This window comes from Bubalus bubalis, chromosome 6 (genome assembly GCF_019923935.1).
Source record: "Bubalus bubalis isolate 160015118507 breed Murrah chromosome 6, NDDB_SH_1, whole genome shotgun sequence".
NCBI classification, from domain to species: Eukaryota; Metazoa; Chordata; class Mammalia; order Artiodactyla; family Bovidae; genus Bubalus; species Bubalus bubalis.
The window spans coordinates 66,646,303-67,196,625 of record NC_059162.1 but is presented as its reverse complement, the minus strand read 5'-3'; the positions used below and the strand labels follow the sequence as shown (position 1 = coordinate 67,196,625).

At 39.0% G+C, this 550,323-nt stretch overlaps 4 protein-coding genes, 1 long non-coding RNA gene and 1 other non-coding gene across 21 annotated transcripts in view; 3 read left to right on the top strand and 3 right to left on the bottom strand.

Annotated features, from left to right (window-relative positions):
- The first annotated feature begins 69,312 nt into the window (after positions 1–69,312).
- Positions 69,313–323,704, top strand: AK5 (adenylate kinase 5). 3 transcript variants are annotated; one of them, XM_006068419.4, is made up of 14 exons: positions 69,381–69,868; positions 74,990–75,176; positions 81,142–81,237; positions 85,319–85,488; positions 85,585–85,698; positions 124,661–124,852; positions 201,326–201,416; positions 209,741–209,817; positions 258,252–258,294; positions 260,631–260,675; positions 288,866–289,029; positions 291,638–291,754; positions 304,132–304,323; positions 322,378–323,704. In XM_006068419.4, the coding sequence occupies exons 1-14, from the start codon at positions 69,809–69,811 to the stop codon at positions 322,444–322,446; spliced, it is 1,617 nt and encodes a 538-aa protein (XP_006068481.2). In that variant the 5' UTR covers positions 69,381–69,808; the 3' UTR covers positions 322,447–323,704. The 3 variants fall into 3 exon arrangements, with proteins under 3 accessions (XP_044800768.2, XP_006068481.2, XP_006068480.2); XM_006068418.4 differs by having other exon boundaries at positions 69,382–69,868; positions 81,070–81,237; XM_044944833.2 differs by lacking the exon at positions 304,132–304,323 and having other exon boundaries at positions 69,313–69,868; positions 81,070–81,237.
- Positions 136,236–176,359, bottom strand: LOC123334087. Its single transcript, XR_006551853.2, has 3 exons — positions 176,232–176,359; positions 148,582–148,644; positions 136,236–136,521 (listed from the first exon to the last, which is right to left on the bottom strand). It is a non-coding gene; the product is annotated as an uncharacterized LOC123334087 (long non-coding RNA).
- A 4,496-nt stretch (positions 323,705–328,200) lies between the features above and the next one.
- ZZZ3 (zinc finger ZZ-type containing 3) lies at positions 328,201–448,800 on the bottom strand. 6 transcript variants are annotated; one of them, XM_025288421.2, is made up of 15 exons: positions 448,666–448,800; positions 401,152–401,285; positions 400,995–401,073; positions 399,406–399,559; positions 392,736–394,291; positions 346,351–346,489; positions 343,565–343,712; positions 343,366–343,481; positions 342,726–342,797; positions 340,654–340,755; positions 339,661–339,756; positions 337,600–337,752; positions 332,773–332,907; positions 329,783–329,883; positions 328,201–329,493 (listed from the first exon to the last, which is right to left on the bottom strand). In XM_025288421.2, exons 5-15 carry the CDS (start codon positions 394,238–394,240, stop codon positions 329,349–329,351), a joined length of 2,712 nt encoding a protein of 903 aa, XP_025144206.1. In that variant the 5' UTR covers positions 394,241–394,291; positions 399,406–399,559; positions 400,995–401,073; positions 401,152–401,285; positions 448,666–448,800; the 3' UTR covers positions 328,201–329,348. The 6 variants fall into 6 exon arrangements, with proteins under 6 accessions (XP_025144206.1, XP_025144205.1, XP_044800767.1 ...); XM_025288420.2 differs by lacking the exon at positions 448,666–448,800 and adding an exon at positions 440,290–440,407; XM_044944832.1 differs by lacking the exon at positions 448,666–448,800 and adding an exon at positions 440,290–440,391 and having other exon boundaries at positions 343,366–343,478.
- A 15,340-nt stretch (positions 448,801–464,140) lies between these two features.
- On the bottom strand, positions 464,141–523,520 carry USP33 (ubiquitin specific peptidase 33). Of its 6 annotated transcripts, XM_044944826.1 has the most exons (26): positions 523,321–523,520; positions 520,305–520,355; positions 520,013–520,111; positions 499,758–499,889; positions 499,502–499,555; positions 499,028–499,090; positions 497,708–497,860; positions 494,858–494,960; positions 494,052–494,121; positions 492,947–493,060; positions 491,802–491,880; positions 486,606–487,023; positions 484,076–484,216; positions 482,801–482,916; positions 481,507–481,679; positions 481,311–481,405; positions 480,659–480,692; positions 478,525–478,570; positions 477,643–477,823; positions 477,068–477,194; positions 475,933–476,102; positions 474,669–474,750; positions 473,871–473,979; positions 466,958–467,060; positions 465,760–465,828; positions 464,141–465,323 (listed from the first exon to the last, which is right to left on the bottom strand). In XM_044944826.1, the coding sequence occupies exons 4-26, from the start codon at positions 499,836–499,838 to the stop codon at positions 465,166–465,168; spliced, it is 2,739 nt and encodes a 912-aa protein (XP_044800761.1). In that variant the 5' UTR covers positions 499,839–499,889; positions 520,013–520,111; positions 520,305–520,355; positions 523,321–523,520; the 3' UTR covers positions 464,141–465,165. The 6 variants fall into 6 exon arrangements, with proteins under 6 accessions (XP_044800761.1, XP_006068488.2, XP_025144202.2 ...); XM_006068426.3 differs by lacking the exons at positions 520,013–520,111; positions 520,305–520,355; XM_025288417.2 differs by lacking the exons at positions 520,013–520,111; positions 520,305–520,355; positions 523,321–523,520 and having other exon boundaries at positions 481,311–481,381.
- A 17,771-nt stretch (positions 523,521–541,291) lies between these two features.
- MIGA1 (mitoguardin 1) overlaps positions 541,292–550,323 on the top strand; it is an 85,265-nt gene continuing 76,233 nt past the window's right edge. For 2 of the 4 annotated variants that reach the window (XM_025288415.2, XM_006068428.3), the window contains exons 1-2: positions 541,292–541,443; positions 544,590–544,702. In XM_025288415.2, coding sequence (XP_025144200.2) covers positions 544,604–544,702 — 99 coding nt within the window. In that variant the 5' untranslated portion in view covers positions 541,292–541,443; positions 544,590–544,603. Of the gene's footprint in view, positions 541,444–541,473; positions 541,774–544,589; positions 544,703–550,323 lie in introns of those variants that run through there. The other 2 variants (XM_044944824.1, XM_044944825.1) reach the window with 2 other exon arrangements.
- On the top strand, positions 546,417–546,524 carry LOC112585819. The gene has a single exon (XR_003110402.1). It is a non-coding gene; the product is annotated as a U6 spliceosomal RNA (small nuclear RNA).

Genomic DNA, 550,323 nt, shown 5'->3' with positions numbered 1-550,323 from the left:
AATCTTAGTAATTTTAACATTTAATGTGACATGGATATCTGAACCTTACTGAGGCCTAAGCCAAAGTAACTGCCCGTCTTCTGGGCAATACACAGTCTCTAAATTTTAGTATTAAAATAATATTATAAAGAGTTATCTTTGGACAGTTTTTTTACATTTATGAATTGTTTTCTTTGGATAATATTCCTGGAATGAGTATCTTGAGTCAAAAGACACAAAAGCTTTAGTGGCTTATGAATGATGTTGCTTTCCAAAGTATATAATTTACAATGCCATCAAAATATGCAACTGAACACCAAAGTATAACATTTTTTCCCCTCTCAATTCCTTGGTGTAAAATGTTACCTAAGGTAGTTCTAGTTCTTTAATTACCATCAAGACCTTATGTTGTGGGTTTTTTTAAATAAAATATCTGTATGCCCTCTAATGTAAAATTTATGTTCATAGCTTTGTTTTACATGTGCATTTGAATGATATCTTTATAAAGAAGTGATATTGACCCTTGCCATAGTTTATGCTGTTGCTTTTCCCAGTATCTTGTCTCTCTTTCTATTTTGTTTCTTTTGCTTTTGCACTTTGTATGACCTTTAATGTCAGGCTTAAATCAGATTTCAGGCATTCCCTGATGAAGATAAGAAAGCACATGTCCAGCATGTCTTGTACCTGAATGCTTCAAGTTCATTTAGGTCTCAAATCAAAAGTTTTATTTTCTTTTAATTTTATATATAACTCTTCAACTATCTGGAATATATTTTAGTATATTCTATACCTCATGCGAAGAGTTGACTCATTGGAAAAGACTCTGATGCTGGGAGGGATTGGGGGCAGGAGGAGAAGGGGACGACAGAGGATGAGATGGCTGGATGGCATCCCTGACTCAATGGACGTGAGTCTGAGTGAACTCCGGGAGTTGGTGATGGACAGGGAGGCCTGGCGTGCTGCGATTCATGGGGTCGCAAAGAGTCGGACACGACTGAGCGACTGATCTAATCTGATCTGATCTGATAAGATTTTATAAGATGTCAATTGCTGCATAACAAACCACCCAAAACTTTGCGGTATGTCCATACCTAGATACACAAGGATGTAGAAACGGAGACATGATTCTGTGGGAGCCATTGCACTAATGATCTACCAGTACTTTTATCAAAATTAGTATTTAATTATCCAATATAATTTTCTACATAATGCTAACCTTTCTTATTGACTCCTGATATCTTTTCTATTAAATTCTTATAAGAAATAGAATATTTCTGGACTCTTTTCAATTAAAATAATTGTCTAGTTTGGGGCCAGAGGTATGTTATTTTAATTATTGTTGCTTTATCATGTTTTGATATTTGGCCATTAGGGCTAACCATTTCAGTATACTTCATTTTTCACAAAATTCTTTGATTAATTCTCCTGGTAATTTTCCAACTGAATTTTATAATAATATTTATAAAAATTACTATTTGGGTTTTTTTCAATGGGATTATGAAAATCTCTTAAGTTTGAGAGAAACTGACATCTTTATCATAGTCTCTTATTCAAGAATATCATTAGTTCGGTTCAGTTCAGTCGCTCAGTCGTGTCCGACTCTTTGCAACCCCATGAATCACAGCATGCCAGGCCTCCCTGTCCATCACCATCTCCCAGAGTTCACTCAAATTCACGTCCATCAAGTCGGTGATGCCATCCAGCCATCTCATGCTCTGTCGTCCCCTTCTCCTCCTGCCCCCAATCCCTCCCAGCATCAGGGTCTTTTCCAATGAGTCAACTCTTCGCATGAGGTGGCCAAAGTATTGGAGTTTCAGCTTCAGCATCAGTCCTTCCAATGAACACCCAGGACTGATCTCCTCATAGTTTCATTTATTTGTGGTTCCTTTTTCAACTTTCTCAGTAAAATTTTAAGTCAAAGGTCACTAAATTAAGCTACTTTGTAAGCATTTTTAACATTTGTTGTTATTCTTACTAGATTTCTTTTATATTATGTAAGAAGTTCAGTTCAGTCACTCAGTCGTGTCCAACTCTGCGACCCCATGAACTGCAGCATGCCAGGCCTCCCTGTCCATCACCAACTCCAGGAGTTTACCCAAACTCATGTCCATTGAGTCAGTGATGCCATCTAATCATCTCATCCTCTGTCATCCTTTTCTCCTCCCGCCTTCAATCTTTCCCCAAATCAGGGTCTTTTCAAATGAATCAGCTCTTCGCATCAGGTGGCCAAAATACTGGAGTTTCAGCTTTAACATCAGTCCCTCCAATGAATACCCAAGACTGATTTCCTTTAGGATGGACTGACTAGATCTCCTTGCAGTCCAAGGGACTCTCAAGAGTCTTCTCCAACACCACAGTTCAAAAGCATCGATTCTTCAGCACTCAGCCCTCTTTATAGTCCAACTCTCACATCCCATACATGACCACTGGAAAAATCATAGCCTTGACTAGACAGACCTTTGTTGACAAAGTAATGTCTCTGCTTTTTAATGTAGGAAACACATAGATAAATGATTATAAGTAATATCTATAATACTATGTATTCTGATCAGTTATTGTTGATATGCAGGTCATATTTTGCGTCCAGCTGCTTTTTCATTATTTTAATAAGAATTATTTAATTACTTTAATACTCAAAATTATTTAAAACTTTTTTGACAAGTTGCTTTGGCTTTCCTAGTTTTACAATAATGTTATCTGAAAATTATCTTTTTTCTCTTCCTTTCCAATATTATTGCTTATATTTCATTTTCATGGTTTATGTTATGATTTTAATATAATTAACAATATTGATAACAGAAGACTTGAAGATTTTCTTGCTTCATTTTAATTTTAAAAGAATGGCTTTAGCACTTTTCCATTAAGTCTGCCATTAGCTCTTGGATTTGAATAAATACTCATTGTTATGTGAAAGAAATAGATTTCTATTTCTCTTTTTCACTGAATAACTAATTTTCAAGTATAGAGTGGGCAGTTTCACACTTTAATGTAGAACACATGAGCAGTTTTAAACACCACTCGAAGTGGGAAATAATTTTTCAATCTGTTAATATGTGAAATAGCATAGTTTAAAATTTGACTAGAATTGTTAGCCATACTTGTAGATAGAAAAGCTATGACAAACCTAGAAACCTTATTAAAAAGCAGAGACGTCACTTTGCCGACAAAGGTCCATATAATCAAAGCTATGGTTTTTCCAGTAGTCATGTACATATGTGAGTTGGACCATGCTGCTGCTGCTGCTAAGTCGCTTCAGTTGTGTCCGACTCTGTGCGACCCCATAGACAGCAGCCCACCAGGCTCCCCCGTCCCTGGGATTCTCCAGGCAAGAACACTGGAGTGGGTTGCCATTGCCTTCTCCAATGCATGAAAGTGAAAAGTGAAAGTGAAGTCTCTCAGTCGTGTCCCACTCTTGGCGACCCCATGGACTTCAGCCTACCAGGCTCCTCCGTCCATGGATTTTCCAGGCAAGAGTACTGGAGTGGGGTGCCATTGCCTTCTCCATAAAGAAGGCTAAATGCTGAAAAATTGATGCTTTCAAATTGTGGTGTTGGAGAAGACTCATGGGAGTCCCTTGGACAGCAAGGAGATCAAGCCAGCCAATCCTAAAGGAAATCAATCCTGAAGATTCATTGGAAGGACTGATGCTGAAGCTGAAGCTCCAATACTTTGGCCACTTTATGCAAAGAGCCGACTCATTGGAAAAGGCCCTGATGCTGGGAACAATTGAGAGCAGGAGAATAAGGGGGCAACAGAGGATGAGATGGTAAGATGGCATCATCGACTCAATGGACAGGAGTCTGAGCAAACTACAGGAGATAGTGAAGGACGGGGAAGCTGATACAGAAAACAGATTGGTGGTGCCAGAGGCAGAGAGCAGGGGATGGGTGAAAGAAGTGAAGACAATTAAAATGTATAAACTTCCACTCAAATAAATAACTCCTGGGAATGATTGCTATAATTAACAATACTATATTGTACATTTGAAAGTTGTTAAGAGAACAGATCCTAAAATTTCTCATCACAAGAAAAAAATTGTAAGCATATGGTGATGGATGTTAACCAGACTTAATGTGGCAATCACTTTGCAATATATGCATATATCAAAGCATTATATTGTATACCTAAAACCAGTACAATATATATGTCATTGTCCTCAATTAAAAAGAATTGTTAACCAGAGTCTGCATTTAGACTACAGTTCAGTTCAGCTATTCATTAAGTGAATAATAATTTAGCAACTAAAAGAGAAAACAAGCATTTGAATATCATATCAAAATTATACACACAGGCTGGAAGAAGCAAAAGCTGGAATCAAGATTGCCGGGAGAAATATCAATAACCTCAGATATGAAGATGACACAACCCTTATGATGGAAAGTGAAGAGGAACTAAAAAGCCTCTTGATGAAAGTAAAAGTGGAGAGTGAAAAAGTTGGCCTAAAGCTCAACATTCAGAAAACAAAGATCATGGCATCTGGTCCCATCACTTCATGGGAAATATCTGGGGAAACAGTGTCAGACTTTATTTTTGGGGGCTCCAAAATCACTGCAGATGGTGACTGCAGCCATGAAATTAAAAGACGCTTACTCCTTGGAAGGAAAGTTATGACCAACCTAGATAGCATATTCAAAAGCAGAGACATTACTTTGCCAACAAAGGTCCGTCTCATCAAGGCTATGGTTTTTCCAGTGGTTGTGTATGGATGTGAGAGTTGGACTGTGAAGAAAGCTGAGCGCCGAAGAATTGATGCTTTTGAACTGTGGTGTTGGAGAAGACTCTTGAGAGTCCCTTGGACTGCAAGGAGATCCAACCAGTCCATTCTGAAGGAGATCAGCCCTGGGATTTCTTTGGAAGGTATGATGCTAAAGCTGAAACTCCAGTACTTTGGCCACCTCATGCGAAGAGTTGACTCATTGGAAAAGACTCTGATGCTGGGAGGGATTGGGGGCAGGAGGAGAAAGGGACGACAGAGGATGAGATGGCTGGATGGCATCACTGAATCGATGGACATGAGTTTGAGTGAACTCCGGGAGATGGTGATGGACAGGGAGGCCTGGCGTGCTGCAATTCATGGGGTTGCAAAGAGTCGGACACGACTGAGCGACTGAACTGAACTGAACTGATACCTACTCATGACTTCTCTAATAAAAGTTTTTATGCCTGAGCCTCACAGTAAATAAACCATGAAGTCTATCCATACTGGGTTTTATAATAGCCTTTTTTAAAAATTGAAGTAGAATTTTTTCACAGTATTATATTAGTTTCAGGTGCACAGTATAGTGGTTCAGTATTTTTATAGATTAACTCTATTAAAAGTTATTACAATACAATGATTATAATTCCCTGCACTATACAATATATCCTTGTTGCTTATGTATCTTATACATAGCAGCTTGTATTTCTTAATCCCTTACTCCTAATTTGCCCCTCCCTGCTTACCTTTCCCCTCTGGTAGCCACTAATTTGGTTTCTATATCTGCATGTTTCTCACTTTGCTATATACATTTGTTTGTAATACTTTTTAGATTCCACATGTAATGTCATATATATTTGTCTGTCTGTATCTAACATATTTTAGTAACAATAATATTTTCTAGGTCCATTCACATTTCTCCAAATGTCAGACTTTCATTCTTTTTATGGCTGAATAGTATTCCTTTTTGTGTATGTGTATATGTGTATACATACATGTATCACGTCTTATTCATTCATTTCTGTGTTTATGGGACACTTGGGTTGCTTTCATGTCTTGGCTAATATAAATAGTGCTGCTGTGAACGTTGGAATGCATGTATTTTTTTAATTAATGCTTCATTTATCCATGCTGTTTTTCTTCAATTGAGTGATAACTCAAACTGACTCAATTAACTCTTGTGTTGAACCATAGTTTATTCTTGTTCTCTTAATTATACCGCTATCATATCTTCTTTTTAATTCTCTTTTTCTCTCTTCTCTTTTCTGCACCAGGAACACCATTGTGTTATTCATTCATTCAGTTGATATTTCTAACACCAGTTATGTACCAGGCATTGTGCTAGTCACAGGTAATAGAAGAGAGAGCAAAACCTGAGCAAGTCTCTGTCCTTACAGAACTTACAGTCCAGGGGAGGCAGACATTCATAGTAGAAGCATTTAAGCAAATGTAAAAGTCTAACAAAAGAGTTCCTAGTAGGAGACATAAACTTGTAAGAAAAATCAGGTTAAGTTTCCCTGAGAAAATTAGCTGAACTGAAATTAATGAGTTACTGAGGCAAAGATGAAAGGAAGGGAAAAGTTTTCAAGGCAGAGGAAATAGCTCTTGCACAGAACCTATGGAAGAGGGGAGCTTGTATTATTTTTTTTTAATCAGAGGATAACTGCTTTACGATGTTGTGTTGCTTTCTGCTGTACAACAATGTGAAATAACTATAAGTATACATATATCCCCTCCCTCTTGTACCTCCCTTCAGTTCAGTTCAGTTTCTCAGTCGTGTCCGACTCTTTGCAACCCCATGAATCACAGCACGCCAGGCCTCCCTGTCCATCACCAGCTCCCGGAGTTTACCCAAACTCATGTCCATCGACTCAGTGATGCCATCCAACCATCTCATTCTCTGTCATCCCCTTCTCCTCCTGCCCCCAATCCCTCCCAGCATCGGGGTCTTTTCCAATGAGTCAACTCTTCGCATGAGGTGGCCAAAGTCTTGGAGTTTCAACGTCAGCATCAGTCCTTCCAATGAACACCCAGGACTGATCTCCTTTAGGATGGACTGGTTGGATCTCCTTGCAGTCCAAGGGACTCTCAAGAGTTTTCTCCAACACCACAGTTCAAAAGCGTCAATGCTTCAGCGCTCAGCTTTCTTCACAGTCCAACTCTCACATCCATACATGACCACTGGAAAAACCATAGCCTTGACTAGATGGACCTTTGTTGACTAAGTAATGTCTCTGCTTTTCAATATGCTATCTAGGTTGGTCATAACTTTCCTTCCAAGGAGTTCAGTTCAGTTCAGTTGCTCAGTTGTGTCTGACTCTTCACGACCCCATGAATTGCAGCACGCCAGGCCTCCCTGTCTATCACCATCTCCCGGAGTTCACTCAGACTCACATCCATTGAGTCAGTGATGCCATCCAGCCATCTCATCCTCTATCGTCCCCTTCTCCTCCTGCCCCCAATCCCTCCCAACATTAGGGTCTTTTCCAATGAGTCAACTGTTCGCATGAGGTGGCCAAAGTACTGGAGTTTCAGCTTCAGAATCATTCCCTCCAAAGAAATCCCAGGGCTGATCTCCTTCAGAATGGACTGGTTGGATCTCCTTGCAGTCCAAGGGACTCTCAAGAGTCTTCTCCAACACCACAGCTCAAAAGCATCAATTCTTTGGTGCTCAGCCTTCTTCACAGTCCAACTCTCACATCCATACATGACGACAGGAAAAACCATAGCCTTGACTAGACAGACCTTTGTTGGCAAAGTAATGTCTCTGCTTTTGAATATGCTATCTAGGTTGGTCATAACTTTCCTTCCAAGGAATAAGCACCTTTTAATTTCATGACTGCAGTCACCATCTGCAGTGATTTTGGAGCCCCAAAAAATAAAGTCTGACACTGTTTCCACTGTTTTCCCATCTATTTCCCATGAAGTGATGGGAGCTCTTCAATCACTTATAACATTGTGCATGCAGTTCAAGAACAAAAGAGAGAGTGCTGTAAGATGAAACTGCATTGCTAAGCAGGTGCCAGCTCTCTTCAAATCTTTGGGGGTCAGATTCATGGAAAGCTTCAGAATGGTAAAGATCATGCTGGCTCCAAAAAGGAGTATGGCTGCAGTTAGAGAACTGGGGAAGCCACTGTTACGGTCCAGGCAGTGGTAGCTTAGACCAGAGTGGTAAAAGTAAAGATGATGAAAAGTGGAGATAACCAATAAGAATTTTAAGATTACAAGCAACAGAACATGATGACAGATTTATATTTATGAAGCAGGAGAGGGGACAATATCAAAGATGACTTTTAGATATTTGACTTTCAAATATGCATAATCTAAATGCATAGTCTTTTTTTTAAATAAGACTCATAGGAAGTGGACTAGGTTTAGGACTCATATAGTAATACAAGTGAGCTCTGGTTTAAATGTTTACCCAGAGCAATTTGGAAGACAGACTTGCATTAACTTATTATAATAAATACTTCTGTGCCTACTAAGTAAATTTTGTTACAAAATAAAATGAGTGGAAAGAATAAATTTAATCAGGATCAGAATATGGTCCCTGAGAGATTTTGCAATGTGCTTTATACTATATAGCTTAATTACTACAGGCAAGTCTGTTTGCTGCGATGATCAGCACCACAAGTATTTGCTGGAAACATTCTGTATCCAGCAGTCATAATAGTTCTTTGGACAAAATAATATTTGATAAAAGGATATTAGATACATTATAAAATACAATAGAAAAAATTAGTTAAAGCAAAGTCATTTCTTTCCAGTATATTTATATCATTTCCTAGTACTATTTTTATTTCACCACCTTAAATTCCATTTCAGTTTGGCCTCAAACACTCTTGTTTCGTACTTCCAGTGAGCCATTTAATAATAGTTTGTTATGCTGTAATCAGTTTCCAACTCATGACCTTCTCACAAGCTTCAGAACTAATACAGAATTTCATTGTTTCAGTGCAGCAGTAGAGTGCCTGCCCTTCAAAGTCTCGTTTTTTGAAATCCTGTATTGTCATTAAAAGGCCATTATGATCTAAACAGAAAGTCATGTTGAATACTTTAGTGATGTAAGATTTCATATCTTAATAGTAATAGAATCCTCCCTTGTCATTCAGGAAGCCCCTGGTTCTGTTGGTACAGAGCTAATTGATAAAATTTAGTCCTCCGTGAGTTAAGAATTTTCTGCAAGATCAACTGATTTTATTCATATGATTTTTGTTTATTTCCTTTATTCATTAAGTATTTTGTGAGAGTCTATGGAGTCTCAAGGACATTTTAATAAATATTTTAATTATACCATATTTAGTGAAGTGTGAGATATTCTGAAAGTTTCTCATAGGGAGTTACTGGAGTGGCATGGAGGGCAGGGTGAAGTTGTGTGTTTTATAGAAATTGCTAGAAGGGTACTGCAGTAGGCAAAATAATGACTCCCTAGAGCCTGTAAACGTGTTTACCTCATGGGACAAAAGGGACTTGTAAATGTGATTAAGAATCTTGAGGGACTTCCCTGGTGGTCCAGTGAGCTAAGACTCTGAGCTCCCAATGCAGGGGGTCTGGGTTCCATCCCTGGTAAAGGAACTAGATCCCACATGCAGCAACAAGAATTCACATGCTGCAACTAAAGATCTCACATGCTGCAGTGAAGACTGAGGATCCCACATTCTGCAACTATCACCTGGTATGGACAAATAAATAACTCTTTAAAGAATATTGAATTTGGGAGATTATATTGAATTATTTGGGTTGGCCCTTTATAATTATAGGGGTCCTTATAAAAAGAGGGCAAGAGGATCAGAGAAGAGAGGGAGATGTGAAGACAGAGGCTTTATTCAGGGTGATGAAGGGCCACCAGCCAAAGAATGTGAGCAACTTCACAGGAAGCTGGCAAAGGCAAGGAAATGGATTCTCCCCCTGGTACCTGCGGAAGAAACTCAGCTCTATCAACTCATTTTGAACATCTGACCTCCAGAAATAGAAGATGATAAACTTGGTTGTTTTAAGCCACTGAGTTCATGGTAGTTTGTTATAGCAACATTAGGAAACTGCTACAGGTACTTAAAACTGTGAACAGTGGGTATTCTACTCTGGAGATCTGAGAATGAAGATGGGGATCATAGAGGGCTTTTACTCTCCATGCTTCAGTATTACTTGAAATTTTTTATTATGGATTTACATAGCATCTTTAATTAAAATAAATGATCATTTAAAAAGATGATATTATTAAGTGAAAAAATGTATATGGCATAATCTCTCAACCATATAAAAAATAGATGAAAATAAGAAGAAAGCCTACTAAAATGTTAGCAATTTTTAGTCCTGGGTATGGAGATTGTGGGTGTTCAATATTCATTTATCTGTTCATTCACTCAACAGTTATTCATTGAGCGTCCACTCTGTGCTGGAGAATGTGCTAAGAGCTGAGACTGCAGATAGGAATAAACTTGACGTGACCCCTGCCCTCGTGGAACTTAGACATGGTACGGAAGGCAGATATTCAACAATTACACAAATAACTAATTAATTATATTGTAGTAAGTTCAACAAAGAAGAAGTACGTGACGTCATCATGTCCTAGGGCAGTCTTACCTAGTCAGGGGGTGCTTTGTTGAGGCACGTCAGCTTAGAATTAAAGGATAAATGGAAATTTGCCAGGAAGAGATGGGAAACAAAATTTTCTTAATTTTCTGTAAATAGCACATATCACTTTTACTATCATAAAAAAAAAAATGAGCCCTTTTTTTAAAGGAATAACTAACACTCCCTCTCTTTATATCTGGAAACAGCAGCTGCTCAGTGCTAGAAATGGTTTATTCATACTGCTTGACTTAGCCAAATTTCGTTTAATGATCAAACAGTTTTCTCTCTTTCTCTCAAACATTTCAGTCAATTTAAAATATTTAAGTTAATAAACGGAATCCACTGGACAAAAAAGTAAGATAAAATAATGGTTAAATAGCTTCTTTATCCAGAGCTTGCATTAGGAAACTATTAGATTTATTACCTTTTGGTAGTCAGTCCATCATGAAGAGCTGTGAAACGCACTTACCACTGACCTTGTGGGAAATAAGGAAATAAGATCCATCTTTTTTGCCCATCACAATTCTATTTTTATCAAATCAAAATTAAGAAACATAAGTGAAAGAACAAGAGCAAAAATTATTTTGAAATCAACACAAAGTGTAAAACTAAAGGAATTACTCTCAAAGTAATTTCACAAATAAAACAACTAGATATTAAGAAAATTAAAATTCCAAATTTCTCAACATTAGACTTTTATAACTGTTACAATTTCCAGATGAGTAGTAATTTTCCAAACTATAATTTGAGATTACCTTCAACTGTGGAGAAGAGAGAATAACATCTCTATAATAAGTATGCCTTCATTAATAACTACCATGACACCAAAATTACTAAATAACTAAAATCTTACCAATTTCATTTTAGTGATCCTTTTATTTGTTTGCTTCCTTGCATCTAGTACACTTAAGTGTCTGTAACATTTTGAGCAGTAATGTGCTTTAATAGTTCATGGTGTGCTCAATGCAAGAATACTGAAGTGGTTTGCCATTCCCTCCTCCAGTGGACCACCTTTTGTCAGAACTCTCCAGCATGACCCATCCATCTTGGGTGGCCCTACACAGCAGGGCTCATAGTTTCATTGAGTTAGACAAGGCTGTGGTCCATGTGATCAGTTTGATTAGATTTCTGTGATTGTGGTTTTCATTCTGTCTGCCCTCTGCCTGGATAAGGGTTAAGAGGCTAATGGAAGCTTCCTGATGGGAGAGACTGACTGTTGGGGAAACTAGGTCTTGTTCTGGTGGGCAGGGCCATGCTCAGTAAACCTTTAATCCAATTTTCTGTTGACGGGCGGAAATTGGTCAAGAAGCAATAGTTAGAACTGGACATGGAACAACAAACTGGTCCGAAATTGGGAAAGAAGTACGTGAAGGCTGTATATTGTCACCCTGCTTATTTAACTTCTACACAGAGTACACCATGAAAAATGCCAGGCTGGATGAAGCACAAGCTGGAGTCAAGATTGCAGGGAGAAATATCAATAACCTCAGATACACAGATGACACCACCCTGATGGCAGAAAAATAAGAACTAAAGAGCCTCTTGATGAAAGTGAAAGAGAAGAGTGAAAAAGTTGGCTTAAAATTCTCCATTCAGAAAACTAATATCATGGCATCTGGTCCTCTCACTTCATGGCAAACAGATGGGGAAGCAATGGAAACCATAACAGATTCTATTTTCTTGAGCTCCAAAATCACTGCAGATGGTGACTGCAGCCATGAAATTAAAAGACGCTTGCTCCTTGGAAGAAAAGCTATGACAAATCTAGACAGCATATTAAAAAGCAGAGACATTACTTTGCCAACAAAGGTTAATCTAGTCAAAGCTTTGTTTTTTCTAGTAGTCATGTATGGATGTGAGAGTTGGACCATAAAGACAGCTGAGCACCGAAGAATTGATACTTTTGAACTGTGGTGCTGGAGAAGACTCTTGAGAGTCCCTTGGACTACAAGGAGATCAAACCAGTCAATCCTCAAGGAAATCAGTCCTGAATACTCATCGGAAGGACTGATGCTGAAGATGAAAGTCCAATACTTTGGCCACATGATGTGAAGAACTGACTCATTGGAAAAGACCCTGATGCTGGGAAAGATCGAAGGTGGGAGGAGAAGGGGATGACAGAGGATGAGATGGTTGAATGGCATCACTGACTCAATGGATGTGAGTTTGAGTAAGCTCCAGGAGTTGGTGATGGACAGGGACGCCTGGAATGCCACAGTCCATGGGGTCGCAAAGAGTTGGACATACCTAAACAACTGATCTGACTGACTGACTGTGCTTTAGTAAGAATCAGCATAAATGTGCCTATATTCAATAAAAAAGTAGCATGTTGTAGAATTGGCTTACAATAGTAATGTAATAAGAATTTAGGTTATTTGTAACAGATTTATATCAGCTAAATTGAAAATAGGAGAGGCTGTAAATAAAGATTTCAGTGTTATAATAAAATGGGAGATTTAAAATTCAGATATCCCTGTTTTAGATGAAATTTAACTATTTTGAATCTGTGGCGAATTAAATACTGTCCTCCCAAAATTCTTGAATGCCTGGAACCTGAGAATATAAATTTATTTGAAAAGGGGTTCATTGCAGATGTGATCAAGTAATAGCATACTGGATTAGGGAAGACCTCTGAGTCCAATTACTTATGCCTTTATTCTTATAAAGAGGAAAGCACATAGGAGACACACATAGATAAGAAAGCTATGTACCATGATAGAGGAAGGCAACTAAAAGCCAAGGAAAACCAAGGATCGGGAGGAGCCACCAATAGCTAGGAAGAAGCAAGGAAGGATTTATGCTTTCCCAGGGTCTTCAGAAGGAACATAGCCCTGCCAGTACTTTGGTTTCCAACTTACAGACTCCAGAACCATGAGAGGAATTTTCTATTGTTTTAAACCACCTAGTTTGTAGTCGTTTGTAATGACAGCCCTAGGAAACAAGTGCAGGATCTAGTGTATCTATTTTCATAACCAACAATATATTCTAGTATTATGCTAGCTGCGTTGCTTATTTCATGCTACTTTTTAGAAAAAGTTTTATCAGAGTATAGCTGATTTACACTGTTGTGTTAGTTACAGGTGTACAGCAATGTGAATCAGTTTTACGTATACATATATCCATTACTTTTTTTACATTCTTTTCCCATATAGGCCATTACAGAGCACTGAGTAGTTTCCTGTGCTCCACAGTAAGCCCTTGCATGTGTTTAGTCTCTCAGTCATGTCTGACTCTTTGCGACCCTATGAACTGTAGCCCACCAGGCTCCTCTGTTCATGGGGATTCGCCAGGCAAGAACACTGGAGTGGGTTGCCATGCCCTCCTTCAGGGGATCTTCCCAACCCAGGGATCAAACCCAGGTCTCCCACATTGCAGGCGAATTCTCTACTGTCTGAGCCACCAGGGAAGCACAGTAAGTCCTTAGTAGCCATCTATTTTATATATCATAGTGTGTATATTGTCAATCCCAATCTCCCCAATTTACCCCTCCTCCCCTTATCCCCTGGTAACCATAAATTTGTTTTCTACATCTCTGACTCTACTTCTGTTTTAGTAATAACTTCATTTGTACCCTCATTTTTTTTTAAGACCCCATATATAAGCAATATGCTGTTTGTCTTTCTGAGTCTGACTTACTTCATTCAGTATGATTATCTCTAGGTCCATCCATGTCACTGCAAATAGCGTTATTTTGTCCTTTTTGTAGCCTACTGATATATGTGCCATATCTTCTTTATCCATTCCTCTGTTGATGGAGACTTACATTGCTTCCATGTTCTGGCTATGGTAAATAGTGCTGCAGTGAAGATTGGGGTGCATACATGCTCAGTCATGTCTGACTCTTTGCAAGCCCATAGACTGTTGCCCATCAGGTTCCTTTGTCCATCAGATTATCCAGACAAGAATACTAGAATAGGTTGCCATTTCCTCCTCCAGGGGATTTTCTCGACCCAGGGATCAAACCTACATCTCCTGCATTGGCAGGAATACTGTACCACTGAGCCACCTGGGAAACACCTAGCGTTGAGGTACATATATGTTTTTGTATTACGGTTTTCTTCAGGTATTTACCCAAGGGCAGGATTTCTGGGTAATATGGTAGTTCTATTTTTAGCTTTTTAAGGAATCTCAATACTGTTCTCCATATTGGCCGTACCAATTTACATTCCAGCCAACACTGTACATTTCTCCATACCCTCTCTAGCATTTATTATTTGTTGATTTTCTGATGGTGGCCATTTTGACCGGTGTGAGGTAATACCTCTTTGTAGTTTTGACTTGGATCTCTCCAATAATTAGTGATGTTGAGCATCTTTGTACGTGTTTGTTGGCCATCTGTCAATAGACATATAGAATAATGTCTATTTAGATATTCCACCCATTTTTTTTTTAGATATCTTTGTTTTTTTCTTATATTGAGCTGCATGGGCTATCTTTTGTCACTTTTTAAACCTCTCATTATACAAATAGAGACTAAGAACAGTTTGTTCTATGATAATTATGACAACCAGTATTTATTCACTCAACAAACAACTGAGCACTGCATTAGCATGGATAATTTTGCCTAAAAGCAACAGAAACCCCCACCAAAAGTGATTTAAACCTTAAGGATATTTAATTACCTGGCAAGACAAGCAGTCCATTGAAAGGTGGTTTCAAGGTCGGTTTGCAAACACAATGAGCTCTTCCAAGACAAAGAATCTTCTTGTTCTGCCATCTCAGCATACTGACTTTGGGATTCTGGTTTGGTTCTCACAGTAGGATAACTGCTGAAGCTCCAAATATCATATCCTTGCATATCAAGAAAGACTATTTTAATAGCCTCCTAGCAGACTTCCTGTGACTTGTGATTATCCAAGGTTTGGTCATGTGAAAGGGACATAGGGTTAACAGTAAGCAAGATCAATCACTATTTGTCCCTGGTGGCTGGTAACACTGCTTCCAGTAAAAGCTAGGATTCTATGAGCAACAAGGAGTAGAGCCACTAGGGAAAGACATATGTATTTAATTTTACACAGCAAAACCAGATTTCTCTCCAAAATTGGTGCTCCATCTAGGCTACTACCAGCAGTGCATGAGCATTCCTGTGCCCCACTTGGCATTTCCCCATTTCTCTCTCCTTTCTTCCCCCATTCTAATAGGGGCAAAACATATTGTTTTAATATGTATATGCGTTTGTCTAAGTACTAATGCTTTGGAGCATGTGTTCATATGCTTGTTAACCATTTAGAGTTCCTCTTTTGTAAATCGCATGTTCATATTCTTTGCCCATTTTACAGTTGTGTTTTCTAGCTTTTCCTTGTTTGTTTGCAGGAGCTCCCACAAAGATATTTTATCCTTTACTGGTTTTAGACATTGCAGATATATTCTACCCCTCCTGTCACTGGTCTTTCAACTTGGTCCCTGTTGTCCTTCATTAAGCTGAAATCTTAATTTAATGAGATTAAAGTATATAAGCCTCACACAGTTACTGTCAACTTTAAATATGACAATGTATATAAAACTCTTGGCTATAGTGCCAGGTACAAGTTAAGAACTTCCTGAATAAATCTCAGATATTATTGCTATTATTGTTGTCATTCATTTAACCCTATTTTTTTCCCAGAAGAATCACAGTTGTCTTTTGCTGACATAACACCCTACATGTATTTCTATTGCAGCACTTGTTTTATTGTCTCTAATAATGAACTGATTGCATTCTTCGATGCCAAGGAGCATGACTTCTTCATCTTGTATTCCCATGATCTAGGACATAATAAGTAAAAAGTGCTCAATGAATATATTTTGGATAAACATGTAAATAAATGAGGTTTCAAAGAAACTTAAATAATAAAGAGTATCAACTGGAGAAAAGAGTAACTATAGAAATCATGGGAAAGTTTTATATTAAAAATAGAAAATAGGAGAAAATATTTGAAAAAGGTACTTGTGTTAAAGACTGTTATCCAAAATATAGAAAGAAAATAAGAAAATGAATACCAGATTTTAAGATGGGCAAAAGACCTGAACAGACACCTCACCAGAAAAGATACACAGGTGGAAAATAAGCATAAGAAAAGATGTTCCACATCATAGGGTATCATAAAAATGAAAATTAAAACAACAATGAGATACCAATATTCACCTATTAGAATGGCCAAAATCCCAAAACTGACAATGCCAAATGATAGCAAGGATGTGGAGCAACAGGAACTCTCACATACTGCTGCTGGGAATGCAATAACAATTACTTTGGAAGGCAGTTTGACAGTTTCTTACAAAATTTAATGCACTTTTTCCACACAGCTCAGCAGCTGTGCTCCCTAGTATTTTATTTATCCAAATGAGCTGAAGGCTTATGTCCATAACAAATCCTGTATGTGAATGTTTATGGTAGCTTTATTCATAATTGTTGAAACTTGGAAACAACCAAGATATCCTTCAGTAGGTGAATGGATAAATAAATTGTGGTACATCCACACATTAGAGTATCATTCAGTGCTGAAAATATTCAATAAATGAGCTATCAAGCCATAATAAGACATGAAAGAATATTAAATGTATATTACTAAATGAAAAGCCAATTTTTAAACACTGCATACAATCAATATATACTTCAAACTATACAACATTCTAAAAAGGCAAAACCACAGAGGCTTTTAAAAAATTAGTAATTGCCAGCGACTGGGGGAGGGAGGGATGAATCAGCAGAGTACAGAGAACTTTTAGGGCAGTGAAACTATTCTAGTGGTTTTCCCTACTTTCTTCAATTTCAGTCTGAATTTGGCAATAAGGAGTTCATGATCTGAGCCACAGTCAGCTCCTGGTCTTGTTTTTGCTGACTGTATAGCGTTTCTCCATCTTTGGCTGCAAAGAATATAATCAATCTGATTTTGGTATTGACCATCTGGTGATGTCCATGTGTAGAGTCTTCTCTTGTGTTGTTGGAAGAGGGTGTTTGCTATAACCAGTGCTTTCTCTTGGCAAAACTCTGTTAGCCTTTGACCTGCTTCATTCTGTACTCCAAGTCCAAATTTGCCTGTTACTCCAGGTATTTTTTGACTTCCTAATTTTGCATTCCAGTCCCCTATAATGAAAAGGACATCTTTTTTGGGTGTTAGTTCTAGAAGGTCTTGTAGGTCTTCATAGAACCATTCAGCTTCAGCTTCTTCAGCTTTACTGCTCAGGGCATAGACTTAGATTACTGTGATATTAAATGGTTTGCCTTGGAAATGAAGAGAGATCATTCTGTCATTTTTGAGATTGCATCCAAGTACTGCATTTCAGACTCTTCTGTTGACTATGATGGCTACTTCATTTCTTCCAAGGGATTCTTGCCCACAGTAGTAGATATAATGGTCATCTGTGTTAATTTCACCCATTCCAGTCCATTTTAGTTCGCTGATTCCTAAAATGTTGACATTCACTCTTGCCATCTCCTGTTTGACCACTTCCAATTTGCCTTGATTCATGGACCTAACATTCCAGGTTCCTATGCAATATTGCTCTTTACAGCATCAGACTGCTTCTATCACCAGTCACATTCACAACAGGGTGTTGTTTTTCTTTGGCTCTGCCTCTTCATTCTTTCTGGAGTTATCTCTCCACTAATCTCCAATAGCGTATTGGCCCCTACCAACCTGGGGAGATCATCTTTCAGTGTCCTATGTTTTTGCCTTGTCATACTGTTTTTGCCTTTTCATGCTGTTCTATATGATACTACATTGTAAAAAAAAAAAAAAAAAAAAAGTCATAATTCATTTGTCCAAACCCATAGAATGTACCATATCAATAATGAACCCTAATGTAAATAATGGGCTTTGGGTGTTAATATAGTTACATCAATTATAGCCAACATACCACTGTGATACAGAGAATGTCGATAGTGGAGAAGCGGGTGTACATGGAGCAGGGAAGCGGACAGAAAATATAAGGGAACTTTACTTCCACTCAATTTTGCTATGAACCCAAATCTTTTAGAAGAAATAAATCCTATTCAAAAAAAGATAAAACACATCAGTGAAAACTACATACCAGGTTATTCTTACAAAACAAAAATGACAATTGGTGAAGACCCAAATTCAGTGAATTAATCTAAAAGAAAGTAACATGGGGGCTAAGATTCCAAACTCCCAATGCAGGGGACCCAGAGACTGATCTCTGAGCCAGGAACTAGATTCCACGTGCCTCAACTACGAGTTTGCATACTGCAACTAAAAATCCCACATGTTGCAACTAAAAGACCCTCCATGCCAAAACAAAGGAAGATCCTGTGTGCTATAACTAAGACTCAGCACAGCTAAATAGATAAATAAAATCAATATTAAATTAATTAATTAAAAATTAAAAAGAATCCTCTAATTAAATAAATTTTTAAAAATAAAAGAAAGTGGCATGGTATGTTAAAGAAAGCAAAATAAGTCTGTTAGTACGAAAAAGTGGGGACTTTTAAAATGATAATTCTATGTGTGATATATAATTTTATTTTTATTAAGTATTGTTTTAATTAGTGTAGTAGTGTCAGTCGCTCAGTTGTGTCCAACTCTTTGCGACCTCACAGATTGTAGCCTGCCAGGATCCTCTCTGTCCATGGAATTCTCCAGGCAAGAATACTGGAGTGGATTACCATTCCTTTCTCCAGAGGATCTTCCTGACCCAGGGATTGAACCTGGGTCTCCTGCATTGCAGGCAGATTCTTCACTGTCTGAGCTACAGGGTTGACCTAGGTTGTTTTAACTACTAACAGATATTTTTAACCACATCAGCTAACACATAGCAAGATGGATAGATTTAAACTGCAAATAAGCAAAGCCGTTGTATGGGGCAGTCAGCCAAAGGGAGAAGGAAAAAAGTGAAGGGGCATGAATAATTTATAAATACAGATTACCCAGACCTTCAGATAATTCTGAGAAATTCTTTGAGACTTAACAAAATATTTCACCAACCTAAAGATTACCTTCAGTTATGAGCCTGAATTCACCCAAATGTCACCACATCCCTGCCAAGTTATACTCAGTATTTTATATAGCTTCCTTGAATGTATATGAATGAGCAAATGGTCATCGTTTATACTTAAGGAAATTAGGGGGTTTAATTTGAATCTGATAAATTTGAGATAGATATCAAAAGAAATTCATTATCCTAATGTTTTTTAAGAAGATTGTAAACTACCTCCTCAGGAGATTTTTGAGAATTTTGTCAAGACTGTATCTTTATAATGGTTTTGACAGTAAGGCTTTTACACTTATCAAAAATTATATGATTCTATATGTACACCTTAATCTTCCTATTTGTGCAGTTAATTTTCTTATTGTCAAAAAGTGTATCTAAAATATGGAGGCCTTTTCAAGGTCCCCAACACCAGTAGTGATCAATCTTAACTAGATATACTTTTCTCAATGGCCTATTTGTTGAATTTCTTATGTTGAATCTAATGATCTTAAATAGAACCACCATGAATTATTATTGATGGATGTTCAAGCTAGTTTTAGAAAAGGCAGAGGAACCAGAGATCAAATTGCCAACATCCGCTGGATCATCAAAAAAGCAAGAGAGTTCCAGAAAAACATCTATTTCTGCTTTATTGACTATGCCAAAGCCTTTGACTGTGTGGATAACAATAAACTGTGCAAAATTCTGAAAGAGATGGGAATACCAGACCACCTGAGCTGCCTCTTGAGAAACCTATATGCAAGTCAGGAAGCAACAGTTAGAACTGGACATGGAACAACACAGTGGTTCCAAATAGGAAAAGGAGTACGTCAAGGCTGTATAGTCACCCTGCTTATTTAACTTCTATGCAGAGTACATCATGAGAAATACTGGGCTGGAAAAAGCACAAGCTGGAATCAAGATTGCAGGGAGAAATATCAATAACCTCAGATATGCAGATGATACCACCCTTATGGCAGAAAGTGAAGAGGAACTAAAGATCCTCTTGATGAAAGTGAAAGAGGAGAGTGAAAAAGTTGGCTTAAAGCCCAACATTCAGAAAACTAAGATCATGGCATCTGGTCCCATCACTTCATGGCAAATAGTTGGGGATACAGTGGAAACAGTGTCAGACTTTATTTTTGGTGGCTCCAAAATCACTGCGGATGGTGATTGCAGCCATGAAATTAAAAGACACTTACTCCTTGGAAGGAAAGTTATGACCAACTTAGATAGCATATTGAAAACCAGAGACATTACTTTGCCAACAAAGATCCATCTAGACAAGGCTACGGTTTTTCCAGTGGTCATGTATGAATGTGAGAGTTGGACTGTGAAGAAAGCTGAGCACCGAAGAATTGATGCTTTTGAACTGTGGTGTTGGAGAAGATTCTTGAGAGTCTCTTGGACTGCAAGGAGATCCAACCAGTCCATTCTAAAGGAGATCAGTCCTGGAAGTTCATTGGAAGGACTGATGCCGAAGCTGAAACTCCAATACTTTGGCCACCTCATGCAAAGAGTTGACTCATTGGAGAAGACTCTGATGCTGGGAGGGATTGGGGGCAGGAGGAGAAGGGGACGACAGAGGATGAGATGGCTGGATGGCATCACCAACTCGATGGACTTGAGTTTGAGTGAACTCCAGGAGTTGGTGATGGACAGGGAGGCCTGGTGTGCTGCGATTCATGGGGTCAAAAAGAGTTGGACATGATTGAGCAACTGAATTGAACTGAACTGAAACCTGAACATGGGCTTCCCTGGTGGCTCAGATGTTAAAGGATCTGTCTGCAAAGCAGGAGACCCAGGATTGATCCCTGGATAGGGAAGATCCCCTGGAGAAGGGTATAGCTACCCACTCCAGTATTCCTGCTTGGAGAATTACATGGACAGAGGAGCCTGGCGGGCTACAGTCCATGGGGTTGCAGAGTCAGACATGACTGAGCAACAAACACTTTCACTTTTCACTTCAAAGCTGAACATAGAACCTCTAGAGGCCACCTTTTGGCCTCTTGACTCTCTTATGGCCTAATGGTTAAAAGTACAACCCTTGAAGTCGGTCCTGGTCTCAACTAGTTATTACTAGCTATGTGTCTTTGGGCAAGTTATCTAGTTCTTCTAAGCTTGGGTATTTTCATATATTAAATGGAGCTAATAATAATAATGCCTAGTTTATGAGATGGCTTCCCTCATAGCTCGGTCAGTAAAGAATCCACCTGCAATTCAGGAGACCTGGGTTTGATTTTGGGTCAGGAAGATCCCCTGGAGAAGGAAATGGTAACCCACTCCAGTATTCTTGCCTGGGGAAGCTGATGGACAGAGGAGCCTGGTGATGCAAAGTGTTGGAAACAAGTGAACAACTAAACTGCCACCACCACTTCATGAGAGATTGCATATATGTACATGCTAAAGCCCCTCGTTGAGTGTCTGATATACAACAAGTATTCAGTCAATAGTTACCAACATTTCCTTTCCCCTATCCTTTATAGTCAACCCCAATCCCTGTCTCTAGCAAGTTATTTAGTTTTTTCTTTGCTTGCCCTACTTAGACCAAATTGTGGGTCTAAGGATCAAAAATTATTCTGGTAATTTTGTTTATAACTGCACTTCAGTTAAGTGTACTTCTACTGCCTTCCTGAGTTTTACTTAATTAATAAAATTGATTCTTTTCAATGTTCTTGTTATTTTTCATAACTTCATGGAAACCTTTGCAAAATTCAAATTAGTACTTCTAATATTTCTATCCCTGAGAACAGTAAAATAAATAGAGTTAAGTTATGCTTCACTTTGCCAGACACCTCTCTGTAGTGGCATATTTTGGCAAAAAAAAGTGAAATTTTCACATAAATTAGATATTTCACAGAATTTAAAATTTTATCTGTCTGTTCTGATGAAACAGTTGCAAAAGAATCCACCTGCTGTGCAGGAGATGGGGAGTCAGTCCCTGGGTTGGGAAGATCCCCTAGAGAAGGAAGTGTCAACCCATTCCAGTATTCTAGCCTGGAGAATCCCAAGGACAGAGGAGTCTGGCAGGCTGCAGTCTGTAGGATCACAAAGAGTTGGACATGATTGACTACTGAGCACATGTATGTTCTGATGAAAAAGGCCAATCTTTCCCTGTGCCAATAAGAGATAAATTGTTTTGAATACAGATGTATCCATCATATATAGAGTTATTATGTCAATAACTTTTCTATAACTACATTTTATTGTTTCGAAAAATACAAAATAAAAATTGGTTTAGGTCATCATTACCCGTAGAGATCTCAGAACAAATTTGATCAAAATAAAATGCTTTTTTACTCCTTTCGTTTGTACCACAAAATGAATATGAATGCTTTGTTAGCATTTCATTTCTTTTCACAGTTGGAACTTTTTATCACTTGAAATATAAGTTGATTTTCACATAAGTAAAACAAATTGTAAAGCTCCATGTAGCTCTCTCTTGTTTTCTTCATCCCTTCCTTAAAGGGAGTTTATAATTATTTATTTCCAAAAACAAAAAAAAGTCAGTAAAGCCATTTTAAGCCAAGCTCCAAGATTCAAAATAAACTTTAGACATTATTAGAGAAAGTTGTCTAAAACTGATCTTGGAGATCTTAGTGAAAACACAATTGAAGCAAGAGAAGTCATTTTCTAACTACCTACCATATGCCAAGCATCACAGCAAGCCCCACAGATATTAATAAAATGTTGAATAACATCGTTCTTAGTTACAAAGGGCTCATTTTGCAGAAAGAGAGGCAGAGAACAGCCACTTAAATAATTAATAGTGTAACAGGGTTCTAGAACTATAATGAAAGTATATTAATGCCCTAGTTATAGAAAAATTGTTAATTTCATTTAACTTCTCTAATTCTAGGTTTTCTATTTGTATAACGTAGACTAGCATTAGCCCTATCTCATAGGTCATTAAAAAGATAAAATGGGATACTCTGAATATTGTGGCTTGCATGTGGTAAGTACTCAAAAAGCTTAGCCACTGTCATTATTTGTACTATTGCTGTAATTATTAGGAAGAGTCACAAAGGGTTTTACTGAGCAGGCAGTATTAAAACTGGGTGTTCAGAGAAGGATGGAGAAAGAATAAGACTTCGCCCATTTGCAAAGGGCAAGAAGCGTTGCAGGCAGAGGTAAGGACATGAGCCAAGAGATAAGTTGGGGAAGAGCATGCTGTTAAGTTTTGCGGAAGGACAAGTAACCCAAGTAAATGGAACATGGGAGCATGGGTCTGAGTGATAAGAAATGGGGCTGGACCGTGAAGAACCCTGGGCTCAATGCCAAGTGCTGAACTTCATCCTGGGGATAGTAAACAACCATTAAATATTTTTAAGTAGCAGAGTAATACAATCAAATTTATTTTTTGGAAGATAGCAGTAAAGATATTAGAGATAGTTAGGAATCTATGATAATAGTTTACATGAGGAAAGTAGTAATAGCTAACAGATGATGCTTATAATGTTCATAAGCTAATTATTTGCCTAATTATGTATACTCTTAGAACAAGGCAGATGCTCCTATTGTCTCCATTTTACAGATGTTAAACTTAGGTATACAGTTGTTAAATAATTTGCTTAAAGTTTCCATAGGTAGTGTGTGTTGAAGATAAGATTCAAAACCAAAACATCTTACTCCTGAGCCTACATATTTAACCACTGTCCATTGTTTCTCAATTAATGAGAGAGAAAGCAGTAATGGAAAGGAATATTGTATTCAAGGGGAATTTCAGAATCAATGGAATTTGATGACTGACTTTTCATTCAATAAAAATTGATTGAGTTTCTACCACATGGCAGGCACCAGCAGCTAAAGCAAAAAAAACAGGCTGGCACCTGTTCTCAGGAAGCATATTTGCCACTGCAAGAACAAACAGTTTGTGGTTTATATTAAGAACAAAAAAAGAAAAATAGAATAAAAGATAATAGAAAATAATATAAGGGGATCTACTTTAGTTCAGTCACTTATGACTCTGAGAAGGCGGCCTTTAAACTGAGATATGAAGAATCCCATATGATTGTGTGTGTCTGTGCTTAGTCTCTCAGTCATGTCCAAATCTTTGTGACTCTTTGGACTGTAGTCTGCCAGGATCCTCTGTTCATGGGATTTTTCAAGCAAGAATTCTGGAGTGTGTTGCTATTTCCTCCTGCAGGGGATCTTCCCAACCCAGGGATCAAAACCTTGTCTCCTGGGCCTCCTGCAATGCTGGTGCATTCTTTACCCTCTGAGCCATTGGATAGAGAATAAGGATTCATTAGTTCAGTTCCTGTTACTGTTTTGTTTTTTCAGTGGAAAAGTACAGTAATCTGGTAGGAAAGTTTCAGGAAGTAGTTTAAACTAGAATTTGAAACAGAGTATGCTTTCCGTAGATGAACTGGGGATTGTTGGAGGTGGGGCATGGGACGGATTCCAAATCCTGAAAGGACACAAACAAAATTGCAGACATCCAAAAGCAAAAACATTCTAGAGAGATAGTAATTGGATTGATTTAGTGGGGCTGACTAAGGGTTCTTTTATGACAGTCAGTAATAGTAAAGCTAGAAAGCTGATTCCTGATAGAATGGGGGGGAAGTTTAAATGCAAGATTCAACATGTTAGAATCTCCTCCTGTAGGTGATGAAGAAGTCCTGAAGACTAGGAAGGAAGGAAGGGACAGAATGAGAATACCATTAATCTGAGAATGCTGTTCAGCAGACTGCAGTCAGCAAGTTTATATGAAGCCCTTTCCCAGATAGGCAGAGGCAAGATGAGGACTACGCTCCAGGAAGTGGAGTCCTCCTCAACAATCAAGACAGCATGCAGGGCTGGCACAAGAAATTCAGATACCCTGAAAGACACTAGAAACAGCCAGACTAGAACGTCCAAGATCTACTCATCCATCTAAAATGCAATATGAAATATAAGAGCCAAGATGTAGATTCAAAACAAGGTAAGAGGAACTGAGAGATTCACAGCAGGTAGATATGGCAGGGGACCTGAGGCTAAAGAAATGCCCACATCAGAGAATATAAGCAGTCACAGCCCAGAGGCAAGATGCAAGATGGGGGTGGCGTTGTAAAAGTAAGAAATATTTCAAAATAAGACTACATCAGATTTGTCAATTGCTGCTGCTAAGTCACTTCAGTCGTGTCCGACTTTGTGCGACCCCATAGATGGCAGCCCACCAGGCTCCCCCGTCCCTGGGATTCTCCAGGCAAGAACACTGGAGTGGGTTGCCATTTCCTTCTCCAATGCATGAAAGTGAAAAATGAAAGTGAAGTCACTCAGTCGTGTCCAACCCTCAGCAACTCCATGGACTGCAACCTTCCAGGCTCCTCCATCCATGGGATTTTCCAGGCAAGAGTACTGGAGTGGGGTGCCATTGCCTTCTCCAGATTTGTCAACTATTAGATGCCAAAAGAGGGAGAATTTTGAACATGGTGAATGCAAAAATGGTGATGCCCCTACTAGAAATGGAGAGACAAGCAAAGTCTACTTTCAAAAGGTGACAGGAAGATGAAGAATTTGGTTTTGGACATGTGATTTTGAGGTGATTCTAGGTCCAAGTAAAAATGTCTTCAAGGTCATAGAAACGTGAGAGTGGAGGTCAGGATTGTACGTAGGCACTGTTTGTATAGCTAGAACCAAATGAAGGTGTTGAAATACATGAAATTTCAAAGAGACAGAAGTTAAGAAACGAGAAAAGTCAAGAGCCAAAACCAGAACCTCTCTGTTTGAGACAAAAGCAGAAAGGGAGAAAAACGAAAAAATTGAAGAAGTTAGTTCAGTCACTCAGTCGTATCTGACTTTTTGTGACCCCATGGACTGCAGCACACTGAGCCTCCCTGTCCATCACCAACTCCTGGAGCTTACTCAAACTCATGTCCATTGAGTCGGTGATGCCATCCAACCATCTCATCTTCTATTGTCCCCTTCTCCTCCCGCCATCAGTCTTTCCAAGCATCTGGGTGTTTTCAAATGAGTCAGTTCTTCATATCAGGTGGCCAAAGTATTGGAGCTTCAGCCCAGTATCAGCCCTTCCAATGAATATTCAGGACTGATTTCCTTTAGGATTGACTGGTTTAATCTCCTTGTAGTCCAAGGGTCTCTCAAAAGTCTTCTCCAACACCACAGTTTAAAAGCATCAATTCTTAGGCATTCAGCTTTCTTTGTAGTCCAACTCTTACATCCATACATGACTACTGGAAAAGCCATAGCTTTGACTAGACATTACTTTGTCAGTAATGTCTCTGCTTTTCAATATGCTGTCTAGGTTTGTCATAGCTTTTCTTCCAAGGAGCAAGCGTCTTTTAATTTCATGGCTGCAGTCACCATCTGCAGTGATTTTGGAGCCCAAGAAAATAAAGTCTGTCACTGTTTCCCTTTGTATTTGCTGTGACCTAATGGGACTGGATGCCATGATCTTCATTTTTTGAATGTTGAGTATTAAGCCAGCTTTTTCACTCTTCTCTTTCACTTTCATCAAGAGAGTCTTTAGTTCCTCTTCACTTTCTGCCGTAAAGGTGATGTCATCTGCATATCTGAGGTTATTGATATTTCTCCTGGCAATCTTAATTCTAGCTTGTGCTTCATCCAACCTGACATTTCACATGATATACTCTGCATATAAGTTAAATAAGCAAGGTGACAATATACAATATATTGAAGAAGTACGAGAAAATTAAAATTGGCTAATGTCACAGAACCCAGAGAGGACTATATGAATGGGGATGGGCACTAGGTGACAGTAGATGCTGTAGCTTCAGGTTCTTGCCAGTTTGTCTCTTGCCCTCTCCGTGTCCTCCTCTGCCCACTCTCCAGCACTTCCTCACATAAGTAACCCTCCACATGGTCAGGGCATCCTTTGCCTCCAGAGGATAGCAGGAATGGAGAAAGAAATGTCAACACTTAGATTTTGAATTCCAGAGTAGGCCCTTGAAACTAGTAGATTTTTGTTTTAAAAAGCTGAGCTTCAGAAAAATTGAAGCCAAAGAGTTCTTGGGCTTCCTTAATGGTTCAGTGGTAAAGAATCTGCTTGCAATTCAGGAGAGATGGGTTCGATCGCTGGGTCAAGAAGATCCCCTGGAGAAGGAAATGGCAACCCACTCCAGTAATCTTGCCTGAGAAATACCATGGACAGAGGAGCCTGGCAGGCTACAGTCCATGGGGTCACAAAGAGTCAGACACAACTGAGCAACTAAACAAGAGTTCTTCTGTAAAAGAGCCAAAGTAACACCTCTTGCCACCCTCTGAGAAGAAGAGGTTCAAGAGCGCAAGGAGAAAACTTAGACTCTGGCAGGTCCTTACAGGGGGCATTTTTCCTGCCCATCCAAGAGTGAGGGGAGGATGATAGATAACAGGCTCACCATAGGAGCCTTTAGGGGATCTGTAGATGAGACTTGGGTCTGCTTCATGTCAGAGCTCTGCAAGTGAAGCAGGAAGCATGCCAAAGAAGTGCCTTGGGCCACAACATGCTGAAGCCAGTGAGACAGAGAAGCCCACTGACAGTTATGGGTGGCTCACGGCCCTGGGGAAGGGTGGAGACAGCCTTTTCTTGCTTCAGAGAATAAAATATACAAAGGAAACAGCCAAGGGACCGAAGGGTGTAAGGTTCTTAAAAAAGATTACATCTGCAGACTTCAGGGTGGACTGTGCCAACAGGAACCCAGAGGCAGACCTGTTATATGTCAACATGCGCAATGACCAGCCACCTCAGGGGACTCAGAGCAGAATACTCAGCTTATTCAATGCCATACTGCTGTACATGACCCCTCCAACACCTGCTCCCTCTCTCTCCCCCTTAAATGAGATGCCATCCTAGGCAAAGGAGAAAAGGCGCCCTGAACTGGACTACACTTAAGCCTAAATTACTGAGAAATTACCGTATTTGCCCAAGTTTACCTCAAGTTATAAGGTAAAGCTCTCTATTATCAGATGGAAACAAGAGCTAGAAGTAGAAATTAGATTTTGTTGTGGAAAAATAAAGTGAAGTATTATCGTTTGCACACCTTTGTGTCTGTGGGATTTGCACTTTCTATACGGACAGGCCTAAAAACTACGTTGTTCCTTGAATAGTTACAGTGATCTGTTTTTGATACAGACCAAAAAAAGGCACAAAAATGGTAAAAATTGAGAATAAAATCATACCTAAGCAATATGTAATAGTGCCACAAGTGTTATATATGAGGTTTTGGGTGTTAGAGGGAAAAATGAGTTTTTATTCCATTATAGATAATTAAGTGATACAACCACTCAGTTTTTACTACCACTCTTCTAATGATAGCTATGAAAGTGAAAGTGAAGTCGCTCAGTCGTGTCACTCTTTGTGATCCCATGGACTATAGCCTACCAGGCTCTTCCCTCCATGGGATTCTCCAGCCAAGAATACTGGAGTGGGTTGCCATTTCCTTCTCCAGGGGATCTTCCCGACCCAGGGATCAACCCCAGGTCTCCCGCATTCCAGGCACACGCCTTAACCTCTGAGCCACCAGGGAAGCCCAATGATAGCTATAAAGGACATCAAATATAATCTGTACCATTTAAGTATGTCAAGTACCATTCAACTTCTAAGAATGTGGAAATGGAATCTTCTATAAATGAGTCAATTAAATGCTTTTGCAATTAGTTAGACAAAGAGTCAATTTTTACCCCCAAAATGCTATGTCAGAGTAGAAAGTGTTTTTAAAAATCCATTGCATTATTACAGCTGAGGGTTGTGAGTGAAGTGCAGTGATAATTTATTTTAATACAAAAAAAAAAAAAAAAGCTTTAAAAAGAAAATCTAACTCCATTGAAGGGGGGGAAAAAAAGCAATGTACTATTTTAGTGCCAAATATTGTCAGATTTGATCAATTTAAGATGCATGCAATCTTGGCTTTTTTGGGTACCCCTAACCAGATCTCAGAGTTCAAGGTGGTAAGTATAACAAAAACTAGGTAATAAATACAGTCTGGCTCTGAACTTTTATCCATCAATTCAGCTGGATTAAAAAAAAAAAAAACTATCAGTGTTGAACCACATAATGTTCCAGGAACCTCATGTCTCTTCTTAGTGTTAATTCCTTTACCAAACAGGGGACTTGCTTAGAGGTTCAAGAAGTCTCTGTTCCCAGATATCTGCTTAAAGTCTTAGTCCTGGGGGCACCATCAATCTGAATGGGTCTCTTCTCTGTTACTGATGAGCTCCTTCAGGTAGCCATTACAGAAAACCTATAGTGGGTAGGTGAATTGGTTCTACATCTAGGTTCTTCCTAGAACAGATGAAGTATATTAATCCTAAAATGCAAAAGGCATCAAACCTGGACTGGCGACTCATTTCATATATGATATTATACATGTTTCAATGCCATTCTCCCAAATCATCCCATCCTCTCCCTCTCCCAAAGAGTCCAAAAGACTGTTCTATACATCAGTGTCTCTTTTGCTGTTTCGTATACAGGGTTATTGTTACCATCTTTCTAAATTCCATATATAAACCAATACAATATTGTAAAGTTAAAAAAAAAATTCTGCTCAAAAAATAAATAAAATAAAATAAACAAAACAAAAAATAAAATAAATGCAAAAGGCATTTCCACTTCAAAAATCCAAAAGAGGATATACTCTGTTGCACAGATTCACAATTTACCAAAGCCTGGGTGCCGGGGTCCAGCCTGGTGGATTCGGTGAATTCGAAGAGGAGACGGCTTCAGCGATCAGGATACGATAGAATTAAAGATATAAAGAGTGGTTAAATAAGGATAGCTCAGTGAGGAAATTCAGTGGAGAAAAGAGGCTGAATAATTCAGCCAGAAGGTGAGAGAAAGAACGACATGGGGAGACCAAGTTTCGGTGAACAAGGCCCGCACTTTATTTTCCAAAGTAGTTTTTATACCTTAAGTTATGCATAGAGGATAATGGGGAAGGGGTAGAGTCATGCAGTAAGCCAGGCTTTCTTCCTGCAAACTTATCATATGCAAAAGTTCAGGTGATTTGCATCATCTTCTGGCCCGGAGGCCTGTTAACATTTTAAGAAACTTATTTTTCTCTAAAGGTGATTATTCTAAAGTCAGGCGCCACCCTCCAAAAGCATTAGATAAAGTTGCATTCCTATAGGGCAAAGGTGTGGTGGGCTATAACAAGAAAAAGAATTAACTCAAGAGTCCAAGGTTACAAACATTAAAGCTACTACTTACACCAATTATATTAATCAATACACTGCCAGGGACACAGCAGGTAAGGGATATGGAGACTTAGCAGCAAACATTGGCCCAACAAGTGAAAAACCCTTCACCAATACAATTTCTAATCAATCTTTTAACTGCTCAAAGGAATCTGTATTTAGACAGTTTAGAACATCTTATGCCTCTCACAGCTGGGAGGCTCTGAACAATCACATGTGGCCAGAAGAACCTATTCAGGAGAGAGATGGTGGTGGGGGACAGCCCCCCGTAAAGTCAGAGGTGTAGGTGAGAGCACAAAGCAGTAAAGTAGGCAGACTCTGGTTTTGGGGGTAGACGCTAGAGAATTTCCAGGGGGACTCCTGAGACTCAATCCTGTCTTTGCATATGCGAAGCCTCCTTCTTCATGACTTTTGCCATGGGCGGAGTTCCTCACGCTGGCTCCTGGCACCTGGGCAACTTACGCAGGCCGAGAGGGCTCTTTTCCAGAAGCAGAAATGAGGATGGAGCCCTGTGCTGTCTGGAATGCATAGACTGTCATCAGTAAACTCTCTTATTTTTTCAGTCTCTTCTCTCTTCATTTCCTTCACCTTCTTACTCTATTGTAAACCCTTGGGATCCTCTATGTACAAGCTCTTTTTCTTCCATTTGCCTGGAAATATTGGGCATGTGAGTAAAATAAAATGTGAGACAGGGCTCCTCCTTACTTCCCTTCCAGGTCCTTCTCTTTTTCTCCTCCCTAAAGTTCCCTGACTTTGAATCTCAAATCATGTGTCTATACCACCCATTAGGGCTTCCTCAATGGCTCAGCAGGTAAAGAATCTGCCTGCAATGCAGGAGACACAGGTTCAAACTCTGGGTCAAGGAGAGCCCCTGGGGAAGGAAATAGCAACCCACTCCAGTATTCTTGCCTGGAAAATCCCCTGGACAGAGGAGCCTCGTGGGTTACAGTCCAAAGGATTGCAAAGAGTTGACACAGCTGAGCAACTACACATGCACACAAACCCCTCTTATCTCTTCTTGTTGCAGTCATCCACCAGGTCCACCAGATTTTAACTCCTGGCTCATGTCACTCTCTTCAACACAATTACAGTATTCATTTAGTCATTTCAAAATCCAGATAGATGATCTTTCCAATAGTGTAGCCACTAAAGTCCTTTACCTGCTCTCTTCCATCATCTTGTCTATCACTTTACATCAGCCACTCAGTCCTATGAGGCATCTTCAGTTTAGTTCAGTCACTCAGTTGTGTCCAACTCTTTGTGACCCTATGGACTGCGGCACGCCAGACCTCAGTCCATCACCAACTCCTGGAGTTTACTCAAACACATATCCACTGAGTCAGTGATGCCATCCAACCATCTCATCCTTTGTCATCCCCTTCTTCTCCCACCTTCAATCTTTCCCAGCATCAGGGTCTTTTCCAATGAATCAGTTCTTTGCATCAAGTGGCCAAAGTATTGGAGTTTCAGCTTCGGCATCAGTCCTTCCAATGAATATTCAGGACTGATTTCCTTTAGAATGGACTGGTTGGATCTCCTTTCTGTCCAAGGGACTTTCAAGAGTCTTCTCCAACACCACAGTTCAAAAGCATCAATTCTTCAGTGCTCAGCTTTCTTTATAGTCCAACTCTCACATCCATACATGACACATGACCACTGGAAAAACCATAGCCTTGACTAGACGGACCTTTGTTGGCAAAGTAATGTCTCTGCTTTTTAATGTGCTGTCTAGGTTGGTCATAACTTTTCTTCCAAGGAGCATCTTTTAATTTCATGCCTGCAGTCACCATCTGCAGTGATTTTGGAGCCCAAAAATATGAAGTCTCACTGTTTCCACTGTTTCCCCATCTATTTGCTATGAGAAGATGGGACCAGGTGCCATGATCTTCGTTTTTTGAATGCCGAGTTTTAAGCCAGCTTTTCAATTCTCCTCTTTCACTTTCATCAAGAAGCTCTTTAGTTCCTCTTCACTTTCTGCCATAGAGTGGCATCATCTGCGTATCTGAGGTTATTGATATTTCTCCCAGCAATCTTGATTCCAGCTTGTGCTTCATCCAGATCAGCATTTCATATGATGTATTCTGCATATACAGAGAAGGCAATGGCACCCCACTCCAGTACTCTTGCCTGGAGGAGCCTGGTAGGCTGCAGTCCATGGGGTCGCTAGGAGTCGGACACGACTGAGCGACTTCACTTTCACTTTTCATTTTCATGCATTGGAGAAGGAAATGGCAACCCACTCCAGTGTTCTTGCCTGGAGAATTCCAGGGATGGGGGAGCCTGGTGGGCTGCCATCTATGGGGTTGCACAGAGTCAGACACAACTGAAGCAACTTAGCAGCAGCAGCATTCTGCATATAAGTTAAATAAGCCAGGTGACAATATACAGCCTTGATGTAGTCCTTTCCTAATTTGGAACCAGTCTGTTGTTCCATGTCCGGTTGTCAGTATTGCTTCTTGACCTGCATACAGATTTCTCAGGAGGCAGGTCAGGTGGTCTGGTATTCCCATCTTTTAAAGAATTTTCCACAGTTTGTTGTGATCCACACAGTCAAAGGCTTTGTTTGGCATAGACAATAAAGCAGAAATAGATGTTTTGGCATAGTCAATAAAGCAGAAATAGATATTTTTCTTGAACTCTCTTGTTTTTTCAATGATCCAGTGGATGTTGGCAATTTGATCCCTGGTTCCTCTGCCTTTTCTAAATTCAGCTTGAACATCTGGAAGTTCACAGTTCACACACTGTTGAAGCCTGGCTTGGGGAATTTTGAGCATTACTTTACTAGCGTGTGAGATGAGTGCAATTGTGCAGTAGTTTGAGCATTCTTTGGCATTGCCTTTCTTTGGGATTGGAATGAAAACTGACCTTTTCCAGTCCTGTGGCCACTGCTGAATTTTCCAAACTTGCTGGCATATTGAGTGCAGCACTTTCACAGCATCATCTTTTAGGATTTGGAATAGCTTAACTGAAATTCCATCACCTCCAGTAGCTTTGTTCGTAGTGATGCTTCCTAAGGCCCACTTGACTTCACATTCCAGGATATCTGGCTCTAGGTGAGTGATCACACCATCGCGGTTATCTGGGTCATGAAGATCTTTTTTGTATGGTTCTTCTGTGTATTCTTTCCACTTCTTCTTAATATCTTCTGCTTCTTTTAGGCATCTTAGACCTTGTTATTACCAAAAATTGCAAACCACACATAATCTAAATTTCCAGCCTCTAACTTCCCACCATGACCTATTTTGCTAGTTCACTCTCTTAAAACCTTGTCTCCAAAGATCTCTGATCATATCAAAACCAATAATTTGTTGATCCTACCACCTTTTCACTTTTCCTCACCTCATCTCAGGTGCTCACATCCCTTTTCATCTAATTTAACTTCCACATTCAGTCACTACAATTCATTCTCATGTGTTCATATTCACTTCATCATATTCCAATATACAGCATACATGCCTGCTTAAACTCTAATCGCTATTAATCCAACTCTCCATTGATAACATGCTCAGTCTTCACATCTAATCCATTACCAAACACATCTTCAGAATGAGCACAATTGATTTTTTTCTTTTAAAATTTGTTTACATTGTTGTGTTGGTTTCTAATTATTAAAGGCAAATCAAAACTACAATGAGTTATCACCTCATACCAGTCAGAATGGCATTATCAAAACAACTACAAACAATAGATGATAGAGATGATGTGGAGAAAAGGGAACTCTTCCACACTGTTGGTGGGAATGTAAACTGATACAGCCATTGTGAAGAACTGTATGGAGGTTCTTAAACACAATTTATTTTTACCACCTCTACCATCAATGCCCTGATTCAAGCCACTATCAGCTCTCCTTCCTCCTTCCCTCTCTCTTTTTCTATTGATTATTGTAATAACTCCCTAACTGAGTTTTCTCCCCTCAGTCTCTCAATTATACTCTCCATACAGTAACTGTAGTAAATCTGTTAATATGTAGATCAGATCCCATCACTTCTCTGCTCAAAAAACTCTAATCCCAGGACTTCCCTGGCAGTCCAGTGGTTAAGACTCCATGCTGCCAATGCAGGAGGGGACCTGGGTTCAATCCTTGGTCTGGGAACTAAGATCCTACATGCCAGAAGCCACAGTCAAAAAATTGAAAAAAAATTTTTTAATTAAATTAAATTTAAAAACTCAAATTCCTTCCATCTCACAGAGTAAATCCCAAAGTCCCTACAATGATTTACCAGGGCCTACAACCAAATATTTGTACTTAGTAAATATTTGTTGAAAGTGAATAAATATAAATATTTATTAATAAAAAACTATCCTAGAAATCTAAGGATGCCCTCTCTGTGCTCTCCTCCTGATAGCTAAGGGTTACACCTGGCATACCCTTTAGACCATTAGGGGAAACTTTTTCTTATTTTAACTTGAACTCTCTGAGGTCAAGGACAAAATGCTGATTATTTTTATAAACTTATCACTTAACATGATGTCTGGCACAGAGTAGACTAATATATTTGTGTGTTTACCACAAAATACCATATGTGAGGGAAGAAAGGATCTATGTGGAATTAGTGAACCTTCCCAGGTGGCTTAAGAAATTTATTACCAATGTGAAATAGATTTTCGCTGCAACTTATCCTGAAGGATACTGTCAAAACCTTTCACATGATAAAGACATTCATCAGAAATCAACACTGCATTTTTGAGTGGATTTTCAGTTGGTATCCATGTCTGAAATCCTAGTTTGCTTTCTCTATCCTGAATCTTTTAATCTATAGGGAGTTTCTTTCCCACTTGGCAGCACACAAGCTTCCCGTACTTCAGTGTCAGTAGCTTCATAGGATAACTTCCTGCTTCTTTGGAATGACCTACAGACTCTCTAAAGTGACTTTCAACTCTGCTGTGCATCCTGTATTTTAAGTCAAACCATCCTCAATGAAATCCTCTCAAACATGATGGAATCTCATCCTGGTTTTTTAGTATAATATAGAAACAGAGACAATCAAGGACAAACTTCAGTTTATTTATTTAAAACAAAAAGAAATGCTTCTGCATTTTTTAAAATTCATTTATTTGTTTATTTATTTTATTTTTGACTGTTCTGGGTCTTCATTGCTGCACACAGGATTTCTCTAGTTGTGGCAAGTGCGGGTTACTCTCTAGTTGCAGTGTGTGGGCTTGCCGTTGCAGTGAGTTCTCTTGTTGCAGAGCACAGGCTCTAGGCCCAGCAAGAGCTTCAGTAGTTACAGCTCAAAGGCTCTGGAGCACTGACTCAGAGACCTGAGGCATGTGGGATCTTTCCAGATCAGGAATCAAACCCAAGTCCCTGCACTGGCAGGCAGATCCTTAACCACTGGACTACCAGGGAAGTCCCACGTGTTTCTGTATTTATAAACACTTTCTGGAAGGAAATCTAAGACACTATTAACAGTAGTAACCTTTGGCAATGGATAAAATGTTGGCATAGAGAGTAACAAAGGATTTTCCTTCTTCACTTCTATACCTTAGGAAAGTTTTAAATCCTTGAGTGTCTGAGTTTATGAGCTCAAACACATCCTTCCCAGCCAGACTTAGGGATTGCTTCTGCTTTCCAGCTTGCATATCCTTACAGTCTGAGCTCCTCTCCTCCTTCCAGAGCTCTTGCCTAGAGCGCTCTTCAATTTCAGAAGGTTGCATTTTTTTAAAATATGTTTTGAGAATAGCTTAAATTAAGGGAAAAACAGGATAAATCTTTATAAAAGTTTTGCAAATGTGCTTTGCTTCTCTGTTGGCATGTCCAATAGTCTCATTCAAATCATTTCACAATAATAATAAGAGCTAGCATTTATTGATCCTTGTCTAAGTGCTTTACATGCATTACTCACTGAAGACTCATAAGAACTCCCTAAGGTAGTTGTTCACATAAGGAAAGTAAGACACTGAGAGCTTGAGTAACTTGCCAAAGAGCTTAAGTAACTTGCTGCAGAGAGCAGATTCAGGATTCAAACCTTGGCAGTCAGTATGTAGTTTCCCTCTTAATCAGTAAGCTATGCTGTCTCTTTGCATACAGAAATTTTAAAGAGATTTTTTCCTATAAATTAAAAATGAAAAAATGAGTGTAAGTATTTAATCTAGATCATTATGTTTTTCAAGGTAAAATTTGGGGTAGATAGTTTCTGTTTGATCTGTTATTTTATTATGAATTGCTTTTCTTTTTCCCTGATTTATATTATACTATACATATATATATATATATATATGTATGTATGTATGACTTCCCCGATGGCGCTAGTGGTAAAGAACCTACCTGCCAATGCAGGAGACGTCAGAGATGCAGGTTTGATCCCAGGGTCACAAAGGTCCCCTGGAGGAGGGCAAGGCAACACTCCAGTATTCTTGCCCAGAAGAAACCCATGGACACAGTAACCTGGCCAGTTACCGTCCATAGGTTCACAAAAAGTAGAACACAACTGAAGTGACTTAGTGTATGTATATATATGTGTATATACATTTACTTTGGGGAAGTTTATATGCAAGTTATAGTATCTATGGGTCTGAATAGGATTGGGGACTGCTGGCGTGGGCAATAGTTCCCAGCAGGGGGAGGCGGGTTTGATCCCTGGTCAGGGAAATAACATACCATATGCCATGCAGCATGGCCAAAAAAAAAAAAAAAAAAATAGAATACAATAGTTTTAATTCAGTATCCCTTGAAGTTTCCTCTTTCCTTGGGGATTTGTGGGAACTTGATGCCTTAAATTCAAGGATTGTGTTAATACAGAGCCCTTTCAAATCCTGCCTAAATCTCCACTCAGATACTGCAGTTGGGCACAAAGTTCAAGCAGTTTCCATGAAAGCAAAATAAAAAAACAGTACTTGTACTGAAGATTTGGAATCAGACACGTGGCATCTATTGCCTATTACCAGAAGTCCAAGCACTTCTGCCTGCTGCATCTTATTATCAGAGTCATCAAGGAAAACACAACACAGTCAAGAAATGGATGGAATGATGCTTTACTCACACAGAGAAGAAGAAACAGAGCAAGATCAGCTTCAGGAGTGCACAAGGGTTCCCAATAGCCATTGGGTCACTCCCAGAAGCCAACACAGGGCATCTGTCCTACACACCCCCGTCTGACAAGGCAACAGAAGGACCCCGTCCCTTTCCGACAGGGGACAGATATAGCAGGGTGACTGGTCAGGTATCATATGACATACACACTTAAGTAGATCAAAGGGGTACTACACATTGGGTGTGAAACATGAGAAGGTATTTCCACATGGTGACTAGCCTCAGCACAGTCTGTAAGCACACTTTATCTTTTGATAACAAAGTGTCCCAGGTTTAAGGGATCCATTCTTAGGCATCCAAAAAGGGCTTGAAGACTGTGTGCATGAGACTGCCTTTCCAAATATTTAGAAATATCACAGGGGAATGATCTAGAATGTTACAGCTCAACAAAGGGCGAGGAAGCTGAGTGAGGAGGGATTGGAGCAGGAAGGCAAGGATAAGAGAATATGGTGAGAAAATGGAATATTAAGGTTAGAAATGTAGGATCTTTTCCTAGTGTGACTTAAAATATCTTTAAGTGAAGGATAAATATAACATTTATGGTTAATAATTTAAGCATCTTAAATATTTTTAAGCTTCAGTTCAGTTCAGTTGCTCAGTCACGTCTGACTTTGCAACCCCATGGATTGTAGCATGCCAGGCCTCCTTGCTGCTGCTAAGTCACTTTAGTCGTGTCCAACTCTGTGCGACCTGATAGACGACAGCCCACCAGGCTCCCCGTCCCTGGGATTCTCCAGGCAAGAACACTGGAGTGGGTTGCCATTTCCTTCTCCAATGCATGAAAGTGAAAAGTGAAAGTGAAGTCACTCAGTCGTGTCCGACCCTCAGCGACCCCATGGACTGCAGCCTTCCAGGCTCCTCCATCCATGGGATTTTCCAGGCAAGAGTACTGGAGTGGGGTGCCATTGTCTTCTCCAATATAGCCAGGCCTCCTTATCCATTATCAGCTCCCAGAGTTACTCAAACTCATGTCCATCAAGTTGGTGATGCCTTCAATCTTTCCCAGCATCAGGGTCTTTCCCAATGAATCAGTTCTTCACATCACGTAGCCAAAGTGTTGGAGATTCAGTTTCAGCATCAGTCCTTACAATGAATATTCAGGACTGATTTCCTTTAGGATGGACTAGTTGGATCTCCTTGCAGTTCAAGGGACTCTCAAGAGTCCTCTCCAACACCACAGTTCAAAAGCATCAATTCTTCGGCGCTTGGCTTTCTTTATGGTCCAACTCTCACACCCATACATGATTACTGGAAAAACCGTAGTTTGACCAGACAGACTTTTGTTGGCAAAGTAATGTCTCTGCTTTTTAATATACTGTCTAGGATGGCATCCAGACTGGATGCCATGATCTTAGTTTTCTGAATGTTGAGTTTTTCAGCTAGAAATGCTGAAAATATTCCCTAAATGAAGCAAAATGTGTCATCATTCATTGCATCTGAAAACAATGAATTAGTAGCAAAATGTGGAGGAAAAATATCCATTTTAAGGAAATTTCTAAATCAGACAGCAAAGATGTTAATAGATAATATTATTAGTTAAAACATAATTATTGTTTTTACTATATTAAGCAAGAAACTCAAGTAATTAAATAAATAGCTTGCCAACATTTTTAGTCTTTACTTTTTTCCCAGCTTTATTGAGATATAATTGACATATAATATGCATAAGTTTAAGGGGATGATTTGATGCATATTATTGTTGTTGTTCAGTAACTAAGTTGTATCCAACTCTTTGCAACACGATGGAGACTGCAGCATGCCAGTTTTCCCGGACCTTTGCTATGTCCCAGGGTTTGTTCAAACTCATGTCTATTGAGTTGGTGATGCCATCCAACCATCTCATCTTCTGTCACCCACTTCTCCTCCTGACCTCAACCTTTCCCAGTCCCAGGGTCTTTTCCAGTTTCAAAATGTTACCACATAAGTCTAGTTAACACATCCATCCTCTTACAATATTACCTTTGTGGGTATGTGTTTGTGGCAGCATTTAAGATCTACTCTCTTGACAACTTTCAAATATTTACTGGAGTATTGTTAGCTATATTTACATTTCTGCAAGTTAGATCCCATAACATATTCATCTTATAATAGGAAGTTTGTACCCTTGGACCACTTTCTCCCATGTTCCCTGCCCTTGGACCCTGGCAAATCAATCTACTCTCTTTCTGTAAGTTTAGCTTTTTCAGATTTCACACATAAATGAGATCACATAGCATTTGCCTTTCTCATCTGACTTATTTCACTTAACCTAATGCCTTATGTTTCATCTATGCTGCTGTTTATAGAGATTTCCTTCTGAATAATATTTAATATACACATAGCACATTCATTATCCATTCATCTGTCATTGGCCACTTTGGATGTTTCCATGTATTGGCTGTTGTGAGTAACACTGCAATGAATATGAGAATTGAAATCTCTGCAAAATTCTGATTTCATTTCCTTTGGATATATATCCAGAAGTGGGCTTGCTGGATCGTATTGAAGTTCTAGATTTAATTTGGGGAGGAACCTCCATACTGTCTTCCACAGTGACTGCACCAGCTTGCATCCCCATCAATAGTGCACTAAAATTTCCTTTACTCCAAATCCTCGCCAACACTTTTCTCTTTTGTCTTTTGGTAATAGCCATTCTAACAGGTATAAGGTGATATCTCATTGTGGTTTTCATTTGCATTCCCCTGATTATGAGTGATACTGAGCATTTTTTTCTTGCACCTCTTGGCCATCTGTATGTCTTTTTTGGAAAGGAATAATGTCTATTTAGGTCCTCTACCTATTTTTAAATTCAAATACTATTTTTAATACTGAACTGTAAAAGTTTTTATGTCTTTTGGATATTAATTCCTTATCAGATATATGATTTACAAATATTTCCTCCCATTCTGTAGGATGTCTTTTCAATTTTTTATTGTTTCTTTTGCTGTGCAGGAGCTTTTTAGGTTGACATAGTCCTACTTGTTGATTTTTATTTTTGTTGCTTATGCTTTTGTTGTCACAGCCAAAAAATCATAGCCAAGATCACTTCAAGGAGTTTTCCTGATGTATTCTTCTAGGGATTTTATTATTCTAAATCTTACATTTAAACCTTTAATCCATTTGAAGTAAATTTTTTAGAGTTGCAAGACAAGAATCCACTTTCAGTCTTTTGCCTGTAACTGTCCATTTGTCCCAACACCATTTATTGAAGAGACTGTTTCTTCCTGATGGAGTTTTCTCGACTCCTTTGTCACATTTTAGTTGATTGTGTATGTGTGGGTTTATTTCTGTGCTCTCAATTCTGTTCCATTTGTCTATATATGTTTGTTTGGCTTCCCTGGTGGCTCAGCTGGTAAAATATCTGCCTGCAATGTGGGAGACCTGGGTTTGATCCCTGGGTTGGGAAAGTCCCCTGGAGAAGGGAACGGCTACCCACTCCAATATTCTGGCCTGGAGAATTTCATGGGGTCACAAAGAGTCGGGCACAGCTGAGCTAATTTCACTTTCACCCTACTACTTTGATTAATATAGTTTGTAATGAAATTTGAAGTAAAGAAGTGTTATGCCTCCAGCTTTATTCTTCTTTCTCAAGGTTAGTTTGGTTTGAAGTGTCTTCTGTGGTTTCATATAGATTCTAGACTGTTTTTTCTATTTATGAAAAATATCCATTGGAATCTTGATAGAGATTGCATTGAAACTCTAAATGTCTTTGTATGGACTTTTTAACAGTATTAATTCTCCCAATCCATGAAAAAAGGATATCTTTTCATTTATTTGTGTTTTCTTCAACCTCTTTTATCAGCATCTTACAGTTTTCAATGTACAGATCTTTAACCATCTTGGTTAAATTTATTCCTACATATTTTATTGTTTTTGATGCTTTTATAAATGGGATTGTTTTTCCTAGTTTCTCTAATAGTTCATTTTAGGGTATAGAAACATTAGAAGAAACACATTATTCCTTGGCAGAGAGAATACAACCTACACTTTGTGTCTATTTCTATTACATTTATAATATTTTCAGCAACTGGGGCAACAACTTGACGCCTGTATTATCCATTGGTAATAATGACTTACATTGAATCACACTGTATAGCAATGCTGTCAGCAAGATGTGTGTAATGAGCCTCATTATGCAGGTGAGGAATCCAACCTTTTTCCAATGGTGTCACAATGCTTGCAAATTTCAGAGTTGACATTCAAACCCAACCAAGTCCAGCTGTATTTCTATCAGGTTTACTTAATGATATTTCCCAAGCTGAAAATCAGAGCCCAGGGTCTGATAGACACAACTTCTGGACCTTCAACAGGAGAAGTCTGATCTAGTCCTTTAATACTGCAAATAGTTCAAGTGGTTCAAATACTCCAAACTAACAAACAAAACCCCCAGAACCTTCTATTATAATTCTATATATAAAGGAAGGATAGACAGTTACTTTTCACTTGATCAATATACGATTCTGAGTTATAACTGATGCCAATGTTTGGGGAGCATGACTGCTTTACTGAGACCTTTACATTTAAGAGACCAAAAAGGAAAGGACAAAGTGAAGCCATAATACAAATACCTGGTTAAAATCATCCAACCTTGAGATGAAATTTTCTGAGAAGCAATATAGCAAAGTGGTTCAGATCTCAGATTCTGGAGTTAAAATGATTGGGTTGGAAACTCATTTCCACTGTATTCTAGTGTGTAACCTTTGTGTATTCTACACTGCAGCCTGTGTGACCTTTGGTCAGATACTTAATCAATCTGTGCTTCAATTTCCTTATCTGTAAAATGAGGATAATGATAAGATCTGTTTCATAGACTTTTTGTGAGATTTCAATTAACTAACACATGTAAAGTTCACTATTATTCATTTTGTTAATATAAATATTGAGTGCTTTCTATCTATAGGGTGCTGAGGATGAAGGAACAAAAGACCTTGCATTCCTGGAACTTGTTTTCTAATTGGAAAAAGACTATCAGCAAGGAAATATTATTAATTAAAAGTAACTGGCAAATTATATAGCTTGCTAAGTGGTAACAGGGCTTCCCAGGTGGCTCAGTGGTAAAGAATCTATTTGTCGATGCAGGAGAAGCCAGCTCAATCCCTGGATCAGGAAGATTCCCTGGAGAAGAAAATGGCAACCCATTTATTGCCTGGGAAATCCCATGAACAGAGGAGCTGGTGTGCTACAGCCCATGGGCTCACAAAGAATCAGACACAACTTAGTGACTAAACAACAACAATAAATGGTGATAAGTAGTGCATAAAAATAAGAGAAAGAGAAGAGCAACAGGGAGTCATGGGCTGTGGGCAGCAGTTGGGGAAAGGGGTTTTACAGCTCTCAGTAAGATTTCAGGTCAGAGTGAAGGGTTGGCGGTGGGGTGTGTGTGTGTGTCTGTGTGTGTAAAGGCAGACTGTGTAGAGCACTTTTGGCTGCTGTAAAATTTTGACTTTTTCACTGAGTGTAATGGGAAGCCAATGGAGGGTTTTGAGCAAAGAATGACATGACTGAACTTAATATTTAACAGGATCACTTTGGCTGCTATGTTGAGAATAGAGATGGGCCACAAGGTATGGTAACAGGAAGAACTGTTAGGAGGTTACTACAGTAATGTGTGTGAGAACTAAAGGCACTTGGACCAAGATGGTAGTGATGAAGGCGGAGAGAAGTGATTGGTTTCTAGGTATGTTGTAAACACACAGCACACATGTTATGGGAAATGAAAGAAAGAGAAGAGTCGAGGGTGACCCAAGGCTTCACACATAAGCAACTTGAGGGATTGAATAACCCTTATCTGAGGTACAGAAGACTGTGAAAGGACAGGCAGGAGAGGGGATGATGGAAGCTGGCCTTGCGGTATTAAATCTGAGGTATCATTTAGACTTTGGAGTAAAGTCATCAAGTAAGAAACTGTATATAACAGTATCTATAGTGTGAGGAAAAGTCTAGGCTGGGGATATACATTTGGGGGGACTAAAGAGATGGGACCAGCAGACCACCTTAACTACCTCCTGTGAAACCGGTATGCAGGTCAAGAAGCAACAGTTAGATTCGAATATGGAACAATGGACTGGTTCCAAACTGGGAAAGGAGTATTCAAGGCTGTATATTGTCACCCTGCTTATTTAACTTCTATGCAGAGTACATCATGAGAAACACTGGGCTGGAAGAAGCACAAGCTGGAATCAAGATTGCAGGGAGAAATATCAATAACCTCAGATATGCAGATGACACCACCCTGATGGTAGAAAGTGAAGAGGAACTAAAGGCCCTCTTGATGAAGGTAAAAGGAAAGAGTGAAAAAGCTGGCCAAAAACTCAACATTCAGAAAACTAAGATCATGGCATCTGGTCCCATCACTTCATGGCAAATAGATGGGGAAACAGTGGAAACAGTGCCACACTTTATTTTTTGGGGGGCTCCAAAATCACTGCAGATAGTGACTACAGCCATGAAATTAAAAGATGCTTGCTCCTTGGAAGAAAAGCTATGACCAACTTAGACAGTATTTTAAAAAGCAGAGGAATTACTTTCCCAAAAAAGGTCAGTATAGTCAAAGCTATGGTTTTTCCAATAGTCATGTGCCAAAGTGAGAACTGGAACATTCAGTTCAATTCAGTCGCTCAGTCGTGTCCAACTCTTTGCAACTGCATGAACCGCAGCATGCCAGGCCTCCCTGTCCATCACTAACTCCCAGAGTCCACCCAAACCCATGTCCATTGAGTTGGTGATGCCATCCAACCACCTCATGCTCTTTCATCCCCTTCTCCTCCTGCCCTCAATCTTTCCCAGCATCAGGGTCTTTTCAAAAGAGTCAGCTCTTCGCATCAGGTGGCCAAGTATTGGAGTTTCAGCTTCAACATCAGTCTTTCCAGTGAATATTCAGGGCTGATTTCCTTTAGGATGGACTGGTTGGATCTCCTTGCAGTCCAAGGGACTCTCAAGAGTCCAACACCACAGTTCAAAAGCATCAATTCTTTGGCGCTCAGCTTTCTTTATAGTCCAACTCTCACTCCATACATAACTACTGGAAAAACCATAGCCTTGACTATATGGACCTTTGTTGACAAAGTAGTGTCTCTACTCTTTAATATGCTGTCTAGGTTGGTCATAACTTTCTTTCCAAGGAGTAAGCATCTTTTAATTTCATGGCTGCAATCACCATCTGCAGTGATTTTGGAGCCCCAAAAAATAAAGTCTGTCACTGTTTCCATTTTTTCTCATCTATTTGCCATGAAGTGATGGGACCAGATGCCGTGATCTTCGTTTTTTGAATGTTGAGTTTTAACCCAGCTTTTTAACTCTCCTCTTTCACTTTCATCAAGAGGCTTTTTAGTTCCTCTTCACTTTCTGCCATAAAGGTGGTGTCATCTGCATTATCTGAGATTATTGATATTTCTCCCAGCAATCTTGATTCCAGCTTGTGCTTCATCCAGCCCAGTGTTTCTCATGATGTACTCTGCATAGAAGTTAAATAAGCAGGGTGCCTATATACAGCCTTGACATACTCCTTTTCCTGTTTGGAACCAGTCTGTTGTTCCATGTCCAGTTCTAACTGTTGCTTCCTGATCTGCATACCGGTTTCTCAAGAGGCAGGTCAGGTGGTCTGGTATTCCCATCTCTTTCAGAATTTTCTACAGTTTATTGTGAGCCACACAGTCAAAGGCTTTGGCATAGTCAATAAAGCAGAAATAGATGTTTTTCTGGAACTCTCTTGCTTTTTTAATGATCCAGCGGATGTTGACAATTTGATCTCTGGTTCCTCTGCCTTTTCTAAAACCAGTTGAACATTTGGAAGTTCACGCTTCTCATATTGCTGAAGCCTGGATTGGAGAATTTTGAGCATTACTTTACTAGCATGTGAGATGAGTGCAATTGTGCAGTAGTTTGAGCATTCTTTGGCATTGCCTTTCTTTGGGATTGGAGTGAAAACTGACTTTTTCCAGACCTGTGGCCGCTGCTGAGTTTTCCAAATAGAGAAGGCTAAGTGCCAAAGAATTGATACTTTTGAACTGTGGTGTTGGAGAGAACTCTTGAGAGTCCATTGAACTGCAAGAGATCAAACCAGTCAATTCTAAAGGAAATCAATCCTGAATATTTATTGAAAAGACAGATGCTGAAGCTGAAGCCTCAGTACTTTGGCCACCTGATGCAAACACCTGACTCATTGGAAAAGACCCTGGTGCTGGGAAAGATTGAAGGCAGGAGGAGAAGGGGACAACAGAGGGCAAGATGGTTGGATGGCATCACCAACTCAATGGACATGAGTCTGAGCAAACTCTGGGAGATGGTGAAGGACAGGGAAGCCTGGCATGCTGCAGTCCATGGAGTCACAAAGAGTCAGACATGATTAATCATCTAAACAGCAAGCCTATTAAAGGCATATAAAGCCACAAGATTGGGTGATATTAATATCATAATGGGAGTGGATCCATAAAGAGAAAAAAATGGTCCAAGGGCTGAGGCCTGGTATCTTTTACAATTAAGAGTTGAGCAGATGAAAAGGAACCAAAAAAAGTAACAAAAAGGGAGTAGTCAATGAGGTAAGAAGAAAATTGGGAATTATTATTCTGCCACACCTAAGTTTATCCTAATTTTATTCTGAAACTTCTGTATGAATAATATGTTGATAGTATGAATCAACAACTAATTCTGGACTTCACCTGACTTTTTCCCCATCTGTCAGTACTTGAAAATTCATAAAATCCTCCTTCCCAAGGATAGTACAAAGACAAGGGGAGACAGCCTGTAAGATACACTGAATTTACTAGCCTCTCAGAACACTCAGGAGTGGTATGACCTAAAATGAAGTAGAGGGGAATTGTAATCACAAATAGCAAAAACATTGGAGGAATGTTAAAAGTGTGATTATTGAATTATTGTATGACTTGGGAATAACAATGTAGTGTTCAATTATGTTAATTATTTATTAATTTATTATGATAAATCATAGAGACAAGAGCTAAGAAATTCAGTAAAAAGCACATACATTTGATTTAAACAATAAAAGATTCCTAGATTATGGAAATGGATTGATTCACTACAACTTTTCTATTTTCATCTCCACAGTTTTATACTTTATGTCATTTTGAATTAATGCTTAAAATGCTTTCATGTTCATTTATTTCAATACATATTATTAAATATCTTTTTGGTATAGAGAAGCACAATGGAGTTTAAAAAAAATTATCAAAGACAAAAATCTCAGTACATTTTGATATTTATATATTTACAGAACTAGTAAACTATGCTATTTTAGGAATACTTTGTTGTCTATGACTATTTTCATAAACGATTTTTCTCCCACCTTTACCATCTAGACAGGTGCCTATTTAACTCTTTAAAGAGAATTAATTTTTGATGTTTTAAAACAAAATGGTTCCTACTAGTTTGGCAAAGGAAGAACTAGGTGCCAAAAGTAACCTAACTATCTACTTTTGAGGATTAAATAAAAATTTCTCAACTCTCCATTTTTAAAGTCTGAAAAACCAGTCTCAAGAATTTCATGTATCTCTAAAATGAATTTTAACATATTATTCTCATTTTTTTCCTGAGATTTATTGAAGAAGTATATTTTAACTTCAGTTCAGTTCAGTTGCTCAGTCATGTCCAACTCTTTGCAACTGCATGAACTGTAGCACGCCAGGCTTCCCTGTCCATCACCACTCCCAGAGCTTACTCAAACTCATGTCCATGGAGTTGGTGATGCCATCCAACCATCTCATCCTCTGTCATCCCCTTCTCCTCCTGCCTTCAATCTTTCTCAGCATCAGGGTCTTTTCCTGTGAGTCAGTTCTTCACATCAGGTGGCCAAAGTACTGGAGTTTCAGCTTCAGCATCAGTCCTTCCAATGAATATTCAGGACTGATTTCTTTTAGGACTGGTTTGATCTCCTTGTAGTCCAAGGGACTCTCAATAGTCTTCCTCAAAACCACAGTTCAAAGGATCAATTCTACAGTGCTCAGCTTTCTTTATGGTCCAACTCTCACATCCATACATGACTACTGGAAAAACCGTAGCTTTGACTAGATGGACCTTGGTTGGCAAAATAATGTCTCTGCTTTTTAACATACTGTCTAGGTTGTCATAGCTTTTCTTCCAAGGAGCAAGTGTCTTTTAATTTCATGGCTGCAGTCACTATCTGCAGTGATTGTGGAGTCCAAAAAAATAAAGTCTGTCACTGTTTCCATTGTTTCCTCATCTATTTGCCATGAAAAGATGGGACCAGATGCCATGATCTTCGTTTTCTGAATGTTGAGCTTGAAGCCAACTTTATCACTCTCTTTCACTTTCATCAAGAGGCTATTTAGTTCTTCTTCACTTTCTGCCATAAGGGTGGTGTCATCTGCATATCTGAGGTTATTGATATTTCTCCCAGCAATCTTGATTCCAGCTTGTGCTTCATCCAGCCCGGCATTTCACATAATGTACTCTGCATATAAGTTAAATAAGCAGGGTGACAATATATAGCCTTGACGTTCTCTTTTCCCTATTTGGAACCAGTCTGTTGTTTCATGTCCATTTCTAACTGTTGTTTCTTGACCTGCATACAGATATTTCAAAATACTCTACAAAAGTAGTGTCAACAGTAAATAGAATTTAATCCCTAGTATGCTTTTTGGTTGGAGAAGGCAATGGCAACCCACTCCAGTACTCTTGCCTGGAAAATCCCATGGACAGAGGAGCCTGGTAGGCTGCAGTCTATGGGGTCGCTAGGAGTCGGACACGACTGAGCAACTTCACTTTCACTTTTCACTTTCATGCATTGGAGAAGGAAATGGCAACCCACTCCAGTGTTCTTGCCTGGAGAATCCCAGGGACAGCGGAGCCTGGTGGGCTGCCGTCTTGGGTCGCACAGAGTCGGACACGACTGAAGCGACTTAGCAGCAGCAGCAGCAGTGCTTTTTGGTCTGGGCTGTTTGTAATACACAGTAGGAGAACTGGCTAAGAGATTTATTAAGCTTTATTCATCTAAAGCAAATAGTAAAGAGGGACCAAAGATTCTGGCTTCCTTGTTATAGAAAATGTAAGAATATTACAACATATAGTAATCACAAGAATGGTAATTGTTGATATTTAGCATGATTTGTGTGTTAGGAACTGTACTTGAACTCCACATACATTGTTCCAAAGCCTTATAGGTTTGGTCATAGAAGGTTTTTGTGTATTACATTACTTCTCAATACATTGTTTTTATAAAAGAACCTAATTTTCCAGACTTTTGGTGATCCAATTATTTATTTCACTCAATAGTAGTGTGGAATCCAGAGTCAGGTCAGGAATCCAGATTTGAAAACTTTGGTGTGTAAAGTAAAAGTAAATTATTTATTTAAGTTATAGCTACTCCTGTTTTCCCTTGAGCCCCTCACCCAACAGTGAGTAGGAACAAAATTAACTCTTAGTTCAATATATTTTAAAGCTTACTACTACGTAACCATTTAAATACCCATTTGGATAATATTTTAATCTCTTTTAGATAAATAGATACAGTCTCTCAGAGAGCCTTTCTGCTTATCTCCCCAAAATGGTCTTCATGTGAGAGGGTAGGGTGTGGCCTCGGTGGGGAGGTGCCAAAGAAGAGCAGGTCAGGAATCTGGTCCTCCGCTTCCTCTGAGTCCTGGGTGGTGTCCTTTAGTTTAGCTGCTGCTTACTTTGAGTCACTGGAACCCAGAGTCATAATCTAAAACCTATTGCCTTGGTCAGGGGCCAGTCCTTCTCCCTGACTAAGTTTCATTTCAGGGCAAAGAAGGAGAAAAAAATTCCTTTCTTGACTGTCCAGGGCTACTTGATTGATTTCATCTTTCTTGGAAATAACCATTATTCCCTTTTATGAACACTTCCACCTTGGTATATCAGAGTTATTGTTCCTTTGCTGTGATTATCACCACTGGTTTGACTTCCGATCTACTGTCTCAGTGTGGAGTAAGCGGGGATTGCAGAGTCAGACACAACTGAGCGACTGAACTGAACTAAACTGATGGGGTCACAAAGAGCCAGACACAACTCAGTGACTGAGCACTTTCTTCCTGCATGAGGAGAGGGAGAGACAACCCCTAAAACACTCTAAATTCCCGGTTTCACGCCTCCTGGTCTCTGTCTGCCTGGTAAAGGTCATCAATTCAGTTTTCTTGTTTCATGCAGGAACAAATCAGAAGTTTCTTGCTAAAATCTAGGATTTAAATTTTAAGAGTTTTTAAAATTGAAGTGTAGTTGCTGTACAATATTATATAAATTACAGGTGTACAATATAGTGATTCACAATTTTTAAAGGTTATACTCCATTTATAGTTATTATAAAATAGTAGCTTTATTTCCTGTGTTATACAATATATCCTCGTGGCTTATTTTATACATAACAGTTTGTGTCTCTTACTCCTCTACCCTATATTGCTTCCCTCTTTCCCTCTCCCCACTGGTAACCACTAGTTTGTTCTCTCTGTGTGTGAGTCTGCTTCTTTTTTGTTATATTCACTAGTTTATTGTATTTTTTAGATTACATTTATAAGATATATAATACAGTAGTTATCTCTCTCCATCTGACTTATTTCACTCAGCATAATACCCTCCAAACCCATTCATGATGCTGCAAATGGCAAAATTTCACTCTGTTAATGGACGCTTATGTTGCTTCCGCATCCTGGCAATTGTAAATAACACTGCTATAAATTTTGGGGTGCATGTGTTTTCTTACATTGGTTGGTTTTTTCCAGATGTATACCCAGGAGTGGAATTGCTGGATCATGCTGCTGTGCTTAGTCGCTCATTCGTGTCTCTTTTGAGACCCCATGGACTGTAGCCTGCCAGGCTCCTCTGTCCATGGAGATTCTGCAGGCAAGAATACTGGAGTGAGTTGTCATGCCCTCCTCCCAACCCAGGGATCAAACCCAGGTCTCCTCTCCTGCATTACAGGTGGATTCTCTACCAGCTGAGCCACCAGGGAAGCCCAAGAATACTGGAGTGGGTATCCTATCCCTTCTCCAGGGGATCTTCCCGACCCAGGAATTGAACCAGGGTCTGCTGCATTACAGGTCATATGTGGCAGTTCTGTTTTTAGTTTTTTGAGACCCCTCCATAGTCTTTTCCACAGTGGCTACACCAACAGTGTACATGAGTTTCCCTTTTCTCCACATCTTCAACAACATTTGTTGCTTGTGCTCTTTTTGATGATAAGCAAGCTGACAGGTGTGAGATGATATCTCATTGTGGTTTTGATTTGCAATTTCCCTGATGATTAGCAATGTTGAGCATCTTTTCATCTACTTACTGGCCATCTACATTTCCTCCTTGGAAAAATGTCTATTCAATTCTGCCCATTATTTAATCAGGTTGTTTTTTTTAAATCAGGTTGTATGTTTCTTATCTTGAGTTGTATGACCTTTTTATATGTGGTGGATATTAATCTCTTATTAGTCATATCATTTACAAGTATTTTCTCCCATTCAGTAGGTTGTCTTTTCATTTTATCAATGGTTTCCTTAGCTGTGCAAAAGTTTTTAAGTTTAGTTAGGTCCCATTTGTTAATTTTTTTGCTTTTACTTCCTTAATTTTCAGAGACAAGTCCAAAAATAAAATTGCTATGATTTATATTAAAAATGCAGTATTAAAGAATTTTAGTAATTTATTCTCAGAAAGATGTTATCTCTTTTGTAAGCCCTGCACTGTTTGTAACTTTCTGGAGTTAAAGAAGATTTCAGGAATACTTTACACTGTGCTGTAATGATGCCAAATACTCAGGATTTAAGACATTTCCTTCATTTTACTTTAGTCTTTAATGTAATTGTTGTTTGGTTTGATTTTTGTCCAGAAGATCCTCTACTTTATTTCTCTCTGCATGATGAGGTTCCCATTAACTGAGAATTTGAAAATTTATTAAATGCTGCTGCCGCTGCTGCTAAGTCACTTGAGTTGTGTCTGACTCTGTGCGACCCCATAGACAGCAGCCCACCAGGCTCTGCCTTCCCTGGGATTCTCCAGGCAAGAACACTGGCGTGGGTTGTCATTTCTTTCTCCAATGCATGAAAGTGAAACGCGAAAGTGAAGTCACTCAATCGTGTCCGACTTCCTGACACCATGGACTGTAGCCTACCAGGCTCCTCCGCCCGTGGGATTTTCCAGTCAAGAGTACTGGAGTGGGTTGCCATTGCCTTCTCTGTTTATTAAATGAACTTCTCATAATGGTTACTGGTATTATTTAATGACTAATTTTAGTTGACTGCTCTCTGTATAAAATATATTTTTTTCACTAAGCAAGCACAGAATCATAAAGTTCAGGCCTAAAATGGACTTCAGTTGTTAATTCATACAAACGTTTTGTTTTACAAAGGAGGAAACTGAAACTCAGAGAGGATAAGTAATTTGGCCAGTGTTTTATTGCTAGTTTATTAGCAGTTTGGTCAGGACTCCCTAGTCCTTTGGAGAACTTACTAATACTGAATTTGGAATTATTTGTGTAATTTTTCACATATAATCTGACTTTCCCCACCCTCACTAAAATTAACACACCAAATTAAGCTCTGTCAGGGCAGGAACTGTCTGTTTTGTTCTCTGCTGATCCCCAATGCCTGGCACAAGCTCTTGTATATAATAAGTACATAATAAATATATAAATAAAAATTAGATAAAGGAATGAGTAATGGATGGGTGGATAAATAAATATGTATATAGATTCTACTATGATTTAGATATTAGTGCTTGGTTTGGGAGCTGCAAATGAGAATAAGTCTGATGTCCAGAAAAGAGGCAGACACAGAAACCAAGGCCCAAGGATTGATCCACTCTGGGAAATTGTGTTCTTCTTCTCCTAGAATGGGAAGGCAGCCTTGGGTAATAGGGGCTGAAAGCCTCAGCCCCAGACTCCTTTATGAACTTCTGCACAATCCAAGACACGATCTTCACTCAAGACCTTGCACACCATTGCCCCCTAGATGACTGCATATTGAATTTCTGTTCTGTTTTATTCTAAGAGAGTGGCTCATAGTAAGTTAAAAATACACCAATGTGTACACAATTTCAGTGGAACAAATGACTCACAGTTCAAATCACATGAAGGGAAATGACTATAAGTCAGCTGTGAACATACTGGTTCCAGAATAATTTAAGGCACTAGCCTGCATAGTTCAACGAAAGCACCAGTGGAGTCTTTCCCATACATGGTTCACAATCATGTGAAGAATTGATTTCCCAGGCTCGTTAGGATCCTTCTGATGTTGCCATTTGGTGCTACGATAACACTGTCAGGCTGAGTTGTTTTTTCCATCAAGGAAAGTACCAAAGCTCAGATGAGATTCCTTCTCCCTGTCTTCATATTCAAACTTTCAGTCATGAGAAGTCCAAGGCCATAAAGAAGTGCTCTCCATGCATATTAACCGTATATCACCAATCCCTAACACTGTCATGGGTCAGGTATTTCAAAATTAAACACCTCATGTAGATGTTCAACAGTGGGCAATGGCCATCAGCAAATCGTTATCCATGGGTCAGTTCAATAATATAGGTCTTCTTTATAGAATAAAATACTTCAGAATGTTGGTTAAATAAAAAGATCAGATAACCAAGAAAAATAGTGTATCAAATATTAGAGTGTGTGGGAAATATATAACAGAGATATTTAACACACAATTCTTTAACTATTAACAGAAATAAAAAAAAAAAACTGGTTCTCTGAAAGAACCTGAGAGTTAAGAACAAAGTCTGTAGCAGTCTCAAGGGAAAAAAAGATGGAGTATTTATGCAGTTTGCATCCTGGCTGATAGAGACAGATAAATGACTAAAGTTGTGAGGTTTAATGTATAGAGTTGATAATCAACAACTGAAGTTGTTCTAAAATTTCAGGCACAAAGAGTAAAAGGAAGCAAACAGAAAGAGATCATTTGTTCTATCGCATGGGCATGTGAAAGTTTGTGGACTTACCTGGTGGTACAGCGATTAAGACTTTGTCTTCCAATGCAAGGGATGTAGGTCTGATCCCTGGTTGGGGAGCTAGGATCCCACATGCCTCACAGCCAAAAAAACAAAACATAAAACAGAAGCAAAATTGTAACAAATTCAATAAAGACTTTACAAAAAAGAAAGGGTGTCTGTGGATTAGGATTAATAAATTAGAGTTGTTCACAGAGTTGACTGAAACTATTTGCATATATGCATTCATGTTGTAAGGCTAATTCATACATATTCATATCAACATTAACTGTGAAGATGATGACCAAAACAAGGTACAATTGGCACTATCAATGGACATGTTAAACTGTACAGGGTTGTTTACTGGTTTGGTCCAGCATCTTTTGGCCCCTGCCTGGAGGCTCATGACTGCCATAAAAGTAGTGATCGTTCACCATCAAATCATGTTTACTCAACAGAGAGCCTAAGAATTTAACAGGAATCTGTGAACTTTACTCACATTTTCACAAACAAAGAAAGTGAAATTATTTTGTCATTGAATACTTCATTCAGTATTCTCAAACTTTAGAGCATAGGTACCAAGTGGCTGCTATAGGAAATATTTTTTGCTTACAAAGATTCAAGGTATTTACTGGTTGAATGGCCTAATGGCATATGAAGCAAATGAGATAGCCAGTGAAATCCATCATTTTTTCAGTAATTAGAACAGCTTGAAGCTCTAGGCATTCATGCCTTGGTTCAAAGAAAAATAAGTCAACAAACCCATATTTACCAAGAGCCAAGGTAGCAACATTTTTTTGATGATCCAGCGGATGTTGGTAATTTGGTCTCTGGTTCCTCTGCTTTTTCTAAAACCAGCTTGAACATCAGGAAGTTCACAGTTCACATATTGCTGAAGCCTGGCTTGGAGAATTTTGAGCATTACTTTACTAGCGTGTGAGATGAGTGCAATTGTGCAGTAGTTTGAGCATTCTTTGGCATTGCCTTTCTTGGGATTGGAATGAAAACTGACCTTTTCCAGTCCAGTGGCCACTGCTGAGTTTTCCAAATTTGCTGGCATATTGAGCGCAGCACTTTCACAGCATCATCTTTCAGGATTTGAAATAGCTCAACTGGAATTCCATCACCTCCACTAGCTTTGTTTGTAGTGATGCTTTCTAAGGCCCACTTGACTTCACATTCCAGGATGTCTGGCTCTAGGTCAGTGATCACACCATCATGATTATCTGGGTCGTGAAGATCTTTTTTCTACAGTTCTTCTGTGTATTCCTGCCACCTCTTCTTAATATCTTCTGCTTCTGTTAGGTCCATACCATTTCTGTCCTTTATCGAGCCCATCTTTGCATGGAATATTCCCTTGATATCTCTAATTTTCTTGAAGAGATCTCTAGTCTTCCCCATTCAGAAGACGAAGATCATGGCATCTGGTCCCATCACTTCATGGGAAATAGACGGGGAAACAGTGGAAACAGTGTCAGACTTTATTTTTGGGGGCTCCAAAATCACTGCAGATGGTGACTGCAGTCATGAAATTAAAAGATGCTTACTCCTTGGAAGGAAAGTTATGACCAACCTAGATAGCATATTCAAAAGCAGAGACATTATTTTGCCAACAAAGGTCCGTCTAGTCAAGGCTATGGTTTTTCCAGTGGTCATGTATGGATGTGAAAGTTGGACTGTGAAGAAAGCTGAGCCCTGAAGAATTGAGAGTCCCTTGGACTTCAAGGAGATCCAACCAGTCCATTCTGAAGGAGATCAGCCCTGGGATTCCTTTGGAAGGAATGATGCTAAAGCTGAAACTCCAGTACTTTGACCACCTCATGCGAAGAGTTGACTAATTGGAAAAGACTCTGATGCTGGGAGGGACTGGGGACAGGAGGAGAAGGGGACAACAGAGGATGAGATGGCTGGATGGCATCACTGACTTGATGGACGTGAGTCTGAGCAAACTCCGGGAGTTGGTGATAGACAGGGAGGCCTGGCATGCTGCAATTCATGGGGTCGAAAAGAGTCGGACATGACTGAGCAACTGAACTGAACTGAATTGAACTGAAGGCGGCAACTTCACTTTGAAGTGGTTCATAAGAACTTATATGAGGAAGTTTTTAGGTCTGGTTTATTATCATAATTTCTAATACATAGAAGTGGCTTCCTGAAGATAATGAGAAGAAAGTTAAAGTGGTGAAGTGAGAATAGCAAGGACAAATTGAGAACTGGATATGGGGAGGGAGGAGCATTCACACTCCATCAGTTTATTCCAGGGATAAGATTGTTCCACCACATCTTCACACAAGCTCCAATGACAAACTGTTGTCACAGTTATAATATCTCAATGCATGGATATTAATTATCATTCTCATTCTAGTATTCCATGTATTGATACCACATCTTATAAAAACATCATTTATTAGAACAGAAGTCTACAGGATTATATGGGAAGCAGTTGTTCCATGCTGCAGAAATCAAGGAAAGCTTTATGAAGAGGATTATTTTCCATCAAAAGCCTTGAAGCAGGAGGAATATAGATATGCAGAATTGAGGAGGTATTCCAGGCAGAAAGAAGAGCCTGAGCAAAGGAAAATGGCATCAGGCAAATGTATCCAAGGAATAGGAAGCAAATCAGTTTATCTGAGCTTACAATGTGGGAGAGGGAACAGTGGATAATTAGGATCAGGGTATTAAATGATAGAATACAAAATCCAGGAAGCAATGAACTGAAATTTGGAAGCAAAGAGTTAGGTTGAGTTTCAACTCTGCACTTATGAGCTCCATTAACTCTCAAATAACTCAAGGAGTTAAAAATTAGTATTCTTATTTTTGTAATAGAGAAAACTGAGGCTTAAACTTTTGAATAACTTATAGATATCAGATAGCTGCATAAGAAAGAGACAAGAGTGGAAATTAGGACTCCATGGCCAATGATGTTCTTTCCACGCTCCTCTAGCATCCTCTGCTCCTTTGTCACCTTTAATTTAATAGCCTTTACTTCTGTGGACATGATGAGCATTTTGCCACACGAACTGTGTCTTTGTTTCCTAAAACCCTAGCACAGTGCTTAAAAAAAAAAAAAAAAGAAAATATATATAACCCATAAATGTTAGCTGAATGAAAGAATGAGTATCTAGCAACCTGTTTTAATGGCAGAATTGAGCCCAGGAGAGAGGCCAAGGCTGGAAATAAACAGATGTAGAAGACATCTGCTAAGAGGTCATTGGTGTAGCCAGCAGATAGATGAGTTAATATGTGGTTGTAATAAATTCGAAGACCATTTAATGAACACATTGACTTCAAGTGAGCGTAAGAATATTTTCTCTTTCTACTCATATTGAAAAGTAGCTATCAAGTACAAAGATAGGATGACTGTCCCCATGAAGCTCCCAGGGTCAGGTTAGGAAGCATCTTCTTTTGAAGGCAGGTACTCAGGATAACAGTGATTGACAAAAACTTCCTGTTATCTTTTCACAAATACAGTTTTAACATTGGAACTTTCAGCATTTCGTTAGCATGAAATAATCTTCACAGACAACACCTGCTAATTTCTGAAAATTACAAATGAGACTGTTGTGAAAGACAAGAGAAGAACAATTCAAAATTTCCCTAAAAGGAATGTGCCATGGTCTTGTGCCCTGTTTTCTAGAGATAAGTGATGACCTCTGGGAATCCATTTGGAGCTTATAATGTAAAAAGAGATTAACGGGTGAGAAGCTTTGTTTTACTTAAAAAATGGAAATGTAGTAATGGCCAACAGTTTTTCAGAAAGGCATAAACAAGATCATAACAACCTTTTTTTGTGCTGATGAGTGTGATTCTGCAAAACCAGTGACCGGAGGCAATCGAATGAAAAGACACCTAGCACCAATTATCAGGGATTAGTAGACACTCTGTTAGTTTGATTGACTTAAATTACATCCTGTTTTATAGCCATAGGCATGAGAGATAATAGAGAAGGCAGTTGGAATGCTCAAGCATTGAATTACAGTCAGGAAAAGAGAAAGCTTGTATTTATACTTGATGCAGTTAGTCCCTCCACCACCCCTCATCAAGGCTTATCAATATAGATGGAGTTTTAAAATTATAGTCCTAAAAAATAATGGAGGAAGTGAATTTTCAAATTCAAACTATATCAAACAATGGGATTGCAGAAGAAGTAATATTTAAATTTATTATTAATTACTCAAATCATCATTTTTTTTATTTTTTAAATTTTATTTTATTTTTAAACTTTACAATTTTGTATTAGTTTTGCCAAATATCGAAATGAATCCGCCACAGGTATACCTGTGTTCCCCTCAAATCATCATTTTAGAATATTTTTTATGTACAAGACCCTGTGATAAGCTGCATAATGGCACAACCATGAAGACACATTTGGGGGGCTGCAGCAGATGATAGCAACCAAAGTACATAAATCCTATACACAGCACAGTATAAATACAGGTTTTCCCCACTCTGCGAAATTAGAGTTTTCCAATTAAACCTTTTGTAAGCCAAAGTGGTGTAAAGCAAAGAAGCAGCTACCATAGGACACACCTTGCTAGTGAATGCACACAGTCAAGGCATGGCTATCATCAAAAAGGCAATAACAAGAAATAACAAGTTTCAGTGAGAATGTGGAGAAAACAGAACACTTGTATACTGATGGTGGGGATATAAATTGGTGCAAACCACTATTAAAATTTCTCTATAAAATCTACTATGGAGGTTCCGCAAAAGATTAAAAACAGAATTACCATACAATCCAACAATTCCAAGTATTTATTTGAAGAAAATAAAAACACTAATTCAAAAAGATCCATGCACCTCCTATGTCTTTGCAGCATTATATACAATAGGCAATATTTGGTAGGAGCCTAAGTGTCCATCAATAGATGAATAGACAAAGAAGATGTGTCTATATATGCAATGGAATATTTCTCAGCCATAAAAAGGAAGGAAATCTTACCATTTGCAACAACATGGATGAACCTCAAGAGTAGTATGCTTAGTGAAATAAGTCAAACAGAGAAAGACAAATACTATATGATTTTACTTATATGTAGAATCTAAAAAGCAAAACAAATGAACAAGAAAACAAAACATTAGCAGACTCGCAGATACAGAGGACCAAAGTGGTGATTGCCCACGGGTTGTGGGGGACAGGCAAAACAGGTGAAGGAGATTAAAGGGTACACACTTCCAGTTACAAAACAAATAACTCACAGGGATGTAATGTGCAGCATAATAATAATTTTGTACGGTGACAAAAGATAACTAGACACTGTGATCATTTCTTCATGTAAAAAAAATTTCAAGCCACTATATTGTACACGTGAAGCTAATGTAATCGTGTAGATCAATTATAATTCAAAAATAAAATAAGAATGTTAAAAAATAATAAGTCAAGATAAACACGGGTGCTTACAAATGCAGTTCCAAGCCTTAGCAGTTTGATGCTAAGATGCTGAGTAGTTGATGCTGAGTAGATGACGTAGTTCCCAGGGAAGGAGCTTGGCGGCGCCACTCTCACTGCTCAGGCTGTGGGCAGCCTCTATAACACTAGCTGCAAAACGAATGCTGAACACTACTTTTCATTTTCTCCTTTTTCACAAAAGCAAAAATCCCTGAATTTCTTTTAGTTAGAAGTACTAATATAAGTCTTTCATAAAAGCAAAGGGACATAAAGCAAACTATCAAAATCCAGGGGATACCTGTACAAGCACAATCTAGAGAGCTTGAAGGAAGAGACAACTTAAATCCACCAGGGCTAAATATAGATGGCTTTTATAAAGAAGGTTCATTTAAGTGGATCCATGTAGCTATGAGACTGTTTCACTGAGTGGAAAAACAGGAAACTAATAATAAGTTGAGGGAATGAAATAAGTAAGGGCTCAGAAGTACAAAAGTATAGGATGCATGTGAAGTGAAAGTCACTCAGACGTGTCTGACTCTTTGCGACCCCATGGACTACACAGTTTATGGAATTCTCCAGGCCAGAATACTGGAGTGGGTAGCCTTTCCCTTCTCCAGGGAGGGAATCTTCCCAACCCAGGGATCGAACCCAGGTCTCCGGCATTGCGGGCAGATTCTTTACCAGCTGAGCTACAAGGGGAGCCCAAGAAAACTGGAGTGGGTAGCCTATCCCTTCTCCAGGGGATCTTCCCCACCCAAAAACTGAACCAGGGTTTCCTGCATTGCAGGCAGATGAGCTATCAGGGAAGCATAAGTCCATAGGATGCATAGGTCACATGTAATCAGTCTAGTGGAAGATACACCTAGTAAGGTAAACTGGAATGAAATTATAGAGGGCTTGGAATTCCATGCTAAAAAATCACAAGTCATTCCCTACACAAGCACTTTCCAATAGAATTTCTTGTGATGACAGAAATGTTCTGTATTTGTATCTATATCTATGTTGTGGTGGTGGTTTAGTTGGAAGTTGTGTCCAACTCTTTTTGCGACCCCATGGACTGCAGCCCCTCAGGCTCCTCTGTCCATGGGATTTCCCAGGCAAGAATACTGGAGTGGGTTGCCATTTCCTTCTCCAGGGATCTTCCCCACCCAGAGATCAAATCCACATCCCCTACATGCAGGCAGATTCTTTACAACTAAGCCATCAGAGAAACCCCCTCCTATATCTATATTTATGTCTAATTCCACCCAACATGGTGAGCACTAGCCATACAAGACTATTTCATACTAAATATGGCTAGTTCATCTGAGAGACTGAAATTTTAATTTTATTATTTTAAAATTATTATTGAATAATGTGTTACATTTGAATAGCCTTATGTGGCTATTGTATTGTATTGAACAGTGCAGACAATGGTAGCCACTAAAATGTTTACACAAGAGAGTGGCATGATTAGAGAAATGCTTCAGTATTAGTTTTCCTTTGCACAATCTAAAATGTTGACTTATTTGGGGAAAAGATTTCTTTAATCACTGCCCATATAATCGGTACAAGATCTTCAGTTTTCTGATTTCACCTAATTAGAAAAACAGTGTGAGTGCTAATTAATTTATTATAGAAGAACAGTTAATAGAGAAAGTGTGGCTAAATGAAAAAGGTTTTAAAAAAACAGTAGCAGATGGTAAATTCTGTAAGTGTTTAAAATTTCTAGCACACCAACATGAATGCCTTATGACTCTTGAGAAACAACACATTTCTCCTTGGATGGAAAGATTATATCTTACTCATCCTGAGCTAATTAATGTATGTATTACTAATAGACTGTTCATAAGATACATAGCAAAACACAAAAATAAGCAATGTGCACATTTAGAAGGGCATACTTGTTCTGACACAAATGTGTGATTTAGAAATTTTAGGCCTCTAGGCTCACAAAATTGCCATTTTTCCATAATGATAAAAAAGAATAATAAAAACACAAATATGTTATTTGCATTCTGTGAAAACAAAAAAATACTGATGTCATAAATTTGTTTTTCTCTGGGGCATCTATGAGATTCAAAAAAGCTTTTACTTCAAAGCTTCTGTCAGAATATTTATTTAAATCAAAATGAAATATGCTTCTCTATGTATTTTAGCTATAGAATTTTAATTTAGAGGCAGCTTGGAGTTCAAGTTGTTTCCTTATTTATCGTAGCACAGTTAGGTTAACTGGTGAAAATTTGATGGATTACAGATTTACCAGTGTTCTTGCCTGGAGAATCCCAGGGATGGGGGAGCCTGGTGGGCTGCTGTCTGTGGGGTCACACAGAGTCGGACATGACTGAAGCGACTTAGCAGCAGCAGCAGCAGGTAAATAGTCATGCTGATGAATAGACACTGAAATTCTAAAACATAAAATTCCAAGTATGTTCCTGAAATAAGCGGAAATGTCTTCTGCTTGCACAAAGATGAGATGGTTAGACAGCATCACTGACTCAACGGACATGAATTTGAGCAAACTCTGGGAGATAGTGAGGGACAGGGAAGCCCGGTGTGCTGCAGTCCACAGGGTCACAGCGAGTCGGACATGACTGAGCGACTGAACAACGACAACTTGCGCAAGAAGCTGATTTGATGCCACATGCACCTCAACCCAACATGAGCTCAGACGGCTGCGTGTAAGCCGAAGGTTGTGGATGAAAGAGAAATGTGGTCACTAGATAGCAGAGAGAACTCACCATGTGCCAGGCCCCCTTCAGAGCAAGTCAAAATTCCCTTCCATGTATCTGCTTTTCTAAGTTAGCAAGCTACTGCAGCCAATTAGCTAACAGTCTCCGACTAACCCCAGGCCAAAAAACATGAAGTCATCCTGGATGTTTTCTCTTTGTCTCATACACCACATGCAATCTGTTCAAAGATTCTGCTTGTTCTATCTCCAAAATATACCTAGAATCTAACCAGCTCTCATTGCCTGTACTGACTTCGTTTCTTATCTGAATCACATAGCCTCCCAGCTGTTCTCCCTGCTCCTACCTTTACCTTCTGCCCTATTCCCTAGACTAGCAAACAGATGTGCCTTTTAAAATGAAAGTCAGGCAGAAAATAAACTTACAGTTACCAAAGGGGGAAGGTGCGAGGGAAGGGATAAATTAAGAGGCTGGGATTGACATAAACACACTACAAGCAGGCACTAGCAGTAAAGAACTCGCCTACCAATGCAGGAGATATAAGAGATGCTGGTTCAGTCCCTGGGCTGGGAAGATCTGGAGGAGGGCGAGGCAACCCACTCCAGTATTCTTGTCTGGAGAATCGCATGTACAGAGGAGCCTGGTGGGCTACAGTCCATAGGGTCTCAAAGAGTTGGACACAACTGAAGTGACATAGCACACAATATGTAAAATAATCTACAAGGACCTACTGTACAGCACAGGGAATTCTACTCAATGTTCTACAACCTGGATGGGAAAAGAATCTGAAAAAGAATAGATATGTGTACACCTAAAACTGACACAACATTGTAAATCAGCTCTGTGTGTAAGTGTGTGCATGCTCAGCCGTGTCTAACTCTTGCAACCTCATGGGCTGTAGTCTGCCAGGCTCTTCTATATGACATCAGTTACATGTGGAATCTAAAAAATACACCAACTAGTGACTATACCATAAGAGGCAGACTCACAAATATAGAGAACAAACTGATGGTTACAGAGGACGGGCAATATAAGGGTAGGGGATTGGGAAATATAAATTGTTGGGTATTGCACAACATAAGGAATACAGCCAATATTTTATAATAACTGTAAATGGAAAGTAACCTTTAAAAATTGTATAAATTTTAAATTGTAACTGACCTCTGGCCCTCCTTGCTCTCCTCTGCTTTTTTTTGCCCGTGGTATCTATCATGTTCTAACAATCTATAATATACTTATGATTTTTGACATACGTATTTTAATGTTTCCCCCTTTTAGATACATGTTCCATGCATGTGTTTTATTTGCCTATGTGCCAAGTAGCACAGCAGTGCCTACACATACTAGGAACTCAAGAAATATTTGCCTGTATGAATTATCATAAAACACTACTTTTATTCTAATTTGTGTATCCTAATTATGTATTTATAAGCCATTACATTTCTAGACATTATGAAGACATTGCTTGAACTAGATTTTCATAATATCTAAACTCCCATGTGGTAAATCAAGAATCCCTACAAATGATATTAACCCTTTCAAGTCATGATGGTATAATTTTAAAAGGTTTCAAGCTTCTTTGTTTCAAAAAATATTAGAAAGTTTACTTTTCCTGCTAGGCTATCTTTTTAAATTTCGTTGAGTCCTAAGCATTCTATACACACAGCTATAGATAATTCATTCCTGCACTCGTGTGTATCTATTTTAGGCCAGGCATTGTCCAAAGCACTGGGAAAATAAAGATTTCTAGAACATGGTCTCTGATGTTGAAAAGCTGATGAAAAGCTCAAAATCTTATAGTGAGAGTCTAAGCTGTAAATAAGTTATTACTTACAAATGACACCGTGTTGATAGCCACAGTTTGACTTTAAGTGCATTAATAAAGCACAGGCTAAGGGAGATGGATTGCAAATTCACTTCTGATCTATTTATTAAATGATAAATTCACATGGAACTGTTAGGCGGGCATGGAATTTAAAATGAGATGGTCTTGGGTTTGAACCCCATACTACACCACCTTTCAATTTTCAACATATATCTTTATTGAAGTGTGATATACATACAGAGAAGCACAAGTTCTATTTGCACAGCTGAATGCATTTTCACAAGATGAGCACACCCATGTAATCTGTACCCAAATCAAGGAGCAGAACATGAACCATATCCCCCCAATCCTTGAGTTCTGTCTCTTCATTCCCCTGTGGTTAGCCACTGACCTGATTTCTAACAGCATAGGCTCTTCTGCCTGTTTTTAGAACACTGTATAAATGCAATCATCCAGCTTGTATCTTTTTGTGCCTGGTGTTTAACCAGTATTATGTCTGTGAGGTTCATCCATGTTGTTCCATATAGTTGTAGACTGTTTATCCTTGTTGCTTTTGTGAATCTAACACAATTTATGTGTTCTACTGTTGGTGAATATTGGAGTAGCTTCTAGTTTAGGGGTTACTTAGAATAGTGCTTCTGTGAAAATTCTTTTGGTAAATACAAAAATGTATCAGCTTTAACAGGTATTCCCAGTTTTATGAGGTGGTTCTGCAAGTTTACATTCCCCTAGTAGTGAATGTGAGTTCTGATTACTTTTAAACTTTCCAAGTGCTTTTTTTAAAAAACATATACATAATTTTATAAGTCATGAACCTTTGAGTCCCCACCATAACAGCCTACGTCCACATAGCTACTTCTATCATATTATTAAAACATATTACATTTACCTGTACATGTACTCAAATATTACAAGCCCATCTCTTCCTACCATGCAGTGAACCTCTTGAGTCTTGCTGTTTATAGTCCCAAGTCTAAACACAGGTCTGGAACACACAAAGTTATTTCATAATTGTTTGATCAATGAATGTATTAACTAATGAATAGACAGATAAGTATATAGGATTTTCCTGTTCTTAGTGTACAAAATACATACTTGGAAATTTTCCTAACACTTTCAGATGTTGTAGGGGAAGTTTCAATCTCTTATCTCTGACCTCCAATAATGTGAGAATTCCTAGAGATCGTTGAGATCCAGAATCCAAGTGTCTGGCTCAGCTACTCAACCAGTGTGGAGAAAAAAACCAAGCATAGGGAAATTCCTCTTTGGCTGAAGAATTGTGTTACACACCATTATTTTAGTTTGCATTTACCCCAGATTCCAAATATGTGCATTCCATATTTGCAAAAAAGTAAAAGCCTCAGAAAGATTTTCTTAAAAAACATGTAAATAAGTGGCATCTTTATCAGGCCAATTACACAATGTGTGACATCTCGTATATTTAGATTTTTTTTCTATATTCACAATATAGACAATTTTTTCTATATTCACAATTTAGACAACTTTTTCTATATTTATAAATGGCTCTGAAAATACAAATGGCCCAGTGGGTTGTCAATTAGTGAGGGAAATAAAATAATTAGGAGAGGGATACTAGGGGGGGAAGGTTGTACAAAATGAGAGAAATTCAACATTCATGATTTCAGTAAATAGGAATGTTGAGTTCAACCTCTGAACCATGAAAAATCTTTCAAATAGAAAAGGACCTTGAGCAATTAGAAAAATCTATAGAGTTAAACTTGTCATTATACAAGTTTCCCCTCAAACATAAAATAATATCTGCTGAGAAAAGAATGGAAGGAAGGGAATAAGAACAGAAGAATGGAAGGACTCTCGATGAATACTGAAAGGTACAAAATAAAAAATGGTTGCAGGCCTTTGTACTGGCAACTCACTCCAGCATCCTTGCCTGGAAAATCCCATAAACAGAGGAGCCTGGCGGGCTACAGTGCATAGGGTCACAAAAGAGTCAGACACAACTGCAGCGACCGAGCACCCACACGTGCAGGGCCTTTGTCACCTTGAAAGGCATGATATAATGATGTTCAAAGGGGTGAGGATGCATAGGGATTTGCAGCTGGACTCATGGTAACTACTAGTATAACCTGGGGATTAGGCCCTCTGAATATCCGTTATTTCATTTATATAATGAAAATAATACATATCTCAGAGGTTGATTTAAGAACCGAATATGGCATATGTAACACTTTGTATATACTTCATGGCAAGTAGAAAGGTAAAAAGTAGCAAGAGTGGCAGATTTATTTCCTTGGGCTCCAAAATCATTGTGGACAGTGACTATAGCCATGAAATTAAAAGACACTTGCTCCTTGGAAGGAAAGCTATGACAAACCTAGACAATGTATTAAAAAGTTGAGACATCACTTTACCAACAAAGCTCTATATAGCCAAAGCTCTGGTTTTTCCAGTAGTCATGTATAGATGTGAAAGTTGGACCATAAAGATGGGTGAGTGCTGAAGAACTGATGCTTTCAAATTGTAGTGCTGGAGAAGATTTTTGAGAGTCCCTTGGACAGCAAGGCGATCAAACCAGTCCATCCTAAAGGAAATCAACCCTGAACACTCATTGGAAAGACTGACGCTGAAGCTCCAAAACTTGGCCACCTGATGTGAAGAGCCAGCTCATTATAAAAGACCCTGATGCTGGGAAAGATTGAAGACAAAGGAAGAAAAGAGCGGTTGAGGATGAGTTGGCTAGATAGCATCACTGACTCAATGGACATGTATTTCAGCAAACTCTGAGAGATAGTGGAGGACAGAGGAGCTTGGGCTTGCTGCAGTCTATGGGATTACAGTCAAACACAGCTTAGTGACTGAACACAACAATAAATTATACTTTATAAAGTGCTTATCACAATGTCTGACTCAGAACACTCAACAAATTTTTACTTTGTCTTATGGTCAAATTTGTCATCACATCATTACTGTCAACTAAACCAAGTGCTTATGGAGGATCCTCTCAGGTTCCTCTCCCAGAGTGAGGAACTACAGCATGAGAAATATTTGATGTTTTATCGGTAAAAATTTTCTGCAGTTAAACTGGCCCCATTTAAATTATAGATGGAATAAATATCTGTTATGAATATATGAGAATTTAAGCATGGAGCTCCAGCCATCTCTGTGGGGGTTGGGAAGTGCTGTCCTGGGCATAGGGCCCTTGAGTCGTCTTTGTGTGGATGGAGCCAATGGGCTCTACTCTTAGACAGATGCTTCATGGGGACAGATCAAGGTTCAGCCCTTTGCTGAGATACAGCCTGTGTGTCAGCAGTGAGCCAGAGAAGCAGTCTCACCAAAAGGATCCTCCTCAAGAATGTCTGGACCTTTGGAAAGTTCTAGATATCACCTCAAAGGCTATTGCTATTCCCACTTCCTCTGCTGCTTCCAGCAAACAATTTGAACTCCACCTTCTTGCTTCAAATCAACAATTAAGCATATTTGATTTTCATCATTACATTTATCAACATCTGATATATTCTCACTTATGTCTTTGGTGAGACAGGTATTAGTTGTTTATCTGCCCTTCATGTATCAGTATCTGATGTTGTTTATGCATTCTTATTTGCTTACTGTCCATCTGCACTTCTTACACACACTCCCCAGGAGAATAAGAATTCATCAAAAGTGAAAGTTGCTCAGTCATGTCCAACTCTTTATGACCCCAAGGACTGTACAGTCCATGGAATTCTCCAAGCCAGAATACTAGAGAGGGTAGCCTATCCCTTCTCCAGAGGATATTCCCAACCCAGGAATCGAACTGGGGTCTCCTGCATTGCAGGCAGATTCTTTACCAGCTCAGCTACTGGGGAAGCTCAAATAGCAGGAACTGTGTCTGCCTTATTCCCTGCTATATAACCCAGCACACTCTCCTAGCACAACATGGGAGAGAAGAGATTCTGCCTGGAGACACTGCAGTAAGCATCCTGATTTGTTGAAGCATGCAAGAACATATCCCCAAGTAAACAAATGGCAAAGGGCCAAGAACCCATTATATACCTACAATATATATATACATGTAGATTTATATACTGGAGAAGGCAATGGCACCCCACTCCAGTACTCTTGCCTGGAAAATCCCATGGACAGAGGAGCCTGGTAGGCTGCAGACCATGGGGTCGCGAAGAGTCGGACATGACTGAGCGACTTCACTTTCACTTTTCCCTTTCATGCATTGGAGAAGGAAATGGCAACCCACTCCAGTGTTCTTGCTTGGAGAATCCCAGGGACGGGGGAGCCTGGTGGGCCGCCGTCTATGGGGTCGCACAGAGTCGGACATGACTGAAGCAACTTAGCAGCAGCAGCAGATATATACACACATATCAGGAAGTGATGAGCCAGCTTTTCCATGGCAAGAATGTATTTGTTGTTCCTTGTCCTATTTCCTCTCTTCCAAACCATCAGCCTGGCTTTTAAGCATTATAGTTCCCCCATACAGCCCTTCCCTAACAGGCTACAACTCCCTTTGCAAAAGAAATTATGAATATCTTGCTTTTATCATACATCTGGAACATACTAAAAAGCCCTGATTGTCAGTGCATAAGGCTACCTGGAAATTCCTCATATCTCTCTCCAGTTACTGTGTTTTTCAGGCTATTTAGAATATTCAGTACAACGCAGTCTTTCTTATTCACTCATTTTATACAAGCAAGTTGTCATCCTTGCCTGACTACACTAAAGTGCATTTAGAATCACATATCCATTCAGGATCCATTCCTTCCTAGGAGAGTAGATGTGAGCTGTGTTCTTACCCATAAAGCGTGACTTGAAAGGTCCTGCAGAAAGTGACCTCTTCAGTCTTAGCTGCTTCATCTCAGCTGTGCCTGCTCATAATGTGCGCTAAGCTTTCATTCCGTGGACTCTGGTACTTACCAAGCACTGTTGCACAGGGAACACACAATGCTTCACAACTTCTATAATCTGCTCTTAAACAAGGTAGAGAACGTCAGTAGCTGGACTATAAATGATGTGGCATATTCTGAGAGCAGAAACCAATTTCTATGGAACACCTGCCTCATTTAAGGCTACCATAAGACACATGGTTTCATAAGTCCTCAGAAAACTTCGTAAACTTTATAAAACTCAATTAATTCTTGAGCTCCCTCCGTGGGGTAAAACAAAACTACCACTATAGAGAAGGCATGAGAAGCAGTTTTACTGTAACCAGAAATAGAACCAAGAAAAGATCTGCAAAGATTAACTTGAAATGGACATCCAGACAAGATTTCTGGAAGCAGGTGCGGTGTCCTCTCTCTCCCTGGCCCAACCCCAGATGGCAATTCCTATCAGAGCCTTCTTTCCTCTGACAAGCCTTCCCACGTGTCAGGCCTTGCACAGAGCTAGAGGTCATGTTCCCAGGGTGACAGGGACCATCTTCCAAGCAGGCAACGAAATAACATCGTAATGGGGAAAATGAGTTCCCATTGGAGATGGGAGGAGGATGGTGCACCTTGATAATGGTTTGTAACAGAAGATGCTTGACCAGTAAACGCTGTTTTATCACATCCACCCATACCCACCCCAGGGTGCTCCAATGGCCTGTGGTTCACCAACCCGCACATTCCTCCCATCAAATTAATGGTGGCGCCCATCCACCTACTAAGCATGTTTCCAACTGAAGCAATCTCCGACTCTCCACCACCACCCACTTCTCCACCTTCCTATTTCTCTCTACAGACGTAATTACTAGTTGATTACTTACTAATCCTTCCGTTATGAGAAGGCAATGGCACCCCACTCCAGTACTCTTGCCTGGAGAATCCCAGGGACGGGGGAGCCTGGTGGGCTGCCTTCTATTGGGTCGCACAGAGTCGGACACGACTGAAGTGACTTAGCAGTAGCAGTAAGGATTCGTAACACTAACAGGGAAAAACTGGAGACTAGCTGGTAAAACTTTCCTGAAAGGTAGGACTATCGTAAGGAGGATGGCGTCCACACCATCAGTTCCCTTGAACTCTTCACTCCCAACTAACTCCCTGTGAAGGATCGGTAACTTTAGAAATAAACCATAAATGCTGTGGTAATTAGGTTTCTTCCTGGGAGTTTCTTGGGCATTCAGGAGTAACTCGTGTGTGTGTGTGTGTGTGTGTGTGTGTGTGTGTGTGTAGAAGGGAAAGGGTGGCAGGTTCCTACAGACACGGACTCTGCTCCTTTGGCCACCTGATCCCAGGTGGCCGCGTGCCGGGGGCGGCGCGCAGGGAAGCACGGTGCCGGGGTGGCAGTGTGACACAGAGGGGTGTGACTGCGAGCCCCCCGCGCGCACCCGTACCCACCCTACCCCGCACCCCCCGCCCCGCAGCGTAACTGGCCGCTGCCGCCGCCGCAGACGGGGCTCGGGAGGTGCAGAGCACCGCGTGTGGAGCCGGAGAGGCGGGCGGGCTGCTGCCTGGCGTCCGCTGCACCGTCCTCCCTCCTCCGCTCTCTCCGCCTCTCCCCTGGCGGCCGCGCAGCCCGGAACCTGGGAAGCCGCGGCGCCGAGCCCGCAGCTCGGGCGCGGGGACAATCACAGAGGCGCGGGCGGCGGGAGCGCTGAGACCACAGTCCCCGCGGAGAGGCGGAGGGGAGCCCGGCCTGGGCTGGCAGGGCCGAGCGTGTGAGTGTTTGCGCGTGAAAGCCAGGGCTGCACGGTGCTCGGCACTGACACCGCTGGCCCCGGCCCAGGTCGCCGCAGCCCCGGAGCCTCCCGTCTGCTCCCCAAGGCACGCGCGAAGCAGCCATGAACACCAACGAAGCCAAGGAGTATCTGGCCCGGAGAGAAATCCCTCAGCTTTTCGAGGTAGGTGGCTAGGTTTGGCAGAGACGGACGGGGAGATCGGGGCAGGGCATCCCCGAGGTTCTGGGTGAGGAAGCCGCGCCCCGTCCCACCTTGAAGACGAGGGGCACGCAAGTGAGGGCGCTTGCAGAAGCTTGCTAGCCTGCTTGTCCGGGGGTAGCTGCCTTTCTGGTGGATTGCCGGGTCCTTGGATGGCTCGGCTCTTGTCGGGTGGCTGGGCTCAGAAGCCCCCATCTCGAAAATCAAGTTTCAGTCTTCAAACTGGTTCTGAAAGCAGGCTGCCCCCCGCGCATCCCTCCGATGTGGACTCCCAGGGTGGGCTGCTGGCAGCGGCCGGCCGCGCACTCCGGGGGCGAGGATCAGGCCAGGTGGGTACCCTGGCGCCTAGCAACGAGCAAGGACTCTGAACCGAGGGGTCTAGAGTCTCAGGCCCTCCGCGCGCCGAGGGTCGGGACCCCCGCGTTGACTGGGAAGTGAGGATGAAAGGGGCCAGGACAAGGGATAGCTTGGAGGAGAGGGATGAAGATGCAAAAAAACAAATCCAAACCCATTAAAGGCAGCGCTACCTCCCGGGTGGCAGTCACCCAACGCTGCTCTGCGCTTTCGGTGAATGAACTGCAGAGCACGTTTTCCCGTCGTCTTGGAAGAGATGGTTCTTCTTCCTCACCTCCCCAGCCCATAGCTTTCGCCCGCCTTAACCAGCCCACCTAGAGAAAGCCAGTCCGAGAGGGAGTGGCGAGGCGTGCGTGACTCCTGTTGCTCTGTCTTCTTCCCACCGCAAAACAGCATCATCTGCACCAGGGCCCCCGGGGGATGGGGGACACTTTGAGAATGTGGGAGAGGAGGCTGGAGGATGAACTAGAACCTTGGTTAGTTCTAAATGACAGCCAACCTCCCGAGTTGTTTTGCTTCCTTTCCTTCTCTCTGTATTTGAATTTTAAAACATTCCTTAATCCTGTGTTTTTACTTAGGGTAAGAAAAAAAAAAAATGGAAGCAAGCCAGGTTTCATAGAGCGAGTCCTGAAACCAGGTCCCCCATTTCTGAAAGATGATAGACTATGGACTAATGTAGTAAACTAGAAGTGCATTGCTCTTTCTCCTATTTGAGCGGGGTTGTTCTGCTAAAAGGAATTTTATAACACTACTTGGAAAAATAATTTTGTCTCTGTTTTCCCAAATTGTCTTTAAATGGACCTCCATAATTACAGATCTTCCTTTTTGACTCACTTCTTAAGCCACCGATTTCAGGTCTATCTGAAAACAAGATGTCCAGGTAAATCACCCACTAAGCACAAGCCTAGTATGTGAAACTCAAGTCTAGCAACTGTGTCACTAATATTTGAAAATAATCAGGAGATGTTGCATAAGGATAGGTCTTGAGGGTTTGTAGGATTCTTGTTAAGAATTTTTCTTTGTTTCTATTTTCAAAAAGTAAACATGGAGATGAAGAGCTGTTTTGTCCATAAATACTACTACTGAAATCAGTGTCATTCCTAAAAGAGTAATTAGAATCATCTGCAGGAGGGTCACCTGATTGCAAAGTGCCACTTAAATAGTACTCCTATTTTCTTTATAAATGCGGGTACTGTTTTTCCCCTTGGTAACCGCAGAGAATTTTGATCGTTTGTGCATGAAAATCTATACTGTTTATGCAAATAAGCGATGGCAGGTGCTTTTGTTCAGGTGCTATGCTTTTCCTTGGCTTTTCTGCATATGAATGGGAGGTTACAAAATAGTACACACCCAGAACAGGAAGTCAATTTGCTTAGGTGAAATACAGAATTATAGAGTACTTAAATGCAATCCCAGGCAATGCAAAGATGGAAGGAGACTGCTGGTGACCTCCAAAAGCTCCATCCTTCCTGTAAGAAGAATCTGTGCTGTTCATAGCACAAGAGAAAAGTAAAACTTGGCAGTTCTCCATGTGATGAATGTAGATAGCAAAACCAAATGCTTTAAGTTTCCAAACTGGATTTTATCCTTCAAAAATGCAATACGGGTACCTATATAAAGTTTCTAGGTATGCAAAGTTTCAATTAAATATCTATCAAACCCAAAACATTGGACACAGTTGTAGATACTAGACACTGCTGTAGACCAAGTGAATGATTATTGAATCTGCATATTGTCAAGCAACAATCTGTATCTTACTGACATTTCAGATTTCTCTCTGACATGAGACGTCACATGAGCTAAAAGGATAAGTTCAAATTTGGGATGTGTTTCCATTCCTAGATTAAATGTTTAAGGCAAAAATCACTTTTCCCTAATTTTGTCATGAAATCTTAACTCTAGTTAACTTTATGGTATGTATACTGATCTTGTGTCGTTGTACCTTACAGCAGAGATTTGGCAATCCATTTGAATACTGGGGAAAGTATCAAAATAGATTACTCAAGTTCTCAGAGGGTTAACTCAAATAGACTGAGTAAAACAATATCTGCTGGTTGTTTTGGATCCCTGATGGTGACTATTAGAAGAAAAGATTTAAATTATCTATGAAGGAGTGGACCTCATTCTCGCTTCTGATATCTGTACCCCTTTTGGAGTTAGATTCGGTTAGAGAGGGTGGAAACATATATTTTCCAGCAAACAATTCTTCATTGAGTATGTTCACTCATTTTAGGGCAATAAAAGGGATAAAAACTCAATGTCGGCTTAAAACTCAACATTCAAAAAATTAGGATCATGGCATCTGGTCCCAGCACTTCATGGCTGATAGATGAGGAAACAATGGAAACAGTGATTGACTTTATCTTTTTGGGCTCCAGAATCACTGCAGATAGTGACTGCAGCCATGAAATTAAAAGACACTTGCTCCTTGGAAGAAAAGCTATGACCAACCTAGATAGCATATTAAAAAGCAGAGACATTACTTTGCTGACAAAGGTCCATCTAGTCAAAGCCATGGTTTTTCCAGTAGTCATGTATGGATGTGAGAGTTAGACTGTAAAGAAAGCTGAGCGCCAAAGAATTGATGCTTTTGAACTGTGGTTTTGGAGGCAACTCTTGAGAGTTCCTTGGACTACAAGGAGATCAAACCAGTCAATCCTAAAGGAAATCATTCCTGAATATTCATTGGAAGGACTGATGCTGAAGCTGAAACTCCAACTTGGCCACCTGATGCAAAGAACTGACTCATTGGGAAAGACCCTGATACTGGGAAAGATTGAGGGCAGGAGGAGAAGGGGATAACAGAGGATAAGATGGTTGGATGGCATCACTGACTCAATGGCCATGAGTTTGAGCAAGCTCCAGGAGTTGGTGATGGACAGTGGGACCTGGCGTGTTGCAGTTCATGGGGTTGCAAAGAGTCAGACATGACTGAGCGACTGAACTAAGGGATAAAACAAAATTAAAGATCTAATCTCAGTTGGTAAAGAATCTGCCTGCAATGCAGGAGACCTGGGTTTGATCCCTGGGTTGTGAAGATCCCCTGGAGAAGGGATAGGCTACCCACTCCAGTATTCTGGCCTGGAGAATTCCATGGACTGTATAGTCCATGGGGTCGCAAAGAGTCGGATATGACTGAGTCACTTTCACTTTCACTTTCAATATTGAATGACTCAAATTGCAGTTGGATTACCTATGGGGCACAGATTTTCTAGCACTTTCTTTTTATCCCATATATGTTTTTGCAAGCTGTAGAGAGAGGAATATAGGAAATCAAAACCATTGAGTTGGAATCCTAGGCCTACAAGTTTCTAGCTGAGTAACCTAGGTCAATTCACTAACATCTCTGAACCCTGATTTCCTAGTCTATGAATGGGGATAATAATGCCACATAGGACTGAAAGTGCATTAAGTAAGCTAAAGCACGCAGATATACAGTAAGATGTAGAGTAAGTCCTGTCATGGAGTTAGCTATGTTAATGTAGGAGGAATGTGAGGAGTTAAACGCAATGTATGTGTGTGTGTGTGTGTGGATGTGAATGCCCAGGTTAGTTTTATCCACTCCCTCTGCAGTTGAACCCCTCAGATTGAACATTCTAACCTATATTATTTAGGGTTTCGGAGGACTAATGTACCTGGTAGAAACTGCCTACTATTTTGAGTAATTTGCACAAGAATAATTTGAAAATAAAGTGCTGTATTTAGAAAAGCTGTTAGCCTTTCAAAGAGTGTACGTTTTGTTTATTAATAACAATGATAATAATCCTCAATGCTTTCCATAAAACACTCCAAAAGAAAACATTTTTCACATCAGTTCAGCTCCCAGGAATGAGCATTTCCAAATTTGTAGCACTTATAGAAATTAATACTTGTGACATATCAGACACCAGGCTTTCTTCTGTTATTTCAATTACATATTGAAATATACACATTGTAGTGTATTATATAGTGAAATATACACATTGTAGTGATTTATTATATATCAAATAGATTTTTTGGAGCCAGTCTTTATGTTTTGAGTGAATTTTTTTTCTGATAAGAGAACAGTCCAGGATGTACCTGTCATGTACAAGGAAAAGTGTCAGAGGTTGGATATTGAGAAATAAATAAGACCCACACTGTATTGTTGAAGATTTTATAGGTTAGAAGAGAAGACCAAAACATAAACTGATGGTTTTAGTATGAATGACAGATAAGAGTTTTTTCTGGGTACAATGAACACCAAAGAAGGGGTCTGCAAGCCAACCCGAGGGCTCAGTGGGGACTTACTGATGATTATGATGGTGATTAAAACCATCAACATTTATTATTTACTATGTTCCAGGTGTTTCAATCCATAAATCACCCTCTGCAACTGAGGCTTGGAGACTTTAAGGATGGGTAGGAATGAAATCAATCATGACTGGCGCATTTTTACACACTGTACTTAATCTCATATTGATAGAGTTCTTCCATTTTAAACAATGCAGTTGGCCTTAATTGTTTTTGTTTTTGTTTTTTGGCCTTAGCTGTTTAAAGAACAGAGAATGCTGAGCTGAAAACTAACTGGTCAAGAATTTAAGGGGTTGTTTTAATTACTCAATAAAAGCATAATTTCAACTCGAATTGTTTATTTAAAAAAAATGCAAAGAATCCAAACAACCCAGAATTTAAAGATGGGATATACACTATTTTGACAGAGGTGGTTTAAAAACATATTTTATGTGGACGTATTTTGTTGTTATATTTCAGAGCCTTTTGAATGGACTGATGTGTTCAAAGCCTGAAGACCCAGTAGAGTACTTGGAAAGTTGTTTACAGAAAGTAAAGGAATTAGGAGGATGTGACAAGGTGAAATGGGATACATTTGTAAGCCAGGAGAAGAAGACTTTACCTCCACTCAATGGAGGACAGTCACGGAGATCCTTCCTAAGAAATGGTAATGTATATGTAGAATAATAGTTTATATTTATAGCAATATTCTTTAAAACATAACATATAAACTGTAGGCAGTGATTTAATTTAATAGGTTTTCAAATGCCTGAAAGGATATTTGGTCCTGAAACGTGACTAATTTCTCTCTGCTACTAATTCTAATCTCCTCTATGATAAGACAAACACAATTACATACTGTTGTCCAGTACTTCACTAAAAGCTTAATGAAATTTTTTACTGACTTCATTATTTTGTAAAATGAATTACATTAGCAAACTGAATTTTTCTTAAAAATGCAAAAAGACTTTTCTAAATAAATGAGTAGATGACAGACAAAATTGATAGTTATTAATAACTATAACATTTTTATTAGCTAAGAAGAGATTTAACTTGTTGCTGTGTTTCCAAATTCATTTTAATGTATCTGCATAAATGCATATAAAGTTTATACTAGTTAACTCAAGAAGGATTTATTTAGCAGCTGCTGAATGCAAAGCATGAGATTAGGCATTTGGGTGCTATGAAAGAAATGGGATGCATAAACTTGTTTAACAATTTTAGGAATAATTTGGTTCTAAGAACTGGAGTTCACGAGAAGAGATTCATGGTATTCTAGCTTTCCAAAATTTGTGTTTATCAAAATTAGTTCAACATCAGCCAAGCAGCCTTTTAGGCTCCAGATAAAATTGAGAAATACAATAGTATTTGCAAAGTGGAATCAGTTCCAATCAGAAGAAGCCAATTAATTCTTTTCCAGTGGCCAAAATCATTCTATTTTCAAAATTTAAACCATTCTTAAAAATTGTACCTAGAAAAGTTTTAATTATGCAGACAGAATTTGAAACAGAGACAATTCTATTTACAATAAATACAAGAGGAAATACATTTTAGTTTGTTTTATTTTACCATTGGGGCTTCCCTGGTGGCTTAGTGGTAAAGAACCCACCTGCCACTGCAGGAGACACGGGTTCAATCCCTGAGCTGAAAAGATCCCCTGGAGAAGGAAATGGCAACCCACTCCAGTATTCTTGCCTGGAAAATTCCATGGACAGGAGAGCCTGGTGGGCTACAGTCCATAGGGTTGCAAAAAGTCAGACACAATTTAACGACTAAACAATAGCAACATCTTACCTTGACACCCTTAAATTTTATTTGAACATAGGGAGGAGTTATAGTGTATTAATTTTTAAGAAACACAAGCAAGGAGAAAAAGCAGAAATGCTATTTTCTCAGAAATATCTCCAGAGAGGAGAAGACTTCTCTGTCCATGCAGGAGCTCCTCTAGGTCATTTAGGCTTCCGTATTCAAAAGAGCACCTGTAGGCAGTTATCACGGTGGCAGACCACTTAGGAAATTACTGCTTAAGGGAACACAATGATATTTCTGTGAGCTTGAAGGGTTCATACACCTTCCCTAAAGGGCTAATTTCCTTCCCAGAATGTCGTAATATATTTGTATCTGGCTCAATGTTAAATACATGCCCTCTGCCCTTGTTAAATCAAGTGACAAATATGGGGAACTTCTTTTTAAACCTTTAAGCACTACAAACCTTAAGTATTACTGGATTTAGTCTAAGATATGTTTATGCTTTCAAATATAAGTCTAAGAGGATGTGACATTCACCTATCGAAAAGCTGCTCTCAGACTGGTTGTATAAACTACTATTTTGTAACAAAATGAAATCTGAATGCTTCTATTTTATACTATTAATTGTCTTCATTATATACAGAAGCCAGACAGGCCAAGTATGTAATAGACAATGGGACTATGGTGAAACTGGAGAACAAGACTAGAGGGAACAGTCATTGTCTAAAGGCAGTCAAGCACAAATATTGGGAAAACGTCCAGATGAACAAAGCATATCTATGGGGCTGAACTGGACTCACTGATGACCATTTTGGAACTCTTGATTAGCAGAATGAGCTACAATAGGAATGGAAAATGTAGGTTTAACTTTCATTAAAATGGAAATTGCTTGTTAATTTTAGACTCTCCATACCTATTGACACTTTACCAGAATTCCCACTTAGAAATCTTTTACTTAATCATCAAATAAAAGCTTTCACATACTATGGTAACTAGAATATTGTATCACACTGTCTGATATCTGGAACATAGCCTAAAATGCAGAAAATAGTTTCTAAACTGATGAACCCTGTAATAATAAAATTTTATTTTATGAAATGCTATACAAGTTTGTGCTTTGTAGGTTTTTAACTGTGATTTATAGAATACATTGTTTAAATCAACAGTATTGCTAACTTCCCTGTAACTTAAAGCGTTGTTATTATTTCTAGAAATAAAAAGTGACTTGTGCATTTTTGCTGAAATATTAACAGAGCTATGCTAATATATAATTATCATGAAAAATTATTCTGTGAAATAAAACATTTAAATAATTTTTAAGCAACTTACTTTTCTAAGTAAAAATATAAAACAAGGATAAATTATTAGCTGACGGTTCTTTAAAATGTTGTACTATAAATGTGAGATGAGCATCCATTTTTTTGCAGTGTATGTACAACTGAACAAATGATTACTCATAAATTAAGAGTTTTAATCCCATAGCTCCAAATGTCTACAGAACTTTTCTTTTGGAATATCTCATTGTCATCTTTACTGAACATGTCAAAAACTAAACAAATCATATTTGCTTCAAAACGACCCTCCTTTTTTTATTACCTTGGAGTCAGTCAATGAGTCAGTTGAGCTATAAAATAACCATGTATTGAGTAGTGCTATGTGTCAGACACACTTTTAAGACTGAGGTTGTGTAGCCTCCAAGAAAGAACAAACATGGCACATGCCCCCACGGAACTTACAGTGTAGGATGAAGCCAGGCATTAAATACATAATTAGAAGCACAGTGAATGCTATAGGAAATACCATATGCTGATATTAACAAGGCAGATGGATCCATCCTCGGCTAGATTCAAGGTAGGCTTCCTAGAAGAACTGATATGCTAATATAAGAGACAGAAAGCTGAGTAGGTGTCAGATAGAAAAGGATGGAGGAGATTGAGAGTGTACCAGGGAATAGAGAACAGAAATACCTGACATGGGAGAGGCCAGGATAAAGACAGGAAGGAGAGAAGCCCAGTATTTCTGGAACATTCAAGAGAGGGCAGGAAGATACAGTATGAAATGCAGTGCATTCCCTATCTTTTAGGCTTTTCACCTGGCAGTTGTTTTTGACAGTCACCTTCATGATCTCCCATGTGTGCGTGCACGCTAAGTCACTTCAGTCATGTCCAACCTGTGCAACCCTTTGGACTGTAGCCCATCAGCTCCTCTGTCCGTGGGATTCTCCAGGCAAGAATATTAGAGTGAACTGCCATACCCTCCTTCAGGAGAGTATGGCAGAAGATGTCCTCCAGGAGATCTTCCCGACCCAGGGACTGAACTCATGTCTCCTGCATTGGCAGACAGGTTCTTTACCACTAGCACCATCTGGGAAGCCCATATCCTAATCCAAATCATGTCCTTCATATCCAGCCACTCATTTCCATATCCCCTATTTCCCCTCTTACCTAAGCCCTCACTTCTCTTGTGTGAATCACTTTAACAGCCTTCTAGCTGTACTCTTTCTGCTCCTAGTTTTTCCCTACTCAAATCCATTCTAACCACCACCAGATTTATCTTCCTGGAAAATATATTTCATTATGTCATTCCTCTACACCCAAAAAAGCCTCCACTGGGTTTCTACCAGATTGAAGCTGAAACCTTTACCCTGGTGATTAAAGTCCTCCACATTGTGACCACACACTACCTACCCATCTTCTGGCTTTTCTCCATGTGTGTGCTAAGTCGCTGCTATCATGGAACTTTTTCTAATGGGAGAGGACAAACAACGAATGAATTAGAAGCCTCTCAAATGGTGAAGTGGTATGTGCTGTGCAGAGCATTATTATAAGGGGTGATGTCCTTGAAACTAACCGAGTGGCTGCCCCAGATTAAAATGTCAGTAAAGTCCTCTTATAAGAGGTGACATTTAAACTGAAATGTGAGTGACAAGAAGCAGTTAGCCATGGGCTCAGTAAGGAAAGAGTATTTCAAGCAATGGACTTTGGGCCAAGTGTGAAAGCAAGCAACCAGTAGAGGTCTATTGCAGTAGTCTGGGTAAATGATGGTAGTTTGGGGAAGAGTTGTGGTAATGGAGACACAGAAAAAAAAAAACTGTGCATTTCAGATATGTTTTAGAGGTAAGTCTATGGGAACAGATGTGAAGAGTGAGGGAAGAAAATAGTCAAGGATAATGCTTAAAGTGGTGCCCTGTGTTGGATGAAGCAATTCAGTTTCAAGGCAGAACAGGATAATATTGTTAGTGCCTTTACTAACATAGCCCTTCCCAGAATTTTCTAAAGAATACCCACTGCCATCTGTAGACAGTCTCACTCTTCTTGTAAATAAAGTGAGTCCCATGAGTTAGTAGTCAATGACCTCATTTATTGTATGAACAGAAAATGAAAAGTTCTGCCTTATCAGCATCCCCTGGAGGGATGTGAGCATTATGCCATGCTAAAATTCAGTAATACCCTTAACCAGATTTCTCATGGAAGGCCAGGTGACCTTCCGTCTCCTTTGTGCTGTTGCCTTTGGGGTAGTTACAGCTTCTCTTTGTCTCCTTGAATACCAGACCATGATGAAGAAGGAAGGATCTATGAATCAAATATCAATAGCTGGTTGAGGCCATCTGCCTGATTTGGGCTTGCCACCTCTGTCCTCTGGTCTATTTGAATATGTCATTTGTATTTCCGACTCTTGAGTCTTGTATTTTATTTCTCCCAAATGAGAAATCCTTACTACATTTCATCACCTGTTCTAGTCTTTCGAGGTTCAAGTCCTGCCTCCTTTGCAAGTTCTTTTATACCACTCCAGCCCAGATGGATCTACTCATTCATTGAACTCCTATGGTGTTTACCATAGAGATATTCATTTTAGCACTTAACAAACCTGGTATACATACTGCTACCAAATATAAGCATATAAGCTCTATATTGTAAGCTCTGTGAAGACAGGATTACATCTTATTTTATTCTTCTACTGAACCATCCTCAACACACTAACATGTCTAACAATAAAGAGCAAATATTTGTCGCTATTGTAGATGTAAATTTAAATCTTCATAGTCACATTTTTAAATCAAAGAGATTAAAGATAATAAATATTGGGAAAGTAAAGTTAATTGACAATGAAAGATGTTCCAAATGTAGAAAACGTTTGCTGCTCTCTGCCTTGTAACAATACCTTAAGTTTTTGTGCATTATGCCACCAAGCTATTCCGCGGAATGATATCATAGTACCTGAATCATAGTGACTGCATATCTATATTTATGGATAAATGAAACTTACTATATGTTAGCATTACCTCCATGGGCAGCTGCATATGGTTGTGAAAGTTGTGAAGGTATGCAGTACACTGCTCTAGGGAGCATCATTTTATTTTTTTATTTTTTATTTTTTTTAGGGAGCACCATTTTAGGAGAACAGGATATACATGAACTACCAAGCAAGACTAGGTGAACTTAAGTTTCCTCTAGGGCCAAAGTTGGCAGCCTATGAACCCAGGGCCAAGTCTGGCTTACTGCTTGTTTTTTATAAACAAAATTTAATTGGAACACAAGCACATCCATTTGTTTACTTATTATCTAAGACTGTTTTCCTAACTGTTAATAATTGTAATATGAAACTCTATGTCCCTCAAAGCCCCAAGTGGAGACTATCTGACCCTTTAAGGAAAAGTTTGCTGACCACTTAAGGGGACAGGAATCTACTCTCAGTTGAAAACAATCAGAATCATTTAATTTTAAAATTTCTTCAAGTAATTGGTTAAGTGCATAAAATGTTTTATTGTGCTTTTTTTTTTTCCGTTTCAAAGTTATCTTACTCTTTTGCAGTAATGCCTGAAAATTCAAACTTTCCTTATCGGCGGTATGATCGGCTCCCTCCAATCCATCAATTCTCCATAGAAAGTGACACGGACCTTTCTGAGACTGCAGAGCTGATTGAGGAGTATGAGGTCTTTGATCCTACTAGACCTCGACCAAAAATCATTCTTGTCATAGGTATGAGGCAGAAAGCAAAATTCTCATTCTATTGCTCTTTGTTCATATGTTTATGTTTCAAAAATTATGTCAACAATGCACCATATTTGCAAATACTTAGTTGGATAATCGGAGAAGGCAATGGCACCCCACTCCAGTACTCTTGCCTGGAGAATCCCATGGACGGAGGAGCCTGGTAGGCTGCAGTCCATGGGGCTGCTAAGAGTCGGACACGACTGAGTGACTTCACTTTCACTTTTCACTTTCATGCATTGGAGAAGGAAATGGCAACCCACTCCAGTGTTCTTGCCTGGAGAACCCCAGGGAAACAAAAACAGTAGACATATTTTTAGCATCATTTTCAATAAAATATATTGTTATATTTAATGCCTATTGCACTTTTATAGAATCTCATTACAATGTTGTAGAAATTCTTGGTCATTGAAAATAAGTGACCTCTTCAAGATTTATTGTCTTGTGGTTTTTATCTGCTTAATTTTTAACGTAGGTAACTGTATCCATTAGAAGTGTTCTAAACATGATGTGGTTTTTTTCCCTTTAACTCAACAAACTAAATTTTTACTGACCATTAACTTTTAAGCAAAAAATAAATAATAATAATATGTAGGTAAAGATTCATATAAATGAATCTTCCTTATGACATACTGGCACCTACAATAAAATCTAAGTTTGATATTATTAGACAAGCAAATCTAATAGAACAATGTTTTACACAGCAAGTAACATCTGAGTATTAATGAATATAACAAGGATAATAGTTAATTTTTTAAATCGCCACTGTGAATTTTATGTTGAATATGAAAATATCAGTCTGATGCCATTTCACAAGGAATAGATATTGAAAATATCATAAGTAATTTTACAACATGCATTTTTGACCACCCTTGCAATTCTAGCTTCCTCAAAAGCTGTAGAATTATGAGAGACCTGTGAACATGAAACATTTGTAATCATTGTCTCACTTTCCAATTTGACTCAGCTTTTGCAAAGATGATCAAAAGCAAAAATCTAGTGTGCAATATTCAAAGCTATTCTAGCCAGTAATTGTTAGCCAAAGGCCACATGTATACAGCCCCCGAGCAAAGAAATACTGTTCCCAGAAGATGTAATGATGATGGCAACTGGGAAAAAACATGCCAATAAACGTAAGAAAAATAATTCAAGTTACCAGACTGGCAGGAGGGACATTTGTACATTTATAAGTGTAATGAAAATAAAGTTGTAAATATATTTAGCCCTGGATTGTTATAATAATTGTAGAATGAGAGCACAGAAATCAATTTTCTAAAATGTCAAAATATTCTCATGGTTTATGGCAGCCACTATTATGCCATAAATCTCTATCTATTCTTGAAACTGGAATTTTTGTGTATGTGCTTAAAATTTTGGAGTTCTTACCTAGAAGACAAGGAAATGCTTTATTAAAAAATAAAGCCAGAGGTAAAGAATTGTTGGAAATTATTTCATCATTTTATAATGAGATACTCTCTCAGTTTTGTTTTTCTTATTGTTAGTATAGTATTGGCGATTATTATCAAGATAAACAAATGAAAGCTTGATTGTTCATGAAAAGGGTGTAATACGAGCTGCTGTTGTAAAAATAGCACATGTATATGAATTTTTTGTACACTGTGAGTTTTATATGAAAATGATTAAAATATTTCCATAAACTAAGATCTGTGGAGAAGATACAAATGCTCAAATCCCATCCACTTCACAGTTCTTTTTTACTAAATAAAATCAACTAGTTTCCCAAGGGTGTGATTTTGGTTTTGGACTTACACAATGTGTTGTAACATTTTATGTGTTATGAGAATGAAACAGAACCAGTGAGTGGAAATAACTCTTAGAGGACTGAGATAGGAGAAGAAAAGAATTGAACCTTAGGTTGTCTGAGAAAATTGGGACAATTTTATGACTTTTGAGGAATTATAAAATAATTGTACCTGAACCTTACAAATTTTTATTAGTTCCATCCTGACAAAGAGTGGGGGACAGATACCCACATCTAAATAAGCAAAATTTCCCTTCTGGCAATACAAAAAAAATTTTTTAAGCTAGCCTTCTTGGCACAGATGTTAATGAATCTCTCTTATGTTAGCATAATTGTTAAATCTAAGAATAAGATGGATCCTAATATTTATAAGTAGTGGAATTAAATAAATATAGCAAATTAAACTTACTCTGGTTTCAGGGAGAAGAAAATAAGATTAATTTGTTATGATGCTTCAGTAATCAAATTCATCCAATATATTAATGCTATTCTCTGTCAATTATGCTAATCATATTTTTTGTTGTCTACTGTTGCCTCCATTAGTTGACAAAAAGCTATTTTTTTTTGAAGGTGCTGTAACTTTCTTAGCGTGTTTGAATTTTTAATTCAGTGAAATTTGTGGTGTCTTAATTTGATGACTTATGAGATTAGAAGATTAAGAAAAGTGTGAAAGTGTAGTTTATGAAAGATAACTTTCATTCTTCAGGGATCAAATTAGCTTGACTTTGTTGACAGCGTTGGTCATGTATTCATTTTTCTTCAAGCCAGTCCATGGTTTGCCCATGATTTAATAGGCCAAAAGCAGCTATTAATATTTGAGACCAAAACTTGCTTTTCATTTGGCAGTAATGAATTTAATATAGTATTAACAGTAGTTTAATGGTAAGTCTAATAGGATTGTATTTAGAGCTTCTTAGCAAAAGAATGTCAAAAATGTCAATAAATTTCTAAGTTTAATGAGGCAATGAAAAGACAAAAGCCAGTTTTATGAGGCTCTCAATCCCAAAAAGGATTTCAGTATACTAGCTGATCTTAGACTTCTGGGTATTAAACATTTTTTAAAGAAAATAAGCCCTGGCCAACCAAGTTGACTCACTCAGAACTCTCCTACAAAATCCAAAACAAAGTGAAACAAACACCTTTTTTTAATTTTTTTTTTTGCTTATATTATTTGCAACAAGAATTTTTTTAATGTACTATATAATGATATGTAGAATGATTTCTACCCCCAAAAAAAATTGGTAAATGGAATTAGTAAAGAGACCATCAACTCACTTTTCTATTGAATTTTTATTTTCAATATGGTTTAACAAATTGTAATCATATTTCAGTGAATATTACCAAAAATATTTCATTGCATATTTTAAAAATATTCTGTCTACACTCAATAATTTATGATTAAGTATTTGAAATATTTTATTTGTATAATTGCCAACAAATAACAAATCAGAGTGGGATGATTGTTATGTGCATTATTTTGAAATTTACCCAGACTTTAGATTCCAATTAATCTAGGTTGTCTAAAAATATAAATCAACTAAGATAATATAATATTTGGAAATAAAATTTGAGGCATATATTTTATAATTATTTAGGTGCTTATGTTTTAAAAAAATAAATGGCAGTTCCTGATTATTGGTATTGATCTGTGTTGCAAAATATTATTTCATGCTAATGTGTCACAAAATCAAAATTATCATGAGTTCTATGAAATTGTTCTACCTTAAAGATCTCTTCCATTCACTCTTCATATTTATTGCATCAAATTTCTTTTGAATTTAAAGGTGACAAGGCAAAGAGATGCTTGGACAGTTCAAAGAAAAATTTAAAGAAGCCATGTCAATATTGCTGTGCTTTTAGTTAAAACTAATTTTTACATTTCACAAAACTGCACTTGAACTCTATTGTTGTGTAATACATTTCTGTCATTTTGATCATTGTCTTTTGTATCTCACAGAATTTTTTTTTATTACAGAGGATAAAAGTATTAGAGCTTACACAGAAAACAATAGAAGTGGCTTCAGCTGCATTATTCAACTTTTAAAATTAGTTGTTTACGAAAATTGGTGAAGGAAAAAAGGTCTCTTTTATTTAATAAGTTGATCATGACAATTCTACCCTTTCCTTAACAAAATCCACGCTTTCTCTGCATTCAGAGGTGGCTCTGAGAATGTCACAAACAAGTAGAATAGTTTCCACACTGGTTGCTGGTCTAGATTCTTCATCTCAAGATGAAGACAATAGCTGTATAAAAGGGAATTTCTTATTGTATCGGAAGGTCACAGTTTTGCTTATTTTAAATGACAGGTGGTCCAGGAAGTGGAAAGGGTACTCAGAGTTTGAAAATCGCAGAACGTTATGGATTTCAGTACATTTCAGTAGGAGAATTATTAAGGAAGAAGATCCACAGTACCAGCAGCAATAGGAAATGGAGTCTTATTGCCAAAATAATTACAACTGGAGAATTGGCCCCACAGGTACTCTTATAATTTGCTTCTGTCCTGCAAAGATTCTTCTACTTGTTGTCAGTGTAAGTTTAACTGTGGTTTTTCATCTTTTTTCTTAAAAAAAAGGAAACAACAATTACAGAGATAAAACAAAAATTGATGCAAATGCCTGATGAAGTGGGCATTGTTATCGATGGATTTCCAAGAGACGTCGCTCAGGCTCTATCTTTTGAGGACCAAGTAAGACTGTCTCCTTATATTTTAAATGACTTTTTTTTTTTTTTGCTTAAATCTTTGATATTAAAAATATATACATTTCTTGAAAGACTTGCTGTTATTTGGAATGAATTTGGCCTGGAAATGAACAAGTACATACATTTGGGTTGGCAAAAGGTCATTTCTTTGGCACAAGTGCTTAAAAACTGAAGACAGGCTCTGCCAAAAAGAAAAGATAACTAATAATAGAATTCATGATTTTTTATTTAAACATGAAAATCTCTCTAGCCTTATTTCAAAATACTTTCCATAAGATTGTATTTTTAATCTTTAATTGTTTAAAACAAGCCTTGTTCAGGGATTTCTCTGGTGGTCCAGTGGCTAAGACTCCACATTCCCAATGCAGGCGGACTGATTTCCATCTCTGGTCAGGGAACTGGATCCCATATGCTGTAACTAAGTAGATCCGGCATGCGGCAACCAAGATCAAGGATCCCACGTGCTGCAAATAAGACCTGGTGCGGCCAAATAAGTTAATTAATTTATTTTTTTTAAAGCAAGCCAATTTTAGTATATGTGCTGCCGAAGCGAGCCATGATCAGTACTGCCCAGGGAAGTAAAATATCACCCTACCTATAACAAGGTATGGTTTATAGTTCAGTTTTCCAAAACTTACTTAAATTTGAGCAGACTATGCCTGCTCAATATTCAACAACCTATTTTAAAGGGAAATAAATCAATTAAAATATTTTGTTTCCTTATATATTTAACTATTTAATTTTGAAAAGCTAGTGTGACTAATTTTTCATTCAAAAATTTTAATTACAAAGATAACAAATATTAGGGCTTCCCTCGTGGCTTAGATGGTAAAGCATGCAATGCAGGAGACCTGGGTTTGATCCCTGGGTCAAGAAGACCCCCTGGAGAAGGGAATGACTACCCAGTCCAGTATTTTTGCCTGGAGAATTCCATGGACAGTAGTTCCTGGTGGGCTACAATCCATGGGGGTCTCAAAGAGTCAGACACAACTGACTAACACTCACACACAGCAAATTTTAAGTCTTGGTGTAAAAAGCGAATTTCCATTAATACTCTTCTTCCATTCCACTGTCTGTCCTCTCCTGAGAAATAGAAGTAGCATTAAGCTTATTATGTATCCTTCCAAGCCATTTTCTATACATTGCACTTTTACACACCCAGGCATTGATATGTGTCCATGCTCATATACAAATGCAGTTTTAATTTTCATAGCTATTTCCCAACTGTCCTCCAAAAAGACTTTTCCAAGTTATAGTCCCATTGATGTTGAATAACAGTATATTTCCCCAGACCCTTTCCAACCAGATATAATTTATATTTAAAAATTTTGCCACCCTGATAAGTAAAAACTATTTTTATATTTATATTTCTTTAGTTATTACTGAGGTTAAGTATATTTTCAGATACTTATTGACCATGTGTATTTCTTCCTTATGTGAATACCTGCTTTCCTTTGCCTATTTTTCTACAAAGTTGTTTATCTTTTGCTTATTTAGAGAAGCTTTTAATATATGACAGATATTATATCAAAGAGGACTGAGTGAAATAAGGTGTCAATTTGTGTCTCATATAAAAGAAGTCTGGAGTTAGTTTCAAGGGCAGAAGATTGCTTCGTGAAAGCAATCTTCTGAATATTGAATACATGTGTGTGTGTGTGTGTGTGTGTGTGTGTGTGTGTGCTCAGTCACTCAGTCTGACTCTTTGTGACTCCATGGACTGTAGCCCACCATGCCCCTCTGTCCATGGGATTTCCCAGGCAAGAATACTGGAGTGGGTTGCCATTCCTTTCTCCAGGGCATCTTCCCAACCTGTGTCTCCTGCGTCTCCTGCATTGGCAGGTGGAATCTTTACCACTGAGCTCCCTGGGAAGCCCACCTTTGAATACTCACATTAACTGTTTTGGGGATGTGTATTGTGCTGGAATATTTTTCTCTCCTGATCATATTTCTCCCTCCAGAATCTCTGATGCTTAGTGAGCTTAAGGATTTAGTTCTAATTGCTCTGGCTTTGAAGAGAGAAAAGCTTAAAGAAAAAATCAAACTTTTGCTGTTGCTATTGCTACCAAATGATATTGCTGTTGAAAACAGGGACCTCATCAGCCATTCCATTGATTCATGATTATGGTGGAAGCATGATAGCCAAGTAGGCAGGAGTTCACACCCAAACCTGGTCCACATTACATGTTGAATAAAATGCACTTGGCAAGTACAAGCAGAAAACTACATGATTTGCTTTGTCTATTGCCTTTCAAATATGCTATGTGTCTCTCACTTCTTCCCTGGATCCTATACAGGATCCTAAACAGGCAGATCCTATAGTTTTCCTGCTCACTTTAAAATACTAACAGATAGTTTCATTTTCAGGTATTAAAAAACCCTGTCCACAATTATATCTCAATAAAGCCAGAAAAAAATTTTAATTAAAAAAAAAAGCTCAGCCCAATGTAAATCAAATCTTCAGCTTCTCATTCAGTTTGACATATGTCTACTATCCCCAGCTTGGGCCTAGTTCAGGCACAGAAACCTAAAGTGATGTGGCAGAATCCTGAAATTCTTCCTAGTGTTGCTTGCAGCAGGGCAGGTGGTGGGGAAGGGGCAGAAATGCGTGACTCTCCAGCTGCTATGTCTTCTATAGCCTGGGCATGAGCGATGACCATTCACAACAGTGGGTGAAAAGTCACAGTATCGGTTTGGGGCACGTGTTGCCAAGTTCCATAATATGGTCTGATATCTGTAGAATAAGCAGTGCATTTACTGTTCTCAACCACATTTCTGAAGCTAGAAAAGTCCAATTTAACACTTTCTTAGGTTGGCACTGTACCAGGTGCTTGCCCCTTGCTGGCAGTCCAGTGGTGCCTGAGGTTGCTGCTGCTGTTGCCGACCTGCAGTTCAGAGAGACGGAGGCAAAACTGCAGTGTTTAGGTAGAGCAAATGTTAGAGTCAGCCCTTATCACTCCACACTCTATGTAGGCTTAATCTCCTGGGGTGTTTTTTTTCTGGTACCATTTCTGACACCAAATGTGTGGCGAGTTTCCACACCAATTCTCCAATCCTCTGACACCAACTAGATGTCCAAGAATTGAATTCAACTCTGACATTAAATACCCAGAGTCAATGCAGACCCTACAGGTTAAGGCTCAGTCCCACATGACTGCCCCCCACTTCAGACATCATTCAAAAGTCTGAGGGGCACCTATATTCTGTCCACCCAGCTGTAAATTTGGAGATTTCTACAACATCCTCTTCAAGTTTGGTAATTCACTGGACTGACACAGAAATAAGGAGAATGCTTTACTTACATTGACCAGTTTATTACAAAGAATACAACTCAGGAAGAGCCGATGCATAAGGCGATGCATGGGGTTGGCGGTGGAGACCTAGCTGTGGGTGCACGACCCTTCCAGCACATGCGTGTGTTCCCCAAACATCATTGCTGGAGAGTTTTTATAAGCCAGTCTCAAATCCCTTCCTGTTCCTAGAGACTGGGGAGTGGGGCTGAAAGTTCCACCTTCTCGTCTCATGTTAGGTCTTTCTGCCAACCAGCCAGCATCCTAATGCTATCTAGGGCCCCGCCCTGAGTCACCTCATTAGCCTAGTCTCAAGTGTAGTCAGAAGGTGCTAATTATGAACAACAAAAGACACTGCTGTTACTCAGGAAATTCCAAGTGTTTTAGAAACTCTGGGCTGGGAGTCAGAGACAAACACTAAATATATATTTTCATTTTATCATACTCCTCAAAGTTTATTTTTAACTAGCTTTTTTTTTTTATTTTACTGCACATGTGAGCATGAATAAACACACATGCAAGTAGTTTCCCCCAAGACTTCCTCACAAGTCCAGAGCATAATAAGAGATGGATTTCTGACATCACCTATATATACTAGTGATGGTAAGACCATTGTAACAAAAAGACCTAACACTGAAGTGATCAAAGAACTGTATTTTTTTTTTCTTATAGAGAATAATGTCAATGAAAACAGTCCAGATTGGCAGAAGAGCTTTTCTCCTTGGGATCATTTAGTTTTGCTCCAAGTTGTTATTCTGCCACCTCCTAGGACATGTCATCATTGGTATGGTCAAAGCAGGGTTGCCATCACATATGGGTTCTAGCTGGCATGTAAGGAGAAGGGAACGTGAAGGTCTGAAGAGCCAGATTTGGGAAGCAATATCCATCACTTCTGTTCACATGATGTTGTTGAGAACTTAGGTGTATTGTAATTGCAAGGTCAGTACTTTCTTCAGTCAGTTCAGTCACTCAGTCATGTCCAACTCTTTGTGACTCCATGGACTGCAACACACCAGGCTTCCCTGTCCATCACCAACTCCTGGAGCTTGCTTAAACTCATGTCCATCGAGTCGGTGATGCCATCCAACCATCTCATCTTCTCTCATCCCCTTCTTCTACTGCCTTCAATATTTCCCAGCATCAGACTCTTTTCCAATCAGTCAATTCTTTACATTAGGTGGTCAAAGTACTGGAGCTTCAGCATCAGTCTTTCCAATGAATATTCAGATTGATTTCTTTTATGATTGACTGGTTTGATCTCCTTGTTGTCCAAGGGAATCTCAGACAACTCTCTGTTGCCTTCTCCAATACCACGGTTCAAAAGCATCAATTCTTTGGCACTCAATTTTTTTTATGGTCCAACTCTCACATCCATACATGACTACTGGAAAAACCATAGCTTTGACTAGACAGACCTTTGTTGGCAAAGTATTGTCTCTGCTTTTTAATATGCTTTCTCACAGCTTTTCTTCCAAGGAGTAAGTGTCTTTTAATTTCATGGCTGCAGTCACCATATGCAGTGATTCTGGAACCCAAGAAAATAAAGTCTCTCACTGTTTCCATTGTTTCCCCATCTATTTGCCATGTAAAGATGGGACCAGATGCCATGATCTTCGTTTTTTGAATAGCGAGTTTTAAACCAGCTTTTAAACTCTCCTCTTTCACTTTCATCAAGAGGCTCTTTAGTTCTTCACTTTCTGCCATAGGGTGGTGGTATCTGCATATCTGAGGTTATTGATATTTTTCCCTGCAATCTTGATTCCAGCTTGTGGTTCATCCAGCCCAACATTTCATATGATGTATTCTGCATATAAGTTAAATAAGCCAGGTGACAGTATACAGCCAAACATACTCCTTTCCCAATTTGGAACCAGTCTGATGTTCCACGTCCAGTTCTAAGTGTTGCTTCTTGACCTGCATATAGATTTCTCAGGAGGCAGATAAAGCGATCTGATATTTCAATCTCTTGAAGGATTTTCCACAGTTTGTCATGACCCACACAGTCACAGGCTTTAACGTAGTCAGCGAAGCAGAAGTTGATGTTTTTCTGGAATTCTCTTGCTTTTTCTCTGATCCAACAGATGTTGTCAATTTCATCTCTGGTTCCTCTGCCTTTTTAAATCCAGCTTGAACTTCTGGAAGTTCTCAATTTAAGTACTGTTGAAGCCTAACTTGAAGAATTTTCAGCATTATTTAGCTAGCATGTGAAATGAGTTCTATGGTGCAATAGTTTTAACATTCTTTGGCATTGCCTTTCTTTGGGATTGGAATGAAAACTGATCTTTTCTAGTCCTGTAGCCACTGCTGAGTTTTCCAAATTTGCTGGCATATTGAACTCAGTACTTTCACAGCATCATCTTTTAGGATTTGAAATAGCTCAACTGGCATTCCATCACCTCCACTAGCTTTGTTCGTAGTGATGCTTTCTAAGGCCCACTTGACTTCACATTCCAGGATGTCTGGCTCTAGGTGAGTGATCACACTACTATGGTTACCTGGGTCATGAAGATCTTTTTTGTAGCTCTTCTGTGTATTCTTGCTACCTCTTCTTAATATCTTCTGCTTCTGTTAGGTCCATATCATTTCTGCCCTTTACTGTGCCCGTCTTTGCATGAAATGTCCCCTTGGTATCTTCTATTTCTTTTTCTTTTATTGGTTTCCTCTATTTCTTTACACTGATCACTTGGGAAGGCTTTCTTATCTCTCTTTGCTATTCTTTAGAACTCTGCATTCAGATGGATATCTCTTTCATTTTCTCCTTTACCTTTCACGTCTTTTCTTTTCTTAGCTATTTGTAAGGCCTTTACAACCATTTTGCCTTTTTGCATTCTTCTTGGGGATGATTTTGATCACCGCCTCCTGTACAATGTTATAAACCTCCATCCATAGTTCTTCAGGCACTCTATCTATCAGATCTCATCCCTTGAATCTATTTGTCATTTCCACTGTATAATCATAAGGCATTTGATTTAGGTCATACCTGAATGGTCTTGGAGAAGGAAATGGCAACCCACTGCAGTATTCTTGCCTGGAGAATCCCATGGACAGAGGAGCCTGGTGGGCTACAGTCCACGGGGTCGCAAAGAGTCAGACATGACTGAGCGACTTCACTTTCGCTTTCACTTTGAATGGTCTAGTGGTTTTCCCTACTTTCTTCAATTTAAGTCTGAATTTTGCAATAAGGAGCTCATGATTTGAGCCACAGTCAGCTCCTGGTCTTGTTTTTGCTGACTGGTCATAGCAAACACCCTCTTCCAACAACACAAAGACAGTTCTACACATGGATATAACCAGATGGTCAATACCAAAATCAGATTGATTATATTCTTTGCAGCCGAAGATGGAGAAGCTCTGTACAGTCAGTACTTTCTTAGGCTTATCTATTTCTATTTATATGTTGTGAAACACAACCGAAAACAGTGAACACACACTAACATTCTAGCTCTTTTTAGCATTTTCTTCTCTAGCTGTGGGCTCCATAAGAACGTGGTCTGCCTTCGAAGTTATCGCAGTAGTGACTCCAATTATTTTGCAATGGCATCACAAGGGTCATCAACTTCCAGTCTAAAATATCTGCGCCTTTACTGACCAAGAAAACCAATTATATATGTTTTAGTTTTTGATATAGTAGTGTCCTACTCATGTTACTATTTCCATATTTGCTATAATTAAAAGACACAATGGCATAATAGAACCATATTTCTCTTGTATGTGACAGCCTTTCCATGAAAGAGGGTCATCATTCATTCACAGCTTTATTCTTCACATTCATTCAGAGATGCAGGTTTTTTCCAAGTTATTACTCCTCCAGCCCCTAAAGCAGTGGTTCTAGTTTTTTTGTTTGTTTGTTTTGGTTTGGTTTGGGTTGGTTAAGACCCTTTAACACTTTTAAAAATTATTAATGAATTCAAAAAGCTTTCATTTACATGGACTATATCTGTTGATATTTAGCATATGAGAAATTAAAACTGAAATCTTTAAATATTAAGTTATTTAAAAATAACAATAAATCCTCACAGGTTAACAGAGATAACACATTTTTGTGAAAAATAATCATATTTTCCAAAACTAAAAAAATAATAGTGATATGAGAAGCATTGCTTTCCATTTTTTAAAATCTCTTAAAATTGTAGCTTGATAAAAGAGAGCTGGGTTCTTATGTCTGCTTTTGCAGTCCCACTGCTATGATAACACACTTCCTGTAGCCACTGGGAAACTCCTGTACATTTGTTGGAGAATGAAAGTAAAAAGGCACACAGTTTCTCAGCATTAGTATGAGAATAGTTTTCACCTGTATTCTCCCCTAAAGGGGCCTCAGCAATCCCCATGGGTCTCGAGAACATGCTTTTTTAACTACTGCACTGGGACATGGTTGACAACTGTGTGGTAAAAGCTAGGTCACTAGATCGCTGTCATGGTTACTTCCAGATGTTTGAAAGACAGAATAGAGTGGAGAAGGTCCGTATTCAACTGCTTATGTCCCAGACCCCAAGGCAGCACACCACCACTTCTCACAGCCCATTGATGAGAACTTAGATCACATGGCTACATCCTAACTGTAAGGAAGGTTGGGACATGGAGTCACATGGTCAGTCACGGGCCTGGCTTCAGAGCTGTTATTACGGAAGCCAGGAAAACAGGTTTGAGAGACAACCAGCACTTTCCATCACAAACGACATATATTGCCCCATCTTTCCTTCCTGCTCTTCCTCCTCAGCGCACATTGCCCTCTCCCAGCTCTCAGACCTGCGGTTTGAAGCAGGAAATGGAGACTCTCCTTGTCGCCATAGTGTAGCCCAGGTTCTCCTTGCATTTTATGGTATTTCCTTCTGATTTGAGACAATTCTGCTCACCTTTGGCCTGATTGTTGGAAAGAGATAACAGACTGAAGAAGGGAAACGAATCAAGATAGGCAGGAACGGGAAATCTCAGATCTTTTCATCACCAACCAAACTCACTGCATAGCCAAGATTTCAATAGACAGTTTAGAGTCCACAGTCAGCACCAAAGCAAGGTGGTTTTTAAAGGTTATAGAATTTCATATTCCATGAGCTAGGAGTGGGGAGAAAAAAAGCTTGATTTCTATACTGAGGATTCATTAACACACAGTAAAGCTGAAACCAAGAATTCTGTGGTGCTATTATTGAAAATGAAGGTGGACCATTCACACTAAATCTATTTTTTTTTAATGACAATAATTAACAATATATTCAACTCTCTGGCCCCAGCTAATTCTCCAGTTTCATGTATGTACATGCACTTGCCACACCACTCTGGACTGCTTTCTGTTCTTGCGGTGACCTGCTCCTGCAATTTCCCCAGGGCTATTTCTATCATCCTATAACTTGCTGTTTTTCCTCATGCATTCTGGTTTTGAGATCTGTTTTGGTACATATAGATCAAGCTCATTCTTATAACTGTTTCATGATGTTATATTCTATAAATATTTCATATTTTAGTAGCAGAATTTCGGGTTGCTTTTATAATTACTACTGTTACCAAGAGCACTGATCAACATTCTTACAAACATTTTCCTTTACATATCTCAAAAAGATCTCTCAGGAATAGTTCTAGAAATGGGCTTTCTAGGGCAGAGGGAAGTTTGTGTGTGTGTGGGGGTGTGTGTGTCTTTAAATCTATATTTTAATTTTTGTTAATATATTATTAAAATTTGATTATATAAATTTATGATTACTTCTTTCCTATTTCTTTGATCTCACCAATACTTAGTTTCAAATTTTATTTTAGGTTAGTTGATACATTAGAAATGTTTCTATATTGCTGTTTTAATTTGTATTCTCCCAACCACTAGTGAATTGGAAAATCTGAAAAACTGTATTTATTGGCCATATGCATCTCCTCTTTTTAGAATTGTCTAAACATGACTGACCTTGGTCCTTTGGATTACTTGAGCTTTTAACTAGTGATTTGGACTTTCATGACACTAATTCTTTGTTATATATCTTGATCATATTTTCCTCCACTTTTTCTGAATCATAATTTAAAAATATACAGAATCATGTCCTATCTTTTGTCCTGTGGAAGTTTTACATTTTAATATGGTAAATTTGTTATTATTTTCCTTTTGGCTTTTGCATTTAGATCTTAAGAAAGCATTTCCCTATAGTCTCAAAAATATTCTATATTTTTCTAGCTATTTTTAGTTTTGTTTAGAAGGTCCAAGTATTTATTCTATCTGCATTAATTGTTGTATATAGTGTGAGTAGAGATAAAATTTTATTTTATGTTTTAAATGAAAATGAAAAATGTATCCACTGTTCCAAAAATCATGTGTTGACTAGTGCATCTTTTTCTTACTGAAATGATTTCTTCCTGTATAGACTTGGGTCTGCTACATGGCTTCTCTCCTCATTTGTTTTGTCTGTTAAGGTATTGCTACGTCGATATCATGATTTCAGTTGGAGCTTCCCCTGTGGCTCATATGGTAAAGAATCTGCCTGCAGCACAGGAGACCTCGGTTCAATTATAGGAACTCTAAATTATACCCTCATGCTTGAAGGACAGATCCCTCTTCTGTTCTAAGTTGGCTACACTTATCCATTTATTCTTCTTTATGGATTTTAGAATCAACTGGTCAGCCTCGTTAAAAACTGTAGAGATTTTTATTTGAATTTCAACATAGATTATATTATATAGACACTAATGTTTGGAGACCTATTTTCTCATCTATGAACACTGCCTTATCACTCCATTCATTCAAGTCTTGTTTTACGTTCTTCAAAAAGTAAAGTTTTATAGTTTTCCATAGAAAAGTCTTATACATTTTTTTACTAGCTTTGTTCCTAATTTTGCTACTATTATGAACGTGCTACTTCTTTCCTAACCAATTCTTCTTAGTGTGCAATTGATCTTTATGGAATTAGTGTTTGCTTTTGTATGTATATCTGTCTGTCTGTCTCTCCCCACAGATAGGAGCCTACTCCGTTCTTTGTCTCATGTATGCTGTAAACTTCCTTCCATTCTTCTTCCTTTCTCACCACTGTCATCCCATGACCCCCATCTCTGCCCTGCTAAGTTAGCACATGCCTTTAGTATATCAAGTTCCATTAGATGTTTGTTGGTTGGAAAATAAATATTAGTGTTATGGAAGGTAAGGAACCTGAAGTTCAGACAAGTTAAGTAATTTGCCCAAAGCCACCAGCAAGTGAAGTCAGAGTTAAGATTCCTAGGGAGGGGATACAGATATTCAAAACCATTGGCTTTCTGTCAACTTGAGATCACAAACCGGAAGCCCTCAAGCTGAATCAAGGGCTTCAGACAATTTTTTTTAAGTGGATCAAATTCTAAAATTGGAAGATTGCATATTGAAAAGCATGCTTCTGGCTTGTCTGAAAACTTGGAGGTTTGTAGCTCCCGGTCCATATTCCTATGTCTAGGTAGCTCTGCTGGCACGAGACAATGCGGGCACTTCTCAGTTCACGGCAGTCCCCAACTCCCACTCCAGCAGGTAGCTTCCTCTGCATCACCATCCTGGCCCTTAGAAGGCACTGGTGTCTGTACCTCATAGTGCCATGATCCTCCTCATGGTCCTTCCCTCGTTTCAGTTGTGGCTGATTTTAATTGTTGTTTTGTCTCACACACACACACAAGCAGACCTCACAAAGACATATAATCCCTCCATAGGCAACATATGGCTATCTGACATAGTGGGAGCCGCACCGTCAGTCTATATATTAAATATTTATGAAGCTTAATTTCTCCCACTTGTCAAATTTAAACAATCAATTTAAACTGATTATCTAATCTTTCTTTCCGCACTCCAGTTCATCATCTCGAGCCATCTTCTGGGACGCTTACATCCTGCTTGAGGAATCAGAGACTAGGGGATGAAGTATGTCTGCTTCATCAGAGATCATTAGCAGAATAACTGAAGTAATAGCTTCTTTAATGCAAATTCAAACTCTTGTTTAAAGTAGCAGTACACCATGGTTTGTTTTTAAGTGTGATGTTCATAGTTAAAGTACTGCATGCTAAGTCACTTCAGTCATGTCCAACTGTTTGTGAGACCATGAACTGCAGCCCGCCAGGCTCCTCTGTCCATGGAATTCTCCAAGCAGGTATACTGAAGTGGGTTGTCATGCCCTCCTCCAGGGGATCTTCCTGACCCAGGGATTGAACTTGCATCTCTTATGTCTCATGCATTGGCAGGTGGGTTCTTTACAACTAGCACCATCTGGGAAGCCCAGTTAAAGTGCTGATACTTAGTAAAAACAGACACTGAAGCGTTTTCACTTGGGTTGTAGTAGAGTGAGTGGTCAAGTAATGTGGAGGGGACTTTAAATCACCCTCAAGACACCCTACCTTTCACCATTGCTTGGGAATAATTATTTTAAATAAAGTGATGACACAATGTGACTGTAATTCACTGCAGACGGTGATTGCAGCCATGAAAATAAAAGATGCTTACTCCTTGGAAGGAAAGTTATGACCAACCTAGATAGCATATTAAAAAGCAGAGACAGTACTTTGCCAACAAAAGTCCATCTAGTCAAGACTATGGTTTTTCCAGTGGTCATGTATGGATGTGAAAGTTGGACTGTGAAGAAAGCTGAGCACCGAAGAATTGATGCTTTTGAACTGTGGTGTTGGAGAAGACTCTTGAGAGTCCCTTGGACTGCAAGAAGATCCAACCAGTCCATTCTAAAGGAGATCAGTCCTGGGTGTTCATTGGAAGGACTGATGCTGAAGCTAAAACTCCAATACTTTGGCCTCCTCATGTGAACAGTTGACTCATTGGAAAAGATCCTGATGCTGGGAGGGATTGGGGACAGGAGGAGAAGAGTACAACAGAGGATGAGATGGCTGGATGGCATCACCGACTCAATGGACATGTGTTTGAGTAAACTCCGGGAGTTGGTGATGGATAGGGAGGCCTGGCATGCTGCAGTTCATGGGGTCGCAAAGAGTCGGACACGACTGAGCGACTGAACTGAACTGAACTGAACTGAACGACCCAAGATTATCTTTATAATAATGTCAGTCTTACTCATTTGCATTCCTTCAGGCTTCTTGAGTGAGAGAAAAAGAACTGCAGGAATTGTGCTTCCGGGGGTCAGTCATGGCCCGGGAGGAGACACCACTCTTGTGAATTCCATTTATCATGCACTGTGGGATAAAAGAGGGTGAGACCTGCTGGAGCAAGTACATGCGACAGTTTAAAATTTTATTCTTTTTCTAGTTGTGATTTCCTCTAGGATCTGTAATTTAGCTTCACCTTTGCCATTTAAAAGGAGTCTAAAAATAGACTGAGTTTGAGTGAGTTTGGATATATGAGAAATTCTCAACTAGATAAATATATTTTTTAAAATGCTTAGAGATAAAAGAAAATCAATCCTCAGAAGGCTGTCATCCTACTTGCATAGTGAATTGATCTGACAGACTCATAATTTGATTTGCTGTTCCTAAGGGAGACAAATCTGATTTGCTTCTAAAGGGGAGTGATTTAATTTTAATTACACAATTTTTTTCTTCCTAAGCATTAGCACTCTTATGCAAAATATTAAAGGAAATGTGGATGTTTTCCCCCTGGAACTAATGACTTGAAGCTTGCTTATAATTATTTAATAATTAGGTTTTGAAATTGAGAATATATAACTAGGTGATTATTCATTTATTTTTATTGCAATGCGCTGTGACTACAAAAGACCATGAAAGTTAAAAGGCTGGTGAGATTTTTATAATTTCCTTAAAGCCAAAAGACAATTTCCAAATTTCATACGAAGAGAAAATCTACATCATCGTTGACTTTGCTGTGTAAATTAGGTACTGTTCTGCATAACAAATCACCCAATACTTAGCGGCTTAAACCAACAACATTTATAATTTTGCATGCTTTTTATGGGTCAGGAAATCAAAAACTGCTCAGCTGGTTGCTTTTGACTCAAAATCTCTTGGGTCATTGCATTTAAATGGTGGTTGGAATTCTTTACTAATGTGTCTGATACTTGGTTTGGGAAGAGGACTCAGACAACCGGGGTCTGGAACAGATGGAGTTCCTCAAGCACCTTTTTGTATTCCATCACATGGAGGTCTCAGGGTGACTGGACTTCACAGCAGCTTGGGGTTCCAAAGGCATGTCACCCAGGAGAGCCAGAGGAAACCCTGTCACTTTTTCTAACCTGGCTTCAAAAGTCATGCCTCACATCTATCACTTATTTTTTAGAAATGAATCATTAAGTCTGGCCCATATTCAAGAAGCAGGAAATTAGAACCCACTATTTTTTTTTTTTAAATGGGCTTCCCAGATGGCACAATGGTAAAGAATCCGACTGCCAATGCTGGAGACGTTGGTTCAATCCCTGGGTTGGGAAGATCCCCTAGAGAAGGAAATGGCAACCCACTCCAGTATTCTTCCCTGGTGACTCAGACGGTAAAGTGTCTGCCTACAATGCGGGAGGCTGGGGTTCAATCCCTGGGTCGGGAAGATCCTCTGGAGAAGGAAATGACAACCCACTCCAGTTCTCTTGCCTGGAAAATCCCATGGACAGAGGAGCATGGTGGGGTACAGTCCATGGGGTCACAAAGAGTTGGACAGGACTGAGCAATGTCACTCACTCACTCCAGTATTCTTGCCTGGGAAATCCCATGAACAGAAGAGCCTGGCAGGCTTCAGTCCACAGGGTCACAAAAGAATTGGATACGACTTAGCAACTAAACAACATTTTTTTTAAAAAAGAGAATGTCAAAAAATATGTGTTGGCATGTGTTGAACCACTATACCATGACAGTAAATAAATTCCTGATCATTCTTCACTTTGCTCATTCTGTCCCTTCCCTTCATTTCCTTTCTTTCTGGTCTTCTCATGCTTCGTGCTCACTTCCATCTATTGTCTTCTCTTTCCCACCTTTCTTGTCCTTATTCTCTCTGCATCTAGTCTGTCCTGTGTCCTGTGGCCAGATTGATATTTCTAAATGACCACTGTCATCATTTTCACTCTTCTGGATGAAACTCTTTAATGGCAGTTATTGTCCACAAACTTGTTTCTCCCTGTATGGTTTGTATCAGAATCAGGTATGTGCCTTGTCAAAAAAAAAAGTACATTGTTCAAGTCACTTCACAGAATTGCTGAATTAGAATTTCTCGTGGGTGGAACCCAAGAATCTGCAAATTAACAAGTTAAAAATCTTTAGCAAAGCTGATTGTTAAGCACACTAAAATGCAAATTGATTTAGTGTTTAACAGTGCACAGCAAAGGTTCTCAGCCATAGCATGTTGCCATAGTTATGGAGCAAGCTGGCTGTTGCTAATAATACTGAGGTTCTGAAATTAGAGCATACCCACAGTTATCCCAATAATGTCATCTTCACTAATCCTCACACTTGCTTTCTTGAGGGAAGAGAATTTCCTTACAATGAGAGGAATTTCACATAAGCTGTGTTCTCAATATTAGTGTCCTAAGGTTCTTGTGTCTCTATGAAATCTCTGCCCAAGGCCACGTGATCTGAGCTGAACCTGCATTGTCTTACCATCTCTGGAACACATTTTGCCCTTGTTCCCTCATTATCTGTCTTTCCCTGATAGTCATTTTTTACTGTTTGTCAAATTCCACCCTCCCTTGGACCCCTTCCCTTAGGATCCCAAGTCTTAAAGTTTCTCTCTTCTCTCATCTTATTGAGCAAAATATTCTACTGTCATATTTGTATAGAACTTATAGTACTTTAAATTAATAACTGTTAGTTCATTAGATTTCTGTGTCAGATTCCAACAGGAAAGATATAGAACATTCAAACGGGCTAAACAGAGTAGTTTTTTAATAAAGAAATATTGAAAAGGTGTGCATAGAACACAAAGAAACTACAAAGGATAGTTCAGTATTCCATGGTTGGTCAAAGTGCATCAGTTACCATCTTGAGGCTTACAGTGTGGTATGAGGAATAAGTTCCTTGAACCGCACCCCGACCCCCAAAAAAAACAGATACATGAAGCAGGCTTTGTTACAGAAATCTTGGCCTTTAGTAGAAAGGGATAGCCAGCCTTTGATGACCTCAGAGGACTAGAAATAAGGGTGTAGATATCTAGAATTTCCTCCTCTCCCTTCCTCCGGTCTCCTGCTTTTGTTGACCACAGCTCAAAACCAACCGGAAGCCACACAACAACAGAACCCATTGATTCACTCCAGAAAGTCAACCAGCCAGGGCCAGAGTTGGGGAGAGAATGGCAGAAAGTGGAGCAAGAGAGGGAGAAGGAAAAAATACTGCACAACTTCAAATTTATGGAGAGTCTTACATCTACTTTTTGTCATCCTTACAGCCCTGCAATGAACTATTGCATATAGTCATTGTTTTGTAACTCTATCTTCATTTTTTTATGTCAGCACACAGTGGTTTTAGTTCCCCAGAATGCTTGATAAGGATAAGTGATAAAAGACTTTCCCAGTGTTAACATTTTGTATTTTTTGCACAGTGATTCATTCAAGCATAAACTCCTGTATTTCCTTAATTTCCAGGCCCAATTCCCTTAATCTCTTTAATAGAAAAGACCAGTTCCTTGAGAAAATGCAGATGCAGTTATAATTTGAGTCTCCTCAGTAATTACCAAAAATATAAATTCAAATTAAGCTAGCCATGATATATTTTGGAAGCCCACAATACTACTCTCAGATCCTCCCAGTTTAGCCTCACTTACTCTAAGCACATTACATTCTATGTAGAGTAAATATGTGCACATATGTGCCCCATGTTATAAGAAAATAATGTCAGAGAAGCTGAGATTCTAGGATGAACAAACAGGGTCGTTGTTTACACTACAGAAGGACTCCTACCTTTTACAGGAAGATTCAACTGGGATTTTCATTATTTGGGTAGAAACAAACATAGTTTGGGCTTCCCTGGGGGTTCAGATGATAAAAATCTGCCTGCAATGTGGGAGACCGGGTTTCAATCCCTGGGTCAGGAAGGTCTGCTGGAGAAGGGCATGGCAACCCACTCCAGTATTCTTGCCTAGAGAATTCCATGGACAGAGGAGCCTGGCAGGCTACAGTTCATGGAGTTGCAAAGAACCAGACATGACTGAGTGACTAACACAAATATACTTTTGTTTTAAAAAAGGTGGCTTTTTAAAAATAAGGCACAGATGGGTTGAACATAAAAGACAGAAAAATGTATGCCCTGAAACTACTAAATATAAGAAAACCAGAATGACTTTACTGGTATTAGGTAAAGTAGACTCTAAGACAGAAACTATTAACAGAAATAGAGAGGAACTTCATGGTGACAGAAGGGCAATTCATAAAAAAGACAAGAAAATTATAACATGTATATATCTAATAAAAATTGTTTCAAAATATGTGAATCAAACAATTGACAGAAATAAGGAGAGAAACAGACAAATCCACATTCATAGTAATTTTAACAATCTTTTCTCCTTATTTCACATAAAAACAAGATGAAACATCAGTCAAGTCCTAGAAGATCTGAGGAACAGTAAACATAACTGGTATACAATATCCAGCAACTGCACAGTAGACTGTTTTCAAATGTAGAAAGGACCTTCATGAAGATAAACCAAACACAGGGCCATACACAGCCTTAAATTTTAAAAGCCTGAAATCTTATACGTGCATGCTCGGTCACTTGAGTCATGTCTGACTCTTTGTGACCCTGTAGGCTGCACCCACCAGGCTTCTTTGTCCATGGGATTCTCCAGGCAAGAATACTGGAGTGGGTTGCCATACCCTTCTCCAGTGAAATCGTATAGAGTATGTTCTTTGGCCACAATGGCAAGCAAATCCTTTGACAATATTCCACATTGGTTCATGGAAAAAAAAAAAACACAGCAAATTGGGAATAGAAGGGAGGAACTCTTTTAATATGGTAAGAGGCATCTATGAAAAAACCAATAGCTAATATCATACTTAATGATGAAATATTGAATACTTTCTCCCTAAAATTGGGAACTGCAGAGAAATCTACTCTTACCACTTCTATTAAACTTTGTACTGGAGGCTGTAATAATAACTAATACAAGATAAATAAAGCATAAATATAAGAAAAGAATAAGTAAATTTTTCTTTGTGTATGACATGATTATTTACAGAGAAAATCCTAAGGATTCTGCACAATGACTACTAAAACTAATAAATTTAGCAAGGTCACAGAATACAAGATCAATGTACAGATCATCTGTAGTTCTGTGCATTAGCAGCAAATTTTTATGTATTATAAAAATGGGGTGAGCCACCTTTGGCTTCTTGTTTAACTTCCCATGATGATTCCTTATTAAAAATTGACTTGGAAGAATATCTCTATACAAATACATAGTCATTGATACTAATGTGTAAAAGTGGATAAGAGAGAGAATAATACACATGTGTTTACATCAAAAAAATGGCAGTGACTAATTTTCTAATGTGGTCAGTAACACTGGATTCAGTTTTTTCTTGTGTGTGTGTGTGTATGTGTGTACCAATCATAGCCAAAAAGAAAAATCTCCCCATTCCTGCTTTAGATAATATGCTCCATGGGTACATAGGTTCATAGGAGTACAATTTCAGAGGCTACTTTATCCTGCATATCATAAATGGTGGTCCCCACCTCTAGGGGTTGCTGAGTCATTCCATAGACAAACAAAAGTAGGCAAAATAAGCACTTTCTCAATCAACTGGCAGTGAAGGTACAGCTTTTCCTAAATGGAAATTCCTAGCATTTTTTTTGAAGCCTTTTAAAAAATCTTTGAACCATAGAACTTGGTAGCTACTGATCCCAATTAGTAAATGAGAAAATTGAGGCTCAGGGAGGTTAAGTGACTGACTGTATTTCACAGATCTAGTTAATGTGAAAACCAGAGCAACTCCTAAGCTAGAATAATCAACCCACACTCCTGTGTCCAGTGTTCTTCCCACCCAGCTATTCTGTCTCCCTGAGCAATTAAAAAGGTCAAGCCTAGTCTCAAAGGACTGGGTTTTACTCCCCAAAAGAACCTTTTGGACTTAGATCCAAAAGGCAGTCCCAAAGATGTTTTGGTCAGTGGACAGCATATTAAAATGACTTTTTAATTTCCCAAAGGATCTATTTTGAAGGAGAAAGCACATTTAGTTTCTGCCATGTTTATTTCAAAATCATTGTTCGTCTTCATAGTCGTTTCTTTATAACTGTTTTTAAAGCATATCTAAGAGTCTTATAAATAGCATATTTTCTGGTTCCTCTCTGCCGAGTAAATGTGTTTGTATTTAAGAGAATAATTTTGAATTACATATGAGGAAAGCCTCTTTTTTTTTTCATATCAGAAAAAACTCTGTAAAAGTACTAACCATTAAGCATTAAAGCAAGTTGTTAGAGCCAACCATTGATTCTCCTTGTCTAGAAATTTTTAGAAATTCTTTAATATTATTTTTGTATACACTGAACACTCAATAGTTACTGAATGGGTAAATGAGTAAGTGATAATAAAGTGGATAATAGTTTAAAGTCTCTGGTGGACCTTTTCATATCCATGGCTTTTTGCTTCTATTAAAATTCAATAATAAGCCTTCTGAAAATTCACCCAACTATGAATTCTAATATATACTCTTCTACTATATATTATTCTACTATATATTATTTTTTTGCATTGTGTATGTACACATATGTATAGCTCCCCTGGTGGCTCAGATGGTAAAGAATCCACCTGCAGTGCAGGAGACCTGGGTTCAATCCCTGGGTCAGGAAGATCCTCTGAAGAAGGGAATGGCTATCCACTCCAGTATTCTTGCCTGGAGAATTCCATGAACAGAGGAGCCTGGTGGGTTGCAGTCCATGAGGTTGCAAAGAGTCGGACATGACTGAGTGACTAAAAGAAAAGATGTACCCACGTGTATGTATGGGTATACATACACAGGGATGGATAGATGATAGATAAATACATAGATGGATACAAAGGAAGGAGAGAAATATTTTGAAAGAGTTTCCAGCTCAGCTTTGCTTCTTCCCAAATCGCTCATACATTTCAAAGCACTAAATGAATAATCTAAAAATATCCTGTTAAGAGTTACTATATTTCAGTGCTCTGGCTCCCTGTTAGAGCAGAAAGGCCAGGGTGAAGGCAGCTGCCGCTGTGGCCAAAAAAGACTCAAAAGTCTGGTTTCAACTCAGTGGCACCAGAACAATTTGAAAAGACCCACTGTTACAAAGCTGCTGTCTTGAGAGCCTTGGAAAATTGCTCATTTACTAATGAAAAAGTAAGATAATGATTAGCCTGTTGAAACCATGGAGAAAAACATTAAAAATGGAAATCAACAATTTGGGGGGGAAAAAACCTGCCTTGATTTTAATTTTTAAAAAACCTTCTCTCTGCCACTATTAGCATTGAAAATCCAGTTAATTGTATGCTTGTGTGTGTTACACGTTATGACTGTTGAATGAGATTGAAACTAGTTTTTATGTGTAGCTTATGGAACAACCTCACTAATGTATATAAATCAATAGTGACAAAAATATTTCATCTGGTATACTATATTCAAATGGTAATGACTCCCTGGCCTATAACGCTGAGAAAGATGTCGAAGCTGAAGGCAGAGTTTGTGAACATTAGCAATGATGACCCTCTGCCCATTCCAGATAGAGAGCCTCCTGATGGCCCATATCTGTAGTGTGCAGACTGGAGATTATAACACTTTGAATTCCCATTCCCGATGATCTAGAACACTGAATCTACCAAGCCATGTGTTAGATCTTTATAGGAAAAAACCAAAACCTTTACCCACCTCAGGGAAGTGGAATTGTTTTTAAAGGAGCAAGGTATGGACTGGGGAACCCACAGAGCCTGCTCCTGATTGTCAGAAAGACTCCTGATTTCACATGTAGTGCCGGTCATTTCCCTGGGTAATCTCTCCATGTGACCATGGCTACCAGGCCATCAACTTCTAAAATAAACCTTGAGTTCATCACATTCTGTTACATCAGAGGAATATAGAGCTGGAGGCCAGATTATGAGCAACACTATTAACACAAAATGCAACTATTATACTTCTAGTGCTTGGTAGCGTTAAACAACATCTGACTAAGTGAATGAGTGAGTGATAGAAAAAAAATTTTTTTTTTTTTTTTCAAAAAAAATCAAAAAAGAATTTGATTTTATCAGCAGGGTTTCTCATGGATCCATTTTTGCTTACCAAACATAGATGCGAATATAGTAATTTTCATTGTTTCCTCCCCCCACACAATTTCTCCAAGTAAAGCAGAGCCCAGGAAATTTTCTGGGGAAAGAAGACAGCCCTTTCAGTCCTGTAGTGGTTACAACTCCAGGCCCTGTTCTTTGCCTCTGCTGTACCCTGCCCTGGCTTCCATTTTGGAACTGTATTCCAAATAGCAGAATTTTCATTGTATTGAAATAATACTTTATGTGGTTGCTCCCACATTTCATTGGGAGATCCTTGTGGGCAGGGACCATGTCTTGCCCGCTTCGCATCTCTTTCACCCAGTATGGTAGTTGGCTCATAGTAGATGCTCAGTAAATGTTGAAGTGAACATCCATAAATGTGTTTCCAAGTTGTGCTAGAACTCTGCTTATAAGATTTTTTTAAAAAAGAAATGAATGAAAGAAGAGCAATCTAGTTTAACCACTTGTAGGCACATATTTAAATAGTTAATAAACACAGGTTGAATGACTGGAAAAATGAAGACATCTTCCTTGGTGGTTCTCATACTTAGGATGTTCAAGAAAATCTTAAAAACAAGATCTTCTAAAGATACATTCTCAAATTCTGACTAGAGTCAGAGTCTTACTTAACGCCTCAGATGTTGTCTGAGGATTTGAGCTTAAGTATTTTTCATCATTATCAATATGAATGAGAAGAGTTACTCTAAGATAAGCTAAGCAGAGAGATAATCTAATATCTAAGGAATAAAGAGCAAACCCATCACTGCCCGCCCCCCACCCAATAGTCTTTTCTGAATTTCCTAGGAGGCAGCCTTTGTATTTAAGTCAATGCTGAGCAATCAACATAGATAAGTATGAAAGAATTATAATCAGCATGCATCTTCTTTTGAAGTGTTAGATTCTTTCAAGTCACACAAATCAAGATAACTTACACCTGAGAAGAAGACACCAATTTTTTTCTTTGTACTGACACCAAAGTTTAAGGGGAAAAAAAATTATTTCCACTTAAACTCCAAATGGAAATCTTCAATAAAGGCATTCTGTGGTGAATTTTTAGCCTATTCTCCACTCTGTAAGTCTGGACATGGAGTATTAATGGAAGTATCACATAATTTCTTATCTACTTTATATTCCCATATCAGTTAGCATTTAATATACTCTTGAATTTCATTTTCCCCCAGGAAATGCTTTTAAAAGATTTGAAAATGTGCTTTTTGCCTTAATTTCTAAATCACTTTTCTAATACTTCTTTTGAATGGATGCATCCATGTTTGCTCACTCATGTCCAATTCTTTGCAACCCCATGGACTGTAGCCCACCAGGATCCTCTGTCCATGGGATTGTCCAGGCAAGAATACTGGAGTGGGTTGCCATTTCCTTCTCCACAGAATCTTCCTGACCCAGGAATCAAACCTGCATCTCCTGAAATGGCCTGTGAATTGTTTACCGCTGAGCCACCTGGGAAGCCCAATGGATGCAGCATTTCTCAGAGGATAAAATCCAGTTGTTTAAAATAAGTAGGTCAGGGAGAAACTGCACTGTCGTTACTTTATAAAATAAACATATTTTCTCTCATTTGCTGCAACCAAAAATATATCCTATATTTAGCTCCAGCTATTTTTTTTTAACTGATTGCTTTGCAGTAAATCAAATAGTGATTTGGACCACATGATCTTTTAAGAGTCCTTCCCTACCTTCTTCCCATCCATTAATTTAGAATGTAGTGGACAATACAAATTGGATTTGTGCCCACATACCAATGACAGGATCTCAGAGGTAGTTATTCATGTTGTCAGTATCATGGGTTTAAATGTTAAATGTTTGTAAAGAGGCGAGGCATAGAAAGGCACTGGTTTGTTGTTTTTTTAGTCCTAAGCCATGTCTGAACCCCATGGACTCCCCCACCAGACTCCTCTGTACATGGGATTTTCCAGGCAAGAATACTGGAGTAGGTTGCTCTTTCCTTCTCCAGGGGATCTTTCTGACTCAGGGATCAAACCCACATCTCTTATGTCTCCTGCATTGGCAGGCAGATTCTTTACCACTGAGCCACCAGGGAAGCCCAGGGATTGGTTTAGAAGTTGGCTAAGTGAGCATTAGTCAAATACTGAGATCCTCCACTTCTTCATGGTCATCTCCACGGTGACTTGCTTGGCTAGGCCTGGCAACATCATCCAATATCATCTTACAAGTGTTTGACTGCTTCTTAATAGATACTGTTTCCTGTGGTCTTATCAGTCCTGCGTCACAGGCCCTAGTGATGAAGAATGCATCAACTGACCAGTATGAACCAGGCAGGCGTAGCTCACCCCACAGGTGCAGAAACAGCTGATACACTTCTGCCTTCTCTCCACTCTCTACCATTTGCCTTCACTCCACTCTCCCCTCCAATGTCAGAAAGTTTTTATTCACGGCTGTTTGCCTAATACTGGCACTCTTATTTCCTAAATGATCATTAAAATCAAGCAGATCTATAAAGACAATATTAAGAATAACCATCATGTTTTACATTATATCTTATTTGACTGCTGTTCATAAGGGGCACCTCATGGTAGACAGTCCAGGTCCGTTAGTTCTTGCAGATGATCTGCTTTCCTCCAGTCTCTCGCTATCCAACCTGCCCCCTGCACTACCTACCATTGGCATTCATTCTAAGACACAGAACAAAATGTATTACTCCCATGTTTATAAGATAAAACACCAACTGCTTAGCGTGGGAGGCAATGCCAGCCCATATAGTCTTGGTCTAACTTTCCAGAACTTCAATTTCTGGCTACTGATAGTATCTTAATAAATATTAAATGAATGAATAAACAAATGAATGAAGTAGATGCTTACATAATCAAATTAATCCTAGGAAAAAGACATCTTGGAAAACACAGCATTATAAGTTTACATTCATTTGCATATTGTCAGCCTGTTATATATTAAATAAAATCTTAAATTTTTCCTCTTCATTAAATTCACACATCTTGGCAGCTTAATGTACCCCAATTTCTTTTATAGAAATGAAGATTTGCACTGTAAAAATCAAACCACAGAAGTGTACGTTTCTTAAACTAATGACATCTTTTTGAAACCATTAATGGTATACGCTGTTCAGTAGGTATGATTTGGCATATGCCAAATTATGAAAGAACCGAGTAACCTAGGTAGCTATTTAACTAAAGTAGTGGAAGTAATACGCATTTGGACTATAAGGAACAACCACAGGGCCATGGAAATGGATAGAATACAGATCTTCAGTGAGAAATGCCCAAACTATAAAAATAAGGTTTCACATACGACCTTTCCCCCAAAGTGAAACAAAACAATTAGTTTCTTTTGTTCTTGGACTAATCATATTGATCCATTTTGGATTTTTATTGTTGTTGCTATTTTCTTTTAAAGACCCTGCAACTTCATTGAGTTACTGTTTCTATCACTCATGTCTATAGTACACGGTCTCTTTTAATAGAAGGCAGAAGTTAAAACGTAGTTTCATTGGTCTGTCTCCAGAGTTTCTGATTCAGTACAATGGAGTGAAATTCATAAATCTGCATTTCTAACAAGTTTCCAGGGATGCCCATGAGAGAGCGGCTAATGTAACACGGCTATAGCGTTTTCTTCACATTGTTATCAGAGTTTGCTTCAGTGAAACAGATTTCATTTAATTCCTGTAATTTTGTGTAATTGTAACAGTAATGGAAGTCTGGAACAGCATTTATCTTAGGGAAAAAAAGGTTTAGGGAGAATATGTTAGCCAACATTCAGTATTATAAAAATAGCCATATGAAAGTGGCCCTCTTCTTTATTTCCATATTTTTTGAAACATTGTGCTAGTCACATTGTATTATAATTATTGTTTCATCTCAACTACTAAACTATGAGCTCCTTAAGATCAGAGAAACTATCTTATTCCTCTTCCAAATCAAAGCCTGTACAATACTCTGTGCTGATCATTGGAAATATGAGAGATTAAAATGATATTTGGGGAACAAGAAAGCCTATCCTTAGTTTACTAGTCCTTCACTATGATCCCTAGATCAAACATGTGCAGGACAGCAACTGACAGCCAAAATTAAAAAATAAATAATTTTACTGTCAATTTAATAATTTTACTTTGTCTTTAAACCCAGTGGAGCCCAAGAGCACCATCTGAACCACAGGGAGAATTCCTTTCACCTAGGCTATCAGCAGCTCAGAGCCTAGGACCAAAGCAGGTCAGAACACCTTCTCCAACCCTGACCCCACCCACTGAGTCTCAAATTGCCACACTTTAGTCACAGAAATGTTGATCCAGAGAATGCCGTTGGAGAAGAAGAAAGGAAGTAGAACCAGGAAGCTGTAAATTGTGCCAGTGCTTAGAGCTGCCCAATGCAAGTCTCCTGGAAACTAAAGCCAGCCAATCTCACTAGCTGCACTAGAAAGAAGCAAGTTCAAAAAGAAAGATGAGCATCAGAGAGAAAGAGAAATGAATATTACTTCTCAACCTCTTGGAAATAAAAGAGAGGATTCTATGTGAGAGAAACCATGTTCCTACCTGAATGAAAAGTCTTGCTCTGGTCAACCTTAGCCACACCTTTCTCCTCAAAAGTGAAGAAATGTGGATGAGGAAGAACAGAAGAATTTTGAACTTTCTTTCCTTAGAGATTCACATTATTCTACTCTTGGTCCTTTTCTACAGTATAAACCCAATGGTCTTAATAGCCCAAGTCATGGAGTTCATAACCAAGCTGATGCAGAGCCCATGAATGTTAATTAGGAAAAGAGACTAGACTAAGAAAACAGATGACTGAACTTCATACTTGCCAGGGTCCCAGTTCATTGTTCCTATGTCTGGAATCTTCCACTTGTATACATCAAACTTAATATGGAGAGATTTCCCATCAAGAAATTAGTTGCTTCCCCTATCCTGGAAAAAAAAAATAAAAATTCTTACCTGTTTAAATTGTACCCTCTCTAAGAGGATGATGCCTGAAAGCTTCTCATCTCGTGAGCTGCAAGATTCATGCAGAATTTGGATTTTGCATTCCTCTTAGGTCTATATGCCAGCTATTCTTCATGAATTTTCTGAAAGACTACCCTTTCCTCCCCTTCTTTCTCTAGTTAATCCTTTCTTATCTTCAGATTTCAGCTCACTGTCAGTTCCTTATAGGAACCTTCCATAATCTCCATGGATCTCCCTCTCATGTCTTCTTATAGTAAGAGCTACTTACTACAGTTCCAGATTTATACTTATCTGTGCAATCCTTGATTAAAATTTGTCTCCTCCAACTGGCCATAAGCTCAGCTAGGGAAAGAACATATAATATTTTGTGCTCATTGTTAGGCCCTGCTGTGTAGAATAGAATCTAGCACATAGTAGGCACATAGGTTATGAGTATGCTGTTAGGTGAATTATCCAAATTTGCTCCAGCTGTTACATATTCTTGCAAACATTTGATATCATTGATCTTGTTAATTTTAACTGTTCTGATAGATACGTACTTCGGTTGGCATTCCCTGGATTATTAATGATATTGATACCTTTTCAATTCGTTGGTCATTTGGATATCCTCTTTTGTAAAAATGCCTGATCATGTCTCTTGACCATTTTTCTATTGTTTTTGTTTTCTCTTATTGATTTGTAAGATTTTTTTCATATTTTCAAAACAAGCCCTTTGTTGATTATATGTGTTGCAAATATCTTCTTCCACTATGTAACTGACATTTCCATTCTCTAATTTCATTCTCTTTAATTTTATAAAAATAAAACTTTTAAATTTTAAAGCCATCCAATTTTAGGCCCATTTTAAGAAATCCTTATATTCCCTAAGATCTAGAAGCTATTTTCTTATATGTTACCTTCTAAAATATTTATCATTTTACTTTTCACATTTAGATCTGAAAATCCATTTGGCATTGGTCTTTGCATATTCAGTAATGTTGGGAGTCAAGAGTCATTGTTTTCCATAAGGACATCTAATTGACCAAGTACCATTTATTTAAAAGTCTGTGCTTTCCTCACTGCACATCAGAACCACCTTTGTTATAAATCATATGCCCATATATTTGGGCAACAGATCTGATTCTGAGTTCTCTCTGTTCCAGTGGTTTACTGGTCTTCCTTAAAACCAACACCACACTATCTTAATTACTGTAGATTTGTAATAAGTCACACTATCTGACAACAAGTTCTATCACTTTTTATTCTTTTTTTCAAGATTGTCTTGAAGATTGCCTTGGCTATTCTGGCTCTCTGAATTTCCAAATAAATTTCAGGGTTAATTTTTCAATTCACACAAACATACACATCCTGCTGGAATTTAGAGATTACATTAAACCTATAGATCAATTTGGGAAGAATTGACATATTTTATAATACTCTGCTTAATTTATGAATATGGCATATAGCTCAATATATTTAAATCTTTAATTTCGGGTAAGGTCTCTTTGGTATTCTTCGTTATATTCTTTTCCCCTAGATAATTAAGTGATTTTTAAAAATTATTTAACTAGTACTTTATTATTGGAAGGACTGATGCTGAGGCTGAAACTCTAATACTTTGGCCACCTCATGAGAAGAGATGACTCATTGGAAAAGACCCTGATGCTTGGAGGGATTGAGGGCAGAAGGAGAAGGGGACAACAGAGGACGAGATGGCTGGATGGCATCACTGACTCGATGCACATGAGTTTGGGTGAACTCCGGGAGCTGGTGATGGACAGGGAGGCCTGGCGTACTGCAGTTCATGGGGTCACAAAGAGTCGGACACGACTGAGTGACTGAACTGAACTGAACTGAGTTCTTTATTTTATTTTAAAATTATTTGTTCCTAGTATATAGGAATAAAATTGATTTTTGTATACTCTTCTAGGTAGAAACCATGCTGATTTGCATATTTATTCTTATGACTTTTAAATTCTTTTGGATTTTTTACAAATCCAATCATATTATTCAAATAACTATTATATTTCTTTCTTTCCAATCTTGTTGGGGGTGTTTTTCATGTCTTAATTTACTGTCTAAAATCTCCATTATAATGTTGACTAGAAATAATGATAATGGGCATCTTTGTTTCATCTCAGAGGGAAAGTGTCAGCATTTCCCAGTTAAGTATGATGCCTGCTATAAATATTATGTATTTATTCTTTATCATACTAAGGATGTTTTTGTAAATTCCTAGTTTAATAAAAGTATTTCTCATGAAGGAATATTAAGTTTTACCATGTGCTTTTTCATATTTATTTAAGGTAATCATATGATTCTTTTCTTATTTATTCTGTTGGTTTGGTAGATGACAGTGCTTGATTTTTTAAAAATAACCACATTTTGCATTCAGGGAATAAACTCAGGTAGGTTATGGTGTATATAATCCTTCTTGTAAATAAATAGATTCATTTGCTAATATTTCACTTAGAATTTTTACATGTGATCATGAGTGAGATTGACCAATAAATTCTGTTTCTTTCAATGTCCTTGTAAGGCTTTGGATTCAAAGACTATGCAGAACTAATAAAATGAATTGTGAAGTATTCCCTTCTTTAGTACAAGAGTTTCTGTTAGATTGATATCTGGTACAATTCACGGTGAAGCCATCTGAATTCAGAGTTTTCTTTGGTAGCATTTTGAATTATAGATTTAATATCTTCCATAAGTAAAGAGCCATTCTGATTTTCTGATTCTTGTTTGGTGTGTTTTTCTGTTTTGTTTTGTTTTGTTTTTGGTTTGGGAGAGTTGTGTTTTTCTAGAAATCAGTCCATTTCATAAATATTTTCTAATTTGCTTTCATGAAGTTTTTCTTAATATCCTCTTTTATCATCTTAATCTCTGTAGAATATTTAGGGATGCTTACTTTTTATTCTCAATATTTATTTATGCCTTTTCTTTACCTAGATTAGTTTCATCAAGTCCTAACCACTGAACCACCAGGGAATTACCTCATCATGATTTTGATTTCCAATTCCCAGATGGTTAGTGACTTTGAACACCTTTACTTATACCTGGTGGCAATTTGTATGTCCTCTAAAGAGAAATATCTGCTCAAGTTTTTTCACTTTATTTTGTAGAAAATGGATTGTTAGGCATTTTATTAATTTAAATTTTTTTAATAAATTAACTTTTATTAATTAAAAATTAAATTTTATAATTTAAATTTTTATTGAGGAATAATTGTATTAAATTGCAATTATATTTGTTTCAGGTATGCACTGGATGATTCCACATTTGTATATGTTGCAAAATGATCACCACAATAAGTCTAGTTAATGTCCATCACCATTCATAGTTACAAAAATTTTTTCTCATGATGAGAACTTTCAAGATCCACTTTCCTAGTGGATATTTTCAATTTTTTTCTTTTGCTCATTTTTAAATTGGATTTGATATATTTGTATGGTTTCACCACCTTTCTACTGGTTGTTTCCATGGTATTTGTTTCCATCCCTTTACTTTTAGCATTTCTGTATCTTTGTATTTAAAGTGTACTGCTGTGTTGAGCACCTCTGATGCTCTATCTTATATTCTCTCAGCCCACTTTTCACTTGGCCTTTGCTACTGTGTACCCCTGCGATGCTGCCCAGGCCAGCGATTCACCAACTTCCTGCCCTGAGACATACGCGGTGTAAAGTATGCAGGAGACAACATGGCCAGGGGATACTTTTGACCAATAGGAGACAGGACCTGATAAATAAAGTCTCCTCTCTTGTGTGCCCCTAGAAGGGCCACAAGCAGCACAGAGTCCTAGTCTCCGGTCGCAGTGACTAGCCCAACCCTGCACCTTTGCACTGCCTCGTCTCCTCTGAATTCTCCCCAGCCATCCTGCTGCTTTCCTGTCTATGGCTGCTTTGATGCTGCAAGACCACATGACCGGACTTATCTGGTGGTCCAGTGGCTAACACTCCACGCTGCCAATGGAGGGAGCCTGGGTTAGATCCCTGGTCAGGGAATTAGATCCCACACACCAAGAGTTTACACGCGGCAACTAAAATTCCTGCATGCTGCAACTAAGACCCTGCATAGCCAAATAAGTAAATAAATATTTATTAAAAAAGTCACATGACCTAAAAACCTAAAATATTTACTCTCTGGCACTTTACAAAAAAAGTTCACTGATTCCTGTTCTATCGATTTATGACATTATTAACATATTCATATTTTCATAGAAATCGGTACTTTTACCACTTTCTGAACCAAGACCTTAGAACACTTGAACTTCATTTACCTGCCTCATGACTAATCTCTATTTTTAAGTACCACAAAATACTTTTAGTATACTTTATATGGTCAATGTTCATTTAAATTCACCCCTAGGTTTACCATTTCACTACTCTTCATTTGTTCCCCTGGGCCAGCTTTCTGTCTTGGATCATTTTATTCTACCTGAAGAATTTTCTTTAATATTTCCATTAGAGTAGAATTTCTGATGCAAATTCTCTCAGTTTTTGTTTGTTTGAAAACATCTATATTTACTCTTAGTTTTTGAAAGATATTTTGACTGAATATTGAAACTTAGATGGCAGATTTTTTATTGGCCCTTTAAAGATGTCATGTCATTGCTTTCTGCCTTTTGTTGTTTCTTTGGCAAATTTAGCTCTCTCGCTGTGCCTCTGAAGGTAATCTGTCATTTCTCCTTTCTGGATGCTTTAAAGATTTTTTTTTTTCTGCCTAGCCTTTCAGCAGTTTTACTATGATGTGCTTAAATCTGAGTTTTCTGTTTAGTTTTCTTCTTGGTTTTTATATTCCTTCTTGAGTCTGGGAAAATTCCATTGCTATTTTATTTTCAAACACTGCTTCTTCATTTTCTCTCTTCTTCCAAAACTTTCTAACCTTTGTCTCATATGTCTCTTTTGCTCTTTCCTGTACTTTCCTACCTCTCTCCCCGCCTTACTTCACTCTCAATATTTTCTCATGACTTTTTGGTTCACTAATTCTCTTTTCAGTGCCTAATTGGCTATTAAACGCATTTAGTATAATGAGAATTTGGGATGATTCTAAGTGCAATTCAGTCCTGTGAGGGCTGGTTCATACATACTCTGATGGTGCAGCCTTACAGGATTCCAACCAGAAGCCTAAACTGGGGGCAGCAGTAGTAGTTTCTATGGCTCCTCCATGGAAGAGCCCCATATTCCTGTTTTTGTCCCCCCAGCCCAGAAATTATCTCCATGTTCAGTCTAGTCAAGCCTCTGTGGTAGTGGTGTATAATCAATAAATGCTTAATGATTGAAAGAAATTATTTCCTTTACATTTTACTATTAGACAGAATTAAGAAAGTAATTTTAGCCCCATATTAGAAAAAACTTCCCAGTTATTAGCATCTTCCTGTAATGAAGGGGGTTGACCTCATAAGTAGTGAGGCATCATAAGAAATGCTCACAAAGAACATTCAAGTTTAAATGTTCAAGTTTAAAAATCACTTGTCAAGAAATTGTAGAGATGATTGTAGGTTTGGCATTAATTTGGGCCAGATAACCTCCAAAATTTTCCCATCTCTTAGTTTCTGTGATTCCAGTTTTTGTTCCAGCTGTGATCTTCTCTCTTGTGAGGAATTGTTTTTTGTTTTTTTTTTCATATTTTTCTTCTTGGTTTCTCAGTGTGATCTGAACTGTAGGGTCTCTAGGCCTTCTCACAGGTCTTCATAAAGAATAGAGCTTTTCTGTAAAGCAATTATCCTTCAATAAAAAATTAATAAAAAAATAAACCAGTCAAAGCACTGACAGTTAAAAACAAGGCTTACTAAAGTAAGGTCATTTTGCAATCTGACACAGTGAATAATACATCTTTGCTAATCAAAGGTGGCCGTATGCCGGGGACCAGCCCCAGCTGATCCAGGGTATTCGAAGGAGAGACGGCTAGGCGAGGGTCAGGGAATAACTGCTTAATTACACTTTAATTAAGGATACAAAGAGTAATAGAATAAGGATAGCTCAGTGAGGAAATTCAGTGGAGAAAAGAAGCTGAGTGGCTTGGTTTACGCGGAAAATCAATATAACCCGTGACACCAGGTTAGCTCTGACCACGGAGGCCGCAGGCGCCCTCTCGAATAGCGGAAGGTGCCCCACCTTAGACACCTTCTCGAGTGGGTCTTAGAAGCCCAGGCAAATAAATGGTCGCAGAGGACATCCGCGCTCCAGATGGACACTCAGCTGGAATTTGGGAGAGAGAGTGACATGGGGAGACCAAGTTTCAGTGAACAAGGCCCGCACTTTATTTTCCAAAGTAGTTTTTATACCTTAAGTTATGCATAGAGGATAATGGGGGAAGGGGTGGAGTCATGCAAGGACAGCAGTTCCTGGTTCTAATCTAAGCCAGGCTTTCAAACTTATCATATGCAAAAGTTCAGGTGATTGACATCATCTTCTGGCCCGGAGGCCTGTTAACATTTTAAGAGACTTATTTTTCTCTAAAGGTGATTATTCCAAAGTCAGGCACCAGCCTTCCAAAAAGCATTGGACAAAGCTGCATTTTACATTTCTATACACCCATTATATCAATCAATACACTGCCAAAGACACAGTAGGTAAGGAGTATGGAGACTTAGCAGCAAACATTGGCCCAACAAGTGAAAAACCCTTCACCAATACAATTTCTAATCAATCTTTTAACTACTCAAAGGAATCTGTGTTTAGGCAGTTTAGAACATCTCCTGCCTCTCACAGTTGGGAGGCTCTGAACAATCACATGTGGCCGGAAAAACCTATTCAGGCAGGCTAGAGGATTTCCAAAGGAGTTTGTAGGTTAAACACTGTCACACCCAGGAATTATTAACTGGAGCTGTAAGCTAACTCTTTTTCCAGAGAGAGGTAGTGGGAGACAGCCCCCCGTAAAGTCAGAGGTGTAGGTGAAAGCACAAAGCAGAAAGTAGGCAGACTCTGGTTTTGGGGGTAGATGCTCGAGAATTTCCAGGGGGACTCCTGAGGCTCGATCCCGCCTTTGCGTATGCCGAGCCTCCTTCCTCATGACCTTTGTCATGGGTGGAGTGCCTCACGCTGGCTCCCGGCAGTGATAGAATTCCAGTTGAGTTATTACAGATCCTCACTCAATATGCAATATGCCGGCTCCCAGCATCCGTAGGTTCTTTTTAACAGAGTAATTATTCAGATAAGGAACTTTGAGATAATGAATAGAGGAAGTCAAGCTGGTTTTAGAAAAGGCAGAGGAACCAGAGATCAAATTGCCAACATCCGTTGGATCATGGAAAAAGCAAAAGAGTTCCAGAAAAACATCTATTTCTGCTTCATTGACTATGCCAAAGCCTTGGACTGTGTGGATCACAATAAACTGTGGAAAATTCTGAAAGAGATGGGAATACCAGGCCACCTGATCTGCTTCTTGAGAAATTTGTATGCAGGTCAGGAAGCAACAGTTAGAACTGGACATGGAACAACAGACTGGTTCCAAATAGGAAAAGGAGTACACCAAGGCTGTATATTGTCACCCTGTTTATTTAACTTATATGCAGAGTACATCATGAGAAACGCTGGACTGGAAGAAACACAAGCTGGAATCAAGATTGCCGGGAGAAATATCAATAAACTCAGATATGCAGATGGCACCGCCCTTATGGCAGAAAGTGAAGAGGAACTCAAAAGCCTCTTGATGAAAGTGAAAGTGGAGAGTGAAAAAGTGGGCGTAAAGCTCAACATTCAGAAAACGAAGATCATGGCATCCGGTCCCATCACTTCATGGGAAATAGATGGGGAAACAGTGGAAACAGTGTCAGACTTTATTTTTCTGGGATCCAAAATCACCGCAGATGGTGACTGCAGCCATGAAATTAAAAGACGCTTACTCCTTGGAAGGAAAGTTATGACCAATCTAGATAGCATATTCAAAAGCAGAGACATTACTTTGCCAACAAAGGTCCGTCTAGTCAAGGCTATGGTTTTTCCTGTGGTCATGTATGGATGTGAGAGTTGGACTGTGAAGAAGGCTGAGTGCCAAAGAATTGATGCTTTTGAACTGTGGTGTTGGAGAAGACTCTTGAGAGTCCCTTGGACTGCAAGGAGATCCAACCAGTCCATTCTGAAGGAGATCAGCCCTGGGATTTCTTTGGAAGGAATGATGCTAAAGCTGAAACTCCAGTACTTTGGCCACCTCATGCGAAGAGTTGACTCATTGGAAAAGACTCTGATGCTGGGAGGGATTGGGGGCAGGAGGAGAAGGGGACAACAGAGGATGAGATGGCTGGATGGCATCACTGACTTGATGGACGTGAGTCTGAGTGAACTCCGGGAGTTAGTGATGGACAGGGAGGCCTGGTGTGCTGCGATTCATGGGGTCGCAAAGAGTTGGACACGACTGAGCGACTGATCTGATCTGATCTGACATGTCTACATAATGAAAAAGACAAAAAGCAAAGACTGATTTAGTTAATCCAATGGAAGAAATAGTATCAACAATTGGAAAGTTTTCTTCCATGTAGATAAAAGCAATATCTTGGTCTTTGTTCTCATTTATTTATTCACTCATTCATTCAATCAGTGAATACTTTTTGAGAACATCTGCTAGGAAAAGGTATGGTTATGTTTTTCAACATTTCATGAGTGAATTTCATGAAAACTTTCTAGGGCCTTCACCTCTTCTAGAAAAGAATGATGTCTGCTTCTGTTTTACATTTGGGGGAAAAAAGTAAAATACTAAATTTTTTCTTTTAAAATGGGCACCACTGAAGAAGGAGGGCCCTAATGAGTGGACATATGTAAGAATGACTAAGAATCAGATGAGCATGCTTGTGGCTGAGGGCAATGTTGAGTAGTCAGCTGGTTATCCCAGCTTCCTTGGTGGTCTTGCCTCTTCCATGTTTTCATTTTTGTGTCACTAGTTATATGTTATTTTTTTTTTTTTATGTTGTTGTTTCATACTGAGGAAAGACAGCAAGTTAATCACAGGTATAAAATTAAACAACTTTGAAGATTCATTTCAAATTTATCTGTATCAGACTTGAAGTTGCATTCTTTGATCAAAAATCTTAGATATAAAAAATATAAAATTCACAGGAATAATTTTTTAAATGGGCAAGATCATTATATAGAAAGCTACAAAATTCTACATTAAAAAGTACTGGGGGAAATTAAAGAAACAACACGAAGATATTCTACTCATTTTCTGTAAACTTATGACTATTTTTTAAACTCTATTAATGTAAGTAAAGAGTCTGCCTGCAATGCAGGAGACCTGGGTTCTATTTCTGGGTTGGAAAGATTCCCTGGAGAAGGAAATGGCAAGCCACTCCAGTATTCTTGCCTGGAAAATCCCATGGATGGAGGAACCTGGCGGGCTATAGTTTGGACACAACTAAGCGACTCACACTCCACTCCAATATAAATAAATAAAATGCAGTTTTACTCAAAGTGTAAAAAAGTCTTTATAAATTTCAAAAGCCAATACTAAAAGACAAAATATAGTGATGATTACATATTTAAGTCTCTCCATAACCTCATTATGATCTGAGCAAACTCCTGGAGATAGTGAAGGACACGGAAGCCTGGCCTGCTGCAGTCCATGAGGTCTCAGAGAGTCAGACAAGGCTCAATGAGTGAACAGCAGCAACAGCAATAACTTCTTTGTGTTATGTAGGGAAAAGCACATACTTTTCAGTCTGAAACAAAACATAAAGGTATTAAAATAAAGCATTTAATTTGTTATGAAAGAAGTATTATTTGCACTCAACACTGAGCTAGCAGTTGAAGCTTATTCCATATTTTAATATACACAATGACCAAACCAAGAACAATATAATATCATTTTAAGTTATTTGTCAAAAATTATCTTCTCCCTTATGTAAGTTATTCAAAGTAAATTTAAAGGATATCATATGATATGTTGGGCAAGACTGAATGTTACCAAAGATTTTATTAAATTTGTATTTTGCAGTTTAATATTTGATAAGATAAAAGTTTTAATTTAATATAATCTCTTTACCACATACCATAAAAAAATTACAAAGTGATTTTCTATATTGTTAACACTTCTCAAAAGCAACTTAAATGTGTTTTTGAAAACAAAATTCTGTAAAGCAATTATCCTTCAATAAAATATAAATTAATTTTTTTTAAATGGGACATACTAAACTACTGAGATAAGATAGATTTCCCCTTTATTTACAGTTGAGAAAACTGAAATTTAGAGACATTGAACCATTTATCCAAGGACAAACAACTAATAGCAGATTCTTATGAAAACTACCACACAATTGCACTCATCTCACACTCTAGCAAAGTAATGCTTAAAATTCTCCAGGCCAAGCTTCAACAGTACGTGAAACGTGAGCTTCCAGATGTTCAAGCTGGATTTAGAAAAGGCAGAGGAACCAGAGATCAAATTGCCAATATCCGTTGGATCATCAAAAAAGCAAGAGAGTTCCAGAAAAACATCTACTTCTGCTTTAATGAATACACCAAAGCCTTTGACTATGTGGATCACAATAAACTGTGGAAAATTCTGAAAGAGATGGGAATACCATACCACCTGACTTGCCTCCTGAGAAATCTGTATGCAGGTCAAGAAGCAACAGTTAGAACTGGACGTGGAACAACAGACTGGTTCCAAATAGGAAAAGGAGTATGTCAAGGCTGTATATTGTTCAAAAAACTAAGATCGTGGCATCTGGTCCCACTACTTAATGGCAAATAGATGGAGAAACAATGGAAACAGTGAGAGACTTTATTTAGGGGGCTCCAAAATCACTGCAGGTAATGACTGAAGCCATGAAATTAAGACACTTGCTGCTTGGAAGAGAAGCTATGACCAACCTAGATAGCATATTAAAAATTAGAGACATTACTTTGCCAACAAAGGTCCATCTAGTCAAAGCTATAGTTTTTCCAGTAGTCATGTATGGATGTGAGAGCTGGACTATAAAGAAAGCTGAGCACCAAAGATTTGATGCTTTTAAACTTTGGTGTTGGAGGAGACTCTTGAGAGTCCCTTGGACGGCAAGGAAATCAATCCAGTGCTTCCTAAAGGAAGTCAGTCCTGAATATTCACTGGAGGGACTAATGTTGAAGCTGAAACTCCAATACTTTGGCCACCTGATGCAAAGAACCGACTCATTGGGAAAGACCCTGATGCTGGGAAAGATTAAAGGCAGAAGTAGAAGGGGACAATAGAGAACGAAATGGTTGGATGCCATCACCAACTCAATGGACATGAGTTTGAGTAAGCTCCGGGAGTTGGTGATGGACAGGGAAGTCTGGCATGCTGCAGTCCATGGGGTCGCAAAGACTCAGACACAACTGAGCGACTGAACTGAACTGATGAAATCAGGACAATCTGATTCTAAAATTCATGCTCTTAATCACTTATGCCAGTGTGTGCCTGTGCTTACACAGTGGCAGTGGGAATTGGAGGAAGAGATAACATGAATCATGAAACATGAATCATGTTTCAAGACAAAAATCCACCATCCGTGGTGAGGGCTTCCTGAGACTGAAGTTTTGATAAGGGTTAGAAATTATATTCGGAGAAGGCAATGGCACCCCACTCCGGTACTCTTGCCTGGAAAATCCCCTGGACAGAGGAACCTGGTAGGCTGCAGTCCATGAGATCGCTAAGAGTCGGACACGACTGAGCAACTTCACTTTGACTTTTCACTTTCATGCATTGGAAAAGGAAATGACAACCCACTCCAGTATTCTTGTCTGGAGAATCCCAGGGACGGGGGAGCCTGGTGGGCTGCTCTTCTGTGGGGTCTCACAGAGTCAGACACGACTGAAGCGACTTAGCAGGAGCAGCAGCAGAAATTATATTAAGATTTCTAGCCGAGGATTCAAAAAGATATAAGCGCCTCATTGTTTATAGCAGCATTATTTACAATTATCAAAGTATGGGAGCAACCTAAGTGTCCATCAACAGGTAAATGGATGAAGATGTGAAGATGTGGTGTGTGTGTGTGTGTGTGTGTGTGTGTGCCAAGGCGGGGGGAGGTGTATACATTTCATTGTATATACACGTACACATGGAATGCTGCTTAGCCATGAAAAAGAATGAAATTTTGTCACTTGTAGCAACATGGATGGATTTGGAGCACACTGTGTTAAATAAAATAAGTCAGACAGAGAAAGCCAAGTACTGTATGATATTACTTTAAGGTGGAATCTAAAAAGTAGAACAAACTAGGGCATAAAACAAAAAGAAGCAGACTCACAGATACAGAGAACAAACTAGTGGTGACTAGTGGGTGGGGGCAATATAAGAGAAGTTATTTTAAAAAGGAGCTATCATGGAACTATATGAAATCATGTTTGTGAAATTTTGAAAACTGTATAGCACTATAGAATTTAAAGAATCTTTCATTCAAATTTTTAAAAATTTAAAAGACAAGACTTATAATTGAAAGATTCAGGAAAGTAGTGTTACTACCATAAAAATAAAAGAATAAGCACATATATAAGCAAGAAGGGAATTTCATTTAGGTAAAAAGTTGCCAGAACTGATTTGGCCTTGCTGAGTCATAAGTAGCATTAAAACTTTCAGATAGAGCCATCATATAAACATTTGATAATATAAGACATAAGTGATGTTGAAAGTCAATGCTGAAAATGTAGATTTGGAATCCATCAACAAAGGATAAGGGGTTGAAATGAGAACAGCAGAAAGGAGCTGAGAGAATGAAAACCTGGAGAGGGAAAGCAAAACAAAACATAATCTAAGCCTCAGAAACATCATTATTTGTGAGTATTGTATTTTTAAGGGAAAAAATTTGAGCAGGGGGGAAAAAACAACAAAGTAAAAAGTTAAAGGAAAGAAAAGTTAAAGGAGCACCAGAGCAACATAGAATCCTGAAAACCAAGAGATAGTAAATATGGCTAAAATTTGCTGTACACCTACCATGGATCAAGTTTGTGCTGTTTTTTTCACACAATATCTTATTTAATCTTTATAATAACTAAGGGAGGAAGTTCATATATCTCTTTTGACAGATGAAGACACAGAGGCTTAGCTAAGATAAGCCATATGCCCAGAGCTCAGCTGGTAAATCCTAGGGCAAAAACTAATTCAAGTTCCCCAGACTCCAGGGTTCCTTATGTAACCAGTGGTCTCCAGAGTACACAAGGGAAACCACTGTAATGTAGGAAGAAAATGCTAATATTACCATTATCATATCTTATTCTTTAAAAATTACATTTTTGTGTGTATTTTACAACATGCATACTATATTAGGGCAGCATGAGGCTCCCCTGATAGCTCAACAGTAAAGAATCTGCCCTCAGTGCAAGAGATGCAGGAGACATGGGTTCGATCCCTGGGTAAGGAAGATCCCCTAGAGGAGGAAATGGCAACCCACTCCAGTACTCTAGCTGAGAAAATCCCATAGACAGAGCAGCCTGGCAGGCTAAAGTCTGTCAGGTCGCCAAGAGTCAGACACCACTGAATGCCTGAGCACAAGCACATGAGCACATGTGTATCATATACTCATGCATAATTAATAAATTAATAAGTATATATTTATTGGGATACATGATCAAATAATTTATTAACATGAGGATACAGTAAAAAAAAATTGGAGATCATTTCTTTAAAGCACTGTGCAAAACTGCCTCTGCCCACACTCACACTGGTTGGTATGTTGAATGCCTATCTGCTTGTTTGACCCTCTCCACAGATCTGTACTCCTGACTTGGTGGTCTTCCTGGCTTGCGCCAATCAGAGACTCAAAGAAAGATTACTGAAGCGTGCAGAGCAACAGGGGCGACCTGATGACAATCTGAAAGCTACCCAAAGGAGACTAATGAACTTCAAGCAGAACGCTGCTCCATTGGTTAAATACTTCCAGGAAAAGGGGCTCATCATGACAGTAAGTTAAATATACTTTACTTGTCCATTTCAAGAACAGTCTTTCAGATTTCTAATTATCCTATGTCCTCATTTAGAAATCCTTTTATCTTAAAAAAAATACTCTTCTTAGGTGGAGATTCAGTGGAAAAAAAATTGGTAATCTTGACCTGACTTGCCTTTATTAAGGCATAACAATAAAAATGCTTTCACTTTAATTGATTTTACAAAAAAAAAAAAAAGATCAATTTCAACCTTGGCTAGAATTCTATGGCCCCCAAATTTTAAAGTATTTTAAAATAATCTTTTATCATTTTAAGCAATATTTGCCCAGTTTCTCAACTCTTCAGTCTTTGAAAACCTAATAAAACTGATCAACTTAAAAATAGAATTTATATGTTAAACTTAAACTGTAAGTTAAACTTTATCATTGTGCACCACATAAATAAGATTCTGATGGCCCCCTAAAAAAGCGTTTGACTTGTCATAGAGAAGTGATATTGTCTGAAAATGGAAGGCATTGGTCTTTCTGCTCCATTGATACAATACAAATATTAATTTTTTCATAGTTTGTTTTGTGATTAATGATAATGAATGTGCCAAAGAAGGATGAAGCTGAACCACTAGTTTGTACAGTTATTAGAATACAAGGAAGTGGAGGTAAAGGCTCAGCTAAATGTATGATCCCCGCAACATCAGAGATTCAAGTATGGAATAGAGGAGACAGAGGAGCATTGGCCCGCTGAGGCGCTTTTCAAAAGACACTAAAACCAGTGCAGCTCCAGGGTTCTCCATGGAGGAAGCAGATCTCGGCAGCACCCTCTCCTCAGCTCTTAGTTCTTTCTCATGGGACCAAAGATTCTTGACTGCTGGAGTTACAAGCCCCTGTGAAGAATCTGATGAAAGTGACATACTCTCAATACAATAAAATGCACATAAGGTGTTTTTCATAAACTTTAGGTAAATCTACTGAAGCTCATCCACAGAGTTTCTATGACCTAACAATTACTGTGCAAAAAAAAATCTCTTCATTAGCCTAAAATGCCCCCAGGTTGAAAGAGACAGTCATGACATTTGAATAATAATCCCTTTGCAGTCTTTTTAGCACTATAAAGAAATATTTTTTAGAATTTGCCCTTTGAGTCAAAGTTGTCATGTCAGAGAATTATAAATCTGATCTGAAAATTGTTCACAATGCCAGAGTTCATTTTATGATTTAAAAGAGATTTTGAGTGATATGAAAGAATCAAGAAAATCAGAGTGGATGTTTCTCTGGCTCTTTTGTATTGAGGTTGTTGCTTGCTTCTCCTGCAAATTACCAATGCTGATTTCTGCGCTATGTCATAAAAATAGAAATTTACCCTGTAGACCAAACCCCAACAGCAAGCTGCAGAGCCAGAGTTTTAATTGATATTTGCAAGGCTTAAAGGTATTACCGGAATGTCTCTGATTACTCCCTGCTTGTCACGTTCGTCATCACAATCAGAGGAGATTTCCCAAATGAATGCAGAGTGGGGATTGTTAATTTACTAATATTTTGCATGGAGGTGAAATGCCATTGCCTCTAATTGAGGGAGTCAGTAACAATGTGGATGACAGCCTGTAACCTCCCTGCTAAACCCGGATTAGCTTTAAGATAAACGCCTCTAATTACTGGGAGAAGACTTGCATTGGAAAGTCACCTTTTGAAAATCGGTGAACACAAACACAGGCTAAGCTCTGGGAAACATAACAGAAAATTTTACTTCGACAGAGGAGCGAGTGCTGCATCCTGATGCATGTGTCCCCCTTCAGAACCCAGATACAGTTTGCTTTTGGAATTAAAATGTACGTTTCTGCTTTTAAAGATAAGTTAAATAATTTAAATGGTCATCCTGATTAATCAAATGCATATTAAGACTTTAATAAAAATCTGGGAGGTAATAGATTAAATCCAAATATTTCCTTTTCTCTATAGTTTTTCTTTCCTTTACTTCTACCTTCCCCTCCTAATTGATTCATTTATTTATTCAGTAAATATTTATTGAGAATCAGTAGGTGCCAGACTCTCTGTTAGGTGCGAGTGGTGCAAAGCTAAATAGGCAAAAGTTAAGGAACTTTATTTTATTTTCTGACATATTTCAAACTCCTAGTACTATGCCTCTCTGGTACATAGTATGTTGTCAGCAGATGAACAGAGCTTGCAAGTCTATGGGGAATCAGATATTAAACAATGAGGTTTTAAAATTATTTATCTATTTATTAATTTTTATTATTTTTGGCTGCACTGGGTCTTCATTTCTGAGCAGGCTTTTCTCTAGTTGTGGCAAGCAGGGGTTACTCTCTAGTCGTGGTGCACGCCTTTCTCATTGCGATGGCTTCTTTTGTTGTAGAGCACGGCTCCAGGTGCAAGGTCTCTATAGATGTGGCTTAGTTGTTCCGAGTTATGTGGGATCTTCCCAGACCAGGGACTGAATCTATGTTCAATCTCTGATTTTAACCACTGGACCACCAGGGTTTATTAAGTGTGATGACTGTTGCATGGGAGAATGTACAGAATGCCCTACAGAAATTCCTTGTAGTAAGTAGAGCAAACTCTCCCCATCCATGAGTAGGATTCATCAATGATCTTGTGTGAGCTTTGTAAAAACCACAGAGGCCATGTACCTCTCAGTACAGGTGAGAAACTTTATCTTGGTGCCTCTGTTCCTTAGGGTTTTAGAGTCTGAAACCCTTCACTTGAAATCTCAGCTCCACTGCCATCTAATAAATTCATGGTGCTTCAGGACTCGGTCTCTATGTCTAACTTAGAGATGCTGTTATCTGGCACATAATATTGTAGGGGTGAAACGAGAGAATGCATGTAGCAGTGGTTCGGATGTACCATGTAACCGTATTGCCTGGTCCAGACTCCTGCTGTGTCACGGGCCGCCTGTGTGACCTCATGACCTCATGAAGGTTATTTACCTTCTCTGTGACTCAGTTGCCTGATGCATAGAATGGTTATAATCATCATTATACCCACCTCTGTAATTTTGAGAGGTAAATGGGTATCAAGTACTTAGAACAGTACCAGAAATGTTGCAAGTGAAATAGAAGTGATTGAAATTACTTTGTAATTTTCACATTTCCTCTTTTTTCTTCCTTTCACCTCTAATGCCCAATTTTCAAAACTCCAGTTACTTACTACTAACAAATCTGTGCTCTTGGAGGGTACTCCGTTACCTATTCTCCCATAGATAGATTACTGAATAGTGAAAGTGAATGTCACTCAGTCATGTCCAACTCTTTTCGACCCCATGTAAAATACAGTCCATGGAACTCTCCAGGAATACTGGAATGGGTAGCCTTTCCCTTCTCCAGGGATCTTCCCAACCCTGGGATCAAATCCAGGTCTCCTGCACTGCAGGCAGATTCTTTACCAGCTGAGCCACAAGGGAAGCTCAGATAGATTACTGAAGAAATCCAAAGTGAAAAATTTAGATTTAAAACTTTTCACCGAATTCTTTTTTCTTTAAAACTGTTGTGTGCATGCTAAGTCACTTCAGTCATATCCAACTCTTTGTGACCCTATGGATTGTAGCCCGCCGGGTTCCTTTGTCCATGGGATTTTCCAGGCAAGAATACTGGAGTGGGTTGCCATGCCCTCCTCCAGGGGAGCTTCCCGACCCAAGGATCAAGCCTGTGTCTCCCGTAGCTCCTGCACTGCAGGCAGATTCTTTACCACTGAGCCACCAGGGAAGCCTAAAACTGTCTGTTAACCAGCTACAAAGTTGTCCTAGTGTTTTCTTTGACTTCTTTATCATCTGTGTAATCAAGCTGTATGATGGCTGTGTCTGAATATGGTAGTTAAATTATAACAGGTGTCAACCCATTCTTTTTTCTTTTTCACTAAAACATTAACTGTGTTGGTTGGCAGATTTGACTAAAGGACAAATCCAGCCTGACTGAGGAGAAAACCTAATTGAAATAGCCGGGAAAACAAGCTATTGCCTGAATGATGTATCTTACTGACAGTTCCCATCACATGGACTGCTTCATTTTTATTCTTTTATAATACTTTTCTTATACAGTTATCTGTGCAAGTATGAATTAAACGATAGCAAATCACAGGGCTAATATGTTAGGGACTTCATAGAACCTTTTCAGACAAACGTGTGTGGTTTTTTAACTTACAATAGGTTGTATGTAGTAGCTCACCATGTCTTTTACAGGTTTTTGCTCCTAATTAAAGATTAGGATGCTGCAAGACCCCAAAGTTTGTCAGAAGTTCTTCTTCAAAGCTGTCTCATGACATTTTGGAGCACTTAGATTGTAGCCCACCAGGTTCCTCTGTTCATGGGATTTTCCAGGCAAGAATACTGGAGCAGGTTGCCATTTCCTACTCCAGTGTATATTCCCTTCTCAGGGATCAAATCTGTGTCTTTTATGTCTTCTGCACTGGCAGGTGGGTTCTTTACTACTATGACATCTAGGAAGCCCTAATGCAGCTGTACAAAAGCTTCAATAATATGTCTGTTTAGTGATAATTTTTTATCTTAGTTTTATTTAAAAAGCTTAAAAAACTAGTTCTTGTTTTAGTCATCTTCATAAGTTAGAACCCATTTGAAAGAAATAATTTTAGTTTAAAAAGGTCAACTCTTTGGAAGCTTAATGAACTCTAAAAAATACCTAAGGTTTTGTGGGGTTTTGTTTTTTTTTTTTTTAGAAAAAGGTCTTTTAAAATGCTTGAAAATTAATAGGGTTAGATGTAGTGTTTATGTTATTGGTTTCCAAAATGCATGTATCACTGGATATTCCACTCAGCTGGAACATCATTCAACTTGTCAGGGAAACGGTTGCACACTCGTGTGCATTGACACTTGTGTGCACTGAACAAATGCTATCTAATATGGGTGACCATCAGTAAAAGTCCAAATTTAGTTTTAGTCTGTTAAGTAAACTGATGGCCATTTTTTTCTTCTGGACTTTTTTATAGTAGGAAGCAAGAGAAACCACTAAAAATGAGAAGTAAGCTATAGTCATAGGATATATGAAGAGGCCTACTAACTAACACTCTGATTAACTGGCTGGATCTCTTCAGGCAGGAAAGGCATAGAGTGAAAGATGTTAGAAGAGGTTTATTTCTTGTTCGCCAACATCAATTTTCCTAGGGAAGCAGACAAGGGACTAATTATAAACTATCTTAGGATATAACAAGGTCACATAGGCCAATGATTCCATAATTTCAGTACTTAACAGATCAGAAAAAAATTTAATGGACTAAGATAAAGTTGGTTTTTTTTAAGACTTTAATATTTTAGGACACTTTTAGTTAGTCCCTCAGTCATGACCCCATGGACTGTAGCCAGCCACGCTCTTCTGTCCATGGAATTCTCTAATATTGGAGTGGGTTGCCATTCCCTTCTTCGGGGGATCTTCTTAACCCAGGAATTGAACCTGTATTTCTCACACTGCAGATTCTTTACCATCTGAACCACCAGGGAAGCACAAGAACCCTTTTTGGTCAACAGCAAAATTGAGAAGAGGATACAGGGACTTCGTGTATACCCCCTAAGACAACACTTGCACAGTCTCCCCAGTTATTAATATTCCTCACTAGAGTGTTGCGTTTGTTATAATTAATGAACCTACATTGATGCATCATAATCACTCAAAGCTCATATTTTACCTTAAAGTTCGCACTTGGTGTTATACATTCTATGGTATTGGACAAATGTATAGTGCCAGTGGTAACTCAGTTGGTAAAGAATCTGCCTGCAATGTAGGAGATCCCAGTTCGATTCCTGGGTCAGGAAGATCCGTTGGAGAAGAGATAGGCTACCCGCTACAGTATTCTTGGGCTTCCCTAGTGGCTCAGCTGGTAAAGAATGCACCTGCAATGCGGTAGACCTGGATTCCATCCCTGGGTTGGGAAGATCCCCTGGAGAAGGGAAGTGTTACCCACTCCAGTATTCTGGCCTGGAGAATTTCATGGACTGTATGTATAGTCCATGGGGTTGCAAAGAGTAAAACACGACTGAGTGACTTTCACTTTAATAGTGCCTTGTATCCATCATTACAATATCTTACAGAGTATTTTCACTGCCCTTAGCTATCTCTGTGCTCTGTTTATTCAACCCTCACCCATCTCCATCCTCCTAACCTGGCTCCTGGCAACCACTGATCTTTTTACTATTTCTCAAGTTTTACCTTTTCCAGAAGGTCATGAAGTTGAATATCATGTAGTATGTAGCCTTTTCAGATTGGTTTCTTTCACTTAGTAATATGCATTTTAGTTTCCTCCATGTCATGTCCAGGCTTGATAGCTCATTTCTGTTGAGCACATCCATTGTCTGAATATACCACAGTTTATCTGTTCATTCATCTGCACTTGGTTACTTCCAAATTTCAGCATTTATTAAAAAAAAAAAAAAAGCTGCTATACGTATCCATGGGCCAGTATTTGTGTGGACATAAGTTTTCAGTTCATTTTGATAGCTACCAGGGAGCATGACTGCTGGTAAGAGTATGAGTAGTTTTATAAGAAACCACCGAAGTGTCTCCCAAATTGGCTGCACCATTTTGCATTCTCACCTGAGAACGCTCTCTGAGACGGGAGTTCTTATTGCTCCACATCCTTACCAGCATTCCGTGTTGTCAGTGTTCCAGGTTTTGGCCATTTTACTAGGTCTGTAGTAGTATCTTGTTGTTTCAATTTGTATTTCCCAAATTGACTTTTAAAAAAATTTTTCTAAGTGAGGGCATTAGAAAGGGGGAAAAAATCTATTAATATCATTGTTTGAAAGGGATATTTTTAGCACACAAAAATTTAGTAATGACAAAACTGATGAAGTCACTAAAATGGATCTATTTGGCTATAAGAAAAATTCTCAACATTTGTCTTATTTTTCTCATTTTGTTGTAGATTAGGGAACACTTCATCATAAACTGGCATCAGTGCTGGGGAACCCCTGGCTTCGAGAGCACATCCTTGTCAACATCACACTATTAGTGATTCACCAGACATTGTCCCTGAATCCCCAGATAACCCTTTTGGCACTACATTTGCTTAATTTACACCATATGACTTCCTTCAAATTTTACCACTGAAACTATGTAATTCCAGTCTCACCAGGCACTCCTAGCCAGAGGCAAAATAAACAGGAATAGTACAAGTTAATTTAAACAGAACTGCTGAATAATTCGGAGAAAGCAATGGCACCCCACTCCAGTACTCTTGCCTGGAAAATCCCATGGATGGAGGAGCCTGGTAGGCTGCAGTCCATGGGGTCGCAAAGAGTTGGACACGACTGAGCGACTTCACTTTCACTTTTCACTTTCATGCATTGAAGAAGGAAATGGCAACCCACTCCAGTGTTCTTGCCTGGAGAATCCCAGGGATAGGGGAGCCTGGTGGGCTGCCATCTATGGGGTCGCACAGAGTCGGACATGACTGAAACGACTTAGCAGCAGCAGCAACAGCTGAATATTTATTAATTAACTTCACTTTTCATAGGAATCAATGCTAACATTTAAAATACAAATACACTTATCTCTAGACTTAATGCACAGCCATTGGTTAATTATCACCATCTCCATTAGCATCACTGCACCGGGTAGTAAGAAAGAAATCCCAACAGCAAAAACTCTCAGCAGATTCAGCAACCCACCTATACATAAAAAAGGCTGTGGAAATACCCAGTACCCATTTATTCAAACAAATCCATTCTCCTAAAATTACTAGGAGGAAAATTCTGTGATTGCATCTTAATGCATGAGGTTGATAAATTTGTACCATGTAACATAGTGAAGCTATATTTCCTTTACATACCATCACTGATTGTATGTTGTCTAAACATTCATTATGTAACCAAAGCCCTCACTGATTCCTCTTTGGTGGATTTAGTAAGACAGAAAATAGTCAGGGAGAAGTTTTCAAAGGTTGATAAATAGGAAAGGCTACTGGGGTTTTCTGTAAGGTACTTGGGTAATGTTGGTGTATATGCATACCCAGATATATGGCCCTCTGAATTGTTTTAAATTCAAAATATTTTTAAATCAAGTAGACAGTACCTTGTGGCATGAAACCTGATACTGATATACCTTCAGTGTGAAGTACCCCTAAGAAACATGAGAAATATCCATTTTTGACTTGACTTAAGGGCAGCTTATAAGGAATCACTCTCTCTGGGCAACTGGCACTTATCAAACTGTACTGTGTGTAAAGCTGGCAAGACAGTGCTGTCCTAGAAAAGGTACCATGGCCTACTTTGGGAGGGTACCATCTCTGTGGGTTAGTTAGTGGGACCAGTTTAACTTACCTGTTAATGCAGATCTTTGTAACCCTGGCTTTAAAACATCCAGAACTAAATTCACTAAATGAATCTGATTACTTTCATAACTTTCGTTATTGTGGGCTCTAAAAACTAAAATACAATTATGATACCATTTCATTCTCAGATTTTTTGTATAGAAAGGAAGATTAAAGCACTGAGAAAGAGCTATTTCCCCACAAAGTAGCAAAGTAACATCCACACTTCTGGGGCAAATTATGCTGGTTCCTAAACAGCATCAAAACAAAAGGGAGAACAAGCAGATACCATATTTATATCTAATTCTGTCGTTCTGTCTCAGTAACAAGCAAGCATCCTAACAAAACTTTTCCACACCCAAAGCTCACTCAGTATCAGACCTATTCACACGCCACTGGCAGAGAGCAAACCAATGACTCAGAGAATGCAGTTCCTTTCAAAGTGGGAAATTGATGCTGATTAAATGGTGAACCTATTGTCAGGGCCTGAAGAGAAGAGCTCTCACACCCACAAATGTGATACTCTCATGGTGATGTTTCATACAGATGTCTACAGGAAAACGAGGAGGAACTTAAAGAAGGAACATGGCGCCTGCCCCAAAGGGATACATGATATTTTTCTGCTGATTTTATTATTACAAATACTCATGAAATAGAGTCCAAAAAGCTCTACATATGACTCTTTAATCACCTTAAGTATAAACTAGGGTTTTCACATAATAACCATGAAATAAGTAGTGGGGATAAAATCAAGATAATATTCAAGCAAATACATTTGGAAAATTCACATTAAGAAAATCCCTGTTCCAAGAACTGTTATTGACAAGTCTACCTAAGACTATTTTAGTTTAAGGCCTGGCGGCTGCCTTCTACAATGATTCGTCTTTATAATTTTTTAATTGAAGTAAAGCAGATTGGTAGATAGTTGGTAGTTGAATGTCATGTCATACTAAGAGCTTCCTGGACACTGTTTAGCCCTCCAGTTCCTGACAAGAAAATATATACATACACACACTTTGAGATGGTCACTTCTCCAGGAGACACTCTGTGATCAGAACAATAATTTTGACAATGGTGTCAGGGAACATTCCACACTTCCAGAATTAAGTCTTAATTTATTTCAATATGTTATACTGAGAGTTATAGGGAACATGAATAAGAAAATATTTTCGGTAAAGTTTTGGATTAAATATGTTTTGGACAAAACTGGAATTGATCAATGTTTTTAAATAGAGATAGTGCTATAGTTAAACTGAAAATGAAAGTGAAAATGTTAGTCTCTCAGTCATGTCCAACTCTTTGCAACACCATAGACTGTAGCCTGCCAGGCTCTTCTGTCCATGGAATTCTCCAGGCAAGAATACTGAAGTGGGTATCCATTCCCTTCTCCAGGAGATTTTCCTGACTCAGGGATCGAATGCATATCTCCTGCGTTGCAGGCTGATTCTTTACCATCTGAGCCACCAGGGAAGCCCCCATAGTTATATTAAGTGAACAAAAAAAAATAGAAGAGGCATTTAAGACTTGCCAGTGAGGAAAATACAAAAATATATTATAAGTAGATGGTAACTTAAAAAGTAGCAAACAACTTATAAGTATTTAATATGTGCTTGGTACTATTCAAAGTGCTTCACATATGGTAAATCATTAATCCTCACCAATCTCCATGAGGCTGATATTACTATTATGTTTATTTTATAAATGAGAAAACTGAAGTACACCAAAATGTAGCTAGCCCAGGATCCAATAAGAGCATCAGAGCCTCAACCCAGACCCAGAGCACTGACCCCAGAGGCAGCACTTGTGATTGCAATATTGTCCCTTCATTAAAACATGACACTTATGCACTCTGGATCCTGAAGAGAAAGCCCATTACTGCTTTATCCAGGCATTTATCATTTGATAAGCACTCTGTTCAATAGTAATCTCTTCATTTATGTTTCTCAGAAAAGAATAAATCAGAAAATGTATTCTGTTGGTGCATTACACTTAGAGGTTTTTCAAAAAGTGATCTCACTAGATAACAGATGTAAAATGATTAAGATAATTCATAAAATTGATTAATCTGCACTCACATTACAAGAAGAACATTTTAGGGGCAATGGCCAATTATTGGGCCTTGTATTTTTGTTTATCGACACTATCCATCATCTTCTGACCTTGCTCAGTTCTGCAATCAAATGGAAAGCCATGGCTGAAGTTCTGCTTCAGGCAAAACTCTATCCTTATCTACTCTGAGTTTTACAATTCATCTTCCCTGTTATGACAGTCCTTTTATAGTCATCCATTCAAACAGTTTTATCCAGAGCCAGTTCCATGTCAAGGACAAGGCAATGGCACCCCACTCCAGTACTTTTGCCTGGAAAATCCCATGGATGAAGGAGCCTGGTAGGCTGCAGTCCATGGGGTCGCGAAGAGTCGGACATGACTGAGCTAGTGAGGATTAGGAAGGGGGACAGAGGCACTGAGATCAATATAACAAAGGTCCGAAAGTGCTCAGTTAAGGAGGAAGGGGTGAGCTTTCAAGGCTCTGAGCGAGGGAACAACATAGTTAAAATTATAAGCCAGGAGCTGTGTGTAAATCATTAAATGGAGAAAGCATTTTGAAAGAATTTGACAAGGGCCTGAGCTGAGATGATGACTGGGGGTGCCACAAGGTTTTACTTCTCCACGGGGCAACCATCTGGACCTACAGCTGTCCAGACCTACTGAAAACCTGGGAGTAACCAAAACAGTGCTTGTGGAAGAATAGCACTCAAAAATCACCTGCAAGAGATGTAATATACATTTTACCAATTTAACCATTTTGATTTCCTATTTGGACATCATTCTTGGCAAAATTGAATAGAAAGGGGATGGGAAAAGGAGAGTAATGTAGTAAGGACAATGATTAGCCAAACCATTGTAAGATAATATTAAAATCCAAGCAAAGAGACAGCAGAGTCCATTGAATTACCAAGTATTCTTTCCACAAATAGTTGTTTCAAAATAACTCATTGAGTAAATAAATGAATGAATTTAGTAAAAAAAAAAAAAAATATATATATATATATAGATAGATAGATAGATAGATAGATTTGGAACACTTTATTTTCATGGCAGAGAGCACTATACATTTTACAGATGTGACCCCATGAGTCCATTAAACCACCACACTGTAGTCAGTTACCATCGAAAATAAAAGTTTGTACCTGTTAGGGATGCTTTTATTTCAAATAATAGAATAGTTGAATAGCTATGGCTTAAACAAGCAGATTTATTTGACTTGTGTAAAAATAAGTACAGAGATGGATGATCTAAGCCATGTATAGTGACTTAATGGTGTCATCGGAGGAACCATGCTCCATCTTTTTGTTCCACCCTCTTTGATGTGTTTCTTCATTGTAAGAAAATGGCTGCTGCTGCTCTAGTCATCAAATCTAGAATTCCAAATAGGACAAAGGGGTTAGGGCAAAAGCCCGGGATAATATCTAGTATCCTTCTCTAGGAAAGCAAGAGCTTCCCCAAAAATTCCCCCTCCCTCTCTCATTGACTCCCACTTTAGTCTCATTTGTCCTAACTCTTTTCCTTTGGGTCACATGATTTCACCTGTCTACAAGAGAAATGAATTATTTCACTTCTCAGCCTCTTATGTAGAGAAAAGAAAATGAATTATTTCACTTCTCAGCCTCTTATGTAGAGAAAAGCAAAGGAAAAGAGGACAAATGTTAGATGAACCAACAATAACCACTACAAAGTTGTTGTTGTTGTTTTTAATTCCATTTCTTGGTTTAAAAAGATATTGAGAAATATGTTTGCTAGGAATTCTTTCCAAAATGGGCAAAGTAGAAAGTGTCTGTGCTTAATAATAGCTACTTTTCAGTAAGTACTTCTACTATTCAGGACATTTATCCACTTTATATCTAAGTCTAATAACAGACTTTAAAGTTTAATGAAGGAAACAGGTTCAGAGAGGTTCAGGAACGCACTGGAGCTGAGGTTTTAAATAGACCTTGTCTCACAGAGTCCGTTCAGTTAATAACAAGGGATTGAGCTAAGAAAAGGGTTAGCCTCCCTCTCAAAACAGTCAGAAAAGATATTGATAAAGCCACAGTAATGGGAACCACAAGAGGTTGACTGAGAAATCTCATTCTAGGAGAAATGGAGAAGGACTACCATACTAGATCAAGCAAGTGCTGTGCCAGCCCTTTACCTCTTTTACCTCTCCTAATCTTTACCTGTTTTAATCACTCAACACCATAAGATAGGTATTTAAATTATTTAAAGTGCCTTAGATGTGCCAGGTGTTATCCCTAAATTTTAACCTCATTTCAGGTAAGGACAAGAGCCTGCTGTTCTTTATTAGATAAACTCTAAATTGTACAAGGTGCTCTGCTCTGCATCTGCCCTTGCTCTGAAGGAGCTCAGGTGGAGAAGGCAGGAGAAGGGATAGATGAGTAGCCGCAATGCATCTGACCATTATGATGATGGAAGGTTGCACAGAGGGCTGCAAGGTAGAATAAATTACTTCTCCGTTCTCCATGATTACCCCTGTGGGACTGAATGAACTCACAACACCCTGGGATAATCTATGGAGGTTACTCCACGAATTCAAGGAAATAATCAGACCTTTGGAATTACTAAAAGTCCTTGTCATTACCAAGTTCAATATTGGAAATGGACATAGATGGACAGAAAAGACTGAATGAAGAGCTGAACAGCCAGGGAAGGAGTGGGGAAATAAAAGAAATTTTATATTAACCATTCTAATTTCTCGCTGATTGCCCCCTCCCTAATTTTGGAATTTAATTGCATAAAGTATAAAATAAACTTATAAGTAGACTTGTTCATCAGTTTCTTTTTGGGCAATTCTTTTGAGACTTCTAGTTAATAGGAGGTACTCAAATATTAATGAAGACACTGGTTTTTGGTCTTCTGATATTCTGTGAAAGTTGAAAGTGTTAGTCACTCAGTTGTGTCTGACTCTTTGTGGCCCCGTGGACTGTAGCCTCCCAGGCCCCTATGGTCATGAAATTCTCCAGGCAAGAATACTGGAGTGGGTAGCCATTCCCTTCTCCAGGGGATCTTCCTGACCCAGAGATCGAATACAGGTCTCCTGCACTGCAGGCAGATTCTTTACCATCTGAGCCACCAGGGATGTCCTTCAGATATTCTATATGAAGTCCTTTATATTCTATATGAAGTAGCAAAACAACCCTGAATTTAAAAGGATGTCTGTAGAAAAGAAGCCTGGGTATATGTAAGTTGTAGCCTGATCCTTTATTATTCTCTTCAGTGACCAAATTAGCAGGGACTGTAATGGCACCCCACTCCAGTACTCTTTCCTGGAAAATCCCATGGACGGAGGAGCCTCGTAGGCTGCAGGCCATGGGGTCGCTAAGAGTCGGACATGACTGAGCAACTTCACTTTCACTTTTCACTTTCATACTTTGGAGAAGGAAATGGCAACCCACTCCAGTGTTCTTGCCTGGAGAATCCCAGGGATGGGGGAGCCTCTTGGGCTTCCGTCTATGGGGTCACACAGAGTCGGACACGACTGGAGCGACTTAGCAGCAGCAGCAGCAGTACAGCCAGAGCAGTACCAGATACACAGAGGGTGCTTTACAATATTTATTGAACTAATGCATTAATTTATGAGTTGTGTTGAATGAATTAGTTCTAATAAGTTCAGTGTGAACAAGACCTTGTTTAGACTTCTTCCATTTGGATTGGATTAGTAGTTTTTCAGTAGTGTTTTAAAGTGAGGCTTTCAAAAATTCATGCTTTCCTCTGTGGTCTGGCCTCTAACCATCGCCAATTCACTGGTTATTTGAAAATGTCAGCAACCTTGAGAGATTTCTCAGAAAATACCAAGGAGTATTGCTTCAATTTCTACACTTGCTGTCAAACTCAGGATCAAGGAAGAGAAAAATAAACGCTGGATTTTTTTTTTAAAGAGTCTTGTTTCTTCCCTGAAAATTTAGTTTGAACGTATCAAGACTGTTGTGAAATATAACTTTTTCTTCTATCCTGAAACTTCTGCTTAAAAATCTCAGTGCAGACACCACCTTCAGTTGATACATACTTGATAGTGTTTATTTTTAGTGTTTCTACCACAGCTTTAGAGTTCATATGTTCATGATAAATTCATTCCTACAGAAGTCCCAAAAGATGACATGATCCCTTACAACTGAATTCAGTAGGATTTTCCAACTAAACCCTTTCTGTCTCAGAAGATCTCAGTGCAGTCCTCCTGGCTATGTTAGCAGTGTCAGATAGCTGCAGCTTTCTTCTGATTGCCTTTCCATTTCATCAATTCCATCTGAATTCCTAAAACACTGAAATTTGTTATTAACAATATCAAGTAATTAATTCCCTAAAATTGCATGAATAGACAGTTCTGTCATGGCACTGCTCTACTCCATTTTCTGTGAAGTGATAGCTCTACTTTAAAATTGGAAGAGAAGAGAAAAATATAGGAAACTTCAGTTGGCTCAGATTATTGTCTCTCACTTGTAGTTGCTCACAGACTGCATTCTCTTGAGCTGGGGGCTGTTGCCCAAGCTCTTCCCTCTCCCTGCAGTCCTGCTCAGCTCCGCCTCTCTGCCTTGACCTGGCTGGACTGTCACTCTTGAGATGGCTTCCTCGGGGAAACCACTCTTTCTGGGTCAGATGCCCCCATGACCTCCCCAACACCATGTTTGATCTCTATCATGACTTTTATTACACTATTTTATAATTCTACTTCTTTATCATTCTAGTATTTTTCAACTATAATTCTGTCTTTACAGTTTCACTGTCTCCTTTCTTCTTTATCTTTTTACTCTTGTCTTCAATAGTTTATTTCTAGCGCCTAAGTTGGAGTCCCTAAGTCCATGTATGGGAGGAGAGAAAGCAAAAACAAAGCCAGAAAATATCTTTCAGCTTGAAAACTTTTTTTCACATCTTGCAGTTAATCCTATGTTATATCTTTCAAGAATTCTGCAAGAATTCCCTGGAGGTCCTGTGGTTCGGACTCTGCTCTCACTGCCAGGGGCCTGGGTTCAACCCCTGGTCAGGGAACTAAAATCCCACGAGCCATGTGGCCAACAAAAAAAATGAAAAGATTTCTAGTCTTTATGATGCCTGAAGTATGCTTTGTTTTTCTTTTAAGTGTTAAGTCTCTTGATTCAAAATTTAGCTTTTAAATTGCACATCAGATTTTCATTTTTTGTTATTCCACACTCTAATAAGGTAAATTAGAATTCTTCAACTAATGCAAATTTCAGAAAGAATATGCAATGTATGAAGCGAAAGTTCCATGATGGAAAGTATTTTGAGTGATTTCTTTACCACTAATATCCCAAATTCCTAGAACACTATCTGGCATGCAGTAGATGCTCAATATTTACTGACTGAAGCATAGTTTTATTTACTTATTTATTTTTATTTCTTTGGCTCTTTAAAATCTATTTATTTTAATTAGAGGCTAATTACTTTACAATATTGTATTGGTTTTGCCATACATCAACATGAATCCGCCTGAAGCATAGTTTTAAGCCAATACCCTAATCACATCCTAGACAGGAGACATAAAGAGAAAAAATAAACATGGCTAGCCAAGTGAAAGTAGCAGCATTTATCAAAGGAGGAAAACAAGGACAGTGATTAAAAACTCAGGGGCAACCCAATGATGGTTGTAGAGCTTTAGCCAGCTCTTGGCCTTATTCAAGTTATGGAAACTCTCAGGTCCTCGGTTATGACCCTGGAAAAGTATATCTCATATTATGTACCTTCTAGGTTCATTGTGAAGATTGAATGAGAAAAGGTAATTAAAGCATTCAATACAGTGCCCAGCACAGAGAAAGCACTAATTAGGCATGACTGTTTGTGGTGCTAGTGGTAAAGAACCCACCTGCCAATGCAGGAGACATAAGAGATGTGGCTTCAATCCCTGGGTTGGGAAAATCCACTGGTGGAGAGCATAGCAACCCACTCCAGTATTCTTCCCTGGAGAATCCCATGGACAGAGGAGCCTGTAGGGCTACAGTCCATAGGGTCACAAAGAGTCAGACATTACGGAAGCCACTTAGCATGCACTCATTATTATTATTTGGAAATTATTGCCTCCTAACTGGCCAGACGTATTATTAATGCTATAGCAACCACATGTCCTGTGTTACTTTCTCATCTTGATTCTTTTATTATATCAGATTTATGAAAAAATAGAAATTCCTATAATCCAGTGACATTTTTTAAAGGTAGCTGTTGCAATTCCTATGAACTGAAAAAAATTGAATCCAGCTGAACAGTCTGAAAGAAGCATTGCCAAACCTGTTTCCAGCTTTAAAAGCCCTTCAGAAGCTATTTTATAGACACTTGATGTTGATTTTTTTCTTCTCTCTTTTCTTCTTCCAATTTTGCTTTCACTTTCTTGATTTCTTTCCCCTTTATACCTCCCTGAGGATAGTCTCAGACACCAAGAACAGTAGGTAGGGCTGCTGGTTTCATACATTTGTTCATGACTATATCATTTAAAAACCCTGCTAAGTCTCTAATGTATCCAAAGGAACCCAATACTAAGGAAATACTGAAAGAAATTCAGTGATAAATATGACATTCAGGGCTTCTCTAGTGACTCAGTGGTAAAGAATCCACCTGCCAATGCAGGAGACACAAGTTTGATCCCTGATCCAGGTGGATTCCACATGCCACAGAGCAACTAAGCCCACGAGCCACAACTATTGAGCCTGTGTTCTAGAGCCCGGGAGCCGCAACCACTAAAGCCCAAGTGCCCTAGAGCCCATGCTCTGCAACAAAGAAGTCCTCACAATGAGAAGCCTGAGCACCACAGCTGGAGAGTAATCCCTGCTCACTGAAACCAGAGAAAAACCCATGCAGCAACAAGGACCCAGCATTGCCAAAAATTAATAAATTTAAAAAAAATTTTAATGACATTCAGCAAAACATAGTGTAGTATCATGGGCCAAAGGCTAGCTTTGAAGTCACAAATGCCAGGGTTTGAATCCCAGCAAGTTTCTTAACTTTTCTGAACTGGGGTATCATCATCTGTAAAATGGGATGAAGTTTACTGACTTGCGAGATTAATTAAGATTAGAAATGATGTGAATAAAACACTCTATCACTTGAGTGTTTAAATGAATGACATCCAAACTCTAAAATACTTAGAAACAAGTCTAATCAAAATATATCCAAAATACTCTTAATGAATGTAGTTTACATTTGTTGAGCTCTTCACTGTGCTGAATGACATCATGCAAGTATGTTGTTAGGAAGATGACTATGCCCAGTGATAAATTCATCATGTGCTCATAATGTCTAAGGTATATCCATTTCAAAGTGATGGGCTCCATGGGAAAACTGAAATCCAGTTCTGAAAACTACTCATTAGTTTTCAAAATGACTAAATCAGGAGACAACATCAACAGTTACTTATTTTAATGGAGACATTTTTCAGAAGAAATGTCAACCACAAATCTGTCTTGGCAAATGCACGCTATGTTATTTTCTATCCTTTTCCTTCTCAACATTGGCAAGCAGATCTGCCTGAAGGATGAGCAGCTTTCAAGTTTCTATCAAGTAGGGGGGGATGGAGTCTGCTTACTTCAGTTTTTAATTCTTTTTATGTAAAAATCTTATGTTCCCTTTTAAAACAAGTAATATTTATGGAGAGGGTGTGTGTGGGTGTGTGTGCATGGGCCTATGTGTGAGTGGGTGTTGGGGGTAAGGAATGCAAACAAGTTTAAAAGCATTCATTATTCTGCAACCCAGAAAAAAGAAAAAACCTATTAACATTTTGAATCTTTTCCATGTAGTGTTTTTCTATGATATTTTGATAGTATGGTAGCTGAAATCATATTTTATTCTGCATTAAACATTTTTTAACTTAAAATTATATCATGAGCAAGTTCGCAAGATACTTATTTTCTGTTTTAAAGCCTCAGTAGTAATGAGTGACCTAGTGTATTCACTTCAGAGAATTCACATGAAATTCTGATTAGAGAAGATGTGAGGCTCCTTTGTGGACTTCCCAGGTGGCTCAGTGGTATAGAATCCACCGCCAGTGCAAGAGATGCAGGAGACTCAAGTTCAATCCTTGAGTCAGGAGGATCCCCTGGAGGAGGAAATGGCAACTCACTCCAGTATTCTTGCCTGGAGAATCCATGGACAGAAGAGCGTGGCGGGCTACAGTCCATGGGGTTGCAAAGAGTCGGACATGACTGAGCACACACATGCATGCTGAGGGTCCTTTGTAAGTCGCTTGTAGAGCACATAAATGAGACTGTTATTTACTTGGAGCCATATGATTTGAGGAGTCAAAGGCCCACATTTATTGTGTATCTACAGAGCACTCTGCAAATCATGGTGTGGATCCAGAAAAGACTCAACACAGCTCCTGAGCCCAGAGAGTTACAGTCTGGTCCCAGAAATGAAGCTAAACTATGAAAACATTAGAGGAAAGCAGAGAGTTAAGCTCTTCTTTTGACTATGGGTAGAACTTAGCCTTAATTATTTAGAAAGCGTTCTCTATCCTGGGCTCTTTCCATTTTAAAATGATTCATGCTTCAGAGAATTTTTTTCTTACCTCAGACATAATTATAATTTTACTCCCAATAATGTGATTTGCCAGTCAAATAGTAAATTTCCAGTCTTCCTCCAAAAACAAAAAAGGGTGGGAGTGGAGAAAATTGTCTACTTTTGTAAACTCAGATCATTTATAATGATTGGTTTACATTAAAACTAATATTTTATAATGAAAGCCTCCCTTGACTTAAAAAAAAGGAATTGCAAAATGAGAAAGTTTCTTAAGATTCTGTTAGTTTATGCTATAGAAAAAAAATTTTTAATTTTTTTGCCAGAAGCTTATAAGGAGTATTTTTACATAATTATGTTACTATGGAAAATTCCCATGTTTGCCTATGTCTGAAAGATGGAATTAAGAATAATCTTTATTTTTCTTCTCTTTCTCAACAAATTTTCCTACTACAACATGTATTCAACAAAAAATAAAAATTACTAAGAACTCATATGCTTTAAGATCAAAAAATAACATTGTCAACCAGTTCAAATAAATAAGAAGTGGGAGAATTCAGCTCAGATAAACAACACTCAGCAATATGATATCTACAGGAAACCAGTGAAATATTTTCCATAAGGAAAAAGTACATACAAGCTTACTTGAACTCTACAGAATGTCTCCCCAGATGATTCACTAACTTTTCTTCAAATTATTTATTTGGTTTCATGGTATGTCAAACAACTGTCAAATTCAGCGGCAGTGTTTTTTCTCTCTCTTTCTGTGAACTGTACTGGGAATTCATGCTATCAAAGTTGTCCAAAGTTAAATAACTTCGTCAGAGCCAGGAATTGAATTAACAGACCAAGAGATGGATCTTGGATTAGCTGGGGCTCAGGGATAAATTGGGAATGGGACCAAGTAGAGAGTTTAGAAGATGTAGAAGGTGCAGGAATGGCATAGGAAAAAAAGTTCCAGCAAACAGTCAGCAGGAGAAAGAAATAGGGATTTTTTTAGGGCTCAGCCCAAGGAAGTTACTAGCTGTTGGCCCATTCATTAATTCAATAAGTATGTGTTGTTAGTGGTGGTTAGATTGCATAAGGAACATTAGAGTCTTTTTTGTTAATGAATTTATTCTCATTATTTATTTTTTGGCTGCACTGGGTCTTTTTTGCTGTACACAGGCTTTCTCTAGTTGTGGTGCATGGGCTTCTCATTGCGGTGGCTTCTCTTGTGGCAGAGCACAGGTTCTAGGAACTCGGGCTTCAGTACTTGCAGCATGTGGGCTCCAGAGAGCAGGCTCAATAGTTGTGGTGTGTGGGTTTAGTTGCTACACGACATGCAGAATCTTCCCGGATCAAGGATCAAACCTGTGTCCCCTGCGTGACAAGGAGGATTCTTAACCACTGGACAATCAGGAAAGCCCTAGAGTCTTAATTAAAAGCAACATCTTAAAGCAAGTGGAGGAAGATGAGGCAAGGAGAGGAGAAAATATAGTCAAAGATGTGAGAGAAAAGGAGAACCGGGTACTATACCATACCTAAATTAAAAGTGCTCCGGGGAGAGAAGTGTCAACCGTAGCTTCTGTGGAAAGTCAAGCAAGATATGGGCTAGATAAGGCCCATTCCTGATATAAATTGGAAAGTAGTCAGAGAATTTTATAGTCCACTGCTTGTTTGGAGTAGACACCAGATTGAAGTCGGCAGAGGAGTTGAGTGGGAAGTGAGAAGAGAGCTGGGTGGGCAGGTGTTGGAACTCAAGACATTTGACTGTGAGAGAAAGGAGAAAAATAAAGCAGTGGTTTAGATGGGAAAGTGGAGCTGAGGAAACAGTTGTTCTCTTTTAGTTTTGCATCTCATTGTTTTTGTCTTAGGGTAGACTTAAGTGAGTTTCAAAGCTGGCATAAGGGACACAGTTGAAGAGACTGACACAACTTCATGAATGTAAGCAATATTATCTAAAAGTCTAGACTAGGTCAAAAAGAGCAATTCAACTGATTTCAACAAATATGTAAGTCATTATAGGCTGAGAGTCAAAAATGAACAAGATAAATGTCTTGCCTTTTAGAAGCTACAGTTTGTTAGCAATTCACCGGAAGATAATTTATTCAGGGGAAGAGACAGAAGGCCACATAATTAATATGTCAAAATAAAATCCAGAAGAAAATTACTAGAACAGGACAGACAGTACAAGCCCAGGAGCCATTCAGAAGTCTGCTGAATGTTCCCCACACAGGCTGTCTCAGTTCATGCCCCAGCTTTCACCCCTCTTGCCTAAGTTGCCCTCTCTCTTCTGCCCTTCCCTTCAGATCCTGTTTATTTCACCTTTTTTCCCTGACTATTCCAGCCTCTGTCCATCTCCTCTGTTTCTGAATTGCTTTACCACTTAATGTTGTATCACATTGATGGCTCTTAACCATCTCCTAAGAGGAGGTGCCATATTAGGGGAAAGAACTCCAGCTTCACAGTATCAAAGAGACCTGGGTCAAATTCCACCTCCATCATTTCCTACCTGCAGGACCAGAGCAAGTCCTGTTTCTAGTTTCTCTATCTTTAGAATGGGGGGGTAAACCTACTTCTAAAGGTCACTATCAAGAGTACAGGGGCTTCCCTGGTGGCTCAGTGGTAAAGAATCCACCTGCAATGTAGAAGACACAGGTTCGATTCCTGGGTTGGGAAGATCCCCTGGAGGAGGGCATGGCAAAAGGCTTCCCTGGTGGCTCAGTCGGCAAAGAATCCACCTGCAGTGCTGAAGACCTGGGTTTGATCCCTGGGTTGGGAAGATGCCCTGAAAGAGGGCATGGCAACCCATTCCAGTATCCTTGCCTGGAGAATCCCCATGGACAGAGAAGCATGGTGGGCTGTAGTTCATGGGATGGCAAAGAGTCAGACACGACTGAGCAACTAAACACACATCAAGAGTAGATGAAATAATAGCTGTTAGGCAGAACTGAAACAGTCTGTGCTCTTGACCAGATTGTGTGCCTTAGAATCCCAGTTCTGCCAGGGCATCTTGGGCAGGTTACTTAACCTATCTGGGGTTCAAATTCTTCCTGTATAAAAGGAGTTCCTAGGGCCTTCCTCGTGGCTCAGTGGTAAAGAACCTTACTTCTAATGCTGGAAACATGGGTTCGATCCCTGATCCAGGAAGATTCCACATGCTGAGGAGCAATTAAGCCCATGCACCACAACTATTGAGCCTGCACTCTAGAGCCCAGGAACCACTGCTGAAGCTATTGTACTCTAGAGCCTGTGCTCCATAGCAAGAGAAGCCACCACAGTGAGAAGTTCATGAACAGCAGCTGGAGGGTAGCCCCCATTCACTGCAACTAGAGAAAAGCCCAAGCAGCAACGAAGACCCAGAGGGCCAAAAATAAATAAATGAATAAAGTTTTTTGTTTTTGTTTTTGTTTTTTTAATTTTATTTTATTTTTAAACTTTACATAACTGTATTAGTTTTGCCAAATATCAAAATGAATCTGCCACAGGTATACATGTGTTCCCCATCCTGAACCCTCCTCCCTCCTCCCTCCCCATTCCATCCCTCTGGGTCGTCCCAGTGCACCAGCCCCAAGCATCCAGTATCGTGCATCGAACCTGGACTGGCAACTCGTTTCATACATGAGATTTTACATGTTTCAATGCCATTCTCCCAAATCTTCCCACCCTCTCCCTCTCCCACAGAGTCCATAAGACTGTTCTATACATCAGTGTCTCTTTTGCTGTCTCGTACACAGGGTTATTGTTACCATCTTTCTAAATTCCATGGAGTTTCTAACTGATGCTTACCTCATGGAATTGTTGAAAAAATGAGGCAGTATCAACAAAGCCCTTAAAACTTCTCTGGGCATATAAGTACTATGTAAATATATGCTGTTGTTGTTTTCTTCTCTGCCATGTATTACTGCACACAAAAAATAGTTTACCTAAAATGTTTGCTAGTCATTTTAGCAATGAGGTAAACGTTTGCTACCCCTTAGCAATATTAACAATAGCTCTAGTTTTCAGATACTTTTACTTCAGTGTTTTAATATTTTTAAACTTTTGTGCTGTTTTGATTTTTCTTTTTACTATGTGTTTTTAATAATAGGCTCTATTATATATGCTTCCCCAACTGTTCAGTACTTTAATACTTTAAAGCTGCTAAAAGTTCTAGATCCAATTCCAACATGTATATGTGTGCTTGGAGGCAAGCAGGGGTCCCCACAGCAACAAGCAACGCTCCAATACTAGCTGGGTGTCCTACAAGTCAACTCAATTCTGGTATTGTTTGTTGGGAAATTAGATCAGAGTCCACCACTTAAGGGCTCTATGCCACAAGACTGTCCTCTCCTCCACTTCAGACACCAGGCTGTCACCTGTGCTTCTGACCCACTAACTGTAGATTGGAGATTCCAGTGACCCCAACCTGAGTTCAGTTTAGTTTCCTAGAGCGACTCATAAACCTCAGAGAAACATTTTATTTACTAGATTACTGGTGTATTAAAAAAGGATAGAAGTCAGAAACAACAAAACAGAAGAAATGCTCATGGAGAAAAGGTATGAGGCATGGCTAGGAGCACACTGCTTGCCCCAAATCTCCATGTATTCACCAACCCAGAAGTTCCCAAACCCTCTCTCTTCTTTTGGGTTTTTACAGAGACTTCATTACAGAGGCATGATGGATTAAATTGGCTGTTGGTGGCTGAACTCAGTATCCAGTTCCACTCCTTTCCCTTCCCTAATAGAAATGGGGGTGGGGCTGGAAGCTCCAAGCCTCTAATTCCTTGGCAGTTCCTTTAGAGCAACCTACTTTTGGGTGGGGTGCAAAAGTCATCTCATTAACATAACAAAAGACATCTTAATTGTTGTCACCACTTAGGAAATTCTAAGGGCTTTAGGAACTCTGTTCTGAAAACTGGGACCAAGATCACATAACTATTTCTTATTATAAATCTCAATATCACAGACACCAAGCAAATAAAATGTTGCAACTTGTGAATTACCTGAAATGGCACTCTGGTGCCAGTGGGATCCCTCTTCTTAGCTTGTATTTCTTTATCCTGTATCTAAAAAGCAAAAGATTATAAATAATTAATTAAAATAATAAAGCTATAAATTATGCAAATTACAATTTTTTAAAAGGTACTCTAACAGAAATCTTACTCTAAGCAAGCTATTAGCCAATGCACAGAAGAAATGATCAACAAACACATCGTAAAAGTTTTTACTTCACTAGTCATCAGAAAAATAAAAAATAAGACTATTTTTAATTTGTTTTGTTGAAGTATAGTTGACTTAGAGTGTTGTATTACTTTCTAGTGTACAACAAAATGATTCAGTCATATATAAATATAGATATATATATACATATATTCTTCTTTATATAATTTACTGCAAGATATTGAGTATAGTTCCCTGTGCTGTACAGTAGAACCTTGTTATTTGTCTATTTTATATATAGCAATGTGTATCTGCTAGCACCAAACTCTTAATTTACCCCTCCAACTCCACCTTTCCCCTTTGGTAACCATAAATTTGTTTTCTGTAAGACTCTATTTTTGTATGTGTCAAATTAAAAAAGATTATTTAAAGTATAATATTCAGTGTTGGCTGGTAATTTAAATTGTTGCCACTTTGAAAAATAATTTGGCAAATATATCAAGAGCCTTGGCAATGACATGCCTTTTGACTTAATAATTTCACTCCTAGAAATCTGTTCTGATAAAATAACTATAGATAAAGATAAGTGTTTATGAACAAGAATATTTATCAAAGATATATTCACTTGCTTAGTGATTTCATCCACCCTCATGTCTATAAATTCTGACTTCCAAATTATATTTCCAAGTTCAACTTCTTCCTTGAACTCTGGACTCTCATATCCAACCATCTACTTGATGTCTTTTCCATTTGGGTGTCTAATACGCATCTCAGACTTTAATGTACCGACTGACCTGTCTCCTGATCTCCCACCATAAATAACCGCCAACCCTACTCTATTTCAGTCTTCTTTTCATTTGGATAGCACCTCTGTCCAATAGTAACTTAAGCTAAAAAATCTAATAATCTTTGACTCCTCTCCATCTCACACCCTACATCCAGTCTGTCCCAAATCCTATTGGCTCTTCATTCAAAATATATCAAAACTTACTGTTTCTCAAGACCTCCATCACTACCACCCTAGTCCCGGCTACACAAACTCTCTCCTGGATTATTGTTCAGTTCAGTTCAATTCAGTCGCTCAGTCGTGTCAGACTTTTTGTGACCCCATGAATCGCAGCACGCCAGGCCTCCCTGTCCATCACCAACTCCCGGAGTTCACTCAAACTCATGTCCATCGAGTCAGTGATGCCATCCAGCCATCTCGGATTATTGTAATAACCTCCTAACTGATCTCCTTGCTTCAACTGTGTCCCCTGAAAACTAGTCACATAACAGCCCAAGGAAATATTTTTGAAAGCTAATTAGATTATGTCACTCCCCTGTTTGAATGTTTTAACAGCATAGGGTCTTTAACAGTGGCCCTGTGTCTACTGTGGTGTCCTGTTACTGCTCTGACCTCGTATCTCCTTTCCTCTTTGCTTGTTCACTTCACTCACTGTGCTCCCTCCTGTTCTCAGCATGGTGCAGACCCAGTTCCCCACAGGGCCTTGCTTTTGCCGTCCTCTATTCCTAGGATGCTCTTGTTTGATAGCCACTTGGCTTACTTCTTACTCCCTTCAAGTCTCTGTTTAGATGTTACCTTTTCTTTAAGATTTACTTGACCCATTATTAAAAATTGAAACATACTTTCACCTATGCTCTCTATCCCCTTTTCCTCCTTTATTTATTTCTCCAGGGCATTTATTACCTTCTAATATACTATTTATTTTACTCATTGTCTGCCCCTCTCTATTAGATAGTTAAGTGCTGTGAAGACAGGAATTTTTTGTATATTTTATTCATTCCTATATCATAATGCCTAGAATAATGGTCATGTATGGATGTGAGAGTTGGACTATAAAGAAAGCTGAGTGCCGAAGAATTGATGCTTTTGAACTGTGGTGTTGGAGAAGACTCTTGAGAGTCCCTTGGACTGCAAGGAGATCCAACCAGTCCATCCTAAAGGAGATCAGTCCTGAATATTCATTGAAAGGACTGATGCTGAAGCTGAAAGTCCAATACTTTGGCCACCTGATGCGAAGAACTGACTCATTTGAAAAGACCCTGATGCTAGGAAAGATTGAAGGTGGGAGGAGAAGCGGACAACAGAAGGTGAGATGGTTGGATGGCATCACCGACTCAAGGGTTTTACGTTTGAGTAAACTCCGGGAGTTGATGATGGACAGGGAGGCCTGGTGTGCTGCAGTCCATGGGGTTGCAAACAGTCGGACACAACTGAGTGACTGAACTGAACCGAGAAAAGTGGTACATGGGAGGTGTTCCATAAACATTTGTTGAATGAATTAATAAATTTACAAGAACCAAAAAGGAAATAAAGTCTAACAATAAAAGAACTATTCAGTAGTGGTACATTCAAACAATGAAATGTTTATAAACATTGAGTGATATTGTCAAAGACTTTTAGTGCCATACAAATGTGCCAATTTTATCTTGTAACATTATACTTTTTTAATCTTGGAGGAAATATAGCAAAATCTTAACTTTGCTTGCCTCTAGGTGATGATTTTACAAGATGTTTCTTTCATCCTTTTCGTAGTACATTTTTATTGCATCAATTCAGTTCAGTTACTTAGTTGTGTCCAACTCTTTGCGACCCCATGGACTGTAGCATGCCAAGCTTCCCTGTTCATCACCAACTCCCAGAGCTTGCTCAACTGGAGTGGGTAGCATATCCCTTCTCCAGGGAATCTTTCTGACCCAAAAATCAAATCAGGGTCTCCAGCATCGCAGGCAGATTCTTTATCAGCTGAGCTACCAGGGAAGCCCCCATTATCATCATAGCTACCATTTATCAAGGATGTCAGAGACTTTCTGTACCAGTGCTAAGTCTTTTTAAAATACCTTTGGAAGGAGACATAATAACCAAGTTTGGGAGTCAGGTAGGTTCAGATCCTACGTAGCCTCCTTAAGCCTCCATATGTTCACCTGTGAACAAGGCTCAGTACCTCCAGAGAACTTCTGTACAGTTTAAAGATATGTAAAATATTTGGTCCAGTACCCAGCATGTTGTAAGCCCCCCACAACTTGAAGATACTTTTGCTATTTTTGTTTTATTTAATAGTTGTCATCACAATCTCTCATCTGTTTAACAATCTTTAACTGTAATGTGGATAAGACTATAATATTGTAGATTAAGGAATTTGCCCGAGTCCATATAGCAAGTGAGTGGCAGAGCCAGATATCCTTCTGCGTTGGCCTAGATGCAAGCCAATGCTCTTTCTATCACTCCCTTCTACCTCTACCCCAGGAATAATCGTTGAAAAGTTTTATTTCCACTGTGAGTACCAAAAAGGATGGTATCAAATTATCTGTGGTCAGCTGCTTTCTTTTGGATAAATTGTGAACATAAACCATATGGTTTAGAGTTAAGTTATCAGGAACATGTGGTTTTAACTTGTGGATAATTTTCAGTTTAAAATCTCTCTCTTCAGTAAGGTCAAGCCATAATGACAAGGGATTGTCACTGGGCTAAAATGCTGGTAAATCATTCAGTGATTTAAAATTAACCTTTGGCTTATATATTTTCTAAGTGGAGAATTTAGTGCTTTTTTTAATTTCTTGAATAATTACAATGAGTGCATATTAGCCTGCATCCATTATTGTTAAATGTCATAGATCTGTCTGTGAGTAGAAGCATCAACTTCAGAAAGACTGAGACTCTGCAGTTTCTCTTTTGGCCTTTGGTTCCAAATTTTATTATTTTCAAGAGAACTTGCAAGGGTTTTTGTTCCTTTGGATTGAGTAATGTGATAATAATTTAATAGTTAAATATACATCTCTAAGGATATATATAATCTTAATTTAATAATCCAGCTCCATTTAACTATCAAAGTGGTTATGTATCACTCTTTAATCAATCTACACTATTTGCAGTTTGTACCAGACTACCAAATTCTTGGTTCATTGAAATGGTGCTCATTTTCATCCTTATTTAAAGAAAGTTTTGTTATCTTTCCTACAGATGAGAAAACTGAGCCTCAGAGGGGTTAAATAATTTTTCTTAAATAAATCAGCACATGATACAGATACAGATTTTAAACCAAGGTCTATCTAATTCCAAAGCTATTCTCTCTCCAGTACACAACCTCAAATTTACTCAAAAGAATATTCGGTTAGCAAGAGCTTTTAAAACACAAATAGCGGTCTAAATTTCTAAGGAAGCATTATGTTAGCAAATTGCTTTTTCAATGAAAGCAGACACCACTATTATTTTCTCTAATTTTCTTCTTCAAAAAGGTAATACATAGATGTCTTCCGTAGTGTTGTAGCCTCTCCCAAATTATTCAAGTTAATATAGTCTTCTGTTGTCATCTTAGCCTGTTATCACACATAAAATCTATCTCCTGTGTCAAATATTGTATTAATTTTGGCCTTCTCCATGTATATATTTGATAACAAAGTGGGACCATACCACCTTTTGTATTGAGTATAATATACAGTATATGAAAATGGTAAATGTATTAGAATTACTTGCATTACAAGGAAATAGTGTTTATTAGAAAGCAGAGACATTACTTTGCTGCCAAAGATCTGTCTAGTCAAAGCCATGGTTTTTCCAGTAGTCATGGATGAATGTGAGAGTTGGACTATAAAGAAAGCTGAGTGCCGAAGAATTGATGCTTTTGAACTGTGGTGTTGGAGAAGACTCTTGAGAGTCCCTTAGACTGCAAGGAGATCCAACCAATCAATCTTAAAGGAAATCAATCCTGAATATTCAATAGAAGGCCTGATGCTGAAGCTGAAACTCCAATACTTGGGCCACCTGATGCGAAGAACTGACTCACTGGAAAAGACCCCGATGCTGAGAAAGATTGCAGGTGGGAGAAGGGGACAACAGAGGATGAGATGGTTGGATGGCATCACCAACTCAATGGACATGAGTTTGAGCAAATTCTGGGAGTTGGTGATGAACAGGGAGGCCTGGCGTGCTGCAGTCCATGGGGTCACAAACAGTTGGACACGACTGAGGGACTGAACTGAACACAAGTGATTATTACTTTTAAAAGGTAGTAAACAATTAGTAGTTTCAAGAGACATTTTGACAGAAGCATTCAAGATAAATGCATTATAAATTATTCAAGGAATATAGACAAGTTTTGGAGTTGAGAGTACAGCCATGCTCTTCCAAAAAACAAGTTTAAAGCCAGTGAGTGCCATTTCCAATATGGCACTAACTATTGCTGTGACATAGCAAACACATCAGCTTTGAAAAAAACACATCATTTCCCAATATTACTTCCCTTCCCAAAACAACATCCAGTGCTACTGGGGGAAACTTCTCAGAAGCATGTTTCTGCCTCTGTAGACTGAGGCTGAAGCAACAGGAGTCTGGGACCAGAAACGAGGCAGATAACTTCTGCGGGGCTCTAGCCCTGCCCTGCTGCTTCTCACCAGCTCATACTCGTCCCAGGCAACATGTGCACAGCTTTTGTTTTCATATTTCACCTCCAGGACTGAGAATTCCAGCAGTGGGCTTGGCTGCCTGACACTTTTTTCCCAAAAGTCACTAAAAAGTGGTTAAGCCCCAAATCTCAAAGCCAAAAAGAAGCAACTTCTCCCTTTCAGCCTCTAACAAACCATTTCCCACATTGTATCTCTCAGGAGCGTGCAGGCAGCCTCATACCCTACAGGCTTTCTCAAAAGTAAACCTTTACACCGAGTAAAAGAAATTACAAACAGACTGGGGGTAATTCGGGTTACAATTTACTTTTCTTTTTTTTTTTTTTTATTTTATTTTATTTTTAAACTTTACATAATTGTATTAGTTTTGCCAAATATCAAAATGAATCCGCCACAGGTATACATGTGTTCCCTATCCTGAACCCTCCTCCCTCCTCCCTCCCCATACCATCCCTCTGGGTCGTCCCAGTGCACCAGCCCCAAGCATCCAGTATCGTGCATCGAACCTGGACTGGCAACTCGTTTCATACATGATATATAACATGTTTCAATACCATTCTCCCAAATCTTCCCACCCTCTCCCTCTCCCACAGAGTCCATAAGACTGTTCTATACATCAGTGTCTCTTTTGCTGTCTCGTACACAGGGTTATTGTTACCATCTTTCTAAATTCCATATATGTGCGTTAGTATACTGTATTGGTGTTTTTCTTTCTGGCTTACTTCACTCTGTATAATAGGCTCCAGTTTCAACCACCTCATTAAAACTGATTCAAATGTATTCTTTTTAATGGCTGAGTAATACTCCATTGTGTATATGTACCACAGCATTCTTTTCCATTCATCTGCTGATGGACATCTAGGTTGCTTCCATGTCCTGGCTATTATAAACAGTGCTGCGATGAACATTGGGGTACACGTGTCTCTTTCCCTTCTGGTTTCCTCAGTGTGTATGCTCAGCAGTGGGATTGCTGGATCATAAGGCAGTTCTATTTCCAGTTTTTTAAGGAATCTCCACACTGTTCTCCATAGTGGCTGTACTAGTTTGCATTCCCACCAACAGTGTAAGAGGGTTCCCTTTTCTCCACACCCTCTCCAGCATTTATTGCTTGTAGACTTTTGGATCGCAGCCATTCTGACTGGTGTGAAATGGTACCTCATAGTGGTTTTGATTTGCATTTCTCTGATAATGAGTGATGTTGAGCATCTTTTCATGTGGTTGTTAGCCCTCTGTATGTCTTCTTTGGAGAAATGTCTATTTAGTTCTTTGGCCCATTTTTTGATTGGGTCATTTATTTTTCTGGAGTTGAGCTGTAGGAGTTGCTTGTATATTCTCGAGATTAGTTGTTTGTCAGTTGCTTCATTTGCTATTATCTTCTCCCATTCTGAAGGCTGTCTTTTCACCTTGCTAATAGTTTCCTTTGATGTGCAGAAGCTTTTAAGGTTAATTAGGTCCCATTTGTTTATTTTTGCTTTTATTTCCAATATTCTGGGAGGTGGGTCATAGAGGATCCTGCTGTGATGTATGTCAGAGAGTGTTTTGCCTATGTTCTCCTCTAGGAGTTTTATAGTTTCTGGTCTTATGTTGAGATCTTTAATCCATTTTGAGTTTATTTTTGTGTATGGTGTTAGAAAGTGTTCTAGTTTCATTCTTTTACAAGTGGTTGACCTACAATTTACTTTTCAACTCCATGTGTGATAACTGAATAATCCACTCTGGCTTAGTGAATGGGGTTTAGAAATTTCAAAGATGGAGCAAGGTTGTCAGATGGGATATATCGACCTAAATAGATGGGTAAAATGAGGCAAGCACAAAAATTGTTTAAAAAAGATGAGTCCATTCAGGAATAGCAGAAGAATGCAGGTGAGTCTGTTGAAGGTTTGGGTACTCAGTATTTGTGAGTAGGAAATGTTAAGAGGGGAAAGTTCAATTAGAGACTTAAAATCAAAACCAAACCGAGACCAGCTTTGATAATTTCCCAAGCAGACAAAACCAGTCCAGTCACACAAACAAAGTTCAATGCCACTTATTTTGTGAGACTAACCCAACCTGGGTCATTTCTTATTCATGCATCTGGAAACCATAAGTAAAACTTCCCAAGGGTCAGTATGAGGCAACCTCTGACCAACTCCTTACATTAAAGAAAATTCCAATATTATCAGTTTGCTATAAATCAGGCATTTATGGGAAATAGATCTTTCAGTCCTTAAGTTGTGTCTTCCAAAGAGCACATGCAGGAGATTTTCCATTTTATAACCCATTTAGACTGAAATTCTTTCACAGATCATGGAATGCAATAGAAACATCCTCCTCTTGTTTATCTTCCCATTTAGTGCTTTGGGAAAGCCACAGTGAGTGGAAGGAAAGGAGTATTTTAGCTCCCCTTGTGCAAGAAGTGAGCTGTCAACCTCCAGCCCTGGCCCATCCAGCAAGCTTACCTCACAGTGCAGGGCCAACCAATAGCCTGGGATCCAGGCTCAGGACCTTCTCTCCCAACTGGGCTCTGATCCCCAGTGCCTTCTCAATCATTCTAGTACCTGTGGGGTCCCACTGGCTGTCTGTTATTATCCTGAAGTTAACGACTCTATGCTTTGTTCTACAACTCCTTTCTAAGGTATTGCTTTATCCCACTTCCACTTTTTTATTCTTTTTTCTTGCAATCATTTGTGTATGTAATCATTCATTACCTGCTAACTCCATCCCATGCTGAACAAGAGAGGGTGTGAGCCCATGGAGACTGTGACTATCCACACTCTGTTTCCATTCGCATGTACTCACACAGTTAATCCACTGAACTGAATAATAAGGCTTCTCTCTTGCAGTCAGATGGAGTAGGAAATGGCAACCCACTCCAGTATTCTTGCCTGGAGAATTCTGTGGACAGAGGAGCCTGGTGGGCTGCTGTCCATGGGGTCGCACAGAGTCAGACACGACTGAAGCAACTTAGCAGCGGAAACAGCAGCTTGCAGTCAGATCTCTGCTTCAGCTCTGATTCACGACAATGTGCTTTTATTCCTAACTATAGCTCTCACATGACCAGGAGCCCTTCTTGGCATTACTCACAGCCTCCCAAGAACATATTTGTGTGGATTACTTAAAAGAACAATCTAGAAGCTGGCTAGCTTGTCTGTCTAGATAGGCAAGAGGGAGCAGGGGCTAAACCTTAAAATTTTCCTTGAAGACTAGACATCTCCAGATGCAAAGAATATTTTATAGCCATGGAGGTGCTGTTTGGAAAGGAGGCTTCATAGGAGGCAGCGGAAGCAACAAATTTGGAGGTCTATTCAGTGACACTTTCAAGTCTGTTAGTAAGACCTTTTCTGGCTGGAGTCCCTTGGTCTGGTTTGTTTGATTCTCACTGTTGCCTACCCTCAGGCATTTGAGGATCTACTTGAATGTTGGTTGCAAAGAATATGGGCTCTCAAGTCAGGGAGTTCTGTGCTCTGATGGAGCTCTGTCATTTACCACCCACAGGGCATTGGAGCAGCTTCCCTTCCATTGTGGTCAGCCTTCTCCATAAAATAGAAATAATAACTCCTACTTCACAGTATTATTAGGGGGACTTAACATTTGGGAGCCTTTTAATGTTAGGAGCCTAACATTTAATAAACTTGTGATATATTAAAGTCTCCATTATTTCACAACTCCATACTTAGTGTGCAACTAGAGAATAATAGAGGGAAAAGAAAGACAATTTTTAGTTATTAGATTCTGACGCCTATTAACACTCTTTGGAAAGATCCATCCTGGGAGAAGGAAGAGGGATTGAAGTGACAGAATTCCTTGATTTAACTAGTTCTGCCCAGGCTCCTTGACCTTGTGAGAAATAACCTGGGAGGGGAAACCTGCCCTCTTCCCTAGGAGCATGCGCTCATCCGAACCTTTGGAACTTTCTATCTGCTTGTGATTTTTGTTTGTTGTTCTTATTACTAATCCTTACTAATGCAGGCATTTCAGTTCAGTGACTCAGTCATGTCTGACTCTTTGAGACCCTATGGACTGCAGCACGCCAGGCCTCCCTGTCCATCACCAACTCCTGGAGTTTACTCAAACTCATGTCCATTGAGTTGGTGATGCCATCTAACTATCTCATCCTCTGGTGTCCCCTTCTCCTCCAGCCTTCAATCTTTCCCAGCATCAGGGTCTTTTCAAATGAGTGAGCTCTTTGCATCAGGTGGCCAAAGTATTGGACTTTCAGCTTCAGCATCAGTCCTCCCAATGAATATTCAGGACTGATTTCCTTTAGGATGGACTGGTTGGATCTCCTTGCAGTCCAAGGGACTCTAAAGAGTCTTCCCAACACCACAATTCAAAATCATCAATTTTTCGGTGCTCAGCTTTCTTTTTAGTCCAACTCTCACATCCATACATGACTACTGGAAAAACGATAGCCTTGACTAGCTTATCTCTGATAAATCACAAACTGTAACCCATTCCCTTCATTCATTTTTAGTCACTGTCACTTACCAGACCTTGAATAATACTTCTGGGTTTTTAGTTTCTTGTTTTTTTTCTAATGTTTTCTGTGAAATTTTACAGTGAATTTTAGAAAAGTGTTTTTAAAAATTCTAAGAACAAAAATTACACTATGCAGAGAGAAATGCCTGCCGTTTCCTCTTTCACAGTAATAGGCATGAAAATGTGAAGACTTAACCCAATCATGATCACACTTCTTTTATGAGTACAAACACCAAAAGTTAGACATCCAAAGACCTATACACCTTTTCCCCCATCTTTTCATGGGAAAAAAAAAAAAAAGTAAATTTCATCACTCCAAGAAATTAGAAAAAGGAGAATCCTTAACAAAACCAGGCTTGTGATTAAATTTCTACATTTAATTTTCTGAAACAGATTCTGACTCAATCATTTTTAATACATTTAACTTACAAGGTCAAAATGCCAATGTTTTAGAATTAGTTTCTGAACCTTGTTCTATTTTCTTTTGATCAAGAAAAAGTATTAATATCTACCACTTATTTACAAAACAGAAATAGACCCACAGACTTAGAGAATGAACTTATGGTTACCAGAGGAGGAGGGATAGTTAGAGAGTTTGGGATTGACATGGACACACTGCTATATTGAAAATGGATAAAAAAAAAAAAAAGAAAATGGATAACCATCAAGGACCTACTGTACAGCACAGGGAACTCTGTTCAATGCTGTTTAACAACCTAAATGGGAAAAGAATTTGAAAGAGAATAGATACATCTATATGTATCACTGAATCACTTTGTTGTACACCTGAAACTAAAACAACCTAAATTTGTATCAAATTCTTTTCCCATTTAGGTTGTTTTAGTTTCAGGTGTACAACAAAGTGATTCAGTGATACATATAGATGTATCTATTCTCTTTCAAATTCTTTTCCCGTTTAGGTTGTTAAACAGCATTGAACAGAGTTCCCTGTGCTGTACAGTAGGTCCTTGATGGTTATCCATTTTCTTTTTTTTGCATTGAAACATGTAAAATATCATGTATGAAATGAGTTGCCAGTCCAGGTTCCATGCACGATACTGGATGCTTGGGGCTGGTGCACTGGGATGACCCAGGGGGATGGTGTGGGGAGGGAGGAGGGAGGAGGGTTCAGGTTGGGGAACACATGTATACCTGTGGCGGATTCATTTTGATATTTGGCAAAACTAATACAATTATGTAAAATTTAAAAATAAAATAAAATTAAAAAAAAAATCAACTATACTCCAGTATAAAATAAAAAGTTAAAAAAAAAAAACTACCAGTTCCCTTTGGATATATAAGGACTTTGATTTGTTCACACAAAAGTAGCATTGAGTAAAAGGGACTTTGGGAAGTCTTCTTACCACCTGAATGCCTTAAAAAATCTTAAGCCACAATTCCCAAACATTTTGACATTCTTGTAAGTAAAATATAAATAACTAAACATAGTGTGTGTTCATATAAGATGGAAGCATCTTGTATATAATTAAATGCTTTTGTTCTTAGAATTTTATCTTGAACACTTACCAGTTAAAAATGCTACATAAACACCAGTTTGGGCTGCTTTATATTCTATTTTAGAGATCCATCTAATTTGCTTAGCTTTTTTTTGTTCTTTGATGTTTAACTTTCCAAGTTTTTTACCTTTGTTTATCCATCTCCACAGTATTAATTATTTTTTCAGGATTGTTTACAAGAAGTGAAATTTGGCAGGGGAGGGGAGGTGTTTTCTGCTTTGTTTTGTGTTTTGTGTTAATTCTTCCTGCCTTTTGCAAAATTACATTCTAGAATAAGCTAGTAATAATTTATATTTCCACCGTTGTGTACAGAGAGTTTCCACCTCAGTGCTCTTGCCAGTATTGGACACTATCATTTTTTAAAAAAAAATATAGTTGAGGCATAAGTTTAAAGAGCTTCCCAGGTGGCACAGTGGAAAAGAATCTGCTTGCCAGTGCAGGAGACACAGGAGACATCAGTTCAGCCCCTGGGTCAGGAAGGTCCCCTGGAGTAGGAAATGGCAGTAGAAAAATCTACTGCAGTATTCTTGCCTGGAAAATTCCACGGACAGAAAAGCCTGACGGGCTACAGTTCATGTGGTCCCAAAGAGTCAGACACAACTGAGCATGCATGCAAATGCATACATAGGCTTAAGAATGAAAAAAAAAAATCTTAGATCTCATTTGGTATAACCTTTCATTCAATAGAGAATTTGTCTTCTCAGTTCTTTAACTGTAAATTCCTTGAGGAGAAAGATTCTCTTATCCTTTATTATAATCCCAACACCTACCATATATCACTACCATATAGTGATACAGTAATATTTGTTGAGTTAAAGATTAAATAAAATAAATATATGATTGAATAGACATTCTTAATGAATAGTTACCTAATTGCCAGATCATTATTCAAAATTTGTGTACTCCTTGAAGTAAATTATAAATACTTTTGATAATGCAAGTATATTCTTTATTTTAGAAGTAACTTCTAAATTTCACACTGTCATCAGTATATCAGAAAAGTCTGTCTTAAGATGTTATTCTATCATCAAAAATTGCCCAATAATCTGTGTGTCTGTCTCTCAGTCTGTGAAAATATATATATTGGTTAAGTGTGTCATTTCTGAGATTTCCATTTAGAACAATATCATTTTTCAACCGAACTAATTCTCGCTTGAGTCTGTAAATAGTTATGTGAAATTAGATTGGCATCTCAGTTTATTTACCAAAGTATGTGCTAAAAACATAGAATTTCATTTTAGCCTCTTGTTTGCCAACCATTCTTAGTACTATCTCATAATAATTCAGAATGCGTATGCTCATATCTTTTAAAATCCAAACCACTCTAGAAAACTGTGGGAAACTTGTCCTTGAACAGTTTTCAGTTTTGTTTTCTTAGCCAAGCAAAATGCCCTTAGGTATTTTTATTCTTTCTCTTTTAGCTCACTTGTAAAGCTACCAACTAATTCTCCAAGTAGTTACCATGAAATCTTCCATATAAGAATTTCCTTTAGGGTTAAAGTTCTCTGTTACCTTTCAATTCAGTGTTTTGATGCCAATTGAGGTAATGCTTTTTCTAAGAACCAAATAAAGGAAACCTAAAGGTATCAGGTTTAACAATATTCTTTCAAATAGCCTTTATTTTCTATAAAAAGTTTGTTTTATACATAATAGACCTAAAAGTTGTCATTGAAAAAGCAGTTAATACATTATTTTAATGTTCACTAAGTTTATCTGGGACTTCCCAGGTGGCGCTAGTGGTAAAAAAGCTAAACCCACCTGCCAATGTAGGAGACATAGAGACTCAGGGTTCGATCCCTAGGTTGGCAAGATCCCCTGGAGGAGGGCATGGCAACCCACTCTAATATTCATGCCTGGAGAATAACCCTTAAACAGTGGAGCCTGGCAGGCTACAGTCCATAGTGTCCCACAGAGTCAGACATGACTGACGTGACTTAATACTGCATAGCAAGTCTATCTGATTCCTCAGTTTAAAAGATATTAGTACATGCATTCTTATTAATTCATAAAAAGAATCATTTTTCCTTTGACATGTGTCTTATGTAACATCAATAACAGGGTCACTAATTTACTCTGTGCTTATTATGTACCAAGCAGTGAGCTAAATGACCCATATTTATTATCTCATTTAGTCCTCTCAATAACAGGTACTTTAAGGTATCATTTGGAGAAGGCAATGGCACCCCACTCCAGAACTCTTGCCTGGAAAATCCCATGGACGGAGGAGCCTGGTAGGCTGCAGTCCATGGGGTCGCTAAGAGGCGGACACGACTGAGTGACTTCACTTTCACTTTTCACTTTCATGCATTGGAGAAGGCAATGGCACCCCACTCCAGAACTCTTGCCTGGAAAATCCCATGGATGGAGGAGCCTGGTAGGCTGCAGTCCATGGGGTCACTAAGAGTTGGACACGACTTCACTTTCACTTTCACTTTCACTTAGGGTATCATTAATCTCAGTTTAGAGATGAAGCAGCTGAAGCTAGAGAGAGAGACTTTAAAGTGCATGGTCAAGTCCACACAGCTCTAGAGATTCAAGCTCACAGTGAAAGGTTGTTGCTGAACCACAAAAGACGCCAAGATTCTTGGCCTCCAGAGGAGAAGAATTCAATCCAGGGCCAGAGACAAGGCTTGATCACTGAGCTTTTGTGTAATAAAGTTTTTATTAAAGTATAAAAGAGATAGAGAAATCTTCTGACATACACATCAGAGGTGGGCAGAAAGAGTGCCCCCTTGCTAGTCTTTAGCGGGATGTTATATAGCTACTAGCAGTCTGCTAATTAAAGAAAGGAAATGTCTCAAAACTCAGAGAATGGCACCAGGCCCTTCACCCAACAACATGCATTTTGAGATAACCTTGGCACCAGATGAGTCATCCCCAGCCATAAAACAATTGACATGAATCTTGAAGAAAGGCAGATTTCCATACAAAAATATAGTTTCATTAACATAGATTAGGAGAACAATGTATGAGTTTAACATCCTGATTTGTCAAGTTAGTTCTGAGCCTTTAGGCAGAACCAACTTGAAGACAGAGTCTAGGATAAATGCATAGTACAGTAACATAGTTTAAGACAAACATTTCCATAAGAAAAATGCATTGGTTAGCTCAAGGTTTGAGGAAAATTAAGTTCAGGTGGAAGCAGGTGTCATTATGGCAACACAGAATTTTAGGAGAAACCTCTTTTTAAATTTGTATAAAGAAGGGGAAAAAATATAACACTAGTTTGTTTCCTCCTGCCATTTAAACAAAGAGAGGAAAAAAAAAAATGCCTGACACTTGCAGCCTATTTCCTGCATTTGGAGACCCTTGGCCTTCCTGCCTGTTACCCTCTCAACAGTGCTTTGGTGTAATGCAAGGCAGTTCAGACTATTGGCCTGAAGCAGGAATGCTGGAATATTTTGTCTGGCATGCAAAAAAACTTGATTAGTAGCCCACCGAGATGCTGCACTGAGACAGGCTGAATACTTTGAGTTCTATCAGAAAGAATGTCTTGGTCACCTAGTGACACTCATAAATGCAGAAAAAGGAAAAGACAGCTTGCTTGCTGGAGATCTGTCTAGAAAGAAATAATACTGGACCAAGTGGAAATGAGAACCAACAGTTTTAGGGCTGGATTTCTCTACAGCGTTGACGCTCTGTTGTTGTTCAGTCTCTAAGTCGTGCCCAACTCTTCGTGACGCCATTTACCGCAGCACACCAGGCTCCTCTGACCTTCACTATCTCCCGGAGTTCGCTCAAACTCATATCCACTGATGCTCTGCACCCTATCTAAATTCTCCTCGTGTTTTATTCAGTATGAAAAAAGGTGTTGTTGCTGTTGTTGTTTCACTATCTTTATAAGTCACAAGTATCTTGACGCACTGAATTTTCAGGTGTTCTTCCAGGTTGGTGCTGTACTTCATAGGTCCCTGTCTGGGGAATATTGTGCCATAAGTAACCTATGTAGTCTGGAAAGCTAGATCCTATTGAATCTTAATACTGCATTAGCCACTTTTTCCCTATGCCCACGTAATAGAAAGCACCATTCAGAGAGTCCACAGTAATCAAACACATTCAAAGTGCTGGTTCCATACAAGAGATCATGTCATATAAGAAAAGATCATGCTTTGGAATCTGGAAGCCTGGGATTGATTCTCATCCCTGACACTTGCTATATGTGCATACATGCTAAGTCACTTCAGTCATGTCTGACTCTTTGCAACGCTATGGACTGTAGTCTGCCAGATTCCTCTCTCAGTGGGATTCTCCAGGCAGGAATACTGGAGTGGGTTTCCATGCCCTTCTCCAGAGGATCTTTCCAACCCAGGGATCAAACCCTCATCTCCTGCATTGTCAGGCGGGTTCTTTACCACTAGCGCAAGCTGGGAAGCCTGACACTTGCTGTATGTGTGACTTAATGACTTAGTTTCTGAATCTTTGTTTTCTCATCTTTGGAAATGAACAAATCATGTTAATATTGATTTCACTAGGTTGCTGTTATGCTCAAGTGAAAGAATACGGATGCAATGTATTGTACATGACCAGTAGCTAGATACTTTAGTTATTAGAGATATGTAGAACATCTAGTGTTTAAGTTTTTAATGTTTCTCAGTTTTTTATGAAAACAAATATCAGTAAAAGTCATTCTTCAGTGCTTTAGCACATTTACTACAGCCTCTGACTTCTGGCACTGCCCGAAAACAAAGAAGGCACCACTGGTTTATGTCACTTGAGACTCCAGACAAAACAATAATTAGGGAGCATGACAATAATTTGATTTAGAGTCCACAGCCACATGGTTCAGGCTCCATGCTTCTCTCCTCACACTCAGTACAAATCAAGAGGGAGGGCAAGTGGTTTGAGGCAGGCTCTGAGGATACTCATTTCCAAGTGACTGGGGCAAAGGAGCCTGCCCTGTCTACAGCCAATGTAAAACCAAGCTAAAAAGTGAAAACTTCAGTGCTCTCAGGAAAAAAACTCATCTTACTTTTTTAAAATTATTACTGGCCTGATCAGTGGTGTGTATAGATATTCCTATGAGTCTTCTCTTTGATTTATTTTTTTTCCCTCTTTGATTTTCCAAAAAAAGTCATTGGCTTTTTGGTATTTTGTTTACTTAGAAAGGTTGCACCATGTCAGCCAATGTACAAAGGGATTTGGATAAAGTGAGAAATAAACAGAAGTCCCATATTCATTAAGTGAAACCATTAACTAGCATTACTTGTAGTAAAGCTGAAATAAGCAATCATATCACTCTACCTGAGTTCACTGTGACAATCACTTGCCCCAGAAGTATGAAAAACGTCCTCTCCTCATGTTTTGTAGGCTTTTTCTCCTCTCAGCCTTTGTGTTGTCATTCTTGGTTTCTCTCTTAATGTTCCCCCTTCTCCTCATACTCTGTGGAGGCTCCAAGACCATATATAAGACTCCCTGATACTGGGGTCCTCTCTACTTGGATGTTCCATGGACAATTTAACACAGTCTGTGCAAGACTGAATTTACAATTTCTGCCCTTCCCCAACCCTGCTTCTACCCTACATCCTTATCTCAAAAACTATGAATACCATCTCCTAAGAAGCTTCATCACCCTAAGGTGAAAGTGAAAGTCACTCAGTCATGTCTGACTCTTTGTGACCCTATGGACTGTAGCCTGCCAGGCTCCTCTGTCCATGGAATTCTCCAGGCAAGAATACTGGAGTGGGTAGCCATTCCCTTCTACAGGGGATCTTCCCAACCCAGGTCTTTGGTATTGCAAGCGGATTCTTTACCATCTAAACCACCAGGGAGACCCTCATCACCCTAGGCCACCCTCTATCAGTGGCCAAGGTATCTCTAATTCCTAAGTATCTCTTTGGATTGGCCCCTCCTTTTTATTCCTGCTGCTATAGCTATCCTTTAACCCCTCACCCCTTTTCCTTCTTACTGGCATTTCTGTAATAACCCATTGACTTCCATTTTCCCTACCCAGTCTGGAGGGCCAGACAATAAGCACATGTTTTGTGGGTGGTATGTATAATCAGATCATGTCATTCAACTGCTTAAAATCCATTGTTTTCCTATCACCTCTTGAATAAAGTGAGGACTCCTTAGCATGAACTTAAAGCTACTCTACTTTGTTCCTTTCTGACTCTGCTGAAATACTGCTGCTGCTACTAAATCGTTTCAGTCGTGTCCGCCTCTATGCGACCCCACAGACGGCAGCCCACCAGGCTTCCCATCCCTGGGATTCTCCAGGCAAGAACACTGGAGTGGGTTGCCATTTCCTTCTCCAATGCATGAAGGTGAAAAGTGAAAGTGAAGTCGCTCAGTCGTGTCCAGCTCTTCACGACCCCATGGACTGCAGCCCACCAGGCTCCTCCATCCATGGGATTTTCCAGGCAAGAGTACTGGAGTGTGGTGCCATCGCCTTCTCCTAGTGCTCCCTTAAGTAGGGAATACAGTTTTATACTTCTGTGCTTTTGTAAAAGAAGCTACTGTGCACACCTTTTACCCCTGGATAATTCCTACTCATTCTTCAAGATTTAACCTTTAAGATTAAGCTTTAACCTTCAACCTTCAAAATTTAATCTTCAAGATTTCATAATCTCTACGAAAAATTTTCCTCCTCTGTGTTTATCTAGCAACTTGTAAATACCTCCCCCTTGATAACATTTATGTTTTATTGTGCTTTTTTTCTAAAAATTATGAAACAACTTTATTCAACATAGCCAAGGAAAGAATCAGAAATCTGCAAGGTAGCTCAATAGGAATTACCCAAAGTGAAACACAGAGGATAAAAACAGGGAAAAACAAACAAAAAACCCACAGAACTGAGCATAGCAAATAATCTAACAAAAAACCCACGGAACTGAGCATAGCAAATAATCTAACATACATGTGATTTGAATCCCAGAAGGGGAGGTGAAAGAGAATAGGGCAAAACAATTTAAGCTCAATTTAAATTGAAGAAAAAAATTTCCAAAAATTAATGACAGGCACCAAACCTCAGTTCCAAGAAGCTCAGAGAACACCAAGCAGGGTAAATACGAAAACAAACACAACATCTGAGCATATAATAATCAAACTGCCACGAACAAGAGACGAAGAGAAAATCTTTAAGGAAGTCAGAGAAACAAACACATGTATACAGAGGAGCAAACATAATCACAGCACACTTCTTGTCAGAAAACTTGCAAGCAAGAAGACAATGAAGTTAAATCTTCAGTGTGCTGAAATGAAAATAAAAAGGTCATATATCAACATGAATCTGCCACAGGTATACACGTGTTCCCCATGTTGATGCCATGTTGATGGCAAAACAAATACAATATTGTAAAGTTAAAAAAGAAAATAAAAAGGTCAACAAAGAATTCTGTACTCAGTGAAAATACCTTTCATTACCAGCAAACCTACAATTCAAGAAATGTTAAAGGAAACCATTTTTTTTTTTTAATTACTTGAAAACTGTCCAAAGTAAAATCAGGGAATTCTCTGGTGGTCCAGTTAGAACTCAACACTCTCACTAATGAGGGCCCAGGTTCAATCCCTGGTTAGGGAACTGAGATCCCATAGACCAAGTGGCATGGCCATAAATTAATTAATTAATTAAAATCAATAGGCTGTATTTTGTGTTTATAGCACATATAAAAGTAAAATATACACTGTAAATTGTAAAATGTACAAAGTGTATGAGCATAAAAGAAGAGAGGTAGGTATATACGGTTGTAAGAGCCTTACAGTACATGTGAAACAGTATAATAATATTTGAAGGAGGTGTCTGATTAATTAAAGGTATATATTAAAACAAGGTTGCACTGATGAAGAAACTGGGGAGAAGTCATCAAGAAAGCGAATGTGGACAAATGTGCAAAACGGAGGAAGCTCTCCAGGGTGGATAATGAACCTGTAGATGCTACAAAGGCTAGGGTTGATTCCATTGAAGTGTCAGAAGTACTTCTCTAGACTGGGGGAGGTTTAGCTATCTTAGGACAGGAAACTGCCATAGGTTTGAACAGAAAAGAGTGTACAATAAACAGTGTTTGAGGCAGGTTATTATTCCACCTGCTCATCTAGATGGGGAGGGCATGCTTTCACAGTCTTGGGTGGTCTGGGCAAAAATTCACCACAGCAAGTGCTAGAGAGAAGACATTGCATTCTGTAAAAACCATGCTTCTTAATCTTGCTCCCCAGTCCCAGCCACAGTACAACACACGTCCCACGGTGTTGTGGTGCAAGCGTGTATCCTGTGCCTTTTGACCTTGGAGGGTCTAGGGTGATCCGGCATGTAAAGGACCAGTGATTAAGCAGGAAGGGATCAATGTATGGGAGAGATCCCTAGCTCTGGGTGAGCCCTGGCAGGAAGCTTCAGACTGTCTCGCTTGTGGATAAATGCCCCTCTTGTAGTGAATGCAGTTGGCATCTTCAGCATCTCCTCTGAAGACCTGCCCACTGTGGTTGGCAGAGTGCATTAATCACCATCATTATCACAGATCCCTGAAAGGGAGAAGCTTCCAGTTTCTTGCTTCCTTTCCTCTGCTGACAGCAGGTTGACAGGAGGATTGTTTGTCCTTTGGATTTCTGAACCTAACAGATAAGCATCGGAGATTCCTGAGGCCTGTACTCCACACACTCTTAAAGGGCCCTTAGGCTCCTTTGTTTCTAGTGGTCCAAATCATTTCATGGTGGCAGCAGGAGACCTGCAAATGTAGTAAATGTGAGAATAGAGGGGTGTCCTGTCCATTATGATGTAATTAGTGGTTTCCTTAACTCTGACTAGTGCAGGTGGGCTGATGCAGACATATCTTTAAAGAATAGGCAAAAAAAATAAAATAGTCAAGATGTCCAAGTTGAAATTTGAAAACAAAATAAATGTAGGGCCAAGGGAGAGAATAGACTTTGAGGATAGTGCTGTTTGCTCCCCATACTTTTGTTCTATGGCATTTTTCAGATTATAACTTGCATATAAGAAGAAGCTAAGACTCATGAATAACTGATCTAGGTCAGTGCTTAAAGTATGCATTTCACACAGGCCTTAAAATTCAAAGGAGTCTAAAACATATTTGACTATTCCCTGTGGGAAACTTGGGTTTTCTGTTTCTATAATATGTCAACAGCTTGCAGGGTTCCCAGGAGCTAATAATTATTAATGACAGTGTCCTGAAGGTTCCCTTTGAGCCCATGGAGTAAAGAGGGTTAGAAACTGTTCAGAAGGTCTGCACTGGAGAGCCCAGCTGACACGTGATGGTTGCAAGGCACAGCTCCTATTTGGCGTCTTCCCCAACAGGACTGGGGTGGTAAACTGCTGTGAGAACATTATACAGTGCTGTATGTCAATTATATCTCAGTAAACCTAGAGGAAGGAAACAAAGGAACTGCTAAGGACACCACACCTCAGCCCTGTAGGCTGGAAGGAAAATGCAGTAACAGGTATAACACAAGCCTAGAGCTTTCAGGGCTTCACTTCATCATAATAGCTCTCTTCAAAACAAAACAAAAAATATTTTTTAGTTGTAGTCGACTTACAATGTTTCAGGTGTCATCAATCAGCAAAGTGATTCCATTTTACATATGCATATTCTTTTTCAGATTCTTTTCCATTAAAGGTTATTACAAGATACTGAATTTCCTGTGCTATACAGTAGGTCCTTATTGTTTATCTATTTTATATACAGTAGTGTGTATCTTAAACCCAAATTCCCAGTTTATCCATTCCATACCCTCTTTTCCGTTTGGTAACCATAAGTTTAACAGCTCACTTTTTTTCTTGGCAAATGGGATATACCTTTATTTATCAACAAACATTATATATATATGTACAAACACATGCACTTATATTGTGAGTCAACCCTGATCATGACAGGGCTAGAACAGAAAGTACTTGTGATCCTTAGTGCCTGCAATGCTATCTGATCAAGGAACTTGGAAAAAAAGTTGGCAGGGCCATTGCTCCTCTTGGTCTTGTTTTCTAAAAGCAGAGCGTGGTGGCTTGTGTATAAGGGTTCTGAGATGGCCCAAATGCAGTCCTCACTGGAGGAGTGTATGCTCAGTCACTCAGTCGTGTCAGACTCTGCAATCCTAGGGACTGAGGGATATGGTCAAATAGCAAACAAGACAAAGTTTGGCTTCAACAATGTTTTTTTCTTCCTCCACATCCCTCTCTCATGCTTCTTCTCTTTAATCTCAGAGCCTCAGGATCCTCAGATTGTTTTCCAGATAACCACTTCCTTTTAAAAGCACTTGCCAGACATCTGATATTGTACTAAGCACTTCAGAGCCGGTATCCCAAAATCCCTTGTCATTGTGAGCAGTGTTGTTTCCCCTGGTTTTATAGACTAGAAAGAAATTGAGGCTTAGAGAAGGTACATGACTGACTAAGGTCACAGAACTAATGTCTGAGAGAGCAGGTCTAGCACAAATGACTGACTTCAGAGCCTGCGTCTCCAACCAGTTGCTCTCTGTTCCCTCCTGCCCCTGTACTTGAATGTTCTTTCAGTTCCTCAAATACTTGCTGTATATAACATTTTGTGTTAAGCCCCAATGGAAAATTGTGAGCATACATCCTCATCTAATCAATAAACATTTATTGAGCACCTCTGCTGTACCAGGCACTGTACTTAGCCTGGGGCCACAAACATGGTAAAGACACAGTCCTTCCCTCAAAGAACGCACTGACTGGTGGTGGTAGGTACCTCCACAGTACTGAGCACCAAGTCTTGTCAAGAGAGTGGGGAGCTTTTGCCTCTCTACACGATGGGCACGAGTTTCCAGCAAATTCTGAAGCCAAGACTGCAGAGCTGTGGTAGCCCTGGGGAACGTGGAATACACCTCTAAAGACTCATGATGCCTGAGGAAAAAGTTCAGAAGAAGAGGAAGAGGAAAGAAAAGGAGTCAGGAATAGCTCTTTCTCAGGAACAGCTGACCTTCAAGGATGCGGTCATCAAATTCACTCCTGAGGAACTGGATCCTGCTCAGAGGGTTTTGTACAGGGACATGCTGATGGAGACCCTCAGGAATCTACTCTCTGTGGCTTTCTCACAGGCATTTCATGATGATCTCTGCAAAGAAATTAAGTAAGATGAAGGGGTTGGCTTCATCAGGTGTGGTTAATTCATATCCGTCTTTCCTAGGAAAACGGGGACACTGAATTATCAAATTCAGTGGTGTGTGAATAAACACCAGAAAAGGACAGAGAATAATGGAGAAATGTGACATGATTTATCATGCTTATTATGTTCTGGGGGCCATTCCATTCTCAGGCCACAGCATGTTTTAGGACAGGGTGCTGTACCATCTGACCATCAAGAGAGCAGTTATCTGAGTGGAATTTAATCAAAAGAAGTCAAATAGTATGTATATGTGTATGATTCATATCTAACTGCCGCCATTACCATTTGCTACTGTTCTATTCAGAATGTATCATGGGCCTTCTGTCTTGATTAATAAAATTTAATCACTTTTATCACAAATTAAAAAAAAAAGATAAAGGTGAGCCACAGAGACAGGGCCCCTAAGAAGGGCAGGGAAAGCCTACAGGATTCCACTTGTCAGTTTAATATTATTAATGCTTGAAGGTTCACGAACGGTAGAGCCTCAGAACATTAATAAAGGAAATTGTCTCTTTCCTTTTATCTTTCCAGGAGAAGAAAAGATTTATTACTTGCAGCAAGTAAGAACACTGGGGAGCTTTCCCAATGCAATGTCTCAGATTCTCTCTTAAGTAAGAGATTGTTTAGCCCAGCTTCCAGCCATCCATTTATTTCTTCAACAAATATTTAACCCTAGGCAATTTTGTATAAGATGATGTGCTCACTACCAGCAGCTGCAAAGAACAATTCAGAGTCCCTGTTTTCAAAAACATTGAATACAGGAGGGTGAGACAGAAATGGAAACAGGCAGTTATAAAATACAACCTGAGTCCTCAGCAGGATGGTACCCTTGACTTCAGGGATTTGCTTAACAAGAATTCTGAAATAGGAATCTTGAACCATCCTTCTTCAGCTCATAAACGAAAGCTTATAAACTTTGGGAGTTCCAAGGTAACTCTACCTTATTATCACCAGTATCCTCCTGTTGTTATCACCTAAAGCACTCAGCATTCCCTACTGCATTCAGCTAAATTCTAGAAAACACTATTATCCAAAAGTAACTATTGTCTTATTGAGGAAAATAAATTCCATGTTGAAGTGGACACAAGCCTACTAAGAACACTAGACAGTTGTAAAATAAGCAAAGTGATAGTTTAATGAGAAAAGACTTAAACCCAATTGTCAAGTTTCAGGGACTGCTCCCCAAACCTCCCTCATCATGCACACATGACCCTTCCCCTCACCCCCCAGTGCAGGGAGATGCTGTTTGGGTTGAAGGCCATTGCCAAGCTCCTGATAGCTCAGGTTCCTCCACAAACTTTTGAAACACAGATTTTCAAGCATTTATTTCACTAAAAATTCTTTTTTGTTTGCATTAAGATGATATTAAGGCCTTTCAGTGTTTCTCCCCACCATAAATTAAACAAGCCCAGTTCCTCTTAAATTTTATCATAAGACCAGTTTCCTAACTCTTTAGTCATCCTTTAGCCTGTGCTTAGAAATTATGCACAAAATATAAGACTGAGGAAAACAATGGCAATGACTCTTCAATTTTAATATTGCTGTCCCTTCTAAGAACTTACAACACGTTTTTTACATGTTTGATTCCATTTTATGCCACTAACCATCTGTGGGCTCTTGAGCAAGTCATTCACATTTTGGGGCCTCTGGTTCTTCAACTGTTAACCAAGAGTTAACATTGGATAACACTCAATATTCTGTAAGGGATTTTCCAGCCCTCAAACCCTACATGGTGCAATGTTATTGTTAACAGTAATAATAACACTTTTGCAACCAGCATCACAGGATTCTTGAGGCACCTGTCGTCTGGAGCTTAAATTTGGCTAAGTTTATTGCTAAAAGTAAATCTCTTGTGCAGACAAATCACTGATAAGGCTAAATAAAAGAAATGCAAAGAGAATGAATCTGTTTATCAGTTCAATTTGCCGTAACTAAATTAAGCTTGGGGCTTCCCTGGAGGTTCACCTGGTAAAGAATCTACCTGCAATGCAGGAGACTGTGGTTTGATTTCTGGGTCAGGAAGATCCCCTAGAGAAGGAAATGGCAACCCACTCCAGTATTCTCACCTGGAAAATCCCACAGAGAGGAGCCTGGTGGGCTACAGTCCATGGGGTCTCAAAGAGTCAGACACAACTGAGTGACTAAGCACGAATGAAATTAAGCTTACCCCTAGAATGCAATTTAGTACCATGTGAGAAAAACCATTATCATGATAAATCTCAACAGCATGATTTTTAAAAATCATGATGAATATATGAATAGATTGCTCAAGAAGACATTTAATAAAAATGTACATCTGTCTGGATTTTTTGAAAAGTAAAAATTTAAGTATAAAATTATTCTTCTGGAATAAGATTTACTTAAAATTGAGTCACTGTACTTAATAAAGACATATCTCAGACATATCCAAACAAAATAGGAGTGTACTTTCTTGTACTTGAGCTTTCTACATTAATCAGTTCCTGACTTGTAATAAGTCCAAAAGTAGGGGAACAATAGAGAAATAAAGAGAGGAACAATATCACCAGTGCAAACCATTCATAGCTAGAAAATTCAGTATACTAAACTAAAAGCTATGTATTAGTCTACTTGGATTGTCATAGCAAAATACTACAGACTGTGTGACTTAAACAACAGAAATTTATTTTCTCACAGTTCTGGAGATTAGAAGTTCAAGATCCAGCTGCTATTAGGCTTGGTTTCTATTGAGACCACTATTTCTGGCTTTTAGAGAGCTGACTTTTTGTGTTCTCACGTGTTAGAGACAGAATCTCTGATGTCTCTTCTCATAAGGAACCAGTTCTGTCAGAGTAGAGCCCCACCCTTCTGACCTCATTTAACCTTAGTTACTTCCCTAAAGGCTTCGTCTCCAAATACAATCACATTGGGGGTTAGGGCTTCATCATATATCTTTGGGATGAGGTCACAATTTAATCTGTAACAAGCTATTAGAAAATTTAGTAAAGACACTGGTCATAAACTGAGAAATAGTGAAGAAAAAAGGGATCTCACTTATGGTATCAATGAAAATAATAAATCTGCTACAGAGCGGGCAGCTTAAACAACAGAAACTTGTTTTCTCATAAGTCTGGAGGTTTACAAGTCTGAGATCATGGTATGCACAGGCTTGGTTTCTTCTAGGACCTCTCTCTCCTTGGCTTGCAGACGGGCTGTCTTCTCCCTCGGTTTTCACGTGGTCTTCCCTCTGTCATCTGCATCCTATTCTCTTCTTATGAGGACCAGCCATATTGGATTGGGCCCACCCATATGACCTTATTTTCATGTAATTACCTCTTTAAAGACCCTGTCTCTAAAGGCAGGCACATTCTGAGGTACTGAAGACGAGGACTTCAGTATGTGAAATTGGAGGGACACAATTCAGCCCAGAATGCCTAGTACAGCTCCCAAAGTGAGATATGGACTGAAAATGGATGGAGAGCCTGCCCACTAGGCCGTTAGACCATAGCCCTTTACCCTGCCCCATGTACTACCCCAGTGGCCAAGATTACCTTCTCTGCCTGGATCAGTCACACCTCTCTAAAGAAACCAACAAGCCCCACTGAAGGATATTCTGACATTTGAGAGGTCTCTTGGGAAGATAGGCTCACTCATAAATATGACAACCATACCAGGTGGAAGAGGGAAGGGATAAATTGGGATCAACACATACATACTATTATATATAAAATAGATAACTAATAAGGACCTATTATATAACACAAGGAACTCTACTCAATATTCTCTAATGGCCTATATGGGGAAAGAATCCAAAAAAGAATGGATGTATGTGTATGTGTAACTGATTCACTTTGCTATACACCTGAAATTAACACATTGTAAACCAACTGTACTCAATAAATAATTTTTAAAAGTACATGCCAACCAAAAAGTCTTCTGAGGAAAGTTTCCAGCATGAAAGCAGGTGCAATATAAACAACAAAAAATAATGAATCTGGAAGAAATGGAGACCTCCAGGAAATGAAAGAAAATATTAATAACACCCTAGTTACATCTTCAGAGCATTAGAAGAAAATAGTATCACCACAGGATAGAAATCAGATGCAGGAGAGAGCATTAATTATTTAATGAAAAGTGGTTAATATTATCAAGAGATCACAACAATAAAGAGGTGCAAAGAGGTGTAAGAGCTAAATCCCAAAACGAATAAATCAAGAAATAGCAGTAAAATTATTTTACTCATAATTGTAGTAACTTCCAGAAGAAATATCTAAACCAAAAATGTGTTTTGCCTGCAAGAAAGGGTAGAGTGCTATTTTTTCTCATGAAGTTTTTCAGTAACATAATTCTCTTTTCTTTTTAACTCTGTTGATGTATTGTTTTGATTTAACTACTTTTAAGTTTAAAAAAATGACTTGGAATAGTCATAACATTGCTAAATATAGCTGTGTTTCTGGAAAAATATGTAGATTAATTTTTATAAGTCAATCAATATTATTTATTTTTGAGCCCTCTTAGTAAGGCTTCCCTGGTGGCTCAGATGGTAAAGCATCTGCCTGAAATGCAGGAGACCCCAGTTCAATTCCTGGATTAGGAAGATCCCCTGGAGAAGGGAATGGCTACCCACTCCAGTATTCTTGCCTGGAGAATCCCATGGACAGAGGAGCCTGGCAGTCTACAGTCCGTGGGGTCGCAAAGAGTCAGACATGACTGAAGCAACTCAGCACACGTGCAATCAATTATTTTAGGCTCTGTGAAGGAATATAGGAATTTTAAGATAGTCCATTCCTTCCATGAGTCTGTGGTTTATTCAGGATGACAATATTATGAGGTGGCACATTCCAAATACTAAATAAAAGTAATAGACGGGAATGTCATGGGACTTCAGGAAGGAGATGGCCAAAAGTGGCCTTCAGTTCGTGGAGAAGAGAGGCAGAGTTGAGCAATGGGAAGAAGCAGGCAGTTAGCGGAGGGCCATGGAGACCTTTCCCACAGAAATCATAGGACACTCGGAGCAAAGACAAGCAGCTCAGATGAGATGGTGAAACAGAGAGTGTGCTCGTTTGTTAGGGCTGCTGTAAAAAAACATACCGCAGACTGGCTGGCTTTAACAGCAGATATTTAGTGTCCCACAGTTCTGAAGGCCAGAAGTCTAAGATCAAGGTGTCAGTGGGTTGGGTTTCTTCTGAGGCCTCTCTTTCTTGGCTTGAATGACGGCCACCTTCCTGCTCTTTTTTTCATGGTCTTCCCTCTATCTGTGTTGTCTGTGTCCTAATCTCCTTAGCTTATAAGGACAACAATGGTATTGGATTACAGCCCACTGTAACAACTCCATTTTTATTTACTTAACTCTTTAAAAGACTTATCTCCCCAAATAGTCACAATCTAAAGTACTGGAGGTCAGCTCTTCAACATTTGAACTTGGGAGACACAGTTAGTCCCTACCAGTAGTAAACTAGCTTGACAACAGCATAAAATTTTTATTTTAAAAGACAGAAGGGTGTAGTGGGAATAATTCTAAAAGAGCAATCTGGAGAGGCCATGCCAAGTATGGACTTTATATCATAGGAAATAAAATGTCCTTGAACATTTTTGAGCAAGATGTAGGCAAGATCAACCTGGTAGTGGTATGTGGGATGCTGTGGCCAGGAGATCAGACCAAAGGTCAGCAAGAATTAAGCAGTTATTGTAATATTCCATTTATGGAATAAGAGTGATGTTTAACTGTAACAATAGCAGTAGCAATGGGAAGTAAAGATATTAGAATGCTACAAATGGAAAAACTTAAGAGAGTCACAATATTTACACCTCCAAGAAACTTTAAAAATTATTTTTATAACACAGGGAAACTATATTCAATATGCTCTGAGAAACTATAATGGAAAAGAAAATGAAAGAGAAATTATATATATGTATGTTGTTTGTTATTTTGTTGTTTAGTTGCTTAGTTGTGTCCAACTCTTTTGCGACCCCATAAACTGTAGCCTGCCAGGCTTCTCTGTCCATGGGATTTCCCAGGTAAGGTACTGGAGTGGGTTGCCATTCCCTTCTCCAGGGGAATCTTCCCAACCCAGGGATCAAACCCACATCTCCTGCATTGCAGGTAGGTGCTTTACCGCCTGAGCCACCAGGGAAACCCCATACATGTGTGTGTGTGTATATGTATACACACAACTGAACCACTGTGTTGTACAGCAGAAATGTATACAACATTGTAAATCAATCCTACTTCAATAAAATAAATTATAGAAATAAAATTATTTTATCCTAATTGTCACTGGAAGTTTCTAGAATGCCATTACCACCAGCTGGGCTTTCCAAGTGGCTCAGTGGTTAAGAGTCAGCCTGCCAAGCAAAAGACATGGGCTTGATCCCTGGGTCGGGAAGATCCCCTGGAGTAGGAAATGGCAACCCATTCTAGTATCACTGCCAGGGAAATTACATGAACAGAGGAGCCTGGTGGGCTACAGTTCATGGGGTTGCAAAGAGTCGGACACAACTGAGCGACTAAACAGCAACAGACAGGCAGCCAGAGCCTTTGACTAGTGTGAGCTACCTGCTATGAGCTGTGCCGAGTTAACAGAGGCAAGCAAATAAGCTCAAGGTGTTAGTTGGCTCCTTGAGCATTTTTGTGGATAAAAGTGCATTATTATGTATTCTGAAGTACGAAATACCTAGAAAAGTAACTTATGGATGCTTATCACTGTTTTCTGAAACCTCAGGGAGACTCCCAAGTTGGAAACTACTGACTGAACCCAGAATGTCTCCATTTATAGGTAAAGCAATGTAACCAGACACATCAGAAATCACATTTCAAGTTATTAACATCTGCTCCATTAGCAAAACGGGGCCACAAGGAACCTCTTATATCGTTCAAAATCGGTTGCACTCTGCTGAGAATTAGCAGGACCTGGTGTCCGCCTAGTAGCACTTTTAGGGAACAATCAAGTTGCTCAAAAGGTAAATAATAATCCCCTCATTTATCTTTTGCTTAAGACTAGATTTTCCACCATTAACTGTTTGCCTGAAGCAAGATAAACCATTATTTCCAAGTTAAAATTCGCTGCTAAAACCACCACCTGGACACTTTTCTACCATTGATTTCTCAGCTACTTATTTTCTTATTATCCTACCATTTTGAACAAAAACAAGCATTACCGATTCTTGATCCATTCTGACATAATGGTACAGTAGCAATCACATTGTCATATACATAAATAAATGTATTTTTTTGTCAAATGAGCCTTGACAGTCTCAAGGTCTGAATCCCTTATTCAAAAATCCCTGATATTTTTCTTTTTCTGTAACTCTGCCCACAGAATATCACAAGGGTTGGGCATTCATTCCTTATTCAGACCAGCCTTAAAGATCTCTGTGGTGACATCTATATTTTATGGTATAAGTCAAGCTGCTAGATTAGCAGATGGTTATCACTAAGGGAAGGAAAAGTGAGTGAGAGATGCCTTGTCCCTGTTAAATGCTACATTTAGGGAGAAAATTAATATGTGTACTCTCTTCTGGATGATCACCACCCCAATCCTGTGCTCTCTTGTTCGCAGTGTGTGTGTGTGTGTGTGTATGTGTGTGTGTGTGTATCTCTTTCTCTTTCTCCCTCTCCCTAACAGTCAGCTGTTCTCCTCATTTAGATAGAATCTTTGGAGCCAAACCTTTAGTGTCTCAGAGTAACCCAAAATCCATGTGAAATATTCTGCATCTTACCTTTCTTTTTTCACATTAAGCATTCCTCATGTATGGGAAACTATGATAATTTAGAATGAAATGTGAGAGAAACATTTTTAAATCTTGTCATTTTGTAGAACTCTTATGCAGAACTCTTATGTAGAATATTTTATAGAACTCTTATGCAGAACATTTAATAGAACTCTTAAGAACTGAAAACAAAGTATTGAAAGGGTGAGATTTATTTTAATAAAAAGAAGATTGACCAGAGCCTTGAACTTTCTCCACTTGGCCAAAAGGAGAATTTCCCAGTAGCAAGTGGGGTGATCAGAAGAGTTGCTGTTTCAATGGACAGCCTGAGTCTCGTATCACACATTGTGCGTGCTGCTTAGTCACCCAGTCCTGTCCAACTCTTTGTGATCCCATAGGCTGTAGCCTGCCAGGCTCCTCTGTCCATGGGATTTTGGTTGCCATTTCCTTCTCCAGGGGGTCTTCCCAACCCAGGGATTGAACCCATGTCTCCCACGGCTCCTGCATTGGCAGGCAGGTTCTTTACCACTGAGCCACCTGGGAAGCCCATATCACAGATTAAGGGAGCAAATTCAGAATATTAGAAATTATGGAGGAAAGTAGAGAGGACCCAGAGGACTGGACGGAAGAAGAGCTAGCTCTGGGAATGAGAACTATCCTGTCTGGAAAATGGAAGGCTCCATGACAACCAAACAGCATAATTGAGGATATGAAAGCTATGGCATCAATTATAGTAACTGACTTCTTTGACTAAACGGAAGCCCTACTTGCAGGAGACTCTACTTGCAGGCCTGCCAAGAGGATCGCCCATGAGTAATTTTCTGATATTTCCAGGGGGACACTGTAGAACTATGTAGTGCATTATTGGTCAAAGCCAAGGCTACATCTGCCTCAGAGAAGAAAGTGGTGGAGATGGGGAAAGAATGGTAACATTCAGTTTTGAAACATGTGGGAAAGATATTTACAAATTCTAGTTCCCATTGTTAGAGAAGAAACTGGATGAATCTGTGGCTACCACAAGAAGAATTTCTGGGCCTCATTGATAGGAAAGAAGAAAGGACAGAAAATAGTATTACCTGGGGCACAGCAATTGCCTGGTGCAGCAGAAATGTTGAGTGATTTAAGTATAGTACAGAAAAGTGACAGGAGTATGCAGTGAGAGGGGAGAAGACTACAGAAAAAAGAAAGGAAATGAATATAATTTTATTTTTTTAAGAAATTAGTAAAGTGATTAATGTGGAATTGAGAAGGTAAAATCATTGCAAATGATTGCTATTTTAACAAATCATCATTATTTTGAAACCACAGTTTTTCTAAATTTTTTTTAAAGCGTATGATTTACATGGCAGGTGGACCTCCAGCATGCATCTTTGTGAATTCAGGAGTGAGAACTGGGCCTCAGCTGGACACTTGAGGTCTGATGTAACACTGTGATTCTGTGGCTTGCCAAGGGCTCACCAGCTATGAAGGGTAGTTAGCTGATTGCTAGGACACATGCAGAATATTAAGACATGAATTCTGCTCTTGTCTGAGTATCATACCTGGTTCCAATCAGTTATTAGTTTCATAGAAAAGCTTCTTTGATGTAAAGTGATCTCCAGTGGGGTGAAATGCCTAGACCATGCACTCATCTATAATTATTCATAACTGCATTATCTGTTGTGGTTTATAATAAAATAGAGATGTGAAAGTTTTGACCAGACCATGTTTCTCCACACGGATCTTCTATTTTGCCAGACGGCTGTGTTTGTCTTGGATGGCTCATTACCACTGTCATTAAACAGTTGATAAAACTGTCATACTGGACATTTCAACGAGAGTGTAAAGCCCAGAGTTTATGAAGCTAACAACCAACTTCTAGAGGAAGTTGACAAACCCAAATCATTCATAATGAGTAAAAGAGAAAAAACTCAATGGGAATGACACTGAGCCAGAGAAATGATCAAAATAACCAATCCACCCAAAAAAGAAGAAGTCCTTTATTTCAGTTTTGAAAGAATGTAAGAAATAAAAACAAACTACAAAAGGTTTTTTAAAAATTCTTTAAAAAGATTTTTGTTCTATTTATTACTTTATATCCATTATACAGCATGATTTCTTAGTTGAAAGGTAAGGAAATTCTAAGAAAGCTAAGATAATAAGAGACAGAGTGAAGTCATGATAAGAATATTTTAAAAGAATGTGTTCAACCCCTTTGCCGCTGCTAAGTCGCTTCAGTCGTGTCCGACTCTGTGCGACCCCATAGACGGCAGCCCACCAGGCTCCCCCATCCCTGGGATTCTCCAGGCAATAACACTGGAGTGGGTTGCCATTTCGTTCTCCAATGTATGAAAGTTAAGTCTCTCAGTTATGTCTGACTCGTAGCGACCCCATGGACTACAGCCTACCAGGCTCTTCCGTCCATGGGATTTTCCAGGCAAGAGTACTGGAGTGGTTTGCCATTGTCTTCTCCTGTTCAACCCCCTTAGAAAACCAATAAATTATTCTTATCTGTATATTTTAAAATTCTGATAATTTGTGGTTATCATTATTGGTGTATTCACTTGAAAATTGCCTTATCAAAATTTGTGTCTAAGTTGTACATGGGCAGATTTTGTATTGGGTTGGATCCCACATCGGCAGAGCTTCTGAAGGGTCTATTGAGGGGTTGCTCTCAAAAGACACCTGTCACTGAGTGAGGGAAATAGGAGAGGGCAGGGAAAGAAGGCAGACACAGATTTAAAATTTCAAGAGCAGTCCAGCCTCAGCCTGATCTCACCAGCAGCTCTGTTCAGAGACTTGCACAGAGATGACCCAGAGCATGGGAGCTGCTCCCAGGCAGCACCTGTCAGCCAAGAGCAGTCCCCCAGAAAAGGATCTGGGGGTGAGCTGTTAGCAGTCAACACTCTCAACAACTGGTGAGGGGTGTACCAACCTGGTATATGTATTTGTCTGTCTCGGGACCTTCTTCAAATAAAAGCATCCTCAGGCTGTTGATGTTGCCCAGTGTCTGTCCATAGCAGCTATTCAATTAATAGCTAACGAGTGGGTGAACAAATGCATAGATGCTACAGGAAAGATGTTGAAAACTAGATTATAAAAATAGATGATAATCATAATAACTAGCATTTATAAAACATTTGCCATGTGCAGACACTATGCATGGATTATTTTTGTCAGGTAGAAACTGTTATTACCCATTTTACACCTGCAGAAACTGAGATGGATGTGTTTTTCACAGTCACATAGCTAGTGTGATATCAGAGCCCACACTTTTAACCTCTTCCTTATACAGAATGTTCAGAAATCAGGAAGGTGAAATAGAGTAAAACAAATACTGAATACTACTGACCCTGGGTCATTTATAGCTTTAGAGAATGGCTCTGTTTTACTTGTGAAAGATGGAATTTCCAGCTGCATCTCCCCACTTCTAAAAGGCCAGGCATATCTACTCTAAGATGGAGCTTGAATAAAAATAAGAAATTCTAGAATCCTTGGAACATGCAGAGTGGTTGAAATATCTAGAGGAGTCCCAGTCTTTTTGTCTCTGCTCTGTGATAGATTAACCACTGAATAAGCACATATATAATTATACCTTCTAAATTGGTTATTTAGGTTTAAGCCTGGCTATAGTTAAAAATATACCATGAATATTATTAGAAGACATGAGATTCAAATAGATGTTAATTATTTTTAAATATTCTTCCAAGGAGCAAGTTTAACTCTCATGAGTCTTATGGGAGAAATCCTCTAACATATTTGGGCCTTTCTAATGAATTGCCTTGCTCTTCTTCAGGATAATTACTGGTTTGCTCTGTGTCATTTATGAGATAAGGGACTTAAAGTGTAAGCCCCTCTCCTCTGTAACTCACCTGATATGTGAAAGAAAAACTTAAAATAACACATTTTAAGTGAATGCTAATATTAACTTAAAGTGAGATAGGTATCTGGCTGTCTGCATGCGTGCTGAGTTGCTTCAGCTGTGTCCAACTCTGCAACCCTATGGACTGTAGCGCGCCAGGCTCCTCTGCCTATGGGATTATCCAAGGCAAGAATCCTGGAGTGGGTAGCCATGCCCTCCTCCAGGGGATCCTCCTGACCCCAGAGATCAAACCTATCTCATTATGTTTCCTGCATTGGCAGGCGGGCTCTTTACCGCTAGCGCTACCTGGGAAGCCCCAAGTATCGCTGTGTGTTAGTCACTCTGTCGTGTCCAACTCTTTCTGCCCCCATGAACTGTAGCCCACCAGGCTCCTCTGTCCATGGAATTCACCAGGCAAGAATACTGAAATGGGTTGCCATTCCCTTCTCCAGGGGATCTTTCTGACCCAGGGATTGAACCCGGGTCTCCTGTATTGCAGGCAGATTCTTTACCATCTGAGCCACCAAGGAAGCTCAAGTATCTGGCTACTTATCTTTAAAAATTATGTATCTGAATTTTAAATAGAAAACCTGTATTAATTAATCTGCAGTGTGTGCCCAGGGGATTATGTGCAACCTCCATGGCTGTCATCCAGCTGTGTTCACAGCGATGGCACAAATGTAAAACCTGAATCTGCACAATCATAATCATAGTTCTGACTCTCCTAACAAGACCACTAAGTAGGTCATGATTTTATGCCAAAAGGAAATGGCCTTTTAGTGGCCAAAGAACTGTATTTTATACTCTGTGGAAACCTATTACGGTGACCCAGTACTAACATCATTGCTGTAGTTTCTCATTCCAGATTCGTCACTTTGCCCACAATCTTCCATTTTTGCCTTTCCCACCAGGAAATAGTGGTGGGATTTCTTTTTAAATATTTTAAAATTAATGAAAATGTTTTATGATACTGCAGTATTCCCAGCTTTTGGGGTAAACACAGAAATGTAACTTAGTTCTTAGGGCATGATTTTATGATACCTTAAACTTCTTTTTGAGACAGAACTGTTGAGACCACAATTCATTTATTTATTCACTTATTCACTTGCAGAACTCTTGATCCAAAAGAGTTTGTGGAAAAGTGAAAGTGAGATGCAGATTGGGGTGATTTGTTGTTATTGTGACTTTTATTTCCTTTATCAATGTTATAATTATATTTATAAAATAAATGTAAGCCAGGAAGATTTTTTAAAAGCAGAAGTAATGATTAGACCTAAGGAGTTGTCAGAAAAAGATGTTAATCATTTTGGAATTAAAAGAATTTATCTCATTTTAAATGCTTTTAGAAAATGTGATTCTACATAGACAACCATTTAGTACTTCCCAATATAGCAATAGGTAAAACTTTTTAAGATTTACTACATGCCAAGCTCTACAGTAATAATGTAGAGCTTGCTTACCCCTTTTAGCAATCCACAACTGTATGACATGGGCACTATGGCTATCCCCTTTCTATGGATGAGGAAAGAGGCTTAGAGAATCACAGTCACACAGCCAGTAATGGTAGGACTAAATCTGAATGCAAGTGGTCTAGCTTAAGAGTTTCTTCCTACATCTTATCACTTCCCTTGAGGGTTACCTATGGTCAAAGCAAAACAATGAATTATTATTGTCATTATTGAGAAACCTATTTCTCCAACCAGATAAAGAATCGTGTAGATCTGGCTGTGTGTTTTCTGATTCCTAAATTGTTGTCAGGTAAAGAAGAATATCTCTATTAGATCTGGGGCAGACACAAACCTAGACAAGAATACTTAATGGTCTGAAATGTCTGGAACTCAAATGCCCTCATCTCCTGTGACACTTTCTGTAATCCTCAAATCCCATCCACTCACACATCCTTCTTAATCCCCCTTTCCTCTCTGAGACCAATTAAACCTTCTATCTCCTCTAATCTCCCATGTTCATTTCTCTATAGCTCTGTGACTTCCTTTATTAATGTTAGACTTTGAGTGAGTGTCCCCTGCAGTGGACTATAAACTCTTTAAAGGCAAGAGTATTATTTCACCAAGCACTGAACCTTCAGTGCATGGCATATAGTAGCTGCACAATAAGTGCTTTTTTAATGAATGAATTAATAAATATTTCCACACACTCATAGTATCATTTTCTCACTTACTTTTTAATGGAGAAGACATTTGTAACAAGCAAAAACACAATTCTTTTTATTCTACTATGTGATACTGGAGTAAAGCAAATTTGCATACTATTTCCACAGCAGGTGTTAGTCAATAAGTATTTGTTGAGTAAATTACAACCATCCACGAGAACCTTCCAGTGAGCTTGCAAGAGGTCTTTTGAATGTGATAAATTTCCTAAATATCCTACAAAGTCACTTCATGATTTTGTAAAAGCTAATATCTTGCCTTTGCTTTCATGTAATCAAAGCTGCATTATTCTATAAGAGTGAAGGATGCATCTGAAATTGGCATCAATTTTGGTTTTCTCAGGCTCAGCCCTTTTTCCTGAGGGTATTAACAGATTCTTGTTGGCTTTGGTCTCCATTGGCATGTCCCATGTGTACCTAGTGGAATGTGACCTCTAAACCTCTGGAGAAGTCTGTTGCTTTGCAAATACTATGTACCCTTTATACTTTTGATAAGCTTACCAGTTCCCATCCCCTTTAAGAGGAAGTTCAACATGTCCACTATGGTAAAAAGCAGACTTGGCTGGAGGCAGCATAGAGGCTAATCAGCTTTTCCGGAGCTACACTCATTTTGTCTTTGAGGGAAGTCACACCTTTGTAGAACAGAATCTCTCATTGCTGATATCTTCGGGAAGCTAGACAGGATGTCTTCTAGGATCTCAAGCATATTTGAAAATGAAAAAGGGGAATAATTAAACAAAAATTAATCCCAAACAAAGTGATAGAGATGATGAAGCCAGGCGCACATGGACAAGTTTCCATGAGTTGAGAAAGAGGCGTATTCTGCATTGTAGCCCCCTTTTCACTCATCTTCATCCTCTCTAGCCACCCACCTCAACTACAGCCTGAAAGATCTATTGATACCATACTTACCCAACAGAATCAACCCAGGGTTATACATGATTTAGATTTGCTGAGTGCAAGGTGGGTTGTGTGATATGTGGCCAATGAAATTTCTAGATGATCCCCTTCAAAATTTAACAAATAAAATATAGATATTCCTTATAGATGGCAAGTAATCTCTTTTTCCTTCTGTTGTCTCTAATCAAAGGTCTAATGACTTTAGCAGAGGAGTATGAAGTAACTATCCTTTTAGTTGAGTCAGCTAAAACCACACATCAGAAGATTTATGGGAATTTTCTCTCCATTTGCATATTAATTTCTGTCCGTGGACTCAAACATAAGTCCTATTATTATAAATCTGATTTCCATTCTCATAATTTTCTTTTTCTCTCTTGCTTCATTTATATTTCTCCTAAAACTTGGAACAAAATAGCTAAATTATCCAAAGGGTCCAATGGCTATTAAGTTGTTAAACAATCCTCCATTCTGTTTGGGTTTTTTTAATTAATTTTTTACCATCAAGCCTGTCACAACCATCTTATTAATAAGTTAACTATTCAAAAACAAAGACCAGTTTAGTTTTTTGGGAACTTGGTACTAACAACATTATCACAGAGTATTAGACCCAGGGTTAGTGCGTAAAGGAAGAAATGAGGATGGTTGTTTAAATGGGCCTGAAATTGGAAATGACCTTAAAACTAAAAATAGAGAGGAAAAAGAATGTGAGATAACTAAGGACATAGGATTTGTTCCTCACAGAGCTAAAATAGCTTAGTTCTCAAGAGCATAAGTATAGCAGTAAGACAGACTTGAGTTCATACTCAGGCCCTGTTCTTCACCAGTTTTGACCTTAAATAAGTATTACCTTTCTGAGCCAACTACTTGCTTGAGAGAGTGACACCTCAGGTTGTTCTGCAGTTTATTGGGATGTTAACAAAATGCTTTGCCTATTGCCTGGCAGACAGTTAAGTCCTACTTAAAATGCTATGTAAGTAGCATTGTTATAACAGTGTTATAACAATAGTTAAACAGTAACTACAGTTATCTGTCATCTTCCTGGGGTCACAGCCCAGCACACAGTTAATACATGCACATGCCCAGGGATTTCTGGTAGAGGAAAGTTAGAAAGAAAGTTAGGTCCCTCAGTTGTGTCCAACTATTTGTGACCCCATGGACTGTAGCCTACCAGGTTCCTCCATTCATGGGATTCTCCAGGCAAGAATACTGGAGTGGGTTGCCATTTCCTTCATCTTCCCAACCCAGGAATCGAACCCAGGTCTCCCACATTGGAGGCAGACGCTTTAACTTCTGAGCCATCGTGAGACTTAACTGCTAGAGGAAGAAGCTACCAAATCAAAAACTCCAAGAAAGCCTTCAAAGAACTTCAGGAAGCTAGAAAGTGCATCACCAATCCCTTCTCAGAAGGTGAATTCTAGAATTTTAAGGCAAAGGCACCCTTATTTCTTCAAAGAAACTGTGGCTTTTGTACATTTTCTCTTTGTCACTGAAAGAAGTGCTGTTCCTTTCCTTTCTTCATTTCACTTTGTCTCACTTGTTCAGAACTTGGCTCATAGATCAACTTCTCCAGAAAACCTTCTCTGACCCTCTGACCACCTGTGAGGCCCCAGCTCCTGGCACACCCCATGTGCACCCCATCGAGGCCCTTCCCACATGAACTGTTCTTAACAATTTACCAGTTTCTCAACATAGAACTTAAACTCCGTGGGGGCAGCTGTGCTACACTGTGTGCTGTTCTCAGTCGTGTGCAACTCTTCGCCATCCCATGAACTGTAGCCCACCAGGCAGTCCATGGGATTCCCCAGGCAAGAATACTGGAGAGGATTGCTATCCCCTTCTCCAAGGGATCTTCCTGACCCAGGGATCAGGCTCAAGTCTCTTGTGTCTCCTGAATTGCAGGCAGATTCTTTACTGCTGAGCCACTGGGGATGCCTGCCCCCCACCTCCATGAAGGCAGAAGCGCTGCCATGTTTGACTGAATGAAATCTAATTATTTCTCCAGTCATACTTACTTCCTGCCCATGTCTTCAACAATGAGAAACATGACTCTTCTAAGAGTTATTTTATTATTCAGAATTATTTCTGACTATTCCAGTAAACCATGTTTTCATCAATGTTAAATGACATCCTAAAGAAGTCTATAAAAAGAAACAATCTCTCAGTACTGGTAACAGAAAATGTGTATTAACTAAGAAGGAATTTGATTTAAACTCCAATTTTTCTACTCGTAAGTGACATCTTTCATCCTAAGGTCCTGTGTTCACATTGCAAAATACATTTCCCTTCATTTTTCTTTTTCTGAACTGATCTCTGATTCCACTTGATCTTCACTGAATTGCCCATATAATTATAAAATGACCCTATTTGGCTATGACTGTAAAAGTCAACACTGCTAGTGAGAATTTTTTAAAAGTAAAAGAATGCAGCATCTCAACTAAGAAAAAAAAATAAATAAAAGGAAGGAAAAAAATAAGTAAAAGAAAACAGAATGAGCCTGATTTTCCCGGGGCCTAAATTAGCCCCTAGTCACACATCTGGCACTTTCAGATTTTTTTTCAGGCTGCCAGGATACCACTTAGGGCTTGTAGAGGAGACATTGAGCACTGGAGAGAATGGAGCCTGTAATTAGCAAAGTTACCAAATGTCACAGGAGGCTGAAAGTCGACTTCTGAGACTGTTAACTAGTTTCTTTAGTTTTAGACACTTTATTGGCAAAGGTTTAAATCTTTATGTCACCACCTTGTAGCTTTTATAAAGTCTCAAACTGCTGGAATGCTGGGAGGAAAGGAAAAAAATGGAAAATAGGAAGGAAAAGGGGTATTTTAATTAATTGAATTTCCTGGTTAATTCAGTCTGATGAGTATTTGTTGTCTAACTACTGGGCTCAGCACCATATTAAGTATGGTAGAGAAAAGATAGGAACCACATGAGGCTATTTACGCCCACAGCAAGTTTATCTTGCCTGTGCTCCTCTATTTTCTTCTTTTAACCTTTCTTTATCAAATCTTTGCAAAATATTTTAGTCCTCACTGGTGCCTTAATAATTACAAAAAACCAGACATGATTTAATCTTCCTCTCGTGTATTTTCGATATCCAGCACACCCTGGAACAAAGTAGGTGCTCAGTAAGTCTTTACTGAATTGAATTGTATGATGTAGATCCTTGATGATCCCAAGACATATTCGAAACTTTTCTTATGTGACAAAAATCCGCTGTGTCCACAGGGTGCCCAGGACACCCTGTCGCTCTGTGCTGACCTAAAGGGTTGAGATCAGGGGAGGGAGGCACATGAGAGAAGGGATATATATATAATTATGACTGATTCACGTTGTTGTATGGCAGAAACCAACACAACATGTAAACATTGTAAAGCAATTTTCCTCCAATTAAAAAAAAATCCACTGTATCAATCTATTTGATGAGCTGCAGATCTATTAAATATTTCTTAATTAACTTCTGAGTGAGAAGCAACATATCGTTTAGTTGTTGTTCAGTCACTCAGTCGTGTCTGACTCTTTGCGACCCCATAGACTGCAGCACACCAGGCCTCCCTGTCATTTACCATCTCCCAGAGCCTGCTCAAGCTCATGTCCAGAGTCAGTGATGCCATCCAAACCATCTCGTCCTCTGTCATCCCCTTCTCCTCGTGCCTTCCACCTTTCCTAGCATCAGGGTCTTTTCCAATGAGTCAGCTCTTTGCATCAGGTGGCCAAAGTATTGGAGCTTCACCTTCAGCATCAGTCCTTCTAATGAATATTCAGGGTTGATTTCCTTTAGGATGGACTGGTTGGATCTCCTTGCTGTCCAAAGGACTCTCAAGAGTCTTCTCCAACACCACAGTTCAAAAGCATCAATTTTTCGGCATTCAGCCTTCTTTGTGGTCCAACTCTCACATCCATACATGACTACTGGAAAATCCATAGCTTTGACCAAACAGACCTTTGTTGACAAAGTGTCTCTGCTTCTTAATATGCTGTTTAGGTTGGTCATTTAGTAGTATCTTAAAAATATATTGCAATGCATGAGACAGGGTGATCAGGGCTGGTGCACTTGGATGACCCTGAGGGGTGGGATGGGGAAGGAGGTAGGAGGGGGTTTCAGGATGGGGAACACATGTACACCCATGGCTGATTCATGTCAAAATATGGCAAAAACCACTACAATTTTGTAAAGTAATTAGCCTCCAATTAAAATAAATAAATTAATTTAAAAATATATTGAATACTTTCTCATGTACTAAAATACTGGGGTTTTTTCAGCTACCTCCATTAGAACATCTCCAGGTTCAATCCCTGGTCAGGGAATTAAGATCCTGTAAGCTGTGCAGTGTGACCAAAAAAAAAAAAATGTTTATACCATTTATATATATGCTTTCTTTGGCAAAGTAATTTTACTTTTCTTTTCTCCCAGCTTGAGATATAATCGACATATTACATTGTGTAAGTTTCGTATAGAGAATGTGATGATTTGATACACATATATGTTGTGAAATGATTCCCACAATAAGGTTAACAGATCCGTCGCCTCATGATTACAATGTGTGTGTGTGTGTGTGTGTGTGTGTGTGGTGAAAGCATCTAAGATCTACTCTCTTAGCAACTTTCCAATATATGATACAGTATTGTTAACTATAGTCACCATGCTGAATATTAGATCCACAGAATTTATTCATCTTATAAAGGAAATTTGTACCATTTGACTGACATCTCCCCATTCCTGCCCCCTCTTAGCCCCTGGCAACCACAATTCTCTGAAGTTTGGCTTTTTTTAGATGCCAGACTTAATTTGAAAAGTGTCTTATCATAGTACCAACAGATCCATGAGCAAAATACTGAGCTCTTGATATCAGTTCATGATCTGAACATTGCTTAGCCTGAGGACATCTGCTCTAGGGTTCTACTTGAGTCTGCAAAGAATTAAAAACCAGCTATTGTAGCCACATACTCTCCGGCTCAAAAATTGTTCAAGACCCAGTTTCCACCACCGACTTGAATCTTTGTTCTGGCTCTTCTCTCCCATCAACAACCTTCTGCACATCCTAAGACCTAGCCTTTCCCCTTTTATCGCAGGTGGTCTGGCTTTGGATCCACTATCCCTTGATGAAACAACCAGAGCTCTGGGAAAGGAGTGTGGAACGCTGCCTGCCAGTCAGGGGCAGAGCTGGCCTGGCTGGGATGTGGGGAGGAACCGTTGAGCCAAGGCTGTGCCTCGGGCACTCGTGGATGGGAAACCCTCTGAGGCAGAACCAGAAGAGCTTCTGCAGGAAGTGCTAGACCAAAAATGGACCTCTATCAGAAATCTACTCTCCAACTCCTGAGAGGCTTTTAGAAGGAGGGTAGGCTTACTCTTTCTCTGATAACTGAGGAAGGATTGAGTGGTAATGAGAGGAGAAAAATAGAATCTTTGCTGGATGACTTTAGTTCTCTTAACAAACTGAAAGACAGGGTTGTTTAAGTTTTAGAAGGCTAGTGGAGAAGGTACAACTAGAGTCAACAGTGGACCAAGAGGGATAGCCAACTTTCCTGTGTAAGTGATAGCCTTAAGCTAAAGACCCTGAGAAAGAGCCCTGCTTGGAGTTGGGAAGTCATCTGCCTCTTGCTGGCAATTTTGCTTTTCCTTGCTCCTTCCAAGGCTCCAGGTCAGCCTACAGGGAGGTTCCTCTGCCAACAGCCACATCCATTTGGCAGAGTACACATATCATACAGAGAAATAAAATTACCCACTATGGCCTCAAAATGGAAAGTCAGATCAAGGATATTTGGGTATATTGCACCTAGATCTAGTTTGGCTTGGCTTCAGGGGATTCTTAGAGATCTATTCTGAGAGTACTCCTTTAGGACTTTAGCCCTGATTTGCTCTACAAGAGCCCAGCTAAAATCTAAGGCTTCTGGGACTGCCCAGTGGTTCAGTGGTTTAAGACTTCACCTTCGACCCCTGGTTGGGGAGCTAAAATCCCACATGCCTACTGGTCAAAAAAAAAACCAAAACTTAAAATCAGAAGCAATATTGTAGCAAATTCAATAAAGACTTTAAAAATGGTCCAGATTTTTTTTTTAAAAATCTGAAAAAAAAAAAAAAAATATCTATGGCTGGCCCATGATTCTGATCCTGACAGCCTTGACAGTTCAATATAAGCAGATATGCATTCAGATCCTGGCTTGACCACCTACATGATCTTGGTCAAGTTATTTAATCTCTGAGTTTTTAAATCTGAGGATGATGACACCTCTTCTAAATAATATTGTAGGGATTTAATGATAAAGTGTATAAAGAAAAGCTTAACAATATATGGCACATAATAGATGCTCAAAAAAAAAAATGGCAACAGTATCTAGTTCTTCAGTTAGTTCCTTTTCATTGTTGATTGCTATAAAGATTCTGAAAAAATATCCTCAGAGCTAGTATAGTAGGAGTAATCAAAATTCTCTGGAGTAAGCCTTCTTCTCTCTAGCATAAGTCAGTCATTATTACATTGTTAAGATTTCAAGTTCAGGAAGAAATTTTTTTCTAAAGCACATCATAAATGCTGCAGCCATTTCCTCTGGGATCTTTTCATTGTGTTGACTTTTTCCCAACAAAAATTTTTAGATGCTGTCCATGTCCATAATCAAAATGTCCAGTGAAAATAAAGATTCTGTACAAATTGCTGAGAAAAGAAGTCTTTTACTCAGTTATTCACAACTTTCTAATGTTCTTGTTCTCATCACTTTGCATACCAATTACATTTATTTTTAAATCTAGTTTTATTCACATTTTACCCTTATTTCATTATGTAATGAAATATGTTCTATACATCTCAGTTTTACAGGGACATATCACAGTAATTCTGTTCATCAAAGCATGGGATTGGGGCTTCCCTGGTGGTCCAGTGGTTAGAACTTCATGTTCTCACTGCCAAGGGCCCAGGTCCAATCCCTGATGCAGGAGCTAAGATCCCATAAGCTGCAAGGTGTGGCAAAAAAAAGTTAAATTAAATTTAAAAATAAAAAGCGTGGAATAGATTTGGCTTTCCCAGACAGAATATTGTCCCTACCAGCCCTACCCCAACCAAAACTACTTTGATGCTAGTTTTGTGATTAATTAATCTTCAAGTTTTGTGATTAATTATGAAGCTTTAGAAACACAGTTCTATAGAATATAAACTGTCATTACTATTGATATATTGCTGATAACTACAGGTTTCACTCCAATGATGGCAGGTTTTAAAATTATTACTATTTTAGTGAAAACTCCAATTTTTGTTGGAGAAAAGTGAAATACTATAAATAAGATACCAGCCAATCAATTTGTTAGAAGAAAGTTTCTAGACATAGAAAAGTTTTGAAGGCCCAGTGATTTTTTTTTTAATTTATTAATTAACAAGGTTTTTTTCTTATTGAAATAGAACGGTGGTAGTTTAGTCACTAAGTTGTGTCTGACTCTTGCAACTCCATGGACTGTAGCCCACCAGTCTCCTCTGTCTATGTGATTTCCTAGGTGAGAATACTGGAGTAGGTTGTCATTTCTTTCTCCAGGGGATCTTCCCAACCCAGGGACTGAACCCAGGTCTCCCTCAGTGCAGGCAGATTCTTTACTGACTGAGTATACAATATTATGTCAGTTTCAGATGTAAAGTTTTCTTTTGAATAGTAGAGATAGAGAGTTCCAAGTAGAGTGTGAAATCCAAATACGAATTTTTAAAGACACAGAAAGGAAAACAACTATAGGTTTGCAGACAAGTTTGCTGGTCCATTTGAGCCCATCCCTAATGTCCACAACCTGAAGTCAGGATGCTCCACCTGGGAGTGGCCTGGAGAAACCTGTGCTCTACCACAGTTACTCTGAGACTTGGGACATGCATTGGCAGACATCATTCTTTCATGCCCTATTGTTAAGTTTTTATTGGAATATAATTGATTTACAATGTAGTATTACTTTCCTCTGTACAGCAAAGTGAATCAGTTATGTGCTAAGTCACTTCAATCGTGTCTAACTCTTTGTGACCTCATGGACTGTACCCCACCAGGCTCCTCTGTCCATGGGATTCTCCAGGCCAGAATAGTGGAGTAGGTTGCCATGCCCTCCTCCAGGGGATCTTCCCGACCCAGGGATTGAACCCACATCTCTCAGGTGTCCTGCATAGGCAGGCGGATTCTTTACCACTAGCACCACCTGGGAAGCCCGAATCAGTTATACATGTACATATATCCACTGTTTTTTATTCTTTTCCCATATAGGTCATTACAGAATATTGAGTATGGAGTTCCCTGTACTACTCTATTGTTCTTATTAGTTATCTATTTTATAAATAGTATAGTATAGTGAAGTCACTCAGTCATGTCTGACTCTTGCGACCCCGTGGACTGTAGCCTACCAGGCTTCTCCATCCATGGGATTCTCCAGGTGAGAATACTGGAGTGGGTTACCATTTCCTTTTCCAGGGGATCTTCCCGACCCAGGGATCAAACCTGGGTTTCCCGCATTGGAGGCAGATGCTTTAGCCTCTGAGTATGTATATGTCAGTCCCAGTCTCCCAATATCCCTTCCCCCAAGAGCCAGTGTTTTGCATGTTGAGGGATCTCCAGTAGCAAATGATGAAAACCATTTGGTAGAGACCAGGCTTAATTGAAATCTCTACAGGAAACCAGGGGGAAGTAAAACATTCAAGAAGCTGGCTTGATGTTCAGAGAATGATATTTATGGGATATATAAAACTGCTGCTGCTGCTAAGTCACTTCAGTCGTGTCCAACTCTGTGCGACCCCATAGATGGCAGCCCACCAGGCTCCCTCATCCCTGGGATATAAAACTGAGATAATACTAATAACAGAGCCAATTTATTTCCTTCTCAAATGTTGAAGCATAGAAAAAAACAGGAGACAGACCTACGTTTAATGAAAGGTGGAATCTAAAAAGACTGAACTTTTATCCTCCTTTATGAGTCCATTTAGGATATTTTATAGACCTAACATTCCTAGCTAGTAGTGCTAAGAATACAGAAAGCCTCATGTTTATGGAGAAGATCTGGGAAGCTTGTTGCAGTCTGGAAATCAGAGCCAAAAGAAAACAAACAAGAATTCATTTCTGCCATTAAAATTGCAAACCATCATTGTTGCAATCTACTATAATTTCCTTTCCTAATCTAGATATATTTTGTATGATTTTGAAAGCTGTTACAACATTTGTTATTCAAATTAAAACATGTGTTGTAAGTGAACTGGGAAATTTGGTAAGCATCTCATTTTGAAATTTCCAATTGACCTCCCCAGCCCTCTTACATTAAATGACATAAAACAAATCATGCAGACCATGTCCTCTGCAAGTTCTTTCCCTCAGAAAAAAGAAAAGAGGTTTGTTAAGATCACTAGACATTAAACAACAATCTCCAAAAAGATAAAGTGCTCATATAACCACAGAATTTCAGAGCTGGGAACAACCTCAGACATCATCTGGTCTAGTGGCACACAATTTCATCTGCCCCCCGAAGCTTGTTGCTGACCCACAAGATCTATAAAAACTGTTCTTTCTGGAACCTTAATAATCCTATACCTATGCTCGTGTTCAGTCACTCTGTCGTGTCCGACTCTTTGCAACTTTTTGGACAGTAGCCTGCCAGGCTCCTCATCCATGGGATTTCCCAGGCAGGAATACTGGAGTGTTTTGCCATTTCCTCCTGCAGGGGATCTTCCTGACTCAGAGACTGAACCCACATCTCCTGTTGTCTCCTCTGCAGTATTACCACTTCAGCTATTCGTGTTTTGGAGTTTACAGCACAGGTTCTTTCAGCTCAAAATCAGACAGAAAGAGGGAGAGGGAGAGAAAGAGAGAAGGAAAAAAAGAATAAAGAGAGAGAGGAAGAGAATAATTGCTGCTCGAGTCTCAACACACTTTTTAGAAACCCCAAAACTGAGAATGCTTTGGTATAGATGAGAGTTTCTCAGCTTTGGCATTACTGACATTTTAGACTGGATAATTCTTTGTTGTGAGGGGGCTGTCCTGTGCAGTGTAAGATATTTAGCAGCATCCCTGGCCAGTCTCTCCCTTGCCAGATGTGACAACCAAAAATATCTAGCAACATTGTCAAATTTGGGGCAGGGGTGGAAGCGGGTGGACCACATTATTCCTGGTTGAGAACCATTGATGTGTATGGTTTGTGAAGAAACAAATAATAGGTAAAATGTCTGATTATTGAAAAGCCAGTTCTTAACTCATCATACACACAACCTCTCCAACACTGAGTGTTATTATTTCATAAAGACCTTTTCCTTGAAGTAGCAGCTGTCCTGATAGTACTCAATCAGAATGCTCTCCAAGATCAGTATGCCACGTTATTGGCCAAACAGCTAGACAGAAGAGTCCCATTCTAGTCCTGGAACTGCCAACGTGGGATGTTACAGAAAATAAGAAAATCTAGGTTAAATTCTGTGGTCCTGATGTAGAAGTCACTGGGCTTCATCAGCTTTTGCATAATCCCGGAGCTAAGCTGGCCATGTGGGTGTCATCTTCCTTCCTTAGGGCTCCCTGTTCATCATCCAAGTGCTTCAGTTTAGTTTAGTTCAGTTCAGTTGCTCAGTCGTGTCCGACTCTTTGCGACCCCGTGAACTGCAGCATGCCAGGCCTCCCTGTCCATCACCAACTCCCAGAGTTCACCCAGACTCATGTCCATCAAGTCGGTGATGCCATCCAGCCATCTCATCCTCTGCCGTCCCCTTCTCCTCCTGCCCCCAATCCCTCCCAGCATCAGGGTCTTTTCCAATGAGTCAACTCTTCACATGAGGTGGCCAAAGTATTGGAGTGTCAGCTTTAGCATCAGTCCTTCCAAAGAACACCCAGGACTGATCTCCTTTAGAATGGACTGGTTGGATCTCCCTGCAGTCCAAGGGACTCTCAAGAGTCTTCTCCAACACCACAGTTCAAAAGCATCAATTCTTCAGCGCTCAGCTTTCTTCACAGTCCAACTCTCGCATCCATACATGACCAATGGAAAAACCATAGCCTTGACTAGACGGACGTTTGTTGGCAAAGTAATGTCTCTGCTTTTCAATATGCTATCTAGGTTGGTCATAACTTTCCTTCCAAGGAGTAAGCATCTTTTAATTTCATGGCTGCAGTCACCATATGCAGTGATTTTGGAGCCCAAAAACATAAAGTCTGACACTGTTTCCACTGTTTCCCCATCTATTTCCCATGAAGTGATGGGACCAGATGCCATGATCTTAGTTTTCTGAATGTTGAGTGTTAAGTCAGCTTTTAAACTCTCCTCTTTCACTTTCATCAAGAGGCCCTTTAGTTTTTCTTCGCTTTCTGCCATAAGGGTGGTGTCATCTGCATATCTGAGGTGATTGATATTTCTCCCGGCAATCTTGATTCCAGCTTGTGCTTCTTCCAGCCCAGCATTTCTCATGATGTACTCTACATATAAGTTAAATAAGCAGGGTGACAATAAACAGCCTTGACGTACTCCTTTTCCAAGTGCTTAGGAGTGGCCAATTCAAGAGTCTACCAAGAACATAGTAGTTACTTAGCAAATATTTTTTGAATGCTTTATCTTTCATCTTTCATGAAAGATGTTTTACTTTGGATATTTTGCGTTTTGGATTGGACAATTAAGCACTTTATTGTTCCAGAGTTAAACATATCCTTGTTCAAATCAGTTGGAGGATAGGCTATCTCCTAGAAAATCTCAAAGTGACTCATATTTCATATTCCACAATCCTCAAGTTAAAAAAAAAGTGTGCGTGTGTGTGTGTGTGTGTGTGTAAGCACACACCTGTCTTGTCCAAAGTATAGAAGCAGTCAAAGATGTATACACAATACTCTGTCAATGAAGGACCGCAGTTAGGCCAGGGTCTGTACTGGTGTGTCAAATATACCATCTCTTTAGTCCTCACAATAACCACATTGTATAGATGCTAAGCACAGGGAAATATATTGTTCAAGGTCAGACAGCAGCTACAAGGGAAGCAGAAATTCACATCAAGGTCTGGTTGAGTTTTCAGCTGCCTAAGCCAATTTACAAGCCTCCCTTGACTCACTTGGCCCTTGTGCCCCAGGCCTCTGTTGCCTATTGAATGGAGAACTGTCGGTCCACTGCTGCCCTGCCCTCCAGGGTAGCTGACAGAACCCACTCCTGCCCCCGCCAAGCCTCTTCAGGACTGAGGGCTGAGCTTCATCTGTCAAACCTGGTGAGAAAATGCAGAGACGGCCCCAGGACCCAACCAGACCAGACCTGCAGGGGCTTGGTGCCTTTCAGCACTTCTAGATCCACACACTCTGCTGCTCCCTGGAGCATGGGATCTGGCTTCCAGGGGCTGCCCTAGGGTCTAGGCAACCAAACCAAGAGGTGGGGGAACTTAAACTCTTCTTAAAGAAAACTGGGACCAGTGGAAGACTGTAAACTAAAAGACAGCATATATATGCCTCTCCCTTCCTTCTCCCTCAGACTGTTCTGAGATATACTGGTTCCATTTAGTCTTTCTGGAGACCGGCTGTGACTTCCTGTGAAGCTGGGCCCCAGATCAGTACTATGTCACCCTATATCTGCTTCGCTTCTTGCTTTGTCTCAGTTCCCCTTTTCCTTCAAACTTACTGCCCTGGCATTAAACACACACACACACACACACACACACACACACAGCCTCCAGTAAAGTGTTAATCTATAAGTTTTGCTTTGGTTCTGTTTTTTAGGGTACTGCGGCTAAAACATAAGCTTTAATTTATAAAATGACATGCTGTTACCCATCTTTCAAAAGTCCAGGAAAAATAAAAACAAACCTTCTATTAGAAGAGCTTACCCCATACTGATCATAGCTGACAAATATTTTGAAAGAAAAAAAAAATAAGCCATGGTCTACAGGTGTGGGAAGCAGTGCATTAAGGTGGCACTAATCTTGCCTTATCTGCCTAACCACCATATGCTTTTCTCATATTGCATTTAGACAAAAGGCTGTGTTAACACTTGTTTGAGTACCAGGCCTCTGTTTATCTGACTATAATGAGCCTGTGTAGCCTAGTAGGATGGAAAGTGTCACCTGTCCTAAATTCAAGCCCTACTGCTTCAAACATATTTGGTGTTTGACTTGAGAAAGTAATAATACCTGCGTAGATATTTCCTCACCTGTAAAATAGAAACAAGACGATCTGCCTCACCTTTCCCATGGGCTGACGTGACACAGTGAGAGTATGTTGAAGCATCGCACAGGTGTGCTTTAACTGTGTGAGGGGAGGTTAGGTAATAACTTTCTAATTTAGTCTTCTGAATTCCCATCACTAAAAATAATGAAGCACTTCAGTAGGAAGATATAAAGGAATAAATCACTTAAATCTTTTCAAATATGTTTAAGGTAATAATTAAGCTTAAAAACCAAGATGGACTAGGGACTTCCCTAGTGGTCCAGTGGGTAAGACACTGAGCTTACACTGCAGGGGACACTGGTTCAATCCCCAGTCTGGGAACTAAGATTCCTCAAGCCATGCAGCATAGCCAAAAAATAGAGGAGAAAAAAAGCTATGATGGAATAAAAGAGACTGGATTTTCCTTCCCACATAAAACAAACAAACAGAAATAAACAGAAAATATATTTAAAAAAACAATTTTAAGACAGTGGATGTCACACGATCAGATGATTCTCCAAGAGAAAGGAAAAATGTGATGGGCCTTGTGATTGCCCTCAGCTGACAACTAGAGAATTTCCAGGCTACAGTGCATGAAGAAGGAAGCCTTGGAGAGATTGGTGGACTTCACGAGTTGAGCAGATGGAGCTGAGACCCCAAGAGACCAAGGTGGCTGGAGTTCAAAGGACAGAGTATCAAAGATGCAGGAGATGCACTGAGAGAAAACTCTGGAGATCTGCAGGATCCAGCAGAGTACGAATCAGGGCATGCATGTGAGGAAACTGCACAAATCTGAGGGAAAAATGACCCAAAAGGATCAGCAGGAACAGTAGCTAGAGCTCACACTGGGCTAAGAGGAGTGTCTGTTTCTACCAGCCAGACTGAAAAAAATCCCTTAATTCACAAGGCACTGGCAGAGTACTTGAAAAAAATTTGCCACAACAGTGGGAAATAATTAACCGTAAACTAAATACTGCTGTGGTCAAGTCTAATAAATCTTAGACACATGGCCTAAAGGATCAAGTTGTTTCCAATAATTAAAATTCATTCCAGAACAAAGCTCAAAAATATTTATAGAAGTTATTATAGTTGTATTTCATATGTTCAAAACCTTGCATTTCATATCTTCAAAACTATAGAGAGTTTCTAAGACTCAAATCAAATATCTGTGGATAAAAACTACAGTGTTCAAGGTAAAAGACGTCTGCTGTTGCTGCTGCTAAGTCGTTTCAGTCATGTCTGACTCTGTGCAACCCCATAGACGGCAGCCCACCAGGCTCCTCTGTCCCTGGGATTCTCCAGGCAAGAACACTGGAGTGGGTTGCCATTTCCTTCTCCAATGCATGAAAGTAAAAAGTGAAAGTGAAGTCAATCAGTCGTGTCCGACTCTTCACAACCCCATGGACTGTAGCCTACCAGGCTCCTCCATCCATGGGATTTTCCAGGCAAGAGTACTGGAGTGGGTTGCAATGTCCTTCTCCCAAAAGACGTCTAGGATGGAATAAATAGTATATCCATACAATGAAATACTACTGAGCAATGAAAAGGAGTGAGCTTGATAAAATCTCAAAACAGTTGTGCTAAAAGAATCCAGACAAAAGCGTTTCAAGCTGTGCCATTCCTTTACTTGAAATTCTAGAAGATGCAAAGTAATCTCTAGTGGCAGAAAACATATCATGATTATCTGATGAGGGGGCAGAAGGAAAGCATTCTCAAGAGGCACAAGGAAATTTTAGGGAGTGATGAAGATGCTCACTATTTTGATTTTTATGATGGTTTCACAGGTGTGCACAGATGTCAAAGCTTATCATTTTGTACACTTTAAATATGTGCAGTTTATTGTATATCAATTATAATTTAAAAAACTAAAGAGACTAAAGTGAATTTCTAAAAACCATTGAACAACTTGGGAAATAGAGGATTTAAAAATGTAGCCACATTTAATGTTTAAAATTTTGTAAATTTTAGAAAATGTTTCAAGATTTAAATCTATAATTTTTGTTACATCTAAACCTATGGTGTCTATAGACTATACCTATAGAATAGCATCTATATTTGTATAGTAGCTAAAATTTGTTTGAGGGTTCTCTTTTTCCTTTTTGTAGCAACAAATTAGAAAACCCATTCCCCCTGTTGATTGGAAATATTTTCATGCAGGAGGATGGGGGAGTATTTCAAAACAAAACTAAGAATCAGAAAGGCACAAGTTATGAATTTTTCCAAAGCTTGTTTTAGAAATTAAGAAAATTATACCCATTTTTCTTAACCGTAAGTGACTGCACACTTACTCTCTAACACCCCTTTCTGTTTGATATGAGGTCTGGGCTTGAAAAATCCTCTAAATATCTGATTAAAGACTCCAGGACTTTAATTTCTGTTGTCCTCCTTCATTAGAGATGCATGCTCATTGTATTTTGGAGTGAACTAATTTATGTATTCTCATGCTCCCAACTTGTCTGTCTTGATTTCTCCCAGTTTGATGCCGACCGAGACGAGGATGAGGTGTTCTATGACATCAGCATGGCAGTTGACAGCAAGTTATTTCCAAACAAAGAGGCTACAGCAGGTAAGTCACCATGTCCTTTGGGCTACAGCACACCCTGCTCCCCTGCCAAGTGTCTAGGGCTTTGTAGTAACACCAGAGCTCAACATACTGCTCTAAGGTTGTGAGGATGATGCTGTCCTCAGAGCTTTATACCTTCTGGTTTAAAAATAAAGGTACAAAACAACATAGAAAAGAGCCATGTATCTGGTTCTTATGGTTACTGCCTTTCTTCCAGTCATTGCACAGGCAAATTAGCAGGTAGTCACAAGATAGCATAGGATCTACGTTACTATGGAATTTCCCTAGAGGCTCAGATGGTAAAGAATCTACCCTAAATGCAGGAGACGTGGGTGGGAAAATCCCCTGGAGAAGGAAAGGGCAGCCCTCCAGTATTTTTGCCTAGAGAATTCCATGGACACAGGAGCCTGGCAGGCTACAGTCCAGGGGGTGGCAAAGAGTCAGACATGACTAAGCAACTAACACTTCACTACTTCTGCTGCTGCTGTTGCTAAGTCGCTTCAGTCGTGTCTGACTCTGTGCAACCCCATGGACGGCAGCCCACCAGGCTCCTCTGTCCCTGGGATTCTCTAGGCAAGAGCACTGGAGTGGGTTGCCATTTCCTTCTCCAATGCATGAAAGTGAAAAGTGAAAGTGAAGTCACTCAGTCGTGTCCAACTCTTCGCGACCCCATGGACTGCAGCCCACCAGGCTCCTCCACCCATGGATTTTCCAGGCAAGAGTACTAGAGTGGGGTGCCATTGCCTCACTACTTCTATGTTACTATAATTTTTAAAAGTTGGTCTAACCCATAACTTGAGCACAATGAAAGTTACAACTTCTCCAGGCCGCCCTAACACATGTATGTCTCTCCTAAACCGCCAGGGAAAAATCTCCTCTTGGGTCTTCTAGATGCCCCCATTCCAACCCACTGCCCCTGTTGTGGCCCTGCCCCTTCTCTTTCTATACCTAGAAGTTTGACACTGTATATCTGCTCAAGTAGTCAGTACTCACAGTTCCATCCTTGACCCTTTTCTCACTCTCTTATACACTTTTTCTGCATCAACTCATTGTCCCTCATGGTTTCAACCATCACTTCTACATGGATGACTCTCAAATCTTTGTCTCAGTCCTGACATTTCTTCTCAGTTACAGCCTCAGTGAATAAAGACCAAAAGTTCTGGGCTGTAAAGAAAAAGGCTAAACACCTAAAATTTTAAGCTGTATTTGAAGCCCATTAAGAACAGGTTTTAAGAAAGAATTTTTTTTTTTAAGACAAGGCAGTAGTCTTTCTGGGAAAACCCACAGAGCACAGATAACTGATATAAACTCACCTGCCTGATTTTCCACTGATATTTACAGAAGGATAGCCTGTTACAGGAAAGAAGGAATATGGAGAAGCATGTCAGATCATGTAAACAAGAGTACCACTCCTTCAAAAAAAGTTGTAGACCTATGTTTTTTGTTTGTTTGTTTTGTTTTGTTTGACCACCCTTAGGGTAGTTCCCCCACCAGGAATCGAACCCAAGCTCTCTACACTGAAGAACAGAGTTTTAACCACTGGACTACCAGGGAAGTCTTGACACCTGTGTTTTTAAGTTAATATTTAATTCATAACATTCATTTTAGACCTCTCACAACAAATCTCTATCTGATAGATACCTTCAATTTCCAAACAGCAGAGCAGAGGAGAAAATTTAAACTGCCCCTTCTTTAGAACTTCCAGCACTTTATGACTCTCAAGTAGCATTTCTCCAAAGTGGCCTCATCCTACAGTGATGTAGCTGTGCTGTATAAAGTACATTCAGTAAGTTCTGTCTTCATCCTCTTCAGGTCCCCTTCGTAGAGTGCACCAAGAGACCCCCATAGCAGGGGTTTCCAGGGGCCCCTCCTGCCTTCCTACAGCTCTGAGCTTATGAACAGAGAGGTCTGTGTTCACAGCCACAACTCCCCAACCCCACTCCATTCCCAAGACCGCTGAAAACATACAAGACCTCTACTCAGCCTTAGAGTAAACCCCTTCTATCTGTCACAGCCCTGATGAGTGAAGTGTTCCCAGGAGAGCCTGTGGTAAACTGGAAATAAACCTCTCCTTACCAGAGGCTGCCACTTCACAGCCCCAGACTATTGTTCAGTTCAGTTCAGTTGAGTTGCTCAGTTGTGTCCAACTCTTTGCGACCCCATGGACTGCAGCACTCCAGGCCTCCCTATCCATCACCAACCCCTGGAGTTTACTCAAACTCATGTCCATTGAGTCAGTGATGCCATCCAACCATCTCATCCTCTGTTGTCCCCTTCTCCTCCCACCTTCAATCTTTTCCAACATCAGGGTCTTTTCCAATAAGTCTGTTCTTCACATCAGGTGGCCAAAGTATTGGAATTTCAGCTTCAGCATCAGTCCTTCCAATGAATATTCAGGACTTATTTCCTTTAGGATGGACTGGTTGGATCTCCTTGCAGTCCAAGGGCCTCTCAAGAGTCTTCTCCAACACTGCAGTTCAAAAGCATCAATTCTTTGGTGCTCGGCTTTCTTTATAGTCCAACTATCCCATTCATACATGTCTACTGGAAAAACCATAGCTTTGGATTAAAGATTTACTGAGCATGGCCCCGCCCATCAGAACAAGACCCAGTTTCCCCCTCCGTCTGGATGGGTGAATTTAACTCAGATGACCATTGTATCTACTACTGTCGGCAAGAATCCCTTAGAAGAAATAGAGTAGCCATCATAGTCAACAAGAGAGTCTGAAATGCAGTACTTGGATGCAATCTCAAAAATGACAGAATGATCTCTGTTCATTTCCAAGGCAAACCATTCATTATCACAGTAATCCAAGTCTATGCCCCGACTAGTAATGCTGAAGAAGCTGAAGTTGAATGGTTCTATGAAGACCTACAAAACCTTCTAGAACTAACACCCCAAAAAGATGTCCTTTTCATTATGGGGGACTGGAATGCAAAAGTAGGAAGTCAAGAAATAACTGGAATAACAGGAAAATTTGGCCTTGGAGTAGAGAATGAAGCAGGGCAAAGGCTAATAGAGTTTTGCCAAGAGATGCACTTGTCAGGGCAGACACTCTCTTCCAATAACACAAGACTCTACACAAGGACATCACCAGATGGTCAATACCGAAATCAGATTGATTATATTCTTTGCAGCCAAAGATGGAGAAGCTCTATTCAGCAAAAACAAGACTGGGAGCTGACTGTGGCTCAGATCATGAACTCCTCATTGCCAAATTCAGACTGAAATTGAAGAAAGTAGGGAAAACCACTAGACCATTCAGGTATGACCTAAATAAAATCCCTTATGATTATACAGTGGAAATGACAAATAGATTCAAGGGATTAGATCAGATAGACAGACTATTGTTACCATTAAAGAATGGACCAGTGTTTCCGGATCCTTCTCTCTTTCCAGAGAAATCAGAAGCCTGCACCAGTAGGTAAAATCTCCCAGCTGATAAACATCAGTGACTCAGTGAATTAAAGAAAACATGTCCATGGGTTCTGCTCTGTGACTCATCAGCCCCCAGGTCTTGTGCCTTGGCTCTTTCCTTCTCTCTGAATCCTCTCTCTACATAATCTCAGCTGCTCCACAGCTCCCATATTACTTCCAATGATGAAGTGTGAATGACTTTCAATTCCTTTATATTTTTTAAGTAAAAAATTGTATATATATATATCCGGTCCCATCACTTCATGGGAAATAGATGGGGAAATAGTGGAAACAGTGTCAGACTTTATTTTTTGGGCTCCAAAATCACTGCAGATGGTGACTGCAGCCATGAAATTAAAAGACGCTTACTCCTTGGAAGGAAAGTTATGACCAACCTAGATAGCATATTCAAAAGCAGAGACATTACTTTGCCAACAAAGGTCCGTCTAGTCAAGGCTATGGTTTTTCCTGTGGTCATGTATGGATGTGAGAGTTGGACTGTGAAGAAGGCTGAGCACCGAAGAATTGATGCTTTTGAACTGTGGTGTTGGAGAAGACTCTTGAGAGTCCCTTGGACTGCAAGGAGATCCAACCAGTCCACTCTGAAGGATATCAGCCCTGGGATTTCTTTGGAGGGAATGATGCTAAAGCTGAAACTCCAGTACTTTGGCCACCTCATGTGAAGAGATGACTCATTGGAAAAGACTCTGATGCTGGGAGGGATTGGGGGCAGGAGGAGAAGGGGACGACAGAGGATGAGATGGCTGGATGGCATCACTGACTTGATGGACGTGAGTTTGGGTGAACTCTGGGAGTTGGTGATGGACAGGGAGGCCTGGCGTGCTGCGATTCATGGGGTCGCAAAGAGTCAGACATGACTGAGCAACTGAACTGATATATATATACATGATGATTTGATTCATGAAATGATTACTGTGGTCCAACTAGTTAACATACCTGATCTTTTCATTGTTGTTGTTCAGTTGCTCAGTCATGTCTGACTCTTTGCAACTCCACGGACTGCAGCATGCCAGGCTTTACTGTCCTTCACTGTCTCACAGAGTTTGCTCTAACTCATGTCCCTTGAATCGGTATGCCATCCAACCATCTTATCGTTTGTCTTCCCCTTCTCCTCCCACCTTCAATCTTTCCCAGCATCAGGGTCTTTTCCAATGAGCCAGTTCTTCCCATTAGGTGGTCAAAGTATTGGAGCTTCAGCTTCAGCATCAGTCCTTTCAATGAATATTTAGGGTTGATTTCCTTTAGGATTGACTGCTATGATCTTTTTGCTGTTCAAGGGAGTCTCAACAATCTTCAGCACCAAAATTTAAAAGCATCAATTCTTTTGCTTTCAGAGAAGTGTTAGAGGAACTTTTATCTACAGATTCCCATCACTGCCCAGAAATTCCAGTCTTGCAGGAGGTTCCTTCTATTTGGTACTCAAACTAGAGGAGGGTCTTCCCAAAACTTCAGATTGAAGATCCACTAAGAGAGAAAACATCTTTACCATTGTCCCAGAACACAGTATGTTTAGCCTTCCAGTACCTCTGAAGCCAATGTATCTTCTTCTCAATTAAATTTAAGGGGACAACATGTCCAAAGACCATTCTACATCTAAAACTAGTGACGGTGAGTGATCCTGGGGGGTTCTATTTCAGCTCACACCTTTGTTATCTATGGAAAGGATATTTTTAAATCTGAAAAGAAATTGAGACATTCAAATTATGGGGAAAAGAAAGCCATACTACCCCCTTTTACAAAATGTCCTGATTTTGCTGTCTTTTTTGAGTATTAAGATCATTGTAGTTGTTTTATGTGTTAAATTGTCCAGTGAAAGATGCAAAATGTGTACATATGGTTATATTTATCTCCCTATTTTGTATGTCAAGCCTTAAACTATTATTAAAGGTACCATTTTCAGCAAACCAAGCAACCAGTAGTAAAAGAAAATGAAAGCTATTCAATCATTATCTGAGCAGATAATGACATCCTTTGTGTATTGCCTTCTATGATCTATTAGTACTGTTTCCAAGAGCAACAACACGTCAAGAAATTCCATCCCTTGATGACACAATAACATTTCTGTTAAAAACATTTTATTAGGAAAACCAATCTTTTCTTCCTTATGAGCAGGAGTTGTTTATTTTTTAAACAAAGACCTGTTCATTCTCCCATTGATGAAGCTAGTTTTCTAATAATCTTGTTCCATTTTCAAATATTAATGTGTGACATCTCTGTTGACTGGGTTGTTTAAGACCCTTTCATGTTGTAGTTTATTAAAACAACTAAAAAAACAGTTTCTAATTAAATAAGTAGGACACAGGAACTGAAGCAGCTATGTATTTAGTGAGCCTCTGTGTCAGGTCATGTTGCTCATTTCAAAGGAACCACTTTTAAGTCTAATGGGAGGGTATCATCTGAGTACCTATCCCCACTTCCACTAATCAGTGGTGAATCATTTCCATGTTGTGGAAGTAACAAAAGCTAATTAAAGTTGGCATTGCCTTTAACAAAGCTGTCAGTAGCAGCCACCTTAACCTTCACGAGCTGGAGAGACACCCCTTTATTCCATTTTCCATTCTTCCATTTCTGCAGCCACTCAGTGACCCATCTCATCATCAGTCACTCACTGTTTCTGTTTTCTCAGAATGTAGAAGGGACAGCACACTCCTCCGGGTCCTCCCCTGTAGAGCACTTTAAGAGAAGATCATGTATACACAGGCTTTGGGATTGTGTCTGCTTGCAACTTGGTGTCAGTAGCCTGTGTTAGAAATGGGAGCTGTGACTGGTCTTTCATCTCACTCACTTTCTGCATGACCTTGGCCAAGCTATGTAACTTCTCCACAGCTCATTTTCCTCTTTTCTAAAGCGACAGAGTAGAATTCTGTGAAATATTAAATTCTAAAATGTCTATGATCCTATCAGAGAGAAGTATACATTTTACTCCTGAGCTCTTTACTGCCTCCCAACACTTAAGTGCAAACTGGTCTTCCAGCTGGACCCTGAGACATCAAGTAGTTTGGCCCTAAGATACACCTTACAAAATTTTTATTTGAAAAATGCTTAAAGAACAAAGATAGGAAAATTACATCTTCTACTTAAAAATCATATATATAATTAAAGTTTCCATATCACTCCTACAGGCAATCATGTTACCAAGGGTATCACCAAGAATTGAGGAGTACATATTTATTCAACTATATGCAGCAGCTCTACAGTTCCTTTCCAAAATGATTTGATGGGTCAACCTTCTTCATTTTGAAAATCTTTATTGTACTTAAATTTTTTTTTAATTACAAACACAATAAACTATGGTGTTCCTGTTTAGTATTTAGTTGATTTGATGGTGGGCTGGTAGTCTATTTTGTGAACAGCAGGGGTAATGATGAGAAGAGAAGAAGAAATGAGGAAAGACTGTGTGGGGACATACCTTGGTTCTTTTTCTAAAAGAAAATATGGAAGTAGCATCTCTGGGAGAGGTCTATATCTGAGAAGTGTGTGAGATGCTTGACATTTTTTTTTAAGAAATTCATCTTCATTTAACATTACTCATTGCATGTTCTGAACAAGAGTTATTTTGCAAGGGCAAGTTTACAGTGAAGCAGAGTGGTTGGTTTCTTCACAGGTCCATAGCATTTCATGGGCAGCACTGAATTCTGTCTTTCTGGCTAGTTAGGTAATATAGATTGCCCAGCAGGAAAGGCTTGTTAGATGAGGATGATAACTCAAGTGTTCTTCAGGAGCCCCAGTATGAAAATTGCTGGCCTAAGTGTAAGCCTTGGTCATTAATGGATAAGTAATTCAGTGTAACCTGTAGTACCTAGGGGTAGAAACTCTGTATTAACAGATTAAGTTAACCTGATTTTTCCCACTTTCAGGGACTAACGTGATCCAAGGGCTGGAAGAAAAGCTCATCAGGTTCTCATGAAGTGAGCAAACTCAGCCCTTCTTTTTCTGGAACCCTTTGCTCTACTCCCACTGTATTTTACTCCTGTTCCTTCCTCCTCAGTCACTGTTGCACACCCCTAAACCACTTCTCCTCCTGGACAACCCTTATTCACCCTCATAGTCTGGGCTCACAAACTAGTTCCTTGTGAAGAATCCTACCTCATCACCTCCTCCACTACTAGTCAGAATTAGTAGCTTTTTCCTTTTGGTCTCTGAACCTTGCTGTTGTCAAGTTAATCTCCTCCACAAGATCACTGTCTTCTTAAGGGTAGAGACAGTGTCTAGATATCTGTTATCAAACCAAACTTGGGTCTGCTCCCCCCAGTGCATTAAAGCCAATCTACCGACCCTGGTTTGTGGTGAAGGAAAGTGCCATGTTATTTGCAAGGTGATAAACAAGGAGTTCAGGACAGGTAGTGCTCAAAAAGTCAAACTCCTCTATGGGTTTCAGCCAAGCATTTTTAAAGTCCAGATGAGGGAGGCGCATCCCAGCATATGTGATCAACTCATCCCCAGTTCTCTGATTGGTTGGCGGTGAGGTAACTGGGTGATGTTACAGTGGTTAACATTATCAATCCTTAGGCAACAGTAGGTCTGGGGGCTACATGCTCACACTCATCAAGTAGTTAATTTCTTCCATTTGGTGGTAATTTTAGCATCTGTAAAACAACTCAGGAAATGTGCATCAGATACTATTATTTAGGTACTTCAGAGAGAAGCCAGAGCAGAGGATATGGAGGAAGGGTCTGTCTTGCGAAGGCCCTGTAGGATCCTGCCCAGTTACAGCTACGTTTTCCATCTGCAGACCAGACAGTGCCTGGCAGATGGGAAGAGTTAAAAATATTGGAGAATTTAATATAATCACAAGGACAATATGGAAACCTCGTGGTAGAGAGTTTACTTTAGAAACATGCACAGACAACCTCCATCCATCAGGTAACATTTGTTTCCCTAATCTTAGGTTCAAGTGACCTTGATCCTTCAATGATGTTGGACACTGGAGAGATCATTGATACGGGATCTGATTATGAAGATCAGGTAATTAAAATCTAAAAATATTTGTCTATTAAATGTTTTTAATTTTGGTCTTTATAAGTGTTTCATGAAAATTAGAATTACAAATCATTCTGTGAAATGATTACAGATAACTAATAATCTGTTCCATGATAAATCATACAGCTTTTATTCATTAACTTTGGCCCTCTAACCCTCTTTTATCCACAGATTCCAAGTGGCAATTAATTAAGGGAAGATCTTGGTCAGAAGTCATATGAGCTAGAAGTAAGGCTACACGAGGTCCTCTTGCCCAAGAATTTGTCTGTGTGTGATTCTTTCCAATTATAAGCCCAGTATTTACTAACCACTGCCTACAGACTCGGGGCCCTGCTTTCTTTTTCTAACCTTTAAAAGGGACTGCTGACCAAGGACAACACAGCCAAGAAGTCACATATATTTTCTATTTGGATAAGAAATTTATCTGGGTCATTTTTTTCTCAGCACAAGAACTCTTCTTCCTGCCCTGTTTTAATGATCCAAAATAGTTGGCAAATGATCTGACTCTCTAATTAGGCCTTATTTTTTAAAAAGCATCTTGTCTGAAACTTCATCCACCTCTCACCAATGCTCTTCTGCAGTGGCTGAAAGCCAAGTGGGCATGTTCTGCTGGACTTTTCCCCCATTTTCAACTAATACATGTCACAAACTAATGAAATAGATCTGACCAGTGTCCCAATGTAATGGCTGTTTCTCTGTTTCACATACGTATTCAGAAACTATCTTCACAGGCTTTAAGTTTCTTACATCACAAAACAAGGAGATGATACTGACAGGTATTTAAAATATCTTTTAGCGTTTATTAAGCACTTCGTACATACTAAACATTGAGCTAAGTTCCTTAACTTGATTATCTCGCTAATTCCCCGCAACATCTCTAGGAAATAGGAATTACTATCTTTATTCCATAGATAAGAGAATTAAGACCCCAAGAGTAATTTGCACACGGTTACACAAATAGTTTCACAGTGGAGCTTGTGAACTCAGGGCAGTTTCCCTAAACCTGCACTCTGCCACCCGCTATCCTCAGTCTCCAAAGACAGGCCATTCAGTGATGAATTTTTGAAGCCTTTTCAGTTGCTAACTCTTAAGATCTCAGCAGAGGCAAATGCCAAACAACCACTATAAAAAGTGAGCTCACCATCTAAAGTTATACACCGCACCAAGAAATGAACCATAGCGTGAAATCCAGCTGATTAAACAAACGAAGGGTTCACACCCCAAGGACTAGACAGGGCAGAAAAATCTGAAAGAAATCTTAATCAAGGAATATTTAAAATATCCAAAGAGATAAAGGGAGGATTAGAAGTCTTGAAACAAGTACAGCAAAGAATGGAAAGCAAGAGGCAAGAAGGAATAGTGAGGAAGAAATAGTTAAATTCTAGGCACACAAAAAAAATTGTCATTGCAATAAAAATTCAATGAACAGGTTGAAGAGTAGACGAGACACAGCTGAAAAGAGACAATGCTAGAGCTGAGGAAATTTCCTTAGAATAAAGAGAGTTCTTCTTGTCAAAGAAAGAACGTGGGAGACACTGAGGATGGAATGACTGGGTCAACATGTTCTAAAAGGAGTTCCAGAAGGAGGATAGAGTGGAGGGAGTAGAGCTCTGTGTTAACAGATAATGGGTGTGAATTTTACAGAGATGAGAAAAGACAAGTCCCCAGATTGAAGGAGCACATTGTGTCCTGAACAGGAAAAAAAAAATAACCCTCACCTATTCTTTTTTCATTCAGCTAATATTCATAGAGCACCTACTATGTGCCGGGTACTATTTCAGCACATCTAATAGTATAAAACAGACAAGGAGCGTCCATCCAGGTGGGGAAGCTAGTATACAAGAAACACATTAGTAAATTAGTAAATATCCTAGATTGATATGTGCTATGAGAAGGAAAAAAAAATAGAACAAGGTAGGAAGGTCAGGAATGCTGGAGCAGGGACAGATTACAGTATTAACTAGAAGAGTCAATATTGACTAGGATGGTCTCATTAAAGAGGTGAGATTTGAGCAAAGACTTGGCATATAATGTAAAACATAGAGAACACAAAATACTAAGGACAAAAATAAAATATTAAAAGTGAAAAGGCATTATCTAATAGCAGTTTCAGGGGGAGGGGCAACAGATTCAATAAATCAGGTTCTTGCCTTTTCTGAGTACCTCCAATAAGTCAGATGCTGTGTTTTATGGTTTACATACATCATTGCTAATCTTTCCAATAACTTAAGAAGGTAGCTTTGTTAAACTAAAACTCAGAGAGCTTAAATGACTTTCACAGAACTAACAAGCAGTAGAGTCAGGAATCAAACTATGATCAGTCTGGCACCAAAAGCTAGTTTATGCTTTCACATTCCAAATAAAGCCATTATCAAGGTCCCTGACAATCCATTGCCAATTCCAGTTAACGCTTTTTCATTATCTTTCTTGACCTTTGCTGCCTTTGATCCACTCCTGTGACAGTAGGGCAAAAGCAGCCACAACTCTACTTAAACAAAAGTGCGGCTGTGTCCAGTAGAACTTTATTTATGGTCACTGAAATTTGAATTCCACATATTTTCTTGTGATTTATTTTGACTATTTGAAAATGTGAAGCCCATTCTTAACGAAGATGCTGTTTACAGTCAGCAGAGTGGATTTGGCCTGTGGCCATAGGTTGCTGTGGAGAAGGAAATGGCAACCCACTCCAGTAATTCTTGCCTGGAGAATCCTGTGGACGGAGGAGCCTGGTGGGCTGCAGTCCATGAGGTCGCTAAGAGTCAGGCATGACTGAGCAACTTCACTTTCACTTTTCACTTTCATGCATTGGAGAAGGAAATGGCAACACATTCTAGTACTCTTGCCTGGAGAATCCCAGGGACAGAGGAGTCTAGTGGGCTGCCGTCTATGGGGTCACACAGAGTCGGACATGACTGAAGCGACTTAGCAGCAGTAGCAGTAAGGGACTTAGCATACATGCATGCAATGGAGAAGGAAATGGCAACCCACTCAAGTATTCTTGCCTGGAGAATCCCAGGGACGGGGAAGCTTGGTGGGCTGCTGTCTATGGGGTCACGCAGAGTCTGACACTACTGAAGCGACTTGGCAGCAGCAGCATAAGTTGCTGACCATGACTACAAACCATCTCCACTTCTTGACTCTGTCCTATTAGCTTCTAACATTTCTATAGTATTTAATACTGTTCTAAATGCTTCACATTTATTACATTTTATACAGAGACAGTTACATGAGATTGATATCATTATCCCAATTTCACTCATAAGGAAACTGTAGCCCAGAGGAATTCAGAAGCTTACTTAAAGTCACACACCTGGCAAGAGGTAAAGACAGAATTCCAACACAGCTGTCCAACTGCAGAGCCAGGATCAGCAAAGATAGGTGAGGCTCTGCTATTGTAACAAATAAAACTCAAGGGACTTCGATGGTGATCCAGTGGTTGAGACTCCATGCTTCCACAGCAAGGGGCATGGGCTCAGCCTCTGGTCAGGGAACTAAGATTCAGCATGCCATAATTTTTTTTTTTTAATTTGTAAAAAGGAAAGAATATCAAACTAATGGAGCTTACCTTCCTAAAACAAAAACAAAAACCATCAAAATTTGAGTGTTTTCCTTCCAGAGAGACATCTGAAGGGACCATGGATTAGAAGGGGAAAAGCATGGGTTGGTGGGGAGTGGCGGAAACCTGCTCTTAATTGCGTATTTCTTCCTCCCACGATCATGAGACATCCCCTGTCACTGACTCTGCCTATGTCTAAGGAAGCTGAAAAACGGAGCTTACTTAAGTGTTTAGTGAGTGCCAAGCCAGCCTGGACTGCAAAGCTCTTGCCCCCACTGTTCTCTCTCTCATACTCCTCTCACTTCTTGGTCCACTCTTTCTTGGTTTTCTTGTGAACTCTGCTCTGTTGGTACATTACTTCAATGTGAGCATCTCTGGTATCCTGGCAAAGAGAACCTTCACTCCTCACTGCACACGTTATCCTTTGAGCAGCTTGACCACAGGCATGATTTCAGCTTCATTCAGAGTCCCCTGGTGAGCTTCCAACGCCTATGTCTGCCTGCTAAACAGAACTGGTTGGATTTCCCACATGCAGCTCACACTCAGAACGTCCAAAACTGAACTCACTGTCTTCCCCCACAAAATCTGCTCTTCCTTCTGTTTCCCCTATTTCTGTGAATGGTACCACCACCCTGCCAGCTGCCCAAGCCAGAGACAAGGGCATCTTCCTAGTCTCCTTCCTTTTTCTCCCTCCCTACATCAGGGTGATCAGAAAGCTGATCAGCCAGTGCGTTTTCCTGTGCAGACATCACTCCTTCCCTCTCCAGTTCCTCTGCCACAGCCCTGGTTCACACCCTCATCCTTCTTCCCCAGGACCGCTGAGACAGTGTCCAAACCAGTCTCCCTTCCCTAGGCTCCTCACCCACGAAAATCATCTTGCTTAAAAGCCAAGTCAGTCAGCATATCTCACTGCTTAAAACTCTTCATGGCTCTTCATTGATGTCAGAATTAAATCAGAACTCTTATCAGTATACATGGGAACTTTCAAATTAGCCTGACCATCACCTCCTTCCCCAAACTCATCCCTTGCCAATCACCAAAACACACTGCATGTGCCAGCCACACCAAGCCATTTGCAGTTCCCCTAAGTGGGGGTTGTGCTTTGTGAAGTCTCTTTCCTCTATGTGGAAGCTTCTGCAGCCCATCACCCCTGTGCCGGATAACCTCTACTCATGGTCCATCAGGACCATACTCCTCCTTGAGGAAGCCCTTCTCCTTCCATGTCAGGTTCACCTTCTTGGGGGACCCACGAGCCCCTGTGTTCTAATATCCTTTTGCACTGTGTTCTGTTCTCCTGTCACTCAACCAATACACAATAGTGCTCAAAAAATGTCCATTTTTTGAAAAGTCAAAAAAATGATTTCTAGTTTTTCTACTTCAAGTGTTGAAAGGAAAAAAAAAAGCCTAGGCTTTAGTATCCTGTGAAATTATCCTTCAAAAATGAAAGAGAAATAAAAACTATCTCAGACAGAAATTGAGGAAATTTGTTACCAGTAGACCTGCCTTGCAAGAAACGCTAAAAAGAAGTTCTTTAGAGAGAAGGAAAATTCTCTCTAAAAATAGGTCAGAAATTCAGATCTACATAAAGAAAGGAAAAGTATCAGAGAATGAATAAGTGAAAATAAAATAAAAACTTATTTTTCTTATTCTTAATTGATCTAACAGATAACAATGTGTTAAAAACAATAATAGCCACAATGTATTTTATTATGTATGTTTATGTATTAGTGAAATGATGACAACAAAGGATGGAAGGGAGGAATGAGGAATATTTTGTTATTATAAGGTACTTGTACTGTCTGCTTATTTGAAAGTGGATTTGGATTAGTTTAAATGGCTATTGCAAATTCTAGAGCAACCACCTTTTAAAAAAAAAGTTTAAAAAGAAACATAATTGATATGCTAAGGAAGGAGAGAAAATGGAATCATATAAAATACTTAACTAAAGATACAAAGGCAGAAAAAGTTTGGAGATTAAAAGAAGAAGCAAAGAACATGGGCAATAAATAGAAAATAGTAACAAATGCTAGATGATAATCCAGCTATATCAGCAGACACTTTAAATATCAGTGATCTAAATACTCCAATTAAAAGACAGAGATTTTCAAAATCGATCAAAAAAGACCCAATCACATGCTGTCTTCATCATTATTGTTCAGTCACTAAGTCATGTCTGACTCTACTACATCCCCACAGACTGTAGCCCGCCAGGTTCCTCTGTCCATGGAATTTTCCAGGCAAGCGTACTGGAGTGGGTTGCCATTTCCTTCTCCAGGGGATATTCCCAACCAAAGGATCAAACCCAAGTCTCCTTTATTGCAGGCAGATTCTAAATTTACCACTGAGCCACAGGGAAGCCCACATGCTATCTGCAAGAAACTTATCTTAAATATAAAGATACATATAGATTAACAAAAAGGAATAGAGAAAGATGTATCTTGTTAGCACTAAATAAAAGAAAGCAAAAATAGCTATATTAATTTCAGACAAGGCAAATTTCAAAGCAAGAAAAGTTATCAGGGATAAAGAAGAGTGGTACATGATGATAATGGGGTGAATACTCCAAGAAGACATAACCAATTCATAGTGTATATGCTGCTAACAACAGAGTGTTTCCAGACTCATCATTTGCCCAAGCCTTTGGTCCCATTTTTCCATCTGCCCTAGAACTTTGCTCCATTAACTGGTACTGCTTCATCTTTCTAAAAGCTCTCATTTTCAGAGTATCTTTTTTATCTATCTACCAACCCACCTACCACCCCCACTTCGAAGAAAGAAGGCCATTAACATTGCCAAATGTCATAGAAAGGCCACATAGGATACTGTCTTTCCTCTACCCTTTCCTTCAGCACTAAATTTGGCGAAAGAGAAGTCAGCTCCTCTGGTTCTATGCTCTCACCCCCCATTCTGTCCTATAAGCCAGCTTCTGCCTATTTGTTCCCCTAAAAGAGCTTTAGAAGTCATCTCATTACTGCCAAGTCAGGAGAACATTTCCTAGTTCTTACAATGTCTGGGGCTTAAGACACTAGCTTGCATTTCTGCTTTCTCAAAACACCTGGGTGCCTTGGTTTAATGCCACCTCTGTGGCCATTATATTTTTACCCCAGCATGGTTTTTCTTGCTCTGCCCTCCCTTTAAAATAGTATGTTCACCCAGTTCCTTTTTTCATTGTTTGTTTAATGCCAGCTTTCAAGGAAGGAAGAATATGTTTAACACTGTTACATACTCATTCTGTTTAAAAACCATCCAGATGACTTAAAGGCTGTGTCAGGAGTGGGAGGGTCCCTCTTCTCACACCACACAACTGCTTCAGCTAAGCCCATGACTTCACATTTTTAATTTACTTATTCATTCAACTCATATAGAGAATATTTGATGTGCCAGACTCTTATGTGAGTTACTGAAAATATACAGTGAACAAAAGAAGATACCGTTCCTACTCTCATTGCTCTTACAGGTAGAAATAGATAATAGAATAATCACATAAATAGAAAATCAAAACTATGCTAAGTGTTTGGGAGAAGAAGTACATAGTGCCATGTGTGTGATCAAGTGGGGTTTATCCCAGGGATGCAAGAATTTTTCAGTATCCACAAACCAATCAGTGTGATACACCACATCAACAAATTGAAGAATAAAAATTATATGATCATCTCAATAGATTCAGGAAAAGCTTTTGACAAAATTCAACAGCCTTTTATGAAAAAAAAAAAAACTCTTCAGAAAGTGGGCACAGAGGGAACCTACCTCAACATAATAAAGGCCACATATGACAAACCTACAGTTAACATCATACTGAACTGTGAAAAGCTGAAAACATTTCCTCTAAGATCAGGAACAGGACAAGAATGTCCACTCTTACCACTTTTTTTCAATATAGTTTTGAAAGTCCTAAACATGGCAATCAGAGATGAAAAAAGAAGTAAATGGAATCCAAACTGAAAAAGAAGTAAAACTGTTATTGTTTGCAGATGACATGATACTATGCATAGAATATCCTAAAGATGCTACCAGAATACTACTAGAGCTCATCAATAATTTGCTCAAGTTGAAGAATACAAAACTAATACAAAGAAATCTGTTGCATTTCTGTACACTAACAATGAAAGATCAGAAAGAGCAATTAAGGAAACAATCCCATTTACCATCACATCAAAAAGAATAAAATACCTAGGAAAAAAACTACCTAAGGAGGCGAAAGACTTATACTCAGAAAACTATAAGACACTAATGAAAGAAATAAAAGATGACACAAACAGATGGAGAGATATAGCATGTTCTTGGTTGGAAGAATCAATATTGTCAAAATGGTTATACTACACAAGGCAATCTACAGATTCAGTGCAATCCCTATCAAATTACCAATGGCATTTTTCACAGAACTAGAACTAAAAAATCTTAAAATTGTGCAGAGGCACAAATTGACCCCAAAAAGCCAAGGCAATCTTGAGAAAGAAAAACTGAGCTGGAAGAATAAGCTCCCTGACTTTGTAATATACTACAAATCTACAGTCATCAAAACAGTATGGTACTGGCACAAAAACAGGAATATAGACCAATAGAACAGGATAAAAAGCCCAGAAACAATCCCCCCACACCTATGGTCAATTAATGTCTGACATAGAAGGCAAGACCATGCAATGGAGAAAAGACAGTCTCTACAATAAATTGTACTAGGAAAACTGGAAGGCTATATGTTAAAAAAATTAAATTCAAACATATTTTAATACCATACACAAAAATAAACTCAAAATGGATTAAAGATCTAAATGTAAGACCAGAGACTATAAAACTCTTAGAGAGAAACATAAGCAGAACACTCTTTGACATAAATCACAGCAATATCTCTTTCAATTTGTCTCCTACTGACAAAGTTTCATATAGTCAAAGCTGTGGTTTTTCCAGTGGCCATGTATGGATGTGAGAGTTGGACCACAAAGAAGGCTGAGTGCCAAAGAATTGATGCTTTTTAACTGTGGTGTTGGAAAAGACTCTTGGGAGTCCCTTGGACTGCAAGGAGATTGAACCAGTCAATCCTAAAGGAAATCAATCCGGAATATTCGTTGGAGGAACTTTTGCTGAGGCTGAAGCTCCAATATTTTGGGCACCTGATGCGAAGGGCTGACTCATTTGAAAAGATCCTGATGCTGGGAATGATTGAAAGCAGGATGAGAAAGTGATGACAGAGGACAAGATGCTTGGATGACATCACCAATTCAATGGACATGAGTTGGAGCAAGTTCTGGGAGATGGTGAAGGACAGGGAAGCCTGGCGTGCTGCAGTCCATAGGGTCGGAAAGAGTCAGACACAACCGAGGGGCTGAACAACAAAGAGTAATGGAAATAAAAACAAACTAAAAAAATGGAACCTAATTAAACTCAAAAACTTTTGCACAGCAAAAGAAACCATTAAAAAAAAAAAAAAAAAAAAGACAACCCACAGAATGGGAGAAAATATTTGCAAATGATGTAAGCAACAAGGGGTTAATCTCCAAAATTTACAAATAGCTCATGTGGCTCAATATCAAAAACACAAACAACCCAGTCAAAAAATGGACAGAAGACCTAAATAGACATTTTTCCAAAGGAGGCTGGCCAAGAGGCACATGAAATGATTCTCAACATCACTAGTTATTAGAGAAATGCAAGTCAAAACTATGAGATACCACCTCACACAAATCAGAATGGTCATCATCAAAAATTCTACAAACAATAAATGCTGGAGAGGGTGTGGAGAAAAGGGAACCCTTCTATACTGTTGGTGGGAATGTAAATTGGTACAGCCACTATGGAGAACAATATGGAGATTCCTTAAGAACTAAAAACAGAGCTCCTCATGATCCAGCCATCCCACTCCTAGACATTTATCTGGAGTATATCACCATCCATAAGAATACATGCACCCCAGTGTTCGTTGCAGCTCTATTTACAATATCCAAGACACAGAAGCAACTTAAATGTTCATTGACAGATGAATGGATAAGGAAGTTGTGGTACATATATACAATGAGTATTATTCAGCTATAAAAAAGAATGAAGTAATGCCATTTTCAGAAACATGAATGGACTTGGAGATTCTCATACTAAGTGAAGTAAGTCAGAGAAAGACAAATATCATATGATATCACTGATATGCTGAACCTAAAAAAAAAAAAGATACATTTGAAATTATTTACAAAACAGAAACAGACTCACACACTTAGAGAATAAACTTGGGGGAAGGGTTGGGGGAGGGGTGGATTGGGAGTTTAGGATTGACATGTACAAACTACATTTGAAATAGATAACCAAGGACTTCCCTGGTGACACAATGGATAGGAATCCACCTGCCAATGCAGGCGATGTGGGATCAATCCCTGCTCTGGGAAAATCCCACATGCCACAGAGCATGCACAACTACTGCAGCTGTGCTCTAGAGCCTGTGACGAAGCCTGCATGCTTAGAGCCCATGCTATGCAACAAGAGAAGCCAGGACAAGGAGAAGGCCACGCATCGCAACAAAGAGTAGACCCGCTTACTGCAACTAGAGAAAGCCTGTAGGCAACAACAAAGACCCAGTGTCACTAAAAAAATAAAAAGATAAATACTTTTAAATAACTAAATAGATAACCAGCAAGGACCCTACTGTATAACACAGGAAATTCTGCTCAATGCTCTGTAACAACCTAAATGGGAAAAGAATTTTAAAAAGAATAGATACATGTATATGTATAATAGAATCACTTGCTGTACACCTGAAACAAATACAACATTGGTAATCAACTATACTTCAGTATAAAATAAACTTAAAATATTAAGTACATGGTGTAGCATGTAGATGTGGTCAGTGAGGTGAGGAGAAGCTTTTCTAAGGCAAGCAATGCTTGAGTTAAGATCTGAAAGGTGAGCTAAGAGGTCCCAGGTATGTGTGAGAAAGTGAAAGAACTGGAAAGTTTGAGGGTTACAGGGGATGTTCAGAAAGAGGAATAGCCTGTATAAGCAGAAAGAAGCATGGCATCTGGAAGGCCAGTGTGACTAGATTGTAAAGGGGAAGTGGGTGCGAGGTGAGCCTGCAGAGTGGGACTTTGTAGAGCAGATGCTGGGCTGTGCTAAGTCGTTTCAGTCATGTCCGACTCTTTGCAATCCCTGGACCATAGCCCACCAGCCTCCTCTGTCTATGGAATTCTCCAGGCAAGAATACTGGAGTGGGTTGCCATTTCCTCCTCCAGGGGATTGAACCTACCCAGTAATTGAACCTACATCTCTTATGTCTCCTGCCCTGGCAGTGGATTCTTTACCATTAGAGCGAGTAGGTGTTTTGATTTTATCCTAAGAGCAATTGAAGGAAGCACTAAAGAGTTGTTTTGTTTTGTTTGGGGTAGAGAAGGGCATGTTAACATTTTATTTGTGTTTTTTAAAAAAAGATTGTTCTCACTGCAATGTGAAGAACACTTTGGAGGAAGGCAAGAATGGATCTAGGAAGTCTAAGGGAACACTCAGTGATCCAGACAAGAGATCACGAATGGTCCCTTACAGTGGAATACTGGAGGAGGTGGACAGAAAGCGATGAATCTAAGAGGCACTTGTCAGGTAAAATCAACAGGATTTAAGGTTGGGATGGAAATGAGAGCCAAGGGGGAATGAGCTGTTGAAGATGATGCCTGCATTTTTAACTAGTACAGCTGGATGGTGACTTTCACTGAGAAAAACATTAAGAAAACACCAGTTATATAAGGAGAGAGCATGAGTGTAATTTTAGTTAGATATGCTAAGTTTAAGTGCTTTGATGTACCCAAGTAGAGAATTCAAGTGAAGAATTAAAAACACAGGTATGGTGCTTAGAGGAAAAATCTGGGCTGGGCATATAAATTTGTGAGCTTCTGAATATAGGTAGAGCTTGAAACTAAGTGGAGATGAGATACTTAGAGAAAAAGAACAGAATTGAGAAGAGAAGAGGATCTAGAGCTGAGCAATGAGTAAATTGAAAGGCTGGGTAGGGGAAGTGAAGTGAAAGTCATTCAGTTGTGTTGGATTCTCTGAGACCCCAAAGACTGTAGCCTGCCAGGCTCCTCTGTCCATGGGATTCTCCAGGTAGGGCAAGAAGAGGCAGCAAAAAAGATGTGAAAAAAGTTGTTAATGAGACAGGAGCAAAATCAGCAGAATGTGGTCCTCTAAAAGCCAAAGAGAACAGTATTTCAAAGAGCAGAGAGTGTTAAATGTTGATTCGAAGATTAAGAAAAGGGAGGATGGAAAATGGCCATTGTATATAGAAACCTGGAAGACACTGTTGCCTTCCAAAGAGCTACTGGGGGAGGCTGTCTTGTTTGTTTGTAGTAGAAAACACTCGAACATGTTTAAAAACTCGGAGAAGGGATCCACTCATTCATGAGCTGGAGAATAGACAAGAGAGGGGGAGCCTCCTCTGAATGCGGGCGGAACTAAAGCACAGGGTTTTAGAGCACAGATGGAGTGGAACTTGCCTGGCGGTCCCCTGGTTAAGACTCTGCACTCTCACTGCAGGTGGACCAGGTCAGTTCCTGGTGGGGTAACTAGATCCCACATGCTGCAGCTGAGAGTTCGAGTGCTGCAATGAAGTGCAACCATAAATAAATACATAAAAAATAAAATTTACAAAGAAAAAAAAAGCACAGGTGGAGAGACTGGTGTTAGAAGAGGGACCACGTGCATGAATATCGATCAGATAGGAGTGTGGGTTTGAATGTTAAATGGTAGGACGTTGATGAGGCAAAACCATCTGTTAAGAGTCCAAGATTTGAAGCAAGTAGAGGACTGAAATATTGTGTAATCCCTCAAAGAATGAATTAAGGAAACCTAACAAGATTGGACTCATATAGCATCTGACAGCCCATTAGACATTAGTGCCTGGAACTTTGTTTTGACCAAGTGATCCTCTTAACTTTTTCCATTTATTTAGCAAATGTTAGTTGGGTGTCCCAGAGGTGCCAGACACTCTTCTTGGCCCTAAAGATACTGAGGAAACTGTGGAACTCCCACAAGGCACAGGAATTGTCCATCGTTCACTTCATGCAATAATGGAGTTTTACCAAATTTATTGACACTAACAGATCAGAGCATTAGCAGTGTAGGAGACGGTGGACCAAGAATAGAAAGGGAAGTGGACAGATGACAGGGGGCAAAGCCCAGAAGAACTGGAAGGATATTTGTCTTCTTTAAAAATATAACTCTGTGTCACAAATTCAAACCAGCTCTTTATTAAAAAGAATAGTTGATCCTAGCAATCCTACAAGGATCATTTCAAATCCTGCTTCTTCTTCCTTCTCTAATAATTAGAGTAAACATTCATTTCTTGCCTATCCCACTGAACACCCAAAGCACTTGAGGTTTATACCCTGTCTTACACTTGATACGTAATTTTGTATTTCACTATGCGCTGACTCACATTACTCCCTGCATGTCTCCTACATGAATCCATTATGAGAAAGAGCATGACTGTGGAGCCAGACAGACCTAGTTCAAATTCAGGAGCATACCTATGGGTGAGTTTCTTCATCTGTAAAAATGGGCATAATACCCCGAGGCTATTTGGATTAAAAGAGATGATCTGTGTAAAAACACCTGACACAGTAGGCCATGTTCTCTTTTCTCTTTCCTTCTTGAGAGTGGGTCCCTGTCTTGTGCTTCTTTTGTGTGTACTGTACTGTGGCAGGGACAGTGTCAAGACCAAAATAGACTTATGGACTAAAGTCACAATGCCACATTCCCTGGTCAGAACAAACAACAGACTTTAATGTGTGTATGAATTTCAATAAGAACTTCCATAGTTATATTCAGCTTCTAGATTAAGAAATATTATACTAAGTCAAAAACTGTTAAGTTGTATGTGTAAAACTGTTTTAAAGTAGTGCCCTTTCTACAGATGAACCTCCTTCCAAAGCAGATATAGAGACACAGATGTAGAGAACAATCATGTGGACCCAAGGGGAAAAGGGAAAATGGGGTGAACTGGGAGATCGGGACTGACATGAACACACTACTGTGTGCTGTTGTGCTCAATCACTTCAGATGGTAGCCCTCCAGGCTCTCTGTCCATGGGATTCTCCAGGCAAGAATACTGGAGTGGGTTGCCATGCCCTCCTCCAGGGGACCTTCCCCACCCAGAAAGCGAACCCGCATCTCTTATGCCTCCTGCATTTCAGGCGGGTTCTTTACCACTAGTTCTATCTGGGAAGCTTGAAAACCTACAGGGAACTCTACTCAGTGCTCTGTGGTGACCTAAATGAGAAGGAAATGAAAAAAAAAAAGAGGGAATATAAGTGTACGTACAGCTGATTCACTCTGCTGTACAGCAGAAATGAACACAACATTGTAAGGCAACTATACTCCAATAAAAAAAATTTAATAAAATAGTGCCATTCCCAAAGCAGTTTATTTCAGCAGCACAGCACTGGTCATAATTTGATGATTTATCAAGTTGTAACTACCACCCTGAGCCCTGTTCTCATGGGAAAGTCAGGTTTTTGTGGCAAGTCCTGCAAGAACTGATTGAAGCTGGGAATCTGGAATGGCAAGGTTTACCTCTCAGCTCTGCAGCAAGCACCTGTACTTGACAATGAATACTATTGGTGGCCTATTGGAAGGGTGAAAGCAGGGGTTTTGGAGAGGGAAAAGGAACAAGGTCATAAAGATGTGTCTAGCTTTCCCCATGGAGAAGGAAATGGCAACCCACTCCAGTATTCTTGCCTAGAGAATCCCGTGGTCAGAGGGTTGCACAGAGTCGGACACCACTGAAGCGACTTTGCATGCATGCATGCATTGGAGAAGGAAATGGCAACCCACTGCAGTATTCTTGCCTGGAGAATCCCAGGGAGAGAGAAGCCTGGTGGGCTGCTGTCTGTGGGGTCGCACTGAGTCAGACACAACTGAAGCGACTTAGCAGTAGCAGCAACAGCAGCTTTCCCCAAATACTAAATCAAAAATATCTGCTTCAGGTTCAGACAGCCAGCCCTTCCTGACTGTCTCCATGGACCACGGACAGTTTGCAGCTAATTGATTCTGTAAGAAGAAAGACAAGTCCCATTTTCAAACCTCTTTAATTGTATAAGGATGCATTTTCACTATTCTACATTGAAAAGTCAGGGATGTCCTTCATATTTTCAGTATAGATATTAAGCACTAAACAGAAGCATTGTGTCACTTAGGTTACCAATTCTGAAACAGGAGTTCAATATATTTCCACGCTCTGAGACATAAAAGTGAATGCCTCATCACAGGACTGAAGGAGAAATCTCTGCAGAATGAAATAAGAACTGATAGAATCCCTTATTTCAAAGCAACAGGATATATTCCAGGGGTAAAAACATATGAAGGACTGATCAGTAGAGACTTTTTCCCTTTTCAAAAGCTCTATTATTCTTATTAGACAGGTTTTTAGAATTAATTTCATGGGCTCCTGTGACATCTTATTAACCGAAATTACCTTGAATGCCCTGTCATTCTGAAGGTGAATAAAAATATTTGTGATAGCACAATAGTGCCTCTGCATGATAAAGGAAAGGAAATAGAATTCATGTGTGCTCGTCATCTGACGTGCCTTGGAGCCTTAATGACAGGAAATTGTCACTAATGGGAAACCAAATAACCTAGGAGTATAAGGTGTTTACAGAAGTAAGGGTGGGAACAGTGCCAAACCCTGAAAACCTGACCGAAGAGCAAACACAGGCCTACACAGACTTAAAGATTAGTGGCAGGAAAGGGGTGTGATGAGGTGATGAGGTTGCCCTTTGCTCCTTGGAGCTGGTTGCCAAGGAACGGAGTTACCATCGTCCACCTACTGATGAATTATGTTTTTTTTCTGCGGGGTTTTGGGAATTTTTGTGTTATAGCCATTGTTTTGTTAGGAATGGTGATTGTGGCTAAGTAAAGGCCCCAAGCTTTGAGTCCCGGATGGGTTTGAGTTCTGGTTCTACCACTGAGTGGCTTTGTGATACCGACACAGCCACTTACTTCTCTGAGCCTCAGTTGCCAAATCTACAGAAGGAAGAAAATAATGTGAAGATTAAAGAACTGACTTATGTCAAGCCATTCTATCAGATATGAAAGTGCTGAACCTGTAGTTATGCAAACATAAAGTCTTAACATGATGATTATTTACTGTAAGTTTCTCATACCCTCTTTTGAATGTAGATAGAAAATACTATATAGAACAACAGCTTTACTGTCCAGGAGTTTGGAAGGACCCTTCCCTTCAAAAATGCATGAAATAATAATACAGATAGGAATAAAATAATAAAATAGTAAAAATTGACTTGGGATTCCAGTACCATCCTGAAAGCTTTCAGCAGACTTGCCTTACTTTTATCAGCTCTATTCCTGTTTCTGTCGTAGCACTGGTCACATGTGCTATGGCCACTTGTGTACATGTCTTTCTCCCCAGTAGATGATACCTAGGGACCTGGCCAATGTCTACTTCACTATAATTCTTCAATTCTTGCATGATGCTTGACCAAGTGCATGCATATATGCACGCATGCTGTCACTTCAGTCGTGTCTGACTCTTTTTGACCCTATAGATGACTACAGGCTCCTCTGTCCATGGACTTCTCCAGACAAGAATACTAGAGTGGGTAGCCATGCGCTCCTCCAGGGGATCTTCCAATCAAAGGATCGAATATACGTCTCCTGCATTGGCAGGCAGGTTCTTTACCACCAGAGCCACCTGGGGAGCCCTGCTTGACAAAAGTATAGGAGGGCAATTCAGAAATATTTTCTCCACGAACAGAATAAAGAAAAATCTCAAAGGGAAATATAATGAAGAAGTCTGTCATTCTATAAACTATAAACAGAGAACAGGGATTAAAACAAATTTAAATGAAATGATGAAATTCTTTAAAGCTATATGTTTTCAAAGGAAGATAGCCAGGATGCTGAGATATCTAAAAACTATCAGATGAGAAGTGGTGGGAGGATCTGGAAATATCTAAGTGGAGAAGCACATTTTCCTGAGAGCATGGCCTGTCCACTCCACGGTGGGTGGGGTTTGTGGTCTGGTTCACAGCTATTTCCAATGCCTTGCACAGCCCCTGACTCATGCTCAGTGAACAACTGTTCAGTGAAGAAATCCTGTCATCTATACGGGACTGTATCATTAGACTTCTGTATTATCTATGTAAGAATCATATGCTAGAGATGGAGATTACCAAGATGGAATTCAGATCTTTGTAGGAAAGAGTTTTCTAGCCATGGTTATTCACATGGATACCTCACTGATAATATTCAAACTCTAGGTAGCCATTCTTCAGGGGTGCTAAAAAAAAAAAAAAAAGTGATTTTCGTACTTGGTGGGAAAATGATATGCCTCCTAAGGTTTTTCCAGTGGTCATGTATGGATGTGAGAGTAGGACTATAAAGAAAGCTGAGTGCCAAAGAATTGATGCTTTTGAACTGTGGTGTTGAAGAAGACTCTTAAGAGTCCCTTGGACTGCAAAGAGATCCAACCAGTCCATCCTAAAGTAGATCAGTCCTGAGTGTTCATTGGAAGAACTGATGTTGAAGCTGAAACTCCAATAATTTGGCCACCTCATGCGAAGAGCTGACTCATTGGGAAAGACCCTGATGCTGGAAACGATTGAGGGCAGGAGGAGAAGGGGACGACAGAGGATGAGAGGTTGGATGGCATCACCAACTCAATGGACATGAGTTTGAGTAAACTCCAGGAGTTGGTGATGGACAGGGAGGTCTGGCGTGCTGCAGTCCATGGGGTTGCAAAGAGTCAGACACGACTGAGCTACAGAACTGAACTGAAAGCCCTTTCCATCTCTGAGTCTATTTGTTTAAGAAAAGGCCAAAGTGTGTGTATATAACATCAACTCCTACTCTCATTATCCTAGAAATATTTAAATATCATCCCCACTAGCCTGTTTCAGTAGCTAAAATCTCCTATCACTATGGAATCTAAAGGAGGAGTGATACTGTATCACTAGAAAGTCTCTCTCAATTTTTCATCATTGGCTTATATCATTTAATCAGATGATATAAGCATCTAACTGCAGCTGAATAAAATTTCCATTGTCTTAGAACATTGTTAGTTGTACAATACTTCTCAGGCTTAATTTCAGATGAGGAAAATTGTATTATGAAATATCAAAAATCACCACAGTTTTCTTTTTTAATCCTATTAGAAGATGTAGAAATGGGCTTTCCTAATGGCTCAGATGGTAAGGAACCCACCTGCAATACAGGAGACCCAGGTTCGATCCCTGGGTTGGGAAGATGCCCTGGAGAAGGGAATGACAACCCACTCTGGTATTCTTTCCTGGAGAATCCCATGGACAGAGGAACCTGGGGGGCTATAGTCCATGGGGTCACACAGGGTCAGACATGACTGAGTGACTAACACAACACAACAGACACCTATTAACTCACTGTTAGCCATTGACCCTGAAGCACGAATGAGTTACTCATCATTAAGCAGAGGTGGTGGTGTGCAGGAGTGTTCAGTGAAAACCACTGGGTGCTGGCCAGACTTCCCAGGGTTGAACTCTAGTTCTGCCAGTTACTATTCATGTGACCTTGAACTTCTCAATGCCAAAGTCTCTTCATTTGCAAAAAGACTATATGAGATAATATATACACAATACACTTAGAACAATACCTAGAATACATCAAGCACAATGGTAGCTATTATTCAATTATCTTAGCCACCCTACTTGTAGCCCCAAGTTGAGACAGAGATAGTAAGCAACTTTCCCCAAATGACAGAGCAGGAGAAGGGCAGAGTTCTAATACGCTGCACCCTCGCCAGTGTCAGGACCTGTTCTCCTAACCTCCACTCCCTCCTCACTGAGGAGCTTGGCTTCTAGCCTTGCATTTATGAGAGATTTTTAGAGCAAGAACCTGGAGGAGGAATAATAATAGCTAAAATTTCTCGAGTGCTTTCTGTTTCAAGTACTGTTACATGCATTAAGCACGTTACATGCATTAAGCCTTGCCACAGTCTTATGAGACTTTTTTTAAACCCCCATTTTCCAGATATAGAACTAAGACCTGGAAAGGTTAAGTAACAAGTCAAAGGTTCAAGACCCCAGGCAATCTGACATCACTGAGACTTTTAACCACCACACTATGGTTCCACTGCAGGATAGCCCTTGAAGTGACTTTGGAAAACGAGGAAACCATGTTCATTCAGTTCCAAGATCTAAAGAAAGATAGGGTGTGGGGGTGATGAGGAACCAGAGACAGTGGCAGCCCATTTACCTATTGATGATTTTTCTAGAACTCCCTACGAAGTCAGGAGCAGGAATGGGCCTAGAGAAGAACAGACAGGATGGACTTTGGAGGGTTGCCACATGAGGCGAGGGATGGGAATTTTGTTTGCTTGCCTTGTCTTTGATTTAGAAGCTTGATGACTCATGAAAAGCACTCTTGATTCTAAAAAGTAAACGCAACAGCACTCTTTTTAAAACCACTTTGCTTTTTAATGCAACCTAAAAAACTTGCAGTTTTTTACTGTATGTTCACAACCTTGAAGAAGGAGATTCAGAGTTGACAGCTTTTTATTAAGTGTCTATTCTGTGCCAAGAGCTCTCATGATCTGGCTTAATCCTCACCACAGCCCTGGGAGGAAAGTATCATTATCCCCAAGGTCACACAACTAATAATGTCTTCACTCCTAGTTCTTCCCTTCCCAATAAGCTATGCTGCTACCCGGAATCTATAATAATAACCCCTAGAAAACTTCTTCTCACATATACACACGCACACAAGCTAGCTTATATTTTAACCTAGTATTTGCAGTCACAGGAGTTAGTGTCTTCACAGATTTTGAAAATGAGCAAGCCCTATAAACAGATGTCAAAGACTGTAAAAAATGTCAAGTCTGTGACTACTTCTCTTTCAGTGCATAATATGCTTCCATTTCCTTGTTATTTTCTTAAATTTAGCACCTTTTTTCTTATTTAAAAAGGCAAAACTATAATACACACCAGGGAAAGTTTGGAAAATTACAATGAGTATAAAGAAGGAAATAAGCATTAATATTTTTAAATATTTCATTGATTACTAGATAGATATTTAATAAAGTTATAATCAAATTCTTTTCATTTAATAATATAGGCTTTCCCATGTCATTGAATCATTTTTGTAAAAAACATCTTTAATGACAATACAAAATATAATTCTATGTGGTTGTTTAATCACTAAGTTGTGTCCGACTCTTTGCAACCCATGGTCTGTAGCCCACGAGGCTCCTCTGTCCATGAGATTTTCCAGCCAAGAATACTGGAGTGGGTTGCCATTTCCTTCTCCAGGGGATCTTCCCAACCCAGGGATCATACAACGTCTCCTGCATTGCAGGTGGGTTCTTTACCACTGAGCCACCAGGGAAGCTCCATAATTCTGTAAATGTACTATATTTATTTTCATCATTTCCCCCCTTACAGGTCACTTATTTTTCATCTTTTCAACTGTTATAAACATGCTGCCCTGACCTCTCACATAGACTTTGCTCAAATACCAGGATTATTAGGCCAAAGAGTATTAAGGGTAGTATCGCAATATTTCCACTTCTTTTTATTTAGATATATTTCCGCGATAAAGCAAGGATTATTGATGAGACAAAAGGACTCTAAAGTGAAAGATATTTAGATAAGGCTGTTTATCTAAATTGTATGAAATAAGAACTGTAAAACTCCGTCTACTTTAGTCCCACATGACTCAGGATGCAGAGCGTACATTAAATAATAAAATATCTGCAGTCCATTGATCAATAAAACTGTCCCCCAAGATGCCAGTCACCCTTGAGGCCAGGCTAGGTGGAGGCTCTGGGACATGCAGCAGAATCCTCCTAGGATTCTCCTTGCAAACAAGTCCACAGTCAACCCTTAACTTCACGAGCAGTAACTGAGTTTCTTTAAGCCTAGCCGTGTGCTGGTGCCTCCATGGCTTCTTCCTTTCTCTAGAAACAGTATTAATCAAAACATCCGAGAGTTTTTGTCATTTTCAAGCACATAGGCTTTCTTAATACATAAAGCTAGTTCTCAGAACATCTCCATTAATCTTATGTTTCATTTGATCTCTTTGTTATCTATAGAGAAAAACATGTTTTTAAAAGAATGAAGTTTATAAAAGCAGAACTAGGAAACAAAAGTAAATCAATTTTTAGAAGATCTGTAAGACAGACTAAAAGCTATAAAGATAACAACAAATACCACTTACCCAGTTTTCAGCTTAAGAAATAAAATATGACAAACAACTGAAGCCCTCTGTGCCTCCCCCCAAGTCACACTCCCCTAGTTCTTTCCAGAAGTGTCTACTATTCTAGGGAGTTCATCTTTCAGTGTCATATCTTTTCGCCTTTTCATACTATTCATGGGGTTCTCAAGGCAAGAATACTGAAGTGATTTGCCATTCCCTTCTCCAGCGGACCATGTTTTGTCAGAACTCTCTACTATGACCTGTCTGTCTTGGGTGACCCTACACAGCATGGCTCATAGTTTCATTGAGTTAGACAAGGCTTGTGGTCCATGTGATTAGTTTGGTTAGTTTTCTGTGATTGTGATTTTCATTCTGTCTGCCCTCTGATGAATAAGGATAAGAGGCTTATGGAAGCATCCTGATGGTTGGATGGCATCACCAACTCGATGATATGAGTTTGAGCAAGCTCCAGTAGTTAGCGATGGACAGGGAAGTCTGGCTTGCTGCAGTCCGTGGGGTTGCAAAGAGTTAGACATGACTGAGTGACTGAACTGAACTGAATTACTCTTCTGAATTCAGTCTCTATCCATCCCACATCTGTCTATATTTCTATGCTATATGCAGCTATGTCTCTAGAATATAGGTTCCAGGAAACCAGGCACTTGGCTTTATTCGTTGCCATATCACCAGCGCTTAAATCTATGCCTCGCACAGGGTAGTTAGTCAACAAGTATTTACTGTATGTAAAATAGAGGGCTTTGCAGGTGGCTCAGTGGGTAAAGAGTCTGCCTGCAACGCAGGAGATGCAGGAGATATGGGTTCTGTCTCTGGGTGGGGAAAATCCCCTGGAGGAGGGCATGGCAACCCACTCCAGCATTCTTGCCTGGAGATTCCCATGGACAGAGGAGCCTGGTAGGCTACAGTCCACAGGGTAGCAAAGAGTTGGACACAACTGAAATGACTGAGCACATGTAAAACAGAGTATATGTTCCCAAGCATTGTAGGGTTTTTTTCCCTAAAGTTTCCAGCCCTTAAAATTGTTCCTTATTGTACATATCTTTTTCAGTCGATGCTGATAATATAACTGTGCTTTGTTCATTTTTACTGCCAGTTAACGAAGACTGTATCATGATATAGTTATCCATTCTTCTGACAGTGGCCATTTAGGTAGTTTCCAATTTTTTTTTTCTGATTATACTGGGCCTTCATTGTGGTGCAAGGGCTTCTCTTGCTGCCATGCACGGGCTCTCCAGTTGCAGCGCACGGGTTTAGTTACCCCACAACCTGTGGGATCTTAGTTCCCCGACAAGGGATGGAACCTAAGTCCCCTACACTGGAAGGTGAATTCTTTCCCACTGGACCAATAGGGAAGTCCTGTAGATTGTTTCTTATTTTTAATTCTGTAAGTTTGGTGGAGTGAACATCCTGGCACATTCTTATTCAATTGTGTAAGAGTTTCTCTATAATGAATAGCGGGGAGAAAGTGGAAGGAGCCTGGCCCTTGTCTTTCCTAAGTCTCTTTCTCTTCCAAATTTCTGTGGGGGTGAATGGAAGTTGGGAGATCAACGCAGCCCTCTGGACATCACAAGTAATATAGAGCCAGTCGGCTAGCCAGTCTTTCAATGGGTTTGTGCATCTTCAACTTTACTACACACTTCTAAATTGCACTCACTCAACTGATTCTTTTAAATATTTAAATGTAATAACTATATACCAAAAGTAATTAGATTTATGCCATTCTATCAGTAAGAAACTGTGTGAGCGCAATTTTGTTATACAAATCAACTCTAAAGTGCAAATGTTTTTAGAAACAATGGCACAGGTAAGGACTGTAGACTGCCTCCATGTAACATTTCTGCATTTTTTTCTAAATCAGGCTCTGTCCTTGTAGGTTATGGAAGTTTCATTCTCAGTCATGTTATGAGGAGCCCCTTCTTCCTCTCCTTCAGGGCCTTGCTAGAGTCTGAGAAGACTTACCCGGTCCAAAAAGTAAGAGGCTTCCAGTTTTCACCTCTTCATGGTCTTTATGAGATGGTTTATTGCTCACATCTGAGTGACCCACTCAAAAGTGGACCACTCCACTCACAGCAGGCACAGGACTGGGACCAGCTGCAGTATTCAGGGAGTTGAGATCCCAGCCATTCACCTGCTAAACCCGCTTTTGGTCTTGGGGTTTCCTGGAACTGTTGGCATGGGAGTGAGTCAAGTTTCCTCCATTCACAAACTACAACCCTCTATAATGCTGAAATAGTCTCTCTCTCATGGCTGGGAAAGGCAGTATTGGCCCATTTCTCTCTCCTCCAATAGAATAGAATTCCTATTCTAACGACACCCTTTCTTGGACAGTATTACTCCTAGAGCCTCGCATTCTCTTATTTATTTACACTTGTTTTCATAGTGAACCAACAAAAGACATGGTTAGTTTTTCGTCACATATCTGACTAGCTTTATTTCTGGAGATTTTAATCATTTTGATTTTCATCAGATTTTATTTACTCTGAAAATGGTTATTTTCAAATGACATATATTTAAATTCTGTAAATCAGATTGCAGCTATCTGGTTGACTTTGTTTTCCAAAGAGATTTTGAATAGATTTGCCAAAGCAGAAAATTAATATTTATCACCAAGAGAAAAAAATCATTGTCCAGCAAAGTCAAGTTGAATAGATAACACTTCTTGCTACTTGCAGTTCTTCACTATGGAAAGCAAAGGCTGGGCAAAGCCTTTAAAAGCTCTCCAGGTGATTCTAATGTGCAGCTGGGACGAGACCCTCTGCCACTAGCTAAGAAGGCTGAGGGTGAAAGGGATGAAGTGCACAAAAGTAGTAGAGCAGATCAAAAGCCCCAGCAGTGGTGGTTTCCAAAGTGTAAGAAAATATGATCTTTTCAAATTCATTTAAATGTGAAAAATGTGTGCCAATTCCTGACGGTGACCCTAAGTCAGAGTAAATGTAAGTGAGCTGCCAGGGATTTTGCAAGTTCCATACAGTTTTTGCTGGGAGTAGAAAGCAGTGTCTGGTTGAGAAGCTCCTAAAACAGCAGATAATTTCTCAAGATTTAACAGTTTTTAAATAACAACAAAGATTAGATGCTAGTCTCTGAGCCTGTAGGAAACCTAGACCAAACCCCGACCCAACGACCGCTTCCCCTCTAAGCAGGGAGAGGTCTCATTTGGCATCGGCCCCAGTAAGGGAGGTTAGCAGACTGTGTTACACCAGCCAGGACAGAGCCACCTGGACATGGAAACGTTCCTGCGTCTTTAATCTTGAGCTGGGGCTTAGAGGATGGGTAAGATTTGACCAGGCAGAGACCACGTGTGTGGGGAAGAGAGGACGTGTAAAAGCACAGACTTGAAAGAATGAGCAGAGCCCACATTTCCAAGTAAGATTGTTAAGCCTCCCAACTTGCCGAGGGCTGTCCTGATTTTAAAGCTGAGAGTTCCACATGCTGGGAACCCCTTGGTCTTGGCAGACAGGGATGGTTAGTCACTCTAGTCTCAAAGAACCATGAGTGGTACCCAGGGCATCATTGACATCTAAATCCTGCTCTTCTCACCTGCCCAGTGCAGCCTGTTCTGAAGGCCAATACAGTTCCTCCATGTGGGCATGTTTGACCCTGTTTCCAGTGTCTGTGATCTGAGATCTTCCTCTCTAAAGTTTCCTTCTAGCACACATCCTATAATAGCTTCCCTAAAAAGAGCCAATGGAATGTAAAAATTCTGTCTTCCATTACTAAATGGTTCCATTCCTTCCTCATAATTTTTTGATAGGTTAAAGAAAGAAAGAAAGTGAAGTCGCTCAGTTGTGTCCAACTCTTTGCAACCCCATGGACTGTAGCCCACCAGGCTCCTCCATCCATGGGATTTTCCAGGCAAGAGTACTGGAGAGGGTTGCCATTTCCTTCTCCAGGGGATCTTCCCGACCCAGGGATCCAACCCAGGTCTCCCGCATTGTAGGCAGATGCCTTACCGTCTGAGCCACCAGGGAAGTCATAGATTACTGGGTATTTAATCCAAGGGTGGCAGTCAGCTTTTGCCAAAATGTTAAAGGCACCAAACCATTTTCTTCTGCCTTGCCGAATTGCAGTCTGGGGTTATTCCGATTTCCCATTCTCTGTCATTGTGACCTGGGGCATCCCACCCTCTCCTAATCTGTGGAAGTTTTTAAAGATCTGAAGTTTCACAGTGATGTCCGTTGCTGTGGATCTTCTTTCATTCATTTCAAGGTGGAGACTCAGGTCCTTCAACCTTGTAACATTTTATAGTCTTTATTTTCTTGGTTCATTTTCTACCCTCCGCTATCTCTGTTCTTGCTTTTTAGTTCATCCTCCTTTTTTTGGCTGTACCATGCAGCATGTGGGGTCTTAGCTCTCCAAGCAGAGATTGACCCCACACTCTCTGCGTTGGAAGTCTTAACCACCGACCCACCAGGGAAGTCCTCTGCTCTTGCTCTTTAGATTTGGATTTTAGGCTTCCTGAACTGATCCTCTCATTCTCTTCTCCCATTTTTCACCTCTTAACTTTTCTGTTACATTTTGCTTTCTGGGAAATTCCTTAACCTCACCTTCCAATTGTTCTTCTGAATTTATTTCAGTGATCATATTTTTAATTTTCAAGAGCATTTTCGTCTTCTTTAACTGTTCCTTTTACACACCATAATTTTTAATTTGGGGTTTTAATATCATCTTATTTTTTTTTGAGAAGAATAATGTTTAGATGACTTTCTAACTTTTCCTCATTTCTTGCATGATTTTTATTTCCTTTGGGTATATTCTGTTTATTTTGATCCCTTTCTTTCATATTTAAAGTTTCCTCCTAAATTTTGGGACCCATGGTTGTCCATTTATAACAAAGGTGAGTCCAGTTAACAGCTCTGGTGCATGGGGGCTCATCCACTGGCAGGTTTTAGCCCAGCATGGTCAGGCATTGTGTTCATTTCCTACTGCTGCTATAACAAATTACCGCAGACTTAGTGACTTAAAACTGCACAAATATATCATCTTATAGTTCTGGGGTCAGCAGTTCTTAAAGGCAAGATATCTGCAGAGCTCCCTTCCTTGTGCAGGCTCTAGAGGAGAATCTATTTCTTTGCCTTTTCCAATTTCCAGGGACTGCCTGTATTCCTTAGCTTGTGGCCTTTCCTCTGCCTTAAATATCAAATCTATGCATCCCTTTCCCTCCCTGCTTCCCTCTCTGACAACGGTTTCTTTCTTATGTCTCCTATGCTGACTCTAACCATTCTACCTTTCTCTTTAAGAATTCACGTGGTTATATCCACCCCTACAACTTCTGAGTTAATAAGTCTGAGATACTGTCCGAGAACATGCATTTCCTACAAGTTCCCAGATGATGTTGATGATTCTGGTCCAGGAACCACACACTTTGAGAACTACATACAGATTTAATATATGAGCATCATCTTGTTCACCTCTGTATCCCCAGCAGCTAGCATAGTATTGAGCACATAGTAGGGCCTCCATATATGGTACCTGTCATTATTGTCTTTATTAAGATAAAGAGTTGGGGAAGGAAGCAGGAAGAAGAGATACTATTTAAATTTGTCTTAAGTTTATTGAACTAGGAAATAGTTGGCTAAATATCTATGACTTTTGAATCATTAAAATTTTAATTACATTTTAAAATTAAATTTTTTAAAGTTTATCCTATTTTTAGCCTCCAATTAAAATAAATTAATTTTTTAATTAAGATTTTAAAATTTAAATCTTAATTTAATTTTTTAATTAAGATAAAATTTACAAACAATAAAATTCACTCTTTAAAAAGTGGGAAAAAAATGTATCCTATTTTAGAGAAATAAAGCTTACAATCTTTTGTCTGATACAATGCAAGTATCAAGTGGAAACACTGACATTCAGAGAAATCTATAAAGGCTCTAAATCTTAGTCTTATAATGAGCAGAGTGCTCATTTCAGGCTTCAGGTACATCCAGAATCTCAAAGATATGATGCAATTCTACATCTTACCCAAGAATGTACATATAAATTTCTTTAATAAAAGAGTCATCAAGATGGAAAAACAGAACATTTTCACATGCAGGCTTTGTGTCCAATGGATGCTGATAAGGTGACTCAGACCTTACAGAATAGGTCACCATACGCGCAAAACAAGCCAAGGGGTAAATGACAGGTTATATCACTCCTAGCTTCATTTCCTAGCAAAAGATAAATCAAATGAAAAGCTTTTAAAGTGATAGTAAATGTCACAGGAAATACACAAAGCGAGACAAAGAATGGATATTCGTATGTAGACCTGCTGCTCCATCATTTAAACAGAGATTTGTTACCAAATCAATATTAGAATGTACATTTGTTTGCTCCCATACATTAGCATCAATAAAAATTAAAAAACAAAATACTTATTGTCTTCTGGAAGTTAAGTTGCCAATCCTGTCAATCGAATTTCAAGTTGGTTTAAAATGATTCAGAGGGTCAATCAAAGTGTTCTAGGAACATCCTTTGAAGAACTGGAAGTTTTCTTTGTAGGACAGTGAGTAGTCTTTGGAAAGACTTTCTGACTTTCTGTTTTCTAAGACTATTCCCTGTTTTTCTAAGGTCCGTGAGTTCTTACCTATTAAAAACTCATAGACAGGAGAGCAGATGGTCTATACATTTTTATAAAAATGGGGTCACAGTATTTCTACTCTTTAGTTGCCTATTTATTCACATGATATCATGTTGTGAGCCTCTTTCAATATTAATCAATATGCTTCCTCACCATTTTTGAGTAGTTGCATAAAAGTAGAAAAAAATGATAATTTGGGAACTTTGTAGGTCTCTGCCTTAAAATAATAAAACTGGCGTTGCTGAAAATATTCTTGAGATTAGCTAAGAATATTATCACTAATAACTTGAACCCTGCTTTAATGAAGAAAAGTAACTTATATCAGTTCTGTATAAACTAGAACCTCTGCACTCCTTCAGGTTATCTGAAAATTTATTCTCTTGACTAATTTAATTGTGTCCCTGCTGCTTTATTTGCAGTTTTGCATCAAATCCGTTTTTTAAATGGCATACAAAGAAGTCCAACCTTAATGGATAATCCTACGTGATTATCATAAGTACAGATTAATTGGGTGTGAATCAATGAACCACTTCAAAAAATTATAGGAAAATGTTGGAGGGAGGGTCTTCTTCTTCCCTTCTAATGTTTGAAGGGAGCCCAATAACTAGCACCGCTTCTCCCTTCTGGACTTCTGAACAATTGAGAAGTTCCCCAAAACACTCCCCTTCTCTAGAGAAAAGTGAGTGGTCAGAGCTTAGCGGAGTTAGTCTGGCAATAAGTTAGGCTCACGTTGATTTCGTGCTTTACAAATTTTATTAAGCATCCATCTGAGTCAAGAAAATGCTGATATGGCAATTCAACAACTGTATACTGAACATCCTCTAAATGTCAGGCACAATGCCAAATTCTGGGGTTATAAAACTTAAGATTCTTTTAGTCCTCACCTTCAAAGATCTCGGTCTCTTGGGAAAGGCAAGCATATTACAAAAATGTGAGTACCTTAGTTAAGATTCATTTAGTTGCTGGTTACAAAAACCTGTGTAAACTAGCTTCAGCAAAGGTTAAACTTATTATAAAGCTTTGGGAATCTCACACATCCAAAGAATGTACCTGAGCATTAGGAACAATGCTGAACTAGCGACTGAAGGACCATTAAGAATTTTCTTCCAGTGTACGTCTGCACCCTGCTGTGCGTTATCTTCTTTTCTCTCTTTGCAGACCTGTTTCTTTTACTGGTCATATTTACATGGTGGTCTACCAACTGGTCTGGCCAACACAGAAGCCAATCTCTCTGTGTCTGTATTCAGAGAGGATGTCTAACTGTGGTTTCGGTGCACTCCTGACCCAGTCACCTGTGGCCAGGGTCCCATTTTTACGGGCAGAATGGGTGCTGAGCAGAGAGTCCTATAGATGCCCATTATACTAAGAAATTAAAGACATGCTCTGAGTTAATGAAGAGGGAACCACTTTGTCTTTTTTGTTCAAGGCACCGTGAAAGATGAGAAGATAAAATACACAACTAACTGTAATATAGGACAGACCATGATGTAGTGTACAATATCACAGAAATATGACATTCTCTACAAGCACATCAGAGAAGGAGATTAATCCCAATGAGAGGAAGGAGAAAGATTCTTGAGTTTGGTCTTAAAATGGGTCTTCTAACAAGAGGAGTTGTAAGAAGCTAGGCAGGTCATTCTTAGTAAAGATAAAAGGCTGAATATTGAGGTTGGAAATGGCCATGCCCACTAGGAACAGCCAGGGGCAGGTGGAGCAGACAGTGACACAGATGAGCCTGGAGTGGTGTTGTTGACTGGCTAGCAGCCCTGAATCCTGATGAAATTTCTAAACCCTGTCTCCCCAGACATATTTTTCTTATTCATGAAAGCAAAGTGCTGCCACTTCAGGGTCCTATGGAGAAAGAATACTGATATCAGGCCAGGAGAAAAAAGCAGCAGCTCAAGATTACCTTTTTTAAAAGCTCACTGCCACTTTCAGGAGATGAAAAATGTGTATCTGCAATTCACTGAAGGCAATGAGTAGTCTATTCTTGAGTTACTGTGGCAACTGCTCAATTAAGTGAAAAAAAAAAAAGAAGAAACAAATGTACTCTAGCTGTTCTTGAGCTTAACATTCTTTTTCTAAAAAGAAAGAAAGATGGTAGGCAATGTGTGTGGTGGGTTATTTTCCCCAAGGCTTTCCTAAGACTCTGCACTTCTTCACTTCGCATTTCAAGCTTGTGTCCCATCCTCCCCTCCCTGCCGAGCTGGATGCTAGGCCTGAAAATGTTGGGAACATAAGCCCCAGATTTCACCTCAGAGTTTTCTGGGGTAATGTTTGCTTCCATCCAGCTTCTACCAAAGGCCACTTGGGTAGATTTCAGTTTTTAGGGTGGTGGAGTGGAGCCAGTAGGGGAAGAATAGGTAAGAGTAGTGGGTGGGGTGGGTTCTAGCACTGGATTTGACCCCAGACTTATAACCTCCAACAAGAGATGTGACTTTTCTGAAGACACAAAAAATAACTCCTGCCTTGACATATTATACTAAGAAACGAAGGCTATAGTAACACCTTGCTGCTGCTGCTGCTGCTCATCACTTCAGTCGTCTCTGACTCTGTGCAACCCTGTGGACTATAGCCCACCAGGCTCATCTGTCCATGGGATTCTCCAGGCAAGAGTAGTGGAGTGGATTGCCATGCTCTTCTCAATAAAACCTTAGCTATGTACAATAATTTGCTATTTACTTCCAATCATCTCATTGCTTCTTAGCCACCACCCTCTGGCGTGGGCTGTTCTCATCACTTTAGACAGAAGGACACCTCCAAACCATGGATCACGGAATGATCTCAATACAACAGAGCACCCGTCATGTCACTTCCTAGCTTACAGCCCTCAGTGCCTCTCTGCCCTCTGCTCCTAGGACAAGACCTGTGTCCTCACCGTGGCCCCGAGGCCTCACTGTGGCCCTGAGGCCCTGCCAGATGGCTCCGTGCACAGGCTCCCATCTTCCTGACTCTGTGTCCAGCCCGGCTGGCCTCCTTCAGCTCCTCTTGGGTGGGGGCTGCTCCTCTTTTGCAATAGCTGAGGGCTCTTCTTGAGACACCCACCTTCCCCCGCTTTCCCACTTGTCCAGCTTAGCACCCACTCCCTAACCCCAGTGCACAATGGAACACCTATAATTTTCCTAGAACCCTGTCTTATATAGATCTGTATTTAATGATTTAATATTTGTATATACTGTGAAAAGACCACCAGAATAAGTCTAATTAGCATCCATCACCACACATAGTTACAAATACTTTTTCTTCTAATGAGAACTTTTAAGATCCACTCTCTTAGTAGCTTTCAAATAAACAATACAATATTATTAGCTATAGTCACCATGCTCTACATCCCTGCTGCTGCTGCTGCTAAGTCACTTCAGTTGTGTCCGACTCTGTGCGACCCCGTAGATGGCAGCCCACTAGGCTCCTTTGTCCCTGGGATTACATCCCTAGGACTTAGTATAACTGTAAGTTTGTACCTTTTACCTGGAATTTACACCTTTGCCCATTAATTACTTACCCAGTTATTTTTCTAAAATAAATACCAATGTGTCAAATCCATGATTTAATCTCCTCCATATTTATTCTTCTTCAGGACTTTTAATGTTTTTATTTTAGTTCATATGCAGTAAAGACATGAAGAGACAATGATAAGGAATGATTTCAACCTTTACAACATTTCTCATTATCCTCTGACGTTTCATGTCTTTCTGCTTCAACAGAAGGAGATCATCTGAGCTCATAAGATGTGTTCAATCTGACCAGCCTGGCCCCTCTTCCAAAGCAGAGAAGTTTCACAATCAATAAGCACACTGCATTGAAACCTTGCCCTTTCTCTTCAGACCTCATCTGATTCTTGAAACAGTATCCGATTCTCTAAACAGTCTCATTGTATAAGTAGGAAAGAAATGGTGGTTCCTAGGATGGGAGGCAGAAAGCAGCAGCAGAAGAGAGGCTTACATGCTGAGGCTGGGTCAAATCTGGGCTAGAGGCCTGGCCTGAAAACATGTATGGATAAGCAAGCAGGCACCAGGCTTATAAACACAGGGTATATTTATTCAGAATAGGTGAGGGCAGGAGTGTGGAGAGAGTGCTGTCTGACTAAAACCACAGAAGTGGCATTTGCAAAAGCTGTAAAACTCTCATCTGCTTCCCCCTACACACATAGTTCCTTTATTTTCTATCCTGAATATTTAATAGGGGGAAAAAAGTTGACGAAACTTCACATGCCACTTTCCCCAGGTGGTGCTAGTGGTAAAGAATCCACCTGCCAATGCAGGAGATGCAAGAGATGCAGGTTCAATCCCTGGGTCAGGAGGACCCTCTAGAGAAGGATGGCAACTCACTCCAGTATTCTTGCCTGGAGAATTCCATAGACAGAGGAGCCTGGTAGGCTATAGTCCATGGGGCTGCAGAGAGTCTGACACGACTAAGTGAGCACACACGCTTATGAAGACAGACCACTGCTAACTCATTAAGTGCCTTTGTGTAAACTAGAAAAAGCCCGACCCCATTCTAGGCACACACATTCTTGAGGATGCACAGGTTGGTGAGTGGATTCAGGCCCCACTCCCCTCCCAGCAGAATATTTGGACAGCGCACAACTGCAGAACTGTACAAGGCAGCCATGCCTCAGAGACAGGTCACCTCCCATTTGCAGCCACAGGGAAAGGGCTGTCGTCTCTCAGCAGCAGCAGTTCAGCCCTTCATTTTGAATGCCCCAGCTTTGAAGAGTTAACTCCTCTAATACACTTGTCCTACCTGAATCTCCTTTATCTCTGCTTTGGCAGTTGTTTCTTTTTTCTGCACACCATTCTGTCTGAGAGCCTTTGAGTTGTAGTAAAGAGCAGGCTGATTTTCTTGGCTCCTACATCTGTTTGCTTTTTAGTATTGGGTTGGATGTTAACAGTATCTTTTAAGTATCCCCCTAATAGTCTTTGTCAAAGCCTTTACAGAAGATAATAAAATGTTTCTCTTTTCCTCCTGTGAAACTTTGTACTAAGATTTTAAAACAAAGAAGCAATGTAAAGTACAGAGTGCTCCAGGAGGCACACAGCTAGGTCACTCCAGAAACCAATCTGTCAGCACTCTCCTGCATTGTCTTGGGGAAATTACAACAGCCGCAGTGAAGAGGGCAGAGTCCCGGCCTGAAGAATTTCCAAATACTGTTTTAAAACAAGAGGTGCTATGTGTCAGTGAATTACTGCTGTGAAACTGCCCAGAACTTAAAATAACATCCATCTACTATTTCTCTTGCTTCCCTTGTAGCTCAGACTGTAAAGAATCTGCCTGCAATGTGGGACACCTGGGTTTGATCCCTGGGTCAGGAAGATCCCCCAGAGAGGGCAATGACTACCCAACTCCAGTATTCTTGCCTGGAGAATCCCATGGACAGAGAAGCCTGGTGGGCTACAGTCCACGGGATCACAAAGAGTGGGACACCACCGAGTGACTAACACACTTTGAGACACTGGGGCTGGCTGAGCAGATCCCCTGATAAAGGTTGCACTCAGCTGGGCTCACTCACAGTGTGATGGTTTTGTGCGTTAACTTGGCTAAGCTATGCTGCGGCTGCTAAGTTGCTTCAGTCATGTCCAACTGTCTGCGACCCCATAGACAGCAGCCCACCAGGCTCCTCCGTCCCTGGGATTCTCCAGGCAAGAATACTGCAGTGGGTTGCCATTTCCTTCTCCAATGCAGGCATGCATGCTAAGTCACTTCAGTCATGTCCAACTCTGTGTGACCCTATGGACAGCGGCCCACCCAGGCTCCTCTGTCCACAGGATTCTCCAGGCAAGAATACTGGAGTGGGTTGCCATTTCCTTCTCCAGGCTAAGCTATAGGGCCCTGTTATTTAATTGAACACCAATCCAGACATTACAAGGAAGATATTTTGTAGATATGGTTAACATATGAAATCAGTTGGAACTTTGCTGGAAGTCTAGTGGTTAAGACTCCATGTTTCCAAAGCAGAGGGTATGGGTTCCATACCTGGTTGGGGAACTAAGATCCCACATGCCATGCAGCACAGCTGGGGGAAAAAAATCTACAATTAATTGACTTTATGTAATGAAAATTATCTTTTTAAAAATTGAGATATAATTGACATATAATATTGTGTTCGTTTTAGGTATGCAACATTATAATTTGATATATCTTGCAAAATGATCACTGCAATAACTCTAATTCATAATAATTCATAACCACACATAGGTAACAGTTTTATTTTGTGATGACCTTTAATATCTATTCTCTTAGTATCTGTCAAAGATAAATTCAATATTGTTACTGTATATACGTCTTCAGGACTTATTTATCTTAGAACTGAAAATTTTGACTTTTGTCTTCACCCATTTTGTCCATCCTACCTATGGCAACTACCAGTCTGTTCTCTTTATTAGTGGTTGGTTTTTTTTTTTAGATTCCATATATAAGTGAGATCATACAGTATTTGTCTTTCTCTCTCTGATTTATTTCACTTAGCATATGCTCTCAAGATCCATCCATGTTGTTGCAAATGGCAGGACTTCCTTCTTCTTATAGGGAATAATATTCTATTGTGAGTATATACCACATTTTCTTTGTCTATTCATCTATCAATGGACAGTGACACTGTTTCCTTATCTTGGCTATTGTGGATAATGCCATGATAAACATAGGAGTGCAGTGTCTCTTCAAGAGAGTGATTTTATCTCCTTCATATAAAAACCCCGAAGTAGAATTGCTGGATTGTATAGTAATTCTATTTTTATATCTTGAGGTCCCTCCATACTGTTTTCCATAGTGGCCGCACCAATTTATATTCTCACCAATAGTGAGATTAACCTTGATAACAGGGGTGAGCCTCATACAATCAGTTGAAAGTCCTTAAGAGCAAAACTGAGGTTTCCCTGAGGAAAAGGAGATTCTGTGGTCTCCAATGTCACCTCCTGCCCTAGAGTTTCCAGCCTGCCAACCTGTCCCTTAGATTTTAGAGCTGCCTAACCACCCCCACAGTTATGTAAGCTAATTCCTTGCAGTAAATCTCTGCTGGAGATAGAGATACATAGGTGGAGTTACATCCTACTGGCTCTGTTTCTTTACAGAACTCTAACTGGTCAACTGCCGGGTCAGCCTGGGCCCGGCTGGTCTAGGATGGCCTCTCTGGGATGAATGGAACTCTGTTCCACGTGGTGTCCCATCCTCAGACAGGTTACCTCAAATTTACCTTCATGGTGAGGGGAAGGGCAAGGGAGAATGTGGAAGCATGCCAGGTTCTCAAAGTGTAGCCTCAGAAATGGCACACCAGCATCTCTTCCTCAATCTGTTGGCTAAAGCTAGGCCAACTGGCACAGATTCAAGGCTGCAGAATAAGACTCACCTCTCAAGGAGAGGATATGCAAGGGCAAAAATGCAGGCAAGAGTGAACACGTGAGGCTACGGTTGCCACTAAGCTATCACAGACTGACATGATGATGCGGAAAAGGACCAACCGCAAAATTATCTTGTCACAATAAACACTACAATTGTAGTTAGATAATTAATAAGAACCTGATGTATAGCATAGGCCATGTTCTGTAATGGCCTATATGGGAAAAGAATCTTTAAAAAAGAGTGGGTTTATGTGTATATATAACGGATTCACTTTGCTGTATACCTGAAACTAATACAACACTGTAAGTCAATGACACTCCAATAAAAAATTTTTACTAAATTATTTTTAACAACCAATATGCCTTTTCCCTCTTTTGAAGGCAATAAAATTATAAACTAAAATATTCAGAGCCTTAATTTTTGCACTTGTAAATGGAAGATAGTAAAGCCACTTCATGGTATTAGCATAAGAATAATGAGGTATCCGTGAAAGCATCTGCTATAGTGCCTGGCGGGAGCTCAGCACAGGATACTTCTCTTTGATAGCAACACTTGAGAACTACCACATGCTAGAAAAGAGAGGGCAAATATATTTGAGGCACAAGACTAGAAAAAATTTAAAGTGTTTTTGTAGCCTCAATATGTATAGGTAGAAAAAGTGGATTAGGAAAATGAATGTATATACTAAGAAAAGAAGAAAGAAAATGAATGTATATATAAAAAAGAAGAAAATTTTCTCGTTTGTAACAAGGATGAACCTTGGGGGCATTGTGCTAAGTGAAATAAACCAGATAGAGAAAGACAAGTACTATATGACTTTAGTTATATGCTGACTCAAAAAGCAATTTCATAGATACAGAGAACAGATTGGTGGTTGCCAGAGATATGAGGTAGGATCAAAAGATTCAAACTTCCAGTTAGAGAATAAGTAAGTAATAGGGATGTAAAGTTTAGCATGGTGACTATAGTTAATAACACTATATTGCATACTTGAAAGTTGCTAAGTGAGTACATCCTATAAGTTATTTTCACTATGAAGGTGACAAATGCTAACTAGATTTATTGTAGTATCATTTTGCAATAAATACAAATATCAAATCATTACATTGTACACCTGAAACTACTCTAATGTTATATGTCAACTGAACTTCAATAAAAAAAATTCATAGGTAAAAGTCATTTTTAATATAAAATAATTATTTAACAAAAAACTCAGTCACTATATGGTGATTCCAAAACAGTTTTTGAATTTGCAGGGGAAAAACACCATATGGATACAAACAATCCAAACCCCATAATTTGTCTCTGTGGTTTTGAATTTTCTTATTTTAATGGCACATTTAGAAGCTATAATTTTTAATTCTGGGGGGAGGGGGCTGTGCAGGGTCTTCATTGCTGCACAGGGGCTTTCTCTAGTCGCGGTGAGCAGGCTTCTCACTGCTATGGCTTCTCTTGTCTAGCACGGGCTCTAGGGCATTTGAGGCTTCAGTAGTTGTGGCCCATGGACTTTGTTACCCCCATGGCATGTGGCAGCTTATAAGCTGATGTGATGAGAAAATTAAATGAGATAATGCCCAATAAATGTAGTTATTGTTATAACCAATATGATAAAATGATGGAAGTGTTATTTCAGGGTTTAGAATGCACTGAAATGCTTTTTTAAAAATCATCTCCAGGACTTCCCTGGCATTCCAGTGGTTCAGAATCCACCTTGCAATGCAGGGGACACAGTTTTAATCCCTGGTCAGGAGCTAAGATCCCACATGCCAAAGGGCAACAAAGCCTATGCCCACAACTAGAGAAGCCCACACATTACAACAAAAGATCATACGTGCCACAGCTAAGACCTGGCACAGCCAAATAAATGAATAAATAATGTTAAAAAACATCTCCACTGCCTACGTAACTCGCCTGTTAGTACTTTCACCCCCAAAACTAACCCTGCACATTGGGGTGTTATTGTGCCAGCACACTGGGGTGTCTAGACACACAGATTCTGCACCTGCAGTAGTCTGGAGGTTCATCTGTGAACTATCGAACTTGCTGAGCTTAGTCTATCCTCAAAGAGCCATTTTTGTCGATGCAAAGAACTATTACCACACAGAGTAGCATTACGTAAACAACTCACAACAAATTAAGTTGATAATAAGGAACATGAAGGAATCATAATGTGTAATAAAAAGCAAGAATGGCAGCAACAAAGCATCCTTCCCAAAAACCGTGAGACTGCCAGTTTTAGCACATGCTCATGCCAGGCCTGTCCCACAGCCAAGTTCTTAGAGTACTGAACTAGAGTCCGCCAGGAGGCTGGTTCTTTCCCATCTGCCCTCCTCAGCCTGTGAGTAGCATCTCCCTTCAAGGTCGCACAATCGTCCCTTCAAATAGTGCTTCCTCACACAACCATATGCAAAAATAGAATGGATGAATGAAGTGAATTTCCCCATGCATGTCGTTCTCTCGTCTTAATAGGGAGAAAATCTGTCCTCTGAAGCTTCCCCTGCCCCCAAAAAAGATTGCTTTTTCACACCCTTTTGACCCAGAATTGATCACAGGCCCATGCCCATAATGCAGAGGACGGGAAGGCAAGTATTTGGCATTTTCAGCATCTGAAGAGGGAGCTGGCTCTGCCTGAAAGAAGGTGGGCTGTTGAGTAGGGATCAAGGACTGTCTGCCAAAGGAGGTTGGGAGGAGGGCAGAAGAGGTGGCCCTGGCAGGACTCCAGTGCCTCCCATCCTACCTCCACTAAGAGGTGGCTCCATTCTTCTTCCATATAGAATCCTGCTCGAATAAATGTTTCCATGGATAAACAGCATTTGTAACCCTTTGTTACAAACTCAAATACCTAATATACTCAATAAGTCAAGATTATTTATTTACTATTACATTCCCAACATCTAGGATAGTTCCTAGCATGTAGAAGGAGCTTGTGTTCATTTCCTGTTGCTGCTATAGGCAGTAAAGAATCTGTCTGCAATGCAGGAGACGTGGGTTCGATTCCTTAGCAGGAAGATCCGCTGGAGTGGCAACCCACTCCAGTATTCTTGCCTAGAGAATCCCATGGACAGAGGATCATAGTTATGGTTCATAGGGTCTCAAAAACAGAGTCAGACATGACTGGGCACACATTACTATTGTAACAAACTTGTAGATTAAAAATATCACAAATTTGTCACCTTACATTTCTGGAGGTCAGAAATCCAAAATGGGTTTACTGGGCTAAAATCAGGGTGCCACTAAGTAACACTCCTGGAAGAACTATAAGAGAATCCTTTTCCTTACCTCTTTCTGCTTCTAGATGTTGCCCGCATTTCTTGGCTTGTAGGCTTCTTGCAGCAATAGCATCTCTCTGACGTCTTCTTCTGTAATCACATCCTCTCTGACTGTGACCTTCCTGTCTCTCCCTTATAAGGATCCTTGTGGTTATATTAGATACACCCAGATAAACCAGGATGATTTCTCCATCTCAAGAGCCTTAACTTAAACATATCTGAAAGACACATTTGCCGTGTAAGATAATGTATTCACAGCTTCCAAGAATTAGGCAGTGGGCATCTTTGAGAATGTGGATATCATTCTGTCTACCACAGAGCTCAATAAATATTTGTAGGATTGTTGAATGAACAGTAAAGTGTCAGCGTTGGGTGCTGCTTTAGATGGCATCTAGTCTGACCTCCTACAAGGTCTAAAAATCTCTTCACTGGCAGACAGTTATTCTGCATCTGCTTGAATACTCCTGATGCTGGGGGCTCTCCACCTTCCAAATCAACCCTTCCACGATTGGACAGCTGTGAATCTTAGACATTTAATCCTTTCTTCCTTACCTTACTTCTGCCCTTCTATAATTCCAATTAAATATGTGGTGGTGGTGATTTGGTCGCCAATCATGTCCAACTCTTTGTGACCACACAGACTATAGCCAGCCAGGCTCCTCTGTCCATGGGATGTTCCAGGCAAGAATACAGCAGTGGGTTGTCATATCCTCCTCCAGGAGATCTCCCTGATCCAAGGAGTGAACCCACATCTCCTACATTGGCAGGCAGATTCTTTACTAACTGAGCCACCTTCTGCCTTTCTTTCTGGAGAGTTCTATATATTATATCTTTTATATGACTGTTCTTAAAGAAAAAAACTGACTTACTGTATTTATCACTTAGAAATCTTTACTTTGCACAGCTCCAACTCAGTCATTGGGGGTACAAAAAAGATAAAAGACGGCCCCCTATCTTCAACGGGGTTATTGTGAAAATGAATCCTGCACATAAAATGATGCAGTTAAAGTTAAACGAGATCATTCTTGTTAAGTGCTCAGCATTGTGCCCAGCATGTAACAAGTGTTCCAAAAAATGTTACCCGCTCTTGTCACTGTTCTTACCATGCACAGATGCTCTGGGTCAAATGACTCATGTACCTGGAGTTTGCTGATAGAGCAGTGACTGGAGAGGGCTGAGGGAGGAGAGGAAATGGAAGGACAGGCAGAATATATCAATTAACAAACTTAGGCAGGACGTCCCTGATGGTCCAGTGGTTAAGACTCCATTCTTCCAATGCAGGGGGCAAGGTTTTGGGGAACTAAGAGCTCACATGCCTCATAGCAGGGTCAAAGAAAAAAAAAAACTTAGGGCAAAGGGAAGGCATTTCAGGCTGGACAAACATAGTAAGCAGGGAGTCAGAGGCCAGATTAAACGAGTCAAGTTTTAGGAAAATTAATAGACTCATTTGACTTATATCAAGTTGCTTGGGCAAAACAACATGAAATTTATCCAAGTTGTAGATAGCAGCTATAGATATCAACTTCCCCACAGTCTGTCCAGGTTCTCTCTTCCTGAGCCCTTCCTGGGACTTGTAGACTCTATAGCCTAATGGTTTCAGGTCCAGGGAGTGTTTCTAATGAAAAGAACAGTTCTTTCAATCTGCCTCTTTGATTTCCGTCTCCAGCTGGGAGGTCACCTTCAGCTCCTCTTTGCTCTGTGCTCAGCGACCACTAACTGTGTCCCATTCCTCGCCCAACCTTAACCCCTAAAAACCTCAAGGAATTGAACACAGACATTCAGTTGGATTATAATAAAAGTGAGAGAAGTTGAGGCAAGGTCAGAGCTGGACTGCGAGTGTGTGGATGGTCCCTGGAAAGCTGTTGTGTCTGTGTTAATGATAAGCATGAAATGCTTCAGATCACTGAGAAAGCAGGGGGCACATCTGTGACAAGCAGAGGACTCAGAAGGAAGAGGAACCAGGAGGAGTTAGCAAGGAGTCCTTCCAGCCTCCACTTGCTCACCCCATCCAGATCTGCCGTCTCCCAGCCTTACCTCCTTTTAACAGAAAGCTGTGTACTGCTCAGTCACTCAGTCCTGGCCAACTTTTTGTGGCTTTGTGGACTGTAGCCCGCCAGGCTCCTCTGCCCATGGAATTTCCCAGGCAAGGATACTGGAGTGGCTTGCCATGCCCTCCTCCAAGGGCTCTTTTTGATCCAGGGATCGAACAAGAGTCTCTTGCATTGGCAGGCAAACTCTTTACCACTAGTACTGCCCGAGAAGCCCCTTTGACAGAAGGATAGTGGGACAAAGGATGATGACTCCAGGCAATATTTTTCTCCTTAGAAAATGCATAAACACACATAGTATGTTTTATTCTGATAATTAACTTGATTGTCCATTTTGCTGAGACTGTCTCATAAGGAGTTGTAACCTCATAGCACCGAAGTACAAAAGTACTCAAGAGAGACTGGTGTTGCTGTAGTTTCCAATGATTGACTCTAAGCTTTGCCATTCTATTTCTTTTATACAAAGAATCAGAAGACAAAAGTTCAGTTCAGTTCAGTTCAGTCACTCAGTCATGTCCGACTCTTTGCGACCCCATGAACTGCTGCAGCATGCCAGGCCTCCCTGTCCATCACCAACTCCCGGAGCTTACTCAGACTCATGTCCATCGAGTCGGCGATGCCATTCAACCATCTCATCCTCTGTCATCCCCTTCTCCTCCCGCCTTCAATCTTTCCCAGCATCAGGGTCTTTTCAAATGAGTCAGTTCTTTGCATTAGGTGGCCAAAGTATTGGAGCTTCTGCTTCAGCATCAGTCCTTCCAGTGAATATTCAGGAGTGATTTCCTTTAGGATGGCTTGGTTGGATCTCCTTGCAGTCCAAGGGACTCTCAAGAGTCTTCTCCAACACCACAGTTCCAAAGCATCAATTCTTCAGTGCTCAGTTTTCTTTATAGTCCAACTCTCACAATTGTACATGACTACTGGAAAGATCATAGCCTTGACTAGACGGACCTTTGTTGACAAACTAACATCTCTGCTTTTTAATATGCTGTCTAGGTTGGTCATAACTTTCCTTCCAAGGAGTAAGCATCTTTTAATTTCATGGCTGCAGTCACCATATGCAGTGATTTTGGAGCCCCCCAAAATAAAGTCTGTCACTGTTTCCACTGTTTCCCCATCTATTTCCCATGAAGTGATGGGACCAGATGCCATGATCTTAGTTTTCTGAATGTTGAGTGTTAAGTCAGCTTTTAAACTCTCCTCTTTCACTTTCATCAAGAGGCCCTTTAGTTTTTCTTCGCTTTCTGCCATAAGGGTGGTGTCATCTGTGTATCTGAAGTTACTGATATTTCTCCCAACAATCTTGATTCCAGCTTGTGCTTCATCCAGCCCAGGATTTCTCATGATGTACTCTGCATATAAGTTAAATAAGCATGGTGACAATATACAGCCTTGACATACTCCTTTCCCAATTTGAAACCAGTCTGTTGTTCCATGTCCAGTTCTAAGTGTTGCTTCTTGACCTGCATACAGATTTCTCACGAGGCAGCTAAGGTGGTAAGATTCCTCAGAAGGCAGTTAAGGCAGGTAAGACAAAAGTGGTAAAGACCAAATAACTCTCCTTGGTAAGACTCTAGTCAGGTGTGACTTTATGGTCAACAGTCACTTGAAATGAAATCAGGATGAGAACTTGACTCCCTTCTTTGAACAACCAGCCTTGCACAGCCCTGGGACAATGTCTGGAGTGTGAAACCAAGACCAAGTGTTTCCTCCATGGTCTTCCAGCAATGGCTTGAGTTGGACATATTTTTGAGCTGATGAAAACAGGAACTTATAGAAAAACATCAGGAAAAAGCCTCTTTCTTTAAAATTTCTTATTAGAGACACCAACATTTCAATTTATACCTAAACAAAGAAAATACCATTCCTCCTCAAGAACTAGATCTGTAAACCACTGTTTAAAGTAGTTCATGTAGAGAGACTGCAATTTAGTAAGATGGGAAAAAGGCTAGCCTCACATCCCCTATATTTTTTCCTCCTTGTTTACTCAATTATGCAAGTACTTCCAGAACAAGCAGACCTCTAATTGTGCAGACTTCAGTGAAAGAGAAATGGAACTTGCTGTAAAATAAATTCTTGGGTGCAACTAAATTACATACCACTTCTCATACTTTTTTTTTAAATTGCCCATTACTTTAAATGAAAACATGCTTTAGAAAAGAACTGTAAACACTCAAAGCATTTCTCAAGGACCAGTTTCCCTTCCTCCTGCTGATACAATAAAGCTATGTTCCATTTTCCAGTATTCTCCAGCTGAAGGTCTGAGTTATTTCAAAACTGCATTCACAGTTCTCCCAGTAAAACTTGAGAGTTCCACTTCCAAATCAGTTGAGCAGAATCCAGCTTCAGTCCCTCTTTTAGCAAATGAATCTACCTTCGTGCCTCTTCATGCGACATGACGAGTGTTCCCTACCCTCAGGTAGTGAAGTCGCTCGATACGCTCTGTCCGCCTCACTTGACACACGGAGGAGTCATCACGCTCCTTCTGGGCAGCAGGAGAGGGGCTAGAACATGAGCTGGGGCATCGGAAACCCCACTGGCTGTAGCCTCCAGCACAGTCCACCTACGCTTTCTGAGCCTGAGTTTCCCTATCTGAAAAATGGGAAATAGCAAACCTGCCTACCTCCTAGTGTCTTCTAGGGGATCAGATGAGATCACACATGTTAAAACACCCCAATAGCCACCCAAATAGCAGTTCCAATAACCATTTTAAAAATTGTTCCTGTGAGGTGCTTTGGTTGCTTTTGTTCCTTGAGTGGCATGGAGAAAAATAATCCAAAAAATCTCATTTTCAGGTCCCAAAATGGGGAAACGATACTATTTTGGTTGTTCTTTTTAAATTATTCTTTCTTCCTGTTAAGAGTCTGGTTCTCAGTGAGATGAACCCTTCTGAGAACTCCAGCACATTTTTGTGCCTCAACCCCAGCCTTGCTTCACTGCCATTGCTTCTTATAAGCAGAGATAATGTCATTAGACAAATTTAAATAAAAAATCCTCACATGCTAGCTTTTATGATTTTCCCAGAATGTAGATGATCTACATAGTACTAGTCAAAGTGTGAAAAGGTTAGAAAAGATGCATCCTCATACTGTCTCAGAAACTACAGAATCTCTTTGAAATCCATTTTCTTAGATTAAAAAAAAAAAAAAAACTAGATTGGTATCTGTGCTCAGTGCCAAAGAAAGAAAATATTTTTTTCCTTACAATATTTGTGAATTTTGGAGCAAACAATTACTCACTGTGCCATTTTATTGTTATGTAAAACCTCTTTCTCGTAATCCCACTTGAAGCTTGAATCCCACATATTCTTTATGCCATGAAACACACACACTGTTTAAGACAAACAGGAACTAGGAAAACACTCCCCAAATGACCTACTACTTCTCTCTCCTTCCCAGGGGAGGTTTTGTTTTGTGGTCCCCAAAAAGGATTTTTAAAAATCAACATTGGCAGGCTTCCCTAGTGGTTAGAAGAATCCACCTACCAATGCAGGAGACATGGGTTCTATCCCTGATCTGGGAAGGAGCACCAAAGCCCATGCACCACAGCTACTGAGCCTGTGCTCTGGAGCCCAGAAACTTCAACTACTAAGCCCAAATACCACAACTACTGAAGCCCAGGCACCCTAGGGCCCATGCTCTGCAACAAGAGAAGCCACGGCAATGTGAAGCCCACGTACCACAACTAGAGAGAGAAAAACCTGCACAGGAAAGAGGAACCAGAACAGCTAAATATATATATAATATATATATATATACATATACATATAAAAGTATTTTAAAAAATCAACACCATCTACTGAAGGAGGGGCAGTAGAGGACCTGATTACATGACCACTCCCACAGTAAGAGGATGCTGATGTAGCATCTAGCTTGGTATCAGGGCACTGAAGTCAGTTCTCAGCCCAAATCTGGGCAGCAATGGAAGCTCACGTATTGACACATCTCAGTCCAGCGGTACCACAGTACCTCAGTTGCATCATTCCTATCAGGGTTGCAGCAAGGATCCAGTGAGATCATACCAGTAGAAATGCTGCCAGAGCTGTAAAGCACTGTTTAAGTGACAGCCTCATCTTATGACATGATCTGCTTGTGACAATGCCCTGGTCCCGTAACCAGGAACAGACACCATGCTGCCATCAAAGCATGTTGAAGAAGGAACGTAATGCCTTATGATTGGTGAAACATCTGTGAAGCTCTGTTGTTCTATTTTGATCTTGCCCACCAAAAATTCAATGATTCAAGGAACTGGGATGACAAAACATCCATACCTCAAGGTGGAGATGTAGGAGCACCAACCCAAAAGGAAAATATCCACACACACCAAATAGCTGCTCTTCTGACAAAGAATACCAGGATCCATCCAGCCTTGCAGAAGTAGCTTCTTGCCTATACATCCACACAGGGAAGCAAAGTGGAATGCAGGTTGCTTTTACACTCCTCCTGCATCTGGCATGACTGGGAAAGAGAGATAGAGACCAAAACACACATGTAGTCCAAATCCAGCTTCCTCATAATGCCATCAGTCCTTTCCTGATGTTCTAAATGTGTCACTTCAACAGAATTTCTCACCATCAATTGCCAACCTATTGTCAAATATCTAGTAGAAAAAGATGTGGCAACCTGAGTTGGTTTAGGGGGCCAGTGGTTTTGCTGCAGTTCTTCCCACCTTCTCCAATATTAACTGCATCATCGCAGGCTTTGTCTTGGCTCCATACTCATGAGTCACAAATCGCACTTACATAAATCCGTATCTATATTTGTAGTGTCTCTCTTTGTCAGTTTGTTCAGTTTTGGTATCCTTCTTCATGCCCCCAAATTCTAGCTTAATAATGTAGAGTCTTTTATATCTCCTTGTACCTACAACACTTAACCATGCATTCAGACTTACAGATGACAAAGAGTTGAGTGGATAGAGCAGCAGCAAGGTAAAAGGCTGTAACCCCCAGCAGCACCCACAGGCATCGAGGGCAGAAACAGTGGGTTGTGTTTTCCCCAAGAGCACCTCACTCGAGATGCAGCTACAGTGGAACAGGATATGAACACCTTATCAGCCATTTCTCCTAGAGGCTTATTTAACATTTTGCTTATATAAAGCTTTTATATAACCTTATATAATTTATATAACCTTATATAACTGACTTTCTGAAATTAGTGCTTTTGCGCAAAACACACCTAGCATTTGAAAAGAAAGAAGGTAAGGCTTAGAGCCTCTGGAGACTGTATGGCATCTTTTCACCAAAACCAGAAGTGGTTGCTTTCCACTAGTTGTTTCTCATGTGTGTGTGTGTGTGAGTTCAAATAAATCTTTTCTACAAAAGATTCGCACTGGAATCATGAAGTTTATTGAGCATCACTGGAAAATAACACCCTCCAACCAAACATCCTATTCACCTGGGCTTTCATGTCAATGAGTGCAAGGCAGCACATTCCTGAGAGAGAGCTTTTGGCAGTTGTATCTATGCCCCCAGACGTCTGTTCACTATCAGCACACTCATGGAAATGAAGCTGGGGCTCATTTGAGGCATTTGGGCAAACAGCATAGAAGGCTGTGAATAAGTGCTATGTATATAAACAGGTCAGACTCAAGAGACCACATAGAGGTCAGATAGGCCCTTGTATAACCTGGTGTATTATTTTATGAATTCAGATTAACCCTAAACAAACTCCCAAGACATGATAGCCAGATACAAGAAATGTCTGATACAATTTGGTATATAAGGTGGGTTTAAGTCTAATAATTCAATAATAATAATAATAATAATAATAATTGAAGGAGAGGATTCAGGGTCTCCTCTTAGCATTACCTGAATATATTCAATGTCTGTTTGAAAACAATAATTAGAGTCTGATTAAACAGTCGTTTTCCACCAAAGGCTATTGAGCATCTTTCTATGTAGCTGTATCTTAGGTAAACGTGTGAACTGTAATTGCTTCAATTAGGTCCCTGTCTCAAGTGAACTTCCCTAGATGCAGAACTTTCCATGAAGATTTTTGTGAGTGTGATATTAGGTGCGCTCTTGGGAGAGAGGAACAGATGCAGGAGAGGGCCGCAAGTGAGGACAGCTGGGTATTAGCTTCAGCTTGATCTCAAGGCAACCACTGGGGAGCAGCTTATACCAGAGTCATCCCAGCTTGAGGGAGGGACCAGACCCCTGTGTGCTCTTAGCTGCAGGGGGATGGTGCAGTTACATGAGCGTGAACTCTGGACACAGCCCAGGCTGGAAGCCCAGGCTTTGCTCCTCACTCTGTGACTATGTGTGTACACGCTCAGTCCCTTAATCGTGTCCGACTCTTTTGTAACTCCATAAACTGTAGCCCACCAGGCTCCTCTGTCCATGAGATGTCCCAGGCAAGAATACTGGAGTGGGTTGCATTTCCTTCTCCAGGGCATCTTCCTGACCCAGGGATCGAACCTGAGTCTCCTGCAGTGGCAGGCAGAGTCTTTACTGCTGAGCTACCTGGGAAGCCCTTGGCCAGCTGAGCAACAGGACACTCACAGATCCATGATGGTAGCCAAGCTGATGGGACTAAATCTCTAGAAGCCAGGCTATGTGGTAGGGGATGTGGTTTTCATCCCAACCCTGGCCTCACTAAGGACGTGACGACATGGTCATGAACCCCTCACGTGACCACTAACTATCAATTTCCTCATCTGTAAAATAGGGACAGGGGATGGTAGAACTGGATTAGACCATCCCTATACTTTCAGCTGAAAAATGAAATGATCTCAATAACGGAAGTAGGGGGAGGCTCACTGAGGAATAATGGACTTTTTTTCTATTCATGGAAAGGAGTTCATTAATGTAAATGTGTCCTTGAATAACCACTCCATTGAATCTTCTTCTCTCACCTGGAATAGCTCTGGATACACAGGCAAATCTAAGAAGACAGGCAGTAAAGTTGCCCTGAAGGCATATGTTCTAAAAAAGGATTGCAACGCTCTGTTTTCAGACAAAGTGCTTTTGTGGCAGTTTACCTAAATGGAGCATTAATGCAACCCAGCAACCTCATTTAACTGACTCCTATATCATAGCAAATTAGAGGCAAGAGGCCGGAGTAAAGCATGAGCCAAAGGTTGTCCCTGAAAAACTATACAATCTCTAGGGAGAATGGTTTGGAAAAATCTATCAGCTTATAAATAAGTTTATTCTTTGCACAGCCCCTTCTCTAGGAATTTATCCTACAAGTATATACATATGAAATGCCATTTATGTGAGTTTATTCTTTGTTCTACTTTTTCAAAAATAGTCCAAGATTGCAAGCAACTCAGTGGTCCATCAATAAAGAACTAGTTAGAAATAATAACAACTATGGTACCTTCCATAGGGTAGAATACTGTGTAACCAAGAACATCTGTACTGGTACAGAAGCTTCTCCAGAATATATTGGTAAGTGAGAAAGCAAAGGGAAGAATAGTATTATCATAGATTAGCATGTGTTTTATAAACATATGTGCATATGTAATGTTTGCTTCTTTCTGTGTAATGGAGGTGATAAGATTCTATACTTATACTCAAGTGTATCCATAGATATCTGGAAGTCAACTTTTGTGTGTATGGAAAGGTACAAAAAAAAAAAAAAAACCTGTGAGTGGTTACGTATGAGCAATGAGGAAGTGAGAAAATGGGGTGTATGGAGACACAGGTAGGAGTGAGGAATCTCACCAGTACCTTTTTTAAAACTAATTTTTATTAGATTATAGTTCCTTTATATTATTGTGTTAGTTTCTACTGTACAGCAAAATGAATCAGCCATACATATACACGTATCCCCTCCCTTTTGGACTTCCTTCTCATTCAGGTCACCAGTCATTAATTACCAATTCCATTTTACAAATTTTCTTTCTGGATTTTTCCTCAAACACCATGTATTTTTCTGTAAGGAGAATGGAGTAACTGTTTGATTAAAAATGAAAATGAAAATTTTAAAGTGAGGCAATCAAATCTGGTCATTCCGACTTCCTTTATTTCATGCTTTCATTCCGAGATTAGCAAACTATGGCTGGTGGTTAAATAGTGAGACCACATGGCTCCCAATGCTGAAAATGTTTACTCTCTGGTGCTTTCCAGAAAGTTTGCTAAGTCTAGCTGTAAATCATGGAGTTATTTGTGAAGCAGCTGTGACTCCACCTATCAGTGAGCTTCAAGTCCTGAAGGGTTTTGTCTTCTTTATATCAGCTTTTCTGACCACAGGTAGTTATGCATGAAGGAAAAAAAGGCATGATATTGTACCAGTTACAAAGAGCATTAACTCTGGACACAAACAGCCCAGGTTGAAGCCCAGGCTTTGTTCCTCACTATTTGACCGTGAGCAGCTAACTTCTTGATATAAGTATGGTTTTCATCTGTAAAAGGTGGGCAGTTATGGTACCTCTTTCACAGAGCCGTTTGGAAGGTTAAGTATATTCATCTCGGCAAGAAGTTTAGCACAATGCTTGTTGGTATTATCATCTAATATTTTGATTTTTTTAATAAACAGGGTGATGACCAATTAAATGTGTTTGGAGAAGACACCATGGGAGGTGAGTTTCCTTTACTGATGAGACTAAAGTTGTCATTTTAGCAGCTCTGAGCATATCTTTTTTATTAAACACCACTAAGAGATAATAACCTACCAAGAGCATGTACTTTTTTCCCTCAGCCAGGGATCATGATTATGATTGGAATTCTGGATTTCTCCCCTCTTGGTCCATGTAAAGAACCAAAGTGATGCCTTACTAAGTGATATATTTCCTCACCTCCCAGAGGACATGAGCCCTGAGATGCTCAGTGAAGAGAGGATGCTCAAAGAGTTCATGCTCTTTGTAACTGGTAAAAATGTTTGAAAAACACAACACCCAATTCTCTTTGGAAGATTCACATATATAAGAGCACAGCAAGGCTCCCACATGTCCTGCAGGAAAGAGAACTGGCTAACTTTAATTCAACATTCTTCAAATTTTATTAGAAGCATGTCTAATAAAAGTCCTTTTTTAGACTTTTAAGTCTAAAAAGTGAAAGTGAAAGTCCTTTTCCTGCATAATGTTGCTCCTCTGTAGTGTGCCATTGGGATACAACCTAAGAATCACCCAAATAATACTACTTCATAATTTTGTCACATTAAAAGTCTTGCCAAAACTAAAAAAAAAAAAAAAGACTGCTATTAGCTCCACATGGAACTGGAAATAGAAAATTACATAAATCTGACTTTGTCCAAAGAAGATAAGGTTTATGATTGCTCTAGGAAAATTACCTTCTAACATTTCTACTCTGTAATAAGTGTTGTTATAATTATGGTCCATGAAAATATATTTACATTGACTGTGAGCACATACAAGTAAGTGAATTGGCTTTCTAAACAACCCCAGCTCTAATCTTGCTGATCCATGAGCATGAGGAGGTAGATAGAGTGTCATTTGATGATAATGGCAAGAGCAGTATATGAAGATTGCAGTCACCCAATGACATCATGGTGATTCATGGGAAAAAGGCACTTAAACATGAGCCAAATGCAAATAATCAACTCAGTCCCAACTGGAGAGGGATTGATTGATTGCTAAATAAAGTCTCCTTTTTTCCTGGCTACAGAATTAACACACATTCATGTGGAAAATATTTTAAGGTAGAAAATAAGAGCCATCTAAAACCTTATGACCTCTAAATAATCACAGTTAACATTCTGGTTTATTTTTATTCCAGTGTATTGTCTATATACCTATTTTTACATAGCTGAGAATACATGTGTATACACAAACATTATCTCCAATATTTTGTGCTTATCATAACATAAGCATGTTCCCATGTCATTAAAAACTTCATATAAACTTAATTTGTAATGATCACATTATCTGAATGTATCATCATTCTTTGTTAAAACTGGACTAATATAGAACCATACTACTAATAGTAATAATAATAGCAACCACTTTCCTACATTATAAATAGATTAAAAGTTGCTCAACTCCATAAAAGTAAACTAAAAAAAAGTAAACTGAAAGTCTGAAGAACTTGAGATGACTATTTGGCCCAACATGTTGAGAGCATTAATCTATCTGCCTTAATGAAAGTGAAAGTGAATGTCACTCAGTCGTGTCCCACTCTTTGCAAACCCATGGACTACACAGTCCATGGAATTCTCCAGTCCAGAATACTGGAGTGGGTAGCCATTCTCTTCTCCAGGGAATCTTCCCAACTCAGGGATCGAACCCAGGTCTCCCACATTACCTTAATAGAAGGTTCCAGATAATATAGAATTTTCCCATCACCATGGGCTATTCTGTAAAAAGAATAAAGCGTCTGTTTAATTAAAAAAAAAAAAAAAAAAAGCCCTTTAGTGTGAAAAACAAATGGTTGCAAAGACCCCCAAGTTTACCTTTTGCTTCTATTTCCAGCTCTTTCTCCCTTTTCTTCCTCTTCTACCCTCAACTCAGTTCTTCACGCACCACTCTCTCCCGCTCCTGACTGCCCCCTCTCTCTACCTCTGTCTCTCTCTGGTGAAGCTGGGCCTTTCACTCACTCAATAGTGGATTCCTGCCAAAATGTAGCATTGTGTATAGAAATAAACACCCCCTGACACCACGTGACAACTGGAAATCTTTTAGGCTCCACAGACTCTATAGAGTTTTGCACTTTGCCAAAAATCCCTAATCATTTCTTTGTCTTAAAGCAGTGGCTCCCAAGATTTAGTTCTCACTCACCACCTTTGTAATTTTTGTTTCATCTCTATGCTCTATTCTATTTGTATTATATAGATAGATAGATAATACTGTATACTATAATACAGAATAGAATATTATATAATACTACACTATACATTATAAAACCAGGGTTTCAATACAGTTTTTCTTGCTGTATAACTTAAATTATTCTTATTTTAAAGGTTTCATGGAAGACTTGAAAAAGTGTAAAATTATTTTCATGATTGGTGAGTAACAGCTCTCAAATTTTCAATTGTAACTGCTGATTATAACAATGTGGTACAGAAGGAAGACTATTCATTTCTCAACCGTTTTTTAAGACTTGCACCTTTTTTAGTCAAGATTATACCCCTGAGGATTCCATATTTTTCCTCTCATTTATACAGTTTTATATTGCTCTGGCTTTGTGTCTTTTCAGCGGAGACAAAGCAGGAGTCTAAGGAATGGCAAACTCCTGAATTTAGTTCTATGATAATAAAATATATTATAATCCCATGGGTAAGAGGATGCCATCTGTTAAAATCTAACACCTTTTCTGTTTGAACAATGATCTGTTCCTCCCTGAACATATATTCAAATATACCTTAATAACCATACCCTGCATTCCATGTAGCTAACAACAAAAACAATCTTGTTTGTTTTATGCTCTCGTACAGTGAAACTCATTGGGAAACTCATTATGGGATAAAATTCATTTGAGTTTAACCAGCATTTTCTGAACACTTATCAAGTTTCAAGTTACCTCCTTTAATCCTTACACAATCCTATAGGTTGGCAGTCCATCCCTATTACATATCTATTACACAGACAAGAAAAGTGAGCCTCAGAAGTTTAAGGACCTTGTCCAAGGTCATAGAGCTAATTAGTGTGAGAGCCAGATTTCCAGTTTTTCTCATGGGAATAAATGGGTCTAGTTGTGGAGCATTAAAACTACACAGAATAGGACAAAGCATTGTCAGAGAACCTCCAAAACCTTAGTGCTTTTCCTTCTAGTTCCTGAAGTCTACAGAAAAGTTAATATACCCACCCAAACATTTTTCAGAAAATACCTATTTATATTCAGAAATAATGATAAAGTCCACACCTCCTCAGTGAGTGGGGGAAAAAAAAAAAAAACAGTTATCAGCACCCCAGAAAAATAATCAGATATACTTAGAATCTTACACTCTGAAGTCAGGACGCTTCCTTGGAAATCTCTCAATACATCTCCCTCATTTTCAGATGAGGAAACTGAGTCCCAAAGACTTTAAGGGATTTGATCAATGTCATTCTAACAACTAGTGGCAGAAAGGAGATCAGGGTCCATGGCTGTAGTTCCCCATTCCAGGGCCTTCCACATCCCACCACCAATTTATGTGGGTTGCCACCCCAGACTGTCCACCATGTTTAATCATCCACCAGCTATTTACTGAATATTGGACTTGTGCTGGACAGTGAGCAGGGATCACAGAGCTTCCATCTTAGAGGAAAAAGAGAACTAATCAAATTATTATCACAAACCTTGAAAAGCATCAGGAAGGAAACAAAGAGCTGAAACAGTGAACAAGTTAGGTAGAGTGTTTGGGGTAAAAAATGGGTAATCAGGAAAGGCCCTGTGGAAGTGATATTTAAGCAGGCAACTAAAAGAAGCGATGGGTGACTGAAAAGATTAGTAGGAGGTGAGAGGAAGAAGAATTCTAGCCAAGAGAACAGCGTTGTCTAAGTACTGAAAATTCTTAAGCTCAACTGAGTTTTGTTTCTGACCTGCTTGTCTCTAGCTGACCTTAGTCCAGGGAGCTGGATGGACTGTTGCTGTACTTATTCCACATTCTTTTCAGAAACTTGAAGTACATTATATCTACTCCTTACTAAAGAGAAGCTCATCATCATAATCTTGAAGGAAATTCCCCTTTCCACACAAATTTTAATTAATTACCTTGGCATCTAGACTATACACAATAAATTATACTTTTTCTGTTCAGCTTTTATCTTAGGGGCCAAATTAGGAAGAGGGGAGACTTTCTAAACTTGAAGTTCAGGAATCCAAAGATTGAGTCTTTAATATCACATAGAAGTCTGTATTTTTAATAATACAAAAAGAAGCTTTTAAAAATAGCACAGCATATTTTGTGGTGGTTGTTATTGTCTCTGGGAATAATATTATTTCAGATTCATCTGTTGTTTAGCACGATAGTTGAATTTCGATTGTATTTTCAAAAACTGCTTTTATCTAGCCAGGTCTAGCTAAAGATCTCAGCTCACCTGTTACTAAGCTTTGTGCCCTTCAGAAAATGAAATAGTATGATATAAATATGGCATCAGACAAATCTTAAGACCCTCAAGGGTCCACAGACCACACTAAGAACCGCTTCCCTGAATAAAGGATTTGTTTTTATATGTATATATATCAACCAAACTCTCCTGTACTTCAACTTGTTATTCAGTCACTGTTATAGTAAAAAAACAAAAGATTTCAGCTTACTGTTTGCACTGTAGAAGGTACAAAGCAACTGCAATAAAAGAAAAAAAGATGGTTCTTCTTCTAGGCTGTTTACTGGATTCTGCTTGAAAATTAACACCTTTGTTCTAAATACAGTTAAGCCTTGAACAGCACAGCTTTGTACTGCCCAGAACCACTTATGCACTGATTTTTTTTAATAGTAAATACTACAGTATTACCTAGCCCAGGTTGGGTAAATCCACTGATTCGGAATCATGGAGTCATAGGAACAAAGTATTCAGAGAGCTGACAATCCAAGTCATACATGGATTGTCAACTGTGTGGCGGGGGGTGGGGGGGGCATATAGCACCCCACACATTGTTCAAGGGTCAACAGTACTTTCTCAGCAGATGGCAGGATGGTATTTTAAGGCTGTATTATTGCAGGTCAATTTGTAGCTCGTAAAAATACTCAGGATGTTGTCGATACACCCATAACACTTTTGATGAGCTTTAATCCACAATAGTCAGCTTCCCCTTTTCCACTCCACCCACACGAGTCTTCAACCCCAAGCCCACCTGCACCGCTATTATCTCTTGAAGTTCCCTCACTTTTGCCAGTCCTCTCTCTTAAAATGTCTTCTCCCCGGCTAATCCTGCTCCAAAGTCAGGTCTCTGTGTGAAGTGAAAGTCACTCAGTCATCTCCAAGTCTTTGTGACCCCATGGACTACACAGTCCATGGGATTCTCCAGGCCAGAATACTGGAATGGGTAGCCTTTCCCTTCTCCAGGGAATCTTCCCACCCAGGGATCAAACCCAGGTGTCCCACATTGCAGGTAATTCTTTACCAGCTGAGCCACCAGGGAAGCCTGTCTCTGTGAGGTCTTCTCTAATCTCTAGCCTTCCTCCTCTGTGCTCCTCCATCACTGTGTCTGCATCACTCATTTAGATGCCCCAGAATGACTAATATTTGCTGGAATAATGAATTTTTTAGGAAGCAGTGTGGTCAGTTTCCATAACAACTGAAATAGCAGTTAGAATTCCTGGACTGGAACTGACAGACAGGTTGCTGCTGTTGTAGCTGCTTCTGGCAGGAGAGCTTTTAGGTTAATTGTGAGCCTAATCAGACACTTCTTATACCATATGGCTGCTGCCTTCTTACAGAGAACAAGCAACACCAACTCCTCTGCATCCTCAAGCTGGCTATTTCTTGCTCATTTGCAAAATAGTTTTAAGTGGGGACAAGTAATTGCACTGCCTGCCATCTGAGTCAAAAAAGTGTTCAGAGAGAGTGTACCGTCTGGACCAAAGGGAAAAGTGACAAAGATGGACCTAGTTAGCCCTTTGAATGTTGTGTGACTATTACAACCTCTTTGTTCATGAAGAACAGAGTTCTGTATCTATTTACAGAGAAATGCCTTCCAAAGACTAGATAAGGGATCTCACAGGATAAAGCCTGATGATCAAAAAGGCTGAAAAAGATTCTAAGGTTGCTCACAAACAAGATATAAGGACAATGCTGATGTACAAGACTGAGATGCAATCATTGTCGAAAACAGAAAATTATTTGGAAAATGTAAAAATATCATAAAGATGACATCCCATTAACAGGCTCCTACAGTTTTTCACAACCTTTTCTGGTACATTTCTTTCCTTTTTTCTTTTATAAATCTCTCAATCATTATCTTGCTATTATCCAAACTATTTTGGCTTCTTTTACTCTTCTCTGCTTTTCATGGCCTGCCTATTCCCCAAATGTAACATAGCCTAAATTCCCATTAATCCGTACCCAAAGCCTTGGCAGAAGTGCTTCAGTTTGGACAATCATCTCATGTTACAGGTGAAGTGAGAGACTTCAGTTCAGTTCAGTTCAGTTCAGTCACTGAGTCATGTCCGACTCTTGCAACCCCATTAATCGCAGCATGCCAGGCCTCCCTGTCCATCACCAACTCCAGGAGTCCACCCAAACCCATGTCCATCGAGTCAGTGATGCCATCCAACCATCTCATCCTCTGTTGTCCCCTTCTCCTCCTGCCCTCAATCTTTCCCAGCCTCAGGGTCTTTTCCAATGAGTCAGCTCTTTGCATCAGGTGACCAAAATATTGGAGTTAAAGCTTCAACAGCAGTCCTTCCAATGAACACCCAGAACTGATCTCCTTTAGGATGGACTGGTTGGATCTCCTTGCAGTCCAAGGGCCTCTCAAGAGTCTTCTCCAACGCCACAGTTAAAAAGCATCAATTCTTCAGTGCTCAGTTTTCTTTATAGTCCAACTCTCACATCCATACATGACCACTGGAAAAACCATAGCCTTGACTAGATGGACCTTTGTTGGCAAAATAACATCTCTGCTTTTTAATATGCTGTCTAGGTTGATCATAACTTTCCTTCCAAGGAGTAAGAGTCTTTTAATTTCATGGCTGCAGTCACCATCTGCAGTGATTTTCGAGCCCAGAAAATAAAGTCTGACACCGTTTCCAGTGTTTCCCCATCTATTTCCCATGAAGTGATGGGACCAGATGCCATAATCTTAGTTTTCTGAATGTTGGGCTTTAAGCCAACTTTTTGACTCTCCTCTTTCAGTTTCATCAAGAGGCTCTTTGGTTCTTCACTTTCTGCCATAAGGGTGGTGTCATCTGCATATCTGAGGTTATTGATATTTCTCCCGGAAATCTTGATTCCAGCTTGTACTTCCTCCAGCCCAGCATTTCTCATGATGTACTCTGCATAGAAGTTAAATAAGCAGACTACTGGCATAATAATCAAGACATCATTCAATGGCTGTGGCTTTCAGGATAGCAGGAACACAGGTGGCCTTGTGTATTTTGGTATTGGTGCTCATCCACTGCTTCTACAGAGTAAGCTTTGGGAAGTACTTGTGTAATATTTTGTGTTACTCTGTGCATTTTCTAACCACTGCCCTACTTGTCCTATTTACTTCCTGGAGAAAGAGTAGACAAATGAGAATTTTTGCTTAAAATCTATTATCTCAATGCCTGTCATTTTACTGTGGTCTATTGTGATTTCACAGTTGACCTCTTATTAAAGAACAAGAATAAATCTAATTTTTAGCAAGGATTTTCTTGGGGATCAGGTTAACATTTTTGGTAGAATTGACTTGGATATTTGGTCAAATTACAAATGGAAACCAAATCTGATTATTTTAACTTGATTGAGCTATAATAGAAACCAATATTTATTGCACACTTACTTAATACACAGCAGGCACTGTATAAAATGCTTTATAATGTTATCTTGCTTAATACTTGTATCCACTCTCTGGAATATTATCACCATCCTACTTTTCCAGTAAGACATCAGAGAGATAAGTAATTTGCTAATAAGTGGTGGATCCAGGGTCAAAAGCTTGGATTTTATTATTAACAAAGATGCTGCCAGTTGTTTTCCTTGAAGTGACCAACTTACTTTATTACTTTTCTAGAAAATGTCTGCCAGATATTCAAGTCTGAAAAACCAGAGTTTTATCTGTTATTCAGTCTTTCAGAAGGTAAAAATGCATTCAACTAAAAAAACAACTAGTTCCACAACTCAAGCAATCACACAGTGCTTTTCTTAAGAAAACCATTAAACGTACCTGGTGTGCTGAAGTATCTACACGTCTTCCCATTTTGTCACACAAAATATTACAGTGACAAGTATTTAAGGGTCAACATTAAACTTTTTCATTGCATCATCAAGAGCATTCTTAAGTAAAACTGGCAATTTTTTTTCTTTCTTTCTTTCACTGTGAGTTTATGGTGGTGAAGAATACTAGAATAATTGGCTTTTATTGGCACCGCAGGTTTACAGCCAGTGCTTTTTCACCATCAGTGAAAAGCAAATAACCTCTTAGTGTTGTAATGAAAACAGGGGACCAGAGTCTGTGAACCACACTTTGAGAAACCTAGGGTTAATTGGATTTGGGGGAGCGTTGTTGAGCAGCTATATGAAAAATCCCCAGACTTAGGGTTTGGAAGATCTTGGAGGAAAATAGTCCCTTGTGCCTTGTTTTGATTTGTCCTTTGAAAAGCAAAGAACCTTACAAATGGGAGGAAGTGGTCAGGGAAAAGGGGTGCATCTCCTGAAAGTCCCCATTTCTCTGGGCTCCTGTGGGTCTGGAAAGGTTCTAAATGTTTCTCTGTACCCAGTGGTGCAAGGGAGGCCTGAAAAGAAAGTGTGGGTGCTTGTTAGAACTGGGAAAGAGGAATGCATCAAGAGGTCCAGCTGGAGACTCCAGAGCAGGGGCTGAATGGAAGGTAGAGGGGACACCTCAGGAACCAACAGCATTGGCAAGACTAGGACTAGAGCAAGAGCAAAGAAAACCCTCCAAATGGGAGACAGCCCTGACTTGGAGACTGGACTTGGAGCTTGTCTAAGTCCATTTGGGCTTAGACATGGCATAGACTAAAAAGCAGAAACTTATTTCTCACTGTTCTAGAGATAGGAAATGCAAGATCAGAACATCAACAGATTCAGTGACTGGCAAGAACCCATCTCCCGGCTCCTATATATCCATCTTCTCACAGTGTCCTTACATGGTGGAAGGGGCTCGGGAGCTCTCTGCAGCCTCTGAGCCACCAGGGAGGCCCCAAGTAATAGATAATAGCTTAACTGTGATTATTGTTGTTTAGTCCCTAAGTCGTGTCTGACTTTAAATTATTCATCTCTTCATTATGTTATTGGTTTATAACATAATGCTTATTAATTTATTAGTTTGTAATATAGTGTGTGCTCAGTCCTGTCTAACTCTTTGTGGTCCTATGGATATGTAGTACCAGGCTCCTCTGTCCATGGAATATTCCAGGCAAGAATACTGGAGTGAGTTGCCATTTCTTCCTCCAGGGCAACTTCCTGACCCAGACATCGAATCCACGTCCCTTGCATCTCCTGCTTGGCAAGTGGATTCTTTACCACTAACCCTATTCACGGGGCTTCTTTGGTGGCTCAATGGTAAAGAATCTGCCTGCTAATCCAGGAAACATAGGTTAGATCCCTGGGTCAGGAAGGTCCCCTGGAGAAAGAAATGGAAACCTACTCTAGTATTCTTGCCTGGAAAATCCCATGGAGAGAGGAGCCCAGCAGGCTACAGTCCAAGAGTCAGACAAGACTTAGCAACTAACCAACAACAATCCTATTCATGAAGGCTCCACCCTCATGACCTCAACACCTGCCAAAGGCCCCACCTCCCAATACCATCACATGGGCCTTTAGGATTTAACATAGGAGTTGGGAGAAGGACACAAAGAACTGGACCAACAAGATTTCTGACTATCAGAAATCACTAGATTAGACTAAGAAAACCCACACTAGACTTGGTTGAGTTTCCACTATGAAGAAAAAACACCCAACTCATGAGCTAGGCTGGGTTCACATAGAGAAATATTCCCATGTGACTCCAAGGCCTGGCTGCCCTAACTGTGAGAGATCATGCCATTCTAGACATAGTCGCGTGATCACCTCAGCTCTTTCTCCCCTGAAGGGGCCCAGGTGAGTGTTGACACTCACTCTGACCAACACCTATATTTTCAAAGTCCAGGCCATTCAAGATGGGAGTAATGGAAGAGAAACATTGGGCCACTTTCCAAGACAACCTCAGATACATTTACACACCAGTGGATATCTTTCTAATGTTGGAGAAATGCAGGCATTGTGTGCTGACAATGAATTAATTATAAAAGGTTAATTATATAAACCTTTTCACTGCAAAAAAAACTCTAAGTATGGTTTGGCTAGAACAAAACACTTTCTTCACTTAAACAGATCAAATTAATAAAGGGTTCACTATGCTTAAACAACTGTGAGGTTCAAAGAGACATTAAACAATCCTTGGAACACTGCATGACATGGCATAAGGGTTTTTTCCCGCATTTTTAAAATTATTTCCTCAAAGGAAATAAAAATGTTGCTGAGTTACTGGAGTCCTCCAGGAGGACTAATTATTGCTAACAAAGGAAAGAGCACAGGTGAGTAAGTTTTACCAGGTAAAGTGAAGATCTCACAGCCTCATACTCACTGTCTCCCTACCCACTTATTGAGATCTTTTTGAAAATACCATTAACTCACAGACAGAGTCACCTCATGAAGTTTTAGGTACTGAGCCTGTTCACTCAGTCAAGGCCATGTCTTCAGGCTTAACTCACTGAAAGCCCCCTTTTGCTTGTTCCAAGACTCACGAAGGATGGTCAGTGGACACTGGCAGACACTACAGACTCAAAACCCAGCACTGGCGATGAGAGAACACCCAAAATCCTGTGTTTGTGTCCAGGCCATGTGTGCCCTTGAACCTATCCCTTAGACTCTCTATAACATAATTATTCTGTGGTTTGTCGGTTGTCCACTGAAGGTATGAGATTTTATTAAATCTTGAGTCTGCACCTCCAACAGTCTCGTCATGGTTCTGTCTTTATGTCCTTAGCTGTAGTGGAACTTTTCTGGTGGGATTAAGTCTTTTTCAACAATGGTCATTCTGCAGAGTGATATGATTTTGGTATGCTCGTGAGAGGAGGTGAGCTTAGGGTCTTTCTACTCTGCCATCTTGGACACTCCCCTCCTAGCCTCTCTGGATTTCTTTTACATGGCAAAATAATATTGGTCTCTGTTCGCCCCAAGTCTGAGTAGCCAATGAGTTGACACATTGCCAATTGTTTTCTCAATTGGAAGCATGTACAATAGAGACATGACCCCAGGGAAATGAAGTGTGAAGGCAACTGAATAAGCCAAAGTTCCCATCCTCTACCTCAAAAATAGTTTATTTACCTCATAGCAATATTAAAACTAACATATAATGGGGACTTACTATGTTCCATACACTGTGGCATCTTTATACATATTATATTATTTAATCCTCAGACCAATCATCAGTACTCATATTCTTCCTCATTTTACTGTTGAAGGAATGGTTTAGGAAGGTTTAGGAAAGGTTACTGTTTAAGAAGGTTAAGTAACTTTCCTCTCAGAACAAGTTTTTCAGACTTCAAAGCACATGCTCTAGAAGCATATGTAAATATATGATGAGGAGGCCAAAATCTAGGTGAAGTTGTAAGAATATGGTAGATGAGGAAAGAGTTTGCCATAATTATTTTAATAAGTACTTCAATTTTCCATTTTACTTTGTTCCTTTATATCTAGCTATTGATGTCTGAAAACAATGACAAAATAACGACAAATGCATATCAATGACAAGAACTCTGAGTGCCCCAGCTATGTCTCTCCCAGTTATGTGAAATCCCATTTTTTGGTAAAAGCACTTTTTAAATTTTACTTTTTTAATTGGAGTATAATTGCTTTACAATGTCATTTTAGTTCCTGCAGTACAATAGCATGAATCAGCAATATGTAAACATATGTCCGGTCCCTCTTGAGCCTCCCTCCTGCACCCCTCTTCCCACCCCTCTAGGTCGTCACTGAGCACCAGGCTGAGCTCCCTGTCTGATTTACACATGATAGTGCATATAAGTCAATGCTACTTTCTCGATTCATCTCACCCTCTCCTTCCCCCTCTGTGTTCACAAACCCATTCTCTATGTCTGCATCTCTATTTCTACCCTGTAAATAGGTTTATCAGTAGCATTTTTGTAGATTCTATGCATATGCATTAATATACAATATTTATTTTTCTCTTTCTGACTTACTTTACTCTGTATGACAGACTCTAGGTTCATCCACATCACTACAAATGACCCAATTTCATTTCTTTTTATGGCTGGGTAATATTCCACTGTATATATGTACTACATCTTCTTTATCCATCATCTGTCGATGGAAATTTAAGTTGTTTCCATGTCCTGGCTATTGTAAATAATGTTTCAATTAACACTGGGGTACATGTGTCTTTTTGAATTGTGGCTTTCTCAGGGCTTATGCCCAGGAGTCAGATTGCTGGGTCATATGGTAGTTTGATTCCTAGTTTTTTAAGAAATCTCCGTAGTGTTCTCCATAGTGGTTGTATCCATTTACATTCCCACCAATTATGCAAGAGGTTCCCTTTTCTCCACATCCTCTCCAGCATTTATTATTAGTAGATTTTTTTGATAATGGCCATTCTGACCACTGTGAGGTGATACCTAATGAAATTATGTATTAACTTCAAAAGAGAAAGCAATTTGAACCCATGAAATTATTTGAATCATTACCGAACCCCTCCCAAAGCACAATGATTTCAGAATATACATTGCATCTTTTACTAAGACATATTGTGAGTATCTTTTTGTGAGCCCCATGAAAACTGTTTCAGAAGGCCAAGGGCAACAACTAGCAAATATTTGAGGATTTGGTGCTGGTTGGACCTGAGGAAGCTTGGTGCTTCTGGGGTTTTTTTCTGGTTTAGACGGAGCACCTTGACTCCGTATTAATCTCAGTGATTCAGTATTGAGGTGAAAGAAAAAATAGCCTAAGCTAAATGATACATAGACTTTAAGGGGGTTGCTTAAACTCCCCTAATGATAAATCTGTTCCCCTGCCACTAATTAAATTCTTCCATTAGGTATATATATATATTTTGGGGTTACGTTCATTAGTTCATTTGACATCTTTTTTGAGTTTCTGCTATATATCAACAAAATGATAGACTTAAGCTTACAAAGATGAGAGGCAAGGCTTCCTTCCTTTCCTCTCAAGGAGTTTGTGTTGTAGAAAGGTGACAAAGAAATAGCACTGCTTGGTACATGCAATGGCAGAAACATAGGTGATGGAGAGAAAGATGAAGTGGGGATGATGGGGTGGAGAGGGGACATCAGAACTGTGTCCTGAGGGAGAAAAGGAATTGGCCAAGTGCAAGTGGGAAAAAAACTCGGGGTGGGCCTATGGCACAGAGAGGGAACAAGTGTGCAAGAGGGAGCCCCAGACGTGAGGGGGTAGAAAGTGGCAAGAGATGCCATTCAAGGAGATAAGGAATGTGGGAAGAAGTGGATTTGGGGGAGCCATAAAGAGTTCAGTTTTAAACATTTCAAAATTGAGATGTTAATGGGACATTCAGAAATAATGTCCATTAAACAAGAGGTTTTTGAGATCTGGTACCTAGAATGCAAGTTCTGGCTGTAGATAGAGACATGGAATTCAGCAGGACAGCAATGTTAGGTGAGGCCATGTATGCAGGAGAGATCGCCCAGTGGGCTTGAGTAGAAGGAGGCTAGAGGAAATTTGAGATCTTGAGGCTTGGAAATACCTCTGCCAGAGCCAGAGAATGAAAGAGAAAAAAGCAGAAAACAAGAAAAAATGGTGTCATAGAAGGCAAGAGAGGAGATATTTTTCCATCCAGGAAACTTTCAATAAAATATAATGAGGGGACTTCCCTGGTGGTCCATTGGCTATGTTCCCCTGTGCCCTCTTTTATTCACTGCCCTCTGCAAAGAATGTCATAGATATTTTTGAACTTTATATAAATGGAATCGCACTGTATTAGTTTTTATCTGTTTTCTTTCAATATATCATTTTAATGACCACATACTATTTCTTTGTATTGCTATATTATAATGTATTCAGTTTAATGTCATGCGTTTTACCAAAATTTTTTTAATTAATTAAAAATGCTGTGGGGACTTCCCTGGCAGTCCAGTGGTTAAGACTCTGCACTTCCAACACAGGGGGCACAGGTTAGATCCCTGACTGAGGAACTAAGATACCATGTGCTGCACAGCACAGCCAAAAATATAAAATTTAAAAATAAAAAATTTTTAATTAAAATAAAATAAAAATATTGTGAATATCTATATAACAAAAACATTATTTTTCCTCTTAGGAAAAATCCACTGACCTGAAAACTTTTAAGACTTTTTATTTATATTACCAAATTGCCCTCTAGAAACATTGCACCAACTTTATATTCTCATCACAGTTTGTAAAACGTCCAATTTCCATGGTATGGCCCACAATTGAACACAAAACCCCAGATGTAATCCAACTAACATCCGTGACAAATGTCCCTACCTGTCTTAAATATCCTCACTTCCCTTGACAGTACAAAAATAGACTCCAAACACAAATAATCTCCAAGTTCTCTGATAAAGACAAAAACAGAATGTTAGTGTTGGAAATGACCTTGGAATTTACCTAGTCCAACAAGCTCATTTTCAGATGAGACTACAAAAGCCCAAAGAGGAGAAATATCAAAGCAGACATATTCCCAATGAAAACCAAACCAGAAAATCATGTGTAGGAAAAAAAAGCTGCAAAGAAACAAAACAAAATGCATTTGGGGCAGCTGCATTTGGATAGTGATACTGTGGGAGATTTTTCATTTTCTCACTTTTCCGAGTTGTCTAAATCTTCAATAAGGAGCGTGTATTTCTTATACAGTAGAGAAAAATGACTTTATATAAAAGAAGGAAAAAATAGAAAGGAGAAGCTGAGTTTATAAATAGCATATTATAGTCATTAAATGCATGTCTAGTATCATAGTATGAAAGGGTTACAAGATAGAGGGGAAGGTGGCTTGATAAGTTTAAGAAGATTTTGGAAGAAGAATATTCTGGAAGAGTATGAAGTCCAAGAATTCATAAACGCAACCAAGCAGAGCCTGAGGAAGCAACTGTTAAAAGGCACCAGTCTGTAAGTGTTGTGTGAGTTGTGTCTGGAATAGGCCATGGAGGTTGCTATGTGAAGGACAGGGCTTTTAGTGGCATTTACTTGTGAGCAGTTTGGAAATCTTGTCTCTGTTTAGATGAGGCGAGGTTGGGGTGCTATGAGCTGTAGGAACATCATGGGATGTAAATGTTTAGGAATCACCTTCATAGAGCCTGTGACTTCCTCTCCCCCAAGACCTGAACCTTCCTTGTCTATGTAAGAGGTAGAGTCATGGAATCCAGTTTCAGAGTCTTGTCTTAATTAGACATTTCACATGTCTCGCTAAGGCTGTGATGGTTTTAGCTGAATGAACCACAGAATCACAAACTATTGGAGTTGTCAGAACAGAGATAAAATTATGTCTCCCAAAAGTCTCTAAGCTAATAACTGGTGGGCCCTGATAGAGTTGCCAGATTTAATCAATAAAAATATTAGACACAATTAAATTTGGATTTTAGATAAGCAATGATAATGTTTAGTGTAACTGGAGAGTCTGTGTTTCAGCCGGCAACCCTACTAGTCAATGATGAAAACCCACTGCCTCGTGAATGAAGACTGTTCAGTACTTTTCTGAAAGCAGGCCAGTCTGATTTCCAGGATGGCCTTACATACGAGAGGCTATAGAGCTTAGTGGCTACCAAGGTCAACCTGGCCCTTGGGGATATTTTTTTCACCTGTATAAAAGAGTTACAAATAGCACCTACTTCACATTGTTGTTGTGAAGAGTAAATGAATTATCACAAACAAAACATATAGGAAAGATACTTATTAGGGTCAAATATCAAACATTGTGAACTAAATATCTTTATCTGAACAGTCTGCAGTCACCTCTTGAACTTGTCTCTGACCCACTCCATTGGTATAAAATAGGCTCACTGTCTGGCTCCCAGTATCTCCAGCTTGATGCAAAGAAAACTAAAAGAATCCCTCATCTGCAACAGAAGGGATGGCACCGATTTTTATAAGGCCGTGAGGATTCTTATTAACCATTATAGTAAATATTTGGAAAACTCATCAGTGGCACAGGACTGGAAAAGGTCAGTTTTCATTCCAATCCCAAAGAAAGGAAATGACAAAAAATGTTTAAACTACCACACAATTGCACTCATCTCACATGCTAGCAGAGTAATGCTCAAAATTCTCCATGCCAGGCTCATGCCAGAATTTCATGTGAACCATGAAATTCCAGATGTTCAAGGTGGATTTAGAAAAGGCAGAGGAACCAGAGATCAAATTGCCAATATCCATTGGATCATCGAAAAAGCAAAAGAATTCCAGAAAAACATCTACTTCTGCTTTATTGATTATGTCAAAGCCTTTCACTGTGTAGATCACAACAAATTGTCGAAAATTCTTAAAGAGATGGGAATACCAGAACACCTTACCTGCCTCCTGAGAAATCTGTATGCAGGTCAAGAAGCAACAGTTAGAACTGGACATGGAACAACATACTGGTCCCAAACTGGGAAAGGAGTATGTCAAGGCTGTATATTGTCACCCTGCTTTTTTAATTTACATGCAGGCTACATCATGAGAAATGCTGGGCTGGATGAAGCACAAGCTGGAATCAAGTTTGCCGGGAGAAATATCAATAACCTCAGATATCCAGATGACACCACCCTTACGGCAGAAAGTGAAGAACTAAAAAGCCTCTTGATGAAAGTGAAAGAGAAGAGTGAAAAAGTTGGCTTAAAACTCAACATTCAGAAAACTAAGATCATGGCATCTGGTCCCATCACTCCATGGCAAATAGATGGGGAAATAATGGAAACAGTGAAAGACTTTATTTTCTGGGCTCCAAAATCACTGCAGATGGTGACTGCAGCCATGAAATTAAAAGATGCTCGCTCCTTGGAGGAAAAGTTATGACCAACCTAGACAGCATATTAAAAAACAGAGACATTACTTTGCCGACAAGGGTCCGTCTAGTCAAGGCTATGGTTTTTCCAATAGTCATGTATGGATGTGAGAGTTGGACCATAAAGAAAGCTAAGCACTGAAGAATTGATGCTTTTGAACTGTGGTGTTGGAGAAGACTCTTGAGAGTCCCCTGGACTGCAAGGAGATTAAACCAGTCAATCCTAAAGGAAATCAGCCCTGAATATTCATTGGAAGGACTGATGCTGAAGCTGAAACTTCAATACTCTGGCCACCTGATGCAAAGAACTGACTCACTGGAAAAGACCCTGATGTTGGGTAAGACTGAAGGCAGGAGGAGAAGGGGACGACAGAGGATGACATGGTTGGATGGCATCACCGACTCGATGGACATGAGTTTGAGCAAGCTCCGGGAGTTGGTGATGCACAGGGAAGCCTGGCGTGCTGCAGTCCATGGTGTCACAAAGAGTTGGACATGACTGAGTGCCTGAACTAAACTGAACTGAACTGATAGCAAATATTCACTCATGATAGAACCATTATCTCCACAGTATACATTGTAAATATTAAAAGAAAGATCAACATTACAGACTCCCTGCAGTGACCACTGGGGTATTCACAGCAAATTGCCTTCCTTAGATTATCTAATCCAGAAGTTCAAAACAAGCTAACAATCAGAATGACCTGGAGAATTTTTTTGAAGATCTTTTTTGTTATGAAAATATTTCAAACATTCAGCAAAGCTGAAAGAATTTTGTAGTGAATGCTTGTAAACTCAGTCTGGATTTTACCATTAACATTTACAATAACTGTTTTATCAGTTATCTGTCCCTCTATCCATCCCTTTACCCATCCCTTAATACATCCTTTTCTTCCTTACACATACTGCCGGGATCTATATAATTTCCCTGGAGAACTTTCTAAAACTGAAAATTTCAATGCCTCAAAACCCCAGAGGTTCATAAAACTACTCTGTACAGTAGAAAAAAAAATGATTTTATATAAAAGGAGGAAAAAATAGAAAGGAGAAGTTCAATTTATTGCCTATTATAATCATTTAATGCATGCCTAAGATCATAGTGTGACAGGGAATACTGATTCAGGAATTTTTCAACCTCCTCAGGTGATTCTGATGCACAGTGAAGTTTGGCAATGTATCAGTCAGAAGAAGCCAGGCTAAGCTGTTGAAGCTAGGTCATGCTGTAGTAACAAGTAAGCTGTTCCAACAATCTCTGAATTATAGTGATAAAGATGTTTCTTCTTTTTTGTCTTCCTCCTCCACCTCTTCTTCTTGTTCTGGACTAATGCTACACGTTCATCAGTAGTTGCCTGGGCTTCACTTTGGTAACTAGGTTAATTGATCCCCTGCTGTTCAAAATATTGCTAGTATTATAGCAAGGTGAAAAGATATACAGTAAACCACGTATTGGCCATAAAACCCTCTGCCTAAATGTGACACACATCCACCTCTGCCTATATTTCACTGGCCAAAGCAACTCACTTGGGCACTTTTAACACATTATTGGCCAGAGGTGTATGAATGCATCTTTTGTTACTCAAAATTTATTGACTGGAGACCTTTCACTATCACTTGTATAAATCACCAGCCACAGATGTTAATAGTTTCTCCCAAAATCCCCCAACAATGAATTGAGTTTAAAAGGTGAGGATGAGTAGTGTTTCCTCACAGAGATGCACTATTGAAAAGAAGCTGTAATATTTAGAAATATAATGTAAAATGCAGATGTTTCCAGAAAAACATCTGCTTCTGTTTCATCGACTATGCCAAAGCCTCTGACTGTGTGGATCATAATAAACCATGGAAAGCTCTTAAAGAGAGGGGAATACCAGACCATCTTACCTGTCTCCTGAGAAACCTGTATGTGGGTCAAGGAGCAACAGTTAGAACTCTGTATGGAACAAATGATTGGTTCGAGACTAAGAAAGGAGTACTTCAGGACTGTCTGCTGTCACCCTGTTTGTTTAATCTATACACTGAGCACATCATGAGAAATGCAGGGCTGGATGAGTTCCAAGCTGGAATCAAGACAGGCGGGAGAAACATCAATAACTTCAGATGTGCAGATGATATCACTCTAAAGGCAGAAAGCGAAAAGGAGCTAAAGAGCCTTTTGATAAGAGTGAACAGGGAGAGTGAAAGAGCCAGCTTAAACTAAATATTAAAAAAACTAAGATTGTGGCATCCAGCCCCATTACTTCATGGCAAATAGAGAGGGGAAAGAGTGGAAGTAGTGACAGATTTCCTCCTCTTGGGCTCGAAAATCACTGCAGATGGTGACTGCAACCATAAACTCAGAAGATGTTTGCTTCTTGGCAGGAAAGCTGTGGCAAACCCAGGCAGTGTGTTGAAAAGCAGAGAGATTACTCTGACGACGAAGTTCCGTACAGTCAAGGCTGTGGTCCTCCCAGTGGTCACATACAGTTGTGAGGGCTGAACTGTAATGGAGGTAGAACACTGAAGAATTGATGCCTTCAAACTGTGGTGCTGGAGAAGACTCCTGAGAGTCCCTTGGACAGCAAGGAGATCAAACCAGTCAATCTTAAGGGAAATCGACCCTGAATACTCATTGAAAGGACTGTTGCTGCAGCTGAAACTCCAGTATTTTGGTCATCTGATGTGAACAGCTGACTCATTGGAAAAGTCCCTGATGCTGGGAAAGATTGAGGGCAGAAGGAGAAGGAGGTGTCAGAGGATGAGATGACTGCATGGCATCATCAATGCAATGGACATGAAGATGGGCAAACTTTGAGAGATGGTGAGGGAGAGGGAGGCCTGGTGTGCTGCAGTCCATGGGGTCTCGAAGAGTTGGACATGATTGGACAACTGAACAAAACAATAATGTAAAATAGCACAGGAAACCACTAATTTAATAGAGACTCTTTGATTCACAGACAAGGAATCTAGCATCTGAGGATACAGAGTGAGTCTCCCAAGGTTACCCAGCTAGTTGAAACCAGAAATGGTCTAGAACCAAGGTCTCCTGACTCTCAAAGTTATGTTCAAGGCTACCTCCCTGAAGCTCCATAATTTAATAACTATACACCAGGTATTGGTAAATAAGGCACAGTCCTTCTTAACAAAAACTGCTTCTTGGCCTTTTGGCTAAGATCACATGTAGCATGGGGGTTCCCTCATAGCTTGGTGGTAAAGAATCCACCTGCCAATACTAGAGACACAAGAGACACAAGTCCAATCCCTGGGTCAGGAAGATATCCTGGAGTAGGAAATGGCTACGCGTTCCAGTTAATATCCAGAAGATGTTAAGAAGAAGTGGCAAGAATACACAAAAGAACTATACAAAAAAGATCTTCACAACACAAATAATCATGATGGTGTGATCACTCACCTAGAGCCAGACATCCTGGAATGTGAAGTCAAGTGGGCCTTAGGAAGCATCACTACGAACAACTAGTGGAGGTGATGGAATTCCAGTTGAGCTATTTCAAATCCTGAAAGATGATGCTGTGAAAGTGCTGCACTCAATATGCCAGCAAACTTGGATAACTCAGCAGTGGCCACAGGACTAGAAAAGGTCAGTTTTTATTCCAATCCCAAAGAAAGGCAATGCCAAAGAATGCTCAAACTGCTGCACAATTGCACTCATCTCACACGCTAGTAAAGTAATACTCAAAATTCTCCAAGCCAGGCTTCAACAGTATATGAACCATGAACTTCCAGATGTTTAGGCTGGATTTAGAAAAGGCAGAGGAACTAGAGATCAAACTGCCAACATCTGTTGGATCATCAAAAAAGCAAGAGAATTCCAGAAAAACATCTACTTCTTCTTTATTGACTATGCCAAAGCCTTTGACTATGTGGACCACAACAAACTGGAAAATTCAAGAGATGGGAATACCAGACCACCTGACCTGCCTCTTGAGAAGTTTGAATGCAGGTCAGGAAGCAACAGTTAGAACTGGACATGGAACAACAGACTGGTTCCAAATAGGAAAAGGAGTACATCAAGGCTGTATATTGTCACCCTGCTTATTTAACTTATATGCAGAGTACACCATGAGAAACACTGGGCTGGAAGAAGCACAAGCTGGAATCAAGATTGCCGGGAGAAATATCAATCACCTCAGATATGCAGATGACACCACCCTTATGGCAGAAAGTGAAGAACTAAAGAGACTCTTGATGAAAGTGAAAGAGGAGAATGAAAAAGTTGGCTTGAAGCTCAACATTCAGAAAACGAAGATCATGGCATCTGGTCCCATCACTTCATGGCAAATAGATGGGGAAACAGTGAGTGACTTTACTTTTCTGGGCTCCAAAATCACTGCAGATGGTGACTGCAGCCATGAACTTAAAAGATGCTCGCTCCTTGAAATAAAAGTTATGACCAACCTAGACAGCATGTTAAAAAGCAGAGGCATTACTTTGCCAACAAGATTCTGTCTAGTCAGAGCTATGGTTTTTCCATGAGTCATGTATGGATGTGAGAGTTGGACTATAAAGAAAGCTGAGTGCTGAAGAATCGATGCTTTTGAACTGTGGTGTTGGAGAGGACTCTTGAGAGTCCCTTGGACTGCAGGGAGATCCAACCAGTCCATCCTAAAGGAGATCAGTCCTGAATATTCATTGGAAGGACTGATGCTGACACTGAAACTCCAATACTTTGGCCACCTGAGGCAAAGAACTGACTCATTTGAAAAGACCCTGATGCTGGGAAAGATTGGAGGCGGGAGGAGAAGGGGATACCAAAGGATGAGATGGTTGGACAGCATCACCGACTCAATGGACATGAGTCTGAGTAAACTCCGGGAGTTGGTGATGGACTGGGAGGCCTGGCATGCTGCAGTCCATGGGGTCGCAAAGAGTCATACATGACTGAGGGACTGAACTGAACTGAACTGACCCATTCCAGTACTCTTGCCTGAAAATGTCCATGGACAGAGGAGCCTGGAGGGCTACAGTCCATGAGGTCACAAAGAATCAGATATGACCGAGTGAATAAGCGCGCGCGCACGCACACACACACACACACACATACACACACACTCCTGTCAAGAAATTCCCAGGTCCAGGACTTATGGTTAAGACTGCACTTCCAGTGCAAAGTGGGAATGGATTCCATCCTTCATTAGGGAACTAGGATCCCACATGCCACGCCCTCAACTCAGAAGATGAGAAAAAGATGCAGCAACTTCAAGTTTATTAGGCTTTCAGTTAAGAAAAACAAAAAAGTGAAGAAGTTCCCAGTCCTGTGTGAAATTCTTTCACGTAGCCTTTGGCTGACTCTATCAGCAGGCAAACTTCATCCTATTTGGCGAATAACTTGAAGCAGCAATGTGTTTCAGAACTAATAGAGGTACTGTCTTTGAGGATAAAGTTCTATTTTTCTTAATTGTTTTTGGTCAGAGAGAGCCAATTCCCAGCAACGCTACTGAAACTCAGCATGATGACACAGCCCCCCCAGATACAGGATGTTTAAGTGACTCATGGGCCACAATAGTTGAGGATCATTCCTAGGGCATAGTCATTTCATGATCTGATAGCAGAATGGCTTTTCTCTGAAAGAAATCATTCAGTTACAAAAACCGGAACCCAACCTTGAAGCCCATTTTCATTTAGAGAGAAGGAAATATTTCAAAAGGTAGAAATCTGATAACTTTTTTTCCTTAAAATCTCTTCTTTCTCTGATAGATTTTTAAACAATTTTGAGGACTATCTAAAAATAAGACAGTTTGATTCGCAAAAGACATTTGAAACCTTCACAGGCTATAACTGTGGAGACTATCCATCTTTAAAGATGCTAAAATTGTACCACAGTATAAAAATGCTGTATCTAATCTTTGTAAAAAGCATGGAACGTTACAGCTGGTAGTACTTCTAAGCATCACTAACATGAGCTGCCTTGTTTTACAGATAATAAGCATGGTGCTTATTGAGTGCTTCACATGCCAGCTACTGGTCCAGGCAATTCATTTGCATTATCACATTTTGTCCTCACAGCCAATAGGCATTACCTGTTTTGTTACTGAAGAGGCTGAAGCTCAGAGAGGACAAGTGACTCCATTAAAGTATCTCACCAGATAAAGGTCTAGGGTGTGAACCTAGAACTCAAGTCCTTTGATCCAGAGTTCCTTTAGTGTGAAAAGGAATATAATTGTCACTGTCATGGGACCACAGGTCTCCTAGACTTCAATTCATCAACAATTGCCAGTGATGCTTCCCAAGGTCCCTGGGGAGACCAACATAAATAAAGCAATTTCTGCTCTCTGTGAGCTTCTATCTGGCAAAGGAAAGGAGAGAACATGGGCAAATTATGTGTCTGGAAGTCATGGGAAAAGAGATTTTTAAGCTGTTTATCAGTGATGTTAAATGCTACTAAAGAGTCAAAGACAGTAAAATCTAGAAGAGGATCATTGAATAATATGACAATTATGCAATTACTGTTGAACTCTATTTTTTTTTATATTTGTTTACTTAGGCCACATCAAGTCTTAGTTGTGGTGCTTGGGCTTTGATGTCCCTCAGCATGTTGGGATTTTAATTCCCTGACCAGGGATCAAACCTGAGTCCCCTGCGTTGAAAGGCAGGTTCTTCACCACTGGACCACCAGGGACATTCTTACTGTTGAATTTTAAAAGATCAATTTCAGAGAGTAATGAGAGAACAGAGTAGCTTGCAGGAGGTTAGGGAGTCAATAAAAGAGGAGGAAATTGAATTGGGCAGTTTCAGGTTACTGAGAAAAAAAAAGAGGAAAGAATGTGGAGACAACTAGAGCATACATACAGACGATGGTGGAAATATTTTTATTTGGATTGGGAAGAACTAAGTATGTTGTTCACAGAAGAGATAGTGCTAACAGAGTAGTAAATTTAACGTGGACAAGAAAGAAGATTGAGTTTTTGCAGCAGGCAGGAGGAGAGGATCCATTCATCATTAAGTTATTTACTATTTCAGCCATTATTAAAAAGTAGACACCTGAGACATCCCTGGTAGTCCAATGGTTGTGACTCTGCACTCCCAATGCAGGGGCCTGGGTTCAATCCCTGGTTGGGGACCTGGATCCCACATGATGCAACTGAGAGTCCGAGTGCCACCACTAAGACCCAGTGCAGCCATGTAAATAAACACAGAAAATAAAATTTACAAAGAAAAACAAGTAGATGACATTAATATGGTAGACATTTGTGTTTCAAGCACTATGCTGGGGCACTGTGGTAAGCAAAGTATACCCATGTCCTATAGAGTCTAATATGGAAGACAGACTTTAAGTAAACTATAAATAGATAGATACTATATCCTATGAAAACACTATGACAGAAAACGCTGAAGTGCTATGAGAGCCAAAGCAGAAAAGTTAGCCTTCAGTTCAGTTCAGTTCAGTCACTCAGTCATGTCCGACTCTTTGGGACCCCGTGAATTGCAGCACGCCAGGCCTCCCTGTCCATCACCAACTCCTGGAGTTCACCCAAACTAATGTCCATCGAGTCAGTGATGCCATTCAGCCATCTCATCCTCGGTAGTCACCTTCTCCTCCTGCCCCCAATCCCTCCCAGCATCAGAGTCTTTTCCAATGAGTCAACTCTTCGCATGAGGTGGCCAAAGTTCTGGAGTTTCAGCTTTAGCATCAGTCCTTCCAAAGAACACCCAGGGCTGATCTCCTTAAGGATGGACTGGTTGGATCTCTTTGCAGTCCAAGGGACTCTCAAGAGTCTTCTCCAACACCACAGTTCAAAAGCATCAATTCTTCCACACTCAGCCTTCTTCACAGTCCAACTCTCACACCCATATATAACCACAGGAAAAACCATAGCCTCGACTAGACAGACCTTTGTTGGCAAAGTGATGTCTCTGCTTTTGAATATGCTATCTAGGTTGGTCATAACTTTTCTTAGAGCTAACTAGTTGTTTGTGTGTATGCTAAGTCATTCCAGTCGTGTCCAACTCTTTGCTACCCAATGGACTATAGCCCGCCAGTTTCCTCTGTCTATGGGATTGTCCAGGCAGGAATACTGGAGTGGTTGCCATGCCCTCCTCCAGGGGATCTTCCCAACCCAGGAATCAAACCCACATCTCTTAATGTCTCCTGAATTGGCAGGTCAGTTCTTTACCACTGGCAGCACCTAGGAAGCCCAAATAGTTGTATAATATCTTCCAAATGAGAGAAAGGAGAGATGGAGAACAAAGGATAAAGATACACATTGTGAAAATGTTGAGGAAAGAAGATAATCTTCACCTTAATAGTGAATAATAGAAGGACTGAAATGCCTATTAAAAGTGAGAAGAATGAAAATATGTTTGAGGATATGAGGACAATGGGGAGATATATTAGAATCTATCTGTGGACATCAGATTTGGTATCAGCAAAAGAGGAATATATCTGTCAAGAAGTATTAAGAGCTTTTATGAAGTTAGATATAAACCCAGTTGGCTCTGACTTTCTTGGGGAACCCTTAGCAACCCAGAGTAGATGCAAGTCAAGTAAATGGTAGGTTGGGCAGAGAGCAGGCTGGTGGTTCTCATCACAGTCACAGTGGAATTCAAAGGGTATAAAAGATTCAGAGTTACGAGAATGGCTCTGGAACCCAGCTGGTCAGGAAACAGAGCCCCAAGGGAACAGACCAACTAGCTGAGGTCACAGTGAGAACAGAAGACAAGTTGAGAAGTCAAAGTATTAGTCGCTCAGTCATGTCCCCATGGATTGTAGCCTGCCAGGCTCCTCTTTCTATGAAATTCTCCAGGCAAGAATACTAGAGTGGGTTGCCATTCACTTCCCCAGAGGATCTTCCTGATTCAGGGATTGAACCTTGTCTCCTGCATTACAGGCAGATTCTTTACCATCTGAGCCACCAGGGAAACAATCAGAGGTCAAGGGAAAAGAGACAGGGAGAGCAAGATGTGAGCAGGGTGGGAGGACAGACCCAAGTAATGATGCACTTCTAGGTTCAGCCACATCAAAGAGGAGCTAAAATTGGGTTAGTAATGAAGGTCATTGGTGCTGAAGAGATTTAAAAACCCTGAGGCTGGGGTGAGATGGGAATGTGTATGTGTAAGCGTCTTTTAATTTCATGCCTGCAATCACCATCTGCCATGATTTTGAAGGCCTAAAGAACATTGCTGATGACATTAGAACCTGTGGAATACTGTCTCCTTTGAATTACATTGGTGGTTGAGAATAAAAATGTTTCACCTTTTCTTTTTTTAAAAGTGTTGAAAGACACTTTTAATATGGAACCTCCTACCCCAGGCTGCCTTTGTGAATCACACCATGCAGTATTGTGCATCCGTTTGTTCAGGGATTAAGCCTGAATAATGATACAGGAAAAATCAGTGGGATGACAATAATGTGACAGCTGCCCATCTCCCGTCAGTCATCTCATCAAGAGAGAATGCAGCCCACTTGTTCAGATATGTGAAAATCACTTAAGAAGAGTTTTCCTCATGTAACAAATTATCCTGGAGGGATATCAAGGCTCCACTGTTTTTTATCTCAGTGTCATAAGTGAAGGCCTCAAAGAAATGTCAGTGACAGCCTATGAAAATTCCTACATCTCCCAGCAGTTTTGGTGCCTTCACGGCAGTAATAAAAATCACTTTGTTCCCTGGTTTGGAGCCACGGGAAAAATCAAACCATTGTGGAGATTACTTAAAATTCCACTGTGCCTGCCCCATTTGCCCAAAGAATGTTAAGAATTTGCAGCTGTTGCTCCCACGAAAGGTTTCTAACTGGAGCAGCGGCTGCTGTTTCACACACAGCTGTAGTTAATTTGAGCTGAAGATGTTTTAATTGCCTTTGTGTCAAGATTTATTAAATAACATTTGAGAGGAACAAAAATTATAATAGTCAAATTAGGAAGATGCTGAAAGAAAAAAATAATTGAAATGCAGCATTTTTGCCCTGTAAGCCAAGGCTGAAAATATCTTTTTCCACATGACTGGCTTCCAGCCATCCTCAAGAAAGAGTCTCTAGGTAAATCCAGCCACAGAAGCCCCCGTGGCTGCTGCCAGAGCCTGGCCCTTTGTTTCCCTCCCTCCTTATCTGGAAGCACTTCTGCGAAGAGTGGCCCTCCCTTGTTCCCACTCTCCATCTCTGTTGTATCAGGAGACAGGAGTCATGGTGCTGGGAGCAAACGTAGCATCAGCTGGCAATCAGCCTCTCCTGCTAAGTGGTCTGCATTATTTTTTCGAGCCTCTGTAATTGCTGTTTTCCTAGTACATCTTGGCCACCATGACAATACAGCGAGCGCTCCAAACCCTTCCCATTTGGTCAAGAGCAGCTCTACAAATGAGCAGAAGTCAAAGCATGGACGTTTCCTGGATTCGCTGCCAAGGCAAAAGAGAGGGAGTGAGAGGCCCTTCCACAGATGAAGGGCCACAAGTATTGCCCCTCAAGAGGTTTGTTGCCAGTTGTTCCGAGAAAGGAGTTTTGTATATGAAGAGAGCCCAGACAGAAAAATTACAGAACAAGTTGTAAGCGCTGACTACCACGCTAAAACCTCAATAATGTTTGATATTTCGGCATTACATATTTCCTTTTAACCAGGAAATCCTCCAAGCATTAAGAAGCACCTACCATGGCCAGGTACTGTGTAGATGCTGTGGGGCAGAAGGTCTAGTGGAAGATCTAGACCAAGGGTAAGACAGGCCAAGGGCACCCAAGTGGGGGTTACATCACTCACCCAAGGAGAGGTGAGGTGGACAGGCTGATTCCTGCTGGAAGGGGGAAACACTGGATCCAGACCCATGGGATGAAGAGAATCTTGATAGAGTAGAAACTGGAAGCCATCCAGGCTGAGGACGGGAAGAGCAAAAGCACATCGGAAAACTATATCTTGATGCCTATGGTTCCACTGATACAATTCTCTCCAAATGACAAAATTATATACAGATTTAGTGGTTGCCAGAGGTTAAGGATGGAGGGGTTGTGTGTGTAGAGAGAAGTGGGTGTGGCTATAAAAGGCCAGCATAAGGGACTCTGGCACGGATGGGAATGCTCTACTTCTGTATTACATCAGTGCTAATATTCTGGTTGTGATATTGTGATGTGATGTAGTTGTGGGAAATGTCACCACTAGGGAAAACAGTAAAGGATTTATGGGATCTCTCTATATTATTCTTACAAATGTGAATCTGCAATTATCTCACAATTAGAAAAGTGTTTTTTTTTTTAAGTATGTCTTGATGAAAAGACAGTCTGTGGTTGGACAGGACAATGTTGGGTGAGGATAAGAAATGTAGAAAAAAGTTGGAGAGGCTGAATGGAACTAGCGCCTAGAAGCTACAAATGCCACTCTAAGCAGTTGGAGAAAGGGAAGCCACAGAATGCTCTGCAGCTGGGAAGTGACATGCTTTTCAGGCAAATCATCCTGCTTATGGGTCTGCTGGACCCCAAAGCCTCATCCTTTGCCCCACACAGAGGCAGGATGCCTGCTGTGCACTAAAAGCATGAGGGCCTGAAACGTGGCAGGTAAACCTAGATGCAGCAGCCAAACGAGGAAGGAACACCTCTGAGAGCCAGAGTTCAGGCTTCAAGTCCTAGGCTTGCTATTTACTTACCCATGCCACCTAAGGCAGTTAACTTCTTTGTGACTCTACTTCCCCATCTGTAAAATGGAAATAACACCGATGTCTGCCTCTCTTAAGATTACTTAAAATTAATACACATAAAGCCCTTAGAACAGTGACCAGTACAGTAAGCACTTGGCAAAAGTTAGCTATTAATATTTTTTAAGGTGTAAAATCTTGCAACTTAGCAACTAGTTGAACTTGGTGGGGGAGACAAGGAAAGAATCAGGATGTAATGTTCATCAAAGGAATATGGGAGATCCTGAGTATTAGTAGCTAGAAAACAATAGAAAAATTCATGCTGAGGGACATTCTGTAAAATAACTATTTATAATCTTCCAAAGTGTCAATGAAATACAGAGGAACTGGCCCATATGGAAGAAGACCAGAAAGACGTGACAACTAAAGGCGGCACGTGATTCTAAACTTGACCCATTGGCTTCAGAAGACATTATTGAGATGGTTGGGACAATTCCATTGACATGTGAATAAGGTCCAAAGATATTGTTATGTAGGAGGATGTGTTTGGCTCCTTGTCTGGAGGAAATGACCTTAAAGTGTTCTGTAACAATGAGGCATCAGGTTGGAAGCTGATTCTCAAATGTTTCAGAAAGTTCTTTGTAACTCATAACTCATCTATAACTTTATGATGATTTAAAAATGAAAACAATTTTTTTCTTTTTAAATCTTGTTTTAATTTCTAGTTGAAGGATAATTACAATATTGTGTTGGTTTCTGCCATACATCAACATGGATCAGCCATAGGTATACATAAGTCCTCTCCCTCTTGAACCTCCTTCCCATCTTGCTCCCCATCCCACCCTTCTAGATTGTCACAAAGCCCCTGTTTGAGTTCCCTGAGTCATACAACCAGTTCTCACTGGCTATCTACTTTACGTATGTTAGTGTATATGTTTCCACGCTACTCTCTCCATTCATTCCATCCTCTCCTTTTCAGCACCCTCCGTGTCCATAAGTCTGTTCTCTATGTCTCTGTCTCCATTGCTGCCCTGCAAATAGGTTCATCGGTACCATCTTTCTAGATTCCATATATATGCATTAATATATGACATTGGTGAAAACAATTTTTTATTGAAGTAGAGTTGATATACAATGTTGTGCTAGTTTCAAGTGTACGGCACAGTGATTCCGTTTTCATATATATTTGTCTATTCTTTTTCAGATTCTTTTCCCTTATAGGTTATTATAAAACATTGAGTAGAGGTCCCGTGCTATACAGTAGGTCCCTGTCGGTTATCTATTTTATATATACTAGCGTGTGTATGTTTATCCCAAACTCCTAATTTTCCCTCTTACCTTGCCTCTTTGGTTTTATGGTTTTCAAATTTAACCATAAATTTGAAAACAACTGATTTTAAAAGTAATGACTGATAACCACAAATTAAAGACTGTGGCTTGTTTAGGTGCAACACCCTAATTCCCAAAGTTAGTCACAGTGGGTCTTAATTGTTTCTGTGACAGGATTTATCCAAACTGCTGTACTCTTCATTTGATGTAGCAAAATGCTATTAATCTAAATATTTGTGAATAAAGTAGTCTCTAGATTAAATTAAAATTGCTTGCATTATTTTCTGAATTACAAAAACAAAAAGTAATGGCCAGCCTTTGTTGAGTGGTCACCATATATCAGGCACCGTGATCCCTGCTTTGCGCATGAGCAGATTCAGCGCCCCAGGAAACTTATCTGCTGAGAGTGTCCACCAAATTGGGACTGTGGACCCTCGCCTGCGCCCTCTGCACTCCTCCCCACTAGACCACCTGTAGTGACTGCTGTTGTTTGTCTGTAACACCCTCTGCCCTCCATGGACACAATCTTTGAGGGCAAGGTCAGTGTCCTGTTCACCACTGTATCCATGGCTCCCGACATGCCCCCAGGAGATCAGCAGGGCTCAGTCCACACTGGTGGATCAAGCACTGAAGCCTGCTCGCTGTGTGACTACAACCCTGAACAGGGCACCAGGTTCGGGATGGATGTCTGATCCATGACTTCTTTTCTAGGTGGCCCAGGCTCTGGCAAAGGCACACAGTGTGGAAAGCTGGCGGAAAAATATGGATTTACACATCTCTCGACTGATGAGCTCCTGCAGAATGAGCTGTCATCAGAATCTGGAAGAAGCAAGTTGATCAGAGACATCATGGAACGTGGAGAGCTGGTGCCCTCAGTAAGCAACAGCTGCCTTTGGGAGAGATCTGGAAGTGTTGCCATTAATCTAGCTTCAGAAACAAAGAAACTCAAAAAGGATAATGCTGTATTTTGTTTCTTTTAACAATCCAGAAGCAAGCAGGAGGTCCACAGCAGAGGCCCATCTGCCTGACCAAGTTGCCCAGGCCCTGGTTCCATCTGTCTTGTTGCTCTGCCAGTCCCTTGAATGTAACCTGTTTCATACTTTTTCCTAAAATTGGTCCCTGCTTTAGAGTTAAAAGCTTCAAAGCAGAAATGATCTTGGTGCAGCAGAACCTAGATCTAGAATTACTTGATGCTGTTCAGTTGCTAAGCCGTGTCCAACTCTTTTCGACCCTGTGGACTGCAGCATTGCCAGGCTTCCCTGTCCTTCACCATCTTCTGGAGCTTGCTCAAGCTCAAGTCCATTGAGTTGATGATGCCATCCAACCATCTCATCCTCTGTTGCCTGCTTCTCCTCCTGCCCTCAATCTTTCCCAGCATCAAGGTCTTTTCCAACTAATTGCCTCTTCCAATAAGGTGGCCAAAGTATTGTAGCTTCAACTTCAGCATCAGTCCTTCCAATGAATATTCAGGATTGATTTCCTTTAGGATTGACTGATTTGATCTCTTTGCAGTCCAAAGGACTTTAGAACCTTCTGAAAAAACAGAAAATAATGTCTTGGTCTCATTCTGAGAGGTATAATGGCATTAACATGAAATTTGTTATCTTTCTTGGGTAGCTGAAGAATATCCCTTTTATTTATCTTTTTTTTGTTTTCAAGTCACTATCCATATCTGAGAGGCTGCATGCCATGGGTTTCATAAAACATTCATCCCTTCCAGACTAACTCACAGTAGGCTCTGGAGTCAGGGCATGGGCAGTGCAGCCCGTATTAGCTAAGAGAGCTTCTCGCTTCCTCTTTAACCAGCTACAGTCTCTTTCCCACCTGGAAGCCAGAATGGTTCTCAAAAAGGAAACAGACCACTGCAGTGGTCTCTTTTCTTTCTTTTTCTTTTTTTCTTAAGTTTTGGAGATGTATTTATTAATCTGTTTATTTATATTGGCTACACCGGGTCTTCATTGCTTTTTGAGGACTTTCTCTAGCTTCAGCGAGTAGGGGCTGCTCTTTGTTGCAGTGCTTGGGTTCCTCATCACGGAGGCTTCTCTTGTTGTGGAGCACAGCCTCTAGGCATGCGAGCTTCAATAGTTGCCGCATGTGGCCTCAGTAGCGGTGGCTCAAAGGCCCTAGAGCGCACAGGCTTCAATAATTATGGCGCACAGGCTTAGTTGCTCCAAAGCAAGTGGAATCTTCCTGGACCAGGGTTCAAACCTATGTTACCTGCATTGGCCGGCGGATTCCTATCCATTCTACCACCAAGGAAGTCCTGTAGTTGCCTCTTAACAGGCCTCCTTCTGCCCACTCTTTTTCCCCTACAGTTTACTCTTTTCACAGCAGCCAGAGTGATTTCTTAAAAACATTTATCCCCCTTCCCAGAACCTTCCAGCAGCTCCTCACCACATTTTGAAGGAAATCCAGAGACTTTCCCATGGCTCTGGACTCCAGCTTGCTCTCCAGTGCTCTTTTCCATGACTCTCACATTTCCTCTCACACAACCCACACCCCCATTCTTCCTCCCACAGGCCAGACTGCTCCTGCCTCTGGGCCCTTGCATTGTCGATTTCCTCAGCCTGAGTGAAATTCTTTCATATATGCATATAGCTTGCTCCTTTACTTCATCCAGATCTCTACTTAAATATCACAGTCTATCAAAGAGGCCTGCATATCCCATCTAAAAACAGCACCTCTAACAATCTGCTTCTTCTGATCTGCTTTAATTTTGTTCCTAGTAGTTTTCTCTGATTATTTTTATATATTTACTTGCTCATCTAGTATCTATTTTCACTAAATATAAACTGCATGAGGATTTAACTCATTATTATCTAGGGGTAGATTCTGACTGCTCTGTGTGAAAGTTGCATTCCCCAGCCCCTGCTGAAAGTCAGAGGTAGCCAGGGACTCAGAGAACACAGTGGGTTTCCCCCATTTGGGCAGCTGGTAGCTTCCTTGTTTTCTATAAGCACAAGTTAAATCAAAATTTTTAACAAAGTGATATTGCTAGAAAATGCTGCTTCATGTCTACTGAAGTCAGTGCATGTCATGTCAAATTTTACAAAATATTTACTGGGAAAAAAAATCAACACTGAATTTTATACCATGTTTTGTCTAGTTTTAAACTTCCATTGGGCCTAATTCAAGGAGTGCTACTGCTTGAAATACAGTACCATATTTCACCTAATTTAAGATACCATTATTTTTAGGCAACCCCCCAAAACTTTAAACATTAAAATTTACCAGTAAGAAAAAACATCAACAGACTTTGACCCAGTACTGATTGTAAAATACCTACCAGTTCCATAGACATTAAAATTGGGTGGTGGGGGGCTGAGATTTATAGTTGATGAAATACAGGATATTGCTATCCACTGTTAATCTAACTAGTCCATTTCTCCCCCTTGCCATGATGGGATGGTTGGGAGAACTTTGGTAACTCCAGTGCTGCTCTGTGGAAGAGTCTGGGTCCTTACCGCTCTCCCTCTGCTCCAGGGCATCATTCTGGAGCTCCTGAAGGAGGCCATGGTGGCCAGCCTCAGCAACACCAAGGGCTTCCTGATTGACGGTTATCCTCGGGAAGTCAAGCAAGGAGAAGAGTTTGGACGTAGGGTGAGTGTTGCTATGGGGATCATCCCAGAAGACAAATAGGGGATATCGTGGAAGCTGAGGGAATAAAGGCAAAGTTTGTCAATTCTATTCATAAAGCTTTCTATTATAAATGGAAGAAATTCAGCAAAAAAGCGGGGGTGGGGGGTGCGTGGAGGGTGGGGATGCTGTGGTGGATTTATTGTTCAAGTAACTAAAACCTCCAAAGGTAGTTCACACTTTAGTGGATTCATGTGTTCACATTTGTCAGTCATCTGACTTTGTCCATTTCTTGGATTTTCTTTCTTTGCATTGGCCTCATTTTCTTCCTGTTAGAATCATATTCTATCATCTAAGTGATATCACAAACATGTTTCTATTCTCCAGTGGGTCTAGCAAAAAAAAAAGAACCCAGGGTTTTGTATCATTATCCTGGATTATCAGGTCCTGGGCCTGTCACTGAACTAATCACTGTGGATTATCCAGGGATATCCTGTTCAGCCTGGAGGACCAGGGCAAAGATGAGAGTAAAGGAGGGAAAATGGGTACCACACCTGAACCACACAGACTGAGAAAGGGAAGGGAATTACCTGAAGACAAATAGGATGCTCTAAGAAGAAGGAAGGGAGAACAGATCCTGGACAGGCAAAATCAGATATATGCCCAAGGCCCACCCCCTTCACTGGGAGGCCACTCACAGGAGAATAGCAGTAAGTAAAAAATATTGCTCCTATCATTTATAGAACCTACTCTGGGCTGAGTCCTGTGCTACACACTCTACATACATTATCTCTCATTTGTCCCTCTTGTGCAAACAAGAGGGAAACAACTGTCCCCATTTGTTAAAGACTCCAGAGCCTACAAGAATTAATATTTATATAGAGATCTCTTTAGACTAGTTTTAAAAATATTTTATTATATAATTTCCTTTGATACATTTTAATTACCTTTTAGATAGAGAATGGGGTATTTCTTCATGGTAAAGGTGATGAATTAAGCCCAGAGAGGTTAAGTGACTTGCCCACAGTCAAACAGCTAGTCTACTCATTGGTAAGTAGCAACTACTGGGAGGACTAAGGTTTGGGGGCCCATCTCCATCTACCTCTAACTTCAGCGTTGATTGAGAAGAATTGTACTTTGTGTCTCCTAGGGGTTACTGTAACCTCCTTTTGAGCCTCTGTTTTAATTTCCTTAGATGGCATCTAAATACTTACAGGACAATTGCTAACCCTCCCTTGCATTTCTTACTTGCAATCAGAATCAGAGAAAAACTTTCCTGTCCTAGTTGGCAAGTGTGGCCCTGACCCCCGGGGCTGACTTTCTTCCTCTCAGCTCAGGAGACTTAGTCAAGATAGGAGTGAGCAGGGAGAAACAGATTTGTGTGCAAAGCCTGGGCCTGTGGCAGTTCCAGGTAGTTCATTAGAATTCACACACCAGAATTCCAATGAGCTTTTTCCCACCAAACAAACTACTTTAAGAGCTCAGACTTTGATATAATTAACCACTTTTTTACAAAATGATGTTAGGAGGATCATTTCAGGTTTTTTTGGTGGCTCAGATGGTAAAGAATCTGCCTGCAATGCAGGAGACCCAGGTTCAATCCCTGTGTCAGGAAGATCCCCTGGAGAAGGTCATGGCAACCCACTCCAGTATTCTTGCCTGGAAAATTTCATGGGCAGAGGAGCCTAGTGGGTTACAGTCCATGGGATTGCAAAAAGTTGGACACAGCTGAGTGACTAACTTTACTTTTATTTTTTTTACAAAATGGAATTGGGAGGATTCTTCTAGTGTTTTTTTAAATCACAGTAATATTTTACCATGTTCTGCATGCTTATAGAACATCAAATTTACCGTCTTAACCAATGTTAAGTGTCTACTTCAGACATGTGAAGTGTATTTGTACTGTTGTGCAACCAATCTCTAGAACTTTTACCATCTTGCAAAACTGAAGCTCTACACTCTTTGAATAGTAACTCCCCACTTCCCTGTCCTCTCAGTCCCTGGAAACCACTGTTCACTCTCTGTCTTTATGAAATGGCTACTACTCCATGTACCTCACATACATGGAATCCCACACATTTGTCCTTCTGTCACTGGCTTATTTTTCACTTAGCATAATGTCCTCAAGTTTCATTCCTGTTATAGCATATGTTAAAATTTCCTTCCTTGTTCAGGATGAGTAATATTTTGTTTATCCATGCATTCATTGATGACTACTTGGGTTACTTCCGCTTTGGAGCTGTGGTAATTAATGCTGCTATGAACGTGGGTATACAAATAGCTCTTCAAGACTCTGCTTTCAACTCTTTGGGGTATATACACGGAAGTGAAATTGCTGGATCATATGCTAATTCTATTTTTAATTTTTTGAGGAATCAATACATACACGTACATACTGTCAGCCATAGAGGCTACGCCATTTTGCATTCCCACAAACAGTGTACAAGAGTTTCGGTTTCTCCACATCCTCACCAACACATATTGTCTGTTTTTTTCACAGTTACCATCCTAATGGGTGTTGTTGTAATTTTGGTTTGCATTTTCCTAATGATTAATGAAGCTGAGCCTCTTTTCATGTGCTCATTGGCCATTTATATTAATATGTCTTCTTTGAAGAATGTCTATTTAAGTCTTTTTCCTATTTTTTAACTGTGTTGTTTGGGTTTTGTTGTTGAGCTGATGGTTGCCTTTTCACTCTGTTGATTGTGTCCTTTAATGCACAGAAGTTTATAATTTTTATATAAACCAATTTATCTTATTTTTGCTTTTGTCTCCTGTGCTTTTGGTGTCATGTCCAAGAAATTATTGCTAAATCCAGTGTCGTGAAGATGTCCCCCTATTTTTTCTTCTAAGAATTTTGTAGTTTTCACTCTTACATTTAGCACTTTAATCCATTTTGACCTAAGTTTTGTATATGGTATAACATAAGGGTCCTGACTCCATTCTTTGAATGTAGATAAACAATTGTCCCAACACTGTTGTTTGAAAAGACTTTTTTCGCCACTGAATGGTCTTGGTACCCTTGTCAACAATCATTTGACCATATATGCGAGAGTTTATTTCTGACCTCTCTGTTATATTCCATTGATCTAAATTACTGACTTTATGCCAGTACCACACTATTTTGACTACTGTGGCTTCGTAATAAGGTTTTAAATCAAGAAATGTGAGCCCTCCAACTTTGTTATTTTCAAGATTGCTTTGGCTATTCAGGGTCCCTTGAGATTCCACAAGAATTTTAGGGCAAAATTATCTCTATTTCTATAAACAAAACAAAACAAAACAAAACGAGCCTTTGGAACTTTGATAGAGATTGTGTTAAACCTGTAGATCACTTTGGCAGTATTGAGATCTTAACATCTGAACAATATTAAGTCTTCTGTGGACTGTCTTACATTTTTTGTTTGTTCTGATCTAGCCAGCATCTCAGAGAAGGCAATGGCAACCCACTCCAGTACTCTTGCCTGGAAAATCTCATGGACAGAGGGGTCTGGTAGGCTGCAGTCCATGGGGTCGCTAGGAGTCGGACATGACTGAGCGACTTCATTTTATTTTTTCACTTTCATGCATTGGAGAAGGAAATGGCAACGCACTCCAGTGTTCTTGCCTGGAGAATCCCAGGGGCAGGGGAGCCTGATGGGCTGCTGTCTGTGGGGTTGCACAGAGTCAGACACGACTGAAGCGACTTAGCAGCAGCAGCAGCAGCCAGCATCTAGGCTGTGAACAAGTCTCCTGGGAATACTCTCTGAATAACAGGAATAAAGACATCTTTCCTGCACCACTTCAGAATTAGGGTCTGTGTAAATCCAAGGGGTGAGGAGAAATCCAGAAAAGAGGAAGGTGTGATTGGGCCCATGAGGGGCTCCCTGCTGAGTGGGGATTGGCCATTTTGTAAACATTAAAACACAAGGGAGCAAAACCTTAAAAGTGGGGAGGGGGGATGAGTGCTAAAGGCCACCCATCAGCAATGTTGACTGAGGTTCAGGCTTCAAGATGGCTGCACCCCACCAGGATATTTCACCCTTGACCTTGCCTGTGAACTTAAGGTCCAAAAGTCCTAACAGGGTCTTTAGGAGGGTCAGGACAGGTCATGAACTTGCTTGGAAGTGCTGGGGAAAACATCCTTTTCAATGTCTTCTTTTTAATTGCTCTCAGTGGTAGTAGACTTTTCTTCTGAAACCCCCAAATGGCCAAGTGTGATAAATAAGATGTAGGGTAAAAATAAGCATCTTTTTTGTCAACTACTGTGTGCAAACAACAAAATTATTTTCTTTATTCTCCTTTCTTTTCTTACTTTATTCTCCTAACTTTTCTAACTGGTAAGTAAGAACTCAAATCATTCATACAGTCTTCCTGATGTAAAGCAAAACTTCCTTCCCCACTGTGGGCCCCATTCAGACAGGTTTTAGAAAGTGTCAGAGGAGAGACACCGACACTCCTAACTAGAACTTAGGAGTGAGAAAGAGTCACCAACGTGATAAGTGGGTAGTTTCAATCAATGCTAAAATTCATGTAGCCATTGCTAAAATATGCAAGTGCCCTGGCCGACAACCTTCAAGTGAGATGTCAATGAAGACAGTCTTCCACATTCTGCCGGCACAAATTCACCAAGATTAAGCATGATCTTGATTTGTCCCTGGGTACAGGAATTTAGAAGATTCTAATATCAAATCAGCTCATGTGAAGAGAACACATGCCGCCCTCCAAAACAAACACCTGCTTTAAACCTGACCAGACGAACAAAGATGCTACGGACACAGAATGAGCTGCTGTTGATTCACTTATGCCCTGAAGGGACCCCATCATTTGTACAGCACCCTCCAAATTACCGGCAAGCAACTCATTTGAAATTTGGCAAAGACAAACACAGATGAACAATTTCACCCCAGAGATTCAGAGTAATCAGCCTGGTTGGGAGCACAGTGAGTGTTCCGTGTGTACCGGTCAGGCCTGCAACTCTGTTTGAAGCCCATTCAGGCCTGTGGATGGTTTCCCAACCCACAAACATCTCAGCAGCCCCTCTATATCCCAGAGACTGATGTGCCTGATGCTTGGGACCATCTGTTGCTGAAAAAAGTCCAGTTTAGTTAGTCAGGCTGATGCTTTTGCATCCCTGTAGGTTATTGCTCTGAGAGGCAGGTCCTTCGAGGATCTGCTTGGCTATATGACAGTACTAAAGGCCAAATGCTCACTCATGTCCGTAGCTTAGGGCTAAGTCTGCATGTGATTCCTCTATTACCACCCTATCTTCTGTTCCCAAGCCTGGTTTTACCCCCAATGAGTTAAATATCTGTGCCTTTAGTATCCAGCAAAGCATAAGGGAAGGTTGTCTGTGTGGGTATGTGTGTGTGTGCGTGCATGTGTGTGAAAGAGAAAGAGAGGTAATATGAGGAGTTGGGGTTTCTAACCACCATCCCCATCTCTCACCACATTTGTGAACTCCTGGTTATAGTGACTTTGTGTTCGCAGACCTGTATTCAGAGCCTGGCTTCATATGTCCATGACAAGTCATTTAACTATACATAGTTCAATTTCCTCCTCTATAAAATACAGATTGAAAATAGCTGGGCTTCCCTGCTGGCTCAGTAGTAAAGAATCTGCCTGCCAGTGCAGGAGACGCAGGTTTGATCTGCGGTCTGGGAAGATCCACTGCCACAAAGCAACGAAGCCCCTGCACCATGGCTACCGAGCCTGTGTTCTAGAGCCCAGCGCTGCAACTACTGACGCCCATGAGCTCTAGAGCTCACAGTCTGCAACAGAAGAAACCACTGCAATGAGAAGCCCGTGCCCCGAACTAGAGAGGAGCCTCCACTCAACCACAACCAGAGAAAAGCCCACGCAACCATAAAAACCCAGATCAGCCAAAAATAGATACATAACTAAAATTGTTTTTTAAAAAAGAAAATAAATACCTCCAACCATTACCAAAAAAAATATATCTTGCCATTTGCAACAACATACATACATCTAGAGGATTATTATTCTAAATAAGTCAGACAGAGAAAGACAAATACTGTAGGATATCACTTATGTGTGAAATCAAAACAAACAAACAAACAAAATGAAACAAAAATAAACTCATAGATACAGAGAATCAATGGGAGGTTTCCAGAAGGTAAGGAGTGGGGGGAATGGGCAAAATAAGCAATGCTGCTGCCTGCCAAGTCGCTTTAGTCGTGTGCAACTCTGTGCGACCCCATGCAGCCTACCAGGCTTCTCTGTCCATGGGATTCTCCAGGCAAGAACACTGGAGTGGGTTGCCATTTCCTTCTCCAATGCATGAAAGTGGAAAGTGAAAGTGAAGTCACTCAGTCATGTCCGACTCTTAGTGACCCCATGGACTGCAGCCCACCAGGCTCCTCCATCCATGGGATTTTCCGGGCAACAGTACTGGAGTGGGGTGCCATTGCCTTCTCCCAAAATAAGCAATAGGTAAAGATTATATAAACCTCCAGCTATATAATAAATAAGTCACATGAATGTAATATTCAGCATAGAGAATATGGTCAGTAATATTGTAATAACTTTGTATGAGGACAGATGGTAACCACTGTGGTGATCACTTCATAATGTATATGAACATTAAATCACCATGCAGTACACCTGAAATTTAACATAATATTGTATGTCAACTATAGTTCAATTAAAAACAGGAAAATAGCTTCAGTGCTTGCTGGGAAGATTGGATGAAATCCTTGAAATGTGCCTTACATATGTATATGCCTGCATATGGTGTTCAATAAATTGTTACCATTTTTTTCCAAAATTATATGTATTTTTTCTGACTATAGAAATAGAAATTATATAGATATGAGACAATCCAGGAAAATGTAAAACAAAGACTAACTAACCACCCAGAAATAACCTGTTGTCTGTTCTTCCTGCCTTGGTTCTACCTATTCTCATACAGTTAAAGTCATACAGAATACATAACTATCTAAATAATAGCTGTTATTTTTTGAGCACTTAAAATGTGCCAGGAACTGAACTATATGCTTTTCCTATATCATTATATTAATCTTTACAATTATGTTCAAGAGATATTATTATCCCCACTTTATAGATTATTATCATCTTAAGGAGAGTGTGTACTCAGCCTGACTCCCTGTAGTGAGAACGAAATGCTTTCTTATGTTAATTCAACATTTACTCTACATCAGCCGAACTAAACACATATTAACAGAAGTAAATGTATGGGTTAGCTCTTTCCTTTCCCTCCCAGGAGGTTCTTAGCTGAGATTCTGCCCTTAGCCTGACTACAAAGATGAGTTTCCTGGATGTGTGGATAATGATAGTATATCCCTCTGCCTGACTGCTCTTAACTGTCTCATAACACTATTCATCTACAGAGTCAGTGATTCTGTTGATGTGTGCTTAGTCGCTTAGTCGTGTCCAAGCCTTAGAGACCCCATGGACTGTAGCCTGCCAGGCTCCTCTGTCCATGGGATTTCCCAGGCAAGAAAACTGGAATGGGTTGCCATTCCCTTCTCCAGGGTATCTTCCTGACCCAGGGATCAAACCCCAGGTCTCCCACATTGCAGGTGGATTCTTTACCATCTGAGTCACCAGGGAAGCCCTGAAAATTAAAGTGTTAGTTGCTCAGTCATGTCCAACTCTTTGCAAACCCATGGACTACAGCTCGTCAGGCCCCTCTGTCCAAGGGATTCTCCAGGAAGGAATACTGGAGTAGGTTGCCATTCCCTGGCAGAGAAGGGAGGGTAAATGCCTCTTCATGCGCCACCTGCTGAAATTATCATCACAAGTCAGCTGACATCCTCATCTGGTGGGCTACTCTCAGTCAGAGTGAGTGCTGATCCCAATTAGAGCCCCAGAAACAGCACGAGCAAGTTTGGCCTCTGACACTGTCCACTTCTTTTCCCACCCCACCTCCTCTCCCGGCTCCATTCAGCCCACCAGGCATCTGGCTTGAGTCCCATTCTGAAGTCTCTGGCACCCTCCACTAGGGTGAAGTCACCAAGCTTTTGGAGTTACACGCAGACTCAAAACTGTCACTAACTAGTCCTCAGTGATCTTGGGCAAGTTGACCTGTGTAGGCCTCCATTTCCTCCCCTGTTAGCGGGACGGCACAATATGTCAGCTGCCGAAATGTTCTTACACATCTCAATGCCTTTTCAAGGGCATGTGTGCTCTAATAAGGGTCTTCTGACTACCCAAAGACCATGAAGAACGCCATGCTGCTGGGGCAGAACTCCAGGGAGCCAGCAGGGGAGTGGGCACTGGGGACATGGAGTTGTCCGTAAGTCTCTGTGGTTCATCCAGACAAGGGCTGAGTTCTCTGCCCTCCCACCCGTGGGACATTAGAGGCTAACCATGGTCCAGGGAAAAAGAGGCAAAGCTACTCCAAGGAACTTTCTAAAGGAATATACCAAAGCATTCTGAAAAATAATTAAGTGGTGTTTCATTCAAATCTTTCAAAAACTTTCAGGCATTAAAAGCATCAGTGGAAGAAATGAGCTCTAAAACTGTGAAAGGACATGGAAGAAACTTAAATGCACATTGCTAAGTGAAAGAAGCCAGCCTGAAAAGACTGTACACCGTATGAGTTCAACAATGTGATATTCTGGGAAAGGCAATTCTATAGAACAGTAAAATCATCAGTAGTTGCAGGGTTAGGGAGGAGAGAGAGGGAGGAATTAAATAGAAAGAGCCCAGCAGATTTTTAGAAGGGTGGAACTATTACATATCATTACTATAATGTGGGATCATGACATTATGCAGTTGTCAAAACCCATAGAATACACAACACAAAGAATGAACCTTAGTGTCAACTATGGACTTCAGTTAACATTTCAGTATTGTTTCATTAGGACATCCTTCCTGCCATTTGCAAGAGATGTAGAAAACACAGGTTCTATCCCTGGGTCCAAAAGAGCCCCTGGAGGAGTTTGAGTAGGCTCCAGGAGTTGGTAATTGACAGGAAAGCCTGGCATGCTGCAGTCCATGGGGTCGCAAAGAGTCAGACACGACTGAGCAGCTGAACTGAACTGAACTGAAAGACATAATAGGGGAAACCAGGGAGAGGGAGAAATATATGGTAACTCTCTGTATTATCTGCTCAATTTTCACGTAAACCTAAAACTTCTAGGGCTTCCCTGATAGCTCAGTTGGTAAAGAATACGCCTGCAATGCAGGAAACCCTGGTTCAATTCCTGGGTCAGGAAGATTCCCTGGAGAAGGGAAAGGCTACCCACTCCAGTATCCTGGCATGGAGAATTCCATGGACTGTATAGTTCATGGGGTCGCAAAAAGGCAGACACAACTGAGCGACTTTCACTTCACTTAACACTTCTAAAACTTAAAACCTATACAGGCCATTTTCAAAAAGAATGATTGCTTGATAGCTTTTTATCTAAGAAGAGAGTGCTGACTCCAGGAGAGACAGGTCAGGTCTAACCCCAGGCTTGGCAGGAGGAAATGGCTTGGTGGAGCAAGGTCTTACCTCAAGGTCTTATTTTGTGAAGAATCACCTGGGGATCTTCTTAAAATGCAGACTCAGCAGGTTGGGAGTGGTGCCTGAGCCTCTGCATTTCTAACAAGCTCCCAGATGAAGCCTGAACTGCTGTTCCACGACCCATACTTTCTGGGTGGAATCAACCTCTCTGTCCTGCACTTATTTATCGTCAGATCCTGCTCAGACACACATAATCTCTGTTTGTACCTAAATGAGTCCAGGAATTGTCTTTTGTGTCCCCACGAGTGCCTGAAAACCCCCACAATAAGAAAAATAGCCTAGTCTGCAAACACAACCCCAGCCAGAAACTGTTCCAAAAGCCAAACTCTGTAACTAAACCCTAGCCTGCCTCTCAAGCTTGCCCTCTGCTGGTGGACACAGGTCATTGTCTTCTAAACTTTCACCCAGCTTTCATACTGCTCAAATGCTCTTTTTTTTCTTCCAATTAATAAAGTCAGAAAAATTAGATGACATGTCCCAGAGGTTTATTTCACCCTTTTAGATTTTGGAGAACTTTTCTACTCTGTTCCTTAAAGTACTTCCTTCAGAATGGGAAGATAAATCATGGAACAACACAGACAACTTATAACTGTGTGTGTTGTCCTGAAGTACTCCCCTACCCTGACTTTGTTCCCATCCCTCCCAGGGCTTTCCATGGTAGAGCAGTAAGACTTCATTTACATTGCCAGATCAGAAGGGAACAACAGATCCTTTTGATCCAGAGTTGGGATTGGTAGTGGAGACAAGGTTGGTGTCTTCCAGAGGCATCAGAAGCAAAAGAAGACTTTAAGAAGGATGGGGAGATGGAGAGAGTCATGCTATTGATCATATCACTATCATTCATTCAGGAACAAATTTATTTATTACCTACTGGATAAGGCTGGATATACCCATGCCTCAGTCATTCTGCACACTCCCTCTGCACCACCGCCCCCCACCCCAACCACCTCCAAGCCCTACCCTTTGGCCCTGTGGGCTGCTTCCAGCTACTGTCCTTGTGCAGTGAGCCTCTTAGAAGCATGGTAGAGCTCACCGCTTCACTTTCTTGTCTATCCATTTCTTCCTTGGCCTTGGGGCCAGGAGCTGAGCATTCCTAACCCCTGAACACAGAGATTGTAGCTCATATGGGTAAGCATGCTGCTGCTGCTAAGTCGCTTCAGTCGTGTCTGACTGTGCGACCCCATAGACAGCAGCCCACCAGGCTCCCCCGACCCTGGGATTCTCCAGGCAAGAACACTGGAGTGGGTTGCCATTTCCTTCTCCAATGCGTGAAAGTGAAAAGTGAAAGTCACTCAGTCGTGTCCGACTCTAGCAACCCCATGGACTGCAGCCTACCAGGCTCCTCCGTCCATGGGATTTTCTAGGCAAAAGTACTAGAGTGGGGTGCCATAGCCTTCTCCATATGCTTACTATGCTTACTCCATATGCTCCATATGCTTACTATGGGTAAGCATAGTGCATGCTAAGTTGCTCAGTTGTGTCTGATTCTTTTGGTGAAACCCCATGGACTGTACCTGCCAGGCTCCTCTGTTCATGGAATTTTGTCCGCAAGAATACTGAAGTAGGTAGCTATTTCCTCTGCCAGGGGATCTTCCCAACTGAGGAATCAAGTCATTTCTCCTGTGTCTCCTATACTGGCAGGCAGATTCTTGACCACTGAGCCACCTGGGACTCCAATAAGCATAGCAGCTAATACTTACAGTTTGCTCTATCCTAAGCAATCTACTTACATTGCTGCTGCCATTTAGTCACTAAGTCATGTCAAACTCTTTGAGACCCCATGGACTGCCAGGCTCTTCTGTGCATGGAATTCTCCAGGCAAGAATACTGGAGTGGGTTGCCATTTCCTTCTGCAGGGGATCTTCCTGACCCAGGATCAAAGCTGCATCTCCTGCTTGGCAGGTGGTGCTTTACCACTGAGCCACCTAATTCTTACAGCAATTCTGTGATCATCCTCATCATACAAATGAGAAAGTTGGGGTGCAGAGAAGTTGAGAGACACAGTTAGTAACTTAATTTGTTATTTTCTCTAATAGGTTTCTGGGGGTTGATGGGATCCATTATTCTGTTGCAGTTGGATGGGGGTAAGACCAAGTAGACAGGTCTGGAGCAGGGGCTGGGATATCTGCATCAGCCAAGGACTGGTCAGGCATCTCTGTCCACATGGCCTCTTGAAGAGGCTAGCTTGTGCTTCCTCCCAGCTTATCAGTGAGCATCATTGGAAATCTTAGATGGTGGTTGACCTGGCAGGAACTGCAAAACTTCTTATGATCTTGCTTCCAAAATTAGGTGACATCATTTTCACTATATTCTGTCAAAATATATACAGTCCAGCTCAGATTCAAGTAGGTAGAAGAATAGTCACCAGTCTCAATGTGGGAAGAGCTTAAAGTATGTTGAGGCAAGGAACCAATGAAGACCGTCTTGGAGACAAGTCATTGCACCAGGATTTGACCCTAAGCAGCCTGACTCCAACCTTTGTATGCTCAACCATTGTGCGCTACTGACCTCCACATGGTACAAGACGCAGCCGCACTGTGCTCTTGGTGGCTGGGATAAGATATAATGGTGGACAAAGGAAGAGGTGATTAACTTGCCTCCGTAAATCAGGAAAGGCTGACAGCAGGAAGTATTACACACACACAGCCCTCCCCCTGCTGTGGAGGACAGATGATGACTGCACCGGGCTGCATTCTACACAATCCCTCCAACACGAGGTGACCTAAAAGCTGAGGGTGGTTCTGTGGAAAGTCGCTGGCCTGGAAGTGAGGAGCTGTGATATCCTGTCCCAGCTGTGTCACATTGTAGGCCTGGAACCTCAAGAGAAAGCAGAAGGTCAAGACAGGAAAGAACTAGCATGCCCAGGCCTTTCCAGAACCTTGCAGGGTAGAATTCCTGACCATGTTGTGCCGCCCTCTCCCATCCCCAGATTGGAGACCCACACCTGGTGATCTGTATGGACTGCTCAGCAGACACCATGACCAACCGCCTTCTCCAGAGGAGCCGGAGCAGCCCACAGGCAGATGACAACACCACCACCATCGCCAAGCGCCTTGAGACCTACTACCGGGCCTCCATCCCTGTGGTCGCCTACTATGAGACAAAAACACAGCTACATAAGGTGAGTCCCCTCACAGCCTCCCAAAATGAGCCAACTACCCACTTTTTTTTTTTTTTTCAAAAACAAATAAAAAAAGTAGGAAATTTCAGGTTTAGGGATTTTGGAATTAGAACTGCATTGTTGTTGTTGTTCAGTCGCTCAGTCGTGTCTGACTCTTTGCAACCCCATGGACTGCAGCACGCCAGGCCTCCCTGTCCTTCACCGCCTCCCGGAGTTTGCTCAAACTCATGTCCATTGAGTCAAAGATGCCATCCAACCATCTCATCCTCTGTCATGCTCTTGTCCTCCTCCCTTCAATCTTTCCCAGCATCAGGGTCTTTTCCAATGAATCAGCTCTTTGCATCATGTGGCCAAAGTACTGGAGCTTCAGCTTCAACATCAGTCCTTCCAATGAATATTCAGGACTGATTTCCTTTAGGATTGACTGGTTTGATCTCCTTGCCTTCCACGGGACTCTCAAGAACCTTCTCCAACACCACAATTTGAAGGCATCAACTCTTCAGCACTCAGCCTTTTTTCTCGTCCAGCTCTCACATCCGTGAACTGCATGCAGCTGCACAATTGGGGCCAGCATGTGGGTCCCTTATGCTCTTCACTTTTTGTATCACTCATCACTTGGACCATGAAAAGCAGGTCATACAGTGTTTACAGAAGCCAATACAGTTGCTCCATTTTCCAAGAAGGAGGGAGGGAGGACAGGACAAGGGATAAGGCATTAGTTCTGACTTTCAGACCTCAGCTACACAGGAGAATCTGAAAGGTCTCATCTAGACCTGAAATTCAACAACTCTGAATGTCTAAATTTTGACATAGTTCCTCACTGGCACTTGGCTGACTCAGTTTCTTGAAATAACTAGTGATACTAGGAGAAGCAGCATATGGGGCCAGATGAGCAGATGAGGTGAAACAGTGAGGCAATGGGTGGTCAGCTCAATGGTCATGAGCAATAATCCATGGTGAGTCACTGTAAAGTTCATGAATTTGGGAAAACTACCCAATCTTTATTCACTCACTCATTTAATATACATGTACCAAGCACTTCCTATGGGCCATCCATTGCCCTGATGGTTTGGATGCAGGTAATAAGATGTAGTCCTTGCCTGCTAGAGCCTAGGGTTTAGTAGGTGTGCATGCATGCTAAGTCACTTCAGTCATGTCCAACTCTTTGCAACCCCATAGACTGTAGCTCACAAGGTTCCTCTGTCCACAGGATTCTCCAGGCAAGAATATTGGAATGGGTTGCCATGCCCTCCTCCAGAGGATCTTCCCGACCCAGGGATCAAACCCATGTCTCCTATGGCTCCTGCCTTGCAGTCAGATTCTTTACCACTGAGCCACCCAGGAAGCCAGGGTTTAGTAGGGGAGACAGACAAATCAGTGATCACAATATGGAGTGAAAATGAGCAGAGAGTAAGTTCTGAGGGCCCTTTAACCTGATCTAAAGGAAGACAGAGGAAGGTCACCAGAGAAGAACTAAGCTGAGCCCAAGGTGGGGGTGCTGTGAGGGGAGCAGAGCACTTCACACAGAAGGAGCTTGGCTGTGACATAAAGTGCCAAGAAAAAGAGAGAGAAGTGGGTGTGGAGAGGCAAGCAGGGGCCAGATCAAGGTGAACCTGTCCTGGGAGCTACTGAAGGGAACAGACCTAGTCAGGGTTTCCACTTTAACAGCTCACTCCATCAGCTTAGTGGGGAATGGATCCCAAGAAGATTAGGCCAGGAGACCACTGGGAGGTGGGATGGATCCAGGAACCAAACCCTCAGAACCCAACACAGAGGAGAGAGAGTAGACAGCTACTATCTGCTTTTCCCAGGGAGTTAAAAGGAAACATCTTCAATCAATAATGTGTCTTGGAGGGAGCTACATGATTGATTCCTTGGGGAAAACCATTGATAATGAAATCTTATCTTCTGAGCCAGTTAATTGTCCATTTTCCAGACCCTTAAGAACTTAACCCCGTTTCGTATCTGAAAGGTGTCCCATGATTTAACTCAGAGATGTCCCGTATGTGACATGAGAGACATCACCCCCACCTCTTTCACCCACAGCAGCCACTGCTAAGCCATCGTTGTTTTTCCCTCAGGACCTTGACTTGGCCTTGAGATGTTAGCACAGCACAACAGGCAGCTCCTTGCAGTTACTAGGACTTAATGTACAAGACGAATCCTATTTGCTGTGCTTCATGTAGCCTTGAAAGTGAAAGTCACTTAGTCATGTCCGACTCTTTGTGACCCCATGGACTATACAGTCTATCACAGTATAGTCAATGCCGTGACTATACAGTCCATGGAATTCTCCAGGCCGGAATACTGGAGTGGGTAACCTTTCCCTTCTCCACGGGTTCTTCCCAACCCAGGGATCAAAACCAGGCCTCCCACATTGAAGGCGGATTCTTTACCAGCTGAGCCACAAGGGAAGCCCAAAAATACTGGAGAGGGTAGCCTATCCCTTCTCCAGGGGATCTTCCCGACCCAGGAATCAAACTGGGGTCTCCTGCCTTGCAAGCGGGTTCTTTACCAACTAAGCTATCAGGAAAACCCCTCGTGTAGCCTTGGTTGCCACATAAAACAAAGACCCAGATCTTTAAACAAGCAAACAAAAAGTATATCATAAAAAGGCAGGGTCTTAATAATTCGGGTGACAAAGGTCTTTCCAGGATTCATGATTTCCACCCTCATGCCACCTGGAACACAGATGGAAATTATCCAGAGAGAAGAGGGTTTCTTCCTCTTTCAAGATTTACAGAGGTGAGAAAATCCTGAATTAAGACTTTAGCCACTTTCAGAGTCAGGAAAGCCCTTTTATCTCTCTCCTGTATCGTTCTAGCCTAAGTTCTACATGCTCACACATGATTGGCGCGTGGATACAGGGCTAACCGAGTTCTCCAATACAGCTGATCCTTGGGATCCTCCTTAGAAACAGTCAAGTTAGTGGGGAAGGGAGCTTCCTGTAGCATGTGGCTCAGCTCTTCAGCTTCCCCCACATTTTGGAGATGTTGGCAGCTGGGTCTGTGGTGAGGTAACATATACGAACCATTGGCAAATATTTAAAACCACTCCAAGTTCTGACTCCAGAGCAGTGTGGGCTCCAGCCCTCAGGACTCCCCCAGGGCCTCTTGGAGGAAGTCGTTTCATCCCTGCCCCTGCCCCGGGCTGTCCTCCCCACGTAGCTGCCAAGAGCAACAGGCTTCCCCCCCACCTGGAGCAGAGTCAGTGCAGGGTGGCCTCGTGCCAGCCCAGGGACCCAGGGATGGGAGACTGGCTTGTAGGTGCCCCATGGGGCTTGCCAGCAGCTCAGGTGGGGATTGGAGAAGCAGTGGGGGAGCTGGCTGGCTTGGTCTATATTGGAGAAGGTGAAAGCCTCTGGCCTTTTATGTTTTCTGGCCTTCTGGGCTCGTGCCCAGTCTCCGAGCACCAGTTTGATCAGCTCCTGATCTCAAGTGATAGCCTGCATCTTGTTCCTGTGATGCTCTTTGGAGTCTTAGTACCTTCTCCCTGTCTCAATGGTAATTGAGCCCACAGCAGGACTCTAACCTCCAGGTGGGCTCCTGGATCATGTAAAGAGTTTTCTTAAAGTACATGGGGGTGGTGAATGAACTTCGAGATTCAAGTGAGACCATTCAGTAGTGGCTCGGTGAGATTTCTTTAGGAATTAGAGCCACAGAAACAGTCCAGCCCAGAAAAAGACCACCCTCCAAAAACACTTCCCTCTAACCTGTGTTGCCCACTTATGCTTACTCTCCATCCAGCCCCTGACACCTTTACTGCCTGATGATGTGTGTGTGTGTGCTTGGTCATGTCCAGCTCGGTAGCCTGCCAGGTTCTGTCCTTGGGATTTTTCAGGCAAGAATACAGGAGCGGGTTGCCATTTCCCACTCCAGGGGATCTTCCGACTTAGGGACAGAAGCCAAATTCCCTGTGTCTCCTGCATTGCAGGGGGATTCTTAACCTCCTGAGCCATCGGGGAAGCCCACTGCCTAATGATAGTCAGTCCTTTTTGCCACCAACTATCTGGAAAAGTGCAATGGAATTTCAAACAAAAGTAAAAAGCAAAACAAAACCAAGTTTATAGAGCTACTGCCTTATTCTTTGTTATGCCATCATGATATAATGATGTAAAAGTTAGAACTTCTTGTAACATAAACCAAGGGGTAGAAGCATATGTGATCCAAATGGATCCTCTGACCTTCCATTTTCCCCTCTAATAAAGTCAGCTTTCTGCTGCATCTAAGAAAGAATTAGAACTTTTGTCCATGTCACTCCCTTCCTCCTTGCACTCAAAGTAGACATCATTAGGCAATTGTGGTTCTTCTTTCCTATCCATTCTGGACGTTGCCTTAGAAATTTTATCAGGGACTTCCCTGGCAGCCCAGTCGTTAAGAATCTGCCTGCAGAGCTTCCCTGCAGGCGACTCAGTGATAAAGAATCCACCTGCCAATGCAGGAGACACAGGTTCAAGGGATCCGGGAAGATCCCACATGCCATGGAGCAAGCAGCTAAGCCCGTTCACCACAACTATTGAGCCTGTGTCCTAGAAGCCAGGAGCTGCAGGTCCTGAAGCTGAAGAGCCCTCAAGCCCATGCTCCCAGCACGAGAAGCCACCACAATGAATAAGCCCAAGGACCACAAACTAAAGTAGCCCCCACTCACCACAACTAGAAAAAAGCCTGCACAGCAACAAAGACCCAGCACAGCCAAAAATAAATAGATAAACAAAAAGATGGAAAAGGATTAAGTTAAAAAAAAAAAAGGAATCTTGTCAGCCTATGCAGGGGGTGCAGGGTCAATCTTTGGTCGGGAAACTAAGATCCCACATGGCTCGCAGCCAAAAACCCAAAACATAAAACAGAAGCAATATTGTGATTAATTCAATAGACTTTAAAAATGGTCCACATCAAAAAATCTTTAAAAAAAAAAACTTTATCGACACAGCAGTACAGGTAGTCTCACCCAACTCACTAGAGTTGACCCATAAGAGAAAGCTTTTTTCACCTTGAGTGAGAGAATTTATAATTGAAAAAATAATTGAAATGAATCATTTTGATGGGCTTCCCAGGTGGCAATAGTGGTAAAGAACCTGACTGCCAGTGCAGGAGACATAAGAGACTGAAGTTTGATCACTGGGTCGAGAAGATCTCCTGGAGAAGGAAATGGCAACCCACTCCAGTATTCTTGCCTGGAGGATCCCATGGACAGAGGACCCATGCCAGTATTCTTGCCTGGAGGATCCCATGGACAGAGGACCCACTCCAGTATTCTTGCCTGGAGAATCCCATGGACAGAGGAGCCTGGTGGGCTACAGTCCATGGGGTCACAAATAGTCGGACACAACTAAAGTGACTTAGGATGCATATAGCATTTTAAAGTGAATGACATAGTATCTGTCCAGAGTCTCCCTGGTTTGAGTGTAAGAAAGCCAGAGTCACTGAGGTGTGTATTCACTTTGGGAACTTGGTGAGTCATTTCACCGCTAAACCTTTCAGCAGAATAAAATGAATGGACAGAATGGGATCTCCTGGAATACCCTAGGTCTATCACTTATGCATCTCAGGAAAAAAACAAAACAAAACAACATATATATATTTGTAGTCATGCATACTTTTCTGTTTTAGAAAACACAAAAAAGTAGGTAGTGCCAAAACTCAGAGGCAAACAGTCCTGATTATTTCCTTCATATCTTTTTGCTATGAATTTTTAAAGCATGATGCTGACCACAGGTATATTCATGAGATTGTAGATAAGAGCTGGCCTAACCTGAAACATGGAGCTTACTTGTAAGGTGATACGAACCAGGGCTGAAACAGGTCCAGGAAGCCTCTGGGACCAGGTTCCCTTCTGCTCCTCACAGCTGTCTTCCCCTTCTTCTCTCTCGCATCCTGATTTTTCTCTTTCTCTGGTCCAGAAGCTAGAATATGGCAAACATACAGCTTCCATGTTCATGTTCCCACAACAGGTCCAAATTCCAGAGAGAATTATTCTGACTGGCCTTGCTTTCTCTGGTCCCTGGTCCTACCAGCTATGGCCGGGCAGGTGGGGTCACATGGGGCTTTTTCATCTGTTCGGTAGCTGTTTATTGAGTGCATACTTCATGTCAGATTCTTGGTGCTGGAGACACAGCACTAAAAATCCCTCACTGAAAAAAGAGCAGTAGACAAGAAAATAATTGCTGATAGGATTAACTCTATGAAAAAACAAAACAGAGTGGGTTGTTACGGGTGAAAAGTCTCTAAGGAGGTAGCATTTGAATTAAGATCAGACTAATAAAACTATGGTTGCCTGATTGCCTGGGACTTGTCCCTGAAAATTGGGTGGGAAACAAGAAATTCCCAGAAGAAAAGATCTTGTAAACTGGGAGAAATTCTAGAAATAGCTTATTCAAGTGGCATGTACAAAAGTGTATAAATTGATATTTAAAACCTCTCTTTTTGCTAAGGATAAAGCTGCTTTTAAAAAAGAAACTAGAAAATTTAAGAGCATAAAGATAAAAATAACCCGGAGTTATTCCACCCAAAGATAAAATTGATAAACAAAGAAAACATTTTGATATATTTTCTTACATTCTTGTTTTTTCACTTTTAATATGCTTTTTGCTCCTGGCATCATAAGCCCAGAAACGTCCCCCAGCCCTAGAGAAAGCAGTCCTGACAATAGATGATATCTGTTCCTGGGTTATTTATTAGTCTTAATCAATTTAGAAAATAAAAAGAGAGGCCAGTGACTCATTAAACAGGCACTTAACAGATGCAGAAAATCCACTTCCTTGGCAACTTGGCATTTATAAAGGAGAAAATAAGTTATTCGCTCTGCAGCTCTTCTGCTAAAATGTCCCAACTTCATAAATAGTTTAGCCATTTTTAGTAAGTCCTGAAATATAGCTGTATGCATTTATTGTTCTGGGTAGTCATCCAACCTGGCAGGAGACTTCCTGTGAACTGAGGGATAAAGAATGAGAAATGTCATTGCTGGAACTTCCATGAAAGGAGTGGAAGCAGAAGGCAGCATTGGATCAAATTTTATCCCTTGGATATAACAGTCCATTTGATAGCCCTAAATCAATTGGATTCTTGACTGGAGTCTAATACGAGGCAAGGAAAACCCCAAATTACTTGTGTACTCTGAATTCTCTGTGCTTGAATCCTTCATTTTAATTCTTCTTTCAATTGGCTAAAATAATTTGAACTAATTTTTAGTTCAATCTCTCTATGACTGTCTAGGAGTGTCATTATGGTGGTTTTATACATCAAATACCATTTCACTAGATCTAAAATTTAGGCCATAATATTTATCTATCAAATTTAGGTCATAATATTTCTCTATCAATTGTTTTCAACCATTTAGTGTTGTGGAGAAAAGGCCAAAACAAATTTGAAAGTAAATTTTTTCAACTTGTATTTTTAAAGAAATGTTTTAATGTGAAAACTTGTGTCCAGATATAGGTCTGATTTTCACTGATCCTCAATGGCATGATAATTTTGTTTTAACTGAAGAATGTTTTCTGTAAGTATTTTTTATGTACCACTCTTTCAGTTTTTCTCAAGTACACACAGATCTCTTCCTTCTACCCCAGTGCCACGCGATAGAAATTTAATGTGAGCCACATGTGTAATTTAAAATTTTCTAATAGCCATAATTTTAAAAGGAAAAGGAAACAAGTGACACTTTTTATCAGGCCTTTGAAATCTGGTGTGTACTTCACACTTGCAACACAGCTCATTTTGCGGTCGCCACATTCCAAGGGCTCAGTAGCAACAGTGACTTCTGGACTAGACAGCTCAGTTTTCTATCTATAAGCCACTCCATTATTTTCAATTTTTTTCTGTCTACTTTCTAGGAAAAATCCCAAAGTTGTCTTCCACATTACCCAACTCAATTTTCTACTCCATTGCTCCTTCTTTCCAGCTACCAACATTGATTTTAATTCTCATGTGTTTTTCTGTATTTTTACCTTAGCTGATTCTTTTCATCTGATGCTGTTGCTATTTCAGTATAAACCTGTTCTAATTTCATGACTTTCTGCTCTTATTGATAGCAACCATGTTTTCTTACATACTGCATACTGTTTAAACTAACAATGAAAGTGAAAATATTAGTCCTTGAGTTGTGTCAGACTTTTTGTGACCCTGTGGACTCCTCTGTCCATGGAATTCTCCAGGCAAGAATACTGGAATGGGTTGCCATTCCCTTCTCCAGGGGATCTTCCCAACCAGGGATCAAACCCAGGTCCCCTGCATTGTAGTCAGGTTCTCTACCATCTGAGCCACCAGGGAAACTCAAAATATACATTAATTGTCCCTCCTGTGTGCTCTTATAAACACCATTTCTCTCTCCATCTTTGTATTTATCATGTTTTGCTTTTTATTTCTTTACTTCTCTACATCTACCAATAAGAAGTGAACTCCCTCCCCTTGCCACCTCTCTCCCTCTCCCTCTTTCTGACATTAATCAACACATACTTCTTCTATGGTGGAAAGTTCTGATTTCATGAAAATACTACCATCCTGTACACATGTCTGAAGCATCTGGAAGTCAATACATGTTGCAGAAATGTTTTTTTTTAATAGTTACTAACATTCCATATTAACATATTATCTAATTTATTCAACTAGTTTATTTCTCATTTAGTTTGCTGCTGCTGCTAAGTCACTTCAGTCGTGTCCGACTCTGTGCGACCCCATAGATGGCAGCCCACCAGGCTCTGCCATCCCTGGGATTCTCCAGGCAAGAACACTGGAGTGGGTTGCCATTTCCTTCTCCAGTGCATGAAAGTAAAAGTGAAAGTGAAGTCGCTCAGTTGTGTCTGACTCTTCGCGACCCCATGGACTGAAGCCTATCAGGCTCCTCCGTCCATGGTATTTTCCAGGCAAGAGTACTGGAGAGGGTTGCCATTAGTTTGGTTACTACTAAATATGCAGTAAATAAACACACTCATTTAGGCTTTTGTTTCTAGTATGAGAGACTGCTGAGCTATTTTAAGCAGAGACCTCTTAACCTCCTTCACCGATTTCTCCCAAGCCCACCAATCCCCCTTCCCCGCCCTTCTGGCAACCACCCATCTTTTCTCTGTCTGTGAGTCTATTTTCCCTTTGTTCTGTTTGTCTCTGTCATGACTTATTTCACTTAGCACAGTATCCTCTAGATCCATCTGTGTTGTCGTTCTTTTTATGGCTGAGTGGTATTCCACTGTGTATACGTACCCGTCGTCTTTATCTATTCATCTGCTAATGAATGTTTAGGTTGCTCCCATATCTTGATTATTGTGAATAGTTGTGCATATATGTTTTCCCATTAGTGGTTTTTTTTCCCTTTGGGTAAATATGCAGAATCACGTGGTAGCTCTGTTTTTAATTTTTTAGGAACATCCATACATCCATATTATTTTCCACAGTGTGTGTAGCAATTCATATTCCCATCAACAGTGCACAGGGGTTCTGTTTTCTCTACATCCTCACCAATATGTTATTTTTTGTCTTTTTGACAATAGCCATTCTGACAGGTGTGAGGTGATATCTCACTGTGGTCTTGATTTGCATTTCCCTGATGATCGGTGACACTGAGCATGTTTTCATGTGTCTGTTGGCCATCTGTATGTCTCTTTAGGAAAAATATCTATTCTGGCCTTCTTCAAAATAGATATTTCATTTCCCACTCATTTCCCTTTCTCTCTCTGTTACACTGAGAATTCTTTGAAGCATAGAAAAGCTTTGGGATTTCCCTGGTCCTGGATGCCTGGCCTCTTTGGTCAAGGCCCCACCTCAGCTGAGTTTCCTTCTCAGTTCTGAGTCTGTAACTTCCTTGCATTCAGTCTGGACCTGCCCTGCTCAAGTGCTCCTAGCAACCTGGACCTGGAGACAACCCTCTCTCCTGCCCACTGGCCCCGGAGAAAGGAAGGTGCATGAAGGAGAGAGTGAGTGACTTAGAGGAACCCTGAGGGTCTGTCCTCCCGCTTGGCAAATGAGGCATAAATCTCCCGTCTGTCTCTGAGAGACTTAAGAAATTCATTCCTTATGACTCTGCCTGAAAGAATCTTCTTTCTACCCTCCGCCACCCTTCTGATCAGCAGGCTTTCACTAGATTCCCACAAAGAGCTTTTGATTCAGCCCAGCGTTCTCTGCACCCCTGTGGCCCTGTTGAAAAGAGTTGTGCTCACTGCAAGCTTGTCTCCCCCCAGAACAGCAGGCGGAAGAGAACGCCAGACCTTTGTTCTCTTCTGAACACAGTCTTAATTGTCTTTCTCTGGTTGCTTTCATCATGGCCAGGCTTTGTTTTAACCAACTCAGGGCAGTCCCTTCTCTCCCATCTCGAGAACCTTCCCAGGAGCCACTGCCATGGATTCTACCAGCAGAGAATTGGCGCTGTTCCATCCAAGTCCTTGCCAGAGTCCACAGACATTCACAGGGTGTCTCCAATGTCCAAATGTTGGGTGCTTAGTGCTGGGTATTCAGAGAGGAAAAGAGACGCGTGAAACTCTGCACCCACAGCATGGTTGTAAACGTAATAATAGGATTTACAAAATGTTTCAAGTATTTGGAGGCACAGAACTTGGGCCTGGAGAGGCAGATAACAGTTTCAGGAAGAAAAAGACATTTGAGCTGGGTCTAAAGGGAGAGTAGAAGTTAGAGCCAGATGGAAGGGAGGGGACCAAGGCTCTGACATGAGAAAGAGCCCAGTAATGCTAGTACAGGACGAAGTGCACACAGATGGATTAAAGTGGTGGCAGACTTGACTGAAAAGCAAGGTGAAGGCCCCATTCCTCCCTTATGCAATAAATTTTCTAGAAGGAATTATCCAGTAGAGATATGATCTGGGCCAAGTAGGTAATTTACATTTTCCTAGTATTCTCATTCACCAAGAAAAAAAGAAGTAACAAAAAACAAGTCATATTAATTTAACAATATATTTTCTTTAACCTAATATAGCCTAAATATTATCATTTTAACATGTAATCAATATAAAAAATAATATTGAGATGGTTTTACATTCTTTTTTTAATCTCTGTCTTCACAATCTGGTACTTAAGCCTATCTCAATTCACATGCTAAATTTTCATCAGAAATACTAGAATGGTATTTGTATTTCATAAAATTTACAATTGAAAAGGTAGATTGCACATACTCAAGTTGTTCAAATATATTTTTAATTTTCCAATGGCTGAGTCAAGTATTAGTTTTTAAAGTTAATTTTAATTACAGAACATCAAAAACTTAATTCCTCTGGTGTACTGACCACATTTCAGGTGTTCCAAAGCCACCTGTGGCTGGTAGCTACTATATCCTGGGTAGTCCTAGCTTCTTCAAGGAAGTTTGAATTAAGTCCTGCAAGTAAGGAAGGGAACCACAGAGTCATTTCATGCAGGGACATGGCTGATCAGATCTGTTTAGAAAGGTCACTTTTAGAAAGGATAGTTTGGTTTTTTTCCATATCTGTGAAAAGATCTGCTAGTCAAATGTAAACTTTGGACAAAATTGGGAGGAGGAGAAGGAAGGAAAGAGAATAACAAGTTTAAATGGGCAGACTGCTGTTACCCTGGGAAGTCCTGTGAAGAGAGCAGTCATCAACGTGCAGATTATGAATCATCCTTGTATTTTTGCTAAGCTTGTCCTTAAAGTAAAGGTGTACATTGTCCTCCTTCTTTCTAAGGCCTTGAGAGTGAGAAGGAATGTGTGACACGACCAGATCAATGAAGTGGACAACTCCCCGGGGCAGCCTTTTTCATGATCCTGACTTTGCAAAAGCGCATCTGATGATTGTCCACAGACATGCACAAGTTCTAAGCACCCCTCCCCTCTGGCGATAGGGATCCCTGTGGTTGAACAGAGGATGGGGTGAGAGAGGAAGAACGTGGCCCACACAATCAGCATAAACCACTCAGTGGCAGCTTGGGTTTGTCCCAGGAGCCCCATGGCGCCAATACATGAAAAATGAAACTCAAGCAATGTTTTGAATAGTGTGGGAAAATTCAGGAGAAACACTCGATCTGGGTAGTGTTTAAAACAGCTGACTATTTTATGGTTCATAAATTCATAGAACTAAAGAAAAAGAGTAGACAAAACGTGCCAATCCCAGGGTGATATAACTACTTTCCTAATTTATGATCTGTTCCGCTGACAGCTGAGCAGAAATATTATCTCTGATTAGTTTTCCTTTGAGAAGTCAGGTGAAACCTCAGAAATTTAATCATAGCTCCTATTCGCTGGCCTTTAATTTTTTTGTTTAAAAAATCTTTTGTATATTGGTCACTTAACTGCAGGACTTTATATCAAGTCTCATAACAAGAAGGGTAAGTTCTTCAAGCAAATCCACTTACCTGGTTTTCAATTAAAGATATGAAAACCTCGTACATTCTGACTCAGCTGATTCAGAACTGGAGCTCCTTTGGGGTAAGATCATGGGGTTTACTTTCACTCTTCCTGGGTAAAGAAGGTTGCTGTACATTGATATTATCAGCACTGATGACATGTTGAAAACTGACTGTAAGTGGGAGGACACTATATTTTTGAGTTTGCACAATTGCTGAGGAAGCTCTCTTCACACTGAACAGTTTAGTGTGCTGTTTACACAGGATCTTCATCTGTTCACTAAAGACTTAACACTAGCGCCTTGTGAGCTAGTTTAAATTTGCTGAAGTTGTGAGCACCGAGAATAGTTCCTGTTGCTTAGAAAGCACTTAGGAGATTGGTTCTTTTCCATTTCCTATGAGTTCCACAGTTACATATGAAAATATAAAAGCCACTGGTTGTTCTCGTAAAATACTCCCCTTGTGGGTATTAGATGAGATTAAGGAAATGTCCAGGTAATTGCTCAAGAACTGAAGGACAGATTTGGAGAGTAGACAGAAGGCTTTCGTCCCACTCTGTTACTTGGGCTCTCTTTCGCTCCATAAAAGTCCAACCCATTCTTTTCCCAACATGCTCATGCCCACATGCACACACACACACACACACACACACATATGTGTGTGCACCTCATTGGCCCTAAAATTCTTTTCTCAGAGTTTTGCTTCTGGGGCCTAATGAGGGTCTCAGATTAGTTTCATAGATTTCCCACTCACTGGAGTCAAAGGCTGCTTTCTCCATCTAGAAAGCCTGATTATTTGATTTTGTCTTGAAATCTCCTCACGTCCTTGGGCTCCACAGAGGCACACACCACAGCACGTGACTCTGGATGGCAATGAGCAGCTTTCTTTTTTTTAATTAAATAAATAAATCCCTGGATTTAAGCCACAAAGCAAAATGAAGAAGGGAGGTTTTGGATGAAAATAGAAACGGGAAATGGTCCAGTTAAAGCTCCAGGGCATGACTCACTCCTGCAGCCCAGCTCGCAGCTCCCCCCAAACATCAGCCTTGGCCTGATTGACAAGATCCCATTGAAATGCCTTCCTCCCCCAAGTCCCCTCCGTTGGAAAATATCAAGTGTCGCCCTTCAGATGCTTGTTCTCATTAGCCCTTGTGTCTGAAACGAAGTTGCCCAGTTTTTACAGAGGGGAATCCCATACCATTCTATAAAGTCCACATTGCGGGTCAGAAAATAGACTCCAACAGTGTATTTCTGGCCCTACAACAACCTGTTTATGTAAAGAAAGGGAAGAAGGAATGGGAAAATGAGGGTACTTTTTCTTTTTTCTTTAACCTTTATTGAAATGCAGTTGACTTACGATGTGTTAGTTTCAGGTGTACAGCAAAGTGATTCCATTATACATATATATTTATACATAGTCTTAAGATTCTTTTCCATTATAGGTTATTACAAGATATTGAGTACAGCTCCTGTGCTTCCCTGGTAGCTCAGTGGTGAAGTATCTGCCTGCAATACAGGGGACACGGGTTCGATCCCTGGGTCGGCAACGTCCCCTGGAGAAGGAACCCACTCAAGTAACTTGCCTGAGAACTCCCATGAACAAAGGAGCCTGGGGGCCCGGGGGTCACCAGTCAGACACAACTTAGCAACTGTACCACCGCCACTACCACCACCCTGTGCTATACAGTTGTCCTTGTTGTTTATCTATTTTACACAAGGTAGTCTGAAAAGTGACAAGTGTTAGTTGCTCAGTCGTGCCTGACTCTTTTTCAACCCCATGCACTGTAGCCCGCCAGGCTCCTCTGTCCTTAGAATTCTCCAGGCAAGTACTGGAGTGGGTAGCCATTCCCTTCTCCAGAATATCTTCCCGACCCAGGGATTGAACCTGGGTCTCTTGCATTGCAGATTCTTTACGGTCTGAGCCACCAGGGAGTCACCCAGTAGTTTGTATAGTTTAATTTCAAACTCCTAATTTATCCCTCCCCAATGCCTTTTCCCTTTGGTAACCATAAATTTGTTTTCTATGTCTATTACTCTATTTCTGTTTAGTAAATAAGTTCATTTGTCATTATTTTTAGATTCCACAAATAAGCAATACCATATGGTATTTGTTTTTTTCTGACTTACTTCACTTATTGTGACAATCTCTAGGTCCAACCATGTTGCTGCAAGTGCCATTATTTCATTCTTTTTGATGGCCAAATAATATTCCATTGTATCTATGTACCACATCTTCTTTATCCATTCATCTGTCGATGGACCTTTAAGTTGCCTCCATGTCATAACTATTGTAAATAGTGCTATGAACACTACGGTGCATGTATTCTTTTGAATAATAGTTTTCTCCAAACATATGCCCAGGAGTGAGATCATTGGAGAGGATCCAGTGGAGAGGTGGAAAGTGTCACTTGGAGAGTGACACTTTCTTTCATTCAACTTCTCTTTCCTTTGCCTACCTCTCTAGAGTCAAGCTCTGAGGGTACAAATGCTGAGTGATGGCCCTGTCGTCAAAGAGCTGGCTGTGTAGATATTTGGGATAGTGGTAGGTTATATCTGGCCAAGAAGTAAAAAGTTGAACATCACAGTGAACTGCAACCACTTGAAAATGTTGGAAGAGCCATTATTTCATTACGATGACAAGTAGGGAAAGTTAACAATAGAAAGAAATGTTGTTATAATGAACAAATGTGTTTTCATCAGTCTAGAAGAAATTCTGGTTAACAGTCAACCAAATTATATGAATTTGACACTGTCATTATACCAAATTAGCAGGTTATCAATCAACAAAAAATGGAGGAAAAAAGAGAGGACGTAATCAGTGTTTTTAAAAGAAATTTTTTGTACTAATAACTTATCAGTGTTAGGAAACATGATGAGCATTAGATAGGAGACAAGAAGTGGGAAACATAAGCGTGAGTTTCTTTTGGAAGGATGAAAAATTTAGAAAAGCATGTAAGGTTACAAGTGCTGGGTGGCATTGGTTAGAAAAGAGTGGGTTGGAAGAGGGAAATGTTACAGGACTAGTTAGTAGAAATGGGGATGTGTTAGGTCAGTTAAATGCAACTAGAGAGTTCAACAAGACATTATGGAGAACAGATAAAGAGGAAACTGCAAAATATAGTTAGGGTAACTATAACTAGTTAGGGTTTGTCCAAATGAAGCAGAGGCTGTAACCAAACTGAAAATCCCTCTACAGGCATCCCTGGATTAGATAATTATAATGAGAATGCTTACATGCAAATACAGTAGAAGGTGACTTGGGGGTCAATCCGTAATTAGCTGCTTCTTCTGGGGGAGATTGGAGTGAACTTTGGGAAGTGTTTGTGCCAGGTACAAAGCATTGGAAACAAGGAGAGAAAACTTAGAAGGATGTACTGAAAGGTTGTAGAGTCTCTGCTCAGGGAACTTCCTGGGGAACAGAGACCTGATACCTCTTGCACTATACGGTCACAGATCATGTAAATAATAAGCCTGTGCTATGGATTTACCTCTGCTCACCCACCCTCGGTGAGAGGAGATGAGGAAAGTGAATTCACAGTCTCTTTTTCTCTTCCCTCCTCCCAGTATTTGAAACGGTGGGTTAGAGGACTGCTCAGCAGGACAACAAGCAGTGGCAGGGGACAAAGTGTGGATGAACCTTGAAAACATGCTTAGTGAAAGAAAAATCACAAAAGACTGCGTATTATGTGATTCCATTTATATAAAATGTCCAAACAGGCAAATCTATGGAGATACAAGCCCATCCCAACCTATTCTTCTAGCCTCCCCCCTTCCTTTGAAACTAGTTTGCACAAAGAATGTAGACAGGAGTTGAACCAATCATCTAGTGTTTCTCAAAGTGTGGGCCAAGATGACCCACATCAAGATCATTGGGAAAACTTATGAAATATGCAGATTAGAAGGCCAGCCCAAACTCACCAAATGAGAACCTCTGGAGATGAAGTCTGAAGAAGCTCACTCCCCCAACCCTTCTGTGAGTCTCATTCCAATCACCAGGCTTCTACTTTCTATGGACACTATGTGTGCAGTGGGACAAACATCAGCAATTGGCACAATTTTAGGGAATTTTGAGAGGAAGGGATAGTAGTGCCTTCATGCCCAGAAAATCAGCTCCCCTCTGCTTCCTCTATAGCTGGCTCCTTGTCCTGGTGTATCAACAGTCTCCAAGAGGACTCTGCCTTAGCATTTAGCACCCCTGCAAGTTGAGGTCCCAGCTTTTGCTTTCTCCACACTCATCCCTCTTATCCCCCAACTTCTGCCCTATTCATACCCTGCCCCAAACACTCCAGAACACTGAGAAGTCTCATTTTAACTAACTTGAGTCTTTCCATGACCTTTAACAATAATTTGTTTACCTCAATAGGCTCCTAGTCTTTGCTGTTGTTGTTAGGCCAGTTTAGGTTCACGGCAAAATTGAGCACTAACAACAACAGCAAAGACTAGGAGCCTATTGAGGTAAACAAATTATTGTTAAAGGTCATGGAAAGACTTGAATACATACTCCCTGGCCTCAAACACACACAACCTCTCCCACTATCAACATCCTACACAGAATTCCCTGGAGGTTCTAGTAGTTAGGATTCCAAGTTTTCACTGCCATGATCCAGGTTGAATCCTTAGTCAGGGAACTGAGATCCTGCAAGCCACAAGGCACAACCAGAAAAACAACCCCCCACTCCCACCCCCACAAAACATCCCACACAGGAATAGCACATACATTATAACTGATGAACTTATATCAACACATCATTACCACTCAACAGAATTTATATTATGGGCTCACTTTTATTTGGCTGCATGGGGTCTTAGTTGCAGCATGCAAGATCTTCGTTGCAGCATGCAGACAGTTAGGTGTGGCATGCAGGATCTAGTTTTCTGACCACGGATAAAAGCTGGGCCCCTGCATTGACAGCACGGTCTTTAGCCACTGGACCACCATGGGAATCCCAGGGTTCACTCTTGGCATGGCATGTTCTATGGGTTTTGACAAAGGTATAGCAGCGTGGATCCATGGTTACAGTACCACACAGAATAGTTTCACTACCATAAAAATCATGTGTTCCACTTACTCATTCCTCTCTCCCCCCAACTCTCAATATTTTTACTACGCCTCCATAGTTTTGTCATTTTTCCGTTGTTACAATGTATGCAGCCTTTTGAGATTGGCTTCTTTCATTTAGTAATATGTATTTACATTTCCTCCATGTATTTACATTTCCTCCATGTCTTTTCATGGTTTGATAGCCCATTTCTTTTGCGCTCTAAATAATATCCCATTGTTTGGATGCACCAGTTTATTTATCCACTCACCTAACTAAGGAATCTCTGTTGCTTCCAATTTTTTGCAATCATGAATAAAGCTCCTATAACCCTGTGTGCAGGTTTTTGTGTGGGCTCATTCGCATAAGTACCAAGGAGCACAAACTGTTGGATCATATGCTAAGAATGCTTAATTTGTAAGAAGTGGACAAATGGTTTTCCCAAGTGGCTGTACATTTTGCATTCCTGTCATTCCTGTGCCTCCCCACCCTCACCAGGATTTGATGATGTTTTAGACTTTGCCCATTCTAATAGGTGTGTAGTGGTATCTCATTATGTTAATTAGGCACCTAGTTTTTAAACAACTACTCTTTTCTCCATGGTTTTGGAGTCCTGTGTTTTAAACTTTTGCACTGCAACTTATAAGCAGGTAATCTTTATTACTAAAAATGGTCTTATTTATAAACATTTCTTACTAACTTTCTCTTTCTTCCTTTTACACAGATAAATGCAGAGGGCACACCAGAAGAAGTTTTTCTTCAACTCTGCACAGCTATTGACTCTATTTTCTGAAGGCAAAAATGCATGTATGTTGCGAGTGGAACAGAGAAAAATATTAAAAGGTTCATCGCTTAACACAGTATGTTTCAATTTAAACCTTCTGTGTGTCCCCCGCCTCAAAATCCTGACATTGCTGTTTGCTTCCCAGCTTGACCTGAGAGGTGTGTGGAAATCATGCATGGTGTATTCGGTATTGTCCAGCCTTTTCTTCCTCAGTCAGACAGCAGTCTGCACTCACAGCACGCACTCTTTTCTGTCACCTCAGAGCTAAATTAGTCTGTGAACAGCAGTGCAGTGCCCGTCGGTGTCAGCTGTGCCTTCAGGACTAATCACTTGATTCTACTCTCCTCAGAGAGGGAGGACTTAGCGCCCTTAACGCCACATCACATCTCCCTTCCTCTCTTCAAGATTTGTTACTGAACTGAAGGCCCTTAATATGGGGGGCAAGCTGGGGCGTCACCCCCTGGAAGCTGTTTCCTCAAAGTCTCACCCAGCTCAGAACCACAGAGACTGGGTTAACAAGTGAACACCAATTGTTCCTAAGAAATTTGATTAAATTTCTAAAAATGTTATAAGAGCTTTTTAAAATTTGAAAGTGTATAGCTTTTTCCAAGATAGCAAAATCTAGACTAGTCACCGATAACATTTCTCTATTCATTTCTATAAAACTGGCTACTTGGAATACTGTCATATTGGCTAAGAGAACAAATTGGATAAACTGTCTAACTTAGACTCTTCTATAAAACAGTTGGTGCATCTGGGGAATTATACATTAATACCAATGACCACACAGAATTTAAAAGCATGAGGTGATTTGTTATTGCATTCACTGGACTAACATCAGCTTATGTCACCTGTGTAGTTACCAAGCAAGTAAGAAATGTAATAACAAAACTGACGTGGGAGGAAGGGGCATGTCAGTACACAATGTTTATCAGAGTTTAATGCTGTATTTGTTCCATAAAGGCCCTTTACAGAGGTTTGCAAGCCTTATATCCATATGTAAAATTGTGTTTCCTCAAATCAAACCAGTGAAGTTTGGGTTCTCTTTTGTGCTACCAGCTGCCAAGTCCGAGTTTCTTATATATTCTACTGGAATAATTGCATTTAGTCACTACAAAATACCACAGTTTCAATTTGCATGATTTTTTTTTTTCTTCAATGGTTGTGCAGGATTGAAGGATTCGTTTCTGGGACAGATTGTATTTTTTAAATCTTTTTTTTTTTTCCCTTGAAATGGATATGTACAAATAAAATAAATGGAACACAGGATAACTCTTTTTCTATTTATTTGTAACTCACATCATTCTGGAAAGCATTTGAAGCCTTATTCCAAACAGAATTTCAAAGGCAAACACAGTAATAGTTGAGATTTATGATATGCTCATATGGTTTTAATTTTGGCCATAGATCAGTTTTGAGCTATTACAGAGAGCACTCTCAGTGTCTTCATGATACATGGTAATTTTCATATTTCCTTTTACTCTAGCAGTCATTCTTAAACAGAAATGTCAGTGTTTGCTAAAGAAGAAATTAAATTTCTTTGGTTACAATTATGTCTCTATGAACAAAAAGGGGCATGTTCCTACAGCTCACACAGTTGTCAAATACTTTATTACTACCCCAAGTTGTAACACTCTCTACAGGGGAACACAAGGAGTATTTGAGCAAATTAGAGAGAGAGTTACAGGATGAAAATTATCAGTTGTGCCAGAAAACACAAAATGACTCTTTGTCGAGATTAACATTCTTTAAACACATACCACGTATTGGTAAACAGTCCATGCCCACCACAGCTTTGACAGACAGCAGGGCAGCAGACAAGCCCAGCCATGGCTTTTATGGCTGCAGTTGGCTACCCTCTTAAGAAAAAAAAATTAGCAGGGGTAAATGGCTTTGCCCCAAAGAGTATCTAGAGGTACAAATCAAGTCTTCTACAAAACTGCTAAAATAGTCTACTGATTCGAATGGCTTGACATGACATCACTAAAGTCATACGATTGTATAGTAGGAAAGGACTTTAGAGGTCTCTGCCCCTGGAAGAAGACCTTGTCTGTATGTATAAAATATCAAAACACAAACTCCTTTACAATGATCTACATTCAGAGCCTCACTTGATCTGGCCTTGTAGCCTCTCTCACCCCAACAACTACCACTCTCCTCTTGCTCATCTGGTTCAAATGACACTGGCCCTCTGTTGCCTGAATAAGCTAAGCTCTCTAATGGATCAGGACCCCTGGCCATGCTATCCTTCTGCCTCTTCCTCCAGATTATCCACAAGGCTAAATCCCTCACCCCATTTAGATCTCTGTTCAAACTGACTCTTGTTGTTGAGGTGTTCTCTGAGTACTCCTTCTAAATGACAGACTGGTCCTGATAATTCTTTTTTTTTCAAGCATTATTTTTCTTCACAGCATTTATCTCTGCCTAAAATTATATAGTATTTTTATTTACTTGTTTACTGTAGATCTTCGGCATTAGAATATAAGCTTCAGAAAGGCAAGGCTCCGTATCCTCAGTTCTACACATAGCCATCATTATGGAGGGCTAACACTTAAATCCTCTGAACCTTGGTTTTCTCATATGTACAATGGAGGTCACAATCATAAGTAACCTCATAGAGGTGTTGTGAGGATTAAAGAGGTTAATAATACATGTAAATCATTTACTAGTTCCTAGTGCTCAATAAAAGGTAGTTCTTTGTCAACATTTATTGAGTGTCTCATTTAAACAACTGAGACTAGGACCCAGAATTTCCATTCTAGTTTCTATTACATCACTCTAAAAACATGGCAGAAAATGGGCTCCCAGAGAGGACCAAAATCTCAGCCACCTAGGTCTGAACCACATCCTCTAGATAAGACAGGATGTAATAATCCTTTAGTCCTTCCAGAGCCCTGCAAAGATCTCCTGAGGCAAACCTTCTAAGGGTCCCACAGACGCACTCGCAGACACTCAGGCATAGGTGATTTTTCTAACTTTCTAGAGAAAAAAATGTAACCAAAACATCAGTCCTATTACCAATAAATATTTATTGAGAATCGACTAAGAGCCAGACCGTAGGTATAAAGGTAGACACGGATGGTCTCTGTCTTCATGGAGCTAAATGTGACACTATGCTCAAAAATCCATTTAATCAGCTATTTGAACTTTAAGGGAAAAGGGTCCCCCCAGGCCACCTCAGGATCATATAAATAGAAGCACATTGTTCATCAAGATATGAAATAAAAACTAACCTTTAGAACCTACATTGAACAATACCTGCATAATTTTGTGGAAAAACCTACTTGTTATCTGGAGACTTTCAAGTCCATTCAATGTACCTAGAATAACAGCGTTCCAACTTTGTTACCCACAGTAAGAAATATAGTAATTTATATAGCATGCCACTCTTATGTTTATAATGTAGAATTTTTGCAAAGTATTTATCCTTACTACATGTCATATACTGTTTTTTTCATTTCATAAAAAAATGTTCTTCATACCCCAGTAAATTGTGTTCTGCAATTTAAACAAAAGGGAAAAGGAGAGAAAAATGGACATGACATACTATTATGCTGAGAGGTACCAAACATGCAGGGAAAACAAACTGTACCTGAGGCAGGAGACCCAAGCCTTTAGTCCCAGCTTTGCCTAAAAAGCCTTATGACCACATGTTTGCTGTCAAATTAGAATATGTAAATTATGTTTGTTTCCTTACTTCATCACAGGGCAGGCTGAGTGCTTTTTCCACATCCACAGATGTGCTTCTCTATTCTGAGCTATAAACCTGGATGCTTGCTCAGATTTATACTCTAAGATGCATAGCGCACCAGAATAAGACAGAAAAGCAACTCCTGCACACCTTCACCTCCAACACCTCAGTGACCCCTGACAAAGGGAATATTCTTGTGCAGGAAATAGGGTAGTGAGGCAGACACTGACCTGGGAGCAATCTGTCTGGGTTAAAATATAAACATCACCACGTTACTAACCATATTGACCTTGGGCAAGTTACTTAACCTCTCTGGCTAGATTTCCTGATATGAAACCAGGATAATAAATGAACCTGCCTCATAAAATTGTAAGAATTAAATCTGTTACTATACGCTTGCTTGGCACATAACAAGCACTCTATCAGTGTTTGCTATTCTTAAAGCATATCACACCAAACAAAATTTCCACTGCCTAAACCTGAAAGCAGTGGTTTTAGGTGTCCTTAAAAGTTAAGGGAGATCAACCCTGAATATTCACTGGAAGGACTGATGCTGAAGCCAAAGCTCCAGTATTCTGATCATCTGATGTGAATAGATGACTCACTGGAAAAGTCCCTAATGCTGGGAAAGACTGAAGGCAGAAGAAGAGGGTGTCAGAGGATGAGATGGCTGGACAGCATCAACGATGCAATGAACATGAACTTGGGCAAACTCCAGGAGATGGTGAGGGACAGGGAGGTCTGGCATGCTGCAGTCCATGGAGTTGCAAAGAGTCGGACACGACTGGGCGACTGAACAACAACAGAAGTTCCTTCAGTTCGTAGCAAATAACTTGAGCATAATATTTCAGAAAATACAACTGACCTACTGAATACTACTGAATAAGTGATGCTTTAACAAGTAGGTCAATGTTTGTCTCAACGCCAAAGCTTCCATGTAGGAGATGGAAGGCCTACTTGCAAATATGACAGCCCTGCCCATTCCTGCAATCTTCAAATTAAAACAACAATACACATTACCACTAACTACTACCCTTTTAAAGTCATGAGGACTATTTGCTTAGAGCTGAGAAATGCAAAATAAACACATCTTTGCTTAAGCAGAAAAGAATCCTCTTTGTCACTCAAAATTTTCAAAAATCTTTTGCCCTTAAAAAAAAAATTTAAGTGGATTTGTTATCACTCTTTCATGGGATTTTTGAATGGCTCTGAATGGTTCTTCAAAATTGATTGGTATTATTCCTATACAAACATAGAAGTTACAGAAGTTACCGTCAGTGCCACCTACTATCTTACTACAAGTTGAAGGTAGAGCTTCTGGAATATTCACTTGCAGTTTAACAGCCAAATGCCCAAATGGCTGATTCCCCTCTTCTTCCCCCAACTAATAATTTCAGGGCATAAAGTTTAGCTCAAGTCCATTTCCCTTTTTTCTGATGTGATATATTTTACCAAAATCATCAGTATACTTTAATCAATATATTACTTTTAAAATTCTCATATTTCTATAGTTAAAATTATATTACTTTTCTCAATTAAAAAATTCAGGGTATAATTTCAGTACACTACAGTGTATTGAAGAGGACTGGTAAATAATGTCCCCTTGATTTAAAACTGGAAAAAACGAGACTAAAAATTGTGTCAGTATACTTAGTTATTAATCTTAGAATATTTACATTTTCCATTAATCAATAATAATTTCCAGAGAATACAGTGATTTTCAAAAACTACTTATTTAACACATGGGGAGGCTTACTTTCATTAAAAAGAATGAGCAAAAATTTTCAACATAAGTTTAGTTTTCACATCTGGACATTAATTATTGCCTTTTTTCTTTAACCATGGTATGCATTCTTTTTTTAAACCTAGTTTAGTGTCTCAGCAAACACTCTGAGTGAAAACATTACCATCTTTTACAGAGTTTCTCAAGTTTACCCTTTTTCATCATATAGTCCATATTCTTCTTAAAGGACAGGTAAAGGAAAAAAAAAAAAAAAACCTAAAAAAAATTTGTTTTAACACTTAAAAAAGAAAATCCAGAATCTAACCAAAGGAAGTCACAACAAGCATTCTATAATATAAACAGACAGTATCCACATAGTTTATTTCTCACAGTTCTCCTGACAAATGAACATTATTCAAGAACATACTGTATACACAGATAAGAAGAAACATACAAAATGTTTTAAATGATGCACAACAAAATCCAGCAGTATAAAAGAATGCATGTGAACTCTTGCTCACTGCACAGACTAAATTTAATCACTTGTTTAAATAGTAATAAAAATACAATCTTTTATGGATCTTGTGCAGACTACAAAAGAGGGAAATTATTATCATATATATGATTTTTATATTAGGCAGTTTTCTTCAATGAGTTGCACTGACAACTCCAAATACAGAGGCAGAAGGCTGTGTATTTTAAAGAAATTAATATTGTGAATTAGAGACTTTACACAGTTACTACCACTGGCACTTTTCACCATAGTTTGTACACATCACATGATCATCTTATATAACATTACATTTAAAAAATATATCTGAGTGACAATTTTATAACATTCACACACCATGAGCTGGTTAAGGAAGCAATGCCACAGCTGCCTCCTGTAGTGCTTCACTGTTGGTAATAAGGACAGTTCATTCTGGTTAAAAGAAATTAGACATCAATATGGTTAAGCAGCTCCAATTTACTAACGGCCATCAGGGGCCACCACTGGGACAGTGAGTTCTTTTAAAGTGTATATATCCTAGATGCAAACACCATCATTGGTTAAAACTTTGTCTAAAGAAGTCAGTTTCTGTGCTGGAAACTATTTTCACAAAACTGAAAGCTACTAAACTGTTTTAATATAAATACTTTGTCTTCTCATTAGCATATTTATGACCAAGTTCTTTGAAACCTTTGGAATTTACTCTCTCTTTAATATGTGCTCTCGTTTCCATCTCCCCCATTTAAGATCACCACCTAAAAGGCTTTAAGGTGGTGGTGAGAATTTCACCAGGGAAACCCTTCGCTCACCAGGAATGTTCAGCTGCTGAACAGTGATCTAGAGCCACAACGGTGCAGAGCTGGACTTGACGAGAACACTCAGGAAGCTGTCATGCTGTGAGTGTCATTTCAGGGAAAGCAGAGAATCTTTCCAAACTGTGCACATAATTCACAATGATACCATTGCTATGTGTTGAAGAGGACTAGTGTATGATGTTCTCTTCCATGTCATCTGTTTGCTGGAAAGTAGTTTGGGTCAAGGTAATTATAACTGGTGCCCTGGGACACACAGTAGTCTCTGTCTAAGAATGTCTCTGACCGATAAACAGGTTCTAGTTGGTGATCTTCCTTGTGAATGTCTGTTTCATGAAGGCTGCAATGAAAACATACACAAACACATCATTACATGGTACTGCTTGCATTTTGCTGGAGATATTCTCAAATTTCCTCATGGCTCTTCCTGTTTAAATCCATTAATTAAAATCTCTAATGGAAAGTTACTTGAGATGTGGTATGATTAAGGAAAATTTCTTAATTGTCTAGAACAGCAAAGTTTAATGCATTAAATGTGGTGGTTTTCTAAGTAGTTTAAGAAATCAAACTCACTAGTAGCTGAGAAGCTCTTGTCAAAATTTAAGACCTACAGTGAAGGAAACACTTACCAGTCTGAACAAGAATCACAGAAATCCAAAGACATTTCTGGAGGACAATCCTGGCAATGCCACCGAACACCCTGGATAGGTTCTATGCCACAGTTATCACACTAATAAAGATTCAGAGAGAAAAAGTATTAAGCTAAAATCATCTGCAAACCTGGGCATTTGATTATTAGTAGTTACTTCCTTGAAAGGTACCTCAAACCAGTATACAATGACTGTGATTGAGAAGCACTGACGTAATACCATAGTTAAACTATCCAAATATGTTACAGAACTATTTAAAACAGGTTACCATAACTAACATAAATCCAAGTGAACACAAAATTCGCTCTTAACTTTTATCTTACTCAGTTACTTTCCAAAGCCAAGAAGGCTCCTAATAACCAATGCCCACCAAGAAGAAAAGGCAGCTCTTTCTCAGTGTTGTGACATTGTGGGAGCCAAGGTGTGTTCTGTGCAACTTAGAAACCAAAGTAAATGTCATTTCTAGTTTCTCTTATCATCAGGCCAACTAGAGTAGCTGACACACTGGCAAACTAGCCACAGCTGGCTTTTGCAATAGAATTATGAGAAGTAGAGACAGTTTCTTCCTGAAAAGACAAAGTTGTCAATTAGGAAAATCTCTAAGGGGAGAAGCAGGGCCACTGAAAGAGCAAGAGAAGAGAATCACTTAATGCAGTCTGGCTAATGGCCACTCTAGAGGATCAGAGGTACAAGAATTTTATTTTAAATTCATCAGTCACAGCATACATCAGTGTTTTTATGTATACCACTTCCAGTGAATCTGTAGTTCATGGCCTCAATTTTACTTCCTCCAATCCCACCAAGTATAATCAGTTCTAACACTTATGGTGTTCTCAAACCTGTTAATCCTTCTATTTCCATACCCATCAGTCAAGTTCAGGACATTCTCATCTTTTGTCTAAATTAACCAGGAGAATCTCCCAACCAGTCTCTGTTGTTAGCCTTTCTTCCTCTTCATTCTCCATATTAAGGCCAGAGTGATCTTTTTCCCCCCTCTACTTTTTTTTTTCCCAATTACATAAAAAAGCATACAAGAACAAATTATTATTTAAAGATTTTAACAATACTATAGTCAGAGTTACCCTCTGTAAATCCACTGCCTTCCTAAGAGTTATATATTTTAAGAAAATAGAATGATCTTTCCCAAATGTAAATTTCATATTACTCTCTGCTTAAACTTCTTCAAAAGTTCTCCAACACTTAAGGAGAAAATTTGGCAAAATTTCCAAGGCAACTAAAAGTCTCATACTACTCTCCAGTGTGTACTCTAGTCATATGCAACTATTTCACTCATTTAACTTCTCTAAATTACTTATGAGATGAAAACAGAATAAGGGAAGGGAGTCTGTTTATTGCTGAATCCCCTAGCACTTAGCAAAGTGCCTGGAATATAATGGGTTAGGGTCAAAATTTTGTGGAATGAATAAATGTATTTCTACTAGACTCACAAAAAACAGCAGAGATAACTGAATCCGAAAGGGGAAAAGAAAATTCTGATCTATGAACAATAGTAACAACCAAAGAAATAGCTCTGTAGGTGAATGGATGGATAAAGGAAATGATGTTCTCTGTCCTCCACTACACACACACACACACACACACACAGGACTATTATTCAGCCATAAGACAGGAAGAAATCTGTCAAAGCCATTTGTGACAACATGAATAAAACCTAAGGACATGATGCTAAATGAATTAAGTCAGACAAAGAAAGACAAATGCTATATGATCTCACTTAAATGGAGAATAAAAAAAGTTGAATTCAAAGAAGCAGAGAGAATGGAGGTTATTGAGGGTGGGCAGGGGCTGCGGGGCCTGGGGCAGGAGGCAGGGTATGTGTGTAATTGGTCAAAGGGTACAAACTTTCGGTTATGAGTAAGTTCTGCAGATCTAATGTATAGCATGGTGTGTGTGTGTGTATGTGTGTGTGCACAGGTGTGCTCAGTTGTGTCCAACTCTTTGTGACCCTATGGATTGTAGCCCGCCAGGCTCCTCTGTCCATGAGGTTCGTTAGACAAGAATACTGGTACGGGTTGTATAATTATAAACTGGTAAGTGTACAGAGGAAAAGGGTGGAATGTGAATTTATAATGGAGGGACTAGTAAGTGCGTGCTCAGTTGTATCCAACTCTGTGACCTTATAGACTACAGCCCACCAGGCTTCTCTTTTCATGGAATTTTCCAGGCAAGAACACTGGAGTGAGTCGCCATTTCCTCCTCCAAGCAATCTTCCTTACCCAGGGATCAAACCCACGTTTCCTACATTGCAGGGGATTCTTTACCACTGTGTCATTGGGGAAGCCCTTACAGTATGGTATATATAGTTAATAGTATTGCACTGAATACCTGAAATTTGCTATGAGAGCAGATGTTAAGTGTTCTTGTCTCAAAAAAACAAGATAACTATGTGAGGTGAACTTTTTTTTGTATCTGAAACTTTTTTTTACACCTTAAAATATTTACAATTTTTAGTCAGTTACATCTCGGTAAGTTTGGGAATAGCTAGAAAAAAATTTTGCCTCTCATATACTACCTCAAAGTTGCCTACAGCCATACCACCCTGAATGCAGCTGAAAGTGTTAGTCACTCAGTCGTGTCTGGCTCTTTGCAACCCCATGGATTAGGTTGCCATTCCCTCCTCCAGGGGGTCTTCCCAACCCAGGAACCAAACCTGAGTCTCTGGCACTGTAAGGCAGATTCTTTACCATCTGAGCCACCAGAGAACACACCGGATCTCATCTATTACCTCCAAGTATACCTGTATATTTTTCTTCTTTCTACTGAATCATAAATCTCTTGACACCAGTTTAACTGACACACTACTTTGTATAAATGAATAGGACAAGAGCTAAACTTACTTTTATCTGTGTGCTTGAACGTTGTGGAGTTGAAAGCTCTGAAAACCACCTTAAATATCTCTTATCACCCTTTCAAAAATTAAATGAATAGAAAAATTAAGTAGAATTTACCTTGAATCCTACATGCTGCACAAATCCACTTTCAGCTTGCATTTGCTGAAGTTTTTGTTTTTTTAACTTTTTAAACTGTAATAGTTCCTTATATTCAGGTAAATTCCTATACGTGACAGGAATACTTTCTTCATCCTATTGAGGGAAAAAACAAAAAACAAAAACAGTTAGCTTGACAATTAAAACAAATTAGTATGAGAAATACTGATAAAGATTATTTTTCTATTGACAAGGTATTTTTCACATTTAAAGAGACCCTCAACATTTTAGGGCTCATAGGAAATCAGTGGTGGTACGAGTAATATTTTAGACTAATACTTCTGGAGGGCTTCTTAATGCAACAGTAATTCTAAACTGTAGTAGGCAGCTTCATAATGCAAGTACCAGGGAATAAGCATGACTCCCACTTCTGCCATACCACAGACTAATGCAAACCCAACCCCTTCCCAACAAGTTCATGGAGACCTGGAAGACTCCTTATAATCTATTTCTTTCTGATCTGCAGGAAGCTCCTCTTCACCAATCTAACAGATTTTTATGCTTCCTCAGGTAAATATGGCATTTTCTTAAAACAGGCAAAACAATCTCTATTCTGCCTTCTGCTCAGTACTCCAATGATCAAAACAGTACATTTCTCTTAAATGGATGAACTTAAGTTACAAAGATGATTACAAAGAAATGAGTATAAAGAATAGTAAAAACTACACTGTTTTTTATATATTAATTAATTTGAAGCTGACAGATGAAACACTAACTGCTTGCTATTCTCCCAATTTATTTGTGCTCTGCCACCCAGTATCTATTTCTTTCCTTTGCTACCTCATGACTGATCCCATGGTCACTGATTCCCACAATCCTTCTAAAAAGTACCTCCAACTCATTAATCCCATGTTCCATCAATTTCCAATCCTGGACCAGACAACCCCTATACCTCACATTCCTCCTGCTTCTCATGTTAAATATTATTAGTACTATGTTTATATTGTATCAAGGAAAATGATGTTTATACAAAGTATAGCATTTGCCCAATTTTTCAGAATTGGCTAAGATGGTAAATTTTATGTTATGGGTATTTGCCACAATTAAAAATAAAAATTCCAAATGCTTCAGTCATTAAAAAAAAAAAATCTTGCCATCTGCAGCATGAGGGATGGACTTGGGGCAATTAAGTGAAATAAGTCACTTATTTGGAGAAAGACAAATACCATGATTTCACTCATGCAGAATACTAAAAAATAAATACATAAACAAAACCAAAAACACACTCCAGTATAGAGAACAGATTGGTGTCCCTCCCATGGAGGGAAAGTGTGGCAGGGGTGGGAAAAATGGGTAGAGGGGATCAAATGTATGGTGACAGATGGAAACTCAATTATTGGTGGTAAGCACGCTATAATATACGTTAGTTGAGTTAAAATGCTGTACACATGAAACATACAATGTTATAAACCAAACAAATATTTTTTTAAATGTTCACCCACAAACAGATTTCCTAGTTATAATCATTTTAAAGTTACTTAAAGGAGAAAAACTATGACTAATTTTAAGGGGGGCTAAAACAGTATACAGATTCTCTCTCTAGCTCTGCTTTTCTGAAAAGAGAAACTGAAATCTATAAATTTTACAGTAGAGGGTTCATAAATAAACATTTAAATAGCTATATTAAAGTAATCAGAATGGTGTGAACTGGTACTTATTTAAAAATAAACAAAAATCAAACAAAACTTAAATCAAATTCAACCACCTATACTACATTTTACCAATTTCTCAAAATGTATTTCTCGTAAACATCCCACCATCACTCCTCACCTAGCTAAATTTTATTCTTCCTTTAATGATGACCTTGATATTACTTCCTTGGGTCTTTCTCTTAAATTTTCAATCTACATCAAGTCCCTCTAAAATAATTACAATCACACCTATTTTTGAAACACTTTTGTTCATAACTATGCAAGCTGATTTCTAGCAGAGCCTGTTATGTATTAAATATAAGTGAATAGTACTCAACTGAGTAATTATAATATTCACAAAATATAAAATTACACATAAATGTCATATCCTAAGACACAGCAGATAGTAGCTGCTTTTCAAAAGACAATTTAAAAAGCAAACAAATTAAGAATATAGACATTTTATGGTAGTCTGATACAAAAGTATACAGTCAATATTTGATTAATCTAGAAAAAGAACAAATGAGATTTACTTTTATCTGCTGACTTTTCATTAAAATCTCCTTATCCAGTTACCACATACAATCAAAATATTAGGAAAGATACAAAGCAATCTTTATGTCCTTTAAGTGAGGAATCAGAATCACGTTACTTACTAAGAATTTTAGTATAGTAAAGTAAAAAAATATTAACAGCAATAAAAAGGAATCTCTATGAAGGGAAAATAAAACGAAAAGAATTAACCTAAATTAGCATCCAACGGATGACAACACAAAGAGGAATTAATCCTAGAATATTTAAAAAGTGTGATTTGACATTATTTCTATAGTGGGATATATCCTAAGGCAAAAAAAGTGCCACCCAAAAAACCTGTTTTCAGTATCATATTGTTGATGGTGGTGCTGGTATTAAATTCTATAACTACTTGTGACCAGTGTGAGACAAAGAAAGTGAGCATTATGTTGTTATCACTAACAACTGGGATTTTCAGCATGGGAGAAAAATGATACATGTTAAAGATCAATATAGGTAAGTAAAATTCTCATAAGTCCTAAGTTGAATTTTAAATAAAAATATGAATTTATTATATCTTTTCATTTGAACAAATATGTAACATTTCTCAGTTCTGTCCACTGTACAGGCTTAAGTACAATGATCAATCCAAAAGCAAGTAACATCATAGATTAGGATGTGTGTGTGCTTAGTTGCTAAGTCATGTCCAATTCTTTATGACCCCATGGACCATAGCCTGCCAGGCTCCTCTGTTCAGGGGATTTCCAGGCAAGAATCCTGAAGTGGGTTGCCATTTCCTTCTCCAGGAGATCTTCTCGACACAGGGATTGAACCTGAGTCTCCTGCATTGCAGGCAGATTCTTTACCACTGAGCCACCAAGGAAGTCCATAGACTTTTATTCCATTTTATTGGGACAGAGCCTCCAAATACCATTTCTCAATAAAAGAAAACAGAACTAATTTTAGCTCTGAAGCAGGAAATATATAAGATGAGCCTTTAATTTCCTTGCTCCAGCAGACAGTAAGACTATAAAAGACAACTAGAATCTTGTCAAATGATCTCAAAATCCAACTTGAACAGGTTACAACCAACCAATGGGCCAACTTGTACACTAATAAAGACAATAATGTCAATGCACTGAATTTGTCAATGCACATAAATATAAGTCAACAAACTCATAAGAATACAAAAATTTTAAAACCTTATGAGTCATTTTGGAGGCTATTAGAGACCAAACTCATTATTTTAAAAACAAGAAAATAAAGGGGATGATCAAGCAATTATGCTGCCTTTTTTATATGTATCTTAGGATAATCAAAGGTTCGTCTAGTCAAGGCTATGGTTTTTCCTGTGGTCATGTATGGATGTGAGAGTTGGACTGTGAAGAAGGCTGAGCGCCGAAGAATTGATGCTTTTGAACTGTGGTGTTGGAAAAGACTCTTGAGAGTCCCTTGGACTGCAAGGAGATCCAACCAGTCCATTCTGAAGGAGATCAGCCCTGGGATTTCTTTGGAAGGAATGACGCTAAAGGTGAAACTCCAGTACTTTGGCCACCTCATGCAAAGAGTTGACTCACTGGAAAAGAGTCTGATGCTGGGAGGGATTGGGGGCAGGAGGAGAAGGGGACGACAGAGGATGAGATGGCTGGATGGCATCACTGACTCGATGGACGTGAGTATGAGTGAACTCCGGGAGTTGGTGATGGACAGGGAGGCCTGGCGTGCTGTGATTCATGGGGTCGCAAAGAGTCGGACACGACTGAGCGACTGATCTGATCTGATCTGATCTAGGATAACCAAACAGTTGATGGCAGGGTTACTTTACAGACTATTCTATCAAATACATGAAGAATTTTATTATTTTGTAACATCTAATGAGTTAATGGGTCAAAGCAACAATCAATAGCTGCTATGTCAAAAGAAAGAGACAATCAGACTGATGAAAGTATACACGAAGTAGTCCTGCCCACCCTAACAAAAAACAAATCTGAATCTGATTAATTATCTAGATCTATCAACGTATAGGAGATTCAGAAAACAGAGGAATAGGTTACATGACACCAAGGAGATGCAAACAACAAAAGCTACACTGTGGTAAATTCTCTAAGACAAATAACTCAGGTTTTCAACAAAACAAGTATGGGGGGGGGGGGGGGGGGGGCAGGAAGAGGTCTTTTGCAAATTATAATTGGGAAAATGTAAACTAATTGTGTATCTGATTATATAAAGGATTACTTTTTAATAAACATGATAATGACATTTCATAATGTCTGAAAATTGCTGCAAAATAATCCCAGAAAGAAAGTTGGGGTGGGTAGGAAGTATAGATAAAAATAAGATTGCCACAAATTGATAACCATTAAAACTGTATAATGGGTGCATGTGGGTTTATTTTTGAATTAGCTTGAAAGTTTCTTCTTAAGAACATTTTTAAAGCCCAATATAAAACAAGTTTAACTAGTTAATTCAAAAGAAAAGAAAGCAACATTATCTGAAGAACAGGAATAAATAGGAAATCCTGGTGCTCCCATTTTGCATTCTGATCTGTATAATATAAAGACAGATGTGGGGTCGCACAGAGTCAGACACGACTGGGGTGACTCAGCAGCAGCAGCAGGATACAGATACAATATAGATAACTTACTGATGCCTCCTCAACAGCAGTGTTCATATGGCTATGAAAACAGGATCGGTCATCATCTTCATCCATATACACTGGTGGTTCATGGGAAGTCATGAAAGTGGAAGGTTTAAAGAGATGCTTATTAAGGGGGTGTTGCCGTCTGCTTGTTGAAGACTAAGTGAGAAAACAAATTTTTAATTGGGATAGTGGACAATCATTAAAAGAATCAAAAATATAAATGCTACTTCCTGCAAGACTGTCTAATCAAAAGGATAGCACCTCTATCCTTCAGCATACTTTTATGTGGTTGTTTTTTCTGCTACCTGGATTTTTAAAAGCACAAGCAGCCTTAAATAAAAACAAACCAAACCACACCAGCAATTAGAAATATAGGGGGAATATCCACATGGAGTATCGTGGACCACATGCTTGTATTTGTATCACCAACATTTTTCATACTCTTGGCATTCACATGCTGAACTTTTAAAGTCATCTTATAGATAATCAAGGAGGATGAAGTTAGCCAAAGCCAGATATAAAACTATCAAGTAAAATGAAAATTTCCCCAACATGATGAATGTTTGAAAATAGTATCTAATATTGATTGACTGCTTACTCTTCGTCAATGTCACTTAATCCTCAAAACATTCCTATAAAGCAGTTATTATCACCTCTAATTTAAAGGTGAAAAAACAGAGGCACAAGGAGGTGAACTTTTATGTTCAAAGTGCTGCAGCTAGAAAGTAGCAGAACCAAGATTATAAACTAGGTCTATATGGAACAATGGCCTCACTGTGAACCACTATGCAGACTTCCTGTCTTCACTAACAGCATAGCCACGAAGAATACTTCAGCTACATGGAGAACCATTGTTTCATCTCAAAATTCGAACTCTAACCATGGCTAAGAATCATAACTATGACTGGGCCAGATCTCTACAGTCAAAATGCCTATTAAATTCCCAAAGGAGGAAACACATTTAGGCTTCTTTAGTATTCTTTTTGTTAGCATCATCTCGTTTTAGTGGTGAAAACATGAGGTGTACAACACATCTAAAGGTAACCCAGAAATCAGGACAATTAGAGCTATTAGGTTAAATGCTGGTTGTTAAAGTTCCAACATTCTGAAGTTATAGGATGAATTCTACACACCTAAGATAGACAATGCTACAGTGGGGAGAGAAAAATACAAAATATTTTTAAAATATGAAAAATTAAAACAAGCTTCCAAAGTTTGGAAAAGAATAAAAATATTAAAACATAGAGATGTATAGACAATATACTTAATGTAAAATTATATAAAATAGTCAGCTTCAATAAGGAAGGTAACAGCATTAGACACACTCCTTGCTTCTCTTTGTATGAAAGGTGGCAGTTTTTGGGAGGGAAGGTATCAGGATGATTTACAACAAAATGAAAGAAGGACAATTATGTGCTTTTCCCCCCTTCAATTAAAGCAAAAAACTGGCTATAATTTCATGCAGTGCTCTACAATAGCTTTTTCACTGTACAGAGAAGCAAAGAATGGTCGAAGCGGCTTAGGAGCAGAATCAGAAGATCCAAGATTCCCAGACTCGCTAGCTATGTGATTAGGCAATTTACTCAGTGTACTTAGCTTTCTCATCTATAAAAAAGGTTGTAAAACAGGACCTAGCTCAGAGCATTCAACAGTAAGAATAAAAGGTAGCTGTTAATATTAACATGAGTAAAATGAAGGTGATACTACCCACACTTTTAAGAACTGTAGTGAAGATTAAATTGGATTTATACAGCATATGTATAAAACAGAAATTGACTGTATTATTAAAGAATCAAATATCCTAAAAACTTTAACATCACAAAGGCCTTTCTGACATATATTCGATCTAATACCTTTCAAACAGTACTCATTCACATATACTAACATACTCCTAAGAAAACACTGAAGTTCACTTATGCTCAATGTAACAAAATGTTTAGAGTGAGTTTATTTAAAAATAAAATAATGTTGTTCTGAATAACATATATACTTTTACACAGCAACTCTGACTTTGATGATCTTAATCTGAGATCTAAAGTTTACTTCCACCAATTTTCTTTTTACCTTTTTGGAGTATATGTATAAGTTTGGTGTTCTGCCTGGGACTGGAATCCCAGCTTTAGTTAGTTTTATGAAATACTTCTGCACTCGGCTGGCAACCTAAGGAAACATGACAAGCCTTTTAACATAATGAATGACAAGACATTCAGTACCAAAATAGTTTTAAAAATATACATGTATCTTAATGAATAGTAACAACTTAATAGCTACATAAATCTAGAAATAGTTTTAAATTGCCAAAGACACTTGGACGAAAAAAATTGTTAAATTAAATCTGTTTGATTCCTAAGCTAAACACATCTTCAACTTGTGAACATTCGTGTATAAGCATAAAAACGTATCTATTAATATCAATGGGAACGTGAAGGAGAAAGCTGGCAGATATTTTTTTAGAAAGACAACCAGGGAATACTAATTAAGGCATTATCACAAATCTATTAGCATAGTCTAACCCAAAAGCACACAACTGCTGTACTCATCAAATACTAAATTACATTTTTACTTTTTAGTATTTCGTAATGATTCAAAGCAGAACTATCTTGAGTTGTTTCTAAAATCAGTAAACAATGTTATTTTTTAAAACTCCACATACTATAGTATTGTGTAGCTAAATATGAAGGAGCAGATCTGCTGATTTTAGCTGCATTATCCTTCACTTTAAAAAAAAAAAAAAATCAGGGACTTCCCTGGTGGTCCAGTAGTGAAGAATCCACCTGGCAATATAGGGAACATCAGTTCGATCCTTGGTCCAGGAAGGTTCCACATGCTGCAGGGGAACTAGCCTGTGCACCACAACTACTGAGCCTGTATGCTACAGCTTGTGTTTCACAACAAGAAAGCCACTACAATGAGAAGCTCACGCACTGTAGCTAGAGTAACTCCCACTTGCTGCAACTAGAAAAAGCCTGCAGGCAGCTGCAAAGACCCAGCACAGTCTTTTAAATAATTTAAAAAATAAAAAACATGCCAACAATATGGAGCCATCTCCTCAGTTACCTGTTTTGCTGTCCTGTTGCCCAGTTCATCCGCTATCTTCTGCCAGCGTCGAGATTCTACTTCTTCAGGAGGGTATTTCAGGAGTAGCTGTTCAAGCTTTTTCTAAGCCAAACCAAAGACCAAATTTAAGAAAGTTTAATACTGAGTTTCTAAATAAATACATTTGCCTTTCATCTTAAAAACTACAATACTCCCTCCCCAACATTAGGGGTTAGGTCAACTAGAAATCTTCATGGTAGGAAAAGTTTCTAGTAGGAATTTAAAACTTCACAAGGAAAATAAGAATCAAGACTAAACTGATGAAAGACCTTATAAAGATTTTTCTATTCACCTCAGTAAAAAGAAAGCACTCCTCACAAAGGAAATATATTACACATTTTAGTGATTTCCACTGACCACATTTTCTTGCTAGACTATGTTTAGGCTAGCGACTATGGATCTGACAAAACTATATAAAAATTGATTTGTATTCTGACAGAATACTAAAAGAGATCTTTTCCTCCTTTGTGTGATCCTCTATTTAAATATTTAACTTTAATATTCTGACTTATCTTCAAAATTCTCCAGTAGTCCTAAGGATGCAGAATATTCTGGATGTTAAAATAAAAGGAATGTTATCACCCAGCTATCCCAGTGTACAGGATCAGCTTTTAGGCACCATTGATTGGTATTATCTCTGCAGAGCTGAAAGACCAATAAACTGCCTTGGAGACTGGAGTGTGTGCTACAAATAATCTTCTTATCCTATCTTAGTATGGGCTTGGCTAAAGGAGTATTTTAACAGGTGGGCTTCCCTGGTAGCTCAGATGGTAAAGAATCTGTCTGCATTGTAAGAGACCAGGGTTCGATTCCTGAGTTGGAAAGATCCCCTGGAGAAGGAAATGGCAACCCGCTCCAGTACTCTCAACTGGAGAATCCCAAGGACAGAGGAACCTGGCAGGCGACAGTGCATGGTGTTGCAAACAGTCAGACACGACTGACAAAGCACACACGCACAGGCTTCCCAGGTGGCACTAGTGATAAAGAACCTGCCTGCCAATGCAGGAGACAAAAGAGATACGGGTTTGATCCTCGGGTTGGGAAGATCCCCTAGAGAAGGAAATCCCCTGGTGGGCTATGCATGGAGCTGCAAAGAGTCAGACATGACTGAGCATGCATGCACTTGGGCAAAGAATCTGCCTGCAATGTGGGAGACCTAGGATCGATCCCTGGGCTGAGATGATTCCCTGGAGATGGAAATGGCAACCCACTCCAGTATTCTTGCCTGAAGAATCCAACAGACAGAGGAACCTGGTGGGCTACAGTCTGTAGGGTTGCACAGAGTCAAACATGACTGAAGTGACTTAGCACAAAGTTTTTTGTAAACGGATCAACTCATTATAGCTGTGGGGCTAATCCTCATATGAGATAGAATATATCTCAAACATTACCCACAAACAATCCTAGCTATATGCCCAAATGTAACAGAATACTATGACCTTGCTTTTTCAGCTCCTCTCCAAACAAAAGCATAGCTTTACTTGGCTCCAGGTTTTTCTGTCTCACAAAGCTGTATTACAAAAACTTTATTCCATCTGTTTCAGTATCTTTTTCAAGCCCCCTCCCAAAACCCAGGTTCCTTCTTTAGAAACCATCTCCTAAATGGAATTTATATATTCTCAGAATGAAAAATTCTTTACATCTGCAAAAAGGTATATAGAAATAAGTTTAAATATTTTAAATTCATAATTAAGAGGGATTGCATACAACAGTACACACTTCCCAGGTGGTGCTAGCAGCAAAGAATCCACCTGCCAATGCAGGAGACATAAGAGACACAGGTTCGAACTCTGGATTGGGAAGATCCCCTAGAGAAGGGCATGGCAACCTACTCTTAGTATTCTTGCCTTGAGAATCCCACGGACAGATGAGTCTGGCAGACTATAGTCCATGTGGTTGCGAAGAGTCAGACACAACTGAAGTGACTCAGCACACATACACACACACACATACAATATACACTTTATTCACAATACTTACTCTAATTTTAACTGCATATTTTTTAACCTACACAATTGAGAAATATCTATTACCTGTTCTTCAACAGTCCACAATTGGTTAAATGTTTCAGGTTTGGTATCATCACACAGACGTCCTCTTATCATCTGCATATAAAATAAGGCTTTGTCAGAGACAACATAACAGACTACTCTTTGATATGGCCAAATAACAAATGAATGATGACAGCAACTTCATTTTAAAGAAAAAGAAATGCTACTTTTTCATTCTGAACCCACGTTTATCAAAGTTCATCTAATTAACAGCAGCAAGGCCAGGTTACAACCAGCAAATCCTGGTTATATTCTACTATGCACAAAGAGCTCTTATTTTTAGAATAAATACTGTACTATATGTCAGGCACTGAACTCATCATGTTACATGTACTACTCATTATAATCCTCACAACTCTACAACATAGGGTGATATTAATCACATTTTATATAAGAGGAAACTGTAGCTTGGGGACTTTAATAGAAACGACCATCTGAAGTTCCACTGTTAATAAGTAGTGGAGTTGTGATTTCAACCCAGCTTTTTCTTAACTTCAAAGTTCATGTCCTTATTATATCTTCAAGTGAAGACTGCTTGAAATTTAAGAATACAAGTCAGCAAATGTTAAAATCTTTTGTCTACAATTCAAATTTTCCTACTCCAACACTTTATACTGCCTACCTGAGGACGACTGTTTGAGCCTTCTGGACCATCACTCAAAGGCAACATAGAGTATGAAAGGGACTCTCCATCCTTCCTAGGATCTAAAGGACTTTTTGGTCTAGCAGGTAAACCTACTAAAAAGAAAACCATGTATAGGATTATTAAAGCAAGACTTTGCCAGGTATTTCTCTACTTAAAATATCATGTAATTTATTACCTTTATCAAAAACTAGCTTAACTCTCCTAGTATGCCTTTTACGATTTTTAAATTCTCTTTCAAAGTTTCCAAGGCTATTGGTATATTGGTCCCATACAATCTCAGGCAACTGAACAACTCTCTGCGGATATGGAAGCCCTATATCAGCCTGGTGGGAGGGAAAAAGAAAGTGACATATAAGGTTAATTCAAGAAATTATAAACAATAGCCAAATTTTCAGATGATTCCAAATCTAAATCATCATCAACTGGCATTTCTATTCACTCTGAATCCAACAGTCAATAAAAATACAGTCAAAGCATTAAATGGTATAATGATAGCCACATAAAGAAAAATGAACTTAACAAAACATAAGCACTATTTTTTGATAGAGGTCTACAGCTGACCTATACAGACATAATGTTCTTTAACACACTTAAACAGAAATAGCAAAGAATGCTTTTATCTCTAAGAACAGCATATGAAATGTGTTTGACTGAAATAGATACGACCTGACACATAGAATTCATTTTAAATGGACCCCTGTGGTCCTAACTTATTCACAAAACAATGAATTATTTTCATACTATATAACTCTTAAGACATGTACAAAAAAACCTACCACATTTTGAGAATCAAAACTATATCCTTACTTTACTCTGAATTCAGTTACTTTATCAATCACCTTCAGAAGTTATTAGTTGTCATTATTAAAACCAGGTTATTATGTGATCAGTCTTTTGATAGAATTTGGGTTATATAGGTGGGGGTATTGGTCAGAACTCATATAATGATAAAACTGGGATTTCTGAATTTCACTGTATATAAATTTCACCCTAAAAAGCTTTAAAAAAAATTTAGTTAATAATATGCACTCTGAAGTGTTTTGGTGTTAAGTATGTGTGTCTGCAACTCTGGAATGCATGAAATGGATTCCATCTTGAAATGAGATAGAATGGTAGGTGGAAGGATTGAAAAAACACACAATAAAGCAAATACAGTAAAATGTTTATTGTAGAATCTAGAAGGTGGATGGATGTGTGTGTTAAAACTACATAATACTTTCCACTTTTTTGTCTACTTAACACTTTTCATAATAAAATGTTCATTAAAAAATCAGGTCATGAATTATGAAACTGGCAAAGTCCATACTGTGACACAGAATTCTTAATTTTTATTTTGCTTGTGATACAGTATACTACAGCCATCATTATAATAATGTATATCAGTCTAAGACTCAACTTTTTGAAAAGTTAGAATAGAGTGTCTTTTAAAACAATGATGGTAAAACATCAAAGAAAGCTAACAAGCCATAAAGGTTCCCTGCATTCTATGTACCAATATATAAACCAAGTTTCCTTAATTTCAATTAGGAGTTTTCAGATGTCAATGGGATCATATGTCAACAACTTAACTACTATGGTAAACTTAAAGAAAGTAGGCAAATTAAGCATACATGAGTTAACACAGAAAAACTAAAGAATCAAACTTCGCAGAAAATTTTCTTTCCAAGGAACACAAGTCTTTCATGAATACCAATGTATCTGGGATTTAATACACATTTGAACATTTTTGCAAAAAAATCTTAAGAGGGTCAATGTCACATCCCTGTTTCTGAAATAAAGTGAAAAGAAATCTAGTTCTAAATTAAACATGGACATGGAAAATCTGCAGATAACCAACCACGGACGTATATAGCAGATGTGTATAACTGCAACTTTTTTGCCCACCCAACAACTGAAAAAAAATAAGTTTAAGATTAAAGTACAATTTATTTTAGTTGAAACCATGATAAGTAAACACTGTAAGCGTTCATAAAATGAAGTCCCCAAGACTGCTGCCTCAACACCTGGTAGACCACTTTTGTGACTCATTAATAACTAGTAACTAAACTTGTCATTGGAGAAGGCTATGGCACCCCACTCCAGTACTCTTGCCTGGAAAATCCCATGGACAGAGGAGCCCGGTGGGCTGCAGTCTATGGGGTCGCTAAGAGTCGGAAAAGACTGAGGGACTTCACTTTCACTTTTCACTTTCATGCACTGGAGAGGAAATGGCAACCCACTCCAGTGTTCTTGCCTGGAGAATCCCAGGGACGGGGGAGCCTGGTGGGCTGCCGTCTACAGGGTCACACAGAGTTGGACACAAATGAAGCGACTTAACAGCAGCAAACTTGTCATACACAACTAAATTTGTGTGTTAAGGTGAAAAAGAAGATTCTTTTTCATAGTTTTTCAGTTTTAATCTTTTCAGACAATGCTTTTGTCTGACTAATATTTACCTCTCAAATTTATTGAATAATTTGTGGGTCCCTAATTCAAGACAAATACTACGGCATAAACGCACATCTTGCACCTCATTCTCATGACCTTGGCAACCATATCCTTAAAGACATTTAAAATAGAATTTTTGTTTGTATCACCATTGTTTTCTACTGCTTTTAGAGTAAATAAAGCAGTAAATAAACACTAAAAATACTAAAGTATTTTTCCTTTTAGTTTCAATAAACTTAAAAGTCCTGAAAGCAAAAAAGGGAAAATATTTTTAAGATGGGGAAGGAAAAAAGTAACAGAAAAAGACTAAAAATGGCTAGAAACAGGACATCAAGTTTCTATACAAGCATCCAATTAAAGCTCCTAGCCATCTTCACTGGGGGTATACTTATTGTGCATTTAGTGGGGGTGAAGGAAGGAAATATCCCACCTTCAATAACATGGTTAAACATTTTAAAAAGTATTCATATAAAAGAATAAATAAGGTTATTACCAAATATATCTCAATAAATTTAAAAAGTGGTCAAAATATACCTTCTTCTGGAGTTTTTCCACAAATCCAATGGGATTTTTTAGTGCTTCTCTCTGATGTCTGCCTAAACTTTCAAGGTCCTGGACTGCTTGAGAACGCTGGGCTTCGAGTACAGCAATTGTCTGTAACAGTCTCTGATAACTACAGAGACAAAAAGAAAATAAAAAAAAAACTCACTAAAATTTTTTAGTAACAACAATAAATAAAAAACTGAGTTCAATCCATGATCTACTATTAAGTCACACGTCTTTGTAAAGTTACCTGAAAGAGTTTTAGTAAAACATATTACTGGGAATAAATGAGGTCTTCCTGAGTTACGAAGTACCTAGTTAGAAAATATCAGTTAGAGAAAGCAAAGCCTTATTCCCCCATCTTAAATTCTTAATTCTCAAACCTGAACAAGTACAGAAAATAAGAAAATGAGCATCTTGACTTTCAAGCAATCAGTCATTAAGAAACAGCTAAATTAGAAAATAATTTAGCATCAGGAGGGATCATCACTTTTCAGTCCCTCTGCTGTACCCTGTTAGAATAAGATATCTGTGACAAATTTCTTGACTAGGGTTACAAGAAACTTTCACATAATTCAGACATGATCTTGGTTGTCATGATTCTCATTTGTTCTTTCTGTTCATGTTTAGTCGCTAAATCGCGTCCAACTCATCTGCAACCCCATGGACTGTAGCCACCGGCTCCTCTGTCTGTGGGATTTCCCAGGCAAGAATACTAGAGTAGGTTGCCAATTTCTTTTCCAGGGACTCTTCCCGACCCAGGGATCAAATCTCGTGTATTCTGCTTGGCAGGCGGATTTTTTTACCACTGAACCACCTGGGAAGCCCATTCTTTCTGTTATATCTCCATTCTAAAGGAATTTAACTTGTCATTTCTTACATATTAAACATTTTTACAGAAAAAAAGACTTACATAATATTAAATTACTTAATATTTCTTAATTAAAAAGAAATATTTTTTACTTCTCTGCCTATAAATAGGCTAATATGAATTTTATCCACATAAACCTACTACCTGTTCATATTCTCCCCAACTCTCCCTCTGGTTCACACTGTCCTGGCTCTCTGAGAAATGTCTGATTTCACATATGGATCACATATGGAAACACGTTAGCCCAAAAACCTTGAATGCTCAAATGTATTTTGCAAAAAGAACAAAGAACAAACTGCTCCAAGTTCACTTCAAAATAAGTTAATAGGTCTTTAAAATATTAGTGAAGCACCACTGTTCTTTATAACTTTGAATAAATTTCATTCTATTTCCCAATAGACTGTAAACTCCATGACAGCAACATATCTGAAAAGTTCAGTTTCGTTTATCCAGTTTGCAGCACACTTCCCAGCATACACATGTTCAATAAACATTTTTTGAGTGAACAAATGGATAGATGTTCTGTGCAATCAAAAGTATACTGAAACTTTAAAGTTCATAAGTCAGCAAACAAGCAGAAATTTCAAAGGTAAAGCAATGCAGTTTTGATGTCCACAACCATGGCATGACTGCAATATAACAGTATCTATCAAAATAATTTTTCAGCCCCTACCTAAAATGTATTCTTATTCTTTAGTGCTCTGTTAACTAATCCCTAATGAAATGTTTAATAATTAATATTACAAGTGCTAACACTGAAAAGTAAGACTTTTCTCAAGATAGAGCTACTTCATTCAAACGTTAGAACTGAATCAGAAAGCAATGGCTACATTAAAAGTTACTCCTGGGGTAAGTTACGGAGGTTAAGTCTAAACTCATTTTCACTCTGCCTTCATTTGCTTTGAGGTATATGGAGTGTATAAACCTGGACTGCGCTGGTATTTTCTACCAGGCAGGCTCAATCTTAGGGTGACTGTAGTGAGTTGAGTACTACACCTAACCTCTCTATAATACTCTTAACTATCCTACTTCACCCTCAGAACGTCTATCCCACTTAGCTGAATAACCAAAGACTTATCATGCAGGATACACTTCTCTATCATCAATAAAAATGATTGAGTCTATTAAACTTGCAGCAAACTACTGCACGCAAGTAACAATTAATGAGGCACAAGTAAGAAGAGACTTATGAGAAAAAACAAGCAGAAGCTTGAAAAAAGTGCTATAGCAGTTATTGCAACTGAGAAGAAAGGTCTCTCTTTGAAGTTAATAACTTCTGACAATCTTTACTGTATATAAATTATTCCACAATGATTCTGACTTAAAAAAAATAATTCCAACAGAGATGACAAAGAAAGTCTAACTCTTCACCCCCTATTTTGTTTCTCTTTAATCAAAATAAAATGATTATCAAATTGAAAGGCCTAGTCCATACACTGGTAAAGATGTGAAAGTCCAAAATAAGTTAAAAGATTGTAAGAAAATACTGAATTTAATTCTTCCAGCCCAGCTAATTCGAATAATTTCCTAGAGTATTCAGAGGTTTTCCCAATAAGATTACCACATATATACCTAAGCAGAAATGAAAGAGATAAAAACTTGCACAGATGTCTTTATCTACGGCTGATTCATGTTGATGTATGGCAGAAACCAACACAACATTTTAAAGCAATTATCCTTCAATTAAAAATAAAAAAATAAAAACAGGAAAAAAAAAAAAAAAAAAACTTGCATGGGACTTTCCTATTAGTCCAGTGGTTAAGAAGGCACCTTGCAATGCAGGTGACACAGCTTCAATCCCTGGTCAGGGAACTAAGATCCTACATACCCTGGAACAACTAAGCCCTCACATCATAACTAGATAATCTGTGTGATACAGCTAAAGATCTGACACATTCAAATAAATAAGTGTGTTTTTAAAATCTGAAGAATAAAAATAAATTTCTTCGGGACTTCCCTGCTGGTCCAGTGGTTAAGACTCCAGGCTTCCATTGAACAGGGTGCAGGTTTACTCCCTGGAACTAAGATCCCATGTGATGCAAGGTACAACCAAAAAAATATATAAATAATAAATATTAAAATAAACTTCTTCAGTCTGAAAAGGCTATATGTTACAATTCCAATAATATTAAATTCTGTTCAAGATAAAAGTAAAGAGATCAGTAGTTCCCAGAAGTTCAGAGAAAGGAAGAGGGTTAAGTAAATGACATACAGGGAATTTTTAATACCAGTGAAATTATTCTACATGGTACTATATATAATGTTGGATCCATGACATGGATCTGCCAAAAGCATAAAACTTAAAAAGCATAAAGAATGAACTTTAATGTATGCAAATTTAAAAAAAATCATTTAGTAGATTAGGGAACCCTAGGAAGGAACGTATTCTCTGACACAAGGATCTAAGTATATTATACATATATAAAACTACCTCACTGAAGGGGGTAGAAGGAAAAGATCCTGACCGAGGTAACTCTGGAAATGAGTAGCATCTCAAAGACTAAAGGTAAAAGGAACTGATCATAAGCAACATATTCTGCTTTACATAGCTATTTCCAAGTAGCTAAGAATGAACAATTCTAATTCTGTGTACATATATAATGTAATAAACAAATGAGTGGAGGATGACCAGGGTTTGCTATTGCTAGAGTGGAAATTTACAGATAAACAAGGGGAGAAGCTAGAAGAATCCATGTGGTAATATAATTAATTAGGGATGGAGTCAAAGTATAAACTCATATTTAGCTTTATATATATGTAATAATTACATACAGAAGTATTTATAGATAGGTGTATATATAAATATCGGAGAAAGCAATGGCACCCCACTCCAGTACTCTTGCCTGGAAAATCCCATGGACGGAGCAGCCTAGTAGGCTACAGTCCATGGGGTCGCTGGGAGTCGGACACGACTGAGCGACTTCACTCTCACTTTTCACTTTCATGCATTGGAGAAGGAAAAGGCAACCCACTCCAGTGTTCTTGCCTGGAGAATCCCAGGGACGGGGAAGCCTGATGGGCTGCCGTCCATGGGGGTCGCACAGAGTCAGACACGACTGAAGCGACTTAGCAGCAGCAGTAGCAATATATATATATATGTATATACACACACACATAGATAGATAGATTATCGAATACACATGTATTTTCCTGCTCTGCCAGCTGAGACAGATAAATAAAATAATCAACTGCATTCAGCAGTGAGCATACAGAACTCAAAAACTGACTTCTAATACTGCCTTCTGCAATAAAGGGAAATGGGGTTCCTTTGCAAAGAAGGCTGATTCTAGCACTGGGACACAAAATACACAAGATGAATCTGGAGTATTTTGAAGTGGCAAAAAAGCTATATAACAAAAGTACACCACCTTAGTGGAACCCAGGAGACAACAGAAAGGTTCCCTATGGCCAAAGCTGAAACAATTTGAACAATAAAACAGTGCTACTAAATTACACCTCAAAGTAGGAAAATAAGTATTTATGAGTCTCTACTTATCCCTGGTGGCTCAGACAGTAAAGCGTCTGCCTACAATGCAGGAAACCCAGGTTCAGTCCCTGGGTCAGGAAGATCCCCTGGAGAAGGAAATGGCAACCCACTCCAGTATTCTTGCCTGGAAAATCCCATGGACTGAGGAGCCTAGTAGGCTACAGTCTGTGGAGTTGCAAAGAGTCAGACATGACTGAGCGACTTCACTTTCACTTTTCACTTACACAAATAAATGACTAAAGGAAAAATGAGGGAGAGTGAGATGGAGGAAGCGTGGGGGATGGCGGGGAGAAAGAAAAAAAGGGAGGAACAAAAAAATCTCCCATGTAGAAGATTTCCAAATAATCTGTGGAGACACTCTGCTCTCAAGGAGAGAGACCCATAACTCCCCACTCCTTAAGTGTGGGCTGTACATAGTGATTTCTTTCCAAAGAAAAGAGTATGGAAGACAGAGAGCCACCTCACAGTGGAGAAACCTGACAAACTATACCTCAGCTAGGTGATCCAGGTCAACAACTGCAATCAATCATCTTAACAGCATATCCCTTGGGAAAAGCTAAAATTGTCATTATATGCAGATGACATGATACTACATATAGAAAACCCTAAAGACTCTACACGAAAACTACTAGAACTGATAAACGAATTCAACAAATTAGCACGATACAAGACTAACATACGGAAACTGGTTGCATTTCTTTTCATTAGCAATGAAACATCAGAAAGGGAATGTAAACAAACAATCCCTTTTAAAATCACATCAAAAATAAAATAATTAGGAATAAACCTGACCAAGGAGGTAAAGACTTAAATTCTGAGAAGTTTTAAACATTAATAAACATCATAAACGTTAACAAAGAAAACGGAAGATGATTCGAAGAAATGAAAAGATCCCATGCTCTTGGATTGGAAGAATTAACATTGTTAAAATGGTCATACTACTCAAAGCAATCTACAGATTTAATGTGATCCCTAACAAAATACCAGTGATATTTTTTACAGGCCTAGAACAAATAATCCTAAAATTTCTATGGGACCAGAAAAGACCCAAAGCAACCCTAAGAAAAAAGAACAAAGCAGGGAGCATAACCCTCCCAGACTTCAGGCAATACTAACTACAAAGCAAAGTAGTCAAAACAATGTGGTATTGGCATAAAAACAGAAATATGGATCAATGGAACAGAATAGAATCCAGAAATAAACCCATACATCTACAGTCAATTAATCTTTGACAAAGGAGGCAACAGTATACAATAGAGAAAATCCTTTTAGCAATTGATATAGGGAAAGCTGAACCGCTGCAGGTAAATCAATGAAGTTAAAACATGCCCTCTCACCATACAAAAAATAAACTCAGAATGGATTAAAGACTTTGGCTTAAAGACTTAAATATAAGACATAACACCATAAAACTCCTAGAAGAGAACATATGTAAAACATTCTCTGGCATAAATCTTACCAATGTTTCCTCAGGTCAGTCTCCCAAGACAATAGAAATAAAAACAAAAATAAACAAATAAGACCTAGTCAACTTACAAGTTTTTGTACAGCCAAGGAAACCATAAACAAAACAAAAGGACAATGGGAGAAAATATTTGCAGATGAAAGGAATGGCAAGGGCTTAATTTCAAAAAATATACAAATTGCTCATAAAACTCAATGACAAAAAACAACCAACCCAATCAAAAATTAGCAAAGAACGCCCAAATATTAATAGAAAACATACAGATAGCCATTAGACACATGAAAAGGTACTCAACATTGCAAATTATTAAAAAATACAAACCAAAACTACAATGAGGTACCACCTCACACCTGTCAAAATGGCCATCATTAAACAAGTCTACAGATAACAAATGCTGAGAGGGTGTTGAGAAAAGGGAATCCTCCTACACCACTGGTGGGAACCGAAACTGGTGCAGCCTCTACGGAAAATAGTATGGAAGGTCCTCAAAAAACTATAGAGTTGCCATATGATCCTACAATCCCATTCCTGGGCAAATATCCAGAAAAAAACACGGTTTGAAAGGATAAATGCAACCCAATATAAACTGCAGTGATGTTCACAGTAGCCAAGACGTGGAAACAAACTAAATGTCCACAGACAGATAAATGGATAAAGAAGATGTAATACATATACACAGTAGAATACTGTTTGATCATAAAAAAGAATAAAATAATGCCATTTTCAGCAACATGGACAGACCTAGAGCTTATCATACTAAGTGAATTAAGTCAGAAAGAGAAAGATAAATACTATACAACATCACTTACGTGGAAATCTAAAATATGACACAAATAAACCTATCTATAACACAGAAACAGACATACAGAACAGACTTGTGGTTACCAAGAGGGAAGGGAAGTGGGGGAGGGATTGGGCATATGGGATTAACAGACATAAACAATTATATAGAGAATAAACAACAAATTCTTACTGTATAGCACAGGGAACTATAATCAATATCTTGTGATAAACCATAATGGAAAAGAATAGGAAAAAGCACACAAATATGTATAACTGAATCATTTTACCATAGAGTAGAAATTAGCACAACATTGTAAATCAACTATACTTCAATAAAATAATACTATTTTAATAGTGTATCTCTTGGTATGACATGACAAAAATGGCACTTCATGTCTGTGGTCTTCTTCCCAAACCCCACAATCCCAAATCATGAGGAAAGCATCAAATTCCAATAGAGAGAAATCTATTAATACTTGACTGGTATCCCTCAAAACTGCCCAGGTTATCAACAAAGTCTGAGAAACTACCACAACAAGGAGACATAAAAACTAAATGTTACAAGGTAATCTAACTGAGATTCTAGAACACAGAAAGGACATTAATTGAAAATTAAGGAATTCTAAATATCATGTATGAAACGAGTTGCCAGTCCAGGTTCGATGCACGATACTGGATGCTTGGGGCTGGTGCACTGGGACGACCCAGAGGGATGGTATGGGGAAGGAGGAGGGAGGAGGGTTCAGGATGGGGAACACATGTATACCTGTGGCAGATTCATTTTGATATTTGGCAAAACTAATACAATTATGTAAAGTTTAAAAATAAAATAAAATTTAAAAAAATTAAGGAATTCTGAATAAGGTATGAACTTTGGTTAATAATAATGTATTAATATTGATTCATTAATTATAATAAATATATTAATGTAAAATATTATTAATAGGGAAAATTGGGTAGGGAGTGATGGGAACTTTGTAACATGCTCTTGATTTTACTATAAATCTAAAATTGTTCTTTTACTAAGATAAAGTTCTCAACTTCTCTATATCCATTATTCCTTTACTATCTTGGAAAAGCAAAAGGGAAAGTATCTGAAATATGTATTTAAGATTCTACCACTTTAAATATCAGAATTTAAGAGATCCCATCCAATTATTTTAAACTATTTTATGTTAGCAAACTGTCATTAATTCTGGTTAAACTTTACCATATAGAGCAATCATTTTAATGGTTCTAGAATGTGCCAGTTTACAAATAAATTCAGCTGTTATCTCTGCTCAATATGAGTATTTGTTGAAAATACCTTTTTAGGTTATTACCTTTATTCTGCTTAAAAGTAATCATCACTAGAGTATTTCAAATGTAAGATCTTTGTCAAATAAATCTAATCTCTAGACCTACTACAGTTATTCAACTTAAGCTATTGTATAAGCACAGTTCTAGTCTTTTAATTTCAGTACTTCAGCACAGTAGTGATGTAAAATAAACACCATGATGCCTGATCTAGCTATTAAAAACTCTTAAAAAATACATTCTGATGACCTCCCTTGCAGGGAGAAAAAGGTTAAGAAAAATAGTTCCTTCAGTTGAGTAATGGTAGACCTTTAATGAATTAGACCAACCTTAGTTATTTGAAACACAGTGGTTTGTAAAGTATATTTACGAGTGGTAAAAGTTGTATGCAGGTATATAAGCATCTGTTAAAGAATTCAATTTATATAAAATTTTCAAGTCACAAGATGGAATAAAAACTTTTTTACTTCTCATACTGACACTGCTACCTTACAATCTCATTATACTATTATTAATTTTACTCTTTGCTCAGCTATTGTTTGGAGAAGGCAATGGCAACCCACTCCAGTACTCTTGCCTGGAAAATCCCATGGATGGAGGAGCCTGGTAGGCTGCAGTCCATGAGGTTGCGAAGAGTAGGACATGACTGAGCGACTTCACTTTCATTTTTCACTTTCATGCATTGGAGAAGGAAATGGCAACCCACTCCAGCGTTCTTGCCTGGAGAATCCCAGGGACAGCAGAGCCTGGTGGGCTGCCGTCTATGGAGTCGCACAGAGTCGGACACGACTGAAGCGACTTAGCAGCAGCAGCAGCAGCGACTGTTTCCTTCCTTGGAATCCTCATTTCATGAATATTTACTGAGTACATAACATATGTGATCGATCATATTTACCCTTGATCAAAAACACTTTGAAAAGGTATCACTGCCACTTTACAGATGACATAATCAAAACTTAGAAATACAATTAGAAGATTCCTGCCACAAATCTCCTTCCATAACATGATTTATACAACCTAATTTTATGTAATATTGAGTTTAGATTTCACACACTAGGAAAATTAGTCTAAATCAAAAACATTTTCCAAAACCTAACATGAGGCCTTAATATTCTGCCCAATTTTAAATATACGAGAATAGTAATAAAATTAGCCTATTTAACAACTCTTCCTTTTTCTACTCATCTGCTAGTACCAAATATTAATTTAGTAACAATAAAGAAGAAAGAAGAGCATCGGGGTTCTTTTTTTTCTAATCAAATGTATCATAAACAGAATAAGCAGTGCTTTAACTAAAATGTCACTTACAATCAAAAAAGAGGTTTGACAGTCTCAAACAGTTGTATAAAAATATTTGCCCCCTTCCCCAAAAGCCTTCATTATGTATGTTCTCAATGTATAGGTATCCCCTGAAAGAAGTCTGATTTCTGATGTTTTTCAAAGGTTAATTCCTTTCACATTAAGGTTTCATCAAATATACTAAAGACACAGTCATTCTTTCAATGGTCTCTACAATAAAAAATTATCAGGCATCTCTTTTCTGAATCTATCTTAGTACCTGGAAACTGGCCTAGAGTGGATCTAGAATGGAGTCGACAATCTAATACTTAAAAAAAAAAAAAAAAAAAGCATGACATTTAAGCTATAATTTCCTTTTCTCTTATCATGTTTTGTTTTATTTGGATCTAATTTAAATAGAAGGCTTAAACAAGTTTCACATATATTTCTATACTCTGATGCTAAAGTACGGTTTTTAACATCATTTTTCTTAGTTTCGAATATTTGAAGAAGCAGCAAGATTTCATTCATTTATACATAAACTCATTCACCTATGATGTTAACAACTAAACACTCGGGATACAAAGAGCCTTTTCCTAACAGAGGTCAAGGCGGGGAATACAAATAAGTAAACAGACAATTACAATATGGGATAAGAAGTGACGTAAAGAGAAAGGCACACAATATATGAAGGCTTTGAACAGAGATCTCTGAGGGTCAAGAAAAGCTTCCCAAAATAAGTTCAACTGAGCCAGAAAGAAGAATGGGAATTAGCTAGGAAATGGGGGTAGAAGGGGAGAGGTTCAAGGACTTTTCCAACCAAACAGGAGGAACATTATGCAGAAATGCTTCTAGGCAAAACATAGCACCTAAGACCAAAAAAGAAATTTGGTAAGACTAGGAGTGAAGAGAACTGAGGCTTGAGAAGAAAAATGAGATTAATTACACAGGGTTCTATAAAATTAAGATTAAGCTTGATTTTAAGTGCAATTAGGAAGCTCTGGAGGAGTTTTAAGATGAAGGAAAAAATGTTGCAGTTTACAAATACCATTCAGGGAAGAACAAGGAGAATGGATTAAAGTGAAAGAAGACTGTAGAGGAAGACCAATTAAATGAGCTCTAATGGTAATAAACCAGGGGAAAGGTAGTGGGAATGGAGATAGAGGTAAGTAGGTAATTTGAGAGATGTATAAGATCGATTCTATAGCATGTGGTGACTGTCTGGACAAAACTATTTAAGAAAAAAAGTTTCAAGAAGGAGGGTCAGTTAAGCCAACTTCTAATTAAAAAAAAAAAAAAGGGCAAGGTAAAAGGCTGAGATATGTCCACTGGATTTCATACAAGGAAATCATTAGTAAGTCACTTCACTTGTGTGATGGGAGGTTGAAGCTAGACTTCAATACTTTAAGACTGAGTGAATGGTGAACAAAAGAGAAGTAGAAAATAGAATCAATTTTCTCAAGAAATTTAGCTGTGAAGGAGAGAAAGTAGTTGAAAGGTATAGAAATCAAAAGATAATTTTCAAATCAAGAAAGACCTAAGCATGTTTAAACGCAGATGGGAAAAAGAAATGTCTTCACTCACTCATTTTGAGTGAAAAAGTACTGTTTTTCCTCCTCACCATCACCATCATCAGCTTCTACTAAAAATTCAGTACTTCTTCTAATTCAGGCTTCAACAATACGTGAACCATGAACTTCCAGATGTTCAAGCTGGTTTTAGAAAAGGCAGAGGAACCAGAGATCAAATTGCCAACATCTGCTGGATCATCAAAAAAGCAAGAGAGTTCCAGAAAAACACCTATTTCTGCTTTCTTGACTATGCCAAAGCCTTTGACTGTGTGGATCACAATAAACTGTGGAAAATTCTGAAAGAAATGGGAATACCAGACCACCTGACTTGCCTCTTGAGAAATCTGTATGCAGGTCAAAAAGCAAGTTAGAACTGGACATGGAACGTGGTTCCAAAAAGGAAAAGGAGTCTATCAAGGCTGTATATTGTCACCCTGTTTATTTAACTTATATGCAGAGTACATCATGAGAAACACTGGGCTGGAAAAAGCACAAGCTGGAATCAAGATTGCTGGGAGAAATATCAATAACCTCAGATATGCAGATGACACCACCCTTATGGCAGAAAGTGAAGAAGAACTAGAGCCTCTTGATGAAAGTGAAAGAGGAGAGTGAAAAAGTTGGCTTAAAGCTCAACATTCAGAAAACGAAGATCATGGCATCTGGTCCCATCACTTCAGGGCAAAGAGATGGAGAAACAGTGGAAACAGTCGCAGACTTTATTTTTGGGGACTTCAAAATTACTGCAGATGGTGATTGCAGCCATGAAATTAAAAGACGCTTACTCCTTGGAAGAAAAGTTATGACCAACCTGAACAGCATATTCAAAAGCAGAGACATTACTTTGCCAACAAAGGTCCGTTTAGTCAAGGCTATGGTTTTTGCAGTAGTCATGTATGGATGTGAGAGATGGACTATAAAGAAAGCTGAGTGCTGAAGAATTGATGCTTTTGAACTGTGGTGTGGGAGAAGACTCTTGAGAGTCCCTTGGACAGCAAGGAAATACAACCAGTTCATCGTAAAGGAAATCAGTCCTCAATATTCACTGGAAAGACTGATGTTGAAGCTGAAACGCCAATACTTTGGCCATCTGATGCAAAGAGCTGACTCATTTGAAAAGACCCTGATGCTGGGAAAGATTGAAGGCGGGAGAAGGGGACGACAGAGGATGAGATGGTCGGATGGCATCACTGACTCAATGGACATGAGTTTGAGTAAATTCCCAGAGTTGGTGATGAACAGGGAGGCCTGGTATACTGCAATCCATCAGATTGCAAAGAGTCGGACACGACTGAGAGAACTGAACTAACTGAATATACTATGTTATCCCTTTACAACCACTGACAGCCCTATATGTATTAGTACTCTCTTCTTGTAGGTGAGGAAACAAAACTTAAAGGGGGTTAAATAACTTGCAAGTTGCTCAGGCAACTACTTCCCCAACTACTTCAAGTAGTGGACTTGAACCCAGCTGAACCTCTCCAATTCCCATAAGCATAATGAGGACACTGCTGCTGCTGCTAAGTCGCTTCAGTCGTGTCCGACTCTGTGCAACCCCATAGACGGCAGCCCACCAGGGTCCCCCGTCCCTGGGATTCTCCAGACAAGAACACTGGAGTGGGTTGCCATTTCCTTCTCCAATGCATGAAAGGGAAAAGTGAAAGTGAAGTTGCTCAGTTGTGTCCAACTCTTAGTGCCATGGGATTTTTCCAGGCAAGAGTACTGGAGTGGGGTGCCATTGCCTTCTCCAAATGAGGACACTATCCACTCACTAATGAAGGATGGATACAGATGCAGGTAAATATGTGACAAGATGTTGACTGAGAAAACCTATGAAATAGAAAACCAGATCATATGTGGATTGAGGGACTGGTAGCTTAGTCAGAGTAAAAAAGATTTTTAAAAGTCATGAAAAAAAGCTGATTAGGGAAACATGGAAGGTACCTGGCACCTGAGAGGCCCACAACTGTAACTGGAAACCACAAACTTAGAGAGGTACCAGTATGCAGAAGTCTGTGACTTTTCTTCAGTAGGAACAAAGGAAAAGCAATGGAAGAGGGGAGGGAAAATGTTGCTAAGAAAACTATGCAGTTAAAGATCAGGGAATCCAAGCCAGATAAGAAAAGGAAGCAAGGACAGATCACAGCAAATATAGAAAATGTAGAGCTGCTAAGGGAGCAAGAAACTTTTTGTATTCTTCTATGTTTTTATATGCCAATTATCATCACTCAATCTATTCAGGGCCAGTTACTGGGGGAGGAAAACAAACGATAAGCCATATACAAATACACTGGAATCACATCTCAAGCATTGTGAGAAAGTAAGTTTCATAAATATTCCTGAGATATTAAATAATTGAGACATTGCAGACATAAGAACAGTGTCACTAAAGTACAATTGGGATGGAAATGCGTAGTGGCTTAAAATGTGTCTCCCTGAGATATACCATGTTCCTGGATTGGAAGAATCAATACCGTGAAAATGACTATACTACCGAAAGCAATCTGCAGAGTCCTGCAATACTGATCAAATTGTCAATGGCATTTTTCACAGAACTAGAGCAAAAACTTTCACAATTTGTATGGAAACAAAAAAAACTCCAAGCCAAAGCAATCTTGAGGAAGATGAAGGGAGGTGGAGGAATCAACCTTCCTAACTTCAGACTATACTATAAGACTACAGTCATCAAGACAGTATGGTACTGGCATAAAAACAGAAATGCAAACCAGAGGAACAAGATAGAAAGCCCAGAGATAAACCCACACACCTTTGGATACCTTATCTTTGACAAAGGCAGCAAGAATATACAATGGAGAAAAGATACCTTCATCAAAAAGTGGTGCTGGGAAAACTGGACAGCTAAGTGTAAAAGAATGAAATTAGAACCCTTCCTAACACCATATACAAAAATAAACTCGAAATGGATTAAATAACTAAAGACCATAAACTATAAAACTCTTAGAGGAAAACATAGGCAGAACACTCTATGACATAAATTGCAGCAAGATCCTTTATGACCCACTTCCTAAAATAATGGAAACAAAAATACACAAATGGGACATAATTAAACTTAAAAGCTTTTGCATAGCAAAGAAAATCATACACAAGATGAAAAGATAACCCTCAGAATGGGAGAAAATAACAGCAAATGAAGCAACTGACATGAAGGATTCACCTCCAAAATATACACACAGCTTGGTATCAGAAAAACAACCAACCCAATTAAAAAATGGGCAGAAGACCTAAATAGCCATTTATCCAAAGAAGACATAAGGATGGCCAAGCGGCTCATGAAAACATGCTTGACACTGCTAATTATAAGCAAATTGCAAATCAAAACTACAGTGAGATACTACCTCACACCGCTTAATGGCCATCATCAAAAATCTACAAAACAATAAATGCTGAAGAGGATGTGGAGAAAAGGCAACCCTCTTGCACAGTTGATGGGAATGTAAATTGATGCAAACACTATGGAGAACAGTATGGAGATTTCTTAAAAAACAATGAATAAAACTACCCTATGACCTAGCAATTCCAATCCTGGGTCTTTACCCCAGGAAAATCATAACCGAAAAAGAAATATATACCTCAATGTTCACTGCAGCTCTATTTACATTAGCTAGGACACAGAAGCAACCTAGATGTCCATCGACAGATGAATGGATAAAGAAGTTATGATATACATATAAAATGGAATATTACTAAGCCATAAAAAGGAACAAACTTGAGTCAGTTCTAGCGAGGTGGATGAACCTACAGCCTGTTATATAGAGTGAAGTAAAAAAGAAAAAAACAAATATTGTATAATAATGCATATATATATATACACATATACACACATATAATCTAGAAAAACAGTACTGATGAACCTATTTGCAGAGTAGGAATAAAGATGCAGACACAGAGAACAACAGACTTCTGGACACAGGGAGAAGGAAAAAGCAGGAGGAATTGAGAGAGTAGCACTGAAACATATACATTACCATTCATAAAACAGATAGTGGGAAGCTGCTGTACAACACAGGCAGCTCAACGAGGTGCTCTGAAACAACCTAGAGGGTGGGATAGGTAGGGTGTGAGAGCTTCAAGAGGGAAGGGACATAATGTATACTTATGGCTGATTCATGTTGTTGTATGGCAGCAACCAATACAACACTGTAAAGCAATTATCCTCCAATTAAAAAAAATTTTAAATGTGTCTCCCTAAACTACTACATATATATAAAGGATAACTAATAAGGGTCTGCTGTATAGCACAGGGAACTCTACTCAAAACTCTGTAATGGTCTATATAGGAAAAGAATCTTTCAGATATATATATATATATATATATATGTTTATATATACATATGTATAACTAAATCACTCTGCTATACACCTGAAGTGAAAACAACACTGCAAATTAACTATACTCCAATAAAAAATTTTAATGAATATATTAGATAAATAAAAATGTCTCTGCAAACTCCTCCAGGAGACCAACTCTTACCCATCTTTACATATATGGTATCTAAGACTATGCCAAGCTTACAGGAAGCACTCAATAGAATGTATGTTCACTGACTGATAAAATTAACGTTCAAGAATGCACAGCTGTGGACCAATCATTGCAATATACCATATCAACAAACTGAGGAATAAAAACCATATGATCATCTCAATATACAGAAAACACTTCTTACAAAATTCAAAACCCATTTAAGATTAAAAAAAAACTCTCCAAAAAAATGACATAGAGGGAACATACCTCAACATAATAAAGGCCATATATGACAAACCTACAGCTAACATCATACTCAGTGGTGAAAAGCTGAAAGTATTTCCTCTAAGCTCAGGAACAAGACAAGGGTGCCTGCTCTCATCATTTTTATTCAAAATAATTTTGGAGGCCCTAGCCACCTCAATCAGAAGGGAAAAAGAAATTTTAAAAGTCCAAATTGGAAAAGAATTAAAACTGTCCCTGTTTGTAGAAGTTATGATACTGCATATAGAAAGCCATAAAGATGCTACCCCAAAACTACCAGAGCTCATCAGTGAATTCAGTCAAGTTGCAGGATATAAAATTAATGCACTGTTGCATTTTTATATACTACCAAACAAAAGATCAGGAAAAGAAACTAAAGAAACAATCCCAGGACTTCCCAGGTGGTCCAGTGGTTAAGAACCCACCTGCCAAACCAAGGGACAAGACTTTGATCCCTGGTCTAGGAAGATCCCACTGGCAACTAAGCATGCACACCCTAGAGCCTGTGCTACCCAACAAGCGAAGCAACCACAATGAGAAAAAAGCCTGCACCCCACAACTAAAGAGTAGCCCCCACTTGTTGCAACTAGAGAAAGCCCACAAACAGCAACAATCATCCAGTGCAGCCAATAAATAGATAAATTTTCAAAAGAGAAACAATCCCATTTACCATCACATAAAAAAAGAATAAAATACGTAGGAATAAACCTACCTAATGAGATAAAGTGAAAGTTACTCAGTTGTGTCCAACTCTTTGCAACCCCAAGGACTATACAGTTCAATAGAATTCTCCAGGGGGTCTTCCCAACCCAGCTATAGAACCCAGGTATCCTGCATTGCAGGTGGATTCTTTACCAGCTGAGCCACAGGGAAGCCCAATGAGACAAAAGACCTGCACAGTAAGTTCCCTACATACAAACCTTCAAGTTGCAAACTTTCAAAGATGCAAATAGCATTTGAATGTCCAATTCACGTGTCTGGCATACACTGTCACATGTGTGCATCCTCTACAAGTGGTTGTGCTTTTCTGTACTTTACTGTATAGTACTGTATACAGTACATTAGTACAGTATCTATTTCAAGTCCAGGTTGTCTGGAAGCAAGTTTAAAAGCAGCAGTGATGTACCTGGTAATACTAAGAAGTAACAAGCAATTACAATAGGAAAAAAAAAGGTGAAAATAATTGAGTGGAGCAAATGAAAAGATGGTAGGTAGTCCCTCATTCTTTTTTCCTTTTTATAATTTTATTTATTCATGGTTGTGCTGCATCTTTATTGGGTGTGAGGGCTTTCTCTAGTTGTGGAGAGTGAGGGGTTAGTCTTTGTTGCGGGCCCTAGAGCACACAGATTTCAGAAGTTGTGGTATACGGGCTTCATTGATCCATAGCATGTAGAATCTTCCTGGACCAGAGATCGAACCCATGTCCTCTGCACTTGCTAGCAGATTCTTATCCACTGCGCCACCGGGAAGGCCAAGGTCCCTCATTCTTATACTGTAATATACAGTCAACTGTGTTAGTTGGGAACATATGCTAGCTTTGTTGAACTTAATCGCCCTCAGACGGGAACTCGTTTGTATGTAGGGGACTTACCATACTCTGAAAACTACAAGACATTGATGAAACAAATCAACGTTGACACAAACATATGGAAATATATACCAAGTTCTTAGACTGGAAGAATCAACATTGTTAAAATGACTATATTACTCAAGGCCATCCACAGATGCAAAGCAATTCTTATCAAACTATTAATGGCATTTTTCACAGAACTAGAACAGAGAAATCTTAATATTTATATATAGACATAAAAGACCCTGAAACGCCAAGGCAATCTTGAGAAAGAAAAACAGAGTTAGAAGAATCAGACTCCCCGACTTCAGTCTATAAAACTACAGTCATAAAAACAGTATAATATGGGCACAAAAACAGAAATACAGATCAACAGAACAGGACAGAAAGTCCAGAAATAATCCCACACACCTACAGTCAACTAATGTATGACAAAGGAGGGAAGACCATACAATGAAGAAAAGACAGTCTCTTCAGTAAATGGTGTGGGAAAACTGGACAGCTACATGGACATGAAAGAAATCAGAACACTGTTTAGGGATTTCCCTAATGGTCCAGTGGTTGAGAATCCGCCTGCCAATGCAGAGGATGTGAGTTCGATTCCTGGTCTCTGAGTATTCCACGTGCTGTGAGGCAACTAAGTCCATGCATCACACTTACTGACCCAATGTGCTCTAGAGCCTGTGCTCTGCAACAAGAGAAGCCACTGCAAGGAGAAACCTTCACACCGCAATGAAGAGTGGCCCCCACTCAAAGCAATTGGAGAAAGTCCGTGACAGGCAACGACGACCCAGCACACCCATGAATAAAATTTAAAAAAAAAATTTTTTTTTAATTAACATTCTTTAAAAAATGTTTAAAGAATATTAACATTCTTTAACACCATACACAAAAAACAAACCAAAAATGGACTGAAGACCTAAACGTTATGACTGGATACTATAAAACTTTTCAAGGAAAACATGGGCAGACCATTCTTTGTCATAAAGTAGAACAATTTTTCAAACAATCTCCCATAGTAATGGAAATACAAATAAAAATAAACAAACGGGATATAATTAAACTCAAAAGTTTCTCCACAGCAAAGAAAACCATAAACAAGATGAGAAGACAACCAACAGTGTAAGAGAAAATATTTGGAAACAATGCAACTGACAAGGATTAATCTACAAAATTTACCAACAACTTATGAGGCTCAACAACAACAAAAAACAAACAACCAGGGGTTTTCTTGGTGGCTCAGTGGTAAAGAATCCACCTGCCAATGCAGGAGACATGGGTTTGATCCCTGATTCAGGAAGATCCCACATGCTGCAAGCAACTAAGCCAATGTACCACAGCTACTGAGCCTGTACTCTAGAGCCTGGGAGCTGCAACTATGAGCCCATGTGCCACAGCTACTGACGTCTGCAGGCCCTAGAGCCTGAGCTCTGCAATAAGCGAAGCCACTGCACTGAGAAGCCCAAGCACTGCAATCAGAGTGTAGCTCCTGTTGCCACAACTAAAGAAAAGCCCATGCAACAATGAAGACCCAACACAGTCAAAACTAAACAAATAACCCAAACAAAAAATGAGCAGAAGACTTAAACAGACACTTCTTCAAAAAAGATGTACAGATGGCCAACAGGCTCATGAAAAGATGCTCAATATAGCTAATTATCAGAGAAACACAAATCAATACTACAATTACATATTGCCTCACACCAGCCAGAATGGCCATAATAAAACAAACAAACAAAAAATCTACAAACAATAAATGCTGGAGAGGGTATGGAGAAAAGGGAACCGTCCTACACTGTTGATGCAAATATAAATTTTGGTATAGCCACTATGGAGATCAGTATGGAGGTTACTTCAAAAACTAAAGAGAGCTACCATTTGACCCAGCAATTTCACCCCTGGGCATATACCAGGAGAACACTGTAACTCAAAAAGATACATGCACCCCAATGTTCATTGAAGTACTATTTAAAATGGCCAAGATATGGAAGCAATCGAAATGTCTACTGACAAATGAATGGATAAGGAAAAAGTAGTACATATACACAATGGAATATTACTCAGCCATTAAAAAGAATGAAGTAATCCCATTTGCAGTAACATTGATGGACCTGGAAATTATCATACTAAGTGCACTAAGTCAGAGAAAGACAAATATTATATACTATCACTTATATGCAGAATCTAAAAAAAAGATACAAATGAACATTTATTTACAAAATAGAAAGAGATTCACAGATTTAGAGAATGAACTTCTTGATCTAGGGCAGATGGGCAGGAGAATAGAAGACCCAACACAGTCCTAAGCAAACAACCCAATCAAATAATAGGCAGAAAACCTAAACAGAATTTCTATTTAGACAATGTATATTGATATGTACATAGTTATATTTAAAATAGGTAACCAACAAGGACCTACTGTATATAGCACAGGGAACTCTGTTCAATACTCTTTAATAACCTGAATAGGAGTAGTACTTGAAAAAGAACAGATACATGTATAACTGAATTACTTTGCTATACACCTGAAACTAACACAACATTGTCAATCAAACACACTCAACTGGGAAAAAAAGGATCTATAATACTGAAGCACCAACGTTAAGCAAAGGTAATCATCCTAGCACTGAAAAATTATGAGCCCTAAATCACAATGCCAGTGACCAACTGGGATTTCATCTACACTTGAGAACATTTAATACATCAAAATTAATATATATCATACACAGTCATTTATTTTTACATGATTTACAAGCATAATTAACAAGCTCCTCTGAGTTTTTCCAGCCCATCTTTAAGATAGTTTTAAATTAACTAGCTAAACCTGGGACTCTGAACATAGCAGATAAAAATTACTATGTCCAGAAAACAAGCAATAACTTCTTAAAACTAGAACCATGTATTTCTTAAGGAGCCTGCCAATTAAAGTTTCAGCTGGTTATTAAGATATCTGTTGTTTTTGTTGCTTGGTAGCTAAGTCATGTCCAGTTCTTTTTGTGATTCCACAGACTGCCAGGTTCCTCTGTCCATGGGATTTCCCAGGCAAGAATACTGGAGTGGGTTGCTATTTCCTTCTCCAGGGGACCTTCCTGACCCAGGGATGGAACCCACGTCCTCTGCATTAGCCGATGGATTCTTTAACACTGAGCCACCATGGAAGTCCTTTAAGACATTAGAAAATCATATTTATAAGAATAATATCTATTTTTATCATAACAAATCCATATAATTTGAGTTTTCTTTTTTGTTGTGGTTATTCAAATGGTACTGCATATTACCTGAAGTTTTCCAGAAAACTGAGACGATCTGAATCATTTCTTAGAATTAAAAAAAAAAAATGGATGATGTTCTCAAGGACGTATCCGTTTTCAGTAAATATTAACACAAATAAAGTCAGAAGGAAACTGTATCTGATCATTTACACACATTACTTACTCTTCAAAATATATGGCCAAATATGATCAGAGTGCAAAATATTAACACAAAACCACTTCTCACATGTTATTTGGACTGTCCCTTTAGAATTCCAGGCAGATTCCTGAGTAGCTCGAACGGTAAAGAGTCTGCCTGCAATGTGGGAGACCTGGGTTTGATCCCTGGGTTGGGAAGATCCCTGGAGAAGGGCATGGCAACCCACTCCAGCATTCTTGCCTGGAGAATTCCACAGGCAGATGCTACAGACCGTGGGGTCCCAGAGTCAGACCTGAATGAGCAACTTTCACTTTCAGTTTTAGAATTCTATGCTGCCTGTCATCTAATGGGTTAATAACAATGTAAGAATCTTTTACTGCTGCTACTGCTGCTAAGTCACTTCAGTCGTGGCCGACTCTGTGCGACCCCATAGACAGCAGCCCACCAGGCTCCCCCGTCCCTGGGATTCTCCAGGCAAGAACACTGGAGTGGGTTGCCATTTCCTTCTCCAATGCATGAAGTGAAAAGTGAAAGTGAAGTTGCTCAGTTGTGTCCGACTCTTCACAACCCCATGGACTGCAGCCTTCCAGGTTCCTCCATCCATGGGATTTTCCAGGCAAGAGTACTAGCCATTATAGATTATAACGAAAGTGAAAGTCATGTCCGCCTCTCTGCAACCCCAGAGACTGTAACCTGCCAGGTTCCTCTGTCCACGGAATTCTCCAGGCAATTCTACTAGAGCAGGTAGCTGTTCCCTCCTCCAGGGGATCTTCCCAACCTAGGGATCGAACCAGGTCTCCCACATTCCAGGCAAATTCTTTACCATCTGAACTACCGGGGAAGCCCATAGTTTGTAACAGTTATGTTTAATAAGTATCAGAGAACATCTTGATAGATGCCAAATTACAGATTAACACTCATTTTTAAGGGTCAAAAAAGAAAAAGAAATAAGGAAAATACATGCTGTAAGTTCAAAAGCTTTTCCCCTAAAAATAAACTTTTAATTTTTAATGAAATGTTTGAATTAAAAATCCAATCTGAAATTTGTTTTATTTATTTACTTATTTATGGCTGCATGGGGTCTTCATTGCTACACACGGGCTTTCTCTAGTTGCGGCAAGCAGGGGCCACTCTTCATTGCAGTGCGCTGGCTTCTCATGGCGGCTTCCCTGTCGCAGACCACGAGCACCAGGCGCATGGGCTTCTGTAGGTGCAGCATGCAGGCTCAGTAGTTGTCGGGCTTAGCTGCCCCATGGCATGTGGGATCTTACTGGACCAGGGACTGAACCATGTCCTCTGCATTGGCAGGCAGATGCTTAACCACTGAGCCACCAGGAAGTCCTGAAATTTCTCTTTTTTGAGTTCAATCATTAAAAAAAAAAAAAAATTAGTTGGGAATCCCCTAGCCATCTGCTGGTTAGGACTCGGCATTTTCACAGCCATGGGCTCAGGTCTGATCTCAGGTCAATAAATTAAGACCTTCCAAGTCACGGGTGGCCAAAAAAAAATTTAGTATTAAAATTTTAAGATGGGTTCTAAAACTACTCTGTGTATAGCAATGATTTCCAAATCTGGTTGATTATAAGAATCATTTGAAGAACTTTTTAAAAAAGGAGGCAGGGTGGGGGGAGAGGGGGATTTCTGAGATTCCACAGACTAAATCAGAATCTCTAGGGCAAGGCTAGGCACTCACATATTTTTAAAATATCGTAATTCTAGTGTGCAGTGCTATTTGAGAACTGCATCAATCCTAAAAATATTAAGAATTATCAATATTAAAAAAGAAACCACTATTCACAATTGAGATGAAAAAAATAATTTAACAATTAAGCAGCAAGGACAATGTATAACTGCAATACAATTTTTAGAAGTTACTTATGAGCTAGAGGGAGAAGGCAATGGCACCCCACTCCAGTACTCTTGCCTGGAAAATCCCATGGATGGAGGAGCCTGGTGGGCTGCAGTCCATGGGGTCACTAAGAGTCGGGCACGACTGAGTGACTTCACTTTCACTTTTCACTTTCATGCATTGGAGAAGGAAATGGCAACCCACTCCAGTGTTCTTGCCTGGAGAATCCCAGGGATGGGGGAGCCTGGTGGGCTGCCGTCTATGGGGTCGCACAGAGTCAGACACGACTGAAGTGACTTAGCAGCATGAGCTAGAGACTATCATACTAAGTGAAGTAAGTCAGATACAGAAAGACAAGTATCATATGATATCCCTTATATAAATGTGGAATCTTAAAAAAAAAATACGGGTCTTCTCTGCTGGTCCATGGGCTAAGATTCCAAGTTTATAATGCAGAGGGCCAGGGTTCAATCCCTGGTCAGGGAACTAGATCCCACATGCCACTAACTAAGACTTGGTGCAGCCAAATAAGTAATAAAAGGATACAAATGAACTTATTTTTAAAAACTTAGTTACCAGGAGATAAGGGAGGGAGGGGAAAAGTAGAAGACTGGGACTGACATATATATACTACTATATACAAAAGAGACAACTAATAAGGACTCGCTGTATAGCATAGGAAACTCTGCTCAATACTCTAATGGCCTATATAAAGAATTTTAAGAGTAGATATATGAGTATCTAATTCATTTTGCTGTATACCTGAAACTAAGCCCGCATTATAAATCAATCATACACCAATTAACTTTGTAAAATTATTTCTGAGCTCAACTGTCTTTACATATCAAGAAAGCAAATTTAGGCAGTGCCACGTACTAGAAGTAATATTTCTAGTAAACTATATGAGAACAGACAATTCACCAATCGCTTATGTTCTATACCCATTCCCTGGATCTCTGACCTTGCTGTTTGCTTTTGAATGCAAATATGCTTGAATTGAGGCTTACCACATCTCAAAAAATTTTAATAAGCATTTGATAGTATCAGCCCTTAGGCTTCCCTGATGGCTCAGTGATAAAGAATCTGCCTACAAATGCAAGAGACTGGATAGATCCCTGGGTCCTGATATTCCCTTGGAAAAGAAAATGATTCCAGTATTCTTGCCTGGGACATCCTATGGACAGAGGAGCCCGGCAGGCTACAGTCCAGGAGGGACACAGACTATATAGTCCATGGGTTCACAAAGAGCCAGACCGGACTTAGCGAATAAACAACAGTAAGTATTAGCCCTCACTTCCTTTAAGCTTCGACATATTCTTATGCTTATGCTGTTTCTGGTTAAAAAAAAAATTAAAGAATACCTGTCCTTGTAGATCAGCTCCCTTCTCTATTTAAATTATACACACACACAATATTTTTTAAGATGGAAAATTTTTCACCTACATGGCTCTGATTGAAAAAAATCCTAAAGGCAAAAATACAATCTTGTTAGAAAATATTAGCCTGTATATTAAAAACAGAAATATCATTTATTTTTCTTAGCTAAGGGAAAAAAGAAAATTATCCAGGCCAAGAAAATCAGTATTTTCAGAGTGCGCCCTTATATAAAGTATTTAAAGTGTCTGACAATCTTTACTTTCATCACTTCTTTGGGTTATAGTTGGTACATTTTACATTCATCAATAAATGATTAAAACATCATCTAGCTGCTGTTAACTTACTGGTCTAAATACACAATCCCTTATAACAGTATGAAGGAATAATGCTTAAATCTCTGAAGAAATGTGAGTGTAACTGATAGTTCTCTTAAATAGATGTTTGTTTTCATTTGATTTGGCTGAATTATACTTACAAGTGTGAAGACCACGTCTTAAATAATGCAATAAATATCTTGATTTCATCTGAATCAAGAGAAAGAAAATTCCTTACTCACCACTGCTATTCCTCCTATTTCCTTTTTTTTGGGGGAGTGGGGGGTGGGGGTGGGTACTTTTTAAAAATTTAAATCCTGCGTCTAAGCTGTCTGTAATTTTTTTTTAACTTTAGTTTTTGGCCACCCCATGCAGTATGCAGGATCCTAGTTCCCTGACCAGGGATCAAATCCATGTCCTCTGCATTAGGAGCTCAAAATCTTAACCAGTGGACCACCAGGAAAGCACTTGTCTGTTATTATTTTTTCTTAGTATATGTATGGGTGGATGGAGATTAAGGAGCCACAGTGGTTCATCTATAGCATTGCTCTTCAAATATGAGCAAGAGAGAATAGTGTAAAGAAACTTTTAAAAGGAGGAAATGACGTAAAATTGTTTATTAGAATAAAATAAAGACTCCCAGCCAAGAACCCTTCTCCTTCCTCCCGACCTCCTCCACTTCTTGCCATACTTTCTGACTCCACATAAACATATACCAGGAGTGCTATTCCTAATATACCAAAGGTACAGCCTATATACTCAATGGCTTACTTCTATACTTAAGTCACACTTTTAAAAACTTATCTAGGACCTTTACACTTTACAATGCATTTTTAACATATCAAAATTTTCAAAGGGCTTTTAAGACGAAATACCACAACTCAACAAATACAAAAGAAGCAGTTAAATCTGCAGTGCTGACTCTGATTATAGTCTGAATGACAGCCTTCTAAAAATACACAGCAAGCCCTACCAGAAAATTATAAAAAAGGTATAATTAGGGAATTTGGGAATGACATGTACACTCTGCTAGATTTAAAATGGATAACCAAGAGAACCTACCATATAGCATAGGGAACTCTGCTCAATATTATGTGGCAGCCTGGACAGGAGATGAGTTTGGGAGAGAATGGATACATGCATATATATGGCGGAGTTCCTTTACTGTCTACCTAAGACTATCACAACATTGTTAATAAGCTACACTCCAATATAAAATAAAAGGTTAAAAAAAAAAGTCTACATTGGAGAGGGTGTGGAGAAAAGGGAACCTTCCTACACAGTTGGTGGAAATGTAAATTGGTGCAGGCACTATGGAAAACAACATGGAGGCTCCTCAGAAAACTAAAAGTGCATGACAATATGATCCAGCAATCTCACTCCTGGGCATATATTCAGACGAAACTAAAGATTCAGAAGATATATGCGCCCCTTATATTCATAGCAATAATCACAAGAGCCAAGACATAAAAACATAAGTGTCCATCAACAGATGAATGGATAAAGATGGGGTGTATCACTCAGCCATAAAAAAAAACCCTGAAATAATACCATTTGCAGCAACATAGATGCAACTAGAGATTATCATACTAAGTGAAGTAATTCAGAAAGATAAAGACAAACACCATATGATTATCACTTATATGTGGCATCTAAACTATGACACAAATGAACCTATCTATAAAACAGAAAGTCAGGAACATAACAAATAGACTGGTGGCTGCCAAGTGGGAGGGAGGCGGAAAGGGTAGAAGTGGGAGTTTGGATTACCAGATGCAAACTGGTATATATATCATGGATAAATAACAAGGTCTTACTGTATAACCCAAGGAATTATATTTAATATCCTGTGACAAACCATAATGAAAAAAACTATGGAAAAGAATGCGTGCATGTGTGTGTATAATTCAGTTACCACTTTGCTATAAGCAGTAACTGATACAACACTGTACTAGGTCGGTGCAAAAGTAACTGTGGCTTTTGCACTGTTGAAATATGCCATTTGGTATTAGAACACATTATAAATAAATGTGGTTATGTTACATGTCATTTTAATGTGCACTTCTCACTTTATTTTTTTGGTAATAACATTACTTGGTGTTTATTTTTTATTTTAGACTAGGGAAATTATGTTAGACAAAAAGCAAATTCAAATGATTTTCTTACTTGAGCTCAAAATGAGTCATAAAGCAGCAGAGACAACTCATAACATCAACAACGCACTGGCCCAGGAACTGCTAACGAACACACAGTGCAGTGGTGGTTCAAGAAGTTTTGCAAAGGAGACAAGAGCTTTGAAGATGAGTTTAGTGACCAACCTTCGGAAATTGACAACAACCAACGGAGAGCCATTACCGAAGCTGATCCTCTTACAACTACATGAGAAGTTGCCAAAAAACTTAACCTCAACTTTTCTATGGTTATTCAGCATTTGAAGCAAATTGGTAAGGTGAAAAAATCTCAATAACTGAGTGCCTCATGAGTTAACCACAAATCAAAAAAATTGTCCTTTTGATTTCTCGATAGGATTGGGATATGTGACAAAAAGTGGATTTTAAATGACAACCAGCAATACCAGCTCCAAAACTGGACCAAGAAGCAGCTCCAAAGCACTTTCCAAAGTCAAACCTGCATCCAAAAAAAAGGTCATGGTCACTGTTTGGTGGTCTGCTGCTGGTCTGATTCACTACAGCTTTCTGAGTCTCAGCAAAACCATTATATCTGAGAAGTATGCTCAGCAAATTGATGAGATACACCGAAAACTGCAATGCCTGTAGCCAGCATTGGTCAACACAGAGGGCCCAATTCTCCACCACAACACCCGACCACACGTTACACAACCAACACTTAGGAAGCTGAATGAACTGGGCTACGAAGTTCTGCCTTATCTGCCATATTCACCTGACCTCTTGCCAACGACTACCACTTCTTCAAGCATCTCAACAACTTTTGCAGGGAAAACACTTCCACAACCAGCAGGAGGCAGAAAAATACATTCCAAGAGTTCTTCGAATCCTGAGGCATGGATTTTTATGTTACAGGAATACACAAACTGATTTCTCATTGGCAAAAATGTGGTGACTGCAATGTTTTGATTAATAAAGATGTGTTTGAGCCGAATTATGATTTAAAAGTCACGGTCCAAAACCATAATTACACTTGCACCAACCTAATATTTCAACTATACTTCAATAAAATATAAATTAAAAAAAAACAAAACACTAGAAGTTACCTGGAAGTTCCACAATAGGGAAGGAAAGTGGAATAGGTGAAGCACGGGAGATTTTTAGGGCCATAAAACTATTCTATATGACACTGTACTGGTGAATACATGATAATATGCATTTGTTAAAAGCCATAGAACTTTACAATACAAAGAATGAGCCTTAAAAAAAAAAGGATGAGCCTTAACATATGGAAAAAAAAAAAATTTAGGTCAGGAACGCAAAATATGACAAAAGGATCTAACTATATTACAAATGCTTGAAAAACCTCACTGAAGGAAGTAGAAGACTAAGGTCCTGGCCAACGTAATTTTGGAAATGAGTGGTATTTGTAAAACAAAAAGGACTTACAGGTAAGAACTATAGTTTAGTTGATTATTTCCCATGGAGATATGGGTTAACAATTCTGATACAACAATGCAACCGAAACACTAAGTGAATGGTAAATGGAGAGTCAGGTTTGTCACCGCTGGGCATTTACCAAAAAAGAAGGGAAAGTGGCTAACATTATCCATGTGGTAATACACAAGCAGCAAACATCAGATCTTTTGGGTTCAGTTCCAGACCACTGCAATAAAGTAAGTATCACAAGAGAGTCAGACAGATTTTTTTGGTTTCCCAGTGTTTTGTAAAAGTTATATGTAGTCTATGAAGTATGCGATAGCATTGCACCTGAAAACAAAACAGAACAGCAGCATCTGACAAGCACAATAAAACAAAGGATGCCTGTTTTGAATTAAAGGCAGAGTCAAAATATGAATTCATGTTTAGTTTGGTATAAAGATGATTACATACAGACTTACAGATACATAGATTATTATACGCAATTATTTGTCATTCTCCATCTGCTCTGACAGGAAGCAACAGTTAGAACTGGACATGGAACAACAGACTGGTTCCAAATAGGAAAAGAAGTACGTCAAGGCTGTATATTGTCACCCTGCTTATTTAACTTCTAAGCAGAGTACATCATGAGAAACGCTGGAATCAAGATTGCCAGGAAAAATATCAATAACCTCAGATATGCAGATGATACCACCCTTATGGCAGTAAGTGAAGAGGAACTATAAAAAGCCTCTTGATGAAGGTGAAAGAGGAGAGTGAAAAAGTTGGCTTAAAACTCAACATTCAGAAAACGAAGATCATGGCATCTGGTCCCATCACTTCATGGGAAATAGATGGAGAAACAGTGTCAGACTTTATTTTTTGGGGCTCCAAAATCACTGCAGATGGTGACTGCAGCCATGAAATTAAAAGACGCTTACTCCTTGGAAGAAAAGTTATCACCAACCTAGATAGCATATTCAAAAGCAGAGACATTACTTTGCCAACAAAGCTCCGTCTAGTCAAGGCTATGGTTTTTCCTGTGGTCATGTATGGATGTGAGAGTTGGACTGTGAAGAAAGCTGAGCACCGAAGAATTGATGCTTTTGAACTGTGGTGCTGGAGAAGACTCTTGAGAGTCCCTTGGACTGCAAGGAGATCCAACCAGTCCATTCAGAAGATCAGCCCTGGGATTTCTTTGGAAGGACTGATGCTAAAGCTGAAACTCCAGTACTTTGGCCACCTCATGCGAAGAGTTGACTCACTGGAAAAGAGTCTGATGCTGGGAGGGATTGGGGCAGGAGGAGAAGGGGACGACAGAGGATGAGACGGCTGGATGGCATCCCTGACTCGATGGACCTGCGTCTGAGTGAACTCCGGGAGCTGGTGATGGACAGGGAGGCCTGGTGTGCTGCAATTCATGGGGTTGCAAAGAGTCAGACACGACTGAGCGACTGAACTGAACTGAACTGAACTGAACTGATCTGCTCTGACAACTAAATAATAGCAATAGCAACTCTAGTATCAGTGAGCACTCACAGCACCCAAATACTGGTTTCTAATACCATTCGCCAATAAAGGGAACCGAGGTTCCTTACAGAGAAGGCTGATTCTAGGACTGGGGCAGGAAGTATACAAGTTGAGTATGGAGTGTTTTGAAGCGCCATAAAGTAAGAAAGTGCTCAAAAATCAAACAAATACAAACAACAAAAACACATCACCTTAATGGGATATAGGAGCCAACAGAAAGGTTTCCAATGGCCAAAGTTAAAACAAGTCAAGCAATAAAATGATGTATTACAAAATTCTACTTCATGGCATAAAAATAAATATTTATGAGTCCATACTGGTACAAGTAAATGACTGATTAAAAAAGTGAAAGAAAAAAGAAAAAAAAATCTCCCATACAGAAGAATTTAAAATAATTTACATAGATAAGCTGCCCCTTTTTAAGCATGGGCTGTGCAGATTTCTTTCCAAACAATATAATATGGAGAGTAGCGATAGAAGAGTAACTTTACAATTAGAAACCTGATAAACACCACCTCAGCCAATTGATCAAGGTCAACATCAACAGTAATAAATCACATTAATACTATATTCCTTGATATGACATGATAAAAATGGCATTTTACTTCTTGGTCTCCCTCCTCCAAACCCACAACCCCAGTCTAATCATGAGAAAAAAATACCAGACAAATCACAATACAGAGGCACTTACTATTGGTTAATACCTAATGAGCCTCCTTCAAAATTGCCCAGGTCATCAACAAGACAAGTCTGAGAAACTGCTACAACCAAGAAAGACATGAATACTAAAAAAAAAAAATGTGGTATACTAATCGGATTCCCATGTGGCTCAGTGGTAAAGAATCCACCTGCCAACTCAGGAGATACAGGAGATGCAGGTTTAATCTCTGTGTCAGGGAAGATCCCCTGGAAGAGGAAATGGCAACCCACTCCAGTATTCTTGCTCGGAAAATCCCACAGACAGAGGAGCCTGGCGGGCTACAGCCTGCGGGGTCGAAAATAGTCAGACACAATTGAGCATGCACTCAATAAAAAGCTATCAAATTACAAATTATAACAAATACACTACTGTAAGATATTAACAGAGGAAATAGTGCAGGACACAGGAATTCTCTGCACTTCTTAATTTTTCTGTAAATCTAAAACTGTACTAAAAAATAAAGTCCATTTAAAAAATTTTGGAGAATTTTATAATTTCATGAGGGTGACAAAATTTTACTAGCAAACCCTCAGGACCATTATGCACACCAAACACAATAATGACAGTAATAATTTTAAACTTTTATAAGAAATTAAGAGTAGAAAATGGCTGCCTTAAGAGTTGGGAAACATGGAGCAAGACACAACTCTGTCACTCATTTTTGTAATCTTGAATATGACTCACCTTTTCTGGTCTAGGTTTTTAAATTTATAAATTAAGAGGGACAAAACAGACTCTGGAAACCATTATCATTACATCAACTGTAAATTATCAGAATAAACAATTATAAATTGTTTATCCAGTAGGTCATAATATTAATAATAAAGAATTTTGATGTCCCTCAAGAGAAAACTAAAAGCCAGGTTTAATCAAATGGACTAGCATATTATGCTAATGACTCTCATCATGTTGAATCTTAGATCTACTCTAGTCATTTATTAAATAACTTAGTGAATACTGTATCTTTATCCTAAAGTAGCAAAGAAGTAAAACAAGAATGACTGGATGTAAAAATCAGATGTGAGTACAGTGTTGATAGCAAAGAGTAATAAAATGAGGAGGAAAAAAAACAAAACAGGGGAGTCCAGGGTGTGCCTAGCTGGCTTATGTTAGTTCCAAATTCCTCACAATATTTGTATTTATCTACTTTAATATCATTAACTAGGGACTTCAGGGACTTCCTTGGCAGTCCAGTGGTTAAGACTGTGCACTTCCACTGCAGGGGGTGTGGGTTCAATCCCTTGTCAGAGAGCTACGATCCCACATGCTGTGGGGGTGTGGCCAAAAAGTGAAAACAAACAAACAAAAAACTGTAACTCATAGCTTCAGAATCTAATCATGGCCAAGGGAATAGATGTTATAATCCACTTGTAATATTATAGAAGCAAGCAGATGTAAAAACATTCATTCTTCAGAGAAGCTTTAATGAATGGGGCAGCAGGAATAACTGTACAGCATGGCGCCAATACTAGAGGCATCCACAGCCATCAGTCTCCACAATGGTGTAGCCCCCGTTGCTCCCTCTTCTCTCTGCTTTCACAGCTGATGATCAGCAGACCAAATAATTCAAGGAAGCCTTCTTTCTATCTAACAAAACAAAACAAAAAAAAAATGGCAGTATCACCATCACAGTAAATGAACTTCGGATAGTCAGAAAGGTTGTTCAAAATTAAACAGATGCAAAACTACAGAATATAATGAAGAAAGAGGATGGTCTTTAAACAGAATGACTTCCCAGAAGTTTTTACTATGATTAGAAAAATGAGACAGCAACTGGGCGGGAGCGGTGGGGGGTGGGGGTGGGGGTGGATTCCATAAAATATTATGAATCTTTAAGAGAAGATGGTGATGATTAAATAACTGCAGAGAAACTACATCATGTACAACAAACCTGGTCCTACCTTCAAAGAAACTCACAATCTAGGAAAGAAGATGGTGTTAAATGAAGCATACACAAAATGTCTATAGTTCTTCTGAAATTCTTCAGAGCCAAGTTCATTAATCACATTAGGTTCAGGTTAAGTGAGGAAATGAATGTCAGTTTCATTAGTTATAATTTCATTTCTGACACAAAGTATATTTATTTCTCCATGTGGTATTTCTGTACCAAACTTGATTAAGAAACCAAGTAAAAATTAAATATCCTTCAAAAATAATTCCCACTGAGGATACTCTGTAAGCTCTTATAAAAGTTGAATTCCAAAAACATTTTCCACATGATGATTGAGTCCAGTACAGTGAGACACTGATACATATATAAAGTGAAAGATGTTCGATTTGTTTTTACTTTTTTCATAAGACTCAGCAAATTACTACGAGTACTATCTTATAGTCACATTACCTAATATAACCACTGCATGATTCTTGTACATCAAATGCCTCTTCAAATTAACTAATATTTTTAATTACATATTAAAAAGGAAATAACTGCAACATGAAGCCTTCTCAAAGGTTTTTAATGTCTACATCCATTATACATTCCTGAGTTCTATTTACCTTACTAACAATTTTCTCTTAAAGAATTTTCATTAATTGGCCAGGCATGCTTCTTATCCCTGCCTTTGAAGAAATCATTATTCCTCTCCCCACATCGCTGGTTTTTCTCTAAATACCCAGCTTACTATCATTAATATTATTGGCATCATCTTCCCAGTATGAAGAAAATTTACAAGTCTCTAATTCTTAAGACGGACCTCCCTGGTGGCTCAGACAGTAAAGTGTCTGCCTATAATGCAGGAAACCTGGGTTCAATCCCTGGATTGGGAAGATCCTCTGGAGAAGGAAATGGCAACCCTCTCCAATTCCTAAGACACTTTTTGATGTTCTTCTTAAGAATGATAGTCTAATTGTAACAGATCACCACAATCTGGCTAAAAGTAACCCAATTTGTTTTCACTGTAAAGTGAATGTCAGCTGAGGCCAACAGTTTCTCTACACATATATTAGGATTCTATAACCCTGATTTCAAAAGAGAATCTAATACTCTTTTAAAAATCCCCCAATCAATCTAGAGGGGTGAGATGGGGAGGGAGGTTCAAAAGGGAGGGGATATATGTATACCTATGGCTGATTCATGTTGAGGTTTGACAGAAAACAACAAAATTCTGTAAAGCAATTATTCTTCAATAAAAAAGTTTTTTTAATCACTCATTAAGTAAAAAAAAATTAACAACTAATAATTGACTTTTCCGTGTTAAAAACAATGATTTTCATATTTTTTGTACCAATCACCTCTCTTGGTAAAAATAAAATAAAAAGTGTGCACATGCTTCCAATATATGTAGCTGCTGCGTCACTTTAGTCATGTCCGACTCTGTGTGACCCCATAGACGGCAGCCCACCAGGCTCCCCCGTCCCTGGGATTCTCCAGGCAAGAACACTGGAGTGGGTTGTCATTTCCTTCTCCAATGCATGAAAGTGAAAAGTGAAAGCGAAGTCGCTCAGTCGTGTCCGACTCTTTGTGACCCCATGGACTGCAGCCTACCAGGCTCCTCCGCCCATGGGATTTTCCAGGCAAGAGTACTGGAGTTATATTATATAAACACAAACAAGAGCCCTAGGGGGAAAAAAAACATATAAATAGCATTTTCTTCCTATCTCCCAAGAGATTATCTCAAGCATCCTCTGGTATGCATATACCTCATCCACACTTTATTTTTTGGCATTCTTTTTTACTGTGTTAAAATTCACATAATAAAGATTGACATTTTAACCATTTTAAATCATACAATCAAGCAGCATTTAGTACATTCACAATGTTGTGCAATAATCAGCTGCTAGCAACCATTAATCTGCTTTTTATCTCTATGAATTTACTTATTCTAGATATTTCACATAAATAAAATCATACAATATGTGATCTGTTGTGTCTGGCTTCTTTCACTTAGAATGTTTCCAAAATTCATCCATGTTGTAACACATAAAAGTACTTCATTCCTTTTTACAGATGAGCAGTATTTCATTGTATTGATAAAACTAATTTTTTTATCCATTCATCACTTTATGGACATCTGAGTTGTATCTACCTTCTTCCTACAGTGAACAGTTCTATCATGAACATCTGTCTAAGTTTTTTATTTGAACACGTATTCTTAAGAATTCTCAGTATATATCTAAAAATAGAACTGCTGGATCATACAGTAATTTATATTTAATATATCAACAAACTGCCAGGCAGATTGCTACAGCAGTGCATCATTTTATTCTACATTCCCACTAGCAATGTAGGAGGGTTCCCATAACCCATTTTATAGGTACCTAACTAATCAAGAGTACAATTTGACCCCAAACACCAAATGGACTATAATGAGCATGTTTTGACCACCTATATAGCCCAGCAACATCTTTTCTAAAACATATCCTTGCACAAAGAAAACGCCAACACAGACTGCTTCCAGCTCCACCCCACAGCCCCCCACAGTAATTCCACCCCTGACCACTGAGAATTTTGCCAGAGACAGAAACGTGACACTGCAGAGTCCATCTACTGAAGAGTCAATAACCATTTTCTCTTTAGAGAATGTTAAGAAGCGGCTCTGCAGAAGAAAGATCATATAGTGTGGGGACAAAGACAAACAGTGGGAAGTCACTGCCATTTGCAAAATAAAATTATGGGAGAAAGAAGACAAAATTGTATGCCAAAAAAAATCATTTACAAAGACAAAAACCCACAGTCTGTACTGCACAAAGAGAAGCAGAGATGAGAGAGTACAATATTGAATATTGACAGTTATAATCCCATGAGGCATGGTTAGACTTTATGTCCTCACCCTGGATATTCATAAGACTGTCTACTATTTATTCAAAATAAACTTTTTTATTTTACATACTTTGAATGGATTTCTGATTCCTGAAGCCAACATGGTTTTACTAAAACAAGCTCTGACTACCTTGACTTTATTTTCCTCCACAGTTTTAAATAACTTAGAGGTTTCTTACTAATTATGGATTTTAATACCTGGTATTCAAATTATTAAACTCAAAGTATTCAATACTTTGATTCAATTTGTATCAGACTGAATACCATTTGAAGAACTGTACAAAGGCTTTCATAGGACATTTTAAAAAGAATGTGTCATTCTTTTTAATTCATAATTTTATAGCTTTCCAAATAATGTTTTTTCCCCCTCTCTAAAGACTCCATGTTTCTTGTGGTAGTAAACTTGAAGATATTTCTGCTTGTTCTTAGTACCTGTTTCCCTAAATCCAAAGAATTATTGAGTTTTCCCTCTTAAATAGGAAGCTGAATGCAGTTGTATTGTGGTCAATATTATAAAAGTTACTTATCACCTAGGAAATTACCCATTCTAAGAAATAATCCACTATAACCATCTAAAAAGTTCAAATTCTACTCTGGAATTGCAAATACATTGAAGTTTCAAATAACTGAGACAAGCTAGAATTTCAAATTCTTAACAAGCAACACACCTCAAATATAAGCAAACTGCCTATCTGTTAAGATATCTGATCATTTCACAATAACTTCAAAGGTATAGGACATGTTTTATCGTATTTATTTCTAGTATCTACTCAAAATTATTAGTTTGTACAGAGAAAGTTGGATAATACCCTCTGATAAATATCTTCAAATAGTAAGACAGAAACACATAGATCAGGACACACATTTTCTTTTAAGTCGTTCAATTCAAAAGACAACCCCAACCAAATTCTCATCATTCCATATGCTTTTTAAAGCCTACTGGCAAAACTCTAGATTGTAAAAATACATCTGAAGCCATATAAAACATTCTGATCATACCAAACTTGTAAGTCTGTTTTATAATACAATGACTTCCTATCTTTCAGTCTGGTGTTAAAAACTGAGCTTACTTTTTTACATGGCCATGTAGAAACATTATTTTACCAAGCACTTTAGTCAACCATTCCTGATCATGAGACACATCCTTTAACTCCCCACACCCTGCCATTATCTTTGCCCAATTCCTATGTTTAGTGAATTATATGAATGATTATGTAGGTTATTCATTTTTTAAAGTTTAGATTTAAGTAAAAACAGGGAAATCATCACTAGCATTAACTTCATAAATTCATAATCTTTAAAGTCAAACTAATGGTATAAAAAAATTTGTATGAAAAGCATGCCAAATTTTTCTCTGACATTTTCAAACTGGATAGCCTTGAAATTTCAATGATACCTCAACCAACGAGAAACCATGGATCCCACAAAGAGCATGAGGTTTACTGTATGGTACATGTTTACAGGAAATAATTTTCTATGAGAGAGTTCACAAGGAGTAATCAGTCATGGGAAGACAGGAAAGATTTTACAGAGAATATGATATCTAAAACTGAGACAACCTTCTCCCTTTGCAGACAGAGGAAAGAAGGTAACCAGGAAAATGGAAGTAATAGTGAAATAGAGCAGCCATTAGGCAAAGAAGACAGTGACATTCATTTAAGAAAGTGACCATTAATAACAAAGAAATAAAGCTGACTCAACACTGGTGGGAGAGAACAGTATGGTGAAGAATAATTGAAGAAAAATGTGAGTACATTTTCCATACTAAATGAAAGACTCTACCAACTAAGTAAAAAGATGATGTTAAACATTGAGTATGTGTGGAGGAAGCAATGGTTAAATTCAACTTCAGACATGTTTCACTGACTTATTGTGAAAAATGCAAATGGTATCTTATAAATGGTCCAAAGTTCAAGAATAATCTGACTGGAGATACAAATTTGGAAATCTATCAATATATAGATGGTAATTTCACAGCAATTCGAATGCTCAGAGAGAGCATACAAAGTAAGAAGAAAGTAAACAACTAAACCTGAGCAGAGCCAAAAGTAAGGGGAAGGGCAGAAAAAGAGAATTCAAAATCATACATACAAACACACACACACACACACACACGACAGACATATGTGAAACAATAACTAGAATTACAGAAATCAAATGTCAATTTTACAGACGAGAAAATTGACCACTATAGAAGTTAAAGACATTTACCCAGTTCCCTACTACCAGTTTAAAATGGTAATGGAAGGGGACTGGAGCACTCCTCAGATCGGGTTTAACCTCTCCAAATAATTTACAAATAAAAAAAGCTTTAAATACTGAAGATTTTAAAATTAAATGACTTAATATTTTTAAAACACAAACATTGGGAATTCCCCGGCAGTCACATGGTTAAGACTCCATGTTTCCAGATCTCACATGCTATAAAGCACAGTCAAAAATAATATAAAAAAAAAAAAAAAAATACAAATATCATCTGTCGTGTAGCTTAAAAAAAAAAACTCTAGTTATGACAGAAAATATTATATTTGCTGACTTTAACCTGACTCTTCACATGCATTTATGTTTTGAAGTTTATTAAGAAGATACTTAAAGTTTTGATTTCAATCTTTTTTCACTCACACTTCCTACCCTCATTGCCAATAAGCTACTAGGATGACTCCTTCCCCCTAACTAAAGTTTAAACATAGCAAAACAATTTATGCTCCTATACATTCTGAGACTTATTATTTAAAATATGATCAAAACACTCTTAAAAATTAAGAGGAAGGATAACATGAGACAAATGAAAAGTAGCAAAGAAAAAAAGGGTCGAGTCAAAGTTTTTCAACTTAATACAAATGATAAAAATTCAGTACCATGAAAAAGATTTCTGCAAAATATTCTACATTTATTTTATTTCAGAAAAAAATATATACAAGAAACTGGATTAAACTGATGGTCATAAAAATAGCACCCTGGTTTTCTGAAAGTATTAGTCGCTCAAAAATAGCACCCTGGTTTTCTGAAAGTATTAGTCGCTCAGTTGTGTCCAACTCTTTGAGACCTCATGGACTGTAGCCCTCCAGGCTCCTCTGTCCATGGGATTTCCCAGGCAAGAATACTGGAGTGAGTTGCCATTGCCTTCTCCAGGGGATCTTCCCGACCCAGGGATCGACCCTAGTCTTCCGAATTGCAGGTAGATTCTTTAATGTCTGAGCCACCAGGGAAGCCCTGGTTTTCTGAAAATATAATACAAAAAGTTTGGTCCAGCAAAAAAAATCCAAAATGTCTAAGAAAAATACTTAACTAAAATCCAGATACATTACATTATTCCTTAATTATTTACAGTTACCATTCTAAACCTAGTAAACAATGTCTTGCATGTTCTTGGATGTCACTTTCTCTTCTACCCATTCTCCTGAGCTATATCGGAACCAGAAACCCACTTTTTTACTTCTGCTTCAACCATAACAACACCTCATCAACACAACTAAAAACATTGTCAAGTTTCTTTTACTTTCATTCTTCAAATTGTTATTATTCCAATTTCTCTCACATAAGCTTCTTAGAAAAAGTTACTTAAACTAATTAATCATATAGCTAAAAACTAGCCCTCACTGTCAAAGGAGCATCAACAAAAAATAATTTTCAGGGACTTGTCCAGTGGTAAAGAATCTGCATTGCAATGCAGGAGACATGGGTTTTATCCCTGGTCAGAGAACTAAGATCCAACATGCCACAGGGCAACTAAGCCCACATGTCAGAAGATCCTGTGTGCCACAAGACCCAATGTTACCAAATAAATTAAAATACATAAATAAATTATTAATTTCTAAATGGTCAAACTGTAGGTAGGCTTGGTGTGAGTGTCATAAAGATACCTAATGCATGTGCTGTGCTCTGCTTAGTCACTCGGTCATGTCTGACTCAGAGGAGACAATGGGACCCTACTCCAGTATTCTTGCCTGGAAAATCCCATGGACGGAGGAGCCTGGTGGGCTACAGTCCATGGGGTCGCAAAGAGTCGGACCTGACTGAGCGACTTCACTTTCACTTTTCACTTTCACACATTGGAGAAGGAAATGGCAACCCACTCCAGGGTTCTTGCCTAGAGAATCCCAGGGACGGTGGAGCCTGGTGGGCTGCCGTCTATGGGATCGCACAGAGTCGGACACAACTGAAGCAACTTAGCAGCAGCAGCAGTAGCAGCATGTCTAACTCTTTGCAACCCCATGGACTGTAGCCCTCCAGGCTCCTCTGTCCATGGAATTCTCCTGGCAAGAATACTGAAGTTGGTTGCCATTTTCTTCTCTGGGGGATCTTCCCAACCCAGGGATCAAACCCAGGTCTCCTGCACTGCAGGCGGATTCTTTACCATCTGAGCCACTAGGGAAGGACCTAACGCATATTAAAATTAAATCAGAGACTTTCAGGGCAGAGTAGCTAACGCTGAATACCCTTCTGCTATACATAACTAGAAAACTGGAGAAAACATAGAAATAATTAGATAATGGGCATTAGGCAGTGCAGAATCATGACCTGTGAGAGAGGGCAAACAAATGAGCTAATTCAAAGCCCTAGGATCACACTCACTTTCTACATGGAGGCATCATGGAACAAGAAGGGATCTTGATGAGCAAAAAGATAAGAAAACAGTTTGGGCAAGCTAAGGCAACTGGAATTTGTGGGACAGAGCACCAAAGAAGTAGCAAAAGAGAAAAAGATGGAACACAGAAACCTAGAGTCTTTGGTTGAACATAAGGCTGCTCATATAAAACTATGATATTCCATAGGACCAAGCAAAAAGTAACTACCAACGTTTTCACAAGGCTAGAGTCAAATAGGGTTTCAACTAGCCAGAGTAAAGACCTTTTTAAAATGAGACACCAGGAAGGCCATGCCATAGAAGTGAGGGTAAACTTGATCTTGAGCATACGCTACCCTGAACTTCCCCCTAACAGAGCTAAAAGCATATAAGCCTATTAAGATCAATCTTATCATCAAGAAAATTAACTGCCTGTCAGATCAAATTTCAATACTTTTTAAAGAAAGAGAACAAAATCCAGACCCTCAAAATAATACAATATTACTAAACACATGAAAATAAGTATTACTAGACACATGAAAATAAAATCATGACACACTACAGAGAATTCTGTCTACTGAGAGATCCCTGAACAAATTATTCAATCTCTTCTAACCACCTGACAAATTTCCTCTCATTAAAATCAGAAATTAAAGAGACAAGTAGAAGCAGCTTTCCATCATAATGAAAAGGAAACATGGTAGATAGATTCCACTAAAGAAAAAGGGAGATATTGATGTTTGACAGAAAGCAACAAAATTCTGTAAAGCAATTATCCTTCAATTAAAAAATAAGTTAATTTTTTTAAAAAAAGAGGGAGGAGTGGGGAGGAGAAATAGAAAGGTCACAAAACAGATCTTCCCACTTATTACTGTACGTTATAATACCTGATGACAAACCAGATACAGTATACATGGTATAGGCTACTAATACACAAAAACACAACATTTTCAGTCTACTATAAAATTCACAAAAATAAAGCTCCTGCAACTAAAAGCTAAGATTCAATTAGTCTCAAATAAATGATAATTACTTTAGATGGGTTTCATTACTATTGATTGGAGAAGGCAATGGCACCCCACTCCAGTATTCTTGCTTGAAAAATGCCATGGACAGAGGAGCCTGGTGGGCTGCAATCCATGGGGTCGCTAAGAGTCGGACACGACTGAGCAACTTCATTTTCACTTTTCACTTTCATGCATTGGAGAAGGAAATGGCAACCCACTCCAGTGTTCTTGCCTGGAGAATCCCAGGGATGGGGGAGCCTGGTGGGCTGCCGTCTATGGGGTCGCACAGAGTCGGACATGACTGAAGTGACTTAGCATAGCATAGCATTACTATTGATTACTGTCATATACAAAGAAACAACTATTATTTATTCAAATTTTGGATACCTGGTAACCTACATAGGACACAGCCTCCAAATCAGAGGAAGCAAACAAGAAAATACACAATTTAAAAAAAAATTCATTTTTTTTAACGAATTTGCTCATTCAAATGCTAATGCTTATTTGCTCATTCAAAAAGAAACTGCTTAGTCTCTCTGTTAACAATCATGAGACAGTTCTGATAAGCTTGGTTATTCTTATTTCCAAGTTTAAAGAAAGCTAAAAACAGCCAAAATGAATGGAAGGCTTAGCTACCAGAGGAAAGTACCATCACAGCACAAGTGATTAATCAAAGTCAACAAAAATTTAAAAAAGAAGAAAAGCATAAGAAGCCTGCGAAATTAGAAAAGAACAATGAAAAGAAGCCATGTTATAAAAACATTAAAAAGCGGAGAAGCCCAAATCATTTAACCTAAGTGAAAACAGACCTATTCCGGCAGTGATGCCAGAAAAAGTATTACCACATAACCTCCGTTAGCAAAGATGACCCTAAATCAAAAAGAACAGATTAAATAATATTTGAGTACAAATATACTTGAATTATAGACACGTAACATTTTAGATACCATTGACATTAGTTGAAATAAAAGATGTTGGTTTTCAAAGGAAAAGACAAAGAATTCACTGAGTATTTGGCTAGTCAATGGCTTACTCCACTTACAACCAAAATAATTTATACTTAGGACAGTTATCTTCCTTCTCCCATCAATCTTTGTGTCAAACTACTGGCCCATTTTGGCTCTTATAGTTCATAGCCTTTTCCCACAAGTTTTCCCTAGTAACTTTTGACTTACACCTAAATGCATTCTAAACCACCCGCCACAAGATTTTTGCAAATTATCCAAATCCTCTATGTAAAGTCAAATTGCAGCTGTTGTTTTATTTCCCCAGTAGCTGGTAGCTATCCTTCACAGACACACTAACAAAACGTTCTTCAAGACAATGAACATGAAAGCATTTCATTCAATAAACAGGTTACTTACCTATAAAGCTGATTCTGTGACAAGTAAAACCAAGTAATTATGACTGTAATTATCAAGCTTAAATTTAGGCTAAGGAATTCTGAAAACTGAGTATCCAAGATCTGTTCCATGAGCATTCTCAACCTAGAAACCCCCAAAGTCCATGGTATAAATCCTTATTAGATGAGGAAACCAAGGGTAGTTCAGACTATCAATTAAAAGACTGAAGTTCTAACCTCATTTCTCCCTAGAATTCATCATACTTTAAGTAAATAACCTAAAAACTTTAACTATGAGTTAGGAAATAGAGACTGTATTCTGCCACCTATGCTGTCTACTTCCAAGTTGTGGCTGTCAAATGAGAAACTAGATGGACTCCTTTACAAAATATGAAACACAGTACAAATGTAAAATTATTTTATGCAGGGCAAAATAACAACTCTAGTGCTTTCTAAGCAAAATCCATCCCTCTTCTTGGGAGTTTTCTGGCCCTTCAAGAGAAATTACTTTGACTAACAATAAAACTAATGTCAAAGAAAGTAGTGAATCTAGAAGAACTCATGAGGATTTTCCTATGTAGCTTCTGAAGCTGATGAAATATCAATTGATTCTTCATAAGCACTGTGCAACAGAAGGACATATCATAATTATTTAGTACATTAATGTTTTTAGAAAATCAAGGTTGAAACTGTAATTCTTGCAATATTAATATAATTTAAAAATAAGATTCTTACCTGAAGACTACATGAGCAATACTTAGAAGAGCAAAAACTGTTTTACTCTTTAATTATCTAGAAACTTAAAAATCAGTATAAACATTAGCAATATTATCAGTAAGCTAAATCTTTTCTAAGACCTCAAAAATCTAGGAACCGTAAATCTGATTTTTTACCTTCTGTTCATAAAAGCATACATGAAGCTAACCAAGGCCCTTCAAATACAATTTTACTTAAGTATTCTTATATTGATACAATGAGAATTGAGAGGCAACTGACCAAATCACATTATCATTTGAAAATTTATTTTCCAGTGAATAGGAAGGAAAGCTCTGAACATTAAAGCCCAGGACCATTTGAAACTATCATAACATTGTTAATCACTATACTCCAATATAAAATAAAAAGCTTAAAAAATAAAATAAAGGCCAGGACCTAAAAGCTTATATATCTACTCTCCATAGAACCAGAATTTCAAAATTTAGAGGTCAGTTTTAGTGCTTCTGATTCAAAATCAGCAAAAGATCAATTCCCCAAAAGGGCAATCCACAGGTAAGCACATGATCTCAGTCTTGTTATTTAGGCCAAAAGGGGATCATTAGGTATTATCTTGGAGAAGGCAATGGCACCCCACTCCAGTACTCTTGCCTGGAAAATCCCACAGACAGAGGAGCCTGGTAGGCTGCAGTCCATGGGGTCGCTGGGAGTCAGACATGACTGAGCGACTTCACTTTCACTTTTCACTTTCATGCATTGGAGAAGGAAATGGTGACCCACTCCAGTGTTCTTGCCTGGAGAATCCCAGGGACGGGGGAGCCTGGTGGGCTGCAGTCTATGGGGTCACAAAGAGTTGGACACGACTGAAGCAACTTAGCAGCAGGTATTATCTGCCACTTTTAACAGACTCAATCCACCTTGAAGATGAGAGTGTCTTGAGATAAAGTACATTTCTTTTTGATCTTCTAACCCCTAATCTTTAAGGCATATTCTAGTAAAATAATCCACAGCTGGAATCTTGCCAGAGAAGAAAATACTTTAGCCCCTTGCTCACAGTGGAGTTCTCCATTTGAAAAAATAAATATATAAAAGCACCTATGGGCTTATGTGCTGGAGAAGAGGGATGGCATCTAGAGAGGAAACAGGGCATAGCTTCAGTCGTGTCTTACTCTGTGCGACCCCATAGACTGCAGCCCACCAGGCTCCCCCGTCCCTGGGATTCTCCAGGCAAGAACACTGGAGTGGGTTGCCATTTCCTTCTCCAATGCATGACAGTGAAAAGTGAAAGTGAAGTTGCTCAGTCGTGTCCGACTCCCAGCGACCCCATGGACTGCAGCCTACCAGGCTCCTCTGTCTGTGGGATTTTCCAGGCAAGAGTCCTGGAGTGGGGTGCCATCGCCTTCTCCGAATTGCCATGAAGAGGGTCTAAACCTAGGACTTAGACATACAATACCTTTTCAAACATTTACAGGCGACTAATAACCCTATATGTGATATCCTTGCAAACAAGATAAATTATAGGATGAATGCTGCTGCTGCTGCTAAATTGCTTCAGTCGTGTCCGACTCTGTGCGACCCCACAGACGGCAGCCCACCAGGCTCCCCCGTCCCTGGGATTCTCCAGGCCAAGAGCACTGGAGTGGGGTGCCATTTCCTTCTCCAATGCATGAAAGTGAAAACTGAAAGTGAAGTCGCTCAATCGTGTCCGACTCTTAGCGACCTCATGGACTGCAGCACTGATGAATGCTAGAAGGTTGTTAATCAGTGAATGTTAATTCAGAAAACTGAAACTTGAATAAATAAGAGTTATGGCCTCCTGGTTCCAGACAAAGAACTACATCACTCTCAGTGTCTTCTATTCATAATATATTTTCTAAACTGGCTATCAGGAAGTACTCACTCCCTACCAGTGGAGTCTGCATGTGCAGGAGGACAGTAACCCATCTATTCCAAGTATCTTTTTTTTTCCCCTTTCCCCAAAGTACCTTTTAACAACACTTTCCAACCACCAGAAATTTACTTGAGAATTTAAAGCATTAGATAGGTATCGTGATGCTATTTTTAACAATGACAATTTGGATAAAAAGAGTCAAAACCAAAATATTTAATCTAACCAACTCTTGATTCTAGATAAAAAGCATAGGAACAGGGATTTTAATGAAAGAGATTACATATGATATGATCAAGCATCGCCTCCCAATTTTCCTTAGATTATCTTTAACCAAGATGCTAATCTAGATGCTCCCTCTCCATCTCACTTGTGATTTGCTTCCTTTGGGGGAAAAAAGTTAAAACTAAAGTGTCAAGAGGTGCTATTTTCAAAAGATCTGGGAAAAGGCAAAAAAGCTAGAAGGAATGATTTATTTTTGCCCAAAATCATCCAACAAGGCACTAATTTAACTTGAGAACACTGTCCTAATAAAGCAACTATCCTCCAAATTCCAAAGGACTCTATATCCTAAGCAACCCATGAAACCATATTGGTCTCATTTTCAGGTTTAAGAATATGCACCTCACTCTTCAAATATTATGGCCACTATCTTTAGATAATTGTTTTTATCGGAACATCATTCTTCAGAATCACTAGAAGAGCATGTACTAAAAAAGTAACAATGTTTCAGTGGGAAAATACTTTCCATCTTAATAACCAGCTAAACCTTAATAAGAGAGTAACTTTTTTTAGCAAAGAAACAATAAAAAGCAAAAAATAGAATTAATAGGTATCATTTTGTAAATATGCATACTTCCTGAGTTCTTGGTATTTGGACAAGACATATACTCTGTTTCCTAGTGCCTGCAGAAAAACAACTCTACTTTTGAAAACTGATACATGTGTACTAATGGTAAGAATTCAACTCATCTCAAATTGAAAAAAACGTCACTTAATGAATTGTTTTTTCCCCTCACAATGGACCTCAAACATTTTAAATACATGAAAATGCTAATAGTTCCACAAAATAAGTAAAATGCTCAGACAAAATGATCTATTAAACACAATATTAAAATGCTATTTATAAAGAAAACAGAAGGAAATTTTCAGAAAAGAGATCTATGCTAAAAGACTACCATGTTATCAAAAACAAATTAAACTATTTATAAGGCATGGTAAAAGATTATTATATTCTACAAGTAGGATTTGATACTTTCATCCAATATATAGCAGACTCTGACAACTGTCAGAACAAAAATATTAAAAAGGTTCCTCAAATAAGTACTTTACACAGTCTAGATAATCTGGTTGTGATAATAATTAAAAAGCCTATTCTGTAGAAGTAAAACTGATTAACTCATATATAAGTCTGTCTTTTACTGCTGCTCATCATATTTATGATAAACACTTTTGTTAACAGTTCCTTTCCTGATTTAGACAAAGGCAGCTCCAATTCTTTTGTGTTACTGCCCAGAATACTGTATAGAAAATCTAAGCAAAACTGTGATAAATCTGGACAGTGAATTCTTCATTTTAAAAAGTACCTTTATGACAAAGTTGAAAACAAACAGTATTTTAAGATAGTCTCCCTATAATTTAGAATTAGGAAAAACCTTTCTCAAACGCTTTATGTAAACTATAGTGTAGACTGACTTGCTAATAAGACAATTACAACATACAATTAGCTGTCACAGTACTAATAGTAATACTTCTCTACATCACAAAAGCCAATGATGATGCATAAAGCACATTTTTTAAATCAAAAGTTTTAACTGGAATTATAAGTAACTAAGATAAATGTAGATTTGTAGCCTGTCAGATTTCCCTTATTTGGATGATGTCTATTCTACATTCTATGGAAGGCATATACAATTCATAACGCTCTTTAACTATAAATCAAAGTGTACTGGGATAACTAAAGAGGTTTCCATTTTATAAATTAACTCAAATGATAAAAAACTTATTAAAAAGTATAACACTATCAATCATGTTTCCACATGTCTAACTGAGAAATGTGTGAAATCTCAAAACTGGAAAATTACATCGCCATTGAGAAGACTACTAATAAAGCTGGATTTTACTCTCTTTTTTTTTGAAGATTTTTTAAGAGTTGAGAATATTATTGTGTGAAACCCAAAATTTCAGTTAAAAGCATTAATTTTAGTTATAATAAAAATGCTACAGACATTTATGAATAGATACTGAAAACTTAGGGAATAATAAACAAAGCAGAATTCATGGTTACCATATTTACACATACTCTTTGTTGTGTTTCAGTGCCACATGATCTGATTCAAAGTAATAAACATCAGGATCATCATCTTCCTCTTCTGTAATGTGCGGATTGGCACTCTCTTTGGCAGATGGCAGATGTCCAACATTGAGTCTTGCCTCTGAGGATGGCTTACTTAGTCCTTCACTCCCATAATTTTCAGAGTCACAACATATGCCTTTTTCACTGTGAGAAACTTCACCAGGATTTGTGAGAGACTCACTTATATTATCACTAGCAGTTGCATTTGTTTCACTGGGATTGAGATTATTCTCCTCAAATTGTCCATTTTCTCTGCAAGGAGAATTGTTTTTAGTGGGACTACCTCTGGTAGGGGCTGCCCTCCGTGGTGAAGTTCTCAGAGTATACCGATGTTCTTGAGGTTCTGATAAAGACATCATTTGAGTCGAAACACAGTCTAGAACAGAAGATGGTTCTGGTTCTCCGGAGACTGGCATACTCTCAAGACTTGTGTCCAGGGCATTATTGGTGCTCTCATTACACTGCTCCTTTGAGGCACTGCTATCTCCCACCACATCTACTTCCTCCTCAGAATCCCTTAAAGATGAATGAATTTCAGAAAAGGGGCCTGTAGCTGGCTCAGTAGTCAGCTGATTAACATGTTCCACCGGCAGGCAGGCAGTTACTACTTTGTGGTCCTCCAACTTGACCTGCACTTCTGAATCTGTGCAAGGCACGTTATGGTTTATATAACCGTCTTCCTTCCTACTATCAAGGAACATTGAAGCGTGGGTATCCGAATCCCCATTTTCAGCTACTGATTTCTCCTGCAACACATAGGAACCAGTGCTATTTTGTTTAGTGTTCCCGTCAGGCTGACAGTCATCACAGTTTATAACAGCTGAATCACTGTCATCAACACCATTGACAGCCAAATAGCCTGTGATTTCTTCAACTACTGTAGAATCAAGTGGCCCTTCCTCACTTACATTCACCTTTTTAATTTCCCTTTTCTCACAATCATCCAGTATAAGACATCGACAAGCTCGTTTAGTCCCTTGAAAATCTGCATCATTGTCCACTACTGTACTCCTCTGTTCTACTGACTCCTTGTCTGATTTTATAGGTGAATCTTCTTCTGAACTGTTTGGTGCTTCAGATCTAAGGCAACGCTTAATTCTTTTTAAAACTGGTGAAACAGGTTCTGTTTGCCTTCTCTCACAATTTTCTACAGCCTGCCTTTCTATGTTATCTTTTTCTGAAGAAGGAAGTCCTCTTTTCCTAGGGCTTACCCATGACTCTCGAGCACTCTGCTGTTTTATATCAGTAGTTCTTCCATTATTATTTCCTTTCTGAATTTGCACAGGCTCTGGTCTCTTCTTTGGTGATCTTGATCGTACTTGAGAATGAGAAGAGATTTCTTCAGGATGAGCAATGCTACGATTCCTTAAAGTTCTACCACAAAAAGATTCATCCAAGCCGTTTAACCCCACTGTTGATCTTGTAACACGAGTAGATCGGGAAGCAGCCATACTATGGCAAGTCCCTACAATACGGTCATCATGATCCACTCATTGGGAAACCTTCAAAAACGTAAACAAAATAATGAGAAAAAGGTAATAGTTAATATCCTAAAACAAAAGTATAAAACTATAACTTTTTAATCCAGGTATAGCCAATATTAATAAATAATGTGATATAATTTATTAACATTTCCCAAAGTGTTAATAATAGCTAACAGTTATAAGGCACTTATATGTTTCAGGGATCTCTATGCTTTAAATACATTAACTCACTTAAGTCTAACAGCACTTAGAATAAGTACTCATTGGGACTTCCCTGGTGATCCAGGGACTAAGACTCTGCACTCCTAAAGCAGGGGCCCAGGTTCGATCCCTGGTCAGGGAACTAGATCCCACATGCAACTAAGACCTGGTAGAGCCAAAGAAAGAAAGAAAGAAAGAAAGAAAAAGTACTTATTATCACTCCTATTTCACGTATAAGGAGACTGAAGCATATATACAGTGTAAGTAATACATCTAAAACCACGCAGCTAATAAGCTCTTAACCTTTCTTGCTGTGTATATGTTTCTCAGATATTCAGGGGCAAAAGGCCCAGAAAGATCTCTCTCAAAGACAGGACTTCATCTTGGTTATTAAAATAATAATCTCAAATTTATATAACAGCTATCACATAAACTAACCCAATCACTTCTCATGTTTTCTCAAAACATTTCTGGGAGGTAAAAAGACAGGCTCTGCTCTTTCTAATTCACTCTTACTAAAACGAGTTTCAGGTCAAATCTTTTGATAACAAACTACATGGTATCTAAAAAATTTGGATTGCAGTAAAATTTTCTGTAACTAAGCAGATGGATAGAAACCATAACCCTAGGTTGTACTGAATACCTGCTAAGAGCAATATAGAGCAAAGTCAAGACACCCTAGTCTCTAGAAGTAGAACTACAAATTAGCAAGTGAAAGGAAGTATTCTAAAGAGGATAGAAGAAAAATGGAAAGAAGCACACCCGCCAAACATACACTACATTTAAGAAATCAAGAATACACGTATAACCCCATTTTTTCCTTCTTTGAACTCTTGAGTATATGTGTATGTCACAGTATTAATGCATGTTGAGGATATGAGCAGGTTCATGTGGATGTTCTGCTGTTTCTATTGATATAATACAAATGAGCAGAAAATAGAATACTGCCCTATTTTATCCATCTCGATAAACTGAGTGATTTAGTAATTATTTTCCAACGTTCTCCCAACAAGCAGAATAAAGGACCTATTAAGAATCCAAGTCTCCATTTTTCTGCACCTCTTCTGTTTTAGCCTTCAAAACATACTTTGTCACTTTACTGTCTAACTTCGAATGGAGTGCAGGATGGACAGAGAAAGAAGCCAGCCAATGGCTGTAGGACATAGCTGCCCAGGACCCTCTTCCCTCCTCCCTTTTGCCGGCCTTCCCACAGGCTCACTCTCCTTTAACTCTCCAAATGCCATTCTACCCCTTCTCCCCACAAATCAAATACAGTCTCTCCTTTGCCTCAACTTAGAAGTATAACAGTTGGAAAGGTTATTAGGAACTACAGAAGATATAGAAACATGCTACCACATACAAAAAAAAAAAAAAGAAACTGTCTTCTTCCTGCCTGCTGATAAAGTGAAAAAGTATCCTGTAAAATATGTAAGTTGGTTGAATTTAGTTTTGTTTCAGAGTATGGTATACTTCTAAATTTTTAATTAACAATTTTTTCTAATCTTGTAAGACTAGATTACAAGATGACTCAAAAAAATTGGACCTAAGATTAAAGCATGAAAATTTGTTCTAGAGAATTCCATAGCAATCATGTGAACAATAAACATGGAACATAAATCAGAACTTTATGTTTTTTAAAGCAAATTTTTACTGTTTGGGGACTCATTTAGTCAGACCTCATGTATAATTCTCTTTAGTTAAAATCTTGTTATTAAGGTTACAGTCTCTCTTTATTCACAGGTAATAAACACTGAATGATCCATAAATATCTATTTTTAATTACAAATAATTTAAGTTAAACTTCAAATGATGTTTCAAAAGAACACAAACTAAAAAATATTAAAATCAATGCATTTGGTCCATATACCTAAATCTGAAGCTTTCAAATTTGAAGATTATAGATTTTTAAATATTCAATACCTGTGTAAATATAACAAAGAAAACATAATACTTTAATTTCACAAACTTTATTTATAAAATCTAATGCAAGTATCTTTAATGCAAATTTGATTATATTCATGACTTATGGTTCAAAAATAATATTGGCAATAGTAATATTTTATAAACACACACAAAAAAAACTGTTCATCTTTATTTTTTAAAATATGGATGCCAATCAAGGGCATACAAAACTTCAAATGATTCTGTAACAGGCATTCCTAGTCCTTTTCTTTCCACACCAATCCAAATTGAAAGCAAAATTTCTATCTTATCATTATCAATGAAACAATTCCATTATTAATAGTAAAGAAAACTACTAACAAATATATATATGTATCATTATAAAAGACCAACTATGATGATAATGAGGGCCTATTTTATTTCTTCACCATTCCAGTAATCAAAATACTTACAAACATGAAATATTAGAACTGTTTTCATTTCTTTTGTTCCCTCAAAATCTTTTTATTCCATCCACAACTAAAATGAAGTGCAAGTTTTAGAGTTCTCAAACCTTATGCTATTGGGCCACATTTAAAGCAAAACTGCTTTGTGACATGAACACTTGAGCTACTTCAAACTCTTGCAACTCAGAGTGTTGACCTAAACACCTGAAACCAACACAACACTGTAAATGAACTTAATCTAATAAAATGTTTTTTAAAATATAGAGTATTTTGTACAGAAATTTGGTGATTCATATTTACTGTCCTTAAAGTAAAGTATAAAAGTCTTAAAAAACAAAAAACAGAGTGGCCTGAGAACTAGCACCATGGGCATCTACTGGAAGCTTGTTAGAAATGCAGAATATCAGGCCCTGCCCTAGACCTTTTGATTAACCAGATTCCCAGGTGATTAAATGTCTGTTAGGTTAAGATGCACTGCCTCAGACCACTGCATCAGACAGTAATCTATTAAAATATACCAAGTTTCAAACTAAATTAGGCCATTTATCCTTTAGTTCTTTATCTGATTCTAATAAAAACTTATAAATAAAACCATGATCACTTTGACTAAGGAAGCACTAAATAGAGGATTATAAAAATTTCTTGCCTGAAATTAACATATTGCATATACTTAAGATATTAAGTTGATTAAAATTCTGAAGATTAGAGTGAAATGAAATTTTAACATTCTTCCCTCTAATGATTTTTTCTTCTGTGTTCATCTTTTTCTTCATTATCTTTTCTATTTTTGAATAAGAATTTATAAATACACGTATTTTCTATAGTTACCTGATAAACTTGAGTGCAAAATTCAACTACTAAATAGAGATTAACAATGCTCTGATTATCTCAACCAAGTCTCAATATTGTTTTGGTATGCATTGCAAAGTATTATAGACTAAACCAGTTGTCTTCCTCATTTTAGCTGCATAACACAAGAGTTACTAAAAAAATTCAGTGAAGAGGTTTGGAGTACAAAATATTTCTGCCAAAAATTAAACTGCTAAAGGAAAAGAAACTCATTTACAAAGTATCTCAGAAAATACCCCTGTTAGTTAACCAAATAGTTGACATGGTGAAAACAGTAGCTAGTACCCAAGTGGAACTGGAAATTTAATCACTCTAGTTTTAGAATTGAGGGAAACTGTTGGTTAAAAGATTCATAAAGACAAAATCCAATCTAGCAACTAGAATCAAGTTTTTCCTATATTACCCACAAACTGACGAATATGGCATTTTCTACAATAGAGGGAAGAGAATATAATCGATTACTGAGATTCTTATCTTCCCCACCCTCATAAGTTTTCATCCTATTGCAGGACATACCTGAAAAGGACAGTCAATTAAATTTTAGCCTGTCCATTCACATTAAATCCCAAATCCTGCCTACAATTTCACATATCTCACCCATTTGTTTACTGTTGAATTACCCTCTCCCAAATTTGAATCTAATTATAGAACCTAATTATAGGATTCTCAAATCTAATTATGGGATTCTGAAACACTCTGAAATAGTATCAGCTTTGTTTCAGATAATAAATTTCCAGCCCCTGTGATCACATCTGTATAACTGCTTCAATAAGAACTAAAAGGAAACTAAAATGCTCCACCTAATGAAACACTACTCCAGCTATCACCTTTACTTAAGAGAAAGAAATCTCAAAAGCACTACCTATAAGCTTTTGTTGCACTATAATTACTGAAGTAGAACAGTTTATTTTGGGAATTGAGGGACTGGCAATCCTTCATTAACATCAATATTCTAGCTGATAGTTATTTAGTTTTATTAACTGAACAATTTTTAGGAAACTGGTCATGATATCACATAGACAAACCAAAGTGAAAGGCTAAAAGAGCAAAAGCAATAGGAAGTGTCACTAAAGATTCTTTTTCTATTTGTCTAGAACAGGAATAGGAACTGTTTAATAATGGTGTAGGAACTATCCTTGTCATACAATTCTCTTAAGACAAATTTCTTCAGCTGAACAATGACACCATTATCTACAATGTCAAAAGTATCTATAAGGTTGAAAGAAGGAGAGTGAGACCTGGGGATGCTGCTGTGCAATTCAACTTAAGGTTCTTAATATTAGTCTCTTTGAAGCCTGGGAACTCTATTTCATACTATCTTGACCTCTTGTTTAAAGGGATCTCTTCTTTCTTCCCCTTTCAGAGAAATAGAGAGAGAAAGAGATAGGCAGACAAATACAGATAGACAGAGGTGAATGTATATACACTTAAAAAGATAAGTGGGGAGAAAGAGAAGTCAAGGAATCACATACTGCCCAATACCTCAAGTACTGAAAGGTATAATGCTTTAGAGATTCTAACGTACTTTGAGTCATTTCATGTATCCCTTGTTGGGAAAATATTTCATTCCTACCCAATTCCCTATAGCTCCACATTCCTATGAACAGCTACCCAGACTGCACTATTTTCCACACACCAAAGGAAGTATATAAAAATAACAAGTCTCCTCTCCTTAAATACAAGCAAACAAACAAACTATAGTTGTCTTCGCTACTGCAAAACTAAATAACTTACCTGTACAACCAAAGATCTATCATTGTGGAAATATTATCTCTTTTCCTTATATCCTGAAGGAGTTGAAGCTATGATCTAGAATAGAGCTTAAGCATCAGGGTTTCAGACTCTCAGCTTCAGCCATGGAGAATACTAGAACTTCCTAAATTCCTTTCTTTAAAATAAAATAATAAAAAAAAAGAATTAAAGAAGCAAATTAACTTATGCTAACAGATTTTAGTAACACTTTGGTAATTCTCATTAACTTTGTAGCCTTAGAAATATCAAGAAACTGGAAAAGGATTTTTAGAAACTAACAAAAACAAATCAAAAAGAGTTTGAAATATACTAAATCTTTACAACTCAATATTATTTTGAGTCAAAATGTGACTCAGTTCTTTTCTAGAGTCTAAGGCAATACTGTTCTGTGATGACCCAAAGACTGCCCTTTTAAAATTTCTCATACAGAATTTATAATCTCTTACTCTTATTCTAGAGCCCTTCCCAAAGTTTGGCCTTCGAGTATTTAAAACTGAGGACTGAACAACAAAAATAATTTAGGTTATGTACAACAAAGAATCAACCAAATCTTCTATATATACATGATAATTGTGATGAAGTGTTACAGGACTTTACAAAGGGAAATTTTTTATAAAGGGAAATTTCTATTATTTTTGGCATATGGATTTTCAACAAAAACAATAAGGATTTTCTGGCTGTGGTACCCAATAGACTAGGTATTTTAATTAGCCTAATTACAATGCATTTCTTGGACAGTCTGATTAATTTTAAGTTTACTTTATAATAATGTATTACAATATCCTTTTCAGAGAAGCTGGCCAAATGGGTTATTATGAATGCCCATTTGAAAATAAGGAGGAACACCAGGAAAAAGACTGGCAAGGTTTATGATGGAAACTGTCACTTTACTATAAACATAAAACTAGATATTCTAAAAGTGACAGTATTTTTGGTAAAGGATTGCAATTTGAAAATATAAAAAAAAATTTAAGTTTTAAAAATAAAAAACTGATGCAATTATCAAGCTTTGTAAACTATCAATAAATAGCAAAAATAAATAAGAGCACAGTTTCGGTCAGTAAGACTGGAACAAGGCTAATATTTAATATCTCTAGATGCAACCTCTCCCAGATATGCCTTGCAAATTCTTGAAAAGCACAAGGTAGGAAAATTGTCTAAATAAAATTATTTAATGCTACATTAAAGAATGTTCTAAATTAACATGAGGAGGGTACACAGTAAAAAATGGGCCTATAAAAAAGTAACCCTTGACTTGAAACTTCACTCTTCTTATAACACATTCCAACTGCCAACTCCCTTGTACTCAACCCTGAAATCCTTTCACAAACATGGTAACGCATTGCACTGTATGGTGTGTGGTGATGGTAGCAATCAACAGAACCAAAGAAGATCCACCCTTTAGGATGTGTCTCTGAGTATTCCCTAGCACTCCCATTTCAGTACTCTTTCAAGTTCCAACCAGTCAGGTTACTATCCTATTTGGATAGGGATTGCTGTAGAAACATCATCCATTATATTTGCCAGGCAAGGAGATCTGCAACTGTTATTTTCAGAAAACTGATACTTACAGCTAAGTCCTACCAGTATTAAGATAAACAGGGTCATGCAGATGGTTAGGCAGATTAGGCTTCTGAAAAACCTAATACACTGAAAAAGAAATTACTTCAGTCACTTACTTGTACTAACTAAAGCCCACTTGGCCTTAAGATTACATTTTTTTCTTACCTTTCTTTTAAGTGTTTCACCTAGTGTTTGATTTCCAAGCGTCTGCATTTATCTGTCATCACTGTTAAAGTCCATTTTACATTGAGACTTCAGGTATTAATTATTTATATAGTTGAACTAGCACAACTTGATATCTGTGAAGGAAAACCACAATATAGTCACTATGGGTGTGTTATTATTTGCAGATTTGTGGATAAAACTGACAATATTTCTAAACACACAGCACACTGCATTTTTTAATAAATTTCACAAATAATTCCTTTTATTTCACTATAAAATGTTACTTTAACAGACTAAAAGGATTTCTTAATTCTCTTATAAATTCTTCTCACAGTGCCCACATAAAATATTTCAAAATTTCATTCTACATTAAAATTTGTATCAGTTTTAGAACTTAGATTCCTTTTCTGACTACCAATATAAATATGCCTCACTTGCCACAAGTCTGCAATTTCTCAGATATTAATAGAAAAGTACTTTTTTGTGTTTTATGATAACATTGGGGAATAAATCTAGAAAACTTAAGAATGCAGTAAAAAAGATCATGACTTTCCCCTAAACATGACTTTAAAACATTTGTTTTCTTTTCAGCTAGTATTTTTGTATTGGTTAGATTATCCCTCTGTGACTAATTTGTTCCTGTTATTTTGACTATAAATAGGAAATAAATGTGACAGAATAAGTGAAGAAATAAATCAAGATGTAGCTGTGCTAATGTTCCTTACATGTAAGCTTCCTAAAAATATATCCTTGGTTATAGGTTGCAAGTGAGAAACATATCAAAGTGCGTACAATGATAATGAAAAGCATTATATAAAACCTTAAGTCATTTCTACCCATTTACTAGTGAAAAAATAAGCTTAAAAATGTCATATATGTCACAGAATTTATCAGTGGCATTCTAAAATGATTCAACATAATTTACCATTCCAAATTCCTGTATAATAAAAAGTAAAAATCTACACAGAAAATGCAGATGGCCTATTTTGTGTATAAAATTTGTTACTGGAGATGTTCACTAAAATACCGTAGAAAATTGTAAAATAAAATACACAATGTCAATTATATCTCAACTTTTTTAATTGGAGAAACAGAATAATAGAGTAGATAGTGATTAAGAAATACTAATATCTATCCTCAAACACTTCATTTCTATTCCATTTGTTTTCTTTTTTGTTTTGTTTTGTTTTTTTTTAATTGCACAGCATGGCTTGTGGGATCCTAGTTCCCCAACCAGGGATCAACCAGAGTTCCACTGCAGGGAAAGCATAGAGTCCTAACCACTGGACCACCAGAGAATTCCCTCATTTGTTTTCAAATGTTAAAAAACACATTAGGTAATGTCACAAAAAAATTTAATACACATCTTAGTATACCTAAATTTAAAAGTTGATAATAAATCTCTTGTAAAAATGAGTTAAACTAGTCAAAACTCTTCTTACATTCCTTACACTACACAGCAGTCTTCATTTCATTCACTAAGCATTTCAAATTTAAGATTCTACACAAAACTATATGCTTTTGGAGGAGGTAAACTATTAAGAATTGCGACAAGCCACCATAATTTTAAATTTTATATTATTTAAATATAGTAACTTGATCCAGAAGTTTAAAAAGGTTAGCTATTCTGTCCTTTTAAAGCACACAAAATAGAAAACAAACCATTTAAATCCCATTCCTAAGGCCTTATTTATGCCTTTCCACAGAGCTTTGCTTGTGTTCACATACTAACAAAATTCATTGACTATTCAAGAATTCCAAAAACCAATCCTGACTGAAAAGAATTACTTTTCCTACTATTTGCAGTCTAACACTAGTACTACTGTGTTAAACAGATTACAGGATCTCAGATTCACAGCACATGTGAAATCACTTCAAAAGACTACAAAAAAAACCTCACTAGAAAACGTATCAGTTCTATTGACATAGCAAAGTTATATGCTACACACTTAGTATAAAAGTAAAACTGTAACATCTAGGCTAAATGCAATCTAAATTATAATATATATATATATATTTTTTTTTTTTTTACTTTTCTAAGACCTTCGGGAAAAAACTCAGAACAAAGGTTACAACACAGACATTTGACATCCAATTCCTAAGTTATAATCGAAAATATTAAACACACACACTACACTTTAAATTATTTTAAAAGAAAACAGAGAGAGGCAGTCAAAGCTGGTTATAAAAAGCATGAAGATAATGGCCAAAGACATAAACATTTTTCCTAAACAATTAAGTGTATCATCGTTACTTGCTACAGAGAGTTGAACTGAATTTTCACTTGGTACAAAGTATGATCAGGAAGATGACAACATCCTGGCTCCCTAAGTTGTTTAGAACCAGAGGTTCAATGTGTTGGATGCCTCCTACAGGTTTTAGAGATGAGCATATTTCACAGGCAACATAAAGGACTTAGAAAGAGCATCAGATTTGGTGGAAGGAGACACAAATATGATTCTCTACCCACCATCAATCGTAACTGTTTGATCATGAGAAAACCACACTGCCCTTTTGCATTTCGTCTATAAAATAGGAGACATAACACCTGCCCACTACATTTCAGGGTTACTGTGAAGTTCAGTAAGTTTATGTCTCCAAAGTACTATAGAATGCTGGTTTTTGAACTTTTTTATACTGCTTTCCAAACTTTAGATTCAGCAGTTCTGGACATGGCAAGCGTAAATATTTTTAATTAACTACTTTAGGTCATTCCAGTGCAGGGGTTCCCCCAAAGATGAGGCTCACACTTTGAAAAAAATTCCATCACTTTCTTCTGAAGAAACTTTAATGCTTGTAAAGCATTACCCTAGGGATTTAATGCAAATTTCTAAATCTCCTTAGAACTTCAGATTTAATGAAATTGGGGCAGGGCACGGAATCCTCATTTTTATCACACTCACTGCAGGTGATTGAGCTCAGGACCCACACTTCTACAAACCCTAAAGCAGATTATTCCCCTTGTACATTTCTCAAATCTAATTTCAATAAATTTCAAATTTCCCCATCTCCAGTGTCATGAAGTTATGACCAACTTAGACAGCATATTAAAAAGCAGAGACATTATTACTTTGTCAACAAAGGTCCATCTAGTCAAGGCTATGGTTTTTCCAGTAGTCATGTATGGATGTGACAGTTGGACTGTGAAGAAAGCTGAGTGCCAAAGAATTGATGCTTTTGAACTGTGGTGTTGGAGAAGACTCTTGAGAGTCCCTTGGACTCAAGGAGATCCAACCAGTCCATCCTAAAGGAGATCAGTCCTGGGTGTTCACTGGAAGGACTGATGTTGAAGCCGAAACTCCAATACTTTGGCCACCTGATGTGAAGAACTGACTCATTTGAAAAGACCCTGATGCTGGGAAAGACTGAGGGCAGGAGGAGAAGGAGACAACACAGTATGAGATGGTTGGATGGCATCACTGACTCAATGGACATGGGTCTGGGTAAACTCCAGGAGTTGATGACGGACAGGGAGGCCTGGTGTGCTGTGGTTCATGGGGTCACAAAGAGTCGGACACAACTGAGCGACTGAACTGAACTGAGTGTCATGAAGGGCATGACCAATATTAGACCTTCATCATTTCCTACTTCAACTAATCCACCTGCCTTGTAATTGGTTCCTTTAAGTCTTGCTCCTTACAAATTCATGGAGAAGTCTAAGGTGCACATTTCTGTCACTCTCTTGTCTAAAACGCTTTCAAGGGACTTCCACTTCTGGCCAAGACAGTAACAGAGATGAGAGGTATGTTCCTATTCAAAACAACTGAAAATTTGGGCAAACTGTACAAAAATGTTTTTCAGACACTTGAAACCAGACAACACAGAACAGTGATCAACGAAAGAGAAGAAACAAATAAAGCAAAGCCTTTAATAGCCCCAGCTTCCTGACTGAGTTTCCAGACTGCAGAGCGAGGAGGGTGATCTCAGGCAAACCAGTCTCCCAGTGTTAAGACAAAGCATGGAATCTGGGGAGACTCAGGCAGCTAAGGTTTCCAGAACACTTGTACCAGAGAGGAAGTAACATCAAAGAGAGCAAGACCTCAGAAGATCTACAGATATCCTCCTCAAGTCTTGAGCTGACCACTCATAAGTATATGCAGTATATCCAAGGCCTGGAAAATCACTCCTACCCACAGCCAGGGGTATACTAGGAAATGTGCAACAACCAAGGACAGTTAGTGGTTTATAGTTCCTGGTTCACAGGGTTACCAGTGACTCTGGTGTGAATATTCCTACCCATGGCCAATTTCAAGCTATCAAGCAATATCACTGAGTGCAAAGATGAGAAGAGATACATAGCAGCACATTAAACATTACATAGTGTTTCTACAATAACGATACAATAGATATAAATTACCACCAAAGCACAAAAATAGTAATAAGCAATAATATAATTGGGGTCTTCCCTGATGATTGGTCCAGTGGTTATGAATCTGCCTGCAGGACTTCCCTGGTGGTCCGGTGGCTAAGACTCCAGGCTCCTAATTCAGGGGCCCCAAGTTCAATCCCTGGTCAGGGAACTAGATCCCACATGCTGCAACTAAGACCTGGTGCAGTCAAATGAAGAATTAAATAAATATTTAACAACAAAAAAAAGAATCTGCCTGCCAATGCAGGCAATGCAGGTTCAACCCCTGCTCCAGGGAGACCCCACATGCCGCTGGGCAACTAAGCCCGTGCCACATGCTCTAGAGCCTGCCAGCCACAATTACTGAAGCCGGAGGGCCTAGAGCCCACAACAAGAGAAGCCACCACTATGAAGAGTAGCACCCACTCACCACAACTAGAGAACACCTGAGCACAACAAGAAAGATCCAGCACAACCAAAAATTAATAACTTTTTTTTTTAAAAAAAGGAGAACAGAGAAAAATGACAATAAGATTGAAAGCAGACTAGTCCCTGGAAACGACACAAGACAGTGAAGTTTATCTTTGTACTGAAAGAAACTGTCTACTAGTGAAATAAAGATGACTTCTAACTATAAATGTTGAAAGATTTAGAAATAGACTATAAGAAACATTAAAAAGAAATTCTTCAGACAGAAGAAAAACCATACTGGTTGGAACTCTGGATCTAACCAAACAAATGAAAAGCACCAGGAATGGAAAATCAGGGTAAATATAAAAGACTTTTTCCCCTTAGTTGTGATATCTCTTTAAAAGAAAATTGACTATTTAAAACAAAAACAACATTAATATACTGTGAAGTTTATAACATACACAGAAGTGAAAAATAATACTAGCACAACAATTAGGAAGAGGGAAATACAATGATGTAAGGTTCTTACACTACATGTGAAGTGGTATAATTTCAAGACACCCTGTAATAAGTCAAATCCTAAAAGGAATCACTGTTTAAAATTGACACTTAATAAGCCAACAACAGAAATAAAATAAAACATAAAAAAGGAAAAAAATACTGAATTCAAAAGAAGGCAGGATAGACAGAAAAGAGAACAAAAATACATATATATGAAAAATTTTTAACAACAGCAAGGTAGTATATTTAAACAACTATATATACGTACGTATGTATATATGTGTATATATATATATGTAGTAAATGGCCTAAAAACAGTTATTTGGAAAAAGTTTCTTGGAAAGAATAACAATAAATTTTTAAAGATTCAAGTAATAAAAATTGTGACCATGATAGAATTAAGTCAGAAATCAACATTAAAAGAATTGTCTCAAAATCCCCAAATATCTTAAAATAATAGCATGTTTCTACCCCACGGCCAAGGCCGGGGTGGTGACCAAGAGCGCCAGGCTGCAACGGCCCAGGAGCCGCTGAGAGGAGCTATTCCACGTCAGAGATCAGGGGCAGTGGCCTAGATGAGCTACCCCACGTCCAAGGTCAGGGCCGGCAGCTGAGAGGAGCTACCCCACATCAGAGATCAGGGGCAGTGGCCAAGATGAGCTACCCCACGTCCAAGGTCAGGGCCGGCAGCTGAGAGGAGCTACCCCAGGCCCAAGGTCAGGGGCAGCGGCGGAGAGGAGCAACTCCACGTCCAAGGAGCAGAGGGTGCACGGGCACAGGAGGGCCGAGAAGAGCTACTCCACGTTCAAGAGGGGCAACCTCGTCCAAGGTAAGGAACAGCGGCTGTGCTTTGCTGGAGCAGCCATTAAGATATACCCCACGTTCAAGGTAAAAGAAACTCAAGTAAGACGGTAGGTACTGCGAGAGGGCATCAGAGGGCAGACACACTGAAACCATACTCACAGAAAACTAACCAATCTGATCACACGGACCCAGCCTGTCTAACTCAATGAAACTAAGCCATGCCGTGTGGGGCCACCCAAGACTGACGGGTCATAGTGGAGAGGTCTGACAGAATGTGGTCCACTGGAGAAGGGAATGGCAAACCACTTCAGTATTCTTGCCTTGAGAACCCCATGAACAGTATGAAAAGCCAAAATGATAGGATACTGAAAGAGGAACTCCCGAGGTTGGTAGGTGCCAAATATGCTACAGGAGATCAGTGGAGAAATAACTCCAGAAAGAACAAAGGGATGGAGCCAAAGCAAAAACAATACCCAGTTGTGGATGTGACTTGTGATAGAAGCAAGGTCCGATACTGTAAAGAGCAATACTGCAAAAGAACCTGGAATGTTAGTTCCATGAATCAAGGCAAATTGGAAGTGGTCAAACAGGAGATGGCAAGAGTGAACATAGACATTCTAGGAATCAGCAAACTAAAATGGACTGGAAAGGGTGAATTTAACTCAGATGACCATTATATCTACTACTGCAGGCAGGAATCCCTTAGAAGAAATGGAGAGCCATCACGGTCAACAAAAGAGTCTGAAATGCAGTATTTGGATGTAATCTCAAAAACAACAGAATGATCTCTGTTCATTTCCAAGGCAAACCACTCAATATTATGGTGATCCAAGCCTATGCCCAGTAACACCGAAGAAGCTGAAGCTGAATGGTTCTATGAAGACCTACAAGACCTTTTAGAACTAACACCCCAAAAAGATGTCCTTTTCATTATAGGGGACTGGAATGCAAAAGTAGGAAGTCAAGAAACACCTGGCATAACAGGCAAATTTGGCCTTGGAATACGGAATGAAGCAGGGCAAAGGCTAATAGAGTTTTGCCAAGGGAATGCACTGGTCATAGCAAACACCCTCTTCCAACAACACAAGAGAAGACTCTACACATGGACATCACCAGATGGTCAACACTGAAATCAGACTGATTATATTCGTTGCAGCCAAAAATGGAGCAGCTCTATACAGTCAGCAAAAACAAGACCAGGAGCTGATTGTGGCTCAGATCATGAACTCCTTATTGCCAAATTCAGACTTAAATTGAAGAAAGTAGGGAAAACCACGAGGCCATTCAGGTATGACCTAAATCAAATCCCTTATGATAATACAGTAGAAGTGAGAAATAGATTTAAGGGACTGGATCTGATAGAGTGCCTAATGAACTATGGACGGAGGTTCGTGACACTGTACAGGAAACAGGGATCAAGACCATCCCCATGGAAAACGAATGCAAAAAAAGCAAAATGGCTGTCTGAGGAGGCCTTACAAATAGCTGTGAAAAGAAGAGAAGAGAAAAGCAAAGGAGAAAAGGCAAGATATAAGCATCTGAATGCAGAGTTCCAAAGAATAGCAAGAAGAGATAAGAAAGCCTTCTTCAGTGATCAATGCAAAGAAATAGAGTAAAAGAACAGAATGGGAAAGACTAGAGATCTCTTCAAGAAAATTAGAGGGAATATTTCATGCAACGATGGGCTCGATAAAGGACAGAAATAGTATGGACCTAACAGACAGAAGATATTAAGAAGAGGTGGCAAGAATACATAGAAGAACTATACAAAAAAGATCTTCACAACCCAGATAATCACGATGGTGTGATCACTCACCTAAAGCCAGACATTCCGAAATGTGAAGTCAAGTGGGCCTTAAAAAGCATCACTACGAACAAAGCTAGTGGAGGTGACAGAATTCCAGTTGAGCTATTTCAAATCCTGAAAGATGATGCTGTGAAAGTGCTGAACTCCATATGCCAGCAAATTTGGAAAACTCAGCAGTGGCCAGAGGACTGGAAAAGGTCAGTTTTCATTCCAATCCCAAAGAAAGGCAATGCCAAAGAATGCTCAAACTACCGTACAATTGCACTCATCTCACACGCTAGTAAAGTAATGCTCAAAATTCTCCAGCCAGGCTTCAGCAGTATGTAAACTGAGAACTTCCAGATGTTCAAGCTGGTTTTAGAAAAGGCAGAGGAACCAGAGATCAAATTGCCAACATCCGCTGGATCATGGAAAAAGCAAGAGAGTTCCAGAAAAACATCTATTTCTGACTTATTGACTATGCCAAAGCCTTTGACTGTGTGGATCACAATAAACTGTGGAAAATTCTGAAAGGGATGGGAATACCAGACCACCTGACCTGCCTCTTGAGAAACCTGTATGCAGGTTAGAACTGGACATGGAACAACAGACTGGTTCCAAATAGGAAAAGGAGTACATCAAGGCTGTATATTGTCATCCTGCTTATTTAACTTAATGCAGAGTACATCATGAGAAACACTGTACTGGGAGAAGCACAAGCTGGAATCAAGATTGCCGGGAGAAATATCAATAACCTCAGATATGCAGATGACACCACCCTTATGGCAGAAAGTGAAGAGGAACTAAAAAGCCTCTTGATGAAAGTGAAAGGGGAGAGTGAAAAAGTTGGCTTAAAGCTCAACATTCAGAAAACGAAGACCATGGCATCTGGTCCCATCACTTCATGGGAAACAGATGGGGAAACAGTGGAAACAGTGTCAGACTTTGTTTTTTTGGGCTCCAAAATCACTGCAGATGGTGACTGCAGCCATGAAATTAAAAGATGCTTACTCCTTGGAAGAAAAGTTATCACCAACCTAGATAGCATATTAAAAAGCAGAGATATTACTTTGTCAACAAAGGTCCATCTAGTCAAGGCTATGTTGTTTTCCAGTGGTCATGTATGGATGTGAGAGTTGGACTGTGAAGAAAGCTGAGCACCAAAGAATTGATGCTTTTGAACTGTGGTGCTGGAGAAGACTTGCGAGTCCCTTGGACTGCAAGGAGATCCAACCAGTCCATCCTAGAGGAGACCAGTCCTGGCTGTTCATTGGAAGGACCAATGCTGAGGCTTAAACTCCAATACTTTGGCCACCTCATGAGAAGAGCTGACTGTTTCGAAAAGACCCTGATGCTGGGAGGGAGTCGGGACAGGAGGAGAAGGGGATGACAGAGGATGAGATGGTTGCATGGCATCACTGACTTGATGCACATGAGTTTGGGTGAACTCCGGGAGTTGGTGATGGACAGGGAGGCCTGGCATGCTGCGATCACGGGGTCGCAAAGAGTCGGACACGACTGAGCAACTGAACTGAACTGAAAATCCCTATGAGTCAAAGAAGAAAGAGAAATGAAGGAGAAATTAGAAAATAGTATAACTAAATGAAAATGAAAACAACATAATTAGTATCTATGAGATGCAACAAAAGTTAACACTTAAGGGAAAATTTATAGCAGAAAACATACTGGAAAAGAAGTAACTCAACTCAATGACAGCACCCACCTTAAGAAACTAGAAATAATAATATAGCCCATATTAAAAAGGAAGGAAAAAATAAAGAACAGAAATCAATGAAACTGAAAACAGAAAAATAAAAATCAATAAAAATAGTCTCTTGTCACACTAGGAAAAAACTGTATAAATTTCTAACATTAAAAACCAATGAAGTGATGTAACTGTATTCCGTATTTAACAGATAATTATTCCAACAAGAGTACCAAGACAAATCAATGAGGAAAAAAATTATAATCCTTCCCCCAAAATGGTGCTAAAACAACTGAGTATCTATATGCAATGGAAAGCTGGACACTTACTTTGCATTCTCTTCAAAAATTAACTAAAAATGAATCAAAGACCAATGTGTAGCAGTTAAAAGTATAATATTTTTAGAAGAAAAGTAAGTATAAATCCTTGTTACCTTGGATTAGACAATGGTTTCTTACCTATGACCCTAAAAGCACAAACAACCAAGAACAAATACTACATGGTTCCACTTATATGCTGTACCTAAAGTAAGTCAAATTCATACAGATACAAAATAGATTGGTGGTTACCAAGAACTAAGAGAAGAAGATAATGGCAAGTTATTGTTTAATGGATACAGAGTTACAGCTATACAAAATTAAAGACACTTTACAGATGAGATGGATGATAGTGATGACTGCCCAACAATATTATGTACTTAATGCCACTAAAAACTGTGCACTCTAAAAATGATCAATTTTACAAGAATGCCCACTGTCACCATTTCTATTTAACATAGTATTGTAAGTCTCAGTCACAACAATCAAAAAAGAAAAAATAAATAAAAGATAACAAATTGAAAACAAAAAAGTAAAACTGGCACTATTTGCAGATGACATGATAATGTATGTAAAGAACCCTAAAGTGTCCACCCCAAAACTATTAGAACTAATACATAAATTCAACAAGTTTGCAGAATACAAGATTAGTAAGTAAAAATCTGTTGCACTTCTATACATTAAAAATGAAATATCAGAGCAAGAAAGTAAAAATACAGCCCCACTTAAAACTTCATTAAAAAATAAAATACCTAGGAATAAAGTGAACCAAGGAAGTAAAAGACCTATACTCTGAAAACTACAAAACAATGATGAAGGAAAATGAAGATTATTCAAAGAAATGGGAAGATGTTCAGTGCTCCTGGATTGGAAAAAATCAACATTAATTATTAAAATGGCCATACTACTCAAAGTAACCAACAGATTTAATGCATCCCTATCAAAACACCAAGGGTATTTTTCACAGAACTAGTAGAAATAATCACAAAATTTATACAGAATCAAAAAAGGCCCCCAACTGCCAAAGCAATCTCAGTAAAAAGAACAATGCTAGAGGTATAACTCTCCCAGACTTCAAACTATACTCCAAAGCTACAGTAATCAGCACAGTACTGGCACAAAACAACAGAACATTGTTCTGGCACAGACACATAGAACAATGGAACAGAATAAAGAGCCCAAAAATAAACATATGCACACACAGTCAATTAGTCTATGACAAAGGAAACAAGGATATATAATGGCAAAAAGATAGCCTCTTCAACAAGTGGTGCTGAGGAAACTGGACAGCCACAATCAGATAAGAACATTCTCTCACTTCTCACACACACAAAAATAAACTCAAAATGGTTTAAAGACCTAAATATAAGACATGAAACCATACAACTTCTAGAAGAGAACATAGGTGGAACAGTCTTTGACATAAATCATAGTGATATTTTCTGGGATCAATCTGCTAAGGCAAAAGAAATAAAAGCAAAAATAAACAAATGGTACTTAATTAAATTCAAAAGCTTTTGCACAGCAAAGGAAACTTCAGTATAATGAAAGACAACCTATGAATGGGAGAAAATATTTGCAAGTGATACGACCAACAAGTGGTTAATATCCAAACTGCTCAAATAACTCAAAATCAAAAATAATCCAGTCAAACCAGGGGGCAGAAGACTTGAATAGACATCTTTTCAAAGACATACAAACAGCTAACAGGCACAAGAAAAAATGCTCAACATCACTAATTATTAGAGAAATGTAAATCAAAAGCACAATGAGGTATCACCTTACACTGATCACAATGTCTATCATCAAAGAGAATACAGGGCTTCCCTGGTGACTCAGTGGTAAAGAATTTGCTTGCTGTATGGCAAAAACCACTACAATATTGTAAAGTAATTAGCCTCCAACTAAAATACAAATTAATTAAAAAAAAAAAGAATTCGCTTGCCAATGCAGGAGACATGGGTTCAATTTCTTATCCAGGAAGATCCCACAGGCTGCAGAGCAACAAAGTCCATGCACCACAACTATTGAGCCCGTGCTCTAGAGTCCAGAAGTCACAACTACTGATCCCACATGCCACAATTACTGAAGCCCGCGCACCCTAGAGCCCACGCTCCATAGCAAGAGAAGCCACCGCAATAGAAGCCTGCGCACTTCAACTAGAGAAAAGCCATTGCAGCAACAAAGACCCAGGACAACCAAAAATAAATAAACAAATTAAAAAATAATAATACAAATAACAAATGTTGTGACAGTGTGGAGAAAGGGGAACCTTTGTACACTATTGATGGGAAATTGGTGTAAACTGGAGCACCTACTATGGAAAATAGTATAGCGGCTCCTTTAAAAACTAAAAAACAGAACTATCGGGGAATTTCCTGTTGGTCCAGTTAAGACTCCACACTTTTATGTATGGGAAAAAACCAAAAACACTTTTTGAATTAAAGATATGTGCAACCCAATGCTCACAGCAGCACTATTTATAATAGCCAAGACATGGAAGCAATACAAGTGCCCATCAACAAATGACTGGACTAAGAAAACACACACACACAGGAATAGTACTCATTCCTCATGCCATTCGCAGCACATGGATAGACTAGGAGCACATTATGCCTAGTGAAATAAGTCAGAAAGACCTATACTATACCACTTATATGTATCACTTAAATCTAAAAAATATAAATGAATGTATATGTAAAACAGACTCACAGATATAAAAAACAAACTTGCAGTTACCAAGAGAGAGACAAAAAGGGGGAGGGACAAATTAAGGGTATGTGATTAATAGACAAAAAACTACTATATATAAAATATATAAGCAATAAGGATGTACTATATAGCACCAAAAATATCTTCTTTATCTTGTAATAACCTATAATAAAATATAATCTGCAAAAATACTGAATCACTATGCTGTATATCTGAAACTAATACAATTATGTAAATCGACTATACTTCAATTTTTAAATGGTCAATTTTAAGACATATATGTTTTACCACAATTTAAAAATTGAAAACAAGCAACCACAAAATACACATAAATTGTAGTCACAAAAATTTAAGCTTTTTGTGCCTTTTGTGTTTCTAAGAACTCTATCAAGATAATGAGACAACCCACAGAATGAGAGAAAATATTTACAAATCACTCATCTACAAAGAACCGTTACAACTTAGTAAAAACATAAGCGGTGTAAAAAGTGACTAATGGATCTGAATACATATTTCTGCAAAAAAAGACGTACAAATAGCCAATAAGCATATGAAAAGACGCTCAACATTGTTGGTCATCAGGGAAATATAAATCAAAACCACAATGAGATATTGCTTAATACCCACTATGACTAGTATGACAAAAAATGAAAAACCAATATCGACAGGATATGGAGAAATTAGTACCCTCATACATTGCTGGTGTAAATACAAACCGTTGCACCTTTGGAAAAGTCTAGCAGTTCCTTAATAAGTTAAATATAAAATTACCATGAGGCAGGAATTTCACTCCTAGATACATACCCAGGAAAAACAAAACATTTTCACACAAAAACTGAATTTTCACAGCAATGTTATTCACAATAGGCAGAAAGTGAAAACAACTCAAATGTTCATAAACTGCTGAATGGATGTATAAAATGTAGTATACAATGGAATATTTATACAGCCATAAAAATGAATGCAGTATTGGTACAAACTACAACATGGATGAAACTTAAAAACCTGACACATGAAAAAAGACAATCACCAAAGGTCACGTATTGTGTAATTCTATTTATATGAAATGTTCAGAACAGGTAAATTCATAGGCAAAATCTACAAAAAGGAGATAAGTGGCTGCAGAGACTGGAGGAAAGGAAGAGATAGAAAAAAGTAACTGCTAATGGGTGTGGGGTTTCTTTTTAGAGAGAGAAAAGTATTCTGCAGATGATGGTTACATAATTTTGTGAATATTCTAAAAATTACTGTATTATACATTTTAAAGGGATAAATATTATTTCTACATTTTATAGGAACTTCCCTGGTGGTCCAGTGGCTAAGACTGTGCCTCCCAATGCAGGGGACCCAGGTTCAATCCCTGGTCAGGAAACTAGATCCCACACGCTATAGAGAGTTTTGCATGCATGTGCACAACTAAGACCTAGCACAGCCAAACAAATAATAAAAGTGATAAATAAATAGCATTTAATAAATAAACTATTCCCTTTGCCTCAAGTGACTGTGCCTTTCTTTCCTGCTAAGTCACTTCAGTCGTGTCTGACTCTGTGTGACCCCATAGACAGCAGCCACCAGGCTCCCCCGTCCCTGGGATTCTCCAGGCAAGAACACTGGAGTGGACTGCCATTTCCTTCTGCAATGCATGAAAGTGAAAAGCGAAGTAAAGTCGCTCAGTCGTTTCCAACTCTTAGCGACCCCAAGGACTGCAGCCTATCAGACTCCTCCATCCATGGGATTTTCCAGGCAAAGTACTGGAGTGGGGTGCCATTGCCTTCTCCATTTCCATAGGCTACTAGATCCCAAAAAACTGCTCTTCAATAAAGTGAGGAAAAAGTCAGAAAATATACTTCATTTTCCATGAAGTTAGATTTACTCAATTTAAAGAATTCCTTTATTCTGAATCTGTGTCACTCCTCTTTTTTGGTATGAAAGGGGGTACCTGTAAAGATTCTAATATTTTTTAAACAAAATTAAAAGCTGGCAATCTCACACTGATTCCAAAATATTGAAAATTATACTAAACTGCTCTGTAACAATATTTTTAATTTTTTGTTAATTAAACACAATAATTTGGAACCACTGAGGTTGTAATGATACCAGTATTATGACATCATATACAAAAATAAGTATTAAGAAGACAAAATTATCAGGCTGTCATTCCTTTTTTTCTTGCCTGGAGGTGGGACACACAGGACCCCAACCAAATCCAAGCCACTCTGCTGAGAAAGCAGGGTGTCCTAACCACTGGATCACCAGAGAATTTCCAGCTGTCATTTCTAAATATTATTCAGTTCTATTTCTTATTAGTGGATCAAAACAGTATTGAATAAAGAAAGAACATTTTTAAAAGTTAATCCAAGGAGATAAATGGAGTTTTAAAAAAACCTATTTAGAAGCAATTTTTCTATAAGCTACAGACTCATCAACCACTAGAGACAATTTCCCATTTTTCCCATGAGTTTCAGAGTCCTATGTGGATTTATGTGTGATAATTCAGTTAACTCTATACTTCTCAAAATATATTATTCAGTCCTCTGCTGACAATTTCAAAATTAGTAAAAGAATGAACTTTCAGTTTTATTCAGGTAGTGTATATTTCAATGAGTATTCTTTTTAAAAGTATAAAGTGAAAGTGAAGTCGCTCAGTCGGGTCTGACTCTTTGCGACCTCATGGACCATAGCCTACCAGGCTCCACGGTCCATGGCATCTTCCAGGGAAGAATACTGGAGTGGGCTGTCATTTCCTTCTCCAGGGGATCTTCGCAACCCAGGGATCGAACCCAGGTCTCCTGCATTGCAGACAGACACTTTACCATCTGAGCCACAAATCAATGATTTTATTCCATTTTAATCAAGGAGTTCTGGTGTGCTGCAGTCCATGGGGTCATAAAGAGTCAGACACAACTGAGAGACTGAACTGAACTGAGGCTGAAAAGTCTAGTCAAAGAAAAGTATAAAGAATTATACAGATTATATCAAGATACAATAAAACAATAAAGTTATAAGGATTAATATTTGAGCAATGGTGTTATATCCTATAAACATACAAGTTATCTTTCATAAACACCAATATTTAATTCCACATGGAACATATATTCAAAGTTATCGATAAAAATCCACATTTGCCCAATGACTTAAACTCAACTTCACAGATGACTTATCAGTAGAAAATCTTGATTCCCAAATACATAAACCTTTTCATAAAAACTCTTTCAAAAATGCATTTTTAAGCAAATACAGCACCAAGTGAGAGAGTTAAAGCTTAAAGCTTTAGTTAAGTCTTAAAGCTCCCATTTTACAGTGATGGAATGAATGTGAAAAGCCATTGTGTAGGAGACACGTTGCCTAAGGATACTTTAAAGGCCTCTATTAGTATTCCAAGTTCAATAAATGGACTGCATCAGGAAAAAAAGAAAAAATTAAAAGAAGAAAACCTCAATAGAGTTCTCCAAATTTCTCTTGAATATACTATCTATTTCTATTTTCCCAGACTCAATATCAAAAGACTTCACCCAGAAATATTTAGGGCTAAGTACTTTTTACATTTTGGGGTCTTTTGACCTTTTTCCCTTGGCTGTAAAGTCATTACAATTTTGTACGTCAACTTGAAGTAAGTTCCTTACAGAGGATAAAATCAGAGTATTTTTCCCTTTCCAAAGGCAAAATATAAAATCACTTTTTAACAGCTAAATAGCCAGACTCAAGGAGTCTAGTGGCCTGTAAACAAACCATTAACTATTCTTAATTATATGTCAACTAACCATGTTTATTTCTTTAGTAAAAGTTCTAGTCTATTAAGCAAATTAAAGAAATCTAGGAAGACTGAAATAAAAGATGTTGGAAAACCCTGGAAAACCCAGAACTCAGTGTGGAAAAACCCATAATGTTGAATCAAAGGTAATTCGCCTATACAGTGTAAATGCACCTACAGCATATATTGAAAGGCACCTGAATATCCTGGGTATTGGGGTAGTAGATAGTTTTAGGTTCGAATCCTACTTAATGAGTTATGTGACCTAGAGCAATTAACCTGACATTCATTCCTCACCTGTGAAATGGGAATAAAGCACTCCTACTACACAAAATTATCCTGAGGATTAAATGAAATAATTTGTATATAGTACTTCCAGCACACAGTGCTTAATCAATAGATACACATAATACTGACTGATAACATCTATTATGTCTAATACTAGACACTAGATATTCATTATCTCACTTAAAACTCTCAAAAACCTAAGACACTAGATATTCATTATCTCATTTAAAACTCTCAAAAACCTAAGGGGGGAGGTCCTTTTATATAACTCCCATTTTACAGATGAGAAAACTAAGGCTTGAAAAGTGAACTATTTTATACAACATTACACAGCTAACAGTACTGGAAAACGTCAGTTTTCATTCCAATCCCAAAGAAAGGCAATGCCAAAGAATGCTCAAACTACCGCACAATTGCACTCATCTCACACGCTAGTAAAGTAATGCTCAGAATTCTCCAAGCCAGGCTTCAGCAATATGTGAACCGTGAACTTCCTGATGTTCAAGCTGGTTTTAGAAAAGGCAGAGGAACCAGAGATCAAATTGCCAACATCCGCTGGATCATGGAAAAACCAAGAGAGTTCCAGAAAAACATTTCTGCTTTCTTGACTATGCCAAAGCCTTTGACTGTGTGGATCACAATAAACTGTGGAAAATTCTGAAAGAGATAGGAATACCAGACCACCTGACCTGCCTCTTGAGAAACCTGTATGCAGGTCAGGAAGCAACAGTTAGAACTGGACATGGAACAACAGACTGGTTCCAAACAGGAAAAGGAGTTCGTCAAGGCTGTATATTGTCACCCTCTTTATTTAACTTATATGCAGAGTACATCATGAGAAATGCTGGGGTGGAAGAGGCACAAGCTGGAATCAAGATTGCCGGGAGAAATACCAATAACCTCAGATTTGCAGATGACACCACCCTTATGGCAGAAAGTGAAGAGGAACTAAAAAGCCTCTTGATGAAAGTGAAAGAGGAGAGTGAAAAAGTTGGCTTAAAGCTCAACATTCAGAAAACAAAGATCATGGCATCCCGTCCCATCACTTCATGGGAAATAGATGGAGAAACAGTGGAAACAGTGTCAGACTTTATTTTTCTGGGCTCCAAAATCACTGCAGATGGTGACTGCGGCCATGAAATTAAAAGACGTTTACTCCTTGGAAGGAAAGTTATGACCAACCTAGATAGCATATTCAAAAGCAGAGACATGACTTTGCCAACAAAGGTTCGTCTAGTCAAGGCTATGGTTTTTCCAGTGGTCATGTATGAATGTGCGAGTTGGACTGTGAAGAAGGCTGAGCACCGAAGAATTGATGCTCTTGAACTGTGGTGTTGGAGAAGACTCTTGAGAGTCCCTTGGACTGCAAGGAGATCCAACCAGTCCATTCTGAAGGAGATCAGCCCTGGGATTTCTTTGGAAGGAATGATGCTAAAGCTGAAGCTCCAGTACTTTGGCCACCTCATGTGAAGAGTTGACTCACTGGCAAAGACTCTGATGCTGGGAGGGAGTCGGGACAGGAGGAGAAGGGGATGACAGAGGATGAGATGGCTGGACGGCATCACTGACTCGATGGACGTGAGTCTCAGTGAACTCCGGGAGTTGGTGATGGACAGGGAGGCCTGGCGTGCTGCGATTCATGGAGTCGCAAAGAGTTGGACATGACTGAGCAACTGGACTGACTGACACAGCTAATTAAGTGGGAGAACAGAGTCTTAACCACTTTGATATTGTGCTTTACAATAAAAGAGGAACTTTCTCATTATACCCTCACAATAGTCTCAAAAGTAGACAAGCTAGGCATCATCTTCATTTCCTCCAACATACAGCAACAAACTCAAGAAATGCCTATGATCACACAACTAATAGAGCCAGAATTTGAGCACAGGTCTTACTACTCAAACCAAAGTTCAATCAGGACTTCACCAGCAGTCCAATGGTTAAAGCTCGAAGGATGGATCCCTAGTCAGGAAACTAAGATCCAAGATGCTGCATAAGGCAGTCAAAAAAACACAACAAAAAAAGGAGTTCAATCTATGAGGTTCTGTGGCTCTCTACATTATGGTAGTAATTCTACAAACACTGTGAATGAAGAATTAAGATTAAGGAAATAAGTTACATCTAAAAAAAGAGATGAAATATGATCTTTGTTAATACTTCCTCCCAAGTGCTGTCAACAGTCAAATTTACCAGAAGTTAAAACACAGGTTTACTTTAGAATATCAATAACATTATACTAGTTATACAAAGTCTGTGAGAATATCCCAGTGCTAACCAAAAGCATAAGATATTTTGACAGGTCTATTAGTATTTTCTGTAGTATCCTTCTTGTTTAATGAATGACATTATTTAACAGAGAACTAGATAAGAAAATTTTATATTTCTTTGTAAGTCATTCAGCCTCTCCTGCAGTCATTCCCTCTCTCTGTTCATGAAGAGGGAAAAGATACTCATCTATGGAAAGGTGTAAGAACTGAACACAAGACAGTGTCTAAGGCTTGATACAAAAAGTGCTCTTCAATTTTATTTACTTCCTGCCTATCTCCTAGAATATAAGAGAAGTAAGCCAATTAAATAGTTAATACTGACACAAAATGGCTTCCCAGATGGCTCAGTGGTAAAGAATCCGCCTGCCAATGCAGGAGACACAGGAGATGCCCTGGAGGAGGAAAAGGTAACCCGCTTCAGTATTCTTGCCTGGAAAATTCCACCACCAGAGGAGCATGGTGGGCTACAGTTCATGGGATTGCAAAGAGTCAGAAACGACTGAGTGACTGAGCACACACACACAATAAGAACAAGGCACACATCTAATATTTTTTAAACAGGCAAAGATTTGACCACATCAACAGAAAGTCAACTAGCCAATAAACATAAAATGATACTCTATTTCATTATTTATCAAGGAAACAAAAAAACTATTAATGACTAAGATTTTTTTTTTTAAAGGTGAAACAAAAATTGACAAGAGGAAATTCCCTGGTCGTCCAGTGGTTAAGACTTCAAGCTTTCACTGATGATGACCTGGATTCCATCCCCATTTGGGGATCTTAACTGCGTGACACAGCCCTCTCAAAAAAAAAAAAAAAAAATGACAAGAATGTGAAGCAACCACATTCTTGTAGAACTCCAATATGCTACTGGCAAGAGTGTAAACTGATACAACCACTTTGGTAGTTTTATCAGTATCTACAGTTCAATAAATACATAATGTGTATTTACTGAATACATAATAAATTGTGTATTTCTATTATAATGTGTAATATTCTATTCAATGAATGACCTAATCCTTTCAACCCTAGGCATACACCCAATAGAAACGCATACACATGAGGAGGAAAAAAGAAATGCATGCATATGTTCATCTAAAGACATATAAGAATGTTAAAAAAAAAAATAGTACCACTATTTATAACTACCTAAAAGCTGGATGGCATCACCGACTCGATGGACGTGAGTTTGAGTGAACTCCAGGAGATGGTGAAGGACAGGGAGGCCTGGCGTGCTGCGATTCATGGGGTCGCAAAGAGTCGGACACGACTGAGCGACTGAACTGAACTGAACTGAAAGGCCCATCAACAACAGATATATAACTTGAGGGTTATTCACACAATGAAGTAGTATACAACATGAAAATAAGCTGTAAGTTCATGCAACAATAAAAAGCTCATAAGCATAATATTTAGCCAAAAAAGACATACACACAGGAGTACTGTATGTTTCCATTTATATAAAGTTCAAGAACAGGTAAGACTAATATGTGGTGATACAGCTGATTTAAGCATGCCTGACCCCATCTACATGTATATGTACAACACACACACACAGAGCACATGAATAAGCAGCAACAATCACAGTTTCTCCATGAGATGTGTGTATATGGCTAATGACACAGCTTAACAAAGGACTTCCTCAGTCAGTCAGTCACTGAAACTCCCAGTGAAAAGAAGCAAACTCCCAAGAAAAGAAGGAAACAGACCCTAAAGGGCCACCATTTAAACAGTTTGATTTAGTTTTGCCTGAAGTGAGATAAATAATCTGAACTTCAATATCATAAATCAAAAATATTCCATAGTTGACTGGAGACTTTCAAAAACTGAAATAAGAAAGTATCTAAACATCATTCTGAGGTCCCAACTAGCTTCATTATTCCTGGAACAGACTAGTTTGGAAATGATTCTTGGACTAAAGACTGATTCAAGATTCGTTAATTGAGCATGTTATGTTACTATGTACTATCATGCAAAGATGGAATCGATAAAGGACAGAAATAGTATGGACCTAACAGAAGCAGAAGATATTAAGAAGAGATGGCAAGAATACACAGAAGAACTGTACAAAAAAGATCTTCACGACCCAGATAATCACGATGGTCTGCTCACCCACCTAGAGCCAGACATCCTGGAATGTGAAGTCAAGTGGGCCTTAGAAAGCATCACTAGGAACAAAGCTAGTGGAGGTGATAGAATTCCAGTTGAGCTATTCCAAATCCTTAAAGATGATGCTGTGAAAGTGCTGCACTCAATATGCCAGCAAATTTGGAAAACTCAGCAGTGGCCACAGGACTGGAAAAGGTCAGTTTTCATTCCAATCCCAAAGAAAGGCAATGCCAAAGAATGCTCAAACTACCGTACAATTGCACTCATCTCACACGCTAGTAAAGTAATGCTCAGAATTCTCCAGCCAGGCTTCAGCAATATGTGAACCGTGAACTTCCTGATGTTCAAGCTGGTTTTAGAAAAGGCAGAGGAACCAGAGATCAAATTGCCAACATCCGCTGGATCATGGAAAAAGCAAGAGAGTTCCAGAAAAACATCTATTTCTGCTTTATTGACTATGCCAAAGCCTTTGACTGTGTGGATCACAATGAAGTGTGGAAAATTCTGAAAGAGATGGGAATACCAGACCACCTGACCTGCCTCTTGAGAAATCTGTATGCAGGTCAGGAAGCAACAGTTAGAACTGGACATGGAACAACAGACTGGTTCCAAATAGGAAAAGGAGTACATCAAGGCTGTATATTGTCACCCTGTTTATTTAACTTATATGCAGAGTACATCATGAGAAATGCTGGGGTGGAAGAGGCACAAGCTGGAATCAAGATTGCCGGGAGAAATACCAATAACCTCAGATATGCAGATGACACCACCCTTATGGCAGAAAGTGAAGAGGAACTAAAAAGCCTCTTGATGAAAGTGAAAGAGGAGAGTGAAAAAGTTGGCTTAAAGCTCAACATTCAGAAAACAAAGATCATGGCATCCAGTCCCATCACTTCATGGGAAATAGATGGAGAAACAGTGGAAACAGTGCCAGACTTTATTTTTCTGGGCTCCAAAATCACTGCAGATGGTGACTGCAGCCATGAAATTAAAGATGCTTACTCCCTGGAAGGAAAGTTATGACCAACCTAGATAGCATATTCAAAAGCAGAGACATGACTTTGCCAACAAAGGTTCGTCTAGTCAAGGCTATGGTTTTTCCAGTGGTCATGTATGGATGTGAGAGTTGGACTGTGAACAAGGCTGAGCGCTGAAGAATTGATGCTTTTGAACTGTGGTGTTGGAGAAGACTCTTGAGAGTCCCTTGGACTGCAAGGAGGTCCAACCAGTCCATTCTGAAGGAGATCAGCCCTGGGATTTCTTTGGAAGGAATGATGCTAAAGCTGAAACTCCAGTACTTTGGCCACCTCATGTGAAGAGTTGACTCATTGGAAAAAGACTCTGATGCTGGGAGGGATTGGGGGCAGGAGGAGAAGGGGATGACAGAGGATGAGATGGCTGGATGGCATCACTGACTCGATGGACGTGAGTCTGAGTGAACTCCGGGAGTTGGTGATGGACAGGGAGGCCTGGCGTGCTGCGATTCATGGGGTCACAAAGAGTCGGACACGACTGAGCGACTGATCTGATCTTATCTGATCATTAACATACAATCTCAGCTCTGCACAACAGTTTACATTAATTGAGCATGTTATGCTACTATGTACTTACTACATTAACAATCTCAGCTCTGTACAATGTTCATCTTTAAAAAATCTTAAAGCTTTTGCAACTTAAGTATTAATAATTCAGCAAGGCCTATGTGAAATGTCTGATGTAAAGATCCCTCTTTTATCTTCAATTTCTATAAAGTCTTCCTTGCAGCAATATTCTTCACTAAAACTATCTTTCACAACTGTCCAGCTGTACGTAGCATTTTAAAACTGGTAACAAATAATTATGAATGTAAGAGCTTGCTTTAAAATATTAAAAATATGTCTTACATGTGTGTGTGCACTCAGTCACATCCAATTCTCTGCAATCCCATGGACTGGGAATCCCATATCTTATACACGACAACTACACTTCAGTTTTTAAAAGTGTTATATTTATAATAAGTTTAAATTCAAATTCTGCAATGCTCTATTTAGGATGGTTATAAATTTGTCAATTAATTAAATTTAGAGAAGATGCTAAATTTCCATTAATTTTTATTCAGTGATTTTTATCTTTAAGGATGTTATTTAATGTCAGCCTCTAAAAACCAGTCAAAGGTAACAAATGATTATTTAACCCACTTTATAATCCAAGTTCCACTTGTCTTAAGAATTCTCGATGGTTTTGGTCAATCAACAATTAAGATCAGGAAAAGTCTTAAAGGCAAATAAAATAAGAGGAGACAAAGCAAGGTAAAGATTCATACAGCAACAGGACATTTTACCATTCTTCTCTCAGGACAAAGTCCTCCCAGAAATATTTTTTGGTATCATCATCAAGAGCTCAATATCAAAATCAAAAACTTTGAAAGCATATCAGATCTATGGCAATTCCTCTAAGTTCTTCCATTTTACTGTTATTATCTCAGAGAGAACAAAAAAAAATTGATCAATATTCTAATCTACCTCTAAGTGGATACTCCACCATATCTAAGAATCTACAGAAGGTTAAAGAGCTCTTAAGCCAGTTTTAACATTTCAAAAATCTAAAACTACCATAAAAGTTGATTCTCCTTATTCACAGTAGTTATGTTTCATAAAGTTGCCACAAAACACTGAACATGGAACAGTTAACCAATATGGAACACTGAATTAGCCTAAAGGAAATGTACAATTAAGTTCCTGGATGCTTCTGGTCACCTTTTCATCATGTGATCAAAACATAACTTCGTTTTAGGTGTGTTTCTGTTAAAATACATCTTACTTAATTTATACTGTTGATTCATGAACATTGAACTGACAACCAACAGCACTGTAACTAGTACTAAAATGAAACTTGTCTAACACATATTTACTATTTTCTCTGTAAGATACATCACAAACAGATTTCACTTAGGAACACTTCAGCATGACACGTGGAGGTCATTTTAAACAAATGAACAAAATCTCATCCCCAAAATGAGCAAAATCTCATCTCCAAAAAAGACAAAACTGTGAAAGATGTGGTACTAAGTAGACCATGAAAAGAACAGTCTACAGCATGAGAGCTGAAAGGAGGCAGGTAATGATCTGTTCAACCTGTTAGGAACATGTGCCTTGGGCAATTCAAATTTTTCACCACTCTGCACATGTCTGCCAACGACCATTAAAGCTCCAGGAGTACTAATTTTGGTGTTACAAATAAATTTTAGCAAATAAGTGAATTCATAATACAGAACCTACAGATAATGACAATCAACCACATTTATATTGCTACCATTAGTCTCCCCTGTTTCTTAACTAGAAAGCTAATGAATATACAAAAACCTTGTAAGTAATCCCTAATTAAACCATATCCATTCTGTAAGGCCATTAAGACCACTTCTATTTTATTACCGATTATAAATACCACTTTGGTGAATGCCCTTATACAACGTATTTCTGCACCCCCCCTTTAACTTCTTTAAGACAGACTTACTGGGTCCTAGGATATAAACTTTTTTCAAGTTGATTTTAACATAAAGCTTTTATACTTTATATCTATTATAACTTAATTGACTATGCCAAAGCCTTTGACTGAGTGGATCACAACAAACTGGAAAATTCTTAGATGAGCATACCAGACCACCTTACCTGCCTCCTGAGAAATCTGTATGCAGGTCAAGAATCAACAATTAGAACCAAACAAGGAACAACAGACTGGTTCCAAATTGGGAAAGGAGTATGTCAAGGCTGTATATTGTCAGCCTGCTCATTTAACCTATATGCAGAGTACATCATGTGAAATGCCGAGCTGGATGAAGCCCAAGCTGGAATCAAGGTTGCCCGGACAAATATCAATAACCTCAGATATGCAGATGACATCACCCTTATGACAGAAAGTGAAGAGGAACTAAAGAGCCTCTTGATGAAAGTGAAAGAGGAGAGTGAAAAACTTGGGTCAAAACTCAACATTTCTGAACACTAAGAGTATGGCATCCGGTCCCATCACTTCATGGAAAATAGATGGGGAAACAATGGAAACAGTGACAGACTTTATTTTCTTGGGCTCCAAGATCACTGCAGATGGTGACTGCAGCCATGAAATTAAAAGACGTTTGCTCCTTGGAAGAAAAGCTATGACAAACGTAGACAGCATATTAAAAAGCAGAGGCATTACTTTGCCTAAAGCTATGCTTTTTCCAGTAGTCATGTACAGATATGAGAGCAGGACAATAAAAAAGGCTGAGCGCCAAAGAAGTGATGCCTTTGCACTGTGGTGCTGGAGAAGACTCGTGAGAGGCCCTGGACTGCAAGGATATTAAACCAGTCAATCCAAAAGGAAATCAACCCTGAATATTCATTGGAAGAACTGATGCTGAAGCTCCAATACTTTGGCCACCTGATAAGAAGAGCCAACTCACTGGAAAAGACCCTGATGCTGGGAAAGATTGAAGGCAGGAGGAGAAGGGGACGACAGACAATAAGATGGTTGGATGGTATCACTGACTCAATGGACATGAGTTTGAGCAAACTCTGGGCGATGGTGAAGGACAGGGAAGCCTAGTGTGCTGCAGTCCATGCGGTCACAAAGTAGGGCACAACTGAGCAACTTAACAACAACAATGTAACTAAATCATTTTCAATGATTTTTTAATTTTCATTAAGTTTAATTTTTATCCAGAAGAAATAATGTAATTTTTGTTCATTTTTCCAGAAATGTTAGCATACTCTTCACCACACAGAGCTATGAAGATTTCCATAAATTGATGGAAAAGTCAGCGTAGACGCCAACTAATTACACAAACACAAAAGAGAATCTTTTCCCAGAAGTTAAAAAATAAAACTTTTATGATTCTTTAATTTCATAACAAAAAGAGTAAAAATATTCAGGTTCAAACTATTTCAAAAATTAACGGTACATGACATCACTTACATAAAGTTCAAATCAAAGGAACTAATGTATACTATTTGTTGCTGTGTAGTCACCCAGTCATGTCCAACTCATTTGCGACCCCATGGACTGTAACCTGCCAGGCTCCACCATCCATGGAATTTTCCAGGCAAGAATACTGAAGTGGATTGCCATTTCCTCCTCCAGGGAATCTTCCTTATCCAGGGATCAAACTCATGTTCTACATCTTCTGCATTGCAGACAGATTCTTTACCAATGAGCCACTGGGCAATTATACTATTAGGTGATGTCAAGAAAAAGGTTACCCTTGGGGTGGGGAAGTAGAAAGTGACTGAAAGGAGGTACTGCTAATGTTCTCTTTCTTGATCTAGTTGCTGGTTCAATTTCTGGAAGTTCACTGTGCTTTACATTCAGTGAGGATGTGTTTTTCATATATATGTTATACTTCAACAAAAAGGTTTTGCAAAACCTTATACTACATCTGAAATTAACAGTATTGTTAACAAGAAGCTAGAAAAATAAATTTATAGTAGAGGTATATCAATAAGGACCAATAATAAAAAGGAAGCACATTTCATTTTCTAGCATGTGAAGGGTATGTCTCATAAGTGGTTAGGCCATAATTACTTCTATACCATCATTTTATAGCCCAACTACTGTGCTTCTTTATTCTATAATTATGATCAATCCAAGTTTTCAATCATTCTGGGCTAATATCCATTTCTTCCAATTTATGCTTAACAATAACTGTTCTAATAGGAATCATATTTGTAAACACACAATGAAAACAAAACTTGTTTTTTATTTATAAAAAATGTTTCTGGGAAGATTCAATAAGTCAAATTCCTTACATACTCTAAGCTCATTTTGCTACCCATTTGTCATCAATAATTGAGCATTGTTTTAACTTCAGAAAAAAAAATTTCTCTATATCTCTTTCATAAAAATCACCCAGAAAAGTATGCAATTAACAATGGCACACACACAAAAAAAATCACAGTTCCAACCTAAGGACTGAAAATATCCTCAGATGTTATTTAGCCCTGAAGTCACACTCTAACAGCTTTTCTAACACTTAAGAGGAAAACGAATATGGACTTTATAGTTAAATACTTGGTAACAAAACTACAATGCTCTGAGGAGAGATTGGCTACTTTTCTCTTGTACAAAAGGGGAAAGCTTACCAGTCTTAATAATTATCATATGAATACAATGAGATCATTGTGGAATGTTGTCAAGTTTCCTTTATCCACATCAGGGGACTTTCTAAACTCATAAGATATTCCCTTCTCCAATTTTTTTTTTTTTTTTTCCAGCTGTGCCATGCAGCATGTGGTGGGATCCTGAAGAGGAACTAAGGGAGAGCACTCATGCCCCTTCACTGGGAGTGTGGAGTCTTAACCACTGGACCACCAAGGAAGTCCCTCTTTCTCCATTTTTGAGCAGTTTAAATTGTTAACAGGGTATTTTTAAACATGACACCACAAAAAAAAAAAAAAAAAAAAAAAAAAACTTTTAACTTTAAATTACTTTTATTAGAGAAAAGTTACAAATATGTCATGGTAGAAAACTGGAATACACATTGCAAAGACTGGAACTGAAGGTTATCAGTGTATACACCCTGAACCTAAACAAAGTGAAACATCAGAAACACACATTGAGGTACATTCAACAAAATACCTGGCCCAAACTCTTCCAAAGTATCAAGGTCAAGAAATTCAAGGAACCATCTTCAGATTAAAGGAGTCTAGAAAAAGAGTAATTAAATATAATGCGTGAAGTGAAGTCGCTCAGTCGTGCCCGACTCTTTGCAACCCCATGGACAGTAGCCTGTACCAAGCTCCTCTGTCCATGGGATTTTCTAGGCAAGAGTACTGGAGTGGGTTGCTGTTTCCTTGTCCAGGGAATCTTCCTGACCCAGGGATCGAACCCAGGTCTCCCACATTGTAGACAGACGCTTTACCGTGTGAGCCTCCAGGGAAATCCATATAATGCATGATCCTTGATTTTAAAACTATGAAAGTAGTTATTAGGATAATCAACAAAATCTGATTATCGACTATAAACTAATGTGAAATTTCCTGATTTTGATTACTGTAAATGTAATATATAAGATAATATCCCAGTTAAGGGGAAAAGTCTGGTAGTATACCTGGGTCTAGTTTCACTCTATGAAACTATTCATTACAGGCTTCCATTACCTGAAAACAGCTGTCCCCTCCCATTCTACACTCCTTCCTTCCAAGTCACCCCTTTTCCACATTAAGCACTATGAATTTCTTCAAAGGTCCTTAGATACTTATCATCATCTGGTTACCCTCCTTCTAAACACACTCAATTTTTCACTTAAAATGCAGCTTCTAGAAACAAGGCCAAAAGTGCAAATACATTCTAACCAACATAGAATACATTTTATATCCCTTATTATGGAGAGAATCCTATTAATGCAGCTTGGTACCTCATTTGTTTTTCTCTTTTTTAAACAACTCACACTGTTGGATCTCTCAGATTATGGCAAGACCAAACTACTAAAATTCTCTATCAAATCAGGCTAGTTCTTCCCCCAATTGCAAAGGTTTCTATTCTCAGTGGCCACACTGTTTAAATCTCCTTGAAGCTTTTAAATCAAGCCATCATTTCTCTTCCTCCTTCCATTTCTCCTCCTCCTTCCTTCTAGTTTTCCTCGTACCTCTGAGACACATTTTCCAAGACTTTCCCCTCCACTTTCTTATGCATCGTCACTCCTCTCTGCTCCCTACAAAATGTATGTGTCCCTTTCTAATCCTCTACAGGTAAAATCAAACTCTTTCAGATGATTTTGATCTATTGTATTTCTAGCCCCAACCACCACCCAAAACTTCAGATTGGCATATTGTGAGTTCCCAATCTAGATGTCCCAAAAGTAGTTTGTATTAAATAAGTAGAAATCCCTAGTCATTTTCTTCCTATCACCAAAAAACTTATCTCCTCCCTATGTCAACCATCTACAGGACATATATCACCCAAACTAACTTAACATCTTAACACTTTCCCTTTCCCACCAGTATACAATCAATAAACCCTATTTATTCTGCTTCTGAAATGTCTTGAAAAAAACTTTCTTCTCTTTCTGTCCTACTGTTATTGCTCCAAGTCAGGCCATCACCACTTCCATTTAAACAACTGTAATAGTTTAATCAGTCTCCCATCCCAAAGTATTATTTAATCTGTTCACAAAATATCAGTTCAGTTCAGTTCAGTCGCTCAGTCATGTCTGACTCTTTGCGACCCCATGAATCGCAGCACGCCAGGCCTCCCTGTCCATCACCAACTCCCAGAGTTCACTCAAATTCACGTCCATCGAGTCAGGGATGCCATCCAGCCATCTCATCCTCTGTCATCCCCTTCTCCTCCTGCCCCCAATCCCTCCCAGCATCAGAGTCTTTTCCAATGAGTCAACTCTTTGCATGAGGTGGCCAAAGTACTGGAGTTTCAGCTTTAGCATCATTCCTTCCAAAGAAATCCCAGGGCTGATCTCCTTCAGAATGGACTGGTTGGATCTCCCTGCAGTCCAAGGGACTCTCAAGAGTCTTCTCAAACACCACAGTTCAAAAGCATCGATTCTTTGGCGCTCAGCCTTCTTCACAGTCCAACTCTCACATCCATAAATGACCACAGGAAAACCCATAGCCTTGACTAGCCGGACCTTTGTTGGCAAAGTAATGTCTCTGCTTTTGAATATGCTATCTAGGTTGGACATAACTTTCCTTCCAAGGAGTAAGCGTCTTTTAATTTCATGGCATATATTTATATATTTATAAGACATATATTTATTAAGACATATATTTCATGTATATGACATATTTATTAAGACATATATTTCACAAAATATGTCTTAATAAATAGAACCCTGACTGATCTTCCAGTCCCCTAATTAAAAGAATATAAAACACCACAATGATGTTTTCTCATCTTCAATTTCTATAAAACTCTTCTTCCTCCAAGCCCAATTCAATGATCCACCAGAATTAACCACTCTTTCTTCTGTTCCCATAACGCTTAAATCTTCTATTATAGAATTTACAATGTACAGTTTGATACATCTATATTCTTTGATTACAGTCTGTTTGAGGGAACAGTGCAATTCATGTTTTATTCTCCAGTACAGTGCCTTAAAATTGGTGAATTAAATAAAATTCTACTCATTCACAGAGCTTTTTCAATTGAATTCCATACTCTTCCAAAACTTCTTCACTTTTAAGCAACTCACACTACAGGTTCCTGTCTGTGATTTTACGCAAAATTTTGAAAGCTACTTTTAGTCATCTATCCTTGCAGCTGAGTTGTTCAGAAAATAAGTACAACTGTGTATTTATACAAAGTATTAATAAAAATATTAAAATAGACAAGGACAAAAAAAATACCTTTTTAGATACATCTCTAAGTTTGACATAAATCCCTTTCTAAAAGTGTTTAAGAAAGCTTATTTACCTATTAGTGCAATGTTCTTAATGCTGATGAACTAGCCCATTTCTCTATCTCACCTCCAAGAATTAAAAAAGTATTTCCAAAATTGCTGTTTTCTTTTTAAGACTTCATGTCTGTTTCTAACCTTCAGGCATACTCTGATTCACCACAAATTAACCAACACTCTCAACATTTCTCTCAGTTCCTTTTTATCATTTAAATGATCTAAAACCTGTGGCATTAGCCAGACAGGTAGAAAAATGAATTCTTGGAACCCAATGAATGGTAAAACAATCTGGGTGGGGTTTACAGAAAGAACTTGATCAGACAATGGAGTTAAAAGGTAGCTACAAAAAGCCTTAAATTGAATTCAGAAGAAACCAAAAGGCATCCTCTTGGAGATCCACTATTACAGGGACAACTTTTGTTAAAGGTTCAATGAGTCCATATGTGGAATGAGAAAAACCACCTGGACAAACTCAGCTTTCAAAGCCAACTAAAGTCAGGCTGAAAACCAGCCAGTCAACAGATGGTAACTGGTCTGTGCTCATCAACTGTATCACAGAAATTTAACTTGCTTTAAACAACAAAACTATTCCCTGGAGTGACTCTCTAAACTTTAAAGTGAACTAAAATTGAATACTACTAAAATTAAACATGGACTTCCCTGGTGACTCAGTGCTAAAAACTCTGCCAGCCAATGCAGGAGGATCCAGTTTGATCCCTGGGTCAGGAAGATGCACTGGAGAAGGAAACAGCAACCCACTCCAGTACTACTGCCTGGGAAATGCCATGGACAGAGGAGCCTGGCAGGCTACAGTCCGGGGGGGTGCGAAGAGTTAGACACAACTTAGCGACTGAGCATGCATGCAAAATTAAGTATATCAACCCATGATATCAGTATTTCCATGTTAAGTTTAAAATGATTTTTTTTCTTGAAGTTTGTATAATGCTTAAGAGAACTTTAACATTTTAGAATCTAACAGTCTTTAAAATTTACAAAGGTAACTGACTTCAGCCTTATGACTTTTAACAGTATAAAAGTATGTGGTTTGGTTAACAAGCAATACTGGAATGTTTAAGAGAAATTATGACTCACTATATTTACCAAGTTTCATTTATTAATATTAACAGAGTTTTAAGTATCCAAGAAAAACCTGCTTGTTGAAATTTTACATTTATTCTGTAAGGTATGTAATGTGCTAAAAAATAAAATGAAATCCAGTATATGTGTAAATACAAAGAATGTAATTAAGTTAAGCAGCAGTATCATTATTAACAGCTAACATTCAAAGAGCATTTTCCCAGCGCTCAACACTGTTCCCCCACGTACTTTACAATATAAACTTATTCATTCAACAAATTATCACTGACCAGCCACAAGCTAGGCACCGTTTCAAGCTGAGAATTAAATCAATGAACAAAACATAATTTCAACCTTCATGGATCTTACATTTTAATAAAAACAGGCAAACAATAAACATCAAGTATGGTAATCACTGTGAAGAAAAATAAACCAGGGAACGTCAAAGAAGGAAGTGTTATTTTATTTGGTGTAAAGAGGGCCATATCTGTAAGCATCACTCACAGCAAAGTCTATGTAAATGATGCCCCTTGGAAACTCCTTCATCAGGGAAAACATCTCTAGACCAAGTGACATGTGAACCAAAGGCATGTAAATATGTAAGTGTAGTACAGGAAAAGTAAAAAAAGGATACTTTCGCTGCCTCAGACCTGGGTTCGATCCCTATTCAGAGAACTACTTAATTTTAGTAGTTTTCCATTTTACTTTCAAGTTTACAAAGTCACTTAAGGGAATAGTGACTTGTTGTTTCAAGATCCCGCAAGTCACTTAAGGGAATAGTGATCTTGCTGTTTCAAGATCCCACAAGCCCTGCAGTGCAACCAAAAAGAAAGTACAAAAGTCATTTTACCTTGAAAAGGTGTTTTAAGGGAGATTTAATGTTAAAGAGATAGGAATACCAGACCACCCAACCTGCCTCCTGAGAAATCTGTATGCAGGTCAAGAAGCAACAGTTAGAACCAAACATGGAACAAGAGACTAGCTCCAAATCAGGGAAGGAGTACGTCAAGGCTGTATACTGTCACCCTGCTTATTTAACTTATATGCAGAGTACATCATGAGAAATGCTGGACTGGATGAAGCACAAGCTGGAATCAAGATTGCTGGGAGAAATATCAATAACCTCAGATATGTATATGACACCACACTTATAGCAGAAAGCAAAGAAGAACTGAAGAGCCTCTTGATGAAAGTGGAAGAGGAAAGTGAAAAAGTTAGCTTAAAACTCAGCATTCAGAAAACTAAGGTCATGGCATATGGACCCATCACTTCACAGCAAATGGGGAAACAGTGGCAGCCTTTATTTTTGGGGACTCCAAAATCACTGCAGATGATGATTGCGGCCATGAAATTAAAAGACACTTACTCCTTGGAAGGAAAGTTATGACCAACCTAGAGAGCATATTAAAAAGCAGAGACATTACTTTGCCAACAAAGGTTCGTCTAGTCAAGGCTATGGTTTTTCCAGTAGTCATGTATGGATGTGAGAGTTGGATTATAAAGAAAGCTGAGCAGCGAAGAATTGATGCTTTTGAACTGTGGTGTTGGAGAAGACTCTTGAGAGTTCCTTGGACTGCAAGGTCTAACCAGTCCATCTTAAAGGAAATCAGTCCTGAATATTCACTGGAAGAACTGATGCTGAAGCTGAAACTCCAACACTTTGGCCACCTGATGTGAAGAACTGACTCATTTGAAAAGACCCTGATGCTGGGAAAGACTGAAGGCGGGAGAAGGAGACGACAGAGGATGAGCTGGTTAGATGGCATCACCAATTCAATGGACATGAGTTTGAGTAAACTCCAGGAGCTGGTGATGGGCAGGGAGGCCTGGGTGCTGCAGTCCACGGGGTCACAAAGTGTCGGACACGACTGAGTGACTGAACTGAACTGAACTGAAATCTGTTCAACCCATAATAATCATGGAATAGCTTCCTCTTTAAACAAGGTTGTCTCCTTTCCAGTATGAAAGTCATTCTCCTAGATGTAAGAGAAGTAAAATAGGATTTGAGTAATTGTCATTATTTATATTATCTCCTCAATCAATGGGACCTCTTTCTTCCCTACTGATCTTGCTCTAAATTTAGCTAAAGTCCTTCTTGCTGTCTTATACATTTTTTGTTAACTTCAACTCATTCAGATCTTGAGTCTCCCCACATTCTTCCTGACACATTTTTGTATTAACCATCAGTTATATACTATTAGTATTATGGGAATTCTTGATATGTTTTCTTTTGAAATTCATTAGAAATTACTTAATGTGGAAGTCACAATATTTTCTCTGAATGACTCTTACACTTTTCTCACCTCTGGAAATTTTGTATAACTTTAATAACATGTCTCATTTTTTAAAATAATGTTTCATTTTAAGTGCCTTCTATCAATAGTGGTCACTCTTTTTTCTGAACTTTTTGAAACTTGCTTTTCTATGAATTCCTAACTAATAATTTAAAATCCAAAGTAACACAGACACTAATATTTGATTCCCTTGATTTCCATTTCTATCTAAGAGACAAAGAATAGTGTATTTTGGAAAAGCATTGGCTTTGAAATCAAACAGGTATTTGTCACTTACTAGCCATGTAACAAACTTCTCTAAGCCTCTACTTTGACATCAATAAATAACAAATAGCATTTACTGAACACCTATTTTATATCAAGTTGTTTAGTGGCTCAGATGGTAAAAAATCTCCCTGCAATGCAGGAGACCTGGATTCAATCCCTGGGTCCGAAAGATCTCCTGAAGAAGGGAATGGCAATCCACTCCAGAATTCTGACCTGGAAAATTCCATGGACAGAAGAGCCTGGCAGGCTACAGTCCATGGGGTCGCAAGAGTTAAGACACGACTGAGTGACTAATACTTTCACTTTATCTTATAGCAAGTGCCTTATATACTTTATATGCAAATCTAAAGTACTACATCATTTATACTGAGGAAAACAAGAGCTTAGATACAAGCTACTTGCATAAAGTCACAGAGTTCCTAAGTGCTAGAGCCAGGATTTTAAAATCTAGGTCCATCTGATTCCAATCCCATGTTCTTTTTGGTACAACACAAAGAGACTATAACACATATTCACTTGCCCAAAACAAATGTTCAGTAACAGCTAATTCCATATGTACCTCACTGTTTTTCCTTGTTGGTCAGAATCAATTTCATACCAGCAATACTCTACAACTTTCAGGAGACTAAACTGCCAGCGAATAATCTATCAAAAGTTCTGATAATCTTTATTATTAATGCATTGCTTAATTAGTCCACTTAATTAAAAGAATCCCATCACATTATGCCAAACACAATTTTCAGGCATTTTTGTGGTAAAAGAATATTATACACAATCATAAAAACCCAGGGTTAGAGAGACATAAAAAGTCAGGTAGCTGAACTACCTTATTCAGTGTAATGTGCTACTCATTCATCCTCAAAAATTCTTAAAATTCTTAAAACACGTAGAGAAAAGGGCTTTTTAAAAAAAAAAGAAAAAACTGTCATTCTTGTGAGTAATGCAGATCAAGACAACAGAAACACTCACTGTAGTTTTCCAGAAACCAAGCAAACACCATACAGAACTTGGTACAAATTTGTCAATATCATTATAGAACTATAGTTTCTCTTAATTATCTTCTTTTTCTCTTCTCCTCTTTCCCTCTTCATACATTAGATTGTGAATAGTCAATTAAGTGAATGAAAGAATGCTTCCCAGGCCTAAACACTACCATTCACATCACTTTAAATACTGACAATCAGGTAAATTGATCTGAGTAAACAGAAACTAAGTGCTAGAAGGCTAATTTTTTTTCTATTTTGTAAAAGGAAGTTTAAAAAAAATTTAGGTATTAAAGTTTATAAATAGGTTTCTAATACTAAGCTGTAGTATAGTGCCATATTAAAGGACTTCTAAAATGCACCCGCTGATGTTTTAAAAATCAGTAATAAGCTGAAAGTGATACTGACAAAAAAGGAAAAAGAAATTTTTTTGGATTGATGTAAAAGTTCTAAAACTGGACTGTGGAAATAGTTGCACAACAGTGTAAATTTACTAAAAAATCACTGAACTATACTCTTAAAAAGAATATAACTCAGAAATCCTCCTAAAATAAGCTGTTATAAAAAAGTAACCAAAATGTTCCTTTCTTATATTAGTACCTTGAAATTAACATCATCATTTAGATTTATTATTCTGCAAATATGCATGCTTACTTGAAATGAACCCCAAGTATAGTTTCAAGCACCTTGGGGACTCTAAGTACTGAACTACACTTGTGATCCTCTTTAATAAACCAATAAAATTCTTAAGTATATGAACTTACCACTGTGCATAATTTTAAAGGAAACACTAACCACACAAGAGCTGCCTTACTAAAACTGCACACAAAACAAAATGTATAGGGAAACAAAGAGTTTGGATAAATAACACCGTGATGAATAAATTTAAGTGATTTCTATTTTAAAAATCAAAGTATTCAAATCACAGCAACATCCAATTCTGCTTTTGTGTATAAAACACAGCTTTAGCAAAAACAGTCCTTGAATTTAAGACCTAGAAGAAAATTCAAATGTCACTGCAAAATGTAATACAAAAAAATTCATTAGAATATATACAGTGGAGCTAGAACAATACCTATGTGACACTGAGCAATATACTTAATCTCTCTGCTTCAGTTCGCTCAGTTGTAGAATGAGGATAACAGTAAACATCATTACAAGGTTGTTGTGAGGCATAAATGATAATGAATACAATATTTACATGTATCTGCTGCTGTTGCTGCTAAGTCACTTCAGTCGTGTCCGACTCTGTGTGACCCCATAGACGGCAGCCCACCAGGATACCCTGTCCCTGGGATTCTCCAGGCAAGAACACTGGAGTGCGTTGCCATTTCCTTCTCCAGTATATGAAAGTGAAAAGTCAAAGTGAAGTCGCTCAGTCGTGTCCAACTCTTAGCGACCCCACTGACTGCAGCCTACCAGGCTCCTCCGTCCATGGGATTTTCCAGGCAAGAGTACTGGAGTGGGGTGCCATCGCCTTCTCCTTACATGTATCTAGCACATGGCAAATGTTCAATAATTTTAAGTTAGTATTACTTTCATAATAGTTAAAGCTTCCCTGGTGGCTCAGCAGTGAAGACTCTGCCTGCCAAGCAGGAGACACAAGGTTCAATTACTGGGTCGGGAAGATTGCCTCGAGAAGAGAATGCAACCTATTCCAGTATTCTTGCCTGGGAAATCCCATGGACAGAGGAGCCTGGCAGGCTACAAGCCATGGGTCCCAAGAGCCGATCACAACTTAGCAACTAAACAGTAACAACGATAGTAATAGTTCGGCCAAAATACTTTCACAAGTACTCTCTTTTTTGCTGCAATCAGAGTATATTTATTTAATAAATGTTTTATTAAACAGAATTTGTCCAAAAATTTTGATTTTATATAAAAAATTAAATGCAGGTGCCCTTACTATGCCCTAGTATTGGTTCTCAAAGTGTGATATCCTAATCTATTAAATCTGACACTCTTAGGGTTGAACCCAGCCATGTACTGCTTTTAAAGAAGAAAAACAAAACTTCCAGGTGATTATGATGTATGCTAAAGCTTGAGAGCCACTGCTTTATAGTAGTTACAAACAAATCAAAATTTCCTTCATGAAATTTCGCTAACTACAGAAAGAAAAGTACCTACCCATAAACGTGCCTTAGACCAAACTAGAAATAAGCATTTATTCAAATTTAGTGGTAACTCTATAATCTTTACAAAAGTCAGTTACTTTCTCCTTCCCTCTTCATGAGATATTATCCTATAACATGATGCCCAAAGTCAACATTTTAAATTTAAATCTCCAGGCCAAAAAGAAATTTTTTTAGAAATTAAGTTTTTGCATAACATTTAATTTTAACAAAAGCTCAGCAAATCAAAGAGTACTAGGGTATACAATGTTACTCTTAAAATTATTCTTGAAAAAAACATCTAATTTCCACAGCTACAGGCCATTTATGATATTCTGGTCCTAACAATTACTGAATGACAATAAGCAAAATTCATTTACAAAGGAAATTAACTGTATCTTTCACGCTAACCATGGGAATTACATGAAAGAAAAACATGTACAGGACCACAGTAATAAATCTTTCTATGCCTTCTTTTGAAATTAATAAAGTGAAATGGAAGGGTAGAAAATAAAGTACAAAAGGAGAATTCCATTTAAGAAAGTTGCACTTACACTTGAAGCCAGCCTGAAAGGGGATGTTAACAAGGTATAACTGACTCAGTTTTTTCAGTAGCCTATAACTTGATTTATAATCTGCACACCACAATGTTATACCATTCATAAATACGAAATAAATATTTTAAAAGTAAAACGACAAACTTAAATTGAGACTTTTTATGACAGGGGAGGGAAAGGAAAGGGTGGGAACTCACATTCTTTGAAATAACAAGATACCACAGGGTAGCTGTCATAAAAATCAGAATGAGAATCATTGCTTGAAAGGAATTTGAAGAATGAAAAGAAAGCTGCCAAGTCATAGGATAAAAGTCCAAAAAGCTATTAGCTGGTCAGGAATGCTATACCAAAGTTTTCAAAACAAAACTTCTAAGTAGGAGGGGGAAGAAAAAACAGCTGAGGTATCCTTGAAGGCCATCAATGACAGAAATTAAAAGTATCCTGCTTGCTCAAATAATATTTAAACACAAACAGGGTCTAACATACAATCAGAAAGCAAAGAAAGCATTTCTTTGATGTCTCCTTCTAGAGTTTCTGAAAACTATGAACGCCATGAGAAAAATGTCTAAGTAAAACTGTTGAGATGTCCAGGTAATATAACCTAGATCAAGTTCTAGGATTTCTCAGATTACTCATATCAAAACAGGATAAAAATGGTTACAAAGAGAGTTAAAATTCAAAACCAGACAAAATTATTCTGTGTTACCAGATATCAAAATAGTGATTTCCTACCAGCCTGGGGAATTAATAACCAGAATACAGCACAAGACAGTTTCTGGGGTTTTGATAATAATTTCTCAGTAATGATTACACAGTTCTATGTTCACACTGTGAAAATTCACTAAACTGTACACTTACAAGAACTTTCTATGTGTATTAATATGATAATCATATTTACATTTTTTTAAAAGCAGAGAGGGAAAAAAAGGAAATTTCTCCTTCCGGAAACGAAACATATTACTACAAAAACATTAAAAATTAAAGTTTAGTAGAGACCATTCAGATTAAGAATTATAGGTTTGGAGTGGGGAGTAGAGATTTAATGCAGAGAAGTATTACAGAGCCCCTAAGGGGCTATCAGTGGATATATCCCACAAAGATACACACACATACACACCTTTTTCAGGAGGAAAAAATCTTGGTTCCTCCCTTTATAATACAGCCAAGCTAAATTTCACTCTATGAAACACATATATCTGCTTCTAATGGAAAAGTGTATATGAACTGCAGGATCTACTTTCCTTAAACTTCTGTCCAATTAAAAAAAAAAAAGTTGCTAGTAAAGAGGTGAGTGAGTGCCAGAATACAATTTTTAACAACTGCTATTCCTGGACCACTTCAGCGCCACTCTGAAAACCCAACTCATCCATTAGGCAGGGTAGCAGAATTCTGGTAGAAATAAAAAGGTATAAAATTATGTTCCAATCCCTATAAATCTCATCCCAATCCAAACTATAAGGAAATTTCATCACATTGGGTTCCTCACCTGCAATTCTCCTTATGTAACCCGCAAGCAGAGAACATACTGTTTTCAAATATTTATGTTTTCACACTCACAATGTTAACCTGGTTTTTCTTCCTAGCATTTATGTAACCACTTTAATCTAAAGGCAAAAGAAAATACTAGTCAATATTTAATAATACAATAGTTTTGGAACATTACAGCTTTAAAATATAAATAAGCATAACAATCTCACTTTTTAAAAGAAAAGTATTTGCTTATCTTAATTATTCCATAAAGGAAAAAACAAACATCTCTGTAAACAATAAGAATTTCAAATATATTTTAAAAGTTCTCCTTGGCATGGATGCCCTAATGCTCACATGAAATTTCTTAGATTATTATTTAACTTCAGTAAATGCATATTGTCATGCCATTCTTAACAGCTGAAAAAGAAAGGAACTCATAATGGCTAATGAGCACTTTTTAAATTAAATATTCTAGAAGGCTAAGATATCAAGCTGTGTATTACTATTTAATAAGGGAAATACCTTAAGTACACATCCTAATTGTTGACTGGAGAAGTTTACTTCTCTAATTCCACAAAATCTATCAGAGTAGTTTTTCTCTTTGCAGCTGCTTGTACCCTTAGTGCTAGTAGTGCTTAGTCACTCAGTCTGTGCCCAACTGTTTGCAACTGGATGGACTGGAGCCTGCCAACCTCCTCTGTCTGTCCATGGTGATTCTCCCCTCAAGAATACTGGAGTGAGTTCCCATGCCCTCCTCTAGGGGACTGTCCCAACCCAGGATTGAACCCAGATCTCCCGCACTGCAGGCAGATTCTTCACCATCTGAGCCACCAGGAAGCAAAGCAATTTCATATTTTATCTCTTCAAGAAAGAAGAAATTGCTTCATTTAATCCTACTAAATTCTGATAGAAAAAGAATATTTCTAATTTTGGTTGACAAGAAAAAGAATTATAAAACATTGTTTTGTACAAAATGAGCTTTTATTATCCTCAAATTATAAAGTGCTTTGAAAAACTAAGAAAACAAATACAATAAAGAGGCCAGGGCAAAAGATATTAAACACGTTGTAAGAATCATTTAAAAAGCAATACTAATAAGCAAAAATGAAACATAGCAAAACAAAGAAAAACTATTTAGTAAATAGACTAAACAATTACCGATTTCCAGAAAAAATTTACATTCTCTCTTCACACCAATGCCAGTTGAGAAAGTAAATTTACTTAAATCGAAGTTACTAAAACTAAAATAAATAGTATTAAAATCAGTATCATTTATTTATTACATTTTCAGAGAAGGAAGACTTTCATAAGATTAGAAGTAAAACAAAATTAGGTTAATGATTTGGTTACATTAATTTTAAAATTCTGTTTACCTGAAAAACTCACAAAAGAAATGTATCTGTTAAGCATGTTTCACCTCAGTAGTAATTTAAGGAAAAAAGTGGTATAATATGACTTACCCCCATTACATTTTTAAATAATATTTAATGCTGAGGTATAGAGCAACAGCCATGATAACATGAATATAAATTGATCCTTTTAACAAATATCCCGACACTGTGTTTCAAGAGCCTTTAAAATTTACCTAAAAATTAAATCTGTAATGTACTAGGAGATAATACTGATACTATATGCATGAAATACCTTATATATAAATGTTCTTCACATTCCTTTTTATATACGCGAAAAAATTAGAAAAGGAGAATAATACATCTACACATGGAACATCATACAACCATTTATAATAATGATTATAAGACTTATTGTGAGAATGGGAAAATGTTATCTATAATTAGGTTAAAAGCAGGACATGAATTTATTTTTATCTGTAAATATATAAAACATGTATTTTTATATAATGAAACAAATACATAAATAATTTAATATGGTTATATTAATTCCCAATATTCAACATCCCAAACCAGCCACTAAATCATTAAAACATACACAGATACACAGTTAATACCTAAATCAAGTGCTGCTGCTGCTGCTAAGTCACTTCAGTCGTGTCCGACTCTGTGCGACCCCATAGACGGCAGCCCACCAGGCTCCGCCGTCCCTGGGATTCTCCAGGCAAGAACCCTGGAGTGGGTTGCCATTTCCTTCTCCAATGCATGAAAGTGAAAAATGAAAGTGAAGTCGCTCAGTCATGGCCGACTCTTCTCGACCCCATGGACTGCAGCATACCAGGCTCCTCCGTCCATGGGATTTTCCAGGCAAGAGTACTGGAGTGGGTTGCCATTGCCTTCTCCTAAATCAAGTGCTACATACCATCATTATCAACAAAGGGAGAATAACGTTTAAATTAATATATTAAAAGAGACTGAGTCACTTTTAAGTTGTGTCCGACTCTTGCGATCCCATGGACTGTAGCCTGTCAGGATCCTCTGTCCACGGGATTTTCTAGGCAAGAAGACTGGAGTGGTTTGCCACTTCCTTCTCCAGGGGATCTTCCCCAACCCAGGGATCGAACCCGGGTCTCTTGCACTACAGGCAGATTCTTTACCAACTGAGCTACCAGGGAAGCCTAAAAGAGGCTGAAAAGGCAGGCAAAGCCACAGAGAAAAATCAACAGAAATAAACACTTCTCAACCCAGGACCTTCAGCTGTGCTAAGGATGGAGACTCAGTGTTACCATCAGGATTCAAAACTATACACCTGATTCATAGAGAAAGGTCAATTACAAATTCTAATTATCTGCTCTGAAAATTCCTTCATCAACAAATGTGCTAGTCTTCAGCCAATTGGTTAATTACTACTATTATCAAATATTAAATGCAAAGACTTACTTGGGAAGTAGCCCCTTGAAATATTAAATAAGATAAAAGCAATAAAATAAAACAAAGTCCATACACAGCAGCACCATCTTCTTATTATCACTGTTAAGTGAATTTGCTAGAAAACTGAAACACTTTCATTAACAAAGCTTTGAAAACATTTACTCTTAAATTTGATGCTTTTGAACTGTGGTGCTGAAGATGACTCTTTAGAGTCCCTTGGACAGCAAGGAAATCAAACCAGTCGATCCTAAAGGAAATCAACCCTGAATATTCACTTCCAGAACTGATGCTGAAGCTGAAGCAACAATACCTTGGCCACTTGATGTGAAGAGCCGACTCACTGGAAAAGACCCTAATGCTGGGCAAGACTGAGGGCAAGAGGAGATGTGAGTGACAGAGGATGAGATGGTTGGAATGGCACCAATGACTCAATGGACAGGAGTTTGAGCAAACTCAGGGAGATAGTGAAAGACAGGGAAGCCTGGAGTGCTTCATGGGGTCGAAAAGTGTTGGACACTACTCAGCAACTGAACAACTCATAAAAATCTTAAAAGATATCAATTTCTTAATTCCTAAAACACAGTACATAGAATAAAATTTATTTCTGATTAACATCATCACTATGACAGACCATGCGCTATCCTGCTCTACAACACTGTGATTCCCTCAGAAGTTCATAATTATAGGACTGTATGTCTCCATGTAATGACACTACCTTTTAAAGTTCCACATACTTAATACAGCTTCTTCAATAGCCTTGAAATAAGACGACATTTCAGTTGTCAGTGTGCCTAACTCCAATGACCAATCTTGCAATCTGTGGGCTAAAAAAAATCAGATAACCAACTCTGTTGGGGTTGCAAACTGTTATTTATTCCAGTAAGTAGTTCCTGAATAAAATTCACAGGCTTATTATACTTGGTTACAGTTATTCTGAAGCCTCAGAGCTCTGCTGTTTCAAATGGAAGAAATCACTATCACTCAAAAAATGTTTAATTACTGACTGTAACATACATACTCTGGAGTTCCAAAATACTAAAAATTGAATAGTTTGATAGTATCCTCTGGGAAAGTTAGTCAGCTTACTTGTCTCTGACTAGAGAAAAGTTACCTACGTGAGAAATAACAGATGAAAAGAAAAAGAAGCAAAAAAGTGAGAAAGACAAGTTCAAACGAAATAGCCGAGTCCATAACGTTTGGTTTTTAGAAGTCAAAATTAACATCTTGGAAAATGTTTACTCATACTGTGTTTTTTAATGTATGATGAAGCTGAAACTCCAATACTTGGCACTTCATGTGAAGAGTTGACTCACTGGAAAAGACCCTGATGCTGGGAGAGATTGGGGGCAGGAGGAGAAGGGGACAGAGGATGAGATGGCTGGATGGCATCACCGACTCAATGGACATGAGTTTGGGTAAACTCCGGGAGTTGGTGATGGACAGGGAGGCCTGGCGTGCTGCAATTCATGGGGTCACAAAGAGTCAGACACAACTGAGCAACTGAACTGAACTGAACAGTGGTTATCAGAGTATTAACTACAGAAATTTGCACTACAGTATATATCACATATTCTTTAAAAATCAGAAGACTGGAATTCCTTTGAGGTCCAGTGGTTAGGACTTCATTCTTTCACTGCCAAGGGAACAGCACAGCCAAAAAAAAACCCCAAAATAAAAACCAAAACAAAAAAAATCCAAAGACTTGTACTGAAATTGACACTGAATTTTCATATGAAATGGCAGATTTTTTTAAAAAGTCCTACAACATACTTTCTTGATATTTCTGATCAAATAATTTCCTGTAAACTGTCTTGGACACTGGTTCAGAAAAAGGAAATTAAATGTATATTCTTCATATAATTAATATGTGACATAGGTAATACAGTTTACAAAGTTACAGGTCTATGGAAATTAGCATTGTGTCATATCTAAACAAAAAAATTCCAAGTGAGGACATTATCACTTTTGTTAATATCCTCTGATCACTGAAGCTCATTAGCTCTCATAGATGACTTCTATGACAATAATAAATGAGAAAAAAGAAAATAAAATTTCTTGGTTATCTAAGTTTTACTCAAGCAAAACTCAAATCATATTAAGATATATTTCTCCTTGAATTTTCTCAGTATAGTTCTACCCAGTACTTGAGTATTTTAGTGTCTGTAGAAATCTAATAATTTCTAAGATCTGCTACCAAACACAGTTTATAAAACAAAGTCGTTAAGAATAAGCAACAAATACTACTGCAAAAATTGGCTACACCAAAGGCCCAATTCCCAAGCAAAATTGTGTAAACACCTTTGCAAAGGTCACTATAAAATTGTCATCTTTGAATCCACAGTCATCTTCACAACGTCCAATCTCTAACAAAATAAAATGTACTCAACAAAAGTTACTTAATGAAAGACAGGCTTTACCTAAGTTAAGAATTCACAGAGTTTCAATTAAACATCAACTTCAGTTGATGATTTTTTCTGGGGGGTGGGGAGGAGAGGGGACAAATGATATCAAACAATTTAGGGGGTGGGCTGAAACCTGTTTGAAAAAATTAAGCGGGAGGGAAAAAAACTGCCTCACACACTGACTCCAAATTCTCAACTCAAGCCCCACTCCCACCATCACGAGCTGCCTATTTTGGGAACATGGCTGATAACCCTCTACCATCCTTCCTTTTCTCTGCAACTTCTCCAATTCCATTTCAGTATCAACCTATACATAACCCCACATCTCCTTTTCCTCTTTCCCACATCACAGCTCTCAACACTCCCTTTTATTCCCAACATTCCTGCTTGAACTATTACAAGAGAAAACCCACACCGAACAAAAAGAGTGGTCACTTTTTTTATGTGACAGGTCTCCTAGTAGTCTGGAGGGAAAAATACAGAAAACTATCAGAAAATGCTGCCTAGCAACTTTTGAGTATATGTACATTTGTTTTATGAACTACTGATATATCTTACATTCTTCAGTTGAACTCACTGAAGTACATAGTCAGAACTATTAAGCTGGTAACTTTTTAAATTGGAAAACTCCAATACACACACTTGAGTAACCATTTATAGCACAGAAGTATCGAAAAATATAAACATACAAATATAAATGTAAATAAATAGCACAACTATTAAAATATTAAAAAAATATATATATATATAAAACTCTGGACTTTCCTAGCAGTCCAGTGATTATATCTGCACACTTCCAATGCAGGCAGCAGCAATGTGATCTCTGGTGGGGAACTAAGATCCCACATGCCCTGCAGCATGACACACATAGCTATATGTATGAATGTATGTATGTTGTTGTTTAGTCCTAAGTCATGTCTGATTTTTTTGCAACCCCATAGACTATAGCCCATGCGACTCCTCTGTCCATGGGATTTCCCAGGCAAGAATACTGAAGTGGATTGCCATTTCCTTTTCCAGGGGATGTTCCCAAGCCAGGGATTGAACCTGTGGCTCTTGCACTGGCAGGCAAGAGGAGGTGGATTCTTTACCAGTGAGCCACCAGGAAAGCCTATATATATATATACACACGTACATACACGTGTGTGTGGTGTGTGTGCAAAATTCAAGTGACAAACAGTTCTTTAAATATTATTTCATGTGGACTTTTTGTACAGAGCTACCAGCATACTAAATTTCTATGGTAAAAATAATGCTATCACTCAAGATATTTTCACAAAACTGTAATACAAAAAAAACCTGTACAAACACAAAAATTTATTTTTTGAAGCATGTATGTATGAGTCAAAAGACAAGATGTAACACTAAATAAAAAGAAATTTTTTACTTATTACTAATGTTGTGATAGTTTATCTTAAAACAACACCCCTCCATTTCTTCCTCTCCGTTAAAAAAAAGGAAAATATCTGGAATAATACATACCTACTGCTAAGAGTGGTTACAGAGATTTTAGGACTGAGGAAGATAACTTGGAAGAATGTGTACCAGGAAATATTTTACCCTTTATTCTACTCCGTACTAAATGCAGAGAAAAATAACACGTTTGTAGTTTTAAAAAGACTTATGATTACCTGATTAGATTGCTAATTTATCACTATGAATACTAAATAAATCCATACTAAAAAAAAAGTATGCTATAAATTCACTTTGATAAAACGTTGGAGAAAAGCTAATCTTATCTCAAACTCAAGGAAAAATTGAATTCAAAGTTAAAGAGAAGTTTGCTTTTAAATTTGACTGAAAACGTTCCACTATTACCTGAAATATGTAACCTAAAACAATCATCCCTGAACAACAAAGACGGAACTTCATAAAAACAGTAATCAAAATCTTGCTGCGGGGAAAAAAAAAAAACTGATCTTTAATTATGAGTTAATAGGCACGTACAAAAAATTAAAAGAATGGTTTTATTCTGTCATCGGATATTGTTCTCATATACAAAGGATCTCTCCAAATGCTGCCAAAAGTTATCGTAAATACAAAGTAAGTTAGAGTGATGAGGAAGTTATCAATGAGCAAATAAACGGGAGTAAATGATGCCCAGAGAGAAGAAAAGGAACGCGCTCTATTTTAAGTGTCCGAGGAGGACAAGTGGAGAAAGATACTGCGGAAGAAACAAGCGACAGAATGGTTAACAGGTCTGGAATTCTTTAGAAAATGGCAACAAGGGTAAAAACTGACAAGAACGTCTGAAAGTAAGAGGAACGGTATCCAATGGAATCGTCACGTCTCTACGAGCACGGCTCCGGACTTCCAGTCAGACCGCGGAGGAACAGGAACTCTCACTAAGCGGGGAAGGAGCCCGAGCTGAGGGGTACAGTCGCTTCTGCAGGTGGCGGAGCGCCCGCAGGGGGGTGGGGAGGATAGTGTTGCCTAAACTGGGTCAATGTATATTCCCTTCAGGACTAGAGAAAGCTGACACAGCACGTCTCCCGGCACCAAGAGGCACTTGCCTTAGGCCCCTCCCTAGCAACTTGCCTTGTACAAAGAGTTGCGAGTCCCAGGCCCCCGGAACCCAGGGCTCCGCCATCCAGGACAACTGCTCTGCCAACAAGGTCCCGCGAGAATCAAGAGATCTCGCGATACAAACCCCCTAGCATCTCGCGAGTTTCCTCTACAACCAACATGGCGGTACCGAGAAATCCGTATTTCAGTACTTAAAAAGGGCTTCATTTACGAACAGGAGAACGTATAAAAAAGAGAAAGGGCAGGAAGTCTTTTCCGCCTTATATTTCTCTTCGTACCCCCAGTGGAGAAGAAAACCTGCAAACAACCCTAAGACCCGCAACGATCACGGTTACACTACAGAGACACAGCAACTTCCAGCCTCAGCCAGCCTCCGAGACTGTCACGTGGAAGCGGATTCTTGGCGTGCCGGTCACGTGGACCGGTACTAAGCAAGCGCGCGCCCGTTGGCCTCCGGAGAGCCCTCCCCCGCCCCCCTTTTGCCCGCGCACACGTGCGCGCGCACCCCCGCCCCACGTGGGGGCTCCGCCGCCGCTGCGGTCGCCGCGGCAGCCTCCAGCCCACCCCCTCCCAGCACTCCGTTCCAAATCCGGGTCCCAGAGCCGATCATCCCCGAGTACTCTCCGCCTCCATTCTCCCTCCCCCGCATCTGGCCCCCACCACGTGCCCCGAGCGCCTGCTCACCTTTTGTGCGGGGCTGGGCGCCGCAGGCCACTCAGGGAGGCGCCGTCGCCGTGGCCGCTCTCCGCCCCCGCCACGGCACTGGCTCTGGTGGCCGCCGCTGCAGGAAGCTCAACAGCGGCGCCGGGGCGCTTCCAGGTGGGTCCCCGCCTCCCGTTCCTGCCACTTCCCGCAGCACCAGCGGCTCCTTCCGGTCCCCTCCTTTCTCGTCCTCGCTGGGACGGGCGGGCGGCGGCGGCTGCAGGCGCGCTTAGTACACCGCCTGCTGGTAACCGCAGCCGGTGCAGCGCGGGCTGGCAGGGCGGGCCGGGGGCGACATCCGCCCCCGCCCCAGGGCGAGGGTTGGTCTTCTAAGGGCGGCCCCCGGACCAACCCCTGCTGTTGTCTAACTTGGTCCTACCCAAGGAGGAAAGGTGTCCCTGTAGCACCGCGGTTGGAAGTCCGCTTCATCCTACCATTTCTGGCCTCTTGAGAGATTTGTACACCCTCCCTCCTTAGCATTGGGGTCTTAGGTAGAAAAATATGTGTATACATTGTATATACTCCACCCTACCAGATATCCGACCGCATAGCCCCCTCGCTCACCTCTCTGGCTTTCCCTCTGTTGCTACAACAAGCAGGCTCAGGACTTGGCTTATGCTGTTCCCTCTGGCTGGAACACTTCTCCCAGATTTCTTTTAGCGAGGCGTATTTCAGGTACCTTCTCAGAAGTTGACATCTGAGGCTTCGCAGACCACCGCTCTTTCTATCCAAAGGAGCATTTTGGAACGCTGCTCTTACCTGCTTTCATTTCTTCATGGCAGTTAGCACTTCCAGACCTTATTTGTCTGTTCTTAGCCACCAAGATTGTGAGATCCTTAAAGGCAGAGACTCTGTAAGTTTTGTTTTTGCTATGGCCACAGAACCTGTGTCTGGTACCAAGCAGTATTTGATACTCTATTAAATCATATCAAAGGCTTCTCTGGTGACTCAGATGGTAAAGAATCTGCTTGCAATGCAGGAGACCCTGGTTTGATCCCTGGGTAGGAACCTCACCGGGAGAAGGGGTTGGCTACCCACTCCAGGATTCTTGCCTGGAGATTTTCGTGGACACAGGAGCCTGATGGGCTAGATACACCATGGGGTTCCAAAGAGTCCAACCAGACTGAGTGACTAACACTTTCACTTTCTAAATCTTTTCAAGAAACTATAGTCAGCATGCAGGAAAAGGCCCAATTCCCATTGATGGAGATAAGTACTTACCTTGAGTTGATAGTTTCATTGACAAGTTCACCATTTATGAGCTAAATTTCCTTTCCGCTCTGTAATTTGAAGATTATATTCCAAAAATATCAAATGCAGTGGTAGAAAATGGTTTAACTGGAGCTTCTGCAATCATGGGGTACTGAATACTTCATTGCTTTCATTTACCTTGTCTTTTGACACTTTTTTCAGTCAAGTGGATATGTGCCTCCTCTTATTTTGCTAATAAAAGTTATTAAAAGATTAAAATGCGTTTTTATATTTGTTTTAGTTGAGAGTTCAACTCAAAATAACAGCTGCTTGGAGACAAAGAGTGGCAAGTATATTTCTATATTGACACATCAACAAGCCTTTATTGAATCTAATTACAGGCCCTTTTCTAGGACCTAGTGTCACACCACTTCCCAAAGAGGCAAATCCAATGACTGATCAACACAGGACCATTAATATTTCTCTTCAATTTGTTGGAAGGCCCAGCCCTCTTACCTCAACTTGCAACAGTTCCGGTGGATCTTCCCATCTCCAGAACAACCTGCATCCTGTTAAGACTCCATGGCAGCTTAGCTTCTCCCTCTGCCAGTTCTTCTCTTTCTTACAAGTGGTGATCCTAAGAACATTCCTAAAGATATGCACAGTAATCATATAAGAGTTTGCTTTCTGGAAAACCCAACATGTGACACTATTCACTTTTTTTTTTTTTTTTTTTAGAAAATAGGCTTAGAGAGGTTAAGTAACTTATCCAGGTTTGAGCTGCAAAGTTCTATATAGAGATATAAAGTACTGTGGGAACAGAGGAGGACTTGGGAAGGAGTTTTTATAAAGGTTGGCATTTGAGTTACAGCATGACTACAAAGCAGAGAGAAAAGACCATTTTCAGCTGAGGGAATTCTATGAATGAGAGTGTGTGGGAATTTGAGAGGGGACCTAGAAGTAGCCCCAAGTGGCTGCACTCAAGAGTCTTTGGAACAAACACTAAAAGGGTAATCTCAGCTGATGCCAAGAGCTCTGTGTTTGTACTGGTTTCAACATTTATCACATCACAGATCCAGAACCACTTTTTCCACAGTCCTTTTTAGAGTGTGAAGCAGAGTTTGAAAAAGCCCCTCAAAAGGAATGCTAGAATTAGAAAAATCACCATTTTGCAACCTGTAATGAAATAATTGATGCAGGCAATAATCATCAGTAGATAACACTATTCATTGAAAAGTTGATCAGTAATTTTACAATGAAAGGATTGCACTTTCACCATCTGAACTCACTGATCAATCCTTGAATCATTAAAAGTGGGACAAATACTGTGTGACCCCTTGTTTCACCAGGCTCATCTACCATGGTAAACAGTTATATTGGTATCTCTCAATGAACTATGCCTGCTGATATTCAAGCCCATTATGTAGTTCTCTTCCAAAAGAAAATGGCTAGAAATGGGTGCCAGTTCCAGTCCCAACTCCTTGGGAGCCTGCAGCATTTTGTTGTACTCTCTTGGAATATAGCTGCCAAGGAGTAAGGAAGATCAGGCTATCCAGAGAGAGGCCCTGGAGGATGAGATCCTCTGGAAAGAGGCCTTGATGGAAATAAATGTAGTGCCTCAGCCAACAGCACTGAGGCCCTGGTTAGGTGAGAAGCCTTCTTGAACCTTTCAGCACAGCAACTCTGCCAGCTCAGTGCAGTCCTATCCAGAAACACATGGAAAACCACCCAGATGATCAAAAGAATTGTGAAAAATAACAAATCTTCATTTTAAGCCCAGTAAGTTTTGGGGTTTTTTGTTACACTACAAAGGATCATCTTTAATGTGAGTAGCATCATGACTCTACTATTTGAGAACTACACCAGCTGCTGTGTTCATGAACATTCTCATACTTCAGCGTCCTCAGGTCCTATAGCAGAACTTTACTTGGATGAGAGACAGAGAATTCAAGGAACTTAAACCCAAAAGGCTTGTATGACAAATCTACACCTGAATCATTGCTGTCATAAATGTTTATGCCTCCATAATTTTGCCAAACATACACACTTTAGATTTGAATTATCAAAATCATTATCTACTTAGTATTTGGAGCCCTACAGAGGGATAGGCTGGTATCCTGGACTTTCTGCCACTGGTGATGTGAAAAAAGGGAATGTTATATGCACCCAAAACTGGGAAGAGAGACTGCATTTACCATGTACTTTATATCTTTTAAGCATTTAGTTTCATAACAACCCAAGAAAGGACATACTCATTTTGCAAATGAGGCACCTGAGATAACTGCCAAGGTCACACAGCTAGTAGGTGGAAGAGCGTGTATTCAATGTAAACAATTTGATTATTGTAGATTGATTGCATTAAATGACCTTAATTGTTCACATGTCTGTGTATCCACATCTTTTGCCTTGTGACTTTGCAGTTCTTTAAAAGTAGAATGTGGGGCTTCCCTGGTGGTCTAGTGGTGAAGAATCTGCCTGCCAATGCAGGAGACACGAGTTCAATCCCTGGGCCAGGAGGATCCCACATGCCACAGAGCAACTAAGCCTGTGTGCCACAACTACTGGGCCAGCATTCTAGAACCTGAGAACCACAACTGCTGAGCCCAAGTGCCACAAGTACTGAAGCCCATGTGCCTAGAGCCCATGTTCCGCAAGAGAAGCCACCACAATGAGAAGCCCATGCATTGCAATGAAGAGTAGCACCCCAGCTAGCCACAACTAGAGAAAAAGCACATGCAGCAATGAAAACTCAATGCAGGCAAAAATGAATAAATCTTTTTTAAAAAAAAAAAACAATGTGTTTCCCCCTCCCTTGACTCCAAGTTACATCATGCAACTTGCTTTGGTCAAGGAAATATTATTAGCAGATAGCGTACATGGCGAGACTTCAAAAGGGCGTATTTCTCTGCCATGACCAAGAGAACATGCCTGGGTTAGCCAGATGAAAGTCATAAGAAACAGAACAAATTTGTTCCAGTCATCTCCATGGAAGTCATCCTAGATCAGCTGAATCCTAGACAAACTAGTGAGCTCAGCCAACCTCAGAGAACTGCCTAGCCACCTCCCCCCCACCACCCAATCCCCCAGCCCTTAACTGACTAAAGATAAGGAGTGCGCCTAGGTGAGATGAGCCAAGGGCCTGATTAGCTCAATTCCCCAGACTTGTAAAATAAATAATGTTCTTCCACATTGCTGAGTTTTTGTGGCTGTTACATAGCATCATTGTAGCCAAAGTAACTGATACGCTGGCTCTAGAGCCCATACTGCTAATGACTATGTTGCTTTTCAGATTGTTCCAGTTTTAGGTGAGGGACAAGTAGATATTCAATACCTTCAGCAAAGAGTTAGAAATTTGAGAATAGAGTTTGTAAGAGTCATTAAGGGTAGTAAGATACAATTGAGAATCATTTTAAAAGAAGCAATGCTTAGGGAATTCACTGGCAGTCCAGTGGTTAGGACTCATGCTCTCATTCCCAAGGGCCTAGATTCAGTTCCTGTTTGGAGACCTAAGAACCCACAAACCTCAGGGCATGGCCAAAAAGATAAAGAAGATGTGATATTGAAAACAAGGGAGTGAATGAGCTCTCTAAAGAATAGAATAATTAGTTATAAAGAGTGATAGAGATTTATCCTTTAACATCCAGAAAGAGAAGACAGAGTAGGCAGATACGCAGAGGGGAAAAAATGGATGGAATGAAGCACCATGCTTCATAAGGAGGGAAGTTTCAGGATATAGTTGTCACTGAGAAAGTCACTGGACTAATTGGAAATTTACTTGTGACTTCTGAGAGAAGCATAGATTTTGGAATCAGACACATCTGGATTTGAATTCTGACACTTAATAGTTGTATGGCATTATCAATTCAACAGACATGCTACTGCTGCTGCTACTGCTGCTAAGTTGCTCCAGTCATGTCCGACTCTGTGCGACCCCATAGACGGCAGCCCACCAGGCTCCCCGGTCCCTGGGATTCTCCAGGCAAGAACACTGGAGTGGGTTGCCATTTCCTTCTCCAATGCATGAAGTGAAAAGTGAAAGTGAAGTCGCTCAGTTGTGTCTGACTCTTCAGGACCCCATGGACTGCAGCCTACCAGGCTCCTCCGCCCATGGGATTTTCCAGGCAAGAGTACTGGAGTGGGGTGCCATTGCCTTCTCCAACAGACATGAGTTTGAGCAAACTCCAGGAGGTAGTAAAGTAGAGGGAAGCATGGCATGTTGCAGTCCTTGGGGTTGCAGAGTCAGACACAACTGAACAACTGAATAAGAAAACACATTTAACACAGTGTCTGACATTTGCTAAGAACCTGAGATTAGTAGTGATCAGTGGTGACTGTATTGTTAATAAAATAGTTTTGAATGATAGACCATTTTTTTTTCCCCTAGAGAAATAGCTTCTTTCTAATCTCCTTACTCACAACCCTTCAAAGTGGTAACAAGTATATTCAAACTGATCACTTTCCTTTGAGAGTTAAGGGAGTAGCTTCAAAAACACAAGGAAATTGCATTTTTCTGATACAATTAACTGCATATAATGTTCCAAATTTTGTTATGGAAATAGTAATGACTGCTAATAAGTCATATAAGAGAAAAAAAGGTTTTATGTGTAGGGTGGCAACAGTAAAAGCCAGATAGATTTGAAAGGTAAAGAGGGTAAATATTGAAGTGGAAGCAAAGAGTGAAACAGAGCAGAATCCTTTGGGGCCTCCCAGGTACAAATCCCTCCCATGTCCCCTGTTTTTTATTTATAGGAAATAGGCTTCACTCAACCTCCTAGGTATAGGAGGTTCCACCTTCACTATATTCCAAAAATGAAAGTGAAAGTTGCTCAGTCATGTCCAACTCTTCGCAACCCCATGGACTGTATTGTCCATGGAACTCTTCAGCCCAGAATTCCAAAGGGCAGATTCAAACAGTTGCTAACCAGAGAAGATAATCCGAAGCAGGAACAGTCAAGAAACAATACAGAATGGGGTGAGATCCTGGTTCCTCCTAGGGGGATGTGCCAAGCAATTTGATACATATCTCTGAGTTCTTCTACAGGAACTAAGACCACCCCACCCCTCCCCCAGCCAGGTGGAAGATAGTAACTTCAGTTCAGTTCAGTTCAGTTCAGTCACTCAGTCATGTCCGACTCTTTGTGACCCCATGAACTGCAGCACACCAGGCCTCCCTGTCTGTCACCAACTCCCAGAGTCTACCCAAACCCATGTCCATTGAGTAGGTGATGCCATCCAGCCATCTCATCCTCTGTCATCAACTTCTCCTCCTGCCCTCAATCTTTCCCAGCATCAGGGTCTTTTCAAAGGAGTCAGCTCTTCGCATCAGGTGGCCAAAGTATTGGAGTTTCAGATTCAACATCAGTCTTTCCAATGAACACCCAGGACTGATCACCTTTAGGATGGACTGGTTGGATCTCCTTGCAGTCCAAGGGACTCCCAAGAGTCTTCTCCAACACCACACCACAGTTCAAAAGCATCAGTTCTTCAGTGCTCAGCTTTCTTTATAGTCCAACTCTCACATCCATACATGACTACTGGAAAAACCATTGTAACTTCAGGCTAAGAATAAACACTAGATCCCAGACCAGATGGAACCAGAAGGCTGATGATTGAGATTTCTGAACACAAGCCTTCTACCTCACCAACAACCAATTAGAGGAGGATTACATATCTGGCAGCCCTCTCCACCAATTTTTCCTGTAAAAATGTCTCCCTGAAACCTACTGGGGATATTTGGATGTTTTGAGCACTAACTCCCCTGATTGCCCTGTCTGGCACCTTACAGTCAATGGTATTCTCTCCTTTACCACAGCCTGGTGTCAGTAGATTGGTTTTACCGCATGCAGGCAGGCAGACCCAAATTTGGTTCAACAACAAGAGTGTAGACCAACCAAGAAAGAACTTTGTTACTAAGTATGGTACTGGCACAAAAACAGAAATATAGATGACAAATACATAAAAATAGATCAATGGCACAGGATATAAAGCCCAGAAAATAATTCCATGCACATATGATCAATCTATGACAGAGGAGGCAAGACTGCAATAGAGGAAAGACAGTCTCTTCAATGTGCCAAATGGTGCTGGGAAAACTAGACAACTATGTGTTAAAAAAATGTAATTAGAACATTCTTTAACACTATACACAAAAATAAACTCAAAATGCATTAAAGACCTAAATGTAAGACCAGATACTATAAAACTCTTAGAGGAAAACATATGCGGAACACCCTTTGACATAAATCATAGCAATATCTTTCCTCATCCATCTCCTAGAATAATGGAAATAAAAACAAAAATAAATAAATGGGAGCTAATTAAACCCAAAAAATTTTTCATAGCAAAGAAAACCATAAACAAAATTTAAAAACCCACAGAATGGGAGAAAATACTTGCAAACAATGTGATCAACAGGGGATTAGTCTCCAAAATTTACAAATAGCTCATGTGGCTCAATATTAAGAAAGCAAACAACCCAATCAAAAAATGGGCAGAAGATCTAAGTAGACATTTCTCCAAAGAAGACATACAGATGGCCAACAGGCACAAGAAAAGATGCTCAGCATTGCTAATTATTAGAGAATGCAAATCAAAACTATGAGATATCACCTCATACCGGCCAGAACGGCTATCAACAAAAAGTCTACAACAATAAATGCTGGAGAGGATGTGGAGAAAAGGGAGCCCTCCTACACTGTTGGTAGGAATATAATTGGTACAACCACTATGGAGAACTATGGAAGTTCTTCAAAAACTAAAAATAAAGCTGCCATATGACCCAGCAATCCCACTTCTGGGCATATATCTGGAGAAAAATGTGGTTTGAAAGAATACAGGAACCTCACCCAATGTTCATGTCAATAGTATTTACAATAACCAAGATATAGAAGCAGCGTAAATGTTCATCAATAGGAAAATGGATAAAAAAGAAGTGGTACATATATACAATGAAATGTTGTTGTTGTTTAGTCACTAAGTCATGTCTGACTCTTTTGCAATCCCATGGACTATACCTACCAGGCTCCTCTGTCCATGGAAATTTCCCAGACAAGAATACTGGAGTGGGTTTCCTTGTCCTTCTCCAGGGGATCTTCCCGACCCAGGGACTGAACCCACAGCTCCTGCACTGGCAGATGGATCACCAGTGAAGGCCAGTGGAATATTACCTGGCCATTAAAAAGGGTGAAATAATGCCATTCACAGCAGCATGGATGAACCTGGAGATGATACTAAGTGAAGTAAGTTAGACAGAGACCAATATCACATATCAATTATATGCAGAATCTTTTAAAAAAAAGTGATACAAATGAACTTATAAAACAGAAAGAGACACACAGAGAATGAACCTATGATTACCAGGGGGGAAGTGAGGAGGGAGGGGTAGATTGGGAGTTTGGGACTGACATAAACACACTGCCTTATTTAAAATAGATAACCAACAAGGACCTACTACATAGCACAGGGAACTATACTCAATATTTTGCAATAATCTATAAGGGAAAAGAGCCTGAAAAAATAGATATATATGTATGTATAAATGAATCACTTTGCTGTACACCTGAAACTAACACAACACTGTAAATCAACTATACCTCAATAAAAAAGTTACAATAAAAAAAAAGAGAAGTGAAGAAAGAGATGTGGCCAGTGTGGCAAATAGGTCTAGGAAATACTAATTTCCTTCATCTTCTGCCTCCTAATAAAGGAAAATTTAGCAAGCGTGAAGGCAGGGAAAGTTACAAATGAAAAGGGACAGTTTGAGAAAGTCTATGATGTGGATACTTAATCTTTTTTTGGCCATGATATGGGCATATAAGATCTTAGTTCTCCGACAGGGATCAAACCCATGCCCCTTGCAGTGAAAGCTCAGAGTTCTAATCACTGAACCACAGGGAAGTCCCAATACTTAATGCTAACATGTACTGAGGTGTATTACAATGGAATATCATTTTAGTCATAACAAAGACTGAAATGTTGCCATTTTCAGCAACATGGACAGGCTTGAAGGGTATTAGGTCAAGTGAAATGTTAGAGAAAGCTGAATACTATATGATATCACTTATGCTTTTGAACTGTGGTGTTGGAGAAGACTCTTGAGAGTCCCTTGGACTGCAAGGAGATCCAACCAGTCCATTCTGAAGGAGATCAGCCCTGGGATTTCTTTGGAAGGAATGAGGCTAAAGCTGAAACTCCAGTACTTTGGCCACCTCATGCGAAGAGTTGACTCATTGGAAAAGACTCTGATGCTGGGAGGGATTGGGGGCAGGAGAAGGGGACGACAGAGGATGAGATGGTTGGATGGCATCACTGACTCGATGGACATGAGTCTGAGTGAACTCCAGGAATTGGTAATGGACAGGGAGGCCTGGCGTGCTGCGATTCATGGGGTCACAAGGAGTCGGACACGACTGAGTGACTGATCTGATCTGATCGGATATGTGGAATTTAAAAAATACAGCAAACTAACGAATATAACAAAAGACAGATTCACAGATACAGAGAACAAATTAATGATTACCAGTGGCTAGAGGAAAGGGGGGAGGAGCAATGAGGGGCTACGGATTAAGAGGTGCAAATTATTAACTATAAAATAAGCTATAGGCCTCCCCTGGTGGTCCAGTGGTTGAGATCCACCTGCCAGTGCAGGGGACACGGGTTCGATCCCTGGTTCAGGAGGATCCCACATGCCGAAGGCGAGCCACTAATGAAGCCCTCAGGTCTAGAGTTCGTGCTTGGCAATAATATAAGCCTCTGCAATGAGAAGCCCTCGCATCACAACTAAAGAGTAGTCCCCACTTAATGCAACTAGAGAAAATCTTATGCAGCAACAGACTCAGCACAACCAAAAATAAATAAATTTTCAAAAACAAAACTAAGTAAACTACAAGGATATATCGTGAATATTTTGTAATAACTATAGGTGAAAATGTGGTGGTTTAGTTGCTAAGTCGTGTCCAACTATTGAGACCCCCATGTCCACCAGCCTCCTCTGTCCATGGGATTTTTCCAGGCAAGAGTACTGGAATGAGTTGCCATTTCCTTCTCCAGGGGATCTTCCAGACCCAGGAATCGAACCCACGTCTCCGGCATTGCAGGCAGATTCTTTACCGACTGAGCTACAAGGGAAGCTCAAGTGAAGTATAAGCTTTAAACAAAAATTTTTTAAAAAATATAATGAGTCACAATATAATGAATTGTATTTTTACATCTGTAACTTACATAATATTGTACCTCAACTATACTTCAATTTAAAAAAAGCATCTTCCCTGGAAGTCCAGTGGTTAAGACTCCACCATTCTACTGCAGGGGGCAAGTGTTTGATCCCTACTCAGGGAACTAAGATCCCACATGCTTCAAGGCAAGGCCAAAAAAAAAAAAAAAAAAAAAAAATTACTGAGGGAAGTGAAAGGGCATGAGAAGTACCCTGAATGAATAAATAAATTCATGGCAAAAGAGAGGAAGTCAGAGAGGGAAATAGGAGGGCTTCTCCTTTCTTTAATGCAGAAAGTGAGAAGATGGCAAACATTAAGAGGTGGCAACAGAAGGAAGACAAAGGAGCTTATGACTCCTCAATCTTAACAAAAGAGGGGTAAGATTATTTACTGCAGCCCAGGGAAGGCAAGGTTTGAAAGAGCTGGTGTGGTATAGTATGTTATCCTGAGGAACTGACAAAGGATCACTAAAGATGTCATTAAGCTCTGAGAGCTAAATTGATGCAAAAACAAGTATTTTATGATTACTGGACTTATAGATGTTGTTAGTCTTCTCATCCTCACTTTTTAAGTTCAGTGATTCTAAATGGTTCTGAAATTCTATGTCTTCTTAAACTAACTGGAAATAATTTAGTAATAGTTCAGGGTATCTGTGTATTGGAGCATATGCTTTGTAATTAACCCAAATCCACAATCTTACAATACAAAATCATAACCTTTCTAAGCAATGGAGTCATTGTCAGGATCAAGGGAGATTAAACTTTTTAAAGTTGGGCATAAGATTTATAACAACTGCTTTTTGACCCCAGACTTTTTCTTTTTTTGCCTGAGCAGACTGGTTCCAAATAGGAAAAGAAGTATGTCAAGGCTGTCACCTTATTTATTTAACTTATATGCAGAGTACATCATGAGAAACGCTGGGTTGGATGAAGCACAAGCTGGAATCAAGATTGCCGGGAGAAATATCAATAACCTCAGATATGCAGATGACACCACCCTTATGGCAGAAAACGAGAACTAAAGAGTCGCTTGATGAAAGTGAAAGAGGAGAATGAAAAAGTTGGCTTAAAGCTCAACATTCAGAAAACTAAGATCATGGCATCCGGTCTCATTGCTTCATGGCAAATAGATGGGGAAACAGTGGAAACAGTGGCTGACTTTATTTTCTTAGGCTCCAAAATCACTGCAGATGGTGACTGCAGCCATGAAATTACAAGACGCTTGCTCCTTGGAAGATGACCAACCTAGACACCATATTAAAAAGCAGAGACATTACTTTGTTAACAAAGGTCCATCTAGTCAAGGCTATGGTTTTTCCAGTAATCATGTATGGATGTGAGAGTTGGACTGTAAAGAAAGCTGAGCGCCGAAGAATTGATGCTTTTGAACTGTGGTGTTGGAGAAGACTCTTGGGAGTCCCTTGGACTGCAAGGAGATCCAACCAGTCCATCCTAAAGGAGATTAGTCCTGAGTGTTCATTGGAAGGACTGATGTTGAAGCTGAAACTCCAACACTGTGGCCACCTGATGCAAGAGCTGACTCATTTGAAAAGACCCTGATGCTTAGAAAGATCGAAGGTGGGAGAAGGGGACAACAGAGGATGAGATGGTTGGATGGCATCACCGACTCAATGGACATGAATTTGGGTAAGCTCCAGGAGTTGGAGCTGGACAGGGAGGCCTGGTGTGCTGCAGTCCATGGGGTCGCAAAGAGTTGGATACGACTGAGTCACTGAAGCGAACTGAACTGAGCAGTATACGGGTCTTAGTTCCTTGACCAGATGGATCCCATGACCCAAGCAATGGAAGCACAGGATCCTAACCATTGAGCTGCCAAGGAATTCCCTTTCTATTTTGAAGAATTTCAAACCTAGAGAAATTCCAATAAGGTAGAACCCCTATAATATAGAAACTGTATATTCACTATTTTTTTACTTTTTAAATCAAAGTATAGTTGATGAATACTACTACATGTTACAGGTATACGATATAGTGATTCACAATTTTTAAATGTTATACTCCATTTATAGTTATGGTAACAACACATTGACTATAATCCCTGTGCTGTACAATGTATTCTTGTAGCTTATTTTATATTTAATAGTCTGCTTCTCTTAATCCCTTACCCTGTACCACCCTACCTATTGGTAACCTCTAGTTTGTTCTCTGTATTGGTGAGTCTGCCTCTCTTTCATTATAGTTAGTTTGTTGTGTTTTTTAGAATCCACATAAAAGTGATACCATACAGTATCTGTCTTTCTCTTATTTCCCTTTAGCCTAATAACTCTCCAAGTCCACCAATGTTGCTGCAATTGGCAACATTTCATTCTTTGCATGGGCCAGCAAGTTCCATTGTGTAGAATATTACTTGTTTATCTGTTAATCTATGATGTACACTGAGGTTGGTTCCATGTCTTGGCAATTATAAATAATGCTCTTATGAACATTGGGGTGCATGTATTTTTTTGAATATGTTTTTGTATTTTCTGGATATATATCCAGGAATGGAACTGCCAGGTCATACAGTAGCTCTCATGCACGTGAATTTGAGCAAACCGCAGGAGACAGTGAAGGACAGGGAAGCCTGGTGTGCTGTATGTAGGCCATGGAGTTGCAGTCCGACACAACTTAGTGACTGAAAAACAATGAACAGCAGCTTCATTTTCAGTCTTCTGAGAAACCGCCATACTGTTTTCCACAGTGGCTATACCAATTTACATTCCCATAAAACGTAAAAGGGTTCCCTTTTCTTCACATCCTAGGCAACATCAGTTATTCGTGTTCTGATGACAGCCACTGTGACAGGTGTGAGGTGATATCAGTGTGGTTTTGATCTGATTCACCAATTAACACTTGCCACCTCTTTGTGATCTCTCTTCCTGCTTTCTCTCTCACATGTTTATTTCATATAGCATGGTTTCAATCCTAAAAACTTAACCATGTATTTCCTACCAAGGTCATCCCTTCATACTACTATAGGAGTTATCATACTAGAGAAATTTAATACTGAAATATTATCTAATGTATACTCCCTGGCCAATCCAAATTTCCCCAACTGTCCTAATATCACTCCTTAAAAATTTTGTCCAATCCAGGATCCAATCAAGGACCATTTTTTTTGTAATGTTTTCTTAATCTTCAGGCTTTGTCTTTCATAACTAATTTTTTGAAGCACCTAGGAAAATTATTTTGTATAATATGCCTTTTTAAAACAATTATCTTGATTTCCTCCCTCATGATTAGATTCAGATTAAATATTTTTGGCAGCCTTCTTACATAGATGTGTCCTTAAAAGTTACACATTTTGAAAGGAGAAAGAGAATAAGGGATTATATCAAGTGCCAAGTTAAGTATATATAACAATACCCCTAACTATCATAGTCCTATTATCAAGTATAGCAGACACACAGATGTTCAGACCACCCTTCAAGAAAGCACTCACTCCCAGATGAGAGGAGAGTGCTTGGCTGACAGCATCTTGCTGTTAGTCCCTCCAGTGTCAATTGGAGGTCATTCTCTCTTCCAGGTATCCCCTAGTAACAGTAAAAGAGCCAAGCCACTTCTGCCCAGTTGTGAGACTTCTCTAACGGAGAACCTTGGTTAGGCTTTCACTGTGCTGCAGAGACTTTCAGGTCTACATTATGGTCTGCTAACTCCTGCTCAATTCTGCTTCCCATTTTCTTTCACTGATGTTACTCTTCAAGAAAGCGTTTGCACTTCTTGCTCCACCTCAGTGTCTGCTTCCTGGAAAACTCAGCCTGAAACATTCTTGTTTAAGAGATGAAAAAAAAAAAAAAAACAGGAGATCTGGGAACTTTAAGTGCTATTCCAAACCAATTCATAGTAGAAAGACGACTTATCTACTATTAAGAGGATATGAATATAGGCAAACTGACTCCAGGTTCAAAAACTAATCACTTTCATGTTATAAATCAGTGTAGTAGTCTTAAAATATTGTAGGCCCTCAGTATCTCTTAACTGCAATTTTCCTACTTTTCAGCTCAAGTAGTTCCAAGAAAATCATCCTCAGACAAACTGAATTTTTTACTTTGATATCTATTAACACATATGCCGACTTTTAGCTGAGTCTATGGGGTTAACCCTTTATGTACTATTTTGTTATGCATTTAGATGATTATAATGTTAAAAAAAAAAAAGAGTTCTTAGAGACAAGTACTCCTTTTTTTGCCATCCCATGTGGCAGGTGGAACTCCCCCAACCAGGGATCCAATCCATGTCCCCTACAGGGAAGTGTGGAATCTTAACCACTGGACCACCAGGAAATCCAAGACCAGTATTCTTATCAATATTATATATCCCAATGACAGATGCTATTAATGAATCTAATGCTAGCACCATAATCTGTTTTAAAATAATTCAGTGGGCGATAATATACCATGGTGAATGAAAACAGTGGTATAAAGTTACAATGACTTTAGTTGTAGTCCATATCTGCTACGTCTCTGCTGTACATGTGACTTTGGGCAAGCCACCTAACCTAAGTCATAGGGTTGTAACCAGGATAAAGTGTAAGTAATACACTTAGTAGAGTGCCTGAAACATCATAAATGGAAAGCACTAAACCTTTTTTGATTATCTCTTAAATGGCAGGCATTTTCTCTTTCATGCATTGGAGAAGGAAGTGGCAACCCACTCCAGTACTCTTGCCTGGAGAATCCCAGGGACGGCGAAGCCTGGTGGGCTGCCATCTATGGGGTCACACAGAGTCGGACACAACTGAAGTGACTTAGCATTAGCATACTAATCTCTGGTGATTCAAGACAGATCTGTAATATCATTCAATCCTTGAAGAGGATCATAGCATAATCATGAGATAGAAGAAAAATAAAAGCTATCTATATTTTAAAAAATTCAAATAGATTCTAATGACTGATTATTTAATTTCATTAAATACCAAAACTTTAAAACTATACCAAAACTATACCAAATGACTTAATTTGCATATTGCTGATTGAGAAATAATAAGACATTAGTTCAACAGACTTTATACCCTTCACCCTTAATATCTGTCAAATAAATACAACATCCAAGTTATACATTTTTAAATCCTTTTTATTGAACTGATTTTAATAACACTGTTTTAGCTGGTGGCATCTGCCCCAGACCAAAACAAAGCCACTGTTAATGCTATTAAACATCCTCAAAGTAATCCCATTTGTTTTTGTACTTGGAATATAATTAAACTTTTGACATCACATAATCAAGCAAATAGCAGTGCATACTATGTTATTCAAAAAGACTTTATGCATTTCATTTAAAAAATCATTTCGCAAGAGGCTTCAGCTTTATCAACACATTCTACACTTCATGCTCTCAAAATGAAAGTGCCCTAAAACTAACCCTAAGGTTTTTTTTTTTTACTGTTATTAATGAACACTATTCAGGGTTATAGAACTGAAATTTAACATTTTACAGTATAAGAGGCAATAAATTATTAATATCTGCCGACACAAATTCCACTCAGACTAAATACATCATTGCTACATTCAAAAAGACATTTTGTAAATATTAATATGCTAATTCATATGCTGCAGTGCAAAAGAAGTGACACCCTAACAGTTTCCTGAGCTTTAGGAAATTAACAACATCTTTCTGACTGTGACTCTCAATTTAAAATAGGCTCTTTATAATATGAAGCCATGTCAAAACTATACAATTAAATTAGGTTTTTAGAGAACTGAAAAGATTGGTCAGAGTTACGGCGGTTTAGGGTAATGAAAAAGTTTTCAAAGCAAAAGTATTTACAAAGCTACAAAGGACTATGGATTTACATGTAGTATAAAGATCAAAGATAACCTGATTGCCAAATGATCACAATTATCCCCTCTCTTTCAAAAATATTACACTGAAAGACTTTATAAGTTATCTAGCATTAAATATGCCAACCTGTAGAACATTATACATTTTAACACATTCTTCCATAATGCCCAGTAAGAAGGAATAAAAGCTAAAACATTAAAAATCAAGAAAATAAACATGCTTTTAGGAATGTTTTTGCATGGGAATATGCTAGGGGAAGTGAAAATGATTTCTCATCAGAACTCTATTTTTCCTCAAAATTACAAAGACCGAGTTTCTACTTCAATTTTTTCTTCTGCTTGTACTGCATCAGGATCAACATGAACAACTGGAGGCCGCAAGATAACTTCGGGCCCTCCACCATATATAGACTGGAGAAAATTCCATGTTTCTTCAGAAATCTGACCAGAATCTGCTCCTAAAAATCAAGTACATAGAGAAAAAACAATATTTACAAACTTTCATATTCATATTGCAAAAGCTTTCATAATGTACCCCCAGTATGAATACTCTAGGAATAACTGAGAAGTTTCAGAACATGAATCTTCAGGCTATCAGCCCATATAGTTATAGGCTGCAACTTTATGGTCTGCCTTAAAAAGTTAGAGATTCTTTTTCCCACATATTCTTTTTTTTTTAATTAATTTTGATTGGTGTACAGTTGCTTTACAATGTTGTATTAGTTTCTACTGTACAGCAAAGTGAATCAGCTATATGTACACATATAGCCCCTTTTTTTTGGATTTCCTTCCAATTTAGATTACCATAGATCATTGAGTACTAAGAGTTTCCTGAACTACAGAGTGTGACAAATCACTAACAAGTGAAGGCTTAATAGTATTAGTCAAACTTACCTTGCCTGAGTATCACATTGCCACATTTGGTGACTGCAATTTTAGTGTTATCAATAGGACCTGGAGGATCTAAGTTAAAACGCAAAACAAAGAATCAAAATGTATAAATGCACCAAACAACTACATATTTCTGAACCTGAATTAATGAAGGATGTAACTGTTTAATCAGATTATTTTTCAGTCAGATTATTCTAGTCAGCTCTTAACTGTCTTATTCCAAGCTTCTTTCTCTTTGGGTCTTAGTTCCCCAAAACAGAACCAGGAAAGCAGACAAGTGAAGTTTTCTCACTACCATCCAAAATGTAATAAAAATAATTTCTTAACTATCCATTTGGGGATTACAGATTAAAATGCACTTTTAATGCTATGAAAGAACAATTCCTTTGTAATTTAAAAAGAATGCAACTCTCAGTTTCAGACTGTCATTAAATTAAAAATATTATACAATGAAATGCTAAAGTGCATATATATATATTTTTTTATTTTGGCTGTGCCTGAAGGTTTGCAGGATCTTAGTTCCCTGACCAGGGATTGGACCTGGATCCTTGGTAGTGAAAACACAGTATCCTAACCACTGGCTGTCAGGGAATTCTCAAAATGAATCCTTTTTTAACGGGAAAAAACTTTGTTTTCCCCTTGAATACAAAAGTATAGTGCACTTTCATTATCAAAATACTTTTAAAAGAAAAAAAGGCACAAAAGAGAAAAAAATACTGTGATCCCACTACAGAAAGACAGGCAAATTGTTTTCACATCTTTCTGGTCTTTTTGCCTTTGTACATGTTTGCCTTTTTAAAGGTTCCAACTATGCATACTATATTATAACCTTTTTCATATATCAAGAACATCTTATTTTTTAATTATTAAATAGTTATACAAATAATTTTTAAAGTTCATATAGTATCCCATTGTAACAGATGCACCATAGTTTAACTAATCTTATTGTTGGAAGGATTAAAAAAATGTTTTTAATGTTAAGATTGTAGACTAATTTTTATTTAGTTCCCTTATACTTTCCATGAATATGCTATAATTTGTGAAAGTTTTTAAAAAATTAAAAATAACCAAAATATAAACTCGACTGTATGATCCCTGATCTCTTGTTCAGTAGTTTAATTCCAAATATATATATTCAAAAAACATTTGTCAAGTAAACAAAAAATTTGCAAAGAATTTTGTGTTTCTGTTAAACACTTACCTCCATCTTTACCCTTCACAAAACTTTCCCATTCTCTAAACCATTGCATACTGATGCAATAAAAAGTAGCTGGAGAGTCTTCCTCTTGGAATGCTCTGTTGAGCTACAGAGGAAAAAAAAATCAGTCACTTAAAGTCTAAAACGTGTTTTGTAGCAGAATACAACCATTCTACTTCATTATCTGATGAGGCCAATTCCTCATACACAAAGAATGTGATGTACGTTGATGCTAAGTTATCTTAATAGGACATGTTAACACCTGATAAACATTCAATCACTCCATCTATTGAGTTTTAAGACAAAACCCTAGAGTTATGGAATAATTACAGACTTGCATTTTAAAAAACAGCTTTAAAAAATAAAAAAGTTTTATTAAAGAATAATCCACCTACTATTAACATAAAGTTCAATGGTTTTCAGTTAAGTTTATAGTTCTGCAACTACTACCACAATCCATTAAAACATTTCTGACACCCCAAAAAGTTCCCCTGCACCTGTTTGCAATCAATCACTTCCTCTCAGCCCCAGGAAACCACTGATCTACTCTACCTTTTATAAAAAGAGGTTTCATATAAATGGAATGAGACATCACATAGTCATTTTTTGTCTTATCTTCTTTCACTTGGCATAATGTTTCTAAGATTCATCATATGCATGTATCAGTAGCTCTACCTTTTTTATGCTTAGTTGTATTCCATTGTATGGATATACCACATCTTGTTTATCTATTTGGCACCAGATGGGTATATCAATTATTTCCAGTTTGGGACAACTACGACCAATTCTGCTATGAGCATCTGTGTACACGGTTTTGCAGACTTTAATGATCATTTCTCTGGTGTTGTGTGAAAGTTGCTCAGTTTTATCCAACTCTTTGCAACCCCATGGACTATACATTCCAGGGAATTCTCCAGGCCAGAATACTGGAGTGGGTAGCCTTTCCCCTCTCCAGGGGATCTTCCCAACCCAGGAATCAAACCCAGGTCTCTCGCATTGCAGGCAGATTCCTTACCAGCTGAGCCACAAGGGAAGCCCCATTTCTCTGGAGTAAATACCTAAGAATGAGACTGCTGAGTCACGTGTTGCTGCTGCTGTTCAGTCACTAAGTTGTGTCCGACTCTTTGTGACCCCATGGAATGTAGCATGTCAGGCTGAGTCCTGTGCTGAGTGGTTGCTTAACCTCTAAAAAACTTTCAAGCTGGTTGTCATTTGGCATGACAAAGAGTTGGTGGCACTCTTTGTTGGGCACACTACATGCCCACCAACAATGTTTATGAGAATTCTAGTTTTCTACATTTTTGTCAGAACTTGATATTGTCCTCTTGTTTCAGTCATTCTAAAAAGTGTGTAATGTAGCTATAATTTGCATTTTACTAATGACTAATGAGAATGTGTACTTATTAATATGCTTAGTTAACACTCATATATTAAGGATAATGTATATTAAAATATTTTGCTTATTTTCAAACTGGAATATCTGTCTTCTTGAGTTGTATGAATTCTTTACATAACCTGGATATAAGTCCCTTGATGATAAGTGATTTACAAATGCCTAGAACTGGATTTCGGAGAAGGCAGTGGCAACATACTCCAGTACTCTTGCCTGGAAAATCCCATGGATGGAGGAGCCTGGTGGGCTGCAGTCCATGGGGTCTCGAAGAGTCGGACAAGACCGAGCGACTTCACTTTCACTTTTCACTTTCATGCACTGGAGAAGGAAATGGCAACCCACTCCAATGTTCTTGCCTGGACAATCCCAGGGATAGCAGACCCTAGTGGCCTGCCGTCTATGGGGTCACACAGAGTTGGACATGACTGAAGCGACTTAGCAGTGGCAGGACTGGATTTGGGTCTACCTTCCTAATGTACATTTCTTCTAGTATCAGCATTGCTGGTCTTACTGATTGTCCCATTAATTGAGATGATAAACCATCCCACATTACCTCTGACAATGTAACTAACTTTACACAAAATAAATGAAGAAGTGGGCTAACATCCATAAGATTCACTAACTTTACCATATGTTATTGTTGTTTAGTAGCTAAGTCATTTCCAACTCTTTTGCGACCCCATGGACTGTAACCCACTAGGCTCCTCTGTCCATGGAATTATCCAAGGAAGAACACAGGAGTGGGTTGTCATTTCCTTCTTCAGGGGATCTTCTCGACCCAGGGATTGAACCTGTATCACCTGCATTGGCAGGCAGATTCTTTACTACTGACCATCACCTAAAAGTCGTTGGCCTACTGAATACTGTTTTTGTGTCTAGGTGACAAAACACTGTGGGCCTGGTACTGTCCTATATGATGCAGTATATACTCTAAACTGTATAGTCCATGGGGTCGCAAAGAGTTGGTCAAGACTGAGCAACTTTCACAAAACACCAGAGAAATGATCATTAAAGTCTGTGAAATGCTGTACACAGGGTTTTCTTAAACATTTGACACAAATGATAAAAACCTAGAAATATTGATATAATACTAGCATCTAATCCTCAGACTCCATCATTTTTCTAAATGATCCAACAATATTGTTCATAGTCAAAGAATCCAGTGAAGAATCACCTATTGGGTGATTACTGGCAGTCCAGTGATTGAGACACTGCACTTCCATTTCAGGGGGCGTAGGTTTGATCCCTGGTCCAGGAACTAGGATCCCACATGCTTCATGACCAAAAAAGCACCCCTCAAAAGAGAAAATCCCAAGAATCACCTGCTGCATATAACTTCCCATTTCCTTTCAGTTCAGTTCAGTTCAGTCGCTCAGTCGTGTCCGAATCTTTGCAACCCCATGAATCGCAGCACGCCAGGCCTCCCTGTCCATCACCAACTCCTGGAGTTCACTCAAATTCAGTCCATTGAGTCGGTGATGACATCCAGCCATCTCATACTCTTTAGTCCCCTTCTCCTCCTGCCCCCAATCCCTCCCAGCATCAGTCTTTTCCAATGAGTCAACTCTTCGCATGAGGTGGCCAAATAATTGGAGTTTCAGCTTTAGCATCAGTCCTTCCAATGAACACCCAAGACTGATCTCCTTTAGAATGGACTGGTTGGATCTCCTTTGCAGCCCAAGGGACTCTCAAGAGTCTTCTCCAACACCACAGTTCAAAAGCATCAATTCTTCGGCGCTCAGCTTTCTTCACAGTCCAACTCTCACATCCATACATGACTAGTGGAAAAACCATAGCCTTGATTAGACGGACCTTTGTTGGCAAAGTAATGTCTCTGCTTTTCAATATGCTATCTAGATTGGTCATAACTTTCCTTCCAAGGAGTAAGCGTCTTTTAATTTCATGGCTGCAGTCACCATCTGCAGTCATTTTGGAGGCCCCCCCCAAAAAAAGTCTGACACTGTTTCTACTGTTTCCCCATCTATTTCCCATGAAGTGATGGGACCAGATGCCATGATCTTAGTTTTCTGAATGTTGGTTGAGCTTTAAGTCAACTTTTGCACTCTCCTCTTTCACTTTCATCAAGAGGCTTTTTAGTTCCTCTTTACTTTCTCCCATAAGGGTGGTATCATCTGCATATCAGAAGTTATTGATATTTCTCCCAGCAATCTTGATTTCAGCTTGTGCTTCTTCCAGCCCGGCGTACTCATGATGTACTCTGCAGAGAAGTTAAATAAGCAGGGTGACAATATACAGCCTTGATGTACTCCTTTTCCTTTTTGGAACCAGTTTGTTGTTCCATGGGCAGTTCTAACTGTTGCTTCCTGACCTGCATATAGGTTTCTCAAGAGGCAAGGTCAGGTGGTCTGGTATTCCCATCTCTTTCAGAATTTTCCACAGTTTATTGTGATCCACACAGTCAAAGGCTTTGGCATAGTCAATAAAGCAGAAATAGATGATTTTCTGGAACTCTCTTGCTTTTTCGATGATCCAGCAGATTTTGGCAATTTGATCTCTGGTTCCTCTGCCTTTTCTAAATCCAGCTTGAACATCTGGAAGTTCACGGTTCACGTATTGCAGAAGCCTGGCTTGCAGAATTTTGAGCATTACTTTACTACCGTGTGAGATGAGTGCAATTGTGTGGTAGTTTGAGCATTCTTTGGCATTGCCTTTCTTTGGGACTGGAATGAAACTAACCTTTTCCAGTCCTGTGGCCACTGCTGAGTTTTCCAAATTTGCTGGCATATTGAGTGCAGCACTTTCACAGCATCATCTTCCAGGATTTGAAATAGCTCAACTGGAATTCCATCACCTCCACTAGCTTTGTTCGTAGTGATGCTTTCTAAGGCCCACTTGACTTCACATTCCAGGATGTCTGGCTCTAGGTGAGTGAGCACACCATCGTGATTATCTGGGTCGTGAAGCTCTTTTTTGTACAGTTCTTCTGTGTATTCTTGCCACCTCTTTTTAATATCTTCTGCTTCTGTTAGGTCCCTACCATTTCTGTCCTTTATATAATACTTTATATAATATTATTTGCCAGCAAAGGTCCATCTAGTCAAGGCTATGGTTTTTCCAGTAGCCATGTATGGATGCGAGAGTTGGACGGTAAAGAAAGCTGAGTGCAGAAGAATCGATGCTTTTGAACTGTGGTGTTGAAGAAGACTCTTGAGAGTCCCTTGGACTGCAAGGAGATCTAACCAGTCCATCCTAAAGGAGATGAATTGGTGATGGACAGGGAGGCCTGGCATGCTGCAGTCCATGTGGTCACAGAGAGTCGGACACGACTGAGCAACTGAACTGAACTGAATACTATTATAATCTATTTTGAAGTGCAAATTATCCAAAATTCAGCAAGGAAAAGTCCCTTCTAGCTGGCTTTTGTGTACTTCTGACATTTCCCCATCATTCTTCAAAGACTTCTTAATTTTTTGGAACAGTATGGAATTCCAAGCTCATCTTGCAATTCCCCTGCCTGAGGCCTGAAAGCAGTCATTTCTTCAAGGAGGGCTGGTCACTTTGACTACAGAAAGATGTTTAGAAGCCAAGATGTGAAGAAAGCTGGGTATGCTCAATCCTACTGGAGTTATCCAGGCCTTTTCAGAGACAAGAGTTAGGAAATTAATTTAGGTACATCATTCATTTCTATATACATGTTGCATACACACATTCATAACTCCATATGTATGTGTATGGCCTTCCCAGGTGGCTCAGTGGTAAAGAATCCACCTGGCAATGCAGGAGACACAAGAGACTTGGGTTCGTTCCCTGGGTCGGGAAGATCCCCTGGAGGAGGAAATGGCAACCCACTTCAGCATTCTTGCCAGGATAATCCCATGGACAGAGGAACCTGGCGAGCTACAGTCCAGAAGGTCCCAAAGAGTTCGACATGATGGAGCCCACACACACAGCCTGGCGTGCTGCGATTCATGGGGTCGCAAAGAGTCGGACACGACTGAGCGACCGATCTGATCTGATGACAGTGAGTTCACAAAGATATCTACAATTTTAATCCAATAACAAAGAGTCCATTTTAGTTTTCTCTCTTTCAATATTTGTAACTCCTTTATCTGACAATAAGAAATCTGGCTCTCATGATACCTGTATTAGCTGATCAATCCTACATATGGGATCAATCCCACACAAGAAATCAGTCCCTCAAAGCTACCACCACCATTATGCTATGCCTCCTCACGTATCCATCTCCAGCCAACATGGAAAACCATTTCTATGTTGCCTGTGCTCCAACACCCTTGACCAGGCCCACACTACTACAAAAAGCTTTCTTTACCTTGTCTGGGCTCTGAAACCCCACTGTGAGCCACTGTCTCTGCTCCTACCTCTAGTACGGCAGCCTAACCCACCTTCCATATTTCCTGAAAGTCAGCTATGGTCTTCTTGATCTTCACTGACCAGTTCTTTTAATAGTTACTTAAGTCTTGCATTGCTTGTATTCCTATTCTACTCAAAATACTTAGAATGGCTTCTATTGATCAAACCCTAATGGATACAGTCATTAGCTATCGAAGTATTCATGGAATGACCTATTTTTAATATTCAACTAAAATTTGCCTCTTTATATTTAGGAAGCAAATGAGGCTCAAGGACAATAAATCAATCCACACCTGTAATATTCTCCTGTGTATGTAAAAATGTCTTTATTTAGGCAAGGGCACACACCAAAAAACACCTCTAAATCTATGAAAAGAAACAGGTATGTCTGAAGAGAAGTGTGTGTCCACAACATGAAATGTACTATTCATCTATAGTATCTACTCAATAACTTCTACCCATCTTTTACTAAAAGAATCTCAATTTTCCCTTACAGAATTATCCCTTCACAAATATAATTTGAACAGGAATACAATGAATATGCCTCTCAAATGACCCAAACTCTAGTAGGAGTCTCTACTAGGAATTCGAGTAAATAAATAGGAATTCGAGTAAATAAATAGTTGGAGCCAATTTACTGACAGTACCACTTTGAAGAAACTTACTTCATGCTACCTAGACAAATGGAAGTGTATTCTTTCTCTCCATAAAACCTGGTTATTCAGCTCTTCCTATTGATTCTGTGATCAGACTTTCTATTGCCTGTAATCAAGAAACATCTTGTAATATATTCACTTTATGGGAACTAGGTATAAGTATAGAAAGCTCCCCCAAACAATATTTACTTTACAAAGGGGTGAAAGTAGAGAATGCAATCTGAGTAGATGCATTCTGAAAAAATCACTAGCTTATCGAAATCTATAATTGACTATTTCAGTAAGATTTCTTGCCAGTGCCAATACATAAACCAAAATTGATTACCAATCCATGAAAACAAAAATCCACAAAGGAAGAAGTTAACTCACTAGAACTACAGGCACTTTACTGGGGTCTCTCACTGTTACATGCCCGTAGCACTTAAAATCTATTACAACTTTTTCATCCAATCATTTCTCTTACAGAGTTTTTCTAAGGGTCACTTCTTTTTCTTTATTCTAGATCATTTTTCTAATTTGAAAAGCATTTTTTTACCCGAATAAAAATTTCCAATTCAGTTTTTCTTCTTTTTTCAATTTTCTCCGCTTCAATCTGGCAAGTGTGACAAATGTACAGATGGTTGACGGCTGGTCCTCCTCCATACCTAAGGCATGAAGAACATTAATAATTATGATAATCTGGAAGAAAGCTGATCTAGGAAATGTATCCAAGTTTTCATAAAATGTAAAAGCTCAATTATTGTGAGACTTGATTTTATGCTTTTCAGGGTCAATGATTATATCAGTTTATTGATTTGTCTGCTTTATCTATATTTGAACTTTCCCTTACAGCTACTTTTGTTACAAAATGTTTGTGGCAACAGTAACACACAATAAAAAAAGTAGCTGTCAAAAATTAGCATGTTTATATGTTTATAAATCTTAAGTTATACACAGCCACAGTTTTAATCAAGTTTTAATCAGAAGGAGACTTCCCCTGTCCACTCAAGTAAGAATTCATTAAATGAATTATTTTCAATATTTAAGAAATATATTAGAGGATTGTGTGAAATATTTTTAAATAAAATTTAAAACTTTAGAGAGTTAAATATCACAGCATACCTTTATAGATAGACTATCAGAACAGAAAAATTAGAATTAATTATCTAGATGAGGGCCACTCTAGCTACAAAAGTCTCTATAGTCATGCTTCAGCATGAATAAATGAAGGAAAAGGGGAATATTCTACATAAGCAACATACAGCACAAGGAGCACATACAAAATAACCAATCTCTCTTTAACAAATTTCATAAACTGATTTTCACAATATCATACTGATTAAAAAAAACAAACCTGCTATATAGGTTATCCCAAATGTTCTGAGGCAGCATCAAAACCAGGTCTTCAATATAACCAGCTTTTCGTGGAGGAACACCTAGAAAAGTTTAAAATGAATCTGTCTCGTTCCTTTTGTTAATTTTAACTGATTAATTCTTAGCATTTTTTCAATTATTATTCTTAAAAACTCTCCCCAAGAGGTAGAAAATTAAGTATAAACATACATTCCTGAAGATATATTTTCTTTTGAAATATAGAGTAAGTTAACCAAGATGTTCAGGTATTTAACTTACATAAATCTTTACTAAGCCTTGACTATGCATTGGGGCAAACCAAAGATAAATCAGAGATAATCTTTTCTTCATGGAGCTTATAAGCCAGAAGAAGACATTTAGAATTTACATGAGTAACCAAAAGGCAGGCACAGATAAATGCCATAAAAGGATTATAGGGAGATTCTGAATAGGAAGAGACTTAATAGCTCAAGTGGGAGAAAGTAGTAAGAGAAAAATTCACATACAAAAATATTTTCAAAGTTTAGATTTGTAAATCCAATACAGGACATTTCTACTATTTCTTGAGGTTTCACTGCAAAAATAATTAATAAATGAGAATAACAAGTCTTCGACCATGAAATTTAATTAAAAGTGTCACACTAAGGTATTATTTGTCATGGGAACAAGCAGTAACACAGTCAGTCACAAAGGGAGAAGTTATATTTAGCAAATAACTGCATGAGGTTTTTTTTTTTTTTTCCCCCATCCTGAACCCTCCTCCCTCCTCCCTCCTGCATGAGGTTTTTTTTGTTGTTGTTAAATTTCAAGTACATTTTTTTGGTTAGGAAAAGAGCCAGCTATTCATTTAGACAAAAGGGATAAGAGCCATGGATACAGTTGGAGCTGGATGTCTCTCAGCTGAGAAAAATGATGAGCAATAGAAGTGCTCCCTGTACCTTAATCGGGTGTTTATGCATCTGTCTTTACTATGAAACTGGAGCTTTGAGAACAGAAACAGTGTTTCTGGTATTTTTAGACTCTAGCACAGCATTTGGAAATGGTACCCAATTAATATTAATATCTATTCTATGAAGAGGCTATAGATTACCCATACTTATAAGAAAAAAACTAGTTTCTGAGACCATAGTAAATTAAACACATTTAAATTGGAATGCAGATGGGAAATGGAAAATAAATGGAAGAGGAAAATCCTTAGCTCTTGTCTTATTTGTAAATTATTTAATAGCAAATTCCTACTACTACTTTTCATTAGAGTTTCTTACCTCCATGAATACAGAGAAAATCATTATTTGAAATAGGGCCAGGTTCAGCAAAGGTCTTAAATTTATTTAGCCACTGTCGAGAAATATAAAACTGAAGGAGACTTGGTTCCATTATGTTCAACAAATTTGATATTCTTCGCCTCTCTTTTTGTGCTTCTTCACTGCTCTTCCTATTAAGGACAGTAATTCATTATATTCAATAAGCATTTTACTCCATTAGACTAGTAAAGTGGATTTTTCCACTTCCTTATTAGACTTTGCATACACACTGATAGAGTTATCCCTCCATGTCCATGGGGGACTGGTTCCAGGAACCCTGCAGATACCAAAGCCTTATATAAAATGGTGTAGCATTTGCATGTAACCTGTGCATATCCTCTCATATACATTAAATTACTTCTAGATTAAACAATACCTAATACAATGTAAATGCTAGGCAAACATTAGTATATAGGGCATAAATGGTAGCTAGATAGTTACTGGTGAGCAATTTCAAGTTTTGCTTTTTGGAACTTTCTGGAATCTTTCCCTCCCCAATATTTCTTATCTGCCGTTGGTTGAATCCTCAGATGCAAAACCCATGCAACATGGAAGGTGGACTGTACTGTGAATCTTATTAGGTCTTGAAAATTATTCATAAGAAATATATTGTACTTTGCTCCCTGCTTCCCCCACTGCATTATAACCCTAGGGGTGATATCTAGGTGATAACTCCTGGTATCCACATAACTACTGTTAGAAAACAGACATTCAAATGATTGCTAACAAGACAGTAGCTTGTACAATCTTTCAGAGGATACTATAAAGTGTTTTATATTAATACCTCCTTTACTGGCTATGTTAGGAGAAAATTTGGTATTTAGTTCCTACTATCAGTGCCTAATTTTTAAAAGTAAAACAAATGTTTCTAAAACAAAATATAGCCCTTTGCCCCTCAACTAAATGATTTAACATTTTCTTAACAAAAGATCATTCTACACACAAACTTTCACTTTTACTCACATAATGAGAGTAAAATAATTTCTAATCTTTACTCAGCAATCCACTTTGAAAGTCTTAGAAGTCACTGTTAATCTTAACATGAGACGCTTTGTCATCTTTGTCAAAACAGCCTACTCTTGAGTTATTACCTCACCTGTAGAAGAGAACATAAGCTTCTGCATTTTGTACAGTAGACTCTGAAACTTCAGTGACACTCTGGTCATCAAATTCATACCAAAGATTATTTAAATTGTTTCGGCAGTAGGCAATATAGTGTCCACCTGAATTTAGGCAGAGAAAATTTAAATTATTTCAGTGATACAAAATTAACACAAGAATGGAAGATAAAACTAGTTTTGTAGCCTCAGTTCCTACCTAGCAGAGATATAGCAAGAACTACCCTATTTTTCCCAGTAGGTACCCTTACCACCATCACTGGAGGAAATGAAAATCGTACCAAAGAATGCAATCTTAAAAAACCAGTGTAAAAATAATCATGTTAAAATCCTTACTATTTATCTTAACACAAAATGTATTTCTACTATTTTAAACATGAGAGTAAAATTATTCAAATTCCTAAAATTTCTGACATTTTTAAAAACCAAAATAAAATAATTAATAAAAATCTACTTTTACACTCTTTTTTTGTTCAATCAGGCCTTGTTTAAGAGATCAATTCAGATGTTTCTTTTTTTAATGTAAAATCATATGTCAAACTTGGATACTTACTACTTGCAGTTCCATGGTGACAAATGACTGACAGAAGATCATAGGTAACAATTTGCGCTGGACTATCTTTAGCAAGAAATGGTTGAAGATCCAAGCCTTCCAGTGGAAATGAAACATGGGTACTGATTTTGGTGGAAAACATCAGTTCATGTCTGAATCTTTTAAGATGGATGCACAAAATCTTTTTAAAAGAGAAAGGTAGGATTATTTCAAAATTTCTTGTTCTAGATAAAGGAGTCTATTAAATACACTTACTGTCAAGATTAAACATAATCATCCAATTCTGATAACCTGATTCCAGAGATGTTAAAATGTGGAAATCCTGAAATGTGGTACTTCCTAAGTCCATAGCTACTGGTTTTTCCAATTTTACACTTTATACCTGCAAGACCCTACAATGTCTGATTAAACTGTGTTTACACAGTTTTATTTACTGCTAGGGGCACTTACTTGATATGCAATCCAGTATTTTAAAAATGGATAATCATAATGGGCACACATAGCAACTGGTCAATAGGACCACTTCACTCTTCAACAAATGCTAAACAATTCACTGCACTGTGTTACATTAAAGCTTTACCTACCACGGACTCTGTGGGAGAGGGAGAGGGTGGGAAGATTTGGGAGAATGGCATTGAAACATGTAAATGAGTTGCCAGTCCAGGTTCGATGCACGATACTGGATGCTTGGGGCTGGTGCACTAGGACAACCCAGAGGGATGGAATGGGGAGGGAGGAGGGAGGAGGGTTCAGGATGGGGAACACATGTATACCTGTGGCGGATTCATTTTGATATTTGGCAAAACTAATACAGTTATGTAAAGTTTAAAAATAAAATAAAATTAAAAAAAAAAAAAAAATGAATTGTCATAAAGCCCATACCTCAGGAAACTTTTGTACTTTACAAAACTTTACTCCATTTCTCAACCTAAGGGGTAAAAAGGGAAAATCAATTTTAACAGAACTGTTTCCCATACAAATCTACAAAACCTTTAGTATTTTCAAATATACAGCAAATCTTTTAGAAAATGCAGAGACAAAGGTATCAAACTAAAAATGCTTACTACTGAATTATATGCTATCAATTAAAAACATACTAATAAAACACTGGAATCACTTTCTGTAAAAAATTATTTAAATTAAGATAAAACTTCAGAGTTATGTAATTCTTTGATGAAAAATCTACTTTCTGAGGTCTGGCTATGCCTTTAGAACATTCATGTATCAACTGAAACTAGGTAAAATAAAATCCTAGTTTTATAGAACTGGTTAGTCAGGTCAATATATTATATAGCCTTTATTCTTTTTTTTTTTTTGTAAAAATACATCTATTTACTTGGTTACACCAGGTTTTAGTTGCAGCATGTGGAATCTTTTATTAATAGGCCCCCTCCATTGGGAGCATGGAGTCTCAGCCACTTGACCACCAGGGAAGTCCCTACAATCTTTACCCCTGAATGTGGAAATTAATAAAGAGATAAATAAAGAATGGTTATTATAAATAATCAAATTTTTTTTTTGGCCATATCACATGGCTGGTAGGATCTTAGTTTCCCAATCAGGGATCAAACATGGGCCCTTGGCAGTGAAAGCACAGAGTCCTAACTACTAGAGTGCCAGAGAATTCCCAATAATCAATATTAACATATACTTGACAGATCTCAGGGCTTCCCTGGTGGCTCAGAGGTTAAAGCGTCTGCCTGAAATGTGGGAGACCCAGGTTCAATCCCTTGGTGGGGAAGATCCCCTGGAGAAAGGAATGGCTACCCATCCAGTATTCTTGCCTGGAGAATCCCATGGACTGAGGAGCCTGGTGGGCTACAGTCCATGGGGTCGCAAAGAGTTGGACACGACAGAGCGACTTCACTTTCACTGACAGATCTCTACTTTGGATTTTGGATTCTGGGGTGGATGCAAGTTCTTTTCCACCTTCAGTATTACTTTTTTAGCTGGTACTGTTTTCCCAAGAAAGATTCCCCCTCTGGGCCAACTCTGTCTTCAGCCATCAACTGTGGCTTCCAGGACAAACTGATAATAAATACTTTCCAATTCACTAGAAGTGTACTTTTTTCTAGAAAGTACAGGCAGCTTTTCTTCCTTACTGACCAAACAGTACACTTTACCTTTTTGTCATGAAGACAAATAGCTGTAGATCAACATTTCCCTGGGTTTTTGACAAAAGCCAGAAGTTTGTATTATGAAGATTTTGTATCTTATTAGGAGGTCTTTATTTTTCTATTAGAGAGATTCAGAAAAATTTTCTAGTTCATTCTACCTCAAATGTATTTGCTTTCAATTCATTTTTCTTTTCTAACTCATCACCAAGAAGACTTAAAAGCCTAAATTTATCACAAGATAGAAAAAGGTAGCTAGTATAGATATAAAGAAACAAAATCATTCTTTTTGTTTTTTAAATAGTATGATGCTTTTTATTGTTCATATTTTACTTATTTTTTAATGTTGTCCTGGTTTCTGCCATACAACTTGAATGAGTCATGATTATAAATACATCCCTTCCCTCTTGAGCTTTCCTCCCTCCTCAAATCCATACTTTTCTTATCTGTCTTTTTTATTTGGCCCCCATACAGCAGGTAACATTACAGGCAGTATAATCTTTTTGAATTTTACATAGACTTGAAACTATGCACTTTATAATCACTTTCACTTCTTAAATCTAGCCTGTTATGTTGAGAAACCAGAAGAGAATACTGCATTATTTATGATGGCAGAATTAACCTAGGTAATAAAAATGCATGTTATATATCCTAGTATATGTCTATAATATATATGGAAAATGTTTTTTTGCAAAATGACATACTTACCTTATCTCAAAATACACTGTCACATATTAGCTAAGCCTATTAAATTTGTTAAATTTTTAACCTTGAATTTGTTTTACAGAATAGGTTTCTTCATTTTTACTAGGACAAATCTCACATGTCCAATTCAAATAACCAAGAAAAATATCATTTAAAATACAAAGCATGCAATTAAAAGCATTGCCAATGACACTTACTTTTTGCATTTTTCACAACTGTACATATTGTCACCTGAGGATAGAACAGACCTGGTTACTCCTCTCCAACTAAAAGCAAGCTATTTTCTTTTGGTTTTGCACTTCTTTGAGCTTCTCACGCCGATCCCGTAGAACAGTAATGCATTTTTCAGTCTCTGCTTAAGTCGGCATATTAACCTTGTCTACAACACCTTTCACCTCTCTCTTGTTTTCAACCCAGAAGGCCCATCTCAAATAACACTGTGCCCACTTATTCACTCAACAAAATTCAGACTGCCTATTGTATGCTGAAGGAAGGTGCTGGCACTCCAAAATAGTGAAGGACTGGATTTAAATACTACTGAGAAATTCAGACTAATTCAGATACACAGTCTTTTATACTGGCTGAATTTTCTCTTTTTTCAATCTCAGAGCAGATTTAACACACTTCAAATATTGTATTCTATAGGAGTTTGTATCAGTTATTTCAGGATATTACTTATAGTATTTATGTCGTCATGATAGATGCTGGCACTGTGGCAATATGGGCAAGCACTATTTAAGCTGCCTCAAAATTTAGCTTTTATGAATACATTTCATATTTAGTCCTACTAATCTTTTAGCTCACTCACAACAGTTTAGCCATAGATGAAAACTATTTTGTATTTCTTACCTTTTAGTTCATCTCTGGCAAAGAAGGCAGCAAGACAATCTTGCAAGGTTACTATTGGACCCCAAAACCAGCTAGGGACACATGAGACAACAAACCTGAAACATCATTGACAGAAAAAAGAAAGGAAATGTTCTGCCAGTACAGCAGAAACAGCAGCTTAAACAATGAACTAATAACAAAGAAAATACACACATACCTCTTCACATACTCCATGAAAAAAGCTATCCACCCTTGTGGAGCATATGCTTCGCCACATGATCCTGCTTTGACTATAGATGTTGGATGACTTGATGAATGCAGCTTAGCAAGGTCTTCCTTGCCAGGAATTGGCAAGGACAGATCTTGAAAGGTCTCGAGGGTTACAGACACCTAAAATTGTTTTGTGTTTTAAGAATGGGATGAAAATAATCCAGCACAAACACCTGAGGACAGATTTTAGACGGCAAAGATCCAAGCAAATTATAATAAGGAAAAAAACCAAAACACCAAACTGCTTTTTATAGTAATAAAGCAAAAGTAACAACTAAAGCAAAACTGCTTTGTACCGGGAACTGCTCTAAATTTAATCTTCACATAAACCATAACGACTAACATCCCCATTAGCTGAGAACACAGTGGTAAACAGAAGTACCTCACACCCAGCCACTGCAGCTTGAGGTTCAAACTGTTTATCACGACTGCCTTTATTTTTGGAAATGACCTCTAGTGATAGTTATTAAATGTAGTTTAAAAAACAAGATGCAAAACATAAACAGCTGAAAACATTTCAGGATATTTCTATTTAAATAACTGATACTAAAACAGACTATTGAAAACCCTTAGATTTGACTTAATTCTAACACAATAACAGAAAACTTTCTTTGGGTCATTTCTTTTTTGAGATATGTCATTTTACATTTATTTTAATTATATTCATCACTATACTGAAGTAAAACCATTCTTAAAACCTCTAAGAAATTCAGGAATTTAGAGGTATTATTAAAAAAATCTCATGATGATATTAATTTACGCTCTTCTGTATAAACCTGATACTACTTTTATTATCTGAATCCAATCTTAACATGAGAAAATATTTACAAACCATATAACCAAGTGAGATGATACATTCATAGACTTGTACAAGTCAGTAACAACTGTTTCCTGCTAATTTCATCAGCCTTGGGAGAATATGCATGTGTTTCAAATTCTGGTTGCTGAGCAACATATCTCCTTTATTTGTGACCAGAGATGAAGAACTGAGTTAATTCTTCCTGCTAATGCATGCCCGTTCAATGACAAGTCAAGACCCATCCTTAAAAAAGTATGCTGCTATTACTTCCAAAAAACAAGTTCTACTCTTAGAATCAATTTATACTTATGCAAACACCTGAAATAAAAGTATAATCATCAATAGCAAAGAGAAGGAATTAAAACTTCTCACACCATCTTGTCAGTTTTTTTTAAAGCATTTGAAAGAAATTTCCTGTGTATTATAATTCTCACATACTCACCCTGTCACAAGTCAGACACTGAACTGAACTAATGATTGTTCCATCAAATATGTCTGAAATAACACTTCGGTATTTCTTGTGCTGTTTTTTTCTCTTTGGAGATAATGCAGATTGAACTAGGATTGAAAAACAAGTATAGAAGAATTTTTTCTTTTAGAAATCAAAATAGTTCCTTTACATTTTTTCTGAAACTATTAACAGCAAAATTATTCTGCTGAAAAAAATCTGTCAAAATACCATTCAAAAGCACTACCTAAAGAAAACAAAGAACAACCAAAAATCCTCAAAGAGAAACCATGACGAAATAGAAAGGGTTCAGTCTCCCCATCTTGACTTCAACCAGAACAGTTATGCTTTTACTTATTTGTTGTTGCTTCCAAGTAAGGCTTTATTTGAAGAAAGGATTCTATTAAGTTTTTGAGAGTTCTTTATATATTCTAGATACAAGTCCTCTGTCAGCTATGTGATTTACAAATATTTTCTCCCAATCTTTTCATTCTCTTAATAATTTGCCAAGAAAGATTTTAATTTTTTTTCATTTATGGATCATGCTTTTTATGTCTTTGATGTCTTTAAATAATTCTAACACAAAGTCATAAAGACTCTTTAACTTCATGCAACATTAAGCATAAAACTAACATAAAACCCAAGCATCCCACATCCAGGTGTTTACCCTGAACAAGTGACAATTTATGTTCATACAGAAACTAGTACAGAAATATTTATTCAACTGCCAAAAACTGGAAACAAACTCAAATATCCTTCAGTGAGTATATACACTCACTGAGTTCAGTCACACAATGAAATACTAATAAAAAAGAACTATTCAGACATGTAATGTGACTGTATCTCAAATGCATTAAGCTAAGTGAAAGCAGCCTATTTCAAAAGACTATGTTCTTTATGATTACATGTATATGACATTCTGGAAAAGGAAAAACAATAGGAATAGAGAACAGACAGGCTGGGGCTTTGGGAGGGAATGGAACAGTACTATGGATGGAACAGTACTATGAGAGACTTCTCTGAGGAGCTGGAACTGTTCTACACTGTGTTTGTGGTGGGGGTCCTAACAATCTATGTATGCGCTGAAACTCAGAACCCTATGCCAAAAGAGTAACTCTGTCATACATAAATTTGTGCCACACACACAAAAATATTTTAAATCATGGTTGTATAAAATGATGCTGTCAATTTTAAAAAGCCTGAATAATATTTCATAATTAACACTTTAAACTATCAAAGCAAAGGAACCTGAGTAACTGAAACTTCTACCTTTTTTGTGTGTGGGTGGCAATCCTGGCCACAAATTGCCTGATTTAGGAGGGCTTGCTGATAATCTTGGATTAACACCTTCATTTGATGGGAGGATCTGTGGTGTAGACAGGTCATTCAAATGGACATCAGTAATATATTCTGTAATATTTAAAATTGGTATTATTACCTTAAATAGTAAAATGATTCCACCTGTCAAAGAAAGCTTTTTTCATTTGAGATTTTGAACACAATTCACATTAATAAATGTCAGGTGAAATACTCAACAGACATTATGCTTGCTAAGTGAGCAGCATTAATTACTATTAATGTTATTATTAATGTTCATAACGCATTACTGTTGTAGGCAATACAGAAAGTGTGCAGTGGAAATATAAAGCGGAAGAGGACTGTATTTGTCCTAATTTAGTATTTAAAAAACTAAAGCAAATTGGGGCAGTTTCTAGAAAGCTTTAAAACCATATGGGAGAAAGAGAGATTATCTTCCCAAACTAACATAGTAATCAAAATCCAGGAAGAAATTTGGGCATGAAATAATTATAAATTATTTCAGTCTTACTGTAATAAAAGGAAATAAAACCCTCTGTCAGAAAAAACATCATTTTTTGAGAATTAAATTATGAATCAAGAAAATATAAGCTCTATGAGAGCTATCTTGATTTGCTGTTGGATTCCTAGTATATAACATAGTTTCATGGCGAGAGACTGCTAAAAAGCATTTGAGTGAAGAAAAGAGAAGTGTACATAAAAGACGCTGAAACAATGATTTCAGAGATTTTTCCAGATAATGCACAAGAAATGATTTTTATGACTTTCACAGAAGCATTTCTCATTATTATCTCAACCATGACTAAAAGTAGACTGATAATACTAGGGGAAGAAAATAGGAGGAGAGGAGGAGACTCACTCTAGGCCTTTTAGAAGGGAATAAAGTTAATACAATCTAGGTCAGGGAAGGTCAGGGATTAGCAAATGATCCCTACAAAAGACCAGATGTTATATATTTTGGGTTTCCCTGGTGGCTCAGACGGTAAAGCATCTGTCTGCAATGCAGGAGACCCGGGTTTGATCCCTGGGTTGGGAAGATCCCCTGGAGAAGGAAATGGCAGCCCACTCCAATACTCTTGCCTGGAGAATCGCATGGACGGCGGAGTCTGGTAGGCTATTGTCCACTGGGTCGCAAAGAGTTGGACACGACTGAGCAACTTCACTTCTCTTCACTTATCATCTTTGTCACATTTTTCAATCAGAAAAAGTAAAAGCTCAGATCCCTGATCTAGGTCATTAATTAGTTACTAATTTTAAGAATAGACTGGTTATGGAACAATAAAGAACTAGTAGGTTACTTAATTAGGCTTTTTATGAGGAAAGGCTAGATAGCAGACTGCTAAGTCTTTCAATACTGAAATTTTACATAACTAATGATTAAACAACTTCTAACCACATCTAAACTTCTAAACATTATGTCAGTATAATCAAGGGGCCTGACAGGTTTTCTTGACTAGAAGGCATTTATGCACCGCACACAAGTATTACTGCACAATATTAACGCACTGAACCACGAGTATTCCTGTGGTTAAGGAAATACCCTTCTTCTCCAGAAAAAAGTTGTGTTCATTCAAAAACCTTAGTAAATTCAGTACTGCCCACTATTCAGTAATTATAGAAGATAAATTTTTATATTCCTTGTCTGCCATTTATTTTAAGATCAGAGAATCTGAACCTCTGATGGTTTGATTTTATGTGGTTTGGAGAATTAAATACCACATTAAGCTAAGACAAGTTAACCCAAGAAAAAATAAATGTAAAATGCAAAACAACTCAACTGTCTTTCATTTGGCCACTTGCTCTTTCTCAAAAGAATAGTGACCAGGACTGTGGTATAATCTATCATAACAGAGTTCATTGTAATACATTAAACTCCTATGCCAAGCATACACTAAATATTTTGTAACTGACATGACTCCAATGACAGCAATCTAAATCTAATAGTCTATAATTTGGATTATTTTGCTGTTTTACAAATCTGCTTTAAATGACACTAACTTAATACTCACACGCAAATAGTACTAAACTCTACTAATTAGACCACTCCAGTATTCTTGCCTGGAGAATCCCAGGGATGGGGGAGCCTTGTGGGCTGCTGTCTATGGGGTCACAGAGTTGGACATGATTGAAGCGACTTAGCAGCAGCAGCAGCTACTAGTTAGAAAGCGCAAAAGTAACATCTATTTAATTCTCTCTATTTTTTTTGGCTGTACCACACAGCATGTGGGATCTCAGATCCTCGAAGAGGGATAGAACCTATACTCCCTGTAGTGGAAGCACAGAGTCTTAACCACTGGGCTGCCAGGGAAAGCCCCTCCTTACTTCTTTAAATTAGTATGGCTGAACTATGAGGTCACAAACTCCACACAAAATATTGTTATTTTAGAAAACAGTAAAATTACAAACATAATCTTGAACACATATCTTGCACCCTTTGTCCACAAATGAAACACTATCATTTGCAAATTATAAAAATTGTCACCTGAAGCTCTGCTGTGTATTTGCACTTTGACAGTTTCCTGGTTGTTCAAATCACCTGTTTCAGATACAGAGTCTCTATCTTTATCTAATTCTCCTTCAGAATGTACTTTATTAATCTTGTTGCACATCTTCTCTTTTTGCCAATCTTTTGACATTTCTGAATTGTTTTCATCATCCTGAATTAACATTGTTGTCTCATTATTATCTTCAGAAAAGCTTCTAGAGCCATTTTCATTTTCAGCTTTATCACTGCTGCTACAAGATTCGCAGGACTGAAAATCTACATCTGATTGGCTCTTGTCTTCCTCCATGGTCTCTTCAGCCATTATAGCTTGAGGATCCTCTTCAACTTCCATGACTTGTTCTTTCAATTCTTCATGAAGCAGATCCATTAAACATCGAAGGAATTCTTGAGCATCCTATTATATGTAAGCAACACAGATAGTACCATTTCATTAAAAATATGTGTATGCAGAAACTAGAGAGAAAAACTTGAGAGACAAAATGTGGCTAGCAATTGATTTCTACACGTGTAGCATTACACTGTGGATATACAACTTCGCAGAACATAGGGCACTGGAGGGATAGGATGTTCTAAGTTCTAAAAAGTTAAAAAACAAAAAAAAGTTAGAAAACAAAAGTAATGAAAAACTGAAGATGTATTTCAAGAAAAACTTAAAAAAAAAAAGAACAAAAAGCTGAAGATGATCTGAAAGTAGCTTTAGTACTGCTATTACTGAAAAAAAAAAAAAAAAACACAAAACTTGAGGAGTAAGGTGTAAAGAAAATGTGGATTTGCCTCATCAGACAATAAGAATTCAGAGAGATATCAAATTCAAGTATGTTTGGCTTAAAATTAAAGCTTTATCTAATTTTGTACTATATCTCAAAATCCTTGATCAATCTAGAATGTTTATAAAAAATACAAATTGATAGCCCCCAAGTTACATCAACCTTTTAAAACTAACACCCCAAAAAGATGTCCTTTTCATTATAGGGGACTGGAATGCAAAAGTAGGAAGTCAAGAAACACCTGGAGTAACAGGCAAATTTGGCCTTGGAATACGGAATGAAGCAGGGTAAAGGCTAACAGAGTTTTGCCAAGAGAATGCACTGGTCATAGAAAACACCCTCTTCCAACAACACAAGATAAGACTCTACACATGGACATCACCAGATGGTCAACACCAAAATCAGATTGATTATATTCTTTGCAGCCAAAGATGGAGAAGCTCTATACAGTCAGCAAAAACAAGACAGGGACCTGACTGTGGCTCAGATCATGAACTCCTTATTGCCAAATTCAGACTGAAATTGAAGAAAGTAGGGAAAACCACTAGACCATTCAGGTATGACCTAAATCAAATCCCTTATGATTATACAGTGGAAGTGAGAAATAGCTTAAAGGGACTGGATCTGATAGATAGAGTGCCTGATGAACTATGGACGGAGGTTCGTGACATTGTACAGGAGACAGGGATCAAGACCATCCCCATGGAAAAGAAATGCAAAAAGGCAAAATGGCTGTCTGGGGAGGCCTTACAAATAGCTGTGAAAAGAAGAGAAGCAAAAAGCAAAGGAGAAAAGGAAAGATATAAGCATCTGAATGCAGAGTTCCAAAGAACAGCAAGGAGAGATAAGAAAGCCTTCCTCAGCGATCAATGCAAAGAAATAGAGGAAAACAACAGAATGGGAAAGACTAGAGATCTCTTCAAGAAAATCAGAGATACCAAGGGAACATTTCATGCAAAGATGGGCTCGATGAAGGACAGAAATGGTATGGACCTAACAGAAGCAGAAGATATTAAGAAGAGGTGGCAGAAATACACAGAAGAACTGTACAAAAAAAATCTTCACGACCAAGATAATCAAGATGGTGTGATCACTCACCTATAGCCAGACATCCTGGAATGTGAGCTAGTGGAGGTGATGGAATTCCAGTGGAGCTCTTTCAAATACTGAAAGATGATGCTGTGAAAGTGCTGCACTCAACATGCCAGCAAATCTGGAAAACTCAGCAGTGGCCACAGGACTGGAAAAGGTTAGTTTTCATTCCAATCCCAAAGAAAGGCAATGCCAAAGAATGCTCAAACTACCACACAATTGCACTCATCTCACACGCTAGTAAAAATTCTCCAAGCCAGGCTTCAGCAATACATGAACCATGAACTTCCAGATGTTCAAGCTGGTTTTAGAAAAGGCAGAGGAACCAGAGATCAAATTGCCAACATCCGCTGAATCATCGAAAAAGCAAGAGATTTCCAGAAAAACATCTATTTCTGCTTTATTGACTATGCCAAAGCCTTTGATTGTGTGGACCACAATAAACTGTGGAAAATTCTGAAAGAGCTGAGAATACCAGACCACCTGACCTGCCTCTTGAGAAACCTATATGCAGGTCAGGAAGCAACAGTTAGAACTGGACATGGAACAACAGACTGGTTCCAAATAGGAAAAGGAGTACGTCAAGGCTGTATATCATCACCCTGCTTATTTAACTTATATGCAGAGTACATGATGAGAAATACATGTACTTATATACAGAGTACATCCAGCTGGGCTGGAAGAAGCACAAGCTGGAATCAAGATTGCCAGGAGAAATATCAATAACCTCAGATATGCAGATGACACCACCCTTATCGTAGAAAGTGAAGAGGAACTAAAAAGTCTCTTGATGAAAGTGAAAGTAGAGAGTGAAAAGGTTGGCTTAAAGCTCAACATTCAGAAAACGAAGATCATGGCATCGGGTCCCATCACTTCATGGGAAATAGAGGGGGAAACAGTGGAAACAGTGTCAGACTTTATTTTTTTGGGCTCCAAAATCACTGCAGATGGTGACTGCAGCCATGAAATTAAAAGACGCTTACTTACTCCTTGGAAGGAAAGTTATGACCAACCTAGATAGCATATTCAAAAGCAGAGACATTACTTTGCCAACAAAGGTCCGTCTAGTTAAGGCTATGGTTTTTCCAGTAGTCATGTATGGATCTGAGTTGGACTGTGAAGAAAGCTGAGTGCCGAAGAATTGATGCTTTTGAACTGTGGTGTTGGAAAAGACTCTTGAGAGTCCCTTGGGCTGCAAGGAGATCCAACCAGTCCATCCTGAAGATCAGCCCTGGGATTTCTTTGGAAGGAATGATGCTAAAGCTGAAACTCCAGTACTGTGGCCACCTCATGAGAAGAGTTGACTCATTGGAAAAGACTCTGATGCTGGGAGGGATTGGGGGCAGGAGGAGAAGGGGATGACAGAGGATGAGATGGCTGGATGGCATCCCTGACTCGATGGACATGAGTCTGAGTGAACTCCGAGAGTTGGTGATGGACAGGGAGGCCTGGCGTGCTGCGATTCATGGGGTCGCAAAGAGTCTGACATGACTGAGCGACTGAACTGAAGTTACATCTACTAAATCAGTGTCTGTGATCCAGGAATTTTAAAAAACAAATTTACGTATTAATTATTTGGCTGTATTGGGTCTGAATCTGCCTGCAATGCAGGAGACCCCGGTTCGATTCCTGGATCAGGAGGATTTGCTGGAGAAGGGATAGGATACCCACTCCAGTATTCTTGGGTTTCCCTTGTGGCTCAGCTGGTAAAGAATCTGCCTGTAATGAGGGAGACCTGGGTTCAATCACTGGGTTGGGAATATCCCCTGGAGAAGGGAACAGCTACGCACTCCAGTATTCTGGCCTGGAGAATTTCATGGGGTCCATGAGAAGTCCATGGGGCCGCAAAGAGTCTGACACGACTGAGAGACTTTCACTTTCACTTTTTTCTTTCACTGGGTCTTAGCTGAGGCACTTAGGACCTTATGTGAGATTTAAAAAAAATTTTTTAATATGAAATTTTTTTTTAGTTATAACATGCAAGCTCTGCTGCAGCATGTAGGATCTAGTTCCCTGACCAGAGATCAAATCTGGGCCTCCTGCATTGGGAGCACACAGTCTTAGCCCCCAGACCATCAGGGAAGTCCCTATGATACAGGAATTTGTACAAGAAAAAGTTAATAGGGAACAGGTATTTGGCGTACTGCGATTCATGGGGTCGCAAAGAGTCGGACACGACTGAGCAACTGATTTAATCTGAGGTGATCTGATTTCTTTGAAAAAAGGAAACATATGTGAAGATTAGGTATTAACATGAAAAAATATTACATAAAACAACAATAATTGAAACTGCCACTGCTGCTGCTGAGTCGCTTCAGTCGTGTCCAACTCTATGTGACCCCAGAGATGGCAGCCCACCAGGCTCCCTCATCCCTGGGATTCTCCAGGCAAGATTACTGGAGTGGTTGCCATTTCCTTCTCCAATGCATGAAAGTGAAAAGTGAAAGTGAAGTCGCTCAGTCATGCCTGACTCCTAGCGACCTCATGGACTGCGGCCCACCAGGCTCCTCCGTCCATGGGATTTTCCAGGCAAGAGTCCTGGAATGGGGTGCCATTGCCTTCTCCCGAAACTGCCACTTGTATCAATTAAAAAAATTACAGGTCAATGAAGTAGATTAGAAAGTCCAGAAATAGACCTATTATATATTAATGTAAGCACAAAAATTAATGAAGAAGAAACTTTTAAAAACAGATTAAGAAAATTCTTAAATCTGTTGTTTGCTACATTTGTTAGCTGTATGTGAAAAATTAAATTTGGATCATATTGTAATGTGAAATAAATGACAGTGTTAAAATATTTAACTATATGGAGAAGGAAATGGCACCCCACTCGTGTTCTTGCCTGGAGAATCCCAGGAATGGGGGAGCCGGGTGGGCTGCCGTCTATGGGGTCGCACAGAGTCGGACAGGACTGAAGTGACTTAGCAGCAAGGCATAATGCATTCTGGTGGTGGGGTAGCATTCAGCTACTTATAGCCTGTTGTATGAAAACAGATTTTCACTTTTACAGTGACGTACTATCGAAGCTATTTTATGAATTTTCTTTCTGTCAAACCTTGTTTACCCCTGGAAGATTTAAATTATACAATACTGAATAGATGTTATCTATTGGATTGTATTTCTTTGCTCTTAAATTCTGATTTTCTAATAAACCTTTCCAAATATGAAAAAAAAGAATTTTAACTATGAAATACAGAAAATATAAGTTAAAATTTATCTCTGGATGTGAAACTTTTCAAAGCTAAAAGCACTAGAAAATACTGGCATATTTACACACCCCCAAATTTAAAATTTCTAAGCAATAAAGACCTACCTGCTGAGAATAGCCCCGAAATGTTGGATTTACAGTTTTAATTCCTTGAAACAGAGTAGTAGGCACAACTGATCCTGGCCTGAGGAAGAAAACATTTTTAGGAAGAAACTTCTGATTTTTAGTTAGTTTTTTTTTAAGTATCCAGCAATTATTTTTTTAATTTGACTATGCCTTGTAGCACGTGGGATCTTAGTTTTCTGACTAGGGAATCCAACCCTGCACTGGAAACTGAGCGTCCTAACCACTGGACTACTGGGGAAGGCCCTAATTTTTATTTTAGAAATGAGAAATCAAAACTTCAAAGAGTCAAACTGAAAAGTGTTCGTGTTTCAAAAAAGTCATTCAAAGTGGCCCAGTACTAAGCTTCAAAAGTTCATGAAAATAGCTTATTTTTTATAGGTAAGCTATAATTTATTCCTCTCTCCCCTAAAGAAATATCTATGTTCTACCATACGATTTTTCAAAAAATACTAGTTACTTAAAATAATATTTTAATTACTTAAAATGCCTGGCAAAATTAAGATAAGGATACCTAGTACACTACCTAAATAAAAAATTTAAACCAGTTATCAAATACCCATGGAAACAAAAATGAAAAGTAAACCATAAGAGATTTAATCATCTAGAATCCTATACCATGACACTTCTGAAGTTTAGTAAACTTCCAAGAATATGAAGTTCATAGTTTCAGAGCAAAGAAACTTAAACATAGCAGTTAAGGGCAAGTTCTAACTATAGAGTAAGGAACTTGGAAACATTAGAGCCAGGTAATACTCAACAGGGATAAATGACTAAGAGTTGTAATACAAAAAACTTTATAGCAGACAATTACTCATCTAATGCTACACTTAGAGCAAATAAATATAAGCAGAAAAATAAACATTCATATATGTCTCTATGGCCTGATTTTAGCATTGTGAGAATGTCTACAAAATTCACAAGTGTAACAGCCACTGCAACAATTCAACATTTTATCTCCAGTCCAGACACTTCATTTGGATATTCATTTTCAAATGTAATGTGGCCAAAATTGAATGCTTCAATCTGTCTCTCTTCTACTTTTTACGTCTCTATAAATGCACGTGCAAATATTTACAATATTCAGTTTAAATATAATAAAGATAATAAACATAATAAGTATATACCTGCTTTTATGCCAGAGCTCTGTCATCAGTTTGAGATAACTTTTACAAATAGCTGGTTTCTTATCTGTTCGAGCCAGTCCTCCACAATCAAGAAAAAACTGTGTCAAAGGTGGGCTAGTTTAAAAAAAAAAAGAAATTCTAGAATCGAGTCAAAGCTTAATACTGATTGACTTCTAGTCATTCAATGAACTATGACAAATAAAGCACTGTATCTATTATTTCTTTGCTCCCTTTTACAGCTTCACATTCATTTCCTCATTATTTTGCTGAGCACATCAGCAGATTTGACCCACAACATTAGAGACCTCAACGCTGTCAAATCATTTTTCTACTTTACTTCTTTTCCTCTCTGGCAACTCTTTCCCCTCTTTATTATTTTTTTCTGCTCTAATCAGGTGTCTAAATATTAGGGTTCCTCAGAACTTGATTCTATGACTTTCCCTCTCTTCCCTGGGTGATCATCTACAGAGCATTTCATACTGCATCTACCTGCTTCACAGGACTAAGACTGAGGGAAAACAAACAAAAAAAACCTAACTGCTTTATTAGAGACTGTCCATCTACAGAAGAATATAAAATATTTTCCTAGGATCTCTGAATGAAAAGTGATTAGAGGAATTAGTTCAAACTCCTCCTTTTCTAGATGTAAAAACAAACAACTTCCTCCAAGACATATAACTCCCTAGGAGCCAAGCCAGGACCAGCACTCTTAGGAAACCACAGGCACAGAGTAGTAACCCTATGGGGACAACAATGGATTATGTCCCAACTCAGTTTCTTGCTTACTCTACCTTAGGAGTTAATTAACAAGAAAGAGGAAAACTTTTTCAGGAATATTTGTACATGTAGGTTTTAGTTAATCCAGATAATTTACGTGAAGGCATTTCATGTGTTGAGAAGGGTGAGGAAGACGTACAGCAAGGGATTAATGGGATCCTGTTGGCTAGGAAGACTGAATATAATTATTAACTTTTCATTATTACTATTATATTTCTTTTCCCTCTCTCACTTCTCTTTTTTTTCTAAGCATACTATAGCATCATGGTTTTCTGCTCCAAGAATAACTTTAAACAACTATACTAACAAAATTCATTTATCTACTTACCAGTTAGAAAGAGCCTGCAAAGCTGCATTCATATAACAAGTATTTCCAATATTTTTCAAACCTGTAAGACCTATTAAGAAAAATTATGTTATGTCATCATTCAATAATCCAATGACTCAACTTTATGAGTGTTCACTAAGTACATAACTAGGTAATTATTATGGTTCCTAAGCTATGGTAAGGAAATACAAAATACATTATAGAAATACAAATAGCAACAACTTGAACAACTCAAAGAGGGGTCAGACTTACACCAAAGTGATAATTTTCAGAAAATTATTTAGATATACTCTTAATGAGCTAAGATTCCCTTATATGAATTATAAAACAGAAAAGTTTGTACAAAACTATATATACAGATAGTTTATACTGTGGGCTTCAGTAAAGTGATGCCAGAGAAACCAAGTATCAAAACTGTCAGTTTGCTTTTTTTACAAATAATAATTTTCCCAGGTAAAATTTCAGCTTTTAAATAATACAATTACTTTATTGATTTCTTACAATCAAATATTGCCAACTAGCATGACTTTCACTCATGCATCATTAAAAACAAAAGGATATTTCCTTGGTATTTTCAAATGATGCATAATGCAGTAAATAAAAAAAGATAGAACTTAAAATGCTCCTTGATTAATTATACAAACTGGTGACTTTTTTAAAAAAAGCAGTAACAAATAGTTTGGTTCCTAGAATTTATTTTTATAATTATCTTATCACCTCTAGACTTTGAAATTTTCACAATACAGTTCCCTACAAAATGGGCAATGGCATACAAAGGAGTGTGTTATATCGGAGAATTATTTTACCTCTTGCCTTAAGTTCGTCTTCTTCTTCTACTTCTATATCCAGATCATCAAACATAGCAACCAGAGGAGTTTTTAATGTTGTGTTACTGGGTATTTTAAAATCCTTGATAACAGAAAGGATAGCAGGCTTAAACAAATCCTTAGGTTAAATTTTTAGAAAATTTTTTACTCAACCGGTCTGTAGACTTCTACAGTCTCTCCTGATACTTGTTACTGAAGCTATTTTGCATCCTTTTATGCATATGAAATAGTTCAAAATATTTTCTAAAATTCCAAAATTAATTCCTGAGAATTAGATTAACTTAAGAGGTTGCAACTGGTGACTTGCTGGTCAAATGCCAGTCCATATTATTTAAATAAAAAAAAAAAAATTTTTAAAGGCCAAACACCTAAACAAAAGCAAAACTTTTGAGCTAACATTTTAAACATTGGGAGAACTCACATAAAAAAATCAAGTTTTGCTGCTGCATGACAAAAACCAACATAATATTGTAAAGCAATTATCCTCCAATTAAATTTTTTTTTTAAACTCAAATTTTACAAGTTTTCTTCTAATAGAAGAAGCTCAAAGTACATTGTACTCAGTTAGCAAAAATCAGTGGGAGGCTGAAATTGAACAGCAGAATGCAACTCAGCACGTGCTCTGGTTCTCAAACTTTACAGCCTATTCCTCTTCCACATGGCATGCAAATGCTCTCACACCCACCCACTTTATACATTTACTTTACCTTCCTGGCATTTGTAAATACTAGACATTTGGGAAGGCCTATATTCTCACTTTGTTGTATTGAAATACAGAGAAGTAGAACAGTTTTTCGGAGAAGGCAATGGCACCCCACTGCAGTACTCTTGTCTGGAAAATCCCATGGACGGAGGAGCCTGGTGGGCTGCAGTCCATGGAGTCGCTATGAGTCAGACACAACTGAGTGACTTCACTTTCACTTTTCACTTTCATGCACTGGAGGAGGAAATGGCAACCCACTCCAGTACTCTTGCCTGGAGAATTCCATGGACAGAGAAGCCTAGTGGGCTGCAGTCTATGGGGCTGCACAGAGTCAGATATGACTGAAGTGACTTAGCAGCAGCAGCAGAACAGTTTTTAGAAAAAAATCGTTCAAAATCTTACCTTCTAGAATACTGTTTGAAAAATCTTAATGACATTTGACTGATTTCCAATATTGTTAACTTGTAATTAATGCTCTGATGAATTGGGTTCACATAGTCTATAAATTTTCTATCACTAAAGAAATCTGTACAAATAAATTTTTCTTCTGAGCAATTTCTTTAACAACAAAATCACTGGGAAGTTGTATGAACTTAAATTCATGTCTTTTATGTGTCATAAAAATAACTCACCAGAAAGTTATTTACAAGCTATCAGAAAAGTATCAGTATTCTTATTCAACCAGATTCAGCATTCATTAAGAGGTTGCACTGGGTCTTCGTTACTGTGCACAGGCTTTCTCTAGTTGTGGTGAGCGGGGGCTACTCTTCGCTGTGGTGCGTGGGCTTCTCATAGCAATGAAGACCCAGTGCAACCAAAAATAAAATAATAAATGAATAAACAAGTTATATATTTATTAAAAAGTCACTGCTTAAAAAAAGAGAGTTGCAATTGTAATCTATCAGGTAGAAATGGCAGATAACTGCTCTAACATTTTTCTTTAGTTAGTGATGATTATTTTCTTGATGTGTTTTTATTTGTATTTCTTCTTTGTGAACTATCTGTACTTATTCTTTGATTAATATAAAAATTGTTACCCGTTCCTCATGTGATTAAACTTTTAATTATCACGTTTTTGTTAATAGTATAAGAGGGTTCACACAAAGTTCTTTTCAAAGTACCAGGGCATTAACAAAACCAAAAAACATATTTCTGGATGATAAATAGGTATCAGGGGAGAAACAGTGATGATGATTTATGAACTAGAGTCATTCAACTGTGAAACTAGAAATGCAACAAGTATACCTTGTCTAAAATCTAGTCACTTTAAGTTACATTATATGTGAGGCAAACAAATTTATTATCACAAATTTCTACCATCAGAATGTAATACAAAGATACAATGGAAAAAAATCTTAAGAATTGGCATCAAAGAACACAATTCTAGAAATACACTGTAATTTCTATAACCCACAGGAAAAAAACCTCACTGATGTGTTAACTAAAACAGATCAAATGATAATTAGAATAAGTAGATACCAACTACTCTTATTTTTCCATTTCCCTTTCCTATTTTCTTCTCTGGGGCGCTGCAAGGCATGTGGAATCTTGGTTCCCCAACCAAGAATCGAATCCATGCCCCCTGCAGTGGAAGCATGGAGTCTTAATCACTGGGCTGCCATGAAGTCCCTCCCTTTCCAATTTTTATAGAACTTGAAAATTCTCAAAATTAAGTGAGCAATCTTTGCAAGTTCACACATATTTTGTAGTCAAAGATTAATGTTAAGTTTTAATATATTCTATCTGGTTTTCAATAAATTAGTAAAACATTCACAATAATAGACATGGGAGTGAAGCAGGGAGGGAAATGAGGAAAAGATAGTTGAATTAGGGCCTATTAAAGAAGGCCCATCATCTTTCCTAGAGCCAGTTGCTTAAGTTTTTAAAACCTATAAGGCGCTTTTCCATCTTTAGACACGTGTGAGATTCAATTTTACCCTAATTTATCATTCTACAAAAGAAAAAAGGCCAGATTCTGTGTCTCATTTGAGGAAAAAAGGCACATTATGGAAACCTGGTAAAATAAAGGTGAAGTAGGGTTCTTTAAAATTTCAGCTACATGACAAATTCTGTAATTATCTTCTGAAAGTATTTAATATTTTAATTCCATGGATTTAAATTATTACCTGTACGCCATTTTCTTGTATTTGGTGAAGTGGTTTTACATGAGGTAATGAAGGCTGAGTTCCTAATTTCCTATCCAAAAATACTTCTTTGCTGCAAGCATAACACCATACTCGAAGGGTGGTAAGGTTCACAGTTAGATAATGCTTCGTCTCCTGAATAATTTCATGAGAGAGAGAGAAGAGGAATCAAAATTAGTTATAGTTGAAAGCCTTTCAAAAGATGATAGAAGATAAACTGCTGGCCTTTAATGAATAAAAATATATTCAAAAGAGAAGATTTAAACCAGGGCACCAAATAAACATTACTTAGATAAACCACTACTGCTAAAGCATAGCGAATAGTAACAATAGCCAAGCCTACTACAAAAATTATTCTATTATTTTCACCACTATTCATTATAAAGATAAACAAAGAGTTATTATGAGAGTCTGCTTTGCAGTTAGCAAGTAATCATAATACAAGAAAAATGACAATAGCAAAGTAAGTGTTCGAGGACATCAGAATGGCAAAAGAATACAAAGGACGTGAATTAAAGCACAAAAGAGCTCAAGCAATAGTGAATATATGATTTTGGATATGTGAAATTCTCGCCTTTCTCATCTGGAGTTCTGCAAAGACAATAATGCCCTACAGAAAATGATTTGAGTAACCATTTTCTCAGTTCTCCCAAGAATGGCATATAACACAACTATTCTAGATGCACCAAAGAGAAGTAAATTAATTATGTATGAAGATGCCTAAGAGTCTTAAGTAATTTTCTTGAGGAACCCTGTCAAGAACAGTTGATGCTGTAGAGATAAATATTAAAAGATGGTTCATTCTTGAGAAAGGTATAGTTTGGAATGGGAGCTCTATCTAATCTGTAAAATAAGCATCCCAGAATTACACACAAGCACCAAACCACCAAGGTGACGTAGACAGGAGACTCCAGTAAGGAGGATGTAAAGCAAAGGGTAATATGAGTTGAGCCTTGAAGTCAGTCAGGCCCTGTCATAAGCCTAGACTTCTAGACTTGACTTCAACTTCCATATCCTCCTAATATTTCCAGGGATCACCTCCATACACCTGGAGGTACATTTCTTAAATCACTGCTCTTTTACTTACCACCTCATATTACCTAATACTGACCTTTCCAGCAATTCCCGTCCCCATCTTTTTATAAGCTAAGATTTAACTCATTGTTTATTAAAAAAAAAAAAAAAAGAATAAAAGGACAAAATTTTGAATGACAACTTGAATTAATAATGTTGTATTTGTTTTTCTTTTTCCTCAGGCTATATTTAAAAAATGTCTGGCATGAAATTTTTCTATATACATACCTGAGAATGTATGGTGCTATGATCCACTTGTGATTCACCACAGCCAACATATGAACACCTATTCTATAAATATATAAAAAGGAAAATAAGGCATTTTATTACATGTACATTTATAATAATAAGCATTACAATTACATTTATAATGAAGTTCTGATCACATTTTAACTTAAAGATTAAATGACTTCCAAACTTAGTTATTTTAACCAAAAGGTACCAGGCACAAAAGAATATAATCAGAATACTTTTAAGCTAAAAGATATGTCACCTCTAATAAAAAGTGTAAAATATTTTAGTGATTTACTAAACTCTGCAAAAAGCATTGTAAGTTAATACCCAAAGTTTAATTTTTATTATCAATAACAATCTTTTTAAAGTATGTTCATTTATGAAATCTTGTGTCAAAAAAATCTAGTTCACCTTATTCAGATATAAATTTTTATAATATCAAACTTCTAAGAAGAAACACACACATACCTCCAGGCATGCCCAAAGGTTTGGTCCTCTGACTTTACAATCCTGACAAGAACCCTGTGCGAAGAAGACCACAGAGATAACATCACCATTCCATTAACACGGCCAAACACAGACATTCACTAAGATCATACATAAAAATCTGGATTCATGAACACAGGATATTGTAGTAATTTACTAAAAAAAATAAACTCACGTTTGTTTGAGAGAAAAATGAATATGATTTTTTAAAGGAAGGGAAAAAAGCCCTCTATCTTACATGAGATTTTTGTATTAAATCTTCTTTAGTTATTTCACCAACTGAATCCAAATGTGGACAATGACTTCGAAAAGATGACATTTTGTTAGTAATGTTTTCCTGTTTCTCAAGGCTTTCCAAATGAGGTAACACCTACAGAAAAATTGGCCAGAAAAGTTAATTTTAAAAGTGCTAATATATGAAAAATTATTAAAATAAAAGGTAAAATAAGAAGCACACGTTTATAAGTTTGTCCTACAAAAGTATATATTTTCAAATACACTGACCTATTCTCACAATTCAATTTCACAACTGAATTTTGTAGTGCCCTACAAAACTATATATTCTCAAATACACTGAGGTTATTTTCACAACTTAATTTCAACACTGGAAGTTTACCTACTAATAAATAATCATTTTATTAAAATTGACACCTGTGAGCCAATGCAAGTTTGTTTCTCCACTACTTTTGCTGTTTTTCCCCCTTCTCCAAGTTCATTTTTTGAGGTAGATAAAAGGGAAAAACATCAGGTTATTTCATTTACGTATTTACATTCCCTATTTTTCTTTTAAAAAGACTAACCCTTAGGCTAGAATTGGAATTGAAAAGAAAAAGAATTCAGATGGAAACCGTTTTCACACTAGCAACAGCCCCCACAGATGATATAAATAAAACAGTTTGGTACTCGAGCAATATACCTGGATAATCACTTTGTATCAGAGTTTCTCCACCCTGCACTACTCACACTTTAGGCCAGATAATTCTCTGTAGCTGGGAGTGTCCTGTACATTGCAAGATAACAACATTCCTTCTTCTACCCACTAGTTGCCAGAACACCCTCACTACCACCCTGAGCTTCAATCACCAAGGTCACTACACAGTGTAAAACTATATTCTCTAGGCAACAAAGTTATCCCAGGTTGAGACTTTGACCAGACTTAGAGCCTGAAAGCAAAAGTGAAAGCTGATCAGTTGTGTCTGACTCTTTGTGACCCAGTGGACTACAAGGTCCACGGAATTCTCCAAGCGAGAATACTGGAGTGGGTAGCCTTTCCCTTGTCTACGGGATTTTTCTGACCCAGGGATCACACCCACATCTCCTGTGTTGGATCATCAGATGACCATCATCAGATGATCCATCAGGTGGATCATCTGAGCTACCACGGAAGCCCTTAAACAGTTTTAAATTTGATTTGATAGAACTTTTTTGTTAAATATGTTTCAGTTCAGTTCAGTCGCTCAGTCGTGTCCAACTCTTTGCGACCCCATGAACTGCAGCATGCCAGGCCTCCCTGTCTGTCACCAACTCCTGGAGTTCACTCAAACTCACGTCTATCGAGTCGGTGATGCCATCCAGCCATCTCATCCTCTGTCTTCCCCTTTTCCTCCTGCCCCCAATCCCTCCCAGCATCAGAGTCTTTTCCAATGAGTCAACTCTTCCCATGAGGTGGTCAAAGTACTGGAGTTTCAGCTTTAGCATCATTCCTTCCAAAGAATACCCAGGATTGATCTCCTTTAGAATGGTTTCTCAAGAGGCAAGTCAGGTGGTCTGGTATTCCCATTTCTTTCAGAATTTTCCACAGTTTATTGTGATCCACACAGTCAAAGGCTTTGGCATAATCAATAAAGCAGAAATAGATGTTTCTCTGGAACTCTCTTGCTTTTTCGATGATCCAGCGGATGTTGGCAATTGGATCTCTGGTTCCTCTGCCTTTTCTAAAATCAGCTTGAACATCTGGAAGTTCACGGTTCATGTATTGCTGAAGCCTGGCTTGGAGAATTTTTACTAGCGTGTGAGATGAGTGCAATTGTGTGGTAGTTTGAGCATTCTTTGGCATTGCCTTTCTTTGGGATTGGAATGAAAACTAACCTTTTCCAGTCCTGTGGCCACTGCTGAGTTTTCCAAATTTGCTGGCATATGGAGTGCAGCACTTTCACAGCATCATCTTTCAGGATTTGAAATAGCTCCACTGGAATTCCACAAGGTCCACTATCTTTGTTCGTAGTGATGCTTTCTAAGGCCCACTTGACTTCACATTCCAGGATGTCTGGCTCTAGGTGAGTGATCACACCATTGTGATTACCTTAGCCGTGAAGATCTTTTTTGTACAGTTCTTCTGTGTATTTCTGCCACCTCTTCTTAATATCTTCTGCTTCTGTTAGGTCCATACCATTTCTGTCCTTTATCGAGCCCATCTTTGCATGAAATGTTCCTTTGGTATCTCTGATTTTCTTGAAGAGATCTCTAATCTTTCGCATTCTGTTGTTTTCCTCTATTTCTTTGCATTGATCGCTGAGGAAGGCTTTCTTATCTCTTCTTGCTGTTCTTTGGAACTCTGCATTCAGATGCTTATATCTTTCCTTTTCTCCTTTGCTTTTTGCTTCTCTTCTTTTCACAGCTATTTGTAAGGCCTCCCCAGACAGCCATTTTGCCTTTTTGCATTTCTTTTCCATGGGGATGGTCTTGATCCCTGTCTCCTGTACAATGTCACGAACCTCCGTCCATAGTTCATCAGGCACTCTATCTATCAGATCTAGTCCCTTAAATCTACTAATCTACTATCAGCACATTTATAATTGTGTACAATTATTTTAAAATACAAATGTGCTGAAATATTAACACATTAGTAAATATATTCTATCAAACCAAATCATTGTAATAAATTCAATATTACACTATAGCCTACAAAATACAACAGGAATCACTGTAAAGTTAATGTTGATTAAGTCATGATTTCTAAATATCACATTACTACATAATATCAAATAAGCCATGCTCCTTGCTTTCATAGCATGAAATAATTGCTGGGACTTGCCTGGCAGTCAGGTGGATAGAACTCCAAGCTCCTAAGGCAGGGAGTATGGTTCTGGATCCCTGGTTGGGGAACTAAGATCTCACCTGCTATATGGTACAGCCAAAAAACCCCAAAACTAAATTAAAATAATTGCTAATATTTTCCATTTTTAATTTACGTATGGGGGAGGGTTTCGACCCACCTCTCACTTCCTTGTGAGGGTGAATTATCTTTTCCCTCTTAGCCAATTACTCCCATTTCCAACCGTAATGGGGTAACAAGCACCATATTTATCCTCTAGTTCCAGAAAAACATTTATTTCTGCTTTATTGACTATGTCAAAGCCTTTGACTGTGTGGATCACAATAAACTGTGGAAAATTCTGAAACAGATGGGAATACTAGACCACCTGACCTGCCTCTTGAGAAACCTGTATGCAGGTCAGGAAGCAACAGTTAGAACTGGACATGGAACAACAGACTGGTTCCAAATAGGAAAAGGACTACGTCAAGGCTGTATATTGTCACCCTGCTTATTTAACTTATATGCAGAGTTCATCATGAGAAATGCTGGGCTGGAGGAAGCACAAGCTGGAATCAAGATTGCTGGAAGAAATATCAATAACCTCAGATATGCAGATGACACCCACCCTTGTGGCAGAAAGTGAAGAAGAACTAAAGAGCCTCTTGATGAAAGTGAAAGAGGAGAGTAAAAAAGTTGGCTTAAAGCTCAATATTCAGAAAACTAAGATCATGGCATCCGGTCCCATCACTTCATGGCAAATAGATGGGGAAACACTGCCTGACTTTATTTTGGGGGGCTCCAAAATCACTGCAGGTGGTGACTGCAGCCATGAAATTACAAGATGCTTACTCCCTGGAAGGAAAGTTATGACCAACCTAGACAGCATATTAAAAAGCAGAGACATTACTTTGTCAACAAAGGTCCATTTAAGTCAAGGCTATGGTTTTCCAGTAGTCATGTATGGATGTGAGAGTTGGACTATAAAGAAAACTGAGCTCTGAAGAATTGATGCTTTTGAACTGTGGTGATGGAGAAGACTCTTGAGAGTCCCTTGGACTGCAAGGAGATTCAACCAGTTCATCCTAAAGGAGATGAGTCCTGTGTGTTCATTGGTAGGATTGATGTTGAAGCTGAAACTCCAATACTTTGGCCACCTGATGTGAAGAGCTGATTCATCTGAAAAGACCCTGATGCTGTGAAAGATTGAGGGCAGGAAGAGAAGGGGACAATAGAGGAAGAGATGGTTGGATGGCATTACCGACTCAATGGACATGGGTTTGGGTGAACTCCGGGAGTTGGTGATAGACAGGGAGGCCTGGCGTGCTGTGGTTCACGGGGTCACAAAGAGTCGGACACGACTGAGCAACTGAACTGAACTGAAGTAAGAAATGAATTTTAAAAATACATAAAATAATGGTTTTTCAGACATAGATACTGGACAACAGACATTGCAGGACACTGATCCATCCATAAGAAGATAAAAACAAGGTGACTGCCCCAATTTACTGCCTGCAGAGAACTTCTAGTCTACAGTACAAGCAGAAGAAAACCCAAACAGACTTTGGTGATCTTTCTGAGCTGAAGAGACCAAGTTGGAAATTCAGGGAGGCCAAGGTGAGTAATTAGAGAAAGAACTGGAAACCTACTCCAGTATTTTTGCCTGGAGAATCCCATGGACAGAGAAGCCTGGCGGGCTAAAGTCCATGGGGTCGCAAAGAGTCAGACACAACTGAACAACTAACACACATATACGTAAGGTGAGTGATGGGCTTCTCAGGTGGCTCTGTTGTAAAAAATCTGCCTGCCATATTTATAATACAACGTGAAAGCAACCTAGATGTCCATCAACAGGTGAATGGATAAAGAAGCTGTGGTACATATACACAAAAGAATATTACTCAGCCATAAAAAGGAACGCCCTTCAGTCAGTTCTAATGAGGTGGATGAACACAGAATCTATTATACAGAATTAAGTAAATCAGAAAGAGAAAGAAAAATATCATATTCTAACACATATATACACAGAATCTAGGAAAATGGTTCTGAAGAATTTACTTATAAGGCAACAATGGAGAAACAGACACAGAATAGACTTATGGACAGGGGGAGAGGGGAGGAGAGGGTGAGATGTATGGAAAGAGTAACACAGAAACTTACATTACCATATGTAAAATAGATAGCCAAAAGGAATTTGCCATATGGCTAAGAAACTCAAACAGGGGCTCTGTATCAACCTAGAGTGGTGGGATGGGGAGGGAGATGGGAGGGAAGTTCAAAAGGGAGGGGATATATATATCTACACCTATGGCTGATTCAGGTTGAGGTTTGACAGAAAACAACAAAATTCTCTAAAGTAAATACCCTTCAATTAAAAAAAAAAAAAAAAAAAGAATCTACCTGCCAATGCAGGAGCCTCAGGAGACCTGGGTTCAATCCATGGGTCAGGAAGATCCTTTGGAGAAGGGAATGGCAACCCACTCCAAAATTCTTGCTGGCATAATCCCATGGACAGAGAAGCCTGGCAGGTTACAGTCCATGGGATCACAAATAGTCAGACATGACTGAAGTGACTGAGCATGCACGCAAGGTGAGTAAGAGAAAGTAAAGAACCGAAAAGAAAGTCAGTCAACTCTGGAGATTCCTAAAGGGTGACCGTTGTGCTTTCATTCAGGTACTGATGAGCACGTGCCTGTGACTAAACTACCCCAAGCAGTGAAAAGAACTACAGGAAAGGGGTAGGTAGAACAATTCTCAAAGCCACCACAGGTCTGTCTGTGTTTCCACAGTCAGAGTTGAAAGATTTCACAATACAGAGGGAATAAAATAAGAGTACTCACAAGGGCACTGCCTTTGTACAGGGGGAAGATCATCCCTAGAGAAAAGACTACTTTGGTTCTGCCTTCAAAAAGCTCAAAAGCAAGCATTACCGGGTCAAACTGCTCCGAAAGAATTAACTGTGTCCCAGAACAAAGATGATGTTCTAACAAGGTAAAACTCAAAATGTCTGGCATCCGACAAAACTATTAAAATACAGAAAGAAGGAAAATCTGACCCTCAGTGGGGAGGGAAAAAAAAGAGATCCAGAAATAAGACAGACAGAATCAAGGATACAAATGATAAGAGACATGAAAGACTGGAAGGGAGGGGGGACAAGACCAAAATCAAGTTTCTAAATGTTAAAAAAAACAAAAAATAAAAAACCAATGTGAAAAAATACAATGGATGAGATTAAGAGCAGATAAGACAAGGCAAAAAAAATAATGAACTTGAAGATACAGTAAAAGAAACTATCCAAATTGAAATATAAAGATTGAGAAAATTAAACAAGAGCATCACTCAGGTGGGAAAGACCAAATTTGATGAAAACCAAAAACCTCCAAATTGAAGCAACACAAAACATAAGAACAAATAATACCATGGTATATGAAAAACAAGTAGCTTAAAACTGGTAACAGAAAGGACATCTTAAAAGCAGCCCCAAAAGATCCATAATGTAAACTAGAAACATATAAGCCAGAAGGCAGAGGAGCAACATCTTTAGAGTTTACTGAAAGAACAAAACTAAGAATTCCACACATAGGAAAACATCTTTCGAAAACAAAGGCAAAATAAAGACATCTTTAGTCATACAAAAGCTGAAGGAATTTATCACCAGCAGACTTGCACCATAAAATCTGTATGTATGCTTCAATATAGTTCCATATAAATCATATACAAATATAGATAGAGACACATAATATCAATAATATTGGTAATGTTTTATTTTCTTCAATAATATTAAAAAGGAACTCTTAAGTCAAAATATTCATGGATATTTGTGAAATGCATTCACACATGGATACATGCACTCACTCAATCTTCTAATAGACATTTCCTTTGTTTCCATATTCTGTCATTTAAAAATCCATGTAAATGCAATGGGTGTACCATTATATATGTATTTGTATTACATGGGCCAGTTTATAAGAATAGAGTTTGCAAGATTACTTTCCAAAAATGTGATAACAACTCATATTTCTACTCATAAGGGAATACTATTTTCTGCACACCATTTTCTCTGCTAGCAACAGATATTAGTTTTTTTTTTAACTTTTGTCATTTGATGGGTGTGTTGTCATATTTCACTAGTATTTCATTTGCATTGCCCAGTCAGTGGAGCATGAGATTCTTTAATTTGCATTACCTTGACAACCTGTGAGACAAAACTGAGTGTCTTTTCATGAATTTTAAAGCCTTCTAGATTTATTAATTTTCTTTAACTGTTCTTTAAATCTTTTGCCCTTTTTACAGTTGGGCTGATAACCTCTTCTTGTAAAAGGAATCCTGTCTTCCATACCGCAACCATTTTTTTCAAACTTACTATTTATCTATTATTGTTCAGCTGCTAAGTTGTGGCCAACTCTTTGCGACCCCATGCATTGCAGCACTCCAGGCTCCCCTGCCCTTCACTATTCTCCCAGAGCTTGCTCAAACTCATGTCCTTGGTGTCAGTAATGCCATCCAACCATCTCAGCCTCTGTCATTCCCTTCTCTTATTTGCCTATTAAGTTTATGAAAAACACATAAGTTTATTGTCCTAATCATTTTTAAATGTACAGTTCAGCAGCATTAAGTATATTCACACTGTTGGGTAATCAATCTCCAGAAATCATTTCATAATGCAAAGTGAAACTCTACAGCATTACACAGCAGCTCTCCACTACCCTCCCACCAACTACTGGCAACCACCATTTTACTTTCTGTCTCTACAATTTTGATGAGTCAGGGTATTTCACAAGTGGAATACAGTATTTTCTTTGTGTCTTGCTTATTTTACTTAGCATAATGTCCTCAAAATTTATCGATTTTATAGCATGGGAAGGAACTTCCTTCCTTTCCCAGGTTGATTAATATTCAATTGTGGTGATATCTCACTGTGATTCTTTTAAAAATTTGAAAAAAAAAATATATATATATATATATTTCATTCATTTACTTGGCTGTGCTGGGTCTTAGTTATGGTACATGAGATCTTTTTAATTCTCATGTGTCATGTGAGATCTAGTTCCTTGACCAGGAATTGAACCTGGCCCCCTGCATTGGGAGTTCAAGAGTCTTAGCCACTAGACCACAAAAGAAGTCCCCCCACTGTGGTTTTGATTTGCATTTCCATAATTAGTAATGTTGAGCATCTTTTCAGGTGCTTGTTAGCCATTTATTTATATATCTTCTTTGGAGAAATGTCTATTCAAGTACCTGAGTCATTTTTTTAATCTAATTGTTTGCTTTTTTGTTGTTGAACTGTAGGAATCTTTTATATACTCTAGATATTTAACTCCTTATTGGATATATGATTTGCAAATATTTTTACCCATTCCATAGGTGGCCTTTTCATTCTCTTGCCTGTGTCCTTTGATGCACAATAATTTCTAATTTGATACAGTTCAATTTATCTATTAACTTTTGTGACCTGTGCTTTTTACTGTCATATCCAAGAAATCACTGACAAATCCAATGTCACAAAGTTTCCCCTCTATGCTTTCTTCTAAGTGTTTTACTTCTTATGTTTATGCCTTTGATCCACTAAAGTTAATTTTTGTATGTTTGGGTAAGGTAAAGATTCAATGTTTTATTTCTGCTTCTGAATATAAAGTTTGCCCAATACCCTTTCTTGAAAAGACTGTTTCAAGAAACCATTTTCCCCACTGAATGGTCTTGGCACTCATCAAAAAACATCTGACCAGGGATACTTCACTAAGACAGTGAAATAGGATCTTGAGTTCACCTCCTTTCACCTGCGCATGAAAATCACAACTATTTACAGAGCAACTACAGATGAGAACGACCTGAAGGCAAGCAGAAAAGATTTTTCAGTACTAAAGACATGAAGAAGGAACCGTGAATGGATAGAAGGAGCAGAGGTGCAATATAGTCAAGATCCACACACCTGGGCAGGCAACCCACAAAAAGGAGAATAATCACAACTGCTCAGTTTCTCCCTAAGGAGTAAAGGATCTACGCTCCACACTGGGCTCTCCAGGCCAAGGGTTCTGCAAAGGGAAAACGTGCCCCAGAACATCTAGTAGCCCTGAAGGCTAACTAGGGCTTGAGTACAGAAGAGATGGAGGTCCATAGGAAACAAACCTCTACTCTTTTCTAAAAAAAAAAAAATATATATATATATGTATGTATGTATGTATGTATTTTATTTGGCTGCACTGGGTCTTAGTTGCAGCATGTGGGATCTAGTTCCCTGCCCAGGGACCGAATCCAGGCCTCCTGCATTAGGAGCATGGACTCTTAGCCACTGGACCACCAGGGAAGCCCCAAAACTCCACTCTTGACTGGCAACCTTTACAAGAGGCAGAACCTGACAGCCAAAAATGTTAATGTAACAGCCAAAATATGGAAGCAACCTTAAAGTCCATAAACAGAACATATAAAGAATATGTGAGACACACACACACACACTTGAATACTACTCAGCCATAAAAGAAAGAATGAAATCTTGCATTTGTGACCACATGGATAGACCTAGAGGGTATTATGCCAAGTAAGGTAAATCAGAATGATAAAGACAAATACATGTCTGTGTAATCTAAAAACCAAAACAGAAACAGATTCAAAAAAACAGAGAACAGTCAGCTGCCAGAGGGGAAGGAGTAGGGGTTGACAAGGGAAAAAAAAGTTAACTATGTGAAGTAACAAATGCTAATAGCTTGACTGTGGTAATTACAATGTATATTTATATGAAACCACCACATTATACACCTTAAAAATATAAATTTTTGTCAATTATACCTTAATAAAGATGAATTTTTTTTTAATTGATCACATATATGTGCGTATTTTTTTTCTGGGCTCTATGCTATTTCATTAGTCTATGCTTATCTTACAATCAAAACTATTATTAACTTTATTATGGTATGCTTTATCATTAAAAGTATTAATTTTTAATAAAACCAGACACATCTCTTATTTTATAACAGCTTCTGAGTTTCTAATCTTAAGGTTTCCTTCACCGTAATTTATAGATCTAAAAGTACAGAATAGCCTTAAATTTTTTTAAACAAGGTTTTAATTTATCAGGAGGTTATCTTAAGACAGGAACCCAGATTTATTTTCTTCCAGATGGGCAGACATTTGTATCAGTGCCATTTACTACATAATCTAAATCACTGCAGATGGTGACTGCAGCCATGAAATTAAAGGACACTTGCTCCTTGGAAGGAAAGTTATGACCAACCTAGATAGCATATTAAAAAGCAGAGACATTACTTTGCCAACAAAGGTCTGTCTAATCAAGGCTATGGTTTTTCCAGTGGTCATGTATGGATGTGAGAGTTGGACTATAAAGAAAGCTGAGCTCTGAAGAAATGATGCTTTTGTACTGTGGTGTTGGAGAAGACTTTTGAGAGTCCTTTGGACTGCAAGGAGATCCAATCAGTCCATCCTAAAGATCAGTCCTGAGCATTCATTGGAAGGACTGATGTTGAAGCTGAAACTCTAATACTTTTGGCCACCTGATGCGAAGAGCTGACTCATTTGAAAAGACCCTGATGCTGGGAAAGACTGAAGGCAGGAGGAGGAGACAACAGAAAATGAGATGGCTGGATGGCTGGATGAGATGGTTGGACAGAGTATGATATGAGATGGATCACTGACTCAATGGACATGAGTTTGAGTAAACTCCAGGAGTTGGTGATGGACAGTAAGGCCTGGCATGCTGCAGTCCATGGGGTCACGAAGAGTCGAACATGACTTAGCAAATGAACTGAACTGAACCCATTTCCTACTGAATTGTAACATTATCTTTACCCTTTATTAAATCTGCACATATTTCTATACATATTTTCTAACTGATCTGTCTATGCCCATACTATATGAATCTGATTTAGAGACTACAATATTCTATACAGAATAGTTGACATACTTCCTTCACTGTTCCATTTCAGCTTCCTTGGCTACTCTCTAAACACACTAGAAAATCTGATAATTTTACCTCTTATGTTCCAATATTAATATCAGTTACTTAATTTTACTGTTTTAATGCATCTGTTAGAATCTCTAAATGCAATTTGAATATAAAGGTGATGTGACCATCTATGTCAGGGTCCTTATATATATTAATGTTTTGCCATTTAGGGTCTTTTTTATAATTTCTTTCTATTCTTAATTTGCTTACATTTAAAAAATTTGAAATGGTCTATTTAAAAACTGCAGTTTAGTTGATTTACAGTATCGTATTAGTTAGAAATGGTCTTAATGAACTCTATGAAATGCCTTTTCAGCAGCTACCGATGGCTTACTATATTCTTTGTTTCATTTGTTGATCAGTTCAGTTCAGTCGCTCAGTCGTGTCCAACTCTTTGCGACCCCATGAATCGCAGCACGCCAGGCCTCCCTGTCCATCACCAACTCCTGGAGTTCACTCAGACTCACATCCATCGAGTTGGTGAGCCATCCAGCCATCTCATCCTCTGTTGTCCCCTTCTCCTCTTGTCCCCAATCCCTCCCAGCATCAGAGTCTTTTCCAATGAGTCAACTCTTCGCATGAGGTGGCCAAAGTACTGGAGTTTCAGCTTTAGCATCATTCCTTCCAAAGATACTATCTATTATATTAACAAATTTAATACTAATGATCTTTGCATTGATGCAATATATCCTATTGAGTCAAAATGTATAATTAGTCAGTTACTTCATATCTAAATTCTATCAGTTAATATTTTATTTAGAAATTTTGCATTTCTAGAAACAAGACTGATCTTTTTTGGTAGCTTTTTTTTTTTTTTTTTTCCCTGGCCAAGATGCAGGACCTGTGTGATCTTAGTTCCCAAACAGGAATTGAACCCGTGCACCCTGTAGTGGAAGGGCAGAATCCTAACCACTGGACCGCCAGGGAAGTAGTATTTTTATTCCGGATAAAAGTATGTGTGCTTCACAGAATGCACTGAGTAGTCTTGCATCCTCAATAACACAGAATAGAGTTTTTTAAAAACTTATGATATGTTGTTTATAAATTAAATGAAAGTCAGCTGTGAAACCATCTGCTATGCTGCTTCGTTCAAGGATCAGCTTTCAATGGCCTTTTCAATCCCTGATGGAGAACTGGTCAATTCAAGTTTTCCACTTCTTAGATCAATCCTACTAATTTATATTTTGCTATAAAATTATCCATTTATCTCAATTTCCAACTTTGACATCATGGCATAACATGTAATATTCTGAAGGTTTGAATGCTGCTGCTAAGTCACTTCAGTCGTGTCTGACTCTGTGTGACCCCATAGACAGCAGCCCACCAGGCTCCCCCGTCCCTGGGACTTTCCAGGCAAGAACACTGGAGTGGGTTGCCATTTCCTTCTCCAATGCATGAAAGTGAAAAGTGAAAGTGAAGTCACTCAGTCGTGTCCAACTCTTAGTGACCCCATGGACTGCAGCCCACCAGGCTCCTCTGTCCATGGCAGTTTCCAGGCAAGAGTACTGGAGTGGGGTGCCATTGCCTTCTCCGGAAGGTTTGAATATGACTCCATTAATCCCTCCTATATCTGGGTATCTATGATGTTTCCTTTCTCATTCTTAATATTGCATATTTTTACTCCGATTTTTTCCCCCTTATATGAGGTTTATCTATTAATAATTCATCGGTCCTTGTAAAGATCCAGCTCTGGGTTTTATCCTTCCCACTGTTTTTGTTTTGCTATTTCAAATTCCATTAATTACAGTTTTATCTTTAATCCCCATGTCCTAATTGGTTTCTGTTTTATTTTCTTAATCCCTAAATATGGGTACTGAATTCCCTTAGCTTTATTTACTTAATAATAAAAGTATTTAAACTATAGAGTTGCCTCTAAATACCAATGTTTGCCAATAAGATAGAAATATTCTCCTCATTCCTTTCTAGATAGTATGTAATCTCACTTTTTTCTTTAAATCTCACTTTTGACAGTAAAATGTTTTAAGTCCATCAATACAAGAATGATTACACACACGACTAAATATTATACAATACTTTAACTTGTTATTATCCATCATGAACTGGATGAATAATTTATCAACATGCACAGATCTAAAGGAGCTTCCCTGGTGGCTCAGGCAGTAAAAGCGTCTGCTTGCAATGCAGGAGATCCAGGTTTGATCCCTGGATTAGGAAAATCCCCTGGAGAAGGAAAAGGCAACCCACTCCAGCACTCTTGCCTGGAAAATTCCATGGATGGAGGAACTTCAAAGGCTACAGTCCATGGGGCTACAGTCCTCAAAGAGTCGGACACGACTGAGCGATTTCACTTTCACTTTTCATAGATCTAAAGGACATAAGGTTGAATGGAAAAAAAGGAAGATGTACAATGTTACATTCTCTATGATACTACTGAAGTAAAACTTTAAAACAGGAGAGACATAAATTAGGAGTTTGGGATTAGCAGATACAAAGTACTATATGTAAAATAGATAAGCAAGATCCTACTGTATAGTACAGAGAACTATATTGTCTTGTAATAAACTATCAAGGAAAATAAGATGAAAATGAATGTATATGTATAACAGAATCACTTTGCTGTACACCAGAAACAAATACAAGATTGTAAATCAACTATACTTCAATTAAAAAAAAAAAAGTTCAACCAAAAAAAAAACAAAACAAAACATGTACAACAATAGTTCATTGTATCTATCTGTATGTACACATCTGAATGTTGCCTCAGAGCAAAGAAGAAAAGGGGACTAGGGAAAGATTAGTTCTCTCTGTTCCGCAATTAATGTTCTGGTATTTAAACAACTTAATGAGAATTAACATGTAAAAAAAAAAAAAAGGTAACCATTTGTATCATGGCTATTTAGTATTCTCTATAATTAAATACAACACTATCAAAATAGAAGGTCCTTAATATTCTAGTTATTTAACTTTACTTAGTTAATTCACTATGGTAACAAATCATTCTTTTTTCCTTCTGTTGATAAAGAACATTGAGAGTAGAGCATTCAGGTTAAGGAGGGTAAGACAACAGGAGTCATCAGCTACTTCAGTTTCCTCTAAAAGTGTACACCAAAAGAAAGAAGGCATGCATGCTTTCATTCTGGTCTGAAAGTTTGTTCAAGGGAGACAGGAACCAGACATCAGAAAAGACAAGCAACATGAAAGCAGTAAAAACAATAACTACATGAAAAAGCTATTTGTTCAGTCTACAGATGTAGAAGCCACAAAACTCTAAGACTCCTTTAGAAGCTTGTGGATTAAAGGTTGGGATCACTACAGAGCAAAAAAAAAGAAAAATCAAACTTCGGGTGGAAATTAAAACTTTCCATAATTTGACCTCAATGTGGAATCTTTATCAGGCAACTTTTCCCTCTTTCTACCATATCTAGACAATCTGAAATCTCCTCAGTCATAAAGATGGTAACAGCAACAACTGAAAAATCTTCTAGACTGAAATGACAGCATTCATTCTGTATGATGTACAGTTTTGGCAGGGACTCAACTGCTCATTCACAGATTTAAAACTGCTTCTGAAGATACTACTTTTAAGGCGGTGGGGAATATTTTAGCAGTACAATCTCCAAGTTTCAGGCCCCAAATTCTAACCTGGTCATCCTACTAACAGAACAGTAGATATTCAAATTTTAATACTGGAAAAGCATAGGGACCAGTGTTATCAATATTTGTTATACATCAGGCATATTAATAGTTGATAACCTAAGGAGAATCTTTTAATATTGAAAAACTGCCCATAATCCCTCATATTGCCTATTCCAAGATCACGGCATCTGGTCCCATCACTTCATAGCAAATAGATGGGGAAAAAGTGGCAAATTTTATTTTGGGGCTCCAGAATCACTGCGGACAGTGATCACAGACACAAAATTAAAAGACACATATTCCTTGGAAGAAAAGGTATGACAAATGCAGTGTGTGCACTTAATCACTCAGTCGTGTCCAGCTCTTTGTGACCTCACGGACTATAGCCCACCAGGCTCCTCTGTCCATGGGGATTTTCCAGGCAAGAATACTAGAGTGGGCTGCCATGCTCTCCTCCAGGGAATCTTTCCAATCCAGGGACGGAACCCAGGTCTCCCGCATTGCAGGTGAATTCTATACCATCTGAGCCACCAGGGAAGCCATGACAAATCTAGACAGCACTTTAAAGAGCAGGGAAATCCTTTTGCTGACTAAGATCCATATAGTCAAAGCTATTGTTTTTCTAGTAGCCATGTAAGTGTAAGAGTTGGGCCATAAAGAAGGCTGGGCACCAAAGAATTGATGCTTTCAAACTGTAATGTTGGAGAATACTCTTGAGAGTCCTTTGGACAGCAAGGAGATCAATACAGTCAATCCTAAAGGAATCAACCCTGAATATTCATTGGAAAAACTGATACTGAAGCTGAAGCTCTAACACTTTGGCCACCTGATACAAAGAGCCAACTCTGGAAAAGACCCCAAGGCTGGGAAAGATTGAGGGCAGGAGGAGAAGGGGTGACAGAGGATGAGATGGTTGGATGGCATCACCAACTCAATGGATACGAGTTTGAGCAAACTAGCGGATATAGTGAAGGACGGGGAAGCCTGGTGTGCTGTAGTCCGTGGGGTTACAAAGAACTGGACACAACTTAGCTACTCAATATCAAGCCTATTCTAAAACATAAAGCTATTTATAAAGAATCAGAGTCAAGAAACTGTGAGAAAAAATTTATGTCAGGAGAACTAGTTGCTAATTTATTAGCTACACAGAAGATTAATAGGAATCCAGAATAAAGTCTGTAACAGCAGATGGCAGACATCTTCAATATTTTTAACAAAAATATGGATAAAGACACAGAAGGCAGGCTAGTGAAATCTAATTATAAAACTAATTTTACCAATAAAAGTTTATTTAGGAAAGTGAGCTAAAATTAACAAGGATGGATGTAATATTCTATATTGGGATTCAGACAGTCTACTGTCTAAAGTAAGGCCAGAAAAGAGTTTCAAGTATTTAGACTCTAGATGCTACAGAAGATGAATGAAACAACAGTACAGTTCTTGCTCAATTTATCAACAGAACAACAGGTTTCAGAACAAAAAGAGTAGTCAGTTTTATTGTACTCATAAACTAAGTAGATTATATCTCCAATGTATTATTTATGAAGAATACTAAAAGCTACAGAATACAAATGCCTTCCACAGTCTTAAACAATATGAAAATTTTATCACGATAAGACAACACTATGGCTAAAAGTAAAGTTGCCAAAGCAAGCCTAATTAAAGTCCTGGTTCAAATCCAAGCTCCACTATGTCCTAGGTTTGTGACAAGTGTTAAGTCACTTCTCTGTTCCTCAGTTCCCTTATCCATAAAACTGACATCATTACAAAAGTCTACCTTATAACACATATGTTAACATGCTGCTGCTAAGTCGCTTCAGTCGTGTCCGACTCTGTGCGACCCCATAGATGGCAGCCCACCAGGCTCCCCCATCCCTAGGATTCTCCAGGCAAGAACACTGGAGTGGGTTGCCATTTCCTTCTCCAATGCATGAAAGTGAAAAGTGAAAGGGAAGTCACTCAGTCATGTCTGACTCTTCACGACCCCATGGACTGCAGCCTTCCAGGCTCCTCCGTCCATGGGATTTGCCAGGCAAGAGTACTGGAGTGGGGCGCCATTGCCTTATTGGTATAAATTACTTGGAACAGAGTGACAGTAAGCACTCAATAAATATTAGCTATTTATCAGGAAAAACCACAAGTATGAATAGTTAGACAGCAGAAAGCAAAAGCTGGAGGACTAGAGGGGAGTTCCTGGAGGTCCAGTGATTAGGATGCAGCACTTTTACTGCCTAAGCCTTGGTTCAAACCCTGGCTGGGATCAAAGATTCTACAAGCCTCACCATATGCCACCACTCCCCAACCAAAAAAGTCCTGGAAAGTAGGATATTCCCCATCATTGTTACACATAGAGGCTTGAAGCCCAACCGTTAGGTGGACAGCATTTTGGCCCAAAATCAGTTCTAATATTCTCTGACTACAGAAAAATTGATTTGTCTGTCAGTTTCAGCCTACACAACTGTTCCATTACTACAACTAATCTGATTAGTTCAACTGTAATATTTTAAATATTAGGTTTAGAAATGATTTCAACTGCAATAAGCTAATTTTTCATATTTACAACAGAAGAAAACTGCTACCCAACAAAAGCAAGCCAAAAATATTGACAATGGAAGTATCAATGAAAAGAGTACAATAATAAGCAGAAAGATTTGGATTTCTTCTAAGTGTTTGTGGATACTTTTAATTTGTAAAATCTGTTAAGGACTTACTTTTAAGAACTGTTTCTTGTCCTTTAAACAAATATTCTAGCAAACACAAACTCTTTTAAAATCTTCGCACAGATCTCACAGTGTTATAACTCTTTCCTTAATCACTCTTAATTTTCCTTCAAACCGTGAAACAGAAAAAGAAATTTAGTATTAATCTAATTTTCCTCTTCCTGGTGCAAGTGGTAAAGAATCCTCCTGCCAAAGCAGGAGATGCAAGAGACACCAGTTTGATCCCTGGGTCAGGAAGATCCCCTGGAGAAAGACATGGCAACCCAGTCCTGTGGGTTCTTGCCTGGAAAATTCCACGGACAGAGAAGCCGGGTAGGCTACAGTCCTTGGGGTCGCAAAGAGCTGGACATAACTAGCACACACACACGCACACACACACATCTGTCCCTTTGATCCTTAACGGTCTAATTAACGACAGGCTTATTAAGTCTACTAAGAGAACTGTATGATCCAACATCCGCTGGATTATAGAAAAAGCAGGAGAGTTCCAGCAAAACATCTATTTCTGATTTATTGACACCTTTGACTGTGTGGATCACAATAAACTGTGGAAAATTCTGAAAGAGATGGGAATACCCGACCATCTGACCTGCTTCTTGAGAAACCTATATGCAGGTCAGGAAGCAACAGTTAGAACTGCACATGGAACAACAAACTAGTTCCAAATAGGAAAAGGAGGATGTCCAGGCTATATACTGTCACCCTGCTTATTCAACTTATATGCAGAGTTCATTGTGAGAAACGCTGGGTTGGAAGAAGCACAAGCTGGAATCAAGATTGCCGGGAGAAATACCAATAACCTCAGATATGCAGATGACACCACTTTATGACAGAAAGTGAAGAACTAAAGAGCCCCTTGATGAAAGTGAAAGAGGAGAGTGAAAAAGTTGGCTTAAAGCTCAACATTCAGAAAACTAAGATCATGGCATCCGGTCCCATCACTTCATGGCAAATAGATGGGGAAACAGTGGAAACAGTGGCTGGCTTTGTTTTGGGGGGCTCCAAAATCACTGCAGATGGTGACTGCAGCCATGAAATTAAAAGACACTTACTCCTTGGAAGGAAAGTTATGACCAACCTAGACAGCATGTTAAAAAGCAGAGACATTACTTTGTCAACAAAGGTCCATCTAGTCAAGGCTATGGTTTTTCCAGTAGTCATGTATGGATGTGAGAGTTGGACTATAAAGAGAACTGAGCTCTGAAGAATTGATGCTTTTGAACTGTGGTGTTGGAAAAGACTCTTGAGAGTCCCTTGGACTGCAAGGAGATCCAACCAGTCCATCCTAAAGTCCATCATTGTTCATTGGAAGGAATGATGTTGAAGCTGAAACTCCAATACTTTGGCCACCTGATGCGAAGAGCTGACTCATTTGAAAAGACCTTGATGCTGGGAAAGATTGAGGGGAGGAGGACAAGGGGATGACAGAGGATGAGATGGTTGGATGGCATCACCAACTCAACAGACATGAGTTTGCGTAAACTTCAGGAGTTGGTGATGGACAGGGAGGCCTGGCATGCTGTGGTTCATGGGGTCGCAAAGAGTCAGACACAACTGAGCGACTGACCTAACTAACTAACAGAACTATATAATCTCCTGATTTCTCCACTTGCAATTTCTGTTCTAGAACCTTATCTTACTTAACACTGCCACAGTAAATCACCCAAACTGCATAGCTCTAATCCAGCAATCTAGCTTTAAACAAAATTCCTTAGTTGAGATGTATAAACATTAATCAGCATTTGCCATAAAGAAAAAAAAAACTGTCCAATAATGGCAAAGTATAGTCAACTGTAGCCTTATCTATTTGAAATAATTATGACAAACACTAGGGGGAGGAGGAAGAGAGAGGAAGAGAAATGGAGAACAAAAATGAATGAGTATAAGAGCTCTGGTCAAGGCTATGGTTTTTCCAGTGGTCATGTATGGATGTGAGAGTTGGACTGTGAAGAAAGCTGAGCACCGAAGAACTGATGCTTTTGAACTGTGGTGTTGGAAAAGACTCTTGAGAGTCCCTTGGACTGCAAGGAGATCCAACCAGATCATCCTAAGGGAGATCAGTCCTGGGTATTCATTGGAAGGACTGATGCTGAAGCTGAAACTTCAAGACTTTGGCCACCTCATGCAAAGAGTTGACTCATTAGAGCGGACCCTGATGCTGGGAGGGATTGGGGGCAGGAGAAGAAGGGGACGACAGAGGATGAGATGGCTGGATGGCATCACCAACTCAATGGACATGAGTTTGAGTGAACTCCGGGAGTTGGTGATGGACAGGGAGGCCTGGCGTGCTGTGATTCATGGGGTCGCAAAGAGTTGGACACAACTGAGCGACTGAACTGAACTGAACAGAAGCAAAAACCAGCTGACGATAATTTTCACCTTAAGTCACTTCTGAGCAAGATGGAAAGGTAATTAAATTAACAGACTATCAACATGGAATATTAACCAAATATAACATTAAAACTACCTAGAACATGTAGAATCATAGAAAAACAAAGGCAACCGCCATATTCGAATGAGAGCCATTCTAAGAAATCTTGTCGATTTTTTGTCTTTATCAGAATACTGTTGATTATTAAAAAAAGAAAATTTATTCATCTAAATAATGCCTCTGCTAAAAATAGCAATTCTTCCTTCAGGATTTTACAGGTAAAAACTGCAGGAAACTGTATTACTTTATGTCACATTTAGTCCCATATTTTCACCATATTGACATATTTCAGGAGTGCACTACAACCAGGAACTTAGAGGTTAATTTAACAAAGGCCTAATCAAGTATAGGTCAGGCACTATATATCTAGGGCGGGTGGTGGCCCTGTTCAATTCCCCACCCTACTTGCCCTTTTGAATGACTAGTCATCTACACTCAACTTTATCAACACTCTCCAACACCCTGTAATTCTTTTATGCTCCTGAAATAACTAATTTGACTGTCAGTGCCTGTCAATCCTCCTCAATCACAAGTTATCTAACTCTTAAACCTCAGTGCCTTTTTAGAGTACCTCTTCATGTTCTATATTCTATCAGTCATCAAATTCTACAACTTCTCTGATCAATCACTTCTCAACTCACATTTCTTCTAGGTCTCCACCTAAATTGAGGCTTTCATTTCACATCTGGATTATCTAATGAGAATGCCTATTGACAGACACTGTTGACATCTGGCCCCCATCCCGTCAGCTCATCTTGAGCTGGCACAGAATATTCTGCTAGCTTCCCAACGTCAATTCAACACTTCTCTGCTTCTAAGTTCTTCAGCCAGACAAGAGCTTGCCCAGCCCTAGCTAAACAACAGAAGGACAATCTCAATCAGTGAGGCCTGGGAATAGGTAGAAAAACTCCCCAGCTACCTCTCAGCTGCTATGACAATTCTGAGGCAGTTCTACAAAAACTTCCACAGGATTAAACCCCCAGTTGCCCATCACTGGCTTTTTCCCCATTCCTGACTATTTACCCTTGTGCTTCCTGGCATCTCACCTGCATTCACGTTATATCCAGGTCTGCTTTCAAGATAGCACTTCAGAGGAACTGTAAGAGTTACAAAAGCGACACTATCAAGATCTTGCTTAGCCTAAAGCTGCCCAAGTGTTCTCTTGGTCTCAATCCTCTCCCAAATCACAGCTCATTCTGCATTCATGTGGACCACATACTGTGCGTGTGTGTTAAGTCGCTTCAGTTGTGTCCGACTCTTTGTGACCCTATGGACTGTAGCTCACCAGGTTCCTCTGTCCATGGGATTTTCCAGGCAAGGACACTGGAGTTGGTTGCCACGCCCTCCTCCAGGGATCGAACCTTAACTTAAGTCTCCTGCATTGGCAGGGTTTTTTCTTTTACCACTAGCACCACCTGGGAAGCCTGAAACACACACCTCTTCTAACAAAACATCTTCAATGAAGGCTTTCGAGATTTGTCTTTTTCATCTCTTTTTCATCTACTACTAGCTTATACAAACCATAACTTATTATCAGCCAAATTGCTCTACTGATCCTTTCTCAAATATAAGTTGTACCTTCCCAGGAACGTGATAATCTGTTCATTAGAAATGTCCTCCTGTTGAAAATTCTGCAAAGCTCACACATGTCAAATATCATCTCTATCAAGATTCAATCACAAGTAATGACTTCCTCACCTAAATTCCTGATTATAATACCACAGCATGATAATGATACCATAAATACCTGATTATAATACCACAATATCGTATACAACCTTACCATAGTTGTATAAAAAATTACCCAAGCCTGACTACAAACCTGACTCTAAGGGCTGAAACCGTGTTTCACTCTTTTTATTTTCCAGAGGGCTTTCCCTGATAGACCCACAGAACCTGACCTACTTGGCATTCTAAAGTAACTTTTGAAAAGAACAGTTATATTGACATATGCATTGTCTCTTAAGTATTAGTTCTCCTGATACACACACGCTCACACACGCACACTACATTGTACAAAATTCATGCTTTTTATAGACAAACCAACTGTACTCATCTCATTCTCTTTGCAACTACTTATCAAAATGCTCCTGAAATTGCATTCAGACTTAAAAAGAAAAGTTTAAAAACTACACGAGGGACTTCGCTGTAGTCCAGTGGTTAAGACTCCAAGTTCCTAACGCAGGGGGCCTGAGTCTGATCCCTGGCCAGGCAACTAGATGCCACATGCCACAACTAAGACCCAGAGCAGCCAAATTAAAAAAAAAAAAAAAAGTCAAACAAAAAATCTACACTAAAAAAAGCTGCTATTTATTCCTTTACTTTTTAGAAATGACTACTTTTCACATTTCTCACCAAAAATCTTTCACCATTTATGCGCTTCATTTCCTTTAAGAGTCCACAGTCTGTCACATGTTACAGTTCACTGTGCTCCAAAATCTAGCTGAATTCCAACTTATATCAAAGGTTATTTCAGCAAGATTATTTCAGGCTTTAGAGAAACTCTAATCCTTCCATAATCTCAAAATGTCTCTGTTGTGGAAAAAGGCTTTACTTCTTGGAATTCCTAACTCAGAACAGGCATGAGGATCAAATAAGACTGTATATTTGAAAAGTCACTGAAGATTATAACAGCAATACATAAACGTTAAAATTATCTCCACAACACTGCATTTCAAAGGATTAAAATAACTTATCTACTACAATCTAATGCCATTAAATGCATTTATGTTTTTGGTTACAAATAGGTTATAAAGAATCACAAAAGATAGAAAAGTGAAAGCTGGCTCTAAACCAGATCAAAAATAAGAAGCAATCTTAAGCCGACTATCTCTCTTGCATATGGCAAGAGGTCAAATAATTTATTTCTGGAATATTTCTTGTACCGTCCATTTTTTTCAATCCTGCCAAAGTAAAGTAATATAAAGCCCCTGGTGTAGTACAATTTATTCCTAATACTTTTTCTTAAGATTAGCATTGTCTTTCAATAAGATTCCCATTTCCCCCCATGTTTATATTAACAGCATGAATTCACTAACAATATTCATATTATGTTCAGACCAAACAGCTTATTTGCTTTGGTCAGACCTTTCCAGATGATACATTTGCTTCAACCAGAAACGAACTAGGACAGCCTCATTTTATTTTGAAAGAGATTTTCCTTAAAAGAAAAATAATCTGATCAAACTAAAAAATTCTACAATTCTATACATCTATTAAGCAAGAAGTCTAGAGATCCTTGTAAAATTCAGCGTCAGTTTAGAGCCTACGCGCCTGCTGGTGTTGTCACCACTGTCCCAATTTTCCTGGCCTTATATTGATTATATGAAAACGTAACCCCTAAAAATACTTGAGTGTAAAGCACCAGAGTCATCCAACAATCATTCAAAAGAAGAGCATTTCATCGTAGGTAAATATATAAGAGTAAAGGTCTGGGAAACCACACATCATGGAAACTGACTCAAACAAAAGCTGCGGATGGACAGACAGCAAGGGCTACCGTAACCTCTCAAAACAGTCGGGATTAAATATGCATCGAAGAAAAATTCCAGGGATGACGACACCTAGGTTTTCCCGCTGACAACAAAGAATAACGGAGCCCCTACGGCTGCACGAATGGGTCCGATCACCCCAACTGCGCCGCAAAGCGAAACCAGAACCCCGGAGCCAGCGCGCTGCGGGGCTTCCAGTCTTCCGCGCCCACCCTGCGGGGCTGGCAAGCTGGAATGCGGACAGAGGAAGGTGCGGAGACCTTCTTAGGGATTCGCCTCACCACCACTCCTGCCTTCCAGGGAAGCGCCCCCTGGGAACCCTTCCTCAAATCTACGACTGACTCGCGTCCTCCGCCGACCCCTACCGGGGCGGCCACCAATCATCAGCGCAGAGCACTGGAGGGGCCTAGGCCTTCTACCCACACGCGCGCTCACCACCATCCGGAATCAAGAAAAAGAGGCCGCTACAGCAGCCACAGCCCCGGTGCGCGGCAGCGAGAACCCAGATCGGCCCCTGGCTGCAGGCGGGCGCCCTACGGCCCTGCGCCCCTCCCAGCAGCGTCGCGCTCACCTCCAAGGCCTTCCCCACGGGCCCCGCCAGCGCGGCCAACGGTGGCCTGTGGCCGCACCTTCACCAACTCCTCTTTTCTTCTCCTGCCCTAGGAGACGGGAGGCTTCGCGTCCTGGGCGCCGGAAAACAGCTCCGTAGCTTAGCCCGCGGGCTCCCCGCCTCCCGCACCCGCCACTTCCCGCAGCAGCTACCGCTCCTTCCGGTGTCTCTGCCGTCGCCGCAGGCGTCTGGGGAGTTGCGGGAGGGCGGGGAGGGCGGGGAGGGGCGGGGCTACGAGGAGAGCCCGCCCCGCCTCTGGGGCGTGGCCGCGGCGGGTCCAGGTGCGGAGACCCAGGCTGCTGTCCCCGCTGAGACTCCCTAAGGATCTAGCGGCTCGGCGGGGAGCGTGTACCTGTAGAGCAGTTTTAGATTTGGGACACTTTTCGTTTCTGCACGAGTTCTCGCCCTCTTGTACAGTCACACTGTTAAGTCACCATTAACAGGTCTGTCTCGATGCATTACAGAATTTGCGTTTAGGGTGCCCACTAAAGGGGCAAAGAAATCAGTTTACTTAATTCAACACTTTTTTCTTCCTCTCTTTCTTCCCAACATCTTAGGACCTAGACTCTCTGATAGTCATTGTGTTTCTTTTTCCACATCTACAAAGTAGAAATTCATCTCTCCCATTTTCCCTTAGGCCAAAAATCAAGATCAGATCAAATATTTATTGAAACCTTAGTATCTGCTTAGTGGCTAGAGCATTTAAAGAGATCTGCCTTCTATTAATAATTTATGGACCTGTTAAAATCCATTCAATTGATTAATATACAAACAATAAAACAGTTAATATTAATTGTTCCAATTGTCAATTTCAAGGTGTCTGTTTATCTCTAACTTTTTGGTCTCCAAAATGGGAGCTTGTACTCAAGTGTTATGTAAGATGATCAATCTCTGTCAGAAACAAATAGAGAATATAGGAGCTTCTAATTCTATTCACATGGTAAAAATGAAAGAAATTAATTTTTGCCATCATCTTATGTAGGGATTGACACCAAGTCCTCAGTTTGCACCACAACCTATCCTGGGTTAACTGACGGTCAGCATATTTCAAAATATTGCAGTTTACATGCTGGAAGATGTCAGAAATGTGTTTAATTTTTATTTCATGAAACCATCTTTTCCCTGATACCTTGTAGCAAAGTACTGTCTGACAAAAGGGGAGTTGTATAGGTTTATTTGAAAAAAGACAAGTGTTTTACATTTTAAAATTTTATGAACCTTTCTGGTGATAAGTGGCTGTTGCAACAAAACAACTTTTTAATGTATACATTTCCCTATGGCCCTAGAGTAAGAGCTGTATTTCAAAAATGAGTGAGAACTGCTTTTTGAAAGAAACTTGTGCAATGAAGAGAGCATTTTGAAAAAGGTTTGAAACTGTTTCCATTATTAAGTAATACTGCTGGCAAAAATTGGCACCTATTAAAAAGTCATCTCTGCATCAAAAGACACTATAAAGAGATGAAAAATTTAAGTCAGCAAATAGGCAAAAATATTTGAAATATGTATCAATGTAACCAATAAAGGGCTCATATATAAATGTGTATATACATATATATATTTCCATGAATCATTAAGACACTATAATAGACAAAAGACAAAAGTAATTCCTCCAAAAATTCCTGTGTTGAAAATGTATCAGTTATGTTATGTTATTACAGAGTTCGAGCAAATTTAACTCAGATCAAAAGTCTTCCCACCAACCTGCTTAATAACCAACATCCTCTTTTCCTCTTTGACTTATCTGTCCTTAAGGAATTCTAGGACAAAGGGAAAACAGATGATGTGACTTTTCAAGGCAGGTGTGACTCATTGCCTAGATAACAGGCAACCGCCTTTCATTTGGACACCAAGTCAAGTCCCTGCTATGGATCAGTCCTTAAAAATGAAGCAAATTCACACTGACAATGCAGTAGCTTTCCCACTTTTAACTTTCGTGGATTCCCACCCTTCCTGCCAACCCCTGGTTTACATTTATCCTTTTATCCCTATATATCTAGAATCCTTAATTCCTTACTTTTCTTCAAACAATACCTCAACAATAGGCTATAAGAAAGGATGCTGTCACTGGGAAATCTATCAACTCCCTCTCAGACAGGAGAGATTATACATTCCATAGAGTGGACACCAGCTGAATCACATTAATTTTGGCACAGAACTCTGGAAGTGCCACTTGTGTCCAGCCTGATGTGAACTGTACACCCTGAAGTCATGCATCAGGCCAGATAGTGAAGGCTCTCCAAATTGGGATGCGGGGTGGAGCAGAGGGCAGGGAATAAACATCAAAACAAACACCTTCTCATTTTTGCAACTAAGGGCAAGTAAAATAGCAAAGCACAAAATATACATTTCAGTGCTCTTTAAAAGCCTTTACAAATGCTGTTCCCTCAGATGCACTTGTATCAGATATAATTTGACCAGATACTCCAAACTCCAATCCCTCATTTGCCTAACTCCTACCTAGATATTCCCTGCTTAAAGTAGCACTCTTGAGAACTTCCCAGGTGGTCCAAGCAGTTAAGAATCTGCCTTGCAATGCAGGGGCTCAGGTTTGATCCTTGGTCAGGGAACTAAGGTCCCACGTGCCACAGAGCTACTAAACTGATGCATCACAACTGGAGAGTCCCTCAGCCCCAGTGAAATTTCATGTGCAATTTAGGACCTGACACAGCTGAATAAATAAACATTAAAGAAAAACAAAGTAGCATTCCTAAAATAAAGTAGCACTCTTGACTCCATTATTTCTCATTTTAGTATCCCATTTGTTTCCTTCAGAGAATTTATTATGAATTTGAATTATTTCAAGATTTTTGTGTGCATTTAATTCTTTGCCTATTTTCTCTGAACTGTATTTCTCTCTTGTTCTCAATATTCTCAGAGATTAGTACTGAAGGACATAAACCTTTGTTGGCTTTCAACTGGGGGCAGTTGACATCGGCCCCCTGGCGGATATTTGGCAACATCCTTCAAGAGGACTAGAGAAAAAAAGAATTACATTCCTTTGCATTAACCTGACAAAGGAGTCCAAAATGTTATTAGTGACACTGTTGAGAAACCCTGTTTAAACTAAAACTGACGCTTTAGAATACGTCTTTGGTTATAAGTGATAGGTAAGATAAGGTAAATAGTCGCTCAGTGGTGTCCGACTCTTTGCAACCCCATGGACTATAACCCCCAAGCTCCTCTATTCATGGAATTCTCTAGGCAAGGATACTGGTGTGGGTAGCCATTCCCTTCTCTAGGAGATCTTCCTGACCCAAAGATCAAGCCAGGGTCTCCAGCATTGCAGGCAGATTCTTTACCATCTGAGCTGCTGCTGCTGCTGCTAAGTTGCTTCAGTCGTGTCCGACTCTGTGCGACCCCATAGACGGCACTAGAAAGCCCCAATAAGTGACAGAAATCTAATTAAATCATGGTTCCTAATTTGATGAACACACTGGATTTGGTAGGGAGCAAGCAGAAAACAAATTCATTCTCTCTCATTATTGTCCCTGAATATCTCTAGGGATCCCTCCCTATTCCTCAGACAAAATCTTAGTCAAAGCCTTTAGTTTTTTCCCTGGAATTATGATCTCTTTAATATTCATTTTTTTGAGTTTGCCATCTTACAGGTTTTGGTTTTTTTGGTCATGCCACACAGCTTGTGAGATCTTAGTTCCCCAACCAGCGTGACAAAACTCTCTTAGCATTTTCCCTGCTTCATTTTGTACTTCAAGGCCAAACTTCCCTATTATTCTGAGTATCTCTTGACTTCCTACTTTTGCATTCTGATCCCTTATGATGAAAAGAACATCTTTTTGGAGTGTGAGTTCTAAAAGATCTTATAGGTCTTCACAGAATCGGTGAACTTCAGGTACTTCAGCATCAGTGATTGGGGTATAGGCCTAGATTACTATGATGTTGAATAGTTTGCCTTAGAAGCAAACTGAGATCATTTCGTCATTTTTGAAGTTACATCCAAGTACTGAATTTTGGACTCTTGTTGACTATGAGGGCTATTCCATTTCTTCTAAGGGATTCTCGCCCACAGTAGCAGATATAATGGTAATCTGAATTAAATTCTCCCATTCCCATCCATTTTAGTTCACTGATTCCTAGGATATCTATGTTCAGTCTTGCCATCTTCTGCTTGCCATGTCCAATTTACCTTGATTCATGGACCTAACATTCCAGGTTCCTATGCAGCAATGGACTTTATTTCATCATCAGACACATCCACAACTGAATGTTGTTTCTGCTTTGGCCCAGCCAACTTCATTCTTTCTGGAGCTATTAGTAATTGCCCTCCACTCTTCCCCAGTAGCATATTGGATACCTTCTGATTTGAGAGGCTCAACTTCTGGTGTGGTGTCTTTCTGCCTTTTTATACTGTTCTCGGGGTTCTCGAGGCAAGAATACTGGAATAACTTGGCATTTTCTCCTACCATTTCCTTCTTAAAGAGATGAGAATACCAGATCAACTTACTTGTCTCCTGAGAAATCTGTATGCAGATCAAGAAGCAATAGAACCAGACATGGAACAACTGACTGGTTCAAAATTGGGAAAAGAGTATGACAAGGCTGCCTGCTTACATAACTTATATGCAGAGTACATCAAGCAAAATGCCAGGCTGAATGAATCACAAGCTGGAATCAAGATTGCCAGGAGAACTATTAACAACCTTAGATATGCAGAAGATACTACTCTAATGGCAGATGGTGAAGAGATACTAAAGAGCCTCTTGATGCAGATGAAACAGGAGAATGAAAAAGCTGGCTTGAAACTCAGTATTTAAAAAAAAGCTAAGATCATGGCATCTGATCCCATCGCTTCATGGCAAATAGAAGGGGAAAAAGTGGAAGCAGTGACAGATTTTATTTTCTTGGACTCCAAAATCACTGCAGGAGGTGACTGCAGCCTTGAAATTAAAAGATGCCTACTCCTTAGAAGGAAAACTATGACAAACCTAGATAACATGTTAAAAAGCAGAGACATCACTTTGCTGACAAAGGACCATATAGTCAAAGGTATGGTGTTTCAGTAGTCGTGTACAGATGTGAGAGTTGAACCATCAAAAAGACTGAACACCAAAGAATTGATGCTTTTGAATGGTGGTACTGGAGAAGACTCTTGAGAGTTCCTTAGATAGCAAGGAGATCAAACCAATCAATCCTAAAAGAAATCAACCCTGAATTTCATTGGAAGGACAAATGCTGAAGCTGAAGCTGTAATACTTTGGTCACCTGATACGAAGAGCTGACTCATGAAAAAGACCTTGATGCTGGGAAAGATTGAATGTAAAAGGAGAAAGGGGTGGTAGAGGATGAGATGGTTAACTAGCATCACTAACTCAGAGGACATGAATTTAAACAAACTCAGGGAGACAGTAGAGGACAGAGGAGCCTGGCTTGCTGCAGTCTATAGAGTTGCAAAGAGTCAGACCTGACTTAGTGACTGAAAGACAATTTCCTGAACCAGGTATTGAACGATGACCCTTGGCAGTGAAAATACAGATAACCAGTGGACCATCCAACAGATGAGATGGTTGGATGGCATCTCTGACTCCATGGACATAAGTTTGAGTAAACTCCGGGAGTTGGTGATGGACAGGGAGGCCTGGTGTGCTACAGTTCATGGGGTTGCAAAGAGTTGGACACAACTGAGTGACTGAACTGAAACTGACTGAACCACTGGACCACCAGGGATTTCCCTTCATCTCACTGTTCTAAGAGCAGAGATTTAAGTTTAAAAAAATCCCAAATTGGGACTTCCCTGGTAGTCCAGTGAGTAAGACTCCAGGCTCCCAATATAGGGGGCCTGGGTTCAATCCCTGGTCAGGAAACTAGATCCTACATGTATATGTGAGTAAGAGTCTGCAACAAAGACCCTGAGAAAGCCATAACTAAGACCCAGCACAGCCAAAATAAATACATGAATATTAAAAAAAATTTAAATCCCAAATAATGGGCTTATTGTCTTCACCTGGATTAAAAGTATGCCTTGGAGCATTCAGCAAGTACATAAAAGAATAGAGTAGCTCCAATGACAATTACATGGATGAATGGAATGGAAATTTCCAAGAGAGAAAAGTAGGGGACCAGGTCAACCCAATATCACACACACACAAACTGATACTAGTTTAAAAGCTGAGGAAGAAGGTTTCTGATGAACCAGAGAGGGAAGAATTTTTTAGGCACAGTGAACTGCTTAGATGAAACCACATCAGCTGGGAATTTGCAAGGGGTCAGTTTTACTGGTCCAGAGATTGAGGGCAGGGAGTAACAGGACAGACTACACATAGAAGGCAGGTCATGAATGATCATGTCAGTAAAGCAGACTTTCCTCTCTAAAGATCCATGAAGAACTTTGAGAAAACCAACGACATGATGAGATTTACATGTTGGATTACTTGGATAGTAATGATGAGCATAGATTGGAGACTATTGAAGAATCTAGACAAAGCGAAGTAAAGGCCCAGCAGTGGAGATGACTGTGAGAACTACTTAGGGGAATAAAATCAGTAGACTTTGAACTGACTACATGGGGATGGAACCTCAGAAGTTTCTTCTACAGAGTCTCTTCCTTTCTATTTTGATAGTTCCCTACCAAGTTTCTCTAACTCTAGTCTCACTCTACTCTAGTACCGTACCATACTTCTGAACACAACTCTTCCTAAAACACAAATCAAATCACATAATGCTTTAATGATTCCTTGTTACTCCAGAGATTTTCTTTTTTCTCCTCAAGGATCTACGATGAGAGGAGCAAATTGCCCAGGGTTTAACATCTAAGTATCTTGCACCTGTCTGAACAAGAGACTAGCTTTTCAAATTGTGTGCCCTAAGCACCTGCTTCCCTAATCCTACTCCCCCTTTGCTTTAGTATTAGCCAAATTTACTCCTTCTATCTCATGTTTTGTTCACCAAACGAAACGTCCTATCCTCATCTATTCTAATCTAAATCCCATTCTCCTAAAAGGCAAAACACTTGCTTGTGCCCCTCCTATTTAGTGCCGCTTTCCTTAAGCCTAAATCCTTAGAATGCCCCCTCCTCCTTTTTAAAAAATCTTGGCTGCGCTGCATCTTCTCTGTAAAGTGCAGGCTCCTTGTTGCCGGGGCGCAGGCTTTCTCTAGTTGTGGCACCTAGGGCCTTCTTTCTAGTTGTGGTCAGCGGGCCTTCTCTTGCGGCCTAGCATGGGCTCCAGAGCACACTAACTCAGCAGTTGTGGCAAGGCAGCTCTCTAGTTACGGCCCTGGCGCCCAGGGTCACTTGCTCCTAGGTATGTGGAATCTCCTCTCAGCAGGAATCCAACATGCATCCCTTGTTAGTAAGGCAAAGTCTTAACCACTAGACTCCCAGGGAAGACACCGTATTTTTTGTTAAAAGTGAACCCCCACTCATCTTTCAAGAGTTATCTCCTAGGAGAAGCTTTCTTTAACTTTCCCAGGCCATATGAGCCTGTCCTTGTATTCTCTAGAGTACTTTCTAGTGATATTATACTGCTGATTATAAATTGTACAGTGTAATATCATTATACATTGCAATAATTTTTTCGGTCTCCTGAATCAAACTATGGGCAGGGATTTTTCTTACTCATTCTGGTATTTCCAGCATTAAGCATAGTACAAGGCACAGTGTAGAAAATGGACAAATCAATAAATTTGCTGCTTAAAAATATGAATAAATGTGAAAATATGCAAAAATTATGTATTTTCTAACTTGGAGAGAGAGTTACTTTTTTATACTTTTCAAAATGTCCATCATTTAAATATACAGGCAGTAGATACAGTTCATCTTATTAATTAATTAATTTATTTTTGTTTTTAGGCCGCACTGGGCTGCATGCAAGAGTTCTTTGACCAGGGATCGAACCTGCACCTTCTGCAGCAGAAGCATAGAGTCTTAAGCACTGGACCACCAGGGAAGTCCTTCATTTTATTTATTTATTTATATTTTTAAAAATTTATTTATTTATTGAAGGATAATTGCTTTACCAACTTTTGTTGTTTTCTGTCAAACCTCAACATGAAACAGCCATAGGTATACATATATCCCCTCCCTTTTGAGCCTCCCTCCCATCTCACTCCCCATCCCACCCCTCTAGGTTGATACAGAGCCCCATTTGAGTTTCCTGAGCCATACAGCGAATTCCTGTTGGCTACCTATTTTACATATGGTAATGTAAGTTTCCATGTTACTCTTTCCATACATCTCACCCCCTACTCCCCTCTCTCCATGTCCATAAGTCTATTCTCTATGTCTGTTTCTCCTTTGCTGTCCTGTAAATCAATTCTTCAGTACCAATTTTCTAGATGCCGTATACGTGCATTCAGTTCAGTTCAGTTGCTCAGCCATGTCAGACTCTTTGCGACCCCATGGACTGCAGCATGCCAGGCTTCCCTGTCCATCACCAACTCCTGGAGCTTACTTAAACTCATGTCCATCGAGTCGGTGTTGCCATCCAACCATCTCATCCTCTGTCGTCCGCTTCTCCTCCTACCTTCAATCTTTCCCAGCATCAGGGTCTTTTTAAATGAGTCAGCTCTTCTCATCAGGTGGCCAAAGTGTTGGAGTTTCAGCTTCAGCATCAGTCCTTCCAAAGAACACCCAGGACTGATCTCCTTTAGGATGGATTGGTTGGATCTCCTTGCAGTCCAAGGGACTCTCAAGAGTCTTCTCCAACACCACAGTTCAAAAGCATCAATTCTTCAGCGATCAGCTTTCTTCATAGTCCAACTCTCACATCCATACATGACTATGGAAAAACCATAACCTTGACTAGACGGACCTTTGTTGGCAAAGTAATGTCTTTGCTTTTTAATATGCTGTCTAGGTTAATTCTTCTAGGTCTTTGTTAATTGATTCTTGCATTTTCTCCATTTTGTTTTCAAGGTTTTTGATCATCTTTACTATCATTATTCTGAATTATTTTTCAAGTAGTTTGCCTATTACCTCTTCATTTATTTGGACTTCTGTGTTTCTAGTTTGTTCCTTCAATTGTGTAGTTTCATTATTTTTTTTTTTAACTTATTGTGTTTGAAGCCTCCTTTTTCAAGGCTTCAGGGATGAATTCTTTCTTCCTTTTGGTCTCTGCCCTCCTAAGGTTGGTCCAGTGGTTTGTGTAAGCTTATTATAGGGTGAGATTTGTGCTGAGAATTTTTTTTTTCTTTTGTTTGTTTTTCCTCTGATGGGCAAGGCTGAGTGAGGTGGTAATCCTGTCTGCTGATGATTGGGTTTTTATTTTTATTTTGTTTGTTTTTTAGATGAGGCATCCTGCACAGGGTGCTCCTGGTTGTAGGATGATGCTGGGTCTTGTATTCAAGTGGTTTCCTTTGTGTGAGTTCTCACTATTTGATACTGCCTAGGTTTAGTTCTCTAGTAGTCTAGGGTCTTAGAGTCAGTGTTCTTACTCCAAAGGCTCAGGGCTTGATCTCTGGTCAGGAACAAAGATCCACAAGTGGTTTGTTATGGCATTAAGTGAGATTAAAACAAATACCCAAAAACAAGAAACCAAAGTTGAACCCCAGACAAATGGCAGTTAATAATCAGGCAAATAATAATTAAAATAATGGAATATATACATATACATATACATCCATCAGTCAGTTCAGTTCAGTCGCTCAGTCATGTCTGACTCTTTGCAACCCCATGGACTGCAGCACGCCAGGCTTTCCTGTCCATCACCAACTCCCAGAGCTTGCTCAAACTCATGTCCATTGAGTTGGTGATGCCATCCAACCATCTCATCCTCTGTTGTCCCCTTCTCCTCCTGCCTTCAGTCTTTCCCAGCATCAAGGTCTTTTCCAGTGAGTCAGTTCTTCACATCAGGTGGCCAAAGTATTGAAGTTTCAGATTCAGCATCAGTCTTTCCAATGAATATTCATGACTGATTTCCTTTAGGACAGACTGGTTGATCTCCTTGCAGTCCAAGAGACTCTCAAGTCTTCTCCAACACCACAGTTCAAAAGCATCAGTTCTTCAGAGCTCAGCTTGCTTTATAGTCCAACTCTCACATCCACACACACCGATAAGCAAAGTCAAAACAGTCCAGCAAAAATAAAGTACAGTAGATTGACTTGGCAAACAAAGGAAATCAAAAATTATATTTACCAGTTAAGAACAAAACTAGCTAAAGCACAAACTGGAAAACCAAACTAAAGCAAGGTGCCAAGAGGGGAATAAAGCAATGAAAATAAAACTAACAAATATGTTGAGAGGAAAAGAAAGACAGAATAGATATGCAAAGTTAAATAGAGGTAGATGAAGAAAATTTATATACATTAAAGATTAGCTACAAGGGGAAAAGAACAGAAGGAAAGGCAAACAAAGGAGTAAGTGTAGAAAAATATAATAGTTTTAAAGAAATTAAAAATCAAAATTATAAAAAAGAGATAAGAAAAAGGAAGAAGAAAAAAAGGAAAAAGATAACTCCACAGAACTGCAAAAGCCCAATGCAGAGGCAGAGGTTTATAACAACAATAAAAAGAGTGGCTGAATATACACATATACATATACACCCATAAGCAAAATCAAAACAGTCCAACAAAAATAAAGTACAACAGATTGACCCAGTGAACAAAGGAAACCAAAAATTTTATCTACCAATTAAGAACAAAACTAAATAAAGCACAAACTGGAAAACCAAATTAAAGCAAGGTGCCAACTGGGGAATAAAGCAATGAAAACAAAACTAACAAAATCTAAAGCAAAAAATAAAAGATGAAAAAATAGATATGCAAAGTTAAATAGAGGTAGATAAAGATTTATATACATTAAAGATTAACTGAAAGGGGAAAAGAACAATAGGAAAAGCAAACAAAGGAATAAATGTAGAAAAAATAATACTAGACTTAAAAATTAAAATTAAAAAGAGCAGGAAAAAAAAGGAAAATTCCACAGAACTGCAATAGCCCAACATAGAGTCAGAGGTATATAACAACAATAAAAAATGTGACTCAGAAAGAAAAAAAAGCTCAAAAGCTTAATTAGATTTCATAGCACCAGAGCTTGAGCTTTTTTGCTGTTTTTTTCTTTACATCTGAGATTTCTTTTTCTAATCCATTAAAATTATTGTGTACTAAATTTGGGAAGCAAATCTATTCTAACTCATTAACCCAGTTGAGATTTAGGTCTGTCATCTTAATATATCATGCAGTAAAAGGAAGACTCTTCACAAAGAAATACACCTTTCATGCTACGCCAGCATTGTCCTGCTTGTGCCGATGATGTGATTAAATGTAGAGAATTTGCTTAAATTTAACCTCAGAGTTTATCACACAGCTTAATGGGTCTCATTGAAATATTCAATAATTGAACTGCAAATCACTTTTAGTTACTAAAAGAGCTAAAGCATGTCAGTGGCATGATGCTTGCCAAGCCAGACCTAGGCATCTAGGATAATTAAGGTATTTTAGTATGCAATTTACTGCCATAGTATCAAAAGTCAGTAACAGTGTTCTTTCTTTCTTCAAGCTTAAGTATACCTTTGAAGATAACTTGCATGGATAAAACTGACAACTACAACAGAGGGGGAAAAAAGGAAAAAAAAATTCCGGAAAGAATCTACAGAACAAGTCAAAACATAAGAATAATAAATGTTTTTCTTGAGTCACTGCTATCAGAGTCCTTTCCCTGGCTGGGAATCACAGTCCACCTCACCTCCCTAGGATGCCCTCCGACACTGTGCTGATCTCTGGACCTGCTGTGGGGGTAGCTCAGATTCCAATCTGGTTCTACCCCTGAGTGTTCTTGCCTCTAATGTGCACAGCTATCAGAACTAGTGTGTTTTCTTTTGTGGGAGCTCTCAATGTCCTTTTATATATTCCATAGACACAGAGTCTGCCTAGTTGATCGTGTGGATTTAATCTGCCGCTTGTACAGCTGGTGGTAAGGTTTTGGGTCTTCTTCCTTAGCCACACTGCCCCTGAGTTTCAATTGTGGTTTTATTTCTACCTCTGCATGTGGGTCGTCCACTGAGGCTACCCTGGAGGACTTGGGTTTGCCCTTGTGAGGGCCAGGTGTGGAGGTGGTACAGCTGCTTGGGTCGCAGGGGTTCTGACAGCACCAGGTACTCAGGGGAGTTGGCAGCTAGGGCAGCAGGAAATGGCAACCAGTACTGGGCAATAAGCTCCAATATTCTTGTCTGGAGAACCCCCCTGACAGAGAAGCCTGGCAGGCCACAGTCTACAGGTTTGCAAAGAGTTGGACCAAAGATGGACAGATGGAAGGTGCAGAGATGAAAGACTTTTTTTTGCCTGTGACAGCTCTGTCCCAGGAAGAATTGAGCATGAAGGTGGCACAGCTGCTTGGCTTGCAGGGATCCTGGTGGTGCTAAGTGTGCAGGGCCACGGACTGCCTCCACTGCAGGAATTATGGCCCTATAAGAGTCTGTTTTTGAGCCTCTTGTAGCTGGCAATCAGAAGGCCTCTTTGGCCAGTCTTTCTCTGAAGCTCTGCCCATTCAAGCACTTAGAGGGTTCCCTTGCCTGGGGTCCACTCTGTAGATCGGCACATCAGGCACTTAAAGGGGCACCCTGGGTGGGGTCCTACCCTATCGTTCAGTGCATCAGGTATTTGATGAGCCAGTCTTTATTATGCACCTTCCAGTGGAGAAGGAAATGGCAACCCACTCCAGTATTCATGCCTGGATGGAGGAGCCAGGTGGGCTGCTGTCCATGGGGTCGCACAGAGTCGGACATGACTGAATCAACTTAGCATGCATGCATGCATTGGAGAGGGAAATGGCAACCCACTCCAGTATTCTTGCCTGGAGAATCCCAGGGATGGAGGAGCCTGGTGGGCTGCCGTCTAAGTGGTCGCACAGAGTCGGACATGACTGAAGCGACTTAGCAGCAGCAGCACCTTCCAGGGGACCTGTGTCCCTGTCTGGGGTACATATGGCTGCCTCAAGAACTGTCTGGTTCTCATTCCATTTAGGCTGCCACAGATCAGCTGTTTCACTTTCAGCCTTAATGTTTCTCCTCTGACTCAGACACTTGCCCTGAAGTGGGGATTGGACCCTTGTTTCAGTTCCCCTATCTGCCGAGGGCAGGTCTAATCCTACTAACACACTTGTTTTTCCCCCAGTTCCTTCGTCCTACCGAGTTTTGCCATGATTCTATATATTCTTTCCTGCTGGTCAGGTACTCCTGTCCTCTCTCACCTGGTATTCTGCATGGACTTCTGTGTCTGAAGGTGTATTCCTGATGTATTCGTGGAGAGAGGTGAACTCCACATCCACCTACTTCTCTGCCATCTTGTTCTCTCCCTTCAATTTATTAACTTTAAAAATACAACGTGGTTTTCTAGACCTTTGAAATATTATGAGTTCTTAATGTACAAAATAGGAATTATTGTTTCCTTGAGGTTTAATTCTAATTTTATTGCTCTTCACTTTAAAGTAGTGTTAGAATGAAGCTCTTAATAGGAAAACATTTGTGTTGTTTATGCTTTATATTACATTTTGATGTAAATACCTCCTGATAGAATGCATGCATCTTATTGGAGCAGCTCAGTATTTTGATAACTACTGAGGCCCGTGTTCAGTTCAGTTCAGTTGCTCAGTCATGTCCGACTCTTTGTGACCCCATGGACTGCAGGACGCCAGGTTTCCCTGTCCTTCACTAACTCCCAAAGCTTGCTCAAACTCATGTCCATCCAGTCGGCGATGCCATCCAACCATCTCATCTTCTGTCATCCTATTCTCCTGCCTTCAATCTTTCCCAGCATCTGGGTCTTTTCTAAGGAGTCTGTTTTTCACATCAGGTGGCCAAAATATTGGAGTTTCAGCTTCAGCATCAAAGGAGATCAAACCAGTCAATCCTAAAGAAAATCAGTCCTGAATATTCATTGGAAGGACTGATGCTGAAGCTGAGGCCCAGGTGGCTCAGTGGTAAAGAACCCACCTGCTAATGCAGGAGACGCGGATTCAATCTCTGGGTCAGGAAGATCCCCTGAAGGAGGAAATGACAATCCACTCCATTATTCTTGCCTATAAAATCCCTTGGACAGAAGAGGCTGGCAGGCTACCACTCATGGGGTGGAAAGAATTGGACATGACTGAGTGAGCATGTACACAAGGCAATGCAGGAAAAGCATGCAGTCTCTGGCCTCCCATCTCTAGCTTTTATCATTTTCATAACCTCCTTAAGTCTCAATTTTTTTCACATAAAAAATCTTGGAGGATAACACCTTTATTAAGATACAATTCACATGCTATACAATTAACATACTTAAAGTATACAGTTGAATAGTTTTTAGTATATTCACACATTTGCACAACCAGAACCACAATCTAAATTTAGAACATTTCACTATCCCGCAGAAGAGGTTTCATGCCATACAGGAGTTCCCTCCATTTCCCCTCAGCTCTTTCTACCCCGGGTGACCATTAACCTGCTTTCTTAATACAGTTGTCTTCTGGAAGTTTCACACAAGCAAAATCATACAATAACATAATCCTTTATGACTGGCTTCTTAACATATTTTCAAAGTTTACTCATGTTGTAGCATGTATCAGTATTTAAATTATTTTTATGGCCAAATAATATTCTATTATGTAAATTTACTACATTTTATTTTTCCATTTATCAGTTAGTAGACATTTGAGTTGCTTTTATTTTTCTTTTTGTTCTTTCTTGATTGTGTCTTAGTGCCCCAACCAGGGATAAACCACGCCCCGCACAGTGGAAGCACATAGTCTTAACCACTGAACTGCCAGGGAAGTCCCTGGATTGCTTTTATTTTTCAGCTATTATGAATAATGCTACTATGCACATTCATTTATAATTTGTACTTTGATGTATGTTCTCATTTCTCTTGCGTATTGTCTAGGTGTAGAATTGCTGGGTCATGTAGTAACTCTATGTTTAACATTTTGAGGAAATGACTCTGCAATATTTGGATGTGTATGGAATAGATGTTCTAAATTAGCATCTAGGTGTCTTGGTTGGCTTAGTTCTGACTTGTAGAGGAGTCTTGTCAAACACTTTTGGGTGGGTGAAAAGAACAAAGATACAAGAGCCAGTATGTGCCCAATGGCATTCTGTTGATTTAAAGGAAGGACCTGAGTTATTTCTGGGGACTCTGCCAGGTTTTAGCAGTTAATGCAAAAGGTAATTGGATACATGAATTACCTAAAATAATTCATTTACTTAGGTAATGTAATTGGTTTTAATTGTCAGAGTGCTAGACTTTGTTCAGGCTTAAAGTTGACACTTGATAAGTGCAGGTTCCACCAATAATTAATGAAGTACATTGGTTATATATTATCTCACCTGGAGTGAGCAGTAATTCTAAGTATCTGGAATAAAATGTCAGATATACCCAATCAGTAGAGTCAAATCCAACTTTGGTGTTTTCTGCATGTGGTCTACTCCTAAGAGCTGGCTGGGTCTTTTCTTCGGTCCCTTTAACACATTCCTCCATGATGATCTCCTCCCCGCTCCCAATTTGCTGGGTACTTTTCACTGTTTCATTTCCTAATACTTCAAAAAAAAAAAAAAAAAATCTGTAGCTAACCATTTAGATGGTCCACTTTGGTCCTGATTTCAAGATATAACCTTTTAAGATATAATAATTCAAGCCTGCTACATTCTGTTGTATTCTCATGGTTCATAGGAAATTTTTCCTTGCAAAATTTCAAGTATAGGCCATTTCTGCTGTAGTCCTCTCTCTTTCTGCTGTGTCATCAAATGCCTCTTTGGATAGTCTATTGCCTTTAGATTCTCCCAGGTGATACAAACTACTGGGCACAGAGGTCAAATTGAGTGTTTTTTTTTTTTTTTTTTTTTGGCTGCACCACACAGTATGTGGGATCTTAGAGTTAGATCCCTGAGTCTGGAAGATCCTCTGGAGTAGGAAATGGCAACCCACTCTAGTATTCTTGCTTGGGAAATTCCTTGGACAGAGGAGCCTCGCGGGCTACAGTTCATGGGATAGCAAAGAGTTGAACAGGACTGAGCACACACATCATCATCATTATTACTCTTCTTTCCATTAGGCTCAAAGTTTGAAAGTTGTGGGAAGTAGAAAAGAGGCAGCAGAGAGAAAATGGAGAAATAAACAAACACAGCCTTACAAATTTCAGGTTCTTCAAGTGTCAAGAGCACTATTTAGTTTATGCTGCTGCTGTTGCTGCTTCTAAGTCATGTCCGACTCTGTGCGACCCCGTAGACGGTAGCCCACCAGGCTCCCTCATCCCTGGGATTCTCCAGGCAAGAACACTGGCTATGCTATGCTAAGTCACTTCAGTCGTGTCCGACTCTGTGCGACACCATAGACGGCAGCCCACCAGGCTCCGCCGTCCCTGGGATTCTCCAGGTAAGAACACTGGAGTGGGCTGCCATTTCCTTTCCAATGCATGAAAGTGAAAAGTGAAAGTGAAGTCGCTCAGTCGCGTCTGACTCTTAGCGACCCCATGGACTGCAGCCTACCAGGCTCCTCTGTCCATGGGATTTTCCAGGCAAGAGTACTGAAGTGGGGTGCCATTGCCTTCTCCAATGCATGAAAGTGAAAAGTGAAAGTGAAGTCGCTCAGTCGTGTCCGACTCTTAGCGACCCCATGGACTGCAGCTTACCAGGCTCCTCTGTCCATGGGATTTTCCAGGCAAGAGTACTGGAGTGGGTTGCCATTGCCTTCTCCGATTTACTTTATAAGTGCACAATATTTTTAAATAGGGGCTTCCCAGGTGGCGCTAGTGATAAAGAATTGGCCTGCCAGTGCTGGAGACAAAGAGAGGTGGGGTTTGATCCCTGGGTCTTGAAGATCTCTTGGAGGACGGCATGGCAACTTACTCCAATATTCTTGCCTGGATAATCCCATGGACAGAGGAGCCTGGCAGACTACAGTCCACAGGGTTGCAAACAGTTGGACACGACTGAAGTGACTTAGCACCCACGCATGCGTTCTCACTTAGAACTCAGTCTGTACAATTTTAGTTATTATTCATCTAGTAATGTCACCCGTGGGCTTCCCCAGTGGCTCAGCAGTAAAGAATCTGCCTGCAATGCGTGAGACAAGGAGACTCCCATTCTATCTCTGGGTCAGGAAGATCTCCTGGATTAGGAAATGGCAACCCACTCCAGTGATCTTGCCCAGAAAATCCCAAGGACAGGGGAGCTTAGCGGAGTACAGTCCATGGGGTTGCAAAAGAGTTAGACACAACTGAGCCACTAAACAACAACAATAATGTCACACATTGGTATTACTGTTCACCCTATTTTCCATTTCACTAACAGAGACTTTTGAACACCACCAGAAATAATTGTTCATTCTTGTTTCTTAGATAGGAATAGTAACATGTGCTCTCATGTTTTAGCAATCCTTGCAAAATTATTTTGGCTTTTCACCACAAATATGCTCAGAAGTTGGAATTTTTAAATCCACAATTTGGACGAAATGTTTGGGCTCAGGACTGCATATAAAAACAGCATGTTATTTTGTTGTTCTCCCTCCTCCCTCGTTAGTGTATGTGTTTTAGACAGAACCTCAGAGCTGTGAATACCTTGCCTAACTTAGGGAAAAGCTAAAAAGGAAGTCATCGAACTTATCGAAGTAAATAAAACATCATTAATACAGGATTGGAATGCTCAACATTAATTTATTTAGGGGCTGAAGGTCTGTAGTAGACGTTCTTAACTTGGGAGCCATGGATTGGTTCAGAGTATCTAACTATATATAATAGATATATATATTACATACATTCTCTTGGTAATGTACAAGCTATTTTCTTTTACTAATGTATTTAAATGACATATAGAGAAAATGCCCCATATTTTTCACCGGATTCCTAGGATGGTCCTGGGGCCCTCAAAAGGTTACAAACTGCGATGCTATTTCTTGACAGCACTGTACCAGGATGCAATTCTTCCACTGTACATTTCACAGCCACTGGGGAAAGGCAGGAGCCTCTACCCTCAACAAAAATGGCGGGAGCTGCTTCACACGTAGCCCCTCACGCAGAAAGGCTGGGAGGCCCCCGCTAATTTCTCTCCACCTTCCCACTCCTGACCCCGGAAGGACTCCGCCCCCGGGGCCAGGCTGCGACTCAGCGCCGGGCTGCGGCGGGGAAGCAGGCGTGGACCGGCTGTACTGGGCCTGGAGCATCAGGTACATGGGTGGAGGGCTGTGTGGGGTCTCAACGGCCGCGGGTTAGTGGCAGAGAGGTGGGCGGGAGCTCTGGCCTTCGCACTCTGGATTCCGTGTCTGGGTGGAGGAATAGAAAGCCGAAGGGAGGCCCGCCACGGAGCGCTGAATCAGGGTGGGCTGGCTGGCGACCGCTTGGAGCCCGAGCGAGGGTCTGGGTGGCCGAGCCGAGAGGGAGCCCCTTTCCTGGTCATCTTGGTGAAGAAGAAGAAGAAGCCTGCAGAGGAGAACGCAGTGAGGGCGGAGGAGGCTTGCGGGAGGAGCCGCTGGTGTGGTCCAAGTTTCTGCAAGAATGTCAGTGGTTTGAGCGGGGAGTGGTTTTTGGAGGAGGAAGATTATGCTTTTTTTCAAGGGGCTTACTGAGAATAATTGAGCATCAGGAGGTTTGTGGCGTCGGAGCCCTCCTGTAAATAAAGTTGTTCAACGTTTATTTTATGGAGAGAAGACTGTAAAAGGTTTTGCTCATGCACAGACAGACCTTTATTATTATTATTTTATCAGTATTTCAAGTAAGCGTTTTTGCTGTATTTCAAGTATCTTCTCAGAATTCTGTTGTATAGATTTACATTTCATGACAAAATTTGGGGGGTATTTCAGACTTTCATTCTTGCTTGGATTATAAAGTCCAATTTAAGTAACAAACTGTATATATGACACATTTAAAAAAGTGTCTCATGGTTAGAATGGAGAGAAGCGAGTGATATTACAGAGTATAATATTTTTGGTGATGATGAAACTGTCTCCATTTTTTTTTTATTAATACGTTTGAAATGACTGGTTTTAAAAAGCTGTTCAATTATTAATGATTAAGTTTGGAATCACTCAGCGATTTTAAATGAAAGGGTATGAGGTGATTAGAATGCAAAAGTGAACTTTTATTTTAAGAAAACCACTGCAGCAAATTGAAGTGTTTGCTTTATTTTCTTTTTCTTCTGCTTCAAAATCTGGAACTGTATTATGGAGAAAATCACTTTGGGTGAATTACTTTCAGGATTTAAAAAAAATGCAATAGTATAGGTACCTTTATTGGTCCAGAATCTATTTAATTACTAAAAATGTTTCTCAAAATGAAGGGTTTTTTCCCGGGGGAGGGGTAAATGTGCTTCCTTCTTGTTTTGTGAAACATTTGAAAAAAGTAATACATGTAGACACTTTATAAAGCAAATATTACAGAAGCACTTTTAATGAAAAATAATGGTTTCCTGCCACCCTGCATTCTTAGTCTCATTTCTCAGACTTATTTTTCACTTGTTTAACAGTTTCTTCATGGTTTCCTTGTATTTCTCATTAATATGTCTGTACCACAGTTTGTCAGTTGGGATTAACGTATTGATTATACTCAGCCGAAAAATTGTAGTTAGAATATGAGTGTGGGGAAAATTAAGTTTCCACTCCTTGGGTGTCACTAATAGGGAAAAAGTAAACTGGCAGTAGCAGTAACCCACCTTAAGAAATCTTGCTGTGTTTGATATGAAAAGGAAACTATTAATCAGTGGTTTTGATAAACTTCTGAAAAAAAAATAGGGTTATTAACAGAAAGGTTAGAAAAAGAGCAGACATAAATGACTTAAAGAAAGTATAGCAAATAAACTATAGAGGTATTGTTGGTAATTTTAATTTTCTGGTGGTTTGTACAGCACCATCCAAGGAAAAGAAATATTAAATTTGGTAGGCATAAACATTCTAGTTAGTGGGAAGGCCTCCTCTTGTATAATACATCAGAAACAGTTCTCAGGCTTTTTCCCAGCCTGTATGAAATATTGTTAAGTGAAAGGGAAGTCGCTCAGTTGTGCCCAACTCTTTGGGACCCCATGGACAGTAGCCTGCACCCAGCTCCTACGTCCATGGGATTTTCAAGGCAAGAATACTGGAATGGGTTGCCATTTCATTCTCCAGGGAATCTTCCCAACCCAGGGATCGAACCCAGGTCTCTCCCATTGTAGACAGACGCTTTACCTTCTGAGCCACCAGGGAAGTACTACACTTGATCTTAGCCAAAAGGCCGAGAAGCAAAATATTGTTAAGGACCCATTAATTTTGTGCTTACCACAGAGCCTTTTATACTTAATTCAACTCCCTACAATGTCTCATTTTAGAAAGGTTATGTTTTGATAGCATATAAAAGTATTGGGAGGTGATATATGTATACCTATGGCTGATTCATGTTGAGGTTTGACAGAAAACAAAATTCTGTAAAGCAGTTACCCTTCAATTAGAAAATAAATAAATTTTTAAAAGTTTTCTTTCACTAGATAGTGTATTTCCTTAGTATAAATGAACAAATTTGTATACTTAATTTATATATCAGTATTGTGTGAATTTGTTTAATGTGTGTCCAGCTGGGTACACATATAAAATTTGAGTTTCTGGCTCTATAAAGCATAGACCTAGACCCTGAACCATTGTGTTTTTATCAGCATTCTGCTACCTTTATGGGTCTCTCTTAATGATGACTGCCTTCTCTGTGAACAACTGACATTTCTTTCTTTGGTTTCAGTAGAAATAGGCATTAAAGCAATATTAAAATTTCATAGCAGGTATGTGTCATTTCTTTCAAGAGCTTAACAATGGGACAGTAGGATCAACTATAGTCCAATATAAAATAAATTTTTTTTTAAATGGAACAGTAGGAAGATAAATGCTTGAACTATGAAGTCCAGTGAGCCCTGAGGTTCATTTCTAGCCCCTAAAGTCAAGATTCCAATCAAATTTCTTTCAGTGCCCACCCCCCCTCCAGCCCAGTCCCTGCTGTTGTTGGAAGGAAATGTGAAAATAAAAATATTTTAAATTACTACTTAAAAGCTGAAACATTTATTTCACCAGAAAAGAGAGAATCTAGAACCCACAGTTTTTAAAGGAAAGTTTACTAGCTGAACTCAAAGTTCAAATCTAACTCATTTTCTTTTTGGCTACTTTGGTTAATAAATAAGCTTTTAGCTTAAGTAAATTTAGCTCCGAATATTATTTTCTTCAGGTTAGTGTAATATGACTAATTAAGTGCAAAAAAAAAAAGCCTTTTAAAATAGTTAAATTTTCAATTTGTATCTTTCATTTGGTAGAATAACTAGAAATCTTTGTGGCTAATATATTTTGTGTTTCATTTAATTAAGATAGAAGAGGAGTCATGTCAGAAGAAACAGTGAGCGAATCACAGTTTTCCTTGAAGACAGTAGCACTGAGAGTGTTTGATCTTCCTCTGTCTTGGTACTATTCTCTCTGCCAGGTAAAAAAACGAAAAGAAATATGACGTTGAATAATAAGTTTATTGCTCAGAGCATAGTATGTTTACAGTATTTAAATTTCCTTTGGGGTTTTAAATGGTTCAAAGTGTTTGTTAAAGTAGTTTAAAACTTACTTGGTTTTTATTTATTTCATGTTTTTTTTTTGTTGTTGTTGTTGTTATCAAAAATCTTCCTACCTTAAGTGAATTTACACAGTCTGTTATTACAGTTATTTTCAGATAATTATGTTATTTAAATAGACTTGTTCTCACTATTAAACAGTCCTTTCATTTTAATTTTGTTTTACTGTGGTAAAATATATATAGCATAAAATTTACCATTTTCACCATTTTTAAATGTGCAGTTCGGTAGCATTAGGTGCATTTATACTATTATGCAACCAACCTTGAGAACTCTTTTCATCTTGTAAAACTGGAACTCTAGTGCCACTAAGGAGCAATTTTTATTTTTCCTCCCACCAGCTACTTGCAATCTCCATTGTATGTTCTGTTTCTATGAATGTGACTACTCTAGGTACCTCATAGGGCTTCCCTGTGACTCAGTTGGTAAAGAATCTGCCTGCAATGCAGGAGACCGTCTGCAGTGCAGGAGACCTGGGTTCGAAAGATCCCCTGGAGAAGGACATGGAAACCCACTCCAGTATTCTTGCCTGGGAAACCCCTTGGACAGAAGAGCCTGGTGGGCTGCCGTCCATGGGGTCACAAGAGTCAGACGTGACTTAGCGACTAAACCACGACAACTACCACCAGGTACTTCGCAAGTGGAGCTATGTAGTATTTGTCTTCTTGTGACTGGCTCATCTTCAATTAGCGTAATGTTTTCAAGATCCATCTATATTGTAATGTGTGTCAGAATTTCCTCTTTTTCTCCCAAGTTGAATAACATTTGATTTTATGTATATACCACATTTTGTTTAATCATTCATTGCTGGATACTTGGGTTGCGTCTGCCTTGTGGTTTTCGTGACTAATACTTTTGTGAACATGACTGTACAAATAACTGCTTTCAGTTCTTTGGGACGTATACCCAGAAGTGAGATTTCTGGATCATATGGTAATTCTATTTTTAATTTTTTGAGGAATTACGATAGTGTTAACCATAGTGGCTGCACCATTTTCAATTTCTATCAGCACTGCACAAGGATTCCAATTTTTTCTCATTGTGGTTTTGATTTGCTTTTCCCTAATTAGTCATATTGAGCATCTTTTCATGTGCTTATTCTCCATTTGTGTATTTTATATAGTAATGGTCCTTTTTTTTTTTTTTTTTTTCCTTTGGGCCAGGCCACACAGCCTGCAGGATTCTAGTTCCCCGACCAAGGATTGAACCCAGGCCCTGACAGTGAAAGTGCTGAGTCCTAACTACTGGACTGCCAAGAAATTCTCAATCCTTTTATTTTTAATACCTGCTTCCAATGCAGTTTGTACTCCATTGTAGTAAATAAGTAAAGGCTTCCCCGGTGGCTCAGAGGTAAAGAATCTGCCTGCAGTGCAGGAGCTACAGGAGAGACAGGTTCAATCCCTGAGTCAGGAAGATTCCCCTGGAGAAGGGCATAGCAACCCACTCCAGTATTATTGCCTTGAGAATCCCATGGGCAAAGGAGCCTGGTGGGCTACAGTCCATGGGGTCGCAAGAGCTGGACACAACTGAAGCAACTTAGCACGCACACGTAGTAAATAAAAAGATACATATGGAGTGCTCACTTTGGCAGCACATATACTAAAATTGGAGCAATACAGAGAAGATTAGCTATGGCCCCTGAGCAAGGATGACACACAAATTCATGAAGCGTTCCATATTCCTGAGTCAGAAAGAAAAACACCAATACAGTATACTAACACATATATATGGAATTCAGAAAGATGGTAACGATGACTCTATATATGAGATAGCAAAAGAGACACAGATGTAAAAAACAGTCTTTCAGACTCTGTGGGAGAAGACAAGGGTGGGATGATTTGAGAGAACAGCATTGAAACATGTATATTATCATATGTGAAGCAGATCGCCAGTCAAGGTGTGATGCATGAGACAGGGTGCTCAGGGCTGGTGCACTGGGATGACCCTGAGGGATGGGATGGGGAGGGAGGTGGGAAAGGAGTTCAGGATGGGGAACACATGTACACCCATGGCTGATTCATGCCAATGTATGGCCAAAACCACTACAATATTGTAAAGTAATTAGCTTCCAATTAAAATAAATAAATTAAAAAAAAAGATACATATGGAAAGTAGCATTTATTTCACTAAACTTAGAATGAATTTCATCAAATCTAACATAATCATTTTTCAAATTTCAACATTTCTAAAACTTGCTTACATCTTAAAATGAATAGTGTCTTAGAATGATAAAATATAGTATCATTTTATTTCTCTCTCTCTTTTTTTTTGGCCACATCATGTGGCATGTGGGATCGAATAGTTAGTTCTGTGACCAGGGATCACGTCTGGTCCACTTCCCTAGCAGTGGAAGCTCAAGAGTTTTTAACCACTGGACCGCTAGGGAAGTCCCCTATGTAATTTTATATAGGAGAGGATGTTACACAGATGTAATGTATGAGAGATACTACTTAGTGTTCACTGTGTTTAAGATATTAGTTAGGTCTTTTGTACATATAATGTCTCTAATCCTTAAAAGATTCTTCGAATTTTTATATTATCTCCAATTTATAGATCTGGTGGCTTTTTAATAGCTTATTTAACTTGTCTAAAATTGTGTATATTATATGAGATTTGAACTTGCTTTTCTTTGATCCCAAAACCTATGTTCTCTCTCTTTCTTTCTTTCTTTTCCTTTTTAGGATTACATGATTAAAAGAAAATTTGAAAAGTACAGAAAAGAATTAAAGAGAAAATAAAAATTACCAACAACCCCTCTATAAGTTTACTGGCTATACTTTACCTAGGTCTTTTATTTCTGCATACATCTCTCTGCTCCCCAGTCCCTCACTCCCCACCCCCACTGCTTTGTCCCCCTCATTTGAGATTACATTTGAGATTATAAAGTTGTATATTTTGAGCATTTTCTCTTTCATTAAAAATGCTTTGTAAATATAGAGGTGCTATAGTTTATTGAATATTTCCCTATTTTTGAGTTTTTGGGTTGTTTCAACAGTTCATTATGTAGATATATGTGTGTGTGTATGTGTGTGTATATATATATATTTGTCCAATTTTTATATATATATATATATATATATATATTTTATTCCTAGAGCTGAAAATATTAAGTCTAAGTATCTGGTATTTATTCTTTTATTTGTTTATGTTACCACACCATTTGGATGACATTTAAAAAGACCAGCAACAGGACATAGCAGCACCCACGGTGTATAAAACACTGTCTTAGGGATTTTATATTGTATATATTTGTAAATTCTTTAATCCTTACAATGATCCTAAACTAATGTTATTCTTTAAAATGTATTATTTAAATAGTTGGAGGCTTCCCTGGTAGCTCAGTGGTAAAGAATCTGCCTGCTGATGGAGGAGACGGGGGTTTGACCCCAGAGGGATCGGGAAGATTGCTTGGAGAAAGAAATGGCAATCCACTCCAGTATTCTTGTCTGGGAAATCCCATGGGCAGAGGAGCCTGGTGGGCTACAGTCCATGTGGTTGCAAAAGAGTCATTGTCTAAACAACATTCAGTTCAGTTGCTCAGTCGTGTCCGACTCTTTGCGACCCCATGAATCACAGCACGCCAGGCCTCCCTGTCCATCACCAACTCCCGGAGTTCACTCAGACTCATGTCCATCGAGTTGGTGATGCCATCCAGCCATCTCATCCTCTGTCGTCCCCTTCTCCTCCTGCCCCCAATCCCTCCCAGCATCAGGGTCTTTTCCAATGAGTCAACTCTTCGCATGAGGTGGCCAGAGTATTGGAGTTTCAGCTTCAGCATCAGTCCTTCCAATGAACACCCAGGACTGATCTCCTTTAGGATGGACTGGTTGGATCTCCTTGCAGTCCAAGGGACTCTCAGGAGTCTTCTCCAACATCACAGTTCAAAAGCATTAATTCTTCAGCACTCAGCTTTCTTCACAGTCCAACTCTCACATCCATACATGACCACTGGAAAAACCATAGCCCTGACTAGACGGACCTTTGTTGGCAAAGTAATATCTCTGCTTTTCAATATACTATCTAGGTTGGTCATAACTTTCCTTCCAAGGAGTAAGTGTCTTAATTTCATGGCTGCAGTCACCATCTGCAGTGATTTTGGAGCCCAGAAAAATAAAGTCTGACACTGTTTCCACTGTTTCCCCATCTATTTCCCATGAAGTGATGGGACCGGATCCCATGATCTTCGTTTTCTGAATGTTGAGCTTTAAGCCAACTTTTTCACTCTCCTCTTTCACTTTCATCAAGAGGCTTTTTATAGTTCCTCTTCACTTTCTGCCATAAGGGTGGTATCATCTGCATATCTGAGGTTATTGGTATTTTTCCCGGCAATCTTGATTCCGGCTTATGCTTCTTCCAGTCCACTGTTTCTCATGATGTACTCTGCATATAAGTTAAATAAACAGGGTGACAATATACAGCCTTGACATACTCCTTTTTCTTTTTGGAACCAGTCTGTTGTTCCATGTCCAGTTCTAACTGTTGCTTCCTGACCTGCATACAAATTTCTCAAGAGGCAGGTCAGGTGGTCTGGTATTCCCATTTCTTTCAGAATTTTCCACAGTTTATTGTGATCCACACAGTCAAAGGCTTTGGCATAGTCAGTAAAGCAGAAATAGATGTTTTTCTGGAACTCTTGCTTTTTCGATGATCCAGCGGATGTTGGCAATTTGATCTCTGGTTCCTCTGCCTTTTCTAAAACCAGCTTGAACATCTGAAAGTTCACGGTTCACGTACTGCTGAAGCCTGGCTTGGAGAATTTTGAGCATTACTTTACTAGCGTGTGAGATGAGTGATTTTGGAGCTTCCAAAATAAAGTCTGTCTCTGTTTCTATTGTTGCCTCATCTGTTTTCCATGAAGCAATGGGGCCGGATGCCATGATCTTAGTTTTCTGAATGATGAATTTTAAGGAAGCTTTTTCAATCTCCTCTTTCACTTTCATCAAGAGACTCTTTAGTTCTTCGCTTTCTGCAATAGGGGTGGTGTCTTCTGCATATCTGAGGTTGTTATTTCTCCTGGTAATCTTGATTCCAGCGCAATGCTATAATGAATAAGCTTGATATACATTAATTCACACAGTACATATATAGGATTAATTTTTAGGCTTTGTATTTTTGGGTTGAGGAGTAAATGTATTAAAGTTTGATAGATATTGCTAAATTTTCTCCCATAAGGGTAGTATTGTTTTACACTCCCCAAAGCTTTGGGATTTTTGCCAGTTATTTTTGTATGTTTTATCCAAACTAATTCTACTATACAACCTGCTTTTCAATCATAGGACTAATTTTCTGAGGCCATGACTATTGTCCACATTTTTCCATGGAATATTTTTTAAAATAGTATAAAGACCAAAGAACTAAATAGACATTTCTCCAAAGAAGACATACAGATGGCTAACAAACACATGAAAAGATGCTCAACACCACTCATTATCAGAGAAATGCAAATCAAAACCACTATGAGGTACCATTTCACACCAGTCAG

Excerpts from the sequence above, each read along its gene's own strand:
- AK5 (XM_006068418.4), top strand. The coding sequence starts at position 69,809 with ATGAACACCAACGAAGCCAAGGAGTATCTGGCCCGGAGAGAAATCCCT. Across the intron at positions 69,869-74,989 it reads AAATCCCTCAGCTTTTCGAG|AGCCTTTTGAATGGACTGAT; the intron begins GTAGGTGGCTAG and ends GTTATATTTCAG. Across the intron at positions 209,818-258,251 it reads GATCTGATTATGAAGATCAG|GGTGATGACCAATTAAATGT; the intron begins GTAATTAAAATC and ends TTTAATAAACAG.
- ZZZ3 (XM_025288421.2), bottom strand. The coding sequence starts at position 394,240 with ATGGCTGCTTCCCGATCTACTCGTGTTACAAGATCAACAGTGGGGTTA. Across the intron at positions 343,713-346,350 it reads TGGAAAAACTCCAGAAGAAG|GCTGATATAGGGCTTCCATA; the intron begins GTATATTTTGAC and ends CCCTCCCACCAG. Across the intron at positions 340,756-342,725 it reads TGTGGACTGTTGAAGAACAG|AAAAAGCTTGAACAGCTACT; the intron begins GTAATAGATATT and ends GGTTTGGCTTAG.
- USP33 (XM_044944826.1), bottom strand. The coding sequence starts at position 499,838 with ATGTCATCTTTTCGAAGTCATTGTCCACATTTGGATTCAGTTGGTGAA. Across the intron at positions 494,122-494,857 it reads AGACGAACTTAAGGCAAGAG|GTCTTACAGGTTTGAAAAAT; the intron begins GTAAAATAATTC and ends TTTTCTTAATAG. Across the intron at positions 474,751-475,932 it reads TTTTCTCTGTATTCATGGAG|GTGTTCCTCCACGAAAAGCT; the intron begins GTAAGAAACTCT and ends AAACTTTTCTAG.